Below are 576,716 nucleotides of genomic sequence, written 5' to 3' on the forward strand. Positions count from 1 at the left end.
CCAGAGAGGGGAACAGGATGGGGCCATTAATGCTGTTTGTTTTTATGTGAGTGCTGTGTTTTCTGCCTGGGCCAGCCAGCATGGCCAGTGTGTATGTGTATGTGTATGTCTATGTGTATGTGTGTGTATGGGTATGTGTATGTGTGAGCCTCCTGGGAACACACACCCAGCCTTGCCACTACCTGCATCTGGGAATCTACTGGATTTTAAGAACTGGCACACCAGCAGCAGGCGAGAGAATGGCGAGTATGAACAGTAAACAGGAGGGTTTGCAAAGTGTGGGGAAAGCCAGCCCTGGAAGGCACAGTCAAGGACATAGAGTCAGGCAATGTCCAAGCCAACCTCACTAATCAGGCTGCTGAATAATGCCTTGTTCATGGATCTCTTCCAAAAATGCAGCTCACACACAGAAGGACACTTATTTTGAGTCCTTCGGCAGAGAAAAAGGCACATAGTATCCAGTCCTCTGCTAATGGCTGGTGCAGGGCAAACATGCTGATCCTGATCCTCCAGCTGCTTCCCTTATGTCAGAAAGAGAATTGACTCAGCCTAGCATGATGCATGTGGGCTACTCAGGGGTGATTTGCAAGATGCTGCAAGCCCTGCTGACAAACATTTGTGGAAAGGCAAGGCTGGAGAGGAGAGCACAGAGCCAAGCTGACATTGTTCATATCACAGCAACCTAAGGGCAGACAGGTGGCCTCCCAATGCACAGATTTTGGGTTATTTGGAGGTTATATATTGATTGGTGGGGGCTATCTTGACTGTGTTGAAGCTGTGGAAAGCACCCAAGATTGTTCTCCAGAAGAGCCCCAGATAGGCCACCTTACAACAAGTGGATGAGGAGGTTCTGTAACTCTGGCCTCAGGGCTGCTCTTGCACAACAGCAGAGACTGGGTCGGGCAGCACAGATGTGCATGGACAGGTGAATGTCTGGAATAGGCTATATCTTCCACTCATCCCGTGGAAGAGTCATGCTGGCATGAAAGCAGGAAACCTCTACTTGGGAAACTCTGCAGCAGTTACCCAAAGGGGTCATAAAGCAGATTCAGCAGCTGTGGGAAAGTGACTTCCTCTCTGGAGGGGAAAGAAAATCCCCTTTTTCATTAAAAATGAAGCATTTCCAACCATGCATATCTCAGGGCAAACTCTGTATGGTGGTGACATGAGCTGTCAGGAAAGTTTCTTCACAGACTGCTTGACATCCCAGTTACAATTTTTGGGCAGAAGCTTGTTTTATTGGCAAAAGAAAACAAAAACAACACAAAACCCAAAACAAAAACCCAAACAAAAATGACAAACAAACAAACAAACAAGAACAACCCCCAACCAACCAAATAAATAAACAAACCACAAAGAAAACCATTCCAAAAAAACAAAACCAAAAAACCCATCAGGAAAGAGCTGTGTGAGGAAGATGGCAAGGCACAGAGAAGGGCTACCCATCCTTTTGGATGCTGCCCCTTCACAGAATCACAGAGCCACAGGATCAGTTAGGCTGGAAAAGACTTCTGAGATCATCCAATCTAACCCATGACTAACACTACCATGTCACCTAGACCATGGCACTAAGTGCCACATCCAGTCTTCCCTTAAACATGTCCACTGCCTCCCTGGGCAGCCTGTCCCAATGTCTCATCACGCTTCCTGTGAAGAAATTCTACCAAAGAAGAGCTGTGCAGCGAAGGGGTGCCCGTCGGGGCGGGGGCACCGGGAACAGGGCACGGAGAGGCGGCGATGTCGGGCCCCCGCACGGGGAGAAGGTGCCGCAGCCACGTTTGCTGACCTGGCTTTGGGCTGAGCCGCACACCAGGGATGGGAGCTGCCGCTGGGGCAGGAGGAGCCCCCGGGACCCCGCTGCCGTCGGGGACAATGCGGAGCCGGTGTCTCAGAGCGGGGCCGGTGTCACACAGCGGGGCCGATGTCACAGAGAGGGGCCGGCGTCACCCAGCAGGGCCGGTGTCACACAGCGAGGCCGGTGTCACACAGGGGCCCGGTGTCACCCAGAGGGGCCGGTATTACCCAGCGGGGCTGGTGTCCCACAGCAGGGCCGGTGTCACACCGCGGACCCGGTGTCCCACAGCGGCGGTATCGCGCCCCGGTGCCGAGGGCGGTGCCGGGCGGGGGCGGCCGCGGGCGGGCGGGGGTGCGGAGCCCATAAAGCACCGCCCGGTGGGACGGCGTCTCGCACAGCCGGGCTGGGCGGCGGGACAGCGGGCGCACGGCGGGACAGCGGCTGCAGCCATGAGGGAGATCGTGCACATCCAGGCGGGACAGTGCGGAAACCAGATCGGGACCAAGGTGAGACTGAATGGGAGCCGCCGCCTGCCCGCCGCTTGCGGAGCCTCCGAGAGCCCGGGGGACGCGCCCGGTGGTTCCCCGGGGCTGCTGGAACCCCCGGGGCTGCTGCACACCGGGGCCTGTGCCGGGCCGTGCCGGTCCAGCCGCCCCCGCTCCCATCGCCCGCGTTTGGATGCCGCTGCCGAGCGGCGCCGGGCGCGCCCGGGGCACCGCGCATCGCTCCGCGCCCCATGACCATAAAAGGCCTTGGGAAGCACCGAAACCAAATGGGACAGCTTTTAAAAAACTGATTTAAAAACTGTTTTTCTGTTTGAGCCGGCCCGGCCGCGGTTGGAGGCGGGGGAGGGCGGCAGAGCCCGGGCGGGCCCTGGGGCGCGGGGCCGGCGCCGCCCGCGGGGTTCGGGTCCCGGTGCCCGCCCGGCTCCCGCTGCTGCTCGCGGGCCGGGAGGGGCGGCGGGCACGCCTGAAATCCGGCAGCTGCCGCCGCCCGCCCCGGCCCGGGCTCGGCAGGGAAGTTCCCAACCCACTTCTCGCTTTTCCTCCCTCAGTTTTGGGAAGTGATAAGTGATGAGCATGGCATTGACCCAGCCGGAGGCTATGTGGGTGACTCAGCGCTGCAGCTGGAAAGGATCAATGTCTACTACAATGAATCATCTTGTAAGTGTGGGATGGGGACCGGGAGGGGTGCGGGACAGGGGACTCCCTGGGAAGGGGCACAGGAATCAGAAGAAGACCACAGCCGTATTGCATAAAGCCATGTTGCGCATCTGGCCACGCTCCTCACATGCCACCAGCCCCTCCAGCTGCGCCCAGCTCAACAGAAAATGTTATCTACTTTCTTACAAAGTATTAAGATGCCTGCCTCTGCTATCTCCCCAGACACAGAGAAGTGGCACAAGGGGCTGTCCTTGGGGCCTGGAGGTGGAGGTTTGTTTATTATTTAACATTACAGTAGGAGTTTGTTCTTCAAATGTGTGATTACTTCACCAAATGCATTTCTTCAATTACTCCAAATTAAGCTGTTGGTTACACAAGCCCACACCAGTAGTACTCTCTCTTTAATTTTCATGAATGAGAGGGTTGGGCCACAGGTAATAGAGAACTGTTTCATTAATGAGATGGCAAAAGGCATCCAAGTCCTCAGAGTCCTCTGCTGTTGAAAGGTGTTAACAGTGTAAAATGGGGATCTGGAATCATGAACCTGCAAGTGTAAATGTTTCATCTTTTGCCCACTGGGGTTAATTCATATTATTTACCTGAGTTTTCTTGAACAAATTCAACTGGACACAGATTGTTTTGTGCTTTATGTGCTGACTACTACTGTTTGCCATGTACACCAAGCAGCTCTTTCAGTGGAGGAGAATCCTTCAAACACAAAAGCTTGTGGATAACTTGAACATAAGCACTTCCTCACCCTGATTTTATAGAAAAGATTACCTACTTTCTTACAAAGAACAAGTAAACCATTTTTTTCTAATCAGAAATTCCCTAATATCTCTTGCTAATTAAGAGTTTACAAAGTGTAAAATCTGTAAAGTCCAAGTTATGTCAGGCCTGTTTTCCAAGCTGAATTGATTTATTCCTATGGAGGTGGGTTTTTCACCTCCGTGACTTTCTGTATAGAAAGTACTTACATATGTATGATCTATACATTAGAGTAACAATATGAGATGTAATATATTTGTGTATTAAAAGCTATAACTGTGCTAGCTTATTTCTGAGCACTAAGGGCATGCTTACTTTGTGTTGTAGCCCACAAGTTTGTACCAAGAGCAGTCTTGCTGGACTTGGAGCCGGGAACCATGGATAGTGTGCGCTCTGGTCTTTTTGGTCAGCTTTTCCGGCCCGATAATTTCATCTTTGGTATGTGGAGGTTTCTCTGTAAAAAACAGACTTCTACAACAACTGTTTCATTACTAAGTGACTGGTCAAAAAGCATTCAATCTCCCTGTTCCAAAGGGATCCTACTGAGAAATCCTAATAGCCAACAACGGAATTGCAATTATTATGAGAGCCAGTGAAAACATCCTGTTAAGTGAAAAAGTAATTCTTTTGTTGATCATTCCTTTGGTTAGCAAACTGCTGGAAGTTTCCTATAGTATTCAGAAAAAGTACATTAGCTTTCCACATATATGAACTCCAGAGAGATCCTGAGGCCAATTCTTCACAACAAAATGCACAGAAGTTCTTCAGAAAATGGAGGGGGGAGGGAAAAACCTCAACCACAAACCCACCAGACTACCCTTCACTTAAATTCACATTAAATGCTTGAGTACAGAATTGTTTTTAGGCTGTGTAATTAAACTTTTTCAGTATATCCTTGCAGTGTAGTAACAGTGGAAGAAGATAATCTGTAATATAGAAAACACAGATGTAGTCACAGTTACTGGGTTAGTTTCAAGCATAATGAGGAACAGTCTGGAAGTATGTGGGGATGTTCTGGTTTTGCAGTGTTCTTGCAGAGGGTTGTTGTTACTTTTACTGTTTTACTTTGGAGCGCTGTAGTACTTTGCACATTACCCTTTCAGAGCATCTTTATGGAGCACAGAAGCTTTGTCAGTCCCTTTGCACTAAAGGAGGAACAGCATGTGGAAGTTAAGTGAACCACCTGCTGAAATGGGAAGTCTGAATGAAAGCCACCATGAGAACTTTCATGTCCTTTTGGTTTCCAAGCCTGCACTAGCCACAACACAATTTCCCCCTGACAAGGCAAGCTTAGGTTGGAACTCAGTTTGGTACGTTGTGTTAACATAAGGAAGGAACGATGCCAGGGACAGACAGAGGAAAGATAAACACAGTTTGAACAGTATAAAACAGATGTGGGTTGTTTGGTTGCAGAGGGGAGTGGAAAAGCCATACAGAGCTCCTTTAAGAGGAACTTAAAACTTTTATGCCATCCATGTTGTTCTCCATGGCTCCATGACAGTGATGTTAAGGGTCTCTTCCAAAGGAGCTGTAAATTACAACATGTAGCTGAAGGTGTAACCTTAGGGAGAAAGCCATAGACCTAGGCAGCTTTATAAAGTCTGTTTGTGTTCAGGTTTTTCCTTTCATTCCCTTGCACCTGCACGAACCACACAAGCCCTCTGAAAGTGAATTTGCCTGACCTATGGAAATACCTGAACTGGAGCTTTACAGTTTGGCACAACACCAGTAAAACCAGAGCAAAATCAATTCAGAATGTCTTCAACAATAGCCCAGTTTGCTGTACTCCCTTCCTGCCAAGATAACAATGAACCCACAGCATGTGATCGACTCGTATCTGTCAGAGGCCCCTGCCAGCATCAGGCACTGTCCTCCCAACCTGCTGAATAATGTAGAATGGCTGAGCGCTGAAGTAATGAACTTCTGTGTCAAAAGCCAACAAAGCATTTGTTTTCTCTTTTAAAAATCTGGCCTGCGCCCACAAAGGATTTTGTGGCAGGAGCTGGCAGTTCCATACTTGCTGTAGCCCAGGCTGTAAGGGCTCATTCTGATGGGGATGTTTTCCACCTCTGCTTGCTTGAACCTGCATGTGCCCACATCTCCACAGCAAGTAGCCATGGATCATCAATCAGGATTTCATGCAGGTGTATTGAGTACATGGTCACACACTCCAGATACAGAAATTTTATATCAAACCAGCAAAAAATTTGAGATGGACACAAAATAATCCTTCTACTTTAATGTCTGTGCTGACAAGGTAGTGATTTAAAAGGTGAAGAACTGCAGGTGGAACAATCTTGCTTTATGAGAGCAGTAGGCCTCCTGGCCTTCTAACTGCACACAATTGCCCACCAGGAGCTGCTGTGAACTCTGATATGGCTCCCCCTGCTAACCGGTTTTCATTTGTACATTTTTGCATTTGTTGTTCTTTTCTTGTGTACACTCTTGGTAGATTTGCTAGAGATACCACTCCAATTTAATTTGTTTTTTGGGGCAACCAAAAAATACCTGTCCAGCAATTAAAGGCAAGTTCTTCAGCAGGGCTGTTCACATCAGGCTCCTAAGTTTTAATGTGCAAGCTACTGAGCTCTTTTACCAGGTTGTCTTATATTTTGAGCAGTGAAGAGAGTAGAGGAGTGAAAGAAGATTGTAGGAAACAAGTGCCATTTTAGGCAATAAAAATAAATTGATTGTTAGACAAATGGCTTCTCTGCATGTGCAGCTCAACCTGAACATGTGTGATAACCCTACAGTGTGTTGGAGAAAGAAATATTCATAGAAGGACCTGGAGGTGCCAGGAGTGCAGATAAGTTGTGGGATTGCTTCATACAGGCTTCTTTAAATCCTGGCAGATGACAGATGGAGGATGCTGGAGCTGGGCTTCCAGGATAGGCAAAAGATTTGCCAGATCCTGAGTTTTGTGGGCACAGGCTCATTTTCCACCCAGAGAGTTTAGCCCCAGTGAAATTTGATCATTTCTATGTGTTTGTGTTAGATTTTCAGAGGTCAGGTTGGCAGGCACCTGATAATTGGAGGGCATCCAGTAGAGTTTCACAGGATTGTGATCAGGATTTCCAGATTTGTGGCAGCCTTGTCAGGGCCATGGCACCTCAAGACTGTATTGTCACGGGGCTGGAGTTTCCAGGGCATGTTTACACGCTCTGTGTTGTGGTAGCCTTACAGTGCTGTAGAGCCAGTGGTTCTGGAAGTATTAGATAACTGGGTGCAGAAGCAGGAAATCAGCAGTGAAAATTCTGGAGACCCCAGGCACATGGCTGACTGGTGGATGGAGTGTAGCGTTGCCACAGGAGTAGCTGATAGTTGTCCTAAAATCAGAATTTATCAGTCCATTAGGCGATAAATGCCTTCTGCTTTTTGGAGAGATGTCTGCTTGTTTGTGTGCATCCTGATGTGCTTCCCTATCCATAGTAGGGGATCTGCTGAAGCAGGCTGCAGGTGTTACAGACATATTTAATTCTGGAAGGATGTTACTTTGTGCTTTGCCCAGCTGGACAGGAAGTGCTGAGCTCACTAGGCTCAAAGAGAGAAAAATATAGCAATATACAGAACAATGCATTAGGTAACCAAATACACCATGAGGAAACCAAGCATTTATGCAGTGCAAAAAAAGTACAGAGGATTTCAGAAGTGTCCCAGCCAGCAGTTTCCCTGGTTCCTATGTTTGGCACCAACATGGTGCTGTGGGAATTGAAATGAGAAATGGTAATAGGAAGGGAGGGAAAGGTCTTGGAGAACAGCACAGAATTTGCCAGCTCTATAATTAATTCTGAAAGCATTGCTCAGTCTGAATACCACTCCCAGGAGTACCCTAAGTGAGTTCAGTGGCACAATGTGTGTGTAGTAGACACTGAGGAACAGGAGTAGTAAAAAATTGATTGCCCAATTTAATCCTCCTCATGATCTAACCAATAACAAAACAGTGACAATAACAAATGATCCACACTGTTTATCTTAATAAACTGAGCGGCACATAAAACGAGAAGGGAAGCCTTGGGAAGAAAAGAATGGACTTATCACTTTTCTGAAATATCAGTAATCCAATTTTCCAAGTCATTTTGCATATCCTGAAGGATAGTGAGTTTGTAAGGAAATCAGTAAAACCTAAAAGGCGCTTAACTTCTAAGTTTTGGAAATAATGTCCCTGAAGTTTCTGTTGATCACTATTTTCATTCAGGCTAGGTAACCATGAATTTAAAAAGCTATTTTTCCTGATATAACAAGTTAAATAGGATTTTGAAGCCCAGCTTTATTCTTGAATGACAATGTTTTCTCTTTGACTTGCAAGAACAATCCAAGAACCTCTCACTTTCATTGAGATACATCTATCTGTGATTTAGCTTTGCATGCATGATAGTCCTTACAGACAGAAAGCATTTAAATATCAAACAGTCATCTTGTGTTTACAGAATATCATGACTGGGAGTGTGAAAGTTTGCAAAACAAGGGGTTAAGGCTGTCTTTGCATTTATGGAAGGAAAAATGACAAAAAGAAAAAAAACTAAACAAACAAAAAAATCCCAAAAAAAACCCAACAAAAAAACTGCACACACCCAAAGGCATTGATGAAAATTGCCAGAGACTATATAAAAAGTTTATGTTGATACTTAGAGATATTTATAGGCAAAACTGAAGAGCACAGTTATCTACCTGACAGATGTGTAGCAGCTTTTGTTACAGATGTGAGTCAATGTAGAATGCAAATATCAAACCTTGCCAATAATTTTGTGTATTTTCTTTCCTTGTATCTCACTTTAGGACAAACTGGTGCAGGAAACAACTGGGCTAAAGGACACTATACAGAAGGGGCAGAGCTGGTTGACTCTGTTCTTGACGTAGTGAGAAAAGAGAGTGAGCACTGCGACTGCTTGCAAGGATTCCAGCTCACTCACTCCCTGGGAGGAGGGACAGGGTCTGGCATGGGAACCCTGCTCATCAGCAAGATCCGAGAGGAGTTTCCAGACAGGATAATGAATACCTTCAGTGTCATGCCTTCTCCTAAGGTTTCTGACACCGTGGTGGAGCCATACAACGCCACGCTTTCAGTCCACCAGCTGGTGGAGAACACAGATGAAACCTACTGCATCGACAACGAAGCTCTGTATGACATTTGCTTCCGCACCCTGAAGCTCACCACCCCCACCTACGGAGACTTAAACCACCTGGTCTCTGCCACCATGAGCGGGGTGACCACATCCCTGCGTTTTCCGGGCCAGCTCAACGCCGACCTCCGGAAGCTGGCAGTGAACATGGTTCCCTTCCCGCGCCTTCACTTTTTCATGCCGGGCTTTGCCCCTTTGACGGCGCGGGGCAGCCAGCAATACCGGGCACTCACGGTGCCAGAGCTGACCCAGCAGATGTTCGATGCCAAAAACATGATGGCAGCCTGCGACCCGAGGCACGGCCGGTACCTGACGGTGGCCACTGTCTTCCGCGGCCCCATGTCCATGAAGGAGGTGGACGAGCAGATGTTGGCCATCCAGAACAAGAACAGCAGCTACTTCGTGGAGTGGATCCCCAACAACGTCAAGGTGGCAGTGTGTGACATCCCTCCCCGTGGCCTCAAGATGGCCTCCACCTTCATTGGCAACAGCACTGCTATCCAGGAGCTCTTCAAAAGGATCTCGGAGCAGTTTTCCGCCATGTTCCGGAGGAAGGCCTTCCTCCACTGGTTCACGGGAGAGGGGATGGATGAAATGGAATTTACGGAAGCAGAAAGCAACATGAATGACCTGGTTTCAGAGTATCAGCAATACCAAGAAGCAACAGCAAATGATGGAGAGGAAGCGTTTGAAGATGATGAAGAAGAGATCAATGAATAAAAAAGTTAGGTGCAAGATTTTTTCCAGGCCAAGTTCTCAAATCTGGATTTCTGATAATTAGGCTTGTAAATCCATACTAACATTTAAAAAGCAATAAAAAAGAGAGCATGAATTTCAAGTGTTAGAAGGGTCCTTCAGAGTCTGTTTGGATCACTGAGGACACTCAGCATTGCTGGAAATTGGGCCATTTCTATTCATGAGACAAATGTAAGGCATTCAGTTAAGACTTTGGCCTAAGAGTCTGAATGTGGAGATTGCTGGTTTGGGATCTTTTTTCTTTAGGGCTGTCATCCCTAAAGCTGCAGAAGAGAAGATGTAAAATAGGCATGAAAATCTACAAATTAGAGCTGCACTATTTTCATCCAATTATGAGTAAGAAAATCTTGTGAGCTTGAAGTATTCTGTACCAAATGTACAATACTAAACTGCCAGAAACAAAATTTATTCATAATAAAAGAAAAAGTTTTTAGATATTCTGTACAGTAACTGTTAACAGTGATATTTGATTCCAGTCCTCTAAAAATAAAATAAAAATTAATAGTACCCTCTCAAGCAGAAGTGTTCTGGCCAGTCAATGCTACATAAATACCCAATGAGCTGCAGGCTAGAGGCTGGATTTGTTTGATGTGACTTCATCACTTACTGCTGCTGAATAATCACAGGTGATATCTGTGATATATAGATGAATCTGATAGATGAATCTGATATATAAATTAAATCCCTCAGTTTATGATGTGTTCATCATAAATCCCTGGGGTTTAAAGTGGCACCCCAATATCTTACTGGTCTTCCTGGATATCACCAGCTGCTAATGCTACTCCTAACTCTATTTGACCCAGACCATGTAGCTGAAATCCAGATATTCCACAGATCATGGTGGAGCAGGGGACATAGGCTATGTGCCAACAGATCTCACTACCTGGGTTTGTAAGTTCACCACACCTACAGATGCTGTGCATGTCTTGCTACCAAGATAGATTAAAACAACTGGGCAGGTAGAGGTTAAAGTACAAGAGCATTTATCCACCATACTGAAAGCAGTTGGCAAAATGAAAGATGAACAACAGGTTTATCTGCCCCAACTAAAGCCAAGTCAGAAAGGTCTCTGCCTAAGCCAGCTGACAAAGTGACTGCTGGGCATTTGCCCTCTTTGCATGCTTTATGTTTCTGCTCATATCAATTAAACAGCCCTTCTCCATTAGAGAGCCTCCACCAGAGAACACACTGTCTACTTGGAGTCTCTTATTTAGGCCCGTTCCTAGGCAACAAAGCAAGCAAACAAAGGAGAAAACCTCTGGAAATCCAAACTTTAAATGCTTCAAGAACTCTTGCTTTTTCTTCTTGCTTTCAGAAGCACTATCCAAGCAAAACTGTTGCTCAATATTTAAAAAGGCACTTTACAAACATAGTGAAATTTCCAAAGGTCTGCTTCTCCTGACAAGATGATTCTTTGCTAGTTTGGGATCCAGGGAATGAGACAGTATTTTAGGAAGTATATAAACCAGGCAACTGTTAATCACATAACCTGAAGCTGTCTGCCCAATGCTATTCCACACAGAAATGGAACTAATTAATCTAGCTTTAATCAAGTACAAGTTTTTCACAGAAAGTGACTCCAGAGGTTGAGATAGCTGCTGGAACTTGGAACGGAGGCAGAGTTTGGGAGGGCCCGACTGATTGTCTTTAGAAGAATCATAGAGGAGACAGCAAAGTCACAGGGCCATGTTCTTTGCTATGTCTAGTGATGTCTAAAAGATTTATGAATAGCCATAGAGCACCTTTAAATACGTATTTTATAAATGTGAGATGTGGCTATATATTAATTACAGCATGAGATGAAGTTATAACACAACATACATTGAAGAGAATTAACTGTGCAGAACAATACAAAGCAAAATCCATTGGAAGTAAAGCCACTAAACAAAGTGAAGTTGATTCTTTGTAAATGGTTAACTATTTGCTTTGAAAGGGAGGAGGATGCCTTGCAGGCTCAGAGCTTGCCATCACACAGCTGTGGCACAGGCTTTCCAATTAAAGTACTCGCATAGTTTCTGCTGAATGAAATAGCATTAACCATCTTATTGTGTGTGAAACTGCATTTTGTTGTAACACAGATTTCATAACTAAGTCCAAGTCATAAATTCTGGTATTTCTGTGAAAGAAAGAAAAAAGGTAATACTTTAAAAATGCCAGAAATCTTGGCACTGCTAAATAATGGAGTTGTTAACTTGGTGAACCAGCCTGTTCCTTATTGCATTTCATACACTTGACTCAAAATGCAGAATGCAGACTCTGAGGCTGTGGAATTCAGCCCTCACAATGATCCTGCTTTGACTCACCCATTCTTGCACATGTGTTTACTTGCAACTGTTTGATGTGAATTTCTAGAATGTGTGGAGGTGGGAGAGGCAAACTAATGCTCTCTTTAGAAAAAAGAGACAGCTCTTCCATCTGATCCTAGGGGGAAAAGCCCCTCCCACCATAATGAATCCAGGACCCTGGAGCAGGAGGATCATCAGAGGACCAGCTTGTGCACAAGCAGTAACAGAGCCACGGGAAGCACAAACACTTCCTGTTTCTCTTCAGTCAACCAACTCTAATCACCTTCCTTTCCTGAGAAACAACTGAAAATTGTTTTAGTAGCAAATTTAGTGAGCAATTCCTTCAGTTGCTCTTCCTTTCAAATAACTTCCCACCTTTTCCTTGGAAGCTTCTCTCTTATTTTGCAATCTCCATGGTGAGTCCCACCTGACTTTGTTACTCTTCTTCTCAAAGTCCTCACCTGTCTGTTTTTCATTTCCCCTTTAGTTTTTCAGCCTGGTCTCTGGCTGACACCTTTTATTTATGTGCCTGGCCCATCATATTTTTCTCTTTTTTAACTGGCCTCAGAGCAGTTTCTATTTTTCTCTTTTTTGCACCTGGCCACAGAGCAGTATCTAGCAGCAGGCTGCCAGGACAAGCCAGACCCCAGGAGTCCTAGAAGTGCAGCTGCCACTGCTTAGACACAAACACATGTGTGAAGGCTAGGCTGGGAGAAAAGATGGCAACCTACACCACTGACACCACTTGGAAGCTGTTGCCTGGGAAGAGGGTGTGGCATCAGGACAGAAATTGGAATCTAACTCCACAGGGCAGCAACTTTGCAAAGCCATCTGGACAAAGCCAACAAGGAATGGAGCAGGCCCTCAGCTCATAGTCAGGAGAGTCCTTGCACGTGCTGCCTTAACCATGTCCGGCTCTTGCTTTCTCTGCATCCCATGATTACTGCCCAGATTATGCTCTCCATTCCTTCTCTTGCACTTGTATCCCTCAGGAAAATGTGGTCAGCCCTTGGGAACAGAGTCAGGTTGGGAAAGAGGGTCTAGACTTGCTCCTTCTCCCAGCCTTGGGAGGAGCAGGGAACTCAACTCCTCCCTTGGTGCTGCACAAGCCCCTGGTAGCTGAAGTAGCACTGCTCACTGTGCTTGCAAAAATTCACCTGGCATTATTGGCAGCCACAGCACAGACTAAACTTGATTTTCTTGATTCATGTTCAAGCACCTGACATCCTAAATTTGGGAGTTGAAGGAGGCTAGCAATCCTCTTCAAAGAAGCAGGTTGGGTAAACAGCTTTTTTTGGTTGTTTTTCCAAGTCTTTGATTCTAAAATCCCAACACTGTCAAATTGTGCCATTTTTGGCGCAAAAGATTAAGACCTGCTAATGTAAGGCTAAGCAAGCAAGTTAATGTTCTAAAATAGAGGCAAAGGTAAAGGAGAGGTAAGGCCATTTTCATACATCCACTAATTACATGCTGCAACTGAACAGGAGTGGAATTTATTAATAGACACCAACAGGGAGTAAGAGAAGCCATCTCCTGCAGATGATTTTTTTCAGAGTCTGGTAGCGCCATTGTGAAGAGTCAGGTTAAGGGTTTGGGGGTTGGGTGGTTGATTGCTGAGTTTTCTGTTGGTTTCATTTTGCAAGGAATGAAGAAATCCAGAACTCTGACCTTCACTGTAATAAGCACAGCTAGTCCTCAGCACTGGCTACAGACTGAATATCCCAGAGAAGAAGTGTTCAGCTAAACTGGAGGATGAGAAAAGAACAAACAAGGCATTAATGCAGAATACATAATAAGCTACACTAGAGCATAAGCACAGAAATCAAGCACTGCTCTATCATGTGTGCAAGATCTGAGTTTTATAGAAGACTTTTGCTATTGCAATAAAGAATTCTAAACTTTGACTCCAAAACTTAGGGAAATTAAGTTTAGTTTTTTCAGGCTGCTTTCCTGTTTATCATCCATTCTTTAACAAATGCAATAGAGAGAAATAGAAGTGTTTAACAACTAAAAATACCCTGTAAATATGCCCAAAATAGCCATATTTGCTCTGTTTTCCTCATTCCTCTTCACTGTAAAGCCAGGTAACATCACAGATGGAAAAAGTTCTGTCATGAAGAAAAAGAAAATCCAAAAGAATAATTTCCATAAATAATTTAACTCAAATACATTTAGAACCAAGGGTCTAAACTTTCAGATAAACTTTTTCCTTTGTCATCCTACTGGTTTCCAGTATGTTGCAACATACAGATGGAATCATTCACTAGTTATCCTTTTAACCTGCCCTCTGACTCATTACCCTTAAAGGATTTTTGGTCCAGCAGAGAAGAGTGGTTCATTTTCCTTCCCCTCCTTAACCACCACTCCACCCATGCTTCCCTGTCTTCTGCTGGGATGAGGAGAAAGGCCATTAATTTTTGAACATCTAAATTCTCCAACTAATGAATTGTTAGCAGAAGACAACTGCTAACATAGCTTTTCCCCCATAGCTTTTTGTTAAGCAAATGAGTATGAAACTCTAACAATCTGCTTTATCACCTTTGGCTTTGGTTGCTGCTTGTATTTGTGAACACAATCCTTTTACCCTATATTAACAGAGTTTTGCATTGTTCTGAATTCTATACCCAGAAACCAGCAAGGAAAAAAAAAAAGGGACAGCTTTGTTCAGAAAAGTACTGTTTTTATTGACTCAAACTGTATTTACACATCACATTCATATGTTCAATAGTTTACAGAACTCTGTAAAAAACTGACTGGTAAAACTGCAGGAGCCAAACAGTTTCAGACTTAATTTAAGACACTGAACCATGAGTACATTTGAAGATATTTAAGCAAGTGTTCAGTTTTCACGGTCAACTTACATGGCAGTTCTCTGTAGACAAACTCTAAAATCAAAATGAGGTGAAGGGGAAAGGGTCAGAAAGAGCTGATAGTTTTGCAAAGCTAGTACTTTGTACAACCACATTTGACAATGCACTTTGTATGATTCTTTTTCTTTTTGGAAACAGGTCATATACAGGTATAGTTTAGATAAATCATCAAAAAAACCCTTTGATTTTTGTAAGCTTACAGATGTTTGAAAAAAAAAAACAAAACAATCAGTGCCACAAAATCTGTGCATGAATCTGAACTGTTCCAATGCTTGAGAGGCTCAGTTCTGGCATTCCACTGCAGCTCCAATTCCTTGTATGCTTCTCCAGCTGGCAAACAAAAGATGATCACCTTTTACCAGTGCACTGATGATCTCACACACGTACATCAGAAGCAGAACATCCTTATCTCATCCCACGAGATCACTCTTCCACCCATCACTAATACAGTTTGGCTGAATAAATATTTTTTGTTTTGAAGTACAAACTAGGTGAGTTTGTTTCTCTTCCAGAGTGCAAGTCACCATGGGCACACACTTCACAGTTAAAATGGCATCCCTCCTCTGATCTGCCTAGCGACCTGTTCATCTGTTGTCTCCTCTTTTTCTTTTTCACGCTCTTTGTTCCAGTCTTTAAGGCCTTCTGGTAGTGAAGTATCCTCATCCAAGCTTCCTGTGCCTTCCACAAATTCTTCATAAGTAGACTTTTCTGCAAATGGTCTCGGGCCAAGCAACTCTAGCATGTCGCTTTTATCAAGCACTTCCTTCTCCAGCAGCCGCAGGGCAACCTGGAATAGCACAACAAGTTGTGTCACACACATCAAACACCTGAGATGGCTGTCCTAGTTGGAAGGGTTTCTTAAGGCAGTTAGCTTGGCATTGATTAATTTTGATAGAAAAAACAGGTTGTTCAGAGTTCATCAGATACAAGATTCTTCTCCCCCTTGAGCACTTTCAGGGAGCACAAATACAATTTTGTTTTTAATCCTGCTTTTAAGACTAAGGAAAGTGCCCTCACTGTGGGTCACTGTTGCTTTATTGTTGCTTCAGAACAGCAGCTTTCTGCTTCTGCCAAAAGGCTCCTGATGCAAGACATTAAGTGGTACATGAAAACAAGTGTTCCCTTCCAGTCAGTGGGGATGGTTCAATTGGGCTGCTGCTGTGTTACAAGCTCAAAAGCACCATAAAATACCAATGTGTGAACACTGCACCAGGGGAGTTTGCAGCCTTGGGTCAGTGAGCTCATTGTTCAGCACAAACCACATTCAGCGATCTCTTCTGGGATGCTGACCTGCTACAACAGGATTTATGGAGCCCATACAAACCTGTCTCCTTGTCACTAAGCCTACTGGATGCCTGTCCTAGAAAATGATCCTTTTGCTGTATCAGGTTTTGTGGCATGAAGAAAGAGAATATGCACAAGCTGAATCTTGGCTGCAATGAGGCAGATCATAAGCAGCCAAGGGACAGAACGGAAGAAGACAAAGATATTTTTATTAACACTAAAAAGGAATTCAGAGAAAGGAAGTCATATGAATTTCCCTGGTTACAAGAGCTTCTTCTGCCCAAAAAATTGGGAGCCTGGTATTTAATCTTTGAGTTATTAAGTTTGCCTATCACATCTACTAAACCCTATGTTAGCAGGCAGTCTCTTCCCTCCAACTTTCCAAATGAATATTGACCACAAAAGCAGTGAGGGATGTTAATGATTTAACATGCTTGTGAGATGCTCAGAGGTGTTCCAACACAAAAGAAGGTTTCTCTTAAGTCTTGTGACACATTCTTAAGATTACATCAAATGGGTTTTGAGCAAACTTCCTCATATACAGTCTATTTTAAATGTAATTCAGTTCAATTCAGATTTTGGCTTACCAGCTGGAACTTAATGGCTAAAAACACTGTAATGCTCACCTTCTCCACTTCTGCTTTCTTCTCAGTCAGCAGATTTAATGTCCTTTCATAGGCAATGTTAATTAGTGACCGCACCTCTTCGTCTATCAACCTGGCAGTTGCCTCGCTGTAAGGTTTCTCCAAGACCATGTCTCCTTGGCGAGGGAGATCAAAGGAAATCTGCCCCACTTTTTCATTCATACCAAACTGAACAATCTGAAAGGAAAAAAATTAAATAAATAAAGGAGAGATAGCAAGAATTTAGGGTATGTGGAAGTAAATATGGCCAACAAAAAGGAGAGGAAGAATTTTGCTATAGCCTAATCTTTTCCTGTAACATCAACCCTTCCCTGAAAATGCAAGTCTACTGAAGTTAATACACATGCATTGACTTTCACTTATTTCTTTTTACTGATTAAAGTGAAGGACACAAATAACACCATTTTCAAGTGGTTGCTAGTGGTATGCATAGTACTTTGCTGTTTAAATTCTATTACACAAAAATCACTTCAGCCTTCCTTAAGCAGTAAAGCCCTTCTTTACCAGAAATAGAAGTGTTTTGCCAATTCAAAAATACTTCTGAAGTTTAGCATAATCTACTCACCCATAAAGATAAGCTGACTTAAGTACTAAAGTAGAAGGTCTTGAAGGTTTTTTCTATCAAGTCAAAAATCATATGCTGTTCCTCATCCCAAGACACTCCTCTACAAATGTCAAACAATTCTTATCTTGCTTCACTCAGTACTGAATACTGACTTGTCTGGTTGCCAAATGGGGATGTTTTAAGCTGCATTTTCCTCCAGCAGAGGCAGAAGCAAGTTCAAACTATTTATTTATTCACTCCATGGCTACTATCAATTTGATGGTTACTAAAGTAGCACTTCTCAGTCTAGCAAGATCCACACAGGTACGACAACGAATATTCAGAATTCAAAGAGACCTCACCATTAGAACCAAGCATCTTAACCTGCTTTCTTAATTTTGGCTGACACGTACAAAAGTCTTTTTTTATAAATTTAGAATTGAGCAAGAGTCACTGAAGATCTCATAGAATTAACAAGATACCATTACACATTGCCTTCCAGAACTGAGGCAACAAAAAGCATGCTTGAGAAGAGGAAGTAGGTGGGGTTTGGGGATAAGTGTGCAGGGGAAGATAAGTGTACTCCAAAATGTCTCTTGCTCCTTGTGAGTGTCTTATGAGATGACATCCTTTGTCCTGATGCAGGAAATGTAGTAACACACCTGTGTGTAGCCCATAGCTACACTTAGGTGAGTCATTGCATTGATAAGATTTTAAATTACTCATCTACATTAGTTAATACGATACACACACAAACCAATGTCTCAGTTCCCATAGACTTAACTGACATCAAATAGTGCTTTCAAACAAGGTTGTCTGGATTTCAAGTGTGAATCCAAATTGAATCTTCACACTGGGCAATTGTAAATGTAGGATGATATGATCAAATCTGAGCACTAAATTCCATTTTAAAATAAGTATAACAACTCCCACATGTGATCCAATGAGATCAATGTGTATGTTCCTGTGGACAGATGTAGGGCAGTAATTGAAGCCTAATGCACACACTGCTGTTGTGAGACTGAAATGAAATAATTGGTCGTCAGCATCTCTAAACAACACCATGATGCTTATTCATACAGTGTTTTCTGAAACAAGGCTTCTGAGGGATGCACCTGATGAAATTGCACCATAGCAGAATATTAGTTAGGTCAGAGATAAAGAAAACAGTAAAAGAAAAAAAGTCTCAGTCAAGCCCATACCTGAGCATATGCACTCTGGGTCACCTTCTTCAAGTCATCTTGGGCACCAGTTGTAATTCTTCCAAAGAAGATTTGCTCAGACACACGTCCTCCCAGAGTCATGCACATTCTGTCCAGTAGCTGCTCTTTGGTATACAGATACTGTTCTTTGGGCAAATACTGAGCATAACCCAGTCCTTTACCACGTGGAATAATAGATACCTACAGAAAAAAGTAACAGTGCTACAACTAAACAGTGTTAAAAACCATAAAGTATTCTTCAGTTTGACTTATTTTTAATACCACAGCCTACACCATACTCACCCTTGAGGTTTAATTCAGACATTATTTCCATTTACAGTTTTGCCCCCATTGTGTTCTATCCTTAAAAGCCCTGGCTAGCTCTAAACTGGGATAACAACTACTAGAATATCTGGAAAAGAAAGGTAAGACCACTGTCATATCTTCTCTAAAAACTGTATCATATTTTAAAAACACCATTTTAATTACAATCCACAATTCCTTGAATGTTACTGGGCATTATGTACTCTGTAACAGATACAGCATTTTGAACAGTTTAAGGAATTTCCACATTTACTAATGACCTTTCTTCCAGAAGTAAATCATACAATATTTTTAAGCCTGAGATGAGATGAAAAACACAGCTATGCAAAACTATGAATGTTAAAGCAAGTTTGGGAGATTGGGGTGCTTTTCCTTCTACGTTCAACTTGTCATGCTGTGAAGCCAAAAGAAAGCAAATTGAAAGTAAAATTCAGCTTTCTATATTCCTGAAGTATACCTGTGTAACCTGGTAAGAGTAACTTAAACCAATAATCAGTACTGAAAGCCTCAGAGAAAAAGCAGCCATCAAGGCTGACAGACTCACGAGAACAACAGGTCTCTCACTTTCAAAGGACATTTATACTATGAACTATGTAACAGCTAATTCAGAAAACAGCTAAGAAAGTAACAAGAAATGAACAAAAATTTACTCTCAAATTGACACACTTACACTGCTTTTTATTATATTTTAATATCTTCTTAACATTGGTGGAGAGGAGAGGAACCCCAAAGAAAAAGATGTTGTCCATGCTACTGTTAAAATTAAAAGTCCAAATCAGCATTCTTACCTTTAACAGGGGGTCAGCATGTTCCAAAAACCACCCTGCAACTGCATGCCCTGCCTCGTGATATGCTACTGTCTTTTTCTCCTCTGGCTGGAGTACTTGAGTTTTCTTTTCCAAACCTTTGTAAAATAAATAAATTTGATTAAGTTTCAGACACAACTTTCTCCTCTGATATCCTTTACCTCATTTGCAAAGATGGTGAGCAATACTTAGAGGCCATACATGTGATCCATTGAAAAAATTTAAACACCCCCCCCCAAAACTTTCAAGTTTTAGAAATTCACATCTTACAGGTTTCACCGTAACCTTGTCCTTCCTTAGACTTTCCAGTTTCAATGCAAGTTCTTAAGAATATTCAAATATTTAAATAAAACATTTGAACTTTAAAAATCTTTTCTAGACTATTTCAGGCTACCAGCAGTTAAAAGCATCCCTAAATCCAGTTTTTCTTCTTGCTGTTTTGAAGAAGAAATAAGAGACGTGTCCTGATAAAATCTGTCTTTGTACCCCTTCCTCTATTACAGAAGTCAGCAATATAGACAGGATACTTCCTTTCCAAACATCAAGTGTGTTTAGGAGAGAAAGAAAACAACCTTGAAGAGCAGCACTAATATTCAAAAGCATGGCTTCCTACACATCTAAAAAAGGAAGCTGTCTATTACAATTTTTGAGAAACAATTGGTGCTATTCACCTACCTCCAATAACTCTTTCAATTGCTTGCTCAAAATGCTTTTGGTTTATAGCATCTGAGAGATGCCTTGCAGCAATTAAAGCAGCTTCATTACAAACATTAGCAATATCAGCACCTAAAAGAGAAGACAAGAATTACTGATCCTTTTCAACACTTTTCTCTGAGTTTAGCATAAGCATAATCTTACCTACAACTGGTTTGCTATAAACTCTCACTGAGCTTGAAAATGAAAGGTAATGCGTTCTGAAATAGCTTAATTACTTAAGATATATTTAAATGCATCTACTATAGTTATAGGCTTTAGGATTTTTTGCATAGGTAGACAGCCAGCAAATAAAGTTTATTACCAGTGAAGTAGTTGTTTGATACATCCCACCTTCCTTTTCTGTCTGCAACAGATTATACTTAAACTAGTATATATTTAGCTGCACGCATTTCCTACATGTGAATTCTGTATTGCTCAGATACTGGCATATCTTTAGAAGATATCCTTTCACATTACTGATTTCAAGCCCTCCACTTTCTGTTAAAACTATTTACAGTAGAGCTATTGAGGTAACTTAATCATCACTGTAGTTATCAGAGACATTGATAATCAAATCACAAAAAACTAGTTTTATATAGACCAAAAACCAGTGACGAATTCACAAGTGTGGAATTTGGAATAGATGTGAGAAGTATCATTATTGGCTTATAATCTAATTAATTTCAAATCTGTATTGACCAGTAGTTGAATTCTGCACTGGTTTTTGGTTTTTACATCCAGAAACATAAATTCTCCTACAGAACATGCACACAAACTTCACAAAACCCAGGTCTTCTCCAGAAGTGCTCAAGAATGAAACAAAGGAAAGGACAAACAAAGTAACAACACACACATGACTGTTAACAATCAGAGAAAAAACTCCCTCTTCATGTCACCCTGACTGAAGCTGACAAAACTTGAGACTCTCACAAATCTCCTACTTGCTCGAACAGGCAAAGAGAATTTCAGGCTGTGCCAGTAAATACAATTAAGTCAAATGCCATCCAGAAATTTAGGTGCAAGAAAACCAGAATTAGTAGGGAAATCAAATATCAAAAGCTTGGAGAATAACAGTGGCATTAGGAGTCACTTACCAGAAAACCCAGGTGTTAGTGATGCAAGCTTTCTTGCTAGGTTGTCTTTATTTAGGACAGTGTCTAATTTCAGAGGTCTAAGGTGAACTTTGAAAATGGATGCTCTTCCTTTTATATCTGGGGGTCCTTTAAAATAGAAGACATATGGTTTTACTTTTCACACACATATATATTCAAATTGAGTGTGTGCAAGGAAATTACATGTATAAATAGCTGCAGTGACTGCAGGCACCCAGGTAAAACTTACCAATGTAAATCTGCCTGTCAAAGCGTCCTGGTCTCATCAGAGCAGGGTCTAAAATATCTGGCCTGTTAGTACCTGCCAAAATGACTACATTTGTGGTTGTATTAAATCCTGTTAAAGAAAAGTGATAGAGAAAAGCTGTGTAAATATAATTTCTGTGGAAAAAAACCTCCAAAACCAGAAATAAAGACTGCCCACTTTACAGGGTCATGTAAGAACTGTCAGTTCAAACAAATTACCTTAAAGCTGAAAATATTTCTATTTATTGCTGCATTGTCCAGTTTTTCATAACAAGCAAGAAAATGGCCTTGGACTCTGCTTTGTGAACTACTATATCAAATCCTGCTTTATCTTCAAAATACAATAATAGATTAACTGCTCAGGAAATCACAGAACCAGCATGGCTAGCTGTATTTTTTTTACTGACAGACTGGTCTCATTGTGAAGAATTTTTTTGACTATTTAACTATGACAAAGAGTTAGGACATACAGAATTAGGGTTCTTTTTCTCTGAATGAATTTCAGTAAAATATCAGGCTGCAGCAAAGTGAGTCACCATGCTTTATTTTAGGAAACAAGGAAACAGGGACAATTTGAATTTAAGCTAGAATCCAAATCTTGGTTAGCAGGTCTGAACAAGCACATTCTATCCAATATCCTTGTTATTATAGCATAGTTTTAGGCATTAAATACTCACCATCCATTTCTACTAAAAGCTGATTGAGTGTGTTCTCTTGCTCACTTTGTCCTCCAAAGTTGCCCCTTCCTCTCTTCCTCCCTACTGCATCTATTTCATCAATGAAGAGAATGCACGGGGCATTCTTACGAGCCAGAGCAAACAAGTCTCTAACCTTAACAAAAGAACAGAGACTGTATCAGACTGGTTTGTAACTCTTTTGAGTTGGGGGGTGGGCAGGGGTGGGAAGAGGCACATCAGTAAGAGTATCCCTACAACTGGGCATGGGTCTGAGCAAGCATTCATTCCAAAGCCTTCAGCCAGCCTTCAAGGCAATGATAAGTTACTTAATTCCCCTCCAAGTATTCATTTGGAAGTTAAATTAACTTCTAGATGTCTGGAAAAAACACTCAGGATGTGAGTAGATAGCTGAAATTGTTTTTTAGACTTTCATATTTTAAGCAAGGTATTACCTACCTACTGTGGTAGATGCAGCACAATCTGATTTGAATTTTAGATGCAACATTGCAATGTTGCTCTGCTTGCAAACCTATCAGAAGGATCTCATTAAAACCAGTTCAGTGAGTTAACAGATCTACAACCAGGAATCCAACTGGAGCAAACAGGAAATGAAAAATTAATGGAAGAATTTTGACCTGAGTGAGAATTAGATGCAGCTCAGAGCTTTACTACTTTACACATTAGTGATGCAATTGCAGAACACTTCTCTGATGACAAAAAAATGTATGGTACACACGAAGAGATACAAATTTTGGACAGTAGGCTGTACAACAAAGTCAGCCAAATTTTTTGAAAAAAGTACAATGAAGGAACAAGACAAACACATGTCACATGCTTGAAGTGAATTCTCTTTTCAATGGAATAAGCAGAAATCCAGAATCACACAAGTAGTTTTAATTCTAGCACATTCAATTTACAAATGATCAATTTAGCATCACTAACAACTGTCTTATTTAATAAATTAATAGGAACTGAAAGTAAAACTCTCTCATATTGTTTTCTATAGGCACCAGAAATTATCAACTGTGTTGAAACTTTAATTCCCAGCCAAAGTTATATCAAAAGATTTCACTGGATAGTAACAGTATTTTCATAGACCAGTGTCGCAGACATCTTTTATGAAAAATTCTTTCCTTAGGATTTTTCCTCCTGAGAAGCAGAGAAGCCTCAAGAACAAAATGTAAACAATGATTATCTGCTAGTATGGAATGCAACAGGTAAATCTTTGATTGGCCCATGTTAGATGTTTGTTATGAATGGCCAATCACAGCCCAGCTGGCTCAAAGAGAGAGCTGAGCCACAAACCTTTGTTATCATTCCTTCCTATTCTATTCTTAGCTAGCCTTCTGATGAAATCCTTTCTTCTATTCTTTTAGTATAGTTTTAATGTAATATATATCATAAAATAATAAATCAAGCCTTCTGAAACATGGAGTCAGATCCTCATCTCTTCCCTCATCCAAGAACCCCTGTGAAGACCATCACAGACTAATACAGAAAAGTTAAGTCATTTTGCTTTGGGGCATTTTAGATATCTATTGACAACAGAAGTCCGAGTATCACTATAATTTTAGGATACCTAATATTTTCCCAAATTTTAATTATCATAAAATACCATCAGTAACTTGTTTATACTACTTCACATGTTTTTAATGAGCTTTCTTAAGACAGTTAAGGCAGAAAAGCACAAAAAAATATCAGACATATATCTGGTTATTTAAAGCATCTGATCATCAGAAACCAGTCATTGGACTCATATTTCAATCAGAAGCTTATCTGTGTGTCTTAGACAACTGTTTACAACTAAAAGTTTCAAACTACAAAGAGAATAAAGTTCTTCAAAGAAGCAGGATTTAGAGCAGGAGGAGGCATTCCCATAACAGTAGCTCAATGAGCTACAGATTTCTGATTCAAGTAGTAAATTTAGTTCAGATCAGAGCCTAAAGAGTGCTGTTCTGTGTTCTCAAGCACCTGAAAAGAGACACATCCTTAACAGTGAACTGTTTCAGGCTAGTGAAACTAGCTAATGAACTGCCTTAGTAACTTTTATTAAAGGTACACTGGTGATTTTTGTGTTTCGACATGCATCTGGCATCACTTGTGAGAAATCTGCATAGAAGAAACAACTTCAGCTGTAACCAAACCATTTGTCTCCCAAACCTGACAACATCCTTTCAACAGCCAATACTGAAAGAACAGAGCAAGGCCAAGGACTTACTCGTGCTGGACCCACACCAACAAACATCTCTAAGAACTCTGAGCCATTGACGGTGATAAATGGCACATTGGCTTCTCCAGCTGTAGCTTTAGCCAGAAGTGTTTTCCCAGTACCTGGAGGACCTGTCAGAATTGCCCCCTGCAAGACAAACAGGTATATTTTCTTCATGAAGAAAACAGTATTAGGCCTATGAAATAACAAGTCCATGATATTGAGCCCTCTGGCTTTTCTTGCACCACAGTCAAAAATCATGTAAGGAAATAATTGAAGATTAACCCCTCCTTTAAAGGAGCAAAAGGAAAAACAAATTAGACCCAACACTCCATGCTGTCTTAGAGTTTCAGGAACAGTGTTTTCTTTGACTGACATATTAAGTAAGAAAAAGAAAGGTATGTCATCAGGTGGACTCCCCTGCCAGCACAGCCAAAAGGCAATTCTGTAATAACCACTTGCAAGACTGCTGTCATACCTATGTGTGTATCACTTCTGGCCCACGTGAACAGATAATGTATTCCACAAAGCAAGTCTGCTGGCACCACAGTTACACTGCTGGCACTCAATGCTTGCTTATTTTTTTTTCCTGATTGGAAGACAGAAGCTGGAAAGCACTGCATATGTAAACAATCCCAGTACAGTTTAGAATACTGAGGACTAGTAGAAGAATAAGGTCTAAGTCACCGATCCCTTACCTTTGGAATTTTTGCTCCCAGATCCTCATACTGTTTGGGATTTTTCAGGAAGTTAACAAACTCCATTATCTCTAATTTGGCCTCCTCACAGCCAGCTACATCTTTGAATTTAACATCTATTTCATCCTTAAGGACTTTGGCAGTAGTTTCACCAACACTGAAAAGTCCACCCATTCCACGCCCTGCCCGACCCAAGCCTGCAGGTCCTCTTCTTAATGTGTACAGCAATGAACCAATAATCAGAATTGTAGGCAGCAAACTGAGGAGAAATGATCTGTGGAGAAAAACAAACAAAAAAGAGAAACCTATCACAATAATCCATTACTGCAAATAACACATATAAAGATGTTGGTTCCATTATAAGCAAATTCAGGACTAATAGTCTATTAACTTGCAATGTTTGTACTTCTGCAGGTTGTTCACACTGGGAAACCATCAAAATAAATTTGAGAACAAATTGTTATAGTTGCTTGTTTTTAAACCAAGCACATCAAGTAACATTGTTGAGTTTTGCAGAAGAAAAACTGCATTACCTACTAAACAGAAGTAGCTTGTTTTTCAAAGGCAAATTTACAGAACTAGTTATGTAAATGGTTATATTCTCAAAGTAAGTTGCATTAGGTAGCATATAGACAGTGTGTCCTATTACTTCAAGCAGAAATTTCTCTCCAAAATACACGCCCTTCTTCCCTTAGGTCTCTCAGCTTTTTACATTTTTTTTCTCCTTTCAATGTTTCCATTTTCATTTTCAAGGATACAGATTTGCAGGGGGGAGGGAGTGGTTTCTTGAGGTGGGGTTTTCTGTTTCTGTTTTGTGGTTTTGGTTTTTTTTAATTATTATTCATTGTTCATTGTCCTCCAGCTTTCTAGCACAGCTCTGTAAAAGCCCAAAACCCTAACACAGTCCTCTTTATCATAGTATCTGAGCACTGTACAGATTTTTCTGTGAAAAGGAACAGTTCAAACAGCTCACAAGACGTTCTATCCACACTCAGCAAAAACAAAATGCAGAAAAGGAGGACAACCATAAAGCACAGGATTTCCAGGCTTTACAGATAACCCACATTCCTGGGATAAAGAGGAAAACAAGGATTTTTCTCCCCACTGTGGTATTCGGCAGATTCTGATCCAACAGGGAACAGTAGTACTTTGATTATATATAGCTTCTCTCTCCTGCTTTCTGCGGCATTCCTGGGGCACAGCAATATATATCAATTTCTATATGGAGAACAGACACTGAGGAAAGAATCAGAGCTGTGGTAAGGAAGAGGGATTCAGGAAATAAAGGTCTGTACAAGGCTGAAAAAGGCATAGGAACTGATATACTTTTCCCAGTCTGTGGTGAGAAGCCTCAGGCCAACATGCAGCCTTCTTGCACAAGTGCTGCACTGCCCTGACCATCACTTTCCCCAGGTTTGTTTAAATAAGGGCTCAACAGGTTTATTTATGGACCATCCTTAAGATCACGTTCCATTATAAAGAAACAGAGAAATGAGGCAGGCAGTGTGTAGAACAGGGAAATAAAAACCTCTGTCTGAAGTTGCAGGATTGCCCAGAGTAAGGCCACCATTTTTCCTGTTGCCACCAAGACCAACAGGCAGCAGCAGCTTGGTAACACACACTGCAGTAAAACCAAGACATTCCCCTCCATCCCCCCAAATCAAAACAAATACCCCCAAGTACCAAGTATGTAAACACAAGAGAGGCAGTAAATGAGCCATTCTCATTAGTCACATGAGCTACACACAGAGTACAACTTCCTGATGATAAAAAACCTATATGACAGACATCAGCAGGAGTAATTTCTAAACTGCTCACTTAGAACCAAAAAGAAACTAGTCCTTGAGTTACAAGATTATGTTTGCCTTCTAAGCCATTTGGAAAAATACATCAGAGAAGCACTTTTACTGTCTTCTAAATAAGGTCAATAAAATTCAGCCACATAAGGCTAATACAAAGAACACAAATCTAGTATCAGAGCCCTTATTCCCTAATGGGAAGCAACAATGCTGTAAATCTAACATCAGTACTATTTTTCTTAACAATTAAGACCATGATCCATCTTCCAGTTTCTGTTAATAGGCAGATCAATGTGATCTACTTAATCACCTATTTCTTGATTTTTTCCAAGGCCCCAGATTTTGATTATGCTTATTTTTTGGCCAAAAATTGATGCCCAGAATAGCTCAGCCAATATACTATGGTTCTATGATATAATCTCCCTGTTCAAAAATCTACATGAGCGTCATCTCTGGAGCTCTGTTGCTGTGCCCGACTAACTCTTGCTCTAGTAAAAGTCACGGGGAGGGAGGGTTTAAATGAAGAAAGGAGTTACAGTAAAACATTTATATAATGAGAAGCTATATTTAGAGTAAGAGGATATGGATTTCTTCATAGACAAAGTACTGAACAGCTTCTCTTACACATAACACTCAGAAACAAACCCAAGCAGATTGTTATTCTGATAATACTGCCACCTAGTGAAGCACAAGGTATGCGTATTACAAACCTACTTCTCTACTGTAAACACAACCTTTTTTTTTTTTACCAGAGACTTTTTAAAGCAACTTCTTACCCATCACTCTCTGTTGAGTAGACTACAGGCAATCTGTTCTCCACTTCTATTCCCAGATCTTGCTGCACAGTCTCCAGATTCCGTTCAAAAGTGTCCACACTGCCGATATTAAACCAGACGTACTGCGAGGAAAAAAGCAGAGATGACCAAGTGTCCTCTCTTATTTCACCTTCACTACAAGACAGCTTCTTCTAGTCTGGTAATTTCCTTGTGCATGTGTTAGATTTGGACTAAGTTTAAGTTGCCTTGTCAAGTGTGTAACTGGTGTAAGAGGCACACAACAAATCTGAAGCCTCCCAGCCTGAATACACTTGTACCTATCACTGCTTCTGCAGAGATGATGAATCTCAATAGTTTTAGGGCACTTTAAACAGATGGAAATCCTGGCATTTTCACCAGAAAAAAAAAAATGGAAGGGAGTAATAAAGAGATCTTTATAAGGGACCTATATAGTCAGAATATACAGAGCACTGAACCTGGAAACACAGGAGTCATACAACTTACTGTTTCATTTGAAGGTCTCAGCCCTTCTGATTAAGAAAGGTTTTTGCTTTTCTTAAGAAAAGCTTCTGCAGCTTATACTAGTCAGCTGTGTTCACAAAAAAAAAAAAAAACAGCACCAAAAAAAAACCCAAGACAAACAAACAAACAAAAAAAAACCAGACCAGAAAGAAAAATCCAGCCATTACTCTCAAAATATGTTGAGATCTGGTCAAGAAAATCTCCCCTTTTGCACCATAACCTGCCTGACTTGTCCCTCCTCACCCTAACATTGAAAAAGAAAAACCAGAGCAGTTAAGTGATTGGGAAACAAAGGCAACTGGTTGTATTTATACACCTAAAGAGTAGGTGTATAAATAAGCCATAATGAAACCCACTGATTAAGTAATTGCTGCAGATTTCACTTTACCCAGGAGGGACTTGCAGACCTTGTTTCAGAAAGATACTTAAGAAAAGCTCCACCACCTAAGAAGAGGTAACCTGATAAAGCTTTTCTAATGCTTCTTTGAATTTTCTATGAACATTTTATATATTTTTAATAGGTCTCTGCCACTGGGTATCATTCTTTGCATCAGTCTATTCCTCACTGTGCTACTAGAAGAGCAACTCCATGAAATAAATACTTTGGAAACAAACAGGTCCCTTTTTGTTTTCTAAAGTAACTGGATAAAAGCAGCCTGGAACAGAAAAGATTCCTAAGAATGTGGACTTAAGTCTGGAATTTTCTTGAGCAGATGGAAAACAGCAGTTAAAAATACAGAACCTTCATCAATTTGTTCTCTTCCTGTTTAAGTATCTGTATTAAAGAGCACAGTGCTGGAAATGAACTACTTGTCATTGTTTAAAGGTATCTGTGGCAAAACAACTGATACAGTAAAGTGAAAGAACACACAATGTAGGATAATGTAACAAGAAAAAATGTTTTCGATCAAGATATTATTAATGATCCAGACCAAGTTTCTGCCTCAAACTTTACATAAAAAGACTGTTTTGCTGCTTCTAATATCCCATGTACATGTATTAAAAGTATTTACCCATTCATGAGGAGACTTTCCAGGAACAAAGATGACTCTAACAAAGCGCTTGTTCACCACTTCAAGTCTGTCCACCTGTAGGAGGAGAAAAGAACAAAACCTGAGTGAAGAGTGTACAGTCACTGTGCTTTCACCACAGCTTCAGATAACAAATGTGAATCTTTCTGTTTTCCACTTAGAATGTACAATTAGTCAGGTACATCAGGACAGCTCCACAGTCCACAGTTTGCCATTATGTAATCAGGAAAAAAGGAATACTGGCACATGGGAATTTAAATTGAAAGACGGACATCGTATCCTTTTCTCAAGGAAAAACTCAAGGCATGCATCAGCAAAAATCAGTTACAGTAATATAGTTAAACAGTAGTTAATTGTCTCAGTGGTCAAACACCTAAATCAGTAAGTTATATGATTCCAAACTCTTAGAGCAGCTTCCAAAACAAACCAAACCGAGCAAAATGAGGAAAATCTGAACTTTGTTCTTACAACTGTTTTCCCTACTAGAAAGGGCTTCCTGTGCTACAATATTAAATACAGTAACATCAATTACATAAAGTATTTACCTGGGGTAATAGATACTATATAAACCTGGGAACTGGGCTACAGCTTCAGCAGATATATACCATTAAGACTTTTTTTACAGGTCTCCTCCAATGGTTAGATTCTTGGATTTGACAGGGCCTTTTTAGAAGTCAAGTAAAATTTTTTCCATGTTTTCTTCCCTTTTCCATAAAATAACTGGTTTTAACATTTTAAAGCATTTAAAACTAGGCAATCTAGCTTTAGAAGTTGGGCCTGAATCGCATACAGGTGAGTAAGGTTGTTCCCTGAACTCACTACATGTGGTCATTTCTGGTAGAATTGAAGGAAAACATGAGCTAAGAAGTCACTCTAGAACTAACCTGATTTCACACAACACTACCTGAACACCTGTGTTTTGAAAAGCACATGACTCCAGTATTGCTGTCTTCTCCCCACCACTTAGGCAGCCAACAGCTCTTAATAGCCACACATTTAGTCTGTCTGAATATCCACACTACATCTTTCAAAGTCACAAGAAACTTGGTTTTGTGCAACAGCCTCCTTTCACAATGCTTTTCTGCAAGGAAGCTTCAGGCTTTGTTCACTGTAACAGCTAAATGAATATTTTTACAGATTTAAGTGTCTTACTGCTTCAGAAATTTAATCAGTATGAGTTTTTTCACAAGATGTGCAAAACCACCAATTTAGAACAGGACTGACTGTAAGACAGTCCAGGCAGAAGCATACAGAGAAACTCTGCACAGATCAGTTAGAAAAGAAAGGTAAGAGACACCCTGTTCAGCAGCTTACCAAAGGGAGGTAATGGAAGGTTAATTTTGTGTTAACAGAAAATCCCTCCAGGTGTGAAACCTAGAGGACAAAGCAAACCAATGCTTTCCTAATCTGTAAGATGAAGCTACAAGCAGGGAGGGAGCAGAGCAAAGAACTCATGGCTCCTGAAGTGGAAATAGCCTGTGCAAGACAATCTCCTGAACTTCAGGGCATCACCAACCTATTACTCCAAGCATGGAAAGCTGCCAAGTTCTACAGAGAGATAGGATACTGATGATAAAATTGATTGTTCCAGTAGAGGCTCCAGGTAAGAAAAAATGAGAGGAGAAAAACAAAGGAGGCTACTTTACAACAGAGTCAGGCTGGTGAAGGGATGCCAATGTACTGTCCTTGAAAGGATTCTTCCATTCCCCACCCATCCCTTTCTGTTCTCACTGCTGCTTCTCAGATTCCCCAAGGAACTGATTTCAGACATGTAACAAGCAGAAAACCTTTTCTTTTCAGAGGAATGGGCTCATGCAAGTGATAAGGTTAAGAGCAAACTTCTTCCAAAGGCAGCTGGCATGTCTCTTTAAGCCATTATGTCAGCTTACCTGTACTGCAGAGCCATACCCAGAGGGAGTGTAGCTACACTGCCCCAGCACCCACAGGAGTTATCCAACCAAAGCTTTGTCCTGAGCTGCTATTCCCTCGTCTCTCTTGAAATGACATAAATCTTCCCACATCCATCCAAAATACCAGATCTAGGAACTGATTTAAATGAAAGCTAATTCCTTTCTCCCTTGAAACCTACACAGAGCCCGTTCTCACTCTGCAGACACACAAACACAAGCCCAGCTGGGGAGGCAGCAACGAGCATCTTCAGCACTCTGATGTTTCACACTGATTCCCCTCCCCACTCACCAATCCTTTAGAAAGGTAGTTGTTGACAAAGTCTTTCCAGGTGATTTCTCTCCCAGGGACCCTGAAGAAGAAGTAGTACACAACCATTGTCCAGAAAAAAGAACTTCCCACCACATACATCCGAAACTCCCTGACATCCCATGGAATGTCACCCTAGGAAATAGACAAAGCAAAAAAAAAAAAAAATTAGAGTCTGTAATACAGTAGGCACATAGGAAACAGGTTCTGATATTTCTTTGTAGCTTCTATTCCCTGCCCTCAAGGTTGCCGCAGAGAATGTTAAACAAAGGTCTGTTTTGTTGTATGAACACAGTTCAGAAATTTCACATAGAACTGAGGAATTACAGCAATACAAATTCTTTAAGTGTTTTACAAACAGCAATTGAAGAGTTTTGATCCATGAACTACTGTTTTTAGAAAGAAAAAAAAAAAAACCACATGACCTTTCTGCCTCCATTCTAAAACAATTCTCCTTGGTCTCCAGGAGTGCATGCAAGATCAACAAAAAATAAAGGAAAAAACGAACAGAAGAAAAAACCAAAAACAAAAATAAGAAGTATGAAAAATGTGCACCAAAAACATTCTTTATATACATACAGGAATATTTTACATATTTCTGTACTGTCAGGTGCCATCATCTTTGTGTTATACCTGGCAATAAATGGCAATAAATTTCAAAGGAAAACTCACATAAGTATTCCATCAAGGTCAGAACATGTAAGAGCAAACTACATTTAATGACCATTGCGTGGTCAGAAAATTCTCCAAATTGCCACTGAAACAAAACACGAGGCCTTTAAAGGTCTGAGGCTCCCCTCTAAGAATACTGACTACTAGCAACCACATTCACACAGCTTAAGCTTCATTAACAGTAGATGCCTCTGGAGTTATGCACAAAATAGTTATTCATGAAAGGCACTGAGTAGGGAGCCATCCAGGGCCAGTTGCCATGGAAGGTCTGGCACAGGAGGCTTGAGCAAGATTTAGGCAATCAGAATACGGCTTTAAAAAGCAAAATCATGCAAGGTTATTTCATGAAGACAAGATAGTGACATAAAGAAAGATATTTTAAAGTCAAAACCTTCTGTAATCTGGTCCACCAGTTAGTTTCTTCTTTCTTGCCTCCTTTTTTTCCACCACTCCCACCTCCTCCACTACTAGTTCCACTGGGTTGTCTGGAAGCAGTAGCTTGCTTTGTTTCTAAAAAAAAAAATTTACATCTTATGCTAATCTCACATTACCTTTTATTAGTTATATTAACGAGATGTTCTGGAAAATATACTAGTCTGCAATACTACAATAATTAGATTATGTAAAAAACAGCATTTCCCATTAAAAAAACAGATATATAGTCCATTAAATGGCAGAGAGACAGTTACGACCAGAAGAGATGTCTGTTAACTTATAATTGAGGGACAGCACTCCAACATAAAAATAAGCATAAAAATAAATACTATTCCAGAAGATGAACATTATTTTCCTTTCATATCACATATGATAAAAACATACCAATTTGCACTTCCAAACTAATCTGGTACAAATATATCTTCCCTGAAAAATAAAGAAAAAAACCCAAAACCCAAACTCACAATTGTTATGCCAAAATCGAATTTAATGAATATACATTCCACAAAGAACTGAAGTCAAGCAGCTTTTTGTACCTTTTGTTTCTCCAGGTGTACCTTTAGTTCCATTAGACTTCTTCCCATTGGGAAAATACTTTTCAAATCCTATGGAGAAGGAGGAAAGGAGCTCACCATTGGTTTTTATTTTACAATTCTTTCATCACACTTCAGTCATCACAAGCTGAATGTATACACCAGCAAAGAAGCTAGGAACATACAGACTGCAAAATCAGCTTTCTTCTTGTCTTTTTGTTGAAAAGCTCTACCTGGTCTCCATAAATAAATCTGCTGTGTTGACAAGAGAATATCACATCTATTTAATAACTTGAAGTAAAGCTATGTTTTAACCAGAGATAGAGAAATTTAGGTCAACAGAAAGCTCCACTGCACAGTGTTGAGCAAAGTACATTATTCTTTAATAGCTCCTAAAAATCCCATAAATCAAATGTTTCATCTCAACATTATAGGCTGGTTAGTACAAGAACTGACTTCCCCACAGACAATAAAGCTAAATAGCACATAAGTGCAGTCCTCAGCAAGGTATGCAAGCAGTCTGCTTTGTTTCACAAATCAAAGTTAGTCACCTTTGGGAGGTTGAGAGAAAAGCCTTCTGCAAGCAGCGATTACACTTGCCAAAAAAGTGCTTCTATCAGCAGGAACTCCAGGGGTAACTTGGTCACAGAGCTGAAAGATGAAAAAGAAATTTAAAGCAACAAGAACACTTTACAAAAATCTTCAAGCTCTCTGGTAGAGCCTTGCAGCTAGTCAGACAATACTTTACAACAGATATTGTAGTAACTGCTGTGTGCCAGAAAGTAAGACAACAATGGAAAAAGAAAAGTTCATGAAATGAGTAATTTCTGCAGCAAGGAGATTTTTATTGTCATTGTTAAGAACCAAGTTTCATCTTACACACAAACAAAACATTGTTCATTAAAAGAGAAAAATCAAGCAGAAAACACTACAAGCTATGAACATTAAATACACATTGATTTCAACGGGACATGTTTAATCACATCAGCCAAATGACATTAAAGTGCAACATTAACTGTGACTGTACAAGCATGATCTACACAGCACTGAATCATGGTTTGTCTGCAACCTTTTTACAAATAGTTAAGAAGTTGTAGTTTCTGAATATGAGAGATCTACGTGAATCCAAAAGAAAGGGATGTGGCAGACAATGCTTACATCCAGCTAAGAAACTAAAACAGACAAGGAATCTCAGTTCAAAAAGAAGATCCAAAGCCCTATGTGGGTAAACATCCAGTTATAAAACCACAACAAACCTAAGCTTTAACATGGCTTGTTCCTGTCCTTGCTCCTTGTCCTAAGGCTGTTTACTGTTATTCATCATTTAAGTGCAATGAAGGAAAATTAAATCTTTAAACTCACGAGTTCTTAATAAAATTTTGCTACTACAGCTGGATACTTCAAAAAAGTATAAACTGCAATTTTATTCAAGAGAAATCATATCTGATTTCTTCAAGAAGGACATATTTTAGATAAAATGCCCTTCATAAGCTTTTCCAACGCTTCTGAGAAACAAAATATTACCCATGCCAAGATTTCCCCACAGACTGACTTTCCTTCTGCCTCCACTTCCTTCTGCCACATAAAGGCACTCAGCCTCCTGTTCCTTTTGATTAGAAGCTATTTACCTCAAGAGCTACAGAAATAGTAAAATGCAAAAACCAACACTAACTGAAAAGCAACAGGTCCTGAAAACATGACTCCAAGTATCCTTGGAAGAAAGCAAACATCCAGCTGGGACTAACACCTCTGTGACTATTCTGTGAAAGGAAGCTCAGTGCTATAGTCAAGGTACAGTGGCTGTAAATAAAACCCATTTTTACATATAAAGAAACTTTTGATTACTTGGTTGCACACTAGAACTACCCTAGGCATGCTGTCATTCATTAACTGAATGCTGTAACTCTGCTGAAATCTTCTGTCTGGAGCTTCCCCTTCCACCCCTTATTAAATGATGAAATACATTAGGCTTATTTCAAGCATCCCTATAGTTCCACCTGCTGGAACAAAGAAGAACACCAAAATGTTCTCATTCCTTGCTTTTGCTGTGGACTGAGCTAAGAATTCTTGGGCTGCTTGGTCAGGATTAGTTTTGTGTCTCTGCATGTCTCTGAATAAAATCTGATACTGAAAATCCAAGAAGGGATTTCACTGATTCTCAGAAGCACGTGCAGTGCAGATAGTCTGGAGAGAAGCTAATGTAGAGAACAGCTACTAAATCCAATACATTATGACCTCCAACATGAGCAATTCCATCTGTGCTCCTAAAAGAAGTTTTAGGACAAGTGGGATGCAGCCATGTGGGCAATAAAATAAAAAGAGCTTGCCACAGATCATGTATATTCCAAATACAGACAGGGAGTGAATGTTGCAGCAACTAATGAAACTCAAAGAAACAGTGGGGTTTTCTCCTGTCAGTGGTCCCCTACAAAACACAAAATTAGAGACTTAGTTCTTCTGCAAACTCAGATTACTTTTTATTTGCAAAGAGACTGAAATATTCTGAAAGCTTTACTCCAACTAAGAAGAAACAACTGCTCTTGTTTAAAAGAAAAGTTTAAGTAAGCCAAATCTAATTGCCTGGCCCAGACTAGCACAGGTTTACTACAGAATTAAGTTATAGTTTAAGTGAAGGACAGAGAAGGGTAAGAACACAGAGCTTTGGGGCAGACCTGAATAACGGGATTGCTTCTGTTGGATTGTCTCTACACATCCTAAATTCCATGAACACGTGCTGTCAAGTTAATATGCAGAGAGCTGGGTGCTTTGAAGCTGCTTTGTGAGAAAAAGGAACAAGTGACTTCATGGCACCTTCAGTGTCACCTGAGTGCCTTGAGAAGAGATGGCTGAGAGGGGACCTCATTATTGTCTTTAAGTATCTGAGGAGAAGGTGCCAGGAAGGTTGACCCAGGCTCTTCTCAGTGGTGCTGAGCACAGGACAAGAGGCAATGGGCAGAAACTGATGCACAGGAAGCTCAACCTGAACGGGAGGAAGAATGTCTTTACTGTGTGGGTGACTAAGCACTGGAGCAGGCTGTCCAGAGAGGTTGTAGAGTCTCCTTCACAGGAGATATTCAAGAATTCTCTAAAACAGCAGCACAAAAACTGACCATCCTGATACAGGTCTGTCTGGCAATGGGAATGCAAGCTTAGCTGATACAAGCACACCCACTGCCTAAACAGAGAGAAAGCAAACAGAGCACATTTTGACTGGATGCTGTTTCAGGCTGTATACCAGGAAACTCTTGCTAAGTATCTCCCAGTCAGAGGCAAAAAATTTCACTGCATGTTAAAAAAAAAAAACAAAAAAAAACAACAACAACCAAAAAACCCCCAAAACAACCAAAACAAATATCTGATTTTTTTTCTTTCGGGAAAACCTTGTGACACCATCCTAAAAATCAAGACTTTTAAAAATATAAGTTCTAGATAAGCAAAAATAAGCAAAATAGATAAGCAAAGGTCAGTTTTAGAGTTAAAATAACCCATAAAATGTTACTAGTCCAGAGTGCTACATAAACTCAAGAGCACAAGCAGAACTCCTTAAAAAGTTTACAAAATTGAGGCTACACAAAGGAGGAACAGAAAATCCATTTGCTTAGCTATACAAACAGGATAGAGAATTCATTAATTCTAGAAAGCTGGAAGTTACAGCTTTACCCATTATCAAGTTCCAAATCAAAGCAAAATTAAACCAAAAGTCTTAATTATCTAACAGCCACCAAAATATTACATAAGAACATAATGGGAAGAGGGGACAACACACAACAAAAAGCTGGTAAAGAAATCTACCTTAATGCAAGTTATTTTCTACATGGGGAAACAGTGATAGGACAAGGGGAAATGTTTTTAAACTAAGAGCAGAGATTTGGATTAGAAATTAGGAAAAATGTCTTTACTCCCAGAGGGTGGTGAGCAACTGGAACAGGTTGCTCAGAGAAGTTGTGGATGCCTGGAAGTATTCAGGGTCAGACTGGATGGTGCCCAGAACAACCTGGTCTGGTGGGAGATGTCCCTGCCCATGGCAAGGGGGGCTGGAACTAGAGGATCTTTAAGGTGCCTTCCAACCCAAGCCTTTCTAAGGTTCTGTGACTCCAAAGGGCTCACTTTTTCTTACAGAAAAATCAACTTTAAAAAAGAAATGGCTTTTATGGAACAAAGATCCTCAATTTTCTGCCTGCACACAAAGCCAGATGTTAGAATGAATACAAAGTCCCCTTCCTAAGATTGATTCCAAATAGGAACTCCTTAAATTTTCTTGAAAGTAACAAGAGTTAGCTTTCTGAGAGATCAGCAGCACTGCTGACAATGTTTTATTTATTGAAATCATGTTCAGCTCTGATCAAACAAAACCAAATTCACCATTAAAAACAAGCCCCAGATTCATGCTGACAACAAAGCTACAACACACCTTCTGTGTGTATTCCTCTCACAGTCATCACTATCCTAGAGATTACCTTCACAGCTATAAAGGTGTGGCTGTTCAGCACTCTGTGCTACAGGAAAACAAAGAAAAGCAAGATGCCCATGAAAGGGAGAGGACTCAAGCATCTTCCTTTCCCACAGGCCTGTCATTCCCCCACTGTGTTAGAGCTGTCAACAAGGGTAATACACATCTTGTAACAGCTGACAGCAAAGGCCATTTTACTAAGAATGAACACACAGACATCATGCTTTAGCAGTTAATACCATAACTGCTGCAGGTGCAGGTTCATGGCATCACTGCACTGAGCAATCCCAGGATGCAAACAACCAAGCTCCTCTTTTCCAGAACACTGACACCCAAAACAAACTGCTCAGTCAGTAATCTTTAACATTTCAGTCTCTCACCCAGCCTCAAATCCACCTAACACAACTCATCAACCTGAGAAAGCAATGGAAGAACTTTGGAATCAGGTGGGACACAGCACCTGGAAAACCACTGGGAACATGGGAACCCCCCTCTATGAGGAGAAAAGGAGAAAGCTGGGGCTGCTCAGCCTGGAGGAAAGTTGCATGGAGAGCTCACAGTTGCCATACAGTATCTGAAGTGGGTCTACAGAGAAGCCAGAGAGGGACCCTTTATCAGGAACTGTATTGATAAGACAGGAAGGAATGGATACAAATTCAAAGAGGAGAAATTAAGTTAGATATTAGGAAGAAATTATTTACTGTGAGGGTGGTGAGACACTGGAACATGCTGCTCAGAGAAGCTGCAGATGTAGTGTTCAAGGCCAGGCAACCTGGTGTAGTGGGAGGTGTCCCCGTCCATGGCAGAGGAGTTGGGAAGGGGAAATCCTTAAGGTCCCTTCAACCTCCTAACACTTTCTAGGAATAGCGGCGGGATGCAGCACCAGCAGCAGCTCTAGGGTGTCGCCTCCCTCTGCAGGAGGACTCTGCTGCTGCCGCTGCCGCAGGAGCCCGAGGTTCTCCCGCACGGAGCCGGCTGCCACTTCCAGGCCGGGAGGCGCGGCACTCCAGCCCGCCCGCCCGCTCGCCCACCTACGGGCCTCGTTCCCCGCCGCCCGGAAGGGCCGGTACCGAGCAGGCCGTGGCTGCCTCCTCCGGCCGGGGTGAGGACGAGCCGGGGAAGGCCGCGGGCAGCAGAGACGCGCTCGGTCCGAGCAGCGGGGCGCCTTTCCCCGCCCCGGTGCCGCCCCACCGCCAGCACGGCCCTCCCTCGATCCCCGGCCCGCTCGCCGCTCACCTGCGCCAGGCAGGGCCTGGCCCCGCCGAGCAGGCCCCTCCCGCAGAGCAGCTGCTGCAGCGGGGCCCCGGGCAGCCCCCGGCGGCCGCCGCCGCCCCGCGCCAGCAGCAGGTACCGGTGCGCCATGGCCGCCCGGACCCGCCGTCACCGCCGGCCCGCGCCGCTTGACGTCACCGCGCCGCCGCGTGCATTTCCCCTACGGCCGAAGGGCACACCTGGCCCCGCCCCCTGACGAGGCCACGCCCACATGATGGGTCACGCACCGCCTTCTGGCCACGCCCACCGCCGTCACCAGCGGAGCCCCGCCCGCCCTGGGTTTCTCAGGATGCCGGAATCCATCGGGTCGGGAAAGATCTCCGGGATCATCGAGGGCAGCCTGTGACCCAGCACCACCACGTCAGCTAGACCATGGCACCAAGTGCCACATCCCAGCTCTCCTTGAACACCTCCAGGGACAGGGGCAGCACCGCCTCCCTGAGCAGTCCGTTCCCATATTTGATCACACTTTCCTGAGGAATTTCTCCCTAATGTCTAAGCTGAATCTCCCCTGGCGCAGTTTGAAGTTACGCGCTCTTGTCCTGCTTGCTCGGGAGAAGAGACCGACCCTAGCCTGGCCAAAACCTCCTTTCAGGCACTTGTAGAGGGCAATAAGGTCACCCCCGAGCCGCCTCTTCCCTAGGCTGAACACTCACAGCTCCCTCAGCTGCTCCTGAGTTGTGCTCCAGACCCTTCACCAGCGTCATTGCCCTGCTCTGGGCACGCTCCAGCCCCTCAATGTCCTTCTGAACCGAGGGGCCCAGAACTGAACCCAATACTTAAGGTGTGGCCTCACCAGTACTGAATACAGGGGGGAAATCCCTGCCCTGCTCCTGCTGGCCACGCTGTGTCTGATACAGGCCAGGGTTCCACTGACCTCCTTGGCCACCTGGACACAGCTGGCTCACATTCAGCTCTGGCTGACCAGCACCCCCAGGTCCCTTTCCACTGGGCCACTTTCTCAGCAGTCTGACCGCAGCCTGTAGTGCTGCATGGGGTTATTGTGGCCAAAGTGCAGGACCCAGCATTTGTTTTTCATGCCATCGGTCCCAGCCCATCTTTCCAGCTGGTCCCCATCCCTTTGCTGACTCAAGGGTGTGGGTGAGTCAGCAGGGCAGGCTCAGCCCAGCCCAGCCCAGCCTAGGCTGGCCAGCCTCGCTGAGAAGGGCGGGTCTCCCTGCTGCCAGGGCTGGTTTAGCCTGCAGCAATGTTCTACAAAGCCTGTAGGTAGGAAATTAGGAAACCTGTCTCCTGGTTTTGCCCCATTATGTAAGGCATTCTATATCAACGTCTTTGCTGTAGAATGAGTCTGTGCAAAGTCCTCTAGGTGAACTCAGGCATTTGGTGTTCTCGCTGTTAAGGAAACATCCCAGTCTGACCATTCACAAGACTCTCTGTCACTCACATTCCCAAGGCCAGAGACTTACACTGCAGAGCCCGTTTCCAGCGGGCAGCTCCAGTGCATCCACAGGTGCCCCACTTGACCCCCCCTCACACAGTCAGGCCAGGTTTCCTTACTGGATTCACCCCACATTCCTCATGGCAGAGTCTCAAATGTCTCATTCCATAAAGCAATTTATTCATGGTGCAGTAACACAGAAACAGCCACAGCTCATGCCTCTGAGAAGGGAGCCCAACAAAGGAACCTCTAGCTTTTATACCCCCACAGTCCAAGCCACATGCAAACATCACTGTTACTCATGAGTCTTCGCTCCCTCAGTGTCCATTCACCTGGCTGGCACCACCAAAGGGTTGGCAGTTCATGGCCTCTTGTCTCAGGCTCCCACCGAGAACTCCACCTACATCTCCATCTGCAGCTTGCAAACCGAGCTACTGCCCCACATATATCCTCAACAATCCCTTCATCCCTGGGCACAGCCCTGCACATGATGTCCCTGTCTGTGTGTCACTCCCAAGGCTGTTATTGGGGTATTTAATCAAAACTCCTGGTTTGATTAAATCAAAACGCTGGTAGCTCACAGAGCCCCAGAATCACAAAATGAGAAAGGAAGGCACCACAGTGGCTCATCAGGTCCACCTCCCTGCTCAATCAGGGTCATCCCAGAGCACATGGCACAGAGCTGCATCCATGGTTCTTGAATATCTCCAGTAAGAGAGACTCCACAGCCTCTCTAGGCAATCTGTTCCAGTGCTCAGTCACCCACACAGTGAACAAGTTCTTCCTTATATTCAGTTGGACAGAGCTTCCTGTGCATCAGTTTCTGCCTGTTGCCTCTTGTCCTAATGCTTGGCACCACAGAGCAGAGCCTGGATCCATCCTCTGGGCATCCCCCACTCTAAATAATATAAACATTGATGGGGTTCTCTCTCAGCCATCTCTTCTGGAGGCTGAACAGCCCTAGGTCCCTCAGCCCTTCCTCCTCATGAGAGAGATGCTCCAACTCCATCATATTTGCACCTCTCCACCAGAGCTGCTCCGGGAGCTCCACGTCTCCTTTGCACTGAGCAGTTGGTGCTGAGGGTTGGTTTGTGAGCACCTGAGCAACACCAGTCAATGGTAATACAGAATTGCTTTCCCAGGATGCGCCTTTCCAGCACGAACTGTATCAGGGGAGGCTTAGGCTGGATATCAGGAAAAGGTTCTTTAAATAGAGGCCGGGTGAGCACTGCAACAGTCCCCAGGAAAATGGTGACAGCACCAAGCCTGACAGAGTTCGAGAAGCGTTTGGATAACGCTGTGGGCACACGGTGTGATTCCTGGAGCCGTCCTGTGTAGGGTTACGAACCAGACTTGGACAATCCCCCGTGTCGCGTCCAGCCCGGGACAGTGACACCGGGCCCGGCCGGCGCGCGCTCCTGCGCATGTGCGCTGCGTCGCCTCTTCCGCGGGCGCGGGAGGGGCGAGGCGATGACGTAGGCGCGTGACGCGCGCGCCGGCCCGGGCACGCCCCCCGCGCCCCTCCCCGCCGCCGCTCGCGCTCGCCGGGCCGGCGCGAGGCTGTCAGTCAGTCGGGCTCCGCCGCCGCGCGCTCTCCCTCGCGCCGGGCTCTGCGAGACGCACCGGGAGCGGCCATGAAGATCTGGAGCTCGGAGCACGTGTTCGGGTGAGGGGCCGGGCGGGGAGGGCTCGGATCGACCCCCGCGCTTCACCGAGCCGGGCCGTGCGGGGCGAGCCGGGTCCCGCCGCGGTGACGGCGGAAATGGCAATGCTGCGAGTGCGGGCGGAGGAGGAGGAGGAGGGAGGCCGGGAACGGACTCCGGTGGTGCCGGTCCTGCGTCGTTTCGAGCGCGGGCGGACCCCGCTCCTGGGCTTCTCCTGTCTCGGGAACGGCATTCCGACAGGATGGAGTGGTAGAGCTGGCCCCACAGCGTGGTGGCTTGGTGAAGGGCTGGGTGCTTAGGAAAAATAACTTTCACACCATAACTACAAATAAATCCCAAACTACCGATGTAGAGCCTATGATATATGTTCCAAGAGGTGTGGACGGAGTGACGGTGTCCCTTAGCCTCCGGTGTGCCGCTGTGTGCCCAACAGCCGGCTCTCAGTAAATGTTCTTTCCATCAGCGCTTTTCTGCATGGAACGCGGTCTGGCCTAACGAGGAAGCAGCAGGGAGAAGAATCGGGAGCTTGTAGCGAGCTGTCCCGGGAGCTGGCTCCCCACGGCCCGTGGCATTCCCGCTCTGGGGGTGCCACCGCCGGTGATTCCTCTGCTACAGGTGTTCCCGAGTCTTGAGGCCCGAAGAGCACTAACGTATTTACAAAATATCCCAGATGTGCTGCTCTGAGTTTCCTTAATTAGCTCAACGCAGCCGAATTCCTTGCACTGATGCAGGTACTCGGTGCTCCGCTTCAACACTGGTCTGGTGTAAGCGAACTGTGGTTTCTAGCAGGAAATATCAGGCAGAGGCTGCTCGAGCATGACACAACTCCCGAGTTTGAGATGAGTATCTGTCACCTAGGGAATGCAAAAGCTATTTTTATTTGACATTTTCTCATTAAGTTCTGTATTAGAATATACACGTCTTATGGCGTAATGTGTGTGGGTGTAGGTAGTTAGTTTGAATGGTTAATAAAATGTTGTTGTGCCTTATCAGCTCTCTGACTCAGTCCCTTAGGGACATTTAACAGAATTTTGTCATTTTCAGTTTGTGTATCTTCTGTTGATGGAGGTGTAAAGTCACCAAAGATGGAACAAGGAGCAATCCTCCAGCTCTCCTTCTGCTGCGGGAATTGAGGGCTCTTATTTCTCCTGCTTGCACCAGTAAAGACACTTTCTGACACTATTCTTGTTAGAAAAATAACCTATTTTTCCAACTTTCTGTTTGTTCTTGTAATGCTGTAGTGTCAGTGCCTTTCTGTACCAGTCTATTTTAAGACTAAAATAAAATCCATTTAGGGCCCCAAGTGCAACTCCTAAGTACAAGTTGGCACCCCTAAGCCTTCTTAAGTTAGATGCCAATTGTTGAATTTTTAAACATACCTTTAAAGGCTTTAAGGATATTATGTCAGGACAGTCAGTTATTCTGAATATAGAAATAATTAGGGACAGAAATTCTCTGTTGGATCAAGTCCATGGTTTCTGTAGCCTCCTCTGTTTCAGGAGGAAATATCTGAAGTACCTGAGAGCTGTGTGGACAGTCTGGCCTTGAGTAGCAGGACTGCTCCAATCTCAGGAATTGGAGGTTATCAAAATTTGTTTTGTAAAAACAGTTCTGAGACGAGCATCCATAAGTGGAATTCATGCTAACAAACTGCTGGAAGCAGTAGTGTAGGTGCAGACATCAGGCTGTGAGCTGGTGGGCTTTCTAAAAATCTGTTTCTTTATTTTGAACTTCCCAATCATCCTTTTTTTAATGGAATTTAATTTCACTTTGCCTTTTTTTTTTTTTTCTTTGCTATAAGAAGGAGGAGAAGCTAGTGATTCCCTCTTTAGTTTATTTGGTATGCTTAGAATTACAGAAAAACTTGTGGTGGAGTGGAACTCCTGGAGGTCATGTAGTCTAGCCCTCTTCTCCAAGCAGGGCAAGCTCAAGTGTTAGGTGAGGTTGCTTTCCTGGTGTTGTTCTGGAATGAGCTGAGATTCCCACATCTCTGTGGGCCCCACTTGGAATGTCACTTGTAGCAGTGAGTGACTGTTGCCCCTTGCCCTCATTTTTCTTAGTCTTGCATTAATAGTTCCTTGCTTCAGTCTGGAGAGAAGAATTTTTTTCCCTCTGTTTTTGTATCAGTATTGCCTTTCCAAGCATAACTGTATTCCAAAGAGACTTCTGGGAGCTGTGAAGCTGCACAGCCTGTCCCATATTGCACAACCTAAATCCTGATTTAGTATCATGGGATTACTTGCAATTCGATACAAAATACTTACAGATACTCTCCCCTCTTCCTTCCTCAGGCATCCCTGGGATACAGTGATCAAAGCTGCTATGAGGAAGTACCCCAACCCCATGAATCCCTGTGTGGTAGGGGTAGATGTCTTGGACAGGAGCCTGGATAACCAGGGGAGGCTGCACAGTCACCGCCTGCTCAGCACGGAGTGGGGACTGCCCAGCATTGTCAAAGCTGTACGTTTTTGCACCCTTCCTTCTTTAGTTAGGGTGGGATCCCTTTTATATCACCCTGTGAGCTGGAGCTGACTTTGAAATAAAAGCTGAAATTTGTGTGTGTCTGTCAATGCCTTCCAGGCTGGTCTGTGCCATGCTCTGTGGCTGATACAATCTAGACAATGAAGTCTTGCCACTGATCACAATCCTCTGATATCCATGGATTTGTGTTTATTTGGGGTCACTTGGCACTTTTGTGTTTTAAGGTTCAGTTTGTTTGTTGGATGTTGGTACTTAACATTTTTTTCCCCTTCAGATATTAGGAACAAGTAGAACTCTGACTTACATAGAGGAGCATTCTGTGGTAGATCCAGTGGAAAAGAAGATGGAGCTTTGCTCAACTAATGTGAGTGGTGGCTTAAGAAGTTTCTGGTAATTAGTTCTGGAAGTTGGATGTTTTGCTCTCAACGTTTAGATTAGAAGTGTAGCTGTGTTTTTTATTGCAGGCAACAATTTACAGTCTTAATCAGTGTTTTAGATGAGTCTTTTTTTCCCTCCCTTTTTCTTCTCCTAATTTAGATACTTCATCATCAAACATTTGTGATTCTGCTTTTAATGTAAGATTATTTCTCAGAATGCATGTAAAATAGTTTGACTTTTAGATGAATGAGTTCTGTCATTTCCAACAAAAGTTTTAATGTGAAATGCCTTTTTCATAGAATGTGAATGAAGCATTGTGCTATATTTTGGTATCCTGGTAACTCACAGATCTCAGATTTAACGTGGGCTTGTCTGTAGGAGAGCCTTGTCTCTGTACAAGAGGCCTTGGCCTTCCTGAGTATTAATTTTCTGTCTAATCCAGGTGGTGCTATGGGGGTCTGGAAGAGCCTCTCTTAACCACTGTCCATAAATCAGACTCAACATTCAGGGAAAGCTGTTGGTGCTCTGTCCTGTGAATGGGAACTTTGGTATAATTAGATCAAGGATAAGAGATGTGTTACCCTTTATAGGTCTTTTTATTGACTGTGTTCTGAGTTTTACAGTCTGTGTACAGTATTCTGACGTTAAATTGAGTGCTCTGCTATTGAGTATTGAGTGCTGTTGATAACAGAAAAATGAAAGGTGAGAAGTGAGGATTTCAGCTCTGTTTTTGTTCTTAAGATTACACTCACAAACTTGGTGTCTGTTGACGAGAGACTGGTTTACACACCTCATCCAGAAAACCCGGAAAAGTAAGTAGGGAAATTTGTGTGTGTCTTTGTATCTAGGAGACAATTTGTTAGTTCAGTTCAGCTTAGGTGTTAACCTTTCCTTATTGCCTTACAGGACTGTGCTAACCCAAGAAGCAATTATTACTGTTAAAGGCATTAGCTTGAGCAGTTATCTGGAAAGCTTGATGGCAAATACAATATCTTCTAATGCCAGAAAGGTACATCTTTATTCTGTTTTCTCCTCTCTTCCCCACCCAATAACTCTTTCTTTTGAAATAGTAATTGTCAATGGTGTGTGTTGAATGTTAAATTTAATATCTCCAGATTTTGTGTGCAGTGTTTCAGTAGGTTTTTTTATAGAACCTCAGCAACCTGTTTCTAGGAGCTAGTGCTAGTAGAAAATGTAACTTCACATTCAGCCTTTATAATGTGGATTTATCAGTTAATACCAGCATATTTTCTGTGCTGCTTTTGTAAGTTGTTCCTGTTCATATCCATCATTGGACTGTCTCCTTGCCTTTGGCTAAAAGTAATTTAGTGTAAGCAGAACCATATTCTTTGAGGAGGTGAGACTGTGCTGGCTCACCTGGGTAACGCTGCCCTGACTGCTCTGTCCTGTGCTTTTTCTATTTTGCCTGCAGCCCTGGAGCTGCTCTTTAGCACAGGCTATAGAGAGTTTATTCTTGACCACTTTGTCCTACAGTTTCTTGGGGAAGAAATGGAATTGCTAGAGAAGCATAGGCCGTGCTGCCTAACAGCAGGATGGGTGCTATTGGAGTTTGAGATTTTTTTCTGCTTTGCTGGAGGGGTTCAGCACAATGGGAATCTGGCCCAGGTAACTCCTACTATGCCAGAAATCCTGTGCTTTGGCCACCCCTTCATCCTTGTGAGGGATGCTCCTTGACCAGTGTAAGCCAAGCTGGTAGGACCAACTAGATGAGAGAGGAGAAAGCCTCCTTTGCCACCCTTCTGTGGGCTTCTCCTAAGGTGAGAGGAAAATTTGTTAAAATCATGGCATGGGGAAGGAATGATGGATCATTTCTAGACACTGAAGAGTACCTTTACCTAGCTGGGTGCTCTCTGTTTTATGGAAGGTATTTCAGTTAAATTCCAGTTCTGTTCTGATCCAGTTTCCATTTAAAAGTCTGTGTGGAGTGTATATTCTTGAAAGAGGAGCAAACCCTGGCTCACAACCAAATTTCAGGCTGGCCCAGAGGTAGCAAAGCATTGTCTAGTTGGCTCATGTGCCAGATCAAGTTAGGCACACTTAAAAATGCTGGCAAAATTCCTCTGGAGGCATTGCCTACATTTACATATCTCTTTTGAAATCAGAGAAACTGTAAATATTTCTTGGTACCTGCTGAGGTGTTGCCTGTGAGAGAGCTTAATTTCTTTTCAAGATTGTTCCGTTCTGCCATTTTCAGGGAAGGCACTGGCTTACAAGCTTCTTGCAAATCAGAAAGGTGTTCTTGTCCTGTGTATTTCACAAATACAAAGTCTCTACAGAGTTTGAACTTGGAAGGAATTTGTAATTGCTGTTACCAGCCCTCTCCTTGCTAACCAGTACCTACTGTGCTACTACTGGTTCTTCTTGCATGCTGTGCTGTGCCTCTGAACACCCCTCTTAAACTTCATGACAGTTACTGAAAAATGTTTTGTTGTTCTGAAGAAATAGGAATTATTGAGACTTTGCTCTGAGGTAGCAGTGGCAGGTGATGCATTATTATTTTTAATGACGATGAAAAAATCATTTGCTGTTTGTTGTAAATCTTTTTGTGTTACTCTAGGGGTGGGATGCTATTGAGTGGATAATTCAAAATTCTGAGAGCGCTCTAAGCTAGCAGTTCTCCACACCTGCAGTTTGTACTAACTAGTGGTAATGCCAGCATTCTCCTTCTTGGTACAGCATTTCAGCTTTCTAGCCGATATCTGCATGGACTGTTGTCACGTGGATTCCATAAATGACCCTGCATGTCTCTTTCACACACCTTGCATACAGGAATGGCAGAGCTGCTCCTTGCCCTGCAGTTGTGGAGGGTGAGCACAGGCCCAGGCTGGATCCATGAACCAGTGCTTGTGCCACTGGGCAGCCAAGGTGCTGCAGCCATGTGGCACACAGCCTTGCTTATGGCTTGAGGACTGCAGACAGCTAGGGCTGTGAGGAGTCCCTCCACTGGGTGTTTGATCTGGTCTGAGTTTCTGTGATTTCAGTATATAAAGCTGGTACCTAGAGAAATTAATATATTGGCTAGTGAGTGGAATTGGCTTTATAAAAATAAAACAGAACTGTGTTCTTAGGATATAAAATTGATTTCTTGAAACAGGTTGCCTAGCAGGGGTAATGTTTTGCGTAGTGGAATTGTATTTGCTTTTCTTCTGCCTGAGGAGTAGTGTTGCCCTTCTGAGGAAATCTGTGCAAAGCTTGAAGCTATCAGGATGCCAGACTGTTCCTGTTTTTCATTTGTCTTGTAGTTATGTTCATTTTGGTAGTGACTTGTCCCTGCAGTTATAGAACTATGAACAAATCTGAGTTCAGGGTTGAGAGAACTGAGTGTATTTGCCTCTATGAGACCTCTGTGCAGATTATTTTTCTTCCACTAGTCAGTGTAGCCTGTCCCTGTCATTCCTGTATTGGCTTCTGCTTCAACCAATCAAATTTCCTAAAAAGAAAAAGATCCATTTTGCTGCTTCTCCTAGTTAAGAAAGTTGGGCTTTTTACACTGCTTACTTTGAGATTCATGTATGCCATGAGTGCTTGCTTTTACGTTCTCATTCCACTAAGCTTTTATGGCTGTTTTTTCTGGAAAACATCAAGTACAAAGGCTCAGCACTTATCAGTCATTAAGCTCTACCAACAAATCTTCATCTGCAGCGCTTGTCCTGCCAGCCACGTCATGCTGCTGACACCTGCAATAATGAATAACACACCGTGCATGCCTGGGGATGAGTGTGCCTGCTTAATGACTGACTGCAGAACTTCTTGTACAGTATGACACTTTATAGACAGTCCTCTGTCAGATTTTTTCTCATAACTGGGTAGTTTTGTGGCACTTGGAGGCTTTGGATCTAGTTGAGATTTCTAACTTAATTTCCTGTGCAGAATGTTCCTGAAGTCTTCCTTGCCAAAATCATGAGTTTATTCTTAGCTGCAAAATATGGCATATAGTGTGTGCAAGTCTAAGGAGATATACACAGACCTATGTACTCTCAAAACCTGGAGGAAATATCTTGGTGCTCTAGTTGAATGTCATGGATTTTTAAAATTAATTTATCTCATCCACAAAGATATCAAGTAAGACACAATGATGTGATAGTTTCAAGTCAGGGCCTGAAAAGAATCTCAGTGTTTTTCTACAGATTGTTTTCTATGGCCAGGGTGTTTTACCTTCTGACAAGTCTTCTTTGAGCAATATAACAAATGTAACATCCAAGCTGTTGCTGTCTCAGTTCTGTGTGCCTGTGTCACCTCAGAGAGGATATTTAAACCTGACTTTTAAAGGTCCAAATGCCTGCTTACTGAAAGATGATTCCCCCTCCCTGCCCCCCACTTCTCCCTCAGTGAGCACTCATCTCAGTTAATTCACAGCTGATTACAACTTGTTGCTGTGGAGTAGCTGGCCCAGGTCTGGGTGCTTTTATTTGTGCTTTGCTGGCATTCCCAAGTCTTGCACAGCCTGTGGAGAGGTTGGAAATTACTCCCTTCTGAAGAACAGTCACTTTGGTGCTCAAATGGAAGGAGCTCAGAAGTTAAATCATCCCTTCTAAAGTCTTCTATCAACAACCTGTACTTAAAGTGGACAATTTCAATCGAGCTTTCTTGAACATTATTAGTATCTTTTAAAGACATCTCTGGAACTAGTTAACTTAGACATCCTAGTTCTTGAGGTAATTTGGGGTGGAGCTTAATCTTTCTTTCTGAGCCTTGACCAAGATCTGAACACTTTATTGTGATACCTGGATGACTTTTCTCAGTTTAAGGACTGCCTGCCAGTGCAGAAGTAGGAATTAGTGTTTATTCTGTGAGTCCTTGGAATATGGAAAACCCAAAGAGAAATGGAGTCATCCCTTCACTGACCTTTGTGAGTCATCTCGAGAGAGTCTTGAGATAACTGTGCTCCTATTCACAGTAAAACTTTATTTCTTTTAATATGTTACACTTTGCACTCTGGATCTGGGCTTTTCATATTATTCTAGGCTGATGTTTCTAGCCTGGCAAAAAATCCTTGAGGAGTGTGTGAGCTTTCTTCTGACATTCTTTTTTCCTTAGGTTTTCAAAGCTGCTTATGCAGATTCTTGTTCATGCTTACTAGTCTATAAAGGACAGCAGCAGGTTCTGGACACTGTGGTGTTTCTGTACACCTTTAATGAACACAACAAAATCAGCACATCACAGTTTGGCACACAACACTGTGCAGAGGAGGCTGTGCTTGTCCTTTTTGTCGATGTCTGCAGAAGGCTTGAGCACTGACAGTGGCTCTCCTGAACATTTATGACTTTTTGGGCTCAAACCTTTATCTCCAGAATTCTGAACTTGGCCAGAGCCATGTGGCTCCCACTTACTGCTCTCCACTCCTTGTATTTTTTATTCTTAGTGGAGTAATAAAGGTGAATGTCTTGTGACTTCTCTCTAAGTGAGAAAAGACCAAGTCTTCTCCTGGTCTGATCCCATCTGCTTGCTTTGACAAAAGCTGCTATTCTGAGCTTGCAGAGTTCTAAAATCTTGACTTTTGTTTAGTGAAAGTCTTTCTCTTTCTTGACTTCATTGTGCTGCTGGCTGCATCTTGTGGTCATTGGGGTGCAGCTGCTACAGAGTCTTCTTCAGGTGAAAGGTTTTTGCCAGGCTTATTGCCCTGGGTTCTCCAGCTGTTACTGAATCACTGGCTGTCAGTTCTGAGCTTGAGACATTCCCATGCCTTGATATAAAATGTGCAGCTCTCAATTAGTCTGATTTAGCTGCTGAAAAGTTGCTGTGTACAAATGTAGAATTCAGTGTGAGTCCGCTTCTGAACTCTAGATAGGTATCAGATCACTTAGCTGCTACTTCAAAGAGCACTGGAAGACTTTCATTGTCCTGGATCCTCTCAAAAACTTTCTCTGTAACTTGGCTAATAAAGCTGAGATTTTGCCATAGTATTATTTGGGTGGTGGGAGCAGCAAAGAGCAAAACCAGCAATTCTCTTAGGTAAGGAAACTTGACTGCTGAATTAGGCCTTGTGCTACTGGCAGCTCACACCAGCACTGCATTTGCTTCTGACTTAGGGGTGAAGCAAATGCCTCTGCAGTGAAGTTTCCATAAGAAGATGCTAAGAAATTATCAATATAATCTGGTATCAGACTATGCAGAGCATGGCACTGATTTTGAAACAAGGTTCATGTCTGACAGAGGAAGAACTATAGAAGCATGAGCAGTGGTGGTGTGTCTGTTGTGATCCTAAATCCTGGTGTTTTTCTGGCAGGGCCGGGATGCCCTGGAGTGGGTGATCAGCAAACTAAACACAGAACTGGAAGAGCTGAAGTCCACGCGCGAGGGGATCAAACCAGCCATGGCAGCAGCGTCCACAGAACAATAAAGCCAAATCTTTGGGTTCACCAAATAAAACCAAGTAACTGACAGAAAAGTCTTGTTCTGCAGACTGCTCTGTAGAGCTCCCTCCCAAGGCTGATCTGCAGAGGATTTGTCCATTTGTAAGAATACTGGATCAGCGGAAAAGTAACCTCATCCATCATCTCCACGCAGCTCTTGTTGCCTACTGAAGTTTAAACTGACCTCCTGCAGATGCTCTTTTCATTTGAGCAGTTTATGTTTAACACTGGAAATAAAATGTTTAGCACATTCAAAGCAGCCTAAATGTACCTTTTCAAATAAAGGTAGAGGGCATGTTATATTTACACCATCTCAAACTGAAAAGCTTGAAAAAAAAGCATGTGTGGGATTAAGGGTTTTCTGTGTGAACTTTTGTTCTGTAAAGGGCTGATAGGTCCTAGAGCACTGAATTTTGTCTGGTTTGTAATCTGATAATGTCTTGTGGCCAGTTAAAGGGAACTACATGAGTCAGAACATGATACTGTAGAATCTGATATTTATCTAGAGGATCATCTTGAAAGGCTACATCTTGTGTGGAACTAACTCTTCTTAGGTGCTGCCTGAACATGACACACAGATACTTTACCTCTTAGATGTTTGTATCCAAACAAAGATAAAGTTTCTATTGATGTTAATAGCCTAAAATAGTTTTTCTGGTGGGAAGAAGGGTATAATTTATTTTCTTATTTATTAATTTTTCCTCTTTCCTCCCCTCCCTGTGGGGACAGGGATTACTTGAAGGTGCTGGAAAATACTTGCTTATCTCTAGGAAGGGTATTTGTAGGCTGCTGGAATGAAGAGACTGTGCTGTTCCACTGGTCCTTGCTCTTCACATCACTTCTTAACTGAGGGAGAAATTGATGCAATAACCAGAAGAATTGAAATGAGAAATGAGCAGAAAGTTTTAAATCTAAATGATAAGGTTTCATAAAGAGAAACTTTTAATTTCCTGAGTGGAGGAAACAAGAGTACAAGAACCACAAATGGACTCTCATTTCTAAATGCTTTCTGTTAACTACTGACTACCAGTGTAACTGAACCTTTTCAACTCTTTTCCACGTGGGTACAAAATGGTTTTAAAATCCTTTGAAGTGCTTCTCATTATCTGGAAAAATACTCCAGTAACTGCAGAAACTTTCCTATTAAATATGCATAAATATATATTGGTGATGACTCTAGCCTTGTCTGATGTTTACAGAATTGTCATGTTTGGTCCAGATGTAATAATATGTGTTTCTCTGACAGAACCCTCTGTTAGGGCATTTTAACTTATTTCTTGGTATGCACACAAAGTGAAACAAGTGTTGCAAGGATGTTTACTTGTTCAAGTGGCAAGCATGTGCTCAGGAAGCTGTTAAAGAGCATGAGTAACTTCTGAAAAAATTAAAGAGTAAAATGTTGGTCACTGTTTTGATCTGATAATTTTAAAGTGTTTGTAACTTAAGGGAGTTTTTAGCATTCATATTCTGGTTGGTTTGAAAGTAAGCTTTAATCTGGGTGTAACTAAATTACATGATCCTAATGAATAAACCTACTTTAAAAATATGTCTATTAGTTGAAAGCAATTAAATGAATAGCAGATATTTACATTGCCTTTTTAATGTGGACTAAAGCCCTTCCTATTTTGGAACAGAAACTTAGCTTGAAGCAGCCCATGTCTGGAAAATAAGATGGATGGCTTTGGTGCAGGTCAGTTGTTGTCCCCTTTCCAGGAGTGATGTCACTTCCTGGGTGAGGAACACAGAAGATGTTCTAACTCCTGGTGTTGTTCTGCTAGGCAGGGGAGTGCGGCTATGGCAGAGCTCTGCACAAAAACAGGGAAAAGTTGGGTGGGGTGTGTCCATTTGGAAACCTGTGCTGCAGCATTTCCGTGCATGCCTGCTGGAGGGATGGAAACATGACTGTCAGCAGGGGTGGGAAAGCCTTTGGAGAGGCTCCTGTGTTACTTTGGTATGGGAGAAGAGTTGTCTAAAGCTGCTCTTTGCATCAGAAATGAAATATTTACTTAGTGTTGTCTTAGGCTGGTTGACTTGTGCATGGCACTTCCACAAAGTCACCGCAGGCTCTCTGGAGCCGAGCTCCTCTGCCACACCCTCGGGTCGGTGCCAATTACACATCAGGTTCCCGGATTACTTTCTTGACACTTTGTTTCCTTCGTGCAGGAGCTAATCCCTATCTGCTTCTTTCCCTCGCTCCTTTCTGTTTCGTTCCTCCCTGGTTTTGGGCTGCTTTCACTCCACCATTTCCTCCCACTTAGGAAGTATGTGGCTAAAGGCTTGGTTTTCCAATCTGTCTGCTGCTCCACCTGCCAGGCATCAGCAGCTTTCCTACTCGTGCTCAGTCCTCTCCTGCTTTTCTCTAGGCTAAAGGAGAGTGGGGACACTTTGGGTAGGAAAAAGACTAATTTCTTCTGGAGGCCTGTTCCTTCATTAACTCCCTCTCATCTTAGGGGTAGGTTCTGATTGTGCATCCATAGGATTGTTGATCTTCCTGTGGCTGCTCATTTTGCCAGTGTGTACAAAGGACCTTGCAGTGGGTCACACTGGAGTCAGGTAGGTGTGATGGTGTTTGCAGAGGGCCTTAGGATGAGGGAAGAGACAAGGATCTGACTCCATGTTTCAGAAGGCTTGATTTATTATTTTATGATGTATATTATATCAAAATTGTACTAAAAGAATAGAAGAAAGGATTTCATCAGAAGGCTAGCTAAGAATAGAAAAGGAATGATAACAGAGGCTTGTGACTGACTGAGACAGTCTGGACAGCTGGACTGTGATTGGCCATTAATTAGAAACAACCACATGAGACCAATCACAGATCCACCTGTTGCATTCCACAGCAGCAGATAATCACTGTTTATATTTTGTTCCTGAGGCCTCTCAGCTTCTCAGGAGAAAAAATCCTAAGGAAAGGATTTTTTCAGAAAACATCATGGCTACAGGTAGGCTCCAGTGTTCAGGAGATGAAGTCATTCTTAATTTCCCACAAGTTTTCCTGGGAAGTTTTTACCCTGTTCTCTGTCCTTATTGTTGGCATATGGGGCTTCAATCCTTCTCCCTTGGCTATGTGGCTGGTCAGATCAATGGGATCTGGTGGCATCTCTGTGCTGTGCATAACACTGATTTTGAAGCGTCTCAATTCCCATTCCAGTTCTTAGACTGTTATAGACTGAGCTGGCTCTTGAGGCAAAAAAACTTCCTGCCTTTGGAATTGTTTATTTTCATTGCTCCCTAGAGAAATTTCCCTATCTTCTCTTTCTTTACTGGAAATGGCTAAAAATTATTTCTGAAGTCGTTTTTATGTCACATGCATTGGCTGAGCCTTCTCAAAGACAGAAAGCTGCATGTGAGGGAAAGTGTTAGGCTGCTTGTGGGAGCAGCAGAGCGCAGCTTTTTGGATTGCAGCAGAAGGAGGAAAAGGGATATGTAGGAGGAAAAAATGTGTAAACCAGAAATGCTGTAAAGTCAGTGCTGATTTACTTGGAGGGATCTTGAAGGGCTGGGGACCAAGCAGAAGAAAGCTCAGAGCTTGTAACCATGTAGATTAATAGGCAGCAAGTGCCATCTTGAGTAAGAATTCTGCACTTGGAGAGTTGAAAGTGGAACTGAAGTTGGGTTTTGTGAGCTGTGAGAGGGAGGTTGTGTACAGCAGTTGTTCAAGCTGCAGTTCAATGTTTCTCAGCTGCTGGGTTGCAGTTCAAGGGTGTGATGTAGGGAGGTGGTTGGATTTTAGGAATTTGGTGCCAGCACATCAGATCTCCACGCTGGATAGAAGTGTGGCTGCTCTCCCTGTCCCCACAGCTGTGTCACACATGCCTGCTGCGGAGGGCAGGAGCTGGGAAGAGCTGGTTCCTGACTGCAGGGGGAGCAGCGAGGGCAGACAGCAGCGGTGGTTCCCAGAGCGGGGCAAACTGGGCACGGTGGTTCTTGGACCTGAAGGATTTTATGTTGAAGATCCCACACTCAAAATAGACTGGCGTCTGGTTGATGTGTAGTTGTTGTGCTGGTGCAGGCTCATGTTAGCAACAAAAGTATCGACTAAAAACATCATAATCAAATGGTCTGGTGTGTAATTAATTGGGTTTGTTTAGACTTAATTTGGCCTTGTGCCAGTGTGAGTCTTCCATGCTCCCCCATGCTTCTTATTTCTTTTCCCCCATCAGGTCAGCAGGCATGCTGGAGGAAGGGTTGTATTTGTTGGGACAACAGGCAATCCTAGTGAAGGCTCCCATATTTTTTAAAACTTTGCTTAAAGTAAGCAAAGGCATTGAGCTGCAGGGGGTGGTGTCAGAAACTGCTGCAGAGCACAAACTGGGCACTGATGTACTGACAATGTAACAACCTAGCACTGAGAAAATGACCAGCCATGTTCCTTGATGAGACACTTCCCATTCAAATCCTCAGGTGGAGCAGTGGTGGGTTGGCAACACCATTCCTGCTGCTGCGCCTCCCTAGACAGAGCTGTGTAGTGTCCATGTACCCTGTGGTGCTATCCAAAATAAATGCCATGTGCGGTTTAAAAAAATCACTTCTGGGTGTGACTGTGGTAATATCTAACACACTGTTGGTTTTCTGAGAAAGCTGCAGAAAAACAATTTCCATTAGTCTGTGCTGGGTAAGCAGCAGGATGCAGTACCAGTCTCCCTGGAGCTTGCTGTAAGCCACACCCTGCTCAAAAGCTCTGCTGGGGTCCTCTGGGCCTGGGCTGGTAACTGCATTTGGGACTGGCAGCTGCTTCATTTTGCATTAGAACAGGAAAGGCTCATCTAAAATCACTAGCCTTGACTTGTAAATAAGACTTTATTTATCTAATAAATTACCTTCTCACCCCACCAACACTACCTGCCACCTGTGAGTATCATGCAGGTTATGCACTAAGCCTTTTAATCACAGCTCCAGGGAGCAGGTCATGCTTTCACTATGGATTTGTTCAGTGAGAAGGCATTTCTGTGAAACACAAGTCCTGTCCTTTTAATTTTTCCACAACTGAGGTGACTGAGGTATGATTCTCATTTTACTGGAAGGCACCTGCAAGTGAAATGATCAGTAAGGGCTCCTAATGTGATGCCCTGCTGGTACAAAACCTTCTCTTTTACTTTGCTATAATTTTGTTTCTGACCTTGCTAAGATCTGCAGCAGCTAAAGCTCAGAGCTCTGCCTGGCCAAACAAATGTGGAACACAGCCTTGCCACATGGGCTCTGTAGGAAAGGGTGCCCGTGGTCTTTACAGTTCCTTCAAGAAAGTGAGAGCAATGCAGTAATTTTAAAGAGTTTTAATTAGTAATGCATGGACAAGAAATTGCATTTCAGTACCACATAACATGGAAACAAGCAGTAGACAGTTCTGTGGCCTTTTGCTGTTAGAGCTGATGCCCCTGGTGTCCCTGAAGATGCGCAGACAGTACATGCACAGTGACAGCACAGAAGCAGGAGGAGCTCAGAAGGGAAGGATTTGTGCTTTAGGCCTGTTCATGTCCAAAAAGTGCACCTCCTGTTTGGGATATTTTTTTTCTTTATTAAAGAAGGGGGTGAGGGAGATGGAACCAGCTTTAACAGAAATACAATTCAAAAACCCTTCTCATGATCTTCATTTTGCTTTTGAGTCACAGGTGGTGTAACCACCAGCCCTTCAAAAGGAACATGCCCACCTTAAATGTCTCAGCTGAAAATGGGCCTTGAGAGTGCTGCCTCTCTATAATCTGTGCCAGCTGAACTGGTGCTTATTTCCACTAAACTTTGGAAGCCCACCTCCTGCAGGGCTTACATCAACTCATGCTCGTGTCCTTTAATTCTAGATTTAGCAGATTTCTGAACTCAGATTTCTGAAATCCAGTTTAAAAAAATCCCACACTGTCTGGCCCAGGGCCCGTCCTGCAAAAGCCAAAGCATTGCTGGCTCCCATTTCTAAGCACTGGTGTCACTGGTTAGAGAAATGCAGAGAGGACCTGAAGCTTAGTGGAAACACCTTCAGCTGCATCAGAGGGACCAAGAATATGGTTTTTTCATACTGAGCCTCTTATGGGTTGTTTTTTTAAAAAATCAAATATATCAATAATCCTTTTTAGCTGTGAGTTTACAGTAGCAGTCTGGCACCTTGAAAAATTATCTGTTCACAAGTGTATTTTTAAATTAGCTATAGTAAGGCCTGTTCTGAAGGGGCTGTTCCAAAGATCTAGAAATGTTCTACAGAACCCATCTCGCTGCCCTGTGCAGACAGCAGCAGCTCCTGTTACCTCAGGACACAGAGCCTGGGCTACCTCACATCTGACACTCAGTTCAGGCAGGCACTGCCACTGCAGAACAGCCTGACCAGGGAAGAAACTGGAACGTTACTGAATTGATTTATTGCAAATAAACAAACTAAGCTACTACTGCATACAATTTGATGCCTGTTTAGCTCCTTCTCCTGATTACACCCCATGACATTTGTTGAGTGCAGACCTACCATAGAAAAATTCATTCACAAGTCTTTGCTTGTCAGAGTATTGTCAAGTTTCATCTCTCTGGAATTTGTTTCACCTGGAAGTAGGGCTAATTGTTTTCCAGTACTGAAAGCAGATGGAAACTTGCACTGCAGGATCCTTTCAGCTCTGACACTGAGCACTCAGCTCTTCAGTAGCAGCTCTCAAAATTCTTTAAACGGTTTGTAACCACTTTGAAGTGTCTTTTTGCAGCTGGGGACTCTGGGACACAAAGCAGCTCACAACATGTGCCAGGGCAGCTGGGCAACATGGGCAGCTCTGGGATTTTTCAGTGTCAAGGTGAGGGAACAGGAAAGGCCCAGGCTGCAGGAGCTCACAGGTGCCGCTCAGCACGGGGGTTCTGTGCTTTGTGTGTCACACCAGGCTGAGCTAATGCCCCTCTGTCATGGCTCTCCTACAAGGAAGTTCTGGGGAATAGTAATTACAGGCACCCAAAAAGTCTGAAACACAATAGTAAAAATCAGACAGAAACAATGAAAGAGGTTTCTATAGCTGGAACTGGTATTCATAAACATTCTCAGACTGGCCTTAAGATACACATATTCAAAAGAAGAAATAAACCAGAGCAGCACCAAGTTATCAACATGGCAACAGTATAAAATTTTCTGGTAACATGAACATAATCCATGTGCTGTAGCACCAGAGTGTAGAGTTGCAGCACCTTTCTCTCATGCCTGTGTGCTGTCACTGTTTCACAGATGAGACTGAGCTGTAAGACAGACATTCCTAAGAGTTGTGCAGAGCTGCTGGATGAAGTAAAGCAGGAAGGCAGCAATCAGGAGTTTAAAGTTGGAGGTTCTAAATAAGTTTTAACCTATAGAGCATGCAGTCAGTAACGAACCAGGGAGGCTGATGCTGAACTTGACTGGAGAAAAGGGATGCTCAGGAGAGAAGAGAGAACAATGTCAGAGTTGTGATAATAATGTTCTCTCCACTTCTGGTTTAAAAACTAAACCAAATCCATCAAGAACCTCTCCAAAAGACTGTCAGCATTTCTCTCCCAATGATGAGGGAGGGATGGAGATTTCCCAAAGCCTGTATTACATGCAGGACAAATGTGCTGCCTCAGGTACAGCCTGCCAGTGTTGGAAGAAGCAGCACACTGGTAACAGAGGGAGTTGGCTGCAGATGATGACAAGGAGTGAATCACATCACTGGGGTTACACAAGCAGTTTTTATTGCTATTCTAAAGGTACTTCGACAGGTTTTCATCCCTTCATGCAGCCCAGCCAGTGTTCAGCTGTTATGCAATCATTTTTGTTAACAATTCTTTGCCAAAAGAAACATCTGACTGATCTTACAAAACTATAAAAGCATGAAAAAGAGAGAGACAGAACCTTTAAATCAGCTTCTCCATGAATAATTAACACAGACAAAGGTTATAATGGAAAGACATTTTATTTTTACCAGGTAACACCCCTCCCTGTATAAAGGAAGTAATGGAGAAAGGGAAAAAAACCCCCAACAACCCCTCAAAACACTACTGTCACCATGAACACTTGAAAGGTCAGGTCTGAGAGCTGCAGCAAAAGCCTGCTCACATCTTTCATCACTACCGTGAGGCAGAGCTGGTTTTGCATTCCCCACAACCAGGTTCACATACAAAACAAGACTGATGCTGCCAGAGGCATTTTTAGCTCCTTGGGTCTCCTATGATAAACTTTAACTGACCTTGGGCATACTAATAAAGCTAAAAAAACTCAAAGAAAATAATTTTAAAATTCGTGGAACAGAGTTCTCTGTGCTAGTGCTGCGCTCTTTTCAGCAGTAATTCGCTCTGAGATGTGCAAACTGTATTAGGGGGCTGAAAGCGTTAACTCTAATAAAAGATAACAGCCAACACACATATAAATAAGACTCGTTTCCTTTTTAAAACATCATGGGAAATTCCATTCCCATTGCATGATTGATGGAGACTTCCTAAATATTAATAAATATATTACAGATATTTACAAGCTTCTGATTTCCCCCTCTGACGCTGACGTGAAGTTCAGCCCGTAACTAGGACATGCTGGGCAGCACCACGGGCTGCTGGGCCAATGGCTGCAGTGCATTTGGGATGCTGGTGCAGGCAGGGAGGAGATGGAAAGCTAAAAATAGCCCCCTCTGCAGAGCCAGGCAACCAGCGAGCTGAGCTCCTTCAGGCTTCCCGCGACCAGCCAAGCCGCTGCTCCTCCACTCGCGGAATGAAATGCTGGGATAATGCGGAGCAACTGTGCCAGGGAGGAAGGGATGGAGCCAAGGGAGAGGCAGCCCTCCACACCGTGTCTTCTGGAGCCTGCCACAGCATGTGTCAGCAGCTTGGAGGGTTTTCCCAGGGAAGAAGGGAGGTTTTCCAGGCCCTGGCCCATGGCAGCAACGGGGAAAAATCTGTACAACCACTGTGTTGTTTTTCAGTGTTTGTGCCCTGCTCAGCACAGCAGAGCCTGTCCTGAGCCAGGGACTTGTGGGACTTCAGGGCAGGCACAGGCTGGATCACAAAGCTCTGCCCCTGCCCCAGAGCCACCCCCAGACACTGCCAGAGTGGGGCAGGGCACAGGCATGAATGACTTGTTTGCCTTCACATGCTCAGGAGCTACTTAGTCCTTCATCCTGCCTGCTCTACAACATCCCAAATACCTCTCCAAGAGGAAAATAAATGTGCTGGATGCCCTGCACCTCGGTGGCTTGAGGACACCAGGGAAGCAGACTGTGAGCAGAGGACTGTGCAACTGAAACATGGCCTGGGCATCTCCATGAAAAAATCCTGACAACAACAGGGCAGATGCAAAGTGAGATTTCCTGCATTTGTTTCTGTCTGGTTCCCCTGGTGCACTGTGCAGCAAACACACAGCCTGGTTTTGGCACAGAAACAAGACAAAGTGCTGATGTGACTGAGATCAGGCAACACTTCCAGCAACAGCAGAACCTTTCCCACCAGCCAGCCTGTGCTGCTCCCCTGCAATCCTACATCCCTATCCCATGCCAGTACTCCAGGTGCCTTAACATGCAAGACACTTTTCCAGAGGTACCATGAGGAGAGGGCTGTGACACCTGACCTTAAATGGGACAGCAAAGAGGGAGAGATAGCACTGAGCCCTGCTTTTCCTGTTTGCATTGGTTCAGAAAAAAATAGAAAATATTTCAATAAGCCCTACATATGTGAGAATTCTCATTTTCCAAGGGGGCTTTTAAGAAAAAAATAAGGATGGCTGACTCCCTGGGAAGGTTTACAGAGACTTTTGCATGTGCTTTTCAAATCAGCCTAAAAGAGACGATATGGATGGCTGCTCCAAAGGCTGCCAAATGGGAGCCAGGCAGCCCTGGTGCCTCCCAGCCTGGGCACTGTGCCTTGCCAGGGCCAGAGGGGCAGTCTGCCTCTTGGGCTTTTTGGACAGAGGAAGCTGTTTTGCTTAATACACCTTTAAAATTATGTTATGGAAGTCCAGTCCCAGCTACTTTGGAGCAGTTCTGAGGTATCTCTCATTAACTCGAAGAATAGAAATGTTAATAAATAGATCTGAAACTTTTCTGCTATGTCATTCTATAATACACTGCTATATAGATATTAAATATGCCTCAGGGTATTAAAAAATTTATGAAAAAAGTTACAGTAGTTGATTTCAAGTATTAATAACTTGGCTATGTTAGCTTGTTTTTAAATACCAAAAAGATCTGGCCCCAAATTATTGACTAAACTCTGGCTATGACTGAATAAAAAAAAAAAAAGTATTCTGAATGTAAAAAAAAATTGCAAAAAAGCATGAGAAGTCAGTTAACATTGTAAAATTGTTGGAACTTTTACACAATTAGTCTAGCACTCCCTTGTGAGTGAATTAAAAAGGGGGAAAGAATGAAAAAAAGATTAAAGAAAAAAAAGAGATTGCTCCCAATCTGAGAGAGCACTGTCCCAAATTTCAGCCGAACACGAATTTTTACAGCCAAGTTATAAACCCCAGAAAAAATGGGGTTACAAGTGGATATGCTGTCAGACAGAACTCTAGCAGTATCTGTGTGCTCCATTATAATACAAATGTACACCTTACTCACTGCTTTCTCTGAGTAACCACGAGAACAATTTTACAGGTATTCAGTTAAAATTAGAAGCCTCCCTTATTTCCCGTCCTCCCCATAAACTGTACAACTTTGTCTACTACTAAAATTCACTGCTACTAGTAGTCATTATCATACATTCAAGATAGAAAGTGAACTACTAAAACCTGCTCAGGAGTCACTCAGAAGGACACTAAGGCTTAAGAAGTACAGCAGCTCAGGGGTACGACCGACCACACGGGCCAAGAGCTTTGTCACCTGCTTTGCCCCAGGACACTGACACTGCAGAGTCCCATGCTGAGCCCTGATAGAGCAACCAAATGGGTCAAAGGAAGATGGATCTGACTGGAGCTGCTCATGCTGGGTGCCTGCTGGGTGTGAGCATTCCGAGGGTGGGAATGCAACAGGACCTACCGTTTGCTAGTGTGCTAACGCTGACTTTGTGCTAGATCTGGTTCTCCACCAGACACCTGCTCTCAGCTCATCTCCTGAAAAATGATTCAAAGCATGGTTAAAAAAAGAGTGAAAGCGAGAAAAGGCTTTCTCATTTTGATGCACACGTACAAAAGAGGCAACAATTTCCAACTGTTGATGTCTCCCAGTGCGAGCAGCTGCCCCGTCGTGTATCGCCCTGCACAGATCCCAGCACAGCTCTGTGTCTCTGGGAGCTGCTGGAGCAGGAAACCTTGTGACTGAAGGCAAACCCAAGCCAGTCAGGTGGAACAAAGCAACGGGGTGACGATCCAGACCCAGTGGCCTGGCTGATGGATGATGACCTTGTGGAGCTGAAGCAAAGCAGAAGGCACAGGCTCAGACCTCGTTGATCGTCCTTTCCGAGGGGCAGTACTCCGAGGTTCCTGCTGAGGACATGTAGAAGGATTGCGTTTTCCTTTTTAACCTGGCTCGCTTGTTGGCCAGGGACAGGCTGCGCCGGCTTGAGTTGATGATTTCTGAGATGAACTTCTTGCAGTCCACACAAACCTCCATTGTGCTCCAGTCCTCCATTAATTCTTTGGGAAACTCTTCGTGCGACTTATCCACAGACTTGGACCTTGAGGTCAACCTGAAAGGCAAAAGAGCAGGATCTGTCACGTTATCTGTCAGCTTGGCTGCAGGCCCCAGAAAAAGTCACATCAGAAAGGTCTGGATTTAAATTTTCCTTCCTCCTGTCCCAAATTACTCCAAACACTGGAGACAACAGCTTCTGCCTGGATTGGCAAGATTGCAGGGCCCCTGACTGAGAGCGTGTGTAACATTTACATCCTGGCAAAAACAACCTTCCTAGTAACTAAAAATAGCTGATGTTATTGGCTAATCTACACAGCACCATAGCAATGGTGATCTACGCAGAGGGTTTATACAGCAGATTCCCTCAAAAAGGAGCATTTCTTTTATATTTGATTAGCTTTGACAACCATCCATGTCTAAGATATAAAGCAAACAGATAACTTCATAATATTAAAGTGAAAAAATGATGAAAACTGGAGTAAGAAAAATTAGGGGAAAAGAAGATAAATAAGTGCACTAGACATCTCTGAATTATCATTCAGTGGGTGATTTCAGCCTGTAAGATTTATCTCCAAAGAGTCCATTCACACCAGAAAAAAAAAGATGTGTTAAGGATGTTTTCTCAGAGGTCCTACAGAAATACAGTCATCCCAGACTCTCATTATTTTTCAGCTGTAATGTGAAAAAGGTTTAAGACACTGTTAGGTTGCTATTTCTGTAAATCAAAGCAATGACTAGAAGAGACCTGGCTTTTCAGGTATCAGGAAAGTTACTACAGGCGTTAGAAACATGGCCAAATACAAAACCGGTGAACAGCATGTTCATGACTGATAAGCCAGCATGAAACATTTGGGGAACATTTGCAACAGACACAAGTGAGGCTGGGCTGTCTCTCACCTGCTCCGCAGGGAATGGTGGTGACTGGTAGAGGGTTTCTCTGGCCTCATGAAGCTTTCTCCCCTTTGCAAGGTTGAGGGTCCCAGGGAGAAGATGGGGAGGGTGGAGTATGGCTTCGATGGCAGCCGCATCTGTTGGGGACAGCACAAGGCACGTGCAGCATCATTACAAAGGCTGCAGCTTTTTAGAAGGGCTCGAAACATAAACATAAGTTTCATTACTTACTTTCTTGCAACACTGTGAGCATACAGGCCTGTATAAAAAAACAAGAGCATGAATCAGTCCATTGGGAAAAATTATGCTTAAATCAAGAATAAGGGATTTCAGGAGATAGAAACCCACCCCCCTCCATCCTCCCCTTAAATTAACATATTTATTTTTAAAGCTTCTTCAACATAGTAACTTCAATCAGAACATGAAGCCAGAAGCAAGGAGAAATGCTGAACAAGAATGTCACCTAAATCAAAAAGCAGGGGGGGGAGAAAAAAAAAATAAACTGGTTTTCCTCTAAAGAAACCTCTTCTGGTAAGTGAGACCAAAACTCAGTGATGACATAGATCTTCTGTCTTATTGTCTCACTGTTAACTTAAAATTTATCATTTTGCCTTAAAATATTCCTTCTTGCATTTCCCCTGCCTCAATACTAAAAAAAATTGCCCAAAAAACAAATTGCCCAAAAAATAAATTGCCTTGAATTTTTTTCCCCAAACACAGAGGTTGTAGAACTGTTGAGTGGGGAGACTGAGTAAATTCCATGTTGCTTTCTCAAAAGCATTAAAAAAAACAACAAACGTTTCTCTCATTTTTAGTCAAGAGTTTCAGTCCAAGGAAGCAGTTCAGTCATTTACAAATGAAATGTTTCTGCATAATTTTTTTCTTTTTTTTTGACACAGACTGTTAGAGAAATAAACCAAACCAACAGTATGCAGCAAAAATTTTTGAGGGTTTCTAATGTATAAATCAATCATTTTTCCTATGAAATTGTACTCATTTATTAACAGACATAAAATATTTACCTCTTGCAGAACTGACAAGTGTAAGACCAGGTAAAGAAAGAAAACCTTCTTGTTCGACAGCAAAAGCAGAGCTGGAGGAAGAGAAGAACAGAGGAATGCAGAGTGTTAAGCACAGTCCCACAGTGACAACTTCACTGACCAGTTGCTGATGGCAAGGTCACAGTGGCAGGGCTACATCCAGTTCTGGGTCTGTACTTCTAAGATGACATTGAGAACAAGGTCCAGAACTGTATCTTCATATATTTAGAATTAAGCCTTTAATTGTTTTGCCTAAATTAAATACTTGCTCATTAACTAGATAACTTTGGTTAGAAATAAAAGCAAACAATTTTAATAGTGGGGTAAATTAATTAAATCCTCAGCCTACTTTGAGATTTGAGAAAAGCTCATTACTAAGCTTTATATGTCATGACAACAGGCAACAGCTGAATCTAATGAATGACATTATAAGATTATTGTTCCTCTGCCTTAAATTTATTAAGCCCTTAAAATAAATCTGCACATTAGACACAGGTAGGCCTGTAGATAAAATACACAGTGAAGTCAAAATAGGCTTCCTGGAGGTGTCCAAGAAGCACAAATTAAAAGTGGGAGAAAAGGATGCTGCTTCTACTGGAAAGTACCAATCTCCAATCTGCAGTTTACAGAAAAATGCATTAGTTAAGGGGTCTCTAAAATTAAACCTCCTTCTGGTTGCATCACTTCTCTGAAGGCTTTAATTCCCTCTGTGCTAGATAGTAAGGGTTCATATATGAAGAACTTGTAGTTTTCTGTTGCTATTTGTAATTCTATTTTCTGGAGCAGAAAAGGTAACCAAACCTGCAGAAGGCATGGGGACAGAAATCACCTCAGTCAATGAAGTTCAAACAAGACACATACAGATACACTCTGATAATTGCAAATGCTACTGCATTTTTATAGGCAATCTGAACAAACCAGGTGTTTCCATGAAAAGTTTTGATGTTTCTGGACATCACTTGAGGAAGCTGACTCATGTGCCACACATTTAGGGGGATGTTTGGTGGATAACTCTTCTTTCTCTCCAACAGAGGGTAAGAAACAAATGTGTAAATGGGAGGTTTGTGCAACTGGCCTCTCTCAGTACCCGTCAGAGCCTCCTCAGACTGAGCCCTACCTTTCCTTTCTTGAGAGCAGTGTAGACATCTTTATATTGCTGGTACTTCTCCAGCTCGGCCTTCACAAGCACCTGACGGATGTGCATGACCTCCTCCACTGTCAGAGCCAGACATTCCACGGGGTAACAGAACTCCTCCTGGAAGCCAAAAACCCCGTATTATTTCAAAGACAAATGTCTTCTTCCAGAGTTCAACTCAGACAACCAGCCACCTGGTTAGTAACTCCAGAAACAGGGGATTTCTCCCATCAAACTGGAATAGCACTGGCTCATTCATGGGCATCACATCAGTCTCAAACCACTGGAAGCTGCATAAATGTGATGTAAATGATTTTATGTTCAGCCTTCGCAATGATGACAGTTTTCTTCATCTTTCCTCCTCAAATCACTTGACCCTTCTCTCCATTTGTCTTTTATTGTGAACATTTGTTTCAAGCCAATCAACATTCAGATTTATAAATTGAAAGGGAAAATGAAATATGGTAGATGGCATTATTTTATGTATACTGTTTGAGATATACATCAAATAATTTCTCTCAGGCTTCGTGATGCCCAGAGTGGCCAAGGAAAGTTGTTAGTAGCCCATTCTAGCAAAAATTTTTATTCAGTGGTACCACATCTTAGTGCTCACATGATCAGAATCACACCAAGACTACAAAAACTTATATCAGCTCAGGCAGAAAAGTTGTCCTTTCTGCCCCAGAAAGTAACAGCAGCAATTTAAGCTTTACAGAATAATGCTCCAGTATCAAGCAGGTGAACTGGTTAGCCAGTGTTGCATTATAAATGGTAGAGACTCAAATAGAAAATTAACGGCACAACTTTCCACTTACAAAATTTTGAATTTGTTCTGTGTTGAAGCATTTAGGAGAATATTGAGTGCAGAATTCCTGAATTTGGTACCAGGGAATAAAAAGCACCAACCCAATTTGTAATTCAGCCCAGTAGTTGATTATACATTTCCAAAAGAAAGACAGAAACCTCTGTGGGAACTCCCATTGCTTAATGCTTAGTGAACCTTTTCAGTCAGCCCAGAGGGGCTACTGTGCAGTAATGACAATGACAGGCACTACTCTCTGAATAAACGAAGGAAATTTCTCCTGCATACACAAAGACGTGGCTGACAGTTTGGAGATCTCGTTTACAAATTGAAGTGATGAATCGGATTAGTACGGAAATGCTCCATTTCCATGTACTCAGAGTTCTGTCTTTCCATCAGATTAAAAAGAAAATCCTTCTACATTGCAGACCTGGCAAACATTAGCATTTAGGAACCACCACATTTTTAAAAACTGTTGTCTTACCTATCTAGAAAGGGAACACAAAGAAACTTCACTCTGTTTAGGGTGTCCCACAAAAGACTAGAATTGAGTTAACTTTGTTAGATTTGCCAGCTAAACCTTTGGGATATGGAAAACTAATTTTCTGGAAAAAAACAAACTATATCAAAAGCAGCTGCAATTTGCTCTGAGGTGTAAAAGTGCACAGCCAAAACAAAGTATCTTCTGTTCCTTATGAGCAACTTTACAGCTAACCAGCAGCTCTCAGCATTTTGTTCTGGGTTCTTCCCATAGCAACTGCCTTGTTATGGGGAGGCACGGCTGAAGGCTGGGGCGGCACGGGAGAGGAAGTGGGCGGGAAAGCGGGATGCACACAATGCCAGCAAACCCCCCAGTCTGCATCCTGGGAGACTGAGGGAAACTATCCGAGGTGAATGAGCTGACTGAATGCTTGCAATCAACCAGAGCTTTAAGTCCTTTAGAAAGACATTTCTTACTTGAAGCTCTTCCTTCCCCCTCATGAACGCCCATTCCTTTAATTTACAGAACGATGAAGTCGGGGAATATTGCTCCTTTGAAGAAATTCTGCGGATCTGCTATAGGTGTAGAGCACGTACTAGGGGAATAGTGTGGGCCTGTTGTCGTACCAATCAAAATGAATACCATTAAAATAGAAATAGCCAGCAGGCAGCAGGGGAAACATAGAAAATATTCACATGTTTAAATGCTAATGTTTTAATTCCAGTGATTACACAAGGACAACAAAATGTTAATGCAACATTAAATGAAAGATAAATAATCAGTTTTCAGAAAACTGCTTGGGGTTTTTTTTCCCTTTTCAGAATATAAATAAGTACACAAGAAAATATTTTTTTCTACACTACCTCTAAGGCATTGAAATTAATTAAATTTTGCTAAGCACTGGCTAAACTTCATTGAACAATGATGCTTTGGAGTTACTGCTCAAACTTCAAACCTGCACCCAAATTCAGCAGCTCCAAGTGAGAGTACTCTCTGCAATACTCGCATATGACAGAACATGGTAAAGACAAAATGTGATTTGAATGGTCTTGATTTTCCAGAATTACACTCAGTACTCATTTTAATATTAAACACAAGCCAATATGCTTATTTTTAAAGGGGAAAAAATATTATTTGCAAATACGATTTTGAACTTGAATTGTCCGTGATCCTCTTGGGGACTGGCTTAACTCTGACTATGCAATCATTTTATAAACACTATACCTTAAAGTGTGTATGTATAATTATTTTATGCAGGAAAAGCAGGTAGTAAGACTTGCATACCCATAATGTGCTTTGTAGGTCATTCTCAGTGTACACACACCTAATAGGTTCTGATGACTAACACATTTTTACTCTAATGTATTCCTTCTTCTCATTAAAGGATGTCACTAGACGTTCAAATGAGTTGCATTGGTAAATTACAAAATGAATGAGAGCCAGAGTGGCCTCTAAATTCTGCAATTCACAATTAGTCAGGCACTCTAAACTCTTGCTCCTTTTGCAGACTAAAAGTTTCTAAAAGGTCAGCTCAGTGTATCTCAACTATAAACTCTCCTACAAGAGGGTTCACCCTTCCACTTATTGGTTGGGACAACAAAATGAAGGAAAAATTAAATAATTCATGTTCAGTTAACATAGGGGTAAATTAAATACTTTTTATTTTCAGTGGCTTTGCCTTCCCTGATAGATGGATATGAGCTATTCTGCAAGTTCTGATACACAAGTGTGCTGAGGACCAAAACAATATATGGGCTTTCAAGTAAAGCAGATTGCAAATGCCCTCCCATTCTACATAGTGTACCTTGGGAGAACCATAAAACCTCATTCTTTTAAACATAGTCCAAGGATCACAATAGTTTTGCTGGATTTTTGCTGCAGGATCTTCACGTGCTGTAATATTTAAGGTCTGTCCCATTGATAATCTGGTGATGTTGCATTTTTAGTTTGCTGTCCTTTCAGAACTGATTTCTTTTCCCCGTGAGGTGATTGAAGACACACAAATATCCTACACACATTGAAATCAAAGTCAATCAGGTGCAATGTCCCAGCCTAAGCTGTAATTCTTGCCACAGCTGAGGAAGTGCTCCCCTAGGAGGGAACATGCTGGTGAAGGTGATTTCCAAAGCCAGCAAAAAGAGGCAAACCTTTGCGGGTTTCCACCTGCTGGCAAAAGCTCTCTCACAGAGATAGTACATAGCCCCTGCCACCCCACACATGGCTGCTTCAACGGGATGAGAGCTGAGCAGAGAAGCTGTTTGCATAGTTGAAAAAAGTGGTCTGAAAGTCATCCTTGGAAATAAACTGGTTATCCTAGGAACCTGAACAATAGATAGGAAGCAGAGAAGCGAATGCTGTGTATAAATGAAACCATTAGCTTTGGTCCTCTGGGTCATGAAAAAAAAATAATTATAATAAAAATAATAATTAAAAAAGCAAACAGACTGCAAAGGCACCCACAGATAAATCTCAGGACACTGAATTGATCTCACTGATTAAGCACCAAATCAGCTCACTACAGCAACCACCAGGGCTGACCCCCCCAAATCACTGAGCTACCCTGCCTTTCCATGTACCACTGGCAGGGTGACATGTCAAAAGGACTTTGTTTGGCACTTCTCCAAGTTAGTTTTCCCTCCCCACCTACTTGGGCCTAACTACCTCTGTCTGATGAGATGTCAGTTCACAAAATCATCATTAGTATGCAAGACAGAGCAGTTTCCTGCTAATCCTGCTAAGAGACTGTAGCAAACCCCTGCCTGGTTGCACTGGCATTGACAGCCATTTGCTGACAAGGCCTCTTTCACCTTGGAGAGAAACCAGGGTCACAGGAGCTGGTGATAAGAAATGAAACTCCATCAATCCTGGAGAAAGGGATAAAGAAGTGTGAGGTCAAATAAAAAATAAATTATACTCTGCACTTATTGAGAAGCATTCACTCTGGGAATGGCAATTTCACAGGTGCAACATCTGGAGCAGCCACTGGAAGAGGCTGGCATCCCTCTGGGAAGGAGAGAGTTGCAGAAAGCCAAAGCGTGGAGCTGGGCCAGTGCCAGCATACCAGAACACATCTCCCAAAATGAAAAACAGGAGTTGAGGGAAGTGTCTGTTACACCCTAGAGGGCACTATTGCCAAGTTAAAGAATTAGCTCTCCAGGCATCAAATAAAACAGGTTCTTATTAACAGAACATCATTTCACTACCAGCTTCCTTCTTTTTCACTTCAAAGTCAAAACCAAGCTAGGTGGCAGTTCTCTAGAGATTAAAAAAAAAAAGAAAAGCCAAAACAAACAAAAAAAGTCCCCCTAAGCACAAAAGAAACTAGTAAAACCCTTCCCATCTGTTCCCAAATTAGCCTGATTTATCTAATGGCTTTTTCTCCCTTTTCCTTTAGTATTTTTCAGGGGGAATGGAATAATTGAATTCGTTTTTCTGCAATGATTTTATTTTTAATGTATTTTTCTAGGCTTATGCCAATGAACAGACTGACAGAGTGAGAGTATGTATGTGGTCAAGAAGATTCTGGTATAACTTGGTTGACCTATTTAAAACAACAGCCTCATATAAGATTTTAAGTTGCATGATCCTCTGAAGTACACAAGATTAATATTACAATGTAGCACACTCAGATACACCAGAAGTGTGATGGAGCAAATGTCTCAGTATAACACAGGATGCTTTCTGCCATCCTCCTTTTGAACTATTTGTCTGTGAATGACACTGGGCTTACCAGAAAACAAAGTCTGGGTTTCCACAGGTTTCCACCTCCTGCAGCAGGAGGTGCCAGAGCAACCCATTTTATGTGACAGTGACTTCAAACACATGCTGAAGGAGCTCCCCAGTATGGGTCTGCTGCAATACATCCTGCTCCAAGTTCTCTTTGGCAGGAGATGTCCACCTGGGCTGTGCATTTATAAACACGTTACTACCCGACCTGCACCTGGAATAAAAAACTACATTCTACTTGGAAGGATGTAATAAAATCCAGCAGACCTCTGAAAAGGAAAAGCCCATTGTGGGAATATCTGGAGGTATTTTCCCTATAATTGATCAGCTTCATCATCTAATAGTTTGGGATCCCGGCTGTCAACTCTTGGGCAGACAAAAATGCTCTTCAAAGCCCTTTAATACCACTGCACTACACGACAGGGCAAGTGAATATTCCCTTCCTTTCAAACTCAGATGTGTTTATTGATTTCTCTGTTCACCAGCACCTCATGGGGCACACTCTGAAACACTGCCGGTAGGAAAAGAGACAGGGAACATACCCTGCATGAAGTTACAATGCACTAATCAGTATGTCAGCATAAACGAACCAGGATTTCATACCCTCTGCTGTTTGTACTCTGCTGGAAAACAGTTCTCAATTAAAGCTAATTGATCAAATGCACTGTACTTTCTTTTCAAGCAGTAAAACAGGTTTTTGCCTCAGTAACTTCAACAAAGCAACACAGACAAACCTTGATTTGGATTACTGAAAGAGCTTTCGTATGTATAAACATTACCAGGCAAGTTCTTAAGGTGGGAAGAAAAGAAATAATTCAATTCATCCAGTTATTATCTGCAATACTTCCAACAAGTAAAAAAATTCCCCCAAATCCCAAAATAGATCCACTGCTTTGGAATTGTCTCTATTCAAGTGGAATATCAGTAAGGTGAAGTTCATCTGTTTTGGTAACATTCTGAAACAAAAATCAAGACACGTGGTTTACCCGGAGTCCTAATCACAGTGCAAATGTTTTCTGAGGCACCTGTACCTGGGATTTTGGATAAATATGTTAGAGAGACAAAGTTCAAATCTTGATTTCAAAACACCTTTAGTAGCCAAGAGCTGTTTCTGAATTGAGGAGTTTTCTTTGGGTCATGTTCTAATCACACTGAAGCCAAGTTTTAATTTTCATTATACTCTTAGCATTCCTCTTTTTCTCTCTCCTACCACCCACTCCACTTACAAGTGACCTGGAGCTCTGTTTTGAAGGGGGTAGGAACTGTCTCACATTGGTTGGTGTTTCCTTTTCAATGGAGTGTCGTCTCTGTGGCGGCTGCCGTCTCTCGGGCTGTGGCGTGGATGATATGGGCAAGAACTTCGGAGGCACTAAGGATTCAATCAGTACAAAAAAGTTAGCTCTTCTATGAGAGACTGTTGGATAACATTGCTCAGTACTTCATCCAGCCACTGATTTGCTGGAATTCCTACTACTGGTGGCTGAAGTTACATATCCATACTGAGGTGTTTCAGGATATTGTTATCATTATTTCACCATCATACACAGGAAACACATGCACAGATTACATAGCTCATTACAAAACCTTCCCAATGAAACTGAAATGCTTCAAACAAATTAAAAATAATGTTACACAGTAAAACCTGCAATAACTGTGCCTGAAAAAAAAGAGGCCAGATCTTGCCCTTTTTCCAGTAAGTATTTTTGGGAAATACTGGTGATTGCTAAGTGTCTTTCCAACACTGCCACAGTGGCAGAGATGGAGGAGAATTTTACATTGGTCTTAGGCTTGGACATGCTTCAATAGCAAAAAATTATTTTAAGAGATGAGCATAGCTAAGCTATCCCCTCCATTCACTTGTGACTTCCTCTACAGTCCTACATAAACTTCAGGGATGAAACCAGTTTCACAAAGATATCCACACAGAGTGGAGGTTAATGCCTCCCAACTGTTTATCACACTTGACCCATTCAGCAGGGTTCAGCTTTAGAAGTTTATTCCATTAACCACACTCAGCTTCAGCTTTCCATGTAAGTGTGAGACAAAGTTCATAGCACAGGAGACAATAGAGTTGAGTAAAAGCAGCCACTGGGCTCTCTCATAACTCACTCTTTCTGCTGCTGGTGCCTTCTTGAGAGGGGTCTTCCACTTGTGAGGGGGAGATGCTGCTGCTACTTCCTGACTGGTGCACTGATTCCTCCTGTGTGGCAAGAAGGAAATAAACAAAAATCCTCAGGGACTGTTTTTAGTTCTTTTACTGCTTTTTAGCACACAGAAAACACAAGCTATCAAAGATATCTTGGACCATTCAGTCACTTAAAGTCCTGGAAGTCTTGAGAAAAACACTGACTCTCCACAGTACTGAGCAAACAGAATTTCAGCGCTCCGTTTTTTTAGAAAGTGAAATAAATGGTACATTATTTGAATTCAGTGTGTTTAACTACTGCATGAAAGAACAAGATCAGGAGAGAGGTGCACTGTAAACTGTTTATTTTCCTTGTTGTATTTAAAGACCCCTAGGAATTTTCAGCTACAGCAGATATGTTAACACAGCTTTTATATCTCACCTTAACAAGGAATTAGCACTTAGATTTCTCTGGCCTCCAAAGGAAGGAGAGCCACTCACACAAGTGACTCTGGTGAAGAGAAATTAAACTGAATTTGACTGCACTGTTCCCTAATTCCCAATCCTGGTGTGTTTGTCCTTTCTTCTGTATTTAAAAGAAATCTCATTCACTGTATCTGCATGCTTCTTCTCAACAGCCAAGGGCAACTCCTGTGAGATGAAGGAAAGTGAAATGGGCTTTGACTTAACATCTCTCAGCTATCTAAAGCTTTATGCCACCCAAATTATTAAATCCTTGGCTGTCACCTAAAGCCTGTCTCTAGCTACCTGCTACCAGCAAAGAAAGAGATGGTCACAGAAGCCTCCCAAATGAAGAGTGCTGGAGGACTGAGCTTGAACGCTCTTTACCTCTAACGTGAACGCTTTCAACCAAAAAGACTTAACATCATTTAGGCTGTCAAGATTTACAAGATCAAACAAATGACCTGCCCTAAAATCCAGCAAGTGGCTAAGCTTCTCTCTCACAGATTTCCTTAGCTGAAAATCTCCACTGGCTGCAAGATTGCCTTCTTTGGTAACAGCAAGTCGTAAAGCAAAGCTGGCAGGATCACCTCAGTGAGCACCACGCATCACAGGACACAGGCCTCCACAAATTCCCATCAGGTGATCTGTCCTTTACGCTTAGCCCAAGGGTAGCTGTTGTATTTGAGGAAACTGTTCCCACCTATTTGCCACAACACAGTACTCTGTAAGGGGTCTTACACCAGCCCTCATCCCAAAACAGTATGTTCACTTTAACATTTCAGTTGGGACCCCACAAAACACTTGTGATGGGAAGCTTGTAAGGAAGCTTGAGCAGCACACTGAGCTACATCAGCTGTTTTACTTGCAGAAAGCAGTACAGTTCAGTTCAGCTACAGAGCTGGCTAAACCACCTCTGCATTGCTGCATGGTTGCCTTAAAAGACCAATGGAGAACCTCCATGACAATTGGATGTCCTTTAGACGGGGTGCAAGAGTGTTCACAAGCCTAGAGTAAAATATTTACATTTTGAGAAAGAGAACAGCCCTGAACAAAGGGAACTAAACTTTTCACTTTGTAGAAGTCAGATTGTTCTGAGCGGACAACAAGTTTACTATTGCTGGAGAAGCTAATGAGATAAGATGAAGAACTAAGTAAGCTCTTTTGCTCTTCTAAAGAATGAACTGTTGGAGCCAGTGGCTAAGTATAAAAAATAATAAGTATAAACCAGGGCATGGAAAACAGAAGCCAGGAGGAAATTAAATTGGACATAAAATCCTACTTAGACAACAGGTACTCAATGTTAGTAATTTCAAATTACTACTTCTGTGCACAAACAGATGGACTGACAATGCTATTTCTGTCGTACAATTTCTCAAACATAGAGGGATTCCTCCGTATCTATACAGCAACTCTTGATTATTATTTTAGACTATCTGACATTTTACATTTGATGTTGGATCAAACCAAACATCCAGAACTCTGCACTTCTCCAGAGTGTCAAAAAATGAGAATTTTACAGTTACTGAAAAAGCTGCAGCTTAAAACATCTAAATCTATTACAGACACAATTTTGGGCCAGATAGCTGTAGACAATTTTTTAATCTGTATCAAAAGTGACTATTAGATTGCTGCTTCTCTTAGCCACACAAAGCAAAATGGCACTTCCTCTTCCATGACCCCTGGAATCTGTGATTTTAGTGGTGATGCAGAAAAAGCAAGGACAGAAAGAAGGAAGAATTTTAATAATATTCATCCTTGATAGAAAATGGGCATAGGGTTGTATCAGACCTTGCCTTTCACCTCTGCCTGGCTACACTGAGTATTGGGACACAGCCTGCATTGCAACACTCATGAAAGAACAAAGGGGACACATGGGGAAGAAAATACATCTGCATCACAGCTCATTTGGAGGTCCACAGCTCAGCAGTGCAGGTGTTTCCAGCCTGTAATTTAGGGCACAACACATTAATAATTTCACTCCCAGTGAGTAACTCCAAATAGGTTAAGCCCAACTCAAACTGCAGACAAAGAGGTGGCCAAGTCATTTAAAGGCAATCAGAACAACACACAGACTCTTTTCTGTGTGTTACATACAAAGTAAAAGTCAGGGAAGAAATAAAACATTTGGACAGAGCGATCTTCACTCTCTTCCAATGTTCTGTGTCCTTCACCACCTTGAAAATCTTCACCCAAACTCCCTTCAGTTTATTTTCACTACCTTAGCACTCTTCCTGAGCCCAACCAGTATTCTGCTGAGCATCTTTATCATCTCAGTTGCTTCACCAGCTATTTCTATTGACCCAAACTAGTCCAGCATCTGTTCTCTGTGACAGCTCAATGTGGTTGATTTATTTTCAATTTATCTTTTGCTGTGTGTTCCAAAGCTTGTTCCATACCACTTTGCTTGCCTATACAGTATTCCCTAATCAATAGTCATGTTTAGACATTTTATTTTTCCCTTCTACAAGAAGCATTTCACATTTCCCATTACAGAGTTTTCTTTTACTGACTTCTGCCCATTTTCCTGTGTGAAATAACATGATGCTTCAGGATACACAGAGGTACAGGCTGTAAGACCCAACTCTCACTGAGAGATCTTAGTATTCCTGCATCCTGCCCAGCTTCATTCATATTAACAAACCACGTATAGCCTCCATTGTAATTTTAAAGACTGATGAGTGATCTCAGAATGCAAATCTCTTCTCCTTTCAGAACAGATGCACCAAATTATGCACCCACACAAGTCACCCACAGGATAACCCCAAAGAGGGCCAACCTTTCACAGATCAGAAACTATGCAAAGACATAAATTTCTCCCCACATATATTTCTTCCCAGCCTCCTATCTTTCAGCATAGACGCCTTTGTAACCACCCTGTCAGGAAACCCCTCCTTTCCCATTTACAAGAGAGAAAAAGAGTCAGGGAAGACTGCTTTCCCCAGGCTAAAATTATCCTCTGTGAATAAAGCCTGCCTGCATGTGCTTTCCAGACAGCTTAACTTTCAGAAAGGTCCAAACTCAATTAATAACACTACTGGTCCAGAAGACAAAGCTCATTCTTGGGGATGTAGTGTTGGTGCTTCCTGAGGATCATATGCAGCTTTGAAACTAAAAAGCTTTTTAAGGTTTTCTCCTTCTAATGCTTTTTTAAATCTTTAACTCTTCATTTGGAGTGGATGAATTCAAAATTATTTCTCCATCTGAGTGGTATTTGCTTGTCCCTATCCATGAAACATTTTTGAGGTGCTCCTTCCCAATCTTATATAGCAAATTAACGCGCTGACATTTGCACCAAACTGCAACCCCTCTGGCACAGCTGCTGCTCTTTATTAACAGCTTTTATGGTGAGGCTAGCCCCATATCTGAGTCCTTTAGCAGCTACTGCATGAGTGCCAGAACGGTGCTATGTACTTTCCTAAATTCCCAAAAGCAATTGCTACAAACACACTGTGGACAGATACTGGGTATTTAGGAAAGCAAGTAAATGTGGGTTTAATGCCAAAATTACCATTTAATCTTTCAAAAGAATATTCTCCTTTTTTGGGTCTGATTTAGTATTTTTGAAGTTCTGTGGGCTGACAAAGTAGCCGTGGAAAATATGGATTATAATTTGCACAGTCACTTCTCATCTGATCAGTTCAGAAAAACTAAGAAGCAAGACTCAGTTCTGACAAATTGAGAAGCAAGTTGTGTCCTGATTTTTTACCTCTGAATCTGAGCTGTCAAGCTCAGCCAGTGTGGGAGCCTTCAGGAGTCTCTTGCGTTGCACTGTCACCTGTGTGGCCCCGTTCTGCTTTCCTTGGGGTGCCGGGCTGCCGTTCACTACAGAGGCATCCGCTACTTTTCTGCCAGCCTCTGGTGTCGGTACTTCTAACAAAAGAAACAGAACAATTGGTGTTTGCACCTGACATGCATTTTGCCTTCTCAAATCTTACTGTTAAGGCAATACACTCAAAAGGAAAAAAAAAATTATTGTGATAGTTGTATCTGTGCAATTATTACTTTAGTGATTCACTGCTCAGACAATTACAGGCGATGGCTTGCAGTACAGAAGCAGTATGAAAGAATGAAAGCAGTGCAAAAAGCAGCATTGCATAATGCTAAAACCCAACCTCACACCAACACCAATCAGCTTTAAAAAAATTGCCTGTGTTAAACCCGAAAATACTCTTCCTTCAAGCTACAGCCTGTAATTAACTATGTAACAAGGACCAGAAGAATGCACAACCATATCTGGGCAAGTGGGTTTCCAGCGAATCTGAAGACATCACCACACAGAAATTAGGAGGTTTAGCATGGAGTAAACCCAGTTTTTCCTGTGAGGACAGAATTGCACTTTACTCTGCAGGATACAGAGAAGGGATGAAAATGAGGTAAATAATGAATGTTCATCAAACACATGCACAACTCTTGGGCTTGCTTGGCCTTTTGTATTAAAAACAGGTCTGCGAGGTCAGACCTTCATAGAACAGCAGAAACATGATGCTCCAGCTCTATTTTCATCTACATAACTTTTACAAGGATGAAACTCCACTGAGTAAATTACTCAGGATTTCTGCCAGTGTGCAATGAAGATGCATCTTGGATAATGTAATCTTTGTGTCTGCTGTGCTTAGCCTAGCTTAGCTTTAGACATTAAGATAATGACCTAGCCTTTGATATTTTAGGACAGCTTAGAGTTTGGTCTGATAAATCAGTTTTATCCCTGTAAAAGTACAAAGTACAGTATTCCAATCTGAAGAAAATTATGTTGGAGGGACAAGGAAGAGAAGCTTTTAATCTCCCATCTGCATGTATGTCTAAGCAGCTGGTCTTTCTGCAAATGTGTTTTTCTACTCATGTAATTACAGGACTCCTTCCCCAGCCTTGTAATAACAAGGTACCTCCAGGTATTACAAGGCTAGGGTAATGATGAGTAATTATTCCCATTTTTATACAGGGAGAAAAGAGGCACAGAGGGTCAAGTGACTTGTACCTTAGGTTACTGGGAGGACTGTGACAGGGAAATGTTATCACCCAGATATTCACAGTGCCAACAATGCAAGTACTCACACATCACTTGGAGTTACTTACAGTTGCCCTGGTATAAACAGACAGTCACTCCTGCTACAACACCATTTGCATGGATAAAGCCATCCTTGCACCAGGTAAATCAAAGCTACACACTACACAAAGCACAGCTACAGAAGTAGGTCTGTTTAACAACATTTTCACCACAGCACCTATTGAAATAAACTAAGAAAATGAATAAGTTAAATCAATATATTTATTTTTAAGAATTATCCAGGTTATTGTTAAATGCTGGAAACGGATCTAAAAAGGAGAGGAGGTACATTATAGTTGCTACATAAATCATATCTTCAACTGGGAGCATAAGAAAAGGCAATTATTTGAGCTAATAAAGTCATGGTGACATTCCAGCCCTATGAATCTGTGTACTACAGTGTTATTACTGCCTTCAGGTCCTTCCTACAGAGAGCTGCAATCAAAGACTTAGTCTCCCTAACCCTTACTTCCTATCTTCAAAGGCTTTGCTAATGGCTGTCCTGACTACCACAATGGCTTATAGGTCATGGGTTTTCTTCCTCCTGGATTTCTGTGGGTACAGCATGGGCGTCCCCCACATCAAATGCATTCCTGCTCTGCCAGCAGCTCAACGCAATTCCAGAAAGGGACAGCAGGAAAACAAAACCCAAACTGCCTCCCCTCCCTGCTGCCAGTGACACTTCTGGAGACGTCATAACTAGCTGGCATGTAGCTGATTGAAGAAGTTCTGAGTTTCCCAAATGATCAAGAACAACCTTTGATTTGTCTTTGGATGGCACAGGGCAGTTCCTGAAGAGACCATCCAAGGAAGCAGCCCCAGCACCACCCCACAAGAGCCAAAGGTGGTGTCCCTTCTCCTCTAAACCGCCTGGGTGGGGACTCCCCTGCCTGGTGGTAGGGAGGGTGAAGAATGCCCTGTAAGCACTGCTGGACTCACTGGGAGATAAATGATGGAAGGCCAGCAGCACTGCTCTCCTGCCAAAAACCAAAACACACAATAGGCACAAATGGGGAAAGGAAAAAGGGGGGACACCACCAGAGACACCCCCTATGGCAGGGGATGGAATGTGTTTTCACATCAAAAACTGTTTTCTGGTGGTTTTTGCTTGCTTTTTTTTCTCCCCAAGGAATACAGGCCAGGTTTGAGAAATGGAACTCTCTGGCCCATTTTGAAAGTAATTTATGTAGCCAATAAAGACCTAGGAAGCCTAAACCAGCAGTCATTTAAAGTCAGGCACATGCGAGTTCTTCATACATATTGCTGAGTTGCTCGTATGTTGATTCAAGCCTTCTTGAAACACCAAAGAAATTTTAGGTGAATCAAGAAGACAACCCATCATAGTACTTGTTTTCAAGGTTTCTTCAGTAGGAAATGTGATTTATCATCATTCTTTCCTCTAGAGAAATAAAAAACAGGGAGTTTTTGCAACTTTCAAGCACGAAAGAATAATAATAAAAAAAGAATAAAATTAGAAAACAGTCCAATCTATAAAATCCATTTGATCAATCAAGTTCAATTTATCATTCTTGCACTTACAGTACTGAATCCATGTGAATAAACGGATTATCATAATTTAAGGAAAAGATCATGAAACATTGAAATGTTTCAGCTCAAATTTTGAAACATTTGAGGTGTCAACAAACAGATTTCAAGAAAAAAGCCTTGTTCTAAAATAAAAACCAGAATCTGTTAGCAGACATAGACCAAAAAATGATTAGTTTGTTTAAGCTGTTTTAGTGATCTGTTTGGACAACAGAAACATTCGCAGGTGACGAATAATCACAGAAACAAGATAAAACTATTTAGGATAATCAAGTGAGAAGCAACAAAGAGACTAGATCTTATAAATATGAACATGACAGAAGAAATAAATGGACAATTCCTTGAAACAAAACTTAGATATATTTTTTTAAAAATGGATAGTATTTTACAATTTCTAGGCTCACAGAACACTCAAATATTTTGATGATTTCAATGACATTTAAAAAGGCTTGTGTGAGTTATAGCCTGGGGCTAAGGATTTATTAGAGAGTCAGACCAGACACGCTGGGGGAGTGTCATTTCTCTGTGTTTTCAGGCAGCAAGTACAGAGAACAGTACCTGAAAATTGGATGATTGTGTTTGGTTTCTTTTGAGATTTTCTCTAAGCTTTCATTACAACAGGTAAATGAAAGAAGGCAAGGTCTTGATTTGATTACTTGATCTTTGTGTTGGGCTTCCCTGACCAGCCTTAGGAAGGAGGAGACAAAAAACCCCCACTGTAGGATAATATGAAATGTGCCTTTATTTACTTGTAAGATTATGTCTCGTGAAACAAGGAATTAAGCAGACCACAAATTACATGCAGACCTCAGCAGCCATATACCCATATGCTGTCTGCTTCCTAACCAGCTCTCCTCAGCCAAGAGTGATGACAGAAACCTAAATTTTCCTCTATACGGGAAATGTACTCCTTGGGATTATAATTTTTTACACTGAGTTTAAAAGAAGGCTAAAATAGATTTGCAGAATTATTATATGTTTGCTTTTTGCTGGCTATTATGTCGATAATATGGTGGGACATATTACATAGTAAGTAAAAGTAACAGAGATGTGCTCATTTCACTGGACTTCAGATGTTAAATTCAAACCTGAGAACGAATAAATCAATCTTGCTGTGTTTGCATCCCATGTATCACTGTGCTATGTAAACTAAAGAGTTTACAAAGACCTGGTGCCTCCCACTGGTCTGAGACAGACATAATCTAAAGGTAATAATCCCCATGAAATTCTATGCTAAATACTTCAGTTTCCTCTTCTCTCCCTACCCACCTCCCAGTTCCCCCCTTCCCCCAAAATGTACAAACTGTTTCTGAAATAACAACTTCAAAGCAGCAATGCACACAGCTTTGAGGTAAGAACTGGAGTCTTAAGAGTGGCAATGACTGATCTTTTGAGCTGCATTCAGCACTGCACTGAATTGAAGCTGCTTTTCAGCTATTTTTCTATTAAAGGAAGTGGTAATGACTGCCCTGGTCCCCAGTTGTTATCTGAGTACCTCTCAGGTAACTCACTACAGGTAGCTACCACTTGTTCCTTCTATTCTACCAGAAGGGAAAAGCAGTGTAAAAGGAGACCCCAGGAGCCCCTCCTCTCCTCTTCAGGAGAACAGCAGGCAGATGTGTGGAGCTGGGCACTGTGACACACCACCTACGCTGGCTTGGTGCCAGCAAAAGTCTTCTCAGGATTCTGCATCCTCCCCATCGCAGGCAGCATGAATAATAGAAACCTGCACCCGTCCTTTAGCACTTAGCAGGAAACACTTCTCTTTTTCAGCTGGTTTGTGGGGTTTTTGCGACAGCAATTCCATCAAGCAGAGTGCAATGAGAGCAGTGAAAAAGCAAGTGTGTGCAAGCAGTAATGGAAGCACAGTACAGCCTCTCTGTCTCTAAAAGAATGAAAAAAGTAAAAGCACGTGAAGCAACAGCATCCAAAATTACTGCTTATCTGCTTACTATCAATATCCCAACCCATCTAATTCACTTTACTGCTCATCTGGTGTCTCTACCTAACTGGAATGTTTTAATCATCCTGAATTTACTTCTAAGGACACTTTATCAGATCACTCAGTCACGCCATATGATGCTACTTGCTGAGAACCACATGACTTGCAAAACCAAAACCAATCACATTTGGGAGATGGATAAAGAAACCAGGAAGATTCTTCAGTGGTCAGTCAAAACCAGCAAATCCAAGTACATTACAGATTTTTAAAGTTACTTCTTCAAAAGAAAAATATTATGGTTATGAATGAATGGATTACAAAATACTGTTTGAATTTAAACAACTGAGGATGTCTCAGAATTCTTAGAAATGAAAGGCAAAAGAAGAAGCAGACAGACACACATAGAAAGACAGATCTGAACATTTCCCTTTAGCTGGTCACTGGCATATTCAGTTTTATATTCTTAAAACTAGAACTTTTGGCACATCTGAAAGTAGCAATACTTTTTGAAAACATAAGTTTGCCTGTTTATGCTTCTATCTGAGGCCCTGGGGGCCCTGCAGCTTTCAGGGGAGTAAAATATGATGCCATGTACATATGTAATGTGAATCCCAGCAGACAGCTGTAGTAGCTGCACCACACACCACGAGTGTAAGGTTTCACAAAAAGGCTCGAGCTGCATTAACAGCTTGTCACCACCTCTGACAGCAGAGCCTGTTCCTTCCTCCCTTCCACCCCTGCTCATCAGCTGCCCTCCTCAGCCAGTTCTCTGATCATCTGATCACATAGTAGGCAGGTTGCAATCACTCAAAGAGCAGAAGAACAACCTGGTAAAAAATATTAGAAGTATTTGTTCCTGGGTTACAGGAGTTTAACACAATCCTCTTGTGAATAAATGAGCAGGACTGACACAGAGAAGGGAGAGAATCACATGCTTAGAGGGGAGCCTGGGGAGGAAGGGAGCAGTGAGAGTCCCTCCTCCCCTCTCAACAGTGGCAAGCTGTTTCCCTGGCTCAGTCACAACAGGGAGCCATGTTCACAGATATGTCACTTGTGAACTGTGTTTCCGTATTACATAAATGCTGTATATTTTAGATAGAACTTCTATGTGGTCTTTCTGGTTCACAATATGCCAGCATTTCAGTCAGATGTGGAAAATAACCAGATGAGGCTAAAGGATGCATGAAAAACTGAGGATGTGAACTCTGCTGAAGTCCTAGATGAGATGTTTCTATCTGTAACTCAGAGGAAGGAGGGGAGGTGGTACATGGATTTATTTGGAGACTTTTTTGAGAGTCACCTAGGGGAAATTAGATAAGAGCTAGCTATCTCCTCTGTCAACAAACCTTTGAGCCTGATGTTGAATATTTCCAACGTCAATGATGGAAATTTTGGGCCTGATCATCCAGGAAATGTTAGTGTATAATGAGGAAGGAATGAATTCTTTTCTGGCTACTAGGCTATCTGACATTGCAGTATCCAAAGGGCAGCAGGTTTATACCGCTGCTGCATGTCCTAACTAATGGCTCACCAGAGGAAACCTGAAAATTTATATTAGATAGTTGATGAAGGGTCACCTTTTGGATCCTCTGTACCTGCTATTACCAGAAAACCTATTTGTTCTAACAAGTAAAGAAGGAAGGTTTAGCCTTTTTGTTGGTGAATGTCTTTGATTTCATACCTCAGAAAGCTTTTGCCATAAAGACACTGCAGAACAGACAGTTTCTTTCTAGATCAATATACATAGGTATATTTCATTTAATCTAGAAAGGTAGATGAGTTCAAAGCTAGTTTTAGGATCCTGGTGAGAAATGAAGTACTGCAAAAGATGGTCTAGTCAAAAAGTGAGTGCAAAGACGCAGAAGTCAGATTTATCAACAAATAAATCAGACTTGAAGGCAATGCTGAACTCTGCAATCATTTTAAGAGTCTGGAATAGCTCTCAAAATAACCTTATTTTGTTTATTAATTTAAGCAGAATTGCAGCATTCTGGTGAATACACTCTGTATTTCAGGTGAAATGCAGATGTTTCCTGTTCCTAGGCATCCTTTTATGGCAAGGGAAATGTAAGTATTAATAACTAATTATCTATTTTTTTATTTTCACTGACCATATCTTGGAAGAATCCCTTCAAGTTTCTTTCTTAGATGGGAATTCAACAAACAGATGGAACAAATTTCACAATAAGCACAACAACCACGTCAGGTGGTGCAGCACATTTTACCTGACAAGTCAAAACTGTAAGACATGCTAAGTGGCCGTATTGCTGTAAAAAAAGAAACAAACACAACAAAAAAAGAAAATGATTCAGCTCTTAGAAAAGCAGAAGGATAACAAAACCAAAATATTAACTCCACTTGAGACATTTTGGACTCTCTTGCTTAAATCCAAAATGTGTCAGACATACAACTGCTTCACTGTAGTAATGCTCAAAATCTGAAAACTACAGTAGCATAAACGGGACTTGCAAACAGAGCAATTACATTACTAGTAAATTAAGATTTTTGGAATTCAATAAATCAAATATCAAAACAAGAGACAAATATCTAAAAAATCTTATACTCTAAAATAAAATCACCACAAAAGAGCAACAGGAAAAAGGGAAAGAGAGAGAGAGGAGAGAAAGAGCTGGAAGAAAAAATTGAAAGCACAAAGCCACATTTCACACAAGTTTCAGTGACCTGAAATAAAGATATTTCTAATTTTTTTAAGCATAATCTCCAATGATTACAATTAAACTAATAAAGAGAGACACCCAAGCTAAGCTTGCGCAGTAGAGCAATCCTCCTTGAAGAGGATGGAAAAAAAGGCCAAACAAAATCTGATTTGTGCTGATTACTGTTCTTTTTAAAAACCTTAGGTGCACTTAGCCTTTAAAATGCATCCATAATATTATTCTCTTCTTCCTGGGCCTCTGATGATTTTATTGTTAGATAAGAAAGTGGTCAGATGTTCTTCATTTCTGGAAAGACCTATCCATATTTCCAATTAAACACTGTATTCAAGGGGCAGACCCTCAAAATATTCTTCAACTGAAAACAAAATTTCAGTGCACTAATCCAGATAAGTAGGCCAAGCCCAATGACAAGAATGTGCAAAAATGCATCAAAATTGAAATCAGCTTATGTGTTTTACTTGACAGGTGATCAATCTGCAAGCTGGTAGAAATGGCCTGTCAGACACACATACCACCATTGCCCTAAAATATGTTTATAAAAAGGTTGTACTGGGACAAGTTTTGCTCATGAGAATAATTTAAAGTGCTGCATGCAGTAGGTGGCTGACTCAGAGCTAAATTTGGGAGTCAGGGAGTTTTCTTCTGTATTCATTAACAAGAAATTATGCATAGGTAATAAGCTACAGTAACAGTACCAAAATTTCTGTCCATACTTAGCATAAAGGCACATACTTAAAGCAGAAGGGTGTTTATCACCTGATGCTGAGACATTGATAAAACCTGCACATGAAACAAAGTTTTCTGCAAGCTCCATTAGCTCCACTTGCCTGAGTCACAGACCCATGGTTTTAATTAAAAGCACATGTACCTCAAGGCTGTGCTTGTCTCCATGGCTTACAATGATGATTTTATGGGGTCATTTGAAAGCTCACTCCAACTCCTCTATGCAAACCTCTCCCTTTGTGAGCACAGTTCAACCCCATTTCCAAAGCAGGTTTAGACTGAGACTGGCCAGGGTAGAGAAGATCCTGCCTGTACCATGTGTGGTGCAGAGAGAGGCACAGAGCCTGTGGCTGCTGAGGAACACATGCCATAGGTACAGCCTTATCAGACATGAGCAACTGCAAGAGTACAGCCCCCACTCACCCCAACAGCCAAGGGCAGTTGGGCTCTTGACTGTTTAAACTGAGCAAAAAGGAGTTTGGGACATGTGAAACACACCTTATGCTCCTGAATACATCACTGTAACGTGCTATTTTTTTCCTCCTTTTTGATAGCAACAAATATTTCTGTCCAGATGGTGCAAGTGTCCTACATGGTGTTTCTACTTAGATTTATAATCCTTAAACCTCATTACCTTATATGTTGTTACAATAAATTACATCCAGTGGTCATTTAAACTGTATGGCAGATCTATTTGTGCCATACTGAATGCCACTAACATTACTCTATTCCCAAACTGCACAAGCACATTCTTTTTTAAAAGGAACTTAAGGTGTAACAATCATTCCACTTGTGAGAAAGAATGAAACCTCATATGTCAACATAAGGAAAATTATCTTAAGGCCTTTGGTCTTTTTAGTTCTTCATGCTAGCAACTAATATATACTTGGACAAAAAACTTGCATGCATCTAGTTTTCCCTTCCATTAATGTGGCATTTAATCCAGTCAATTCACTGGACTTGACAGGAATTACCCCAGTTCCAAAACACAAAAATTTAATGCTCTGACAAAAAGGGAAGAATAAGTGGAAGACAGGTATCCTTCATTGGAGGTAATGCCTTGAAATCAGTCCAGAAGTCCTAAGCAGTAGTAGTTCAAAATTAAACATCAGTTTTAGAAACTGTTTGCTAACAGGGTTTGATGCCATTTATATCAGTTAGAAAGAGTAAAGGCTTATTAGATCATATTTTCTGCCCCTGAGACAACATGGTAGTTCCTAGATGCACAATATATAAAACACTGAAACTGAATGTCTGAAAGAAAAGTAAGGAATCATTCCACATTCCTACAAGCTTCCTACATTTGGAAAAAAAGTCTAGGCCTGTGAGAAATGTTAATTGATACAGCAAACATAAACTGAATCCAAACCAGAAAATGGAAGGCCCAAAAAACCAATATTTGAAGCACTGTTGTTTTACAAAAACATGGAAGCATTCCCCAAACTCCATTAAGCACTTCAAAAACAATGCAACAAAGCAAGACTGATGGAATTGGTTTTCTCCAGAAACAACGGGTTGTCACAATCCATTTGAATCTGGACCAGTGCCTTTGGGCACATGTGGCAAGTACAAATATCTTTCAAAAAGCAGTGACAGAGAGTACGTACATGGACTTTTGACAGTTTTCAGCCATAAGATTCTACATTTGCTCTTTAAAAATTTAGCTACTTCAATTTTTCTGATACAGATAAATGCACTACACCTAAAGCAATCTAAGTCACTACGTAAGCCTGTATTTGTCATGCTTTTGCCATCAGAACCACTGAACTAATAATAATGCAAATGGGTGACTGCTGCATCGCATAGTATTTGCATCATTTCATAGTGGTTAACTGAAAATACACTGCAGGAATGGAATGCTTTGCAGGGCAAGTCTGAATTATTTTCCCATGAAAAGACTGACAAACATGTTTTCCATAACTTGGAAAAGGAAGCAAAGATTTAGATACAAAATAAATGCAACAGATTCAATAAACAAAATAAAAGCCAATTTTAAATTAAAATAAATAAGTTGATGCTAACAACAGGAAGCAAAGAGAATAAATTAATTACCAATCAACATGTAAAGAATACTTGCAGATAGTCGAGGTATACTGCACTAGAGACAAGCAATACCTGTTCCATTCTCAGCAAATCTAACATAGACTGTCATGTGCAACAAGCAATACAATACCATTCCATTCATCTAATATACTAAAAACATGAATGGAATCAAGGTAAACCATTCAGTTTCATATTTTAAAATATAACAAAGCACAAAGATTGCACAGCCCTAGAAAAGTCTGTAGGTTATTTCTTTTTCTGAAGGATTAATTTTATCTTTGGTGACATCTGCACAGATGTGGCTAAAATTGCTGCTTCCTGTGTGGGAAGTGTTGTGTGGATGCTGCAGGTAAAATCTGGCCATGTGCTTACCCAGCCTGCTCCGCCTTATCTCATCAGGGGAGACTGGACGTAACTTCCTCTCTGCCTTGATCTCCTCCAGGATCCTCTCATGGAGGCTGCGGGGCCGCGGTGGGGTTGGTTTCAGTTTCCTTGCTGAGGCCTTGGGATACAGAGATAATCATACTGACATTAAAAAGTGCATCCTTGAAAGGAGATTTCACACTTTTTTGGAAAAAAAATGTGGAATGCTGTGATATGATTTTACATATAATCAATTTCAAACCTCAGCATAAATTGAAAGAGGGTTTTATGCATTGTGGTTCCCTAGGGATAAAGGGCTGCTGGCAATAACAGCTGTTAATTGGGATGTGCAACATACTACACATTGTTCTTTTAAGGGATCCTGTTCTATGTACAAAAGACGATATTTTTGAAAGCCCTGGCAGAAAATATGATGTTTAGGTATTTGCTGGAATCAAACATGCTTTGAAAAGCCACTGTTTTGTATGGAATGAAGGCCACTGGATTACGTACAGGATTTAGTGGAGGTCGCGATCGGATGAAATCCAGGATTATTTCATGGGCACTCTTTTTTAATCGAGGTGGGATGTCACCGTTGACCTGGAAAGGAGAAAGTGAAATATATATTGCTGTGTTTCACATTTATATTCATGCAGATGAGATCAACTGGAAACTCACAACAACCCTGACAGAGCTGCAGTGTTCTGACACCTGCACCAGACATAAAACCCCACCAGTCCTGAGTGGAGCAACAATCCACATGCAGAGCACAGGCAAGCAGAAAAAAAGGTACTTAGCAGCTTTTCAGTTTTGCTGATGGCTGCAAAATAACTCCAACTGCAGCAGCTTTAAGCAGCAATATTGAGGATTTTGAAGTAATGAAATCAAACATCAAGACTGCAATTGTGTCTATGGGAGAAGTAGGTTTCCTCACTGTAAATCACATTTTCTGCAGCAGAGGGGCTGGGTGAGGGTTGTTTGCTTTTTTGTTTTGTTTTCTCCAGAGACACCTAGACATTTAGATGTAAAACCATATACAAGACATCACAGGGAAGAGTCATCAATTGACTATAAGTACAGGATTTAAAGAAGGCAATGGAAGCTTTTATATCATATGAAGAATGTATAAATTGTAAACTGGGAATTAGTGTGTGGGATCTCAGTCTCTCAGAACTGGGGTGCAGGGTGAACCAGACCCCCCCTGGGGGGCTCGGGAGTCCTGGAATGCTGCCAGAGATGTCTGGTGGCTGGACTTTGATCCCACATGGGAGATGACATCAGTATGAGGACGGGAGGATTTCACTGGGGTGAATGGTGAAGGGACAAGTTAATTGGAGTGTGAGATACAGGGTTTAAGATTTCTGAACAGGGGGGTCTAGAGAAGTAAGATGGAGGAATTGGGGCGTGCCCTTCTCCTTCTTCTTCTTCCTCTAGGCCTCCATCTTCTGTGGTGATGTTGGCACTCCGGGATTGGACCTTACTAGGGGAACACTGGTTAAGAAGGGTAGAGGGTATTGGAGAAAAATGATAAATATTGTATACGTAACTCCGGGTATAAAGATAGGTGACCGCCCCAGGGGCTTTCAGTGTGTGCCCATGGCTGACTGCTGAGCAGAACTCTGTCAGGCCAAGAGAAAATCTTTTAGATAAGCAATTAATAAACACCAAGACCAAGAACAAATCTGAAGCTTCCTCTCGTCCTTTCGAACCCGGGGGCCCAAGGCCATCTTTGGGCTTTTCCCCAGACCATCTGAACAGCCCAGAAATCCCACAACTGGCGTCCGCTGTGCGGGCTATCTCCCACCAAACCTTTCGGGGGGGGGAAAGCCCTGAAGAGCTGAAGAGCCAAGAGAACAGCACTGATAACTCCAGAGGAGGGAAGCCTGAAGAAAGAAAGAAGAAAAAGAAAAAACCGGCCGGGAGAAGCTGCAAAAATCAGCAGTCACTGAGAAATCCCATCTCTCAGCTTCTGCTGAAGACAGCTCGTAGCAGAGCGGCCTGGACTGGGACCAGAAAGGCGCCTCTGATCCATCCCTCGTAATCTGCTGGACGGAGAACAAGGGCCTCCAGACCACGCTGGCGACAGATTCGGTAAGAAGGCCAAAATAATATTATGGGGGCAACACTCTCCCAAGAACAACGGGAAATCTTATCCACCTTACAAAGTGTAGCAGAATTATATACAGAAGGGATCCCAAAGAAAGAATTAAAACAGCTGTTATTATGGGCAAGGCTCAATTACCCACTTGCAGAAACATATCTTTTGTTCGAAGTCGGGTTTTGGCAAGAGATTAATAGGCATTTATATATTTTAGCAACAAAAAAAGATGAGACAGCGTTAAAGCTACTCTCGCCGGCAAGAATCATGTTACAAGGTATTGCAGTCCAGTCTAAAAAACTGGAAAAGCAGCGAGAAGCTGCGGCACCCTCAGAGGAGGGGGCGGAGCGGCAGAGCTCCGGGAAAAAAATTGCTCTGGCTTTGAAAGGCCAGGGGGAAAGGGCTCTCGAAAAAAGAGAGCAGGAAAAAATATTAAAACCCCCGATCAAAAAATGCAACAAACCCCAAGGGCGTCCTGAAACTCCAGAGAGTGTGGAGGAGTCAGGAGCAGAAGGGGGGGAGCAGGAAGATAAGGGATCGGGGGGGGGGCCTGCTCGCGGCGAAAGCGGCGACGCGGCGGCGGCGGCGGGCGCGAGCAGCGCCGGTGAGGATGAGGACACGCCCGCGGAGGGCGAAACTCGCAAAAACCGGGGGATAGACTCACATACCAGCGCGGGGGCGGCGAGCGCGCAAGGCGGGCTGAGGGAAAACGCGCAGCCCCGGAGGGCCGCCGCGGCGGGACGCAGGAGGCGCGCGGGTGTGACGTCAGAGCCGGTGCGACGATCAGCTCGAATCGCGGGTAGAGCCGGGGTGCCGGCGGGGGAGGCGAACACAACATCAGAGGAGGAGGGGTCGGATTCCGGGACAGACCGAGGGGCGGGAACCTCGGAGGTGAAACAGGGGGGAGACGATGATGACGTCACCCTGGGGGACACCGGAAGTAGCTCAGAGAGCACGCACGCGCAGAGAGTAAGACGCGGGCGGGCCCGAGCCCGGTCCCCTGTGACGTCGCGGGTGAGGAGGGGCCGTGTTAGGGATTCTACGTCCCGCGGCTCCACACCGTCTCCAGATCTGGTGCCTTTAGTCTCGAGCCTCGGAGTTTCAGTTCCTTCCCTCCATGGGAGACGCCGAGCCGGAAGAGGAACTGGGGCAGTCGAGATTGCACCGTCATCCGAGCCAGGGAGGCCGGTGACAGCGCCACCTAGTGGCAGGAGGGCAGAAGTGCACGACATGCCGGGTCGGCTCGGCGGAGCCACAGCGCCATCTCGTGGCGAGACTGCAACAATGCAGCAATTTTTTCCAACAATATATAAAAAGAAAAGCACCTCGAAGAAAACAATGTTAACACGACAAAGGGATTATCCATCCACTTCGGGATTTCATGAAGATGATGAAAGCTCAGATGAAGAACAGCTACAAGGGGAAGATGTCATAAGGATCACAGCATCGGAAGGTGTCCCAACATGGATGCTATCAGCAGCAGAAGCAGCAAAAAGCTTCTTGCATTCATTCGATACAGTAAAGAAGAAATATCAACAGGATCCTCGAGTTTCCTTTTCGGATTTAGGAGCAAGGCCAAAAACCTCAAGGCAAAAAATGAGACACTATGAATCACCGATGACATCTACAACACCATTATTCATGCAAATCCCAATGGAATCTGATGAAGAGGGGTTTCAAGAGCCGGTGAAGACAATGGATTGGAGGCAAATCAGAAAAGCATTGGAAAAGGAAAAGCATTTATTCCCGGGATCAGGGGATTTGACAATGCCAGTGACATATGATGCCCAGGGACAGAATCCAAGGTGGGAAAGGATGGGTCATGAGACACTCAAAGACCTAGGGAAGGCAGCTCAGACTTTTGGGCTGAACTCACAATACTTCAAACAGCTATTAAGAGGGACATTCTCTATGTATGATCTCACACCATATGACATTCGAAGTATTGTGGCAATGATCCTCACTGACACACAGAGTCTTGTCTGGGAAAAAAGGTGGAGAAAATATCTTGCTGAGTTGCGGAACAGATACCAAGGTGGGCCGAATGCGAACCTCACAGAAGGGCAATTAGCAGGGGATCCTCCAGATGACAATCCAGGGGAACAAGCAGCGCGGCTTCCACGGAGAGTGTTAAGCGACATCAAAGAAGCAGCGCGATTGGCAATCATGCAAATTACGCCGACAGGAGCTCCGGATGTCCCGTTCTCTTGCATCAGGCAAGGTCCCACAGAGCCATTCATGTCATTCATCGACCGACTCACGCAAGCCGTGGATCGACAGGTGACAACAGAAGAAGTGAAGAGGCCTCTCTTGGAGAATTTAGCTTTCGGCAATGCCAACCCGGATTGTCAACGGGTGATTAGCACCATGCCAGGACGGCCATCCTTGGCAGAGATGGTGGAGGCATGCAGCAAGGTGGGGACGCCTCAGCACGTCGCAGCGATTGTAAAGGATGAACTAAAAGAGGAATGGGAGAAACAGCTAAAGGGACGCTCAGAAGGGCAATCAGAGGACAAGACATTGGAGAAGATGTTCGAGAAATTACTTCACCAACAGGACGAAAATATCAACAAAGTTCTTGCGGCAATGCAGAAAAGAAACAGACCCCAAGGAGGACAGTGTTACGGATGTGGGGAATCTGGGCACATGAAAAGGAATTGCCCACGGACACATATACCAACGCCAGTCCAGAGAGCGGAAAGACCAATTTGCGCACGGTGCGGAAGAGGAAGACACTCCGTGAAAGAATGTTATTCCCGGACAGATGTGGAAGGAAATCCGTTGCCGCATCCGGGAAACGGGAAATTGAGCGCGGGAAATCCCCGGCGCGCTCCGACACAAATACTGGCGGTGTCACAAGAACAGACAGGGCAGTCATCAGTGAGCGACAAGCAGATGCCCTCAGCAAAACCCTCAGTCGATTCCACAGTGACCCAGACCTCCTCCCACCAGGGGCACAGTGTGCATTGGCAGCTTCAAAACTAGTATGCTTTCTAGATGAAAGTCATGCGGAGATACCAACAGGTATCCGCGGGGACTCATACAAGAAACAAGATTTTTTGATAGTTGGGCAAGATAAGTGCAGTATTCTTGGGCTCATTGTCTATCCAACAGTTGTCTCAGCAGACAAAAATACAGAGTTAACAGTTTTGGCAAGAGCGCTTCGTCCACCATTGACTGTACCAGAAAATACTGTGGTTGCGAGAGCCTTCGCACTGCCACCACATGCAGTTGGAGAGGTCATGTCAATCTTCGACGAAGAAGGTCTCCCTATGAAAGAGCATGTTGAAGTACATACAACATGGGTGAAGCACATAGGTCGAGACCGACCCACGCTCACGTGCCAATTGACATGTGGGGACAGGACAATATCGATCAGAGGTATGCTCGACACAGGGGCGGATGTAACAGTAATATCGTACATCTTTTGGCCACGCAATTGGAGCTTGGTCGCGCCATTGGGCTCTCTCTCAGGCATCGGGGGAGCATCTCTGTGTCTGCAAAGTGAGAATTCCGTCGTTGTCACGGGACCAGGAGATAAGACGGCGATCATTCGTCCTTTTGTCGTTCAAAAGCCGATCACAGTCTGGGGTCGGGACCTTTTGGCACAATGGGGCGCGAAGATCGAAATGGATTTTTAATAGGGGTCACTGCAGCACTCGCCACACTGAAGCTGACATGGAAAACAGATGATCCAGTTTGGGTGGATCAGTGGCCCCTTGAGCGGAAAAAATTGAGTGCTTTGAAAGACCTGGTCCAAGAACAATTGCAGAAGGGACACATCAAGCCAACAGACAGCCCTTGGAATTCTCCGGTGTTTGTCATTAAGAAAAAGTTGTCGGGCAAATGGAGGTTGTTACACGACCTCAGGAAGATCAACGAAGTCATAGAAGACATGGGGCCACTTCAGTTGGGACTTCCATCTGTCTCAATGATTCCCAGAGATTGGCAGCTTGTGGTCATTGACCTCAAGGATTGCTTTTTCAGTATCCCACTCCATCCAGATGATGCTCCGAGATTTGCCTTTTCAGTCCCGAGTATCAACAGGGAAACGCCTCTGCAGCGGTACCATTGGGTCTGCCTTCCACAAGGCCTGAAAAATTCTCCGACGATCTGTCAATGGTACGTGGCGCGAGCTTTGGCACCAGCACGAAAGAAATTTCCGAAGGCGAAGATCATTCATTACATGGATGATTTGCTCATCGCAGCATCAACACGACAGGAGCTGCAAGAAGCTCGTGACTGTGTGATCGCAGAGGTGCAAAAGGCAGGTCTGGAAATCAGCATTTCAAAGATTCAAGAGGTTGCACCTTGGAAATATCTAGGGTGGAAAATCTCAGAGAAAACAATAAAGCCTCAAAAGGTGGAGATCAGCACAAAGGTCAACAATTTGCATGATCTGCAACAGCTTTTGGGAGAAATCAACTGGATGAGACCAGTTTTGGGAATCACAAATAGTGACATTCCAGCACTGCTCGATCTCTTGAGAGGAGACACAGACATTCGTTCTCCCAGGACACTCACACCAGAAGCAAGAAAAGAGTTGGAGAAAATCTCGGATGCGATACAGAAAAGGCAGGCACATCGATTTGTTCCATCGTTGCCTTTTCAGTTGGCAGTGCTGGGGAAGAAAACGCAGTTCCATGGTTTGATCTTCCAATGGGATGAATCACAAAAGGACTCTTTGATAATCATAGAGTGGATTTTCCTACCGCACAGGCCCGCGAAAACGATTCTCACAGATCTGGAGATGGCAGCACAAATCATCATAAAGGCGAGAACAAGGCTGCTGACAATGGCAGGAAGAGAATTCTCAGTCATCAGGTTACCTCTGAAACGAGACTACTTCGATTGGGCAATGCAACAATCGAAAGACCTGTTAATCGCATTGTTAGCGTTCCCAGGAGCTTGCACAATCCACTTTCCCCAACACAGAATACTGCAATCGCAAATATGCTATAGAGCAAAACCACAGATAAGTGAAGAACCTTTGGACGGGATCACCGTGTTCACGGATGGCTCGGGGAAGACACACAAGTCAGTGATCACGTGGAGAGACTCAACGACAGGGGATTGGGAATCAGACGTGAGGATGGTTCAGGGCTCTCCACAAATTGTGGAGTTGGCAGCCGTTGTCCGAGCATTTCAGTTGTTCAAACAGCCTCTCAATCTGGTGACAGATTCCGCATATGTTGCGGGTGTGGTCAAGAGATTGGAGGGTTCGCTCTTGAAAGAAGTCAGTAATGAGGTTTTATACTCATACCTGACAAGCTTGAAAACGCTGCTAGAGAGCAGGGAAAGGGAGTATTTTATCACACACATTAGAGCGCACACAACACTTCCAGGGTTTTTAGCGGAAGGGAATGCTCGGGCGGACAGGTTGACAATGCCCATTTTGCAAACGCTGCCGGACATTTTTGAGCAGGCAAGGTTAAGTCATGCGTTCTTTCATCAGAATGCGCAAGCACTGATGGAGTCCTTTCGTCTCACAAAGAGTCAGGCGAGGGAGATCATTAGTGCTTGTCCAGACTGTCAGCTTGTGCAGCCACCTTCTTCTACCGGGGCCATCAATCCGCGGGGGCTGCAAAGTCTTCAGTTGTGGCAAGCTGATGTCACAAAATACCCATCTTTTGGGAAGCTCAAAAATGTTCACGTTTCTGTAGATACATTCTCAGGTGCAGTCTTTGCTTCAGCACATGCTGGGGAAACAGCAGACCATGCTTGCCGACACTTTCTGCAGGCATTTGCAGCATTAGGTGTGCCTCAGGAGATAAAAACAGATAATGGTCCAACATACACAGGCAGGGTGCTTGACAGATTCCTGAAAAGATGGGGTGTCAGACACACGTTTGGTATTCCGCATTCACCCACAGGTCAGGCAATCATTGAGAGAACACATCACACCCTAAAATCCCTTCTGGACAGACAGAGAAGGGGTGAGCCAGAGGCAACACCTCACATGAAATTAAATAAGGCATTGTATGTGCTGAATTTCCTAAATAGCTCATCCTCGGAACCTGATCCACCGATCGTGAGACATTTTCTAAACAACACACAGGCAAAGCTAAGGGAAAATCCTTTAGTTTTGATCAGGAACCCAGAGACCGGACAAATAGAGGGTCCTTTCAGACTAATCACTTGGGGAAAGGGTTTCGCTTGTATCTCCACAGATCGAGGTCTGAAGTGGGTGTCAGCGCGGCACGTGAAACCATTCCGAACGCGAGAACACGAGAACGCTGATCCAAGAAACAAAGAGACGAGTACTCAGACAGAAGTCGAGACTCAGACTGCGAAAAACGACCCAGAAGAGAAATGAAAAGAAACTAAGGACTTTGGGGGGTTTTCACATAAAAGCAAAAAAAAAAAAAAAAGGGGTCTTTTGGTGCAAACAGAAGGGGGAGATGTGGGATCTCAGTCTCTCAGAACTGGGGTGCAGGGTGAACCAGACCCCCCCTGGGGGGCTCGGGAGTCCTGGAATGCTGCCAGAGATGTCTGGTGGCTGGACTTTGATCCCACATGGGAGATGACATCAGTATGAGGACGGGAGGATTTCACTGGGGTGAATGGTGAAGGGACAAGTTAATTGGAGTGTGAGATACAGGGTTTAAGATTTCTGTACAGGGGGGTCTAGAGAAGTAAGATGGAGGAATTGGGGCGTGCCCTTCTCCTTCTTCTTCTTCCTCTAGGCCTCCATCTTCTGTGGTGATGTTGGCACTCCGGGATTGGACCTTACTAGGGGAACACTGGTTAAGAAGGGTAGAGGGTATTGGAGAAAAATGATAAATATTGTATACGTAACTCCGGGTATAAAGATAGGTGACCGCCCCAGGGGCTTTCAGTGTGTGCCCATGGCTGACTGCTGAGCAGAACTCTGTCAGGCCAAGAGAAAATCTTTTAGATAAGCAATTAATAAACACCAAGACCAAGAACAAATCTGAAGCTTCCTCTCGTCCTTTCGAACCCGGGGGCCCAAGGCCATCTTTGGGCTTTTCCCCAGACCATCTGAACAGCCCAGAAATCCCACATTAGTGTATGCTTAAAGAAACCCCACCTGTCAGGTTCAGTTGTCACAGAGCACAGTGCCCAAGCCCGCTGTCAGGGACAAGAGATCATCCGATGTCATATATATCCTTCTGCTACCTCCTCTTACTGCACAGTAGCTAGCCATCAGTCCTGCCCTCCAATTTGACACAAATTTCAATGACACTGTATTGCTTAGACCCAGTATTCCATATTTCAGACTTCTTTTTTCTTTTTTAAGGGTCAGTTGCCTCTTTTTGTTTTTTGTGGGACTGTATTCATCCAAACTCTGTAGCCAGAAAACCTATGTCTGACCCAGTATTCCATATTTCAGACTTCTTTTTTCTTTTTTAAGGGTCAATTGCCTCTTTTTGTTTTTTGTGGGACTGTATTCATCCAAACTCTGTAGCCAGAAACACATGTCTGGTTTTGGCAAATAACATGCCCTTCTGCTAACCAGAAGGATTGCTGCTATCACAAAAAGGGGTTTAAATGCCCATAAGGTCACCTGAATATGATCCCTAATTGAACTTCACCAATGCCATGTAGCTTCCATACAAGCTCTGCTCACCTCAGGCATGCCCTGTGTCCAGGCTGAGGCTGAGTGACAGCCTCCTTGAGAAGATTCATCCCTCGTCCTCTAAGAAATCAGATGCAGAATCCCTCCTGGGGAACATTTAATTGCTTTCCTGAGGACTCTATCTGGAGATATCCTACCCCAGACACGCTCCAAACTCTATTTGTTCCACCCTCCTTAGTTTCCTTAGAGTGAATTTCATGTTGCTTGGCAAAGAATTCCAAGCTGCTAAACTCTGCAACAAGCATCATCTTCTTAAAAATAGTGCAGAAAAATTAAAATGGAAAAGGTTTATACTAAAGCATGATTTGACATTTCCTGATGAGGAGAATACTATTTTAAGGGATGTGATTGATTTCTTCTGTTCAAAGACTGAGCAGTTTTTTGAGGCCAGCATGCCCTGGAAGATGGTTAATGAAATGAGAAGTGTCTCTTCCCTGAGCTACTGTTCATCAGATGTCAAAGTTGATGGCTGAAGTTGAGAATTATTACCATCAGAACAGCCGTTTTGTAAACTGATAATCTCTGCTGGAGCCTTGGGGAACAACCCTCTGTGTGACAATAGTCAATAAATAATACATGGCTCTGAGCCTTTCACCTCAGGGCACTCTAGGCCCTGACTTAATGCCACCAGGGTATAATTAGTATCAGTATTACCATCTGATTGGAAAAAGAGAAATGTAGGATTTGCTTAAGTGATTTTCCACAGGATACATGGGGAGCTGGTGGCCAAGCAAGTGGATGCTTTGCAGCCAAGAAGCCAAGAGCAGGAGCATCAGTGGCAGAACCCACCTTTTTGTACAAGATACTGACATGAAAGATACTGCAGGGAAACTTTTATCCTCTCTGTGCAGACTAGATTTATTTACTCAAACTAACTCTCTCTGTAGTGAGCAACTTCAAATACATCCTTTACTTTTACTTAATTAAAATTCATGGCTCTTGATTAAAGTCTCAATCAAAGACATTGCACAGATGCAGCCATGATACCCAGGCTGCAGGGGGAAAAAACCCCACCAAAACACCAAGGAAAAAGTTTGTTTGTTTTTTTTCCTCTCCACATAACAGGCTGGCCCCAACTACAAACCAGTATTTGAATAAAGTAGAACTACCCTAAGCCTTCATGTGTGTAAAACAGTTTTTGTACAACAGTATGCATTAAAACAGACAGTGTGAAGAAAACTTAAAGAATTATTATAAAAACTAAACATAAATGTAGAGATCTAAACAGCTAATGCACAGAAAAATTAGCATGTCATAATCTACCAACAACCTGCTACCATCACATTTTAATATATAAATATGGATTTGCAATTAAAAAAAATGGCAAATGATACTTAGTTATCTCTGGTTGAAGCTCAAAGCTTTAAAAATGGTGATCCCAAGCAAGAAGTTCATTGCTGATAACTTTCACAAAAGGTACCATTACCTATCATTGACACTCAATTATCTTAGCCATTTATCTGTTCAGCTATAAAAGGTGTCAGCAATAAGTAGGAGAGTGCTACCTTTAAATAACAGTCAATGGGAAACTGATATTGTTGTACTATCTAGAAATTTTCATTTAAAAGGAAATTGCATGGGCACTGAAACAGAGGGGACACACTATATCATTTCCAGAAGAGCTCACAATAAAGTTCAGTGGTGAATTAAATTATTTTAAGTAGATATCTATTTACCAGCTTGCATTATGCAAACACTATAGTGTTTTAGTCAACACAGTTGTTACACAGTATTTTGACACCCCACAGCAAGCTGAAGCAGCAATGTCCAAAAATGAAGTGCTCTGGTATTTCCCATCATGAGGCACTGTACTCACACTGCTGTTCCTGCACATCTATTGCAGAACAAGTTTTTGATACCACAGGGTAACCACAGAGTCCCTCCTCTGAATAGCCCTAAAGCATGACTAGGAACTGCAAAGCTCCCTGCTCTGCCTAGGATGACTCCTACACTTGTCATGTGATGAAGGTGTAAAATGAAAAGCACAGTTCCCCTGCTGAAAGCAACTCACCACAACCAAGTCAGACTTGTGCGTATGGGAACAACAAACTCTAAAATGTCCAGCTGGATAAAGTGGTCAAAGTCCTGTGCACAGCAAAGCTCACATTCTCTATGTCCTGCTTGAAGTATATGAACTCATGCTTATGAAAATACTGTCTGTGCACAGCTGTTACTGCAATTAACCTAAGTACTCTAAGATGATAAATACTGCAAAGAAGTAAATGAAAAAAAAACCCAACCAAAGTGAAAAAAACCCCATGCCACAGGATTCCAGCTTAGATATTCAAATTACTGGATATTTTTGATAATAATGGCTTCAACCTGTATGTTTAAATTCCCCTTCTGCAACATGGCCAACACCACTGCATTACAGGTACTTGTGAAGAGCTTGAATATGAATCAGCTACTGTTCAGTAAGCACTGCTCAAGAAATACAGTGAATGGTGCATAGCTTGGAGGGAGGTGGAGACTGGCAAAAAGCAGAGCTAATTGTGAAGCACTCTGAAATTAAAAACTGCAGCTCAACACATACAAATAATAAAGAAAAATTAAACCTAAAAGACTAATTTAATTCTTACATTTCTTAATTTCCAGGTGTTGACTCTACCAATGACCACAGCTTTTAGCTTTTGTGGGAGTGGGTGCTCCATAGGTGAGGAAAGCTATTAAATCTCTCTAAGGTAGATACTTAAAGTTTATAAAATTCCAGATTGAAACCTATCTTGCTCCCACAACAATTGCAGCAATGAGGACACTTGCCTCAGGACAGAAAGATGACAAATCTGAAATTATTTTCAGCTGTACTGAAATAGAAATGCCAACGTCACCGAAACAAATGAAACCAGTTATTTACCAAAAGCCCAGAATTTGACATTTTACATCTTCAAAACATTTTGAATATTTGCACTATAACAATGGGTGAGAACAGGAAGCTCCAATTACTGCTGTCTGCTAGCACAACAGTCTGATACACTAAAATATGGCCTAACAGGAACATCTGTTCCTTCCTTAATTTCTGTGCAGAACACTGAGCAGTCAGCGACAGATCAAGCTACTCTTTTAAACACAGCATCACATTAACAAAAAGAACAGTAAAGATTTCATGTTGCATTTCATTTATTTAAAGAAATTACTTATTACTTTGGAAATTTACTTAACCTTTTGGTATCATTAGTAGGATACATGTCCTCACAAGCTACCAAGTCTAAACTACCACCCATAAATTTAAAGCAAAATTACTTTTACCACAAATTTTGCGGAACTATTTTGAATGATAGAAAGAAACATAATCCATCTTTCCTAGACTTCCTTAAAATTCAGATTTGGGATCCTTTTCTCCTCTTCTCAAGAACCACTAGGCTTTCTGCTGATGGGAATCCATACAATCAACTTCAACCTGTGGTAGCCAGTTAGAAGATGCATCTATGCAATGTAACTAAACTTGTAATTCTGTGTGAATCCTTCATGTTCCACATGTTCCATGTCAAGCTGCACTCTCATTGTTGAACATGCTTTTACACAATCTTCAAGCAGACCCTGCAGCAGAACCCAAGTTACTGAGTTTAAGGTTTCCAGTAAGGAAGTAGTGATTTTTCTAACACAATGTCATCACTTGTCAGACTAAGCCAGCAGTTGCATCACAGACAGCCTTACAGGTACTGTACCTGCAGCTGATTGCAATCACATTTATTCCCAGAGTTCACTTTGGACACTCTATCTAGAAGACAAGATAGCAGGCCAAAAATAGCTGCTTCCAGGGATTTTGTACCGAGCCAGAGTCTGGATAAGCAGAGCAGCAGCTGTGCCCCCAAGATGTACCACATAATGAAGGAAATCTCTTCTGAAGAGGCAGGAGCTTGCTTAGCAGCAGCTGAATTAAAAGCTGGTCTGACAAAAGCAAAATTAGATGACCCAGGGCTTCCCATTCAAACAAAACTACTGTTCTGATTGCATACAGAAATTGAGGTCCTGAGGGCTCTTTTGCACAGGGTAGTAGGAACACTTAGCTCAGTTCCCTGAATTGTTAAGGGAAAGACAGAAAACATCATTACCTGGGTATGTATTTTACCCTATTGATTTAACATTTAAGCAACATCTGCAGCAGAAAATAAATACAATCAGATAGGCTAAATCCAGATCTCGATTAGGAAAGTATTTTCAGCTCAAACATAAAAAGCATTTATACTACACACTTTCTGCCTCTCTCATCTGTCTCCCTCACCCCCACCCTCCCCTCTGAATTTTTTTTTGTGTGGAATCACAGTTCCCTCACTGTGGGAAGATTTGTCAGGAAAGAAATACATCTGAATACTGAATATTCTAAGACAATGCTTCCATTGTAACTAATGCCAGGTGAAGATAAGTAAGTGTAAGGTATAAATATTGATGTTGACCAAATACACGCCGTTGACAAAGGGATTTACAATGCCCTACCAGGGATAAGACACTCTTCAGATCAGTTGCTAGATGATCAGGAAGAAGATCTTAATATTGAAAAGAATATAACCCAAAAGGACAGAAAGAACAGGGAGACACCAGTGAATGGGTTCTGATAAAAAGAGTGCCTCGAGTCAATTTTACAAGCACTTTTATGAGGATCTAGGGAGAGGAGACCCATGAACATTCTCTAGCTTGCTGTGGCATAGTCTTGATTAGAAAGCAACAAGAAAATATGCTGAAAATAACTGAGCTCAACTTCTACAAATGGAATATTTAACTTTTTTTTAACATAGACTATTCCTTGAAAATTTGTAATAGATCATAGTAAAGTAAGTTTACAAACACTGTGATACAGGCAGTTTTCAACCACTGCAGGTTTTCCTTTCCCATCACAGTATCATTCATGGCAGCACTTTACATTCTGGAACTCCAAAAATTATGTTGTAGCTCAAGATAAATGTACTGCTAATAAGAAAAGTCTAAAACAATCTCTTATGGGAAAGCATGACAGGACTTCTGAGATGACTCTTAAAGTGATAATAAACCCAACACAAGTGATTTGTTCAAGCTTATGATAGGCAGGTATGTCTTTCAGAATTTTAAATGGAAAACAAAGTACACTACATGTGTTGGTTTCATGTTCTCTCCTCAATGCACTGCACAAATTTATGATGCCATATAAGCCCCATGAACATTAGTATCTATAAGAAATAATAATTTCAAGATTCTCAGGAGAAAAAAAAATGTCAGAAAGAAGATAAAAAAAGGAAAATAACATTTCAGGTTTGAAAAACTCCAGTGACTCTCTTGACTTACCATGACCTTCCTTAAGGTGTAGCGTTTGGACCTGATGTCATCCATCAGCATCTCATAGGGAGTGAGCTGATATTCTATGGGCAGTGGGTTGTACTGACGCTCCTGGACTTTCTTCAGTTTAACCCCATTCCGTAAATCTCTCATCACCTGCACCCAAAAACGGGCCTGAAGACAAAAGACACAGAAGTTTTAATTCATACCTTACCCTTGAATACCATCTCACCTTAAAACAAAGTTTCCTTCCAGGACACCACCAAATATTTACAGCTGTACTATTTTATTTTTTAACACATCAACTAAATCCCATTTTATTTTATATAAGCTTATTTTTAACACTCATGAACATAATAAAACTTTGTTGCAACTCAGCAGGACTGCTGGGTCCCACCTCAAGTATGGAAAGAGGATCTGAAATTCTCATACCTTACATCTAAATTCCCATTTCAAGGATACTGCAAGCACATAATCAAAGTTTTTTGACCTATTGCTAATACTGTGTAAATTAAAACAGTGATTGAATCTGAAACTTTGTTACCCAGGACTCTCCTGTAAAATATCCTCAAAAGTTGTTCTTTAAATGGAAATTTTGGAATGAAATTTTCTAGTGCAAGTCCTAAGATCTTGCACTAGAAAAACTCAACTTATTTTGCTCTGCCTGTAAGAGCACCTCACACTAACACCTCCCTCTCATTTTCTGTGAAGCAGAATGGCTGGAGAGAAGAAAGAACAGGTGGTGGATTGAAGATTGGAAAGTAAAATATAGTACATTTTAAGAACTTTGTAATATTGCTCTATGAACTGGCAAGAACAGTACCTAGAAAATAAATTAAGTTACTTCCTGCTTAGGAGTTTCCTTGCTGCCTTTTTCCTTCATCTCTAGAGAAATTCAGCTGGGGTCTCTGTCTACTGCCTGACTGCCCCTCTGAAGGGCAGTCAGCATGGTACCTGTCTAAATGTCCAGTCTGAAAACTGCAAAAGCTTCTCCATTAAAACAGCTTAAGGAAAAATATATTGCTTGGATACTTGTACTGTTTCATCTGTCTGCAAAGGGAAGCTGGGATTTCATTTAGTTCTAACTTGTAGTGGGTTATTATTAATACATATACTTAAAAAACCCTAGAGACTGATTTGAGCACAGTATCATGGAATGGTTTGGGTAGAAAATACCTGAAAGCTCATCTAGTTCCAGCCCCCCTGCACTGGGCAGGGGCACCTTTCACTAGGTTGCTGAAACTGTTCCTGTGCCTTGCCACCTCCATTATAAAGAATTTTACCTAATATCTACTCTAAACCTCTTTCAGTGTAAAGCCATTCCATCTTGTCCTGTCACTAAATGTCCTTATAAAAAGTCCCTTGGAGGCTTCCTTTACTGGAAGGCTGCTCTGAGGTCTTCCTGGAGCCTTCTCTTCTCTGGGCTGAACAACCCCAGTTCTCTCAGCCTGTTTCCACAGAGAGGTGCTTCAGCCCTCTGAGCATCTTTTTGGTGTCCCCTGGCCTCAATCCAAAAGGTCCACATGATTCTTCTGTTGGGAACTACAGACACTCTTTCAGGTGGGGCCTCATGAGGGCAGAGGTAATAATGCCTTAGTTAAGCTTTATAAAGAAAAAGAAACTGCCAGTAGTGATGCTGAATCACTATTCCATTGTTGTCTTACCCAGTCAGCATTTTTCAGTTCATCGAGATCCGTGCTGGAATCATCACTTGCCTCTTTGTCCATTTCCTGGATCTTCTTCAGGTTCTGGCAATGAAAAGGAAATGAGTGAATAAATGAACAGTGGCATTAACTCTCAAGTAAAATTGAATCTTAATTTTTAATCTCTTGTATCATGTAGTTTGGGTATTCTGCTGAATGTTTTATTACTTGAATAGCAATACTGTAAAAGTAACTTGGAACACTGTTTGAATATATTTCTCTCCCTTGGAAAGTTCATCTTAAATGCTGGGAACAAATGTTAAGTTTTGAGTATGAAAGTACTTCAGATAATAACAAGCTGGAGATAAAACTACACATTAAAATGTTTATATCCCTAAATTTTTATATGCACAGAAAAAAAATCTTAACCACCTATCATGTCTGTTAAGCTACAACACAGAAAATACTACCAGCCTGATATGGATCCATTCAAACCAAAATTAATGCTTGTTGAATTCAAGGCAGCTCATTTTTGTAGAAGGAGAAATAAACTATGAGAAACATTGAATAGTGCCAGAATTGTGCATATATATATATAATAACTAATTAGTCTGTATAACATGGGTATAGATTCTGAAATATCCATAATAAAATCATGTGAGGAAGAGAAACTGATCTTTCAAAGATGAAAACTGCTACTTATTAACAAGATCAGATTACACAAATATGGAAAAGATGGAGTGTAAAGGGGCAAAAAAACCCTTTCATACCAACAATATGAAAAACAATTAAAAGTTACAGCAGACCATAGAATAGGCAAGCTTGAACACAGAAGGCTGTGGCTTTACACAAATTTTCTTATACACATCAATACCTGTTTATTCAAAGGGCTTTTTTTTTTGTTTTTTTTGTTTACTTCTGTATTGAAATGTTTTGGAATCAGCAGGACAAGCAATTTTTCAGTAATGCACTTCACTTTTATGGAGAATTTTCCAGGAAATCTTTAACAACGTTCAATTAGATCGATTTTCTAAGTACTCACTAATATATCTGAAATGGATACTTAAGTCCTCTACTAAAAACATTCTTTATTTTTATGAGACAAAAGCAACAGGTCAGAGATCTGAAAGATGTATCTATCAAAAGTATTTCCACCTTTAAACACTTATGTTCTTCTTTTAATGGAACTGAACAACCAGTCTCAATTCAGCTTCTGAGCTTTCCAGAAAAAATAAAAATAAGCGCACTCTTAAAAACTCCTTTTTTCCTGGAGGTAGTTCCTAAACTGCCAACATTTTAGTATAAGAAATGGAAGCACTGGAAGAGTCCTTAACTTGCACATTCAGAAGTGCAAGCATCCACCAAACCTGGCTGCAGAGATAAGCCATGTGAGTCAGCTGCCACAGAGGTTTTGAAAAGAGACCAGATGGGTTCTTTATTGTCTTATTTATGTAAGTAGCACAATTGCTTTAGTATCAAAGAAGAAATATTACCATTGCCCTATCAAAATAAAATACATCATTTACAAGGAGACTCCAAAAAAGCATAAATCACCCATACTAACAAAAGCAGATCCATCATGGGACAATGTGGGAACATTTTGGCATGACTTGCAGCACCACAACAGGATACCCAACTGGGAAAGAATTCTTTATGGAAACTTCTGCTGGGCCTGGCACTGTGGTCAGTCTGACACAGGCAATTGCCCTTTCCAAGGGAAAAACAGAAACATGGAAAGAATGGGTAACGGAAAGGCCTTGCTCATGTGTACTCTGCTATCCAGGGTTTCTTCTTTTCTATATCATACAGTTGGAGTAATCATTTCAAATGCAGTTAAATGAACTGTAAATTACTTTATTTCTTCCAAACTGTTAACATCTACTGGTAAACTGCAAAATAAAACAGCTGATACTTTTTCCCTTATCCCTTTGTAACCAAAAAAATAACTTCATTAAATGGGCTCACAACTGTCAGATCTGCTCCTCCTTCCCATACTGCAAGGTAAACTTTAATTTTTTAAAAAATTAATGTGTTCCAGCTGCTTAACCTATACTTCAGCTATTCAACAAGACTGGTGACCATCACCCATCTCAGCAACCAGGTTCCCTACCATACAGTTTATGGGGCTGGTTTATGCCCAAAGGCTGACGCTTTTGGCTGACATAAATATTTCATGAAGCTAGAAGAGATTACAACCTGGTTTTTTAACAGCAGAAAATAAGAAGGGGAAAAAAACCCACCCTGAGCAGCTGAAAGCTCTTCCAAATAAGGCAGCCATCTAATTAGTTTCTCTGGAACATAGCTAGAGGGGCAGCTCCTACCCAAAACAGCGCAGGTATAAGTGATGCTGGCTACCGTGCACCAGAGAGCTGCAGGAGCAAAACCTGCCAGCCAAGAGATGAAGTCTCTCCAAGTGCAGTTTTATGACACAAATGAGCTGGTACAAGCACAGGCTGCTGCCAAAGCTGGGCTTCTTTCACTGCCCATCCCTGTGCTGAGTGCTTGGCTGCAGCCCTGCAACCACAGCCACCCACTCTGTAGGGATAGATCATTCCCTGCCCTGGCACCTGGCTCTGGCACTTAAACACACCTCACCACGCAGTCAGTAAATCAGTAGGGAAGAGTAGGAGATAAAGGAATTTCCATCATTACAGAACTAGCAAAATTTTGGAAGAAACCAGCAAGTGCTCTATGTTTGCAGGAAGTGTTTAGGAAGGCTTTTTTAGCTCTTCTACACCTGTCAGGTGCTGCTTGGGAAGGAATAAATTCACTGTGACAAATGATTATATTTAAACTTGTAGACTAAATGGAACATTAGGGTTTCCCTCCAGCATCCTCAGCCAGCATCAGTGGGTTTCTGCCTCTGTTTCAACAATAAATAATAGAAACCAACATATTTAAATATAATAGATCCTTTGTCAGAATTCAGCTGTGTTCCAAAGCCTGCAAGTAACCTCAGCTGCTGCTGCTGTAGCCACTTGCACTTACCCTTGGGACAATGGCTTAAGAAAAGCTATTACAGTACAATAAATACAGGGCCTAAATGGATTTCTATTCCAGAAAGCAGAAATGTCTTAAAAGGGTTTTTCTAAATGATCCCAGAACCTCAGACTCAATTCACCTATTAGAGCCTGGGCATTCATTCAGGCAATAAGGGTGGGATGTGTAGGAAATTACTGCTTCAAGAGCTTTTGCTTTTTTAAAAAACCTTTACAGCATTTGACCATTTTTTCAAAAGACTGCATTTTGTGGCAAAAGCCAGTAATAAAAATATCAAATGTCTTCAAACCTCTTGCTGTACTATTAAAAGCAGGCAGCTGATTTGCTGCTGCTGTGTGGCCCACATTTGAGATGTGCTCAGTGACAGATGGGAATTTATGTAAGACTCTTGTCAGCACAGTGTCAAAGACTCCCTTCCATAAAATGCTTTCTAAAAACATGATGCTTTAATGAATGTGGTATTCTAGGGAATCCAGACCTGGACTTTGACTTTCACCAACTGCAGAGCACAGTCTACAGCAGTTCTCAGTTCATACTCTAAATTAGGAGTCACTTTTTCACTGATTAAATTGATTTTTACACTGCTATCTCTGTAACTAGTAAAATATTATTGCACATCTAGGTTCAATTTAAAAATACATAACATTCACACGTGGGAAAAACTCCTTTTATATAACTTCAGCTATTCAACATGGGTTTAAATTCCAAGGGCTTAGGCAGTAGCATCACTCTAAGTCTTTGAAAAGACCCAAACCCCATTTAATTCAAATTGGGAATAGGATCAGTTAAATCAGTCCCTGCAAACCTCAAGCTGATAGCAGACAAAGTTGTTCATGTACAGAGATTTGGGCTGATGCACTTTGCTCAGCTCTGGAGGGGGCAATAGTCACCATGCTGCTCCACATAACTGTGCAAGGAGAGGCACAAAAAACCCAAACCAAGGGCACGTAACACTGTGACAGTGGCTGCATCACACAAGAAAGCCAAACCCTCCCCTGCCCAAGACAAACCAGCAGTTTTTTCCTTTATTAAAGGTCCTAAATTGAAGGATCAAACAGATCAGAATGGAGGCACAAGCCTGATGAAAACACAGCTGCAAAAGTGGAATCACTGGAGACTTGGAAGTGTAGGCAAAAGTGAAGGTATGAGCTGAAAAGTTTGTGAACTGATTTATTTCTACAGCTGTGCTCTCTGAAAATCCAAGCAGCAGAATATTTGACAGCTTACACAGTCACAAGACTTTTGAGCACAACTTGGCTAATGACTCTATTTCCAAAATAAGTTAGCCATTAACATTGTTTAGGTACCTATTAACTACCTCCATTATCATATTTTGTACAAATAATACAGCAGTATAGCCACCTGACCGTTTTCATTAGCTCTTTTGCAACTGAACCTTCGTAAGCATGAAATTAGGAATAAAAGAAAGGAACAATTTCATTTCATGCATGTCCTTAATTAGAATTTGTAGGTTTGCATTTCATACAGATTGGATTGAAATATATCCAGGCAGACTGAAAGAATTGTGTTTTTACATCAGAAAGGACAGAAATGCAAGGCAATTTGTTAAAAGAACAGTACAAAGATGACAGATTGGGAGCTTTCTCTATTTTCTACCAAAAGCCTAATTACAAGGCATGCTGTGGATAATGAAATTATGGATGAGTTTTTGATGAGCATGGATTTTCACTGCAATTAGAGATGTAGGCAATTATAAAAATATACAAAGTCTTAATTAGTTTTGGAAGGAATACTAATTTTGATGCTCTAGGGTGTACATCAATCTCTAAAACTTTTTTGAGGTATAAGTAAAACCTACTGCAACAGATCTGCCTGCTGGACACTCATCTCCCATGCTGGCCAGCATCACATGGTGTTTTCTAGCACCACCTGTGCCAGCTGAGGAGTTTATCACCCACAGGTCTACATCCCACACGCCAGTATCACCTTCAGTGGTACCACCCAGAGAGTCACAAAGTGTTTCAGAGTGTTAGAGTTCTCTGAAAGGCAGCTGGTCCAAGTTAAAGTAGAGCTACCCAGAGCCAATTGTCCAGCATCATGTCCAGACAGCTTTTGATGATCTCCAAGGAGAGAGAATCCACAACCTCCCCAGAAAATCTTTGTTCACCCTCACAGTAAAAACAGTATTTCTGGCTGTTCAGAGGAACCTCGAGTTTTAGTTTGTGTCCACTGCCCCCAGTCCTGTCACTGAGCACCAGTGAAAAGAGCCTGATGCTGTTGTCTTTGCCCTCTCCCCTCAGGTATTGAGACACTGATAAGATCCCCCTGAGCCTTCTCATTTCCAGACTCAACAGCCCTGGGTCTCTCTGCTTTGCTCACAGGAGAGCTCTTTCAGTTCTCCATCATCTTCCTGGCCCTTCCCTGGACTCTCTCCATGGTGTCAATGTCTCTCCTGTACTGGGGAGCCCAGAACTGGACCCAGCACTGCAGCTGCGGCCTCACCAGTGCTGAGCAAAGGGGGAGGATCACCTGCCTCAACCTGCTGGCAGCATTCCTCCTGCTGCAGCCTTGGACACCATAAGGTTCCTTTGCAGCAAGGGCACTTTACTGGTTCACTCAGCCATGAAGCGCACGTGGAACATTAACTCCAGGGGAAGGCAAGACTGGGCAGTAACTGGGAGCCAGAGGAGGACTAGGGCAGATGTTCCTTCAAAAAGCAGGTTCACAATGTGGATACAGGCCTGGTGAATCCCCTGGCTGATCCAAAGCACCAATTTTGCATTCCTTTGCTTGCATAGTCGCTCCCTATCTTTCTCAGTCACACTCGATGCCACTTCTGAGCAATGTGTGTGATCTTTTCAGATACTTCACAGCAGGAACATTTGCTTTATCTCAAGGACATCACTTATTTGTGCCTACAGCTCTGTCTATGGCCAGGTGCCACCAAAGGTTATGTCAAAGACTTTTGGACAATTCTGAAAAAGATGGCTCTTTTCTCTTACATGGGTCAATTTTTAGCAGATATTCACACTATCTTGCTCCCTGCCATACATGTGTGCATTTCCTTCACCTTGTGGACCATTTTCACCCAAAAGCAATTAAAAAACCCTAAAAATTAAAAAAAAAAAAATACAAAGAAAAAAAAAAGACAAAGAGAGAATCCCTTTCTGTGGGATTTTCTTATTTCAATTTTGAAAGCTCACTTCTTGACATGAAAAACAAGCTGTACTCTATCTTTGTTATCAGCTGTAAAAGCTTAAACAGCAGGTCACAAGTATTAAGAGGTCTTGGCCCATCAGAGGACCACTCCTGGATACCAAGCAGATGGTACCCAGGGTGAGTCTGCAGCAAGGGCACCTTTCACAGACCCAGAGCAGCATGCAGGTGCTGCCAGCAAGCTGGGAAACATCCCAGTAAACTTGCTAAAAAAAACTTCACCTTGCAAAAAGAAAACTTTTAGTTGTTTACTTTTTTAAACTATTGCAACAGTGCTATCACATCTTTCTCAACTCTGCTCATCCTGTGCATCCAATACATGAAATTTTTCAAGAATAGAATTACCATCTCCCTGTCTGCAAGTCAGCTTGGCTGCTGACCTTTCATACACAGGGAATCAGACTGGAAATAATCATATGGCATCAATTATGTGACAAAGTGCCTAAAACATTCTATTTGACATCCACTGAGATGATGTGAACAGCTCACTCATCACTTCATCATCTCTGATTAACACACTCACCCAAATGAATGCAGTCCAGCCCTTTGTGAATCTATGTTCTATTTGTTATATGACAGATGATGACTGGGGAACATGTAACTCCTCAGTATATTTATTAGTATTACAACACATTACAACCTATAAACCTACCCCTCCTACCTACCACTCAATCCCTCTTGAAATCCTGGACTTTCAAAGTCCTGCTCAGTTTTTATAGGCCCAAATTGAAAACAGCATTGCAGCAATATTCTTTTTTCGTGACTCTTTCACAGTTTATTTCCCATCTAAACCTGTTCTAGGCTGCAGCATAATATAGGTCAGATTTACTTCACTCCAAGCAAGTGAATTTTTACTGATAAAATTCTCCCTCTGCCACTACAGTGAAGCTGCCTATTTAAGCATTTACTAACCAAAAAATATGAACCTCATGTACCTGAGAAAGAGATACACAGATGCCACTCAGTGGCCCTAGAAGGAATCCAAATAATTTCAAAGTAACTTTTATCCACAGGAAAGTTACTTTGAATAATTCCAGAGGATTCTTTCCCTTTTTTGGTGTTTTTAATTTAATTTTGATCTCACATCCACAACTACATCTAGGTCTGATGAAATCTAAAGGACGCTCTCCAAATTAGGCTGTTAGTTTTTGAAAAACTAAAAATTTAAAATTCCAGGCATCTTTAGTGTCAAACCCAAATATTACACAGTATAATTTTTTTTAAATTGGAATTGATGTATGTAACTTGGTTATTTTCCCCCAGTTCTCTGCCAATGCAATCACCACAAACCCATGACAACAAAATTTCCTTACTGAAGTATTCAGTGTTTATCTCCTTTATACACACTACTTGTGTGACAACAACAAAAGGAAAAGAAAAAAGGAATTCACTAGAAGACCATTTAACTGTACACCTCATGATTAAAGATTCTGCTGTGTGTTTGCAAGACAGAAGAGCATGTAAACAATAGCACAGCTTTTACTGGCACAAAACTAGCGTGATCATATGATCCCTGCTTGCCTCAAGTATAAACTATAAAGGTCACTTTAAAATGGGGCAACAAGATTTACAGCATTCCACCTCATATTCTTCATACCTATTTTTTATTTTGTAAACTGTATTATTTTCAAAATTAAACACCTTCCAAATTTATAGTTAGATAAAAGCTATGACCAAGGACCAAGCACATCATAAACCCAAAGTATTCAGATTCCAAAAGCTGCTTCCTAGACAATTTTCTAGGTAATTTCTTACATGCCTACTGAGGAAATGATCCAGAGTAAAATGAAATCAAAAGGTCAAAATTCTGGCCCTGGTTAGGTGCAGCAATAGAAGTCTTACTGATTCAGTAGGGCCAAAATTCCATCCACAAGGATTACTTCCTTTGACCTAAATGTGCTTTGAATCAATGCCTAATAGTCTGTGAGAGGCAAATGGCTTCTTTCATTTGGGATTAACTCAGAGTATTCTCTATGGTGTGTTCAGATGTTGTTGGGTTTTTATGCCCAATGATAAGGTGATTAAGTAATTTGCAAATTCAAAATGCCTTTCTACTTTTTAAAATAATATTAAAAATATTTTTGTTAAGACATGATTTAAAATGGTTATAGGCCACAATATGTTATTTTGACATTGACAACAAAGATGCCCTATTTCTGCTCACTGTGCCCAAGGTGTTTGAGAACTATTGGAAACTTAATTCCTCTCTGAGCAGAAAGAAGAACACTCTGAAGGGTGTTATCTTTGAGCCCCAACACGGACTTTGCAAAAGCAGTGGAGTGAGGTGTTTCCAGCACAGGTCCTTCTGTTAATATGTCCAGTAGTTAAAAGCCAAGATGTGAAATTATTGATGTCAAAGTTTGGGAAACAAACCTTTAGCATGGAGACCTTGTATCCTGGCTGCTTCCTGTGTCAGGGACATTGGATGCAGATGTCCCATAACACAGGCACTTCAGAAAACAAGTGGCTCTTTAGCCATGCTGACATTGCCAAAATTATCCTTCTATGACACTGCTTTAGTTTAAAAATTGCTTTCAGTTTGAATAGGACTGGAGAAGGAGTGAAGATGCAATGTGATCCTGTGCAGCAGAAAAACATCTCAGAAGGATTCTCCCTCCTGGATGATGCATCTCACTCAGGAAAGAAAGAGCAGCAGCCCCTTATGCTTCTGAGTAGTTTGCATCTTCCACCATCAACATGATAAAAGCTCTCTTGTACTCATCTGAGGCTCATCTGACCCTTTAATGAGCTGATTCAGCTCATTAACCTGATAAGGAGTGACTCCTTTACTTTTTGTTTTGCTGATATTTACTAGATTTGTTCCCTAGAACCAGAAGAAGGGAAACAGTGGGAGTATGTGTGTGTGGGTGGAACAGCTCTGCCTTTTTCAGCAGCAAAATTTTTAGGTCAGCCTATAAAATCTTATCCTGCTTTTCAAAGGTACTGTAGATCTTGACTTACAAAAGAAAAGAAAATCCTTCAGGGATTTATTAAGGAAAAAAAAATTATGAAAGCGTTGCTACTTGACAAGTTTGCTTTGGTGAAGAAACCAGCTTTGAGAAATGAGTCTCCCTTCCTGCCCTTCCCCTCACTCACCAGTTTTCCAATGTTACTAGCACCCAGACTGTTTTAATACAATTGTTCACAGGGCCACTCTGCAGGCCAGATCACTGAAACTATCTGCAGTAAATATCAACCTCAAAATCCCTCTTCAGCCAGACCTGATAATTGCAATGGTTCACAGGATGGCCTTTCAGCCAACAATAACAGCCAAACAAGCAGTGAACATAAGCATTGTGACCTGAAGGGGAAAATTTTTCTATTTTTAAATTTGGCTCTGCTGTGAAACCAATGTGACAGACAACAAACCAATCATACAGCAAAAGGTAAGAGAAGCTGCTGACTGGGGACAAAATATGAGCAAGAAGAATCTCAGCTAATTCTCAGCAAAGAGAATTCCCTCATGGGAAGGAGCTGAGGAAGAACAGGCAAAGCTCTGACACTTCATAACATCCCTAAAACACCAGAGGAGAGTTTAGACACAAAATATATTGCACACATATATGCAGGAATGGGTATATGTATCCAAGGTGTTACCCTCCAAGAAAATACTCTGCTTTACTCCCAAATAGACTCATCACAATTAATAACAAATTCTGATGGGTGTAAATTGCTACAGGCCAAAATTAAAAAAAAAAACAAAACATCTCAGCTGAAGGAGTGTACTCCCTGAAAAGTACAGATCATCTCCTCAAGCATCTGACAGTCCCTACTGGCTGGGTACAGAAGTGATTTTGTAAGCCAAATCCACATGGTGATGAGCTCAAAAGCAGAAAACCTTCTCAGACTGCTTACCTCTTTTGCACTTTTAATTTTGGCCAGGAAAGTGTACAGCTCCATTGTTTCAGCAAACAGAGCCCGACACACAGCTTGGTAGTGGTTGGGCGCCTCTGATCGTGTTGGCAGGTGGGCAGCACACAGCTAGGGAGAAAAATAAATAATAGGATCAAAACAATGCCCCTGGCTTTCATTAATGCTACAGAGCATGAAATAACATGAAAGTGAATGCAACCAAACATGAGACATTTAAGTTTAGTCAGGAATTGTGTCTTTTCTATACCTTCTGTTCCCATTTGTTTTATGAGAAGAGTACTATAAGAATGGTAAGGGAACCATGTTCTAGAAAACCAAGACACTGCCTTTTCATAACAAAAAAAAAAAAAAAAAAAAAAAAAAAGGAGGGGGGACAATATAATTCAACATAATTGTGAAAACAAGCCATCTTGCAGTAGCAAATTTTGGGAAAACATACTTAATTCAAACCAGCTTTAACAGTAAGTGTTAAGTATTCCTATGAACATGGAAGAGAAATGTATCTCTATTGGTTTATGAAAGGATGGAAGAAGAAGCAAGGAAAAAAGTACAGTGTAATCATCAAGCTGAAACTCTGATCAGATTTATTTCAAGCAGCACAAAGATTTTAAAACTCAGCAAGAGCTATGGAAGCACAGGCTAATTGCTTTACCTCAGACACACATGAACATTTTCAAACACAGGCATAGCTAATGCAAAGGAACCCTACAGGTGTTTCCATATATGCTAAACTTGTCAAACTCTGAAAGCCTATTCAAATCGCTAAGAATTATTCACAGTTACTGATGAACAGTCAGTCCAGCATTGCTTCTAGAGCAAAACATGCAGCTCCCATTTCCAACAAGAAAAGTTTTACTGAAACCAGCCTTTACATTTCAAACTGAGAAACTGAATTGTTAGAGTGACATCCAGCTTCATGGACATACCATTTACATGGAAATATTGGCTGAAAACAGACAGAATAAAATAACAACTGTAATTTGTTTCCTAAACACTTTTAAATTAAAGAAAACCCCAAAGCTGAAACTTGAGTATGGACAGCCATATACTGGTACATATGTCAAAATAAAGTCTTAACCAAGGCCATAAATTTGGTCTTGTTTATGTGGTTCTATTGTAACTATTTTTATATATATATATAACTACATTCAGATCTCCAGAACTAAAGCTTGAGAGAAAAGCCTCTTTAGCAGAAGAGCCCTTAATTAGCCTAGTGGCATACTTGTCTAAATCTCTCCTGTTATTTCAGTGAACGCTCTTGTTACAAGGGGCACAATGCATGTAAAGCTCAGGCTGCTTTTCCATATTAGTTTCCATTTGATTTAAATCCACACTGCCATTAAAAGGTGTGGTGCTGTGGCCTCCAGCTGTAGGGATCCACAGATACCCTCCTGCTGGCACGGGAGTTCATGCCCTAACTCAGAGGATTACTCACCCTGACAAAAATCAACAGTGTGAAGGAAGTGGAGCAGGAGACAATTACTCTTCATGGCATGGACACACTCCCAGAAGTGAAGGCAAAAAGGAGCAAGGAGAACATGCTGCCAGGGTGGGAGAAGGGAGGAAGGGCTGAAGAGATTTAGACTGCCTCAATCTCATTGACAAGTTGCTCTCTGAGGCCATAGGCCCCTTGCTATCTTTTATTTCTTCCCATTAGAATAACAATACAGAGCTCAGTGGTCAGATTTGGTCAACTCCTTTGATAAACCTTTATAAACACAATTATGTACTCCTGTGTATTTATCTACTTTTCATTGCAAAAATGAATACACATACAGAAAGTTTATATATACGTGTGTGTATATTTTTATTCCTTGCTATATATTTTTTCCTATATATTTATTACTTCCTATATATTTTATTCCTTCCACATAGGAAATGCAAGGCAGCCATGTTCATGAAATTGCCCTTGATCCCTGCCCTTCAAAATTTATGCTGTTTTACAGTGGATGGCCAAAATTTTCTTACACTCTTCAAATTTATTTCTGGATAATCACAAGGATGTAGTTGACATATGTCTCCATTTTTCTCCCCACTCCCCAACTCCCCACTTTTTTCCTTTTTTCCTCCTTTTTTTTTCCTTTTCTTTTTTTTCCTTTTTTCCTTTTTAACAAATGGGTTCATCTCCTTGGCAGATAAAGGAAGAAAAACCCAAACAGATGCACTCCTAATGCATGCAATAGTGATAGCACATACCAAAAAGACAGAATCTACTAAACATTTCCCTTAATAAAATATTAGAACATTAGACCAGTTCTGAGTATGGTTGTGCTCTTTTTTCTCAATAATGAATCATGTCCTTACTTGCCTTACTATGTTTTCATTTTCTAGTAATTAATTATAGTACAGAAAAAAGAGTTTCATTCTAAAATACACTACTTACAAAAATAAAAACATTAGCAACTGCAATTTTGAAAAAGGTCATAAAATGTTGGAAGTCTTCATAGCTGAGAATAAAATTTTATTATTACACAGACTGCACACATGTTTTTAAGAATCCTTCTTTTCTTTATTCAGAGGCATGTTAATTAGAAACATTTTGCATCAAATACTGAGAAAGCTAATGAAATGCAGTGGTGAGAAGTTCAAGCAGGGAATGGTTGTAATATTGATTCTATTAGCGAACACAAAGTAAAGCAAAAAACAAAGCCTGCTGAACCAAAGTTACAAAAGCAATCACATAAAACCTGACCATTTGCTTTGCAAACCTTAGGCTGCAGGTATTAAAAGAGGGCCAGCAGCTCCTACCAACTTTCATGTTCTGAGAAATCAGTCTCCGAAACATCTTATATTATGTAAAGATGCATTACATAATAAAACTTCTTGTGGCAATATTAAGTCAAACGACTCAACATGAGTTTTTTGGATTAGGGAAGGTAAGCCTGAAGAAAAAGGAAAATGTAAATAGGACAGGCTGATTTTTTTCCCCCTTCATTGTAATATATTGTACTTGCACATTGGTTCAGAACCCCGACAAGCTGTAACTTCTGCATGAAATACCACAAAATCTAGGCAGGCAAAGCAAATCAAGCATGAAATGTCACTTCTAGCCTGAGTTCAGGATATTTATCCACTTTAAAAAAATTAAAATCTTTAAGTTTATGGTAGTAGTGTTTGAAAAGCTATGTTTCTGTAACACACAACAAAAATCCCACTCAGTATGTTTTAATAACTGAGATATGAAAGGATAACTACCTAATGAACTCCTCCTTTTACCATGTCAGGGTGGTAGTAGTGCAAGAAGGATTAAGATCATATATGCAGTCTTTCCCAGTCATTTTGAGGTTGTATGCTTATTCTGACACTTGCCTTTTCATCCCTCATGATACAACTTAAAGCTACCCTAAGGGGGATGAACTCAAACAGTGCCCAGAGCTTAACACAAGGCCTGTTTGTTCTGCTTCCAAGAAGTCTCAAAAAGTATGGCTCAAAACAGATTATGTGGTATTTGCAAACTGGTGAAATAATAAAAATATTATCAACTACTAAAACATTAACTAGCTCAGTCTGTAAATATTTCCATTTGCAATCATTGTGAAGAGCTGGGATTTCTGAATTTTTTTTTTCTAACTGAGCCTATCCAAAACCCCAGCTTGACCCAAAGCATTCAATCTTTGCTTAGATCACTAAGAAGATTAGAGGCTGTTTCCATCCACATTCAGGGTTCACAGGAAAAAAAGGCATTATGTAAATATCATAGCCTTGCCAGCTCCTCCAACTTCATCCTCGGTTGACTAGGAAACAGGGTGCACCAAGCCAAAGCAGTGCTACCAGGAATCACAATTTAACCATCTGAAGAGATCAAACAGCATTTCTTGCATTTCTTTGAATATATTCCAGCAAGGCCTCCATAAAGTTACAAGAAATACAGTTGACTCTCCCACTAAAATGCAGCTCAGCTTTGCAAACCCATTTTGAATAGATATATACTGGAAGCTTCATCAAAACACCTGGGCTGCTGGAATTAAGATTTCAGAAGACAAAAAGTGTTTCCACTTGTAATTATCTTGGGGAATGCACCACAAAGAAGAAGATTTCTTTTTCCCATGGGCCACAAAGACAGGCCATTGATATTATGCAAAACATATTACCAGCCTGCAAATGCCAGGCTTGTTAAGTGTTTTGAAAGCCTTGGAGTATTAACAAAGACTTAAAAGATGTACTTTTTCTTAAGCAACAAGAAGAAATTACTTTAACCAACAGATCACTGAACATGCAAGTGTACTAGCTATTTGCCTCATCCTTTGCAGTATGGTACTGCAACAGGTTCAGAAAATAAAACTCAGCTTGAGATGCCTTTTCAAGTCCGGACTATTTTCTGAAAGATTTTACCTCCATGAAGATAAACTAGAGTTTATGATTAGGCTTTTGTTTTCATATATATCCTTCTTAATATGAATATTAACTTCAAGCAGCCACACACCTTACCAGAGAAATCTTACCAAGACACGACCTGCATATTTGTAAAATTTAACTAAGCATTTTGCTTTACTATCCAGAATAATACTGAGGGATGGGCTCCTGACAGGAATAAGTGTTTTGTCATGAGTTTGTAAGATGTTTCTGCCTGCTAGGACCACCCCTGTACACAGTACCCACAACTTAGGCACAGTAAAAGTTTTGAGGTGGCTTTTACAACATCTGGAGCCAATTTCAGCTGCTTCCCAGCACTTCAGAGCTGCTTTCTCAAACATTCCAGGCAGCCATGTGCCCCTGGCTCTGCTGCTTGTAACTGCAATGGGCCAAGGAGTGCCTGATCCCTCTGATAAGGATTCTAGGGGAACACTCCTGAGGAAAGACTGCAATAAGATAAAAGGGATGGGAGCAGAGTTAGCTATTAATCCACAAAATAAATTAACAGAAAATACAGAAAGTATTCACAGACATTTACTCTTCACCTGCAAAAGTTTGGTAACTTTTTAATTGATATTTTAAAGGATCTTTTGCAAGTGCCATGGAATGCCCAACTGCTTGACATGTGATCTAGTTAATTTTGGACACCTCAAGGAAAAGGTAGGTTTTGTGGAAACTGAAGCAAATTGCCAGTACCAAGCACATCTACCTTGGTATTTAAGTGTTCTCCAGCAGTCTGCCAAGGCCTTCCCTTGGGCTGGTATTTGTTGTTTTGATAATCGCTTTCGGGTGAACAAGGGTAGTACTACACAGTTCCCTACTTCACAATTTCCAAATTTAATGTTTTGAGTAATCCTCCCCATAAAATAATTTAATAAACACAGTCCTTCTTTACTGATTTTCCTTTTTAGTATGAACCTGCAAATGCAGCAGCAAAGCTATTGCATTTAGCAATAACAGGTATAATTTGAAGAAATAGTGGCCTTGGTTGGTTCTCTCTTTCAGGACTGTGTAAAGGACACAACAAGGTAGCTGCTGAAATTACAGCCAAAACTGCAAATGGAAATTGGATGATGCAAGGATTGAAAACACTGCTTTGCATAGGATGCTGATCCTTAAAGAAATGTCCACTTGTCTGCATCAGATAATCGTCATCATCATCGCTAACTACCCTCTGCTTTGCAAAGTCTAAGGATTAAAGGCTCTGAGCAAATTATTTATATTTATGCTGAAATGTCAAACAGGAGTGGACTAACAAATGTTTACAAATGCCCTCCTGAGTCAAAACTGAAGTCAGCCTGCAAGTAAAATTGAAAGATGCTCCTCATTAGGGTAGACTGTGCTGGGAAATGCTGCTGTGAGGGTTTGGGTGCTGCCATTGTTTTAGAAACACAAAGCAAAACACACAGATTCAAAATGTTGGGGATGAAACTGGTTCACAGTTAAGGGCTCCCTTCCACTATTTTCTCCTGAACAGAATATCTGTCCTGACATTGTTTCCTTGAGGTACCAATTGCACTGAAGTGCTGAGCACCATGACTCATTTTCTTTCTTAAAATCTTAATACTACACAACTATTTGATGAGTCTTAACTACTTTTCCATGCTATTAGACTGAATTTAGGCAGTGATGAGAATCTTGATAAAATTTTAATAGACAGCAACTGCAAGATTAACACCCCACTGAACTGTCTCACCTATAAACTTGAACCTTACCCAACAACAGACAATTAAAGGTGAAGATAATTTGTAATCTGTTACATTTATATGATACCATCTTTAGGAAAATGAGTCTTACAAATATTTAACATAATTACAAACACTTTTGAAAGTATTTAAAACTTACACTGGTGTCAGGAAGAGAAAACAAACTCCACTACATGTTACTGAGTACATCTCAATTTTTAAGCCAAATCCTGCATTTTTCATGCTCAGTGAACCCTATTCTCACTCTTTATTAGCTTTCTAAGAATGAAGAACTATCAAAACAGATTTTAAATGAAAGTCAACCTATGTTTTTATGAGACAATGATTATTTCCACTGGACATTTTGATATTAAATTTTCAATGACTAACTTTATGTACTAGTGCAGACTTCTTGACAAAGTTGCACTTGTATAAATTCTCATTTCCACTTGAAAGCCATGAGGGTAGTATTTTTACCCCTCAAATACAAGCCCCTACATACAACTATTTCTGGACTATGTGTTAAGTGTATTGTTACACTGTCTTTACACAGTGGACTAACAACATCCTGCTTCTCAAAGAGACTTGTCTCAAAAGAGCCAATTAAGTGAAAACCAATTCTGCATTCTTAGTTTCAGAGAAACTGTGCTTTGTTGTTTCTTAGCAGAATAATGGAGGAATTAATAATATAAATATGCAGCAATCTGAATTTGCTAGCTCTCCTTCTTTGACTATTCAGTGCAACATCAGTGGGATTATTCATGGGCAAGTGTGAAAACCTACCATTTCTGGTTTTCCCATTTTTTTACGTGAAATGTCAATCCCTGCAACATTTAGCAAAACCACCAGGTAGCCTGTCAGCAACAACTGCTTTCTAAAGCTCTCTGCTTCACAGGTAGACAAGAGCTTACTGCAACTCTCATCTGTACCACTCACACATCTGCATTTCATGCTGGAGCAGCAGAGTGAAGGATGGGACGGAGGCATCTGGGTAAGAAAACCAGCTTCAAAAGCAGAGCAGAGGCATAGATGGGAAAACACGATAAAACTGGATAATTAAAGGAGAAGGGGAGTGGCTGTGCAAATTCACAGGGCTACCTGTAGTTATTTAGCTAACAGCCCATTAAGCTGTGGAACCACCCTTCACATTATTAAATAACTTAGAGCTGAACAACTGCTAGCAAAGAGCTGCACCCTTGTAATGCTATTTTGTATGCTTGTCTGCCATGCTGCTCAGGCCCTCCTTAGGGCTGCAGGGTGCCTTCTCCTGTTCCTGAATTATTGCTTCTGTTCAGGAGAGGAGAGGAGAGCTGGTTTTGTACCAGGATGCTTGGCATATGCAGCAGAGAATGAGGTCAGGATGGAAGCCCTTCTTTCTTCCCCTCTCCCCAAGACCTCACATGAGCAGAAAAAGCAGTGATTACACCCAGGCTGCTGCTTAAAAAAAAAAAAAAAAAAAAAAAAAAAAAAGAGTATTTCAGGAAAAACAGTAGAAAATAGTGAAGTATTTAAAACAGTTTAAATGAGAAAACAATTTTATCAAAAGGTATCATAAAATGTTGGGCAATGACCCTCAAATCAGAAACCAAATCACAGAGACACATGTAGAAAAGGAAGGGGAGAATAGTGCAGAAGAGAGGCTGCATCTCTCAGCTTTTGAATAATGCCCATCAATCTCATCATTACACAGTTGAGATGTTTGTATACATTCTAATTGAGAGACAATATATTAATGTAAGGCAGTTTATTCATGAGCCACTTAAAATCCAATTAAAATATATCAACTAAAATAAAAACATGCACTTTCCTTGGCAGCAATTTACAGTTCACATACAAAGCTTTAAAGTGTGTGTGTGTGTGTGTGTGTGTGTGGGAAGCTTGTTTGTTTTTATGTACAGTGCTGAAACTTCTCTCAGTAGGCATAATAATAATAATTTGCTTTCATGTTTTGTCCTGAAGCATGACTTTTTTATTCCTATCCAAAAAAACAGTTTTCCAGCCACATAACCAAATATACAGCATGAGAAAGCATAACAAGCTTTTAAACTTCACTCCCAATGAAAAAAATCAAGTAACTTCTAACCAGTCTCATTTTGCTTCCATTAGACCTCAGCTTATGGAAAGCTTTTCTAGTCCTTCATGTATGCCTACTCCTTATTTGTACAACCTTTGTCAGGGAAACCAGGTCTTGGAACCCTGATTGCATAAAAAAGGCCTACAGAAAAATTCTTTCTCTTCTTCTTCCAGGCAAGTGTGCTTAACACTTTTCTCTTAAAATTTATAGCCACTGAATCTACATTGCAATTGCCTTATCAAGCATATCAGTTACATAAATGTTAAACATGCCACTCTAAGGTAGGTATGAACAAAATTATTTAACCCACAATTTATTAATTAAATTGATTAAGTAATTTTGATTCAAATATATATCATTGTTTATTCAAACAGAATAGATATCCAATAAAGCAGAATGTTAAAAGTGGTTACAAGTGTTATTTTCTCCTCAGTTCCCTCTGTTTGTAGTGGCCCTTTTTTGTCCTTTTCTTTACACACACTTTATTCCTGGAAATTGTCTCCAGTATGGCAGTTACTAGAAACTGAATTACCTGGAGCCAATGGCTCTGAAATACTCCCTGCACATAGGTGGGACTCACCACCTGTAGGGACTGCAGATGGTGTTTATACTGCCCTGGATGCTCAGAGGCTTGAGGCAAAGACAACTCTGCTGCTTCACTCTGCCTCCACACGTGTCTTCCCATTGGCAACAATGGGAGTAAAAGCATTTTTTTAGCACGGTGTCACTGCATTTTTACCACTTTGTCAAGCATTCAAGGCCAGCTCAAGTACCCCAAATTGTGCTGAGTCAGCACTGTGGGGACCGTAGTCGTGCTGCTGGGGCTCTGTCACAGCCTTGCAGTCCATGCCCACACATATTCTTTCTCCCTAGTGATATTAAGAATTACAAATTTTATTTTTGTTAGTGCAGCTGAGGTCAACACAAAGCCCAGTGGGCTGGTCAGGGATCTTTTTTGATATGGAAAATAAAAAATTCTGGATCAAAGCCATTGCTGACCAAATCACATATGCTACAGCATATTTTTCCCTGCTCTGTTGGTCCATTTGCACTTCTATGCACTCAAAAGATCTTGGTCTCTAGGTGAACATTTAGGATGGACAGCTGTAGTGAATTATTAACCATCTTGCAGCAATTGATAGTTTTCTTGAAATCTTAGGTCCTGAACTCATAGGAGTATATATGAAATATAACCGTCACTATTTCTAATTAAGAGATTGTGAAGATTCTAGCATATTTTAAAGGCTGATCTCTTGATGCAATCTTAAAATGTATTAGTTTCCTTACATCATGACTTCTTGGAGGGGAGAGCAATGAGTCTCTGCTTCCAAAAGAGATGAACAACACAGACCTCAACACAAGACGGGAACCCCAAGATGGAGAACAAGAGAGATTGTCTCTTGCTAATAAACTGAACACAAGAACATTTCTTCCTCTTCCTTAGGGCTTGCCTTTTCTTTCTAACAGTTATCTTGTTTATTTCAAAATATGCCACTTGTAGAAGTAGGGCAATCCATGCACCTGGGCCAATCTCTGACTGCACAAGCAAGTTTGTTTCATTTTCAAATCAACTTCCCTGTACTTTCAAATGCTGAGCATTCTTTTGGAAATGAATTTAGTTGCACACTCAGAAAAAGATGGATGGAAAACATATACATAGTTTAAAGTATTTGAAGAATCTTTCCAACTTCTATTACCTTGCTTTTAATTAGCATAAAATAATTTTGCACTTTAGGTTATCTCAACCATATCAGATAGGTCTTACCATTCTTATCTGAGAAGGAACCTTGTAGAAACAAGTATGTTCCTCCCTAAAAGGGATGTGGCCCTCAACAGAGAATAGCTCAGGGGGAAAAAAACAAACAGCAAAAAAACCCAACAATAAAAAAACCCCATACACCACAACCCAGGTACCAGCCACCTCTTCATCAAAATCTTATTATCTGAAGGGAAAAAGAGAAAATGGAGGTAGCAAACCATTTTTCTAGTTCTCCAGTCAAGGCTGCATGATTGCTTTGTTTTCAAACACAGCCCTTAAAATAATTAAACAATTTTGTGCCAAGTACTCTAAGGACCTGCGCCGTAGGTAATTATTTACCTGTTCTCAGTTACACATCATGAAAGATATATCTCTACAAGTCAGGCAGGAACTCCCAGCTCAGTTCTTCATCTTTAAAGCTACCTTTAAACCCCCTGGCACTTGCAGAGGCATATACTACATGTCCATTGAAATTGATGCTTTTACATGATAAGTCTATCAATGCCTTTTAAAGCAGAAATATAAAGGGAATTTTATCTCTGGAAGGCAATTAATACTGTAGTGACTGCAGTCCAGAGAGAGCAAGGTTATCAAAGGGGTGATCATGGTAGAGCACTCTCCTGCATGTACTCAAAGACCAATTGTTACTCTTGGACAACTCTTTTCTATACTAACATTTTTCATAATAAAACCACTTTTGAAGGCTGAAAGTCAGAGCAGTTATATTTCTAAAAACCAGGACTTAGAGCAAAGTACAGTAACTAGAAATGCAAGTATATACATCTATTTCAAATATTGCTGCCTTCAAATATTGCTGCCTTCAGAAAGATGAAAGGCAGTTTAACATCAACTTCATACTGAACTTTATAAAAATGGATAAAGTGACATCCCTAAGACATTGGCAAAGTGCCTCAACTGGAGTTAGTTAACAGCTCTGAACCGAATTTTGGATGTACCTTCACATCTACCAAAAGTCCAGGGTAAAACTGCTGAGTGCTAAAGCTCACAGATTGTTCTGTCAGCAAAGATAACTTGAAACATCATTCTCTTGTCAAAAAGCCCAAAACTGTTTCTAGAGGACTTTCTGCCAGTATCCTGAAGTACACCTCAGTGTCCCACAAGAAAGACAGCTTCAGAAGGAATCTGGGGGAGGCAGGGAACGCAAGGGGGGATCAGTTCCCTCAAACTCTGCATGACACCAGCAAGGAGCTGCCAAAAAACCACTCTGCTTGCAGCACCTTCATTAAAAGGCCTAGATAGCTGCCAAATTACCTTCAAAGAGAGGTTAGCTTTATCTGCCAGAGTGGTAAAGAAAATTAATAATCCTTTTATTGTGGTAGGCATGTAAGACAAAAGAGGTTTGTGGAGGGTGTCTAGTTATCTTGCTGGTTATCTCCCCTCAGCTGCCCTGCACCCAGGCACAAGCAATACCTGCCCAGAGATTACAAACCTCCTGAGTTTCACCTGTACAGCAGCAACTGTCCTGAACACAACAGAAACACCCGTCCTGCTCTACCTGCTCACTTGACCACAGAGGCAGGCTGAGGGAGGTGGGTGCCATCCATGCCCTGGCCACCAGGAGAGCACCTGCAAGGAGCAGGGATGTTCCCTCTCTCCCTCTTCAAGGCAGAAAAGCAAGCCCAACTTGTAGTGTTCTGAGGTAAGGGTTTTTGGTTTTTAAAGGTTTCTGGTACAGACAGATTTCAGCCCTTCTGCTGAAGTGACACCCTGAGGCCAAGTGTCTCTGGCAACCAGACCTCACTGGAAAGTCCCCAGCAAATTGCCTTGGCTCCAAATACAGTAGGCACCATTACCAGGGCAAGAAATTGCAATAAGAACCCTCCTTTGCTCACCAGCACACTCAAATGCGAAAGGGACTGACATCACCCTTTTAAAAGGAGCACAGTGGTTACTTTCAAAGTAAAGCTGACCACATGTTGACCTCCAGTTACACTGCCCCAGATGAAAAATCAGGACAACTGTTTAAGACAGCAAATGACATCACTTTAATTAATGAAACCTGTCTATCAACATAATTCACTTAAACACTTGTCACGTTCAAAGCTGCTTTAAAATTACTTTGAAGGGATTTATGTGAACTGTCCCCAGCTTTCTTCATCAAGCTAAGGTACAGGAATCCCTTCACTTTTTATATGGGTTTATAAGAAATTAAACACAAGGGCAAACACAAGGACAAAATACTCACTGAGTATTTTTATTTCTAGTATGTTGCCTTGAAAACATATTCCTTTTTTTTTTTTACCTCTGAGCCATTAAAAATAGCTCTAAGTGTGACATGGTTCTTCTGTCCAGACATGAAAAGACAATAAATCTTGCTAATACTGGCTTGAACTTCAGTTTTTTTAATTTGTTTTTTTTTGTTTGTTTGTTTTTTTAATATCACATGCTACCACAGAAGACTTATTTAAAAACAAGCCCTATAGTTCACTTTCTTCACTTAACACTGTCATGTTTTTAAACATCACCTTACAATTTTGCCTTTCCAAAAGGTGGATTGAGGATAGCGATATCTTACATCTACCTATGTAAATATATCTGACTGTATAAAATACATATATGGGGGCTTGTTGCATGCAGTATATAACAGACTGGTAGATGTGAATTGATTAGAAGAGTCCAGTTCATAAAGAGTTTTGGCTTCATGAAAATTTGCTGATTTAAAGCAAGTGTTGGTCTTAATGCTCACATCAAGAAACCTTGGCATGCCAAAAAGAAAAAACAAATACAATTGCACATTAGGACCTTCTTGTCTCAACTCCAAGCCTGCTTTATCCTAAAAGAAGGCAAAAAACCCCAAATCCAGCCAATTGCTCCAAAAACCCCAACCATACAACTCTCTTTTGGCTTAAATCACCCAAAGTATCATGTTCTTCCCCGCCAACATGAGTGCAATAACTACAAAACAAATGCCTGGTTTTTCTAGTGCTTAAAATTAAGTTTCTAGCCTCTTTCTCTGAGATAAATAGATCAATAATAACAAAACAAAGGGTTTTGTTCTCTCTTCAGTGCAGAGGCAATAAAATGCCTGTTTTCCATTCACCCAAGCTTCCAAAAAGAATCCTCCTAGTGCCTTCTTTCCAGCCTTTACACAAAGCCAGCCGAGAGCAGCATGTGAAGCTCTGCCACTGTGTGCAGCTGCCTGTCCGTAGCACAATCCCTGAGCACTCTGTGCTTGTCAATCCCTCAGATAAATATTCCTCCTGAGAGGGTTTAGTTTGGGTCTACAAACAACAACTACTCGTGGTTCTGCTCAGTGCTGCCAGTTTGCTTTGCCTCCTCACATAAAATCCCTGAATTCCCATGCCTGCTACCTTTCTATAGCATCCAGGCTGCCCTACACCCTCCCTTCAGTAAAAGCTCTGCCAAGCTCAGTAGATTTGAAGAATTCATCTCTTGGGACCACTTGATTCAGTTGACAGTGAGTTATCTGAAGGGCTGCTAGGTTAAAACATTCAAATCATTCCCCACAATTCTGCATACCCAGCCCACGTATGAAGAAGCTTTGGAATGTGTGCCCCAAAGTTTGCAGTGAGGCAAACTAGAAACTACATCAGAAGTGCCCTGAAGCCATCACCCAGAAGAATATTGCTTTTCCCATTCTGTTATTTCATTAAAAATATTTACAGATCGTTCACTTAAAACACACTCAGGGCCATGCACCCTGCAGACAATAATCTTTTGAAAGCTACCTCTCAGGAGTGCTTCAGGTACAATACTATTCAGGGATGTTGGAAGTAAATGTTTAAACAAAAACCTACTGTAAAAAACCTTTTACTAAAAAATGCAAAACATGCTCTGTCTTCAGACCAATCTTTGGGATAAATATGATATCCTGCCTTTTAGATGTGCATCTTCAGGGGTCAGCACAATCTAGGAGACCCTGTTTATTTCTTCGTATCAAATGGCCTTATCTCACTTAAATATTTTTCTAAAATACAACATGCAACAGTACACTAAGCAAAAGGGAGCAGAAAATAGTATAATAGGAGCACAGTAGTCAAGAGTATGCTTAAAAAAAAGCATGGATAAAAGAAAGTGATTATTATTTTGGATAATTAATGGCACTTTTAAATCAATTCTATGACCTTTCCTCCAAATGTTTAATTTCTTTTTATACTGTTACTGGCACTGAAATAAATGTGCCAATAGAATTTTTGCCTCAAGCCCAAGCCTCCTTCTTGAATAATTCAAAAGCAAGAAGATCACAGTGGCTTAATTAAAGGGCCCTCCCTCTGTTTCTTTATTTTTCCCATGTTGCTGTTACAGGACAATATGCCTCTGCAAGAAGTTAAGTAATTTTGTAGCATCTATGCTGCTTCTATTTTCTTTGCTAATGCAATTATACCATTATAAGTGACTCTGGACTAGCAATATTGACAACTGAAATGCTCAGTTTTTTACATATGCAAAATGCATAGTCTTTTACATAGTTGCTATCACCAAGATAAACTGTAGCCACATTTCTCTTCATAAAAAAAGCAAGGCACAATTCTTCCCAAGAATATTTCTGGGATTCACATTCTCTGAACCTCAGAGAAAGACAACACAATTCTTATCATTTGCTGTGTTTGTGTATGTGCAAAAGTAGAATACAACATGGAAATTATTTACCCAAAGTCATAGTGTTTTGTTTCCTTTGCCTATCAGGGCCAGGTGTGTGTTTGTGTCGGGACTGTCGGCTCACAGTCACAAAATTCAATGCAGCGTAAGCAGTTGTGCGCAAAGTTGAATACTTAGCAAATTCAGTTTTAGATATATAGAATAATATAGTATAATAAAGTAATTAATTAGCCGTCTGATATCCATGGAGTCAAATGCATCATTCTCTCCCCTCATCAGGGCCATCACAACATTGCAATAATAAACTTAGTACACTCATATTTGGTGATTTACTTCCTGGCAAGATCTAGAAAAGGCAAAACTTCCACAGCCACTTTTCCTCTAACCTCTCTCCTGAATAGACTGATGGATTGTGAGGCTCTAACACCTCAGAGAAGTTAGGGACTCCACAATTTATAGAGGACCAGCACTCATAGACTCTGCCATTGGACCTTTCCTTTCAGCCTGGAAGGTGTAACATATTTTACCCCAGCTACATTAGACTAATTAAGAAATTCTCCCCCACCTCACAAGTCCTGCTTCTCTCATGCCTGTAGAGCACTAGAGCTACAAGAACACCCACAGTGCCCATTTCAAATGAGCTGCAGATGCACAACCTAAAAAACTGCAGAAATAAGCTCATCTGCTGTTTTGAACATGGTCAGTGAGTGCAGTCACTGGGAATCTGCGGCACACAATACTACATGAGAAAACTGCCCATCAGTTTTGCATGTCACCGTTAGTTCATCTCTTTACTGAAACACACATCCCACACATGATGTAAGTAATACAGGGGCTCCTGGGAAGCTACACTGGAAATTCCTCATGGGTTATCCCCTGTGAGATGCTGGCATTACATGGAATGTAAATCAAACACTTGTACCGTACAGGCATGATAGAAGGTATCATGTGAGCCTGAAGAATGGCCTTCACGTTTAAAGAAGCTAAAGGAGCCTGCAGAGATAAAAAGCTGCCAGCAGCACCACAAACATCCAAGCCTACATGGATAGAAAGGATCCTGACAAGATGAACCTTCACCAAATCCTAACGTAAGACAAGCTGCTGTCCTGGGTAATTTTTCTGAGCAGATCTACTGCCTTCACCAGGCTGACAGCAAATCTGAAAAACCCATCACAGCCTTCTGTGCACTGAGCAGTTTTAACAGCTGGAGAAGAGGGGAGGTTAAGAGATGGAGAGGGAGACTCAGGCAGATCCCTCCAGCTTTGGCCAGGTCAGGCAGCGCTGCTTTGCTGAGTGCTGCAGGTAATCTGCAGGGCAGAGAAGATGTGGGTCCTTTTTGTAATTGTGACTCTGCTCTTTTCCTGCTTTGTTTTGGGTCTCTACAGCTTTACTGTGTTAATTGACCATTACCCTGATTTCCAGTCATTACTTAGAACTTCAAATTAATCTGATCAAACAGAACATACCTTGTGAGAGTAAACACTCATTGATCTACTTCAGTCTCCAGGGTATATTTTAGGCAGCGCAGGCTCACACAGATTCTTTGATACTTCAGATGTATTCTTTCTTACAGAATGTTTTACATGTTTTCAAACTTGTATTTTTTATGGAATAACTGAAGCTCTATCATGAGAAATTCTGCCTTTTATGCATTATGGGCCACCATTACCACCAAAGAATCCTTCCATCTGCACTAAAATATGGAACTTTATTTTTACTCTTGTATAAATTACTTATAATAATTACAGCATAAAAAAGACAGAGGGGAAAAGTCCCTGCCCTACTGTGCCTCTTTTAGATGCATAAGGGCCCACACACAAATTTCAGGTGTATTCTAACCTCCCCATAAAAATAATCTGAATGCCCCATCTGTGTTTCCTGTTTTTGTTGGACAACTCCTTGGATTCCTCAGACTATTTTAGACCTTAGACAGGTTATACCAGTATAATTAAGTGAATTATGGGTACATGGTTTTTTAACCATTGCAGATGTGCTACTGTGAGCCATAAATCATTGCAGGAAAGGTCATTTGGTTTTGTCTCCCAGCCTGGAGTAAGACACTCCAATCTATCTAAGCCCATACTGATGGAAGGAATGTTTCCAAGAATAATAAAAGTAAGGAAGACAAAAAGTTCTTCTTTTTAAACGGAAAGAGCAAGGTCTTGAGGGACAACTTCCTTGCAAGTACATCAGGTACAAGCCCTTCATATCAAAGCCCTATTATTATTGTTAAATACTTTTACTTTAATACCAGCAACATGGAGATATTGCTCATACATTACAAACACTCAAACATGCAGAGAGACACTCCTGCTTATTTTTGCTCAGCTCTGTGGGGCTGCACAGCACAGGACTTCCAACACTGGCTCTGCCCATGACTCAGCCAGGAGCACTGTTTACTTTGCACCTGCACAATGGTGTTTGTAGATGAAGGAACTGATTAAAGAACAAAGGCAAACAAACTTTTGGGATGCTTTGATGACACACAGGTGACAAAGGTCCCAGCAAAGGTGACAGCACAGACATGAGAAACACACTGTGTTTTGAATGAATAGCCATGATGCACAAGGCTTGCCTGGACAAGAGGAAAGCAGCAGGTTTACTGCATTTCTAAGACAAATCCAAGTTCTCTCAAAGCACAGTGAAAGAACAAGAAAAGGCCTGTGTCCTATTCAACCAAGGTCCATCTATTCCTTTGCTAGTCCAATCTCAGCGATTGTTTTGAAGGAGACCCAAAGGGAATGGTTGAGCACATGCTCACCTCCTGAGCACAGGAGATGAGTCCTGGTCCTTGTGGCTTCACTGCTGAACTCAGAGCTCCCACTCCTGTCAATGCAGCAGAGAGAAAGGGTGGCCAGGAGGTGTGCTGACACAGGCTGTCTACCTGGTCAGAGCAGCACCATGAAACTGCACCTTCAGAGGCCCACACTGCCCAGGGGCACCCACCCAACTGCAGTGTGAGATGGGGCTGTGGCTACAAAGTCACTCTGGGACATTTTGGGGTTTCTTTCTAGCTGACAGTCCCCAACGAATTAAACTGCAAAAAAGGAACAGCCAAAGGAGAGCCTGCCTTCCTCAGAACTTAGGAGGTACAAAAACTAGATGGCTGCACTTTCAGAGAGCCAAACAGATGGGACAGGAGGTTTCCCAATATTACAAAAGGGGTCTCAGACAGCACGTCTATGTGACTGAAGATCCCCAAGTGGAGTATGATAATTTTTTGTTCAAGCCAGCAAGTACAGTGAAGAAAAAAAGTGAAGAGAACTGAGGACTTCCAACCCACTGTCATTTCAATGCCTCTCCATGCACATGAGACAAAAATCTTGTTTTTCTAAAATGAGATCCACCAAGATAAAGACTAGCACATAAACATGTGAGTACAGGATTCAAGAGAAAGGAAAGTATCTTTTTTGAGCATTTTCACAAATGGCCAACGTTGCTGCATTTATTTTTAATATAAAATCAGTTGGCAACTTCTGGGACTTTACCATCTCAGTAAGTTTCCAACTCATCAGCAGCTTCACACAGCATACACTGCAAGTTGCTTGTTTGGAAATGAAGCATAAATTTCAGGTTCATACAAAAATGCTTAGGCCAGCCCAGCCTTAAACTGAATTACACTGACAGAAAGCTGCACCTTACTAAGCTTGTACTGGACAAAATTATGGGTTCTTGAATTCCAGTAACATGAACTCTTTAACTGCCTGTCATAAACAAATACTCTGACTTGTTTTTAACTGCATTTTCTGGTTCCTTTCTGACAGGTTCCCATATTATACTCACATGGGGTCACAGCATCTATATGATAATAGTCCTCAGACTCAGAAGGGAGTCTCCAAAATACTTAGATCTAAATGTAGATCTTCTTATCCTGACTATAATTGCAGTGAGACAGGACATACTTTTCTTTTCCCCTATAATCCTACACATGCCATAGATGGTAGATCTGTTCTACTATCAAAGTACTCAAAATAAAACAGCGGCAGATCAATATCACCACTGTAAATTTCCAGCTGAAAGGAGTCAGCCATATCCTTGAACTACTAAGACATATGAGTCACCTAGACATACAAGTTTCTCATCTCATGACCATGCCAATGATTAAAACAACTGAAATGGGAGAAAAGGAGTGTTTGAGGTTGAGAGAAACAATTTATTCTTCCTCTTTGCAAAGCACAAACATAATTTTTCACCAATAAAAATATTGCAAACTGCATCCTTGTTTATATTTCTTATAGCGAGACAACACAATACTGACTATGCTGCTCTGAAAAAGAAATTTCATGCAAATTAAGTCAGCATGGAGATTTTCTGTGTATGAGTTTTGTTTGCTAGGGGACCTGGGCCACTCATTCACCTTTGTGAAGCAGCACTTGCATGACAGTTAAGTTTTGGTCAGAATTAACAAACATTATTACTGAACTTCTTACAAGCAATTAGGTAAGACCTGGGACCTGAAGCCATTGAGCACCAGAGACCAACCAACTGCACTTGTGTCCTAGACAAGAAGGTGTGGCTTAGCTACAGATAAGGCTCCTGTTAAAAGCTGAGTTAACTTTTGGGATGAAAGGTGAACATAAGAAAGAGAAAGATACTGGCTCAGGAAGGGTGCTGCCTTCTTTCTGTACCTTCTACAAGATCTGCAGAAAAAGGCAGCAAGGCAGTGACAAAGGTTAGTGCTGTGACTTGCAGGCACAACTGACAGCACCTCTACAATACCTCTGCTCTGCAGAAGGGCTGAGGCAAAGTCTACTACTGGCAGTGATTTGGCTACAATGATGCTCAAATCTGGAAGAAATGACAGGCTAGGATGGCAGTTCAGCCCAGCAAATACCAGCACAGAATAAAACCTGCTATCAAAGCCTCATGAGGTTACCTTTACACCCAGAATTAGAAAGGGGTGTTGACCTAGACTGAAGTATAATACTGTAACTGGGTTTAGGGCTGGGGCTCAAGCCAGCAGATATTGATAAATCGCAGCTTAGAAAGTGCCTCAGGGTTAACAGGAAGATGCTGTTGGTTTAAACCATCTGTCTGCAGAGATCTGTGGGATAAGGAGTGTGATAATGTTAAGATTAGGAGTGGAATTAGGGTTTGAGCATACTCTGGAAGAGGTTGATAAACTGTATCATCTTGTCTCAGTATCAGGGAGGGCCCCACGCTGTGATAAAGGTGCCACATGACAGGACTTCCCACACCCTTAGCAAGCCCAGCACTGCCCAGCATGCCAGGCCTTCCCTGTCTATTCTCTGTTGACCAAGGCTTCCCAAGGTGTGTGTGCTGCCAACCCCTGCTCCTGATCCTGGGATTACTGTACTGTGTACATGCAGAGCCAACCTGGCACTCCCACACGTACAGATTTACAGAGCATAGCGTGTACACACAGTGGATGGGGTGGGGAGAGGGACTCAAACAAGGAAAGCATCTGTCTGGAAATGTCCAGTCTTTACTGTCTCCGTTTCTCCCTTCTTTTGCAGCAGGGCTGGCAAATCAGAAATATATCAAAGACTAAAAGCTTCTGGTAATCAATGTCTCCTCTCTTCACAGATGCCTTTTTAAAAACACTAGGTCAAGTCTGGACAGCAGGCTGGTCCTGCCAAGGAAATCAGAACCTAAATCAGCCTAATATACCAAGAAGCAGCACAAAAGCTTGTCTGTGTCTTCCCCACTGGCTTTGCCAATGATGATCTTGGCAGTACTATTTAGCACTTACCCTTTTCTCCGTTCTTGGGAATCAGTGTTTGCCATATTACTCAGCATTTTCCAGGCTAGGGGGAGGGTGCAGGATTGACCTTGCTTATTTCACATTACAGAAAAACCTCACATATCTTAACTACCTCTGTGTTTTTTAATCACAATATATACACACCCAAGTTAGTGATTAATGGCGAAGAGTTCAGCGGACAAAGACAGTTTTTGGAGGAGGAACCATATAATCACTTCAAGGACAAAATAATTTCCAGAGCAGAGACTACATAGTTAAAAACCTTAAAAATCAGTATTAGTAGCACACTACCAGGCCATCACTACCATTTTCCAAGCTTGTGATGCAGAGAATGCAGGGGAGGCAAGAACAACAGTTCTCAATTCAATGAGCAAACCTGCTTCAGCATTCACTACAAACTGTGGGGGAAAAGGCTTTGCACTGAGTCTTGCCAAGAGGATCTTAAAATAATTGAACCTCATGGTCACAAGACCACACATTGCTGTTGTGAAACAGTCACTGGGTAAATAAGGGTGTAGCCTCGGACATTTTACTACTGCTGGTGGGAGGAAAAAATTAAAAGAAAGCCACATGCAGAAGATGGTCTGACCTCTAAAAAGGTATTAAGTCAGGAAAAAAAAAGATCTTTCAAATCTGCACACATGTCAAAAATATGGCAGAATAATGCTGCCATTCTAGTCCTCTCAATGCAATAATAACACTGAGTAGGGAATAAAGGTGATTTGCAGAGTTAAGCCTGCAGCACATAATTAAGGCAAAAATAACAACAGAAATAAAAGAGAATTCCAAGGGATGTAGGAGTAGAAGTCAGGATGATGAACAAATGACAGCTGACCAGTTCACTAAGATGAAATCACAGAAGCAATACATGTCCAGGATGATATAAAACTATTAACAAAATATGATGAAGAAATAAAAGGTAAGATGCTGATTTTAAAACATAGAAACAGGCAAACTAGCAGAGATATTAACAAAGCCAAATGAACAGGATGTTATTCCATGGCATTAACCATTGAAACCTGTTGAATTTTCTTATTGCTTTTAATTCCAGGGATGTCTACACCACTGTACCTAAAGGAGTTGAGCAAAGTTTTCCAAATTTATCTTTTATTGTTCACAGAAATCAAGTAAAGAACTTGCAAAATAATCACTTCCATAAAGACACTGTCTTCAGCTCGGTGTATACAAAGGTCTTGTCTGCCTCTGCACTAAGTGAAACTTTCACTTATCAGTCTTATCAAAGCATTTATCCAAAACTTCAGCTGTCAGCAATTCACAGCATTTTGCCAAACTGAGGGAAAAGGAGGAATGTATCCCATAAATCTTCTACATTTCTACTAGACTGTCTGGAGCAGCTTGCATGGGGGCTTAGCAGGGTGCAGCTGGCCCCCTCTGGGTGTTGGGGAGAGGCAGCGGGAGGAGAGAGCAAAGCACCTGCACACAGCAACTCAGCAAGGCTGGCAGGGGCAGGGCTTGAAGGGCAGAGCACTTCAGCCAGCCAGGCCCTCCCCATCACAGGGAGCAAAGGAACATTTAATTAATTTCTCCCTCTGGCCTCTGCTTCTCTTAGGGAGGGAGGAAAAACAATGGCATTAAGCATTTATCATTACTTCTGACACAAGGAGGATGCAAAAGCATCTTAAAGTTACTCCCTCTCCAGTTTCCTAAGAGTTTCTCTCTACTGTTAACCCAGCAGAACTGAAGGGTTTTAGTGGGGTCTTCTTCCTGTGTTAGTGTGTTCTGATGGGCTATTTGGGATATTCCTCTAGTCTCAGCTTCCACCATGACACCTAATTTATGTGGTGCACTAAGCTCCTGGTCCTTAGATATGACTTGCATTTAGGAAGAAGCGCTATAAATGACTCAGTCCTCTGGTACAAGTTAGCATGATGTTTTCCAACCTGTATTAATATCAGATTTTTTATGAGTTAAACTAATTATACTATTTTTTTTCAACCACGCTTATTAATACCTCTGTCTGTAATAAGAGCTCACTGGGCTCTAAAACATGCACACATTACTCTGTAGAAAACAGAAGGTAATACTTTTAAATGGTTATTCACAGTCACTTAGATAACATTAAAGAACTTGTCACAATTAAAATTCATAAGCTGTTTTTCTGAATTTCACAACTCAGGTCAAGAACTGCAACCATAATGATCACCAGTGAAATACTGTGCCCTGACTCACTCCATCCAAATAAGCTACTGGTACAAAAGCATTGCTGTGCTTCAGGAGGGGAGGGTGCCAAGTGAAGGAACTGATAAGAAATAATTACCCTAATAACCTGCTAATGAAAAGGTGAATTAATTGAAACACACCACGAAGTACCCAAGAGTACACAAAGTAATTCAACAGATGTTTACACTGGAAGGCTGACTATCCAGTGCAGGGATTAAATCAGATTCTGATGTTAATGGCACATCCAATGCTAAAGTTGATCACGGATTTTCTGTTGCCTACTGTCAAGCTTGAAATAATGCTGCCTGTCATTTTCACAAACAAACCTTATAAAAGGACAAGGGAAATCAGAAAATGACACAGCCAGCATCACACAGAATAATAATGCAGAAAACAGAGTCTTCTCATCGACAGAACTATCATATAAACTGCCCGCTACTGTACCTTCATGACATCTTTATAGGAGTGAATGGCCTCAACTTCTTCTTTGTCATCATCCTCATCCTCCACTCCTTCATCCAGAGCATCATATCCTTCATCCCTACTCCCATCTGTTTCTGTGGCATTAGTCATGTAGTCAATAAGCTGCTCCAGTGGAGGACTTAATTCCCTCTCTTCATTTTCCTTCAAACCATAGTCCAGGGCTTTATATATAATAATCCCTAGTGATTCAATAACCTGTAAAAACAAAAAAAGAAATATATATTAATGCCATTTACATGAACGAAGAGGTCAAGTGAGGAACAACCTTTTCTGGTGTTTATATAACAGACCCAGCAACTGAGAGGGCAATAAACATCAAAATCTAAGAGAAAAATGATCTGCTAATAAATATAGTAGCACTTGAGTAAGCACTTGAGTAATACAGCATAGAACAAGCAAGAGCAGATCATACCACATACCTACAGTTTTCTTATTTCAATATTTGAAATAAAAATTCATAATTTACGAACAAAGTAGGACCTTTTAAGGTTATTTTCCCTCTTTCCTTCTGATACTTCAAACCTCAAAGTAACATTACTCTACTTTTTAAGACTATATTGCACACACATAATTTTGTGGGGCAGCTAGGAAGAAATTCAAAGAAAGAATAAACTAACATGAGATGCCTTCTTCCTCTCACATCTTAATGACACTTGGAAACTGCCCTTCAGTTTGTGCCTCTTCACTGACCTGAGAGGTGTCTGGACACAGCTGTGGATGTCCCAGCATTACCCACTGAGCACTGGCACAGCACCCCACAAGGACCCCTTTGCCTGTTGCACAGCTGTGGAGGCACACATTTGCCACTGAAACTGCCAACAACTCTATTCCACAATGATGAGTTGTACCTCAATTTTTCATTGAATTGAGGCTTTTTATTTGTGCCCTGTCAAGAGCAAAGCAAACTGATGACCTCTTACTCAGTGAGAGCTAGGAAAATATTGTCCTGAACATCCCACAATGATAAATGCACATCTTCTCTCTTGACATTAGTTATTTTCGTTATGAGCAATATCAAAGCCTCTGGAATGTTAAAGATGTAAATAATGGCATTACAAACAGGAGTTTGAAAATGGGTATTAATGAAGAGGGAAGGGAAAATGGGTTTGCAATAGTAAACCACAAGAAGGTAATGTCACTGCTGGGAGATCCTTGTCTGACAACGGAAGTAGGACTGGAGTTATTGCATGTAATCTCTGATCTTCCTTGTGCGTTGGGATAGATAGCATGTCACACAAATTAGCAGACTCCAGTGTAGGAGTAGTTGGCACAGCAGCAACTTTAATAACAGGAGCATTTCTAAATATACCAAACCTTGTCATCAAATGACATTTTCTCTAATCAGCCTTTCGGTACGATCCTGGTCGACACACTTTTTACTGCAGAGTTTTGAAATTCTTTTTCAGGAAATAGGACAGCACAAAGGGATTCTTAAAACATTAAATTTTACTCTAGCTGATTACTTATTTCAGCACAACAAAGTATTTTTGGTCTGAGAGGCTGGAGGTTAACAAAGACTTAAAATCGTTTCCCATTAGTTTATCTAGACAGACGTTTTAATGATTGCTGTAGTCTGACAGCTTTACACTTGTGTACTTCATTCCTCTGTTGGGATTACTTTGCAGTGCAAATTCACTTTGCAAGACAGTGGCTAATAAACAAAAATCAAATTAAAACCCCAATATATAAACCACTTTATTTTATAATTTATTTCCAATACTTTTGTTAACTCGGTTCAATATAAAAATTTTGCACATGCTAAACCCTTGAAATATGTTCATACATATTTATTTTAAAATGCAGCTAGGGAAAGTGATTAGGCAAATTAGTGAAGAAGAAAAACCTGTATGTGTTTTTTTCAGTTCAAAGAACAACTTCTGTCTTGGGGGGTGCTATTGAGACAGGAAAGTATGTCAGGGAATGCTTTCTTGCTCAGCTCTCATACCCTTCCCCTGATTTCTGTCACGACTCACTTTGGAGACAGGACAGTGCACCATACAGATCTTAAAAAAGCTCTAAAAGATTAAACTTATATTTGTAGTATATCTTGCTCACTTCTTAAGGAAGCTGTTTTGCAGTAACTGTCTTGTAAAACTTGTTAAAAAAAATAAACTGAAAATGTGGAATCACACAAAGTGAAATATATTAATTCCAACGGTAAATGCATTTCCTGTAACTCAGGTGCTGAGTATAATCCCAACATACACCCCTTCAGCAACTGAAAGGGAACAAAGAATAGCAGTTTGAAGGAAACTGAAATGAAAATGAAGTATAACTGAAGAATCACTTTGATACTTTGAGCTCCTGGGAATAAACACAAAGTGAGTAATTTCTAACTTTGAAAACAAGTATATTTGAAAGGGCTTAGCATACATGAAGACTGAAATGTCCAGATCAGATGCAAAGAAAATTATGTCTTGTCCCATGCAGTGATGGCTGCTGAACACAGCTTCTGGATTTTGCTACCAAAACTTCAAAAAAATAGAAGCAGGAGTGGATAAAGAAAGTGCACTCTCTCTGCCTTCTTCTGTTTGGGAAGAGGATTAAGGCAGTCAAAAGCACCGTGGCTAAAGCTGGATGACAGCTGCTGCTTTCTTTGATGTCTCAGCAGAGGGGCTTCTGCAGCTCAGGAATATGGTTTGTGAGGTTTTATGTGCTATGGACAGATTCCATAATGCATGTAAAGCTGACACAAGAGGAAAGCCTGTAACAGCACCAAGTCAGAGCTGTAGTTCAGTCTCTCAGCTCCTTAGTTAGGAGACGTGATCAAAACTACATTTACTCATTGTCTGTATCAAAAATTCTTCTTGCTGAAAGACAAAGCAGCAAACAACTTAACTGAGTAACTTTGCTTTGACTTGCATTGAAACTGAAACGCTCAGTGCTTTCAGGAGTATTGGTTTACCAAGGATCCTGTAAACCACACAATTGCCATACAACTATCAAACTAAAGTCACAGAATTGTCAATGCTTCTTCCCATGGATAAAACTACTAATGCAACTTCATACAAATAAAACTTTTAGGTCTATATAACTAGAAGCAAAGTATACAAGTCAACTGATTGCTCTGCTTCAGTGCATGAGTGCTGTCACTTTACCTGTAATACAAATCAAATAGAAACAAAAACAAAAAAAAAAAAAGGAAAACCTTTTCACAGCTAAACTGGATGAATTGATAAATAAGAGGGATTTTTGAGTTGGATAATCAGGGACTGTCACTTTTAATTTTTTTAAAGCATAGATTATTTACAAAGAAATCACACATTCTAAACTCTACCGTTGACCAATTTAGCAGAAAATAAAAACCTTTGGCACCTAGCAAGTGACAAGCACTGATACAGTCTTCAATTAGATGTGAAAACAGATATATATTAAGAAAAACAAGGGTAAAAATGGACCTAGCAAAGCTTTTTTAAACCACAAATTTGCACATTTACCCTCCAAAACAACTGCATAATACTGAAATAAGTTCATTAGTAAAACTAAATAATACTGCTAAACTCAGGTAAAAAAAAAAATACCTGAACCTTGAGTTTTAGAACACATTTGCTCCTGATTGACTTAAATTTCAGCAAAGACCTAACCTCTGGAAATCAATCAGTGGATAAATAAATTTTAAAAATAAACAAGGAAGCCTGTACTATTAAGCTTTACACCTTCTCATCAAGTTCTTTCAAAAGTCATGGCTTCAGATGAAAAAAACCCCCCACATACAAACATTTCCCACATATTGAACTTGTACTTTGCTGTGCTGAAATCATTAGTAAAAGGGCAACTTTGTCCCACCATGAGCATTCCTGCAGTTTCTACACCAGTCTGGACTCATACAGTGTTTTTATAATAGACTGTGATAAAGTTGCTGGAACACTCTCACTTTAAAAACAATGTAAATGCAATATCCACACACTCCTTTTACACACATGGCAAAAACAAACTCCAAATTATTTTGATTCTTTCCATGCACAAACACTGCCCATATTTCCATTCCATAGACCTTCCTCCAACATCCTAAGGAAAGCCTCTTGGACAGGGGTTCATCAGTGTTTTAGGTTTTTCATATGGAACCAATTTACACTGTCCCACTGAACTCTGCCAATTTAACATACTTGAGCTCTTCAAATATACATACAGCCTTTGTACAGGAACCAAAGAGGTTTCACACTTGCAAAAGTGCAATTATTGCAAGTACTTCACTTTGAGAAAAAGCCTGTTTTCCCCTCAACATACACATCTCCCTGAACAGACAAAATCCACATCTCACAGCACACACAATGGGGCACTGTCTGAGCTTTCATCCCCTCCTAGGCCTGCCTCAATTTTTAAACACACAAATCCCAAGGATAGGCTTGTACTTAGAACAGCAAAGGACTGTTTTCAGCTCAAATGCCTGTCCCTCCCCAAAGTTCTCCCTTGGTCAAAAGGCACTCAGGTTTTGCGTCCCTAAACTTGCATTAAAGATGCTGTAAAGCTCCAGCTCCTGAGGTGAGTTACCAAATTTGAACTTTCCCACAGGGACCTCAAATATGGCCACCAGCCACAGCAATGTTTGCATTACTACTGCACTTTTATGAATTCCAATAGTTTTTTTTATTAAAAATGAGCAGTACAATAATTATTTTTAAGTGCTTCCATATTTTATCCAGATCTCCAACACATTTAATGAAGGAGGATCATTCTGCCTCATGGTGAAAGTGCTCAGAGTTCAGGGCTGGCACTCCTTAGGGCAGAGCTCCTCTCCACCACCAACTCTGCTATGTAAAAACTAACCTGGCCTAATGCTGACTTTCAATCAGCCTGCCAGGAGCTCCACACCATGCTTCTGACACCACAACATGCCATATAAACATAGACACAGACACCCTTGAAGTCAAGAGTTAGGTATGTTAAATTATGTGTGACATATTAGAAGACAAACACACACAAGTTTTTGTGCTCCATTTCTGCAATATGGTCCAAAGAATTGGCATGTTAAAATGTTATGCAAAACCAACTTGATCCTCCCTAACTAGACAACAGAGAGTGAAAGATTTTGCTCTGGTTCTCATTTCCATTTGTAACAAAGTAATTTGTTGTTTCAAAGTAATTTGTTGCATTCAATTCTGGAACTGAAAAAACCCAGGCTTTTAAGAAAGGTGAACAAATAAATGGGTTAGGATAACCCCATGCACATTTTTTGATTATTTAGCCCATCCTGAGGTGCCCTACATAACTCCCAGGAGCACCTCGTGGAAAAGCATGCCTAAATAGGACATTACCAGAGATGTGCTGCTGTCACTGCACACCACAGGTACATTAATGTAGTTTTCACCAGAGCATTCCCAAGTGGAAATGGAGTAGCATTGCCCAGGTTTTAATGGCAGGGGACACTGCTAAATTTAAATGTGACCTTCACTAAATTAGAGCAACGTGCAATGGACTGTCAAATGAGAATAGTGAAAAAAATTCCAAATGCTTCCAGGAAAGCAGCAAGGATGTGGACTACTTCCAATGAATCAAATGAATCATTCATTTCCAAAGAATATAGACATAAGATACAGAATTATTTAACTTCTGGGTGATGTTGGTTTGCTACTGAAATAACAAGGTACTGCTTTCTGCAATATAATGAGCCTTGCTTTTTAAGTCAAAACAGTAATGAAAGCAAAGAAAAAGAAAATCATAGTATGTCAGGTCTAATAGAAAATAAATATGAGACAAAATTAAATAAATCCTTTTAATGATATTCAGTCTCGTTTAGATACATTCAGAGTTCAGAAAATTTCTTTACCATATTCAGAGTTCTTTTTCAAAACGGTTTTATATCCTGAGTCTTTGAATGCACTAAGTGGGCAGACAGACCTACTTACTGAATTCTTTGTACTATTCAGGTGTGTGTTAAAGAGATTCAGTACAAGAGCTTTTGATCAATGACACAGAACAAGCCCAAAACACACAAAGGGGATACTAGGATTTTTTTGTTTTGGTTTATTCCCCTCAAAGTGAATATGTGAAAACTGAAGCAGCTAAATGTTGTTGGACACAGTTGCCTCTAGGAGTGTAGCACTTATGTAACTGTAAATTTATTAAGGATCAAGTGTAACACAACTCTTCAACTTATTCAAAGGTTCTGATAATTATAAACGTGGGTTTTAGTTGTTAAAGTTTCACTATAGATATTATGTCAGGAGAACTATAATTTATAAGCATAAATGAAAGCAGAATTTTTTTCTATTGTATCAGTCTCAATTTACATTTTATCTGCAGTGTTTCATTTTAAACACTGAAAGAAAACTGTCAATTTTCTCCTAGCTTTGGTTCAGACATTATAATCCTCAAGATCATGACAAATCATTACTTTGTTACTACCGACTTTATTCAACCTGAAGGAATTTCACCATAGTGACAGTTCATACCCAGAGAAAAAATAAAATAAAGTTCTCTAATTTAACTGTGGAGACTCTAGCAATGGCTGAAGCCTCAGTACAAGAATTAGATGCAATAATTAAGTAACCTAGATGGTGAAAGTAATTTGAAAGTTCTGAAATACTCCTCTATCCATATCAGGCTGCAAATACAGGTCAAGTTATCCTGATGCCATTTACATAAGGAGAATATGGTTTTTATCCTAAGTTAAAGACACAAAATCCAATCCTGTCACAAGCTTCTAGTTCTGTTGTCTTTTTTTAAAATTTTGTTTTATAAAACATAGCTAAACATATACATATAGTTTTTTATAGAAATAGAAGGCAATCAGGTGAACATTCCGGGTGAGGAAACAGAAGGGGGAAAGATTTCAGCTGACTTCCAAAACCATAACCAGGCCACAGAAATGCCAGTGGGTTCAAACTGTGTAAGTGACAGAAATTGCCATTTATCACATCAGCCTTTTGAACAAAGCTTTATCTAGATTATATGAGAGCACCAGATTAACTGCAGCAAAAGATTTTGCAGTGAGGGAGAGAAGTAAGCAGCTCAAGAAGAACTGGCACAAAGGAGAGTGAGACTTGTTCAGTAGCTCTGATGCTGAGAATTCATGTGTGACTGGTTTAAGTTTGGCTGACATTGCACACCTGCCTATGGTCTGCCAAACAAGATATAGAAGATAGATAGTAAAGAGCTTACCAGAGCTTTGATTCAGTTCAATTTATGGTAGTCATGAAGCAATGCAAAATCAATGCCACTTTTATTCAAAACATCTACACAGTTTAACTGCTCTACTCAAAGAGTCAGTTTGCATGAATTTTTCAGCCTTCCCCATGGCTTTTATGTCAACCATTACAGCTGCCTGCTATAGGCTTGGCCCTCATTTAATTAATCCAAAAATTAAAGTGAGTAAACACCTGCTGCAATATAAACCATTTGTTCTCCTCTGAGTTAAGAACTTTCTCACACCTATTTTCACCAAAATTAATGACTACAAAAGCCAAGCAAACAAAATACCAGGACAATGAAAGCTATTCTTTTGAATACAAATTCTCTATTAGTTAAAGTTTTACATTTCCATGTACATGTTAGAAGCTTTCCAGCAGCAACTCACAACAGACTTTATAAAAGTTAGGCTGGTTTCACCATATTTGTCAGGGCTATGCCTGCATTTCAAGTGTTTCACAGATTATGAACTTCACAGAAACAGATGAAGCATCTGAACAAGTTTACACAGAGTGGGGAACATGACAACTCTTCTGGTTTGACTTTAGCTTTCCTCAAATCCATCTTCCTCCATTCCTGAAAAAATATGCCTTTCTGACTCCTAACAGACTTCTCTTGTCAATCAAATTGTCCTTATTCCAAAATTCCATTCATAAAATCAAATATGTCAAGAAAGAAGCCCAAATGTAACCACTCAACAGGTCCTTTCAAAGGGATGTGCCACAAAAGAAGGCTGGTATGTGCTGCTCCTTCCTAGTGACTGCAGCATTCATTAACCCCACACAAAGCAAACCTCATTTAACACTGCTTCTCTTGGAGGTACCACATACTCATGGCAAGTCACACAACCACCCATAGCAAGGGTGTCCTTTCCATCCATGCCAAAGGAGAAACTTCAAAGATGTCTGTGGGGTGTTGCATTTATCACATAGCCACCTAAGACAAGCCATGCCCAGCTACCTCCCCTGCCTTGTGGAAGGTCACTCAGCCATACCTGGGCTTCCTTCCTAAAGAAGCTGATGGGAATTCACACATACAGCCTGTGTCCAGAAAGGAAACAAATCTAAGACTCTCACTGAGAGTTTTTTTGCTAGTTATAAATGTAAGGAAACATCATCCTGACATAAGGACATGTCTTGATTATGAAGCATGTGAATTTTCACATAGACTATCATGATAGTCCAAGGAATTACTAATGAGTCAGACACATTAATTATTTAGGTCACATATGATCTCTGAGTAAGTCATGCAAAACATTACTGCAGGCTGACACAGCCTCTGCAAAGCTCCTGATTTTATGAATATTCTTCCAGGCCCTCTTCCCCACAAAGAGCAACATTGGACCAGGCTTCTGGATGGTCTCATATTCAAATATTCATCCAAAACTGAATGCCTAAGTGAACATAAAATATTTGAGTAACAAGTGAGGGGAGCTACTCCAAATTTACATTCAAGTTCTCATAATGGCCTTATTGGAAAAACTGGTATTTGCTAAAATAGTTCAAAAAAGCACAAGTAGGCACTGCTGACAAATTAGCTACCTATAAAAAGACATTAGCTTGACATTCTTTTTTTCAGGTCTGAACTTCATACAATCATAGGATGGAAGGCTGACTTACCCTACACCAAACACGTGGCTGAAACTCAGCAAAAAGCTCAGCACCTGCTCTTAGGGCCACAAAACCCCACAGAATCCATGTATGAAATGGCACTCACAGATTTCTATTCCTATTTCCTTCTGAGCAATGAAATCACCCCAGAAGAAATACATATTAAGACACACCTCTATCAAAGATAAAAGCTATTTATGCATAAAGCACACAGTTTATAACCTCAGGCATGAAGTACCTTAGCACAAGATATTCCAGCACCTGCCAGCTGTCAAAGTTGTCAAAGTGCTGAATGGTGACAGTTTATTATCCTTAATGGAAGAGCAATATTCCCGGATTACAAATTGCTGAGCATTTTTTCACTGCTCTCTGCCAGTAACAATGGCATGACAATATCTATGTATTGCAGTACAGTGATGATAACATAGGTTTGCCTTCAGTCACAGGTCAAAAGTGTTACACCATTAAAAAAAAATCATATGGATTTTATGCTTAGATTTAAAAAAACCTCAAACCAACAACAACAAAATCAACCTCCAAAAACTATAACAAAACCAAATCATTCCTGACTCTGTCTTTCTGCAGAAACCTCCATCACATGGCCACATTTTCTGCAATGCTCAGCACCTTTGAATAGAATACTGATATTTTCCAGATAACTTATTTAGCTGCTTACGTGGCAGCCAAGTTACTAGATATCCAACAATTAGTGGAGAGGGATTAATTTCAACACTTCCATCTATGTAAGACACACAAGTACTTGAGAACAAAAACACACACCAAAAAAAGCTATATGCATATCAACTAAATATATTTACTGCCTCAAAAAACTATAATAACATGATCTGCTCCATTCAGTGCATTTTACAGTGCCTGGGGAACTTGAGAGTCTCATAAATGTAGGCCTAAAAGAGGCAATGCTGATTTTCTCCCATGCTGAGACCTTGTTAATGGATGTGCTGAAGTTCCTGTACAAGGCACTCTCCTGTGCTCAGCCCAAGAAAAAGAGAGGTAGGTAAAGATGTGTATCCGAGGTAGCAAGGGGTAGGGAGAACAGCAGGACAGAGGGACCTGTCCCATCCATAGGAGCTCTAATCACAATTGACCCCTGAATGAAGGATTCACAGCAACTTCCCAAGGCTTCCTCACTGGCTTGTAAAGAACAGAGCTGAGCTCAGGTGTACATGGATTATAAATCCCTTTTGACTTCTTATGCTTTGGAAACAAAAATAATGTTGCCATATTACCCTGTCTTTCTAACCACATTATTACCCTTTAAATGACAAAAAGAGATCCCTACCCAGAAAAAGTAAGTAATGGAATTGTATTCATATTGTGGCGAGTTCCCTGATTTTTTGAAAATTTTGGGGTAAAATATAAACTAATGTCCAGATAAATGTTGTCATAGCACCTTGAAGTCACAATACAATTGCCCCTGCAATTTTTTGACACAAAAGAGCCAAATATTTCAAAACCTATATTTATTCCCATCTTTACACCCCCAACCTCCCCAGCAAAACAAGCTGCACTGCCCTTCCTAAATTCATTGCAAAGCACAGGCATTACCTCTTCTGGAGTACTGGAGCTAGTTTCAAATGTAGGAACTGTATGGGGCTGAAGGTCTGTCCTGTGGGGTTTTCCTCATCACTTTTCCCTGTGAAACCTCCCACTGGTCGTTTCCCCTCTCCTATAACAATTTTACCACCTGCTATATGAGGATATTAACCCATTTTCAAAGCTTTGGATAAGAAGTGCTGTGCAAGTCTAAATTATATTTCTGCATGACATGCACACAGACTTAAACACAGCTGGAAGTGCTTCTAATCATCCAGCTTTCCATATGACTTTTGTTCCCAATAAACCAGAGGCAGGGAAAATGAAGAAAAGTACATGCCTGAGGCTAATGGTTAGGTTTATCAGCTGGGTGCAATGCAACACATAAAGCTGCTTTTCTTTGAGAATATAAAGCAAGATGTAAGAGTGGTTTATTAAAATGTAAGTAGCACAGGTAGCCAAAGAAAACAGTTGCTAAGGTTAGAATATCAGATTGTTCTAAATTTCACAGAAAATAAATTCTGACAGCATCATCCCTTTGTCTTGTTGCACCAATGTAATTATACCTACCAGGCTACACTCTAGAGAATTAATGTCTTGAAGCTTAAGAAATGGGGGGGAAAGCAAGGTTATAATGATTTTTGACACTGTGGCTTTAAATTTTGCTCCTTAATTAAATTAAGTATCCCTATGTATTTTTATTATCCTTTAAGACTTTAACATTTTACAAACTCTACCATATTCACATGCCCTTTTGGGAATACCTTTCCTACAGTTCATATTACAGCCCAAACAGAAATTGTCTGGCAATTCCTACACCAATAAAAATGAAAAAAATGGTTGTTTTTTCATATAGTTCTCTAACAAGTGGAAAAATTTTCCTAGAGGGAATAAAAAAATGTAATTAATTAAAAACAAAATGAAACAAAAGCATTCCCAACAACAAGAAGAAAACAACAAAAAACCAAAACAGCAGAAAAAACTCAACTACTAAACAACAATGTAACAGTCAGAAGGTCCATTAAAGTTAAAATATTGAATTCTGCTGGACTTTTATAGGAATCCCAGTTTTGGAATAGCAAAAGCATTCCTGCCTAGCCAAGAAACAAGTTACTTAAAAGTAATGTCCTTAGATTGGAGAGATATCCATTTGATTCCAAAAAAAAGAGAGAATATTTTTCTCTTGTTCTCTTATTATGTACCCTCCCAAAAGTTTAAGAAATTAAGAATAAAAGTATCAATGTATTAAAAACACATGCCTAGATTTCTCTGACTAAATGAACACAGTAATCAATACTCTTGAAGGAGTTAAAGACCTTCAGATTAAAAGAGCATCTACTCAACTACCTCCACGGACTCAAACGTTCAGTATTTCAAGTGCCACTGAACAATTTATATCTGTGAATTCTGAAGCAGAGAGTCACAGCAGAATCTGCTTTTCTTTTCTTTTCATTCAGCCCTTTGCAGAGATTATTTGCACCAAACAGGCAGAGACATGTAAATGTCACTTTATGCAAAGGCAACAGGTCCCAAGGGAGAGGAGCCTTTGGTGAGGATCAGCACCAGGAGACAAACTGCAATGGCACAATTGCAGAAAATGCTGCTTGTGAGGAACACCTTTTACCTGCCAAGCCAGAGGGGTGGGTGGGTGTCACCCCCCCTGCCCCGTGTACCCCCAGCTAACACCACAGGGCCCGTGCTGCACGGTGATCTGACAGCTCACAAAGCTGATCTGCCTGGGAAAAGTCACATTTCCCTCAGCAGCTCAGGGGAAAAAAGCCCAACCAAAAAGCCCAACAAACCCAAACCCCCACTCTCTGTGCTTGCACAGATGCATCCTGTGCTACCAGACATCAGTGCTGGCTTTAGGGCAAAAGAAAGCACAGCACAGCAGAAACCTCAGATCTATTCCTACCCATGAAAGAAATAAATGTCTGCTTTAACTGGAAGAGCTAAAATTAGCCTTAAAAAGGAGTGACTACATGATTGTTTGCCATAACATATTTTGATAAAATGCTTGGTGTAATGTAATCCTCCCTCTAACAATTTTTCTATGTTTTTCCTATGTTTGCAGTCTTCCCTAATCTCCATTTTTAACCCATGAACAATGATTTCTACCAAATACTTGTTATGATAGGTATAGGTAGGATGGATAGGTTGAGCTACCTAGGAAAAAAATAGGAGGGTTTGCTTTGTATAGTTAAGATTAAAAAAATAAATACATTTTTAAAAAGGAAATAAAAAAAAGAAACATTTGGTTCTTAAAAAAACATTATATTAACATTAATCAAGTCACCCAAAAGCCAAACACAATAAAATAAAAATGTCTAACTCAAATCATAATAATATTTTAAACTAAGATTTCTTAGTAAGAGAACTCCAATAAGATTAAAGAGATTTTAAAGCAGAGTAAAACACTACAAATACAATGTGTTCTTTTAGATTTTTCTTTGAACGGAATTAAATAAAACCCCTTAAAATCAAGCTTCTAAGGATTTTTCCATTACACTCAAAGGTGTTTTTATGGAGTAATATGTGACATTCCAGCAAAGCCCAGGTGCAAAGGAACAAGCAGACTAAAAAGATAACCTTCCCTGCTCACTGTCCTTATCTAGTTAAGCCAATAAAAGTGTTCTACCAGAAATAATTAAGCTTTTCTCTGTCCTAGAAAGCTCTCTATTTTTAGATGGGAATGAATAATGTTTATAACAATTTTAAACACATCTCCCAGCTAAAACACCATGAACTGACCAACCAGTGGAACTGTGTATCTGACCTAGAAACTGGTACAAAAAAAATTTTTTTCCCCTTCTGCATAAGGTGCACCTCAAATTGTGGATTACTGCTCACTAGAAAACATGGCCTCAGGGAGAAACTTCCTCCAGTGAGCAGAGACTTCAGTGGCTGCTGCTCTTATGGGAACACTACATGAAATATGTGTTAGGCAGAATTGCCAGCAGCCATCACAGATACAGACAGTAACAACTCCAGAGGAATTTTTAACTGAAGGCAAGTCTTAATATTCTTAGAGCATATGTGATATTTGCCCACATCTCTCTAGTGATTTGACTGCAGATTGTTCTTTTGGACTGATTTACAGATGCTTCCTCCAAACATACCTCATCCTGCTATGAAATTTCCAGTTAAATCCCTATTGGAATATTTTATTCTTTTCCAAAGTGTTTTTTTACAAAAGACAGGTGAATGTTAGCATTGAGCTGTTCACAACAGATCACTTGTCACTGTTTTCTAAGGAACAACAGCCATTAAACCTAGAAAGGAAACTTGTGATGATTATCAGACCTACCAGGTTGCTACCAATTCACCAATTTTGCAATATTTGCCCATTTTTATGTGTCTTGCTCAGTCACATTTTTGGGCTACAGCATTAAAAAATACACTAGATCTGTCAAAAAAAAAATCTCTTCTATAATTCAGTAACTAAGAAGCAACTGCATACTAATTGTGACTGCACAGAAATCACCCTGTTTCTGCATTCACCATTCATCTTGTGATGAATGTGCTACCCAGCCAAATGATGCTTTCAGGCTTACTGTGGGCTGCTAAAGTGAGGAAGCACATGCTTGGATAAAGTAGCCACAGTTGCTACAGGGTAATGCAGCACTTCATTTCTCAAGCAAAATGGGCTTTTGTTAACCTTAACAAAACAGATTTTTGACTGACCTTCTCCCTTGGGGATCTCACCTTAATGTTTATGCTGACTGATCAGGATAGACCTTTTGAAGGGAACCTCCCCAGCATCCCTCTCTGAGCTTCTGGCTTGCAGAATGGAGCTCCTTTTGGATGAAGCTAAAACATCAGATGAAATCCAAAAGCTCACCTAAGGTACTCATTTTGCTGATGGCATGTTCAGCCTAAGGCTCTCAGAAGAGAGCTCAGCTGAAATAAAGCAACTGGGATATGTATTCCATGGACACAGGGTCCTTGACACAAACTTTGTTGCTCTACAGACTTGCAAAATGCTATTTGTTAATGCAGAAGACTGAGTTGAGACTGAAATGTCATAAATTGTAAAATAACCAGAAAACTATTAACCCAGTACAGAAAGAATAACAGCAGCAGCCATTTTCTTGGGCCAAATACTGTAACAAAAAGCTGCAGTTTTAGTTGGGCAGCTCAGATAAACTTAGTTTTTTTTTTCTTGCTGCTACAATATTGTGAAACTGCAAGTCATTACCATCAGTGCGGAATTACCAGGGGAATGTAATAACCACCATAATGTAACAGATCTAAAATATAATTTGGAGCTTTGGATATTAAAAAGTGAAATAATACAGGTACACCTATATACTGCAGTTCAAACATACACCTGCTACCCACTTTTCTTTATCCTTTGTGAAAAAAAATCCTACGTAGACTAGGCCATGGATATGTTAATGTAAGTTAAATAAAAGAAACTAAAAACTAATGGGTAAATAAAATAAACTAAAAACTCATGACAAATGTTGTGGGTTTTTCAAAATAAATACCAGTATATATACACTCTATTTGTCTTATTTTAGGACATCTATGCTTCTTACTGCAAATCCAATTTCAATGAGACTACTGATAATGAAATATGGATGTAAAAAAGCTGTAGTTAAATGCTCAATATTTACAACATCCTGGGAATAAGGTACTAAAACTATCATCTCCCAAGTCACACCATCCCCATATAACATTCTTTTCACCTATGTAGTACCCAGCTTGCCAATCAGGGATGTCCTCTCTGCTTAGTCCATGTCTTGTGGGCAAGGACTGTGAGATGGGAGTGAAATAGGAGAATGGATTCACTGTGACTTGTCCATTTCTACAACCAGCAGGTGCTTACATCTTCTAGTACCTCAAAAGAGGGATTTGGGAAGGCCAGAAGGATTCTGGATTCTCTGAACTCACCAAATGTAGTCCATCTTTCCACCCCAGGGATAAATTCCTTAACACTTTGTAATCAGCAACTGAGAGAACAGCAGCTTCTCAAGGAAAGCCAAACAAGGACCACAGTAAATTCTCAAAGTTTTTCCTTAGTCCTCTGCAAAATGAAACCATGACACTCATAGCCTTATAAAGGTAAGAAAGGAGGCATATGAAATTAGCTATTAAGATGAAGTAGCATGTTTGATTAAAACACATTAATTATTATATTATATAATGTGATATAATATGATAGTGGGGCAAAAATATTCAATAATAAGCACTTGCTTCATGACAAAAAATATCAGATCAATCTGGACATGAGATAATATTTTTCAATGTCATCTCACAGTGTTTGATCACGCTGCTTTTCAAAAGTGCTCTGCTTTATACTACAGATGTTGCAATAGGTTAAAATCCCATAGAGACAAAATGCCCACGATGTTTTTACCTGTATGACCCCCACCTGCATCCTATAGGAAATGTGTTACCTCAAAAAAACCTGTACATGTGCTAACGAGTAAGGGAGCTTTGGAGGGATCAGAATCAGGGGTGGGAAAGGGGAAGGGAACTGCAAAGAGACTGGATGCTTAAGATGCTTAAGACTACTTTACACCTCATACAACCACTCACACCTATGTGAAACTGCTCTGTTGAGTCTCTGTGGGAAAAGAAAGGATCAAAAAGCCAAGTGAAAACTGATAACCTGTGTGAAATGCACTTGAAAATACAGCCATTAATTGTGATACATGGTCCCTAAAATAAATGGCATTGGGAACACAAGCGGATGTAGTACTTTAAGCCATCTTATCACAAAGATCTTTACCAAGGAGACCCCTCTCAAATGAGGATTTATTCCAAGGGGGAGATAACTTGTGATCAGATCAGCGTTTGTCCAGCATCACCTTGAACAGTTTGCCAGGCTGAATCAACATTACAAGAGACTATAAAGGCTTCTAATGAGCACAACTCACAAAGCAGCATTGATGTACAAATCTACATTACAAGTAGTTATTGTAGTTATTCCACAATGCCCAGCCTGTGAGATGCAATCTCAGGTGGTCTACACCTGTTCTGCAGGGCTTGGGGCTGTCAAGGTCAGATATCTCGAGCTGGTTGTAACTTGAACTCTGGCAGAGTTCAGATAAATGCAGCTAAAGAGAAGAGAAAGCTTTAGTGTCTCCCAAGTATCCAATTCCAACAAAGAGCAAAGGGAAACAGAAAGAAAGTTTGTGTTGGCTATACAGGCTTGTCTCTGTCTTTTTTTCTTCCCTCTTCTGTCCCTGAACCCACAGGCATTGTTAGACGTCTAATTTTAGTTTGAGATAGCAGATGTCTTTTTCATAGCTACTCCCACTAAAATGAAATAATAAAAGGGGGCTTCTTAAAATTTTAAAGGACAGAAAATAGTCTGTTGAATCTCTTGCTGTTACTGTTAAATATAGACACTGAACAGATTTAATTAGAACCAACCAAAGAGAAAAACATATGTAATCTATGCCTTTGGCATAGCATGAATCAGGCAAGGGGCAATGACGCAACCCCCGGCCAGGACACTTTAATTAATTTTATTTTTAAAAGAATACACAAATTAGAACTCAGCAAAGGTATTTCTAGTAACTGATATCATTCATTATTATGAAGGCTAAGTTTTCAGACAGCAGAATGCCTTGTCATGGCACATGAAAATCTTGTTACACAAGCAGAAGAGATTTCCTATTGTGATGGAAGGGGCAACACTAATTTTGCCATTTCCCAACTGTCACATGAGTGAGATCATAGGTTTTATTTTGGCAAAGCAGAAGTAAGAAAGGATGGTTTAGGTGCTAACAAAAATCACCTCTGTCAAAGCACTACTATAAAGACACCTGTAAAATTGCTAGCTTCAACCCTAAAAAAAGGGTTGAAGCCCTAATCCACTATGAGGCTGCAGCCTTCCACATGGACTGGTTTATCCTTAGCAGTCTCCTTGATATTTCTACCCAAGAACTCTTCTTCTGTCTTTTATCCATCCCTGTGCTTTTCAACCCATTCTTCACGCTGTTTCATCCCCTCATGGGGAGAACAAAGATGTATTGTGTTAAACTCAGGCAGCTTTTTCCTGGTAAAACTTCAGTCTTCACTGATTGGAAAAATGGCTTAAAACATATCTGGGTGTCCATGGCTTTGGTTTCAGAAATTAACTTCTCTTATCTTTAATAAAATCTTCTACCATTCAGTCACAGTAGGCCTTTATAAGTATCCAAAAGACCTGCTGCACATACTCAGCACAGCTCATCCCTAGATTTTATACCAACAAACCTCAGTTTCACTGAGGTCAGAATGACAGAGGCACTAAACCCCCAGAGCTGAAATGGAAGGAAATCAGTGAAAGCTGCATGCTCAGAACTTCAAGTGCTGTATAGTGTTAAGTACTCTGAAAATTGGGTTCTAGGTATTCAAAATGGGACTTCAAAAATTAGATTATCTGTACAATAAAATGAAAGCATATTATGAAAATACATTTGTAAAACCATTTTGAATTACAGTAATTAATATAATGGCAAAGCCAATGACAGAGCCAACCCTTCTTTGAAATTTGATTTGAATGCTGCAATTATAACATAGGATGACTCTGTGAAAATCCTGGGGAAAACCTGCAGGATGATGCAAACACTGAAAGGAACCAAACTGTTCTTGCAAAGCCGTCACCATCAATTATGGGCTTTCTCAGTTTGTGAACTCCTGAATGTACATCCTTAATAAGCTTTTCCTTTCTTAAACGTGTGTGTGAAGAAATAGTAGCACACTAAGATATTCCTTTAAAATAATGTTTAAAATACATGAGTGCATAGCCCACCTCAGTGATGTTTTTAGTGTGCCCACACAGTGTGAGAGCACATGCACACAGGCACACAAAAGTCTACACAACAATCTACAGCAGTAAACCACTTTCCTCTCTATGCCTCCTATGGCTTTGAAGCTAAGCTGCTTATTTTAAAAGACTTGAACCTATTCTATTTACTCTGGAAGCTTATTACAAGAAGCAATTTAACACCAGAACTGTTAGGGGAATAATTGCTTTAAAAAACAATCCAAGACATAAAATAGATTTGTCTTTTTCTGAAGACCATAAGATGTTCAACCTTCCATCTAGTGCCTGGGTGTTTCACAAAGCAGAGACCAAAGGTGTACTCCAGCAGTTTTATTTCTCTGGGAGAAGCTGCTGTGGAGGAGACAGGCAGCCTTTGTGATAAGGCTGTCTGAGCCCATTTAGGGCTTTGAACCCAGGAGCCCCATTTGGAGCCGCACCCAAGATGCCACCGGCGGCCAGCGCAGCTCAGGGCGTGGGCATGGCACCAAGCACTCCTTCCACAGGGGACAACTGCCATTTGTCCCCTTCATGTGGCCTCTCAGCCATGCGGCAGTGAGCTGCAGGCACCATGCTTCAGTCCCTCTCACCAAGACCATCAGCCAGAGCAGCCAGAGGAGCAGCCCAGAGGAAGGGCTCGGGAGCCCCCGCAGCACAAGGTATCAGATGTTAATCATCACCACTTGTTAGCAGCTTGCTTTAAATTAAAACTAATTCATTTAAAGAAATTATGCAAGCTTTTCTTGATGACCAGCTGCTAGTACCACCTACAAATTTCAAGCATTAGGTCAGTTGCACAGAGCTTGTGAAAATCAGCTTAAGCTTTTTTAATGCTTAATTATAGCAAGTCTTCTTTACAAGTGTTTTACAGTGTCATTACGCAAATTATAAGTTCAACCATAGTTGGAACATAAAGAAGTTCCAGTTATGAAATGTGACTTGCAAGGGTATTACATGAAATTAATTGGGAAAAAAATAATCACCTAGACACAGTAATTACATTTTAGAAATGAAACCCTTAGCCAATTTATAGGTCTCTAGAATTAGGGAGTTCATAGCTAATATATCTAATATACTGCTGTTCTTGGTATTTCTTTTTTTCTTTGGGTTTTTAAAAGGAACAGTCATAAGGTCTGTTAAAATATGAACCTTTAAAATTCTATTGTTCTTTCTAATTAATGATGTCATACACAGAACAAAGGAGCAATTATTTCTAAGCACTTAAGAGAAGTAAATTTTTTAAAAATCAGCTCTTAGTAAGGTCATGGATGAACATGAACTTTGACATCTCTCTGTAGAAATATGAAGAGAAAGATATGCATTTCAATCAATACAAGCATTACCAGCAAGCTGAAATGAAATTTGTTGCAGCAGAATGGCTTCTTTTTTTGCACATGCTTTTACTGTGTACCTATTCTGCATTCCGCAAAGTGTTCCATTTCAACATCATTTCCAACACTTTTGCCAGCAATTGCTGGGAAAAAAAGGCAGGGATGATTTGGTATGTCCTTTTCCACTCAGAGCTGTTTAAAATATTTAAAATACTTCAGAATTTTGTACAACTAGAGTGCACAATAGTAGGAGAAAGTAATTTTGTGTGTATACATATATATATATATATGCAAATATTCTACCTGATAAAAGTAATATCACTTGAACATGAATGTTATGAGTATATAGAACAGACAGCACCACAGAGGATTTCTTGGAGGCTTTCAATGAGACAGTTTGTTAGTAAACACACTGAGCAGCAGCACAGGAATTTTGCTCTGTGCTTGCAAGGGCAGAAAGGTCAAGAATACAAAGCTCCATTTTTACAAGCAGGAAGAAAGAAAGTTAAAGGATCACAAAAGCATCACAAAAGGATTTTTTTCGACCTCCTTGCTTTCAAAAAAATAAAGGATCAGAGAAAATCTTCATTTACTTTTAGCCAGCACCAAGGATTTTTGGCATCATAAGTACCTCTACTATTTTGCCTCTATACTAAAAAACAGTAAATCCCAAAAACATCTTTAACATTATCAGTTTAAAGAATTCAAAACAAAGGATGAACACAATATCAGAGTAACTGCCAGCAAAATGAATTATAAAGACCTTTCATTTTTAAAAGCACACAGATCTTCCTGCAGAATATGTTCCTTTCAAACATTCTGCTTTCACAACATGACATACTGTTTCCATGAGCATTAATTCAAAACTATCGATGTATCTCACATGTCTCCACTTCTCAGAGCTCATTTAAACAAAACCTTGACAAAGCAACCCAAGAAAGTCTACAGAAAAAAAATGCATGCTTGCTTACAACAGATAATCAGATAATATGGGACAGCCTATTATTCTGATGGTTCAAAAGCTTAGAACACCTCCTCATTCTGATTTCACTTTTAATCATTAAAATACCCTGTATGTGTATTATAATAAGGTTCTGTCTCTGTAAGGCCACATTTCAAAGCAGTTTGTTCTTTGGACCAGGGTTTGGCTGTGAATAGGCTGTTTCCTTTCTGTTCAACTTCACAAAGTTCTAAGGTGTTCCTTTCCAAAGCTTCTCCCACATCCTCTGCTCTAATCAGCCCCTTAGTGTTATTTGATATTCCTTAAAACACAGTTTCTTGAAAAGCATGTTTAAAAAATCATAAAAACCCAAGAATTAAAAAGACAAGGAAAATAATCCCTGGGTGAGACTGTCCTTATCTCTTATATTTCAGATGGTTGGGTACCAGAGCACATGCCACTAGAGGACAGGCAGATGGGCCTGGCCTTCTTCAAGGCTGGAAAAGAGGAAATGTTGCTGAGGGAGGGAAGCACAGCCTGCTGATACCTGCAAAGCAGTCATAGAGAAGACAGAGCCAGGCTCTTCATTGCACTGCACAGTGTGGGAACAAAAGGCCATGAAAATAAAGTGAAACAGGAAACGTTCAGACTAGATATAATAAAAACATTAAAAAACAAAAACCAAAACCAAAACAAAACACAAACAAAACCCAAAACAAATAAACAAACAAACAAAACCGCAAAAAACAAACAAACAAACAAAAAACACCAAAAAACCCCACCTGGAGGGCAACAAAGCCCTGGAACTGGCTATCCAGAGATGTTATGGAACCATTGTCCTCAGAGGGTTTCGAAACCCCAAAGAAAAGCCCTGAGTAACTTAGTCTGCACTGAGAGCTAAACAGAGGCCCCTTCCAACCTAATGGCTCTGTTTGGAAATTTTTAAGCAAACATTTATCTTTAAATTTTCATGTTGTCATTGCAAAGGAAGCAGCAGTTTGCATAAAGCAATCATACTGATGGCCACAACCTCAACAGCAGCAAATACAGAAATGAAGAATTTCCTTATTCTGGAAATATGGTGATTAATCATCACATATTTATGATTAAAAGAAAATAAAGCCTGTCACTTAAAACTCAAGTCTTAGAGGCTTTATTTATATGACAGTATTTATTAGGTTTTAAGATGGAATCTTGCCATGGGCACAAGTTCATGCACATGCATGCAGTATTATTATCTCTTTTATGGCATTATTATCTCTTTTAGGTGCTATTGTTATGTGCTATTTTAATGAAAATATAAAAGTCATTACATATTTATGTATGGATATTTTGGGATAAAGGTGTTTATGGGATTGGTGTTTGGTCAGGCTACCAGAGAATAAAGAATTCTCCTGGCAAGCTGATTTAAAATTTACACATGACAATTCATAATTTATACAGCCTTAAAAGTATATTTTATATCAAATAGTGCAAAAATAATTGCCTATAAGAAATCTCCCTCCTTTTTTTAATAACAAATATAAGCTGCTAATCCTTGTATATTTTTCTACTAGTAATTCAGTCCAGATGATAGCAATGTACAGTGCAGAATCTCTAAACACCGTGCTAAACTATAAGAAAGACCAAATATGCCAAAGAACTAAAAGTCACTAAAAATCTGTAAGATCCAGAACCCACTTCTGGAACAGTAATTCTTCCTGTCCCATCTGACTCAGCTGCCTGCTGGGCAGTACCAAACACAAATGCATCCTTCTTGATCCCAAAGGGAGAAGAAAACTTGGAAATATTCAGCTTCAATGGAAGATGGGATGGTACTGTATCATATCTGAAAGACAGCAACTAGAAATAAACTAGATATAAAGAGAAACAAAGCTAGGAAGACTCTGGTATATTCAGAATTCCTGACTTTAACAAAAATATTAGTATTGACTCATTTGGTAAGGTTTTCCTCATCTGAAAAATTAAAATAGTTTAATTGACTCACAGAAGTGCTGTTGTTTGACAGAGCAGACTCTCTGAAATACATACATTTATATTGTAAAATCCAGGTCACCTTCTCTTCTCAGTAATTATGGAATGCATTAAATGTTCCCACCAGATCAGCCAGACTGTACCAGCATCACAAAAATATTATTTGTTAAAAGCAGAAATTATGCCAGTATATTCTGACCTTGCCAGATGAAGATTGAGTTTCTGGATATGAACCAAATGGGGTTAATAAAAAAACCCTTGATTTCGGTTCATCCAAGAAGATGAGGCTTCATCACAAACAAATTATTTTGCTGTACCTTAGGCCAATTTTTGTAGCATAAAACAGCTACCTCTTCTCCCCTTTCTCCCCTAAAATATAATGCTTACTCATGATAATAGGGTATATTTAAGTTGTAGCAGAGGAGTATGTGTTCTAGGCATTCCATGGGGCTTCAACAAAACTTGCAATGAAACTTGCAACTTGCAATGAAAACTTTTTAGTGTAAATCTAAAGACAGGCCCTTAAAATAAACTGATAGTGGTCTAAGACAAATTATGAGGACTGTAGCACAGCAGGTAGAAAACTATCTGGTCATATTTCTGCTAAAACCTGTTCTGTCTTGAGACATATTTGTAATTGCACTTGAAATACTAGCTAGCAGTTTTTATGATTTCAGCAAAGACTCATGCAATTTAGTCTGTTCCTTACAATTACAATTCTTGAGTTGTGCAACAAAGTTTAGGGATTTTTGCTTGTTGAGATTTTTTTTTAGTTTTTAAATTCCAGTAAATAAAAACCAAAAACTAAACTCCAGGAATCCTAAAAGGCTTGGGGCTTCAGGGAAGAAATAAAAGAATTCAAACTCAAGAATTTCTGAGGGGGAAAAATAGTTTTCTAAAGCCTGACCCAATTTTCAATGCTTTATTTTTATACTACTGCTTTGCTTCATTTCAGATTTAGTATTCCCATAACAATCATTATGTAACTTCTACTTTAACAGCTGCAGATTTTCTAGGGAGGCTTAGGATACTCAGGGTCTATATACATTTTACACCAGTATTATAAGTTCTAGGGAGGAAAATAAAAAGGAAGTAAAAAGCCAAACTCACACTATCCCACTATCAACATTCTCACTCCTAAAAACATTAAGCCAGTTTTAAACATCAAATCCTACCCAAAATGAGCAGATTTAGTAGCCATTACCACTATAATACTTTCCCAGTAATTAACTAAGCAAAGCCAAAACATTCAGAATTACAAAAACCAGGCTTGCTGTACCCTATGTTCTAATCACATGCAGTAATTTCACAAACTTTCAAGCAATTTGCCTAATGTAGCATACAAAATAAAGCAGAAATAGAAAGAGAAATAGACTATTGTTCCAAAACCATTAATCATTCCAGTTTTTACATTAAACCTCTCCTAAACTTAATCTTATCTAGTTTTTCACTTCATTGCTTCCTAAGATAGAGACCAGCTAGCTCTTTATAGCATCCCAAGGAATTAAAGAACTAGAAAATATTATCAACAGGATAGAATATTTACAGCTGAGGTGGTTGATCTATTGCATTACGTTTACCCAAAGGCATGAAAGGCACCACCTAGAAAGCAAAAGATAAGGATTCACATTCCTTATTAGTGCTCTTTTCTTTTTTATTTATTTTTAACTATGAGCATTAATCTTCTTCCTTGGTAGGAAGAGCAAGAACAAAGAGGAGCTGCACAGGAATAAACAAGCAAGCCAAGGAATAAACAAGTAAATCAACACTTTTCTATAAAGAAATCATTTAGTGGGTGAAAGGTGATGGCAAAAATTACACAGATTTTTTTTCCTGCTTTTATGTAGAAGAGAGGATTATACAAGATTTTTAGAAGTCCCTTATATCTACATGTTTATGATTCTGTGCTTAGCAGAGCTTCAGGCAGTTATAATGACCAAAGTCTCCACACTGAGTATGCAAGATGTCATGAGACCTAAGAAATAGAATGTTTCTATTGTTCTGATGAGACAGCAAGAGTCTAAAAAATATTTCTTCCGCTCCTAAAAGGCAGACAAATTTATTTATAGCAGGACATAATTCTCTTAAAAGTTTATTTATCTTGAAGAATTTCAGGTAAGACCTGCAGTGTGGTGAGATTTCCCACTTTCACATTCTGCTGCTAAGAGGAAAAAAAAGAAGCTCCATGCTTGGTGTGACAATTTTTGACTTATAAGATACACTATTAGTTTTGGGCATGTCTGTCAGCTCCAGCAGGCTGAAACAGAGAGCCAGGTATTCCCTGTGGTTACAAGCCCTAAGTTTTGTATTTTCTGTTGGAAACTGTGGCAGTTGTACTCTTTCAGCAAGACAGAACTCCTGCTCAAACACTGAAACACACTGCAAGACAGTCATTGAACCAAGAAGTAGTTATGTTCCAGACTGAGATTTCAAGCATTTATACGACAAGATACTACTATACACAGACACATACATACATACATACATACATACATATACATATATATATATATATATATATATACACACATATATATACACACTGCTGTATACATGCTGTATAGATGGTAGCATCAGATACATAGATTTTAATTTTTTAAAAAAAAGTATATTTGAGGCTTTTCTAAGTAGAAAGAACCTCCTTTCCGGAAAAACTGCATGCTCAAATCCAAAGCATAGCAATCTCTGCTTCATTGCCTTGAAGGCAACCCAGATACACCACTCAGCTCAGGATGGAAGAATCTCAACTGCAACTCATTGGCTGGGGAACTTCTGCCCACTCCACATCAATTAGGAAATTATTTGGTTATGGTAAAGAGAGGTACCCCTTGTAAAATAGCTGCTGAAAAAATATCTGTATGCCAATTCTTACCCTACCCAATCTCCCTGGTTCACAGTTTCAGTCACTTTGCAATCTGTAGATACTTTTGTTCAAAAAAAAATTTTATGTCATAAATGGATATAGTGGGTTCTTGTTTTTAAAGAAATATCTGTATTTGCAATATAGCAGCATCTAGTCAGAGGAACCAGAATGGCACAGAGATGTGAAAGAGTTGGCATCAGATGATTACGGAATGCTCACTCTAGGATTTCTTAAATATAACCACTTGACTAAGTAAGAGATTCATCATTTTTCATATTCAGTCTTCTATTCATAGAGCAGCCATAGGTCAGACAGACACTGCCATTTTCTTTGCTAGGCTTTTCTGAAATACTGTCTTAGTAATTTAGAAAAGCAAGATTTCTGATGTGCTCCGTTCCATTACCACTTTAACAACAGTGTCACAAGCAAAAGCCATCTGACGAATATTCCCAACTGAAAAGCTCCACAAATACATGAAGCATGTGTTCATTCCTCTTTGGGGAGCAATGAAAATGGGCAAAGAACTATTTTGTGTGTTCTGTAGGGTTCAAAGTCAACTCTGGTATTAAAGTACATCTAGTTTTAACTAATACATAAACACTATGGAAGTTACAAAGCTGAGGTTTCTTCAAAACAGCTCCCAGTTTAGATGCTGCAAGAGGAGAAAGGACACAGGACTGACTTTGCTATCCATCCTTGGGAAGGTCAGGCTTTTACTGTTCCTCTTTAAAGCAAGTAAAGCTCCCTCTTTGCATGTAATATCTTCTCTTTGAGAGAGAGGGACACAAAATGTATTAGCTTGCTTTAAAACTGTGTTTACAGCAGTGTGTGGTAGTAACACAGCTAGGGAAAACAAGTGGAGGGCACTTAGAGTATCAGAGATCTAGTATTTATTGTATTATTTTTTGTTGGCCTGAAAGTTTAAGCCTGCTCGTTTCTGACTCAAAAGTAAGAAGACTTATTTAAAGTAAGACATAATTTTTCTCCTCAGAAGTTACAGTAAAAATATTTCTTTCTAAATATAATTTGCTATGAAACAATTGAGATGCTTGACTTTCCACAAAGGAATTTCTCTCAGTCACAAACAAATCTTTGACCTTCATGCAAACAGGCACAATGATCCCAGTAACAATCTAAATTTATACTTTGACTAGCTCACAATGGCCACATAAATCACACATCAAGGGTGGGAAGATACAAAAAATGGATAGGCCACAGCCATCCAGTTGCCTGGTTGGTGGCTCTTCTATGGATATTGGCCCTTTCATCATGGCATCTTCACTGGCCTGGTAGGGGATGCAGATGTGAAATACTGAAACAAACCTGGAATTAATTTCTCAGGCATTGGGGCATATCACAGACACATTTTATGAAAAATCCTTTCCTTAGGATTTTTTCTCCTGAGAAGCTGAGAGGCCTCAGGAACAAAATGTAGACAATGGCTATCTGCTGCTGTGGAATGCTACAGGTGGATCTGTGATTGCTCTCATGTGGTTGTTTCTAATTAATGGCCAATCACAGTGAGCTGGCTCGGACTCTTGGTCAGTCACAAGCCTTTGTTATCATTCCTTCTTTTTCTATTCTTAGCTAGCCTTCTAATGAAATCCTTTCTTCTATTATATTAGTATAGTTTTAATATAATATATATCATAAAATAATAAATCAAGCCTTCTGAAACATGGAGTCAGATCCTCATCTCTTCCCTCATCCTAAGACCCCTGCACCATCACAGGGGCATGCTGATTCCTGCCAGCAGTTAGGGTATGGCAATCACTGGGACAAACACAGGACAGCTCCTCAGTTACTTACTTTGATACCCCCTATGATACTCTCAAAAAAGATGAGGCAGTTGAGGTATGTGTTTTCCAGATCATTCACAACTTTACCTAAAAACCTTCTGTATTCTGTGTAAACCTGTACTCACATGCATGTGTTGGCAGCCAGTGCTACAGGCAGAGAAAAGTGCATACATACCCACCTTCAAAGTTCAGCATTTGTGTATGTGTGTGTATTTTCTGTACTGGTTTTTCGTGCTGTGATCAGGGGAAGGAAACACACTTCCCTGTTCCTGAATGAGTAAAGGAACTCATGTGAGGAAGCATTTAAGGGCAGCCACCTCCGCAAGAGGAGGCGAGTCAGGAGCACAGGGTGACCACAACAGGGCAGGGGCAGTGCCCTCACTGACCAGGGATGCAGGCACACATCCTCAAACAGGAAAAGCAGAGCAGGTCTGGTCCGAGGAGCCAGGGCCAGCCACAGCCCACGATGACCAAAGTCATGCCACAGTGACAAGGCAGGAGGAGGCTTGGCCAGGAGGGCAAGCCAGTGGGTCAGGTCCAGCAAGGGATGTGGTTGGGCACAGAACAAGCTGCAGCACAGCTCAAGAGACAAAATGTGAAGGTTCAGCTTAAATGCTCCTCCTAGAAAGGAGGTGGAATGCCTGCAACAAGGCTTCTTAACACCTCTGACACGGCTGTTTCCACAGTCACCTAATCCAAGGCTACTGTGCCACAGCAGAACCAGCTTTGGGCATGGGAAACCCATCTCTATACCAGAGGTGTGTGCAGAGGGGCACTGTGCTTTGGTACCAGGAAATACCAAAACACGGGCAAAACGTGTGAATTATTCTATTAAACATTTGTGGCAACTATCAGAAAAGAAAATATTACTGAAAAATCAGATGTCTGAAGTCAAGGAAAAGTACAATCTAGTGCTCAGACATAACCTAGGATATATGAGACAGAACTGAAATATATATGGACTTGGAAAGTTCACTTGTGAGAAGCTGCATCAGATTCTTAATTAATCTTGAGTTTTTCTGACCTATGAGACAAAATAATAGTCACGTTCTTCAGGAAAAGAGAAACTTCATCCTACAGAATAAAGATTTGGCAGTTTGCTCACTACACTTGTTTCATAGCTGTCCATGAGACCACTCACAAGCCTACATTGTTCCTTTTTGTTCTGTTCATTTTTTAATTAAATGAAGTCCATTGTATTTGGGAATATCCTGGAAAATGTTTGTGATCAAGTCATTGATGGGTTTGTGGGAGCAAACAATGGCCTTTTTAATCCAATATTGGTTATGAAACTAACACCAATTAGGTCCATCAACAGTAACAAATAAACAAGACCTTCCTTTAAAAGAAATGACACCAGCTACTGAGAAAATACTGAACATGAACATGCATGTGATTTTTACATCCACAAACCAGTCTTGGTTTCATGTGACTGTGACTCCTGCGCTGGCAGACTCATTTTGGGTGGCACAATTCCCCCCCAGTGCATGCAGGAGGGCTGCAGCAGCAGGATCTTCCTCCCATTTGTCCTTTGTAAGGACTCTGGCTCTCTTAGAGACACTAACCTGGTTTAGCCAACGTGATGGCTCATTCCCCCTAGCCACCTGAGCATCCTACACGCCCAGTGACACTCTGTGAGTCAGCTGGCAGTCTGTGAGGCCAGGGCAGCAACTCCACCTCCTCCCTGAAACCTCCCTGTGCTGTCTCTGACACCTCATCTCCCTGTGCGAGGGCAGAGTGGGTGTTCCAAGCTATTTAAATGTTTTAGGACTCCCATGTGTTAGACTCCCTTTCTCTCCTCTCTGAACCTGGAAAACAAACAAACGTTCTTTCTATCAAACACTTGAAGAGGCTAATGCGCAGTTAAAATAACCCTGACTCAGAGCATTTAAGGAGCAATAAAAAGGATTGACTTATACACAGGGATTTAGTCTTTTTTACATAAATTATTTCATTATGACAAATGAGCAAACAAACCACCAGTGTTCCAAACAGCATATGTTTAGGCTGGTTTAGCAAAATGAGCATCTATGAAAACATTACTAATATCTGGGAAATACTTGCTTATCTTGAAGCCTTCTTATTTTAAAACTGAATTATTTGTATAGGCATATTTATGAGCAAAAGGTTTATAACATGTTACTTGTTGTTAGGCAGCTGCATTTCTACAAGAAACATTAAATAATCTCAGGTATATAAAATCTATACAAATAATCCCTGTCAAAGATCTATCTAAATTTGAAACATCCAGGTGGGAAGAAAAAAAGTATTTATACAACCCAGGCAGAAAAACCCAGGATATACAAAGAGCTCTTAGTTTGTGTAGAAACTGGGCTCATATGCTTGGAAAACATTTCATCACTGGTGTCACTGCAGGTAAACAGTGATACAATCTAAATCAGAAAATGAAATACATCCAGCTGCCTAGTAACAATGGCGGCCTAACAGTCTTTTTAAGATCATTTAATAACATTTGAAAATGGCTACATTATGGTAACGTGTTGGGTATTTTAAACATCACAATCCATAAGACTCATTAAGTAACAACAAACTTTATGTAAGTAACATTAGGTTCAGTGAACTGAAGTTCCTTCTAAAACTTGTGATCAGTCACAAGGTTCTATGACTCTTGAAATCATCATTTCACTTAAAGGGGAATTGTTTCATCCCACTTCAGATATTTACATATTCAAAATGAGTACATATCTGCTTACCATACCTACTTAACAAAAAGCTACCAAGCCTCACTTCATTTTTTCCTTGTGCAACCTACAGTAATTCCTGCTGTTGTTTTACATGCCTGCAAAGCAAGCAATACCATCCTGCTGCTCACAGGAAACACCAATGTGTCCACTCTGCTTTCTTTTGTGTGCTATTTCACCATGACAAAAATAAATATAAATAAATACATACAATGACTCCTATGTGGTTTTGCTTGCTATGCATGATAAAATATGAGCTTTGTCTCCAGAAAATAATAATAATAATGCAAAGTTTAAATAAGATCACTCATTGTCTCTAGCTTCAACACTACTCCAAGATGGAGCTCATGCCTTTGTCTTTCATGTTGTGCTGCCACATTAATGCTCTGCTCTGAGCACTAACCTCCATGCCCTCGGTATTTCTCAACACGCAATTTAAAACAAGTGATGGTACATTAAAGACAAGACAGAAAGAATGTATTCATACCCATGAATTACATTTTCAAGTAACTACAGCTACCACTAAGTTGTTTTTCTATGTTTGGGTGGGTGGCTGTCTGCATATATGTTCTCCACAAGGAGGGTGGTGAAAGAGGAGCAGATTTCCTGAAGAGGTTGTGGGATGTCCAACCCTGAATGCAGCTAGGCAAGGTCCTTATCAACCACGTTTAACTTGAAATTGGTATTGTCCTCAGCATGTTGGTCATCCACCCCAGATGACCAGAGGTCACTTCAAATGTCCCTTCTAAATATATTATTCTGTGATTTCATAACATTGTGGCTTTGGCTGATCTCAAGCCCTGACTCACCAACAATACACAGGCATTAAAATGCAGAGGCCTTCATGCATGCAAGGGCCCAGAGCCCTGCACAGCCCCAGGCAAACCCCACTGCTGCCAGTGTCATCAGCAATGCCACAGCTGATGAAACTGCAGAGATCCTGGTGCCCAAGCTGAAGAAGTCAGCGCTGGAAACCTTCCCAGCACCAACTCCAATGCAGCTAAGACTCATGAAATAAATGGCAATCAGCAATGCCAACACAACCACAGCTAATAGAATCTGTCCTGGCACAACACATCAGCCATGTCAAAAGGATTTGAGTAGGGATAGGCAAACCCCACAGTTACTCACTCCACAGTGGGACAAAAAATCTGAGAGATAATATGAAGAGCTCAGATCTATGAATGTTAAAAGACAATTTTTCAGCTTCAGAGCAACTTATAAAGCTCATAAATTTTATGTATCCATAAGAAAACACAAACTGTCTGTATAGGAACAGTTGTCATATGTCTTCATACGTCTTCAATGTCTTCTCATAACACTGTGATTAACAGGAAAACCAGCTTCATTGAAAGAAACACAAGTGAATATTGCTAAAGGTACAAATTCAGTAAGATGTTGTATCGCTCAGTCTCATGATACAAGAATCAGATTGTTTAGAATCTTATGACCTAGGAGTATTCTCTGCAGGCTGGAAAAGGACAATGCCTGTTTTTCTTGACCCTAGAAATTCTGCAAGACACTCTTAAGTCAGCCACTGTAATGGAAGAAGCTGTGGAAATCAGAGACTCTGTGCAGTAGTTACATCTCTAAAATGGACTGTGGCAGCAGGAGTTATTCCCCCACTTCAGTGTCAAGAGGACACAGTGCCCACGAGAGTGCTGGAGGTCAGAGGCCAAGGACGAGTGACAGGCCCAAGGCGGAAAGGGAGATACAGCCCCTCTAAGAGTCAGCTGTACATTCAGAATCCTGACTCTCTGCAGCTGTAGGTGTTGTCAGAAGGTGCAGTGGCAGCACCTGTGAGATTTAGGACAAACAGAATTTAGCAGAATTTGTGGCTGAGGACAACTGTTTGCTGTATCCATTCATATCAGATTCTTTTGCTCGGAGCTTTTTAGCTCAGGATACCCTCATAAGATCTGCAGATGAAATCCTGCACTTCGATGCTCAGCACTCCTGCCATCTGCAGCCCTGGGGCCTTGGCAGAGCTGGGTTAAAACAATGGAATTAGCCTGGAACACAAACAGGGGCAGCATGGTTTAGATAGCCACCCATCCCCTTTACAAGGAAGGGTTCTGCAGATGTGGGCTTTGCTTCCTCTGACTGTGGGATTTGAATCCACTGACAGCTCTACACTTAGGAACTCTCTGGAGCAGCAGAGATACTCCATGTGTGGGTGGATGACAAGAAGAATGCTTTGAGGAGTCTCTTCTCTGGAGGCAGATTGCAGCAATTTAAAAGAATTTTTTTTTAAAAAAGCAAAACAAAAAGGGGCAGACTGAGATCCTCATTCATGGAGGAGCTAGAGAGATCTGGCACTAAGAGGTGACAAGGAAAGTAATTAGAAAATATTATTTTAAGGGAGAAAGGGATGTAAAAGAGCAGTAGTGAGTCAAGATAATTTCAACAGAATGAATAATAAAAAAGTAATACATAGTTCCTGTTGTACTGGGTGACTGAGAGGGATGGGCATGCTCCTAACAAGACATTAGCAAGATCTTAACTAGATCTTTGCTCCTGCAGCCATTAAACAGGGGAAAAGCACAGCAACCAACACTTTTCTCTCTTCTATTCAGAAAGCTTTTTGAAAACTTGCTTTCACTGTCACATTATAAAACCTGTAATAGGCCATGTCAAACAAAAACCCCAGTGTCATACAAATCCAATCAGTGGTAAACAACCACACAACAAAAATACAAATGCAGTTGTCTGTTGATCCATGTTCCAATTTCCATGCCAGGAAATGCAAGGCACTGTATATGAGTATCTGCAGCAGCACCCACTGTCTGCTAAAATCCATTTATCTAGATATTCACACAGACATAAGATTGAAGAAACAAGATCTCCATACAAGCCATCTTTTCCAAAAACAAAAGGACAAGCCACTGACAGGAAAATGCATGGAATCTTATTAGTCTGACACTTTGTTTTTCCATATGACATTTCAAATGCTAAAACAACACAAACACGCTGTTTTACACTATAAATTCACAGTGAGGTTCAGGCTAGATTTAATGATTATATCTTTGCTCACGATACAAGTGCAAGAAAAAAATTATACCAGTCCTCTCAAGCAGATTTTATGAAATGAAATTCTCTTTTCAAGACCCCAAGCTTGCTCACTTCTAACAGAATATTTTGTTCAAGTTCTTTGATCTACTAATTACCATTATAGTAATAGCACACAGCAAAGCCAAGTATTATTTAATCCACATTTAAATGACAATAGGCCTCATTTGTTTCACTGCCTTTCCAAACACTGCAGAAAAGAAGTGTCCATATTTTGTACTAGTTCTTGATGCTTCTATCCTTTATTACTGGAATAATTTCCCTTTATTCACACTTAAATATGACTCCTACTTCAAATTCTCCATGTTTGCTTTTTTCCTTCTATGAAACTGTTAATTTTTATCTTTTCCAAACATTCTATATCTCTTTTGAAATGCTTTTTCTGACTGAAATGTATACAAGAAATTTAGAGGTAAGCCTGTCTTCTGTGGAGGAACAAAGCTCAGTTTATCTATTTTCATAAGAGGAACAATAGAAAGTAAAGTCTGATTTTGTATTAGGATGGCAATATCTACATGAATAAACCTGAAAGATAAGAAATTTATTTTTAAAGAGAATAGGCTACTACTTGTATAGAATTTCAAAGTATTTAAGAAGTTGACATAAGAAATAAAGAATAGTCTAGCCTGAAAGTAAATTCCTAGATATCTTGATGAAATATCTCTCCAGGGAATTAGTAATTTCTTGGCAGTAAAGTAATGGGCTTGTTATTTTGGGTAGTTTTTTTATCTAAAGGAAGATCTTGGGGTTTGTGATTAAGGCTTAAACAATCTAGATTCTATGCTGGCTCCACCATGTAGTCCAAATGTCACACCAGGCAATCTGCCTGATGTCTTCAAACTTCAGTTTTCTTTCTTTAAAATGAAAATGTTCATTTTCTCCCACCAAAATATTCATCTAGTCTGCTTTAGTGTCCATATAACTAAGTCACTGGGGCAACTCATACAACCAAAAGTTCATCATGCACTCATCTACTCCTGGTCTGAGTTTAAAACTGTGAAGTTTGCTACAACATCTGTGTATATAATAAGAATAACAAGACACAGAAATCATCTGAAGGATCTGAGAGCTGCAGCCAGGCAACACTCCAGAAAGCTAGGAGCCCAGAGATAAGAGATCTTAACTTTTAAACAAACATTTTCTTCCTGTAAGAGAATGAGGTACTTGAAATTGAAAAATAATTTTGCTGTAATGTCTCTAAATAAGTGGCAAAACTCTCCCCATCAGAATGGGATGTTTTTTTTTCCTTGTCTCATATAACAACGTTTACATATGTTTTTCAGATTAACTTTTTATTTCTCATCCAGCAATGAGTCCAAAACATGAAAACCAAATAGTATTCCAACACATTTTCCCAGTGCCAATGGTTTAAACGTTACAGGCATAGCTATGCAGCTGATTCTCCATAAACATGCAGTGTTACTGTTCTAATCCCCTTTATGCCATGAAATGGAAGCACCAGACTCTGCATAAAGAAAGTCAGGTTCAGGTTCAGGTTCAGCACTAGCTCTCTTTATCAGATAGAAATGACAGCTCACAAAATTTTGAAACTGGCAGAATTTTGAAGAAAAATTTACTATAAGAAAAAATGTGTGTATTTAATAAAATCAAAAGTCCTTGAGTACATTCATTTGGTCCATGAAAGCTAAAATTATTATGATAAAGTAATGCTGGGTGTCATTATTCTGGCCAACAAAGTTCATTAAGGGCATTATTTCTGTCATTGTACAGACAGATAAAAAAAGAAAGACGTAAAGGAAAAATAACTATTTTTCTACATGCCTTACTAGTTGTAGATTTAAAACTGACTCCAACACCAAGCAATACAAAATTATAAAGAACAGCTCTTTGGAAAATTACAAGGTAAAAAGGTGGCCCAGGACCAGAGACCACAATTACTTGACTGTTTTCATTCAGTTTCAACCGTATTTATTTTCTCCATGCCCAGTAGCAAGAAACATTTCAGGAAGACTTAGGAATTGCATGGAGCTTTCACTCTGAGAATATAGATGAAATACTCAAATATTCGAGGACAGGCAAAATGCTCAGAAAAACAAGGTAATTTGAGATGCTACAAAGTGTATTCAAAAAGCAGTGTTGATTCACAATCACCAACTAGTGAAGGAGTTTGAAATATGCAGTTGGGGGATACACGCATGTTTTTCTCATCTATGTTCCCTGAAGCATTTGTAAGAGCTTCCCTTCAAAGCAAACAACGCATGGCACATCTTCCTAACAAACAGACCAGATGGAGCAACTTGTTTACTATGCAGTGAGTGTTTGCTTCAGATCTGCAAGGGCAGAAAGAAGATAGCCTGAATGTGTAGGTCACAGGTGAAGCAAAAAGCAACATATGGCAATCCCAAAACCACAAGGCAGCCAGAGGAGAGTCTTTCAAAAAACTTTGAAGAAATAATTCCCATCATTGCTAAGAAAGGAGTAGGTGGCAGGCAGTTTGCATTAGCCAAGACAACCCAATACAAAAAACACAAAGCCTGCTTGGCAACAGAGAAGAGAGGGGTGCTTTTAGCAGACAGCAATTAAGGATTTGGCAAGCATCCGGAGGAAAGGAAAGGGTGCGAGTCGAAGATAATGCCAGTATCATTGGTCCAGACAACAGAGGAAGATAAAGACACAATAAGAAATACACAGCATAAAAGTAATTAATTCAGATAGCAGTACATCATCCACTAGGACCAACAGAAGAAAGCAGAACAGCAGAGATCTGTGAAAGCATACATTTGGAGCAGAAAGGCATCTCAGCAACACTGAGAATAATAAAATATTGTGCAGAGGCAGTAACACACACCTGAAAAGCAGATGATTAACTTTTTGGTTAAGGAGAAACAGAAAAAAGGAAATTAATGAATGAACTATAAAAGATTTTGGAAGAAAGCAGGAGAGGGACTCTTGGAACTAAAGGTACAATACAGGTGAGAAACGGTGACTTGAGACTTGGACAAGGATGTTTCAGGCTTAGGGACTAATAGGTGGAAGAGAAACACTTGTCAATTTAACAGAGTACCTCTACTTTCTTAAATGAAGCAGGAGTAAATCTACTAAGTGTGAACAGCTTGCCTTGTCCTAGTTAATTATTTAACCTTTACTTCTTGCTGAGGGTGAAGTACTAAAAGCATTACAGGTGCCTCATAATAACCACTGGTTAATAGAAGAAAGGGACATGATGAAATACACATTTAGAATTTAGTCTAATTTTATCTGTGTGTTTAATTTACCCTCTGCACTTCCTTTTGGCAAATAAAAGTATTTTGTTTCACCTGCTACAGCTCACAGCAACACTAAAGGCTAATCCAACAGTTCAGCATGGAACATCTTTCTTTCCTTCATGCTATTAAGAAGAAATCTTGGAGCTTGCTTTGTCTTCCCATGATTGACATTACAGACATGTAACTGGCAGACAAAATCAAACAGCTTAAATGAAAATGTTCACACTGGTAGGTCATGGGGAGCACAGAAACTAACCAGTTGCTATAAAGTTCACTCTGGAACAAAAGCTCAAATGAATTGCACTGTGTCGAGTCAAACAAAAGAAAGTACAAAACTAACAAAACCCCCTTTTGCCTCAGTGAGCCCCAAGACCAAGTCAAGATCCTCTGTGCCAAAGAAAGCATGCAGTGCTGCACACTCTCACGACTCCACTGCAAATCTTGCTTTGTTCAATGCCTCAACTTCTCAGGTCAAGAGATTTCAATAAAAAGCTACATGATCAATGTTCCTGTGAAGAAAAACATTTTGTCATAGAAGTGCAAAGAAAAAAATGTAGTTATTTGGGTATGTATGAACTAAAACCTAGAAACTAAAAAAAAAACCTTCCCATGTTACTTTCAACAGATTGTTTTCTGCTGATCTCACTGCATGCAAGAATAAGCCTTATGGTATTTGAATGCTTGAAGACAGTGTTACAGGGAATTTCTGAAGTAACCATCATGACCTCTCCTGTTATTGAACTACTGAAAATGTATATCAGAGAGGGAAAACAACAGAAGGCAGCAAGGGAGATTGAAGACCAAATAAAGATTAAGAGCACTGTCTATTTGTTCATTAAAAATTCCATGTGTTCACCTGCATCAGGTCAGCTAAAGCTGCATTTAAAAAAAAAAAAAGCCTTTCATAAGGATTTGTTATTTTCTTAAGTATAAATTGCTAAAGGTCTAATACATGTGAAGTATAAAGTGACTAACAAGAATTTAAATGTTAAAACATTATCTACTTCATACAAGAATTGTTTAGATGAACTAGACCAATATTTCTAGGTGCATTCAAAGAAGGAATGTTAGAATGACTCAATATTAATAAGTTATCACTTGAAAGAAGAGCACAGGTGTATTTAACAAAGCAGCTGGGAGTATTCTGAATTCACCTTATTCATAAACAACTATTTTTCTCACTTTAAATCTCTTCACATTTTGAAAACAACTGTCTTTCAATCTTAATCTCAAGTTCTTAATGCCTAAATTTAAAACATTTGCTTCTAAACTGGGAAACCAGTGTCTGGTAACTGAACAGATGAAGTGAAATAAAGTGTTTAGCTCCTTTGAGTTCCTGTCTTCTTTGACCACTGACCAAATTCAAAACTGATTAACAAGCAATTAGGCTATCTTAGCTGTGTAAAATTAGCCATGGCCAGTAATGCATGTTATTGTTGAAATAATGCTGCTTAGATTTTCAAGGAACTTTATGTTAGAGAGCCTCTAAACCCAGTCACCCAGAAATGTAAAAAAAATGAGACATTAGTTAGAAACACATAGACACAAAAGGTCTGCTTGAACAACTTTCTCCTAAGATTAAACTGTAATATTTTACAAAACCAAAAAAATCCAAATCTCTTCATGAAACACTGTGAATATCTACTTCAGTCAAAGGATGTTACTCATGTCCTACAACATCAAAAGCAGAATATGGAAGAAAAAATGTAGCACAAAATGAATGCTATATTATGTTAATATACTTGACCAGCCCACTACAGTGCTCCTTGCTCATCTGAAAAAAACCCAAAAATTCGCTAAAGACTCATTTTCTTTGGCTTTCAAAAAATCAACCACCAAACTGAACCTATTCAGTATTCCTAAATTTATCACTGCAAGTAAGCACTGTGTGGACTGAAGCAGTTCAGGGAAAGAAGAGATGTAAACAACAGGAAATCTTCAGAGACCGAACTGCTTTTCATCTGTCATTTAACCTACGTTTTACATATTTTATTCTCATCACCTTTGTGTCCTCTGCACTTCTTATATTGTGGGTGTTGAACTTCTGAGTGAATAGGGACATTCAGGAATATGGGTTGAGTTGGAGTTTGTCCCCTGCAGATCCAAAAGCTAAAGCTATCAAGTCAAACTTATCACTGAAACTGAACTTACTGATCTCCAGGGTGTATTTTACCTCAGTTTCAGCACTGCCCTAGGCAAAGTCCTTCAAGCAATAACAAAGAACCCCCACCATGCAACCACACTATTATCCTCTTTTATTTATCCACAGAATGCTCCTTATGTTATTGTGCTTTGACTATTAACGCTTTGGAAATTAGCAAAGAGGTAGGAAAACACAGCATCTCTACCAGAAAATTCATAAGCAGCAGAGTTCATAGGAAAATGTTATATAATCTCAGAAGCCTTCAAGAGATTTAGCAGAAAAAAAGGTATGAGACAGCATTGCTATTTCATACTGATACTCTAAACTTGTCTTTCTTTTATATGTATATTTATAACAACAAAGAAGGACAACACAAAGGGCTGTTAAATTGTTGGTATGCAAACATCTAAAGCTTAATTTTTTCTTCCAGTTTGAATGAGCAATCAAATTAGTCTCTTGGTCTGAACAGACAGGCAAACATATGCACCAGCACTGATTTACTCAAAAAAAATAGCACCTTAAAGCTAATTGATATGATAGCTATCAATGAGTACATATGATTGCTGCCATAGGTGCGCTCGCATGCTTCTGGTTAGATGGGTATCTTCCCAAGCACAATTTAATAGAATTTATATAGGAAGGGTTCTGTAAAAATTATCTTACTCTTCCAAAACCCTGAGCCCTCTTTAAGATTCATATAATCTATAGTTACAGACTTTTCCATCTCATCCCATGAAAAAAAGGGAATTCTGTAGTTACCAAGAGCCAAAATAAAAACCCCACAGAAAAAAAAAAAAAAAAACCCTAAATCAAGAAAACCCCCAAAATCTCAAATAAACACCAATGCCATTTAACTCCATGCTTTATGCTTCATTATTTGTGTTTTTGCAGGCAAAATGTTCTCTGGAAGGGCCCAAGTTACTGTAAGACCTAGTTTTCCAACAGCCATTATCTGAAATTGTCAGAAGACCAAAGGCTGAAACTGCCTCTGGACTCTTCCCCAGTTGATTGAAAGGTTTATCAGTGGTATCTCTGGAATGGAGATTTCATCATAAATCCTGTGTGACTTCAGGGCGTGTAGATTAATAAAGGCACATCATATACTGCAAAATTACAAAGCCTTTACAAGGAACAGCCACATTCTCCTCAAGAACTCTGGACAGATGGCAGGATTTGACTATCACTAAATCAGCTTAGTCAAATACATTATTAGTTCTTCAGCCCAATATTTGCTGTGTATTCCCAATGAAACTGCCGAATGAAAAACGCAATGTGTCAAGCTTATAGCAAGTAAAAATCAGAAATCCATTTTTCTCCAAGATAAACCTCCTCCTGATGTGCTAGAAACTTATACAAATTACAAAAAGGCAAAGCTTCTCTTGAAAGATAAATCTCCTCCTGATGTGCTAGAAACTTATACAAATTACAAAAAGGCAAAGCTTCTCTATTTTTTTGTACGTTTGCTATTTAATTAAGTGTCTGTTAAGCTGCTTCTTTGCAACTATGGAGTATTTCAGGAAAATCTGGAGGTCAGACTGATTACCAGAGAACCCCCACATCAATGAACAAGCATAATGGACTTTCAGGTATCTAAAATAACAGGTCTCTCAAAGGCTAGAGTGCAGCTTCTCTGCGAGATAATTCCATCAGCAAGGGATGAGTGCTTCACTTATCAGAATTGCCACATAATGCTTAAGCACAAATTAATGCTTGCAAGAAAAGATGCATGATTCTGCTTTGGCTTCTAGAAGGCAGTTCAGAGCTCTTGTTAATTTTTCCTCTTAAAAGCACAAGGAATCAAAAGCTTTCATAGAATTACCAGATATGTAACCAAGCTTCGACAGAGAATTTTATTTTTTCAGTACGCAATGAAAACTTATTTTGATGGAAGCCACATGCATTCATATTTTACTAAAAGAAATTATTCTCAAACATTTTTGCCTGTCCTCTTCTCCCTTGTCACTATAAGGTTAATGCCCAGGAAGGAGAACAAAGTGACTATTACTGTGCATGACAAGGATTGTCTGCTGCAGCAATTACTCTTCAATCAGAATGTTACTTTTGTTTACACTCAACAAGGATAAAAATATAAACCCTAGATATTACCATATGCTAAATACACATTTTACACTGCTTGAATTATGAGCAGGCAACACACTTTAATACAGGTGTGGCATGGTTTTTAATGCAATATTATGACACCTCTTTTGAAATCCTAACATTCTGTGCTATTAAATACCTGTTCTCATTTTCATCTGCATGAGACAGGTGGTTAATTTTATTTGCATCAATACACTGAACTAACAGGTATATTCTCATTTGTATGACAGTGAATGCTGTATTCTTATAAGCTGTATATTTATTCCCCTGAATTATTATCTAAAATACAGTCTATGCTTCAAGTTTCCAATGAAAAGGATAAGAAAAATTAGCTCCATAGATAAGTACTGTGATTTTCAATATACATTAAGATTTTTAATAGTGATACCGAGGGCTCATGAATAGAATTTGCATAGACAGCGCACCATCTCCACAGAACACTTCTACAAGTGATTCCTTCTGTGATTTGACTCGGACTGAATGGTGTTGAGTAATTTATTCACCATTGTTTGGGACAGGCTATTTAATTCCCTTCTGACCCTTAAACAGCATGAGAGGTTGCGTGTGTCTCTGTGTTAGCGCACGTCCTGGTTAACTGCATTAATCACACACAACAGGCATGTGCTCACTTAGGTGGGTCTTTTCAAATAGATGGCAATTAAACCCTCCTACATATGAATCACTTCACGTTCACAGAATACTTTCTATGTGAGCACTAAATATTTACAAATGAGGCTGGCATATTTTATATAATTTCACCACCTCGGCTGAGATGACTAAGGAGCGCTATCTTTATGTACATAAGAGAGTTATAGGCAGGTGCAGATTAAACAAGGTCACCTTATTCCTTACTCCCATCCTCCTATCATGGCTAGGGCACCTGGACTCTGAACTTGACACACCATTCATATTGCTGTCTTAAAATAAAAGGTGTCCCAATTCTGGATAGTTTATGTTTTGTAAAAAAAAAGTTATTATTGTTATTCATTAAGATTTTAAGACATTTCCCACATATCCTAGTATGTTCATTTAGGCCACACTCTCTTCCACAGGAATCAAAAAAAAGAGAGATGAGTTGTCTTTGCTGAATTCCTAGTTCTAAAAAACACAAACATCATCAACTTCAAGTCTAACGCTGCAACCCCAAAGGAATTTTGGAGGTGAAAAAAGTTACTGACTCCTTCACAGCCTCCTTCAAAATGACAAAGATAAAGAGAAGAGTCAATATGATAATGGTCACACTGCTGCTTATTAGAGACATTCTAAAGTGAAGCCCTTGTCTCATGGGAAGCTCCAATCTGCTTTTCAACTATCAACAAATATACTTTTAGAAGATCAAAATTAGAAAACTCTTTTCCCATGGAAGATTGAATATAGCATATTGAACTGACTCTTACTAGACATTTCCATTTGAAGCAATAACACTTCTACCTTCCCAAAATGAAGGACTTTATATTTTGTTAAAAACATTTTAACAGTGGTATATTATCTGTATTTTTAATATTAGGGCCTCTGATTGTTTTCCTTTTAAAAAACACAAGCAAAACTGTAAACATATTTACTAGGTAAAGCATTCGACACACTAGATTATAATTTGTAAATAAGGCACTAGATTTGTGAACTGAGATTTTGTAAATCCTGAAACAAATGCAGGATGCATTTGTTTAAACCAAACCACGCAAAGGAATAAAACATGCCTACTTCCAATTTCTGTACTTCTCTCTGGTATGAATTACTCCTTACACTGTATCCTGCAGTAAGAATATTTCTGTTTTATTATTATTAATAATACCTGAAAACACCTGGATAGCCTTAGCATTTTACCATCTGTAGTTGAATTAGCTGGTCTTTCATTTTTTCATTATAGCCAGCCATCATCCTGCACAGTTTATCTATGAATAAACCACTTGGTAACAGTACTTTGTCACCTTCACATTCATTATTGATGAGAACGCTGACAAGCTGCCAATTAAAGACCCTCCACCACTTGTCCCATCTCCAGGCTCAGCCTGAGGTACGGATGGAACAGTTGCAGTGAAAACTCAGTTTTACATTTCAAACAAAGTTCAAAGACAGTGAGAAAAGGCTGCCCTGCAAAGGACACAGAAATTGTATTTATTGCTGGAAAACTTTATCTGAGTAGACTGTATTACTTACTCTGCATGATAATAAAAATTAGAGTATGAGTTCACATCTTGTTCAACTAGATGTTCTACTTAGTTTTGCATTCAGTCCTGGATTAAATCTAATCACAGTTTAGTAACAAATATATGAATTTAAATAATGGACAAGATATAAATTAAAAAGATTTAAGTGGATTTGTGTTTCTGTTGTTATCCCAGCAAGACATACAACAATATTTCTTGGACCCCAAAATATTGCCGAGTGATAAATTAAAGGTCATACCAAAAGTATCTGAAATCAGGATGCTTTTAAATGAACAAGTGACCCTGAGATCACTTGTATTTTCCGCTTCCACCCAAATTCTCAGGTTGTGAAAAATCACTAAGCCATTCCATAAACACTAAGTATCTATTCCATGACCAATTAGTCCTTTCTAAAGTAAGTATAACAGAATAATTTATCCAACAGAAATTACCTACATTAAATATTCTTTAAAATACACATATGTATTTAAGAGATTAACATCAAATGAGATTACATTGGCTGCATCACAAATCTTTAATCTTTTAAAAAACCACACAGCCTTTTTTTCCTGTATTTTTGAACATGAGACTAAATATCCCATATTAAGACAAATTTATCAGCTGCCAGTGAAAGTCATAAATACAATAAACATTACAACTTTGCAATGATAACTCCACTCTGTAAGCATACTACATCTACACTATAAGTTAATAAGAAAGGGCTGAGCTAAATCACCACTAAGAGAGAACACAAAATGCTTCTCTTACCTCCATTTCTGTGCAGTGTAAACGGCCTGATTTATCTGTAAGAGAAAAAAAAAGTTTTCAGATAAAAAGACAATGGAAGAACAAAACTAATAAGTTGAGTCACTTCTCTTTTTGAGTAATTACCAATATTCCTTGTCTTACCTGAATCACATATTTCAATAATATTTTTATTATATATGCATCCTGTTATTAACAACAAGAAGGCCCTACCCTGTAAGATTTTTCTTTGGATCCTTTACAATACTGGCTTTTAAAAAGATGTGTCTTTAATGCCTGGCTTCATTATTTAAATCCTATGATTGATGTTTAGCCATGGAGGGAACATGAAAACATGTTGGCTTAAATTAAGCAGTAGCAAATAGTTATTTCAAGAGAATAAGCAGCATTAATTCATAAACTGGGGAAAAGCCACTGTTTCATCTGATACTTCTGGGATTTCAAAGAGTTCAACAGATATATGAAGTTCAAACAAATTAAAGTTAAAACATTACTATACTATTTTTGTAAGTCCCACTTGCCAATTTTTGCATTTCCTCTGAGTTCAGAAACATCACTTAGGAATTTGCATAATAAAGAAAAATTAAGTTTCTGAACTGTTTCATTAAATTGAAATCTCAGTTTTCAGAAACACAAAACAGTTTTATACCAAAGTGGCTTGACAGCTTAGCCTAAAGAAGACTGAAATTTCACAGTGCATTAGGAAAGCATCATGTCACTAAAAGCAGAAGGTTTATTATTTTGTATTAATAATCCTTATCAAAGTAGGGTCAAGGAACCCTGACAGGATGATTTCCTGCTGGAAAAAATTATTCAAGGAATTTAATTGTTCCACAGAAATCTATCCATGTGAAAGTGGATCTACCCAAAACTTTAATTTCAAAACACACCGATATAAAATGATACATTTTTTGTCTTAGCTTTTCAGCTTCCTTGCATTCACACTGCTGGTTTACAATTTGCAGCTTTGGACCCAATAGCCTAGAGCCTACAAAATGCATGACAGAATTCTGAGATCTCATGTACTCAAAAACCAGAACAGGATGCATTTGCTTGACTGTGCATGTGTATTCGAAGAGCACATGTTCAGGTGATGATTAGGAAGGATTTATAGCAGCAGTTTGGAAAAGCCTGTGATTTGTACCTATAACTGGAAGGACTATTTCATCAGACTGGCTGGCACAATGCTTGCACAGAGGAGTGATCCCACTGACTTCATATGACAAATGTGAACGGCATGCAAAACATTCAGCTCTGGGAAGAGTTACCTGCACAGAAAAACCTCATTTTTCATACAGAACTGGTCACCTTCCCTTTGAAACTAAAGGTTAAACACATCCTGAATTAATAGGGAACACTCACCTAACAGAGTGAAAGTTGTTTACTTTCCTTTAGAACTGTTGCCAAAGCAAGCTAATGCTTAGCACTGGTGTATGACTTCAAAACCAAGAGCAAAGAGTGACTTTAAAAGGCTTTTGCATCCCATATTATCTTTTCAAAAGGACTGGTACCTCTGGTTCACTCACTTTCAGATCCACATAATAAATTTTTTGGTGTTTAAAATGGTAACATTCACATGATTGTTACAAACTACAAGCAGGGGGAATTTGCTGAGAATGTTTTTTAACTGCTAGGATTATTAGCAGATTTATTAATATTAGGGGCTACTTTTGTGAAGTCAAATGACAGGTGACCAAAACAATGTCTTTATGATACAAGATGATACAAGATTAATTCAGAGAAATGTAGTCAAGACAGGGGAAGAAAAAAGCATATGCTGTCTTTAAAAAGACATTACTTTTTAAAAAAAATCACTACTTCATTAAAAATTACTACTTTTCAACCTATAGCAATGCAGTGCATACACTAGGCCACCAATGTTTGCAATCACTGATAGGTTAAGATATTCAGACTTGGATCTCCTGTGGTCTAAGGGAACAGGAGATCCAAGCTGTGCATAGATCCTCTGAGTAGCACCAAGCACTCAGTGCTGCACCTCACAGCAAAGCTGAGACCCTATGAACATCCTTTTAGCAGAAGTGCCAAACAAGTCCTGAAGCACAGAAAACAAATAAATCAGCCTGGACCAAAACAAGAAAGATAAAATTTGAATTTCTGAAAGTAACAGCAAGAAGCTTATCTTGCAGCTCCTTTGATAAACTTCCATGAAAGCTGTTCCTCAAGGAAAAGCACTCAAACTCTGGAGTGCTTTTTTTATTATTAAATTCAACTATTTATTCCTAGTTACACCAGGATTTTAAACCCCAATAATATTGTCATGAGTGCATGTGCTGGGGCAAGAAGGGGGAATAACAAGTCTTTCACACACCCAGACAGTATCCTAGCTGTTGCAAAAGACTGATTTATAACATTTTAATATACACTGCATTATGGTAATTATTAACCATTCCATGTGCCTCTGTACCCTGAGACCAGCTATACACTTAGCAGATTTCCCAAAGCTGTTCACAGTCACTTGTGGAGTCCCTCCATTGGGAATTTACTACATTTCTGCAGAGATCATTAACAATACTGTTGATGCACTCACATGCATCTATCAAGACTGAAATGAATTTGCTTTCATATGGCCCCTGCAAGCCAATTTATTTGCACTATTTATCTATAGTGGCTGGGAGAAGAAATTTCTTCTCTCTTCAGCTGACATGACTGAAAAAGCAGTAACTGGTAAATGTAGCCTAAGGGTCACACTCCCTTCATTAGCACTGGAGAAAAAAAAATTACCCATAAATCATAGAACAGTCTCTGTCTGCAAGCAGGATGAAATGCTTCTCCAGTAAACAGGTGAAGCCTTAAAAAACTCTTCCAGCTGCTGATTCTTAACATAAATAGAGACTTTTCCAGACTTCAGAACCATTCACCTAGATATTCATCTGTGCAGCATTTTTACCACTTTTACTGCCAAAAAATATTCACCAGTAATTTTACATGACAGTTTTCAAATAAAAGCTAATGCATTCATTACTAGTAAACAGCAGAACTTTAACTGTCAACTGCGGTTAATAAACAAACTATGGTTGGGAAAATTAGATCATTTTTCTCTCTCAGTTTGTTGAAATGCAAAAACTGAAGAGTTTTTGAAAGAAAAGTGACTTACATTGGAGATTTCCTGTATTTCTAAAAACAGTCTTCAGAGAGACACATTTGACAGAAAAAAAAAATTAAAAAGAAACCCCAAACCTTCACATTCATTTTTTTTTCTTCAAAATTTTTATTGAAAATTTGAAAACTCTCAGCAAGAGGAGTCATGACAAACTTTCCTCAAGCACCAGTGAAGACTGTCTCACCCCTTCAGGCAGGAGCTCCCTGTACTCCCACCAATGGTAAGAAGCACACATTAGACTGAGTTTCAAAAGCAACAGAGATAACTCAGTATGTTAGGATGGCCTGACCCAGGGTATTTGTAGGACAGCTTGTGGGATGTGCCAACCCATCTGCACTCCTCTATCTGAAGAAAAACCAAGCTACTGAGTTGACTTTAGTGATGTGACACCACAATCACACAGAGGTACCATTTCAGCTATAACCAGCTGGTCTAAGAACCCTGCAGCTCAGAGCATCTCCCTAGCCTTCCTCTGGTGTCTCAGACTCCTCTGCTCACATCCACAGGCAGCTCCTTCAAGACAGCTTCTTCCAGAATTGAAATGATGAGCACTGATTTTTCTGGCAACATTGTGGCTGATGCACATATTGGCAACAAACCTGAAACTTATTTTGTGTTGAAGATTAACATAATTAAATGTCACAGATCACTTCTGCAGGTTTGGAGTGAAATCAAGCTGCTGCTGCTACAACAACAGAACTCAAGTTGCCCTCAGGAATAACAGACACTGCCTGTATGCACTGGAGGACAGAGGAAGAAGATGATGAAGAAAGAACATAAGGGCTAACCTAGGGAAAGGGAGCAAGAAGAACATGAGAGTCACTAACTTCAGCTCCTTGAGTTGAACAGTCTTTAGTCATGTCCCCAAATTAACAATAAACTGAATTTGTATTTGCTTTCTAGCTTTTTTATCTTCAAGAGGCACTGTAGCTACAGTAGTGAGCTTTTCTTTGCCCTTAAGAGAATGAGGATTCTTCAAGTAAAAAAATAAAAATAAGTTCAGACTCACATTTAAACATCCAGAAACTGAAGTTTTGGTAACTTTGGAAAAACTGGAGATTTGGTAATTAATCTGAAACTGGTCACATTAGCTACCAAAAATGACAAGTTCATCAATACAAGAGTCAGGATGAGCACCAATAAAAGGAAAGGGAATGGAAGAAGAAAGCAAAGGCAATCATGTCACAGAAGGAAAAGAGATAAATATGCAAAGAATGGGATTTGTAATTAAATGGAGAGGAAAACATTGATGTAGGACAAGTGAGCAAAGCTGAGGAAAGACAGTGAAAATTTGTAAGATAAAAAGAAACAGGAAAAAAAAGTGAAAATTATAAAGACAAATATAGGCAAAGGATATGTAGGAATAAGACACATCAGGATGCAGGGAAGAAGGTCAAAAAGAGCAAGAACATGAGGAAGTAGAAGGAAGCAGACTGGATTAGGAGAGGTAGAGACCCCCTGTGAGCAGGAAGCACAGAGACCCAAGTGCTTAAGAAAAATACTTAGGCTTTGAGGATCAACAAATCCTTCTTTAAACTGTAATTAGAAGGCAACAAGAAATGGGATGACATTTCAGAGCTTGTGGCTTTTTGGCTATGACTCATGATTTCTGTATCAGACTACAGCTGATGACTTAGTAATTATAGGCCTCATTTTTCTGCTTAGGAAAGAGAAAACTGTAAAATTTTTAAGAGAGTACAAGGAAAAATCTTAGAGAGGTTTCTAGACCAGTGGCAATCAGGACTTTCATCCCCTGTGTCAATCTTTTTTTCATGCTTTCTATTTTCTCCATTTAACACTTCATGGAAGTTACTCCTCATTTTGAACAGTCATAGGCACTTTTTGTCTATTGCACAAAGTAAAGGTAATGACTAAGAGGTCTTCTGTATTAATAACCTGCTAGATTTTTAAATAAAAATATTTTAAATTGCAAATTAACAAATCCACGCTACCTTAGTGCTACTTCCTAAGATATAATTACATGTTCATTGTCTTGTCTCATTTCTATTCTGCACAAGGCTGTGATCAACATAGGATATTTCTTTGTGTTTCACTGCTTGCTCTCTTCAGCAAACCTGTAAGTTCTCCTTGGGATCACACCAATTTTTGTTACTCTAACATAAATACTGTAGCAGTTCTGCATCTCCAAGTACTGCTGGATTCCATTCATAGCTGCCAATCTCTTCTGTAGATGCTTAAATAAATACAGATACTGCACTTATTCTCCTCAGACCTGTACAGGTATCAACTCTTCCCAAAAAAGGGCCTGAATTCCCAGAGTTCACGGGTCTTGATTTTTATTTTTTAAAACTTCTGTTACTCTAATCATATTTTAATTTTTCCCAGAGCTACCCAACTGCCTGCTCATTCAATACATGTGTGTGCTCCTGGCAGAATTGTGACTCCATTCAAGCCATCAGTACTTTCTCCCATCATTTTTGATGGATCCAGAGCTTCAAGCGGGTTACAGCTTTTCTAAACTGATAACTCAGCATTATTGGATCTGTTAAGAACTGTCACCAGCTGCTAATAAACTCTCTCAAGTAAATGAAAAAGGAGCTCTCTTAATTCTTTACCTCAGCTATGTCTTTGCACTATACAAAGCGACTCATCTCCTTTTGTTCCTCTTAAAATGCACACTAATAAAATACAGTGATGCAATCATAGTTGCATGTGTCATGCAAGCTGTTTTAAGGTTTTATCAGGAATAAAACAACATTGTCTCCTTATTGGATCTGATGCTGTAATGTGATAAACTAATTCAGAAACAAAGAGCAAACACTCCTCAGTTTCTTTTTAATAGATATTATGAAAAAGCTTCTCCACTTTCATGTTCATTGCCAACGTGGATGCAGGATGTTACATACCTTTAATCCTCTTGTTAGCTGCAACATTCCTACTGCACACTTGGCAAACACAGTCAGGCTTGGGTAAGACTCATCCACAGCTCTGCTGCTGTGCAGGTCATTTGCACTGCCTGTGACTCTGACCCTGTCCTGCTCTGAATCACCCTGTTCAAGGCTCTTCCTCTTTCTCTCTCTCTCTCTCTCTCTCTCTCTTCCCCTCTGTCACATACACTGCTACTGTCTTCCTTTTCAAAGCTCTGCTTGTGCTCCCCCAGTCCCATCCATCACCTCTCACTGGGCACTGTGGGGTAAACTATCACCTCCGCCAGCCCTGGAGCTGGACCCCATTATCCATTACCTACTCCACACCTCCCCCCAAAAAAAGCATCTTTGTTCTTTCTTCAGCAATGCCCCACAGGGACATAGATATTAACTCTCCACAACATCATGGCAGATGTCTCATTTTTCACTCTTCTCTTCAACTGCTGTTAACAATGACAACTAAAATTCCATTTTCCTTCCTAAAGCAACATTTTTACTGCATTAGACAAGAAAATCTCTGTAAAGTCTTATCTTTTACTTTAAGTCATTATTAATACCAGGGGCCCACAATTTCTCAAAGTTCTTCTTTTTAAGTTCAAATTTCAATGTTTTCCTTAGGAATAAATGCAGTTTTCAGACAACACCAAATCAGAGTTCATTTGTTCACTGCATACTTAACATCTTCAGTATTTCTCCACACAAATATAGGTAAACAAGGTCACTTATCCCTGTTGGCGATTTCCTTCCACTTCTTTTGTGCAGGCATTTGAAATATGCACTTTTTTTTAAAACCAAATACATTATTTTGTTATGCTGAGATCTTTTCTTTGCTTATTTTGTCCTCCCCTACCAGAACTGCCCACAATAGGATGCCCAGCATCTGCTGATATTCACAAAGAGCCCATGTAACCCCCAGTGCATGGGATGCATCCATATGAGCCATGACTGGAAGCCTTCCAGTTTGTGCTTACGTACTGGGAACCACACTGATGACAGAAAGCCTGGCATAAATAAGGCCTAAGCTTTCTCTCTTCCACAGATCAGTAGAGCAAGAAGACATAAAAGCATCAGCTCACTGAGCCTCCTCTCGGCTGTCTAGTAGTATTTTCTTCCTACTTGACATCCAATATTAACATACCTATATAGGCATCTATCTTAAAACTCTCACACAAGAAAGTCAGGCTCAATACATCAAGCCTTACTATTCTTAAATGCAGATGTTTCTGAATATCCTTGAATTAGATTTGAATTCCAAACATAATTAAGTCTTCATCCTAAAGGTACTATTTATTTTAGCACTATTCATAGCAACACCTCTTTCAAAACTTCAACATCAAGAAAGGCTACTCCCACTTTTAAAAGTCTTTTAAAAAGGTCAACAAAATTAGAAGAAAAATGGTAGTACACTCATTTTCCGCTAAAAATCATGCATATTTTTTTCAGTTATCCACCAGGGACTGACAGATAAGAATGTCTTCATGCACTCAAGTTGAATTGCATTTATTCATCCTGTTTCTCTATTCTTGCTTTCCAAAACCTGGGCACACAAGGATGTAAGAGGGACATGGAAGTCATTAAAACTGCCAAGACGACAAAAACTATTCTTCTCCAGCATGTCTCACCCTGAGCCCTCCAAGTCCCATGAAAGCCACCATGCAGTCAACTTCTCTGTGATCTTTCTGATTCAAAGCCAGAATACTCCATGCATTATGCCCTCCTGCTGAATACCTGGCAGATTTCCAAGAGAAAAATCTACATAGTACTCGCTTCTGGTAAGACCAGCAGTAATTTCCCTGTGTGTTTTCTCTCTTAGGGCTGAAGGACGAGGCAAAAGAAGGGCCAGTGACACTACCCACAGCTCAGGGTCTTGGGAGGGAGATGAAGGCCAAGAAGAGCCACAATTATGTCAGCCCTGAACAGCCAACAGCTGGAAGTGAGCCCAACTCAGTGTTCAAAGTATCCTTCTTTGCCACTTTCCCAGATCCCCATGGCCTGTTCCTCTTCAGGAGCTCAGTGCAATGCCCAAAGTCAGTGGCCACCTTTGCTAAGCCAGGGATCTGGCACTTACAAAACACGCAGGGAAAACCCTCATTTTACCAAACTCACTCACCCACAAAATTCTTCTGTTTCCCACCTCTAAGAAGGAGGTGGCAGAGCCTCTGTGCTGAAAAGCAAGAGCTCCTTATCCAGCTTGCAGCAATGACACAGCCCCAATGAAACAGCCTCTGGCACCCTACAGTATCCAGGTGCCCCCAGATCCTGGGCATAATGTCAGCTGCCAGCTCTTGTGTGGGTTTTATGCTCCTCTATCTATCATTTCATTACTGCTTCAGGTTTATAAAAACATGTGTAAATGAGGTTCTGCAAGAAGAGGGTTTGGAGGAGTCAAACCACATGTTTACCCCAAACGTTTTAGCTCATTCAGAAGTTATTTTTTATTGCATCTGGCACTTTACTGGACGCCACCATTAGCTCTTTTCATATAAATCGCAAGTTACAAAGACTGCTAAAGCACCCATTAGTTAAAATAAATTCTACTCTGTATCTCCAATTCCACCATGGGTATTTTGAAGCAACCCACACTTTTGTGGCATTTAGATGTCACTCGGACAACCACAGTGAGCTTTATGTTTATTTTGCATATTCATGCAAAATCTTTCTTTCTTTCTTACTTTGGTTCTGGAAAAGTAAAAAGGTTCATATTGCTCTGTAAAAACATGGCTTGATGTGCATCTCTAGAGCAAACTGTGTGACACGACTGCGTTTGCCACTGACAGGCGTGACTGATCACATCGTTCATCTGCCACAGTCCTGGACAAAGCCCGAATGTTCACTACCCAAAGACACCATTCTTCAGGGATTCCTTTATTTGCCCACACAGGATTCTGTTGTTTACTAAAATGGAAACTAACAGCCAATATTTGTTCCTGTGAATTATCCAAACCTATGCACCAACGTACACCTATACATTTTTTATGTATTGCTGGAACAAAACAGCTTTACAACTGAGAGCATTAACCCGCAGAACCCCTATTGCTCTGACAAACCTCCTGACACAGGCATTTAAATCTAAATTGTCTGAAATACAAAGGCAGGAATCCTTCCTGATCCTCCTCTTGTCAGGGATTCAGGTGATATCAATGGTGACATGAAACGGAACAACTGGGCAGCATTTTCATCTTTTTACTTCTTTTTAACCAAAACCTTGTATTTTTTTAAGATAATGAAATATTAATAGATCACACAGATAAAACTGGAAAGATCTGAAAATCCGTCTGGTTTTATTTAAGGATGTGATTCAACTCCAAGGGCATTTTTCTGCCCCACTATCAGCGAAACTCATCTCTTTCCTATCTCAAGGACATTTTTCTTCAATTTCTATGTGTTGTTACTTGGAATTTCAAGTATCGCGCATGAACTGGTAAACTGTTTCACAAGAAACTGCTTTGGAAAAATACCATCAGTTTCTGCATAATCAGTACTTCTTTCTAAGAGAACTTTAATTTGTATCTTGAAAGTAAAATTACTATGACCATACAGCTTCAGGGCCTGTTATGTTGTGCTGCTCCCCAGGTCACAGAGCCAGAGCACTGCTTCTTCCTAAGCTTTCACCACTGCAAAGAAAACACAGGAGCCTACAAACAAACATCTATTTCAGAGGCTCAAGCTGCAACTGGCTGAGGAAGCACATTAATCATCATCCAAAGAGAATGCAGTGAGCAATAAGGAAAATAATAGGAAGAGATCAAAAGATACCAACGACAAGCAAGCCTTCTGTCAGCTCCTCAATACTCAGTATAGTGAACTCCCAACATGCGATGTATCATATATATAACAATTTCCAGTGAACACCTGCTCCAGGTTTCACAAATCAAAGAACACACAAAATCCCTTGTGAAAGCTTGGAGGCTGAACAGCCTCTGTTTCCAAAGTCTGTTCAAAGTCAGGAAGATGAGGAAAGCCAGGGGCAGGGAGAGTATCCCAGGAGGAATCCTGCCTCTTTTCAAATCCAGGCACCTACCAGCCTGCAGCTGATGGAAAAGCGAGTTCACCAAGGATGCTTTAGGAATGGACAGCTGGCAGCAAAATCCCTGCCTCCCCTTTTCTATTACAGGCACTGGAGGGGGTACCCTCCCTGGGAGAGCTCCCGCCTCCTGCTTTCCTGGGAGGTCTTCACAGAATGCTTATCTTTGTTTAGGTATATATACACAAGCTCTTAAGATTCTCAAGATATAAGCACACACATGTGGTGTTATACAAAATAATACATACACTAATAAGGTGAAAAAAAAAATAAAAATAGAGAGGGCTGGAATATTTTTTTAAAAATCACACCCATCCAAAAATTTAGATGTGGTGTCAACATACACAGGTTAGGACATGTTGACTAAAACATTTTCACAATAAAGCTTCAGCATAAAATAAACATGCTGGATATCAGTGAGGGGCCTGAACTTTATATCCAGGTATATTCAACACTCTCCTACAGCCAGTAATGATATTGTGCAAGAGGAAATAGGGTAAGTCCACCAACAGCAAGAAAAAAGCCACAAAAGAAAGAAATACATAGTAAACTAATGTATTTCCTGCAATAGGAAAGAGAAAAGAAAAAGTCTTGATGTCATCTCAAAAGACTGTAAGCAAAAGCAGCACACGACATGCAACACAAAACTCTTCAATGTGCTTGTGACATGCAGATGCCTTGGTCAGGAGAGCATTTTCCTGGAATTTCTGGGTGCTGGCCTGGCATTTAATTAACATTACAAAGACTTGGTTTTTAAAACAATTTTAAAAGCACACCAGATCACATTTAAATGGAAATCATTATTAGACTCATTACAATTGCAGAACTAAATTATGTCCTTTCTTCCACTAAATATATTTTGATATTTGCATGTACCACTAGCTCCAAACTGGATTACTGCAAGTCTCTGCCAAAAGACTTTTCAGACAGGCACTGTATCAAAAGGCTTCATTAAATTGTAACACCAGGCATAATATTCGTGCTCTAAATGCTGAGGGCTCCATTAATCCCATTTTGTGAATTTACCACTGCCTTCTGATTCACACAACTTTAAAATGCTGAAACCTCTGTCTTCTCGGAAAATTCTGTGACGTTGAATGTGGACTAGGCTGATACTGGGGAATACCATCATGTATTGGCCACATCCTTCTGCTGCCCATCTTTGATTTCTTTTCAGAAATCGAGCTTTACTTGCAACAAAAAAATACTGCTTTCCACATTTAAAATCAGAAGCGTTGAAAGGCTGAGAAATAGACATGCGCCCTCATTTTCCTTTCCAATGCAAAATACGCTTTCCTGGGCATTTTAACGAAACAGATGGTAGGTGCTAAGCCCCTGTACACGGCTTTCTCACTTACTTAGTGTCAGCACACATCTACATGGATATATTTCTAATGGGTGCCTTTTGATGCCCAACTGCTCCGGGAGCCCCTGCGGGATGCGCGGCCCGGCCGGAGGAGCCCAAGGAGCGGGGAGCCCGCAGGAGCGGCGCTCCCTCCCGGTGTGCGGATGACACGGGATTCATTACGCACCGGGAGAGACGACGCAATTATAAAACACTGGACCCGCATTCGCCTGTCCGTGCCCGCACGCAGGCGATCGCATGCCAGGAGAGGGGTTCTACCTTTCCACTCACGACACCGAGATGCCGCAGGGACACACAGACACACACACACACGGACAGACACACAAACACACACAGACAGACAGACAGACACACACACACACGCACGCAGACCCCCCACAGCCCCCGGCAGGACCGAGGGCCCGAGCGCTCGCCCACCGCGACCCTCGGGCGGGAAGGACCGTCACGTCCCGGACAAAGGCTGATGGGGACGGGCGCCCGAGCCCCGGCTGCTGCCGCCGGTGGTCCCCCGGCCTTACCTGCGGCGGGCGGGGGCGGCCGATCGGGCTCGTCCTGCTCCAGGGTGACGGCGCCGTCCCGCCAGACGCGGAGCTGCGCGGCCGCCGCCCCGAGCCTGGCGGCGGGGGTCTCTCCGCGGCGGGCGCGGGCGCGCAGCGAGGCGCAGCACTGGTAACACACGGCCCACGCCTGCTCCTCGTTGATGGGCTGGTTGTAGAGCCGGAGGATCTCCTCCAGCGACAGCGCCTCCGGCTGCCCGCCGGACCCGCCGCCGCCGTCCTCCTCCTCCTCGGCGGCCGGGCGGGAGGCGCCGGGCTGGGGCTCCATGCCCTGCGTCCGCCGCGGTGCTCCTGGCTCAGTGAGCGGCTCCGCCGCCGCGGCAGCGGCTGCTGATGCTGCTGCTTGCGCTGATGCTGCTGCCGCCGCTTGTGCTGCTGCTGCTGCCGCCCGGTCCCGCCGTGCTCATCCTCTCCGCCCCGCTAGTGCCACCAGGCCGCCGGACGGACAGCCTGGCCCGCGCGGCAGGCAGCAGGAGCCAGGAAACAGGCAGGAGTCAGGAGGAAGGCAGGCACAGGATCGGCGCCCGGTCCGCCCGCTGCCGCCGCCGCCGCAGGGGGAGCGACAGCTCATAGCAACGCAATGGCGTCCTCGTCCTCGCCCGCCCCCGCCGCGCGGCGCCGCCCGCCGCCGCAGCGCCCCCTGCCGGCACGGCCGCCATGGCAGGCGCGGGCAGCCTTCACTCGGGGCTGCCACGGCAACCGAGTCCGCAGCGCTGCCGAGCCCTCCGCTTCCAGCTCCGCCGGAGACACCGACAGACGTGCGCCACTCCTCCACAGCCCCCGGGCCGCTGTTTCTGCGACGGGTGTTGGGAATCACCACCTCCAGAAACAAACAACGCCCGGTGGGACGCGGGATTACACTCCCTGCACCCCCAAGTGTTGAGCACTTGACGCCAACCCGCGCCATCACGGATACAGCGAAACATATCAGCAGGGTCCCGCTTTCATAGCGGGAAGGCACTTTGAATTACAGGGTCTGCACTCCCAAAGCAAACACTTCCTCCGGGAAAGCTCCATCCTCAGCAGCAGCAAGGCTGGAAGGTCCAGGGTACACAGAGAGGCTAGCAGAGTTAAAGCAGCTCAGTCTGGAAAGGGAACAACAAGGGAATCGTCTTCCAAGCAGCTGGGAACTGACGTCCCTGCCTCTGAACACACCTGGGCATCAGAAGGGCAAGGCCCTTCATGTCAGCTTCGCCTCAGGCAAACGAGCACTTTCTCGCAGAAAAACATCAGACTAAACAAGCTGCAGCTCACACCGAACACTCTCTGTTTCTCTCTCTAGTGTTCTACCTCTCGGATGTGAAAGGAAACTCAAAATAACCCGTTCGCGCCTGTTCCTCTGGGAGCCGGGAGGGTGTCAGGGACAGCGCCGGGGGTGCCCCCTGCCGTAAAGGAGCGGTACTGCACCTGGGCAGGGCCCCGCCGCCCGCTGCAAGCAGCCGGCGCCTCTCCTCCCATTCCACTTCCAGCTCCTCTCCTCCCATTCCACTTCCAGCTCCTCTCCTCCCATTACACTTCCAGCGCCTCTCCTCCCATTCCACTTCCAGCGCCTCTCTTCCCATTGCAGCGCCTCTCTTCCTAGTCCACTTCCAGCGCCTCTCCTCCCATTGCAGCTCCTCTCTTCCCACCGCAGCTCCTCTCTTCCTATTCCACTTCCAGCTCCTCTCTTCCACTTCCAGCTCCTCTCCTCCCATCCCACCTCCAGCTCTCTTTCCATTGCAGATCGTCTCTTCCCATTAGAGCGCCTCTCTTCCCATTCCAGCTCCTCTCCCCATTCCACTTCCAGCCCCTCTCTCCCCTTTCACTTCCAACTGTACTCAACGCCGCTGCTTTTTTCCTCTTTCCTCTTGTGTAACATACAGTGATGCATACAAAATACAAGTGGTACTTAAACAATGCTGTTAAATTTGGTAATATTCACCATGCAATAGGATCCAGCCTTTCAGGCTACGTTTAGATACAAGGAAATTGGGGGAGAAATTGTACTTGTGAAGCTTTTATCAGCATCCTGTGTGCTGTAGAACAGGCAAATGAATGCATTTTTATCTTTCAGGTATTAAAAAAAAAAAAAACACTAAACCAGACTTGTAAAATAAGCAGCAGGACCAGTAAGTGCATAATGTACTATTAGAGTCCTAAATTTAAAAAAGCTCAGTGCTGCCATAGGAAGTATTTAACACCTCTTGAAGAAAAAAGACACAAATGGTGTCACACCGCCACAGTGCTGATTAAATGTACATGCAAAATGCTAACATTCACTCCTGCTGTGTGTTGCAAGATTCTCTAAGGTAATTTTTTTGGTCCAGCACCAGCAGAAAAGAGCTGCCTCTTTCTTACAAGGACAAGCAAAGGAGGTGGTCATGGGCTATCACTGACACAGAATGGCTTCTACAGAAGGAACCAAGCAGTTTTAGATTTTCCAGCCACAAGAAGAGGTGCCTGGAGTCCACATGGGAAAAGCTTGAGAAGTTTGGTATGGAGAAGTTCAGTAAGCCCAACAGCTTGTCATTTTGCTAAGCATAAAGACCAAAAGATACTCAGCAAAATGATCATCCACAGGTTTAAGACAGACAAAATCACAGATGGCTAATTAAGTATAGATCTGAGCATCAGAATTAGACAAAAATCGTGAATGGGTGTGAAGCAAAACAATCTGGCTACAACTTCTACCTCAGAAACTTCTTAAGGTAACAAGAGGCAAAAGACACCAAGTTTAACTACTGTATCTAACCTATCATAGCTATTCACATTTTCAGGTATTCAAGTCTTAACGTGTATTTTCAAAATAAATCCATATATTATTAAATTCACAGATTAACAAGTTTACCTTTATCTGAGTGAACTGCTCTCAGAAGCTGAATGTAGAAGTTACTGTTAGATCCACGAGGCAGAAATAAAATTTTGTAGTCTGAAGGACACATGCCTAAACACCAGTATTTCTGGATCTCAGTCACTCACAAAGTACACACACTAAGAAAAGAGTCTCTTACTCTGCAGAGGTAAAGCAGCCCTAAACAAACTCTTAAACCAATTCAGAACTACAAAAAACAAGCCAATGTTTTTTGGACACATTTTAGTAACTTGACTCACACTTCTATAAATATAAAAAGTAACTTTTATTACAAAGAATAAATTCTCTTTATAAATACAATCATTACTGTTTACACAATCCCCTTCAATACACACACTGTGGTGTTCAAAATCAGTGGCATTTATATAAAATACTATATTTGTTTTTAATGTAATCATTTTACACCCACATACATTATTTTGCAGCACTAAAAAGGTATGAACAATTTGGGATTTTTTTCAAAGGACAGAGCGGTATTTACAAGCAAACATGATCCAAACAGCACACGCAGATTCAGGATATGCAAACACTCGCACACGAACTGCAAGTCGCACTTGGTCCCCCCTACAACAGATTATTTCTTCACAAAAAGGAGACCTATATGACAAAAAGAAACACAGGAGTAACAGTCAATCCTAAGATATTGTTAAAGCTTTTAATTACATAGTGCAATTTTTTTAAAGTGTGACTAGCATTTAGGTAAAAATTAATATCATGAGTTTGTCATTACAAATAATATCATTCTATAGTGCAAGGGCTGTTGCCTTGGAGGGAAATGACACCACCACTGATCATTTTAACAGGTACAGAGAAATGAAATTAACTCCTCATTCTTCAATTTAATACACAAGAAGTCTATCACCACTGAACCACCAATGTAACCTAAAAGCTCTGTACCTCATGATCCATTACACACACCACACCGTTCTTCCTCCAGCTCTAACCTAAGGAAATTCACTTTCTTAAAAATTCATTATTAAAAAAATAAACTATCTTGTTTTAACATATACCTATATCTTTACACTTAGACTTACCTAAGACATGTGGCAAATACTCTCCTGGCATTCCTGTGCACAAAATGGATGGGAAACCCTTTGAAGGTGTGACCATCGGGTACCGCTCTCCTCACGGCATCCTGAAACTCCTCATTCCCTGCAGAAACACCTGTTGTGCGCTCCAGCTCATAGGCTGCTAATGCTTGTGACAACAGATAGGACAGCTGGTCATCCCAAACAGTTGAAAAGCCAAGATCCTGGGAGGCAAGTCACAGAACCATGAGAGCTGTGCACAAGGTACATCAGGATATGCCTTAACTCGCCTACAGTATAGATTCAAATAAATCCAAGAATCTTATATTGGCAGTGAACGAAGCAGTGAGATTTGTTTATTGACTCACACACCAACTGGGAGAAGCAAACATCACCATCAGAAGCAAGTGACACCACAAATGTCAAACATTTATCAAGGAATGAAGTTAAACTATTAGACTAAAACATAAGGCCAGCAGAGTGGAAACCAGATGTTTCAGCTACAGTATCTCTGCATGAAATGTAAGATATGCACAAATACACAGCAAAAATGTGGAACAGATCAACTAAAATTCACCTTTTTTTTTTTTTTCAAATGTCTCATGGAAAATCCTTTCTGAAAAAATGATGCACAACAGCTCCCCGAAACACAAAGGTACCTCCTTTCTACCATCTATCTTCCCACCACGTACAAGCACCTCCCTTCCAGCATCCCAAACTCAAAGTAGAAAAATCTTATATGTATGTATTCAACACTGCAGCAGACTCATACTCTGAGAACTACTTTGCCACCCTAAAGGCTGAGCATTGTGTGGGGAGATAAAACAGAAACAATCAAAAAACCTCATTAAAAACAGACATAAGCTAACAGGGACTTAAAATATCATTGCCAGCACAGGAAGTATAATTTCTGGTACATTATGCCTTGTAAAAATCTTGGTAAAGGACAAAACTAACTTCTAAAAATATCTCAGATTTTTTAAAGCAGTCAGAGTAAGATCATGAAAGCTGAAAGCCTGCCTTTATCTAGGAACCAGAAACATTTGTGCTGGATTGGCAAAGCCCACTAACCAGATTTCATCTTCCTGGTGATTTTAGAGATTCCTCAAGGGTGGTCTGCAGGTGCCAGTAAGCTGAAGATCACAGACCCAGAATGAGGGGCAAAGGCAGAGTGGGGAGAAAAGCCCACACGAGGCTGTGGATCACCACTGCAAATAATACTCTAAAACAGCTCATTACAGTCTTCCCAAGCATTTTTTTCAGTTGTTTCACTTTTCTTATATCACATTTCTGCAAAAGCTGATGGAAAACACATTGCAAAGATACGAGTATGTGAACTAACAAATGGCTAACCAAAACAAGCATACCATTAACACAAGAACCTCTATTACCATGACAGATCACTGCCAATCTTTCTCACCTTTCTGTGTTCAGAGACCAGTATCCTCAGCTGCACTTCCATCTCGTTGCTTGTTACAGCAGCATCTACTGTAGAAGCACACAGAGGAGGAAAAGGGGGAACTGAAGACGTTGCTCCAGGAGCACATACAGATTTTATTGCTTCTCCACTCATGGGTTTCCATTTGGATTCATCATGCAGGTCAAACACACACACCTCCACAGCATCAGAGGGCTGGCAATTTCCAAAGAACTTCTCGTGGTTGAAGATACAACCAATTGTGCGGTACGGATACAGTGGCTTGGGCTGCTCAGCCAGGGGAGGGTCATCAGGGTTGATAGGTCTGTGGATGTACCTACTCAAAAAGATCCAATTTCTCATTAATACAACTTCTTTCAAGGCAAGGTAAAAATATTTAGATGGGACAGATACAGACATTTTTCCTTTAAAAATACAAGCCAAGTTTGTCATTAACTTCCCCCCCCAAAATGGCATTAATTTGTTTACAGAAATGTAATTGTATACACTTTGGAGGCATAATATACAACCAAATAATACATCACTTTTAGTCTTTAAATCTAGAAAAATAAGCTGCTTAATCAAGCAGTTAAATTTTGCAATTATAAGAACATGCTCATACAGTTTCCCTGCTATTCATCATTTAGAGAAATACACCTGCAAATGCTAATCACAGGGTACACAAACAGTGGCAAAAGAGAATTCTGAAACAACATGTTCCAGAAGCTTTACTACACCTAACAACTACATGTGCCCTTCTCTAATGACTCAAGCCAAGAGAAAATCTCAGAGAACTCAGAGAGATTTCTTCAGAGGAAAAAAAAGTAATGCAACACTGATTTCACTGATGAAATCAAGCAAAAAAATATGGGTTCCTAAACAATCATGTCAGATTTAATCTCCTTTACAAATGATGGCAGCAGTAACATAGATAGCAATCAGCTGCCATAAGACACAAAACAGTTACCATACACTATTAAAGACACTAATATATTACAAACTGATGAAATACTTCCCCTCACACTGAATCAGTTATTTTCCAAGCAAAAGCACTAGATGGAAAAAAAGTTTAAACATCACCTGGATTATATGAAAGGATATAGAGGTAAAAAAGAAAACCACAAGAGCAGAAATATCCTACACAAACCTCAAAATACGCTGTTCTGTTTTCTTATATTCTTTTTACTCACCTATGTCCTGTTAAGCTCTCCCAAAAAGTAATTGTTCCATCAGATCCACAAGTCATTACCCAAGTATGGGGGACTCCTTTTGCTTTTGTGCCAACACACACAAAGGCTTCCAATCCAAACCCAAGAAGAAGACTGCACAGAAGATTAGCATGGTCTTCACAGTCACCCTAGAAAGTAAGTATTAATAAATATTATTATAAATAATAAAACCTTAAAGAAAGAAAATAGTGGTATTTCTCAAACCACCATTTAACAAGTTATGTTACTCTCCTATTTATCTAAATCATGTATGAAAAGTCAAGATTTTACCATTTAAACTAGACAAGCTTTAGTTTTCTGTAACAGAATAAATGAGTTTAAAATGCATGTTCTGATGATAGAATGTTGATACTGTTTGTTCAAGTATAGTGTATGATTAACACTGGGAAACATTTCTTATGATTATAGAGATACCTTTAAGAAACCCAAAACCAGAATCTATTGACCATGACAACAAAAACAATGTTCTAATTAAATGTAAAAATATATATAAGGCAAACACCAGAGGCAAGACTAGAAATTACACAGTATTTTCACACAGTTAGGATTGTTTTTCACTTCATAAAATGTAATTCTACTGGTATTTCACCTTCTTGAATGTGCTGTCAATCTTCAGAAACTAGATAAAGATAAAACAAGGTTCCCCACAGAACTAACTGTAAAACAGCTGGGAATCATGTGCAGCTGTTTTTTTCCTTCAGTCAGGAAAACATTTATCTCATGAACACATTACTACCACTGATAATTCACAGAAAACAATTTCCAAATGCAATGTCTAATATCTTTTGTCTCTTCAGCTCTTTACAATTGTTATCTGCAAAGTAACAACAAAAATTGCTCAAACAATGAAGGCTTCATAACACAAAGTACAGCATTCAGAAGCAGAACAGTAAGGCTTTTTAGTCAAATAACTATTCAGAATGTTGAAAATGTAAAATTCAGAGTTCTTGGATGTATCAAAACAAAACAATCTTGTCCTACTACAGTATAAAAGGGAAATATACAGAAAGGTAGGTTTAAATAAGTTTGTAGTGAACCTCTGTTATTTTAATAATACTATACCACTTTCCACGAGAAAAATAATGGTGTCTGGTACCTCAGGGGCTAAATTCAGTTATTTTCCATACAGCTTTCCATTTCTGCCTTGAAGGAACACCGTTCTCTGTGCCTCCAAACACAGCGGTCCTCCAAGTCCCTACTGCCATCTCTATCTGAAAGCCAGTGGGCAGCCAGAGCTGCCTTTATGGGCACCTATGCATCATCTGATACTCAGAGCAACAGCCAATGCCTGTTCTACGTGGTTTTGGAGGCAGGTCTAAAACCTGGGACACAGCTCCAGCTGCCCTGAACACATCTTTTAAATGCAAACACATCAGTGACATAATTTTTGAAGGCAGAAGTATCTCCATGGCAATGAAAAGCACTGACCACTCCAAAGAGGTATCAGTAGTGATCACTGGTACTTCTGCTCATAAAACAGAAGAGCTATAAAACCAGAACCAGTTACAATTTGATTTGCTTTTTGATTATGATATGAATGTCAGACCTCCAGGAAACAGGCCGAAACTTCTAGTGAAGATTCCTGTCTTGCAAAAATGGAACATAAAAACCGTCAGCATATTTCAGCCCATCTATTGGAAAAAAAAAACAAACCCAAAACAAAACCAAACCAAAACAAAGACCAACAAAAAAAACTCCCATCAAATCAGAAAAAGAGACAAGAGACTAAAGAGATTTTTTCTACTCTTCCTGGATTAGTCCAGAATTTTAACTGGTGTCCTGTACAGTAGCAGGGATTCATTGGATGACAATAAGTGTTCTTAGAAATGCGACAGAAGAGAAGCAATTTCAGTGTCAAAGATATGCATTGACCACAAGCACAGTAGTAAAGGAAGTCTGCTCCAAACCCTTCTTGTCTACTATTTACCACCTGTTTGTCTTTAAAAACACCTCAAGCGCGACTGCAACAGAACCATCCAAATCTGACTGGCAGCCTGTTTTAAATTCCCGCCTTGGGTCAGAGCAGGTCACCAGCCCCGCAGCAGCACACGGGGCACTGTCACGCACCTTGTTCCTGCCCAGGAAGGCGAGCAGCGTGCACCACTGCTCCTGCTTGCCGCCGCCGCCGCCGATGACGGGCGCTCTCTCGTGGCCCAGGACGCTGACGAAGCGCGCTGCCTGCCGCGGCGTGTCCAGCAGCCGCCCGGCCCGCAGGGGCCGCACGAACGAGCACACCGGCCGGTTCACCCCGTTCTCGTCCTGAACACGGCAAACGGGCTTGGTTATTCGCCAGCCGCACAAGTGCAGCAAAACGTTAATCTGAGATTTTTTCCCTCTGGGATGTATCCTCCCCGGAATAAGTATCACTCAGGAACAGTAAGACACGAAAATACCCCCAGAATTAGGACACAAGACCATTAAGACCACTCATTTAGAGACATCACAGATTTCAGTCTGGCTCTGTCGCTCACTCTCATTTACGAACACACCGGCCGGTTCACCCCGTTCTCATCCTGAACATGGCAAACGGGGTTGGTTATTCGCCAGCCGCACAAGTGTAACAAAATGTTAATCTGAGCTTAGACTTATTTCCTCTGGGATGTATCCTCCCTGGAATAAGTATCACTCAGAAACAGTAAGATACGAAAATACCCCCAGAATTAGGACACAAGACCATTAAGACCATTCATTCAGAGACATCACAGATTTCAGTGGGGCTCTGTCACTCACAGGGCACTCTGGACTAAATGTCTGAACACCAGGAAGAGCACAGGCTGTTAATTTTCTCAAATGATGAGGAACTTTTTATGCTCTACCTACTACCCACATTTCCACATTATGATCAAGTATAAAAACAAGCCAGAACAAATCTCACACACCAAATTCCACATCGACCCCAAAAAAACCTTCCCCCCAAAAACATTAAACATTCAGCAACTGATTCTAGAGTTTAAAAGGTGCCTATTTGCTTCCAAATTTGAATACTTCTTTTTGTAACAGCAGGCAATAAAAATTACTCAAAACGAACTAACTAGATCTACTAAACAACTAGATCTGTTAGCTAGATCTAAACTAAGCAATAATCTAAGAATTTCTAAGTTCTTGTAAAAATTAAAAAATAAGATGACTTTAAAAAATCTGTTTTATTACATGCTGCAGGCAAATACTATGGTTATCATCGATTAAAACTATTTCAAGAAGCACAGAGGTCTTCTGTTCCTCACTGGGCTAAATTGGTACTTTTATGCTCATATATATTTTAAAAGGGATCAAAGCCTTTTGAATCCCTGCAGCTTCAGGAGATTATGGTCTCATATTTTTACTGTAGCCACATATTGTCCCCGTTAAGTTTTGTCATGCTTTTCCAGCAAGCTGGTGGAAAAAAAAGCAGCATTTATTTGAATCCTGTTGAAAACTATTTCACAGCTCAAAAGCAATTAAAAAAAAACCCCACAGGCAGGATTTATTTTTAAATTTTGTCTTTTATATATAGTGCCTGTTTCTGCATTACTCATCTGAAACTTGATGGTAACTACATTATCAAACTAATCTAATTAACTCGTTTCTGTTCCCATAAAGTTTTACTAAGATTAGCTATGGCCAATGGGAAACTCAAGATAAGCTCTATGTAGGTACTAAACTAGCAGGGGCCTAGTTCCTATCCTATTTAATTATAGACTTGTTTTTCTTTATACCCTGCCCTGAAACCCTTAAGCCTCTGTATTGGGTCTATTTGGAAGGGCGTTTGTTTTCTTCACTGCAGCCCTCACAATGCTGTGTTTTAGATCCGTGACCCAAACACTGCTGTGTTTTAGATCTGTGACCCAAACAGTGCTGTAAACACATGAGGGTTTTAGCTGCTGCTGCTGAGCAGGGCTTGCACAGGATCACAGCCACCTCTGCTTCTCATTCTGCCACCACACAGGTGTAGGTTCAGTTGGACAAAAAGCTGGAAGGGGACACAGCCACGACAGCTGACCTGATCTGACCAAAGAGATATTCTATGCCATACAGTGGCATGCTAGGCAATAAAAACAGTGAGGGTGGGGAAAAGACTTTTTCTAAACTTGCCCCTGCTTGGAAACTATGGGGGCATTTGTATGCTCTGGGAGAGAGGAGCGACTCTCCCTCCCTCCCTTCCTTCCTTGCTTTCTATTACTAAACCACCTTTCTTCCAACCCATGAAGTTTTCCTTGCTTTTGCAGTTTTTATTCTTGCCCCCATCCCACTGATGAGGAGTGAGAGAGTGCCAGGATGGAGGCTCAGCTGCCTGGAAGTTCTCATCACTCCTGTGCACTCAGGGCACAGCCAGAAGGGACGCTGCTGCCTCACCCAAGAGGAGGCACAGATCGCTTTCAGGACACTGCTTTGACAAAAGAAGTTACTATGGTAGGAAAATTGCTACAATGCAGGGTAAATTCACAGCATGAAAAATGCAAGGATCAGAACATTCCTTTTAGTGAGGAACAGTTACTGAGGAGTAACTGATACAGTAACTTATCAGACTCAAGTAATTATGACTGTAGTTGTTGTGTGACATAAACCAGAGAGACTGCATTGTAGATGACACAGAGTTCAAATGTTTTGAGGATCTGTTCTAATACCTGTAGGAAGTCAATTTTTTGTAACTGTTTTATCTGGTACAAAACTTCTCTGAAAAAGTTTGTACAGATCACCTAAGTCTCTGACATTTGTGAGCATTCAAGGACAAGAGTAAGTAGGCTTTTTCACTTGGTACATCAGAGGTAGTCAGAGCAATCCTCCTGTCTGTATCCTTCTCTTTAGCTTTAATAGACAAACAGAACTTCAGTCCTTACAAATTTCATTTTTTTGCAAGATACACCACATTTAGCCCTGATCCAAACATAAGCATATCATAAATCTATACAGATTCCATGAAATTGCATGAAGTTCAAAATAAAATCAAAAGATAATTTAAAGAAAGGATTGGTCTATTTGTAGAATGTACAAACCTGTGCAAAGATCTTTACCAGCCTTGCATTGTGGGTAGGCCTGATCTGCAGGTACTCTCTCCACCACTGCTTAGCATACACAAGAAATAAACGTTCTTTTTCTGCTGTCTTCTGACGTTCCAAAGTGAACTGTAGGTAGGAAAAACAAAACCAATCCTACACATAGTAATTCCAAACAGGAGAAAAAAGCCCATGAATGATGCTTCAAGTCTCAGCTTTCATATTTTCCATATTCTGTACTGCATTAGTGTGTAACACTGAACTTCATATAACGTGTTGGAAAGGTCTCTTCACAGGGTAGTTAGACAAAACAATCCTTTGCCAGCCCAATAGCCAAGGTCACTGTTGCAGTTTCAGGCCCAAAAAGTACAAAAACCAGCAAACTGAGGAGAGCAATCTGAGAGGATGGGGCTTCATAACCTGAAGCTGTAACTGGACAATTAACCCAAACATGTAAATGGACCAAAACTTATAAAAGTGTGAAAAGTTGTGACCCAGTGTCCATCTTGGGTGTAGCCATGGCCAGGCTCTTGCACTGCCCAAGCTGTAACCTTTGAAGGCCTTTTAATAAATACCTACTTTATTCTTTAACACTGTCTAGCCTTTGTTCTAGGTAGCCTCTCAAGGCATCATACCCAGTAGGTATATTAACACCACATCCTGGCATATGTAAAATAAAGCTTCACATTTTAAGTGTATCATGCAAATCCATAGTATTTTTAAAATGGAAATCCAATTAGGAAAAACTTCAAGCTGTATTTCTTGTTTGCAGGTTCATATATTAGGCTTGACTGAAGTACTGTTCATTTTAAATAAGGCATTTCTGCACAGAAGAATTGCTTGGATTTTAATGTGCAGAAAAATACCTGCATGCACCTTCAGGCCACCATTTACTGGCTTTCCAAGCAGAACAGCTAACTTCAAATTACTGTTTCACATGGGAAAGAGCAAGAAAGCATATATACTACTTGAAGAAAATTAGATATATTGCAACCTTCTTTTTTCTTCAGAGGTTTTGATACAAGTAATTAGAAAAACCTATGACAGTAATATTTTGAGTAATCTTCAGTATAGATAAAATAGTTTAAAAAAGGTAATTATATTTAAATTCAATAGGAAAAAAAGAAGGATTAAACATTCAAAAACCCCACAGTCCTCAACAACTGAGCTTCCCCCCACCAACAAAACAGTAAGTTAGCCCTCCCCAAAATTACTTACTTGAGTACTAGTTATTTCTGAAGAAAGTGTCTTATTAAGTGGTGGATACATTTCCAGTCTGATGTTTAAAACACCAACAGAAACCTTTGATTCTGTACCTTTGAAACAAAATTAATTTTCATCAGTTCTCTCACATTCATTTTGCTTAGATTATTTCAGCCAGGCAGGGGAAAACCATTAAAATATGTATGTTAGCCTTATATAATCACAAAAAGTAACTAAACTTCTTTCAACATAGGCAAAACGGGAATCTTTATTTAAATTTTAAACTCAAATGAGGCTGTAGAAAAGCATAATATATGAAAAAAAGCACTGGTGTCTACATCCAAAACACTTATCCAAGGCCCTATTTGTAGCCAGTACTGGGACATGTGAGATGAATTATAGAATGGTATTCTAGAAATGTCTAGAATAGGCATCTAAAATCAAGTCAGAGAATCACACACTGTAAATGTGCCTATTTCTACTGATTACACAAGTAGCTCAAATTTACATAGGTGGAAATAAGTGAAGTTCATCTTCCCCCAGGACACAGGTCATTACGAAGGACTCTGGCTGTCATACAAAGAGATTAATCAACTTAGAAAAAACTCCCCAAAACAACAAACAAATGAACAGCAACCCCCCCTAATGCTCAAAATTTGAGATTACATAAACAACAAGTATTACAGAACAGATTACAGATGAGTCCATAAGCAATACAAGCAATGGAAACCTCACATAATAGTTTATCTGTTTTTTCTGAGATGGCAGCATCCTTTGATGTTCTTGATGCATTTTGTACAATTATAAGATTTTGAAGAGGAGAAAAAGCACTGGATTTATTGGGCTGATACTTTATTACTTGGAAAAAAGCTATTGAGAATTAAATTTAATTTGCTCCATAACCAAGCCGAGAATTATACCCAATTTATTTGTTATGCATTTCGAATTCATTATAGAAAATTAGAATCAGAATGGCCTGGGTTGGATGGGATCTCAGAGATCACCTATTTCCAATCCCCCTGCCACGGGCAGGGACACCTTCCACAAAATCATGTTGCTCAGAGTTCCATCCAACCTCGCCTTGAACACTTCTCAGGATGTGGTATCCACAGCTTCCCTGGGCAACCTGTTCCAGTGCCTCACCACCCTCACAGGAAACAATTCCTTCCTAAGATCTAATCTAAATTTACTCTCATTCCATTTGAATCCATGCCCCCTTGTCCTGTCATTACCTGCTCCTGTAAAAAGTCTCCTAGGAAGTCATGAGAGATCTAGTCTTTATTCACTAAATCATATCCTAAAAACTTGGGTAGGAACTCCTGGGAAGACGACTGGGGACAAGCGACACACAAAAACAGACACGTGTACGAACTGCTGAGCACCCAAACCAAGCCGTTCAGAAAACACACTTCCAGCCACTGGGATAAATGGCAGCAGAGCAGAAATCCCTTCTGCAGCAATTGTTGGTTTGCTATGAAAGGCATACAAACTCGATTTTACTCCCCAGTGCACTGATCAGATATATTCCTGGAGATGAACTACTGGATTTTTTGTTCGGTTGGTTTGATTCTGATAACCAGATTTTGAAGATAATCAATAGTGGGAATTCCAAGACATGAGGACCATTTTTACATGGGATCTGGAATACTCATTTTAGCAGCTTGGTAACAGAAAAATCTGACCATTAAGTCTTCTAGGCATTTTCTAAAGATACTCTACATTGTAAAAAAAAATGAACTAGATCAAAAATACTGCTTTAAGTTTGCAAGCAAGCTCAGTTGCCAATATTTTAAGTCATCATAATATGCTCATTTTTCATCCTTACCTACACCCAGGAGTTCCACAGCAACATTTGTTATGCCACTCTCTGCAGCCAAGACAGACCTCCACTCCAAGAAATAGGATGCTACCAGTGTGGTCTCACCAAATGTGTCTGTTTTGATCAGAACCATATGGACTGGGTCACATATAGATAACATAGTGGTTGCATCCACCATCTTGCTTCCGTCACCTGCCATTATTAAACCAAAAGAAGACAGCAAGAATATTATCATCCCAAGTTCCCCTCAGGATTTTAAAACAGTATGCAACAAAATGCAATGTCTGTAGTAAGTATAAAGAAAGATCCTGAGTCCAGAAGTGTAAGCAACGGTCCCATCTCTAAAACCATACTCATTTTAGGACAGAGCTACAGAGAGATGACAGAGAAGATAAAATTATTTTTGTAGTTAATACTGCAAAGCAACTAGGTCAAGATACTCAAAAAATTAAAATGGAATTTACATTTAAGAGCATAAAGCTGGTCAATTTCAAATATTTTAGAGTGAAAAAGAAGGAAAAGAGAAGAGCAGAGAAAGATCTAGGAGTGGCATAACCCAATACAGTTATCAATTTCCTCAGGAAAACATGACAAAAGACAGGAAAGAAATCCACTAAATAATATCAAACATATTTCACAATAACTCTTAGATCAGAAAAAATCCCAACAGCGTCAGCTTTAAACCCACAATATTCCTTACCTAGGCTATCCTTGTGTATTTCAAGTAGAAAACCATCCTGAAAATCTGGCTCACAAGCACAGGGTACAGGCTTGGAACGGAAGCGCTGGTTTCGAAAATGTAAACACAGAGTGAAGGTAGAACAGATCTGGCCAGGCAGAGGCTCTGGTTCCTGAAGATGCTCCAGAAAGGCTTTTCCACCCAAAACCTGAAGGTAAAGATACCTCCGTGTTGGGTCAATGTTAGCTGTAAAGCGTAGCAATAAAAATGAAGAGACTACAAACAGATCTTAGAAAGCATAATTTGCTAAATATCAGCTAACAGGAGACTAGCAAAAAAACAAACTTCTTTGAAACATGCTTAGGAGAAAGTGACTTTAAATTATATGGAAGTTATCTTAGTGTAAAGTAAATGAAATAATAATAAATCATATTTAATGCAACACTGATTGCTGCTGCTTATATGAGTTTATTCTCTGTGGATAAGCAGAGGAAACATCCACCTTTATGCCAGTTCATACTGGATTACTAATTCAGAGTGCAAAACTCATAGACTTCAAATTTGTTTCAAAACTATGATCCAAACATTTAAATAAACAAGAAACATACTTTTTTTCAAAACTGGTGGCTCTCTGTCAACAAAATGTGTTGATGGTTTTGGAGCTGAAGTCCTCTCCATTTCATTCACATCCTGGAATTACAATTAAGACTTTTTAAGGACTCAAAGGATGCAACAGTGCTTTCACCACAGTCTTCTAAAAATTAAAGGATCCTGCATTTCATCTGAATGCCATTCCTTAGGTACGTCCCCTTCTAAGACTGAACAAGTATATTCAGTGCAGTATTACCACCAAAGCGATTTCAGCATATGCATTAATCTTCTCTGCCCCTATAAAGTCTCACATCACTAAGGTCCTTACAAACCTCCAGAAGCAGCACAGTTTCACTTTGTCAAAACCACCTCAGTAAGAGGAATAAGCAGAAATACTTCCCCTCTTAAAAAGCTACTTACAGCTACAAATTTAAGTTCCTTCATAACATCATCAATGATTCCCCGCTGTCTCAGGGCTCTTATCAGATCTTCTGTGGACAGCTGCTGATGCTCAGGTGCCAGCTCTTCTCGTATAGTCTCAGCAAGAACTTCTCGTATCCTCCCATGGACATCCATCTGAAGAAAATTCATTTTGTGTTACAAACACCAGCCCTCTGTATGGCAGCAGGTACAACTTACCAATTAAGTCTATAAGGCTAAGGGGGTTTTCCTAAGAACACAGAAATAACTACACCAAAATATTGATCCTTGCAGAATTAACCAAATGAGCCACTATTTTACAAAAGCAGCTCTCCCAGTAAAAAAAATTACAAGCATAAAAACCTAGGTGTTTTCACTGCTCTTTGACAGCAACTCATCTTGAACTTCCCTTCTTACAAAAAGGTCTGCAAATCCATCAATTACAAAATGGTCACTGTTCCAATTTCTTGTCTCCCTCAAAATTCAAGCTTAATATAATACTTCCTTATTTTTTAAGGGGAAAAATGCTTTTTATACAGGTAAGGCACAAAAATAGTAGATCTCCCTTGCAAGCTTTCCCTATGCTCAAAGGGAAGTCTGAGAATGTCTGCCCATCATCTGAGCCGTGAAAGCAGATGGATTTATAGAGCTGACTCTCACACTGGAAGGATGCTAAGGACACAGCCACCGGAACCTGAAATAGAATCACAGAATGGCCTTGTTGGAAAACACCTTAAGATCATCTCATTCCAAAGCTCCGGCCATGGGCAGGAACACCTTCTATTGGATCCGGTCACTCAGAACCCCACCCAGCCTGGCCTTGAACACTTCCAGGAACGAGGCATCCACAACTTCTCTGGGCAACCAGTTCCTGTCCCACAGCACCGATCAGAGTGAAAAATTCTTCCTGATATCTGATCTAAACCTGCTGTCTCCCAGTCTGAATCCATCTCCCCTTGTCCTGTCACTGCATGCTCTGGTAAAAAGTCTGTCTCTTTCTTTCTTTCTTGCAGGCTCTCTCCAGGTATTGGAAAGCTGCTATGAAGTCTCCACTGAGCCTTCTCTTCTCCAGGCTGCACCATCCCAGTTCTCTCAGCCTTTCCCCGAAGCTGCCTCCCTCTAATCATCTTGCTGGCCTCCTCCGGACTCGCTCCAAGCACCCCGTTCTCCTGTGTGACAGGCGGGAATATTCACCACTGCCCTAACAAGAGATACAGGAGTTACAGCCTCCTTACTTATTTCCCGGCCAGCTTCAAGACCCTCGCTCAAAAAGCAGCACGAAAGCGACCAAGTGGCGCCCGGAAACCACCTGCAGCGACCCGAGTTGGGAAAACAAAGCGGGGCGCCGGAGCGGGCGCGCTCCGCCACCGCCTCAGCGGGCGCTGCCGCCACCCGCGGCCGGGTGACACCGGCACGGGGGCCAGCACAGCCCCCTGAGAGCCAGGGGAAAGTCTCTCCGGCGCCGGTCCCACCTTGAGCAGCTGCTGGTGGATGATCTGCTTCAGCTCCGAGGCTTTCTCCGGCGGCAGCGACATGGCGGAGCCGCCAGCGAACGAGCCCCAACGGCCTCGCGGCGAGCGCGGGCAGCGCCGCCACCACCCCCTGGCGGCAGCACGGGGGTGCGGCGTCCGCGCCCTGCTTCCTTCCTTCCCTCCCTCCTTCTTCCTTTGCTTCCTTTCTTCACTGCCTGCTTCCCTCCTCCCTTCACCGCCGGCATGTTCATTCCGTGCGACCGCGGCGGGGGCTCGGCCGCCCCCGACTTTAAAGGCTTCACCCTGCTCATGGTGAGTCGGGCTCCTGCTTCCTCTTTCCCCGCCCTCGGTGGGTTTGAGGGGCCGCTGCCCCCGGTCCCTGTGCTGAGGGCTCCGCTCCGCTCCTGTGGGACGGGACACGGGGGGTTCTGGTGTCCCTCCCTGCCCTGCCCGAGGGTCGTCCCTGGACACTTGGCAGCGGGATAAGCGGAGAAGGCGCAGGGCAGGCGGTGTGTGTGGAATCTGTGGGGTGTTCTGCCGGGGAAAAGAGGGTTTGGAGGGTTCTGTCTGCAGCAGAGCTTAGCGCAGTGTTCTCTGTTTCTGTCAGCTTCTCCCTCCTCAGAACCCCGGGTTTGCCCTGTCAAGACGATCCGTGCCGAGCTCCAACAGCTGTATTTTATTTTGGAGCAATAGCTATTTGCTATTTCGGAGCTATAGCTATGTGCTGTTGCTCTAAAAATTAATGCGCCCTATGCGCTTTTACTGGATTTGCAGCACCCCTGGGCTGTCACTGCAATAAACGATTGGGATTTTTTTTTCATTTAGATGCGATATATAAATGTTTACAACGTTAAAAAAAATTATTCTGCTACATTTAAATCTCGGATTAGGATTGTTTTAGGAAGTGTTTTTATCGCCTTCACACATGGTATGACATCAGTGTCAGGTCATGTGCCCGCGGTGACGATGTCGGTGTGGGACGAGGGCTCCCCGCAGGCTGCGGACGGACAAACGCCGTCAGTTTCTCCGTCATTTTCAGGGACCCCATCGCTTCCCAGGCAGGGCTGCAGAGCCCGGCATGACTGTGCAGGCTGCGCAGGAAGGCATTCCTGGTCAGCTGACCAGCAGCAGGAAGCACATCACTGCCGTGCCTGGCGCTGCCGGGAGCTGGGACCAGCCAGGGCGAGGGACACTCAGTGCTGCCGCGGGCTCCCGCACCTTCTGCCAGCCTCAAACCCGCTGGCTTTCCCCAATGGGCAGCAGCAGCAGCAGCAGCAGCAGCAATTCTTAGGTTTGATTATAAATGAGAGGAAAGCAACCGAACGTTTTATGGTTGTCTTCCTGTAATAAAGGACACAGTCCTTGACTTTCTCCTTCCGTGCCATCATATTAGGTCAGTATCTACCTCAATTGATGATAACCCGCAGCAATTCCTGTGAAATTAATTTAAGGGCACCCTTATCATTTTTATCTTTATAAAAATGAAAACAACCTGCTTTTGTCTATGAGTCAGTCTGAGATTTAGAGGCTTAATATGTAACACCAGAGCTGGCTTTGGGCATCATGTGAGCTTTGCCAGTCGCACATCAGTTGCTTGTCTTTTACCTACTCTCAATCCAAAAATGTGGAAAAAGAGGTAAATTTCCAAGCTGTTCTTTCAGTTTACGAGACAGAATTATTCACAAAAGTGACCAGGATAATTTTTGTCAGACAGAGACCAAATCCTGTATTTACCAACTGTTCTAGAAGGAAATAGTCACCTTTGCCAGAAGATGAGCAGCCACTTTTAGAAATCATGTTTGACCAGATTTTAAGGAATTTAAGCTTTCACTATTTGAAGAGCACCTTATGCCATCCACAAAGCAGGCTGTAATTGGGTTTATTCTGTTCCTTCAGCCAGCAGTGTCCGTGGGGAATGTCGGTCAGTTGGCAGTAGATCTGGTGATTTCCACACTTGGCATGACTAAAGTTGGTTACTTCTACACCGATTGCCTGGTGCCAATGGTTGGAAATAACCCATATGCAACAGCAGAGGAAAACTCAGTGGAGCTGAGTATAAATGCTGAAGGTGGGTATTGAATGCTGAAGATGTTTGCAAGGGGCATAAGATTCAAGAACATCACATATTTTGCTGATGTTCTTAAATTAAGGTCAGTGATAACAGGTGCAGAAACCTACAGACAGGAATGTATTTACATTTTACAAGGGAAACTGTTCCTGTTGTTTTTTTGGAAAACCAGTTTCACATTTGGAACCAATGAGAAATGTTGAATTTGAGCCATTGCAGTGCAGCCAAAACTCTCTGTGGTGTTAATCCAAAGCAATATCAAGTGTGCACCTACTTAAAATAAATTATTGGAATACATGTCGAATTTCTGATTTAGAAGGATTCTTATCCACTCTTCTTCTTTCCTACATACCTTTGCCTTTTTCCCTGTGTAATGTTTTTCCCACTTTCCCCACAAATTCTTAGTTTCTTTCCTACATTGATCAATGTGTCTATTTTTTTTACCCTCTTAAATCACAGAAATCTCAGAATAATCTGTCAATCTTTGGAAAGATGCATACATTATCTGAATCATTACAGGAGGCAAATCCTCATACATCTTTCATAATTCAGTCCTTGAATTTAGTACAACTGAAAGTACAATGCACAGAAATACATGTTTCTAACACAGTGGATGCTGTCAGGCTTTCCCTTATGAATTGATAGCTGAAAGGTTTACTATCCTGAAGTTTGTAAATGGGGTAATTCTTGATGTATTTAAACCCAGATCTCTTTCTCAGTTTCTGCTTATCAAGATTTAATGTTTTTTGCTTGTAGTGTACTCCTTACCTTCAAAGAAACTTGTAGTTCTGCAGATCAGATCACCTTTTATAAAGGTACATATGTTCATTGACTATTCTTTCTTCACTCTTTGGTTTGAATAGTTCTGCTGGCAAATACTAAGTGGCCTGGCAAAAGTGTTTTTCTCCTTCATGCTGTAAACACCTTCTACAGCTGGTAAAGTTTTACTAATTTCTGCATTCACTGAGACTTTTTGCATCGAGTTCTGCATTTTGTTTTTCCAAGCCCCACAACAGTAGCCTGTGTTGGTAGATTTTAGTGGAAATATCTCCTTTGTTATTATGAGTCATGAAAATACAAAATGGTCTGTGTTTTGTCTATTTTTTCCTTTACATTTATAATTTTTCTGTGTACTTTGTAATGGCTTTATTTTTGTGTGTCATGCCAGTTAAATTATTTCATAGTATTCTAGATTCATTTTAACAGCACTCATTTGGTAAAAATGAGGAATTTAGTATTACTCATTAACTGGGTAGTGGCTATAACTTAAAATAAGCAGATTGCCATGACAGAAAAAAAAAAAAAATGTGTAGTGCAGTATTTTAGCAGTTCAAAGTGTGGAAAAATTCTTTGTGATCCTGCCATCCCATCTTGCTCTAAAGCTTTTTCCTTTGTTGTTGTTGACATGGTCTTAATGATAATTCTTGTAATTCTACGTGTATTTTTGCTTAAGTAAACAACCATGGCAGTTCTCTGCTTTCTAATAATGTATGTGGGGCTGAAGACTAAGTGGATATGAAGAATAATTTACATCACTGCTAAACATTATATGTAACATCTAGTATTGTTAAGGACACATTAAATTTTCCACTTTTTTGTCTGTGTCTTTGCATGAAGAACAAGTACAGGCCATTCTGTGAAACCCTGCTCTCTTGGGTGAAGAGCAGCAAATGTGCCAGGGTTGTCCTTCTGTCCAGCAGCCACGCGTACCAGCGTGATGATGAGCAGCTTCTGGGGTATGTTTGTGTCCTTAAAAGACCTAACTGATGTTTCTGGGCTTTTTTTTTGACTGACATATTTCCCTCTTCTTCCATGTCCTGAGTACTTTTGGCAGGTTCTTTTGCTTGCATGTGTGCATTGGTCATAAAATGCTTAGTATATTGTTAAAACATGACATATTACAGGGTAGGTCACTGAATTTTCTGGGTTACTGCTGTCAGAAGTACTGATCAAATGAAAAGCTGTAAGCAAATTGCACTTAGCTTGCATTGCCTCAGTTTTAATTTCCTGTGGTTGCAGGCAATGTCAGGGATTAACTGCTGACATACAGGTCACAGGTTGGATTTTTAATAATTGATTGCAGTAGTGGTTTAGTTTTGACCTCTTTATCATCATTTTACATTTGAAAGGTTTTCTTTGGTACAGTAAGTTGTCATTCTTTTTTTTTTAATAGGAAGTTATCAGTTATTATTTGTTGGGAGGCAACTGCAAGGATGCAATTGCAGTATTTTTTTACTAGATATTACCCATCCAAAGACCAGGCATTTCTTGATGATTGAGGGCATCATGATTGGTGATTTAATGAGAAACAAATAAAATCAGTATTTCTGCAGTTGTTATCCTCAGGCTCTATAGATGTATAGGGCCTCAAAGGAGTTTTAGATCTATGCATGTCCCACATATAGGGGTAAGATCCATACAACTGCAGGATGGCCAGCTAACATGGAATGGAGTGAGAGGGACTGATGGTTATTTGATGAGGTCTAAGTCATAAGTTGTGATTTGAACCCCCCCAGCTCCCTCAGCACCACAGAACAACTCCCTTACAGCAGATTTACTAAAGAGTGAGGGTAATGCATTCAGAAATTACTTTTAACTTGACTAAAGTCTAAATGTATTCGTAGTGTGAGCTTACTAAAAATACTGTACCATGAAGTCTAAGTTTACCCGAACAGAATTTGAATTAATCACCTCCTATCTGAAGGAAGAAAAAGCACATTTTATTTGTAAATTATTTTAACAACCATAAGCAGTTTCCCTATTTAGGTGCTTATGTATTTGGCACTTGCCAGTAAACTGAGCCCCTGAAAGGGTACCTAAATTCTGTTTGTGGCATAAAGTTGAATAGTTTGTACAGTTTTGAGGCCACAGACTTACTTTGTAGCTTTGATCTGAAGAGGGAATGTCAGAGCAGTTCTTCCCTGCAGGTGTGAGGTCCTCAGTGCTGGCACCTTCTGCCTGCCACAGGTGCTGTGTGTGGCAGTGTCCTTCCTTGGCAGACTGAGCGCATCCTTGACTTGTTTCCAGGACACCACTGCGCTACCTGCTCACACCCAATCTGGAGAAAGCAGTTGGAGCCCGCGTGAAGGAGCTAAACTGGAAAGAAATGGAAAAAGTAGCAGCTTATCCTGGAATAAATGATACAGACAAAGTTCTGCATATACCTGGAGGTGGCATCACAAAACTATTGTTTACTGAGAGGTGAGTTGCCTAAAGGTAAGCATGGAAAGATAGCAGAAGTCTTGTTTTTAGTACTTGGGTAAAATTGTCTGCTATGTTACAGGAAAAGAAAAGTCCTCCTGTTTATAGAACAGGGCTTTATAGGAATAGAAATTCTTTCAGGTCAGGCCCATAATTAGGAGGAAGAAAAGTAGGGAGTCCTGAATCATAAACTTAGAATAAGAAAAAAACATAAGGGAATAGGCTAAAGGAAAATAATAAAGTCTTTACAGTTATGATCACAATCAATCCAATATCTGATATTATCCAAACCACTATTTGTAAATAGTAGAATTCCTGTACCTTAACTAAAACTGTTTCCTGAGGCAAATGGTTCCAACATCAGTTACACAAAAAACCCCAAAAATCCGCAAACAATTCTGAGCACTATGAATGAGTTAAGATTTCAGGGCCAGCAAAAAAATGAGATGTGAGGGTTTTGTTGAAAGGTGCGTGCATCAGAAGTTGTGCTGAAAGCTGAGTTTTTTAATTTTAGAAACTAATACTTACTTATAACACAACTCTGTGGTTCTGCAAAAGATGTGTTGTGTCCAGGGGAAAATTGACTTTTATTTTTTAATTATTACTTTTGACACCTGACCACACTGTTGCATTCAACAGCAGCAAAGTTACTAATGTTATGCTTACATTTATACTGACTTCAGAATGGAAACAATAAACAATTGCAAAAGAAAAAAACTGCCAGGACTTGAGGTAAAATGATTAAAAATAACCATCTTAATATCTAAATTAAAAAATTAGAATATTCTGAGTGAAGTACTGATACGCAGCCTGCAAAACTGCTGGTTTAAAATACACAGAAAGATAAGGAGTGGTTGTATCAAAGGATGTGTATAGGCACCTCACCAGCACAAAAATGCAAACTAAGTATGTAAAAGGCCTGAATACTCTTGCAAGATGTAGGATTCTTGCCTTGCAAAGTAAGAAACAAATTCAAGACTAAGCAAAAAAGCATGAAGTGTGAAAATGTGATCTAGGAAATCTGGAGGAAAAAGAAATATATACACATACATTTTTCCTTTTTGGTTTTGGCTTTTCACAAGATACATGCATGTTGTTGCTGCTCTTAATACTTAAATATAATTATTATGGATCTAAAAAGGAAATACAAATGCCTGCTCATTTCTGTTGCAGCTGTTCAGAGGGAATCCAAATGGCAGTTCTTCTGAAATTTTGCTCAGAAGGAGACAACATCCCTGATGCATTTGTTCTTGTTAACTATCTTAATGAATGGCTCCAGCTAATTAAAAGTGAAGTAAGTACTGTTTGATCTAAAGTTCTTGCTGTCATATTTTATATCCCTTATTTTCATTTTTCTTCAGTCCAGATGGGTTCATTTTTTGTTCTTGTTCATCAAGAATATGCCAAACAAAATAGATATTTGTATTAAAACCTCAGTGGGAGTTTCCCCACCTGAAAAAAACAAATCAGAACACCAGTTCTTTTGTTTGACAGGTGTGGGCAAAAATTGTGTAAAGGTTTGATTGAGTTCTCTCTTCCAGTGCTCTTTTCTAAAGCAACCCAGTGACACTGATATTTGTACTGCTGCCTATTATTTTAATACCCAGTTACATCATTACTATTTAAAACTTAATTATTCTGGGTTTGTTGCAGAGCAACAATTCCACAGATCTTTCTTCACAGTGGAAGATACCGAGTTCTTGGCGCCTGCTTTTTGGCAATGGTCTCCCACCTGCCCTCTTCTGATCAGCTCTGAGCTCGCTGAGAGTCACCAGTGCAGTCACAGATGTCCCCTAAGCTGGTGATTACACAGTAATTGTCTACATAAATGCTTTATTTAAGAAAAACTCCTTTTGTGTATGTGGGTAGCTAAAGAAATTAAGGTAACTTTCACAAACTCACCAAAGAAATATGTTTTGTACAGTTGTTTATTGAGTAACTTTGGTTGGAAGTTTTTTCTAATAAAATATTTTTTAAGAAACTTTTTTCCCTGGTTAAGTGCTACTGCCATGGACAAGCTTAAGGTGCTACTTTCTAATGCAGCTGAGAACTGAGAGTCATGTGTAGGCATGCATTTTCTTGGAAGATAAAACCCTCCACTTCCATGTCTACTGTGGATCTTAACTTTTTTTTTTCCAAGACTTCCTGGTGAGGTAAGTGAAGATCAGAAGTGATCTGGTTTTGCTGTTGGGGTAGCTTCAACTGGGGAGACTGCAAGCAGTGTAACAGCCTGCTCTTTTTTGTCTATATAGAGTCATAGAATGGTGTGGGTTGGAAGGGATCCTGAAGATCCTCCAGTTCCAACCCCACTGCTTAAGGCAGGGACGCCCTTCACCAGACCAGGCTGCTCAGAGCCCCAGCCAACCTGGTCTTAAACACTTCCAAGGATGAGGCATCTACAACTTTTCTGGGCAACTTGAGCCTGTGCCTCACCACCCTGAAAGTAAAAAATTTCATCTTAAACCTACTCTTAGTTTGAAGCAATTTCCCTTTATCCTTTCACTACATGCCCTTCGAAAAAGTCCCTCTCCAGCTCTCTTGCAGTGTCCCTCTGGGAACTGGGAGGCCACAATTAGGTTACCCCTAAGCCTTTTTTTTCCAGGCTTCTGGTCCATTTCCAGAAGCTGCTAAGATGCTGAAACTAAAGCATTCTAGGTCAGTGAGCCTTCTTAGACTGATCATTAATACAGTACCCTGAAATATAAAGGAATCAGGAAACCTTGTCTGATATCAGGCAATCTGGTATCTGTATTTTACAGGCTTAGTCTGAGAGAGCAGCTGAGTGATGGACAGTTCAGTGTTCCGTGTTTGTCATGGTACCCGTTGCACTATAGTATTTAGCTATGTGTTCAGTTTTGACCTTTTGGAAGTGCTTGGTCATATCAGCTGATTTAAAAACAACTTTAAATCATGGATGCAAGATGGTCAGTTCTAGAGTTGAAAAGTGAGAATTAAGCCAAATCTATTTTTAGGAGCTCCCACAGGTATCCAGACTGGTAAGTCAAATTTGGTGAGTCAGAATGCAGATATAGTCAAGGAATGCAGACAAAAGGCCATGTGTAGCACAAGGCAATTCTGATAAGCCTAAAGCTAGTTAGAAAAATAACCATATTTAAATTCAGCCAAGTGACTACAAGGTGTAGATAAAGCAGGACAGCAAATGAAGTCTTGAGGAGCAGACAGAAGCAATGAAAGGGGTGTTATCTGCTTCACAGATTTTTCCTAAGTGAGCCAAAGATGTTCAGTACCTCAAGAGGCACAGCCGAGCGAAATCTCGAGAAGGGGAGAACACTGGGAGTACTTTCTGAAAGAGTGAATCCTCAGGGCTTTCCTGTTCCCTGTGAAGAAGGTAGAGGGCACTCGGATCCTTGTGGGAGGAACAAGGACGCAGCTTCTCCAAGGCCGGCAGTTTGGTGGGCGGCGCTGCTCTTGGCCCGGAGCCACTCCTGCCTCCAGTGCCCGGGAGAGGCCAGCACAGCCCTGCACGCACCAAAACCTTCCTGCAGGACTAAGGCTGCGCCTTTGCCCTGCTGTTCAGATCACCAGCAAAAACAGAAACACCTCTGCAACACTGCCCTTGAGCATGGAGAAAAGAGATGGCAGACAGTAAATTACAGCTTCTTCATTTGGAAAGAAATGCCTTTCACAAGTCTGACAATTTTAAAGCCATTTCTTTAAAGGCTACAATTACACACTCACTTGGTCCTTTCTCTCCCCTTCCTTCACCTTTTTAAATACACTTTCTCAACAGTTGTCAAGAATTGGGGCCTGTGTAGAAAAAATCAAACAAGTAGAGAGGTCAGAAGCAAAACTTCTCCTGTCACAAGACAGCATTCAACTAAACACAACAAAGGTTTTGGAACTACTCTATCTTGATCTCCTTTGCCCATTCATCAAGTTGGCTGACATTAACCTTATTCCACCATCTCAATAGTTGAAATCATTTAAAAACAAAGGACAATCAGCATCTTTATTGGGATATTCAGCTGTTTATGCCCCACAAGACAAACAAGCACGTGATAGAAGCAGGTAGAATAAGGTGGCACTTGCACACTGCCAGTAGTCATGCACTGCGTGCTTCCTCACAACTCCAAGAGGGGAAAAAGAATGAAAACTGAAAGCACAGCTAAAGGTAAAAGGCATGAACAGCTGAGAGCCTTATCCAAAGATGTCCCACGTGGTATAAACAGGCCCTGCTCCTGTAATCAACAATAGCAGGGTTTGTTGCAGTGGTTTTGGCAGAGCTTAATCTCTTTCTATAAACACTCCTGGTTTCACAGCTGCACCAACTTGAAAATGAAAACTCAAGTCACAATGTTGTTTTCTCCTCCAGCATAGGCTCAGAACAATGGTAATCGTGTAAAGAAAAAAACTTTGGACAAACCAGACTGGAAATTTAGACTATTTCAGGATGGTGTCAAGTGTGTCTTTAGCTCAAGTAATAGCATTAAGTACTCCCCTGCTTCTGCTTCCCCTTCAAGTTGAACACAACTCTGAATATCACTGCTTTCATGAACGGCCCTCAAGACCAAGTTCTGATAAGATTTCAGGCTGCTACCATGTAAAACCCCACCACATGCCTGTTCAGACAGTCATAATAAATATATAGTTTTGTGAGTTAAGGTTTATCCAAAACCATCAGAGAACAAGAGAACTGAGATTAGCTCTGTTACAGAAGGCACAGGGCTGGAAACCCTGCTGACTTCGCTGGAAGAACTCCTTTAAGCAGCACTCTGGCTTACCCATTTTCAATCCATCCTGACTATGTCAAGGAGAAGGCTGACAGAAGGTGGGAGATGTGAGGAAAATACCGTCCATAGAACACACGGCAATGGCACAATCCAAAACCTGTTTAATTACAGACACCATTGACTTTTGTGCACTTTGGTTTTGTTCCTCAGCTCCCATTAACTACACAGGACTCTGGGTCAAGAAAGGCCAGGTTCAACCTCTTTCTTCCCTTTAAAGCAATCACCAACAGAACACTTTCCCATCACAAAGTTACTCTGAACATTTTGTGCATATTTTATAGCAAACATAAAAAGAATTACCAAACCAACTAGTCAGATTATTAAAATAATATTCTTAGTGGTGTATTACAAAAGAAATGTACAAGAGTTCCTCCTAAATCAAACTACAATACTTAGCATTAATGAAAATACTTGCAAAAAGCACACTCTAATAATTTTGCCATTTTCCAGTTAAGACAGGTATCAGGAAACCTTAAGGCAAACCCCTTCTTTTTCCACAACACACACTCTTAACAGGTTCTCCCTAACATAACGCGCACACAACAGCACATCATCAATTTAAAAAAATATTTAATGCTGCCAAAAAGTATAAAAATACAGTAAGAATGGCAGTACAAAAGAAAATACTTCCTAATTTAATTCTTTTACATCTTTCTACATTAATACAGGCATTATAAAAACACAAGATGGCAAATTATTTTGTTTTGCAAAGTAGCACACGCTGCTGGTGGTCTTCATCCCCTCGGTGCAGTTTACGCTGTAAACAGATAACTGAGGTCCTCTTGGTACTTAACAGACCTCACTTTTTGTTCCCGAAGAGGGGGGGGGGTCATGTCTTGCTTTGCATGTCAATAATTTGCAGTTTATAGCTGCAGAATATTCCCAAGTCTCGAAGGCTTAGGTGTCAGTCAGTCTCGGCCTGCGACATACAACCAAAAGAAAGTCACCGATTCAGTACAGAGTACGGGGATAAAAAACAACAAGAAAAAAAAAAGAGCTAAGAACTGACAGCAGGTTTGCAGCTCACTGTCAACACCAAACAGCTTCTCATGTGTTCCCTGGAGCAACTAGTGCCTCTGAGCAAGTACTCTTGGAAAGCCGTTGCTTTTCCAGAAGGGATTTCCATGTTACAGTGTAAGGCACATCCTTGCTGGACAGCTTCAAGTACAGGTCTCAGTCCAGCAAACCACTTCCTCACACATGCAACCACAAGCACTGCAGAAGTCCCCTTGGGCCTCAGAGGGACTATGGCATGCTGCATCTCAAAACACATCACCTCCCACAGCTTTGGAGGCCAATCCTGCTACAGCGGCTTGAAAGAAACTGTTTCTAGGCATAGATTTCCTGTAGTGAGAAAGACACCCCAGCACTGGACATTTTGGTTTTAGGCAAGGGAAGGCTCTACTCCAAGAGTCTACAGAAAGAGACTTTTCACAGCACCACACCCCCAAGCTACTACAAGTAAAATGCATTTGAGGTCTGCAAGCACTACACTGATTCATAAAGCAGCTTTCCTACACCAGGTACGACACATTGAAAGAGGGCTTCCAAGTATTTATCCTTCCAATTAAATAAAGACTCAGACAGAGATGCAATTTTGAACACGTTTATTTTTTGTACATAAAAATGAAAGACTGACTTAAAACTTTGGGGGCAAACAAAAAGGCCCAGGAAGACTACTGTGTGTCACGTCACCTTTGCAAATACCGTCCTCTAGCTTAAGCCACTTGGCCCTGCAGAGGACTTCCTCTTTTGTCATTGTTAATTTAGTTTCTCGTGCAGTCCTCAAGTGTCTCAGGTTTTACTATAATGCCAAACAGCAAACGAAATAATTTGGTTTACATTCATTAAACATAAAGCTAACCAGGCTTTTTCATCGCCTGCATGATCCAGTCACACATACATGCATACACATTTACGCCTCTTCCCTTTTCAGGGGGACATAAACTGATGTCAGTAAACCATATTAATCGAGGTTTAACAGAATAAGCCACATTTCACTGGCAACATCTCACTTCCATAACAAATCCAGAGGTTTTTTTTCCAAATTGCTATTTCACACTGAATTATATTATTTTACTTAATACATTTCAAAGAAAATACAAATGTACCGTCACTAAGTGGACTGTCCCTGCACCAAGAACACAAACAGGAAACCTAGAGGATTAATTCCAATCTTGCAAACCCCTTGCAGTGGAGGTCCAAATGTTTGCTAGGTATTTCTTTATGAAAACGTGCGTGATTTGTACACAAGTGTTCATCTGAAAGCCAAATGTTTAATCAGAGATGCCCACTATGCATCAAATATTTTGACCGATGCATTTCCAGAGAAGAGGAGGAAAACCAACACCAACCAAACCAAAACCAATTTTGAATCGAGCCCAACGACATTTTAGAAGTAGCTGGGACCAGGCAGCAGTTTGCCAGAACTCAGGGATGGGGAGAGAAGAGGGGTCAGAAGGCATGCCCTTCAATTCACCCTTTAAGCATTTCCTATGATAGAGATGACTGGGATTGACAATTCTTCATTTCGGCCCAAATTTGTTCCTATTTAACATCCAAGCTGTGCAAAAATGCTGCAAATTTAAATCCTCCAGAATAACAAAGTACCACAAGGGCTTAGTGTGCATCAAGGAAAACAATCCTCCAGATTTTGGGTTTTAAGGATTAGTGATGGACCAGAAAGAAGATTTTTATCCAAATTATTTCCTGGAATGTAAAAAGAAACCAATGATTTGATTTTTCTTACTATTCTCAGACTACCATGAACAGTTCACTGTTCAAAAGTTTTGTCCAAGGCTTGCACTGGTTCATCCTCCTTAAATTATTAACATTTAAGACTCCCAAGGTACTTGCAATCACAGAACCCAACTTTTACAGAACAACTGCTGAATGTGCAAGTCCTGCTTTATTGCATCAAGAAGGTAACAGAGTATGAGGTGATCTGAATTGGCTGCCCCCTGCCCTGCCCCACCCTGAACTGAGGAATGCTTGCTCAGGATCAAGAAAACTGAAAAGCCAGAATTTAGAAGATGGAATTAGGAAAAAAAAAAAAATCAAGTTACAACTTGACAAGCTGCAGTTAGAGCTCAGTGCCTGTAGGATACTGGTAGCCCAGGAAATCCTCCTCATGCCAAAAGAAGGGCAATAAATAACAGTGTGGTATCAGTCCAAGTTTTGCCTGCACTTTTTCCTTAGCTGCTTTTAAGTATCTAGAATAAAATCTGGAATATTTCTGTTACAAAAGCATTTAAATTACATTCCATGTATTTTTCCATAACCAAAATATCTTTATAAGGCACGTACATTTACACCTACTATCAGTTACAGCTGATACTGAAAAAACCTATCCTCAATTTAAAGGAAAAAAAATCTTTTGACAGTCTTCTTGCTGGCTAAAAGTTACTGTGGTTGTAAAAATTATAAAATGTCTTACAATACATGAGCTGCCTGCCTGTGCTATGTCCCAGCAGTTAGCTGTCCCAGCAGTCCTTCTGCTTCTGGAGCTGCACAGTTGGTCAGCAATGCCATGGAACAAACTGTCTTGTTCTACTGACGCACAACTTCCCAAATCCAGTGCTCCACAAAACTGCATTTGTTTTGCTCATCTGGACCCTTCAGCATTTGTTTACTATACAAACAGCGTGGTCCAGAATAGTATTAGCTATTGCCAAATGAGAATTTTAAAGAGTAAACTGTACTTAGCTTGGGGTAGTAAATGTCAGAGGAATTGGGCCCCATGCCTCGTATGTGACTACCAAGCCCGGACGTACTGCAAAGCTTTGAAGTCAATTCCTTTGAATAAGGAGCAAATAGTCATCCAGGTCTTTTGAGTATTTTTCAGCAGTAAATCCAACAATGGCTTTACAAAATGGGGGAGGGGGGTGGAAGAAAACCCCCAGGACCCCACACCCAACAGAAAACAACCAAGCTTAGAAAACAGAAGAAGAAAACATAACTTCTCTGAAGTTACCCAACAAGGCAATGCTTGAATAAATAAAATTCCTGTTTCAAAGAACAATCCAATCCTACAAATTACTAGATCCTAGCTTGAACAACAAGCTACATTCAGCCATATACCATCTCTGTATTCAAAGGGCAGAAAGTGGTTTGTGTTGAATTACTACTTAGGAAGTGTTACTACTCAAGTAATGGAAAAGGAGTGCTCAATAATTTTAAAGGGGCTGTAGCACAGATTCTCCCAAAATATTAGTCCTAAATGTGTTTTACTAGCATGTCTAATACAGTGCTGAGGAACCTGAAAAGCAGTTCCAGACTTTGTAAAGCTACTAAAGTGGCTCATACAGCTGAAAACACCGGGTATGGCAGAACACTACCAACATTTCTTTTCTATTAGAGCCACCCTTGGAAGTTCAACTACAGTTTCCTTCGATGTGTTTTCTACAACTATTACTGGTGAATTAATTTTATTTGTTCTAGCAATTAAAATCTATAGACACACAAAACATGTTTTACATTTAATGGAATGTCAGAACTCGAGCAATGTTGGCCTTCAAACAGTAGCTGAAGTCTGAATACATTAATCAACAGTATGACTTTCAGTCGGGGCTAAGTTGTCAAAAGCCTTAAAAAAAATTCCAAGTATTAAATAATGAAAACTACAAAAAATAAATAAGGAATGCAAATTAACAGAGTAGAAATTGGCAAGTGCTTCATCAGACCCCTAGCTGCTCATTTCACACTGGAGAGTCAAATGTGGGGAATGGTTGCACTATTCTTTTCATGCACAAATTATAATTACATTTAGGTTCAAAATGAAATTCTTTTGGTCAGAAATTTGTACAAACTGAGCTTTTAAAAGTACAGTGAACTACAAAAAGATTAAATATGCAATTATAAAATATATTTATCCTAGGTTGTAAGAATATAAAATGTTTATGTTCATGTCACTAGTACATTACACATTACACATATTTAAGGATAACTTCTTTGCATTAATAGTGTAAATGATACAACACTGTTTATTGCTTATGTCAGGCATGTAAATTTAAATCCAGCCAGCCTTCAGTAGCTAAACCTCCATGGTTCAGCATTTGTTCAAGATCTGGTAGAACACCGTTTTAAAAAGTGTATAAACAGTTGCAGCAAGTTTGTACCTGCTCATATTAAACAAAAACCATCAATTCTGTGGGGGGCAGCAGTTCATTTTTCTAAGTACCTGCAGTGGAAAGTCCTGAGATGTCAACATGAGATCAAGTTTACATCACTTCTCTATTGTCTGTAACAGTCTGTACCCATTCCAGGAATAAGGAGTTTATGCTTAAAATCACACCCCTACTCATTACCTTCCAGCAAAATCTGTTGGAGCAGTCACACTTACTGTTCACTTACAAGGAATGTTTTTGAAAATACATTTTCCAGCAAAAATAAGCACCAACTAAAAACAGTGTACCAAACCCGATCTTAGTGAGAATAGGTTTCCAGTATAACCACCTTTTTCTTTTTCTTTCAGTCTCATTTAGCTTCTGCTTCATCTGCTGCAGCTTCTGTGCTGTTTGCGCTCTTCTATCCTCCCGCAGTCGTTTTCGGACAGAACTTAAAAAGAAAAAAAGGTGACTCTTACACTGAAGAACAGGAAAAAAGGCTATTATAATATTAAAACGAACCTCTTTCCAACACTCCAAATAGTTAACCCAGCAGCAGCATACAGCAGCAGTATATAAAATCCAAACCAAGCAATCTTTTATTATGTTTTAACCATCTTGTAGAGAGTTTCAGATAGCGAAGCCCCACAAATAAGTAAATGACAGATGTAAAGATGTACACAGTACTTAATCTACAAGTTCCACAGAGAACAGAATTAGTTAAGTTATCTGAGCTGAGTCTTTCACCCCTGTCTGGGCCCCATTTGGTAGCTGAGATGTTTTGTGTGGAGGCTGCCTTTACATGCAGTGCCAGGTACCACGTGCAAGTGTCCCAGTATTTACAAGGGTGCCTCCACTGCAGAGTTCACAGCAGCCTCAATGATACACTGACTCCAACCCCTACTCACAGCTGCATGCAGGATTAATGGTACTCATCTCAGGATGCAAACCAGATCCTGATACAGGACACACCATAAACCAAGTTCTCTGTGTTACACTAGCAGCACAACCTTGCAATTTATATCTACAAAGTGCCCTTGAAATCTCTAAGACAGCATAACTGACACAAAAACCAACTTCCATTGACTTCTAACACACAACCCCATAGCCTCACTCTTTCTTGTGAGGGGCTCCTTCAAACAACTACAGATATGTTGTCATTCTCTCTCAAAACACCCATGAAGACACAGGAGGAAACTCATGGGGGCATTTATTTAGCTGTTTTTATAGCAGCTGTTATATTAGCTGTTATTATAACAGCATTAACCGTTATTTTGCAATTCCAGCCTATCTATACTGAACTGCTGTGTCTCATCTCAGGCTGCAGCCCTTTGGGACACACCCTGCCTCCTTCTGTGCACCATATGGCTCAGCTTGGCACAGCCCTGACCCAGTTTCTGGATCTGTGGCTATGGATCAACATGTGGCAACCCACATGTGGGAAGGCCCAAGTGACACCGTGCCTCCCAATGAGGCATCAAATCAACGCTCCTGGGGGAAAGGCAAATTCACCTGACACAGCTAAACCACAGGAACCTGCCTACAGCAGGCAGATTTAACATGAACAGAGGGTAATACACGGCTCCAGAGATACAATTTCGACCACGACACAGAAAGTGGTATGTGATAAAACCTTTGTGCTTCTGAGGTACCATGTAATTTTTGAAACATAGATCAACATTGCATTTAAAAATCAGTATGAAATACTGGACAATTTCAGGACCTCATTCACACTTCACAATGGAGTTCACTGACAATCTGTTAAGAAAATGCTTTCAAAGTGTGAGGTCTAGCTGCTTCAGTTAGAGACATTAACTTTTCTTCTCTTGACTTCTGAATAATAAAAGCAAATCACAAGGAATCATTGAGGTGGTATTTTTAAAATCATTACAATAAGACAGTCAAATACCACCTGTTCTCCCTTGCTACTACAGAAAGATCTTGAATGTTTTTACAATAAGCAAAGCAGCATAATAATTCAGCCTTTTGAGTGTATCTGCCTTTTAAAGTTACATTATCTTGCCTACTTTTCAACGTTCCCATCTACGATATCTTGAACCTTAGTGGACAGGTCAGGGTTTATTTTCTCCATCTGATCATTGTTCTCCAGGCCTATGCTGTTCCCATTGTACTTCTCTGTGGTTATTTTGGTTGGGCGTGGAGGAGACTGCTCAGAACTTGGTGCTTGGTCCTCCTTAGAGAGCTCCTTCCACCGTTCCTGAAAACAAGCAGAACACATTTCAAACATTCCCCTAATATTAAAGGGCTCCCTTGCCACGATGTCTTCCAAAAGAACAGTCACAGAAGTAGATTAAAGGAACTACCAGATCAAGAAAAAAATTTGCTAGATGAAGAAATAAAGTTAGGTCAAGATGTGTCTTCTCCAACAACTATCAATGATCCTTTTTTCTATATTTCCAGGATGGTGCCACTGCAAAGGCATGAGGCCTCTACCTTCAGGGTTTGTACTGTCCACAGCAGCTCCACAATTAGGAAGCATTATGTCCTATAAAATCCTGCACTGTCCTGCACTTCCCTTGTCCCTCTACTTGTTACAGGCCTGTGCTGTGCTCTTACCTTGTATGGCTTCAAAATACAGCAGGACCTTGTATACAAACACTGCCTAAAAAGAGAGAACTGGGAAAATTTAACTGAGAGTTATCTATGCCAGAGTCATGGCCTACTATTTCACTTAGTGGCCCATTAGCCCAGAGATCTGCAGCATCATAAAATAGTTATTCATCTTGTTTTGAGAAGTAATCTGAAATTAGATGGAATAAAAAAAGGCATTGGACATAAACCTGTTTTGCCAGATCTCCGTCCTAATGATAAATAGTCTCTAGAACTAATTGCTACAACAAAATTTCATGCAGAAAAGAAGCCTAGAAAGTGCACAGGAAGGAAAAGAATCAGCCCTAAAAAACAATCACTTTTCTCACACAAATCAGCCAGTGCCTACAGAGACATAGAATACCTTGTAGGGAAAAAAATCAGTTACTTTTAGAAGTCTAAGATAAAGTAGATGAACTGAAAATTGAATCTTCTCAAATCAAGCAATAGACTCCTGTCCGTGGAATGATTACAAGACTGCTGGCCTAAACTAAATATCAAACTCAAAGTGATATAAAAAATCAGCTATTTATAAATGGACTGCTGGCAAAGTGAGTTTTAACAATGAACTGACTCCTCCATTAAAATCTAAAGTTGCATTTGCACAGTTTCCTGCCTTCCAAAATCCAAGGAGACATCAGAGATGACCATTTGGCTAATGTTAAATAAGAGAGGCATTCAATAACTTCAGGCCCTCTCCACCACTAGCAGAGAGAAATGAACACCTCTCACACTCTGAAGAATCAACCATTCCTCATGGAATAAAAATGACCTAGCTGACCTTGAAAGAGAAATGTGCTTTTTTGAGCACTGCCAATTGATTTTCTGCACATATTGCCAAGGCCTAAAGAGAGAAGCATCAGGACAAATGCCTTGCACTGCAGGAAACACTGATTTAAGGAAGATCATCTGAACAATCGTAACAAGAAAAAGAGAACAAATGAGAACTGTGCCTTCCTAGGCATTTTCTTACTATGAATAAATAACACACTTGAACATGACAAGCAGTATTCTGAGTTGACAATGCTCCCTTGTATCCAAAGTAAGAAATCCTGTGATCTAGATGGGTAAGCATTGGAACCAGAGCTGCTCACTTTGGAGCATGGCTTTTAAAAAAAAAAAGCCAAGTACTAGACACAATACCTCATACCACCAGAAACAGCTTCCACAAAATGAAGAGACTAAACTGCTGTTAGCATTAGAATGAGTCACGAAGTCTTCTAGACAGCTGGCACAGGTACCAGACCAGTAGCACACTATCTAGGTGTTGATTAGCAGTAGTGTAAAATTATTTCTTTATTTACACAGCAAGTCAAGAAACATTTGTTAAAGGGAAGAATCAGACCACTACCAATACCACAAAGAAAGGAAATGTGTTTTAGCTTATCTGCCCTATTCATGATTTCAAGAAATCAACAAAATAAAAGAGCCCTAGCATATGAAAGCAGAATGAAACGTGTTTCAAAGCCTCTCCTCCCATTTCTCCATCCCACCCAGGCTAGCCACTTAAAGCTGTAAGCTGTTATGTCTGCAAGCTGCACTGATAAAACAATGAGATTTGGTAATCTCTTTACACCCAAAATCATTATACTTAGCTAGATTGTACTAACTCTAACACAAATTTTAAAGGCTATGAAGAAACAAGGCAACTTTACAAATAAATATTATCTGTAGCATCAGGCAACTTATCTGCTAGGAAAACAGCAAAGAAATTCTAAAACAGACCCTTGCTATCTTCAAAGTGACACTGGGCATTACCTTCCCTTTTTGGTAATGAAAATATCAATTGAACAATTTTTTTTCCTTAAACATTTGGACAGACAAATTATTTTCTTATTTTATCTAAGAGGGGACGTATACACAGGGTCAAAAGTTTAGTTTGATAGAAGGCACAGAACAGATACCCTTTGATACCTCCCAGGCATCTACTGAAAAAGGTTAATCATTTAGATCTCATAAAATTACATATTTTAAAATAATCTGGAGCTTATTTTTAACTATTGTTGCAATCTGCTGTTCAAATACATGGAGCTAAATATTTACCTGTATAGTTGAATCCCCCATTATAAATTTTGCTCCTTCTATTACAGCCATATATGAAAATCTTAGTTGATCAGGAGTCTGAATAAGTCCCATTCGATATTTTCTCATATCCAGTAATACCTTCTTAATATCTACAGAAAATGGGTCTTTTTTCTCCATCTGTAAAGCAAGTTACATTGAAAGTGTCAATGGTATATAAAAATAATTACAAGTAAAAATTAATCATTAAATTCAATCTAAAATCTAATTTGTCCATATTATGCTTCTATTAGTTATAAGGACGATTAACATCTCAAATGATTTCTAATTTGTTTTTGAAGGAAAAATGCGAACCATCTAATGAAAACTTACTATGAACAAATCAAGGATAGCGTATTAAACAAATAAACTGTACCCTAACATTGAGTCTTAAAATTAAGACATATAGATATGCTCAATTTTATTCAGGCTTGTATTTGGACTTTGAAATGGGACTATAAGAATCAGAGCTGTAAAGTAATATTTCCTACTGCTTCTGAATAGAACAGAATTCAGACTGACTGATTATGGCAGAAGTTTCTTTATGTAAAGCAGAACCCCAAACCCAAGCAATGCACACGCTTGTCCCCACATTACATTCACAGAGTGTTTCTGAAGTACATTTCCATCAAAACATACCTCTATACTTTTCAAAATGCATAAAACCAAAGAAAAATTGAAGTAAAAAAAACAACAACAACAACAAAAAAGTAAGTTGAGAGGATCTAATCACACCAGAAAACGTGTCTCTTGTAATTCAATTGAAATTCTACTTTAGTTAAACCTGTCCTTTTCACTATTACCAAGCACAAAGAGAAAACTCTGTGCCTGGACTTTCAAGTCCAATAAAATTTTTTATTTATTTAAAATATTTTTTAACATTCATGGTTCACTCATGTCATGAGCAATTATAGATGATGCAGTTCACTATAAGCAAACAATCTATACATCCCTGATACACTGGAACTGGCTGCCAAGCCCCATTACCCAGAGGGCTGCACAGCAGGGGAAATTCAGAATTAGGAGCATGCCTGAGTTCTCATCCTAGTTCAGATAACAATAACAATTTTCTGTATGCTTAAAAAAGGCCCTGTAGAAAAAGACTTACAGATTTAATCATCTCAATATATATTCACAAGCTTTTTTCATATGGAAAAAACAACCACTCCTCAACCTTTTCTAAGCACATCTTACGTAAAAGGAAAAGAATGTTTACAATTTACTTTCCAGGAAGCTTTGAGAATATATAATTGTCCTGGGGTACTTCAAGAGGAATTTGTAAATTTCAAGAGCTGTGGTTTTGCCAGCAAAATAGGTGAGGAAAAAAAAAAAAACATGATGTCTTAATTTAAGTTTCCACTGGAATGTCATTAACTTCAATGTTTTTATAGCCTTCTGACCAGAAAGCCCATATTGGGAAGGTTGGCAGGGTGTCAGGACAAGGGAAGGGGTGACAGAGAGAACGCAAACACTTACCAGAACAAGACAAGTATCTACTAATGAAAACGTGCCGGAACGTCCTATTCCCGCACTGCAGTGAACAACTGCAGGTCCGTGCTCGGGGCTCAGTGAACCAGATTCTCTGACTTTAAACAGGAAGTTCAGGAATGAAGCTGGGGATTCAGGAACTCCAAAGTCTGGCCACGTGGTATAATGAAAATGAGAGATCATCCTGGACTCACCACTCTAGAAGTGAAAACAAACACTAGAACTAGAAAGGATTCCTCTTTGGCTCAGTTAGTGCACATTCCCCCAAGCTCAATCAACAGCTCTTGTCTATTTTAAACCTCCCATTAAGACAAACAACCCAGTAACTTGCTTTAAGCTGGATGACGACCAACAGTGCATGTTGAAGCAGTTTTATATGAGTTGGCAATTTTCTCCTTTGCAATTATTACGACGCGTGGGTTTTTTCTTTTTTTCCTTCTTCTTCTTCTCAAACTTCCAATATTATGTTTGGTTTGCTTTACTATTTACTCCCAAATGTCTTACTCCCAATAATGCAGTTCAATGTCTGACAGCAGTTACTAGACAGCTAGAATTAACATGACTGAAATAACCCATGTCAGCATTGTGCACACTCTGCACTTTGCTTCAAGCAAGTTGTAATGCCAAGAGGTATTACATCTCCTGCACACTAACCACATTACTGAGAGCAGCAGGAAGCGTTCCTTCCTGGAAAAGGCTATAAAACCCATACAGCAGGATGTCCAGCAAGACTTCTGCTGGACATTTTCTATCTTTTTTAAGTCAAAAAGGGGGATTCCAAAATCATACAGCTGCTTTAGAACCACTCTGTTAGAGCTCCGATCCTAACTCAACCATCTAACTGCAAGTGCTGAAGTGACAGCAAGAGAGTATGTATATGAAGTTTGGATCACATTGTTATGGAACTCACTTCAGACCTGCTGTTAAGTGCTGCTCCTTGCCATGGTGATTCTGATTTTAGCTCAGGAATTTTATACATGTTCAGTTACTTTTTAAAATTTATTAATTCAGTTATTTCATTTTTAATTAATTCATCTATAATTTATTATTTCAGTTATTTAATTTTTCACATACACTGACATCTACATAAACCTTGGCAAAGTTTGAACACAAAAGGATTTAAAATCAATGTATTTCAGAAAAGGTATTCTTCTTCTTCAGCAACAGTAAAATATAGCCATGAAATAAAATAAATTCTACTGTTCTTCATGTGCTCAGTCTGTTTCTACTTCCCGTGAGAGACAATTTATTAAATTCCTTTGTGAAACTAAAAGAATTCACTTCATGGTTTCTGCAGTAACAAAAATAATTCTCCCAACTTGTCTTTTGCCTTCAATGCCCAATACTGCAAGACGACCAATACTTTCACAGAAAACAGTGGATATTAACACGAGTCCAGTCACTCTCAGATGCACAGCTATCTTCCAGAAATATTTTGTCTTTTGGCTAGGTGCTCAACAAGGACAATAAAGTGTGATCTACAATATTGGGAAAACAAGTTTACATTAAGATTTCATAGGGGAAAAAAGGAGTATCAGGCCCAAAACTGTATAAATATGCTGAGACTTTCCCTTGTCTGGAGCAAAGCATTAAAGAGTTTGCATTTGCTCTCCTACTGCTCTTCTGTACCTAGTTTTTCAAGTAGCAAGTTAACTCACAAATGAACTGAATGACCTGTTTGTTAAAAAATTATGAAGAAGGCACATTTTTCGTAAGAAATCTGTAAGTAACACTTAAGCAATTTCCTCCATTTCTAAGAAAAACAATTCATCACTTTAGAAACAAAACTAAGGAAAAAACTAGAGGTGAGCTAAATGCACATGCTAAGTAAAGGCTGAAGTTGTTTCTAGATGATCTCTGTAGGTAGCAATTGATATTCCCTACTTCAACATTCTGAAAACATCCCTTACACCTCAAGAAGGTAAAAATGCCTTTTTCTGTCACCTCAAGAAAGGTGACCTGTGGGGTTTGTTTGTGTGGGCTTTTGTTTGGTTGGGGGGATTCTTTTGTGTGGGTTTTTTTTACCCCAAACAAGAACTGGCATCTACTTCCTGAAGAAAAAGAACAAAGTATGGCTAAGTGTGACCCTACTTATACACTAATCTGAAATACTTCTTTCCAAAAGAGAGATGAAACAGTGCTGTTGTACATGTCACCCTGCTGTAACCCACAGAACTACATTTTTCCTTCCTTTCTTGTATGAAGGCTTTATCCATCCCATGATTTTCCATCCCTTCAGCTCATTCTAGAAATACCTAGTCTCTTCATCTCTCTACAAGAGCCCCACTGCGAGGCGCTGGAACCAGCCGGTCATCTTTGAATTCGCAGCCTCTAATCCTACAGCCAAATCCCATTTGAGTATTTCAAACCTCCCACACTGCTCTTAAACAGAATGGCTCTTTCAAGTGGTGCTTGGCAGCCAAGCTGTACAGCTGAAACATTGCCTTTGTGAGGATCTGTACCACCCTTTCTCAAACAACTCCCAGTCACTGAGCCACACAGCACTTCCATGAAGTGACGTGGGACTGTTACGAGAAGAGGTCTGGCTTTTTGATTCACAACTCTTGACGGAGAAAAAGTCAAATTTAAATAACAACTAATTTAATTTGAAGTGTTACCAGGAAACTAGCTAATCTTTTCAAATAAAAACCCCTGGACTTCCAAGACTCAGGCAGTACTATAAAATTTTATATGTAATGTACAAGGGATATAACATAGAAATATTATATATTTCTGCATGGTAACTGAAAACCAGCTAGTTCTATGGTAACCACAATGCAATTTTCCAAGATTTATTCCCTAAAACTAGCTACCAAAAAAAAAAAATCTTTGAATGACCATGGGACAAAACTTACCTATTTTGGTTAAATTACTCAAACTGTGGAAGTTTTATGAACTACTGGGATAAGCTTTCCATAAATAACCAAGATAGCTAAACCTGATGAACTTGCAAAGACAGACACCACACTGCACAGCTCTGCACTGACTACTGGAAACATCAACAGTATAATCAAAAGATGATCAAAGGACAAGCTCCAAGTTACAGAGACCCATCCACATGAGGACTTGAACAGAACAGGAATATCAATTAACTTCCAGCAAAACAAGCCTTGCCATAACCTTTTTACAGTGACTATCCAATCACTCCAAACAAAAAGGAGCAAAAATCTTCAGAGTAACTTCAGGTAGTTCAGTCACATGAGAGTTTGAACATGAATAAAGCACTACCAAAATGCTCAAAGGTTAAGTTGGTGCCTTCAGGGTCAAGTAAAAATTAAAAAGGGAATAACAAAACAATGCTGCTCTGTTAAGTTTCACACACTGCTAATAAAAGCCATAATCAAAGTGCTACTGACAGGGTCAAATACATGGAGACATAAAACACCTACAACCCTACAGTGGTTCCATATTTAATGAACTTGCCTTAAGTTCATTAACAACTAATTTGATCATATAAAAATGAAAAGGCATCCTCTAATGGCAATATTCTACAAACTGAAATTCAAAACCATAAATCAACTTCTACCAGAGTCTCCTCTATTTGCTCATTCATGATGGCCAAAATGTTTTCCAAAATTTAAACAAAAATAGCCTTGAGGATAAAGGGGCCAAATAATTATCAGAAACATTCTGGTTCATCCACAGGATCAGCTAAGCAGCCTTGCATTACCTTAATCTGAAAGTCACAGCCACACAGAAGCTTGGCACTAAGTTGAGAATCCATTTTACTAATGGGTTTTTCCAAATATTTGCTATTTGTGGAAGACCCAAGATTCCACTAGAGATTTATTAACGGTCCTCACTCTAAAATATCACACCACCAGTGTCACATCAAATTTAGTTCATTTGTCCTAGTCCTTTCTCCGCCAACAAGTATTTTCTTCGCAAACCTCTCCTTCTACTGCTGTATTCTTACTTCCAGAAACCCAGGCTGAGATACAAGTTTCCTTCTGCAATATCAAATTCCACTGCTCAGTTTCCTTATCCAAGCAATCCCTGTCTTCCCTGAAGATCTGATGTTCATTTGCCCTTGCATAGTTTGTCTGAATTAGTCTGTACCTGAAATTACTGAAAACAAAGGTTTCTTTCTCTAAAGACCAATACAAAAAGTTGTGACATTAAGGAATAAAAAAGCTAAAAGCAACAATAAAGAATAATACAAAAATACATATTCAACACAAGGTGGAGTCTTTCCCAAGTTGGATGTCAGAATCTAACAATTCTCCTGCAGCATTTTGCAAAGGTTATTTTATAGATTTTACAGGCTCTCATACACCTTGCTATGACTTCTCCAGTACGCTGGGAGACTTTGCTTCAAACCACAGCCATTCAACAGCTTCACTCATAAATTATTATAAAATTTTAACATGAGCACATTATCTTTCTTCTCCTTTATTTTCCAAGGGGCACTGGTTGGTGGAAGCCTTCACAGTAAGTCTCTATTAAGGGACAGCTCTGATAACTGAACTATTCCAGTAGAAAGCAGTACTCAACTTTCAGAAAAGCTGACAACTGATACCACCAAACCCATGGAAGATACAAAATGAACCGTGGTGGAAAAGCAGCTTCAAATACCTGCATTCTAAAATATACATTGGGTCAGGCAAAAAAAGTAAGCAAATTCAAAAATGATCACCAGCAAAACAAAGAACATTAGGCATCTTTTGGAAAGATACCAATAAACACCATTTTCTCTCCATTTTCTCTGTGCTAGCCCTAAGAACAAAATTTTCCTAGAACAGATGTAAAAGAAAAAAAAAATCAAACCAACAAATACCTGGATACCAACCAACCAACTACTCAGAGGTTGTTTCATTGGTAACAACATAAACACTTGACTCTTCATATACCCATATTTTGTTTATCTCTTAAAGAGATTTGCTGCAGTAAGACAAACTTAATTGAGCTCAGAATGCTTGCATTATAAAGACAACCTTGGTTCTCTCTGTTTTCAAGGAAATGCTAAATTTTAAGTATTCTGGGCATTCGGAGTATATTTTGTTCATGAGTCATCCTATATTCCAGGCATTGAGTGGCTAAATGTCTTACACTGCCTCCACCAAAGGCCCCTGCAGAATAACTTACATAAACACAGTTAAGCTCACATTTCAAGTTACTGTGAATAGCCAGTTCCCACAAGTTTTATGGTATAATTATCAAATTCTTACAAAAGGCTGCACATAACATTGACAGTTTTAGACTAGAAACTATGCAGCTTTTTTTGCTTGAGTAACCAAGTATGTTCTGCTTCTCCTACAAAAATTATGTGTTGGAGTTCATGTTCACGGAGCCTTACCAGAGTGTTAGAGATATAAAATAAAAATTCATTACAGAAAGATTAGTATTTGTGAAACTGATTTATATCACTGTCCTGGGTTTGCCATCTTCAACCAGGACAATGACACACAAGAAACTCTGTACAGTGCTGACAGGTCTGCACTGCTGGTCCAAAACAAACCCAGAAATTTAAGTGCTCAATAGCTCCAACCCAAAAGTCTACTGAAGTATACACTGTGCTGTTCCCTGAGGCATTTCTGCATTTTCCAGTTAATGTTATGTTCAAACATAAACATGTAAAGAAAATTGCATCCTTTGAAAATAGGAAGTTTAAAAGTGAGAGCCAACATCAGCTGAACAATTCCACAAAGAAGCCTTTCTGGTAGTTAGGAAAACTTGCCTCAGCTTTCCAAAAGGCAGAATTGCTCTTTTTCAGGCACTAGCTACCCAGCATTACTCATCTTTCTTTTGCCTTTGCTGTCAATAAACAAACTACTAAAGAGAAATTCTTCAGGTCAGCAGGACAATATTTCATAAAGCTCTTCTAACATGGAGAAGACCAAGCAATAACATGCCAAGTTTTATCATGTTGATCTCATGAGGGAGGTTATGAATTAATGAATATTATCTCAGAATACCATCAATAGTTACTATAAATTCAAATATATCAATGGCTGTCTAAAACAACATGCAGAACACCTTCAAGCTGTTTTCCCAAGTTCTCTGACAAAGATGACCTTGAAAATTTGCCATACTAGCACCTTCAATTAAAATAAGGCAAGATAATATTTTACAAGACATAGCTGGAACAAACAGATGAGCTCTTCAATCCTGTCTTCCAATCTGAAAGAGATGCTCCAATCCAAGCTCAGGCCAGAAACAATTATTTTAAGCTTAGCTTGGTTAAATTGTCAGTGTGCTTAATTTTTTAAGAGAAAAGGATGGTTGGTCCTATGGAGCAAAAGGGGAGGTGGAGCAAGAGAAGATAAAGTTACCTACCTACAGGTGGTAATCACTCCTCCCCCCAAAAAGCTTAAGACAGCTGGACTAAATTACATAGAAATCTCAAGTTCCAGTACAAAATCAGTAATTACTCAGTCAGGTATCTGATATTCAAAGGAAATCAGAATTTTCCACTCTTGTGTTCCTCCCTTAAGTTAATTCTTACAGCTCCTTTAAGAATCACCACTACCATCACTTAGAATTCAGCATGTTAAGGTACCAAATGGAAAATACAAGTACACAAATGCCAAAGATGTTATCTCTCCTAATGTATAGGCTGAGGTCTAAATCACCTGCTTATTTCCACACAAACATCTTCAACATTCTCAGAAGTAAAGTGCATTAAAATTTCCACTGTAAAAGCTCACTCAAACCTGAAGTGACATCATGCTAAGTTGTTCTCATGACACACTTAAGCCCACAAATAGGAGCTGTACAGACTGAGCAAAGCTTACATTGATATTTTCTAATTGCAGTAGATGCACTGTGTAATAGGATTTGACATCTTCAGACACCAGTCTCACACGGAATCCTGTTTCATTGAATGTCATAACGTCGTCTTTTTTTGTTGGCCAGTATTGTGCACACTTCACCTAATGGATTTTTTTAAGAGAAAGAAAAAGAAGGGAAAAGAAAAAAAGAAAAATCTTGTTAAATATCCTTGCATGTGCAAATTCTGAGTCCACATTGTTCAATACAGAAGACTCAAGTACCTACTCCCACTTTGAGGAATTCCTGAAGTGCACAATGTTTACAGCTAAGTTACTACAACTGTTTCAGTGGCTATTATGCATTCCAGTTTTATGTGTTTATGCTTTCTTCCATCACATGGCTAACAAGCTTTGAGACACATCTTAAGCCTTCCCCCTCCCCCCTCCAGTTCTCCACAGGGAACTGAGATCTCTGCTCAGCTATTTCAGCACTTCTCCCCTTTGTTTCTGACTTGCACACCTGCACATTTACAGAACTCATCTATCACACCTAGTTCTACCCAGGCCTGCTGAATACTGGAAGGTTCTAGTCAAACAAAAGAATGAACAAACCAATGCAAAACTATTCTTTGTCTTGTATTCCTTTTGCTCTGCACTCAAACTTTCTCTAGGAAATTTTTTGCACAAGAAAATAGGTGACTTTTTAACAGACCAGTCAATTTTTTTTCACAAATCTGCAATGAATAAAAAACATTAACCTCAAATGACATTCATTTATAACAAAAATCTGCAATGCTTTTAGGCACCATAGCAGAAAAACTACATCACAACAGATTTGTGTATTCTGCACATATGTCAATGGTTCTAAAGAATCAAAAATAACTAACTTAATAGATCAATTCAACAGCTCTTGGGCAGCAGTCTGCCTTCATTGTTACAGCTAACATCTCTATATAACAGATGTGCTACTCCATGACATTTAGAAGAATCAATCTAAAGATGCTTTTTTTCGCACCTTCCATTTTGTCCTGGGAACATCTTGCACTGCCTCTACTGCTCACCAGTTCTATTTGTACACCCTTTCTCAGAATGCTATTTTCACCTTTCTGGATGTACGTTTGTTACATGCTATTTTCACCAAACTGCAGGTCTTAGCTCCCACACCTCACTGTCACATTAAATACACATTATACTGCACACAAGTGAGGATATTTAATATTCTTCTAATGTAACAATCAAACATTGCGCAACTGTATTAAAACTGGTGGCTTATTTTACGTTATGCCCAGTGTCACTTACCGATTCTTTTTCAACAATCCTGTTCAACATGACAACTGCTTTGGTTTGTTGTTGCCATACCATTAGCCAAAAATGACAACATGTGTTAGGTAGTGGACCCTGTGTAGTAAAAAATACAAAAACAGGCATGAGAATGTATAGGCAAAGCAGTGTTTGAGCACATAGTTCACTGTGGGAAACAGGAAAGAGTCTTCCCCTTAAATTTAAACAAATTATTAATAGAATTATAGAAATGGCAGGCAAGAAAGTAGCCACAGATCATTCCAGAACTTAAAAAGGCTGGGGGTTTTTTAAGGCAAAAAAAACGAAACAAAAGCAAACAACAAATCAGTAAGAACTCAGGGAATGGTTATTTTGGCTTAAGCATCGCTACTACTGTGCTGTTAAACGAAAAGCTACTGCAGGCGTGCTCAGAGGGTACAAGATGGCTTAAGGGTCAAAGTATTGTTGCAACATATTTACAAAAGAACTGAAGAAAAGTGCAAGAAGTATTTGAGAAGCTTCATATGCAGTAAATTACTCATACTTCAATATCCCCTTTAGCTTTTCTTATAAAATAATCTCTTAACAACTATATCACACAGATACTGTACTTCATGTAATAATGAGATACTTTTAATTCACGGAGAGATGAAACAATCCAAATATGAATTACAACTGTACAAATCCCCCTCCCTAGATTCTCAATCCCTGTAATAACCCAGTAATTGTACTGCTTACCTGTGTTAAAATATAATATCTCTGGGCTTCTTCTATGACCACTAGGCTGGCATTGATATAATCATTCTCAGTGTTCTGGAGTTTTACACGACTGTGATCATCTAAAATTCAAAGAAAATTAAGAATTAATGATGCATCCATCTCGATGAATACTCTCTAACAGGCAAGTTTAGGTTTAGATCTAGTCTACAAGCAACTAGAACTAAATTTTGCTGTAAGACCCAAACAGCAAACTACAAATAAGAAAAACTAATTTCTCACATAACTTTGATAACTGCCCCATTCTCCCATTGGCATTTCATCAGAGTAATTTCAGGCAGCTATTAATAGAAGCTGCTCAGAAAACTGGAATACCAATTTTTCTTTAAAAAAACCCAAGCAAACAAATTAAAACTCCCACACAAGCCTAAAGGTCCTCACAGTCATCCCTCAACAGTTACACTTCCTTAATACAACAGCACCACAACTCACACCAGACAACTGTCCTATCACACCAGATCACTCCACAGCACTATTTCCTAAGTTCATTATTTCCTAAATTCTGAGACTTTTGGTGAACTGAAGTTTCAAAGGTTGGTGTAGAATCATAAAGCTAAGCTCACACAGCTAAAAAAAACTAGGAAAATCTACTTGCAGTAATTCAAGCCAGGCTTGAATTTGATTAATTTCATTTTCCCTGTAAGCTATTGTCTAATATTATACAACACAAAAAAACTAAAAAGGCACATGCAAACCAAAAATAGTCAACAAATCATCCAATTAAATGAAGCCTAATCTAACAACATGGTTTCATCTCAAAATTACACAAGCAAGACTGACAATTCCCCTTTTTATGCCAGAGACAAGCAAAGGACTCTGTTTAAAATTCTACCATTAAAATGAGAAAGATTATCATACTGTCAAACTAAAAAAATGCATAATAAAAAGTCATTGTGGCAGTTTCTAGAACCTTTTAGTATGTGAGTTATGAACCTCTAGGAGGTTTATGAACCTCTAGAAGATATTTAGGTAATCAGACTTGTTGGCAGTAAGTAATCCTCCAGCCATTTATCAGTCCCTGTATTAAATAAACAGTAATTTCAATTTAAAATTTGTACACAACAACATGCCAGAAAAGGAGATTCAACTGACTGTAAACCTCCTGAAGCTCAACATCTAGCAGAATAAGAAGAATAAATAAAAAATAGCAAACTAAAATTACTTTAAGAAACTTCAACATATCTCAGGAAGAGATGGAATAGATTCCATAAGAAAACTGACAGCAAAGTGAATTATGATGCAATACCAGTTTTTAAAACTGAATTCACCTAGTCTGACCCACAAAACTCAAGTAGTGCCCAGACTGCTGTTAAAATGCCAGCCCAGCCATCCTTGCACCAAAAGGCTCACACTTCCTTTAGACAAACACTTTGGGAAACACACAAAGACATTAGCAATTACCAAGTATCAAATTCAGCACAACTGCAATAGATGAACTCACAGGCAGCCTGGGCAGCACCAGGCTTATATAAACCTGGATAGGCAAAAAGCTGATGGCAATCAAAAACCAGTTAAAGAATTAGATAGACTCTTGCTCTACAGACTGCTTGTATGATTTAATATGAATACTTTCCATGTGTTTGGAAACCTGGGAAAAGTACATTTACTAGGTTTTAATCTGCCTTTACATTCTCCCTCTGCTATTGGCAACCACCAAAGATCATCTTGTTGGATTTGAGTAAAGAAGTCAACAGTAAAGTAGAACTGTTTTGCTGCTGCTGAAGCACTCAAATTTGGGGTTGTTGCCCCACCTCCCTTAGCTCCTAGCTTTTATATGCACTCACATATGAACATGCAGAGAACAGAAAAATGCTGAAAATTTATTTTTGATATAAAAGCTTGAGAAATATACTGGGTTAGTCTGTTTTCATTAGCATTCCAGCTGTAAGGCAAGACCATCTTAACTTTCAGGAGTCTTAAAAGAATTATGATACCCCTGTATGAAGAAAAAAAGAATATTATCAAAGCCAAGACACAGCAAAATTAAGACACATGTGCATTTTAAAGTAAAATATATCTCTTTGATATTATTTTGCCAGGATAGGAAAGCATTACTTTTTCATTTCATGTATCACTTTATCTGAAATGTTTCTACTGGAAAGAAACCAAGACCTCTGTAAATATTACATGTCATTTGCCAACAGGAAAAACTTAAGATCTTGTTATAGTAAATCACACATACCGGTACCAGTGTTCTCGGAAAGGTGACGCAAGCAAGCACAGTTAACAGTTTAATCACCCGGCGGCAGCTGCTGCACTGCTGCCAGGGACAAATGACTGCAGCCCCCAAGGAGGCTTCCTACTGGAATCCTTACATTCTCACATTCATTTTTTCCCTTCTTGCACATTTTGCTTTGTAAACATAACAAATAAAGTTCTGCAAGTTGTTTTCTTTAAGTCCCTTTAATAAGAAATTCTATGCACAGCCAGCCTCCCTCTCCTTCCCCAACTAAAACAGAAGAGATCCTGCAAGTACTCTGGCAGACAGTCCAAAGGACAAAAAAAAAAAAAAAGAAAAACCAAACCACTAGAATATATTGATTTCTCTTCTTTCAAGGGATGAGGTTCTTAAAGGACACAATGACCTAGAAACCTCATTCAAACCCTGGCTTGCTCTTCTGAATTAACTGAAGCAAGCCAGCTTTTGACAGTGAGTTAGCTGTAATGTATTTCCCGTATGTATATAATTTCCAGTTACCAAGTACTTAAGATTTATATGAATGATAAACCTATCTTTAAGATAAGATTTAGCTTATGTGTTGCCATGCCCACAGCAGCTAAAACACAGTACTGCTTTTCTGAAGTGCTAATTCCCCTATTTTGACAAACTACACAGCCTGAAAAGGAAGTGGAAACCTTAAAAATTATTCTCATTCTGGCTCCTGCACTGAGAAAAAACACTCCCAGAATGACCCTATCTGAGTAAGCAAATTCTGATTACCCATTTCCAGTGGAACTCCATCCCACTGACAATACTTCCCAAAACTTCACCATGTTCATCCATCTGCTCACCTCTTGCTTAACAGAAAATGACAAATTCAGTTAAAATCAAGATAAAAAATGTTTGGCATTTTACATCACGCAGTTCTTGCAGTTGGTTAATAAAAGGCTTTCATTATAAAACAAGTGTGTTTCTAGAACACTGTAAAGCTTCAAAATTATTTTTTATCCAAGAGACATCTCTGGTCCCCCAAATATAGAGCTATTAACAATAGAGGAAGGAGAAATGCTACTTAGTGGATTAAAGAAAGTCATAAATAAAACATGCAGCCGCAAGCCATCCCAGTGACCCTGCCTAACCTTTCCCGCCTACCAACAAATCCCTTCCATTTCACTAATCTAAATCGAGCCTATCTGAGCTGCTAAATTATTAAAATTGCAATACTCTGTCACTAGACTTACAGTCTCAAGTTTCAGAGGTAGCCTAAGGCAAAGGAAAGGCAAAATGACTTTTCCTCACCACCCTGTCACTGGTTGTACACAATGAATGCCATCAGTCATGGCCTAGCTCACCACTGAAATGTATTCATACCAGAATATACATGTCACTACTGCATAGCATCCGTACAACTGCAAGCAGGATTATGGGAAAAAATCTTAGGGCACAATAAAGTTTACATCAGCATGTGCTATAAAATTCCCCTCTTCCCCAAGCCCAAAGGAAGAAGTATCTCCAAACTCAACAGCAAGTTGAGTTTATTTTACAATGTTTCACGTGGTAAGATGTTTTAGAGAATCATTAGATAACATCATAAAAATCACCAATGTTAGCTTCTAATGTGGGCAAGAAATGTAGCAGGCTTATTCTGGGCTGAACATCTCCCTGTTCTCAGCACATACACTGGAAGCACAGGACAGAAAGGGAACAAACATTCCTGCAATGATAATTAATCAGCACCATGTGTAAAAAACATTCAAATCAGCTCCAACTCTGTTCCCTGTAAAGCACAATTCTCTTCATGTTCCTCTCCTGTACTCTATAAGCCTATGGTTGAAAGATCTGACACAAAATCTACTCAAGGCCACAGGAAGAAAACATGAGAAATCACTACCTTGCAAGATCTTCTAAAAGCAACATGATCTATCACAGCAAAAATGCTCAGATGACCCAGGTTCTTGAGCAACACACCATGTTACAAAGAAAGGCTAAAGAGAAAATTGTGTAAACCCCCATCTACCCTCCAAAAGCAAAAGGCAAAAAAAAAAATCCTTCCAATTTTGCTGAGGGGATTTCCTTCTTGCCTGTAAAACTGGGACCTCAGTTCTAAAGGTCTTTACAGTCAATCTGAGACACTACACTCATAAGAACTAAGGTTAAGATTTAGAAAGGAAGTTAATTACAGAAATCTTTGGGGTTTCATTAAAATTATTAACAAAGAATAACAACCCCACAAGTTACTTTGCTCTGTTAACAACGTTTTCTGAGAAATGGTTTCATCTGTCCGGAAATGACTGGCTGTCAAACCAAACCTATTTCAGATTAACTTCCTGTTTCAGTACTATGAAGCCAAAATACTCCTCTGCCTATTCTAGACTAATACCAAACTATTAGACTGCTATTTTTTTTTTCATCTAGGCAGTAATTCTTGAGGGCTTTTACCAAACCAAACTTACACATGCTACAGATCTTTAGCCAATGAAAACAGACACTAACAAAAATACTTATGAAACAGGAAACACTGTGAAATTCAACCATAATGGGCAGAGATGCTTAACCTTTCCCAGCAAACAAATCAACTTTTATCTACAAATGTATGGAACAGACACAACTTTGTTTCAGTGTACTTGTCCCAGGTATCACAGTTGAAATGGGGCAAACCAACCCAAAATATTTTTGCCTGGACTCGTCATTGACATATTTCCCGTAAAACTGAACAACCTTTGCACTTCCTCTTGCAGACACACCACCTCAGATTGTAGACAGGCCTGGCAGCTAGCATGGTTAACAAACCATTTTCTCGTTGCTTTTGGAGAAATAAAACTCTTTCTTTAAAGCACATCTTCCAGTATGATGAAGTAGCTAGATCTTAAAAGTCCAACAGCTGGTTCTGAAAGCATTTGACTATTTGAGAATACCACTACCATCCGTTTTTCATCTAAACACTGTTAAAAAGCACCGAAATTTGCAAAGTGAAGGACTGAAATGTCAAGATTGTGTGAGACGGAGTTGTCTCACATTTCTGCAACACCAAGTCCTTGCATGCATGCACCACAATTAGATGTGTTCACCACAGTGACCAAACTATCCAGAGCTTTTATCCCAGCTGCTTTGAAATTTAGGCACTGCTACCTTGAAATCTTATTTATCATATACTGCCCTTCCAGGCCTCTTTCTGCTCCTGACTCCCATCGTTCTTACTGAAGCAACTGAGTCATATTTAAAAATACAGAAGTAAAATTCAGGAAGAATTAGCTAGTTCAAATAGTGTTTTGTTCTGTTCTCCTGATACAACTTTGTTCTTAGTGCCGAGTACTGCAAGCTATCTAGGTGGACCAATTCAAACCATCCTTCTTTTATAAATGCTAGAAACTGACTCATTCTCCATAAAATTCATGATCTTATTCAGTTCATTCATCATGCAATAATCTATGTCAGAGTGTAACAGAAAAGCTCTAGCCTTTTCCTAAGCCAAACCACTACTTCAATTTTAGATTTTATCTCTCTGCTTTTGCACTGGCTCCAGGAATTAATGCAATCATTCATATTTTTTTCTACTGGCTAAACATGCATTTCAGAAGCAGGTTTTGCCATGACTAAAGCAAAGGCGTTTGATGCTCCCCACTACTGTAAAAGGCATGCCATGATTAAGGAAAATATTGAGCTCCACATAGCTGCAGGAGATGAATACAAGTCACATCCATAAGGTATTACTGGAGGCATTATTAGATACTACTTAAATAATATCATGCATTTTTACTTCTTTTAGAAACACTATTTTTAAAAAGAAAAAAGCACAAACAGTTTGAAAGTAAATCTTCACTCTCTTTACATGAATTACATTCATGTATGGGAGAAACAGTAGATAAATGCACAGACACAGCACCTGACAAGGAAATTGTATAGGATGTTAGACCCAGGACTAGAACCTAGGACTTCTGGGCTCAAATCTTACTTCTTGCCTTCTAATATTTCAACTTAGGTATGAAACAGAAATTTAATTGAACATCTCTTTCAGCACTGGTAAGATGCTAATGCTGTGCTGCAACAGGACAGCAAAGCCGGGACACCCAAGTGCCTCTGCACAGACCAACTTGTGTGCACCAGAGGCCTGGCTCCATTTCTGAGCCTGGTGACAGGCAGGCAGCCTTGGCCCATCCGGGGATCTTCCTCAGCACGGGACACTCCTCCAATGGGATGCCATGCAGACACAGCCAGCAGGCCATGCACTGAATTCCAAGGCTGAGTTCCATCAGCACGTGTGGTAAATGGATTTATATAAAATTTCAGGGAGGGGGGTTCAGCACCACACCAGGCTGGACCCATCTGGTACAAATTCACTGTGCCAGGGGAGCATCCTGGCAGCAGCCTAAGGAGCAGCACTGCATCTCACCAGTGTGACTCAATCCAGGACCCTTTCTGTGCCATTTTGAGAAGTGCTGTGCACATGCTGCCACCACAACTTTCAACTGGAAACAAGGAGCTCAGCACTTCTCCAAATCTTAGAATAGGTATTCAGATCAGGCTCTCAAGCAAAAAGCCCCAATATACCAGCAACCCTCCAAAAACTCTAGATTCAGTAATAAAGTGGTTTTTAGGACCCTCCAGTATTCTGGGAAACTTCACAAGGAACACACAAACATGTTATCTGTCCCAACTTTAATATACTACAAAAAAATTATTTTTTCCACTATCTGTAGCTCACATACCTTTTTGCAATAATTTTGGCTTACAATTTCTGAAGTGAAATGCTGATGAAAAGAAGCCCACAGCATCTCTGTAGCAGAGAAGCTGGTCTAAAAAAATTTTTTTTCACGTGAGACATAAGATCCTTATGTCAAAAAGACCATTTTATGGCAGTTAGTAGAAGTACAAAGCACTCCACACCTTATTTACTACACGGGCAAAACCAACAAAACTTCAAGCATTTTTTAAAGCAACAGTAGGAATTGAGTGGCATTTATCCACACCACCTTAAAAATGCGCAGAATCACTCAGTCCAAAAAGAAAACATTTCTTTTAGTCAAGGTGTACTAACTTAACCACTGTACTCATTTTTACAACAGATAAAGCACTATTAAACAAATAATTTCCCTATGAGAAAAATACCTCTAAAACATTACTCTGCAGCTCACAAAAATTTACCTATACACTAACACCTGTGATTTGCAACCATTTCTCATTCACCATTCAGCACAATGAGTTTAACATGCAGACTCTTCTCCCTCCTGTTATACACATTTATATTTGTGTTACCAAAAATCCCACATTAATCACAGGACACATGCCTACAGAAATAAACAAAATGCAAAATTTGCAATGACCATGATTTATCACCTCCAGTGTTGACAGGGTAAGAGAAGGTCTAGTGCAATGACTGCAGAAAAGGTACTCACATGGACTAACATCTCTGTATCTGTTTCGATTTCTGTTTTCTGGATATTTTGCAACTCTGTGAGGGTAGTCACTGGATTTGTGTCGGATTTCCTTAAAAAGACAAAATAAATAATTTACTTATAGCCAGCAACGTGATTAAGATTAACATTCTACACATACTATTAATTAAGCAACATTAGTAATAACTAACATTTTTTAAACCAAGTTTTTCTGCCCCTAGTGTCATTTTCACCCAGAAGATGCATTTCATTCACGGCCAAACTGCTACCATTTACATCTTCCTACATTTGGCTAAAACTACCAAATGTAAGCACCATCTGACAAGCAACTGATGCATCAGGGTCAAAAGGCAAGGAAAAAAACCCTAATCCCAAAACCTTATTATGCTCACAGTTTACCTCAGAGCTGCACATTTCCTCCCAAAGCAGTAAGGGACTCAGATGCAACAGCAGTATTCTGCTGGCTCCTTTAAAGCGACCGGCAGCATAAACCCCCACAAACATAAGTGAACCAGTTAATGATTTTATGGCTGCTATTAAGGGCCATAGGATTATTCTCGGTGGTTTGATGGCTCATCCCATACAGCTGTAGTTAAATGTGAACCAATATGGAGAATTCTGGAGTCCCAAATAGCAATGTGAATCAAAGCCTGTTCTCCCCACGCATTAACACAAACCTTCTAATGATCTTGGAGATACTCAGACTCACACACTATTTTAAGGACCCTCCTGTTCACACGTTCTGAATGTTCTGCTTTATTGATTTCTTCCCTGAGTGCACCTTTTCTACAATCTCACTAAGGCATACAGAATTACCTTATGTAGAAAACTGAAAATGGCCTTCAAAGTACATTGCTCTGTATTTATATCGCTGTACTGATGCCATCTCAGCAGAAATGTTGCTTAGTACAGAATTAACAATATTTTACTTTGAATTCTCCTTCTGTTTTTAGATTATGTTGCCACATTTGATCATTATGTCCCAAAGGGCATTTAAATTTATTACAACTGAGCATTATTTGGTCTTCTCAGTGTTCCCACTATCTCTGTCTTCAAGCTTCCTAAATGGTCTAGTCTATTCCCAGACAATGAACACAGCCAGAAAGGGCATCAGCGGAAATAGAACGTACAAAAGAAAGCTCTAATTTTTAGCACTGCCTGCATGACCTTTCTGTAAAATGTACTGCCAATCTGCAAAGAACATAAATCACAATGTGGAGCAGCAACTTCCAAGCAGCAATACTCCACGTATTTGTATAAAAACCTCTTATCTATTAGGTTTTCCATTTTGATACAGCACACTGGAACTTCTCTTGTTTACATGGCTGACAAGCTTAGGGAACTTGCTCATGGAACGAATGGATCTGGCAGGCATGCACAGCTGAGTTTCCATGAAAGGTAAATTTTGTATTACTCAGTAACAGGATGCAACATATTCTGTTTCTTAAAGCACCTGCACAATCAGTGCACAGGAACAGACCCATGCTTTGGTAAAGAAGTATTAAAATAGCTAGAAATACTTCTAGCTATTTTGTGATGGTGTGGGAGGGTAGGCTTGCTAAAAAGAATTAAATTTAAAGAAATATAATTACTAATTCAGAAATCAGTTTTCCCACATAATATCCAGCCATCCCACAGAATCACAGCACATCCTGACCTGGAAGGAACCCACGAAGACCATCAAGTCCAGCTCCTGACTGTGCACAGAATAACCCCAAGTACCACACCATGAGCCTGAAAGCATTGTCCAAACCCTTCCTGAACTCTGGCAGGCTTGGTGCTAGATCCTACTTATTTGTAATACAAATATTTCCAAAACTGCAACATCTGAAATACTGCAGTAGAGATGCTGTATTTGAGTCACATATAAATCACATAAATTACTGATTCAACAGAGAAAAAGCCTAATTTGAGGACAGTAAAGAAAACTTTGGGGGTTCGGTTCTCTTTCCTAATTTGTGAAGTAGTGCTATAAAATACTGCGAGCTTAAATAACTGCTCTAGCTGATACATAATGCCTGTTTTATGGAACTGACTGTTCTCGGAAGTTCTTAATCTCGTTAAAAATAAAACTGCAAATACTGCATTTTATTTACAGCCACTCGCGCAGAGCCCCCGCAGCAGACGCCGAGCTGGCCGATGCAGCGGGAACGGGGGCTGAGGAGGGAGCACGGGCGCCTGAAGAGCCGCACGAACCAGCGGAGCGTTGGGGGGGGGGGGGGGGGGCACCCAAGCCTCAGCCGAATCCGCCCTATCGGACACAGCTTCCCACAGCGCCCACAAGCCGCGGGAGCCCCGGGGCGGCTGTCGCGGCTCGAAGCGGTCCCGGTTCGGAGCGGTCCCGGCTCCGTTCAGCCCCGGGGGCAGCGCGGACCCGGAGCCGCCTCCGAGCTCGCGCACGCGCCTCGCCCCGCGCCTGCGCGCCACCGAGCCCGCCCCGAGTGCGCATGCGTAGCGCTTGCCCACGGCTCCGCTGCTCGCACCTGAGAGCGAGAGTCGTGTTGGCCCAGCGACTTCCGCTCTCCCCGCTGCTGAGGCGGCGGCGGAGCCGCACGCCAGGCACGAGTGCTGCCGGCCCGCGGGTCTTTCTCCCCACGCCGTTCCTCCCTCCCTGCGGCTATCCGGCTAGAGCCGACCACGCCGCTCGGCTCACCAGATAACGCGCCTGCCAGTCGTTCGTGGCGTCGATCTCCTGGAACTCCTGTTCGATGGCGGCGGACATGGTGGTGGCGGCGGCCGCCAGGGCGCGCGAGCCTGTCCGCAGGAGGCCGAGCGGCGAGCCTGCAACCGCTCGCACACAACCCCCCGCCTCACGGCAGCGGCGGGCTCGCACATACGCTCGCGACCGGGTGTCCCGCAGCCGGCGCCGAGCGCATGCGCGGCCCTCGCCCCGCCCACCGAGGGCCGCGGAGATCACGCCTCCCCGGGAGCAGGAGGCGGGAAGCACCTGGGGTGACGTCACTGTCCGGGCGGGGGGCGGGGCCGCGCCCAGGTGTCGCGGGGGCTCGGCAGGGCCGGGGGCTTCGGTCGCCAAACGGGCACCGAGCGTTTGTTGTCACAAAAATCACCGACTCAGTTCGGTTGGAAAAGATATCCGAGATCATCGAGTCCAACCTGTGGCCGAACATCACCGCATCAACCAGACTATGGCACTAAGTGCCACAGCCTTCTTTAAACACCTCCAGGCACGGTGACTCCATCGCCTCCCTAGGCAGTCCGTCCCAGTATTTAATCGCCCTTTCTGTAAAGAATTTCTTCCTAACGTCCAACCTGAACCTCCCCTGGTGCAGCCTGAGGACATGTCCTCTCGTCCTGTCACTGATTGCCCGGGAGAAGAAATCTCCTTTCAGGCACTTGTAGAGGGCAATAAGGTCACCCCCGAGCCGCCTCTTCTCCAGGCTAGACACCCCCAGCTCCCTCAGCTGCTCCTCACAAGACATGCACTCCAGACCCTTCACCAGCTTCATTGCCCTGATCTGGACACGCTCCAGCCCCTCAATGTCCTTCTGAACCGAGGGCCCCAGGATTGACCTCAGTATTCAAGGTGCAGCCCCACCAAAGTGCGTGCAGGGAGACAATCACTGCCCAGATCCTGCTGGCCACACTATTGCTGATAAAAGCCAGGATGCCATTGGCCTTCTTGGCCACCTTCACACTCTGCTGGCTCTCTGCTGCTGTTGCCCACTGGTCCTTTTCCACTTTTCCACTTTGCAGCCACTCTGCCCTCAGCCTGTAGTGCTGCATGGCTGTGCCGATGTCACTGAGCGGACGCAGGCCCCGAAGGAAGGTGCATGAGCTCTTCCAGGCGCCGGCGGGTCCCCAGCCCGGCTCAGCGCCCACCCCCGGCCATGTGCCCCACCGGCAGCCGCTGGGTCCGAAAAGCAGAAGTGCGGAGACACGGACATGTCGGACAGACAAATCTCGGCGGGGCTCGCCGTGCCGAAAGCAGAAACGCCGTGTCCCGCAGCGATTGCCTCACTGGGACAGAAAGTCCCTCCGAGGGTGGCTCCGGCAGACGCTGGGCACAGCCAAGGGTCGGGCCGGGCCGGAGGCCTGCGCTGCCGCGGGACACCAGCCTGGGGCCCGCGGGCAGGCGGGGCCCAGCACAGATCGTGGCTCAGCACAGGCCGCTGGGTAACGCCCGGCGCGTTAAAAATGTGTGAATTAGTGCCACAAAGGGGAACTACGAACCATCAGTGTGTGTGGGTATCTGAAGGGAGGGTGCCAAGAGCCAGGCTCTTCTCGATAGTGGACAAGAGGCCACGGCAGAAACTGATGCACAGGAAGTTCCACCTGGATACGGGGAGAAATTTCTTTATTGTGCGGGTGCCCGCGCACTGGAACAGATTGCCCAGAGAGGATGTGGAGTTTCCCTCACTGGAGATAACTCAAGAACCGTTTGGACGTAATTCTGGGTAATGTATTCTAGGATGACCCCGCTGGAGCAGGGAGGCTGGATCAGACGATCTCTCCCAATCTCCCACATTGTGTAAGAGGCGACAGCGCCTCCCGCACCCCGGTGACAGTCCTGCCCTCGGCCCCGCCGCCGCCGCCTCTCCCGCGGGCTCCTCTCCTGAACCTTAACTCCTAGCACACCCTTTCCCTGCCGCAGGCTCTCCCCCCACCCCAAACTCGGCTCCTCACGGGCTGGGAGGTTTTCCTGGAAATGTTTGTATCTGCCCTCTCCCACGCCCGAGGCGCCTCTGCCCTGCAGTGCGCCCCAGGCGCTCCCCTCGGCTCCCTGCTCGGCCACCACCGGCCCGGGCCCCTCGGAGTGCCCGACACCAGGCACGTACACACCGGCAGGGGCTGGGCGTGCCAACTGTGCTGTGACTGACTGCGGAAGGGATGGCATGGATCTGGACAAGCTCGAGAAGTGGACCCATGGGAAACTCACAAGGTTTAAGAAGACTCAGTGGTGAGGTCAAACCCCAGTATCAATATAGACTGGGTTCTAAATAGATAGAGAGCAGCCCTGCCGAGAAGCACTTGGAGGTACTGGTGGGTGAGAGGCAGGACATGGACCAGCAGTGTGAGCTTGCAGCCCAGAAAGCCAACCTCATCCTGGGATTGTGCCCCTCTCCTCTGCTCTTGTCAGCCCCCACTTGGAGAGCTGCATGCAGCTTTGGAGTCCCACAGCACAGGAAGGACATGAACCTGTTGGAGCAAGTCCAGAGAAGGGCCAACAAGTTGATCAGATGAATGCAGTCCCTCTCTTATGAAGAAAGGCTGAAAGAATTGTTCAGCTTGAAAAAGAGAAGGCTCAGGGGTGATCTATTCATGGCCTTCCAGTATCTGAAAGAAGCCTACAAGAAAACATGGATAGACACTTTTTAGAAGGGCATGTAGTGATAGGACATGGGTGAATGGCCTTAAATTGAGAGTAGGTTTAAATTAGGTATTAGGAGGAAGTTCTTTGCTCAGATGGAGGTGAGACGCTGGAACAGGTTGTGCAGAGAAGTTGTGGATGCTCCATCCCTGGAAGTGTTCACAGCCAGGTTGGATGGAGCTTTGAGCAACCTGCTCTAGTGGAATGCAAAGGGGTTGGAACTAGAGGATCTTTAAGATCCCTTCCAGACCATATGATTCTGTGATCTACAGTGTCACTTTGCTGAGTGTGGCTGTGCCATCACTGTGGTTCCTCGTGTGCTGTCGCCACAGCCCCTGCCTCCTGTGAGCCTCTCCTGATGTTTAAGCACAACAACAACAACAAGCATTTTTTTTTGAAACAGACTTTTGATTTTGAATACCTGTCACTGAATGCTGCTGCATTTCCTTTCTGCCACACTATGCTCTAAGTCCACTGGCTCACGTGCTCCCCCAAGTCCTGGAAGAAAAGCTGGAGTCCTGGACACCATGGGACTGTGTGATGCCTTTGAAGTACAGCAGATGGGAAAGCATGGATCAGTAAGTTCATAACAAGTTTTTCCAAGAAACTCAAGGAAATGTTGCACAAGATTTTCTTGAACTATGTGTTAAGCTTTGAAATCAATATAGAGAATGGCTTTCTTGGATTTTTCTGCCTGCACGACTAAGGCATGGGTCATGTCTGTAGTTCTGCAGGTGCTCTCTAGTTAATTAGTGTTCTGTGTATGATCAGTTATGAAACAAGCAAATAAGAAAACTTTTGTGAATTATGTTTGTGATTTAAGAGTACAGAAAAAAGTCCAAGGTAATGATTGATTTTCATTTGAAATAGATTTTTTTAAAATTCAATGAATAAAATTGTTCTTTACATCAGAAAACTTATGTTGCACAAGCTGGGTGCAAGAAAGAAAATAGGTACATGGAAGCTGTCTGCAAAATAATGTATTTTAATAAAGAAATTAAAATAGAAATCTTCTTCACTGATTTTAGTCTTTGGTAGGCTTTTCCCTGTATATAAGCTTGCTGATTGGTCTGGATTTATATCATTTATGACATTATGTGCTTTTCATTGTGCTTGTGATATTTGGGGATGTAGTTAATACTGGGACAGCAATGTAATTGTGTGGTTAGGAAAGGGAGTTTTATGGTAGCAGCTCCATCTAGAATCTCTAGCGCAGATCAGTGCCCAGTGACATCTCATGGAAAGCTAAAAATGTTTATTAGTTGGGTTTTTGCAGCTGGCTTAGAAAAGCAATAACTTGTAAACCAGGATTTTCTGAAGAAACTGCTATTGTCCCTATTTGGGTTGCTTTATTTTTACTGCAAATATGCTGAAAATGCAGCACCAGTTCTCTGGCTTTTAGTATCCTAGCCCAGGATAGGCCCAAGATTACATTTCTAATGGTCTGTGAAGGAGAACTGTATATACAACATAAACCAAGTACACTCATTAGAAAACTTATTCTGCCAATAGTAACCTCCCACTCTGTATTAGCTGTGCAGCCAAGCCCAGATGAACTACTACTTGAAGTCTTATGCCCTTGAGACCATGTGAGACATGCAAAGAGGGACAACACAGTTGCTGGAAAGTCTAGTATATTGTAGTGTTTTCTGTCTTAGTATAAACACAAGCAAGCAATGTTTTTTAATTAAAATCTCTGATAATTTGAGAAGCCCATTGCTGTACTGACAAAGCAGTCACCCCAAAGTAATTGGTATCTGCAGCAGTTTTGATTTCAAAATTGACTTTGGTGCCCATGAAGACCAATTGAGTTAATTTTAAATGTTTTTGTCCAGTGACCTTGGCTGAACAATTATTTTAGTACCAGTCTGGAACAGACTAAGTGTTTGTTCCTCTGTGTGTACTTTTTTGGGTCATTCACTGGAACTACTTAAGCACCATTTATTGGAAATGATCTGGTTTGTGCTGCTTTTCTGAGAACCATTTTAGATATTGGTAGATGAAGAACAAATTCTTCCCTGAGGTAGTTTTATTCACAAATACACTCCACATCAATTTTAATTGTTAAGGAAGAGAGCTGTAATGTGCTTGAGTTTGCCACAATGTGAAAGGAGGAGAACATATAATTCCTGATTTAAGTCTTATAGCCCAAGGCCTAAAGGAGAAGAGGATCCTCCTTCCCTGATGAACTGGATAGGACTTGAAACCCAGAAGGGCTGGCCACTCTTCTGGCATCTGGTAGGGAGTAGGAGAAGCTGAATGAAGAGGTCCAGTGGTCAGGATAAAACAGGTTTCATTTTTTGTGTGCATTTACAGTGCACTCCTATTTCAGACTTTTGAAAGCTGTATTCCTTGCTCAAGTGAACGTTAAAATTTTCGTAACTGAAAGTGGGTGCTGGTGCAAACACTTTTCCTCAGCTATATTATTGCTTTCCTTCCCCTGCCCAAAATTGTATTCTAGCATACAACAAGAAAGGGGGGAAAAAAAGAAAGAAAACACCCAGACCCCCATAGCAAACCCTTCAAAATGTATGTAGCAAAATGCAAATCATTGAAGCAGAAACAGAAGCAGAAGTGCAAGGGCCTCAAACAGATTTGCTTTCAGCTGAGGAGGTCTTTCACATCAGTCAGAAATCCACAACAGTGGGATCCTAGTGTCCAGTGTCTGATAAAAACCAGCTCTGTAGTAAAGGCGATGGGATTATGGAGCGGGAGGGGAATACAGCTGTGCCCAGACTATACGATTGCCCAAACTGTTGTCTGGAGTTCTATGTAGAAGAAATTCATAGCCAAGGAAGAAAGGAAATATTAAGAACTATTAAGGAAGTCTGTTTCAAGTCTGGAGATTTGTGCCAGTCTGTATGGCACTGGAGTCCCGTGGTGAAGCTGGATAATTGTGGAGGATGAAAAGAAAAGGGTAACTGGCAGAAGTGCTGTCACGAGTGAATGGACACACCAGCTGGCAGAAAAGGCAGCCAGCCAGGATGTCTGAGGGATAGAACAGCTTTAGGCTCTGCTGTGGCTTTGTGAAACAGCCCTTCCAGCAACCTAAGCTGGGCTGTGCAGTCAGCCACAAAGCCTAATGCCTATGAGTCAATGCAGGGGGTGCTGGGTACAGCTACGGGAAGAAGGAAAGAGGCAGTTGCCAAGAGAAAGATGACTCCGAGTTATTATTTTTCTTGCTTGTAGAGATGACCTTGCTTGCTGGGGATGATTTGTGTACATTACTTGACTTTCTATCTCTCTTTCCTTTTCACCCCAAGCTACAGAGACATTTATTGAAATCATCATTTGCAAGTGGGAAACTCGTAATTCAGTGAGTGTGGCTTAGTGTCATTCCATGGTCCTTGTCAGGTCAATTTTTGCTAGAAATGGCATCTATAATAACTGTCTGTAGCTGACATTGTTTTCATGTTGAAAGTTTGTTTGAAGATCAGGGGTTTGTTAAACTTTAAAATTGCCTCACAGACTGAATAGGGCTGTTCCTTGCTTAGACCATTTCTAATCTCACAGATATTATTTCGAAGCATTACTTTGTATGATGGCATAATGGTTAATGAGCAGTTCTGGAAACAGTTCTGGAGTAGCTCTTTATGCTGGCCAGGGAGTCTCTCTCAAGTTCTCTTACAATTGTGAAGTCATAGTATCATGATCTTGTCACCTGTTTCTAGCACAGATTCTGTACTTTAGTGGTTTCCATGCTTGATTATATGTATCTTCATCTATATTCAAGCTTATCTTCCACATTACAAAATTAAGGTAATTTTCTGAATTACAACAGGAAAGATTGTGATGCACCGGACCACTGTTGTTTGCTAGGAGAAGTTCTGGTAAGAAAATACTGCTTTAGCAGAAGACAGAAGACTTTCTCCTGAGGAATAACAGTAAATGTTTCTATTATAAACTTGTGCTCTCAGTTTTATGTTCCGGTTTTCCTTTGGGTTTCCCAGCATCAGAACAAAGCAATTGTGACTATTTTCACGGGTCTAACAATCTCTGAATTGTTTTTGCTTTTTTTCTGCCTTTTTTTTTGGCCCCAATTGTTCAAGATAAGAGTCTTCAGATTGTAATCCATGTTTGTAATTTATGCTCCTGCATTAAACAATCTGATGGGCCAATAGCAGGAAAGGATTTTCTTGCACTACTTGCTGTAATAGGGATTTAAAATATCTTATTGTTACCAACTTCATAGATACTAAAATTTACCATGCAGTGGTGAGCCTTTAGCATTTATTACAATAATTACTTCTGTCTTTCCTGTGATAGCAGAGGTAGGTCTGTACAGGATTTGTGATATCTTTGCCTGTTTTTAAGTTGACATTAATATATCGAATTTCATACAATTTCCCGTAGAAGCTTGTCCTCTTGAGATAATGAGCAGCCCTGTAGGAGCCACATTCTGTGAGTCACTGTTTTGATGGCAGAGTTCCATGAGTGTGTGGCTCGTTTCTCCTGCTGAGATGTCCTTCGGTATGTTATAGAGAACAAGGTGTTCACACTTGTGTCACTGTGGAAACTTGGGCACTGGATCTTATGAGGGCCATGGAACACTACAGCAAAATTCACATTGCTGCACTTACTTGGCAAGGCAGGACTGCAATAATCAATACACCTCTCTTTTTACCTCCAAAGTAAATCAAAAAGCAAAGAGGAAAATAGATTTTGCCTGTAGGTGGCAAAGAGCCATGAAAAAATTGTTAATTTTTCAGGCAGTTATGATTTCCTAACAAAAACAAATTAGCAGTCCATGTAAAATTTACCTTTCCTTTTTTAATTTGATAATGTCTCTTATAAAAATGTCTTTGAAATTAATCTGCTAAAGTAAGGAGTCTTAAAAGCTGTTTTGCATAACCAGTATAATAGAGCTTTTGAATGTATGCTATGTTTCCTTTGGTCCAGACATTTCAAACCTCTAATTCATACCCTTGTGGCATACAAATGGACTATAACTGCTAAGCCAATTTGTTTGTTTTCTCAAAGAAAAGAAAAACTGAATGTAATGTACTCAAAGAAGGATCCATAACACGCGTTTTCCAATTGGAATGCTGTCAAGGTCTTTAACATCTTATTTTAGCCAGTGGAACAGTTCCAGCAGTTCAAGTCATGACATGACCACTTACTGGAATTAACAACCCAGGGAGAAAAGTGCCCTTGTGCAGAACGTGTCCAGTATCAGAATGGGTATATTAAACTCTCTTGATCTTTTACATGTTATGCATTTAATTTTTTTTCTCGTGCTCTCTCACTGCATACAAAGAGATATCACTAAAAGACACTGTTTACCTTTTAAAAACCATATGATACCCCTCCTCAAGCAGACCTCTTCTTTAGTGGCAGACTTCCTAATACAGATTTGCAGTAAGGAAAAAATGTTACAAGGAAATAAAGAAACAAAGTATGTTATTAAGATTGCATTCGTCAAGAAATATCCCAAACGGTCGCTTCAACATCTCGGGTAGCTTCCAGCTCTCATTCTCTTACACTGATTTTGGAAGCTCTGTTCACTTGAAATTCATTTTCATTGTCCAAGATGGCTGCTTTCTTCATACCAGCCCCCTCTGAAGCACTGAGCAGGAATGGTGAGGTGCAGAGTAAAAACAAAGATATTTGGGTTTTTTTAATTTGTTTTCTGCTCATCAAAGACCACCTCAATTTTCCCTTTTGTTTTTCTTACTTAGGAAAGAAAATTTAATTGAATCTAGTGATTAGGTTCCTGAAAATAATACTGTGGGGAGGGGATTAGGAGATACAACTGCCATAAGCCCACATCTGCATTTCCTAAGTTGTTACTTTAACATGTATGTCATAATCAGAACAGTCCTGATTTCCCATTGCTTCTCAGCACATTGGTAATACCTTATGGATACTCTTATCAGAAGTTATAAATGCACAATTTCTAGATTCAGAATATATTTTGGCTGGTAAATACCATACAAGGAGCAATATGCCAGCAGCAATGGTGAATGAGAAGTGGGATGTGTTATTTGTGAAACTCTGCCACATCTGACCACCCTGCAGTCTTTGTCCTGGGGTTTTCTCTGGGGAACATCACAAATCAGGTGATGACAATATTTCTTTGTCTCTGAAAAAGTGGTAAGGATAACTCTCACCTAATTTCCAGAGTTCCAGCAACCTTGGAAAGCAGGATGAAGCAGACAACTGAAGGAGGTGACTGCATCAGTTGTTACAGCTAATTCTGCTGTCAAATATGCATCTACAGTGTGCAATATTACTATTGAATTTACACAATTCTGTCACAGTAAATGGCAAAAATCCTGAATTTCTTTGGACAGGAGGTTCCAATGAAATAATGCAAGGATTACATTTCTAAAACATAAATATATATGCTTCTCAGGGTGATATTAAAACTTTCCCTTCTCTTTCTTTAGCCTCTCACTTTTCTCAGAGAGGAAGCAGTGGAGGTGCTTTTTTCACAGAGAGGAATTAGTCATTAATAGGTTTGATAATTAATCAGATTAATGAAATCTATGCTGAAAGTTGTAGCCCTTTGATTACTCTAACTGGAAACTTATATGCACAGCATTTTATACAATTGTTTTTCTAATGTGAATTTCATAGATATATACTTTTAAATCTACCATTCTAACACAACGTGATAGAAATTAAATTCGCTAAAATTATCAAGTGCTAAATTATATTTTTCTTGATAATTTAAAAATATTTCTATAAGAAGTAAGACAGATACTTTTAATCATCATTCAAATAGCTGCATGATTAGCTCTCGGAAGTTTACTTCTTTCATCAGAATATAGCATTATTGGGGGAAAAACTGAAATAATATTTTTGTGTTCACTAATCTGTGCAAGTCAGCAGATGGTGGTTAAGTAGTCTCTCTGTACACTGTTCAGTGTTCCATTTGTAGGCTTATACTTTGTGCATGATACTTGTGGATATAAATATCATCTGCTCCTACTGTCCTCCCACAGAACAATGTACGGGGTATTTTTTTTGTATTTCAGATATCTCAAGGGCAGGGGCTCAGAAGAGATGCTCAGCACTTAGGCATGGTACATAAGCCACTCACCAATGATACATCTTACTGAAATAGTTGTATTTCATCTTGTTCAAAAGCATAATGCTGGGGGAAATATTGAAAAAGCTGCATGCATAAAAATTATGTCTTTCAGGCATACACTGTTTCCTGCACAATGTAGCAATGGGTTACCTTGGGCAGAAAGCAGTTGCTGGCAATCAGTGTCACTGACTGGACCTTGGCTGAAAGGAGCATCCCCTGTACAGCAGCTGCTGTACACCTCCACCACAGAGCTGTGTGGGAATGTTCAGCGCACCATTAATCCTGCGGCACGATGTGAACATTTCCTAAAATACTCAGTACTTTTCTCAGCATGTTCATATGGTGGATGCTCTTGCAGATTTGGGCTCTGTTTGCTTTGGCATGTGCCTTGAGTTTTCAGTTTAAATTTCTGTCACAACACGAAAATCCCTTATTCCTGTAAGGCCAACTCACCATGCTAATTTGTACAAGACTGTAAAAAAGAGACTTAACAACAGGCAGACTTGATTCTTCTCTTGCAACAATGAAATATCAAGATTTAGAAATCATTTAATTAAAAATATGTTAACGTAAACTGTGACCATACAGTTTACACAATAACATTTACAAATTATATAAATTCTTTGCTGCTTCTAATGATTCTAATGATTGAGTAATCTGTCCTCATAGCAGTTCCTGTTGGGAAGTTCTCCTTGTTATGATTCTGATCTAACAGCATTGCTGAGTTGAGACATAAGATGAATAAAGTAGCTGGTGATTAGTATGAAGTCACAGTACATTTTCTCTTTAAAGGGAGTGTACCCTCACATCTGACAGTAAGGCAGCATTTTTGTTAATGAGAATTTCATGAGCAGAGGAGAGCAGAATTGAGTACAACAAAATATTTTCAAAACTTCCAGTGAATGGGAAATTAACTTTTGTAGTCATGTGTCTTCCAGAAATTCAGTATGCTTCCCCTGGAATCTTGTCTGGGATTTCATTACATGTCCTTAATCCAGATGTTTCAAATGCTTTGGAAACAATGAACTATTATTATTGTCAGAATAAATTAATCACATTTCCTTTTAGAAAAGTCAGAGGGAGGAGTGCTTAGCACATCTCTAGGGAGCCTTTTGGTGTTTTCTCTACTGGAGTCTGAAACCACCCAAGACAAATATGTTTAACTTCTCCTAATGGTGGTCAAAGCAGAAAATTACTCTAACACTCCCCATTTAAAATTTGCTGATATATATTATCTGGACTATATCCCCAGACTGTTCCTTAGTCAAATTTACTCTGTCTTGTTATGCCTCATGATTATATATAAGCTATATATAGCATATGACATCCCTAAATATGTGATTCCATATCTATAACATAGTCTCCCCATGCACCTTGCACAAATTTAATTTGAAATCTGAGATAGAGAGATGGGGTCTATTCTCCATAAGAAGAGACTGAAGAATCATCTGACAGTTTGAAAATCTTGGCTATGCCCTTTCATAAATATTCCTTAAGTCTGATGCTGTCTGTAGGTATTGCCACTTGGCTTAGCTGAGATTCCTGTTACCCCCAGAGCACATAATAGGTCCTTATTTCTTATGCAGCTTCTTTTAGATACACGAAAATGGTTCCAAGAATTATTATTTTGCTGGAAGACAGAAGTATAAGGATGGTTTTGGGATGGACCTTGAGTTCGTTAAGCTGCTCTGCTTGTAGATGCAAAGATTTGTAAACGTTCTGTATAGCTGCTTAAGTAATTTTTTTTTAGAATGGGTAATCCTGTTGTGTTTGGGGAATATGTGGTTTTCCTAAAACACTGGTTTCAAAAGCTCTTTAGACTATTATAGCTAAATAGCATTTTAATGAAGCATGTTTGTTATACTTACCAACAACAAAATGTAATGAGTAATAAGCAAGTTACTTCACTATGTTGTTATCATCCTTCCAACTGCATTGTACCAGCTCTGCTGCACTATAAACTCAGATTGGTATCAGACAAACATTTGGATATTACACCTTAATATAAATATTTATTATTCTTTTTCCAAATGAAAAAGAAATTATTAAAGAAAATTATTGGCGAGCTTTCCATTTTAAATTTAGAGTTTTTATTTTATTTGAACAGAAAACAGCAGCTATAGGCAGTATATGTGGGCAGGTTGCCTGTGGATGCAGCTGTTCAGGGTGGCACAAGGGCCCCAGTAAAGAGCAGCCAAGTTCTGCTCTTTCCTCTGCCAAGGCCTTTCTCCTATGGATGGGAAGATCATGCATTTGAGCTGTTCATATCATGTGAGCAACTGATCTCTACCTTCTGACAGCAAACTCGCTCAGCCTAGGTAATTTATACTTTTATACTGTAAGGATATATGTGTTACATTGTATGTGTGTGTGTTTTGTACTCACTTTAAGAGTCAGTATGCATCAGCAGCAGTAGCAAACCTGACCTTCTGAGCCAATCCTATTTCTGCCCCTTCCTTTGCCAGAGCAGCTGAGCTCTGGGAGCAGTGGAGGAGGTGTAAATGATGAGATTTTGCTGCTTGAGAGTTGAGGAGTGTGGGCAAGGAGAGGAACTATCTCCTGAAACTAGAGATTGGAGAGCTGGAATTCAGTGACTGATGAAGAAGACATCTTAATTCTACTCCTGGTCATCCCAAAACTTGCTGAATGGCCTTGACAATGGATCTCGCTACACCTGCCTCTCCTCTTTCCTCCCTGCTCTTCATGCACATCCACCTTCTGCAACCTCCACGTTCTTTTCTGTAGAGTCTAGTACTGCTGCAAAATTCAAATTTTCCTGTACGTGGAGAAGCCTTGAGTCAGCTCCAGGAACCAGCTACTTAAAATTTTCCAATCTATTAAGTAGATTACATTAAGTAGTACGCTCACTTCAGATATGTGAGAAAGAAAAACTCCAAATAAAAGAAAAAATAATCGAAAGAGATACCTGCAGTAAATGAAATCGTCACATTCAGAATGGATGGCCTCATGATGTGTGTCTGGCAACAAAGACTATGTGTACTGTGGTGCAGCCCTGCTTTCTGTGGCCCACCACAGCTGTGCCTCTGCCTCTGTCCCCACAGAGCAGGAGGACTGCCATCCTGCAGCTCCATCCATGGTGAGAGGCTGAAGAGGAAAGGCTGCAGCACGTGCTCCTTCCCTCAGCACTCTCTCCCTCTTCATGAGCAAACTGCTGAAGGAAACGGGAGCTGGCTCATCTCTGAGGTCACTGAGAGGCTATGGAATCTAGAAGGCGGAAGTCCTTCTTCAAACCCAGCTCACCAAACCGTGCCTGACCTCACTGTCGAAATCATTAAATATTATTGTGCTAACTGGTGGTGCTGGGAAATCTTTTTGTAAAGTAGTGAAAGATTTGTGTTAGCACCCAACAGTAAAGGGTGGGCATTAAAGGCTTCCTCTGCCCATAAACAAGCATACACAACCATTCTGTAAGCAACAGCTATAATAATGCATTTGATATCCCATCATAATTGTAGTCTGCAAAAATGATTTAACTGCTAACTTTGTCAGCATTTATACCCTGTTTTCTACTTCTGATGTTTCTTTCCACACTCCCGAACAGACGGAGGAAAGCCACCGCAGCTAAGTTTAGACTTTTCTGTCTGTTCTTACTGTGAAAACTCTCAGGGCCAGCTATTTTCTACTTTTTCTCCCACAAGCTGTTTCTATTTCCCAACTTAAGATCAGTAGTTTAAAGATAGCTCTGATGTAATTATACCATCTGAGATCAACCTTCATATTCATCTGTTATGAAGCCATCAGTATTCCCTTCCTAGCTGTCAGTTATGTTGCTTGTCAACTTGTCATTCCAATTTTCCCTCACATTTCTTTGCACATCCATATGACTCAGAATAGTTTCCCATCCATAAGCCACTTACTTACATATAACACCACTTCTGTTTCTCCTTAACTCAACTTTATGTGCTGCCACAGCTATATTTGATCATGACTGAGTAACTGCTTTGCTTGACTGTCATTTCTAATAATTATTTTGCTTACTTTGTCTTCCTGTACTCTTTTTTACATTAAGTGGTAAAACCTAATTTTATAGAGTTGGAGCTGATATTTTTCTTCTTGCATCTTTCTAATAGTCCTTTTTATAGATAAAACAGTAAGTTTTAAATCCAGTTTGGGACACTCTATTGAGTTCCTAGCAAAATAAATAACAGGTTCTAAGTGGAACTCTGCAGCAGCAACAAAGCAGGGTGATACATAAAGGTTCACTGTTCTGCTTTAGGTGCCTATTTTACTCTCAGGTTACTCACATAAAGGCTTGGGGACTTTACCCTCATTTTTACCCACAAAATAATATTTTGCTATTAATTTCTTGCCATGATAGGCCAGTCATGCTTGCTAAGTGATCCTCTTAATTTGTCTTACTCTTCATAACAGTAATTGCTGGTATTTTTTTTTTCTGAACAGGAATTCTACCCACATTTTGCACACATTGCTGTGATTATGTGCTTTCCTCTGAAACATCCACCTTTAGATTTCCAGTTTGTATGACACTTTTGTTACACATACAAGACCACTTGCTGACATTTTCAAATGCTTTCCAAGTTTTAAGCCTCAGATTCTTGAAGCAAAGCAAACTCCTAAATGACTGGGTTTACCAGAATTTTTTCCCCCAAATCTAATTGCTCAATAACACCAGTTTGTATTTCTACATTGCCTTAATCCAGGACATATAATAATAGATATCATTTTACTCTCTGTGAAATATTACTAATTGTTGTGAATCCAGTTTTTAAGTTAAGGAAAACATGGTACAAAAAACGGTGTGGATTTCACGGGGTCAGGCATGTCTTCCTTGCCAAAAATAATATTTTTAAAAGGTTGTCAGGAATGGAACCTTTAACTCTGCTGAAAGCTGTTTGCTGTTGGCATGATAACCCATGAGTGCCTGTAACAGACCAGCTTCGAGTGCAGACATGACTGAAGCATGTAACAGTGGGAGCCATTTTAAGCAGGCTTCCTCACCCTCTATCCCATGCTGATACAAATATTCTTAACGAGTACAGTTCATTATTTACTTTCTTTTTGGTAGGACTTTGCATTTTAAAAGCATCTTTTACTTGAAGAAGGTAGTCGAAAGGGAGAAAAGGAAAGTACTAACTGTAGTTTTTAAAATTCCAAGCAATGCCAGTTAAAGTAATTTTGCATGAGAATATCTCTACCAATGCTAATACACTTACACTGGACTTTCAGCAGAAATAAATTAAGTTATGTGGTTTTATAAAGTCAAATTGAGAACAAAATTGGCCTACTGTGTCAAAAGTGAAAAACTAACCTTATTATAGATGCTTTTACTTCTTCTTCTGTGCTGTGGTTCCATTTAATTTAATCAAGGTATAATACTGAATCAAAATGTTAAAAAATATGTACCAGCATTGTCATAGTTGTGTGATCTTCCTCTGCACATCATTATGCAAATAGTAATGTTAAAATACAACTGTCTTTTCCACCTCGTGCACACCATCACCACAAACAGAATGTCTTTCCTTACTGTTCAGCTGTAAGAGGAAGTCTCCAAGGTTAGCTGGTAGCTGAATCCTGATTCACGCCTCAGCTAACTGGAACCTGCAAACTTCCTGCGGTTCCCCTCAGTTCCAGCTTGCTTCCCATCATCTTGCTGTGTGACAGGAAATGTTCTGGTTACCATCAGCAGCAGATGCTTGTGCCCCCCTGACCTGGCCATGGTAGCTGCCAACCACTGCTGTGCACTGGGGACTGTCCCTTGGTGCAGCAACTTCACAACCCTCTGGATACTCTGGAAATGCAGCAAGGAACTGCAGCTTTCCAGCACTAAGTGTCTTGCTTTCTGGATTTGTTATACCATTCAAAGGGGAATGGCTTGTTGCGGTGTGCTGTAATGTCCCATTTTAGACTTCCAAGTCACCTCCCAGGTGTGCCTATACCTCTCTCCCTTCCCCCTCGCCCCTTGCTGAGTGAGTCCTGTCAATCAGGCTTAACATTCCAGCAAGGCATCATGTGGTTGGCCAAGTTCAAAGGATGCCCCTCAGGCCCAGGGGTCATTGGCCAGTCTAGGTGTCATCCCCCCCTGAGACCCTGCCCCTCTCACCTGGCTGGGTGGCTCACCTGTACCTCCCCCTCCCCCTGTCCCTGAGCTTAAAAAGGTGATCAGACCATGCAGCCGGGATTCTGTTGGAGCAGTTGCTTACGTTCAGACCTCTGTAACCATGGAATAAACCTCTGGATTAAACCCTCCAGCAGAATCCTCTCCTTTTTCTCCTCGCCATTCGCCTGAAGCCATTCCTCCTGAGGTAAACGGAGTTCCTAACAAGCCTGGACTTGTTCAGTGCCCAGCTGCAACCTCCAGCAAGCCAAGGTATCTCTGGGGTGGTTACACCACAGTTGCTGCCTTTGGCCCAGCAGCGAGGGTCAGACTGGCCCAGGCACCATCTAACTGGTAATATTGGGATTCATATTCCAATAATGGCTCACTAGGCAGTAGTATTGAATTTGTTATTAATTTCACCTAGATTAGGATAAAAATAAATTTATTCATAACAAAGGTTTCTATTAGACCTAGGTAAGGAAGCAAAAGGAAAGTGCTCACATACTGTTCATACTATTTCCATCTGATTTACCACACTAACCCAGATGTCAAGATTGCTGTGGTCCAAGATGATTTGTGTTCATGTTACATTATTGGAAAATCCCTCTTTTGATGTAGCATCTTAGCTTTTATAGCCAATTTTTGGTAACATTTGAAATCTTCCTGAAGAGATCCAGAGAGATTTGATCTTATTCAACAAATTTTGTTTTAGTTTTAATGTGAGAGATACTCTGGCCATTTAAAAGAATTTAAACAAGTGTTGTTTCATTTCCCAGAAAATATGAAGCCTCTTCATTAGACTGGATGCCTTCCATCCTAATTGGCTGTCTATTTAATGACTGCTTGCCTTAACAAAGGCTGTATCTTGTCCTCTCATCCTCTGCTAATTCTGGTGTTTTACTATGAAGTGTTTCTTCTATTGAACCTTCATTCTGTGTCAGTCTTTCTACTAGCTGAAAACACCAGATACAATTGTCTACATGAGGTAAATGTATTTATCTCATTCCTGGGCACTGACTAAAACCAGACACCACAGTAAATGAAGATTCTGGGATGACAATAATCCACGTTTCCTGGATTTTTTTAAGTAAGTGATGATTTTGGACTCAGTTTCTAAATAAATCTAACCTGACCTAACTTGCTTTGAATCTAGGGAACGAGGTAACGAGGTCAGGGGCTTGTTGTATTTATAAATGAACAAATATTTGTGTATGTGTACATGTAGTAAAAAAAAAAAAAAAAAAATTATTTGGGTTTGATTTTCTTTTTTTTTTTGCTTACTGACCAAACTAATATGTCAGAAATAAAGCCTAATCTTGACTTGAAGTGTACAATTTTTGTGTCTTGTCAGAGAAAACAAACATTTTAGGTCACAATGTGCCTTTGTGTAACATTTACATATTTATATATTGTTCAAATGAAAATGACTGATGCTAATTATTTGTGAATCTGACAATTTTGCCCTGCTCCAACTATACCAATATTACTAGCTGAAGAAATAAACTAAATTTGAGCAGGTGAAAGATATTAATTCACTAGTTGAAATGTACTAGTTGAAAAGTCTCAACAAAACCATTACATTACTAAAATTGCAAAAGAATTTGGTTTTGACAGCTGAATCACTGACTGGAAACAATTGTTCTGAAAAAAAAATGCAGTTTTTATAAACATAGTCAGTGGTTTACAGTAAAAGACATTTCCCCAAATAGCTAAAAAAATTGACCTTTCAGATACACTGTCACAGACTAAAGAACTTAAAAGTCAGCTTTAATGTTTTTTATTAGGCACTGTCTCTCCAGCTGTTTGAATGAAGCAATGACTGATGTTTCAAAGTACACGTCTCTAATTATGCTAAAAGATTAAAAAAATAAAAATCTTCCTCTTTTGCAATCTAAATACATGCATTACTACTATTTGTTTGGGGGGGTTTTTTGCCCTTTGTTTTTCTTACATGTGAGGATAGCATGAAAAATTTACTATCTCTCTCACTACAGCACTGAAACAGTCACAAACACATTTCCTTCCTTCTTCTATTCCACTAGCTATAACTTAGCCATGGTTTAGAAAATACTGAAATTTCAGCTTCCAAAGTGATTGCATATGATTGCAGGGGGAAAAAAAGGGTATTTGTACTCTAGACCTACAGCCCAGAGTGAGGTTCCCTCTAGGAGAGGAATTGTGCAATACCAGTTCATCTTCAGAAATGAGAAAATATTAACCTCTTCCTTTCATTAACTTCTCATTTTTAAAAATGCTTAGCAAGTTTTCTCTTATTTATAAATGCCAACTAAATTTCTCCCCTAATGTAAACAGGTAATGCTTAGATATCTAAATTTTCTTGACAATTTTCTTGCAAATTCCTCTTTTCAGCTCCAGATGTTAGATATTGAGATTTAGTTCTGTAGTATTTTAACAATATATTTTTAAAACTAATATTGGCCAACTTGGACAAGAATGTAAAATCAAGTTGGTGATTTTTCTTCCAAATTCTTCCACATTTTTGACCCTCTGTTGAATTGAAATAGACAGGTTTTTTTATATTTGCTGTACTTGGGCAAAAATATATTTTTCAACATGTTAACTTTTCCTTACCCAGTATCACTACAATAATTGAATCCTAGCATTTAAAAGCTATGGTGTACCTTCAAGTCCAAGTTTGTTGTAATTTACCTTAATCTGTTATTCTCTATCTATTATAATTCCTTATCACATTTAGGTACCACCATATCTACTCTTACTATAAGGCCTGCCAATGAAACTCATGCATTAGGGTGCTAAATGCTTGCATATTTTGTGTGCAGGTAATGCAGAAAGAGTGAAAGAATCCCTCTGGCATGTGATGACAGCACCTCCATCAGTCCCTACTGAATGTAGTCTGCAGTTTGTAAAAATAAATGCATTAAATATCAAACCGTCAGGTTTATTTTACAAGTACATAACAGTTTCTTTATAATTCTGTGAAGAATTTGGACATCTCTGAACAAATTGCATTCACTGAGTGAACATAAATTTTAAACGAGAACATAAAAACATGAAAACTTTAAATGAGATAGTGAAAAGCAAAAGTCTTCTTGAAAATGTCAAAACTAATTTTCTGTTAAAGCTGCAGTTACCAAAAATCTTCCAGAAAAGGTCTAACTCTGACTTGAATCTGGAGAATTTGAATATATCTGATGTCAGGGAATTTCATCCTTTCGCCTTTAATAGATGACTGGAAAACTGGATCATAGCTTTAAGGCACTGGAGGTGTTCTGATGACTTCAGTACTGTTTTGAACCTGAAATATAAACCAGTTAAATACAAATGTATTTGCTTTCACTGTCTATTGCCATGCTAATAATTTTTTTCTCTTAAATCTACTGACCGCATTATTGTTATTTGGGATATAGCGCATTAATTATCCTCTCTTTGCTAATACTTGTCCACTATTGTAGCTATCTTCAGAGCAGTCAGCAAACAACACAGCTTGCAGATCAAACATTCCTTAAAAACAGGATGCTGTAACAGTCTTGTGCTCAGTGTTACAACAAATGATTGGTATTTAAAAGGTGTTGGCAAATGAGCTGCATGCCCCAGTTTGTGAGGGGATACTGCAGGACACAAACTGGAAGAAAGTGCTGCTTGTAGTGAGGATCTCCTTGAAAGGTGGAAGGTCAAGGTGAAAGTACTGAGCCCTCAGGAGTCTCCATCTGCTGTGGTTCCTTTATTTTGCACAGCCCTCTGACTACAGACCAGTCATCACTGCTCTATAGCTCCCGCCCAGAGCTCAGTCACTCGGGATGCGTTTCCTACCACATGCCAGGCTCTATTCTGCTTCTTCTACTTCATAGCCTGGATCTTGTCCAGCACCCACCATGTCTCACTTTGAATCATTGGATAGCCTGGCTTGGGAAGGACCTTCAAGACCATCTACTTCCACCCCCCTGCCATGGACAGGGACATCCTTCCTAGAGCTGCTTGCTCAAAGCCCCAGCCAGCCTGGTCCTGACCACTTCCAGGGATGGGGAATCCACAGCTTCCCTGGGCATCCTGTGTATGGTCCTTCACCACCCTCACAGTAAAGAATTTATCCCTAATATCTAATCTGGAAACTGAGAATAGATAATCTGAACCTATTCTCAGTTTGAATCCATTCCCCCTTGTTCTGTCACTACACACCCCTGTAAAAAATGTCTCTCCATCTTTCCTGTAGGCTCCCTTCAGGTACTAGAAGGCCACTATTAGGTCACCCCTAAGCCATCTCTTTCCCAGACTGAACAATCTCAACATTCTTAGCCTTTCCTCAGAGGAGTTTCTCAACCTGGCCGCGGATTCCTCCCCTGCCTGCGCTGTCGTTCACGCACTTCACCCTCCCAAATCCTTCCCCGACAAGGAAGCAGGTCTCAAGGCTCATCTGACAGGGCTCATTAGTACCGAAAATCATTAACGAAGCAAACGCAGTACATCCCACAGCGCCGAGTGTTTGTTTATTGATCTGCATTACCACAGCGACCTCCGCAGCTTTTCGGACCCGCTATGGAATGGGACTGCGGCGCTGCGGGCACAGCAACCCCGCACGCAGAAGAATCCCAGAACCAGCTCGGCTGGAAAAGACCCCCGAGACCATCGAGACCGAACACCACCATGCCACCAGTGCCGCGTCCAGTCCTTCCTCAAACACCCCCAGCGATGGTGTCTCCACCACCCCTCTGTGCAGCCCATTTCAGTATCTAACCACCTTTCCTGAGCAGAAATTCCTCCTAATGTCCAACCTAAGCCTCCCCTGGTGCAGCTTGAGGTTACGGCCTCCCCTCCTGTCACTTCGCGAGGGTACATGTCGCAATCAGGAGCGGCAGCGGGGTAATTTCCCACACAGCATCGCCCCGACCCCCAGCGGTCGACTCCGAATCGGGTCGGGTCGGATCGGATCGGATCGGATCGGATCGGATCGGATCGGGTCGGGTCGGGTCGGGTCGGGTCGGGTCGGGTCGGGTCGGGTCGGGTCGGGTCGGGTCGGGTCCGGTCCGGTCCGGTCCGGTCCCTGCCCCGCGTTTCCCGGCGGTGGGAAGAATCGCGCATGCGCGGAGCAGCCCCCTGCGCACGGGGCGGGCTGTGGTGGCTGCGCGCGCGGCGGCGGCGGCCCCGCCCCCTGCCCCGCCCCGCCCCGCCGCGTGAGGCGTGCGCGGTGCGCGCGCGTGGCGGCCGCGGCGGGATGTTCGTGGCGCGCAGCATCGCCGCGGATCACCGCGACCTCATCCACGATGTGTCCTTCGACTTCCACGGGCGCCGCATGGCCACCTGCTCCAGCGACCAGAGCGTCAAGGTGAGCGGGGAGCCGCCGGGCCTGGTTCTGCGCCAGTGTCGCGGCCTACCGTGCTGCGGGCGGGCCGGGGCGCGGGCGAGGGCTCGGTGCGCGGCGGGTCCCGGTGCGGTGTCGGGCTGTGGGGCGGGAGGCTGTAGCGCACAGTGCCCGTTGTGTTTGTGTGCGCGCTAACGCGGGTAAACACGGGAACTCCGCTTCCGAGCCGGGGCTGCGGCAGGGAACGCATTCCCGGCTGCTGTGCCTGCAGCCGTGCCGCTTGTGGAGTTTATTCAGCTGAACGTCCGTGTTTATTAAAGAATGCTTACGAAAAAAAAATACTGTTTCGTAATTTAGTGCCAATAATCTGTATTTATTGTGAGAAGGAGGTGAAGTGCCAGTAAACAAAAATCCGGAGTGTTCCGTGTGTGTCCTGGCAGACTGGGGAAAGTGTGGAGTACAAGAAGTCTTCATTTTTACGTTCTTGTAGAGGAATTAAAGTAGCATTTTACATTTACTTAAAGGAAAAGTTGATTGCTTTTTTTTGTGCATAGTGAGAAGATGGGCAAATATTTGGGAGTCACATGGATAGATTTAAATCTAATTTGCAGAGAGCAGACATGTTTGTTATTAAATCCAGATAAATGGTTGAAAAAGTCACTTTTCTGTAGAAAGCTGTGTCACATGTATATTAGGCTTAAAAACCAAGAAGTAGCCTGTTCTCCCTGACCACAGACTAAAAAGCAAATAACCAACCGCAATAAAATGCGCCCCCCCCCACCCCCCCCAGAAAATAAGCCAAAGCCATGGGGATCTTTGATTTGGACTGACTACCAAGAGTGTGCAGTTCTTAAAAAAGATACCATGAGGTGGGTTGAACACAGAAACTGTTCTCTAGCAGTGTAATGTTACTTTCTGGTCATAACTGAATTCTTTATGAGAATGTTCAGAATGTCCCTCTAACCGGAGGAACAACATGACCCAGGCTGTGTTGGAGAGCCAGAGTGGCAGACGTGAGGTGACTTTTAGTACAGCTTCAGAGTGAATGAGTGACTGACAGGAGTGAGTGTCAGGTAGTGTCTTTCATTTGGTTATGTTTGTGACTTTCTACATAATTTTTCAGTAAGAAACTCGTAAGTATAAAGATGTATGGGAAATCAAGAGAGGGGAAGGTTCAGTGACTTGCATGTGGTTAAAAATCAAGGCAGAAAGCTCATAAAAAGGAACAAGATCTGTTCCCCCACTACCCTGGTGTATATTTTACTCTCCTACTCTGCTTTTGGGATGAGTGCTGGGAGCTGCATTTGGGTTTTGCAGCCAGAGCTGAGCACGTGAGGATGCTGGGGGCTCTGGAATGAAACAGAACAGTGTGCTCTTGGAAAAAAGTGAAGGAACTTTTGGGAATTGTAATAATTTCTCTTCTATGTAATTCACTGTTTAAAAAAAGATAGAAGACATAAAATAGTGGGTTTTGCAGGCAATGCCTCTTCTCCCTACTTGTAATAGGGATAGTTTCATGGTGGAGTAAAGTGCGATTTTGTACTCAACCTGATACAGTGTCCTGGATGAAAAGGTTTAGTGGGGATGTGTGTGTATGTTTTTGTTTATTTTTATTTTATATATATGAATGGCTGTGTCTTTAAAGTACTAGTCAGTAAGGTTTATTTACAAATTGTATTTTGATTTCTCATTAGGTCTGGGACAAAAGTGAAAATGGAGATTGGCATTGCACTGCCAGCTGGAAGGTTTGTATTTGTAAAAATTACACAGACATAATCATAATTTCTCCTTTGTTTTTGGAGAACCATGCTTCATTTCTGCTGAATTTTAGAGCAGAAATGTTTTTTGTTTGATGTAGATTCTGTATGTCTTGCGTAAAATACTTTTTCTTTGCTTTTGTAAAGCATCTCTAGTGCCTCTCACTTAAAGCAGAGGCAAACATGCAGTCTGCTCTTGTTAGTACCTAGTTATGTTGGTAGATGAGTATTAGTAAATATTATCAGTGACTGGTGTTCAGGGAGTGGAAAACAGTACCTCAATTTTTAATTTAATATTTCCTTCTGTGTATAGTAAGCCTTAAAAAAAAAAAAAAAGCGGGAAGGGGGAAATTAAAAGGCAAATGTCTGGCTATTAAATGTTACAACATCTGACCTCTGCTTTTTGTTCTCCAAAACCTTTCTGAGAACTGTGTCGTATAGATGCTCTGCTTCATCTGGATAATTAGTGCATTCAGCTTCTGATTTGTTCTTAAACTTGTGTTTAATAGGACCACAATGCATTCATCCCTGTAAATGTCAACGCAAGGGAGGCTTTTGAATTCCCCTTCTCTAAGACAGGAATGTTGACTAGGTATGAAAGAGGAGCTTCATATTAAAAAGAAGATTAATAGTGCTTACAAGTGCTTTTGAAAAGTACAGGCAAGCCAGAAAGGAACATGGTAATGGTTGAAATTTGATGGAGAACAAAACTGTACTTTTTGCATCAAGGCAAAATCATAGTTTGGAACTTAAAGTAGTAATAAATGATGCCTTGAAATATGCTTGTAATAATTGCATTTAAACGCTAAGCGCAACAACTTTGCAGTGCTGGTTAGAATAAAGAACTGCAACAGCTGATATGTAACTTTGTATAAAAGAACATAGGTTTCAGAGGAACAGTGTTTCTACTTCCTAGAATTCTCTTTTTCAGAAAGTCATGAAAATATATGGTTCCTAGGGCAGTAAGTTTGCTTCTCTACAGTGTTCTGATGTTTTCTTGCAGACACACAGTGGATCAGTGTGGCGTGTGACATGGGCCCATCCTGAATTTGGGCAGGTCCTGGCTTCCTGCTCCTTTGATAGAACAGCAGCTGTATGGGAAGAAATAGTGGGAGAGTCAAATGATAAACTCCGAGGCCAGAGTCACTGGGTGAGACTTCTTTTCTGTAGCTGTGAAGTTTCTGATTTTGGCTATGTTTTGTTCATTTGTGGCAGCATTCCAACACAAAGGAAGTATTTTTGAAACATTTGAGGAAAACAGCTAACTGGTTGCATTCAGGCCAGTTTGTGTCACTATTATCAATGTTTCATAATGAGATGTTCCCTGGCAAACAACTGGCAGACATGAATTCCCACCTACAGTTGGGTTTTTCTCTGACAAGGGATAATTTGAAACAACACTGGCTGTTCTTGTTCATCTTTAAAACAATATAAAAGTTGGGGGGGAATTTTTTGGTGGAAGATGTAAGCAATCCTATGAAATGGTGTTGTCAGACTTTGATTAGCCTTCCTTAGGAAATAAATTTTTGATGGAAATTTCCTTGCAGGTCAAGAGGACCACTCTAGTAGACAGTAGAACATCTGTTACAGATGTGAAGTTTGCTCCCAAGCACATGGGTCTTATGTTAGCAACCTGTTCAGCAGATGGAGTTGTAAGGATCTATGAAGCTCCAGATGTGATGAATCTCAGCCAGTGGTCACTGCAGCATGAAATCTCCTGTAAGCTCAGCTGCAGTTGTATTTCTTGGAATCCTTCAAGGTATGTTACTAAAACATTTGCTTTATGACTGTAACAGGAAAGGAAAAACCATTCAAAGCTGAACTGCTTTGATTTCTCTTTGTCCAGAAGCACTTAATGGCTTTCCTGTGGACACAGTGTTGTGTCCTGCTGATCTAGTTACTCTTTTATTCATCAGCACTAGTCCATGCTGAAGGTTCAGCATACAGGAGTTCACTTTAATGCATGGGATAGGATAAAAGTTATTTTAAAAACTAAAATTCATGTACATTTAGCTTATGTGATTTATCTTCTGAAAACTGATAGAAATATCACTAAATCAATAATTAAAAGCACTGCAAAGAATGCAGACTCTGCTATGAAACTGGTGGCAAATACTAGACTGCAGATGCAATTTCTGTTACGGAAAGAAAGTCAGTTCTCTCTGAGAACATCATCTTGAATTGCTAAATAATGTTGTCTAATGATTTCACCTCAGTGAGTGTATAAGGTGGGCTTTCAAAACAACAGAGTGAGATAGTGGTAACTCTGAATAGCATTTAACTCCTCTTTCTTTGGGATTTTTTCCTTGCGGTATTTTGTGGTGGTGTTCTGTTTTCTCTATAGATAATGTGTTTGAAATTTAACAAATGGCTTGGAGTACTTTCTATGGGAAATACTATATATTAATATAATATATATACATAGATATAATATGTAAATATAGCAATACTTGTTTTCACCTTTTAGCTCTCGAGCACATTCTCCAATGATCGCTGTAGGAAGTGATGACAACAGTCCAAATATACTGGCTAAGGTTCAAATTTATGAATATAATGAAAATACCAGGTATGCTAAATAATAATAATAATATATAACGTTTGTGGGATTACGAAGTTGTTTATGATATATGACCTTTTATTCCTATCATTAGATGTGGAGTAATAAATAAAAATAGCTTAATTTTGTCCCTGATCCATTGGGTAGAAAAAGAGAGGGAGACCTCAGAATGGTAATGATGTTAACCAAAATGATATTGATAATTTTATTCTCTGTCAGTGCAGAAGTGTCAGTGTTCTTACCAGCATTTTAAAGGGAGAGTTGTTGTTGTGTGTCTGTTAAATTGTGTGTTTAATTTTGCACAAGGAGTTAACAGTTGAAATTTGACTTGTGTTGCACCAGGCACTGTTTTGTTCAAGGCCACCTTACAATGATTTTAAAGGCATTATTACAATGACAGAAAGCGCTGTGAATTGCTCATGGTCTGTCAAAGTTCAGGTTGTACAGTCAAGAGTCCACAGAACCAGAAAGGGCTACTAAGTTTGTGCACCACCACTTCCAGTTAAATGGTAACAGAGAAATTGTGTTTGACTGGGAGTGACTGATGTGGGAAAGGAGCCAGAGTGTTCTGTGGATTTTATGCCCAGCTTCAGGCAATGCTCTCCATGCATTAACAATAAAGTTACTGTAACGTACTAAGAAAATGGAATATGTGTTTATCATACAGCAGAGGAGGCAGAGAGTAGTCTGCTTAAAAGCATGGAAAATTTAGTGAGTTACTGAGATGCAAATTCCCTTTAGATTTGTGAGTGGAATATTTCTCTTCATTTCCCTTTTCCAATTGCAGACAAAAATGTCCTTTGTACTGCAATCCTTGCTTTGTTGTATGACTCACAATACTGTAGCATACTGTACTTAGTGGCTACTGTATCTGATAGATTCAATTTCTGAAGAAATTTGCTTGAAATTATTGCAGAAATTTATGTTTAAATTTTTTTTTCCAAGTCTTATCATGTATTCTTAACCCTTTCCCCCGTTTCCACTATATCTGGTCTATATAGTTTTAATCACTGGCAATTTTCATGGCATTAAAGGTTATTTTCTTGCCCTCTACAGGAAGTATGCAAAAGCAGAAGCTCTGATGACAGTCACAGATCCTGTACATGATATTGCATTTGCTCCAAATCTGGGAAGATCCTTCCACATCTTGGCTGTAGCAACCAAAGACGTACGAATTTTCACACTAAAACCTCTAAGGTGAGCTTAAGAGGAAGATGGTTTGATGTGATGTGATGCACACTATACAATCTTGTTCAAATTGTCTCTGCAAAGCAAAAGTAATAATGTATGCAGGATTGTTTTTAGCAGCCTGATTTTTAAGGTGACAAGATTGTGAGCAAGTCTATAATTTTGTCTGAATACCTAATCTAATAACAGTTGTTATTACAAAGATTTAGTAGTCTCTGACATCATGTTCAAGCCCAGACCTTTGAACAGTTGTGTGCAGAACTGTCACTTTTCTCTTAAACAGGAAAGAATTGACTTCATCAGGAGGATTAACAAAATTTGAAATTCATATTGTGGCACAGTTTGATAATCACAACTCCCAGGTGTGGCGAGTGAGCTGGAATATTACAGGCACAGTGCTTGCCTCCTCTGGTGATGATGGCTGTGTTAGGCTCTGGAAGGGTAAGGTCACCCACTTGAATCACATTAACTTTGTAGTCTAGTGAATATATTTGAGAAATTTTACTCAAAACATAATTTTGGAGTGAGTATTCTTTTTAGATTTGTGAAAGATAGATTTTTATTGTATATATTTCTGTTTACGTTTAAGAAAAACAGAATTCAGAAATAACTTTCTGAATTATTATTTCTGAACTGTGTGAAATACTTGCATTATTTAGGCTGCTGTGAATAGCTGTTACTGTACCCTGAAATTGTTTCACCAGACTAGAGCTACATGAAGTTGTAATTTTAAAAAGTAAGGTGGATATTTTCCCTGACTTGGAAATTTTCCTCTAAACCTAGAAAATCTACATTCAGTCACAATGTCCAGGCAAATGGCTTTTTTCTGTCTACATTTTTAAGAGAAAACAAACAAATAAATGCACCCCTCTGTCAACCAACCAAATAAAAAAAAAAATTCCCACAACAACAACAATAAAAATCTACTGGCAGTTACCTTACACATTCTCATTTGTTCCTCAGTATTGTAACAGTGGAAACTGAGTTTTAAATTATGGACAGGCAGAGAATATCAGGCAGCTAAAGGGCCGGATCCTCAGCTGTTTGGAATTTATATATAGGTATTGAAGTTCAGGTGTGATTCACACCAGGTGTGGGGCAGTTGAAACATATTTGTAGAGAAACTGAGCTTCAGAAGAGAAACTAACAGTGTCTGTATATCTGTGTTTGCAGCTAATTACATGGACAACTGGAAGTGTACTGGTATACTGAAAGGTAATGGGAGTCCAGTGAATGGTAGTTCTCAGCAGGGAATTTTTAATGCCTCTCTAGGTTCAGCCAATACAAGTCTGCAGAATTCACTAAATGGATCATCTGCCAGCAGGTAGGTTAAGTAGTAGAGAGACTGATTTTCAGTAGTCTTTTCTCTGAATCTTTGTTTCATTTAGCTCTCATATTTGTTTTACATGTTTTTAAAGTGCAGTGTCATTTATTGCATGAGTACTTCTATAAGCTCCTCTGGTTTTGCTCTGTGGTTCGTCTGTTATGCAAGTGTTAAGAGGAAAATGAACAAAACAGTAAGTCATACTGAATCAGTCTGTATAAATAAGCCATATAAGTAATTATTTTGGTTTTTAGTCCTTTCATATTATTAAAAACAACATTTCTGAAATAGTTTCAAAGGAGAAGCTTCATCCTACTGGTGTGTAACTGCCCTTTTGATTTAGATATATGCTTAAAAGTGAAGCAAAAATGCCAGCAACAAATTCTGTCTTTTCTCTGGGATAATATAGCAGAAGGGAAGGAAGAAAAGTTACTTGATAACAGTTTCAACAATCAAATGTTAGTGTGATTTAGTTTACTTGGTTTTTTTCAGGTGTGTAGCATCAATTGAATAAAAGTTCTGTGGTTTTAAAATTTTCCTCATATGGAATTCATATTGCAAATAATATGCCTCAATCTCTGTTAGGTTTTTGTTCTGTAATACTTGCTTTTTAGCGAGTAAATTTTACTGCCTCTTCTGAAAAAACATTTTCATTTGTGCACACTGAAATGTAGAAATATGCTGAGTCTTGCATGTGTACGGTGCAGTGTGTACAATCAGCTTTACAGAATTATAAGTCCTATATAAGAATGAGATGTGGGCAGATTCCATAGCAGTGGTTTCCAAGTTTTGTGGCCACCTTTGTTTCAAGTGCCTTGGGATAGTTTCCTTTCTGTCCATGTGCAGTTACTCATGTGGGGTTTTTTCAGTTTGGAAAGCTTATTGGCAAAGTTGGCTTGTGGAGAGTAGCACCAGCCTATCCCCTCTTGCCCTTTCAGCAGTCAGTCCTGAATGGCAGTTCACAGTCCCTAGCCCTGTTGAACAGAGAACAGGTTTCACATTTTCCTCACAAGATAAATGTGGACACAAGAGGTGGTAATGGGCCCGGTCCCAACAAGAAAGGGCAGCAAAATTATGTTAGTCATGATTCCAGATTCTACTTGCAGTGTAGCAAATGAAATGCAGCCCTGCCTTGGACATGGTATATCCAGAGCTATGTAGCTGCATTTGCTTGGGCTCCTGTGGGGAAATGCAGGCTGTCTTACAGCTCTTTGGCATAGGGTGTGGTTTTACAATCTCCTTATCTAAGACTCTGCTGCCACCAAGACTAACCATCCCCACCCCTCTCGTGGCTCTTCTCCTGTCCCTGAACTTGGTGCCTTATAAACCATTGTGCAGCTGAAACTTCTAGCATTCTTTCTATTCCCTTCATTGCTCTGTATTGGAAGATGTTTTGTTTTGGTTTTTAATAAATTATTCTTGCCTCTGATTTGTAAAACAATGTTATTTCCAGAATTAAGTCAGGGCGTGTGGAATTTTGGGACGTATGGTGTCTTGTCCTAGGATTGAGCCTTACATTAAAAGATACACACTTTACTACAGGCTTTCTTTTGTAGTGATACTGGCCTGAGTTGTGTAAGCACAGCTGCTAACTTCTGTGTTAGTGTTAGCGTGCTGATAAAGATTCATGCATTGACATTTGACTAAATAGGTATCCTACACAGTACTTGTCTCTGACTGTACGTGCTGTGTTTCATGTCTATATGTTTAAACACTTAAGACAGCTATAGCACAGGCAGATCTGGAAAAGTTTATAAAAGCACTATGGCCAAACTGAATTTATACTCGAAATAAATTTCAGAACATGTGATGTAGATTGTTAGGAAATAAACCAGTAGGGCTGTATTATTATGTTGATGTAATTGTGTGTGTAGATTTATGATACAATTTCCATTCTCCATTTGTATTATGTCCTTTTTAACAGAAAGCAGAGCTGATACCAAGCTAACTGGAGTAACTTTGGTGTTTTGCTGCTTGTTGCATGCACACAGGAATGGAAAACGAACTCCTTTTTCCCCTTCCCCAGCGCCGTTTGACCTCTCCCAAGACACCAGCAGCCTGCTAACTACTAAATACTGTTCAGAAAGCCTTTTTAAAACACGTTGTGCGCATTTTTTGTACTAGCCTGCACAGTTTGATACTGATGGAATGCTCGATAGAAAAATATTTGGAGAGGCATCTTGTTTGGAAAAAAACATAAACAACTCACCCAAACCCCAAAACTTCCATCAGAACGTATTTTTGAAAGCTTGTAAAATTAAAAGATAGTTTGTGATTAAAAACAAGAATTTTTGTCCTTGATTGGGGTGGGAGGAGGGAAACGACCATTACAGTAACTTCCATTAAAATTGTTTTGAGAACCAATTTGTTTTGCATTTCAGAGTGTTCAGCATTTGATAAGGATTCCCTAAACATTACAAGGTTGTAACTGCTTTGTAATATATATGCAACTGTTAGTTCTAAAGAAGTGAGAAATCTGTTTTGACAATTGTACAGATGATGGCTTTTAGTGGTTTGTTATTGCTTCATTTATATTCTTTAGTATGACTTCAAATAAATGTTTTGTAAGTACTGTCATACTTCATCCTGAAAGAAGTACTTTCTCTGTTACATATTTGTACATTCCTGTGGTAAGAGTTATAATTACATGGAATACTTAAATTCTATCAACGTAATATCCTTGAAAAATGCAAACACTTTAGCCATACAGAGGTAGAAACCAAAATGCAGTTTGTTGTTAATTGTCCCACAACTTCGTTAATAAACTGATAGCTCTTCTTTGTTGTAAGTCCACAGAATTGTAAACAAGACAGAAAACATAATATAGTTATACTAAAATGCACAAGTGTTACGGGTAAGTTCTAATAAAAGCAGCAGCAAAATGACATGGAGTGGCATAATTCTGAATCTTGCATTCACCAGGAATCTTGAATTTACACAAAATTGAGGATTTTGCAGAAATATGTAAATAGATACAAAGACGGTATTTCATTCAAAGCAGTTATTCTTTGTAAATGTATATCATTAATGTAAAAAGTGGTGTTTTTACGTCTTCTAGAAATGCTGTGAAGTTAATCTGAATTAGATGCATATGCAGCAAGTGTACTTTTTGATAATATTTAATGTATATTTTGTGTCACAAAGAAAGCATTACTGAAAGCTGTTAACAAATCACAGAAATTCTAGGAGAATGAAAGCCTGTTAATAGCTGAACTACACCACCTTTTTGACTTCAAAGTAATCCATTCTTTTGTAAAAATGTATGCTAGGACTATGACTATGGTATTTTCAATGAATTTCGATGGAAAAGACTATTATTTTGCTTTAAAGAAGAGTTTCCAGATTTGTCTTGTTTTGAATTACAAGCCTTGATTTCTGCTATTATGTTCTATTGGTTTTGGCATGGATATACTAAAGCCTTTTTTTTTTTTTTCCAGCATGTCTTTTCTCCCCTTTGGTTCTCCTTGTATTTACTACCTTTCTCTTCTTTTCTTGTTTTGTTGGTTTTTTTTTTTGTTGTTGGTTTGTTTTTTTTGTTTGTTTTTTTGTTTTGGTGTTTTGTTCCTTTCTTAATTGTTTCAGGTATTTCTTTCCCCCTCTGGATTCCCCACGGGCTGGATCGAGATGGTCCAGTCATGCCCAGCTCCTTCCTCCTCCTCCTCTGATAGAGCAGTCTTGTGATGCTGACACTGCCAACCTCCAGTATCCTCACCCTCGCAGACGATGTGTGTCTCGGCCTCTTAATCTTTTACCTGAGAATGAAGGGGTTTAATGTGTTACTTTAAATGAATTCTGAAGGGCCTTATTCTGGGTGTTTGTGAATGCTTCCATTTCTGGCTGCCTTTGTATTCCTTCTCTTCTCTTTGTATTCCTTTTTTAAACATGTGGGAACTTCATGCATGTTTTGTGAAACAAAAAACATTTAGAACATGTTATTTGTGTATCAAAGACCATTTTATTTTGCACCCTTTGAATTTTGGGAACGTACATAAACAGTATTAGCCATGCGCTCTTTATGGAGTAGATGGTTTCAATTTGCCTGGGGTTTTCTCCTTTTCTTTTTATCTCTTTTGAATCAGTTTAGTATGGTCTTTATTTTTTTCTTTTTGTATACTGCATCTATGTGTGATACACATTCTCAAAATTAGACATGCCTTCAAGACACTTGTGAGTGAAGAATGATGTTGGATCACTTTGTTAAAGAAACAAAACCATTCCTGTGTATACTGCAGCAAAATAACTTGAAGTGTTTGGTTACTTAGGGTTTTTCCATCTTGCTATATAAATATTTAAATTTTATAATTGTGGTTGACTAATAAACTTGTTCTGAAAGGTCTGTATTTGTATGTCTTTCCTTGTAATTATTTTTTAACAGGTTCCTGATGAAGGAGTTTTTCTGAATCAGGTGTCCACTCTCCTAGCTCTGCTCTGTGCCATTCTTGATGTGCAGCTGCATATTCCCAGTCTGTGCCACAAGGTGTGCTCTCACTTTTCCCATGGCTGTGCTGGAGGTCTGTGCAGGCTCCTAGAGCTGTTGGGTTTCACATTACCTCTCAGTTCTTTTCCAGTGACTGAAATCAATCAGGGCATTTTGAAGAAAGAGTGCTAGCTTGAAAAATGCCAAATGTCTTTTGTGCTGTCAGCACGGGAGGGAGCATCACTGCTGTGGATCAGCGTGTTGGCACTGACTCAGACTGGTGCAAGGCAGGCAACAAGACAATGCTGGGCAAAGAATGCTTGGTATTGCCCAGGAGTAGCATTACTGCACAGCATGGGACTGCTGAGGTTTTTGGGCAGGTCGTGGGGAAAGGAAGGAAAGAGGAGGCCTTTGTGCTGCAGAAACCCAAAGTGTAATTGTATATTTCAATGCGCTTCAAAATGGACTTACCCTGTTTCCTAGACCACTACTGTGAGGTAAGGGAGAGGACAACTTGTATTTTTCCAAAATGATGTGTTCCTATGAGCTGTACTTGTATTCTGAAAACTTCATTTGCTCAGATCCACCACATTTGTTTCTTTGTTTCTTTCTGAGGAATAAAGTTTTAATTCAAAAACCCATGAGGTACACTGGTATTAGAATGTGCTTGCTGAACATGTGTGGAGGGAGGCTGCTGATACTTTCCAGCCAACAGGAACAGAAGTGAACAGAAGGAAAAAAAAGTTTTATAACTTTACTAGAAAAAGTTAACATTAAACCATGCCAACTTTTATGGTAAACAGAAATGCTACATGATTAAAAGATAATACTTAAATGGAGGGTGGAAAGTAACTGTTCCTCTAAGGGAGAATGAATAACTGAAAAAATAAAAATCAACACTATTACACTGGGATATAGTCCTAAACCAGACCAAATTGTTTCTTGATATGGAAGCAACAAAACATATTTTTTAAGTGTTAAATCATTTGCAGCATTCATGTCTTAACCCTGGAAGAGGTCACTGATTACCAGTTAGAGTAATGACAATTTTTTGCAGTTTCTAGTAGTGCGTTGTTAATCGTTTATTCAGCATGGTCACGTTATTTTCCTGTGTGATGAACAAGTGTTATTATTAGATGTCCCAATTCCAGTCACACTTCTTCCTAATGGAAACATGCTGTAAAATTCAGTGCAAACAAGTCATGTTAGAACACAGTGGCCAGGTACTTTAACCTCAGCAAATGAGCTCAGGCTGGTTTTGTGGCCAATGCCTGCCTTGCCCCCGACCTGCTATTTTGTATTGACCTCTCTCCAAACCAGGAGCCTTTGATGCACATCCCTCTGCTTCCTCAAATTCATAGACTCTTCTTCCTTGACTCAAGCCTGTGAACTTCTGTGCAGGATCTGGGCCATTGGACATAGGCAGCAAAAATCTAGAAGGGAAGATTAGAGAAGGGCTTTGAAAGGGATAATTACAGCAGGCACACACAATATTTGAAATTTATGCAGCACTTTTTAAGGCTACACTCCTTTTTCTTCTTTTGCAAGAATACCCACAATAGCCCTTCTACTGCTTCTGTGCTTGGAGCACATCTTAGTTTGAGCTGCCAGGATTGGAAAGTTTTGGGTCCTGTAGAAGCCATGAGATGGCATTGGTGGTTTTCTTTGCTTTCTTTGGTTTTGTGGGTTTGTGTGTGCGGTTTGTGTCTGTGGTGGTTTTGCTTTTGCTGTTGTTTGGTCTTGTTTTGAACATATTTGAACCAGTATGAATTTCTGATTACGACAAATGTGGATTTTCACTCTCCATACAAGGAATACAACCATAGAAACGCATTCTGAAAACATCCTGGAGAGCACTGAATTTGATGTAGATCTGTAGAAGTTTTCATGCACACACACACATTTGGAAGGCACCTGCTCACATCCTCTACTTAAAAAAACCCTGTGACATATACGCTTCAGCATGGAAATGAAATTTTCCATATTCTGTACATAAACTAGAACACAAGGAGTTCCACCTCAACATGCGAAAGAACTTCTTTACTCTGAGGGTGGCAGAGCACTGGGACAGGCTGCCCAGGGAGGTTGTGGAGCCTCCCTCTCTGGAGACATTCAAACCCCAGCCAGAGCCCCCTGCTCTGGGTGACCCTGCCCTGGCATGGCAGTGGGACTGGACCAGAGGTTCCTTCCACCCCTAATGATTCTGTTTTCCAGCCTCATTGTGAAAAACGCTAATGACTTGTTTTTAAAATTTTAATAGTAATAAAATGGTTTTAAAATAGTAAAACAATTAGAGTAATAATAGTTTGGACAATTTGAAATATGAGATGATAGAAACAAAGAGTTACAGATGGTCCAGGTACCTTTTTCTGGGCAAAATAAGCCCGAAAAAGGACCCACGTTAACAGAGGATTAACCCTTAAAAACAATAGCCTGTTGCATATTAATACACCTCATACATGATGCATAAATTCCATTCAAACACAGGATTCTGTCTGGTCATTGTCGACTTCTTCCTCTTAATCCTGATGGCATCTTCAGGCTGAGCAAGGCAGGAAGAAGTTGGTTTCTTCTAAGAGGGCAATAAATTCTCTTCCTCTGAAAGATCTAGGTGTCCTGTGGCTCCTATCTTGCTGCGTGTTCTTTCTTTAAAAAATGTATCTTGCATACCATAGTTTCTATTTTAACATTTTTTTCTAACCTAGAAATGTATTTAACACACTACTTAAGAGAATTAATACAGCATTACTTTCTAACGTAATACATATAATGTGAAAAATTAGTATTTTATTATTGGTTTTTCACAAATATTAAAATGAATATTATATGTGTTGTGTTAGAAAGTAATGCTGTATTAATTCTCTTAAGTAGTGCGTTAAATATAGTTTTTGGTTATACCATAAGGTTAAAATAGAAACTATGGTATGCAAGATACTTTTTTTAAAGAAAGGACTCGCAGCAAGATAGCAGCCACAGGGCAACTGTCTTTCAGAGAAAGAGAATTTATTGCCCTCCTATCAGAAGAAACCAACTTCTTCCTGCCTCGAAGGCGCTGTTAGGATTCGGAGGAAGAAGTTGACAATGACCAGACAGAATCCTGTATTTGAATGGAATTTATGCATCATGTATGAGGTGTATGAACATGCAACAGGCTATTGTTTTTAAGGGTTAATCCTCTGTTAACGTGGGTCCTTTTTCGGGCTCGTGCTGCTCGACCTGGACCGTCCGTAACTCTTTGTTCTTATCGTTTCATATTGTCCTAATTCAATTTGTCCAAATTATTATTACTCTAATTGTATTACTATTTTTATAACTATTTTATTACTATTAAACTTTTAAAATTTTAAAAACAAGTGACTAGCGTTTTTCAGATATAATATTCATTTTAATTTTTGAGAAAAGCCACACTCATCTAACTGAGTCAGATGGCAAAAACGGGACAGAAAACAAAGCCGGGAATATAAACAACTTCACATGAGTTAATCTGAATGGACCTTTTTTGTTTTTCCCATTTTTAGGTAGGACGGGGGACAGCAGACTCGGGCGGGATGTTCAGCGGCCCTTTCCCTGGAAGACCCAGAGCTACTCCCTGGTACGGGGACCCAAGCCCGGCTGGCCTGAAAGCAAATACCTGAGACAAAATACACCGATGACATCCTCCCCTTCCCCACACTGGCGCCGCTGCCGCTCCCGCTCCCGCTCCCTCGGGCCACACCCGGCCCCGTTCCTGCTAACGGCCGGGGGGGGCGGGGCTGGGCGGTGCCGCGCGCGCATCGCCCAATCAGCGCTGCCGCCTGCCCCGCCCAGACTGTCTCGCTCCCCGTCCTCTACCGCGCGCCGTGCCCGCCCAAGGCCGGCTCCGCTTGGGGCGCTGCCATTGGCTGCGCGGGAGGGAGCGCCAAAGTTTCGTCGGCGCGCGCGGCGCCGCTGCGCATGCGCTGCCGGCCGCGCGGGTGTGGGGCGGGTCGGTCGCGCGGCCGTTTCCGTTGCGCGCCGGGGGAGCGAGCGGTGCCCGCCCGGCCGCTGGGGAGCGCTGCGGCGGCGGCGCGGGGCGGATCCCATCCCATCCCGAGTTTTGGCGGTCGGTCCGTCTGTCCGCCAGCGCTCCTGGTGCACCTGGAACCCTCGGGAAGGGCAAAGCCCTTCTCTCCCTCCTCTTTGGACAAAAAGGCGCTCGCCGGCTTCCGAACTGCGCGGCGGAGCGTGGCCGGTGAGCAGCGGGAGCCTTCCTGCCGCGGCCCGAGGTCACACGGAGTTGGGGTCGCCCCAGGTGCTCCCTGGAGGGGCCGCGGAGGGAGGAAGGCAGGCTGGGACTGCCCGGTCCGGGCGGCTTTACACGCTAAATATAGGCTGGCACGTCTCGCAGCGGCGCTGGAGTGAGTGGCAGGAGCACCGCTCTTGTTGGGCGCTCCGAGAGCGCTGTGAAAGCGTGTCCCTCTAAAGTCTTGGTGGGAGAGGGCTGGGAACGGTTCTTGAGCACTTCTGTGGCTAAAGCGGGGTGGTTTTCCAGGTTTCCCAGGCAGTGATGTGAGGGTGAAGTGCGTTGCCGGGTGCGAGTGTGAAGCTGTTCGGGTCCTGCCTGCAGATGCTGCCCGGGCGGGGCTGATGGTGGTGCCGGGCCGAGTGCTGTTCCGGGCGGGATGATGGAAGACTTCAGGGGTATCGCCGACGAGACCTTCCCGAGCTACTTGGGCCAGTCCTTGAACAGCAGCGCGAGTGTGCTCTTTGAGAATGTCACCGTCTCCTCCAACCCGGGGTTACCTGTGGCGGCCTCCACTGTCGCCAGGAGCCAAGAGGGCGGTGACAACAGGTGAGGTCTCAGTGAGTGTCATTCAGAAATATAAAAAAAATAGTTGAAGCATCTAACTCTGGAGAGCAAAAATTAATTTTGCAGATTACTTGGTCAGTGATAAAACTGTTTACCAATCAGTATCTCAGTAATCAAACATAGGATTGTATTACCAGTGTAAACTTCACACGTAATTTGTAACTAGTAGAATACTTAACATTTACAAAAACTGCTCTTTGAAACTAATTTAATTTTTAGACTGTAACTGTCAAATCTCTTTTAACTCGTCTCTTCAGCTTACTTGACTCGAGTTTGAAGCTGTGTAGAGAAGAGAATGAGAGAGAAGAATGTATTTTTTACCTGTGTGTTCTCTGTTAACTGTTCACTGAACTTACCTGAATTTATCTCCTTTTAGAAACTGTAAGATCCAGCATTATGTATAAGAACTAAAATTTGCTCAACAAGGAGTAGAGCAAAGAGTAACAATTTGAAGCCTTTGTGCTTAACTGCTGCCCTGTTACTTAACAAGTCAGATGAGACTTTAATACCCTGTCCTTCCAGAAGGACACCACTAGCCACTAAAAACTGTAATGTGTTTTTTCTCTGAAGAGCTACAGAAGACTGGAGAGGAGTGTTCGGGATACGTATGTAAATACAGATTAGCTACAATATTGCAATAACTTAACTTACAGGAAATAAGTAGTCATAAATATGAGTTTTTCCCCCCCAGTTTTCTGGTAAACAGGAGCAGTGCATATTACAATGACTCTGATGTGTGATTTTTTGCCCCACATTTACAGGCTTCCTGATGACTGTGCATCCTATTTAGAAGGGAAACATTCACCTCTATCCAGATCTTCTCACAGCAGTCAGTCACATCCTGAGCCAATGGAAAGAGTTGCCCTCTGCTTTCATGATGACATGTAAGTGAGGTAGTTAAAATCTAATTCTGTCCTAAAATGCAGGCACAGTGTAAGTCAGTACGTAGATTTATATGTACTATATGGCTAATTATGGGCTATTTCAGAATTGAGTTGCAGAGTTGAAAGCAGCAGTTTTTACTACTGGCCTGCAGTAACTGGAGAGCTCAGCTGTGCATTGGCCTGTTAGCTTACAGTGTTTGGCAGCCTGGGCAGCTTTTCCTACAAAACCAGCTCCTCCGTGTTTTCTGAAGGGGGATAGTGCTGGGCCACGTGGAAGCACCCAGTGGCCTTCCACTCAGTGGCTGGTGCCCCTTAGCAGCCCTACATCAGCAGCATTCTGCTGTTTGATTGATTAATTGGACTTCATATATGTGACAGGAACGAAATCTTCACAGGGGATGTGTCGCTGAAGGACACGAAAGAATACAAGCACACCACCGCTCTCAAGGTGAAGGAAAAAAGGGAAGTTTTATTCTCTGACTCCAATATTTATAGTTTTACAAAACTGTCAGCGGATTGGAAGGTGACAGTGACACCTCTGCAATGACACTGGTCAAACCAACAGTCCATCAACTCTCTCCTCCTCCATAAAGGAATGAAAAACAATGAGTTATTTACAGAAAGTGTGTGAGAAAGTTCACTACAAGAATGTCAACATCAGAAGGCTTAGACAATCTTAAAAAACCAGGGTGACAGGGATGTTTCCTAGACTGTGAGGTTTTGTTTTGTTGTCATACTAATTTAAAATGTCCTAAGCATAATTATTTAATTGACTTACCTGAATTTGGCCTGTATTTATCTAGTTCGCTTTACATAATCTAGAATTAAGCTGCTGTTTCTGGTTCGTGTCATGTGTGTGAACAGCATTCTGCACTGATAAAAATATATTTTGAGTAAGAATCAAGCAGCTTGCTTACAGAAAGGAGCAACAGTTTCTATTAAATTTGCTTTTCCTGTAGCCTCAGTGATTGGTATTTCTTAGGAAATAGTTATTGTTAGAGATACACTTGAGAAAGCATTGCTGAGTGGTGGAAGTTTTGGAAGCTGTTGCATATTCTGACCAAGGCCAGATGTGCTGCTGTTGTGACACAAACTGTACTGTGTGCCTTTCTCACTGATAAAATTGAGCCCCAGGCAGTGGGGCTCAATCAAAACAAAGAACATAAGATTTGAGACAGAGTCAGTGTCTTGATTGTACTCAAAAAGAAAACAATATACAGAACATGGACTAGTTGTGTTTTAGACTTTCAAAGGTTAGTTTCATTTATTTACTTGAAATACTGAAGTAAAGGTATGAAACTTTAACATCTGGCATGATTAGTTTATAAGCCTGTGTGGATGTTCTATAAAACCAGAAGTGAAGGGTAACTTTCCTGCATAATTGCAAAAGCTGTTATTTAATGACATGCAATTTCAGTAACTCATGTTCTTTATAATTTGGTCCTTTATTGAGTGTAACAGAAATGGTGATATTGTGAACTTGGCAAAATCTTGTCTAGTGTTTGTCTTGGTCTCAAATGGATCATGGAACTTGGCCAGAGTAAGCCCTTTTGTCCTTATACTTATCCCTCTTTTTATGGAAATCAAAGAGAGGAACAAATAGGTAGAGAGGCATGTTTTGCATGAAATTTCACTATTTGTTTCACAGTTTAGATTGTGATGCTGAAGTCCTTGTAATTTTGATATGTATTCTTTTATTGTAAAATGACAGGTCTCTAGAATCTATCCTATATTGGAAGCAACAGACTGAGACAAAGCAATTGGAGAATGTATCAAATCTTTATCACAAGAGATGATGGTCTGTGTAGCTAACTGATTTTTCATTTAAATAATTCTCTTTCTAGGGAAATTGCTACCCAAATTGAAGACCCTCAGCCATCCTGTGTTAATTTGAAAGAATCCCACTCAATATATGGAGAGCAACCTCAGAATGTCGTTGAACATTCAAATCACAGTCAAAGTACCTTACGTGAAGTTTTGCCTGTTGAACAATTGAAAGGTATTACATTTTGAGAAAAATTGTGTACTTACTGTCACTGTAATTAGCTTTTTATACTGCAGATGTCTTCTTTTGACCATTTCACTGTTTTATGGCAGATTATAAATGGGTTTTGAAAAAAAAACCTCTTGGATTTGAGCAAATTGAAAACAGAGAAAGCTTGTGGTTGACATGTTCTCTGAGTTCTCCTCAAAGTACAAAGCTATACAGCAAGTTGTTGAAAAAAGTGTTTGCTATATAGTACCATAAATAGAATGCCAGTAGTAATCTGACTTAGTTCAGGAACTTTATGGAAGAAGTGTATGTAGCTTGTTCTCTACCCCTTCTATTTCAGTAAGTGTGAGGCTGCAAGGTTATGTTTTAGCTAGCATCTCTTCTCTTGCCCCATTCCAACCTGTAATAGATGTCTTTAATTGCTGCTGTAGGTGTTGGAAGCAGGCCCTTCTAGTGGGGTTATGCATGAAAAAATAGTTTTGAGTACTTGCTGTGAAAACTATACTTTTTCTGAAGTCTGGGTAGAGTACTGGAAACAAAAGAATATTCCCAAATTAATTTTAATAGTAGGGCTACTGATATTAAGCTTGTCTGGGGTTTTTGCTAATGCCAGTTCTGTGAATAAATTCTACTTGTCCTTTAAAAGTCAGTAAATACAATTAGTAAATATATACTTTTAGACATTATCCTTTTCCAAGCTTTGAGTATTTGTATAGGTTTTTGTGAAGTATTAATGATTTTGACAGATAACATGTTCAATGATGAAGTATTGTGACCTGTAATATAAATAGATTCTTATAAAATCCACTTCTAACAGGGAAGTGGTGGCTCCAGTCATTTGTTGTTGTAATCTTGAGTAAGGGGTAGTAACTGGCAAGAAAATGGTGATGCTTTTGAAAACTGAGACTGCCCAGTGTTTGGACTTGATGGTGGCCAGGCAGATTTAGTTACTTGATTTTAACTTGGAAATTATTTGAAAATTGTCTTCTATTCACACCTATTACTAAAGAATTACAAACCTTTTTTGCTAAAATTTGTGTGTGCAAGTCTAAACTGTTCTCTGTCATGTGGGACTTCCAGCTGGATTATGTGTGGATCTGAAAGACATTTGGAAGCTGCTTTAAATGATCCAAAACAAGAATTGGTCCAATAGATGAAATGCAGCAGTGGAACAGAACCCTTGTTCCTCTTTCTGCTAGCACAAACTGGGACTCCTTGCTTTCTTGTGCTGCCTTGTGGAAATCCTTAAGGCAATGAATAACTTTGATCATTTTTAGAGTTCTAGCCCTGATGAAACTCTGCCTATTTAACAAGATGCTTTAGATCATTGCCATAAGAACGTACAAGGTTTAGGGTTGTGGTAATCTGTATGTTTAGGTTACTTCTATGGTGTATGCCAAGACCTTCCAGAGGCTCAGTTTAACCTTAGAGAATAGTCAGCACTTATGTTCTCATGTTTTACTACTAAAATACTGCTCTACACCACTTTCTTATGTTTCAGATTTGCCAGCTGGAATATGTTTTCTCCCAGATGTTAAAAACAGCAAGGTAAAAGCTTTTCCAAAGACAGTGAAATGAAATATTTTCTAATATTAATCTAATAGGCTTAATTCTGTGAGAGGAGGAGGGAGGAATGGAGCTTTTATTGTTTTATACTGTGTATATCTAGTGTTTTAAAGGTGCTGTCATGACTCACTTTGCCTTCATTTTGCAGATCACTTCATTAGTACCGTGTGAGCATGACTCCATCTAATATTCCTCAGTTGTGAAAACTGTTGTTTGTTCCTAGCCTCCACTGTCTTGTAGTTCTTCGTCACTGTATGGACCTTGCATTTTATGCCAGTTGTAGTCTGTCTTAGTGAAGCATCTTTTGAGGAATTCTTTTGTAGTGCATTTGGAAATTGAAGTAGACAATCCAGAGCTAGCAAATGGCTGCTGGTAGTGGCAGTTAGGGATATGCTTCACCCATTTTTATAGACTGTGTTAGAGGTGCTAACAGTTTTGGGCACAGAGACCCACTGCAGACAGGAATGGGAAGTCTCCTGCTCCTTGTAGAAAGCACACATTGGGCTGCAGCCAAATGCTACCCAATACATACTTCTTAATGTGTCAGCCAGTATATTGATTTAATTTTCTGTCATTTGATTTTTGTAGGGGCCACAGTGGTCAGTGAGTTGCAGTTGAATGCTTGCTGGCTGTCTTCTGAAAACCATAATTCATTTTCCTTTCAAATTCTTTACTTTATGAACTTGGACTTTTTTTGCTGTGTGTCAAAGTTGATCTGTTCATCACAAAGAATATGAGACTAAATCCATAGCAGACATTACATCATGCTGTTTTTAAAATCATTCAGCTATAGAAAAGATGGAGTATTTGCAGTTTACTAGATTCAACTGAAATATTACTTTATGAGTAATTCGGTGTGCTCCTTTGGAGAAATTTCCAACAAAAGTTGCATCTGTGTGTACCATTTCTGAAGAGGCTCTGTTTTAACAGCACAGGAAACTATTGAGAGATGTCTTTGTACATTTAAGTTGGGATTGCAGCTCAATGAATGATGGAGGATAGTTTTTTCAAGTGTAAACTCTGCATCGCAATGTTTCAGCTCTTTATTTTGAGGTCTCTTAAGTTTGGTGTCCTTCAGATGCTTTTTTGGTCTTCCCCTTTTATGCTTCCCATGTTTCTTGCATGCATCTCTTCTGGAAGCTAGCAGGCAAAGTCCATTGGAACTAGAGTGTTTCCTAGGATAAGTAAAAAAAGCGTATGCAGAGTTTTGCAATATTATTCACCTCATTAATTATTTTATTTTTATAATTCACCTCATTAATTATTTATATTAACTGAATTCATACAATAGTTAGTAATTTCTAGAAACATTTCTTTATGGGTGCTTTTCACAGGTTGGTCCATCTGAACCTTCTGAAAAGCTGATGGAAAGTGTTATCTCAGGTGTTCACCTTAGCAATAGCCTTTCAAGTTTTTTGGAGAATGAGAAACTCTCATCTCTTTTAAGCACAGATGAAGATTCCACTGGTAGGTGTGTTTATAACTCTTGGTAGCTGAGTCTAATTCTGACTCAATGTTATTGCATACTTGAGAAGAAAGATTCTGTTTTACTTAAGTATTTAATATCAGATTGTGCTTGATAAAAAAGTAGTATAACAATATTTAAGAAAACTGTTCTTTGGAAAACTATTTTTAAATTGTAACAGGAGTAGGTGGCTATGGAATTTGTCAGAGAGGATCACAATTGGAATTTTAATCTAAAAAATTAAACAATAGTCCTCAGTTACTGTGAAGCAAAGATAGAAGTGGCAACATCAGCATTGATTTAATAAAGTGGTAACTCTACCTACATTTTCAGTTCAGTTGAGATAAAATTCTGTAGTGAAGAGCACACCCATGCAGTTAAAAAGGACTTTTACTTGAGTTTGAGTTCACCTCTCTTTAGATGCTGCATGTGTGCAGTAACGTCTGAGTTTTAAGTCTAATTTACTTGCAGGCATAAAAGTGAAAGCATGAGTTCTAGATCACTAAGATTTTTGAACTTTTTGTGCCCTTCCAGGGGCTGCTGCAGAAGGACAAACATGCTCTTCATTAGTGCAGCTGACTTTGCCCATGACATGAAGGATGACAGGGCATGTTCTTGGATGTACCAATGGGGGAGGCAGAGAGATCAATAGGGTTACTGGTGTGAGATGAGGTACCCTTGCAGTAAAGTTACTGCATTTCTCCCATGGCATCTACATATGTCATGACTGTCTTTTGAAGTTGTTTTGTTCTTTCTTGTTGCATAACTTCACTTGAGAGTTAAGCATAACAAGAATTAAGTTAATAGTTTGCTGATTAGAAATACTGTTGGGTTTTTTTTACACTCAAGAAGATGAAGTTACTTTTGGTTGCCCTCCAAAGAGTTGGTAGCTGTTAGCTGGAAATATTTGCCTGTTCAGGGTTCCAGTACTGGTGAACCTAACTGGTCTTTTTGTTTTTATCATGCAATTCAATATTCAGTGTAAAATATGGAATTGTTTTGGTAGTATATCAGGTGATATAAAATGTCTGTTAAAAGTGAAAAGGATATTTTCTTCTCTTTTCATAGGTGAAGATATTGATGATGAAGAATTTGATAACAAACTAGAAGCGTATTTTGAGCAGCTGATACAACCAGAAATAAGAAGAGACACCAACCTGCAAAACCTCTCAGAACGCTGTGCAGCACTGAAGCTGTCTGAAAATGTCTTACTAAAAGTAGGTTTAAAGTTCAAAGCTCAGCATGCCCAATGGCTCTTAAACATGTTAAATTTTCAGTGATTATATTTGTTGGTATTCTAAACAGAGTTAGTTTTAATGGTCTTTTTAGTTTCTTTTTTTTGTTTCTATAGGTATTAAGGCAACATGTTGGCACTTCTTTTTGATGATACAAGTTTATAAATAATAATTTTAATCACTTGTTTTTCATCTTGCATGGCAATGTCCAAGGTCTTTTAAAGTGACACAGAGACTTGTCTTTCCAGGAGAGTCAATAATTCTCTTAAATAATTGGTAAATAATGTGGAAGTTAAATGTAGGGCAGTAACAGGCTGGTTTGTGGTTTGCCTTTGAGCAACAGTTAGCTCCATTCCAAATGAGTTGCCAGGGATTAAGTGCCTTTCCATTTTCTTGGCTTTGCAACAGTCATTGTGATCCTGGCAGTCTCATGCTTGACCAGAGTGAAAAAGTGTGATTTAAACAGTTAAACTGCAGCTTCTGAAATTTCAGAAATTTCCCAACTGACATCAGAGTTTCCAGGCTGTTTGGGAAGTGATGTTAACCCTGTTCAAGTAGTCTGGATAGGCTGCAGTTTGTTACAGCGGTGCATGAAGGAAGGGATAAGTAGTTTTAAGAGTGAGAATAGCAGAGCTCTGCTCTCAGGGCTTCTCTGTGCAACATGTCCCTGCCTTGTAGATAGACAGTAGGGTAGGTGCAAAAGGCTCTGAGTCTGATTTGGACCCCTCATCCAACAATGGGTCAGCTAGGAGTGAAAGGGGAATAACACAGAACCCTTGTTAAAGGGAATGAAAAGATGTAGTAGGAATAAGAAGAGATCTTCCCATCCTCTTGTTGTGTATGCCCTTGCAGGCACATCTATGGATTGGCATGGCCAGGAACTGTTCTTGGTGGCAGAGGTGCTGGCTATGGCAGTGTTGTATGAGTGAACAGAGAATCATTAATCTCTTTTCTACCAGAGAATTTTTTAGTATTCTAAAAGGCCCTGTAGTTTTTTTTTTTTTGTTTGTTTGTTTTTTTTTAATATCTAATCTACCTAAATGTTTTATAATTTTTATCTAAAGGAGAGCTTTAAGGATTCTGCCGGTTATGGGGCTGTGACTGAAATAGACTCTGGAAGTGCTAGTGATGAAGATTCACAAAATGAAGGGATAACTGGACGTCCTGTGCAAAAACAAACGCTACCCAGAGCAGTGCAGCAAATGGTATGAAATTGCCATTTAAATTCCTATTATTCATATAGAGTTAGTCTGTAGTAGAAGATGGCAGTGTGTTTGAAAACTTGTTAGATCTTTAGCTAACCACCCAACCTTCCTTTACAAAAATTAATAATACCACTTTGGTTCTATGCCTGTTTTTCAAACATAGTCAGCTTGGACTGTTTTGTATCTAGAACTTTTAATACATGCAGTTAATAACTGTGCTTCTGTCACTTTTCAAATGATTACTGTTTTCAAAGAATTCGGTGACTGCTGAGGATGTGCTGGATTCCCGCACAGCTGCCGAGCTGCGATTAGATTCCCTGTACCTCCAGTGCATGGACAGCCATAAAGCTGATGTCTCAGATGTCCTTCCAAAGCAAGAACTGGAATCCTCTGTCTGTCAGGCTACTTATTCTGATGCAGAAGTGCTACACACAGCAAGAGGATTTTTGGGACGTGACACCACTCCTGAGCTTCCTAGTGCAAATGCACCTCAGGCAGACGCAACTCAATGTAAAGCTGGTCTTCCTGATACTTACCTGTCTCCAGCTGGGGACAGCTGTGAGAACTTAAGTTTAGCTACAACAGACAAAGGTAGGATGCTTTACATACAACCTAGCCTTACATGAAACCTGTCCATGCAATTGTGACCATATTCTGTTGCATGGAAAAAGAAATACAATTGTAAGCTAGGCATTTTTATTTAGTTGTAGGAGTTGGTAATAAAAAGCAATGTAGCAATTAAGGAATGTAGGAATTAAGTCTGACTTGCTATTGTTTTCAGAAACACTGATTGTTGTATATTGTACTTAACTGTTACTTATTTGCTGATTAAATTAGTTTAAGCTTGCAGTTGGAGCAACTTTTGCCATATCCCTTTTTTATTTTAATCCATAATGAAACATTTGATGTATTTTTTAGGTGATTTGCCACACAGCATTGTCTATCAAAATGAGGAGGGCAAATGGGTGACTGATCTTGCATATTATACTGCATTTGATGAAGAACAAGATTTAAATATGTCTGAAGATGATAAAGGAAATGAGGAATTCGTTACTGGCTGTATGTAATCATCTTTTTTAGTTAACTCTTGTTGTCTGTAATAATGTTAAGTAAACTTTCTTCCTTTTTTTTTTTCACTTCAACAAATCAGTATTTGGTGTTGCAAAGACTCCAGGTTTTAGATACTACAAATTATTTGAAAGGTGATGCTGATAGTAATCTGTAGTGATATTATATCATTATTTATAGTACATAGCTTCTTGCTGTGTACCCTACTCTTCCCATGAAGTGTGTTTTAAAACAAAACAAAAAGCATTCTAACATTTGCCACTGGTACTTATTGTATGAGCTGAGGCAACTCCTCTCACTTCCACAGTTTTTCCTTTGGACTTTAATGATTGTTTTCCTTTCTTGCAAGAAAAAGAGAAGAAGAGTAATTTTGTGTTGAGTGATGCTTATAAGAGAGGAAATAATTATCAATGAGGAATTACTACAAAATCAAATAGATGCAGTTACAATGTCAAAATTTGAGAGACTTGGCTAGCTGCTGATTTTTTGTGAAGTCCCTTAGGAATGTCTTGATGCTTAAAAATGGTACTGACAAATATTGGAGCTTTTTGAGGGACTTGAGGACTCTCATCTTCCCTTGAGTTCCAGGCTTTTTGTACCTCTGTTTACTTAAAAAGTTGTTTATTATCCTTAAGCTATATCAGACTGATCTTTATGGGAGTCTATATATTTGTCATACAGGCTTGGATAATACACATGCAGTGCTATAGGCAAATTGATTCCTTAGCACCAAAATGTCATCTGTTCATCTGTTTTGTAAGAGATTCAAGCAATGTGTGCAACAGCATTTCTCCTAATCTCTCCTAACTTCTGAAGCTGACATGTAGGTGGGCTAACATATTCTCAAGATGTCCATGGTCCACTCAAGATTCTTCTTTCTTTCAAAGCAAATTATGTCTAATGTTGTTTATTTTGAATGAATGATCAAACAGGGTTGACTGGTTGAAGTAATGTTTTTCAGCACTGTAGTGGTTTTCTGATGGGTCAAGTCAATATCATTTGGGTGACACTTTCCCATCTACTATGTGAGTAATGTAGAACTCTCCCATGATTTTTCAGAATCATTATATTTCAGACACCTTCTGTATCTTAGACTGGAGTTGTCTGGTGATTAGAATATTTGACTGTTATAAATTTTTCCGAGGCTACTTAGGTTTTTCCACCTGATAGGTTTTTAAAAACTTCGGCTTTCAAGTCAATGAGCTTACCTCTTTCCGTGGCAGATGATAACGCACTGACAAATTCCACGTGGTTGGCATTTTTCTGGCTGCTACTCTGCTTGTCTGTCTGCAGTGGTGTTTGACAGCTGAAGAAATTTTATTTGTAAGGACAGAAAGGACATGTTACATCTGATTCTTTGGTCTCTCATTTATGACATGTCTCTGTCAGCAAACTGTGCACACAGTGTGTTCTTGTATGGAGTAGTGCAGGAATGCTCCCTTGACAGTGTTGGGTGCTTCAGAAAGTCTCTTGGGGCTTTAGGGCTCATATATAAGATAAAGAACTGATGCTGTCAGAGAGTTGAATATAACATGTCATTCACAGTCCCTTTAGGGGATGAACTTGGATTGCTCAATGAAGATGTATTCCAACTTTGTCAACTCTGTTTTTTCCTCAGAGTGTGTATTGTGACTTCCCATGAGTAGTTTTATGGGTAACAGCTGTATTCACCTTACAAGTTTGCATGCATTCTCAGCTTTTGCCCTCTATGCCTAGGGATGTTCTGTGTACAAGGACATGTATTTTTGAAGTTTTGATGAGCTTAATGATGCGTTTACATTGCGGTCAGGTGGTAGAGTAGTATCTCTTGATCAGTTTTTCACAACATTTTGGTGCAGAGATTAAGTGTTAGTTGTTCTGTAGATGATAATTGTGAAAATAGTACAGGCATTTGAATTCAAAAGTAAGATTGGGTTATTTGGCCTGTTAATTTGCATGGGTTTTTCATTAATAGGTACAAGCCAGTGTCTTTCTTTTGCTCCAATTCAAAGGTACCACCTTGATGGAAAAAATTTTCAACCTCAAATATAGTAAAGGTTTGATCTGAGTTAGCCATGTGATGTTTGGTTCTAGCTAGTATGGGGATCATAACCTATAAAAAGTTCTAGTTTAGCCTGGGGCTAAGGCTGTTAGAAACTTTCTTTATTTACCACTAAGTTAATTAGCTAAATGCTGATTTTACTTTGGCTTCTAAAGATCCAGCAAGAACTCCTTTAAAACTAATTTTGTTTAACTTTTCTCACCAAACTGGGATTGAATAACTCCTAGTGTGCCCCAGACTGTCTCAGGTCTAGAATTTTATGTGCAATAACTTTCCATCAAATTGAGTTAATGATGACAAATAGTAATGATGGTACGTAGTAACTTTTGCTTTATTTTAATAAATATTCTCTTTGGTTTTAAGCTGAAGCAGCAGCTATGATTGCACAAGACCAGGAAGAATTCGAGAAAGCACACAGGCTTATGCAGGTAACTAATGACCTAAATGTAAACAAAATAGTTTTCTTATTTACAAATTACAACTTCTGAAATCTCTTTGGTTGCAGGCAGGAAAGGTAGGCAGTCTAAATGCATCTGAATTAGCAAATACTTCATGGAGATCTGCTAATAGCTTCATTCTGCCAAGAACATCTGATCTTCATAAAGATGCCAGCTATTTACGTTTATCTTTGGGGGAGTTCTTTGGTCAGAGATCTGAAGCTCTTGGATGTCTTGGTGGAGGCAGTGATGTGAAACGGGTATGTATCTAAATGCTAGTATTGAGAAACAAGGAAAAGACGACAAACGGCAGCTAGCACTGGTTTTGTTATTTTTTAAACAGTTCTTTATCAGATCTAATTTTCTAAGTTGATTTAGGAAGGAACTTCTGTGTGTTACAGCTGTGGGTTGACTGGTTTCCTACTGGAATTTCTGATGTGAAGTGCTGCTTGGTGTTATTGCTGAATGTTGATCTTTGCCTTTTGGTCGGGAACTAATTATGTGTAGGATTGGAGGGAGAAAAGTACACCATATACAGGAGGCATGTTGGAGGTCCCAGAAAATTACCCACACAGTTGAGTGAAATGCTGGTCAGACAAGGATATTTAAACAATGAGGGCGTCTCTGAGTGGCTGTTGATAGCTGATGTGCTATCTGGGCAGTGCCCAACTTCAGTAAAAATGTAGTCATTTAGATTCTGACTTACCAACCCCTGTATATGTCTTACATCTGGTGGATAACTGACGCTTCTCTCTTCTACTATTGGTAGACAGGATCTCATCTGTGTTTCATAAAAAAAAAAAAGGGTGGGGAAGTGTGTACAATGAGAAGAAGTGGTCACACATGCTTGTGTAATTCACTTGTGTCATGAGGAATTTTTGGAGTTGGCAGAGTTAGAGTCTGTCCTAAGCATTCCAAGGTTTAGTGGAAGACCATGCCTTCAGGCAGAGATGATGTGATGTACTTTATTTCTTTATTTTGAGTAACTGGTAGAAGTAAATTGTGTCCTGGTTTCAGTTGGAATAGAGTTAAGTTTTCTTTGTAGTGGTTAGTACAGTGCTGTGTTTTGGATTTAGTATGAGAATAATCTTGATAGCACACTGATGTTTTTGTTGTTGCTAAGTAGTGCTTACTCTAAGTCAAGGACTTGGGAGTGTTTCATGCTGTGCCAGTGCAGCAGGTGCACAAGAAGCTCGGAGGGAGCACGGCCAGGACAGCTGACCCAAACTGACCAAAGGGATATTCTGTACCATAGAACATCCTACTCAGTCTGTAAACTGGAGGGAGTTGGCTGGCAGCCATGGATCACTGTTCAGGGACAGGCTGGGTGTTGGTCTTTGGCCAGTGAGCAATTGTGTTGTGCACCACTTGTTTCTCTTGGGTGTTATTCCCCTCTCCTTCCTTTTCATTACCAGTATTATAGTTGTAATTTATTCTTGTGTCAGTTATTAAACTGTTCTTATCTCAACCCACAAGGTTTGCCTGTTCTTTCCAATTCTTTCTGTGGGGAGAAGGTGGGGAGTGAGCAAACAGCTGTGTGGTACTTAGTCCCTAGCTGGGGTTCAGCCATGCCAGTTGTTAGTTTATTTTATCTCTGTATGGGAAGTGCAGTGTATGTGTTCAGATTGGGCATTTGCAATGCTGTATTATTTCTTAGTGGTATGAGAGGTATAACAAGCAAACACTGTGGGCCAAAACTGCTTTGCAAGTGTATTGAATCTGTTTGTTCATTATTCAATTTACTCATGTGTTGCAGACATCTTTTCATTAAAATCCTTTCTTAGGATTTTTCCTTGTGAGAAGCTGCAGTTTCAGCAACCAAATGTAAACAATGATTATCTGCTGCTGTGGAATGCAATAAGTCCACCTGTGATTGGCCCCTCTTAGATGTTTACAATTAATGGCCAATCAAGGACTGAGCTCTCTCGGACAGAGTCAGAGAGAGCTCCTTTGTTTTCATTCTTTGCTATTCTATTCTTAGCTAGCCTTCTGAGAACTTCTCTTTCTATTCTTTTTAGCATAGTCATATGTTATATATATATCATAAAATAATGAATCAAACCTTGTGATCATGGAATCAACATTCTCGTCTCTCTCTCATCCTGCAAACACTTGTGACCACGGTCACAATTGGTGACCCTGAATGACTGAAGAGGAAATCATCACTTGGTGAGACCCCAGAGGAGCAATTGCTGCACTGGGTAAACCCCAAATGTGTGGCATTGATGGTTGCTTCACAAGTGACCACAGAAGTGGATTCTAGCTAGGAGCTGAAGAACTGAAGATCCTGAATGGACAGAGTTCACAGCAAGGCTGACCACAAAGAGAACCTTCTGAAAAGACTCCAGGAAGATGGCCGGAAAGCTCAGCAGCACCATGCAGCTGGCCAAAGAGTTTTGGACTCTGTCACAAGGTACTGTAGGCGTTTCCCTTCCTGATGATCCTGGCCTTCGCAGATTATGGCTGCAAAGGTGGTGGGGTCTTCCCACCAAGGCCGAGGTTCCTTCCTCCCCTTCGGAGAAAGGCAAAATGGGGTGAAGACGATGGAATTGTTGGAATTGTCCTGGCAGAGAGACACTTACATGAATTTTTTCGATGAGCAAAGCTTTTTGGCTTTTTTACAAATGTGCTGTATGCCCTGGATGTGTTTGTATGGAAGTGCATGGAATTAATTTTCCAATTCCTTTTGGACCGTGGATTTGGACACCCCCGAATTTACCTTAACATCTAAGGCACTCTTCCTGGTCTTGAAGCGGAGAGCAGCTGTTTTTCCCTGGATTGCTAACTGCAACGGGCTCGCCCCATTTCCCCCGAGTCCAGCGGGAGCAGACCCTTTGGAGGGGGACGATCTGCTGCTTCCCAGCCCCGCTGCATCCCGGCGGGGGGGCGAAGTTTTGCCCAGAGCTGAAGTTTTTTTTACTGCGTTTTCGGAGCATGCTCACATGGAGCCATTTTTCTCCCCCTCTTCTCTCTCTCTGGGGGATGAAGGGTGGGCAGTGCCGCCCCGGCCAGCGCCGCGAGCACCACCCCAACCCGTCCCGTGGATTCGGGCGCTTCCCCGCGCGGCCCCTCCCGCGGCCATTTCTCCAGCAGAGCCTGTGGGCGCAGCAGCCCCGCCTGCGAGCTCAGAAACACCGCTGCCTGCACCTGCGCCGCTGTTGCTAGGCAACAGCGATCCGGAGCCGCTTCCTCCGCTTCCCGCGGCCGCGCCTTCGCCCGCAGCGCCGATGCTGGAGGTTGCAGCTGAGGTCAGCGACCCGCCGGCCCCCTCACTGCCTTCCGCCGAGCCAGTCCCTGTTCAGGATGATGCTGAAAACGGCGCCAAGCCTGCGGGACCCTCGGTGCTGCCCGCGGTCCCTCCGCCCCCGGCAGCTGCTGCTGCGGCTTGTTCGAGCTCGGACCGTCCCGGGCCGTTTGCCCTTGCAGCAGCAGCCTCGGCCGGCTGGCCTCTCCTTCCGTGGAGGAGGTGTGGCTCGCCAGCTGGCTGTGGGTGCAGCCCGTCTGCTTGCGTTCAAAATCAGTCTTCTTGGCGGGCTGGGGGTGTCTGTTCGGGGATTGCCCCTTGGAGGTTGCTGTCTCTGCCGCCCCTCCTGCACCCCAGCGGTGAGGGACAGGTGGGTGCCGAAAGTTCTGCCCCCTGTTCCCAGGCCGGAGAAGGTTGGCGTGGTGCCATGAGGCAGATGGGAGCAACATCATCTGCATTTGCATTGCAGAGGCAGAGGGCACAGCGGGAAGCGATCATGGCTTGTTTGCTGTGGGGAACAAACATTTCTAGACCCGAGATGAAGATTCTTGGGACGGCTTCTATTCCCCTGCTGCTGGCATGCCTTGGTGATTTTGGGCAAGAGTTTGGCCACTCGTCACTCGTTCTGCCATTGTACTGGCAGCAGAGTGCAGGCCTGTGGCAAGGCAGAGCCTGCCTCATGCATTGGGCCTGGGCTGTTGGGCTCGGGCCCCTGGGCCAGGACCACCTCCCGGCCTCCTGATGGGTTTGGGGGTTTTGCTTCCCCCTTCCGGTCCTGGGCCACCGTCCACATGGGCCAGGGCCTCCCAGGGCCTTTCTCATGCTCCACTGTTGCTGCTGCTGATGCTCTTTCCGAAAAAAAAAAAAAAATTAAATAAAAAGGGTTGAAATAGCTGGCAGCAGCTCTGAAGCATTGAAGGGCCAAAAATTAGCTTCAGCCCAAGTTGTTCCATAAGGGGCTGTGGCCAGGACATTCCAGAAGTTGTCTCAAAATTGTTAGAAATTGTTTTATGACTGTCAATGGACTTTTGATAACTATTGATGCATTTTTCTGCAGCAAGCCTGTTTCAGGATCAAAAAGGACTTTCAGAGATGTCAAAGAGTAACATCTTCAGTCCATGGGCTTTTCCTGAAACTCAGCTGTTCGGACTTGAATTTTCTTTGCATTGTTTTTGCATTTTCTTATATTGTAAGATTGTTTTAGTGGTATGATAAAATTTCATGTTCTACAGGTGAAGAAATTCCCTGTTCATTCCACACCAGCACTTGAGTGAGGTTTTGATTGGCAATAGATAACCTGTCAAATGTTTGTTCTTTCCTCTGCATGTGCACAGCAGAGAAAATTCCAAACACTTTTCTTTTTAATTTAACTAAATAAAAAAAGGTGACATGTCGCAGACATCTTTTCATTGAAATCCTTTCTTAGGACTTTTCCTTGTGAGAAGCTGCAGTTTCAGCAACCAAATGTAAACAATGGTTATCTGCTGCTGTGGAATGCAACAGGTGGATCCGTGATTGGTCTCATGTGGATGTTTGGATTTACTGACCACTCATGGCAGAGCTGGCTCTTGCTCTCTGTCTGACACACAGATCTTTGTTATTCATTCTTTTCTGTTCTTAGCATAGCTAGCCTTCTGAGAACTTCTCTTTCTATTATTTTTAGTATAGTCATATGTTATATATATATATATCACAAAATAATGAATCAAGCCTTCTGATCATGGAATCAACATTCTTGTCTCTCTCTCATCCTGCAAACCCTTGTGACCACAGTCACACTCATGCTGTATTCTGGGGTATTTTTTATAGCCATCTTTTGGTTACTATATTACATCCCCGAAGAAGAGGCAGCCTGTTCCTTTGCTCATGAGATCTGATTCTTCAGGAGGTGACATCGGCCGAGAGATTTCACAGTTGTCTGAGGTGTTTTCAGGTACTTATGGAACAGCTCTTTTTTTCTATGGGGCATTAAGGGAGCAAATGTATCCAAGGATGCAGGTTTTTTAGACAATTTCCTTACTGTAAATTAATTGCTTTTTTTTGATGTTGTTGTTGTTAGATGACTTAGAAGCACAAACACAAAAACATGTGAATTTTACCAGCTCTGAAGGTTCAGGGCATAGGGTGGATACTGCTGCTGGAATGCGTGAAAATATTAATACAGAAGCTGCTACCAAAAGTAAAGCAAAGGTATTTCTCTTGTATTTTTCTTTAAAGTGCAACTATGAACTGAAACAAAATTCAAATTATTCCAATTATTATTGTTTCTTTGAATACAGCTAAATTTTGGCTTTTACGTCAGCTCACTGCTTTTTATATTGATCATTTGAATCCTAGTAGGTGCCCCTGTTTCTTAGGTAGGTTTGATTAGAATGGCATGATCCATTAGTAGTAGTAAGTTAGGTGATAGGATCACCATCTCATTTTCCTTTTCCTTCCTACTTCACTTTAAGAATTGCTCAGTCTGTCAGCCCATAGTTTTTCAGAGACTCATAGGCCATTGATGTTCTGTGATCAAGTTTCTGAATTTCAGCTGTGTCTTCCCCTTCTATTTTTTTAATGAAACAGCTTACCTTTAGCATTGGAATAAAATCTTCCAGTTGATAGAATTTAAGAAGATAAGCATGGTGCAAGTCTGAAAAAAGTGTCTTTTTAGTTTGGTAGTCCTTGATACCTACCTTCCCTGTCTGTGTCTCCTCCCTAAGCCAGCTGTCAACGCTCCTCCTAATGCAGGCCAGGATGCTGTTGAGCTTCTTTGCCTGGCTTGTGGTCAACTTCCTGTCTGCCAGGACCCTCAAGTCCTTTTCTGCCCAAGCTGCTTTCCAGATGGTTGGCCCAGGGCCTGTACAGAGGCCTGGGATTATGCCTCCTTATGTGCTGGTCTTCGCATTTCCCTTTGAACTTCTCAGCCGATCTTTCTGTCTTGTTGAGCTCCCTCTGAATGACAGCTGACTCTCTTGGTCTATCAGCCACACCTCCCAATTTTGTATAATAATGGAACTTCCTGAAGGTACCCTCTGCCCAGTCATCCACATCACTATTGAAATTGCTGAACAGTACTGGCCCCTGTCTTGATCCCCAGGATACTCTACCAGTGAGTGACTGGCCTCCTGATGGACTTTAGTGCTGCTGATCTACGTTTAGAGCCTGGCAGTTCAGCTTGTTTTCAGTCCAGTCATGGTGTGCGTGTCTGCTCTGTGCTTTATCTGTCTTTTGATGAGGAGGTTGTTAAGTCATGCATGTGTATCTACAGGAGAACAGGTGGTTTCAATTCTTCCTGAGTCTGTATCTGTCTGAGAGAGACAGAAAGGTCCAGAGCACAGTTTCCAACTGTCTACCTACTCTATGCCCTTTGCTAAGAATAGCCAGTGTGAAAACTAAAGAAGAAATCAGACTTGAGTAGTAGAAAAAGCTGTAGGTATAGCTGTGTCTTCTCTCTATAGAGGCAGATGATTTCAAGTTAATTTGGATGTTACTGTATATTTGATCATGGTAACTTCTCTGCTGTTTGTCCCTGATAGGATTTTCCTCCCAGTTTTTTCAACTGAACTGAATAAAGCATTTTAGGATTTTTAAAGGTTCACAGGAGCTAAGGCTTCCTAGTAGAAGGAAGAATTATTTATTGTTATCATTTAGTCTAGAAAAGCTTTTGTGAAGTAGACTTTAAAAATCAGGAGAGTGAGAATGTCTGTTGCAGCATTCCTTCTAGACAGGTGTTTCAAAATGCATCAATGAAGAGTGTTAATATAGTCCCATATCCTAAAATGCAAACACGAAACAAAACATTAAACAAAAAGTTTTTTGCCGTGATGCTTAACTCATTTTGTTTTGTTCTAGGATGGAATTCATAAAGGCAAGTTTGAGGATAGCTTGTCTAATAATTCTGACTCTGTCTTGAGTATCAGCACAATTGCAAATGCTATTGCTAATGCTTCCTCCAGTGCTGAACCTTCCCAGCTAGCTGCTATGATGATGGCACTCTCCAATAAAAGTAAAAGAACACGTGTCCTTCCTAGAGCTGCTAAAGAGGCTGAACTCTCTACTAATGAGGCATTATCCAGCAATGAGGAAAGTAGTGCATTTGATATGGAAAAATACCTCAAAAAAACAGATGAGAACAGATGTGAAAGTGAATACGAGAGTGTCACGAAACATGAAGCATCTGTCCAGAACCTTACATCTGATACCTTTTTAGTGGGTAAAGAGAAACATAAGGATGCTTTTGCAGAAGACTGCATCAATTATCACAGCAAACAGCAAGGAATAGAGAAGCGATTGCTTGATTGTCTTAATGAAGAAGGTGACAGTCAGAATTTTTCAAGTCTATCTGGTGTTCCCAGCCACAGAGATGTAAATGCAGATAATGTTCGGTGTTCAGAAAAGTTGTCAGATTTGGTAAATCGTAAACATTTACAGTCAATGGATGCCGATATTGGATCAGAGACACTTAATGGAAATGAAGCCCACACATGTGGAATTCTCTCAGCAGCAAAACTGGAAGTGGCACAGCGACATCTGCTTGCTTACCAGAACAGCAATCTCACTAATGCATGTAGTATAGGGGAAGATAGAGAAACAGCAGATCAAGCAGCAAATACTGTTCCTGAACCGTGTAATGATTTAGTGGAGAGAAGTGCAGGAAATACTGTGTCCCTCAGCAACTTAAAACCTGCCAAGCAATTGAGTAAATGTGTCTCAGTAAGTCCTACAGCAGCCAAGCCTGTGCAGAAATTGAACAGTGATGACAGGAGGCAAAATACAGAGAAGAGAAATAAGGATGCCAGTACTCCTCATAGGGGGAATGCAAAACATGTAACTTTTGAGAAGCTGTCCCCAGCTTTCCAGACTAATACTGGTAAGTAAACCTATATAGATGCAATTATTTGTTGAAAAAGCTTTTTTTTTTTTTTGTCAGTAAACTTGTTTCCTGTCCATAAATAAATATGGTGCTTAAATTTTGTTTATTTGCCAGAGCATAAACCCGTTCTACCTGAATGTGACTTAAATCTGGAGGGTGAGCAGTGTAGCTTCAGACCTTCAACTTCACCTCTGATTCACTCTTCTCCTAGTGAGACTTCTGGAACAGCATTTTCAGGGTAAATTTCTTGGTGCAGGTTACAAGAATTAGTGCTTCATAAGGATTGTTGAGGGATCATGTGTTCGTTTGAATGTTGACTGTGATCTTTATTAGGCTAAGACTTCATTATACACTAAGCTGGACATTGTATAGACCAATGTAGATGTGTTTTTTAAACTTAGAAGTATTTTGCTCCATCTGGTTCTCTCATTTGTATCATTGCTTATTGTGGGAGAGGGTGGGTAGAAATGTTTGTGTGGCTTTTGACTATTTTGATACATACTTGTGTGCAAGGTTTAAGGTTACCTTAGCAACTGAAAGTACAATGTTTCTTAAATGAGTTCCAGTAACAGTAAGTGTCATAAGATTCCAACTAAATTAATTTTGCAATCTTAAACACTAACATGGCCAGTAGCTAATGGTTGTGTGCAGACTGATAAGATGAGGCAACTGATTTCCCTGACTTAACTTTAAACTTCGTTGTTTGGTATTTAACTAATGTTTGTGTTTGGATATGTTATTAGAATTACAGGCTGTCTGGCATTTCTCAGAAATTAATATGTGCAGGAGAATATGTATTTTTGCAGCCATGTTATATAGCTCTTAGCATGTCCGGTTAAAATTGTCAGTGCTTTGTTGTCATGTTAGCTTTTTTTGTTGAGCAAAGTGCTGAGAGACCCTGTGTTTTCAGGTGTTTGAAATGAAGAGAATCTCAGCAGGAAACCTAATGGTGTGATGGAAGGTTAAATGATTTCATTTGACTTTTTAATCTAGTTAGATACAAGTATATTGATTCACCTCTTTTAATAAGTTGTGTTGTTTCTGTGGCCTTGGCATCTGAGGTCAGTTTTGGAATTCTGATGTTTTACCTATATAGATTTATATAGAGTGAAAATGTGTTTTATGTACATCAAAGCCAGAACTTGTAAAGATTGAGAGCTGATTTCTCATTTCTATTGCATTTAACAGAACAGCTAATTAAGTTGACTTTTAGAATAGTATCGGTAACGGGTAACATTGATTTTCTTGATGGCAGCATTAAAAATATATATTTTATTATTGGCATATTTTGAATCTCTTTTTTAGATCTGAAGTGGACTTTACTTACCCATCACGTTGTCAGGAATCTCCTTGCAAAGAGAATGTGGTACCTCAGTCTGTTTACTCGAGTCCAAGCATGAGCAGGTTAACCTATGTCTCTGCATCCGGCAGCGCCCGTAAGAACTCAGCAGTGATGCGTAGTCCAGAGACATCCTGGGTAAGGAAAAAAACCGGCACCTCAACCTTACCCCCAAACCAAAATTTATAGGTCAAAGTAATTCTAAATTAGAAAAGCCTTAAGGGTTTTCAAACAGTTTAGGATATGCTGTGCATAGGGAGAAGGTATTCTTCTTTCCAGCTTCTGAGTTATATGGAAATTTGAGTTTTGGTATCAACTGTGCTAAATGCGCACACTCTAATAAATACAAACATAGTAAAACAATCAAAGAACTAGGAACTTTTGAAAAAGTTTGAGTTGATGTATTTTTTCCTTTAATTCTTTTTGATGGTTTCTCATTAAGTCATTCTGTTCTTGGAATGTGCTGCAGTATTCCAGTAGTATTTTGCAGGATCTATATTGTTCTCATCATACCTGAGGCTCCCTTGCTGTTCAGCTTCAGCTGTTGGCAGAATAATTTTCCTGGTTTGTTTTTTTTCTGGAGAAATATTTATAAATACATAATGTAGCTTGGACTACTTTTTTCAGGACTGAAACGATAATTTTCTACCTCTGACAGTCATTCTGAGTGTTTTTACTGGTTTAGAAGAGAATGCGCACTGAGGGTAAAATTTGTGTTCAGATTTGCAGTCTTAGCCTGATTAAAATAATTGGCAATCTTTTATCTGAATTTGTGCATTCCTTGGAATCTGAAATCTGTTACGTCTCTCCCTTTCCAAAGTGTGTGTAATTGTGGATGGAATTTTAAAAACAGACAGATAAAACCTGAAGAACCTTTCTGATTTACATGCATGTCTGTGTTAATATGAATGCTCATTCCAGCTATACCCTACCTGTCAAAATGGCAGGTCTCTGGACTTCAGTGATTTCTTGTGAGCACACAAAGAAAATGTCTGTATCAGTGCATTTCCATGCATCTCAAATCCTTTTCAGTTACTGATTTGGTTCAAGACCATTCAGTTTTTTGGTTTTTCTAATCTGTCTAGTATGTCTGGTGTGTTGTCAATGCTGTTTTGAACATAAATCTAAAAATGCAGCACCACAGAGACCGCTGCAGAGAAAATCAACTCCATCTCAACCAGACCCAGTAAAATGTGTCTTAAGGATAGGAGACAGATTGGTGCTGCAAGTTTTCTTTTTCAAGGTGAACAGTCACAGTACTAACATACATACTAACATACTAACAAGATTTTGTACTAGTAATGTTCAGATTTTCCGAGTTGGGCTAGTGCTGATTAAATTGTGACCACTGACTGTTTATCACATAAATATATATATACATATATATATATATATATATATATATATATATACACACAGTTAAAGAAGTAAAACTTCAGACAAGACAAACTTGATTATTTATATTGGATGGCAGTCCCCATAATGATCAGACAGGAAAGTTTCCAGGCAGTACAGAATTACGTGTGTCTTATGTATCCTATTGCTTTTCTTAAACATGTGATACTGCATGTTATATTTGTTTACTAGGATGAAGATGCTGGTGAACTGAGCACAACAATAATTCAGGCCAGCCCAGTTCCTCTGCAGGAACATAGAAAAGAAAATCTAGAAGACCGCTCATGTCGAAGAAATAGAAAAAAAGCAATACTTAGTACTGACCAGGAACAAGAAGAAAATGAACTTGCTGGTCTTCAAAGAAAACCTCATAATGTACTGGACCAAGAACTGGCCAAAGAAGGTTTTCTGAGGATGAATCAGCTTCCATTTATTCCTTCAAATGGACCAGCAAATCATGAAGAGCTAGACCGTGTTAAATCAGCTTTACCAAGTCAACTCTGCACCTTTCCGCCGCTTTCTGTCAACATGGATGCACAAGAACTGTGTCAGGATCAAACAAACAAAGCACAGAGACAAGGAATGCCTGTTTATTCTGGATTAAACACCTGTTTGCCATGCAAACAAAACCCATGTGGTGAACAGCATGTTCATATATCAACTGTTAAATCCCATGTCACTACCTCTGAGAGTCAAGCAATCTCTTCTTCTGTCCCCACCTTGCTTACAGGGCATTGTCTCGCAACAACTCCATTTGCACAACAGCATCTGGGAGCTAAACAACCTCCAGGAAATGCAGTTCTGTCTCACTTTCATGGCTGCAACGCTGCAGGTTTTGGCCTTCCAGCAGGGCTTCCTTGTTCTGGTATCCCAGGAGGACATGTTGAGAATCCACTTATGTTAGGAATTCCTTTAGGTCCAAATATTGGTCCTGGCTTTTTGGGTGCAGCTTCACTTTATAATCCACACAGTACCTCATGGAGTAATAATATCTTAAATATAAAACCATGTACTGGACAACCTCTTGGAGCTGGGGGAAGGGAGTGGGAGTTGTCAAAGTCACCTGATAATGGTGAGTGTGATTTTTACAATGTATTTGAAATACAGCTGTGGACAGGAATGGTGATAGTGATGTTGCTTATGTTACAGTAAATACAATTAAGATGGTACTAAATGTAACTGCAATTATTGTTTATGCAAACCCTGTTACTAGTTTTCCTTTAATGTTGTTCTCTGAATTTAGTGCCTATTCTTATAGCTCCTCTAATGGTCTTAAAAAAACATTTATCAGAATTTCAGCATTCTTCAATGTTAATTAGTTTTCTGTTTGTGTGAAGGATGTAGAACTACCTTTCATAGGAGGAAGAGAAATCCTAGCTGCAGTTCAAACTAGGCAAGACAAGTCATGCTCTTGAAATTCCATTGTATGTTATCTGGAAAGTAGAGGACATTTCTATTTTCAGCCTAATTTAGCGTTAGCAGTCAGTGAAGGCCAAAACTCGTAAGAAATTTGAACCCCATAGAGGGTTGAAACTGTTTGCTGGTTTTGCAGGGAAGGATGAGCTGCCAAGTGTCCTCTGTCCTTTCTACACTTAGCTCTAAACCTAAGCAACACAAATTACTATTTCATTTTAAAAACTTATTTTAACCTACAATCTTGCTGTACTTTTTCTTTCCTGGCTAATTCTTTCAGCCTAAATGACAAACTAGTAGAATTGAAGATTTGAATATGTAACAGTTTAGAGCTTGTTTATTGATCCAAATAATTGATCTTAGTGCATTTTAAAATAGTGAAATACTCCTTACCAATTTTTATACTAACAAGATTTTGTACTAGTAATGTTCAGATTTTCCGAGTTGGGCTAGCGCTGATTAAATTGTGACCACTGAGTGTTTATCAAGTATGTGTGTGTGTATATATATATATATATATATATATACACGTACACTTTGTGGGTCTCAATGGAATGTGCCATTTCCATAAGCATTTGCTTGTGTGACAGTAAAACTTTAAGATGCAAATTAGAAATGATCAAAATGTCAAATTTCACGCTTATGAAAAACATTGTTATGAGAACTGTAGGAGTCAAACATTTCCTTGCCATAATGAAGCATTTGTCAGATGAGTTCACAAACTTGGTGGCAGCCTGAATGCTGATTTGCTTCTGAGTACTTGTAACTAATAGGAGCATATTTTCTTCCAAAGGACATATAAAAGTACCAGAAGAACTGAAGTTTCCTACTGCCTGTTGTGTGGGAATTGCATCTCAGACGGTTCTTAGTGTTTATAATCCAACTGACCGGTGGTTGCAGGTCAACATTGGGATACTCAGTGTTTCAGTTAATGGGGAAAGGGTAAGAGATTTTTTCTTTTTCATAAAGCTGATTAATATTGTAATCTTAGCAGATATCATATGTAAAATCAAGGCCCTCTTTACAGATCTGTGATTTTTTTCCTGTTTTATCATTAATATACACAAAAGCAATCCTACTTTCTTTAGCCAGGCCACCTGACTTCCTCTGGCAAGTAAACTTGGTGAGGTAAATGCCACATGAGGATTGTTCTGTAGAATTATGTTGTGTGTATGTAATGTGGAAGGTTTGAGTTTGAGTTATTCATTCCCACCTTTGTGCTTGCAAGAAAAGTCAACCATAGGCCAGGAAACATCCATACTACTGAAAAAAACTGCTATAGGACTGTTACTGCAAAAATATTTTTGGCAGTTTTCTCCTCTTTTTCTTGAAATCAGGAGATCTTGAGTGATGGAAAATGAGAAATATTTAGGGCAGGCTTCAAGCTAGATGGGGTGTTCTGTGGGTTGTAGGTAGCTTGTAGGCCATATGTTGGCTGTCTTGCACTTCAATTTTGTTAAATTCTGTATAATTCTGTTATCATACTAATAGTTCCAGAAGTTAAATACCTTGAGAACTTGAGAATGACTTAGATTCAAGGTCCATCAGAAGGATTTAATTTCTTTTATTGATGAATACACTTAGTAGAGAAGAATATAACAACAGAACAGGCATAGGATACTCTGAGCTTTTGGCAGTTTGATACCTGGTAACTTTAGTTAGCTGTTATTTCTGTTCTTACTAGTTTTTGGTATAGTGCTCTTTATCTAGCTAATCTGTTGAAACTATGAAGTGTTGTCCACAGTTCAGTTCAGCTGTAGATTGTATCAAGTATTGCTTTTTTCTTTTTTAAAATACTGTTCATGCTGGTTTTTTCGTCCATATTACTGAGGAATAGCAGACAATTATTTGCTTTAAATATTGCATCTTATAAGTCTTAGAAATCCTGATCACATCCCTCAGGTATATTCTTCCAGCAGATATAGCATGTGTCTTTCCAGGGGCATGATTTCTGGTTTTGATCTTGTTTTCTTAGAATGCTTCCTCTTTGAAGAACATCAGGCCACAATTCTGTGTGCTTGTGTGTATGTATAGATGTGTGTGTGTGTGTATAAGGATTTGTTGCATGATTTTCTAATCAGCTTCGTAGAGCTTTTATGCATCTCCTGTAAACAGTGATTCTGTTGGATCAAGAGGTGATTTTTTAAAAATGAAATTGCTTTACAGTTGTTTTCATGAATAAATATATGCAATTGTTTGCACAGTGTGATTAAAACCGATGTTTTTTTCAGTCAACTTTGAGATCCACTGCTGTTCTTTCTCAAAAATCAGGGTTTTACTTAATAATTTTCCCAATGTCAATCTTTCACTAGATGGTAGAAAGAAACCTCAGCAATTTTCAGGCTGACTTGTCTGTTTAAATTAAAAGAAGAGGTCTGCAGTCGAGCAGGATGCAAATGGGCCATGGATATGAAGATGCATTAATTAAATGGAGGAGAAATATATACAAAATGTCTGTGTTAAGCAGTGGTGCCAGATGGAAATTAAATGTCTTCTGGTAAAAGGCCTGTTTGAAAATGCCAGGTATTTTGTTTTTCAGATGGATCCTATGAAATATCCGTGTTTGGTTTTCAAGAATAAAACCATTGTAGGACCCTACTCTACCAACGACCTGAAAATACTTTTCTTACCTTCCCGCTCGGGGATCTTCCAGTGTATCCTCAATGTTTCATCTTGGCCAGTTTCTGCAGATGCTGAGACAATCGTTCAGTCAGAAGCTTTGGCAAGCAGGGTAGTTCTGACAGCAGTTGCTGAAAATCCTAATATAGAAGTAAGTTGCTGTTTATTGTGGGTCTTTTGTTGTTGCAATTTTATGAATAATTTCATGACACTGGAAAATAATAGGATTGCAAGGTTGCTCCTCAAAGAAACTTGGAATTTCATATGTTTGAGTGGTAATAGAGGAAATTTTTTGAGAAGCACATTGTTATCTGGGAAGTTCCAGTTGTGCAAAAACAGCTAGCTAGAAGTGAAGGCTTCTGTGTGGAAAGAATAAATTAAAAATTACTTTTTTGTTGTTAAAAGACTGGGCATTACTTTTTCATTGTTCAGACCTTAAACATCTGATGCTTAGCTTATCAGATGCTTATCTGCTGTGTTGGATTGGGAATTTATCATAACAAAAAGCATTTCTTTCCAATTGTAAGGAATTCTTTATTTTTTACATAAAGTAGGCTTTGTCTTGGTTTCTCACTACCACTACCTTGTTTATGATTGTAGAGAATATTTTCTTATTTTGGACTAATTAAAAATTAAAACTACATGCATGTGTAAAGTGCTTTTGTCTTGTGTCTTATCATGAAGAACAACCAGGTGAGAGAGTGTGACAATAATTAAATCTGGCTTCATATAGTTCTTGATTTAAGAGTATGGACAGGCATAGAAAGGCTTGATGATACTTGTGGAGGTGCCTGAACAAATTACATGGTAGTCTGTGACATGGTTGATAAAAGTAAAATTTTCAGTCATCAGCCACAGTGGACATTTTCTTTTAATTTATGGCGGTCTTTTAACTTGCTTTGGGCTAATTGTGTTTTGAAGTAATGAATGCACACAAATTGACATAATTTTTAATGCTTCTTCAATAAATTTTTATTTATTTTTAATGCATTTTTAATTCTTTCACATGTAGTCCATTCTCCATGTTATTCATAGTATATTCAAACTTGTGTCATGTTCAAATAAAATTTAAACCTTGTGCTCAATCTTGTTGTTACATTCCTGAGATTGGAAAAAGTACCAAATAAAAGCTGTATTTTGCTGCAGATCATGACATTTAGGTGTTTTTAAGCTAGCAAAAATTACTGTCCCTTATTTTCTTAACTTTCAACTTGCTGAAATGTGTTTTTAGCTATCTAAAACTGGCATTTCTTACTTGCTAGCAATAATCATGGTTTAAACTTACTTTTAATTTGCATTATCCAAAATAACTTGGTTGTATGCTGGATTTTGGTGGATAAACATTGCACTAAGACTGGCTTCATTGATTGAAGTAAAATGTATGGGAGATAGCCAATTGGCTGTAGCCCCTTCTAATATCAAAGAAAACATGATTCTTAGGCTGTAATAGTTTGTATTATATGTGGATATAGGGTTAAGAGGGTGAAATAGATGAGTAACATCCTGGTACTTTTGTAGGGTAGAGTGTTTTGAAGGTTTTCCTTTCTTCTAAGTTCTGCTTTGTTTTAAAACCAGGTGGAAACAGGAAAAGAAGATTGCCTGGATTTTGGTGACTTGCCTTTTGGCAATTTGAAGGCTCTTCCCCTAAAACTTATCAACAAAACCCATGCTTTTATGCCAATTAGACTTATTATTAACGCAGTAAGTACAGTAAAGCTCTGTATGTGAGAGCTAACATCTTGTGATACTGGATTTTAGTACCCAAACACTTTGTTACAGATCATTAAGAAATAGATCTTGGACACTCGATATAAGACTTCTCAAGAAGTCTTCTGTTAGTCAGGAAATAAATAGTTTTTGCAGGGTGGTAATTTGATTCTGCTGTAATGGTACCAAGAAAAATGCTTCTGGGATAGGTGCGTGGGGTTTTGTTTCATGTTTCAAAGCTACAGCACAAATTTGTTCCTTTGTTTTTTCCAAGCTACTTGAATCATTCAAAACTTGTCTTGCATTTCTCAGCTTTGTGAGCATTGCTGTTACTGACAATAAGAGATTTAATACTTGTAATACTTCTCTTTTTTTGACAGAATGCAGTAGCCTGGAGGTGCTTCACCTTTTCCAAGGAACCTGTTAATACTTCTAATGAACAAATGGATGCAGTTTCTCAGACAGCAGCTCCATCAGTTGTAAACCATGTGATACATGCAAGCTATGATGGGCAAGTGAGTAGTTTGTAGTTGGTCAATTCTTCTTTTTACTTGCTGTCTGAAGTGACATTGCTGAATATTTGAGTTCACAGTAATGATTTTTGGGCAGCACACCTTTTGCATGTTCAGGTTTTGTGGGTGTTTTGTTTTCTCCTCTCAATAATTTTCTCCCTTCCATAAGGTGAGTCAACCAATTTCTTTTTCAGGATCCTGAAGCTTTAACAGTTTGGGTTCTGTTCCATGCACCTAAGAAACAAATTTCTTCTTCAGGTAAAATAATTGGATTTTCATTTCAGCTGAAACAGATTTGACTTTTAATGTATATGTGTTTTAGAATTGCAGGAACAGGCTGCAAACCTGAAACCATGTTTGGTTTGTGTGTGCTAATATTTCAGGTATCATATTCATTTTTAGTAACTGTAGGAGAAAGAATGTCTCTATGTCTTAATCCTTTATGTATTACCAGGGACATTTTTACGTAAGTATGAAGCTGTACAAAATTTACTGCAAGATGCCTGGAATTTGTGTTAACTCTTGTTACTGAGGGAATTAAACCATCACTTAAGAAAACATTGCATTAATTGCAAAATAGATAATAAATTTGAAGAAATTTCTGAGTTGTTCTGACTTGCTGAATAGAAAATACTATATATATCAACTAGTTTGGCTGGTGTGGTAGGATGAGTTTTTTCTTTGCATTAGTGACAATTTCAGTCACATGTGACAAAAAGGTAAAACTCTTAAATAAGGTTCTGTGAGACTTTATTTAAAAGAGGGGAAAAAAGTCTTGCACTTTTAATGGGAGAGCTGTTCTTCTCACCCCATGGATATGTTAAGATTGAAGAGTAGCTGAAGTGAGACGTGCATCCATAGGAATGGCCTTTGCTGTTGGCACACTTGCGTTTGCTACTCATGGAATTGTTCCTAGATTCCTTGGGTCCAGCAGAGGAGTTCCTGGCAAGAGTGGATGTGGAAGTGGATAGTCCAGGACCTAGCACTGTGATTAAAAGTATTTTTCTCAGAGCAAGAGCTGGAACAGCAAGGATACGTATTCCAAAGGACTTAGAGGTTTGTGTGTATTTACAAACTGTATTTCAAGAACAGTTGGCCTCTCCTAGCCTCCTACTTTTGTAATGTTTGGCTTTATTATATATGTATATATACAGATATACACTTACTTTATTTTTACAGAAAATACATCTGTCTGCAAGTGTGGGTTCAACAGTCAAGCAGCAGCTGCCATTAGTAAATTCTGGAAACATTAGTGTACATTTGAAAGTTCAGGTAGGTTGGCTTTTCCCTCTTGAAATCATTATTTTTGTGCTGTTCATATTGTACTGAAGCTAGAGGTGAGCCTTGGGATTTTAGCTCAGCTCTGTGGTTTGATAAAAGCTTTCCAAGTTTACATAGAGGGAATGAAAAATGCCAAAGGGATTTTCTTACTTTTTTAGAAAAAGCTTATGGGCGTTCTTTTGCTCAACTTCAGTTTCACTTGTTGTAACAAACATACCTTTATGATTTTAAATAAATTTTAGCTAAAATATTTGTTATGTAAAAGTAGGGAAGCCTGTGCTGCATAGCAGGTGTTAGTTAGCTGGTAGAGTAAAGCCTGCTTAAGGCAAAGATGAATATTAGCATTGGGAAACATCTGTATTTTCTAACAAAACTGCAGTAGTTTTTAGTGTACATCTTGCCAACCCAAAGTGAATTCTTTTCAAATATGCCATATCTTTACTTGACCTTTTTGAGAATCTATGGAAAGTGTGGTTCCAGACTGAAAGATAACTAACCACATTTGAAATTTGCATTTCAAAGTCAACAGAAGGAACAGTTGGTTCCATTTTACAAAAAGAGATGTGTTAGCCCATCATTTCTAAGATCAGAGGCCATGGAAATAGGATCTGCCACATTAAGTGATGATACTGGGTGCTAATTGATAAAGTGTTGAAGACTCCAGGAGTGTTCAAATTGTCTGAATTGCATGTAAAACAGGTGCAGAACCAAATTGTATTACATTTTGTAGAAGTATTTAGTCCCTTAAAATAGGTAACTAACCCTCCCATTTGCCCTTGCCTGCTTTCAGATATCAGATCAGGACAGCTGCTTTGCTGTTAAACCCGAGGATCTTTTCCTTTTTCCTGGAGAAGAACAAGTAGTGACTGTCCAGTTTTTTCCAAAAAGCACAACAACTACAGAAAGGTAATATAACTAATTCTGTGCTGCATGTGTTAAACTGAACTACTTTTGACCTTAGGGTAATGCACAAATTGAAAGTTTCACCCATATGAGAGTTTTTGACTTCAGTTGTTCTCATGAGAGTTCTCATCCATTACAAAAGGATTTTTGTTAAGGTTCACCTTTTCTGTAGAATATCTCCCTCTTATAGGTGTGTGTATAGCAGAATGAATAGATAACATTTCCTATCAAGAAATATTCTAAGACATATGTTTAGTGTAAATAAACAGAGTAAATCCCTGTGGCCCTTTATCCAGTAGTTATTTCAAAAGTACAGCAAAGCTTCAAAATACTTACCTTCAGCAGCCTCTTCAGTTGCTTCCCTGAGGCAAGGGAAATGTTATTTCTGTTTTACATGTGAAAAATGTCAAGAACAGATCAGGATCCTAAGTATTTATTTGTCTGCTGTACTCAAATAAAAGTTTGTTCTGTACAACACTAGTGTACAAGTTCCTTTTGCAGATGGATGAAGCATTCATAGTTTTGCTCATTAGCTCCTGTTGAACTTCATTCTGTAAAATTAACTTGATTGGTTCAAGTGACAATTAAGATGTCATGTGAGAGTTTTTGGCAATGATTCATTTCTCCAGAGCAGCTTTCCCTCTCTTGCTACATGATTTCCAGTTTCTGCAAGAATGGACAAAGGAATATCTTCAATATGTGTTCAACTTCACTCTCCCCAGTGCATTTAAATAAAACAATGAAGTTCTGTGCTAGTGACAGTATGATCCTATTGGATTGGTTGAATTTTTACAGGCTTGAGGTACTCAAGAGGATTGGAAACTTGGTAATCTACATCCAAGTGCTGCCTAAAGACTAATAAACTTAACTGAGGCAGTAACCAGAGTCCATGTTCTCTGCTGATGGGATTCAGGGCTTTGTTAGCAAGCGTCATAGGGATTCACTGACAGCTAGAATGGAGATTCTTGAGGTTTTTTTCTTGACTTGAAATCTCTCTGTGCTATAACAAATGATTCAGGCTATTATTTAAAAGTTAGATTTCCTTCCTTGGTGCTCCTGGATATCTCACACCTGTAAAAATTCAATGAAGTTTCTCATGGCATTCAAAAGGCATCTCTTTAGTCTACAGCCAGACTTTGTTTCTTTCTAAAATTACCCTGTCAAAATAATTAGTATGGACAAAAAATACTTTTGAGCTGTAGTCTCTGAAATATTTATCTGAATCATTTCCAGATGGAATACTTTGTAAGACTGTGTGAGGTACGTGGGGCATGTGTACTTAGAGCTTACTTTAGGCCATACCTAAAGCTGGCCTTTGTCATAAAATAAAAAGAAGTGTTTATTTTTTTGCCTTAAGAAGATAGTTTTAAAAATGCCTATCTGTAATATTTTTTCAGTTATGTTTTGATTTCCCCAGCTAATCTTCTTCTATTGTGAGATTTAAATTTCTGCATTTATTTTTAAAGCATCTTGAAAATCCTTGTGCTGCCATCTGGGCCTCAGTTTGAAGTGATGATCGAAGGTGAGGTAGAATCTGGGCAAAACAGACCTGTGTCTGCACCTGCTAGGTGCTCAGACATTCCACCCATCCTCTCCAACAAGCAGTTCATTGCCTGGGGAGCAGTATCACTAGGATCATCAGTGTAAGTATAAGTTGAACAGCTGTTCATATAGAATATAATGTTAAGTATTTGATATTGCACTTATTTAAAATAAAATTTCCCATTCACACTGATAATTGGCAGTAATTTGTTCTGTGCCTCAAGTGAAAGAAGAAGTATATTGCAATTATTTTTCTTGTGCAAGAAAGTTTTGGAAACAAACTGATCTTGTTTAAGCTTTGTGTGTTCTTGAGGACTCTTTAGTTATGATTAGAATATCTGGTTCTGTAAGTTTAGTGTGTCATGTAAGTAGAAATGAGGAGAAAAGTATTCTTCAATTAAGTTGATAGAAAAAATTTGTTGATTCTTTTGATACCTATCTCTTGCTAGAGATTAATTATGCTTCATCTCATCCATGACAAGGAACAAAATCCAGTCTGGGTAATGTAATTTGACCATCTGAATAGCATGAACTCTTGATTGATTTGAATGTGTTTCGGGGTTAAAACTTCTAATGTGGAGAATCTGTTTTGCCACCAATTATGAATTATTTTATCCTTCAGACTACTTCTTGTCCACACTTTTTTAGTTTCAAGTTTACAGGTTTATTATTCTATGCTTTAGTGAAACTGTTCCTAATTGTTAGGATGTTCTTTGCTTCTTTTATATGTAAAGTCTGCAAGTTTTGCAAATCTCTGAACTTCTAGTAATTACTTGAAGAACTAATCCACTGTTGGTTGGTACTGAACTTTTTGATTCTGATGATCTTATCATGTTCCTGGTGGTTTAAAATCAATGTTTGTATCCAATAATTGTTTCTAATAGCTGCATTTCTGTTTTTCTGGTTTGTTAAGGTGTAGTGTGCTTCTAACAGTAGTTTTGGTTATTTGGTATTTAGGAATTACTGCTTCTTTCCTGTATGCTGCAATGTTTTTATTTTCTGTTCCTCCTGTAAAACTGTGTTGAGGAACCCTTGGTTTTAGGAAGCTGAAATTATTTCTGTAATTTTGTTTCAACAGAGTACAAAAGAGTGTCTGCCAGTGTTGATAGAGAGAGGTTTTGCTCTCTCTGTCCTCCTCTTTAATTCCAACTGCATGATCTGTTCTCTTATGTTGTAGCAGTTCTGAGTTTGTCAAATTGAGTTTGTCAATGTTTTTTGACTTCTTAAAATGACAAAGGCACTTGCTCTTGCTGGAGATGTTTCCTACCTCTGCTGAGAAAAGCTCTGAGTACCAGAAGCCTCGTCAATGCTAGGATGTATCGCAGAGAAAAAAAACTATTTCAGTCAACCTGATTCTGTTAAGTGACTGTAACTTTCTGTGTTGCTATTACATTGAGAAGTGCATGAGAAGGAGAAGTTATCCTGAATTTAGTTCTTTACAATTGTTCCTGTGAATCTGGGCCAGACTACTCACGAGACTTGGTTTCTGCATAACCAAGTCTCTCTGGATAAACTCATCATAACTGTGTCCTGAAGTGGGGATTTTTATGGATTTTTTGTGTTGATACAATTGCTGCTTTCTTTGAAAGTTCAGGCTGTTAAGTACAGTACTTGAACTTTAGAAAACTATATATTTTTAATATATATGTATATTTGGGGATTGTTTTGCTATGAGTATTTGTGTGTTTTGGTGTATAACAGTGTAGGATGTGTAAGTTTGATAATAGAGAAATAACTTTTTATTTAACATATTCTATTGCTCCAAGAGGTGATTTTTTTCCATTAAATTACTTCAAAATTGACTGTCCCAGTTCCATTGCTTCCATGAATTAATATATGCAGTTAATTTGTATTTGCTGTAAAATCTAACCAAATGTATTTTTCAGACAGAAGAAGTTAATTCTAAGAAATGACTCTCCATCTGTGCCGCAGCATTTAAGATTGTTGATAAGAGGCCAGGATCAAGACTCCTTTCAGGTGCCTGCCATTAAAATTTCTCTTTAGTGTTTATGACAGTTACCAGGCTATGTTTATAATGAAAATGTTTTTGCCCTGAAGTGTTAGCAGCCTGTATTTGTTTTGAGACTGCCAAGATGAGTGTGGTAGAAGAGCTTAAGCTACCCTGGTATTCTTGGGAGCCGCTGAAATAGAAGTGCTGCAGCAAACTGGAGCTCTGTTTACGGCTCTCTAAGCTGCTGTTTCACAGCAGAGTCAGTACTTGGTGGAGTGGTCCATCAATGGCTCTTCTTGCAGGAGGGAGTCTAGATGAGGATAGAAAAACTGGAATTAGCCTTTAGGAATTACCATGGCTAATGGGTCTTTTTGTTATGTAACCTACATTGACTTATATCTCATTTTCCCTCAAATGTTCAGATTTTTTTAAATTTAAAATCTTATACTGTCAGAGAATCATGGTAAAGTTCAGCCTTGACAGGTTGGGGATTGAGGACAAAAAAATCTGTCTAAACTGAGAGGCATCGAAGTGTTCATTATGGGACTATGAAGTATCTTGTACTTTGTAATTTCATTGCATATTAAGCATTGCAACTTTAAATATGCCCTTGTCAGAGAGGTTAATGTGCAGTTCAAAGAAGTTAATTCTTCCATCCAAGTGTAGTAAGTTGTACTGCTATGGTTTTTTTTCTATTATAGTCACTCAGTTTTGATGTCTTTGTTTTTATAGCTGCAAAGTATATTTGGATCAGAACAACGCTTAACCAGTAGCTGGGAGCTCAGAATGCGTCCCAAAGAAGATACGAACATATACCTGATGTTTACACCCACTCGAGTAACTTGCTGCTTTGCAAAGCTGGAAATCAAACAGCTGGGGATTCAATCAAAGCCAGGAATTAAGTTTACTGTAAGAGTCCCAACATAACTTTTAAAAATTTTAAATGTACTTTTTTTGGGTAATTATTGAAAATCTAGCATTGAATAGGTGTTTCTGTCAAAAACTTGAAAATTCAAGATACATATTATGGACATCTGTATACTTGTTAAAGTCATATGGCCACTACATTTTATGCTTTGAACATGAGTATCAGTTTTGCATGTAATTCTTTCCTTTGAGAATGATGAAATATTTTATGTACTACATTAAAAGTAGCCTAAGATTTTAACTCTAGAAGTGTTAAAAAATCTGAACTTGTCTTGTTCTATAGGTAGGGCTTAAACAAACTTGGAAGTAGAACTTGAAAATGATTGAGTAAATTTAAGCTTTTCTATTTCTTGCAAGGGCTTTTCAGTTCACATTTTTAACATTTTCATTTGTTTTTCTGTAAGTGTATATAGTTTACCACAGTTGTACATAAATGTGTTTTGCTAGTAAGCTTTTTTCATTTGAAGTACTTCTTTTTTTGATGGTGTGTTTTGTTTCTCTCCCAGATACCATTATCTGGATATGGAGGAACAAGCAATATAATTCTAGAAAATGTTAAAAAATTGTCAGATAGCTTCTTGGTTACACTGGAATGCTCGTTGTCTGCAAGATCACAGAAAGCTTCCTTCCACGTGAGAAACACAGGTTCCCGGGCTGCCTATGTTAAGGTGCTGTGCTTGGGAAACCTGCACACAAAAACAATGATAGATCCTCAGGTTATGAGAGTGTCTCCAGAGCAGTTTGTACTAAGAGAAGGAACACATGAAGTAAGTACAGTGCTTTGTTCTGAGCAAATTTTATGAATTTAAATTAAATGTCATAATTGAAAATGTCTGACTAATTCTTTATTAAAATCTCACCTATTTTTTATGTCCTGATCCACTTTTATTGTAGTAATCTGTTGACTCATAGTCCAAACATTAATGCAAACATTAAGATTTTTTTTTTCCCTCAGTGTGTTGTCTATTCATTTTATCAGGTGGTCACTGTAACATGGAATCCAATGGAAAAGAACTTCTCTCCAAGCATGGTGGTATCAACACTATGTCTCTTTTGGGGAGATGAAGTTTCTAGGCAGCAGTATCGCAGGTGAGATGTGCTTTGCTGTTGGAACAGACAGATGTTTAATGAGAAGTTAAAGCTAGGGGTATGTGCTGCCACAAGTATATTTTGATGTGTTTCCAAAAAGAGCAAGAACAAGCTAAAATATGATGATATGTAGTGATCTATTAAAAGCCTTCCACATATAAGTTGTTGATGGGGGTTTGTTCATTTATGGCTTTGCTTACTGTAGCTAGAATCCTAGTTAAGGGTTTTATTCTGTTTTAACTTACTTAAATTCAAGTGTATTGGGTTATGGGGAAATGTTTTCATTTATGTATTGAAAGAGATCTGTGTTATGTCTTTGTATTTCTCTTTCTAATGTGTATGTAACTTTAAAGAAAAGGCTCATGAAAAGAATAGTGCTAAAATCCAGGGGTATTCAGTTTAAAACAAAGTTCATGTCTTGGTTTGCTGAATTCTGTTGACAAAGAATGTGTTTGAGTAGGTGTGTATATGAGAAAAATAACATGCACATATGCTCATGGAAACTTGTGGAGAATACCTTGCTGATCTTAAATAGTGGTCATCTTATTCTGCATTTCAGTTTATGTTACTCAAACACACAGAAGTGGCATATTCTGCCTTCAGTGACAGAAGCTGCACTTGTGACTTGTGCTGTCCATGGGGTTCAGTGTAATGCAGAATGTTCAGACTAGGTAGAGCAGTAAGGTGCCGATAATCATAATTCAGTGCAAAACTTCAAAACAGCATTATTTTATTATTGATTTTAAATGCTATTGCCTGACAGTGTATGACAGTCATTGTGTATATCCTTATCCAAACAAAGTGTTAAACACGTCTGGATTTAACTGCATGGCTTTGAATAAAAAGCTCATAGAGTAGCTGAGTTCCTGACCTTGATAGGAAACTGGCTTATTTTAGATATCTTAGAGGATGCTTGTTCCTGTTTTTTTGTATGAATTGTTTTGTGTGAGGCAATGCTCTCTATCTTGGAATCCTCCTTAAAGGGATAAAGTACTTAGGGAACACTTTTGGTCTACACATCAACAAAAACCCATGCGGGAATGCTTTTAGTCTACAGATCAACAGAAAACCCATGTAGAAGCTGAATACAACTACATAAGTATTATTGGAAACTTCATTTTTTAAATTCAGGTTGTGGATGTTATGTATGCAAAATGACTTGTTGATTTTATTAGTCAGCAGGCTGACATATTGTTCTTGAAAGTAGTGGTCTAGCTGGTTGTTTCTTGATGGGAATTTTTCTAAAATCTCCCTTGATAACTTGAAAGAGATGTATATGTCTTGAAATGACTAAGTTGTCCAAGCCAGTCCAACCCCATTCTGTAATTATGCACTAGAACGAGAGCGTGATTTGGGACTTAGGGGCAAGAATGTGAGGTGAGTATTCTGCCTCATCTGCCAGCTTGTGCCCCAAGTTCCTTACTCCAAAATTATATATAGTCAGCAGCCCAGTAAGTAGCTTAGACATGAGAGTTAGTAGTGCTCAGGTATTCTTTCTTCTTCCATGGCCCTGACCTTATCTGAGTGCCACATTTCCTCTTGCTGACCTGTATCTTCCCATTTTTCCCAGGACTATTTATATTCCTGTGCCTCCCAGTCTTTTCTGTGCTGTTGGCAGTCATGCTGTTGGCTCTGTGTTCCTGCTGTTGGCTGGCACCTGCTGCCACTCTGACATTGATTAGTCAATTTTTCCTCTCAAAAAACTTTCACTTGTAACCAAAATAGCATTCTCCTGCTTCCTGTGGTGATTGAAACATCACTCAGATGCCTGATGTACTTATCAAAAATCTAGGTAGGTGTGACTGACAGCAGAGAACAAGTATGGAAAGACAAACATATGGTAACCATTATTTCAGTGTTTCCTTTTACTCTGCAGCAATAGAGGAGGTATTTCTTTAACCCTTTTAAGACTGTGAAAAAACTTTAGTTTTAAATGGATGCTCCCAAATTTGAGCTTGGTGTAGTCAAGAAATGAAGTGAAAATTATACTGGATTCCCACTATTCGTATCAATCTTTTCAATTTGTTGTTTCTACTATTTTGTTTAATTTAATGATTCCTGTTTACCTCTAACAGAGCTGTGATGTATAAAGCTGAGGTGGAAAAACGCATCATCCCAGAAAACAACTTAGTAAGAAATGCTGTATTTGATGAAGAATTTCAAGGGGAGCAGCTTGTGACAGAAGGTAAGACTATAACTTCTTAAAAGAAAAATATAATACTTGTTTTGATGTGGCAAATGTGCTTTTGGCTTGAATCCTAGTTACTTTTTCACTATTTTTTTTATAAATGTAGAAGAAAAATTCTGAGTTTGGACAGTTGTACTGGGCAAAACTTAATTGTATTTTCTTTCCCCAGTCCAGCTGAGGAGGAGTGTGATAGAATGGCTTTGGTGGGCACCTGGCATCCAGCCAGGGTCCACCCATCACAACAGAATGTGCCTTTTTTCATTCAGTATCTATTTATTTAAATTATTTTCTGTAATTTTCTCCTAGGAGCATGAATCCCTGGTCTGTAAATATTATAGCATTAAAAATGCTGAATTTATTTGGAAAGTGTTTGCCTTATTAACTATTGGGAAAGATTCAGTTTGTTTTACACAGATATATTTGAAAATTGAGAGGCAGGCAACTTGGCTGACACCAAAATATATATTTATTTTCCTTCCTAAGTAGCTTTTTCTTCTGCTTGTTAGTAAGAAATGTCTTAATAAAAATACAGTATATTGTAAAGGGTTCCTTAAAGCCCCCCCCAAGTGTTCAATCCCACAAGTGTCATGAATAAATTTGCTGTCAAACCCTATTCTTGAGCTAGTTATATTCACATATGGAATTACTTACTGTCCTAAGGCTACTACACCTGAATAAATATGGTCTGTTTCTTTCCCTGAATTATGTATTGTCTTTACTTGGAAAAGTAAAGTTTTTTTTTTTATCATTCATCTTAGTTGAGGTGAAATCCTGGTGAACATTAAATACTTGGGTTCTGGAGTATCCTTTGAAATTGTTAAGCCAGTGTTAGAGAAAAAAATAAAAGCTAACTCTTAATTTGGCATAGAATCAAATTAGTATATAGCATTTGTATGAAGGTGGAAATTATATGATGATCTTTTCACATTTTTTTATATGCCATATTTATTATGTCTTATAATAAAAAGTATTAAATTTGTGTGTATTCAGATTTATGTATTGTATTTGATTTTAGTGTTGAGCTATACCTGACAGCTAAGCTTGCAGGAAGTAATTTTGGAATTATCTAGGATTTCTTAGCTGATGGATTATTAACTAAGTCTATGACTTAAATCTCTCTGGTGTAATTTCTGAATATTATTGAATTGGTCTTACTAGAATTTCTCTATTACTCTCATTTTTAGTGTGTGATGTCCCACGAGAGACAAATGATATCCATCTTTTCTATGCAAATATGCAAAAGATTCTCCTTTCTGTGGTCGGATATTCCACTTGTGATCAGGATGGCTTTCAGCAGTCTACTGGACCCCAATTGGAATTGGACAGGTATTGGAACCATAATTAATAATTATATGTATGTACTTATGTTTTTTTCTTGTGAGAGTGGTTAGGCATTGGAGCAGGTTGCCCAGAGTGGCTGAGAAGTTTTCATCTCTGAAGAAATTAAAAACCTGGTTGGGCAATGTCCTGAATTACCTGCTGTAGCTGCCCCTCCTTTGTGCAGGGGTGTTGGATTGGGTGATGTCCACAGGTCACTCCTCATCTCCACAACGTGTTGCACAGCATGCTGTTGCCTTCTTTCTCTATGCAGTACTTGTTTTCTCTGTATATGTTTTCAAATTATTTTATATTATTATCTTCTGAAGATAATTTTTTATTTTAATTCCTCTCATTCTAAATGGTACCTTCCACTTCCAAACATTCTGTGAAAAGCTGTGTCCTGTTATAGCTGCTGGATTGTTTTATACTTAATGGAGAATTGAATTAAATTGAGGACCCATGTAAAAAGTATTGTACTTCAATAATAAAATTTTGAGAAATACTAGGAGTAGGCCGTTGTAATTACTCATGAGATACTTTTTTGCTACTTTTGCCTAATGCAGTCTTATTTTCAGGTTGGAGAACTTTGTCACACATACTGCTGCAACTTTGGACGTTCTTCCTGTTAAAGGACCTCAGGGTACTTCTTTATCTGCAAAAAATAATGATCTAGCTCAGAATAAATCAGATGCTCAAGAGACTTGGGCTGTTACACCTGAGTATTTGATTTTGACATCTCCTACTCTTGGTAAGTATTTTTTGAAGTTAATGAAATAGCCACTTAAGTATTAAGATAACTATACTGCATAAGATGTTTGTAAGTGTGGATTGGCCAGTAATCTTTATGCAGACTTGATTTGAGCACAGTTTTGGATAAATCACCAGAGGTTATGTGCTCTGTGTATACATAAAGAATACGCTGCATACCCATGAAGTTTTAAAGGAACGTGAAGGTAAAATTAGGACAGAAAATGCTTTATTTTCATTGCTGCATGTCTTGATCTTGGGCATTTTTGTGAATTTTTGTATGTGTTAGCTTTTTTTTTGTGTTACAGGTGAAACGTCAGATACTAGACGTGTACAAATTCTCAACAATTCCAATCGAATATTGGCATTTGAACTTTCATGGCCAGCTCACTGCCTTACTGTAACCCCACAACATGGAGATGTTGAACCAGGGTAAGTATATTTCCATAAGTTCTTTATGTGTGAAAGTGTGGTGAGGTTTTGGAGGAATTTATTTTTAGCTTAACTGTATAACTAGTTTAGGAATTTTAGTTGATTTTTAGGAATTTACTTGAGTTTGCTTAGACTGCACCCTGAAACTATTTTAGCTCCAGGGTATAGACTTTTTGTCAACTAACATGCAAATCTAGCTTTTTTAGGACCTTATCCTTTTACAGTTGTGTATTATGGGAATGTTCTTCTGTCATAAGTAAAATTACCTCCATTCCAGGAGTTTTCTGTGCCTGGAAGTTCTATTATTATTGCATAGTTTTCAAGGAGTTGAATGGTCAGTGAAGCTGAAGCTTTAAAAATCTGTTTTCATAGTAGTTTTTTGTTTAAAATTTAGCTGTGCATTTAAAAACAAAAAACTCTTCTGCCCATCCCACAACCAGGAAACAACCCATAAATAACATTTCTTATAGAAGGCTTCTCTTCTGGGGACTTAGCATTTCTTTAGCAAATGTGCTGATACTCCTCACAACTTGATTTTGGGATTCTTTTTATTTGGAGAAAACTTGGTTTTGCCATTCAACCTTTGGCTTCTCAGTATCTGTAGGTATGAAAATAATGACAAGCCAGTGTCAGCTTGCCCATGCCTTAATTAGGGTATTCTTGGAAAAGTAATCATAATATCATTGTATATGTATATAAGACTTTTCACATATGGCAGCAAAGACTTCCACAACTTATGCTTGAAAGGTCTGCTCACCTCTCCCTTCTAAATTTCTGGTATTTTTAAGGTTCAGTTAAGACAGCTTCAAGAACCTGTTATTAAACTATTCTCATCTTCCAAAAAGTCTCCCACCAAAAAATAGGTTTTGCTTTCAGAATTATATTTCAGTAGTTGCTTTAACTTTGAAGTTGTTTACCCAAAATACTTTCTCTTCAGTCCTGCTTGGCTGATTGCATTTTAAACACTTAATTTCATATTCATGTAGATGTAAATTTCTGGGAAACTTTCATCACTGGTGAGAACAGAATAGAGTTCCATGGAAGGGCTAGGATATCTGCTACTCATTGCAAATTCAGTCAATGCCAAGAAAAATAATCTGAAAGAGCAGTAACAATGAATGACTTTCTAGTAGCTGTGAAAGTAAGGACATACTGAGTGTCTCATACCCCAAATTCAAGATTGTCTGGATGTCTTTTACAAAGAGGGTATTGAAGGCCTTCTGCAAGCAATTTTCTTGCAGTGTAGAATTTTAAAATGTGTTCACTGGAAAGGAGTGAGCAGAATCCTAACATTTTGGGTCCAAGTAAATAGTCTGGATCAAGAACAGAGGTCTGCAAGTAGGAAGCAGACCCATGGGAACAGCTGACTGAAGCACTGCAAGCTGCACTTGCCCAGTTCTCTATTTTTCATGACCATCTCCTCACAGTGCCAAGGGCAGTCAACCTGTCACAATAGGAGCCAGCCAGAATATTTTATACTCTGCACTGTGGGGGCTGGAGCCTGCAGAATTCTTGAGCTGAGTTAGGCCATGAAAAGAGATGATCTGATTTCTCAGTGATGGTGAAAGAAGATCCTGGGATCATGGCTTTTAAAGCTTAATTTATGGCATATCTCAGCACCTGAGATTTAACTATTTGTAGAGCCTCTTCACTTATCTTAAAAGTGCATCCTTTTTTTGGGTGGGCTAGTGACAAATGTTGTAGATGCTGATTCTAGTATGAGAGTCATGCTAGGTGATTTTTTAATTTTTTTTTTTTATTTTAGGGCCAGTACACTAATTCTGGTGAGTCCTAATCCATCACTTGCCACAAGGCCCATATTAATTCCTTGGAGTGGCCTAATCTATATCCATTGTGATAATGGACTAAAGGTATGTGGTTTACTTGAGACTTCAGATTGGAACTTTTTATTTTACTTTGCCAGTTCTAATAAAGTTGCTAAAACCTTGTAGATTTGAGTCAGAAGCTCTGTCAATGTCCATTATTCTTTTTAATTTGTGAAGTTCTCATAAAGAAAAGTAGTCAAGATGCCATTTTGTAAACTGATTTTTGGTTCGTAATCTCTGAAGAAATGCCATGATGTAGACACTAACTAAATTTCCAACAAAAGTGAACCCACCACTGCCTTATGCATCATTTTATAAGACACTATATATATATATGTACGTATGTACGTAGATGTGCACACATAAAAGTAGTTTGTATCATATTGTAAAATAAAAGAAGTTAAAAGAGAGTATTGGACAAGTCACCATAGCTCCTTTTGAGCTCCCTTAGGGTAATCTTGACCTTCTGGATGACAGGGATAAGGAATGTCTAGAACAGGTTGTGCCTCTTCACAGATCTTAATCCAAGACATTTCCCTGATAAAATTGAGGCATAGAAATAAAGTTTATGAAGCCAACAGTTTTTCTTTTTTCTGTGTAAGAGCAGAAGGACTCCTTGGTATTCTCTCCTAAAGAAACAGACTTTTTTTCTTATTTTTACAGTTAGTGTATGTTTTGAGTTATTTGTAACAATACATGGAGAGAGAAATAGACACTGAAAGGATAAAACTGTATCTACTTTCCTTTTGCATGGAGGGAAGTGTGAGCTATGATACAGAATTGCAAACTGCTTTCAAAAAACCCAAATAAACAGGGAAGTTGTTGAGAAGGAGATGATAACTGCACGCAGTTAACTGTGTTGTGTTCTACAATATGAGAAAAGGATTTAAGAAGTCTACTGGGACAAGTGTAGAGTATGTAGCAAAACCCATCAAATTCTAGGAAATCCTGTAATTAATAATGCTTTTGTCATTTATTTGCTACCTCTCCAAATCAGCAAAAAGTATGCTAAGACTTTACTAGCATTAATTGAAACTTCTAAAATTTCTAATTCTGTAGCAAAAGGGAACACAAAGCTCTTTCTGAATGAGGCAGCTCTGTTTCCATTATCTGCAACAAAGAATGTTGTAGGAATTGTCAATTAAACTAGTTGAAATTATTATTCCTGTTGAACTAAAAATGCCTAGATAGCAAATTTTCAGTCAATGTTCCTTTTCTCCTAAATTAAACTTATCCTAGAATCTTTAAACTTTTGAGGTTGGAGAAGATCTGGTGATGTAATGTATGAGAGCTTTCCTTTGTTGAAATGTAAAGCTGAACATCAGCTCTTGTGCGTAAACGAAATGGTTTGATTTATTGATATATCAATATTGACTGTTTAAAACTTTGCTTTTCTCCAAATTGTGCAATAGTTTATTAAAGTGCTTATTCAAGAGGCTGGCACTCAGAGCGTGTCTGGATCAGACTTTCCATGTAGAAGATGTGACATCATTACTCCACAGCCTGAAAATCCCACTGTTGATGTGCCAAAGCTTCTCCCCAGGTTCCCTCCAACAGAAATGCACATAAGGAACAGAAACATTGCTTTTCCTAAAACAAGACCTGGTCAAAGCTCAGGTAAGAGAAATTAGTTATTAAATATAGTATCTGTAATATCTTGTGTTCAGAGGCTTTGTGTACTATATTGCATGTTTGGGAATTTTAGTGCTTTGGTTTTGTTCGCTTAGTCTAATAAGTGTGAATGACCAGTTCCCCACTTCTGCCTTTAGTTTGAAATGCTTTTTGGGTTTTTTGGGTTGTGTTTTGGTTTTTTGGGAGTTTTGGGGGTTTTTTGCTATTGTTGGGTTGGGTTTGTTTTTTTGGTTTGGTTTTGTTTGTTTTGAGGGTTTTGTTTGTTTGTTATTGTTGTTTTTGGTTTGGGTTTTGTTTGTTGCCATTTTGTTGTCGTGTTGTTGTTTTGTTTTTGGTGTGTTTTTTGGTGGGTTTTTTTCCCCAGTTCTCCTTATACAGCACAGTCACACCTTTTTTGTGTGTACAGGCAAATCAGTTGCCACTATGATGAATCAGCTATGCTGTGCCTGGTAAAAGAGACTGTTAGAAGTGTCCACTTGAAACTCTTCTGGCTCAAGGCACCTTTGCAGTAGATCCCTTCTCATCTGCACTTATGCCAATAAGAGATGAGACCAATCTGTCTGGGTTTAGCAGGGAAATAAATGCTCTTCCTGAAGACAATAGGAGTCACAACAGCTGTTGTGAGGCTGGCTGTCCTTGTCTTGGTACATAGTGATTGAGGAGGACAGGGTCAATATTGGAGTCTGAAATGCTTGGACTGTACTTTTAGTTCCAGTAATGCTTAAAATTCTCAAAGTAACTCTATGGAACTCTCATTCTGTTATCTATAGACCAGGTTTTTTGTAGTACATACTTTTTTAGGCAATGAAGGTTTTTTTAATGATTCATTGCCACTATTTTTTTTCCAGCAGACTTGAGGACTTTCAAGACTTAATTTATCAGTAATATCTTGGGCTTTTTTGCTAAAATTATCAAAGTATTGTAATAATAATACTTTGGTGTTTATATATTTCCTATATAATTTATGTCTGCAACTTAAACTTTTTAAAGAGCTATTGTAGACTGAGATAATCTTCTAAGAATTTCTTTCCAAGAGACATATATTTGTATGCATGCTGAGTAACAAAACACATTATTTGTTACAAGTTTATTTGGTCCCAGTCTGGGATATTGTGTTTTGTCTCTGAATGATCAAATAATATCTTGGGAAGGAGTTGGATATCTTTTGGGGATTTTTTGGTGGAGTCTAAACTTCTTGTGTATAAGCTTCTACAAATTTTATGGCAGTGTGCTTTGCTTGAGTCTGCTCTTGAGATTTGTTATAATGAAAACTGTTTCCACTAAACTTGTGTTCATTTAGAGACACAGTTCCTGCTTAACTCTTTACACCAGGGATACTTGAACAAAGATATTTTGTGTGCTGGTCTGATATTTCTCTTTTAGAGAATTACCTGGAAATGGAGAATAAAGGGAATGAAAATCTGAAGTGGAAAATATCATCTTTTGCACCACCCTATATTAAAGTGAGTGAATGCTTGCATTGGGACTTTTATGCCAATCTCTGGGTTTTATTTTAACTTTTCTCTTCCTGCTGTGCTCTCTCTCTCCCTGCTGCCTCTCAAGGAAGAATATATATTTGAGCATGACCTCAGTTACAAAGGTTTTTTTCCTCTGTTCATATCAGGGAAATGTTTTGCTCCTTTTTTTCATCCCTGATGCGTTCCCTGACTATGAATCAATCAGTGCTCTGTGGTACAGTTTCTGCTTCACTTACTGCTTTACAGAGTTTGCTTGTGCTCATACAGTGTCATCATCCAGGTTGCATTAAGTAATCAAGCATAAATGAAAGATAAGTGTGTCTTTTTGGCTGCAGAATGCCAGACTTGTGTTGCTGAAATTGCACTGTACGTGGTGTCTCTGTAGAAATTTGAGTTAGGTCAAGGATATTTTAATTACAGTGCTGTTACCTGTGCCTAGCTGTTGATGTTTGTAAATGCTTCCCTATTTTTTGATAGTCTGAAATGCTGTGATGATTTTGGATTTTATGCTTGAATTATTATTATGCTCTATTGTTGTGAAACTATGAAAAATGGTTATTACTCTTAGCAGTACCCATGGGTACTTTGTCATGTTCCAGCCAGTGCACCACCTCTGAACTGTAAGTCAGTAGTAGTGGTGACTGGATTTAGCAGTTTCAGTCTCTATTAATTTTCTTTTAGGGAATCAGTTTTAATTCTTTACTTAAAAGTACTTTAATTGAGTGTATTTTCTTCAGTCTTCTGCAAGGGGGGTGTGTGTGTGGGTGTATTGTGTGGTTTCAGGCTATTTTTTTCCTTTCCCTTCAAATCTGACTCACAAATTGATTTGCAGGGTGTGGATGGAAGTGGCACTGTTTATAGGGTTCCTTACTCTGCTTTTGGATTTTCCCATGTTTCTGGTACCCTTGAAATTCATGAACAAGAGAAGGTAAACACTTATAAATATTTCTGGCATATTAATGTATCTCAATTGCAAAATAAGATCTTAAATAAGAAATAAATTTTATTTGATAATGATAAAATGTTGGCCTTTCAGTACTGGGCTCTGGAGTGTGTCAGATATTCTGCATCAGCCTAATTCAGCAGAGTTAATTCTAAGAATTCATGCATTCAAAGTAGTTTGATTTCAAAGTGGTGGTGTGTTTATGTTACTCTTTGGGGGTTTTTAAGGACAAATTATTTCAGAAGTGAGAATTATTTTAAATGTTTTGTAAAATTCCAGAAGAAAATGGCAAATAATCCTGGGTTCTTACAAAACTTGTGTAAGCACCTGATTCCCTTCCTTGAAGCATTCTTGCTATACTTGTTCAGGGACAGCTGTCTGCTCCTAAAGTTGGTTTCATTTGACTTGCAATTTTATCTCCTGGCCAGTAGAGGGTTTCATAACCACAATTATAAAGCACATCCACGGATAGACTGAATGGATTTATAAGGTCTTTCCTCCCTCATCTTCTCTCGTCATGCTACTTGAGTTCTGTCTTTTCATCTTCCTTAAAATCTATCTTTTCATTGTTATGGATAATTATTTCCATAGAGATGCAATTTGTAATCTATTTACAAGAACAAAAAACCTATTCCTGACCAGTTTCATAGTAATTTCGTAAAATTGCAAGCCATTATTTGAATTTAAACAATTGTATTTGCCTTAGCAATCCTTGTTCAGGCCTATTTGACTAACATTTACATCATTGGCATGCCAGGCTGTGGGCTGGAGCTGATAAGGTACAGTGCTATCATGGCTGGCTGGTTTTTTTGCAGTGGATATTATGATTGGCTAATGAGATGTAGTTGTAGTGATCTATTCTAATCTGCTGCTCTCTTTCTCTTCTTCCCTCACCCTCAGTTCTGAAAGTTTATTCCTGAATTCACCTGGTACAGCACTATATGGAGACAAGGCATTGTTACGTAGGTGACATTTAAGGATGATCAAATTCATAGGTTGCAAGTTGGTTTAAATTATAGGCCTTCTAATAATTGTAGTGCAGGAATTTCAGATTTGGAGCTGGAGGAGTTGAGTTGTTCACAACTTAGTTGCCAGAGGAAGGAAGTTTTTTCAGGTGCACATATTTCCCTTCCTGGTCCCCTTTCTCTCCATTTTACTAACAGAAATAATTGTGCCAGCACTTGCTGGCTTTGCTTAAAGCAGATTATCTGAACTCAAGTTTTGTTCAAAACTGCTTGCACAACATATTTCATCCATTTTTTCCACTTGCGGGCAGAGGAGGATTAGCTAGTTGCATAGTTTTCTGCAAGATCACCTGTGTGTTCTGTAGTGTGTAAATTTTGTTTTGGCTGAACAATAACTTTGTACAGGTTAAATTGTGAAGATCCTGAACCTGAAGATTATTAGTGTTCTGCAAAAAAAATTTTTTTTTTTTTTTTTCAGGTTGCTGTAATTTTTTCACCTAGAGATACAGGAGATTACTCCCAGTTCTGGGACCTTGAGTATTACTCAGTTGGAAATCCAAGCAGGAAATACAAATTAAAATTTCAGCTTTCTGGAAATGTGAGTATATAAAACCTATAAACACTGTTTGAACTCCAATTTTTGATAACATCTTGATTTTACTGTACACTTCTCTTTCATGTATACATTGGTCTATTCTGGGAAAACTCAACCCTGCTAGTATTTTTGCTGGGTTATATTGTGTTTTTTTCCTTATGTTCCTCTTTCTTATGTGATAATGCATTATCTTTTGCCATTTATGATATGAAACTATTTAGTTCAAAGAGACTAGAGACAAATTTACATTCTACGGGAATTGTTTCTGTAGACAAAGGTATTTCTATCAGTTTTGTTTGTTATTTTGCTTGCTGGTTTTATTTTTGTAAATAAGTAGTTGACTAACTGACCTTTGCTATAATACGTAACTCAATGTAGTTTTGAAATTTTCAAGTATCCATCTTACAAATGGGTCTTTGTGTCTCTAATAAAACCTGCTTCAGTATTTTATCAGAGTAACAATGTAGGTGGGGATAATTGTGAAATTTATATATGGCAGCAACTGGGTTTGAGCTTCCCTTTGCTCCCCTTTTGTTCCTCAGCTCAAACTTCATGGTAAGGCTTGGAAGAAGTGGGTTGGGAGTTGCAGCTGGATTTTTGTGCTCTCTCTCCTTACCATCCTTTTTATCCCATCTATACAAGAGGAATTTACCTAGGACAGAGGATTTATTACCATAAGGAAGAATTAATTATAATGATTAGTTAAATAAGCTGAATGTGAAGAGCTTTCTACATTCAGTATGGCATGATTGCTATCTGTGCTTTGCTGTCCTCTTTAGAAGGTTTGACTTGATTTTTCTAAGAAGTCCACTCAAAGATTTGGGATCTTTCTTTGGAGTATTAAGCATGCTTCAGTAGTAAGAACCTTACTTATCCTTCTTACATTTGTTTTGTAGGTTCCTTGTTCTTTCCAAATTAATTGTGTTGAAAGAGTACTTGTAAAAAGGTTTAATATTAAACAACTGCTGATTTTTTTTTTTCTGTATAATGTTTGATTTTAGAGGGTTTTTTATGAAACTTTCATCAAATTCTTTGGTCATAATTTTCCTGAAAATGAGGAAAACATCTAAATCATTTGTCTTTTTAAAGCTGGTTGAAGTGTGGAGAAGATTAATTCTTTAACAGAACTCTAGAGTTTTAAGGAAGTCTCTTCTTAAAACGTGACTAGTTGTCAGAGTTGTGTAAATCTTTGAGCTGCATGACTTGATATTAATGTTTTCAAACTACTACTGTGTCAGATTTGTTCTTGGTTTTTTTCAGATCTGTTAACAATTAGATCTTGATAGCATCTTGCACATGGGAAAAAAGTTAGTAGAAAATACTTGAAATGCATGTCACGATCATTTTCAGAAAGATTTGAAAAGGAAGTACTGTATTTATCAGCTAGGTAGGGAACATCTGTTCAGAAGAGGGATCAACACAGAACATTTAGAGTGTTGCAGCTTTTAGTTGAGAAGGCAAGACAAGTGAATCATAATCTGTTATCTTCTTGGGATCAAGAGTTTAGGCAGTGTAACTAAAACTTTGAAAAGGACTGGGAATCTGGTGGCTTTGCTGAGGCAGGGGGCTACAGCTGTGGTTAGTGTGACTTTTGATAGAATAAAGGGGGAAGAGTGACTGACTGTCATTCAGAGTGACTGAGTGATGTTTATTTATAGCACCACTTCAGAAGAAATGAAAAATTTGAAAGAGCTCAGTAAGGAACTAAAAGAACATTAAGTTAGGAAAATCAGTGGCACATACCACTTTAAGCTTTTTCCTGACAAATTAATTTACTGTAATTTTGATTATGCTCTACATGTGTTTGCAGTCCTCACCATTGGAAACTGTAGTCAGGAGTTCAGCTCATCATGTCTCTGAAAGCAGTCTCAGAGACAGAGGAAGGAGGGATTCTCTGTGTGCTCTGAGCCCCAGCCTCTCAGTGCTGGTCATTCCAAGTTTTGTCCTTTCCTGAGGAACATTTGCTCCTGCTGCTGGGAGCTGCTCCTGGGGGCTCTTTGAAGATCATTGAGCTGAAAATGAATATTGTGCACAGGAGTCTTGGACTGGTATTTGGGTCTAACTATCAGTCTCTTCTGGGTGAACTGGCAAGCACCTGCCACAAGGCTGAGACAGCAGCAAAGTCCTGACTGCTCCTTTAGCATCTATAAAGTTGAGGACTTTATAAAGAACCTCTGCTATTTTTAAGATATTACAAATGTTGAATGCATGCCATTTTTTAATTTACATGGTTTATGTACTTTAAAAAGTTAAATAATGTATATAAGTAACAATAAATAAGTTTGAAAGTATCAGCAGCACAGAGCTTCATTATCTTTGTGTATCTCAGAAGTGAGAAGGGGGAAAACCTTTTTAAACTCTGTGAGAAAAATAATTCCAATTTTCAAGGTATATAAATTTCTGTGTTCCTGAGGTGTCTTTGGAACTGCAGTGCTCAATTGTAACCATTTGGAATGTTAATGTAGTGCTCTCATTTGAAACAGCAGAAGTCAGTACAGGCTGTGGTAAAGCAATCAGTATTTCAAGATTCCCTTATCAAGACTGGGGTAACTTCTGATCATTTTCCATAATGTACCTTATTCTCATGCAGTCAAATTGCCTTTTGATAAATTAGAATTTTAATGATAACAGGCATGATGTCCACTGTTTTTCACTATGTGGAAAAATAAAAGCTCTTGAAACGACACATCCCTTCTTGTCTTTATCAGGTTCTACTGGGGTTCATGGGTTATTTGCAACTGAAAAATATATTCTGTAAAATAAGATTAAGAATTTTTTTTTTATGGCTGCTGCTATTTCTGACAGACTGATTAGCAGCTCTTTCAATAGAAGAAATGAATGTCTAAAAGACAAGTTTGTCATAGCAGCTCTATTGAAGATGAATCTATTTTTTTCATCTTCCCTGCGTCAGGGAATCAACTGCTTGTCTAAAACGTCAGCACCATTTCAAAAATTGACATAATGTTGTACAACCATAAGTGTAGGAGGTTCTTTTGGTTCTTTAACTTTGTTTAAGATGTTGTGACCCAAGGGGACTCCAAAGAATATCTGGCAAGATTCACTCAAGATTCACTGGCAAGCAACATGGAATTTGAAATTGATTATTTGTCCAATTATTCCCATTGGGTGATCTGGTCTCCCTGTGTTAGAATACCCTAAATGGGGGTCTTGGTGATGATAAATATTTTGGCCTAATTTCTGAATATAGAAAATACCATATAGTGCATTATCTGTTTCTCCCTCTCTGGAGAGGCCTTTCTTTGAGAAGGATGTATTGTTCATAGTACAAAATTATTACCAAGCTTTTTGCTGTCTTGAGAATTCAGATTATCATGCTGACTTATGTCTTCCTTCTTTCTGAGCAGTTGTTTAGCCACCTTGGTTGTTCTTGAGGCATGTGGGCATAATATCTGCAGAGGAAGTGAGGGGTTTTTTGGCTTTTAGTAAGATCTTGATTGCTTGCAGCCTTTTTGAGATTCCACCTGCACTCCTAGTTTGTTGTGAACTGTCTTGTAATAAGTAAGTATTTGTAAAGCACAGAAGCCTGTTGATGTAGTCCTCCTAACTAATTGCTTCCATCATGATGATCCAGACTCTCATGCTCCTGAAAGATTACTCTTGAAATAAAAAGTCTTGGATTGGGTTAGGGGAATGACTTACATTCCTGAATACTTAAGTACTTTTGAACTTGAAGTTTACAATCTTCTCTGGTTTTGCCAACAGAGTACTAAAGCAGAAAATGAAACGCCAGTCGTGAAATCTTCTCCAAGTGCCCTTAAGAAAACTGAGCTTGCAGTTACACCAGAAAGGAAAGCTTACCCTGAAGGACAACCAAAAAGAATAAAGTATGTATGGACAAAACCTGACAAGAGTGTGTCTGCAGCTGGGCAAGGGGGTGAGAGAGCAGAGCCCAATTCCACAACCAAAACCTTTTTTACCATTGGGACATCTGTGGGGTGGAGCAGGCTTCACAGAGAGTCTGTGCAGTCCCTGTCCTCAAATGGTTTTGGGATTTACCTGGTCAGCTTGCTCTGACCTCACATCTGACCCTGACTGGAACAAGAAGTTGGGCTACAAACCATCTGAATATCTTCTGCCCTGAATGATCCTATGATTCTATGTTAGAATAAGCAGCTGTAAAAAACAGACTTGCCAAAAACTCTTGGTGGCTTTGTATTATTCAATCTTCCATGCTTTTTGTTTTCAGTTGAGTTTCTGAGTTGTCTAACTATGATATGCTGTGGTGAATGAAGTGGTCTTGGCAGTAGAATTTTGTCTATGCTTTTTATATATTTGCCTTTTGGATACTCCAATTGACTACGAAGTACTGCATGTCTTAACCTTGCTGTTCAGTCTTAAGTTAATTGTCAGTTCTTTTACAATGGGATGATGTGAATATGGCAGGAGAGTAAAACAATTGGTCAAATCTGCAATCTTTGATAAGACTCTAGGTCTCTGGTAAAGCATATGGGGGAAAAATTCAGACTGTGAAAGTACATATAAGGAAATTCCTATATATTTATGCCAGAGTGATACTTTGATTATTCTTTCTAGCTAAAATATCTTGCCTACAAAACTTGAAGTGAGAGAGTAGATGTTTTCTGGATCTTTCCATTTTTTCTGATTTATTCTCAGAAAATACACTTGTTACTTCAAGTATGCAATCAACATACACTGATCATACAGGTCAGAAATGTTAATATCCTAAATTCCTTTTTCAAATCAGACAAAAAGAGGTCATTCAAGGGGTGTATGCGCCAGAAGATGTCTACGTTTTTCCTCTAACCAGAATTGGGGAAGCATGCACGTTAAAGGTGCACTTGCGGAATAACTCCCGTACAACACACGTGGTGAGTCTGACAGATTTAATCTTAAATAGATACTTGTAAGTCCTTTCAGTTGCTCAACTGCACTGGTTTTTTCTCTTTTACTCTTGACAAAGATTGCAATAGGACATGTCTTAGTTTGCTAGTACCAAAAATCAATATTTGAAGAATTTTGATGTGTAATTTTTCTGTTTTATCTGACTGAATAACTGAGTGTATTTGTAATATATTAATAGTAAAGTATGGTAGATCATAGTTTGCATAGGTTTGTTATTATTCTGATTTGTTGATTTTAGTTTTTTTAATTAATTCAAAATATTGAGGTTATTTTTTTTTCTTTACTGTTCACTATTTTTAAACCCTGGGTGTGTGTAAAGCTGTATTTGTAAATGACCTGATTTATCTTACACGTCATAAATTGAATATGATGGGCTTAAATATAGTGCAATTTTAAGCATTTTGTATTAAATTACAGCTGAAATTTGTAAGTCCCAGGGAGCCTTTCTACATCAGGCACTTGAAATACTCTCTAAGGTGAGTAATGCATACGCTAACATTTCCTCCTAACAAAAAAATTAAGTAATTCAGTAAGATAAATATTTTCTATATATGTACAGTGCTAAAATGTACATATAAATATTCTGGATTCTTTTGTTTGTGGTTGCTGGTGTGGTGGGGGGAGGGGGTTGTGAGGCTTTTTGGGTGGGTGGGTTGTTTTTTTTGGTTTTTTTTTTTTTTTTTTTTTGTTGTTGTTGTTGTTTTTTTTGGTTTTTTTTTTGGGGGGGGGGGTTTTTTTTTTTTGGTTAAACTATACCCTCTAATTTCTGTTCGAAACAGAATGAGCCCACACAGTTATTTCTGCATCTGTCAATTTCTTCACTGCAAATTGTTTCTAACAGTGCTGCTGCTTTTAATGTTAAGCCTAAAGCTTCATGTAACCATTTGGCATGCTGTGCACAATCAAGTCACTCCTTCCATTTATACTGTCTGCACAACAGACCAAGCAAATTGCCTTCATCATGCTTCTAATTTGACAAACCTGCAGAGCTGCATCAAAGATTCTCTGCAAACACAAGGTTTCAGTAGCCACTGGAATTGTCTGGTCATACCAACTGTTTCAGCATTTTACCTGCATAAAAGAAATTTTTGAGTTAGTGATAGCAGTCCCTAAAAAAAACCCCAGTCATCTGTGGAGTTCATTACAAGTATGTGCCAGTAGTATTAGTCATCTCTTCAAGAAGTGCAGCATCTCACATGCTCATCTGCAACAGTGGGATTGTCAGGAAGCAGAAATGCAACTGTTTTATTAGAAGTGGTACAGCATACATTCTCAGTGTTTTAACAGGTTCCCATTTTAAACACAGGAAAGCTAAGGCTATAGAGAGCAGAAATTGTGAGCAAATTGTAAATGGAGTCAGATATTCTGCCTCCTAATCTGCCCCACATTTATCACAGAGACAGGGCTGTGGTGGTGTTAGCCAGAGGTATTCAAGGTATTCTTAAGGCCACTTCTCAGTGCCAAGTGTTGTAACCCCTCTTAGGCTTGTGTTAGTGCTTCAATTTAAATGTCATCTTTATATTAAATATTTCACATGAGAAGACACAGAAGGGTTTTTTTTGGGGGTAATGACCAGGATAACATCTATTCAAATAAAGACAACTACCTGGATCTGTCTGAGGCTGTACAGCAGCACACAAAGGACGGGATGACTTGATTTAGACATCCTTGACAAAAAAATAGTAACTTCACTAGAAGATACTTTGATATTTCAAAAATATTTTTGAGGAATGCTGTAGAAACTATTTGGTATATTTTCTGCATGAGATTATGCACTCCTACTGCATTTATCTAAAGTAGACTTAACAAGTTTAAAAGTCAGTCTTCTACTTTTTTCCTAGTAATTTTGGCAGTTTTTTCTTTGGTTGTAAATACTAGCCTTTCCTATTTAAAAAAAAATAATTTCTCTGAAGTCAACATAATGCTCTCCCATTTATGAGCATAAAGCACAGAAGATGTGCTTGACTTGGATAGATGTTTTTTTAAAAAGTGTTAGAAGTGTTGTAAAAGGCTTTTATTCAGGAATAGCATCAAGGAGGATATCAGTAAAGCTGCCGGCAACTGTTTCCTTCTAAACTTGGCATCTAAGGAAGTAATGGTCAAAACTAATTGGATGAGAAGACTCTTTGCAGGAACTTGAAATATTAGTCTGTAAATAAGAGTATAAGAGTAGAAAGTGCCATCTACCTTTATGTTTTTTGCCAAAAAATTGTAATGTACTAAATGTGGTCTATTGGATGCTCGTAATTTTGAGGGCCAAATTTAAAAGTAATCCTGTGTAATCAAGTTTTAAATCTAGATAAAGAAAGTGAAACTTTGTATCTAACATCAAGAGTCTTGTCCTTCAGAATTTGGTGTAGTGGTTTTGCCAGTTCTTCAGTTGATTATGCAATCCCAAGTACCAGTACACAGCACTGCTGTGGAATTCTGTCTCCACTTTACACCCAAAAGAGTTCTATTTGTTGACAGACTAGAATTTCTTTCTTCCACTGCAAGGAGAATACTTTTAACAATATGACTCTTAAGTGATACAAAAGTATGAATAAAGCATTAAAAAATGACAAATTCCTGTTTCTGGAAGGACTACCAGGTTGCTATGCCTACTTTAAGCTTGAGAACAAAAGTGTCCCAATTTTACTGCTTTCAAAAGCCATCTGATTACAGAATAGTATGTTTTCCAAATACTACTATAAGGTAAAGCTGTTTGTTGAGTTGTTCCCTTCACTAATTATTTTTGTTTCCAGTAGCCGCCCTTCTGGGTGTCAGTGGTCACTGTTCATTGATGAACCATCTGGTTACTATGACTTACACTGGGCTAACTGCCCATACTCTTCTTTTTCAACTTACTGCAGTGTTGTGTGTCTTTTCTCAGTTGTGAGAATTACAAAACAGACACATGATGTCTGATTTATTCTGCTTTTAGGGAAGAACAATAATGTGTTTAGCACCCACCCAATGGACACCTGAATTTAGAGATCAAGAGGAATTCAATATGGTTGTCATTTGCTAAGAACTGCTCTGCCTCAGTACTATTCAGGCCATATGGTACATACACTGGAAATTAAAATTTGACAGCCAGATGTGGCCATCTTTTTGAAAGAGCAATACCTAACTTACTGTTAAGTTTTTGATAAAGTGTAAGTTTGAGAATGGTAATATTGTTCTTTTTGAGTAAGTGTTAATGTATCAGGGAGCATACATATATTATTTTGGAGATGATACAGACTTCTGCATCTCTTCTGGCTTTCTACTGAATTTACTTTTACTTCTGTAAATTCTCAGGTGGCCTAGTTATATGCAGCTTCACACTCTATTCCTACTAAAATTTATGTTTTCTAACATAATGCAAGTTACAGATTAAATAGTCATACTGATGTCCTTCACTTTAAAAAATTAATTTTCTGTTAAATGAGCTGAGTAAATATCTTCAGCCTGTATATCATAGATGGTTAAAAAGACAGACACTGCCAGATTTGTTATACAGCACTTGGCAGTCAAGTATGAGACATGAAGCTGATTTGGTTGTAGTCCTTTGGTGCACTGTTGGATGTAGTTCACTATGGTACAATCAGTACTTTATTTTTGTATTCACCTGACGAAAAAATGCAGTAGCATCCCAGTCTTTATTCTAAATGTGTAGGCTCTTATTTGATTGACCAGGATGTTGTAAGAAAAAAATCGCTGGTGTGGTTACTTGAGCACTAAGGATGATACCAGCAAATGAGAATTGTGTGTAAGGCAGGTATTACGCTTTCAGATGTGGTAAGGGATAGAGTAGAAGGGTAAAATCACAGACTGATTGTAATAGCTTGAATTAGTGTAGAGAAAAGGAGTACAAAAAGGTAGGAACACTGTGAGAAAAAGTAGGAGAAATAAGTGCATTCCAGCGGACTTTGGACAATACTATGCACTCTTAAGGAAAGGAAAATGAAGGAATAGTAAAAGCAAACAAAACTGTCTTTTCTGTTTCTACTAAGTGGGGATGTTCTGTAATTCCTTAGTTTGTGCCTGTTACTGCCACCTGTTTCAGAGCTGGATGTTTCTATTGGATGCCATGGAATCCAATAGACTGCCACTCAGAATTTTCAGCTATTGTTTTTACTTATATTTTTAAGTAATTCAGTCTAGGCTTTTGGCAATTAACACAGATACCCATTACATTTGATATGTTTTTTATGTAATCCAAATAGAAGAGGAAAAATGGTGTAAGAAAAATGGTGTAAGATTTCTAAAATGCTGTTTGAGGATGGATGTACTGATTTACAATAATTCAACAAAATATTTCTTAATGTGGAGGCAATTAAAAGTAATAGAATTTAGTAGCTTCAAATGCATGGATTTCAGAAAAGACTTGGAAATCTTAGTGTACTTGTGTGGTGTTTGAAGGGAAGAAATGTAGTCATTTTGCTCTAAATAAAGTTTATGCACTGTCAGTATTGCCAAGAGGCAGACCAAGCTTACCAAGGTAAAGCAGCAGTAAAGTATTGTATTACTTTGTATAATCAGAAGGAAAAAATTACCTTGAAGATGAAAACCCTTTAGAAGAAAAATAGATAATCAAATCTGTAAAACTAAACTTGATCATCTGGTGCACATCCAGTATACCATTGTGGTGAAAATCTAAACTAGACAAGAATTTGTCTATCAGGTAGTATTTACTTGTTTATTAACAATTTCTATGCCCACAATTGCCTTTTTAGATCCTGTCACTACATTGCTGTGCCCGTCCAGTTCAAGCCAAAGGTAGAAGGAATGTTTGAAGATGTCTTCGTTGTGCTGACAAGCAGATATGGCCCAATTAAAATTCGGCTTTATGGTAAAGCTATTGCAGAAAAATAGAACAGATTTTTATCTGTTTATAAGAATTTATAACAGTTAATGTAATTTAAAATATTAAAAGATTTGCTACTACATTTCCTTACTAATGTCCTACTTGTTTTGCCCTGTGATGCTGCTTTGATGAAAAGTCTTCTGTAAGATAAATTATGGTGCTTGTTTCACAAATCTGTTTTGATAGTAAAAACAGTGAGAAATAACATTGTATGTTGTAAAGTTACCATTTTATAATTTATGTTTCTGCACTTTTAAAGGAAATGGAAGTTTTGTATTTTTGCATTTATTAGAAATAGCTAGATACTGATATATTTTATTTTAAACATTGTAAATTCAGAAATAAAATCTATTTGTAAACAGTTGGTTCTACCTGATTTCTGTCTGTTTCAGAGAATTGTTTGCTGTACGTAAGGGATCAAGCTGCCTTCCCTTAGACAATGCTAAATTTCTGGGGGGCTGTGAGGGAACAGGGGTAGGCACTGCAGTCTAGAAGCTGATCTATGAATATCACATTTCCATGAGGTAATGCTGGGATCTGACAATCAGCCCCCACCTTTTTACATAGTTCATTGGCAGGCATAAGCATTGTTTTTAATCTAACAGTGTGAAAACAATGTAAGTTTTAACATGACCAATAATGCCTTTGGCCCTCCAGAATTATGCATCTTACCCAGTATTCTGTCTCTGAAAGTCACACAAAGATGATGTTACTTTGAGAAATGATGGAAGCCTGGCTGCTTACTGGTTCAATTCCATTTCCTCAGTATCTGCCACCAGATGAATAAGGATGGGAGGTAGAATCCCACCTCTGCCTTTTCGCTGCATTTATTGGCCTGTTTGTGAATTCACCTGTTCACATTTTTTAACCCATTTGAGACTGTTCCCACAGCTCCATGTGGCAGCAAACTCTAAAAGTTCACTGTCTATTATTCTTTTAAGAAAATTTGAGTTTTCCTGTGATAAACTGGATTATTTCTGATTTAATTGAGTACTCTCTAATTTTTATATTGTAGGAGTCATTCAACAACTGTTCCCCCATCCCTTGTTGCCATGTCATAGATTCATAGAGTAGTTTGGGTTGGAAGGGAACTTTAAAGGTCATCTTGTCCACCACCCCTGCCATGGACAGGAGCAACTTTAACTTGATGAGGTTGTTCAGAGCCCAACTCAATCTGATCTGAAATTTTGCTTCCAAGGATAGGATGTCTTCCTCTGCTCTGGGCAGCCTGTTCCCAGGGTATAATTGGCTTTCTGGGCTCCAGGTGCACATTGCCAGCTCATGGGCAGCCTCTCTCCCACCAGCACCCCAGGCTGGACTGGGCAGGGCTGCTCTTGATCTGTTCATTCCCATGAATGGTGCTGGGGCTGCCCTGACCCAGATGCAGCCCCTTGCACTGGGCCTTGTTAAACCTCAAGAGACTCCCAAGTGCTCACTTGTTGAGCTTGTCCAGGTTCCTGTGGATGGTATCCCATCCTTCAGGTGTGTCCTTCCCTGCTCAGCTTGGTGTCTGCAAACTTGCTGAGGGTGCACTCCATCCCTTTTTCTGTACCACCAATGAAGATATTAACTAACAATCGTCCCAGTATAGATCTTTGAGGGACAGCACTTGGCACTGGTGCCCACTGGGCCAGTGATCACTACCCTCTGGATATGACCATCCAACCAATTTCTTAGCCAGTTAGCAGTCCACCCATCAAATCCATCTCTCTCCAGTTTAGAGAGAAGGATGTTGTGCAGGACTGTGTCAAAGGCTGTAAAGAGTCGAGATAACATGTGTAACCCTTCCCTTTTTCACTGATGTAGTCACTCCATGCAGAAGGCCATCAGGCTGGTTAGACAGGATTTCCCTTTGGTGCAGGGTGCTGCCTGTCTCAAGTTGTCTCCCTGTCCTCCATGTGTTTTAGCATAGCTTCTTGGAGGAGCTGTGCCATGATTTTCCCAGGCACAGATATGAGGCTGATGGGTCAGTAGTTCCTGGGCTCCTCCTTTCTACCTTTTAAAAATGGGTGCAATGTTTTCCTTTTTTCAGTCACCTGGGACTTCACCATCATGACTTTTCCAATATCATATTGCTTGTAGCCTTTGGCTCTGTCATCTATTTGATTTTTGTAGCATGTATGGCCAAAGTTGCTTTAAGATAGAAGTGCAGGTTTGTGTGTTATTCTGTCATAGCATATGTACATTATTCCCTCCTTCAGGTTGGTAGGAGTGTGAGTGAAATTTCTTTTAGTAGGAGGTTGTTGGTTTAACAGCATTTAAAACAGCTGAAATGTGAAAAAGCAGGGTGGAAAGACTTGAAGTACCCTTTGCATTGCCTTTGGTACATACCATCAGTGTTAAGTAAAAGTATACTAAAGCTGCTGTTTCTCAGCAGTCTGGAAACCAGGAAGGGCAGATTTGTTAAAAGAAATTAAACTAGAGATGAGAAGTCTTGTCACCTTATTCTCCCAACATGTAAGTTCATGTCTGTGAGATACTGTGACCATGTTCTTTTTGCCCTCTTTCTGCCAGATGTTTCAATGTTTCCTCAATTGCTGTGATGCCTGTGTACTTCTGAGTACAGAATTGGAATGGAGGGAATCTGCCTGCTGCCTTAGCTTGACAGGCTTGGCTGCTTCATTTAAGAAAGACCTTCGTGTACAAAAACCCGTATCTGATCAGTTTTAGAAGCACAATTGGAAGTCTCTTCCAGAGCTGGAAAAAAGACTAAGCTGCCTTTGAATTACAATAAGAAACCCTGATTTTGGATAATGAAGTATTTGGTGTAAATTCTGAATTGTCTTTGTGTTTTACTCCTCTGCTAGGCCTGCTGTCTGTGACTCTGTTCATACTTCTCCTATGGACTTTTCTTGAGTTCTTGAGATGAGAAGAATTGGGAGGAATGGTTATGCATTTTTTCCCATGTTTTCTCCTGGGCTGGATGTAAGGGAGAAAAAGGATGCAGAATGTGCTGCTGTGGATACTCTGGTGAACTATGCTTGTGTACATAAATATGTAAATATATACAGGTGAAATACATCTAAGTATGAGCAAATGACCTGTCTTCATAATCCAGGGGAATCCTGATTTGCTGGTGATGTGAATTATTTCGGTACCTGTTTGCAGCCCACTGTGCTTGTTTCACTCCTAATAATGACTTTCACTTTCTTTGCAGTCACTTCAAACTGGTTCCACTCCTACTCCACAAAATAAGATTGCTTCCTTCCCCATGATTGCTTTATTTATATAATAAACTTCTGTAGTCAAGACAATCTTGCTTTGATTTTTCCAGTGCTTACAGTGAAGAAGTCCTGATTTCTGTCTACTTCTTTTAGAGATGCAGAAAAATAGAACAATTCTGTCCAGAATTTGATTTGATTAAGATTTTAAGCTGTAATACTTTTAATAAAGTAAGCAGAATTAACTTTAGGTATAATTCTTTTCTCATTTTGATCTTTGACAGCTTTGAAACATTTTTTCAATTTTCTCATGTTGCTGGCTGCAATCTTTTGTCTCAGACTGGCAAGATTGCCTCAACTGCCCCAAGCAGCAAACTTAAAAAAAACCCAAACAAACCTAAAACTATGTCTTTTTAATTACAGCCATCTTACTTGTTGATTTTAATACCAGTCAGAAAGGAAATTCAGAAAATAATTATTTTTAAAAATTCATTAAGTGTCTAGCACTGAGGATGTCTGTGTACCTGTTCAACCTAATTGGGATATTAGTAATCATAATTATTCAAGAGCTTTGTAAAGTTTTCACATCATTGGCTGCAAATGGGGTTGTAATACATTCTGTACACGTGCTTCAGTGTGTTTTGGAGATGGTTGCCCTGGCATCTGAAACTAATTAGTGTTCAGAAAACCTTGTATAGGTGCATATCAAGGCCTGGCTGTCTAGAAGATTATTTTGATTATATAAAAGCTTATAATGGTAAAGAGAATTTTGTGAGTGTTTTTTGATACATAAAGTAAATTACTGAGGCCAGTGCTGGCCTTTTGAAATAGAATACTAAATACTCTGGGCATTTCTGTGGTAGGAATGCCTGATAGGTCAGATGCTGGTATATTCTTGTTCCTATGATTTGTGGAGGAGTTGAGGGGTAACAAGGTTCACTGTGAGGTTAGTAGGTTATGTTAGTAGGTTATGTATGGGATCTTATGTATCTGAGGTTATGTATCTTATGCATGTTAGCTTGCCATACTGCAGCATCTTTGGAAATGAGAAAAGGCATTCTGGGAGCCAAAGTCCTTGGAAGTCGGTGAGAGAGTGGGCAGGTGACATAAGATCAGTTGTCCCTCGAACTGTAATTGAGTATCCTGACTTTTAGTCACAGCTATCTTGTTCCACCTTGTTTCCAAAAAACCTCCAGGTAACAGAAGTTCATGCCTTACTGCTTTCATTGTATAGCATAAATGAAGAATATACATCTTTTTATAAGAATGACAAACATCAAGTATTTGGGTGAAGGATCCACCTGCCTGCCATGATGCCTCATATTCAGTAAGGTGACTGTTAATAATTTTTTAAATGGTAGTGTTTGCATTATACCAATTTTCTCCCCAAATTTGCCAGTTAAGTAGAATATTGTTTCTAGCTTCCCATTTGAAAATTTGAGTTGGTATTAACAGTAGAAAATATTTTCCTCAATGTTCTTATAACAGTAATGATTTTTTGCCTTTAGAGCACTGCATTAGTTCACTGATACATTAAGTAATGTGGAATCTGCCTTACAGGTTCCTATGGAGTGGTAACTGCAAGTACAGCATAAGGAAGTGTTGCAGGCTGGACCGTGGTGGATTAAAAAGTGGATTTTCTTTAGACATTTTATTAATTTGCTAAAACTTATCCTGAAATCTTTTCAAACTTAATTCAATGTGCACAATCTATACTAATAGCATAAACACCTAACTTGCAGCATAAGGAGGTTAAGATATAAAATGAAAATTCTGCTTTCAATACCACGCTGTTTGACCACAAAGCTTTCCTGAGTATATCCCTCCATCCTGGATGTTTTACTTTTGCTATATGATTGTTGGAGGACAGTCTTACATGAGCAGTTTTCAGATGTAAAATTAGATTGATATAATGCACTGGGATTAATTGTCTGTAAATATTATCTGATCATCTTTGAAAACTGGATCCTTGGGTGCTACTTTTTGGCTCTAGACATTTCCTACATGAAAATGTTTTTTATTTTTTTATTTTTGCACCTTTTCTCTCATTCTAAGAATATGTAATTTCTAGAGCTGCTCAAAAGCTCAGAAAGATGCAACAAAATTGTTTGGTCTGAATAATCAGCTTTATCCCTGTTCTCAAAATTCTCATAGTTTTGGGGTTTTTTCCATGGGGGAAAAAAGGTAGTCAGTGCTGACAAGCTGAAGCTTTTGAAGTATAAATACTATTGAAAACCATGGAATTTTCAAGTATAAAAAAGTATAAAGTATAAGACCCTTTATAAAGCACTCTAATATTTTTCCTGATTAGTGTATTCATTACTGCCATTGTACTTGGCAACTATTTGTAACACAAATTCATGTCTTTATGGCTCAAAATGCTGAATGCTGAGACAGTTTGTCCTTGATTGCAGGGGCAGTTTGTTGTCTGGGAATGACATTTTCAGGTATGTCTTTCCTCACAGGCTGTCATCCATAGCCACCTGCCTCACTCTGACAGTTGAGCACCAGCTGGGAGTTATGACCCAGAGAGGAGCATGAAAGGGCTGGAGCGTGACAAAATGATCCATCAAGTCCTGCTTGTAAGTCAGGTCTCCAAACATGCATTTTCCACTCTATAAATTAAAAATTAAAATACTAATGGGTGTGCTTTTGTATTCATCCAACAATTGGTTCATTAGGTAGGTATGTACAAAGAGGCTCTGCTCGTCAATGCTGTTTGGCTCTAAAAGGAGGCAGAATCGGTAGGGGTTAGGCTGGTGCTGAAATGCCCCCACCCCGTCTACCTTCCTTCCATGTTTGTTCTGGGAGGCTGGCGGTAGGTAATACTCATCCTGCATAGAGCTGGTTTGCATTGTGAGTGCTCTGTCACCAGTCACAGCTGTCAGGTATGTCAGTCATGGAGTATTGTGGTGGTGTCAGAGACATAATCAGAGAGATTAGGTGGACACAAAGAGCTCTGAATGAGGTGGTAATTGCGTTCAGGGGGAAAAGAGAGTTAAAGAAAGAAACTTTCCTTTCTCACAAGATCCATTAAAGAGGTGACAGCTAATATATTAAGGCTGGAACAAGATAATTGTGGTAAGAATCTTTGTGTGTTCTCCCTAAAATGCAATGTGCTCACAATAAATATTCAAATGCTTATTTTGTGTTGTGAATACCAGATAACCATTTACAGTGAAATGCGACCTCTTTCAAAAGTTTAAATTCATTGCCAAGAATGTTCTAGGAACAGTTATAAAACTCAAAAGGAATATTGGTGCTATACTGAATCACAAAAATGCCATCTTATGAAAGCTTCTTTGCAGGGATTTTCTTCAAATTGGTCTAGTGGAAAAGAAATGCCAAGATGCCAGCCATGGGCTGTGCTCTTCCAGACTTTGCTCTCTTTGAGTAGTACTTGAATAGTACCTCTCCCCCTCCTCTCTCTTACTTTTTTTTTTTTTTCTTTAAACAGACTACTTGAGTATCTGTTTACATTACACTTTTGCTGTATTGATGCCATGCTTCAGAATTGCTACTTACCCTTAAGCCTCAGGAAGAAATTTTCCCTTCCCTTCCCTTCCCTTCCCTTCCCTTCCCTTCCCTTCCCTTCCCTTCCCTTCCCTTCCCTTCCCTTCCCTTCCCTTCCCTTCCCTTCTTTTGAAGCACTGAAGGTTGCTACAAGTGTACACATAAGGTGTTCACTGGAACTTCCTTTGGCACCAATCTTTTAAGCACCTAGTCAGTGTATTTTGCTTCCTGTCCCCACATTTGAGGTCAGGACCTCTGTCCCCTCCAAATAGGCAGGAATAAATGTTTTGGCATCCTCTTCAAGATTTGAATATTTTCCTTTGTATCTCTGGAAGCTCTTAAAAACTTCAGCTAGTCTAAGGACTTCACAAACTGCTGATCTTTACTTCCTCCTGCTCTTGTGCAAGGGCTCATATTACAGATTTTGATCATTTGGTGTGGGCCAATGGATTCCAAGCCAAATAGGAAGAAAATGTCAGCTTTTGGTGTATTATATATTAACAGTAGAGTTGTTACATAGACCTTCCCAAGTTAGGAATTAATTCCATGGCTGGTTGTGACTGTGGAAAAATAAGCTTCTATGAGCAACCCCATGTTCTTTATGACCCTAGTGAAAAGTGTCATTGATTTCTTGGCACTGCACAGCTGCTGTTGTATTGAATGTTTAATATGAAATCAACAGGACTGTTGAATATCCTTTTTTATCAATGAATATAAAATTTCTAAATAATGAGTATAAAAGCCAAAAGCAACGACTAGTGGAAAAATCACACAACAAATTTAAATAGTAGCAGACATCCTCCACTGTACTGCTTGCCATCAGAAATCATGCAAAGCAGTTTCATTTCTGTCCATTAACTTCTTGGGATCTTGCTAGAGTTTCTGGGTTGACTGAAGTAAAAACCCAGTCTTTGTTCACAGAGCTTTCAGGGCCTTCAAAGATGACTGTATAGGTACAGAAAGAAGAAAATACTGTATTAGACTCTATTGTGATAAATTTTCATGCCTTCCTTGCCATTCAAACCAACATTTTTCCATTTTCTTTTGTAGCACTGAGTCCTAATAAACCTTACAATACAAAATAGAGAGAGAATGGTATGAGTCATGACATCTTCTATGACTGATTCTTCAGATAAATGAAAGTAGTTTCTCATTTCTCATGGTATTTATGGTGGTTTTCCAAACCTCCTTTTCTTGCTGGCTGTTCTGATTGATAGAAAAGTGGGTTGAGCAGAGTCATCTCCAAAGATGGAAAGATTTGATGCATTTCAATTGTAACCATCCTGCAAGTGCTTTTAGGATAGTTGAGCCACCACGTGTTGCTATAATGGATTGATCAGTTTGATTCTTTTGATACAGGTAAATTACTTTGATGCAGATTAATTCAGGCTGTGTTTACAGAGGTTATTCTGATCCCCTTTTCAGGCTCCTGTATGTGTTTTCAAAGAAACAATACCCCAAAACCTTTAGAGAATGAAAACCCATTCCTCCCTATTTACAGAAAGTGGTTTTTTTCTTTCAAGCTGGAAGCCTACAAAATAAGTCTTAGGTTTTCATCATAATCTTTTGAGTTTTAAATCTACTTCATAAGTTGGCAATTTTAAATGGTTCCTGGTGAGTAGAGTCCTGGTGAGCTTCAAAACCACACGCAGTTTCAATGAAGCTGTGTGAACCTGCTTCAGAATCTCTGCAAGTTTTCCAAGCTTTTATGCTCTCGTATGGTTTACAGACAAAAACCTACAGGGGTCCCATTTAAAGCCTCCTAGCAGCTAAAAGATAGAGAAAAAATGGCTTTTAAAAAACCTGAAGTACCCTCTTATGAGTGCATTAAAAGCAATTTTATTTGCTTTCACTTTCAAAATGCTTCAAGCTGCCAAAGACGCGATGCTAGAAAATGACTCATGAGTACTAGAGAGAAATAGTCTTTGAAAGGTGGTTCATAGTAAAGGATGATGGATGGGCAAGTGGAATTTCTGTATTCAGAAGAAATATCTTGTGTCCTCATATTGCAGATTTTTTTTTTTTTTCTGTCTCAGTAATCTGTTCTTCAGTGGTTCTTCACCTGTATCTTACAGGTTTTCAGCAATTATGTGAAAATCAGCTCAGAGCTTCAGTTTGTTCCTGTGGATGCTCTATCTATCAATGTTTGGAGACCTCCACAGAAAGGGAGGGCAATGCCAAAACAATGAAGGCTTGTAATTTAACCCACCTTTCTGGTAAATCACGGTGTGTCACCCTGTGGATTGTCTGACAAGTCTGTATGGTAGGTTTTAGAAAATTTTAGTATTGCATTGTGGGGGTTTTTTTCAGTATTTGGTATTTGAGTGGTTTCTTGATTTATTTGCTCTACAGGAAACACTCGGCACAAAGGTAAAGTATTAAAATGTCCTTCTCATTTTGATGTTGCTACAGCTTCTCACAGTTTTCTCTCTCTTCCAGTGTAATAAAGACAACAGTGTGCAGTAGACTTCTCAAAATTCCAGAATATTTGGACCTTGTGTTCTGTTGCAAGCTGCTCTTGAACAAATATGCTTTCCTTTCTAAATTGTATTGCTGAATGTTAGGGAAATAAATTCTTAGGAAAGATTAATTTAATGAAATATAGAGATTACTTGACAAAACAAACATTAATGAACTGTTTAAGTTCATTTTCTAATGGTTTAAACAGATGTTATCTCTAAAAACTCTCACAAAATCCTGCCTTTTGAAGGCTTACCTTACATACTTCATGGTCTTGTAAATGTGGCATATTTGGTATGAATAACCATACAGAAAAAGGACACACAGCATTACCTTTTAATGGTTTTAGTTTTAAATTTTAAAACTTTGTATTTGCCAGGCCCTTAGCTTTTTCTCTAGGGAGTCAAAAAGAAGAAAGGAAAATGTTGATCCCCTTGGTTGTTAACAATATCTGAAAATTGAATAAATATTACAATATTAAAAAGCTAAAATAATTAAATGAAAGTACAGAAGGTGTAGTAAAAAGTCTGAGCTTTATTTTTCTTGTGATAAAACAGAAAGCAAGATGTGTATGAATAGGATGTGAGCATAAACTGAGATCATGAGATAAAGATTCTTACCTGGTTTTAACTGTGAAAACAGATCCGTGAGCCTAAAACTTACATCTGGAAATATTGCTGATTTACAGACTAGCAACCCATTGTGTAGTTGAGTACTAATTGAAGGGGTTTGGCATTTTTAGAAATCAAATAAATTTAATGATGGAATGAAATTTTGAAAGCCCTTGCATACCTGGAGCAGCAGTCGGTGCTTAATCTCACCATTTGCTTGTATAAACCTTTTAATGCAGGCAAATTTTTGATTCCCCAAAACTCATTTGCTGCTGCTTCACAACTGCATAGCTTTTTCTGGGGTCAGTCAGTCCATGTTAGGCAGCTGGTGTATGTTGGGAAGTTATTTCAAAGCCTCTTGCATATGCTACCTATTTCTTGCATAGGCTCTATAGTTTCTCTGTTCCCCTCTCCACTGTGATCACCCCTGGAGTCCCCAGAGGAATTACTGCCAAAGCTCCAGGCAGTAAAAAATCCCCTCCAAACTCCAAACAAACAAACAGGACCCTCCCCTAGAAGAGCTGAGGCTTCCTGGAACTGCTGTAGCACTGCAGCATTACTCACAAGAAGAACAATCACTGGCATCACCAGACATGAAAGCAGCTATGCTGCAGCAAGATGTTACCCTCTTAGGAAGGGTCTAGGTGAGATTCTCCTGCTCTGCTTCAGCAAGGAGGTTTTTGTGGTTTTTTTTGTTTTAATGGCATGAAGTTCCTTATCCACTCTTTGTAGAAAGATGAAATTTATTTTGTGTCATTGCAAAAGCATATGAGTATAGAATCAAAGAGAAATTTGTATACTAACATGGAACTTGCATGTGTAACATGAAAAATGAAACACCTATTTTTTTTGGAGTATAGAATGAGACAAACAGGAAAATGTTGATTCATTGAAGGTAAGGAAGTTGACAGGTCATTAAAAAAAAGATTTTGGGAGGAGACTGTATACTAACACTTGGCTGTGCAGGAGTGTTGGTAGATTAAGTAGACGTTAGCTTTAGCTACATATGAGAAATAATTATTCTTTATTCTAGCAATGTATAGAAAATAAGATGTGTTTTAGAATTCAAAACACAGTAGTTTAATGAAGTCTTGGGCAGAAGTTACTGCCTGGATCTTGCTGTGTTTTCAGAAGAGGTAACTGCCCTTCAGCTGCTTGTCACCATCTTTTCAGCTGGTGATTATCATCATCTCAGATCCATTCGTTGTGCATGTTGTCATTTTCTAACTTGTCTGTCAAAATGAGTTAGGTTGAAAAGACTTTTTTTTTTTTTCAAGTTAACTTGGTTCTCTTTGAAGGCAACAGATTGTGGAACATTTGTAATAAGAGCCCCTCCAGCAGATAATCTCAAGCAGAAGGGTGATGACAGGCGGCTGGAGGTTGTAACCTCTTCTGAGCTGGAGGAGTTTCTTGAGATAAATTAGTTATTCCAAAACCTGAGTGGAAGCAAGCATATCTGCTGTAGGGACGGGGGTCTTGTAGACACCCCTCACCCTGCAAAAGCTGCTTCTGACACTTCCACAGCCAGGAGCCACCCATGCTGCTGATCTGCTCCCTTCTACAGGCATGTGACTTAGAGCAGGGTGTCAGTACTTAGAGCCTGTTCCAGTCAAAAAGACATGCTGGAGTGGAAAGCAGGCCAGCTTGGAACAGTGATGCTGAGGATGAGAATGCCTTTGTCAGCTTGACTAAGGATCAGCCCACCTACAGAGGTAGTGCTATTCTTTGATGCAATTGGGTTGAAATCCAGATGCTCTCATCCTGCAACTGCAGCAAAATGGGGAACAAATGCTGCAGGAACAAGAGCAGAGACTGTGGGGGTCTGTCAATGCCCTGGAGCGCACTGCAGCTCTTGAAAACCTGCTTTCTCAGGAATCCCATTCATACATGCTGAAATGCTAACATGAAGGTTGTCCTAAGATGCTTTTGAGTTAATGTGGTAATGTGGGAGTTGCTCAAGCATTTGTTCATTGAGATGCATGAGTTGAGGACTTATTAGTGTGGGAGGCCAAACTTCCTCTCTGCAGAGGAAGAATTCCACAGTGCTCAGCCTAGTTTATATATCTCAGGATATGAAACTTTATAAATAAAAGATAGCTAAATAATGATATCTAAGGAGGCAATTTATGGTTCCTCTTGCCAAGAATTTTCCTTACTTGTTTATGTGAGGATAGGATGAGGTCTATTTTCTATGTTAATATGATAGGCCTAATTGCTAGCAGGTCAGACATATATGGTCTCTCAAATGGAGCTTCCTGTTGAAGATGATGATGTATTTCCACTCAGTCCCAAAATCCAAGAGGTCATGATCTGAAGCAAATAGAACAGCCATACATGTGAGGTCAGACACAAACTCTGAAACAAAAAGGCAAACAAGATATTTGAAGTGAAATCCAAGTAGCAGTGATGTGAGTGCAAGGGTGGAACTGCCATCCTAGGGCCATGAGAGGATGAGCTGGAGGAAAGGTGAAAAATCTGTTGACCTGTTCTGGCATGGTGTCAGTCTGCACCACTATATCCAACTGGGAGTAGTAGAGGGACCTGTACTGGAGATAGTTTGACTTGGTCTTGCCTTCTCTAGTGCTTAGGTCTAATTTGTAACTCCACATTCCTGAATTTCTGGCTTTAATCACCAAGAACAGCATATTCTTATGAGGATTTTCAGTCTTCCTAGAGGGACTTAGGGAACATGCTGGCTGCTTAATGCAGCGTTCTTGCATCCAGATCACAGAATCACAAGGTTGGAAGAGACCTTCAAGATCATCGAGTCCAACCCATGCCCTAACACCTCAACTAAACCATGGCACCAAGTGCCACATCCAATTTTCTTTAAAACACATGCAAGGAATGGTGACTCCACCACCTCCCCGGATCAGTACTGCTATTTCAGCATCAAGCTTCTGCAATTGTCAGTCTTAATAAATGGAAACTCTCAAAGCACTGAAGGGTAACACGATGTCTATTGTAGCTCACTCTAGCAATGTTTGTTTTAGAAACTACTCAAGTACTGTGTCAGTCCAAGAGTGAGTGTTAAGTTGCTGAGACTACTTACTGAGATGCATCTGAAAGAAAGGATTTTTCTTTCATACAGCTCTTGTGTCTGATCACCTTTTATTCACTTTGTTTAGAACTCTGGAAGGAAGAGTGATGAGAAAAAGTCTAGCTCAAAATTTGTATTGAATAATAGTCTCTATTACAACAGAGAAATTTATTTATTGTATGACCATAATGTTTTCTTCTTTAAAAAAAAAAACAAAAAAAACCCCCAAACTATAATAACATTTCCTTTCTGAAATTCTCCTTGCTGTGGCTTACAAATCTAAACATTTTTTAACCAGAAACCTGCAATTAATAAAAAAGCCACATGAAGTATGTCTTCGCAGAACTTAAAGAGGACCATGCAGCAGAAAATATCAAAGCCAACCATTAATGTAAATGGGTGTTCCTGAAGGTGCAATGGAATGTTCCTGACTAAAAGATATCCTTAATCCCTTTCTGAAATGGAAGTTTGCAGTGCAGCTGAGGGCCAACTGATCGTAAAAGGCTTATTATGAGGCTGAGACATTGTTGGGTCTGGACACTCTTTGAATGGCATCTCGATGTCAGCCTAGCCCCATGCTGATTTCGCTTTCTTTCTCACTCTTAGGGAACAGCTAAATGACACATATTCTTCTTCCTGCTGATGAGGTAAATTGTAAACATCCCTCTAGACTCTCCAATTCACCTGCTAGAGTGATCTCTCTCAGCTGTGGCAATGCAAAGTTTCTTTTCATGCAACTAATGGGACAATTATATCAGAATGATGAGATCATGCCTTTTGCTGAAAAGAATAGGGATCTTTCATGAACAAAGAGAGCTTTATTTACATCTTTACAAATAAAGCACCATTTTATTCGGGGAAAGCGGGTGACTGCTACAATTTGGGTAGGCACAGCATGGCATGAAGGTGAACTCACTCTGTAGAGTGGAAGGTAGAGCTTTGGTGTGGCTGTTCCAAAACAAAATAAGCAGTATTTTGGGCTTTTTTTCCCTACTTACACTAACTAGTAGACTAGTGTGCAGAGAGTTCTGGTATTGCCTAGGTAAACCTACGACTGTTGAAAGTAATTTCATTTGTTTGCTAAATAAATGTAGAGAACCCATCTTGGTACTTTGAAGAATTTTCAGGTAGGTAGATTTTGTGCATGTAAATCAAAGAGTATTGGTGGACAGATCTGTACTCTGGGGGAACTACTGTGCCTCCTAATTTGATCCCAAGTTATGAGCCATATCTGAACAGAAACATGGAAAGTATTTTCATTCTTGTTTCTTTAGACTTATATATTTGTACCCCATTGACATTGCTAAGAGAAATACATGAGTCTGAGATATTTTTACAGTTCCTTCTTTAAGCTGCAAGGCACATTTTTTCTTTTAAAAACTCATTCAGTGAATACTAATTTTAGTCTGACTTTTGACACTGTTCTAAATGACATCTGGATTTCATATAAAATCATATGTCTAGTACAAAGCTGAGACTGCCCACTGACAAATAAATTCCTATGCTCATGTAATTCTCTTTAGGAACAGACAAATCACAGCTATACTGACTCTGAAGCAGTTTTGCTTTTATTTCTGGTGGCAGAAGTGATTCTGAGGCCTCTTTAAATGAGTTCAGCATCCAGCCTATGCCTGGATCACTGCAGTTACCCACCAAGCAGAGCCTCTACTAGTTAATAGAAGGGCTTGTGGATGGGGAGAAGCCTCCATGATACTGCTCCAGTTTTCAGTGTTTGGGTGAGTGGTTTGTGGAGCCAGGGAGGCCCAGGAGGTGAGAGGGTGACTTGGAGCCCCTTCCAGCAGCAGCTGGGCAGCCTCTGGCTGCGTGCCCCATGCAACTGCTCAAGTGGCCCTGGCATCAGTGTTCCCTGCCAAGATTTCCATGCTGCTGTTGGGCTGCGGTGCCAGGAATAGGGTGGGACAGAACAATGTCTTCTTTGCTCTGCTGCCTTGGCCCCAGCAGAAGGGCAGATATTTGGAGGGAGAAAGGGCTTGGAGATAACATTGTGCCTGTTTGCCTGGGGAGGCTCTGACGTCTCTGCGTGGCCTCGCTGCATGGGGTGTAATTCAAGTTGTGTTCTTGCTCATCTTTCATGCTTTCAGTGTAACAAATGGAGTACAGCAGAGAAATAAATAAATAGCATTGTAAAAGCTATAAAGAAAAAACAAATAAACCTTAAGAAATTAGTTCTAAAACCTGAGAGCAGGAACAGGCTTTATTGTCTTAGAGTTGTTGAGTTTTGAAGTTTAGGATAGTTATGTGCTACAAGACTGTGAATAGCATAGCCACAAATAAGCAGGTATTTTGTGGAGGGATAGAATGTAAGAAAATAAAGATAGTGCAGAAGGTAGTCTCACACCTGAGGAGTTGCAGCTGTACTAATCACTAAAGATTAGGAACAGGCCTGCCCTTAATAGGCCACAGCTGTGTCCAATAAGGATGAGTGCTGTAAAAGAGTGGGTGAGGAGAGCGTTGGAGTCTGTTGGTTGTGCTGTGAGGGGAGTTGGTTGGTTGTGCCGTGAAGAAGGAGTCAGTGATGTGAGGAGGTGCCTGTGAGAACTCACTGAGAAGGTATGGGAGCTTTTGAAATAAGATGGCAAGAGTATTTACGTGCCCTCGTTTGCACAATGTGAAAAGTCTCGAGTTTGAGGAACAACGACATTATTTCACATATTTTCACCTTGCCAGAAAGATGTAGCTTGAAGAAGTGAAGTTTTCTGGAAACAAGGTAACTTAGATTGGCATAAGCTCCAGGTGTAGCTGTATTTTATCAAAATGTTGCCAGACTGTCTGATATAATCTTAGTGCATGTATATAGAGAGGACACATACACCAGTAACCTGCTTGGTCTCTAACTCCTCATTCTAAGGAAATTACTCCAAGTCAGCTGTTTTGCATTAACTGCCTGCATGCAAATTGTTATTGTCAGGTCAGTATGAGCCAATTCCAAGCCGTTTATTTTCTTGGTTAAGAGCAAACTTCTTTTGCATGTGCTGCTGGGGCATAGTATAGGTTTTATAGAAAACAACTGAAGATGAACTGATTTATAGTAAATTTGACATCCTAGCTTAACTTGTGACAATTCCTTCATGAATTCCTACTGTTAGAGTGTGGTGTAGTCAATATGATACTGAACAAGAGCAAGATGTTAATCTGCACAAATAAGGCAAAGTTTCTACCAAGAGCAACCTCCTTCCATATGTATTGCTGATTCATCCTTTAAGCAGCTTCCATTCTATGCAATGAAGGTCAAACTACTCTAAAAATGGTAATATAATAACAGAAAATAAACAAAAGTAGAGGTTAATTTTACAGTGTAATTTGACTTATATTTCTGCAAATGTTGCTATTATATCAGAATAATTTTCAAAGTTGCATTACTCTGGAATAGGATTTTTATTTTTCAGTATTAGGATTACAATCCATCGTGTCACTTAACATTTTAAAAACCTCCAAACCTCTAGTATATGGCATCACTGCCTGCGGCAAAAATTCCTAACCTAGGAAAACTGGTTCACTTTTGGAAGTCTGGGTTACATAGTGTATAATCGGTACCATTTCTAATCAGCCGCAGAAAGCTATCCAGGAACACAGTGGTTTCCCACTCCATGGATTTGAGAGAGAAAAACAGGGGATTTTGTGCATCCCGTTATGTTAAACATCTGAACTGAGGTATTATTTTCACAACATGACAGGGCACATCTCAGTACTTCTAACACTCACTCGAGAGCTATATGTATCACCTGTTAGGATGGTGCCTATAAAGATAAAATAGAGCTTTGAAGTTAAGATTTTGAGATGTAGAAACTCTTTTTTCCTTTGGCATGTTCTGAATATTTTGTCCAATAGTGTCTAGTTTAAAGTAATTCAGCTGACAGTGGAGAATGCTGAAGATGGTGGCCCAAGGAGTAAACAGTGTGTTAAAGGAAAAACATGTAAAAATCTGTAGCTTTTATGTATTTTGCACTTTTGCAACTTGTTAAGCTGATGCTAAAATAACTGTGAAAGTGCCTTTTAATAGCTTATTTTGCATTGGCCTCTGTTCTTGATGTCTGTATGGTATGTTAGCATCTGTAGGTAACCTGCCAATAAATGAGTTGCCAAGGAAGTATCTGAGAGATGACACAGCAAGTTATTGGAGGAAATCCTGTTAATGAAGTCCTACAGATCTGAGCATTAGGGAACAGTTTGTCTTTTTGCAAGTGGTTGGAGTTTGAATGCAGGAATGAATTCTGCCACTCAGCCCTCTCTGTAGTTGTTTTCTTGCCTACGGAATAGGGATAATGCTTGTGTATGCCTGGCTTGGTGAGATTGAACTGATTAGTGACAACAAGATGCTTTGAGAGCCTTTAATGGAAAGCATTAAACAACTGCATGCTATGCAGATTTCCAGTATTAAAAATATATTATAGGTGATATGCAAAAACAGTGGGGAAGATTAAAAAAAATCACTGAGGTTCATTTAACGAGAAAGAGCATAGAGAGCAGTTCCTAAAATCCCTTTGGGAGGAGTTACCTAGAAGGGAATTTCTAATTTTCAGTATTTCTGTAATCAGTTGTGCAAACATTTTTCCAGACATGAAAAGATGCATTTGCTTAGAGCAGCAGATGTAGCAAAGCAGGCATGTGGTCAGCAGCAGGTTCCACTTGTGCTTGTTATGGACAATATGGATATCTGATTCAGTGGTCAGTGTTAGCCTGGGGTCCCTGAAGGTGATGCTCCTATTAGGCATGAAAAACACTCATCTACTATACTATATGACAATACATGCAATTTGATTCGTGTCCTCTGTCCAAACTATTTGCTTTAATTTAGTTGTCTTCTCTGATGGTAAAACCTTCAGATTTTTCAACGCTGCATTAATGCAAAGGCTTTAATTGAAAAGAAGTCCAAAAGCAGAAGCAAAAAAACCCCAAAAAACCACCCACCAAAAAACCCCCAACAAAACAACAAAAAACCACCAAACCCAAGAAAGAGAAAAGGAGGAGTTGTAATAAGTGGACGCTGGAAAGTTTTCAGAGCTCTGCAGCTTTATCTTTTAGGAGAGTTGAAAGGCAGAACCCCAGAAGTCCTTTACCAGAAGGGAAGGGTTCTTAAAATGAAGGTAGTTATATTTTAAAGTTTAAGCATTGAACAGATGCCTCTGTACTGTACCAGGGAAACAGTGAAAATGGTCCTTATTTCCAAAAATTAGGGAATTTTTTGAGTGCATAAATAGAAAGATAGAAATATTCTAAGGTAACCTGAAGAAGAAGAACTGAGTGGCTTTTAAACACATGTGGATGTGTCCAGTTTTTGGGAAGGTTATGAAAGGTAGGAAGATGGGCAGCTGAATAGGAGTTATGATGTTAGTGAACATAAAACCAGAAGGTTATAGATTGTAGTGCTGATTTTACCATTACAGCTAAATATAAGATGATGCTGCTGCTCTTGGTTATGGGTTCTGTTATACTTTCCTGTCATACAATATCCCTTTCTTCATGCAAGACTTTGCCAGGTTTTGTAGTTTTTGACTCATGGCTTCATTTGATGTAGTAGGTGGACAACACATTGTTTATTGAATACTTTTTCTGTCAGTTTTCTCTGTGTGTGTGTGAGCATGTGACAAATGAGTCTGATCATTTCTATTCTACTGAAGTCAGTAGGATTGTTTTTGAAAAGACGATCTTTTCCAACAACATTTGTCAATTCTTTCATTTACGAGTCCTTTGCAAACTAATTACTTACCTCACATATAGTAGGACTGGTAGCTAAGAAAGTAATTCTGGAAATGTTTTTTGATAAAAAGGGGGTTTTGGTAATACATGAAATCAAAAAGTGTAGAATAACAAGCAGTGAATAGCTGCTTTGTGATCCAGTAGACAGAACACCATAGAATAAACCAGGAGAACTTGGATCAGTTCCTGATTATGCCTGTTCTCACAGTACATTCTTAAAGCAAATCATATTTATTTTATAACTTAAATTCTGTGTCTATGTAACTGAAAATTGAGACTTATCCTCCAACACAAATCGCTCTGAGACTTGGGAAAGATATTAAGAATATATTTGGGAAATGGTATTATAAACAAAAAATTTGTACCTTTCATGTGGCAAAGACTTTATTTTGCAAAACTCACAATATACCTATTTGTAAATTGTTTGTAAATTCGTGACAGCAGAGCACATCCTGTAGAACATCTAGGTTAAGACAAGAATTAGCTTCTTATTTGATGATGAAATATTGTTTAATTGCTACATGCATTATTGACTCTGTATAATAAGATGTAGCCCAGCCCCTCTTGCACAGGGTGCGTAATTTCTCTGTTTATTATGGTAATGTACATGGTCTTATCTTATGAGACCCAATTTGATTCCAGCCCCTTTTGCTTGGTCCCTTGCAGAGAGTTTTGGCATCCTAGTTTTCTTGGCTGATTTATCAGAAGCTGAAGGCAGACCTGGCAACCTGATCTGTGCTCAGTCATTGTCAACTTTATTTTAGGCCTCCTTTTAGGAAAAGAGGGTGGTGTTGCTGCTGTTACAGTCTGGAGAGTCCTGGGGTGCTTCTGATATTGATAGTGCTCACTAAGTTTACAGTCTGGCATTACATTTTATTTAGCATGAAAACCTATTTTAGTTATGTCCATCATGATAAGCAAACCAAAACATCTCCTAACATGTGGGATTATCTAAAACTGAGATTGGCATCTAGTGATGGGGTCTGCAGGTATGTGGGTGGAATTGGCAGATGAACAACGTGTTGCAGAATGAGCTGTGTGTGTGTGCCCCAGGAACAGCAAAGGAGCCAGAGTCTAACTTCAGTGAATGACTAGAACAGGCAGAGAATTTTCTACAACATGGAAATATTTTAAGTAAAACCATCACATTTATTGTGCTGCCATCCTTACATCCATTTTCCCCCTGTCATTGCTTTCCTACCTAGCACCTACTTAACAAGGCACACAGGTGCACTCACTGGGGTGACACAATTTCACAGCACAGTGACAAGATGGAAATACAGTCTGGGTCCTGTGTCTGCTCAAGGGGCTCTACATTAAGTCCATCTGCACACATCTGTTAGGGCACTGAGGCACCTGTCAAGGCCTTGCACCTCTGGTGCAGACTGAGGCCTGCATCCCTCTACAACTGAAACATTGTAATTTGAATTAAGATCTTGAACCACTTTGGAAAAGTGGTACTTTAACAGACCTTTTTCTTTCAAAATGGCCAAAACCATCATGGCAAGCCTGTGGCATGGTTTTTGGCATGTTACTGATTTTTAAAATTCTGAAGAGATTTAATTGCTTGCCATTAGTTCCATAAATTGCCTAATATAGAAATTTTCTCCCCTGGTGTGCTATGGTTAGTCTAATCAGGAAGGAGAGTGGAAGCCCTTGGAATGAATGACCTTTTTGGGAATCATCCAAGAGAAAGACTATAACTTCCTGGCTTTAGTAAGAGAGAGTTGTTATGTTTTTCTCTGTTGTAATGCTTCCCTCACTAGACTCTGTCATGATAACAAACCACCAAAAAACCACCAAAACCAAGCCCCGCTCCCCACTCCAGAGGCTGGATTGAGTGGGGATTTTTGGAGGACGGCACATTGAAGGATCGGAGGTGTTTCTGTCCTGTGTACTTCAGGATTCCCATAAGGCTGTAGTCTTTTTTTTTTTTTTTTTTTTTTTCAAAACAGCTCCAGGTTTAGAATTATGAGCAATGTTTGTCCATGGTGGACAACTGGGAGAGGATCTTGGATGACCTGCAACAAACTCTACCAAATACTCATCTGACTAGTTGTAGGTATTTTATTTGTAGCATGCTTTTTATGTGTAGTTTATCAAGGCTGGTTTATGACATGACCATATGTTTTTTAGCTGTGTTCTTACTGTGGTTTGAGTGTTTTTAATTTCTTCCTCCTTGTTCTCTCAGCATAACAGATAATAGGAATCAGCAATACTTGAAATACCCTGATCTGTGGCTTCCTGGTGGGAAACAAGATGAGTCACCAGTAACTAAAACCAACAGCCTTTATGTCCCTGGATTCAAATTTGTTCTTCTCAGTATAATTGTTCAAATACTTGCTTTCCCCACTGACTTCTCCCTGGCAGTGCAGCAGACTGCCAGACTGGGAAGGAAGAAGTGATAGCAGTTAGAGCATGTGTAACAAGCCCAGGAAAGGGGCCCACCAGGGATGGATGTGGATGCTCAGACCTAAGTGCTTCACCAGACTGTGAAGCAGTAGGAGACTGTATCTCCTATCATATCTAATAGCATGATTGGGCCAAGTATTTATTATAGGATAGCAGAGATTCTGTCTGCCAGGTTTCCTGGGTTCTTGCACCAGGCTTCTGGACATGGCAGGGGTAAGTGGTGCTTCTGTTGTTAGCCATACCTTTGGGAACACAGCACCTTGCTGTCTGTCAGTAACACTGAAGTCACTTTTACTAGCAGATGAACAATGAAGTACTAAAAAATCCCAACAAAACCCCCAGCAGTCCAAATATTAGCTATGCCATTGCTGTGTTTAGAGAGGAAGATGAAGGAAAAAAACCCCACAGAGATCTGCCTACATCTTAAATCAGTTATAAAAATTTTCACTTTTTTATCCAGGAAACCAACAGTCAGGATGTCTGTGCAGCCTTACAGATATGAGAACCCAATTTCATGATACTGTGAATATGGCTTTCACTCAAGAGATGTTGGGGTTTTTAAAATCATTTTTTTAAGATAAGTTTCTTCATATAACCAAACTCTCCCTGGTATTCTCTTTATGGTGAACCCTCTACACAACTCCAAGTTCTCCTATGATTTATAACTTTGTCAGGGAAAAAATGTTAACACTCTCCTTTAACTGTCCCTCTAAGCTTCAGAAATATTGACATTCTTCAGATACGTTTAAGTGGAGCAAGACCCCGAACAGAGCTTTAAATGGAAATTTTGGGGAGGAAAAGGTAAAGGAATTTGTATACCTGTGGAAATGTTGTCCCCTGGCAGGTGCCAGTATGTTGGGCTGCAGGTTCTCTCTTCCAGAGACATCTTGGACAGGAACAAGAGTATCAGCAGCATAGAGTGTTCTTGGCATTTCACTTTCCAGACATGCGTCTATCACAATGCTTTCTGAGCATGTCTATGCATTTTCATCAGATTTTGCTGTCCTCTTCCTCCTCTGAGCCCAAAATATCCCAAATTGCTGCTAGGCAAATCTTTTCACTCAAAAGGTATTGTATAGGAATAATTTGTAACTTGGTAGGTGATTTTGTTATGCTTTACAAGGTTTTCTATGGGTTAGGATTCCTCTGCACATGGGAAGACTCTCTTGATGGAAGTGAATGACTGGTATTCCTTGAGAAGTCATTGACGGGAATACAGCTGAAGTGTGTCAGACTAATTTGTTATGAAGTGTATACAGGTTAACAGGGCACTTTTGGAAATGGAGCACTTGAGTGTTGGTGGCTAACTACAGAGTAAACTTTAAAACAAATTTTTTCAAGTTTGTTAGATTATAAATAAATGAATTATAAATACCAAGTTATGGAATAACCTTGTGACCTCTTGATGATTTTTGCAACTTTCAGGACAAGTAGCCCCAGTAATTATCCATGTTACTGGAAGCTCTTCCTTTCTGTAGTGTTTGATGTTTCTTTGGCTCCTTGTGGCTTAATCCAAACTATGTTTGCTAAAATAATCTTTCACTGCCGTTCTGACTGTTTCTCTGTTTTGGAAGTAATCTGGTAATTCCCCCTTTTCCAGTTATATGGTGACCCACAGCACCAGCTTGAGGCCATCACTTCCAAATCTTCATAGCTTGGTGCTCTGGGTTCTGGGTTGGCAGATTCCTGGCTCCTTCAAGCAGATTTACATCTTCTTCCAACCTGCAATTTGGGAGAGGTGAGGCAAAAAGTGAAACAAGCACATTTGAATCAAATGTGCATGTGTTTAAGGTCAGCAGTGTTTATACTTTGTTACCTCATCCCTGCTATTTATCCTCTTCATTCTTAGGCTCATAGGTATAACTGGGAAGGGAAAAGTCTTCAGAGTACAATTGTGGATGGGAATGTGAATGGAGGCTCTAAATTCTCTAATTCTCTCTTTGATTCTCTAAATTAACAGAAATCACAGAATAGGCAAGTTCGGAAGGGATGACAGTGGGTCATCTGTTCCAGCCTCCCTGCTCAAGCAGGGTCATCCCAGAGCACACAGCACAGGATTGTGTCCAGATGGTTTGTGAATATCTCCAGTGAGAGAGACTTCACAGCCTCTCTGGGTAACCTGTTCTGGTGCTCCCAGAAACAGCGATTTCTTTATTTCTGTGAGAATGGCATGCATAAATATTCCTGCATTTAAACGTGTAATAGCAACTTTGGTTGTACCCAAGTGGTTTGGGCATAGTTGAGATTAAGGCGGCATTTTTACTAGATCATCCTTATCTTGTAAAGGATAAAATAATCCTTATTTTTGCATCCCAAAGGATTTCAACAGGGATAGGGGAAGGCCAAGGGCTAGTGAATGTTCTGTGTGGGACTGCCTTACTGAGCCTGGAATGGACAGTACCTGCAAGTGAACACAGGCAAGGCAGAAGCTGCCTTGGGTTCGTGCCTGCTGGGCTGTGACGTGAACTGGGTTTTCCTGTCCTGCGACATTTTTGGAAAAGTTAAAAAATTTCTCATTCTGCATGGGACAAAGTGTACTTTTTTTGTTTCCTGCACCCTGTGCCTGTCCTGACCTTTACAGAGGTGCTGCCTGAGGGCTGGTGGGTGTGTGCTGGGGCTGCCCCATGGATACTGGGGCTGCCATGAGTTTGTGAGCAGGACCATTTCCCCACTAACGGAGCAGCTCACAGAATCCGTAGGGTTGGGAGGGAGCTCTGGAGATCACCTAGTCTAACCCCCTGCCAAGGCAGGGTCACCTTGAGCAGGTGACACAGGAACACATCCAGGTGGGGTTTGAATGTCTCCAGAGGGAGACTACTACTTCCCTGGGCAGCCTGTTCCCCTCAAGGTCAATAAGTTCTACCTCATGTTGAAGTGAAACTTCTTTTTTGGGTTATGGCTATTGCTCCTTACTCTGATGCTGGGCACCAGGGGAAAGAGTCTGGCACCATGCTCTTGGTACCTGCCTTTGAGGTATTTGCCTCCATTAATGACATCCCCTCTGAGTCTTCTCTAGACTGAACAGGCCCAGCTCCCTCACCCTCTCCTCATGAGAGATGCTCGGTCTTTGTGGCCTCTGCTGGACCCTCTGCAGTAGCGCCTTGTCCTTCCTGTACTGAGGAGCCCAGAACTGGACACAGCACTAGAGATGTGGCCTCACTAGGGCCAAGCAGGGGGGTAGGATCACCTCCCTCAGCCTGCAGGCCACACTTTTCCCCAGGATCCCATGGGCTCTCTTAGCTGCAAGGGCACTGCCGGCTCATGGTAACTTGTCATCCACCACGACTCTCAAGTACTTCTCCACAGTGCTGCCCTCTAGAAGGTAAGCCCCAACCTGTGCTGGCCCTTGGGGCCGTTCCTCCCCAGGCGCAGGGCCCTGCACTTGCCCTTGTTGAACCTCCTTAGGTTTCTCTCCTCGAAGGCGGGTCCCGGGCGGCATTTCGGGGGCTGTCGGGGGCCGGTCCCGCGGAGCCGGAGCCGCGCACATCCACCCGGCAGGTGTCAGTGTGGGCTGCGGGGCCGGGCGGCAGCGCCGCCTCCCCTCCCCCGCTCCGCCCGCCCCCCCGCCGCCGGCCCCCGCGGCCTCCCGCCCGCCCGCCGGAGCCAGACTCGCTGCAGACAGGCGGCAGCCAGCGGGGCGGGCAGGGCGGGGGGAGGAGGAGGAGAGGCTGGGGATGAGTTGGAGGCAGGCACAGCCTCAGCGCAGGGCGAGCGGCTGCCGGAGACAGGCAGGGGGAGGAGGCGAGGCGCTCCGGAGGAGGCCGGCGCGGCGCGGGGGCGAGCGGCGGGGGCCGGCGGGAGGTGAGTGCTGCCCGCGGCGGCGGGGCCGGGGGCGGCCGGGAGGCGCCGCGTCACAAAGTGCTGGAGAAAGTGCGGCAGGCTCGCATCGAAGGTCTGTGAGCGTGCGGGGGACGAGGCGGCGGCGGCTGCCGTGGGGCTCCGGCGGCGCTCGCCCACCCTGCCTGCCTTGGCGGGGGCACTGCCGGGGCCGCGCTGAGCGCGTCCCTCCGCGGCACCTGGGGCAGGTGGGGATGCCGGCGGGCAGGGCAGCGTGACAGGTACCGCTGGTAGCGGGGCCCGGCTGGGGCTCCGGGGAGCCCCGCTGCCGTCCTGCCCCGGCCGGCCCGGGAAGCAGCCGGAGCGGCAGCCGGCACGGGAGAGTCCCGGGGCTCCGCAGGAGAGGCGGAGGCGAGCGGGGCTGCGGAGCCGCCGCGGCGGGCAGGGCGCTGGGAGCGCGGAGTGAGCGGCACGTCCTCCCCGCTGCTCCCGAGCGAGGACCGCAGCTCCGCTCGGTCAGGGCCGGTGTCACAGCCCGGCTGCGGGACATGCCTGGCCCGCGGGGTGACCCTCCCGGGGATGCCCGGCCGCGGTGCGCGCCCAGCGCCAGGAGGGCAACTTTGGCAGGGAGGCAAAGCGGCGGTGCGGCTGCCGGGCTCACGCACCAGTGACCTATATTTGATGGAGTGCCTTTTTCCTCTTAAAAAAAAAAAGTTTATTAGCAGAAGTCTAGCTTTGCCTGGCTGTATCGGATGCCTGCCTGCGTTGTTTGCAGTGAATATGTGCATCCCGAATTTCTGAATGGTGTGCCAGGTTTCCTGTCATGTAGGTAGTTATGCGTAGGCTATGGTTCGATGCTTGCTGAAGAGGCAAACACACCGTTGTGTGTAGGTTTAAGTTCGGTAAAGAACAAACAGGAGGCAGGCAAAATGATAAGTAACTTCTGTTTTCTTGGGCGATCTTAACACCTAGACTGGTATAGATTTTAGTGGGATTCAGAACCTTTTCTAAGTAGCAAATGGTGGTTGTGCAGGAGAGCAAAAATCAGGTGAATAATTTTATGTGGTTAAAAATAGTGTTTGATGTTATAAAAGTTTGTTCATCTAGAACCACAGACATCTTCTAGTCAGGATGGAAGGCTCCTTTAAGAGATTTGTCTGAGCTTCCAAACCAAAACCATCCTGCGTTAAAATATTGTGGACTGGAAAGGTGCGTCACGTAGCATGAGGAATGAGGTGTCTCCAGCATCATAAATCTGAAGCTGACCAAAAGGGGGAGAGAGTTTTTGCCAGTAAGAAAGCCCAAGGGACAATTACCAGTAGTCATAGATGAGGTAAGAACGTAAATGCTGCCTAAGCAGGGGCAGTGCTCTTGCTGGTCCTTCAACACCTGGATATGTTGGTTAGACAGAACTTCAATTCTGCTTTCCAACTTCATTGCTAGGAAAATGTTTTGGGAAACCTATTCTTTGCAGTGGTCCAGAGCACTCTAATATACGATGCATCCTTGAGTAGAATTAAATTACTGTGCATGATGCACACGTATTTGATTCTACTAATGAATGTATAAATATTATGGCTTAGTGGCTTTAAATGGAAGGGGAAGTTTTGCTGGAAAACCACTGTACTCACTGGTGGGAAGCAGCCTAATCGACATCCCCTTGTCCATATTAGCTGAGGTAGAGATGATAATCTGAACATCTATATCTGTACTGGAGGTGTAGCACCAGGTATTAAGTTACTGTGACACACAAAATGACCAGCATGAAGAGGACTCAAACTAGAATGTGTCAACTCTCTACAGTTACCTATAGAAGTAGAAACACCTCTTTTTGTATAATCAGTGTTTATACCAGCACAGTTGGTTGCAGCTCAGGTATGTGAAGATCATTGTTGCACACACATAAGGCATATTAATGTTCTCCAGTAAATTCAGAAGCCAGAGTGGGCCTAAATGATGAGCAGTGTGTAACACAGAATGAGCTAACAGCGTGAGAGACACTATTTCAGATCATTGGTTTTGGTTAACTGAAACACGACAGGCACTAGGCAGCATTTGACTGATGCAGTTTTTAGTCTTCAGGACCTTAGACTTATTACAAGAAAACTTATGCAAGTAGAAGGAAGTTGAGATTAAAGATTGAGGCACAGTTGTATTAAATGTGGTAAGATTACAGTCATTGGCAGTAGCTTAACCTAGGAATTTAGAAGTAACTCACCTTTTGTTATTTTTAAGTAGATAAAATCCTGTTTTCTCTGTGCAGAACATTAAAGTGAGACTTGAAATGAGGAATTGTTGGTTTCCCCTGCATTGAAGGAGCATTGTTGCAAGAGAGGATTGTGGGCAAGAGGGGATTGAAAGTTTTCTCTCTGATTATCCTGACCAAAATTTAGTTATTTTTCAGCTGCCCTGCAGTACCCTGTAGCGCTGTCTAGTGCTGCCTTTCCACCAAAAACTAGTTTTATGTCAGTGACACTGTCTGAAATAATTTGGAATACATTCCAAATGCGAATATGATGTGACAGAAAAAAGTAAATAATTATTGAAATAATAGAGAAATACCTTAAAAGTATTTTAATTTAGCACAGTCTCAGAGAGAAATGAAGTGCTAAAAAGTGCCTGCCTGTCCAACAAGTCTTGCATCAGGAGTCAAGGTTATTGCCTTTAACTTGTGAGTGGTCTTGGAAAAGTGTTGTTTGTTTTTTTTTTTTTTTTTTTCCTGTCTGGTTTTTCATGGTTCGAAACAGCTCCCTGCAAGTGCATTGCCAGTTACAGAATGCAAATACTTCTAGGAGTTTGGAGATGAATTTTTCTGCAGATTGGTTCTGTGGTAACCGTGAAATTCTTCAATGGCACCAATCTAGTATCAGCTGCTCGTTCAAGGCACTGGTGCCAGAACAGTGGTGCATCAGTTGCTGGGAATCCAAGCCTGTAGTGAAATGATTCATGCATATACATTTTTCTTTTCTCAGTTGACAGCTATTTTTAAGAATAGCTGTCTTGCCTAGAAGGTTGATATCTAAGCAAAGGCAGCCTAGATAGCTAAAAATTTCTTTCACACCAAACATAATCTTAGTACACTAAAACACTTAAATGGAATTGATTTTAATTGATTCTTGCTGAATCTCTGGTTCTAATTGGCCATTATAAAGGGACTGTGGTGTTTTGGAGCTGATGTCAGGAAGTTGGCAATTTTTTGCACAAAGAAAGATGATGAATTTGAAGTACATGTCAGTTTGAAGAAATTTACAGTAATAATGAGTAGTGATATCTATATGGTAGCAGATTACTTGACTAACTTATCGAAATGAATTGGGTTCTCTGGGTACACAAGCCTGAAGAAATGATCTTGAAATGACACATTTGTCCAGTGTACTTTAAAATTCTCTGTGTGCTGCATGGGCAGAATATTCAAGTGAAGGAAAGCCACGGGCCTTTCTTTTTTTCCTTGTGTTCTTTTGAGCCTCATATTTGAAAAAGAAATGTGTTTTTTCTTTTCCTCTTAGAGAGTTTTATTTGCTTGGTTCTGAGACTGTCAGTTGAATAATAGTAACTCTAAGGGGACAGCAGTAGAAAGAATGCTTGCAGGTGAATAGGAGCATGACATTACAGTGTGTCCTGTATTTCATGCTGGCAGAATGTGGTGGTGTTCATCATCTGTATTTATTTAATATATGGATTTCTGTTGTGTATGCTTTGATTTAGCATGTTTGCAGTATGCAAAGTATAGATGCATTTTACTAAATGCTTTTTCTTATTGTGTAGTTAAGCAATGGAAATTTTCAAGCACCAATATCACCATTCATTATCACTCAGCATAATAATTGGTAAATTTAATCTTCCTGATTAAGATTATTTTGCTCACAGGAGACAAGGGACTGAAAATAAGTAATTTTCATGATGTTGTGCTGTGTCTGTGTTGCTCGTATCTGTTGTTCTTTTCTCTAAAATCCTACTACAGAGAACACACCGACCTTTTAAACTGTGTTTGAATGATCTTGCTCTACATCAAGCTTTTCTTTCAGGTAGGAGACAGAAATTAAGAGGAATGTAAATGCATTTTTTCTTCTTATTGCCAATGGAGAGCTTTCCTAGATTTGAAGTAAGTTTTCTTAGTGCCAAGTGGTTGACTTTTCTAGAAAAAAAATCCCTCCAGGGTATGCAAAAAGTCCTCTGGTTAATATATTGGCATTCCCAGAACCCACTAAAGCTTAGGCAGGTTGCCAGACACCACTTAATGAGGATGCAGAATGTCTGGCACAAATCTGCATGAAAACCAGCAAAGGAGCTGGGGGTGGAAGTGCATGTGGTGGGGAGAGGGCTGGGAAGGCGGCACACACACGCCCATAATTTATTTTTAATGTCTTCATTTTGCAGAGAAACTGATCAGAAGTCCTTACCACAGGATTTTGAAAACTTGCTGGGAGCAGGAGTCTGGATCCTTCAAATTGGGAGAGCTGTGTTCTCATAGAAATGCAGTTTTATTAGGAGAGCAGTTTATGAGTTAGGGGGGTTAGTTTTTTGAGGAGAGCCCCAAAAGAGGATGGATATAATAGTGATTTTATGTTTTATTATCTGCTAAAACTGAAAAGCACTTGAAAATGTTGTTAGATGATTTGAGGGACAAGGGAAGTCAGTGATTGCCAGCATCCCCACAGAAAAGCTGTTAAAGTTACATGGCAGGGATAGATGAATTCCTGCTGCTGGGACACCTCTGCTCAGTGTAAACCTGTGGTGGGGGCTCTGCCTGGTTCTGCTGAGCTTAGGATTTGCTGCATGTTAGGTGGAATTGCAGGTGTAATAGATTCTCTGGTGACTAGGTAACTGTTAGAAGAATCAGTCATTCACCCAGATGAGGTGTTTTTCCATAAGAGTGCCATTAAAACCAGAATATATTGGTTTGTGTTGAATCAGATATTTAGTCTTAAAGGTTGGCTGAGCAAACTTAGCTATATTCTGAATTGAACATTATTTCAGACATTTAAAGTGTGAAAATTTTCAGCATTTTTTCCCAGGCATTAGTCTCTCCCTTATCTACCCAAAACAGTATTCCTCCTCTATAGACAAATTTATAAATAGACATTTGGTTGGTAGGCATGACTGAAAATAATTTTTTAATCCAAAATAATTCTAATAGGAGTATTTTTTGCACGTGGCTGAATTTGGAAATATGTATGCTTGTTACCTGCTTTTCAGTACAGGTTTCAGTTGTGTATTTCACCAATCAGGAGGACTGTTCCTCTTTAGAGGAATTCTACTCACTAGAATAGTGGCACCTACCTGATGAGGATGGTTGGGTAGGACTAAATCGAAATCCACATGCTCCTGTTTCATTTTGTTTGGTTTCACTAAGGTGAGATGAGAAATTAAATTATCGGACTTCATTGGACTTCAGTGCTAATTGCAGTGGATAAAAGTATTTTGCCAGTTGTGTGGGGATCTTTGCAAAGTTTTCTCTGTATTGACATTGACTCCTGGCTGTCTATAGGACAGTGAAAGCAAAAAGAGAGCGTTGGACATTGTACCCATGTTTTGAATCTAGCACGTGTTTAGGATTAGTTCTAAAAGGGAGGACAGTACTGCCTGGAAAAATACAGTGCTGAAATGCTGCACGTGAGAACGGAGCAGGTTGGTGAAGTGTCTGTTGGAACGTCCTTGTCTTTCCAGCTGCTGGTGTTCTTGATTTCTTCTGTGCTAACCACCCTGGTACCCTTTTTGTTAAAAACTAGTAATAAATCTGCTTCTGAAAAAATGTAGCCATGATAGTGCATTTGTATTGCCTGTAAAAGATGAGTTTGGAGATTTCAATTATTTTTAAACTCAGTATTTCATTTAGATTCTATGTTCTGAAATTGTAAAAGATGTACTGACCTTTGGGGAAGATTGCTTTTTTTGCATGTTTGTATGAGAAATACCTTGACGTCGGAACGATTCTGTCATAACCTTGGACCCACTGAGTGTATTTAGGTTGTGATTTTAGAGGACAGTACAGAATTCTCTTAAGGTTTCTGTTAAAACAAATGTTAATGCTTAATAAAACAAGATCTAGAATCTCTCTCATATTGAGAAGAGACTGGAAAATAGTGTTTTCTTCTGGATAAACTCTGAAATGTACTTAGAGTTCTAAAATAAGTGTTGAGCGTTGACTCATATTATCTAGCATATGCCATTACAAGGGTACTGTGTTTAGTCTTCAATTTTCAGCACCAGTGCTTGAAGCATCTTCAAACAGTATGCTGCTCTGCTTTTTAAACAGAAGTTCCACTCTTCAACTTTTCAAAGAATTATAGGAGAGAAAATGTGTGACACTTTCTTAATTACCTCTTTGTGTTGTGTGGCTGAGCCTATTATTTTGGTTTCTCGCACCTGTAACCTGCTTGTTCTCCATTTGATAGAGGGAAAGGAGGGGGCAATCTGTGACTGAGATATGAAGCCATCTCTTTAACAGCTGCCTCCTTCCACTGAGACTTTCATGAAATTTTTCCTGTGCATTAATTAAAAGTGATCCATTATCACTCTGGACTTGTAAACACCTCTGAACATTCCATTAGGTGTTAATGACACATGAAGCAAGAATTAATGTGAATCTGTTAGTCCTGTATCTAGTTGGGATGTACTTAGTATAGGTAATTGCCTTGATGTAACAGTATTTATTCAACTGTTGGTGTTGCTTCACTTTCTGCTTCTGCTCAGCCCCGTTACTGAGTGAAGTGACGCCAATCCATAGAGCCTCTTTGGGCCTGTGCTGTACAGAATGTCAGCTGGATGTCTGCCTTGGTTTCCTGGGATTTTCAAAAGACAGAAGTGAGTTCTTTGGCTTCTGCCCCATAGGTCAGCAGAAGATGTGGGAGAGAAAACGTGAGGAACTCTTATAAATAACCTAACTTAATCCCCATAGCTGTGGAACTTTGAGATACCACAGTGGTGTGTGTTTTTCCCTTACAATTTCACCTCAATGGATGACTGGTTTTGTAGGTTTTCCTTAACTAGTGCTAAGCAAAATTAAATTGCATGTTTATAGAAATGCATGCAGCTAAGGTTCAGTACTCCTAAATTAGAGATGCACCTGGTCATAAAATAGTTAGACTTGGGCTAACTAATGGCATCTGTTGGCCAGTGCAGTTCATGTGTAGATGATTTGTTTTACAAAAGGTTTGTGTTGACTATAATTCCTCTTTAAACTTACATAGATATTAGGAGTGAGTGAGGAACTCACTCTTCTGTGGGTATTTCCAACACTGATGTTTTTGGGTTTTGTGACCCTCTCATGTTACTCTTGCTGTTGTAATAACCTTTCTAGCAGGCTTTTAGAAACAGCTCATTTGAGATGAGCTTGTTGCAAATAACCTTTTTTCACTTAGAATATCTTCAAGTATGAGTTATGCTTATTTAATTGGGAAGCCTCTAGCATGTGATCCATCTGTCCAATTAAAGCAACTTGGATAATGTTGAATACAGGTACTGTTCAGTGGCTACTTTCACATAGCTTACAATAATAATTTTTTTTTAAAAGCAACCATCTGTTGATGAACAGAAATACTGCCAGTGTTTGTCAAATGTGTGCTTTATCTGACCTGTTCTACTTAGCACCTTATGGCAAAACTTTCTCATCAAAGCATTTTACAAATATTTTTATTCTTACAGCGCCTTATTAGGTTGGTAACAACAGTAGTCTAACTTTTTACTGTAGGAATTCATTTACCAAGGATTAGGGGACAAATCTTTCTTCAGCTGCAAGAAGTCACCTGCACAGGCTACACAGATGATGATTCTAACTTGCAGCTGTAGGTGAAAATCAGTGTTCTGTTCTAATGATCTTTACAGCTTTTTGAAGAAAACAGCTGGAATAATGTAAAGTTTCCACAGCAGAAAGCTCCTACAGCCTATGTAGCCTGGTTTCCTTTTTCTCATAGGGAGTGGCTGGGCAAATAGGTACATTTCAAGAATGAAGTATCACAGTGCTAATATATTAGTGCTGATAATGCACGTTAATGAGTTAAAAAAGCATTTGAATAATTATTCATAATTTTGTTTGAAATTACCTAAAAGCAGAGCAAAGCAAATGAGTTAAAAGAAGTATGAAGCAGAATAAGAGGACCTCTTTAGATTGCAGAGTGGGAGTTAGGTGTGCAAGGTATTCTGGAAGTGTCTTCTGAAATGTTGAATTCTCTCTTCAGTTGAATATGCAACCAGTACTAGACTCTGCCTTTTCCCATTCCCTGTTCTCCCCTGGGTATTGTTAGCAATTGGAGATGAAAGCCTTTAATCATGTCTACATGGAGACACCAGAGCAAATCACTTGAACTGCCGAGTCAGGATGTGTATGTTAGAGTATGTTAAACTTGTGTGTGAGTGCTCTGTTGAATACAGAACAGCTTTATATATTTAACTTGAATCCATCAAAGGTCATTTCATGTTGTCATCTGATGGAGATCATAATTCAGAATGTAAGCTAAATTACATCTATCTATCTCTGTATGGCTGAGAGGCTCTTGACACAGATGTTTACTATGCTGTAACTTCAGTGTTTTATACTAGACTTCATTTATCTCAACTTTCCTCCATGTTGCCTGTTATTGATCAGTTTTCATGATGCTGCTACCATTTAGAGATATCTTAAATGGGCCTAGTTGCAAACTTTCAAGTGGATGTAATTTACACATAAAGTGGCAGTTCATTGAAATTGCTAAGTTTCACTGCCAGTATTTTAGATCTGACAGATTTTGACCCGAATCAAAATAAGACACAACCTCTCTCTGATTCCTGGTGAACTTGTTTTGGCCACAGGCCTGGTGTTTTCATGGTCCTTGTCACAAAGATAAACTGCCAAGGATCCCAACTTGTGACCAGGGGTGCTGTGTTTCTGGGAACATGTGGTTTCATTGGATAACCTGCAAGAGAAGTCTGCTGCAAAGTTAGGGACTGAAGAAATCCCTCATGGACTTGCCTCATATTTGGGGACCTGCAGTAATCCTCTGTATCTGTCTTTTGAAGCTGTCAGTCTTTTAAATGTTAAAACTAAGAAAAAAAAGTTCTATTTGACAGTTTTAAAACTGAAGCCTTCATCTGGTGGGAAATTTGGAGTTTTATGGGGTTTGAGAGCCCAGAAACTGTCTGGTTCTAGTTGGAGCTGTGTTTTATCATGCTTTTGTGGGTGCCAATTAATATCTCTCTTCCCCTTTCTTTTCAATCTGAAGTTCATCTAATAGAGTACCTCAGGAGAACCCAAACCTCTGTTGCACAAAGTCTTTAATTTCCCCCTTTTCATGTCAACCTTTACCACAGAGGTTTGCAAGTTGCAGTTTCCTGTGTTTTGCATAGGAAGGCTTAAATACAGGAAAGAATATCCTGAAGCATCTGTATTCCAAAATATTAAAATGAACAGTGAAGCATATGTTCTTCAGGGATCTGAACTTGCCTCCCAGAAGGAGCTGTGCCACGGAGAAGAGGAACTGTTCAGTTGAAGTAGTTGCAGGTGCAGTGTGCATAGCTGGACATTCTTTTGTAAGTGACACTTACAAAATCAAGACTTTTCCTGGACATTTCTCTTGAGTCTCTCTCTCTCTCTCTTTCTCTTTTTTTTTTTTTTTTTTTTTAAATTAAATATTATATTTTATGAGGTAATTCAAGCATTGTTGTATTCCCTCTGTAAAAAAAAAATAAATCTTCTGAACTTTCAGTTGGTCAAGAAGATAACAGCCACATTAAAAGCTGTCAAGGAAAACTCGAGAGCCACTCTGAATTCAATACATTGGAATTCTTTTATGGTTGAAGACACTGAAAGTACACTTGTGTGTCTGAAAAAACAAGAGGCACTGTTATGCTATATTAGCTGTCCCACATTTAGCTCATTGTCCCAAGATGTTTACATGCTTATTAGGATTATGACCACTGCAGTAGAAGCAGATAAATTTTAGCACCTTAAGAATCTCTCTTATGATTGCACAGAGTTCTTGACCTATTCCCAGAGTCAACAAGTTGATTTGCTTTTGAAATGGAAAAGTTTTGTTGCAGAGTTACAACATTCTCAAGATGTAACTTTCTTAGTGTACATGGTATAGCAGATATTAGAGAGAAAATCTGTAGCATGTCATCTTCCCCACACTTTGAGTCTCCTGTTTGGGTAAGTTGAAGAGTCAAAATTCTTATGGATGCTAAGGATTGTCTCTTTTCACAGTGTGAAAGTGTCAAAAGAATATTTTTTCCTGCCTCTGACCTTGATGTGTAAAATGTACTGTAGTACCCTTGTGCTCTTGAGAGGTTCTCAGGTATCCCTGACACCTACAAAAAGTCAAATGCTGTGTGCAGCTGGTTATGTTATCTGCCAGTCTCCCACATAGTTCTGGTAGTTCTCCTGTTGCTCCTGTGGCCATCCAGACATCTCTCTCTCTCTCTCTCACACTTTTTTCCCCCTTGGTAGTCCTTTAGGGTACAGACATTTCAGAGATACATCTGTAATGTCTAAGTGGCTTCCTCTTCTTTCTTTTTCCCTTCCACCTCAATCAAGAAATTCCAGATGGAAGCTCTTTGGTATTAGAAACAGCTGCACAGCAGATAATTTTTTGCGTCCTTAGAACTGTAATATTTGCAACTTCATATATGTAGCTATGATATACATTTACATTAAGGATTTTCTGGTCTTTTAAGCTCCCTCAAGGCTCTTGTAGTCTTTCTTGATGCAGCATTTTGCCCTATTTTCTGTTCCTGGTTAGAAATAGCTTCTTTCAACATAAAGAAGTTAAGATATTCTGTTGTAAATTTGATTTTTAGGAAGCCTGAATATTTTAGAGTCCTGTGTTGTGATTCAAAAATTGTGCTCCCTTCTTTCATCTCTAGGATTTATAATAAGGTGTCAGCAATGATCTAGTCCATCTGGGAGCTTGCATCAATGCTTGGGAGAGCCATATGTGTCTGCCTCAAACAAGGCTATAGAAAAGTGTTCCACTAGCAACCAAGATGTCATCCATCTGCTAGACAATCCTGTAGCTAGTTAGCTTAATGACGTATTTATTTGACTCGATGTTTCTGCGGAGCAGAATCCAGCTTTCCTCCCTGCTCAAATTAATACCAAAACCTCCCTGCTCTGGAGGAGAGAAGCCTGCCTGCTCTGGAGGACGTCAGGAAGCCTGTGGCTCGGTGGGTTTGATCTGTTTGTCTGCCTGGGGATGCTGCAGTCCTGAATTCTGAGTGAGATTCCGAGTGATTCCGCTCTGGGAGGCGGCTCCAGCCTCCCTGACCGAGCAGCCCAGGCAGGGCTGGGGGCCGAGGGAATCCTGGAGCAGACACAGGGCCTGGGTGACCTGAGCTGCATGGGGAAATCCAATCATGCTGCTGCTGCTTTAGGGTGTTATTTTAGCACACAGGGCTGTGGGAGGATTTCCTCCTGCCGTGGGCAGAGCTGGAATTGTCACAGTGAACATTTCACCCGGCTACACGCAATAACCCGAGTGATTGTTGCACTCGGTGACTTGTGTGGAAGTGCTTGTTTGGGACTAAGGATTCAGGGTCTTCCACATACATGTTGTAGGATATTTGTAATCTCATATGGCCCTGCAGAAAGTCAGAGCTCCAGGAACTGTGCTGGAAATATACTGTGGGAGGACCAGCTCTGTAAACTTCAGAAACTCTGCATTCATACTGAGGTAAATTTGGAACTGACTGTCATTGATTTCTTTCTAGTCACTCTGTCCCGCTGTTTTGGTCTTTTTTGAGGTCCAAAGAGGCCAAGTTGCTCTTGATCTAATTTCTAATCTGTCTGTGAGTCAGACTTAAGTTGAGAAGGGGACAAAACAACAGGAGAAATGCAAATTTAGATGAAAAGAATGTTTTGTGTTAATGGCAATTATATTAATTTATGTTGAAGCAGTCTACTGAATTTAATCTGGAAAAATACAGATGTGTATTCAGATCACTGTACAATTAGATCCAGCATATCTTCATCCATGTCTTGCAAGGAAGTTTATATGCAGCTTCACATGGGTTTCGGTGGGTTCAATGGGTTGAAGCCAACATAGGGCTGTCTACTGAGGTTGGTAAATTTTACCTGACAGATGTTGTTTAAAGTAGCAGACAGGGATACAGGTATACTTAGTGAACTTCAAGGAAAAAATAATCAGTAGTCAATGCCAGTCCTAAATGCAGGTGAGAAACAGGTCATAAGTAAGGCACAGAAAAAAGTGTGCTTTCTTGCACACTATTTTTTTTTTTTTTTCTTTTTGGTGTTTGTGTGTGTGAGCACATTAGCAGTTCTAAGCTGAAAAAGGAAGTAAAAGTGAAATCAGGACAATTCCATGGAGGAGTGTGGAGATTGAAGGGGTGAACTGTACTCACTTTTGCCTCATTCTCTAATGCTACAAAGAGAATTGTAGAATAATTTAGGTCAGAAGGAACCTTCTGGAGTTCTAGTCCTGTCTGCAGTAACAGGACTAAGGGTTTTCTGAAGAAAACACTTGAATCTAGAAGTTGTTATTTAGATCCCAATTTTCAAAGCTCAGTGTTTTTTCATATGTTTTGAACTGCTTCTGTTTAGGCAGAAGTGCAGAAAAGGTTAAGTGGAAGAAAAATAAGTGTGAGAAAAAGAGTATCTTACTTCTAAAGATGCTAAGTAAGGCCAAAACCAGCAAAGTTGACACAACTCTAGCTGTAGATGGGAGGGAGTGACCATGTTAAGAGTATCTGAAAACTGTTGTGTGTGTTTAAAGTAAGCAACACTTTTATTTTCTTGAGATGTTCTAAATAATTAAATAATGTTGTAGTTTCCCTTCTGAGAAGCGAAACAGCTGACAACTCTTCACAGATATGGGCTTACATATACTTATTTGTATTCCTTTTGTCACAGGGCTACTATCCATTGTTAAATAAAATAAGATAAAAATGTCTTTTCCGTATCACCTTATGAAAACAGAAGTCCTCTCAGAGGTAACTCTGATTGGTTGGAGTAACTTTGATTAAACCTTTGGAGAAAAGGGGTATTTACATCTTGCTGTAAAGCTTACAGGATCAAAACTTGATTAAAACAGAATGAAAGGAGCATTTTTGTAGTTTTCCACAAAAATTACATTTGCATTGGATTGATGCATTCTTTAGTCTTGTATGATACCATGCATAATAAAATCTAAAAAAGAATTAGAAGTCATAAAGCTATGAAGTTTTATAAATTTCTGCCTTTAAAACTGCCTGCTTCAGTTTTTTATTTTATTATTGGTGTCATCAAAGGGAAGTATTTCTGTTTTGATGCATTGGATTTTCTGATGGAAAACAGATCTGCAGGAGTATTTCTGACAAGAACTGATTACTTCTTGTTTGGGAAGAACTTATTTACTTTATCTTACATTTATTTGTTTTGGGTGTGTATTTTTTAAAGTGCTTTAACTTTCTTTGCATTTCCACTGCAAATCTGGAACTTGATTAGGGATATTACTAAAACTCAGTTGATTTGAAGCTTCATTTTGTTTCGTTGCTTCACTCCTCTTTGTATTTGTTTTACGATGTAAGAGAATATATTAACGTATAGAAGTAATGGGGCATCTTCCTGATTTATCTTGTGTGTTGGATATGTTTTGTCTGACTCTATAGCCAGAAATATTATTCTTTTCTTAATTTCTTACATGTGGAGATATTACATGTGCAAGACCTTAACTATTTTTTTGTATCTCCTACTGCTGATATCCCAGTTCTGTTCACCTGCTGCTCATCCTGTGTAGCTTAATGGAAGGAGATTTATACTAAATAATTTTGAGCCCACTTTGTTTCTTTTCACTTAGAATTGAGACTTACAGAAAACCAAACGAGGTTTTGCTTCTAAAGGGCATAGCACTGGATGTGTCAGGTCTTTGTCCCATTAGCCAAGTGTTTTCCTTCTGCCAGCACTTCATATATGTGGATGAGTATGTTTTCCTTGTTGTTAAATATTCTTGTCCAGTGACACAGAAGTGCTGTGTTTCAAAAGAAGATTATGTGCTTGACAGCTATGGAAGTAATTAACATAAAATTGGACTGTCTTATCCAATTTATTTTATGTATACTAAATCATTATACTAAATCATGTTTTAACACATAATGATAAAAAAAGGGAATGTAGAATGATGGTACATCTTTTGGGAATAATTTCTGGAATGCTTGTTGCTTGGATCTCACAGTGGTAGAATTTTAAGTCCTGTCTTTATATTTGGATACTCAGAATAAGGGGAGAAAAAAAGGGATCTACATAGATCCCTTGGCAGTCCTTATGCTGAGTGGTTTCTCTTTGGCACTGTTTTGTGGTATAGCCTTTATGCTACTTAAATAAAAAAAAAAAAAGGTTCAGAAAATAAATGGGAAAGACTGACTTTGACTTTTGCCTGGAAAGTTTCTTTGGTGAGCTTGATCATGAGACAGGCCGGAATGCTGTCAAATCCAAGTTGAAATGAGCCCTTGCTCATTTCATTTTGGATCTGCAGGGGCTGAACCTTGAGCATACAGTTAAGGATGGACACAATGTCAAACTTCAGTAAGTAGTGAGTTATCACATCAAAGTCTGACCTGCTAGTCGTGGTAGATGATACCAAAGCACTGACTTTATTTTCAAGTACTTGCTATTTATTGCTAAAGCAATTAGCCATTTTTACATTTCATTTTAGCTGTCTAATTGCTGGCACAGTATAATTTTTTTGTTCAAGGTTTTTCATATCAAAGCAAATTACATACTACAGGGTGCATTTGTTTTGTGAACATCACTTTTACAGTCAAAACCTTATGTACTGCTGGATAAACAAGTCATGTTTTAATTAGGTGTGTCTGTGTTCACCAAAACTATGTCAGAATGCAAAGCCATCAGATTAGAGTTTGATTAAAGGAGAATGAGTCCCCTTGTGCAGTCTCCTCTGCATAGCTACATGGTTTTGTAGCTATGCTGTGAACTCTGTACTCCCTTTGTAGTGTCAAACAGTCTTGCAAAGAGCTGGCCATTAAATATTTTTTTCATTTTTTTGTAATTAAGAATAATTTGTTGAGCAGTTATTCATGATGATACCTGCCTGAAAACATGATTTTATTTGTTTACTTAAAAAAAAAGTTACACATTTTATTCATGTTTTCCATCTTCGTTTTAGAGAGACTGTAAAAGGTAAATGGTACAAATACAATATCCCATGTAACTGAAAATTACTGAAAAAATGGGGTAGAGAAATATGGATAATGCAGAACCCAAATATGCTTATGAGACATGTAACTATGTTGATTAGCATATAAAAAAGTTGAAGTGAAAGTTCATGAATATTTAAAATCCACAATGAACTGTGGCAAGGACTTAAAAAAAACCCAACAAGCAACCCAACCTGAAGTATATATTGCAGAGGCTTCTAATAATTTTACAAAAAAAAATTACTTGCTGTTCTTCTTTTTGCATGAGTGGCTGTTAGATTCATGCTATCTTAAATGTTTAAGGAAGGAATAACTCCATTTCCTGTCCCTTAGTTTTAATTAAACTGACTGGTGGTCATAGTTTAACCCCAAAAAGCTCCTTGCTCACTCCCCCACCAGTGGGACTGGGGAGAGAATCAGAAGGGTAAAAGCTAAAGAACTCATGGGTTGAAATCGAGAAAGTTTAATAGGGAAAATGAAAGCTGTCCAGACAAGCAAATCAAAACCCTGAATGATTTCACTGCTTCCTGTGGGCAGGCAGGTGCTCAGCCACCTCGAGCACAGCAGGACCCTCTCATGTCTGTTAGTGACTGGGGAAGACAGACACCATCACTGCCAATATCCTCTCCTTCCCCCCTTTTCCCCCACTTTCTATGTTGAGCATGGAATATGGGCTGGGATACCCCTTTGGTCAATTTGGGTCACCAGTCCCAGCTGTATCTCCTCCCAGGCACCCCAGTTTTCTCACCAGCCTGGCAATACAAAAAGCAGAAAAGGCCTTGGCTCAGTGTGAGCCCTGCTCAGCAATAACAAAAACATCTCTATATGATCAACCCTGTGTTTAACACAAATCAAAACCACAGCCCCATACCAGCCACTGTGAAGAAAATTAACTCTACTGCAGCTAAAACCAGAAAACTGGTCTTGACTATCATCTGTCATCCAGAGCCACCAAGATGACTCCTAGATCTTCTTGTTATTCAGACTATTTCTCAATCCATTTCTACAAACTTTGGCAATCTTAGTTTAGTAAGAGTTTCCTGGGTATGAGGTCTGAATTTGACTTTGTGAATAAGTAGCCCTCTTGAGTAGATAATATATGGGCTCTGTGTGGGGTGGAGGTTTTATGTCATCCTCCTACTGCAAGAAATTTTGCCATGATGGCAGAGAAGTGGCAAACTTTGCCACTTGTTTGCCACCAACTTTGCTGTCACTTTCATTAAAAACTGCAGAAGGGGTCAGACATGAATTGTTAACAGGCAGTGCTTATTTAATTGTAAGAGAATGGTTTGGTCCCGTGGTTTGAATTCTGCATTAAAAAAAAGAACAAAAAATTCTCCAGTGGCCTCTTCCTATTCCTCACTCCAGGCTAAGAGTTGTCAAGAAAACAGGGAGAGTAGAAGAGATGGAAATGTGATATCAACAAATACACAGTAAAGTGTTTTCCCTGATCAGTACTTTTATATATTTTATATTAATTTTTTATAAAACATGATGTTCCTCCCTTCCCAGTTCTTTCTAGCTTACCAGATGACTGAGGTTAAATTAAGTACTTCCCAGCTATGATTTTCAGGAAAGCAAATTTACTGGTACTAACTCTGCAGGAGCCCTGTGCTGATATTGATGGCTGGCTGTGTTCATTGGCAAGAGAACGGCTCTCAAGTGAGATTATAACCAAGAAAACGTGTTGACTACTCTCAATACGGATTCTCCTTTTATACCCAAGTCTGTGTTTGTAACTGAAAGTGTGGGATATATTCAAATTTGAACTTCTGTTCGTGTCTGTGAGGGGGAAAATGTCCTTATGTTTTAAGTGACTGCATATTGTGTCTGTGCAAATATAGGTCCTCTTGATGGGAGGAGAGCTATTGAACACATCGAGATTTGTGCTGTACAAGGCTTTAGGAATGCTCATCTCAGTAGTTTAGGATTTGGGGTGTGTGTAAGAAAAAAAAAATCTGCTTTAACTTAAGGTCAGTTGAAGGATCCCAGCATGTAGGTAATATTTTTATTGTGGCTATTTGAAAGGGAAATGTTAGCAGTGTAATTTTAGCAGTGTTCACAGACCTTGCTGATTTTCTTATATGTTATGCCAGATACAAAACAAGATGATTAACTTTTCAGAAGGAAAAAATCTTCTCTTCTAAAACCAGGACCACAGGGATGTGTCAGATGACAATATTGTTTATTGCTCAGACTTAGGAATTGGTATACACTGAGCAATCTGAGAACCTTGTTTTATTGTTAGGTATCAAAACCAATGCAATGTCAAATGTTGAAATGCTGAATTTTTGTAGGATGTTTACAGTGTATTATCAAAGATATTGAAAGAAGCAATGACCATTAACAACAACAAAAAAGAAATATATATCCTGTAAGTCTTAATATGAAATGATAATTAAGAAAAACAACAACCCAGGTGACTAACCTTCCTTATGGCGTATAGGTTTCAACCTGTGGTTGGAAGTCAATATAGAAATCTAAAGGAAAAGAAACATTTCTGAATAGATTATCATTGGCCCAGTTTAATGCAAAGACCTGATTAGTTCAGAAATTAGAGAGGTTACTTTTCCATATGTTGAAAATAACCTGTGCCATAAAAATAAAAGCATAGTGCCTAAAAAAGAAAGGTCAGAAGATTTAAATCTGGCAAAGGAGTGTCTGATGCCTTCACTGAGCTGAGGAGCTGTTCCAACTTAGGTATGGAGGCAACAACACTGTCACATCCCAGGAAATGCTAATTTGACAAAAGTGCCTGTTGTCCAAGAGGACTGTTTTCTAATTTGCCAGACAACTTCCCCACATATCCATCAGGATGACACACTGAGGAGGTTATTTGTATAGTGATGTTCTGTTCTTCCTTTCTCTCTTTGCCTTTCCACTGAGTTTTCCTGCTTGTGAGCTGTTCTGGTTCCTTGCAAACTGAGTTAACAGGAGCTAATATTGGTACTTTCAGGTAGTTTATTCCCAGCTGTTCTTGCAACAAAATAAATGTTCTGACTGAGTACTGCAAGTATTTATGAAGCATTCCATCAGAGGGCAAGGATTGCTTCTGAGGTTGGGGTGAGGGTACAGTTGCTTTCTCTTAAGTTAAAGCAAGCGTCTATTTAGAGAGACAAGGAGATAAAAGGCAGGAGATGACTGTGTAGGGGAGCTGTGTGTGCGTGGAGACATACATTATGTATAAAGAAAAAAATCAGTCACGTGCATCTTTAAAGTGAAGAGACTAATGCTAGCTGACTCTCAGTCCTTTAGAGTATTCTGTGCACAGTTGCCCTTGAGTACCCTTCCCTCTGTCCTTTTCCCCTGTGCTGAATGAAAAAAAAAATTGGGTGGAAAAAATGCTTTGGGAAGATAATTCTGCTGTTGTCTCAACCTGTGATTCATGTAAAGCTGAAGGTGAGTAGTGAGAGGGAGCACATTGCACCTGCCTGTGTTGTTTTGTCTGTGTGCACACAGTCACACACTGAAGAGTCCAGTCTGGGACTTCTAGGAGGATGTCACATTGTTTCATCATGTTGGTCTGCTGTGTCTGTTTGTTGTTTTATTTCTCTTGATACAAAATACTTATTGTGAGGGGAAAAAAAATAAAGTATAAGGAAAAGAGATGTGATCCTAAGGTACTTGGTTTTACAGAAACTAAACTAAACTGCTTATTGGTAGGATTTCCCAGTAGTCAGTTGTGGGCATACAGGAACATTCTGAGTTAGAGTTTTTGGGGTGTAGCTTATGTTGAAATATGTTTATTGCTATCATGCTTGCATCTCATAGTAAAAAAAAAAAAGAATATTAAGTGTCTAATCACATTCTTTCTTGATATCAGGCTTGACCTAATTTTGGGAGCATGTTCCTTTCTCCCCCACATTTCTGCAATGGAGTGTGTTCAGTACCTCACTACTGTGTTCCTTTGACTGTCAATTCTTGGATAACAGGATTTCATTGCATTATGATGTTTTTTTGGGGTGTTTTTTGCTCTATTCTCAGGTATCTCTGATATCTAAAATCCAGTTTTTCTCTATTGAAACATGTACTTTCATCAGGTATGTTTCACACACTGTACTCTGCTTTGGAATGGCCATTGTGGTAATGCATTGCACAAAGCCCAGCAGGACAGTGTGGGGTAGATCTTGTGTGGGGTAGATTGCTCTTTGAATCTTTGTTTCTACTGGGTGGATCATTCAGCAGCATCCAGTCACCTTCTGTTTAATTGCCATTGTTCTGGAGGCTGCCTGCCCTTACCCTCAGGAGATATTCTTAATTCCTGGCTATAGACATGACCAATCTAGTGATCTTTTGATATTGACTGTTACGTTTTGCTGACAGTTCAAGCATTTCGTAGGAGTGGAAACTGTTGTCTTGACAACTAAGCTCCACCTAATAATAGATAACTAAAGAATCCAAAAGTCCAAATATATAATAATTCTCACAAAATTCAAACTTATTTTTGAGTTTGAGACCTGACCTCAAACACAAATATGTTTGCTTTAGATCTGTAGCATGAGAAGCTCAGGCTTCACCATGGCACAACAGTTTTATAGTAGGCTTCATCTGTATCTGTTTTAGATGCTGTTTTTTCTGTGATAAAACATGTTAATTTGTGCTAGTTTGCTGCAAAGATGACTATTTGCACTGTGACATGTGACAACAGTATGAACAGTACACAAACTTTTATTATGCAGGTTATTAGGTTTTTATCTCTCTTTTTTTCCCAGAAGAGCCAGATTGCTCCTCAGCATTTCTGCTGTGCTAATAATGCTTCTTACCAGAGCAGGGTGGGAACAGACCTTGAAACATGGAACTCAAGTTCTGATCCTCATTCTGAAGAGGAACAGCAGTTCAGGCTCAGCATTAAGTTCCTCTGCATATAGGGTGCTTTAGAGGAAGTAGCATAAAGAATTTGTAGCAGAAGTTGTGTGTAAATGTCACATTCAGTTAAGGCATGAAAACCCAGGAAGGCTCTTTGCTTACCTGCAGAATTTTTCTGGAGTGGAGGAACTGTTACCCAGCATTAAAGACATCCTCTGTGGGCTGCATTTTGGAGTGGAGTGGGAGTTAGTGTAAATGAGTTTGGACAAGCTCATTTTTTCTGGTTCCATCTGTGATTTTAAAGGAAGATTTAGCAGTGAGATCTATTTTTTTAACTATTTGTGAAAGAATGGACATTGTATTTAAAATCACATATGCTGGAAACATCACTATTCTACTGGAACTGTGAAAGATGAGCTCTGAGAGTCCCTTTTATTGCAAAATGCCTTTGTTCAGAAAGACATAATTCATCTGCCAAGTAACACTGGAGGTGATTGGGGTGTGGTGTGACACTGCTGCTGTTTGTCTCAGGCTGGCAGCCCCCACTTGCTGTGTGTCCCTGTTTGCTGAAGAGCTGATTGAAAGCTTGGATGTAATGTGATTAAACCCTCTTTTTGTGTGTGTTCTTTTGAACCTGCAATGGAAGATCTTCTGCAAAATTACTATTGTCCAGAGAAGTAGTCCAAAAGCATGTTAGTGCAGTGTTCTAATCTACAGGAACGTGAGTAATCCCTGGAAATTATTTTGCATAAATTTGCAGAGGAAGGAATTGCTTTGGGGATGTTTAATTCATGGCAGAAAGGTAACATTTTCTTGTATTTTCTTGAAATATCTGTCTTAAATCTGGAGATGTTATGGAGAGGAAGGCAGTAGTCAAGACCATGAAGCTGATGGTAAGAGGTGGAGGTTTTGAGTTTCCATTCTTTTATTTCTGGAGGATAACCATAATATTATTTATTTCTCCCCTGCAAAAGATTTGAAATGAACCAGGAAAGAAGATTTGAACTATTGCTTTCCCTTTTGTTTGAACAGATGTAAAAGTATGCATTCAACAAGAGGAACAAGTTAGTCTCTTGATTTGAATTTCTCATCTTTCGTTTTTGTAGATCGCTCTTTGGGCTGTCACGATGCATAAGATCTTTGTGCTTTAATAAAAACAACCTGGTTGTGTGGAAAAAGAACTTGAGTCTTCTGGTTATGCTTAGTACTTTACTTTCTGTGCCCTTAGGACTGGTATCAATTAGTTTGAGAGACTACTTTCTAAATAAAAGGTGTCTATAATATTAACCTGCACAAAACAATTTCCAGTGATCTTCAGGAGAGAAAAAGTGTAAAAAGTAAAATGCTGTTGAATAAAAATTAGTATAACATACTCAAATTATAAAAGACTGAGTATCCATAGCTGAGGCTTTCAGTGGTTTTCAGTTAATTAAGACTATTTCAGTTGTTTGTAGCTTTCTCAAGCAGGAGCTGGAAATTGGACTGGAAATTTTCCATGCTGCTTTGGACTGGTTATTTGGTCTGGAAGGCTTTTCAGATGCAGTGAACCAGCTGGAAGTGTTTCTGAGCAGGAATTTAGGAAAGAAGATGATCGCTGCTGTCTCAGTGGTGAGGTCTCACCCATTCACGACTGTCTTGGAGGGAAGACTTGACATGTGGTGGTTGAGCATCGCTGGGGCTGTGCCAGGACAGATGTTGCAGTGCTGCACTTCAAAGTGGGTTACTGAAATGCTCTGGATTTAGACTAAACCTCCCAGTGGGAATGGGAAGGGAGTTACTGCTGGTGCAGATCCTTACAGCCATGCAGTTCGATTGCAGCCCTGCAAGTGGTTGTGGAGGCACGACTGGAGTGTGGGAGGAAGAGGAAGGTCAGCAGTCTGTGGGCTGGGAATGGAGGGCCTGCTGGGGTGGGAATCTCTCAGACAAGCTCTCTGCTTAAGCCAGCCTTTGATCCATACATCTGGGGCTATCACAGTATGTTTCACTTGGAAGCCTCTTGTTTAGGAGAATAAACTGTACTTAAAGGATGGTTTCTGGAGGAGCACCTATGTGTGTGTTGTGTGATTTCCGTCTGCCCCAGATGTACGTGAGCACAGAGCTCTCAGTTGTTTGGGGAAAATGTCCCTCCAAGGGTCCTAGGTCCTGTCTGCATGTAAAAAACCTGCAGGAGGTAGCAGGAGGAATTTATAAGAAAAATAACAATAAAAACCCTTATTTAGAAACAAGGAGCCTTTATAGATTACCCACTATGGGACCAGTTCTATAAAAATTGTTGTTTAATTGTGTCAACAATTGGAAGTACCTGGGTTTGGGAGTAAGTTGAGGGAAGAGTGATGTGAAGAATAACTATGGAAAAATAATTTTCCCTGCCATACTGCCTGACAGCAATGGATGGCATTTTTTTATTACTGGCTTAAAATAGATGTAAATACATCTATAATACCTTTTGTTTGAGTTGTTCTATAAAATGCTGGTCAGTGAGTTCAGTGAGGCCAGTCTTCCATGTAAGGTACTTGGGATGCAGCTTAAAAGATACATAGCTTCTAGCTCTTGTTCTCATGCTATTTGTCAACTTTATGCTGCAGGGAACTGTGATTTGCCAGTGCCTGTGGTTTTCAGGCTTGCTGAATCCAGAAACACTTGGATTTCTGCTGTTTAACGAAGGAAATGGCTAGGCTAGTAGAATTATTTCACTTTAAGTCATCAGGATAAATGCAGAAATAAACATTGCCTGAGAGTTAGACCAAGAAAGAAAAAATGCAAACATGTTGCTGTAAAGTTATCCAGTAACCTGTGTGATTACTCCCAATAAATAACAAGAACACATGCTGTCATACAAAAAGTGGAAATGGATCTGGAATGGCTGGTTAAAGCAGACTTCTCTGCATTTTTTACACGGGGTAATAAATAATTTGTCTTTATTAATGTGTTTATTAAGGGTAGCCCATCAAAATGTCAATAAACATTGTTAGGAATGTAGAGGATCCATGAGGTTTTGGATGGATCAAATCTAGGGGTGTGTTTCAATCTTCTGTGATTGTAACAAAGGGAGAAGGAATACTCAAGTACAAACAGAAGGTTCCACAGTGCCTTTTGGGTACCGACTTAAAATACAGTCTCATGTTGAGCTTGTGACTTTTTTATATGAATGCAATGCAGGGGAGGAACTGGCTGTCCGTGAGTTTCCTTGGAAAGTGCCAGCCCACCTTGCAGCTCAGGTTTGCAGCAGCCACCACTCTATAAAGGTGGCTTGTTCAGATTTGTGCAGCCCAACTTTTTGTCCTTAATCATACTCAGTCATGTGCTGGTCGCCTCAAATTTACTTTTCCAAATGACAGTAAACTAATTTTTAGGTATTAAAACTATGTCTGCTGTAATGCAGCCCATGACATTTTCTCAGCCCTCTGACTTGTAATCGGTATTTCCTTTAAAAGTTGTTCTCCTGTGCATTCTGGTTTTTTATTCAGCTGCATTCTTATAGTTGGGTAGCCTTTCCCTGGAAGTCTCTGAAGCACCAGGATTCTTGTTCACACTCTGCTTCCCATGATGAGCTGCATAAGGCAACATCTGTGCAGTACAGAGAAAGCCCCCAAAAGAATATGAGTTGTGTCTGCCTCCCTGCTTGTCTTGGCTTGCTTCTCTTCCCATCCCGTGCTCCAGGTCTGTTGTCCTAGTGCCAGTCTGCACTCTGTTGTAAAACTGGGTTTTACAGCAGTTCTGCAGTCACTCTGCAGTGACTGGCCCATGGCTGGGTGAGAGTTAGGTTCGTTCTGCTGTTGGTAAAACATGAGCGAGGTGGTGACTCTATAGAGAGAGAGACCATGGAGCTGCTCTGTGTAGTGAAGAACTAAAGAGAAGCAGTGGCAGGAATATGAGCAAGCAGGGAAGAGATTAGCTGAGAGAATGCTGAAGGTTTGAGGTGGATGTGGAGAAACTGATGGATAAATCAGATCCTGAAGACAGGAGTGGCAAACGACTGAAAAAGTGTAGATATATTAAAAAATATTCAGAAATTGAGGAACCTTGGTTATGGGTGACTTTCACCTGTAGTTACTCACACTCAGTCCAGGCCTGAAAACTTTCACTTGTGTTGGATGTCTTGCGGGGGTTCTGGAGTGGATGTTGTATGCTGGGTGTACAAGAGCATTCACCGGAGCATTTTCTTCCTTCTGCAGTGAAAATAGGGAATTAAATATGAAGTCAGTACTATGGCTGTGGAGGAGCAAATTAAAAAAAAAAAGGGGGAGTATTCTTATTTTATCCAGCAAATGTTGGGTGTTTGCCAAAGCAATACTAAAAGCAGAATACTAAAAGCAGAGCCCTGATGAGAAGGACCACACTGGTGGACACTTCTCCATCAGTGGTGTCCTTGCAGGCTGTCCCTCCTTTCCTCTGCTCGTGGCTCTTGTGTCAGTTTAAACAGGAAGGCTGCAGAGCTCTGCTCTGAGGCTTGTCTTTACATTGTTCATTAAGGTACTTTCCTAAAAAGTGGGACTGGACTTCTGGACTTTAATTTTGCCGAACTTTAATTGCTCTTTGGTTGAATGGCTTTGGTCATTAGTGCGGTTGTAATGGGCTAAATGTTCTTTGAGGCTAAAAATGAGTGGCCGTGGTGGGAGAACAGCCGTCTTTCCCCTGTGTCATGCTGTAGACAGACTGCTACTTCTCTTGTCAGCCTCTGATGTAACTTAATTAATTGTAGTGGAATTACTCCTGATCTATAATTAAGTGAGAAGGAAATTGAACTGGGCAGTGTGAGAAGTTCCCTGTGTTGTTGCTGGCGATTTTGAAGAGAAGTGGAAAAGTTCACATTTCATTACTGCCAGTGTGTCACCTTGAACACGAAGTCCTTCTAACTAAGCACTGTCTCAGAAAAAAAAGTTATTGGGTGTGGTATGTTGGTTCAAGGTCACTCTTTCTTTAGCCAGTTGCAGAAGTTGAGTTCCCTTTTTTTAAATATTGCTGTGGGATCCTCACTTGTTGGAAGGTCGTACAAAGACCTGCCTATGTCATGCCTTGTGTGTCATACAAAGACCTGCCTATGACATGCCGTGAGTGCCTTCTGCCTTTTGGATTTGCTTTGTCCTCTGGGGAGATGGTGTTTCATGTGTGGCTGGAGCTGTTATGGGTAACATTCTTCTTTTTACCTGGCTCTCAGCAGATCTTTTGCTACTTACAGGAAGTGTTACACCACAAGAACCACCAGGGTGAGGGCTTCCATACCAGTGTAGTGAGGTGGTGATTATATTAACTTTGGGGGGCACAACTATTTCTGGTATCCCTGGTTGGATACATGCTGTTTACACAGAAGCAGTGCAGCTCTGACAGTGGAAGCCTCACATTTAAAGTTAATTATAAAGAAGTGACTGGAAAGAAATTACAGAATATCTGCCATTCCTCAGGGCTTTTGTGAAGTTTGTTGTCATTATGAATATGTCAAAACTAGTATTCTTCTGATAGCTCATTTTTCACGGACACTCCTTTTGCTAGATTTACTGTTCTTGTTGGATGTCTGGAATAATTTTCCAAGTTGTTTTGTAAATCTTGGTTTAGAAGTTTCCTTTTTTGATAATATCAATAATAAGTTTTAGTACTCTTTTTCCCCAGTATAATGAAATATTTTATCTCTGTGAGAAAATAAAGTGTATTTGAACAAAGATTAAATAAAAAGATAACCTTGAGGATATGTGGTATGAGATAGAGCTTGAAGAAAAATAAATACAAATTATCAAGTCTGTTGTGCTTATCCCAAAATACTTAATTTGGTCTGCATGCACTTAGCCTCTTCTCTTTTTTAAAAAAGCTTTTGGAATAATCAAGTTGCAGCCTAAAACTCTTCTAATACAAAGGAAGTTGAGCTGTAAACTGTTCCTTATCTTCTAACTTTTATTATTTAAAGCAATTTTTAGTGTGATTTTTCGTGTAAGAACTCTTCCTTGATTGAACTATTTGTCGCATCTTTCTGAGAAAATTGAAGCTAATTGTAGCTGATATAAACCCAGAGAGAATAAATAATTATCTCTATGTTGCATCTCCCAGCACTCAGTTCTGGAAACAACAGAAATATTTTGTTGAAATTCCTTTGAAATTTAGGCTTTTTGTCCAAAGATCAGCTGCAAGGCATGCATCCAGGCAGGACGGGAGAACTAGCAGAGGGGCCAGATTGCATGGTCAGTTCAGGATCTCCATCACTTCTGGTTCTCTCATTTTTGGGAAACATAGGATCATTTTTAACATCGCTGAAATGAAAATACAATTGTTTAAAATATCATAGCAATCTTTGTGAAATTGTAGTTAATTGTAAAACTCTGTGTGTGTTTATGCACATAGATGGATGTACTCTGCTCTTGTGAGAGTCCACCTGCAGTGCTGGGTTCAGCTTTGGGATCTCCAGCATAAGAGCATGGACCTGTTGGAGTGAGTCTAGAGGAGGCCACAATGATGCTCAGAGGGCTGGAGCCCCTCTCCTGTGGAGACAGGCTGAGGGCTGGGGCTGTTCCACCTGGAGAAGAGAAGGCTCCAGGAGGGCCTTAGAGCAGCCTTATTTGAAGGGGGTCTGCAAGAGAGCGGGAGAGGGACCTTTTACAAGCGGGAATGGCTTTCAGTGGAAGGAGGGACAGTTTAGATCAGATTTAAGAAAGAAGTTTTTTACTTCTGAGGGTGGTAAAACATTGGCAGAGGTTGCTAAAAGAGGGTGGTGGATGCTCCAGCCCTTAAAACATCTAAGGTCGGGCTGGATGGGATTCTGAGTAAACTAATCAGGCTGAAGATGTCCCTGCCCATGGCAGGGGAATGGGACCAGATGACCTCTAAAGGTCCCTCCAATACAAGCTATTCTACGAGCCTATGATATATCCTTATATCATAAAAGCTGTTCCTTACTTTTGGCTTGGGTAAACACATTTCACATGTCAGAGTGATGGAAAAATTGCATGTTTAACTGTTTACTAGGTGCAAATTTTAAAATACATTTTCTGATAATAAAGTGTATTTTTGGTAGTGTTTATATGCTGTCACAGAAGTTTATTCCCATGTTTTCTGTAGCTGTTATCAAATGTTTGAGACTGATATGCTGGGGAAGGTGGTGAGGGTGCCATAGAGAAAAATAAACTTGTGATGAAGTATCTGTGCCAGGTGGTTAGAATTTCATTTAAGCTTGGTAAAATTTGGGAAATGTGCACATCCTATCTAGTGATGTGGGAGAACAAACAAATTTCCAGTTATCCTCAAGGCAGATCCTCAGTGGTTGTAAACTATCACAAAGCAAATTAGGTTAATAGAGATTTGATTATATTTCTCTGACTAGTTGAAAATCAGAGATGCTGCTGTGGTGTCTGTTGGATTTGACCCTTTTTTATTATGGAATTCTTGTTTAAAAACTGGTAAATGAGTTCCAGATGAGCCTATCCTCTCTCTGAAGTAGTGATTCTCACTTTACTTCTACCCTTTCTATACCCCATATAGAAACATAACTTCTTTTCCTGTCGTTTTTCCATTGGCTCCATCAGCATCCTTTTAGGTCACGCTCAGCTGACTTAGTACAGAATTGCTGCTCAAGGTCCAAAAAAAGAGAGGAACACTCCTCTGTAGAAGAGAAATAAAGAACAAAATATCAATATGACAAATTTAGAAAAAGGATGCATTTTATATATTATGAAAACATCAGGGACTACGTGTAAATGTGTAACTGGTTTTTTTTAAGGATGCATAATGTTGTTATTTACATTTTGGGTTTTTTTTTGAATTTTTATGTCCAGGTAATTTGAGATAGCTTCTACATGGTTAAAATAGTCTAGACTGTAGCTAAGACACCATAGATTAGTACTAACTAAAGATTCAGTTGTGGATGTTCGTCTAGGTGACCTTATTTTTGTCAGCGTTTTTGGATTGCAAATGGCTAATTCGGACTTCTACTTAATGTCATTTGCTGTTACCTTATTCCTAGAGAATGATTAAATTATCATTTTGAAATGTTCTTCTAAACAGTGTTAAATTCAGGCGTTAGAAGAAGCAAAGAGAAGTGTTGTATTACAGTAATTCTCAATAAAAATTGATCCGGAACAATGCCATCCTTAATGGTAAGTGTCGTTTGAAGATGACCTGTGATTACAACCCACAGTTTTGCTGTCATTTAAGCTGGAGGGGACATGTGTTACTGCCTTGCTCAATTGATGAGATTGGATGGATGATTGAATGATGAGACTGCAAGCCAGGTCTTTAGCTTGTCAACTCATGCCTAATTCGCAGTGACAGTGTGCATGGAAGGCAAGTGTCTGTATCCTGTCATATTTAAGCTTCTAGTCACAGCCTTCTTTCTGTTTAATGCTGTGGTTGCTCCAAAACAGACCAGAGAAGGAAAAGATGGCTAGGGACAGAAATTGGCAATTTTTGTATATGATGCTTGCTTCTTTTTTTTTTTTTTTTTTTCCCTATTTCCTTATTTCAGTGTTACCATGTAGAAATTACATATTAAGGAAGTGTTATCCATTAGCAGAAATATTTAGCTGTCTGGAAAAACAGTCTGTGTTTTTATAAAATACGTTTTCAGTTCACTGCCTTCATTTGCAGTTTCCAAAGCTTTTTGAATCTGCTGTTTTCCCTTTTTCTTGGGATTTTCACATTTCTTCTGTTCTTGCCCCTTCTCCCTCACTTGATTCTCCATGTCATAGATGTTTCTATCACTGGGAGTTGTGTTGTATAACATTAACAGTTAAATTATCATAATCAGTCCTAACTACTGACTAAATTGCAAGCAGTTCTGTATACTAAAGCTGCTGAAATCTGTCTAGTAACTTCTGTTTCCTTATTGTATTGTAATGATTTTACCCCTGCTGCTTAGCAGAAGCCTGGTGACAGGAAAAGGAAAGTAGCTGTCTGGTCCTGTTTGTTAAATGAACATCAAAATAATTCAAGTTGTTAAATGAACATCAGAAAAAACAAACGTGAAAATGATGTGATAAGAGAAAATAAATGGAACTCTGATCTTCTAGGAGCTGATATCCTTTTAAGATGCTGAAAAACTCAGATGCGGTTACCAGTGAATCACTTTTCATTTTTAGGTGGTTTTAAAAGCGGAGCTCTTTGAGATGAAGCCAGTTACGAGAAGACACTCCATGTACATAAAACTGCTTCTCACCCATGTGGTTTGATTCCCTCCATTCCTAGTGATTGTGACACCCTCCTTGGTACAGGTGACTCTGAGTTGGTTCACTACTCACTGTCTCTCGATCAAATGGAGCTACCATTCCCCCAGCAGTCGATGGCAATGGGTGGTAGGTTTTTCCTGTGATAGCACCTGCTGTGAGGCAAATACTAGAAAACAGTGTGAATGTTGTGCCATTAGCTGAATCTGAGCCCTAACAATGGAGCAGGTACTGCCTGTGCAGATACTGTGTCCGTGTCTCAGCGCAGGGACTGATCCAGGAGCACACACAGTGCAAAGTGCCTGGCACAGCCAGCTGGGGACTTGGAGCCCTTGCAGCCTCAGTCTGGCTGGAATTCATTAAGCTGGTCCCACAGTTCTGTTTTGCAGGGTGTGTTATGTAAACCGTGTATATTATTGGTTCTTTAGATTATTTGTGTTTTCTCCAGCTGGATGAGTAAGTATTATGCGGAAGATTTGGGAGCTTGCATAAGCTGCAGAACTTAGAAACGTGGTGAAGTATCGTGACATAGTGGATGGGGTTGTCGCAGCACACTGCGCTCCCTGCGCCTGAAACTGCCTTGATGCAGCTACAAAGGGGAAGATTAGACACAGAATTAGTAAATTCCTTTTATTTTACTTTTTTTAGTAGACTGTGTAATTTTTCTTGTCTGTCTCAAAGAAGAGTTCAGCTCTGGATGCAACTGTAAATAAATGTTCCTTTCTTCCTTGGAAGGAAGAAAGGAAGACTGTTATGTGACACATGACAGTCGCCACTAGGTCATATGTGACATTCTACATGCATGTGTAACATTACCTGTATACTAAATACCATAACCAAAATGATTTGACACATAGGTTTTAAGCAAGCATGAATATACCTTTGATATTTTAAAGGCATGCATGGAGTCAAATTAGGATACACGCTCCCAAAATTTTAGAAATGTAGAAGGTTTAAATCATTGTGTTTGCATTCAGCTTTGCTGTTTCACTACAGATTAATAAAATGTACAAGTCATGAGATGGTGCTGTGACAGCCTTATTGGAGAAGGTGTTTGGGAGCAGACTAGGAGGGAGCATGCAATAAATGTGATGTACTATGCAGGATATTGGTAATATAAGCATATAAAATAATTGATATAGTATGTCAAGTGTAATGGGAGTGTGTTTTTTATGTGTTGAGATACAATTGTGTTAAAAATTGGCATAATAGGTGCATGTAGGAAAAATCTAGAGTTAGTGCAGACAGTTTGACAAGTGTATATATATATATATTTTCCCCCCATTTTTCTTTAAAAAGTTTTGGTTGATCATTTTGCTTTCTTTGCTTTTGCCTTTTTATTTAGCAATATTTAGTTAGAAGTGTACAATGCACACGTGAAATGATTTGTTGTCAGTGTTTCTATCCCTGAGTACATTGCCTGGCTCTTGGACATATTCTGAGTTCCTTTTGGTAAAGTTGGTTGCTTTTAGAAGGCGTTCAAAGCACAGACTCCTACACACCTTCAGTGAGGAATTTTGAAAGAAAAACTTGTTAAGTCATAGAATCATGGAATGGTTTGGGTTGGAAAGGACCTTGAAAATCATCTAGTTCTGACCCCCCTGCTGTGGGCAGGGATTCCTGTTGCCAGACCAGGTTGCTCAAAATCCCATCCAGCCTGGTCAAGACACAGGAGAATGTGATTCTCATCAGGGCTGACCTCAGTCTATGGAGTTGAGACCTTTGTTTCTGACATAATTTGGGACTTTTTGGGGTGGATTTACCCTGGCTGGATGCCAGGTGCTCACAAAGCTGCTGTACAACTCCCCTCCTTGGCTGGAGAGGGGAGAGAAAATATGGTGAAAGGCTCATGGGTTGAGATAGAAGTGATGGACAACTACCCTCATGGGCAAAACAGACCTGACTTGGGGGAAGTAATTAATTAATTATCAATCAAATTAGAGAAAGATAATGAGAAATAAAAACTGAATCTTTCACCTTTACCCCTCCCTTCTTCTAGGCTCAACTTCACTCCTGTGTTTTCTACCTCCTCCTCCTCAGTGGCACAGGAGAAGATGGAATAGGGGTTGTGTTCCATTCATGGCATGTTGCCATGAATGGCATTCTGCTGCTCCTTCCTCCTCAGGGAGGACTCCTCCCCACACTCTTCTGCTCTTCCAGTGCAGGCTCCTCTGTCCATGGATCGACAGATCCTGCTGGGAGCCTGTTCCAGAGTGGGCTTCCCACAACTTCCCTTATTCTTTTGGGCATCTTCTCGCTCTGAGCTGAGGTTCCACCATGGGCTGCAGGTGGCTTTGCTTCACTGTGGTCCTCCATGGGCTGCAGGGACACGGCTCCCTCACCATGGTCTGCACCACAGGCTGCTGGCTTGTCTCAGCTCCTGTGCCTGCAGTACCTCCTACCCCTCCTTCTTCACCAACCTCGGTATCTGCAGGATGCTTCTCTCACATCTTCTCATTCCTCACTCTGGCTGAAATTGCACAGTTTCCCCCCCTTCTTTAATGCACCACTGCACAGGTGCTGCACCATCACTGCTGAGCTTGGCCTTGGCCAGTGGTGGGTCTGACCTGGAGCCAGCTGGCATTGGCTCTGTCAGACACAGGGGAAGCTTCTGGCGGCTTCTCAGAGGAACCTCCCCTGTAGCTCCTCTGCTACCAAAACCTTGCCACAGAAACCCAAAACAGGCCTTAAAAAACATCAGTAGCATTAAGCCTAATTGGGAACAGGATTATAAACTGGTTGGAGAAGAGATTCAGTGTGTGTGTAAAGATACCCTAATTGATATTCTTCATGCCTACTTTAGGAAGGATTAAATAGTTACCTGTTTGAAAATCAGTGGTGAGTTGATACATTTGTTTTCTGTGCTTGTATAAGACAACACTGGAGTTCCTGTTGCTTTATCACTATTCTAAGCAAGCATAATTCACACAGTGTACTTGAGAGATCTAGAAAGTTTAAGAATTTTATGTAATCCATCTAGTGTACTGGTATATTTGTGAAGCAGGAGTATTTTTGGCCATCTGTGCATTTCTATCAATGTGCATTTTGTTTGTAGAGCAGTGGGCCAAAAAGAAAGGAATCTCAGAAAATTGATATCCAGAAGTGTCTATTAATTTCCATAATTTTGGGTGTATAAACCACTCTGCAATTCTGGGGGCATTTATTAGCTGTTTGAAACAATTTGATATATAAATTTACATTTTGTAAAATAAAACCCATGCTTTGCTTAGTATGACATCTCTTAGCGCTCAGAAAACTTCCTGCGCTTGTCTACCTGGTTTGGTTTCTAAATGTTTGGTTTCTAAATCTTCCTTCCTGCGAGCTTGTCTACCTGGTTTGGTTTCTAAATGTTAATATCCAGTGCCTTGGTACCCTTTTAGAAATAACAGGCAAGACTTCAAGGTGATAGGCAGTTACAGTCCCTTTTAGCTGACAAATGAGTGCATTTCTCCCTGTCCTGTCCACAGAAGATGCTTTTGCCCATCAGGTTCAGATCTAGTGCTGCAGCTACATTCAGGTGGGCGAGAAGGGTGGTACAAGGATTTGCTTCCCATTTTCTTTGCAGAGACAATGTAAAGCACTGATAGGACTGGTCAAAACCTATTCAGTCAGACATTTTCTGTCCTGCAGGTCTCTCATGCAGCCTGCTCTTATCCCTCTGCCTGTCCCATCCCGATTCCATCCTACTTTCTTGCAGGGTTCATTTCCTTGATTAAAAAAACAAGTGCTGTGTCTTTTAATCTTTAAATCCCTTTTCTGTTCTTGTTTCATGGATGAGCTTAGCACTGTTTTCTACAGCTGCAGTGAGCCGTGTTGCAGCCTCCCCCTTTGGTCACTTGGCCGCTCACTTTCTGCGTTCAAAAGAGTCACCTCCAATCTTCTCTTGCAGAAACCGTGCCATGATTGCTGCAGTCAAAGGCTGCCTGAGTTCTTGTTAGCACAATGCATCACAGTTTTAAATTGTGCCCATATATTTGAGGTACAGATGTTTTTGTCTGCAGCTCAAGAGTCTCTAAAGGGTAGTGAAGCAGCTTTCCAAGCAAAGCCAGCAACAAAACTTGACTGGATGATCCTGCTAGATAAAGCAATTGGTCTGTCTGCCAAGTCCCACACAAGTTTGAAGGCAGAGGGTATTTCCTGCTTAGTCTCCTAGTGAAAATATGAATTTTATAATGAGGTTGCTTTTTTTGTCACATGTTTGCCAAGATAACATAACTGTTTGACATTTATGTGAAGTATTTAATTAACAAATGTTTTTAGTTGAAAACATTTTAAAATTGCATAGGTATGTTGCAGGTGAAAGCTCTGGTGAGTGAAATGCATTATCAGTTTGCTCTGCAAAGCTATTTCTGAAATTCTAAATTTTAAATGTGTTTTAAGGATGAATCAAGAAGCAAGTTCCTTTTTGCTTGCCTGCTCCTTCCTCCGCATTCTTCTGCACCTGGACTCTTCTCATCATCTTCTTCCTCACTGCCATTTCTTTTTTAGCCCCATTGTTTGAGGGTGGTTTGTTTTTTCTCTCAAGTTGTGCTGTAAGTGCTTTGTGGTGTACCCTCTTCTGTTTCTCCATAGCTTCCTACGTGTTCTCCATACACTCCTCTCCTTCCTCTGCTGGGGTATTCTGGTGGCAGCTCCCACTCATCACAGCTGCTCCCATTTTCCCCATGTGCTGTGGGGAAGAGCTGGAAGATAGAAGTTTCAGGACTACCCATGGAGCTTGCAAATTTTGGTCTCATACATATGATGGATGAGGTTTGAGTTCAAGATCAGAGGCAGGGGCCTCTTGTGCTTGTGGTGAAAGACCAAGGGTTGTTGCATGCAGAACAGTGCATCCCACATGGCCTGGCCCCTGGAGTCAACTCTCATGCCCAGCTGTCCTGGAGTCCGTGGTGGAGTCGTGGATGTCAGGATCCTTTTAATTGTGCTTTGGGGAATAATGGGCCTGGTCACTGGTGATGGAGGGCACTGCCAGCACATCTGGCACTGGCATTCTAAAAGAGCCATTGTAGGGGCACGGACGAGGGCTTGCCTTGGTTGTACTGTGTCTGTGCTGTGGTCTGGTGTGTGGAATGACCCAGTGCAACTGCTGTTCTGGCAGTGTAGAGCACAGGATGGATAGTTCTGCTTCCCAGGAGGCAGACACGTGAGTTCTAGGTTGTGTGGAAGTGTCAATCCTCGTGGAGAGAGGAGGGCCTGGAGATCTTGGAGCCCTAAGTCCAACTCGCAGTTCCTCTCTATGAGGAAATTCACTTTGTGAAGAAAGGTTTCTCTTGCACAGTTTGAGCTTTTCCCTAGCATATGGGTAGGTAGGAAGAGTTTGCCAAATGTGTTATAGTTACATAAAACATGCAACATCTGACGGATACGAAAAGGGTTATAATAAATTATTCCTTTACACTCCCTCTTCAAAAGAGCTAAACAGAATGGCAATACAATGCCCATCAGATTTTCTTTGCCATTTATGTTTTTTGTGTTAGTGTGGAAATTCTCTCAGTGAGCATGGGCTAACAATGGCTAAGTCTATTTGAGAGCTTTCTGTTAGGCACGTACTGCACTGTTTCAAGTTGCAGTGTTCATTCTGGTTTTATTTGCTATTGCTATTAATACCTGTGTATACGTGGGAGATTATTTCCCAAATCCCATCTCCATTTCCAGACCTGCATCTGCTATGACCCAGAGATATGAGAGGCTGCTTGAAGTTCTTAGATTTTTTTTTTTGTCTCCTTTCTCCCCTCTCTGTCATTCCCATGTTTCAAGCTGTACTAGTTTTCTGAAGGATAAACTGAAGTTAAAAAAAGAAATAGAGTTGTATTTAGGAGCTAGGGATTATTTTGCTTTGCTGGAAATATTTAGCCAAGTTGGTGGTTTGGAAATATTTTCATGAGAACTGCTGAGCTAAAAGTTACCGAGACAAAATTCCATAAAAACAACTGTGAACTCTAGTTTATAACAAAGTCATTGTTGGCAGCCTTCCGTTTAAAAACTTTCCATAGCTGCAAGAAAGACTTATGGATGAAAGTGATCTGAATTTTTTTTGGCAATTAAAAAAGTTAACATTTGGATTTGAACCCCACTGTGACTAGTTCATTTCCGTTCATTTTTTACTCTGGATCCTTAATAAGAGCGACACCAAGGAGCAGAGGATGGGAAGAGACCCTTTTTTTTTTTATTTAAAATTGGTTCCACAGGATGGAAATTTGGCAACAGACACGGAAACTAAGCAAATCTATTTAGAGAGCTCTCTGCCTCTCTGTATAATGAAACCAACAAAAAAAATCAAATAGAGATTTTAGTGATGAAGCCACACTTTGTTGAAATTTTCCATTGTGCTCTTTTCTTGGTCTTTTTAGCTTGATGACAACATAGTTATTTGGTGTGAGGTGTAATGTAAATTGAGGGTGCCAGCACCCATCTTGTGTCTTGTGCTCTTCAGAGCTTCTGGCCACTCTTCACACTAATGAGCCAGGTACAAAGAGTTTGGAATTGGTAATATCAAAGAGGCTGAGGGTGCCACAAATAGTGCTGGGATAAATGTTAGGAGAGAACTTTGATGACAGGAGTCACTGCAGGTTTCAGACAATAATTTAAGGGTTGGGCTGTGGCTGCTGTTAATGCAGGAACACATGGGAGCAAGTGGAATCAGTTTCCCATGGCTAACTCCCACAAATCATAGTTGTATCTTTTCAGAATTGAAGTGCCCTTTGTGGTAGGCTGGTAGGAAACAGCCAGGTTAGGAGGCTGGAAAGACATTATTCCCTGCACCATTAACTTAATGGTCAGCAAAAATGGGCCACGAGGGGGATGAATATTAATAAATTAATCTAGTAAAGAATAGTATCAATTTGCTTAAGATCAAGGAGAAAACTTGGGGGAAGCTGCAATTTGCTGACTCAAAAAATTTTCTGTTGCTATGCAGTTGCTGGCACTCCCACACAGCTGGCAGACAGCAGAAAAATATTTAATTTTTTAAAAAAAATATTTGCTTTCTTTTTGATCCTCAGGTTAAAAATTGTTAGAAGATTTAATAAAGTCTTGTCTTTGTGGAGAGAAAGAGGAGAAACTGCTGTTGTTTTGCTTATGCCACTTCTTACTTATGGCCATATATAAAGCAAAGAGGTGTTACTTTATATTCCCTGGATATTTGGGTTCAAAATATGCAAACACTTAGGGATTTTTTTTTTAATCAAAAGGCAGAAAATGACATTACTTTGTTTCCCTTACATCTTGTTTGCAAAGATGTAGAATTTGTAAATAACAAGGATACTATCTATTTCATAATGCAGTATTTACAGATGCGTTACCAAGATGAATACAAGCTCTCTAGGAAGAATCAGTAGAAGATGGGAGGAATAAGGTAGGAATAAATTAAGTGGATCTCAGTCACTTGTCACCACACAGTGGTTCTCAGAGTAGTTGGACTGGGCATTTGACCTTGTTGATGAAGTGAGAGAGTGTGCTGATGATTGTAACCTGCTCGTAGTAGTAAGGTTGAAGTGGACCATGAAAAGAACTGGAGGACTGACTGACATGGCTAGGTGGCTGAGTAGTGGAAAGACAGGTAAAATTCAGTGTGGATAGGGAGAAAATAATGGTGAGTTTTGAGCTGTTGCCATGTGTGAGTCAGTTACCAAGTTGTGATAAACAGCAGTGTAAAACCAGAGCTCACTACTCTACACTGATCAGAAAAGCAAATCAAATACTAGGAAATATTTATAAAGGAATGGAGCATTAAAGAGGTGGTATCCTTTTTGCCACTTTGTATGTTCATGGCTCACCAGCATCTTGCATCATGTGCAGTTCAGGCCCCTCAGCTCAGAAACAATATAACAGGATGAGAAAATTTTGGAAAAAGCAGCATTTTTGAGAGATATAGAATGGCTTATGTCCATAGGAAACAGGGATTTTTTTTATCTTGAGAAGAAGATGCATTGGAAGATATTCTTGAGATCTTCGATGTTGTGAGTGGTGAGGAGAGGGTACACAGGTTTAATTGTTCACTGTCTCTGCCAACACAACTCTTAAAGGGGGCATCAAATAAATCATAAGCAAACAGAAGCGGGTCTTCTAAAAACACTGTGCCAAAGAATATTGCATTTATTGAAGTTTTCCATTTTCTGACTGTAAAGGTTTGAAAAATAGTAATTTTCCCCCCTGTAATTGTATGTGTGATGTAATGGATAGGTGCACTGTGAAATATTAGTGTCTTCTATGTTCTTTTGCATTTTTGTGTATCCCTGTATTTCCCAGAGTACCTAAGTATCACCAGTCTGTAAGGAAAAATGAGATACAGTCATTTGGCACAATTCAACAGACTTCCTAGATGTCTAAAATTATTGAAACCCTTTTTTTATGTATGGGGAAGTGGTTTTGGGTTTTCTTATCCAAGTGTCTGAGCTTTCTCAATTACTTAATAGGATATAGTACCTTGGGTTTTAAAAAGGAGTCTAGATTTAGTTTGTAATAAATGTCTCCTGCATTCCCTTTGGCCTTAGAAAATAACACACTCAACATGTTTGAGAACTTCAGTTGTGCACATAGGAGAAATACTCTAAATTATAGAGGTGTAGGTTAGTTGGCAGTCCTGGATTCTCACTAAGGCATCGTGCCTCTTTAGGCACATGTGTTATCAGTAAAGAAGGCAAAATTGTCCTTCATACCTGAAATATGGTAGGTTCTTTCCCGTAGCCAGCTTCTGAAATGATCCTTCTTTAAAGTTTGGTGTAACACTGCAGTTGTTCTTGCCAAGAAACCAGAGGAATCATGACAATACCAAGAGCTTTTATCTGCACCTTCCTGGGTCAGGTAAGTTCAGTTTCCTTCTTCCCAGAGTCACTCAGCTCATAGCAGCAAACATTGTATTCACGTACTAAGTGCATGCACTCATACATCTTTTGTGCAAGTCCCACATGCTTTATGCCATCACCCCTCTCCTCCCAGTGCCTGCACTGGATCCTGAACCTTCACTTGAGATGTTCACAGTCATCCTTGGCAGGGAACCATGGGCTGGCCTCTGCTGCTTGGGCTGTCACGTCCTTGCTCCTTGTGCTATATCTGCTCTGGGGATTTCCATTTCCAGGACCAGCTGGAGAGCTTGGGTGTGCATGTACGAGCCTCCCCTGCTCACTGAACCCTGACAAGGGATGGGTGGTTTTACCCATCAGTTCTCCTCACAGCACTAGGAGGCCTTAATTAGTTTCTACTGTGATGGATGCTTTCTCTTTTGGGAAAACTGTGGTGTTAGTTGTCTGTGAAAAGGGCCAGTTCCCCTTTTGGTTGTGCAGTGGCTAGTGTGATACTTGTGTGTGATGGACTGGTGTGTAACACTTTGCTTCTGTGATGAGAGACAGATCTGAGGATGGTCTTGAACACAGTTGCAGAGAAAGCACAGATATCAAAGTTTAATGGGAACCCAGGTTTCCTGATGGTAACTTGTTGTGCTAACAGCAGATTCATTTGTTTCCTAATTAATCAGAAGGAGTGTTCTTTTTATTTCAGCCATCTGGTGGAGAGCATGTTGTTTAGCTTCTTGCTACTGCAAATTGGAGCTACACAGGAAAAAGGATGTTTCAACTTCTGTTTTTGGCTTGTTTTTCAAGGTTGAGTCAGTATAGTGCACGTTAAAACATACTGTAATCAGTTGCAAAGTTCATCTCTCAAGGACTGCAAAAATTTAACTAAAATTGTCCTTCCTGAAAAGACAGGGTGGTGATATTGATGATTAATTGCCTTTATTACTTGTTTTATTCCATGCAATCAATTGTTCAGACAAAAGCAAAATATCCTTAGTGAGCTGCAGGACTATTCTAGGATACCCAATTTGTTACCACTTCATAGAGAACATTCAATGTCGCTTTTACATTTCTTCTTTGGATTAATGTCAAAAGCATATTGCCTGTCAAACAATTTGTCGTTGAGTGTGCCATTAGCTTGCTAACTCCTCACAAGGATTTTAAAACATTGCATTTTTTTTCCCTCCAGAAGTCCCCTTAGCGCAGCCTTTCTTTGGAAGCTATATTGTTCTTGTGGAATATTTTCTGAGGAGCAGTCTGTCCCTATGCGATGTTTACTGTGTTTTTGCCTTGCAGCCAGCAGATTTTAGTACAAACTTGCCTGGGGGTGGCCTTGTCCTATTTTCCTCTTAGATGGTTCTGGCATTTATAGAGCTTGGGAGATCGTGCTTCTGAATTTTCCAGTCTGAAGAGCCCGAGCCAAAACAGCAGGGGAGATAGCAAACCTGTACGTTGTTTGGCTCACGGCAGCTGGGCCTGTTTTCCTTTGACCTGAAGCAATGGCAGCTTTTCTTGGGTTTTGTGTGGAGGAGGGGGAAGTGATGAAGAGGAAAGCTACGTAAGGAAAACTGCTTTATCTCTGTGATTGGAAAAAGCAAGGCTTACCTCTGCCTCAACAATCCCTCTTTTTGCACCTCTAGCAAAGGTAACTCCCAGCTGCTTTCACATGGCATGTGGAGATTGTCTTTATTTGAGTTACTTTATGAGTATTGATTATTCATAAGAAAAGAGAATGTGTATAGTTTTAATATTGCATTAACATTTTTGAAAAACAAACTCTTTATGTTGCAGTACCATAGCCCTTGCAAAATGGACTTTATGTTAGAGGACTGGCTGCTTGGCAGTTTTTAGAGACATTTCATAGCTTCCCATCAACCTGCATTTTCTCCCTTACATCGTGGTCACTGAAATAAAATAGTCTTGCCTGAGTCTCCACTGGAGAGCAAATTGTGATGAATGATTGTGGGAATATATATGAAATACTCTGCAGATGGGTGGCTCAGAGGACATAACTACTCTTTGGGTTTGGCCTTGTGCTTGAAGAGCCCTTCTTGTCTTTAAACATTGTCTCTGAAGTCATACCTACTAAATGAGGTTTCCTGTGGAAATAAATTTCAATGTTGTTGCCTTTCAGGTATTGCAGTTTCGTGTTTATCAGTAGATGTTTCAGTTAAGTTTTGCATTTATGTAACAGGAACCTTTAGGTGTGCCACAAGAGTGAATTTATTTCTAGAAGAATGGATTTGCATGTGGTTATTGGTATCCTGAACTTTTGAATTCCAGGGGACTTGAGAGTTCCTAAAAAGTGTGTGAGAACAACAGAGAGATGAGGCTTAGTACATACTTGAAGTGGAACACAAAAGAAAACAGCCTGTGTGTGCCAAGAATTTCCAAGGAACTCCTAGTGATTAAACCAAAGTAAAAAGCATCATATTTCCAAAGAGTGATAAGATTCCTGTTTGGATGTCTGCACTGGCGTGGGACTAATGGGTGATGGATCCTGAGCCTCCCCAAGCCAAAAATAAAAGGAAAGAAAAATTTTAATCTTTGTCCAGGTTTCAGTGTTTTCTCCCTTTATGTTGCTCCATAGTTTTTCCTTACAGATATGTAGGGATCTCCACAATGCTTGCTGAGAGGCTCAAGAGAAACTCTTGTTTCTGCTGTAGTTCTGGCAAGAGATGACAGTGCAGAAGCTGCATGGCTGCTCTCTCTGTGAGGAAGCTATTGACTGGCTTCATAGTGCAAATTTTTTCCAGAATAAGAATTTTCTTAATTGGCAGCTTTGATGAATTTCCCTCCTCCTCTCTTGTCCCCATTTGCAACTTTATGAGTTGGTCAGTCTTACGTGCAAATCATGTTTCATCCTGAAGGAAAGATTATTGGGACCTGTAGGGGGATGCAAGAAGCAAGGAGGACATTAGGGCAGGTGCATGTTACCATAAAGGTTTCTTGTTGGAATAAGGAGAGTTAGCAGAAAGTTGATGCTGTAGAACCAGCCTCTCCAGTCTCTCTTGGCTCAACAGCGTGAATGCCTCAGGCTGTTGGAGTGGGCCAGGAAGGAGCCGAGCCTTTCAGAAAATATGCTGGCTTCAATATCATTAGGTGTGTTATGTAGGCAATTAGTCCAGATTTGCCTAGCTGGTCTATATTTATTTTACTGTCTTCTTTCCATTCAGCAAGTCCATGTTGCAGTAGGAGGCTCTCTTTCCTTGGTCATCTAATTTGTTACCAACATCCTCACCTTGGCAAGTTTCACTCTTTGTGCATAAGGAGGCAGTTTAAATTAGATACATAAAAAAAATTCATAATCCATTCTAAGGTGATAATTTACCTCATTTTCCTTTAATAATAGCCTTTTTCAGTAGTGGTTTTCTTTGTTTAACATGAACATTTTCTGCTTTTTGATGTGTTTTTTTTCCACAAATCTCAGTGGGCTGTAGTGAATCCTTGTTTCACGTATTCCCTCTTTTTCAATGATTGTCCGAATTCTGAAGGCAAAACACAAAGGTCGGTGTTCTCTCTTGGACTTTAGTACTGCTCCTAATCTCACTTTTGTCACTAAATGTAATGATTCCTATAATTTGTCTTCTTATATTTAATATTTCTCCTTTTGCCCTTAGGAGTAGATTTCCTTTCAATGTTAATCTTACTCAGGGAGGCTGTAATCACGATTTACTAATTTCTTTCTTCTTTTAATGTTCTCAAGAATGTCTTCCTTAATATTAGGTAGCAGATCCAGTGGATTTTTTGCTGGTATTAATTGCTGTGTGAGGAAGTGCCCTTGAAAGTCAGTTATGTAAATGAGCAGCCTTGAGCTGGCTGTAAGAATGATGTTGGCTTGAGTTTTAATTTAATAATTGAGGAATTGGAACATAAAATGGTTCTTTAAATCTAAAATAGGATAGAGTCATATTCTTTATTAGACAAATTCTAATTGCATGGACTGTATCAGCAGTTTAACGTTTAGTTTCGGTCGGTGATCACTTTGCATGCAGGTGAGCGCTCTAGATGGTCATTGTTGGATGGTTACTATTAGGAAAAGTTCTTGTATTCAGTTGCCTTAGGTATTTCTAGTTGAGTATTCTGAAAGAAATTGCTGGTTTGTTGTGGCTTTAAAACAACAAACTGAGTCTTTCTTAAAATGCATTCTTATAGTATGGGGTTTTTTCCCCCCCCCCTTTATTAAGTCAGCGATTGTAAAAGTCGCTGTAAAAGTTTCTTGTATTTTTCCTGAAGATGTGTCATACTTTAATCCCTTGGCTTATTGAAAAGTCCCTGAGTTCGGGACAGTGGAGGGCACACACCTCCTGTCTATTTGAGTAAAGGTTACTATTTATTGTTGTGCACAATATATGCAAAAATCAGTGGATGTGAAGTTATTTGCAAATACAGGCTTGGCAAACCTCCTCTGGAATTCGGAAAGGGTTTTCCAGCTCGACTTAGTCATTTTTTCCCAAATGTCTTGGCATAACTGATCACTCAGGAGTGACATATGGTAGAAACATGCTCTAAGGGACAAGTCTCCCGGATGGCGCACAGCACCACACAAGATAGACAGATGGTGGCTTATTCAACCTTGGAAAAAGTTTAATCCTACATATTGGCACGTCGGCCGGGGTACTGAGAGAGAGGCACACACATGCCTGTGAAACCTGAGGCAAAGCTTTTGTGAGTTTGCTTGCTGTTACTGAAAGAACTAGAAAGACTGAGCTGATACTATACCCAATGAGTATCTGCAAAATTATGGGCTCAATGTGCTCTCCAGAAAAAATGATGTTCCTTAGAAAAGTGGAAACTCCAGAGCCAGCAGGACAATGCAAAGAATAAAATTTGGTGAACTTCTCGCAGCTGTTTCCAGACTAAAACATGCTTATTCAACAAAGCTGCTGAGTACTTAATTTATTCCCCAATAGCTGTTGATTAATTGAAGTGTCTAGTAGGCGAAGAGTATTTTGTGTTTTTCATAGTTTTAGTTCTAAGTTGCTACTGGCTTTATGAAGTGTGTTAGCACTTCACATCAAAGGAACTGTAGCCTTTCTTTTCCGTAGGTTCTAACAAAAAGTTATAAATTCCCTGATGGTAATTTTAAATTTATAGCAGAATATGCAAGCATTGCAAGGTTGTTTTTGTTTTGTTTTGTTTTTTTAAATAAGGAGAAGTCACGCCTTTTGCTCTAATATTTTCATGTTTAAGACAGTGAAGAGAGAGAAACAGAATATTTGATGTGGAAAAATAAATCTGCTTTGAATTCTTTCTGGAAACCAAGTAGTGATTGTTTGTTTGATTCATCGAATTTCTGGAGTCAGGGCCATTTTCTGGAAGGATTTTGAAAATACTGACCAATTGAAAAGATAAAGGATTGCCTGCCAAACTATTTTCCCCCCCACTTTCTTTTTCTTGTAGGTCACACTCAATATTCACAACTAGAAGCAAGACTCTCCTGACTCTCTGGACTTCAAGGATATCATTATGTTGTATTGGAGGAGTTTAAACTAGACAAGACTTCTTTCTTAAACACTTCGAGAAAGGTAAGTGTAATTCAAACAAACTTAATCTTTTTCCAGCAGAGGAATAGTTAGGTCAAATTAATCCCATTCTAGTAACATTTCAACCACAGAATCATCATCTTTTGGATACTTTGTGTAGATACATACCCATATATATATTTCTATAGCTAAACCTTCTTAGTGATTTTTAGATGTTAAAAGATTTTGATTTGTCAGCCCTTGTATATTTTGTGGAAATGTACTGGTTTCAAGCAATTCTCTAACATGAAAAAAGGTGGCAAAGGAAGAGGAAAGAGAAGGGAGATGCCTACAGTAGCCAGCCTATTGGTAATTACTTGTATGGATGGGGAAGACCCAGTTAATGTCTCTGTTCTGCCTAATGAGTAAAATTACTTGAAAATGAGATCCTGGCTAGTGAACTATAAAGTCAAATTACTCAAGCAGTACTGATTGACACATACATTTAAAATATGGTGTGGTTTGGGACACCCAGAGGGACCTGCAAAGAGAGAGACTATTCAATAACCTGTTGATTAGGATATGCCCTGAAGAAGTAAGAGATATCAAATCCTTACATTCAGCTGAGGGTGCTCTTGTGTAATACAAATATCTGCTAACTTTTGGCCTAGTATAAGCAAAGATCTGTTCTTTCTGTGGATATGAGTATTTTTTCATCACCCTGTTCTTTCTTTGGCTGTGTGTCATTGTGAGAAATGCTGACCATAGGCAGCCAAGCCAGAGGGATCACAGAAATTGTTGCAGAACTACTGTGCCCTTTTTACTTTACATTTTTCTATCTACTATAACTAATTACTATAGGACTTAGTAAATAAAAATTTTAAGAAGTCTGTTTTGTGCCCAAGTGCATCAGAAAAATGTGACAGACATCAGACAGTTTACTTTCTGTCTAGACCCTGCAAGAGTTTCTCACACATTTCACAGAAGCAGTGAGTATTTTTGTGGCCTGTCCAGCCCTGTGTGACAGAGTCCTGCCTCAGTGTCAGGAAGCATGCCCGTGGGCCTTACAAACATCATGTATTTGTGAGAGACGGAGCTACAGTCTGATGAGATGATTAAAATTCTGCAGATCCACAGCTGACACCTTTTTGACCCAGATCTGAAGTTCAGACTTGGAAATACTTCAGTCCCTTGGAATTTCAGGTCATGCTTCATAGAATTGCTGTTTTCATAATTTATAGGCTGAGCGTGATGGTATCATTGTTGAGTCGCTGAGCGAATTCGTGTGTGTGAAGCAGCCATCTGCTGTCAGGGCTGAGTCTTGTATCTCCCGGGCCAGTGACAGGGGAGGTCATTATACCGTGTCAGATGGGAATGGTTTAAGGTAACAACATGGCTGTGTCCAAAAAAGTCACTTCTGCTTACTGGTAGTAATGACATTTAGAGGACTGAGGTGGAGGATTGGGAGTTTTAATAGAGGAATGGAGACTTTGTGAAGACAGAAATGTGAAGGGTTGGCATATTTGAGAGGAACAAGGCTGGCTTTTGTAGCAGGGTTTTTGAGTTATTTATGGAACCAGATGAGGAAGAGAGAAACTGCACAGGAGAAAAGCAGACTTCAAGATCTGGAAGAGAAGCTGCATAGAGTTGTTAGGCCACTGACCTAAGAGGAGGCAGATAGAAATGCATGTGGTCTCATTTTATTTTGTCTAGACTTGCATACCTTGTATCGTTCCCAAGTGGAGAGCGATTCGGTCTTTTGGAACTCATACAAACCTTCTGCATGTTTTGCTTCATCCAGCGAATGTCCTGGAAACCCAGCATACCCTCAAGGCTAGATCCTTGTGTTAAACTTGCTGTAACATTTGGGCAGGATGTGGGTTAGCACTAATGATGGGATCCTCTGCCATCTTGCTCTGCCAGGTCCTGTTTCTTTGGAGATGCAGTAATCAATACCAAAGAAAAGTAATGCAGAAACTAAGAAAATTATTTAGCAGGAAATAACTGATTCAAACCATTGGAGACCAAAGATGATTGAGAAAAGCCAGACACAACTGGATGTGCATCAGTGGGGATTTTACCATACTGGTTCTGCAAATTTCTGCCAGGCTGTTGAGAGCTGAAGTTAAGGTTGAGCTGAAACATTAAAAATTAGGACTAAGACATCTTGCAGCACACCTCATGGAATGCATTTAGGCTTTATTAGCTGCAGCTGATTCAAAAGTGGACTCTCAACAGGTGTAGCCAAACAGGAGGAAGGAGCAATTTAAAAATCCTCATTTATGCATTAATCCAGTGGTAAGAAAATGTGAAGTTGTAATTGAGTTCTCTACTTCCCTCCTCCTTGCTGGGAGAATTTTTTTTAGATCCTTATTTGTAATTTAGTACTTAGTCTCCTTTCTTTTTCCTCCTCCTCCAAAAATCTCCTCAGACCCTGATGGTTTAAAAATGATACCATGCAGAATTGATGTAACTATGTGTAGGTTGTGATGTGCATTGGAGGGGTGATGTACCTCTCTTAAAATCTTAAAAGCAGGTAAAGCTGAAAATGGCTACATTCACTTTTATGCTGTCTATCCCCTTTGTTCTCTCTCCCTCCCCCTTCTGCTTGTGCTCACTTGCTCTCTCTTTAGTATAACACAGTTGAACAGCAGTGAAGTGTAAAATGTGCTTTTGCCAAGGTCAGTTTCTTGTGATTACTCGCCTGTGGCAACTTATGCCAGTTGCAACAGACTGAGTCTCAGCAGTCCACAAAGTCACACTGGTGCTTATGCAGAGGACACCCAGTGTAGGTTACAGTAACTGGAGTCTGGAATGGCTCACAACGCTGCTGAATTTTAGCTGCTTTATTTAACTCTTCCGATCTGGCTTGTGCTTGCTTCAGTGGTTTGGAGTGTGTGCCATGAAACACTGGGTTGTCCTGGTTCTCTGGAGACCCCTGAGGAGGATTTTGAGTAGATGAAATTCTTGTTGTTAGAGGTTGTTTCTTTTCTTATAGTGGATGGCTCAAATTTCAGAATTTCTCATAAATGAAGAGAAGATAAAGCATCATGAACGCATGCATCTTCTAAATATTACCCATATTTTTTGAGATTGGCTTGCTTTTGGGTGAAGTTGTATCAAATACTGCCCTATTGACATTGGCACAAGAGAAACTGTTTACCTATGCAGCAAGAAATACTATGGAAAATTTTAAGAGGTAGTTTTTAAGCAAGAATTTAAAAGATGAGGAGACAGTCTTAAATGTTGTGCATGCTCATAAGCATAGAATAATTTTTTGTTTAGAAGATAAAAATATTTTGACTCCTGAGACAGAGGAATGAGTGTGAGGTTCCAGAACATTCACTTTAGTAGATAAGATTTGTTGGATCTCATTTTGTTGTATACACTGGATTAGCTACCACTGTGTGGAAATAAAGTTTAAGGGACCTTTACTTTCATTCTCCTTTCTCACATATGAGCAAACACATTCAGTTATGGAAAAATGTTGTATTTAGAACAGAAAAGCGTGGACTTCCTGTATTGTTTGCTTATTTGTACTATCAGCAATATAGAGGATTTTGTTTTCCTTCTGGAAATATTTACTTTTGGAAGAAGTATTTATCTCCTGAGTTGTGTGATAGTGACTTTGGGGTTACTTGTCTGTCAGTACTGACTACTAGCGAGGCAATAAATAATCTTGATGAACAGCTAGAGCTGAACTTTAGCAACCTTGATGAAATTGAAAATTTCATAGCTTAAAATTTATTATGCATTTGATTAATTTTGAAAATACATGTTGCTGTATTACCTCTCATGTTTGCTTTGGAATTATTCCTGAGCCACAAGTAAAATAATGGCTCAGCAATTCAGTCTTGTCCTGTAAATACCCTTGCATAAAGCACACAGGAATATTATTGTTGTGCTCAGTGAAACTCCCCACAAAACAAGGTGAAGTGCTTAATCCTGTATTTTCAGTTTAGGCTTGCTTTCAGGCTTAGAAGGAGTGGTTTTCATCAAGGAATGTGTTACTTGTTGCTTTTTTGCCTTACATGGAGGACAGTTAAATTAGTGTTTTGTTTCAAGACTGACATTTGCTTTTATGGTTTTCATAATTTATATAATTCCATGGGTAATCCAGCCCCTTTCCTTTGCTTTTAATAACATTTGTATTGGCCCAGCTCTTATGGAAGGATATGCTTTGAGAGCTGTGTTCCAGACTTTGTGACTATTGATCTGTCTACTCCCCTTAAAGCTGGAAATTCCTGGTAGAAATGAGCAGTGTTTTGTGTGTGTGTGATGGGGTATAGGGGCCTGTAGTACTTGCAGTGATTAGTGTTGTCTTCTAATTGTTAGATCAGCAGTGGAAATGAGTTCCCTGTAGGAGGACATGGCTGTACTAGAAGAAGCTGGTTTTCAGTCAGCTGAAAAATGAGCAAGTGGGTGTTCTTGGGTGAGGTAATGCCCACCCAAAAAAGTGCCATTGTCTGTGCTTACCAGAACCTGCCACATTAATTTCCTTCTATCTTAAGGAACTTGTGGAAAGGAAAGAACTCTTCAGGCACCAAAGTTTTTTTGGAACATTTCCAATGACGTAGGTCCCTGCAGTGGGCTGCTGCTGCATGCTCTGAGGATTTCCTCATCAGTGCGTTCAGCACGAGCAGGCAGGTGACAATTGAGATGGAAGGAATCTTCACAAAGCCCTGAACCCATTCAAATCTCCATGCTGAGCTCCTAACTGATTTTTAAAATTTCATTAGAACTTCACTGTTTCTCACATTCTCACCTCCTGGATTCTGGGTGATAACAGAAATGCATTGCTGCACACATTGAGGGTAGATGTTGTGGGGGGAGGTTTGGACAAGTGACATTCTGAATTCCTTGAAATCTTGGCAACCTAATTTTTCTTTTAACTCATGGGTAGAGATCCGAAAGCTTGTTAAGGGATTTTTTCATACACTTCCTACTAGTTTTAAAGGGAGTTCTTCAAGTCGGTGTCCTTCTAAGTTTAAAAACTTGTACTGAACTAAGACAGATGTGCTGGAAATAAACATTTAACACATGGATAGAATCTAACTTTTATAATACTCTTGCAGCTTGTGAGTACCACCAGAGTTTTCCCTTCCTGAAGGCAATCACTAAACTCTTGTAGAAGTAGAGAAGTGCCTACCTACTCATTACTTTATTAATTTTATTAGAAACAAACTAAGGAAATGAGCAGTGAATTTGTGTTGTGCAGCAAAACATTTATTTTTGTTTTTTTAAACTCAGTATTTCTCCTTCTTTTCTTGGCAACAGTAGCAGTATCTCATATCATAGGTGTTCTGTTCACATTCCAGGGAGTATTTGAGAACTAGGAGCTGCGTAAAGAGAAGTCAATAAATTTAGACAGAGAAAACATTCTCAAATTCCTTATAAAAGATGTTTATTCCAAATAAAGGTCTGTGTTAATCTGAGGGAGCAGTAACTCTAGCAGTTATCATACATATGTCCTTGGAAGATGAAGGGGAGACCAGTTGATAAATCATGGGGGTTTCATAATTTCCCCTTTTAATGGCAAGTTTTTCTTTTAGCTTATAACAGCTTTTAATAAATGTCAGTTTTAAATTTCAGTTATGATAAGGTAGCATGATTCTTATAGTTTCTTTCATCAGATGGGCAAAGTTCAGTGATTAGAATGTAGGATTAGGAGGCAGGGTCTCTGACAGATTTTACTTATGGCTTTGACACCTGAATTGCTGCATGGACTAGGACAGTCTATAACATGACTTTAGCATCCCCAGGGGAAATACTGACTGTAATTTCCTGCCTCATGGGTGCATATGAAGATTAACCTCATGGAATGAGTAAAGTATTTATTAATAGATGATAGTTATTGATATGTCACCTCCTTGTTCATAGCAGTGACATTGCTAATATATTATTCCTGCGGGGAATGTAAATGAGCACATAAGCCAAAAGACATTAATTCAAGTAATTTTCATCATCCTATTCAAAAGCATGTGAATTCAGTCACAGCCATGTTAGTACTTACTGTTTGGATGATTTAAAAATACTTTAAAAAAATGCCATGAAATACAAAGGGAGAACTCAAGGTTGTGCTCACTTATTCTGTTTTCACATCACAGTGACTGGAGTGCCTTTGATAATCTTCCTTTAAAGGCCTGCTAGCTGACAGGACAGGGAAAGTAGCATACATTTATATCCAGTTACACTTTAGAAGTTTAGTCTTGTTGCATGTTTTCTGCTGTACAGGTATGATGTATGATTAAATTGTGAAATATCCAATAGCAGCATGACTTTAATTTTTTATTTCTCACATTTTTCATGGCTGAGGTTAAAGATAAATAAAATATTTTGCCAGTCTGTTTCCAGTGTCAGAGCTGTCGTTTGGACTGCCATGAACATGTGGGAACATGAATATTACTTTATATTTCTTTCAGTGGTCAGCTTGAAGGATGTGAGTGAACAGCAAGGTCATACAGGGTTTTGAATGAGGCTTTTTATAGATCCTTTTACTGTATTATTACCTCCTTAATGAAAAAGGCTCCCTGGTCTCTTTTTTTTTTGTTTCTCTATTGATCTAGAATTCTGTATATACTCTACTATACTTTAAATATTAAAAATATTCTTGTCATAAATGACCTTTGGGCTTAAAATGGAATTACTGCACAAAGCCTCTGTTTTGGGTGTGGGCTGAAAGAAAGACATAAGATAAATATGCAGTGCAGAGGAAAGGGAATGCCCTTGAAAACCCAATTTGCTACAAAAGCTGATGCCCAGAGGTTATTTTGACATAGTGCTTAGTATCTGATCTGTTGCCTGAAAGTAGTGGTGGTGCTCCTTCTTCCTTTTGGTTCCTCTGCCATCATCTCATTGGACTCATCTCCTTATTTAGTGTTGTAGTCCAGTTTGCCTAAATACTACATTTGAAAAAAAAGAAGGCAAATTTGGTGAATCTCATCTGCTTTGATAAACTTGATGCTGGCAATGACCAAGTGGGGCCATAATTGGTGTTCTGTTGTGGTTTCAGTCAGCAAGGCCCCATTCCCTCTGCCCCAGTGGTGGACACAGAGCTCGTGCCCTGCAGCTGTGTAGGAGACAGCTCAGGAATGTGGCCCAGCACTCTCAGTGTCCTCTGCAAAATTTCACTGCCTGCTGAAGGTTACTGTCGTGGCTTCAAACCCTTGTGGTGAACACACATAACAGAAATATTCAGAATGAAAAGACACACTGAATTTAATGGTATGTTTTTGTAATGGGAGTTTGAGTTTCTGTCTGATGTTATTGATGGAGCTTTTTCTCTCTCAAGAATTAAACCCAAAGCAATGACTTATGAATCATACTTTGTGTCCCACTTACGACTAGCTTTGACTCATCAGTGATTTTCCTTCTGGCATGATTTGGGGAGAATGCCATTTATTTTTTCATAGGAAGTTTTAATAATTATTGACTGTGGGATAAAGATAGAGATGAAGGCAGTTCAGATAAATACCTGATTTTATTTAGGTCTGTGTTTCTAAAGAGTCAAATTATACAATAAAGTATTGTATGATTTCTCAAGAGAGATGGGGACATGTTTTTCTGATCCTTCAGTGATAATATCAAAGAAGGGAAGTAACAAGTGAGGACTAAGAGCTCATTATTATGCTCATAATTTATTTGGCCCAATATTTTTCAGCTGTATTAGAAATGGAAAAAAAAAAAAAAAAGAAAGGAGTAATCTCATGTCTGGAAAGTATCTCCTACAAATAAAGCCCAGAACACAGAGCTTCTGATTTCTAGATTTTCTTTAAGCTACTGATGATCTCATGATAATATGCATTTGTACACAAATTACACTGGTCATGTAACTTCTGCCATTCTTAATAGTACTTATTTTATTGGATAATGTCATTTTAAGTGTTACATTCATCTTGTAATGTAACCAGGCACACAGTACTTTTAATGCTTGTTTTGTGGGAACTTGAAAAGCAAAACTCAAGTTCTGTAGTGCTTTCTAAGTTTAAAAATTTATAATCATCTAGAATTAACATGTAGAAACACTATAAGAATATTCTCTCTTATTAAGAGCAACTGTATAGTTTTTTCTATATTAAACTGTTTATACTTGCTTTTTCCCTATAACCAGTATCTAAATACTCTTAATGTCTTTTGTAGAAGCTGTAAAAGCTTTCAGTTAGGATTCTCAAAGCCTTTTGGTTTCATTTGCATGCATTTGTAAGCCTCAGTGGCTGAATTCTTACATACAAACAGTAAATTGTTTAATCTGTTCGGTATTCTCTAATCTCTCCTCCTCACTATACATTAATTGTCAGAACTTGACTCGGGGGATTTGTTTCATGTAGGAAACCAAAATTATCAGGAAGATGCAGTTATACAAGGAATTCCCTTAAGAAATTACTAAGTATGTACTTTTCTGCTGTATATGAAGACTCAAAATCCCTATATTTGCTGCATGCCCAATCAGTAGGTGCTTTATCCATTAACTGAGGTGGAATTCTGAACTGAAATATCTTTAATTGATGATTTAAAAGTTGTTGGAGCAACTAGAGAAGACAGAAATGTGACAAATGTGTAGGATATCCACATGCACAGGCTGTGTATATATATATCATAGATAAGATGCACAGATTCTATCTGCAGGTATGTGAGAATCCAGACTCTTCTCCTGCATCCTGTTGGCACATGGTCATTGATCTATGGGGAATGAAATCCATGTGGCTAAATCAGACTTCTTAAATTATTGGCATTAGTTTGAGCCAAATATGTCTTTTGCATTACACAATGAATGGGAAAACTTTGGTGCCAAGGAAAGAACAGAACTGACTGGTAAATGTGACAGTAATATTTATTATGGGGCTTTTCACTTTAATCTTATCTGACATGACCAGCTCTTAATTGGAGGTAACTTTTTCCTCCTTTCAAACTGACCAAGCAGCCACCCTTAATACAAAAAGTAAAGAAAAACTTGCTCTCAAATTCCCCATTTCTTTTCTCTGCTGGAGGCATCCAGTTTTGTTGATAATGATCTAATCTGTTGCATAACCAGAGAATACTGAGCCTGCTGCCATAGCCTGCTTCTTTCTTGGCACTGTTGGAAGGCTTCAAAGAGAGCCTGTATGTGTGAGGCGACTGCTCTACCAGCAAGAGCGAGGGGATCAAAGCCTACGTTTGGAAATGGAAAACAACAGAAAGAGAAGCAGTTACCACACAGTTGCAATCCTGAAACTGAAACCAGTCTCACAGGAATGAACTGTTTTGAAGCTGAGGGTAATTTATTGCAAATTGTACAGAGCGGGAAAAGATCGTAGATTTTTAAGGAAAATTCATCAAGATTTTATTTGGTAGTTTCTTGAAATTTTGAACAATTTATTGTTAAAAAAACGGATGTATTGACAATTATATAAATTGATTTTGCATGATTTTATGCTGCATCACATTTTCTTCTTGGCTCTGCTAATGTTTTTAATTAGGAAGTTCTCAAATGAAATCAGTTGAAGGATTCCTTCAAGAAAAAATAGCAAAGTTTCTGTACTGATTTCAGCTAGGGTAGAGAAATTCTTTGAAGGTTGGATAGTTGTTTCAAGATTATATTTAATGATCTTGGGAAAAATACAGTGGCCTGTGGTGTGGAGTTTTTTTTTTTGGTTTGTGTTCAATTTAATAATAAATGGAAAGAATTTCCACATTATCCCCCAACATTTTGGATGAAAATTCCTGATTGTTCAGGAGTTACCTAATTTATGAACATCTAATTTACTTTTCAGTGATATTAATAAATCAAGTTTATTATTCCTTGTATTTTAAGTACAGGGTCAGATGTTATTTTATTTTCACTTGCAATTCTGAATATTTGTCTTTAATTCTATATGAAAATGTTCATATTTACCTATGCTAATTTAATAAGCCCTTGGAAATGTAGGAATCTGAGCTGTATGTGTTATTAGGGAAACTTGCTGTAAGGTACAAAATATTAAGCAGAAAGAAACCATGAGACTTTCAGAGTGCTGACTTAATGGAGTGTTCTTGGCCATAGTTCATTTGTCCCTATCATTTACTGTGCTTTTTACTGTGGTTTTATGGTGGGGGAAATGACGGTAACAGTTTTTTCATGCTCATCACCTCCCTGCAGAAGGGAGGCAAAGGCAGGTTGGAGGTGCAGCGAGCTCACTCTCCTTGCTGTCCCTGTTACTGGGAGTGTTCTGTAGGGTGTGCCAGGTTAATGGTGTGACTGTGCTTCCCATTCCTGGTGACTGGCATGCCTACGGTGTTTCCTTTGTGCTGTGAATCCTAAGAAAAACCTCAAAGCACAATGTGATCCCTCTGGATAGAGGTACACGTTATCAGGGTGTGATGCTTTAGTGGCTGAAACGGTTTATACGCATTAACTTTGAAATATCGTTCAACTAGAATTTTGGTCTCCAGTGTTAGAAACATTCCTCTCTTCTTGAAAAGCAGATTCCTTACTATGTATATTTGCAAAAATTTAAGTTTTGATGGTAGCTTGTCCTGATGCTTACAGCAGGCAGCTGTAGTTGTGACAATGACAATGACTGCTTCCTTGGGCTGCTTTGGCTCTGTGGTGGTGTGTGTTTCTTCAGGGGCTCTTCCTTCTGGGGTGAGAAAGAAGGAATGGTTGGTCAGATCAGACCCTTTTAGGACCTCAACTGTATTATAAAAAATATGAGCAATCTGGATGTTTTGAAATATGTGTGAGATGTATTTAGAAATTGTCCTGAGTGTCACAGGGTATCTTCTTTATCCAAAACTATCCCAGACCCTTTCTTGGAAACACCAGTCTTTGCAACTTTTTCTTATAAAGTCTGTCTTTTTTACAAGGACTAAACAAAATATTTTTCTCTTGCTTTGTGAAACAACGGAGTTGTTCTGTCTGAAATTAAAATACTTTGAAAATTAAGACAAAGCAGAGACTTGACCTGAAAAAATACAGACCAATTTTTAAAGCTTAGCACTTTTAAGGAATGAACAGTTCTCTGATCCCTAATTGTAATGCTGAGAGTCAGCTGCGTCGATCCTTCTTCTTGCTTGAGAAGCACTACCACCAATTTACTAATTGCCATGATAATGTTACCTGGAAAATGTTAAATACCTGTTTAATCTTTTGTTATATTTTTTTCTGTCATTCCTTACTAGTAAAAAAGATCAGCAGCGGAGAAATTGTATATGCTTAGAGGATCTTCCTCTTGTCCTCTTTTTTTTGGGTCATTGAAATCTCTCGCTTTTCAGAGGCTTTTGTACTTTGTTTTTATGTTGAGGGTATTTTTGACAGGGAGTCAATGCTCAGATTGCAGTTTTAGTTACTATGGAGAAGCTTTCCCACAGAAAAGCTTATGCTCTATTTTCTGAACACTGAATTTGACCAACTTCCTCTTAACTTGCAGTTCTGAAGTTCATTTTGTACCAGTTTTCTTTAGACTGAAAATTCTTTTGGCTCAGGCATGCTTCCTCTTAGCCTTTGCAATCTGTAGTGTCCTAATGGAAAAAGAAAAAGATGAGGACTGGGACAAAAGAGGAATATATCCTGAAATCCTGCATATGAGGAGGGAAATAAATGTAGGCCTAGTCTGATTGTTGGATTTTGTTGAAAGAGAGCAATGGCATGGCTGTCTTGCAAGTGAGTTTATTGGAGATTTTTAGTATATTCTGATTATGTATGTTAGTTTCTCTACTTGAGGATATGGTTTCCTTACACAAGGTGCTAGATTGTTGGGGTTTCCTCTTTATGTTGTGTAGCATGTAAGAGTTGTTTAAGTTCAAGTTTTTTTTCCCTGGGAAAAACTTCCTGGGTCTGGGCTGAATGGCAGCAACACATGTACGTGGGTTCATATGTAGTTGTGGGGGTTTTTTTTTTGGTACTTTCTGTAGTTTTTCTTTGTGTCTGCTATGCTGAATACTGTTTGAAGAGGTAGCTACATTAAGGTGTAGTTCAAAGTGGCAGGAAACCATATGAAGCTGGGAACTTGATCCAGAAATAGATTGTGAAAGGTTCTGAAAGCATTTTATTTTCACCTGCTCTGTCTGCATCTGTGCTGAATGAACACTTACTCTTAAACCCACTGTTCTCAGGCTGGTTAGATTGTGTGATTTTTATTTTTCTTTCACCTCCTTCAGCAATAGGAAGGCATTTCTGCAGCCTTTGAAAGGCCCAAAAGTTTGATAGAATTGTGCTGTAATGCAGGCTTTCCTCCTGGTCCTGTGCAGTCACTGTGATGTGAAGGGTAGGAACCTTTTTCTCTTCATCCTTTTATTTCTTTCAAATCACCCATTAAATACCTGAGAAAAAGCAGGATGTTGGGGGAAAAAGTTTTCTACATAATAAGAAAAGTTGGAGAAGAAGAGATTCAGAGAGGGAGCAGCTTTCTGGGTTATGCCTGGAAGATTATTCACATTGTGGGAGGACTTCAGAACACAGGGCTTAACCCCAACATCTTTTCAAGTTTCTAACTGAACTAAAGACAGATCAATTTTTCACCAATTATCTGTAAATGTGGAAGCATTTTAAGCATTTTCACTGGCTGTTGGCACAGTCTTAAGACATAATTAATGCTTTCTGGTCTCATTTTTTTTGAGGTACTATATGGGATGAGGAAGGAGTGGACCCTCTATAGAGGGTCTTAAGGTTTCAAACATTAGAAGAATAACAATATTATCAGATAACCCATGAGGAAAGGGAGACATAAGAACTGCAGATCACACTGCAGCTAATCTTCAAAGATTGGGATTAGAACCAAGGTGGTATTTTCTGTCTCCTCTTTTTCCTATCTGTGTAAATATAGACATATTTTTATTCTGGAATTTCAGTACTGAAATCCTTAAGTAAAATCTCAAGTTCTTAAACTACAAAGAAATTGTTTCCTGAACAGATGACAGAGTAATCCTGAGGAGTGCTGGGTTTTGCTTCCTCTTCCTCTCTTTTGTTGCGCTGTTTCACTGAGGTTTGCAAGAAAAAGCTGATGAACTCTTGTAGTGGATAAAGGCTGAAGCTTCTTGTGTATAATCACAAGCAGGCTGACAGAGACACTTTATCAAAGTGGCAGTTATTGTGTATAGAAGATTAGTGATAGACAGGAAAGATTTTGTTATGAAGTCTTTCCCAAATCGTGAACATTTTCAGTTGTGTGACCTTTTCTAGTCTAATTAGTGTAGATCTTAAAAGTGCAAGGCAACATGATTAGAGAAGACAAATGTTGTTCAGCTGAATTGCAGAGTTTATCCCCTGAATTTGGTGTGAGGCACGGTGTTCCTTGCTGGATTGCAAAACTGAAATTGGTTCTTAACAAAGGATCATCTTGAAAAATTGAATTCACATCCATGTTTCTAATACCAGCCATACCTCTTGTGGTTTTGCTACTGCTGTCAGCTTGTATCTTCTTGTGTAAAGGTCTTAGATGCATCCACACTTCTATTAATGTTTATAAAGAAAGCAGTGTGTTGAATATGTGTGGCTGAAAAACACATTTCCTGCAGTTGTCCCATCAAATTGCCATCTCTCTTGAATATTTGATTCTCAGGCAATACATATGAAAATGTGAACTGTTCATTCATATCCCCACATTTCTCAGTTTGGTTCTGCGGAGAGGAAAAGCAGCAGGGACAAAATACTGAAGATTCATGATGTCATGAAGCTTAACTAACTTACTGTGTTGTCATTTAATAACTTCTGACAAAGTTTGTGTAGTTTTTGTTCTGTCTTTGGAAATGCACTTTATTTGCTTATAAGGCAATAACTCTATAATATTGTGATAACTTGAGGTGTTCCAGTCTCCTCCTCTCCAGTCTTTATTGAAAGTGTGTGTTAGGGTACTGCAGCCAGGCTCTCTCTTCTACATAATGATAATTTCTGTTTTCTTTCCAAAATTCTGGGCATGACACTGGTTTTTGTTGTTTATAGAACGCATTTGAATATCTACTGTCTTAATTGAAGTAAGTTTTATGTCAAATCTTAATATAAAAGCTTAGAAAATATAGATGAGCACAGTTTCTGCGTGTATTATTATTGGTTCTTAATTGTTGTCTTTACAGTTATTATGGAGACTATTCTGATGGAAAAAGTGTTTAGGACTTTATAGCTGAGTTAGAATTATGTGCATGTATTTGTATCATGTTCATTGGATCAGAGTCATCAAAAGCCATTTTAGAAGAAGCTATTGCTATTTAATAGTGGTTTTATATTTATTCTGCAAATGACCTCATATAAACCTTAATTTACTTGCCTTAAGTTCCAAGAAAATAACATTTTAAGGTAGCATTTGAATTTAGTTGCTCCATTCTGTACTTACAAAAGGGTTAGCTGTGGGAATGTGTTTTATAGAGGTTTTTTTAAATGATTTGGCATTATATAGTTGAATAAATAATTTGCATTTTAAATGTGAAAAAGTCAGCACCACTTAGACTCCTTCACTCTTGCAAGCTAGTCTGTCTTTTTGTCTAAGCTAATTCAGAAGAACATGTGTTTGCACACATGTGAGGAAAGCCAATATCCAAAACATGACAAAAGAAAGGATTCCTTACATAAATACCCAGTGGTCCACAGTGGGTCTGCAGTGTCCTAGAGCACTGAGATTTTTGAGGTTTAACAGGCAAATCTTACAAAGACTTCAGTTTAAAAAAATAACTTTAAATATGAAAGAATTGTAAATCTTCTCCATTTACCTTTAATTTTGACCTCATTTTACAGCTCCTCACCCATACAGTCAGTACAGTGATTAGACTTGTCCAAGGCCATCCACATGGCCTGAATGTTAGGCACGATGGTGTAGGGGGATACAGTATGGGTAAGTGAGGGTGGTATAGAATGTAATCTTATCCCCTAAAGAGTTGCAGCTGAACCAATTACTAAAGATTAGGAGCAGGCCTGATGTTAACAGGCCGCACCTGTAGCCAATAAGAAGAGTGTTGTAAAAGAGTGGATTGGTTTGGTTGAGGGGAACTGGAATCAGTTGGCTCTTGCAAGGATGAGTCAGTGCCTAGAGGAGTGTGGGATTTCTGGGCTGTTTAGATGGTCTGGGGAAAAGCCCAAAGATGGCCTTGGGCCCCCGGGTTCGAAAGGACGAGAGGAAGCTTCAGATTTGTTCTTGGTCTTGGTGTTTATTAATTGCTTATCTAAAAGATTTTCTCTTGGCCTGACAGAGTTCTGCTCAGCAGTCAGCCATGGGCACACACTGAAAGCCCCTGGGGCGGTCACCTATCTTTATACCCGGAGTTACGTATACAATATTTATCATTTTTCTCCAATACCCTCTACCCATATTAACCAGTGTTCCCCTAGTAAGGTCCAATCCCGGAGTGCCAACTCCACCACAGAAGATGGAGGCTTAGAGGAAGAAGAAGAAGGAGAAGGGCACGCCCCAATCCCTCCATCTTGCCTCTCTAGACCCCCCTGTACAGGGATCTTAAACCCTGTATCTCACACTCCAATTAACTTGTCCCTTCACCATTCACCCCAGTGAAATCCTCCCGTCCTCATACTGATGTCATCTCCCATGTGGGATCAAAGTCCAGCCACCAGACATTTCTGGCAGCATTCCAGGACTCCCGAGCCCCCCAGGGGGGGTCTTGTTCACCCTGCACCCCAGTTCTGAGAGACTGAGATCCCACAGAGGAGCTGCCTACAAGAAACATCAAGGAGATATGAAACTCTGGAAATATGGAACCCTTGCAATGTAATGACAATAGAACCCTTATATGATAACAAATGGTGAACCCGACATGATTCAGGAGAAAGAACTCAAATACTAAACTATATGACCCTGTGGATTCGGGGAAACAGGACTCGATTATTTAACCCCGTGGATTTGGGGAAAAGGACTTGAGTGCTAAACTATTGGTAAAATATATTGATTGCAGCTATTAGCGTTTGTTAAATATGAGTATAAAAGATTTTGAAGGGAAGTACTTTGTAAACTGGGAAAAGCTGCAAAACTGAACCAACACTCAGAAATATATATTTATTCGTACTATAATATGTTGTCTGAACATTTGTATAACTCTTAGTTCTAAATGAAATATATGAATGTGTCAGAATGTTAATTTATTTGAATATATACTTCTAGAAATGCTGCAACTCTGCAATTAAAAGAAAAAGGGGGAATTGTAGGGGGATACAGTATGGGTAAATGAAGGTGGTATAGAATGTAATGTTATTCTCTAACAGAGTTGCAACTGAGCTAAATACTGAAGGTTAGGAGCAGGCCTGATGTTACCAGGCCACACCTGTGGCCAATAAGAAGTGTTATAAAGGAGTGGATTGGTGGGAACTGGAGTCAGGTGGCTGCTGTGAGGACAAGGAAGAGTCAGTGCCTAGAGGAGCTGCATTCAAGAAACATCAAGGAGGTATGAAACTCTGGCAATATGGAACCCTTGCAATGTAATGACAACAGAACTCTTGCACTATGTGACAACACAATGGCATCTCCTCTAGGAATGCTGAGAGGTCTCCCAGATGTAGGTGGGTAGAGGTGTTGACATGACTGGACCCTCAGTGCCTGCACATGAAAAACAACTTTGTTGTGGCATCTGTGATTTTTTAGCAGCACAAATTTTTAGTTATGGCAGATGCATATCAGAGACAACCAAAGCTTTCTGGTTTTCCTATACAGCTTGCCACACATATCAGGGAGGTTCTGTTTTGAACTTCAGTACAAAATGGAAATCCTATAGCTGGTAACTGTGTCCAGACATAGATCTGCACCTAGTGTGCTTTCAGTAGCTTATTATTGTCTCATGAACTAGTTGTTTCTTTTACCTGCTTTGGGTTTTATTTTTATTTGGTGGTGTGGCTTTGATAAGACCTCATGAGTTTGATCTCTTTTTCTAAGGAAAATTCACAGGACCTGGTATTTTGGCTTCAGTTTTTTTTTTAAAACACAGTACTCTTTGTGGCAGAGCACAGCTTGACTGATGACAGCCTAATGATAGAAAAGTTTGCTTTGAAATGGGGTTTGGTTTAGAGCAGGAAGTTCTGATGTGGTCTTGTAAGGGAAATGTGATGAAGGAGCAGGGAATATTTCTGCTGTGTTGTTAGGAGACCTTATGCTTCCCCTAATTTTTCTTGGTTTTATCTGTGTTTTTCTCTGTTTTACTGAAGATGTGCTTCACTTCCTAAGTTCAGAGTGGTGGTTTTGTGTCAAATTCAGTTCAGCACATATTCATTGGCTTTCTTTTTTTTTTTTTTTGTTATCTGGAAGAAATTGCAGTCTTGCAGAACTGAAAAATATAATTTGAGATTTTCTGAGCTTGGAACTTTTCCTCATTGTTAATAGTAGTTTTAATTTTTGGGCAGCTCATCACTTGAATGTGTTTGGGTGAGCACTGTGTGTCTTCTGTGCCTCATATGTGCTGCTGTGTGGATTATGTTCTCCTCACCAACAAAAAAGAGATGTCATTGGAATAGGAAATATTAACATTAATGCCAATTACTGCAAAAATGCTGAGAGTTTTCATTGGAAGAGACACTTGTGCTTCAAGGCTTAACAAATGCCTAAGACACAGATCAGGGAAGTGGGGAAAGTTTTTTATACATCTGCAGACTGATGGGCCTTGATTTGTTTCTGAAACGTACAGTTATGGCTGTTGTCTGAAGTTCTTGATTAAATAAAACACAAGTGTCTAGTGGAGCAGGATCTAAAGAATCCCAAAGGATTGAATATGGCAGTTGCTCTGTTTTTATGATAACATTACCCTTTGCCCTCTTGTTTATCACCTATGAAATTGGTTGTTTTCAGTGATATTAAATTAATATTGCAGGCTTAGACTCTAGATGCAAATTAAACTTTTGATTAAATCTTCATTGATTTCAGGTAATGTATGAATTTCAGTCCAAGTATATGAACGTAATATTTAAAAATGCTATTTCTCTAATATAGTAGTGAGTACCTGGGAAAATTTGCTGCCCTTCTGGTGATTGAAGAAGCAAGGTTTTCTCCCCTTGGTATGCAATAAACCTTGTGAGATGCATTCTGCCTGGAGAGCATTATAGCTTAAATTAGGAATAACTGTGGAACTGTAATTAAATACAAATTGCAGTGCTAAAGCACACTCAACAAATTATCACTTGATAGAGTTTTCATGGTTCTGAGGAGGCTCTTTTAGATGAAGGCAAATTTGAATGACCTTCCTTTAATTCTACACTTCTGCTATACAAACTCACTCTGTTGCCAACTTTCTAGTTTTTATTTGTGCTTTAGACTTTCTAGCTTTTCAAAGGAAATGGTTTGCCTTTTTTTTCCCCTAAACTCAAAACTCAGGGAAAGTTTTGCTCATGTGTTTTACTGTTTGTTAAGTGAAGCTTTGGTCATCAGGGCGTGACTCTGGCTTTATTAAAGTGGAGCTGCTGGGCAGCTTGCACTGGGGACGTGCTCCAGGCTGTAATAGCAGCCTTTGCCATGCGCTGACACTGTGTGACGTTAACAGCATTTATACAAATGTGACACCAAGGAACAAGCTTGGAGGATGAAGAACTTGTGTTTCAGCATAAGGTCTTTGTTCTAAAATGTCTAATTGTAATTTTGAGGATTAGGTTAAAGAGAGAGAGATACACTTAAAACACAGGACTTTAAAAACAAATTAATACAAGTTTTTGATTTAGTTTCATTTAACTTTTTAGTTTCTGGTTTATAACCAGTCTTCTTGCTGAAACTGAAATAAGCACATTTAGTGCAAATTGAACCTCAAATTTCAAAGCACTTAAAAAAGAATTCTGAATAATCAGCATTTGAAGGTTCATTAATATTTTATATTGAACTGTGTATTAATTACCAGAGAGATGTTTTCATTTTCCTCTCCTTTTGGAAAATTTTAAGTATTTGTAAGAGATATGATAGACTGCTACCAAAGATCTTGTCCTCTGAAAAATTCTAGTAAACAGAGGTCAGTCTGGCTGAGATTTTTTGGTGAGGGTGCAGCTGCTTTGCAGTTAATGTGACCAAAGGAGATTGGTAGTGGTGGTGGGATGGCTTTCATGCATGCAGAGGGTTGTTTCTAGTGGTCCTTCTTCCTTTCCATCTGCTTGATGGAATGTCAAATACTAGGTTTGGATTTCATCTTAATACAGCTGAAGTTTGGTCTTGTTAATCATCAGGTCCAAAGTTTGTATCTGGTGGAATTCTCTGGAAAAATGGTGCGTCTTTCAAAGCTGGGTTTTTCCCCCCCCCTAAAATACTACTCTAATTTAAAGAATTCATGTCAAACTTGTAGAGCTAACATTATATAGAAGCATATTACAATATTACTATGTACTAGGGGAAATATATCACAAGGAATTTATATTTAAAAGAGAATTCTAAAATAAAAATGTACAGATTTCATTATTTTGGAGGGCAGGCAATGAGAATTGCTTGTCTCAAGCCTGAGCTTGAGTGCATTAGATACTGAAATACTAATGAGGAAAATTGACTGGATGATAATTTTTTTTTTCATTTCAAGTGTTGAATCTTCTGCTCTCTCTTTTCCTATGTTTTGCCCAGGATTTATCCTGCTAGTGATTAAAAATATTCCAGTGTGGGCAGTAGAACTGTAAGTTTGATAGCATATCTTGCAGTATTGCCTAGCAAAATTTTGTTTCATTTATTATAGCTGTTTAAATGATGCTGAGTATATGGGTGTTTTCTTCCATCATTTCTTAATTATTGTTCTCTGGTCTTCTCCAGTGCATTACTTGAAAGTTGTTTTAATATATTATAGATATTCTCATTAATGCATCCTTTTAATGACTCCAGGCCTAGATATATTTTTTTAGTAAATGTATCTTAGTTACAGGCATTTGTACCTATTTTTCCCCTCTATTTCTCTGTAGCTATCTGAAATGTCATATGATGTCTTTTAGCTCTTTCCTTTTCTGGGACTACAGAACACTTGTGGTTGTGTGCTTAGAGCCATTCCAACTATCAATTTTCTGGACAGCAATTATCCTAAATCCACTTCAAACTACAATGAAGTTGCTCTCAGCTTTGTCCAATTCAATATGAAGAAATTCTTTTAAATTCCCTTAAATCCCTACTGGGCTTAGAAAAGTATGAACTGTATGGTGGCTGTGTTTGATTTTTCTGTTCTCATTTTAGTTAGTAAATGTTATTTTTTCCCCAACATTTCTTCAAAATGTTTTCCAGTTCTGTTTTCCTGTGAGGTTGGTGATGTCCTGTTCTTAGGACATCTGCCTTGAGCTTTGGCTGGAGTTGCTGGGTGACTAACTGCTGAACTGGGAGCACTGCAGAGACAGCTTTTAGACAATATATATTTTTTTTTTAAATTCAGTCTCTTTCCCATTTATAAAATTGTGATGAATTTGATTGGGAGAGTAATTAATGTTTATATTATTTAATTAAGCTTTTTCCTCTGTGCCCCAGTCTCCCCTCCCCCACTTGAGGAGAGGGCCTGTAAAGTAAAATAGTAGTAGAGATAACAGTACAGTTACAAGTTTTTTGTATTTTTCTTTAGACTGCAACACTTTGACAAATATGTGGTGCTTGAAGCTCATCAGGTGCAAACCTACAGCTGAAATATGGACTGGAATTTGAGTGGAAAATAGCATACCTTTCACTAAAGTGGCAGCCTGTTTATAGTGGGGATTAACCTTAATTTAGAGCTGCTTTGGCCACTCAGTTTTCTATGGGCAAAATGACTGCCCTGTTAGCAGTAGAAGAAAATATATGTGGAAAAGCTGAAGGAAAAAAGCTAATAATGTCCTGTGCCTGACCTCGCAGAGAAACCTCTTCCTTCCCTCAAGCCAACCGTGATAAAGTCGCATAAATTTTCTCCTCATGTTCTAGCTGTGTTTAAGCAGATGATACAGAAGATTTGAAGCTGTAACAAGGTTCCTTTGGTCCTTGAAGAGTGGGACTGAATTTCAGCCTGTTCTTTTCTGAATATTTTCTTTTGGCTAGACATTAGAATTGTTTTTATTTGACTTTTTTTTTCCTCTACAGGATATCTGCTAGTGAAGGGTAGTTGTTGGATGTACATGTCAGCATTTAATTTTTTGGCTCAATGACCCTTAGCTCCTTTTGTTGAAGTTTTGGGGAGGGAGTAGATTAGTGTTAGTGTCTTATGTATGAGATAAACTTCTTTATCACTTAGTGCTCCAGCCTAAAGACAAAGATGCAGAAAAAAAATGGAACATTAGCTTGCAGTATTTATTTTGAAATTGATTTATGCAGATGAAAGTTGGTTTCTGTATGTAACATTAGCCAAAATTTTATAATATAAACATGATTCTCTCTGACTGCAGAATTGAGTGAAATGTATCATAGGGTGATATGGGGATATAAATGCCTTTTAAGAAAAGTTAGATTTGCTAATAGGAGGGTTGGTTATAAAGTGTACAACTAAGTAGGTAAATTCTTGGTGCAAATCCTTTGGGAAGCACAGTTGCACTTGGGATGCAGTTTACCTGTGTTTGTAAGATGAAATTCCTCTTCCTTGTTTAGCATCTATTATTTAAGAAGAAACTCTTGGGATCCTGATAATGCATATTCCTGAAAAAGTCACCTCAAGATCCACGAGAGTGTCTCAATATTGTAACCATTTAACCAAATTCCTTATCCTAATACTTTAAAGAATGCCTGCTGTCCTGCCTTTTCAAGCAGTGAGCTGTGTTGTGTCTTCAAGTTAATCAAAGTGTGACAGTGAAGTCAAAACTAGTGTTTGCTAAGGAATGCCTTCAGTGTGTTTCAGAAAGTGGTGAAGGCAGTCAGACATTGGCAAAAGTACTCAGATCCAAGGGCTTGTTGCCCAAGTTTCTGCTCATTTGCTATGTTTAATAAAAGAGGGAAGAGAAAGGACAATTTTTCATTATTAAAATTTGAAAGTTCTATTTTGAGGCAGCTTGAAATCTTTTCAATCATAATGAGCTAGATCTGAGTCTAGTTTTCCACCTCAAGCTCCTGTGCTTCGCACTGGTTTGGGGTAACTGCAGATTGCTGTTTGTGACTTGAGCAATGCGGGGAATTTTCACATTGTGGGAATCCCCTCAGGTGACCAGGATTTAGTGGCCACCAGAGACAATGAGTGCAAAACTGGTTGTGGATTAAGGAGGAGAAATCCCTTGGAGACTGCACTGGCATCTTTCTGTGTGACCTCAGATCGGTTCCTCAGCTCTTTCTTTTGCTGAGTTGCGTCTGTGTGCAAAGGGTTATGTTACTCTTTGGACCAGATTCCCTCTCTTTGTATACCTGTGCTGACTGATTTCACCAGGGTTACTTCTGGCCAGTACAGATGTAAGGTGAGAAGCAAGGTTTCTGTTTACATTGTCAACGACATTTGATTTCTTTTTAAATTTCAGCATTCAGCTTGTATCTAGAATATAGACCATACTTTCTTAACATGCAAGGTAGGGAGGAAGAGTTAAGATAATGAACTTTTCAGGATATAAGACTATAAGCAGGTCAAAGACGAATGTACTAACAGGTGAGGTGCTCTGGAAATTGGTGTCTTCCCTACACAGTGCTAGGTTTTATGTGCTTATGAATTTTGGATATGCAGAGGAGCTCCTGGATGTCAGTGAGAATGTCAGTGATGTTGTTTCACACTTCAACTCTGTCCTACAAGGAAAGGCCATTGCAGTCTGCAGTGTTCCTCCTCTGGATATGCTAATGCACTGTGAAAGTGCACATCATGCCTGGATGGGCCCTGCTGATAAATACTGCCCGGAGATCTCACCAAGTGCTAATGTGTCAAAGCGCCCGCGAGCAGAGGGTGAATAATACTGCTTTGGAAAGGTCACGTCTGCCGGAGTTAGCTGCTGCATCCTTGTGTGGGGCTGGACTCCACCCTGAAAAGTTCTGTTGTTCTTTGCAATCTCAAAATCCAGTTTAATGGGTAGAATCAATAGGGATGGTAAAGTGTCTTAAATTAGACAGTGGGAAAGAAAAGTAAACTCTGAAAGCTTTAAAGCCTTACTTAACTGGCTCTTTTGAGTTAAGATGGTTGTCTGATTTCAGCTCTTGCCTACTGCAGTGTTCCCCAAAGTGTGTTACCTGTTCTGAAATTGCCTTACTCTCATTTCCAGGCTTCTTGTGTTTCATTACCTTCTAATGAGACAAACTCTTCCACTTCTTGCAATGATTCCTGGTAGTTACCTAGGACCATTTGCCAAGCAAAGTTAGTAGTTACTCTCACTTGATGAACACATTTTAAAAAAAAGCAAACAAAACAAATCTACCTTATATTTTTTTTTAATGTTACATTTTACAGTAGCATTTGACTCTCCCCTTTTACTTAAAACTTTATGCTTTTTCCTCTAGGGCTTTGATTATTTATTATCATTCATAAAAATGTTGTGAGCATGGTGTACAATTTGTGTATGTAACATTAAATAATAAAATAGATGCGACTACAGTATAATTTCAGTTAGGCTCTTGCAATTTTATTTGGATCCTGGTTATGCTAAACACTTGCCATAAAACATGTACATGTAAAACTTACGCATGTTAATATTTCTAAAAAAGAAGAAAATCTTCAAACAACTGTGAGCCGTAATGCAGTATATCAGACTTGCCAACTATTTCTAGTGTTTTGCAGGACATTTATGTTCATAGATAACCTGTCAGCCTGGATTTAATTATTTACAAAAGCATGTGTCCATCTTGCAGACTGTGTCATTTCAGACCTAAATCTCCGAGTTCTAGATGATCTGGCATTTTTCTATTGTGAGGAAGAGATGTTTCCTAAGTAGCAAGGAAAAGGTTTATTGCTTCACTGTAGGTATGGGACTAGTCTGAAGCAGAACTCTGCGAAGAGGAAATGCTCTTCCTCCTTTTGTTTCCTATTTTGTTTCTCCATGAATAACTGTTCCTGTTCCTTCACCCCACTTGGTTAGCTTAGAAGTTCTGATTCACCAGAATGGTCTATTCTCTTATGTTTGCTTAAAAAGGAAAAGCATTCTGAGTCTGCTTTTAGGAGTATATTTAAATAATGTTCGTTCCTCTGTTCAGCCAGTGTTTTCATTGCTGGGCATTTAAAGGATAGATGAGAGCTCATCTTTCAAGGAAATCCTTCACTGATGGTTTCTATGCACCATGGTTGTTGCTTATTTAAGTTAGGCAAGCCACTGCCCAGCGTCACAGTGTTTTGTTTGGCTTTGATTTTTCCATTCCTGATGTCTGTTGGCAATTCCAAGTTTGGTATCTCACCTTTATGTTTTCTTGTCTGTTGCTCTTTGAGGCTCTGGTTGCGGTCACTGCTGCTGCTTCACTGATGAAATTAAGTTTATTCTCAAACACTCGCAAAGTAGGTACTGGATGATTTATCTACCGTGCAAACTGCAAGGTGCCTGGCTTCCTATAGGACTGTCCTCCTTTGTGTATGTGAAGTGTAGGGATCTCCCTCCACAGGAGACAATTGTTAAGGTTGGGAAACCCCTCTAAGATCATCTAATCCAACCATTAGCACTGACAAGTCCACCACTAAACCAAATCCTTAAGCACCACATCTACACGTTTTTTGAATACTTCCTGGGATGGTGATTCAGCCACTTCCCTGGGGAGCCTGTTCCAGTGCCTGACCACCCTTTTAATGAAGAAATTTTTCCTAATATCAAATCTAAACCTCCTGTAGTGCAACTGCTTAAACTTGCAGCACCTTGCAGTTCTGTGAGGTCTGTGCTACACAAGGCCATTCTTACAAGATTTGTCTAGCTTCAGCTGCCAAATGCTGTTTCCAACACACTTGGGTGCTTGTTTAGCATTTGTGCTCTTTCTTTGAAGTCTTCTGTTATTAGAAAACCCATTGGAAGAGCCACCAGCATCTCTGGTGCTCCTAATTTCCACTACTCTAAAACATCTGTTCTCTGGCATTTGTGAGGAGCAGTGCTGGGTCATGGATGCCTTGGGCCTCATCCAGCCTACACCGTTCTGAAGGGTTGAGACTATGACGGCAGGGGAGAGGCTCGATTTTGTCAACTTTTAACATTTTCTTTTTGTCTAAGAATACAATTTAAAAATCAAGTAGAACCAAACCCCCTCTTTCTCCTAGGACTTGATGTCTCATTGAGTGCACTGGGGCATAAAGACAGATAATTCACATTGCTCGTTGCTTGGTACACCAAGAATGGTGTATTGCACATGACTGTGTTTGACTATAGCTTTTTAATCCCATGACAATTTGTTAAACATGGCATTAAAAAATGTTTGCAAATTTAGAACAGCAGCAAAATAAAGCCTGACATTGGTTTATAGTAAAAGTAAATAAAGTATCTTCCTAATGGTATCCCATGTGGCTAGATATAATTTTTTTCCCGAAATTCTTGTTATATACTTTGTTGGAAAACTCAATGAACCGTGCCACTTTGTTTCACTTGCTCAGTGTTTGAAGGATGCTGTCTAATGAGAATAAATTTGATTTAAACCCCAAAACCTTAAAAATGTAGTACAGACTAGATAATGGCACAAAGATCCTGAAAATAATTTGGATCTACATAAGTAAGTTGCAAATAAAATCTAAGATAGTGTGGGTACATACGAGGTGGAAGTTACCATGATGGGTGTACGCTTGACTAGGTGGCAAGTCCAAAAAAGAATATTTGAGTGTACTGAAAGTAAGACTGTTCTACCTAGCATAGGCCATTTTGTCAGCTTGAATGTGGTCCAGGAGAACTTTACTCCCTGAAGTAATTGACTCATCCAGGCTCCTAATTGGTCTCCCATGCAATCAAGCTAAGCTATTTGATTCCTTACCTAGATGTGGGTTGTTTTTTTTTTCCCTTGCATTTCAGCAGCTTCCTGTTTTCATTCCAGTGTTTTTGTAATTCAGCATAGATTATGTGTACACCTGGTAAATTATCTTCCCTCTTCTCTAAGCATCAGGATGGGGGCTTACTGGGGAAATGCACTATATATCTATTTGCTTTTGTTAAACAAAAGCCAACCTCAGTGGTAACTTTTCCAGACATTTTCCTGACTTAGCCACAAGAAACATATTCAGTAATTTTCTTGTTGCAGTGCAAGCTGGGCAGCTGGATTGACAGGAGGTCAGACAATAATGTGCCACTTTATATTCAGGTTTATAGTCATGCACAAGTAACACAGGAATGATTTTTTAATGAATGGGCGAGCAGTTGACAGTTCCGATTGAGACCTTATTATATTCATACCTTATTCATTATCAGTTATACATCTTTAAAAGAAAACACCATGCTAATTGATAGCCACCTTTTGTTTATAATGATTAATAATATAAAATTAATTGTCTGCAGTGGGTATAGAAAGAGATGATCTATGTTAATCAATTATAAATGAAACCTTAATATTTGGTGAGTCTGACAGTGATCTCTGGAAATAATTTCTTAAAAGGAACATCTTTTTGAGTAATTATTTTTTTCCTAAACATTACTGTTGGGAATTGACTGATGCTGAAGATATTGAGCATTTTTACCTTCTCTTTACTGGTGTTTGCACTGTCTCTTTTTTTTTTCCCCACTTTTTCTCACTTAGCTAAGTGATAGACTTCTCCAGTGTTTTTTTTGGTTGGAAAGTAAGGTTGAGTTTGGGGGTGGTAGTGGAAAGAAAAATAGGATTAAATAATAATTTTGAACAAGTATTTTATTTCTAGACAGAACATTATTTTGTCTCATACATTAAGCTGCCACACCTATTTTTCCCATCCTTTTTCTTCCTGGAGGGCTCTGCTCGAGGCCCCAGTGACCTCCCTGGCCACCCTTCACCACTGACACCTGGAGGTTTAAATGTGTCTTGCTTATGGAAAGTTGTATTTGTCCCCTCACAGTTTTTTTTCAAGCTTCCTTGCCTTCTTCAGTGTTGGGAAAATTCTGGTGACATGGAGACTGTAGCAGGTGAGGATTTATGAAGTGTGTCCCTCAAACGTAGCAGGAGGAGTTTGATGATGCTGCATAAGCCAGAAAGGAAATTTCCTGGGCTATGGTGGACTGGATCCTTTCAATTGAAAGGAGTGCACACCTCAGCAGTGAGCACTAAGGACTAGATTTTTTAATCACAGAAATTAGAAAAAAAAAAAAAAAGGACTTTTTTGGTCAGGTGTCACTTGTGTCTCTGGCACAATGTGTTTCTATGTCACAATGTCTTCCCTTCTGGGCCTGTGATGGAGAAGTGAGTTGACATGCATCTGCCTGCTGTTTACAGGATCCACATTGTGAGAAAGGAGGAGCAAGGAGAAAAACATGACCCTTTTTGTAAGTTTTTGGTGCTGTTTTGGCACTGCTTGACTTAGGGATCTCTTTAATGATGATATGTTATATGAGTAATATGTTAAAGAGGAATGTCCTCATATCTCCTTTGAATGGAAGGTTTATTGTACTTGATTTGTTTGCTGTAGTTGTAAGCTCTCTGGAGTAATGACCTTTCTTACGTGGTTTGTAAACTGCTGTGTTTACTCTTGATGTCCTGCAAATTGCTGTAAAAAATAATACAGGGAGTAATGTAGCATCACTTACCTCTTATTCTTTTTTCTATATCCAGTGTAATAAAATTATACAATTATGATTGAAGAAGATACAGAGGTAATGTAGTCTAAATGCTTTTGTTTCCAAGGAATTAGAAGGCATTTTCCAACCTTTAAAGTAAAAGACCTTTTTTTTTTTAATTCAGTGAGGATGGATATGTAAAGTTGGGTTTGAAAAATTCTGCTGTTATGTAGCTATTAACCTAATTTTGAGGATGTTTTAAAATATTTAGTTAACATGTCTATAGAGTCCAGTAATGTTTCAGCACGTGCTCTTTAAAAGCCCTGTCATAGTTAGCTTGCTTCAGGTATTTATGAACATAGGAGCTGAAATAAGATTGGTTGCTGTTATGTAAAAAGTAAGTATCTTAAAATCTGACCTGGGTTTTGTATCTTTTTTTTTTTTAATTGAATGATGAAAATAATGGTAATTTTTCCCATTTTGAAACTTAGATATTGGTTTTTGCAGTGTTTTTCGTAGTATTTAGTGGTTTTTAAGACTTCAAATTGCAGACTCAGTGATAATATGATAAATTTAATCCAGTGAAAAACTGAAAAGTTGTTCTGAGGCACCCTGTTTATTTTGTTGAATGCCATGATTTTGGGAATTGGCAATTTAAAAGGCAATGAAATTAATTTAAAAGGCAACCTGTGCCTTTTAACAGAAGAAGTTTTGTGACACACAGGGTACCAAGCATTGAACAGAGACTGATATCGAATGTCTGCTGCTGTTCTGCAGCGACGAATCCCCTTATGAATGGCTGTGGAAAGTTTAAAGGTTATTATCTCGTGTTTGTTTACTTTGTAAATATAAGATTTCAGAGAAAATCGAAGGGTACTGTCTGAAATTCCCAGTCACTGCAGTTCCATGGAGAGCATCGATCCCTTCCTAGAGGTTGCTGGGTACTCATTGTCTCCCTGTTCATTATAGGCTGCTGCTGAAATCTCCAATATTTCAGGTTTGCGATTCTTTTATTGTTGTTTTGGCAGTTTGTCAAAATTAAATGGCTTAACCAAATCAATATGCTGTCTTGCTTGGTAATGTCTGCATTTCGCATGTCAAGGTGTTTTGCATTTTGAATGCAGTCACAATGGAATGAGCCACAGTGATTGCAAAAAGAACCTTTTGGCCCTCCAGAGCCCTCTGACTGTAAGGAAACTTTCTGGAAAATAAACTTTGCTCAGTTATGCAATCACAGCTTCCACGGAGATCAGTGGTAATTGCACACATCTGCCCATGGGTAAGAGTGAGTCGGTAAAGAATAGATGCTGCAAGGTCAGAGACAGCATATAAGCTACAAGGATAATAAATTTTACTCAGTTTAGAACAACTGTTTCTGTATTTGTATTTATTGGTGAAACAATTAATTGCATAGTAAGAAATAATTAAAAAAACCCTTCCTCTGTTGTGATGGCCTCTCTTTCCATGGGGTGACTAAGCTTTTCTCACCAATTTTAGTCGTGGTGATATGTGGATACATGTTTATCATTAGCTAAAATAACACAGCTGTTAAGACAAGGTTTATTGCCATACTTTTTCTGCATGCTAAGCACATTCTGTGTACATGTCAAACAAAATGCCAATTTAATCGGCCCCCTCAGAGTTTCCGAAGGAGTGATGATGAAAGTTTGGCAAGTTTATTTGCGCCGTTCTGTACAAAATCTGCACGGCCATTATCTCCAGACACTTGCAATATGAAAAATGCCAATGGTTTTTACATACTTAAGAGACTAATAAGCTACAGATGTCAAAACTGTAAAGTTGAATTATCTTGAGCATGTATGAATATAGCAGTACAGTTTTTTAAAAAATTTGTGTGGAGTTATTTTTAAGCTGTGTTTTAGTACCCAAGGCTGTTTGTATCATTTCTTGAATGACCACTGATTTAGTGAAATTATTGCCTGAATTGAGAACTCATGCTATAAGGAAAAATGGCAATTTCTTTTTAAAAGTAGGAGTCTTAATTTGCTCTTAATTTGTTTGGAGCAAAAATGTAGAGGGAAGTAAACAAAAGGAAAATGGCTTGGTTTAGAAAATTGTCTCTGCATCGTTGTCTGACACCCCGATAATAATCACAGCAGGTTGCCACATTTAGGTTGACAGACATATCATACAGTGGTGAAAAGCTGTCTGTCTGTATGTCACAGAATAGACGGAGTCCAGTGCAAACGATCAGGATGTCCCCCTATTTCTGTTTCAGCAGTCAGTTTACTTTTTTGCTTCATTTAACTTTCCACCCTCTGCAGCCACACTGGTATAGGAGCTATAGTTTTTCACAAAATAAAACTTTATTCTTTCCAGGCAACATCTAAAGTATTTAATAATATACTTTATAATTTTCATTTTTGCTTCACATCAGATGACAGTTTGAAATGCTCAGGCTGAGGGAAAGGGAAATTCAGGCTAACATTTTTCACAGAGTCTATTTTGGGCATCAGCTCTGGGTGCCAAGCTTCAGAGGGAGGCTTTGACTTAAAGAGAAATCCTGTGCTCATACCTTGTGCTCACTCAGGTTTGAACTACAGGATTCAGCACCTCTGTCAGGCTTTAAAATTTTCAGACCAAGTACCCCAATTTAGTTACTCTTTTTGATAAACTGACTTATGTGGGCTGTCAGAGGTCAAATGAACCCACCCAGAATCAAGCAAGAAAGACTTGTCTGAATGCCCAGTTTTGTGCTTGACTTTCAAGACTGTCTCCTTGGGACTCTCAGAAAATCTTCTCTTTAATGACAAGCCAGGAAATCTTTTAACCAGACCTGAACTAAACGTTTATGTCCCCCTTTTTAATGCTTTCCAGACTAACAGTAATCTTTAAATACTGTTTTTCATGCATGAGTTTCTTAAATTTACTACTTTTCTCTTTTTTTGGTCTTGTTTATTCAACGCAAGTTAGTATTTGAAAAATAAGGAGGTAAAATGCAGAGTACTTACAAAACATGGATAATTTTGTAGCCATGATTACATGTTAATGCCAATGTGTCTCTAATCAATTAAGTGTTTCCATCACAAGTGAGGAAAAACTCAGGATTACTGAGTTCACGGGACGACTGATGGACTTTCATGATCCACCCACAAAGTGGATGATATTTTCATGAAGCTGAATGCAAATGTTTCCATTACAAGGTAATGGACAACAGTGACTGATCAGCAAGCTTAATTTTTACATTTTTTCTTTGGTAATCCCTGATCAGATAATTGCTCAAGGAATTTGCAATGCCAGCAAAATGCAGCTATGTTATTCTCAAGGGAAAGGTTGCTTATTGATATTTCAAATGTCAGTTCTCCAAGTGTATGAAACTAGTTTCCTCTGCATACAACAATTTCCATCCTGGAAGTTATTGATGTCAACCTACCTAAGCACAGCAGCCAAGTGATGCTAAACCTTTTCCCAGTTTTGTTTTCCCATCCCTGCCCTAAATGTTACCAGGATTTCTGTGCTTATTGGAAAGATTTTCTGTGAAAATGAAGTAATACAACTTAGGCACAGTTGGAAACAGGTTAATTTTTTTTCAATTGCTAGATGCTTTTCCATTCACATGTGACTAAATTCTTTGCTCCTGACAAGTTATATATGAAAATTAGTTGGACGAGGGGTGGATATTAAAACAAACCGACCAGGAAAAAAAAAAAGAACAAAAAATTAATTTCAAATTACTGGATTTAGCCGAGTTGAGTGACAGTGTCCTGGTGTCCTGTTAAGACCACAGTGTGAAACAAAACCTCTGTTTAAGCAGCTGCAGGAAGCTTTCACTTCCCTGTAGTCAGTTTTAGCTTTGAAATCTTTGTACTTGTTTGCTGGCAGCTTTTTTTGTTGTAGTAATGATAAGGAGACATGACCTGAGAACTGGGGACATTACTAACAAATAAATAGCAAGATTAGAAGGAAGAAACGTGTTTCATACTTTAACTAATGGGTATGTGACCATGTGTTGTGTTGTAAGCTTGAATTCCAGCAGCAGGTAACAGTCATGTACAGTTTTATTGTTGTAGTCTGAAAATGTGAAATGTGGGTGCTTTTAGTTACCTGGCAGTGTTGTGTTTTGATGAAGAAGCCAGTTGTTTGTTCTTGCTGTTTGCTGCAGGAATAGACAACTGATGTTTTAGCAGGGAGAAAGATAACAGGAGGGACTGGGGAAAATTATTTTATGTATTGCTGTATGTGATAGCAGGAATGTTTGAGATCAGTATTATTCAAGCAGTTGGCTGGTTAGATGCTGGCTGTGATGATTTTCTGCTCACAAACAACTTCTCTAGAAACCCTTTAATCACATCACCCCTAGGTATCCACAAGTTTTTATGCAGAAATGTTCACAGAGATGAATGCTTTATGACTGCTTTAAAAATACCTTTCACAGCCAAGAAATATCATGCTTTCAGCCTCATGGTGTGATTTTGAGGTTGTCCTGTGCAGGGCCAGTAGCTGGACTGGATGATCCTTTTGGGTCTCTTCCAGCTCAGGATATTTTCTGGTACTATGGTTCTGTAGGCATATTTGCTAGTGGATATCATCATATACACGTTTCTATGCCACTTGTACATTGATACAAGGTGTTTCAATCCTCCACACAAGGAATGCAAGTTATTTTCCTTTTTTGCCAATAGTAGTTCTGTAAAGTTACAGGCAGCCAGTTCTATGTTGCCACAAACCACATTCCTCCAAAAAAGACTTACAGAAAGGTCTTAATCTTGTCTGGGGAGGGAATGAAGATCTCTTCTACAAAAAATGGTGATTCATCTTGCTGTGCTCAGTGAGGCCAGCCAGATAGTAGGAAGTTGCTGAGCTGCTGAAACTTCTCTGCATAAGCTTTCAGCTCCAAAAAATACTTGATTGGGATATTGTTGTTCTTAGTCATCAGAGCCCGGGATATCACCACACACCTCTGCCATGTGTGTAAGAACACAGCTTTGTGCTGGGGAAGATATAGATGAAACACAGGTTTTGTTAAAGTGTTAGGAACCTGTTAGTCATTCTTACCACCACTGACTGACTGCAAAGTATCATAAAATAGTATCCATTTCTTTTGAAAACTCTCTCTCTTGCTTATACATTTCCCCTGTTGACTTACAGTGAAAAGCAGCTGTTGAAGACTTCCAAGATTTTTGTCCTCTGGCAGCCTGGTGTCAGTTCAAGGAGACAATCTATTCAACAGGTGAAAGAGGCTGCTAAAAGCTTATGGGGATTCTCTGCTAGGCAATTTCTGCCAGGAGCACTGGAGGTTTCCTCCTTGCATATCAGCTGAAGAAAGCTGAAGAATAAGTGGATTTGTGCATGTGCATTTAGAGATGACCTATCAACATAAGGTTAAAAAAAAAAGGTTTCTAGGAAGTCCATGAGATCTTTCTGTGGTTCAGTGTACAATGACTGTGTAAGCTCCAGGATTTTCATTTCAACACCAGGCAGCATCTTAACGACACCTTGCAATATCTCCTGGCCCTGGGTGATGGGGCAAGCATTACAGCCCCAGCTGTGGTGTTTTGTGTCCTGCATTGTGTCACTAGTCAAGAGGTATATCAACCCATAGTGATAGGTGCACTGTGCCAGTAGATGGTCTCGGTTTCTTCAGGAGATACAACTCTATCAGCTTCCTTGGGCAGGCCAGAGACAGAGTCACTAACAAAATGTCTAAGTTAGATCCTAGATCCCCAAAACAGTTGCTTTCATGACACAAACTTCATCTGAAGGGAATGTCTTTGCAGAATTGATGGGAACAAGAGCCATTCTGCTTCTTGATGTGTCCTCTCATGCACCTTAAAGCACCTGGTGTGATTTAGAGAAACTCAAATATGAGGCAAATCATTAGTGGGCATGTGAAGATGTTGAACCAAGATTTTGTGATAAAGAAGTCTCAGGTGGCTCAGTCCTTGTTAGTTCCTAATAAGTGCAGTTGTTACTGAGCACAGCTGAGTCAGGAGAGCCTGTGGCTCAGAGCTTGGTGCTGGTCTTTCATGGGCCTGCCAGGGAGGGAGGATATGGGCTTATCAAACATGTTTGAGAGACCATTCTGGATTGAATAATAGTTGTGGTTCACCCACATTCTTTGCTATGTAGGGGCCTGTTTCATACACCTCAAGTTCAAGTTTGGGTTGAGTCTGAACTATTTGAGTCCTAGTATGGGTTGTATAAGGCCCTGCTGTTGTAAAAGTGAAGTGTCTACTTTGAATTTAAATGGAAGTCTGATAGCAACTTGAACTCAGAGGCAGGTCACTTCTACAGACTGTATCAAGGTGAAATTACACCAGCAGTCTGATTCACTTAGGTTATCACAGACTTCCTGGTGTTCATATACACCAGGGGAGGTTGAGACACTAACTGCATCTGGTCTCTCTGGTAGGAGTTTTAGGGAATTGTCATGTCAGACACTCCTCAGTGAGAGAAGAAGCAAGAGCCCTTCTTGAGCTTTGTGATCTCCATAGGTTGGCTCTGAAAAGAGTGCTGCAAGCTATCTTCTATTTTTGGTCATTCCCTGAATTAGTAAGAAAGTAACTTACTAGTAACCAACTGGCCCTTGGACTTTACCTAGTAACAGTGAATGCTTGAAATCTTACATTTGATGTCTGAAAGCACAAGAGGGGAGCCTTCTCAGGGTTTGCGTTCTGCTTCAGGTTTCTGTTATTTCAGTAGTGACCCCAAGAAACCATCTTTTTATAAGCAGAGAGCAGGCACCTGCGATACATCTGTTCCTTCTTTTCATCTGTCTTCCAAAGCTCTTCTAATGTTGTTACAGTTATCTAGTTTTTTTGTTGCTTGCCAGAAAGTTTTTGGTTCTCAGTTGTCATTTCAGGAGACAAAAGAATAGCAAAAAATCATCTGTGGCTAGCAAAGTAATGTTAGTTGTGGTTTTTGATGGAATTACTTCTACTGCAGAGTATCTTATAGCCTCAGGCATTTGGATAATTTTGACTTTTCTCCTGAGCTCTCCAGCCATTTTTATATTCTGCTGGAGCATCAGAGAGGTGGATGGGCCAAGACCGTGTCCTCCTAGGGTCTGTTTTAGCTGCAGTTTTTGAAACAAATGTATTTTTTGTTTTCTTCCTCATCCCAACTTTTTCAATAGCTTTAATATTAGGAAGAAAAAAAGACTACTATGTTCAGGGGATTCAGTGATTATAGTTTTCTTTGCAAAATGGTTATTGAAGGTATCAAAGATGCAAACAATTATCTTTGGTATTTTATCTTTGAAATTTAACTTCAAAAGTGTCAAGATGCATTGCTTTGTAATCCATTATCCAGCTTAAAGTCCAGTTGCACTTCTCTGTGTGGAAAGTCTCTTCTGACTTTATGGTGGCTAGTAAAATGTGATGCAAAGCACTGTGATGTTCTCCAAAAGTCCTGGGGCTTCAGTTCATCTGTAGTTCTCTCTGATTTACCTTAGCCCTGGGAATTTAGTGAGTGTTGGACAGGGGTTTAATGCTATCTGAAGGATGTGGAAAAATTACCTGTGGGAAGGTGCTTGTGTTTCTGGCATAGAGCCTGGATTGTTCTGTGCTTGACAGAGTAGATGCTCTGCAAGGGACTGCTCTGTTTTCTGACAGTAGTTTTTTGAGCAGATATAAATTGAATGAATGCAGTGCATGACAGAATCCCACTGAACTGATTCTAAACTTCTAAAACATTCTGTTAGATAAAGCAAAGATTGTCTTGTAGATAAATTGTCTCAGTAAAAAGGTAAGATAAAATAAGTATAGTATTACTTTTAATGAGATGATCTGCAGCGGTGTCGTTAGTTAAGTGTGTGTGTGAGCCTGCATTTCAGATTGAAGAAGTAATGAAGCTGAGGGTAGTGTAGGCTTGTCCACTGGGTTTTGGATGGCAAATATGTCTGAAAGGTGTGAAGTTCTGTGATACTGGGATTATTTTAAAGAAAAAATAAATTGTCCTGCAACTGACCTCTTGTGCAATCATCAGTTTGTCACTGATCAAGAGTGCCAGCCGGCCATGTGGGAAGTGTTTCTGAAGGGATTTGGGGTTTGAAAACTTTGAGTTATGGGTGTTATCTTTCAGAGATAGTCCCATTTTTTTTTTTTAGTTTTAAACTATGTACAGTGGCAGAGTGAGAACAGTGGTGTGGTATTATTTTTATGTTAGCATATGAAAATGAGTATGGGACTGGAAATCTCATTATTCCACTAATGTCTGAATGTTGGAAGTTGAGTCAGTGAGGGAGAGAAGGAAGAGAATAATGTGGGTGCTGCAGCTCTCCATTTTTATCTCATGTAAGAACAACAGCCATGAAAAAAAAAATCTAAATTTCTGGAAAAGAAAGAATGTTTATTATAGAGATTCTCTAGCAGCTGAACAAAGCAGACACCTATATATAAGATGATTAATTAAACCAGTGCATTTGTGTTTATCCAAAATGGTCAGGATGAGGTCAGACCTAACTGAACTTCCCAAAGCTCCTTTCCTTGTATCAGGGAATTCACCCTGTTCCAGACCTGGCTTTTAGTTGGATGTATCTTTGCTTTGGTAGCTGTGACTTTCATTAACTACAGTGATCCTGGATAACACCTGGATAAGTTAACTGTTTATAATTATTTGGCAAGTAACACTGGTTTTCTTTTGCAGAAAACAGTAGTCATTACATAAATGAATCACAGTACCACAAATGGCAGGGCTCAAAAGCTTTTCAAACATTAGACCTTGTATAGTGAAAAAGAAAAAGCCTGGTTCAGAACCTAAAGAGGGAGAGCAGTACCAAAACAGTGATAAGTGAAACAAAAAATTAGGAAAGACAGGTTGCAAGATAAGTGTAGGAAAGGCAGATGAATCACTGAATTGCTGAGAATGACAGACTCTGTGTCATAGCAAATGCCTGCTCCATGAACAAAAGAATTAACAAGGTAGTAATGTTGTAAACACATCTTATATAAGACTTAGTGTTTCATGTTAAAGGATTATTATGATTGCTGTAATGATGTTTTCATGAAGAAGAAAGGGTTTTTTGAATAAAAATTTTGTCCAGTGCTTTAGTTCCGCAAGAAGAGATTTGATTGAAAAAATGCATTTAATTTTGGAAAAAGAATTTGAGTCATCCTTTGAAAAAATTACTATGGTGATAGCAAATTAAGCATACAGAGTATTTGGGTTATTTATAAAGTTGAAGAGGCAGGTCACTCCAAACTGTAGAGAATAAGAAAGATTAAAGTGCTGTAATATTAATTTTCCAAATGTAAGCACTGTAGTGTGTGATAAGAAGAAGCTGCATGATCAGATTAAGCTATATAAACCTCTACAATAACTAGTGCACCCAGTAGGAAAGGCTACTGTTTACTCTTGGAGCATTTTCATTAAAATATATTAAAATACTGGTTGTTTCCAGGTGGATGAATCTGTCTTGCATTAGCAGAATCACTTGTCGCAGTTTACCAAATTCTATGTAAGCAGAAATAAACAAACCAAATCAGTCAAGATCACTGCATCACAAAATATGCTTTATTTTGGCAAGTCTACTTTGTTTTAATTGCATATGGTCTCAAACTTGAACCCTAGGTCTAAAAAGCTTAGGAGAAATTTGAATTGGAGTTTAGACTTCACAGATTTTATTTTGTTAGTTAGAAAATGCTTCCAGACTTCGGCCTGCACCACATATTTATTCATGAGAAACAAGCCTTTTATATTAGGTGTTATATAAACACGTGTCAAAGACCCAGCATTATTTTTTATTGAGCTGCAAATAACATGTGCAGTTGGGAGTCAGTTTTTTTATTTACTGATTGCTGCTGGCATGCTGGTCCCCAGGCTGAATAGGCAAGAAGGGGTCTGTGCTGAGGGGAGCACACAAGCTTCCAAAAAAGGGAATTGTGGCTGGAAAATACTCTTCTACTTTCTTCCTCTTCCTTTTCTTCTCAGCCTTCCTGACTGAAAGAGGTTGTCTATGAGGAGCTTTCTTTAACAAGTAATTCCTTTAGGGTAAGTATCCTTGTGTGGTGGCATGGCAAGGGAACTCAGTGTCTAAAGGAACCTGTGGCCCTTGACAGTGCTGGGAGGAGTTCTCCACCTGTCTGCAAGGGCATTTGACAGCCAGGGCATCCTTCCTGAGGTACTGGCTGCTATAAAGCCCTTCCAGTCTTTGCTTCCTGGTGGGAATGCAGGGCTTGTTGACCTTTCATTTCAGTGGAGTTCCTGTTTCATGCTCTAAGCACCTGGAACTCTGCCATAGGCTTGAAAAGGAATAATTGCCTTCATAAGCAGATTTTGCAAGTATAGGTCCTAGCCAGCATTGTAGACATTTTTCCTCAAAGAACAAGTAAAAAGTGCTAAAGCTGCACCTGGAATTTGAAATAGAAACTTTGAATCTGACATAGAATTTCCTTGTGGAATATGGCTTGAAAATCCTCAGAATTTGAGCCCAATTTGTAGCAAACCCAGGAATTTCTTAGGAGAGATAGTTGTTGGCACTTATGAATCCAGCTCTCAAAGTGCTTAGTGTTTGCCATTTTTCCCTATTTATTTCAGGCTTTTTTTTTCCCAGTCTGGAGCAGATCAGTGGAATTTATGCTGCTATAGTGCTTTCTGTACTAATTCTGCAAAGTTAGTTACACTTTTCTGTCTTAGCATAACGTTGATGGCATTGATAATAAGCATAAATGAGGAAGCAGATTAGAGTTTTACAATATCAGGTTATAGAAATCACAGTGTAAACATGTAATACACTGGATTAATCGAGTGGTTTTCCAGTGTGATGGGTTTTTTTGTGCTGATTACGTTAACCTGTCTTCCAAATGTAGATGGGATACCCTGTTCCCTGTCTTGGTAGTTTTATGGATTTACATGATCAGTTACTTTTTAAATTTTAACTCAGGAGGCAGTAATTTGTAATGTTACTCCTTTAAAGGCTGTCTCTGATCACTTTTTCTGAGAGCATTTGGCACGATTTTTTGCTCTGTCTTTTCAGGTAAATGTGCTTTTCTAAAAGGCAGTTGGAAAAATTTTGCTGGTTTCCCATTTATCACTAGTCCTGTAGTAGCCAGGAATTAGATGGGTACTATGGACTTGTATAATGCTTGGTTTTTCCCTTGGCTTTCTGTTGTATGATGATGTTTCTTATTTAAACAGTAAAGAGAGGAATGAATTCCAGACTTTTTAAGATCACCCTCCTGTTCACTGTAAAAAGAAAGGGAAAATCTTCTGCATGCATTGAAGTGACTAGAGAATTTTTAGCACACCAAGTTCCTATTTTCTAATGCTTGCTTTTTAATCCTCGGTGAATTCCTGATTCAGAGTTTAGTGATGGGGAAAAACTTCTTGTGTGTTATTGAAGATAAATTATATTTCTATTATTGAAAGGAGGTATTCAGTAACCTGTTAAAAACTGACATTTCCTTTGCCACGTAGATTTGGTTGGTTTGTTTAATAGTGCACTTAAGTGACTTTTTATGCATTGGGATTTTCTCCAGCACTGAAGATGATTTTGTTCAATTGGATTTTTAAACATTTGAAAATTGGAATAAGAAAGGCAGCATTGTTTAGGACCCTGACTGGGTTTTTAAAAACAGGAACAACTCGTAGCATTCCTTATTAAATTTAATTAATTGCTGCTCATGGGCAATATGGCTGAGTTATTGTTACAGTGAGACCAATAACTAACATAATTTGGATTTCTGAATGTTCAGACCTTAGTTAGAGCTTTGCCTAAGAGTAGTTTGATTATTTACTTTTAAAAAATATGTTTTTCTCTTATTTCAAAAGGGTATTGAAGGGCATCTCACTTGTAGATTTATAAAAATTTTGGTGTTTCTGTTGGCTAAATTTTCCATAAGAATTCAGGTTTATTAGCAATTAAAAACATCTTTACTATTTGGTACCTGCTTAATAGTGAGATACAGGCCATTAATTTGATCTCCGTCTGTTTTCTGTTCCACAGATGTTCCCATTGCCAAAATCATTATTGTCTGTCGGTAATCAGTGCTCCTATCGGCAAAGCCAATATAGGAGCGGGGAACTAAATGGGTGTCTGAGGTCTCATCCTATTCTACAGATAGTCTTTCCAGCTGAGCAATAAAGGGGGCTGCATGAGGAAAGGCACCTTTGGTGCATCTGAGATGTCTGTTCCACGGCTAAATGGAATTCTCCAGCCTGACCGCTCACTCACTCAGCACCAAGCCTTTATGCAGTGAATAATTATTTTTAATGAATAGCATGGGGAGTTAAATCCTTATGACTTAGTTATTTCTCAAGTGAACTCAAATTCCGTTTCCACAGTAAATATGAAGTTGTAATTTGTGATAGGAGTTTGAAGTAATGTAGTTGTGCAAACCTTTTTATGCTCAGATGAAACATGCCAAATGTTTTAGAAAGGTTTGCATTTGATTATGAGAAAATAAAGCTTAGGCGTTTGTTGTGATCCTTGGCTGAAAAGGAAAATAAATATACACAGTGCTACCCTAAGTCTTAGTGTATTTAAGTATCCGTGGTTGGAAAATACATAAAATGGAAGATCTAATGATTTCTTCAAGCTCTGTCCTCATTGTATAAGGCATAATGCTCTTGGGTTTACCTATAAAATTATGAAATGAATGTGGGTCTCCTAGGTAAAATTCTGCTCAGAGTGAAGTTATTAGTAAAATTCCCATTGAATGAGGTGAGGGCAGAATTTCACTGACACATGGGACACTTAAAATCCAGTGCCAGGTTAAAAAATAAACTAAACCCCTAATTCATATTTGAAAAGTATATAGTATGTCTGTATCATAAACTTTACATCCTTATTAAAAAAATATATTTACTCCAAACTAAGTCACATCTCTCTCCAGACAATAATACTAAGTTAAATCTGACTGAGTTTTGTAGAAATGAATCCTCACTGTGTTCAATTATTGATTGTTTTTATCGATGATGCACTAATAAGCACCTCTCCAGTTTGATGACCTTTTTATGTCCATTTAGGTTTCCTTTAAAAGGAATCAGTCTCTTGGCACAAAGTATTAGAAGTGTTAATCCTAAATAGAGGAGCTCCTCATATTATCCCTATTCAAGTAACCACATTTTGTGAAACAAAGGCCTTTCTTGTGTTTTGTCTTTAAGTGACTAGGCAACATAGATTTTTAGTTTTAGTTCATGCTGTATGATGACTCATAAAAAAGACTTATAAAACCAAAGTGGAGGTGCTGCCTTCATTGTTTTCTTGTTTTGATGAAAGCAGAGCTTTCAGCTCTCATACTTTGTATGAAGGGTTATTGAGGGGCAGAAGCCAGCCCATCATGAAGTCTGCAGCACTGAAAGAAATCCCTGACGGCTTGTTCCTAGGCTCTGGACTTAAAACTGGGACAAAACACAAGCCCTGCTCACTGCCAGGAAGTAGTCTGCTTGTGGGACCTTCACCTTCACAGTCACCACTACCTCAGGGAGATGTGCTTTGAGCCTGAAAATCATCAATCCTTATCCTCCTTAGGGAGGACAGAGCAGTGGGGAGTGCTGTGTCCAGCTGGGATGGAGTTACTAGCATAGCTGGAAGACATGCTGGGGAAAGGAGAAACTGTCCCCAAAGTGATCCCAGTGGTATCTGGACCAAATCTGGAGAGACCTGTGTGAGTCCATGAAGAGGAGTGAAGGGCACAAGCCCACTCCATGGATGGTGGGGGTGGAAGGAGTCCCTGACTGCCTGTCCCCTCTGCTGAGTGCACAGCTGCGGTGAGGGCAGGGTGAGAAAGTCCTCATGGATTTTCCCTCTGTATTTTTACTGAAAGGCTTAAAACCATTTCTCATCCCATACAGAGAAACTAGAGAGGCTGAAGTTTCCTGAGGAAAATGCAGCAGCTTGATCAGCATAGAAGGCTAGAAAGCAATGCTCTCGATGATAATTTGTGTTGTTCATTGCTGCTTGGGAAAATACCTCTTACTGGGGATTCTCCTGCAGTTTTTGGCAAAAGGCATTTGTCTTGGCTGTTACAAACCCTTTTGACTTGGTTCTTTCTCTCCATTTTTGCCTTACCTTCATGACTGCTACTCAACTTCTTTCATAATTTATCTAAAGCAACTTTCCACAAACCCTGAGAGATCATACCCTTCAAAGCTGAATTGTGTTTCTTAACTCTCCTACTCTGCCTGGAGAGCTGTCAGGAGGTGGTTTTACATTTGGAGCAAAGATGGCTTGTTTCACCTCAGCAAGTATTTTTAGTTGCCTCTAGGCAATTTCAGATGGTCTCTATTTTGTCTTTAGTAACATACTCACTAGTATGTTTTATTTTAAGTTGGGATTTGTAGTTTTTCTATAATTTGGAGATAGCCAGAGGCTGTGCCTTCTACAAGAAAAATATTTTCATCCTCCTTAACATGAAAAAACTTGCTCCATTAACTGCATTTGACTTAATGTCATGAGCTTAAACACTAACCTGGAAGCTGTTAATCAGACCTCTGGTTTAAAACAAGGGCACGATTAACAAGTCAAATTTAGGTGGTAGCATTAAGCAGTTAGCAACTGAGTTCAGTAGTCTTCTATTGAATGTTTGGTTGTGACTTTCCTAGTTGATAAATTAATCTGTTTGAGATTCTTTAGATTTTATCCCTCATATTTACCAAGAATTGCTTGGCTATGAACTCTAAAAGCCTGACCAATCAGTTTGTTAAAAATATGCCTTATAAAATAGGGATTTTTTTTTCCTGTGTTTATTTTTGGCCCTAAAGAGGGCTAGCAAGGTGACTTCTGCATTTTAGCATCCTCCTATTTTCTGTTTCTGGCAGACCACAGGAGATTTAGGAAATACTTTTGCTCCATGTCCTACCCAGATTCCCTTCTCCTTTTCTGGCTGGAGTGGACACTATGAGGCAGAGTCACTGTGGGTGACTGGCTTTGGTCGGTTTTTCACCTGTTTTAGGTGAAATTCTTTCTGCTATAGCAGAGCTCTCTTATGACTAAACTCATGAGAAGACAGCTCAAGGAGAGAGAAAAATATTTGCCCTTTCTTTTGACAAGCTGCGGAGGATCCTGTTTCCCCCACTTTTTCTAAGTAGAACAAATTCACATGTTGAAGTTTTAAAATTTGTTGTCTTTGGTTAGTGGTCTCTGCATTAATTTTGTTGTCATGCCGACACCATGGAATCATGACAGCATCTATGTCTGCCTTCACCCTGCAAGCAGGCAGAAGCTGTCAAGCCTGCATTATGTCCTACTCTTGTTCTGGGAGAGTGGAAGATGCAGTGCCTGCAAGGTGGTTGGTAACCACGGTGCTCTTGGTGATAGCTCCTGAAAGTGCTCTGACAGTACTCTGGAGATTGTTTTACATCCACATCCATTGGGAGCAAAGAGCTACCCTCTTACCACATTAAATTAGTTTTAAAAATTCTTTTGCATAGCCTTGTAATAGATTACATTAGTGTTACAATACATTAGTGTTGTTCCTTGTATGTTTTTTTCTTCTTGGAAACATCTCTGGGGAAGCCTCCTCTTCGGAGATTTGAAGATCTCCTTGAATGTCCCAATTTGACAGGAACAGGCTTTTAAACTCAGAAATTTAGAATCTTTCTCATACATATTTTACACATACAAGGAAATGCATCAGATTTAATTGTAAACAGATCATGGACTCTTAGTGCGTGTTTGGATGGATTGTGTGTGTTTCTATAAGAGTAATGTCTTGGTAACTACCTTGCTTACTACCCAAGGATTTACACTCATACTCTTGGCATTCCTTTTCCTATATTATTAGTGAAAGTTTTTGCTATTAGGGGAAATACTTCTTGTAGAAGTTTTCCAGGGAAGCTTTGCTAATCTTCAGGGTACCAAAGTGAGAAGGGAATGTGTGTGAATTATACACATGCACATACTGTAAAACAACTGTGTGTAATCTAACTACTTCTATTTATTAAATATTTGCTATTGTATGATTGTTTTCAGCTGCACATTAATTCACATGTCCTTAACTTTTGGACTGAAGTTTTCCATGCTGGCTGCCTGCATTCCGGTGTGTTTTATTTTAGTCAGAATGACTCCATGGTTTACAATAATGGGATTAATATAAAGCATGTTTTGCATTTATGAAAAGGAAATACTCAGGCAAACTTTTTTTTTTAGAAGCTTATGGTCCTTGCTTATTTAGAAATTGGACAGAAACTTGGTTTTTGCTTTTTAACTTTCCAGTGCTACCGATAAGTACTAGTAAAGCATTCCTTGTCTCACCTAAGTCTACCCACATCTAACTGAGGCAATAAAGAACTCTGTTAAAAGCCCCTGAGGGGGTACATGGTTCTCCTGTCAAAGCAGGGTTTGAACAGAGTTGTTAACTAAGACTGAGGCAGTGTTCTGAGGACAACGAAGAAAAGCAGTATCAGACATTCATATTTCATTTCTGAGAGCATTTTTGTCCTGGACTCTGAGAAAAACACAAATTATGTTAAAGTAAGTGCTGTTCTGGGGAGTACTGGGGAGACACAGTCAATATGAAAAGGTCTGAGCTTCTGGACTGCTGGGCTCCAGGAACAGCAGGACTTGGGTTGTTTTGAGTTCTGCTGCAACATCTGTCGGTTTGATTAGCTTAGTGCATATTCCCAAATAGACTGGGAATGACACAATCATTTTTAGGAACATGATTTGAACATCTTAATAATGTTCTCTGTACTGTGCCTTCAAGGGTTTGATCAGAAAGAGAAATGTTTCGTGATGCTTTCATCAACGTGAGACTGATGTGACTCCTCTGTTTGAGAGTATCAGAGCTCATGGAGAAATTTTGCAATCCTTATATAGTAGAAAAAGCCCACCTTTTTAGTTTTTGTTTATATTTCTTGATCGTAAAGAGATTGAGATTTCTTAATTTTTTTGAAATCCATTACCTGCACTCTCTTGAGTACACAAGGATCTGGGTAGAAATGGAGGAAAAACTTATTTGCACTTATGTGTGTCTAAAATGATTCAGTGAGATTTCATAGTTAAAAATGAGTTAATATTCTGGCAATATTAATTAAACATCACCATACTTAAGCACTCATTTATTTGCTTACGGAGTTGGGTTTTAGAACTAATTGAGTAAATAAATTCTGTTCAAAGAAGTTCTGTGAAGAAATGGGAGTTTAAATAATGCTTTTTACTGTGTAAGAAAAATTAAAAATGTTATGTGCCTTTGATGGTCCAGCAAGCCTGCATGTGCTTTCTGCCCCTTCTCCTACCCCTTTTGGGAGAAATCCAACATTGTTAATATGTTGGGATGCAGCATTGAGGGGGAAAAAAAAACTACAAAAGAGTGTGGATAGCCAGTATTTGTTAACAAAGTGAAGGATGATTTGAAAAACACTGTATGTGGTTGATTTGTTTGAAATAGTTTGTTTGCAGATTTAGGCCAAGATCCTGTCGGGATCTCTGGCTTGTCAGAGTGACCCGAGAAAAGTTGGAAAGTCTCTTTTCCCAGCCCAGTGCTTGATGAAGGAGTCAGGGCTCTTAATTTCTTGGTCTCAAGGTTGTTTATTGTATCTTATCTATAAAATTCTTTCTCCTGTCCTGTTGAGGTCCACTCAGCACGACAGTCTGAGGCACTCTGCCGGCCCTGGGGCGGTGTTATGTCTTTATACTAGAAACTACGTGTACAATGTTTACAATTACTTTCCAATACCTATCACCTATGTTAGACAGTGAGCTTATACTCTAAACCGATCTGTAAGTGCCAACATCACAACAGAAGATGGAGGCCAAGAAGAAGGAGAAAGGCTGAACACGCCCAGATCCCTCCATCTTGCCTTCTGAACCCCCATTCCAAAAAGCCCAAAATCTACTTTTCCACCCTGTGATAACTTCACTATTATTCTACCTAAACTGTTGTGGCTTGATGATCTTCATATAAGGTTGGTAACTTGCTCCACAGGTCATAATCAAAACCACAGGCATTTTGGGCTCTGTGCCAGGGTCCCTGAGACCCCTGGCAGGGGTTCTGGCTGCTCAGGACAGCCAGAGGGGTGTTCTGGATGTTCTTGGCTGCTCAGGACAGCCAGAGGGATGTTCTGGGTTCCCACAAGATCTGTCTGTTGGGGATCCTACAGGAATACACCAGCTCAGACATCAGGAAAATTCTGCCAAAAGCACTGCAGTGGTGCTTCTGATGTGTGGTAGTCATCACATGAGGGCTTCACTAAGTGCCCTGTGCTGAGCTGCAGCTTGTGCTCCACATCCAGGTGGAGGTTTCCATCTTTGGGGAGGGCTCCAGAAACACAAGGTCCCCACTGATGATGCTCCCATGGATCCTTCCCAGTAGGAGCTGGGTGGAGTTGGATGGGCCAGCTCTGGACCTCCCCTGTGTTTCCCACCTGGGCACTGAGGCAGGAAGGGCTCCTGAGGGCGGCTGAGCTGCACCAGGCTCGGGAAAGCCAACATGGAGCTCACTTCAGAAAAAGGGGTTGTGTAGCCCTCAGGGGCTGAGCCAAGCCATTCCAGTTGTGGGGTTTTATACTCTTACTGCTGTGTTCTGGCATCCACCTGCATAGGGAGTTTGTCAGAGAAGCAGGAAAGGCCCTGAGGGATTATTGTGGGGCTGGTGAAAGCTGCTGGTGTTGGTCTGGCCTCTGCTGCCTGTGTGTTCTTCCATGTCTGTCTTCAGACCCCTCAAATGGCTGACTCCAGGTTCAGCTTTACTTATGGGATAAAGATTGATGTAAGCACTGAAGTGTTTAAGTAGCCTGAGTGCTGTATGAAACACTGGAGTTTGTTTAAAAACTGAAACATTCCCTTGTTTGCCAGCTGCCACTTCAGGTATTGTTTTCTTTATCTCCAGTAGTACTTCTGGTAGCCCCTGATTTTAGTGAGGGAAATAGCAGGGAAATAGCAGTGCAGTCAGGGTCTGGTGCCTCATGACTTCAGAGAAGATCCTTTCATCAATTTTAGCAATAATAGGCTCTTAAAGCAGTATGGAAAATGAACTAGCAGCAGTTCTGTGAAAGAGACCTCGGGAACCACCACTGCCTTTATCATTCACTGAGAAAGTCAAGTCTTGGGCTGAGAAAAATTTTTTAAAATAAAACCCCCAAACTTGAGTGTAATGAGCTGACATAGGCTGTATAGTAATAATGATAAACTTTATAAAGCAAGTGTCTCTTATTAATGTGCTGCAAAGCACTCTAGAGATTCTCAATGCTCAAATTAAGCTATAAAAGATAATAGAAGAACTTATAAAGTTTCTGCGCAGTGAATGATTTCATGACAATGGCTTTGTTTGTTTTAATGATGTGAGCAAAGGGCATTTGCCCAGCATCTTCAGCATTCCCTAGGGGAACAGGTGCAGCAGTTACATTTTATGGTTTCTGTGCAGCTGTATTATAATGTATTGCATAGATTGCATGTGAGATTTGAAGTTAAAAAATTCAGTAAGGAAACAGAAGTTTACTTCTGCTATGATTCAGCTGGTTGCAGAAATAAATACATTTACTTACATTTGCATAATGCATTTGAAAAATAATTTAGGGCTGTGACTTTTTAGTGACATCCGTAATCGTAGTGTAGTTCTCTGTGGACTGCATGACTATTATAAGCAGTGATGTTTTATTGATGAGCTCACCCAAGGAGTCAAGAACCAGTTGGAAATGGAGACAAATTTACCCTCCTTCATCTCAGATGATCTTTTTGTTTTTCCAAAACCAAGTATAAGCAAAGGGTTCTTGACAGTGCTATGGCTACAGTCACCTTGGACTGTTCCCACCCAGCCTTATCATCCATGGGCATGCTTTCCTAAGGAGCAGGTGTAACAGTGAAGTAGGGAATTTTTCATCTACCTAACTGGAATAACAGAGAGAAGTCTGGATTTTAAAGTTAGATTTGCGGTATCGCTAATAGATTTCAATTTGAATGCTGTGTGTTTAGTTCCTGATATTTTTGTAGGTGTCCTTTGCCTCTATTCCATTCACTTTCACGATAAAATTGCTTTATTAAGTGCAGCAAAAGCACTTGGAGGAGGATTGACTCACATTCTTGTGAGGTGATTTTTTTCTTTTAGTGTAAATTAGTCTTCTCTTTAAGCAGTAAAACGTCTGCAGTGGTGGCATGAAGTGCTCTAGAAGAGCATTTACTGCAGGCATCCAGGTTTGCATCCAGGGCTTCGTACAAAGACATTTCCACACAGGTGCGTACACAAATACACCAACAGTTTTCAGAGACATTTTGCATAGTGCTTAAAATGACAAGAGGTTGTTGCAAGTTACTGACATATAAAAAGGCTGCAAGAAAATGCCTCTGAATTGGGAGAATGTATTGTCATTCATTAAGAGGGAGAAGATAATGTTTTTCTTGAAGTCACTACTTGTCAGACTGTTCGTTTGCAGTGGTTTTTTTCTTTTTTAATTTAGCAGATTTGTCTGGGTTTTTGAAGGAAGGTTTAAAATAAAAGGAGGAAACTAGATCCCTTTCTCACTTGTAGGGGTGGAGGTTTATCCCAGCTGTGACTGCTGCTAAGTTCCCTATAAAATGCTCATGTGTTGCCCAACTTCTCTCATTTGTTTCAATTAAAATTTGGCATTGTCAGTTCAGACTTTTGGTGGAGTGCAGTTTGGTGGTTTATATTATGCAGCTGAGTATGGAAGGTAAAGTATATGTGTGCAAAAAAGGTATTGAGCTGGAAACCGGAATTGAACTACATTCAGTTTTTGCCAATTATGCTTTTAAGTTTGTGCTATTTTAATAGTTTCCTGAAGTGATTGTGTTACTAAAAAAGTACCCCTCTGAACTGAAGTTTTTGATGTTTGCTTCTGGCTACAGTGTAAATTTGGCTTGGTTATTTGTTAAAAATCTACACAGCTCTCTCTGCAAATGCATATTTGATGTTTTTTCTCCTCATGAGTTCTATATGATTTTCATAAAAAAGCCCAGAGCCTTTTCTGAACTCTAAAATAAATGTGGAACTTCAGTCATGTCATGAAGTCTCAACAGATAAAAAATAGGGTTTACATCCACATATTTTTATGTATAAGATGATGCAAACAGTAGCAAAACCTTTGACTTCTAAAATTGTGAAGATATATGTGACTAAAAATGGCCCATTACCAATCCGTAATGTGCACTGAATTAACATACCGGGGTTGGTTGGTTTGGTTTTACTTCTGTCATCATGGCAGGGAGCAGACATTACACATCATTTTGGTTGCTTTTTCTTGCATCTTGTTTAAGAACAAAGAACACCAACAAACACCACACAAGGAGTTTTAAGCTAGAAGAGATAAGAAGAGGCAGAAAAATGTCTAGATAAATCAGGATCAGTCTTGCTAGCTTATGCATGTACTGGGTAGCAACCGACTCCTTCCAAAAAATGGGACTCAGAAAAGTAATCCTTCCATTTGCCATAGGAAGAGATGCATGATGCAGCTCCTCTGGGGTTGTCCCCTCAGTGACAGCAGCCCTCAATGTTTTTCTGCTGTCCCAGAAGACAGGAGGGCAGGCAGTGGTCCCAGGGCAAGGGGTGTGTCCCTTTCAGCCAGAGGTGGGGTGATGCAGTCAAGCCTATGCATCACTGCTGCATGGAAGATTCCAGTTTACCTGTGGGTTCTGGGCTGACCATCCTCCTTCAGAAAGGTTTTTTGACACCTTCACGTTCCCTTAGCTCAGGGGTGCAAAGAAATGCTGCAAAGCCTTCCAGAAAGCGAGTGCCATTTGCAGGATCTGCATGCAGCCCCACGGATTTTGCATTTAAAAAGAATGTGAGGCACAGATATTTAGTTTGATGGTAATTAACTTTGAACAGTGTACTGAAGTATCTGGCACATTTAGAAGTGTTTTAAAATCAAGGTTTCAATTTGTTTCTGAGAAATTTTGTAGTTAACCCAGTTTCTGCTCTTGATGCATGAGTGACTGGGTACCATATGATGAACTGTGTTATATAAGATGCTCAAATTGTTGATCCAAAATTCTAGCTATTTAACTCTTCTGGTATCTTAGTGTTTCTTGTTTTATTTTTGTCCTGTTTTCTCTTTTCAGTATTTGAAGTGTTGATACGAAGCCCTTTTCTGCCAGCGCTGTTAGCAGAAAGAACTTATGTATACCCATCTGCCTGTTCCTTGGGCATGGCAATGGGTTGCACTACCAGGAGCTTTTAACTGTGTGGTAGATTATTACAGGAGGGATTTTCCTGCTTTCCCCTCTATTTCCTCTAAATAGGTTTGTTTCTTACAGCAGGATATAGTGCAGTAAGAATAATCAGCATCATTGATTCCAGCTGCTTCCTCAACAGAAAAACTACATTTTATTTGGATGAGCTTTGCTGTCTCCTAAATATTTTGAGAAGAAAACAAGCTTCTCCCTTTCTGTGAATCTTTCCCACCCAGATGTTCAGTTCTTTATTGTATTTTATTAGTAAGTCCAATGCTTTCTTAGCTGTAGGGCTGCAATACAGCAAGCAGATGCTCCTGTTAGAACAAATTTCATAATATTGGAAGCTTAATTATCACAGGCACAAAGTCAGACTCTCATTAAATTTTCCACTTGTTTTAAAGGGGGGCTGGTGGGGTTGAAAGGCAAAAAGTTGGTTTTTTTTTTTTTTGTGGTAAGACTGATGATAGGTTAACAGCTGGGAAATAGAAAGCTCCAGCTCCATGACTTAACAAGGAAGATAATGATTGTTCATCTGCAGAGATCATTATTTTCTTCTAATATGAGATTGCAGTGTTTCTGTTTGGGGCTGTGAAGCTTTAATTACAGTTTGCAGTTATTTATAAATTACGACTGTGCAGGCCCTTCCTATAGGAATCTGTCTTTATTGCAGAGGGTTGTGGTAGTGGGGGAGAGGACTGACAGGTAGGCTTGAAATACTGCACATGTAATCTCATGGACATTTGAAAGTAAAAGTTGTGGATTTGTACTTTTAAAAGGCTGCTGTAAAACACAAAACAAAGCTAAGGGATGGTAGGTGTGGAGAGTAATGAGAACAGCTGAATGGGATGTTTGCTTGAAAAAAAACAAATCAGCCCAATTTTCCTTCATAAGAATACCAATTGTTGAGTTGTTTGGTCAACCTCCCCTCGCTGTTACTAAGGGAGGTGCTGTCAGCATTGTGTCAGTAACACATTTCTGCACTTTCATGCAGTCACAGGCCTCAGTTGCACCCAGACACTGTACGTGAGCATAGCAAGAATGATTTTCAAATACAGCAAGGACATGTTAAAATAAATCTATTATTAAAAAAACATGGGCAGAAAATAGATAAGGCACTAGATTACACAAACATGGTGTTCTTAATGAGTTGTTTGGTTTTGCCAGTTAGATTAGGAATGCTTCATGAATTAAAGCGGAAGTGAGTGAGTTGAGATTCTCTTTTATTTGTGCTAAGCAAGAACTTCTCAGGAATATCACAGATTTAACTGTTAACAGCATTGCCTCCCATGCTTCTTCAAGCACAGGAAGAAAATAACCTCTTTTCCTTTTGTATCTTGAGTAATGGGGAATTGGAGAGAATGAACTGTGGTTTTCTGGGACATGAGATTTAGCTGATCACCATAGGATACTGCTTTCCTGATGTGCTTTTCATGTGATTTTTTGTGAGTTTTTGGAGTAGTTTTCCAGTATATTTTTTGAAGAAGGCCAGACTTGAAACAGAGTATGTGTGTTGGTATTACCTGGAAATAAAGAATCATTAACTCTACCTTAGTCAAAACTCTTTCTTTGGCATGATTTTACAGTGCTAATTGAGTTGGTTTGGATTTTGGCAGAATGATATATTCTCTTGAGAATAAAAATTAATCAAAGCTCTGCTTTAGCATTTTCTGTCTGTTTTACCAGTAACACTTCTGTTCCCTAAGCTTTTTATAGCTCCTTAATCCACAGGTAGAAGTTATATGTACTTTGGTGACTTGATCTGAAGCCCAGAGAGATTAGATAACATGCCCAGAAATATGAAGTCCAATGTTACTAAGTTCAAGAAAAATACAAGAAATGCTGACCCATTATTTTGTTCCTTTTCTCATTTATGTGTTAAACACTGGAGTAAAATTGTGTTGTTAGTTGTAGCTAAGACTTGCTGAGGCAATTACTTATGCCCCATTGACTGTAGGGCTCAAAAGCACACACCTTTAAAATGCTGAAAGAACACTTTCCTCAGTGTTATCTGGATTATTGAGCAATAAGGCAAAGTTCATTTTCCTTAGTCTGGCATGGACAACACCACTGTGGACACAGGAGAAAGTTTTGCTCAGATATGGCTTCTGATACATATTAATCTTGTTGTTATCTAGTGTCATTGAGAGGATGACATTCAAGTGGATGCTCTGGAAAGCAGAGCAGCAGGAGACCACGCTGAAGAAATGGTTTGGATCCATTTGAATTGTTCCATTAAGTTCAGAACTCAGCCATAATGTAATGATGGAGATGCAATTTAAACATACCAGTTTGGTTAGATACTGGTCAAAATGGAGACCCGATCTTAATGGAGGCAAACAGGAATTTAAAACTCCTATTACGTCATGTGGATGGTTGTAGTTTAGTGCGAAAGAGCTGGTAGAGTGTGCATCAGCATAACTCATGGATTTTCAGTCATCTAAAATCTGGTGCCGTTCTATAGGAGAAGTTTTAGGTATTTGTTATAACAAGGGCCCCTTTGGATACAGTCACACATCTTTTGAAGATTTCTATGGTACTGGAAGTAAAGTGGATCTGTGCAGTCAGAAATAGTTGCACGCCTTCTTGAGGCTGGGAGAGGCATACACATGAGCCTGCACTGCACAGACTGCGTGTGTCTCCTGTGCTGCTCCAAGTAGAGCTGGGAACACCCTGTAGCTGATGTGCTCAGCGCTGTCAAAATTTTCTTCAAGTTGGGTTTTTCTTGTCTGGATAATGTTCCATTTGCATTTCTTCACGCAGCATGCAGATGATGTTGGCTCCTGAGTCACTGTCAATAAACCAAATGAAGTTTTGTGGTATGGCTTGATTCACAAGAAGCTAGAACTAGTTTTGTGTAGTAATGTGCATAAAATACTAGTGGACTTTTCTCTTCCCTTGCCCTCCTGAACAGCTGCTGATCACAGCAGATGGGCGCTAATTGCACTGACTGATTCAGCATTCCAGAAAGTTAGGCCATTCTTATCAGTGTTTCTTCAAATAATATGGTGTCAGTTTATGCTAATTCAATTGTATAACTCATGTTTGACTCCTTAGTGGAAGAGAATTTGCTTTGGTCTTGGCCCAGGTGCACAGGATGCTGTTTCCCTCTTCAGGCTGGCAGAGCACACTCACTCCCCAGAGTTGTGCATAGCAAGCCCCAGTGCTGTGTAGGTAGTAGCTTTGTATTCCAAGACAGTGGTTTCATTCTCCAGCAGCTTCCTCACCCCTGAATGTCTCTTCAGCATCAGTTCTTTTTTCCTTACAGTTAGAACTGTTCTCTTCTGCATTTTGCATTTGTCGAAATGAGCATAGTGTTGTGCTTTTTCAGTTGTACCCTGTGTTTTGATAGAAATTGGAATAATTTTGGGTAACTCTTATTAACCAACCCTTGAATTTTTAGATTCCCATATATTTTTACTTCCATGGTCTCCCGTACTGTGGGAGGACTCTTGTCATTCAGTGTCCCTAAGATGCTTGAGATTTCCACATGAGAGGTACTGTCTTCGACAGTTTCTTTCCAGAACAATGTGCAGATATTTCTGCTTTCAGAAACAAAGTACAGCTTGGTTAGATCCACGCAACTCTTGACTTTTTTGAGCATAGTAGGTGTGTGTGTCTGTGTCTTCCTTGTGTGTAATAGGCATTTTGGCTGCTCTGATCAGTGCAGTGGGAGAAGCTGCTATCAACTGTGCACCTTTTTTTGGTGGATGTGATGCCCTTGCCCAGAAAATGCTGTCAGTGGAGAGGGGAAGCCTGACATTGGATCCTCTGGGGATAATGGGCATGTATGACATAATTGTAATTTGCTCCAGAAAAGAAGCACTGCCCATTTGCTTTTATTATGCAACAGAAATGCACAGAGATGGCAAATAACCATGTGCTCCCTTTACACCTAAAAGCCTAAATAAAGAGCTTGAGGAGCTTGTGTTGGTTGATAAAAAACCAGGAACTTGGTAAATGGAGAGCTTGTAAACAACATACAGTGAGTGTGTCTGTGTGGTGGGTTCTCAGGATGAGGTGAAAGGGAGCCAGAAGAAAGATTTTGTTGAAGCAGCCATGGGTTTCTGTGGGAGTGGAGAAGGAGGCAAATGTGTCTCATCGTATGCTCAGCTCCGCATTGATGATGGTCTGACAGCAGAGCACACTGTGTTGTGTTCTCCTAAGGTCTCCCCTCCTTGCTCACACATCCATTGTGGCATGAGAGGGTTAAATGAGTCACTTCCCTGTCCTACTGCTCCTTGTCAGGATGGTCAGGTTCTGCAGCTGTGACTAACAACCACAGTTTTTCCAGTGGTATGCAGCATTGCTAAATGCCTTTTGGATTGTAGCTGGATGTTTGATACTCAAAGTCTTGAAATATGCAGGATTCCCATGGATTCTGTCTACTGCTCATTTCCCAAACAAGTCACAGAAACACCAGTCAAAAATTTGTCATCTTTTTCTCAATCTGTTCAATTACTGTTCAGTGTAATTTTTGCTTTTACCAGCCTTCTGCAAATTCAAATAGTGACCCTTTCTGGGAAAATACTGAGAGTGGATTCTGCTCTTACTACCTTTTTGTTATTTTGGCAAATAAAATTCAGAGGTCAAGTTTTTCTTTGACCGGTCAGGTTCACAGGGCAGCATGATTAATAACTTCTTGTGACAGATTCTGATAATTATAGTTTTATTAAGCTGCAAAAATAAACAATGCAATCTTCTTACTTGCACTGCATTACACAACTTGTACAATTTCTCTCAATACTTATCTCATCCAAATCCAGTCATTTGCCAATGAGATCTTAATAAAGATTTCCACTGACTGCATTCTGTCAGCACAGATATGATAAAATGGCTTCTTAGTTTGTTTGCAGAGATAGAAAATAGAGGATTCAATTATTTCACTTAACAAGATGAATGGAAGGGATTGTGGCATGTTTGTTTGTGTTATTAGTTATTTGTAGGATTTCTTCCTATGTGAAAGGGCTCCCCAAGGAAGTAGTCACAGCACCAAGGCTGCCTGAGTTCAAGAACTGCTTGGACAGCGCTCTCGGACACATGGTGTGACTCTTGGGGATGGTGCCGTGCAGGGCCTGGAGCTGGACTCGATAATTTTTCTTCCAACCTGGCATATTCTGTAATTCTGGGATATAATACTTTCTACATGGTTACCAGAGGCTATTTACTTCAGCATGAAGTTACCAGACAGACCAATTTTTTGCCATTGTTTCAGTGTGTTTCTTCATTCCAGAAAGAAATAAACAGGAGGAAGAGGAGGAGAAGGGTCTGTACTGAAACAGTTATCCTTTTCCTTTTTAGCTGGATCTTGTCTGCAATGTTTTTTGTAGTGTGTGCTGGTGTTTGGGATATATTTTGCTTTATAGAACATTTTCTTAACAGGCAAGGAAAAACACTGCTGGGGTTTGGCCATAAGCCCTCTTCTCAAGACCTGTTTCCTGCTTCAGCTAATAAAAAAAGACCACCTTGCTTTGCTTGTTGTCCATTTCCCCCAATTTAGGGAGTGTTGTAACAAAAAGGAAGTAAGAAAAAGCTTCGACACGATTCCTTGACAAGCCTAAGAGTATCTGAGGATATCTGTAGGAAAATAAATGTGTATAACATAACATATAAACTCATTTTGTATGTCACTGAAATGCACCAAAAAAGTAAAATACAGCAGCTGTTTAAAAAGTCCCAACTGACCTATGCAAATATTGAAGATTGAAAGTAAAAGCAAATTATATGTGTGCATGTGTGTGTGAGAGAGAAAGATGTGCTTAGATAAACATATTTTGAACATCTGGTTTTCTGCTTGATTTGTGTATGGTCTCCTGTGAAAGTTGCTTTGAGATTTTTAAGTGGTCTTTGAGTTATAGAGCACAGTATTTCCCAAGAAGCAGGATTTACTTAGCACTGGTGCAATGCAATCTTGGAAGGAAGACAAATTATAGATAGCAGTAAATAAAATAAAATAAATGAGGATCACACAGTAAAATGCAGGCTTTACCACTGAAAAAGATCAGGTAGAATTGGTTGCTATTAATTTATGTAGTTTTGAATCTCTGTGAGAAGCAAAAACAAACCCTGGAAAACTTGGTAAATCCAAAAGGAGTTGGAGAGGTGAGCTATATGTGTCCACAAGAGCTTCATTTTAAATGGCTTTAGCAAACTTTAAAAGATATTTTGAAACAAAACAGTTAAATCAAAAAAAAAAGTTGGAAGTGTTTTTCTACCCGGAAACAACTTAAAGAAATATCCAAGTCTATGCTGCCTTAACCTATGGGAAGTATAGGCATTACTTCAGCAAAGTGTTGAAGCATGCTGATAGTTCAGTGCTCGTGTGAGTTTCAGCCTGAAGACTTTTGTCCTTGGAGATGTGCTTCTATCTCCCGTTGCGATGGGATGGTGCCAGCCCAGCCCGCCGTGCTCCCGTCCTCCGTTCATCCATGGAGTGAGGCTGCGCCTGCTGCACCCTCCTTCTGCAGGGCCCACAGGGAGAGCAGGGCAGGGAAGCTCCAGCTCTCTCCCCTTTTACACTCCTTCACCTGAAAGCAAGAAATCCAAGCATGAGTCCTCCCTGGATTAATTTAATTTAAAGCACAGCTCACAAGTTGTCCAGTAACTTTCTTAAAAATGCGTGGGCTCCCTGTGCAGATATTCCTGTTGGGAAATGTGTTGTACACCTTAGTGAAATGCTGTCCTTTAGCATCCCAAAGGATGCCAAGGGCTATCACAGGAAATGTTTCCTATGGATGTAGCTCTTCTGGCAACACACTGAGTGAGTTCTTCAAGCCTGTGTGGGAACCAAAGCATGAGCCAGAGAAGCAAACTTTATATAGTGAAAGGAAATGGAAAAATCCCCTCTCCAAACAAAAAAAAAAACCAAATTGCAACTTTTACATGTCAGCCAGTGCTTTTGAATTTTTCAAGATGTTACAGAAATATCAGTCTTGGAAAAAGCAGTATTTCACTTCTTCTTTCAGAACAAGTTCCTCCAGTCTTGTCCTGGCTGATGGTTGCATAATACTTCATAAAATGTAGATATTAATGCAGAATTTCATTACTCTCTTTGCTTACTTTTCTCCCTCAGATTCTTTTTTTACCGTTACCCTTTTGCATCTTTGAAAGTTTAGAAAAGGGAAATAACATGTTTACTAGCTAAATATACCGTGAGAATGTGTAAGACACAAAAGATGTTAAATAGTCAAAATACTTTCTGCTTGCAATTCATGTGAGGTTTAGATGGTTGTGTCTTTCTCAGGACCAAATCTGAGAAAAGCAGAGAGGATGAAAATAAGTGGGTTTGATTTTTCTTCTAGATATTCCATTGTCTAAGTGCATAGTAGCCAAAAGTCCTTATAGCACAGCTATATATTTATACAACACAATGGTTTGCTCTGGTTTGCTTCTGAGACTCATAAAACACTGCAGAGTAGATGAATGAAAGCAGAAGTGGAAGCAGAGTTGTTGTTGCTATTGGAAAGAAGGCAACAGATGGAGCAAAGAGAACATCTCTATTCTTTCTAGTCCACATTTTCTCTTGCTAGCCATCAGTTCCCACTGGGGTCTCTGCAGGTTGCAAAAAAGTTACATCAAAGATCACACCTTATTACAGTTTTATCAGTATGGTTTATTCTCTCATTTTTAGATAGGTATTTTCACTTTTTGGGGCCTTAAGCAGGTTGGTTCAGCATTTCTGCACCACTCTGGTAGAAAAGGATAAGCACATGGCTTCACTGAGCCACGCTGAAATGTGTCAGCAGAGGTCCTGACCCTTTCCATGCATGCAAACATACCAGTGTGTTGGGAAACAAACATAAAACTCCTCCCTTTAAACATAAGCTCAGCTTTAGTGGAAAATTTCTGGATAACGTGAAGTACAATAGAAAGGTTGTAGCTCTACATGCTGTTCCAATTGGAATTTTCAGTTTTCCTTATTTGCTGTGGTATAATTTTTGCTGCTTTGTCATCTTCACTTGGATGCATTAATAATCCGAGAAACCTGAAATTGTGCAAATGTGACTGATTAAAGTTTGCCTAATGAAAAGGATCACCAAATAGGCCACATAGCTGTAAGGGACAAGCATTTTATAAGTACTGAACGTGGTTTTGAATGGTGACAAGGCCCAGCAAGGGCTGAGCACTGCACAGGCTTGCCCCAATATCCTGCTCCACTTCCTTCCATCCTGCAGCCACCTCTGAGTTTATCTGGCACTGGAGGAGAGCACTTTTGCGATGATAGAAAATGCTCACTTAGGGCAATCAAGAGATACTAGCGTACCTTGAGTCCTTAAGGAAGGACTTAAACCTGATGCAGTCCACAATCCTTTGCATATTAAGGTCTGAATAAACTCTTGAAATGTTTCAGTATCTTGTAATGACTGGGTTCTTAACTAGTTTAGCAGAACTGTTGAAGATGTGGAGAATAATTATTCTTTTCATAAAATATTAATTTTCAGTAAAGTGAAAATACTTTATTCTTTTAAGAATTAGAAGTTTATTGTATCTAATATATAGAAATCAAAAAGGAGAATTTCCCTGGATGCTAAATGTGTTACTGCAGATCTCTTGAGCATCTCTAAGATGTGAAATGAAAATGTTCAAAATAGAAGCATCAAAATTTTGGATTTATAAACCAAAATCAAAAGTTAGAAGACTGTAAATGTAAATATGGATCTCCTCTTAGAAATACAGAGGAAACTTAGGCCACTAGAGAGAAAGCTTGGGAAATGAGTACAGCATCCACCTATAGTCATTATAGAATAATTAGCACAATGTTAAGACCCAAAAGAACTATATGCTGCTGTGTATGTATATTATATTTCCTCAGTTATATATATTTTAGAATAAAAGAGCTTCATATGAAATTGTTATTAGTTGCATTGAGCACTTCAAAGGGTTGAAAGAGTATCTCAAGGACCTATATAATATTCAGGAATAATGGCTTTTTAAACACTATTCTAAAATTTTTTACATGGTGTTTTCTGATAAAAGATATTACACATAATTTTTTTTTTCTCCCTTAATTTCCACTTTCTTCTCTATTAGCTTGAGATGTTTGGGTAAGAAATGGGGAAAACATTTAAAATCTGTAACCTTGTTTGATTTGAATGCAGATGACTATTTGAATACAAGTAACTAATCAGTCATTCCTGTGCTGTGTGTTGAGACAGAAACCATGTGTTCTTCAGTAATAGTGGCATTACAAAATTGGGGGCAAAAGCAATACCATTGAGATTCATCTTTGCTAGCAGCTACCTTCCATTCAATGTGTTGCAAGGGAAATGACATTCATCAGGTGTCAGGCTCACTTGGTTTCAGTGGCACACTTGAGGAGAGATCCTTTCTGTCCCTCACCCAAGGTGGGTCCCTGATGAAGCCCTCGAGGCCTGGCTGACTGTACCCCAAGGAGCATGAGAGTCTTCTCTGCAGTTTTGGACACTCTGGGATATCCCTGAGCTGGCTCTTGCAGTGCTCTGCAAAGCAGCGGCTGCTGGGACTGCCATACTCTGACAGGGACTGCTCCAGCAGGTAGACCTTGGGTCCAGTCCTGTAGTGCAAGCTCTGACTGGGCTCATCATCTAAAATCCATTAATAGGTGATAAGATCATCACAGATATATTTTCAACCTGCCTGTGCCACTGAGCTGGGAGTAGTGAGCCAAGCATCATTGCACGAGGAACAGGATGATTTGGGACTGATAGGTTCTCATCCAAGTCCCCTTTTCTTTCTTCCTTGTTTTCTAAAATAATCTTCTTCAACATGTGCCTGTCTGCTGTTCACTTTAAGCCCATTAAAGTAATTTTATCCTAGTTTTTAAAAGCTGGGTCTGGAACAAGCTGTAGTTTCCAGTGAGCTGTAAGTGTCCATGCTTTATAGAAGTAGCAGTATCAAGTAAAATGTAACCACCTTTCTGCCTGAGTAGCCTGTGGGTGTTTTTAACCAACCTCAGTGAATGTCTGAAGGCATCTGAATTGTATCATCTGTGTTACACTTGAGATTTTAAAAAGATAATCTACAGCAAGACCTACAAAGTTTGGTAGTCGACAGGAAGAAATGCAGAGGTTTTTAACTGCAGAAGACTGTAAGAATGGCATATATAGTGTTGGCACACAGCTCTCTTTTTTCCTGCTCCAGAAAAGGAGGGAAGCAGCTATATGAAATGCTAATAGTTTCACTGTGGTTTTGAATAGACTAGACTTGAGAGCCTTGAGTATTTTTCCTTTTCTCTTTTAACTGCAATTTTGTTATTGTATTGCTGCCCCCATCTCTGCTAAATATGGCTTTTGAAATGTAAATCATATCATGTTCTCAGAGATGCATATGACACCCTCAGCACTGTTCCTCTTTGCACTTCAAAGAGCTGTGTGGTCACACTTTGCATCTCAGCAAAATCGCAAGATTTGCCTTCTGAAGATCTCCTTTAATGTGTACAATCAATCCCTGATAATGTATTTTGGGTTTTTGTTCCCTGGAGTCTGTTAATTTTAGTGTTGCTACAGGTCATCAGGAAACATAATCTCTTCTTTTTTAATTTCTCAGTGAGCGTGCCTGAGGGGAGAGGAGCACAAGAGAGGAGAGACAATTGAATGTCACCATTGGCCGAGACCTGGAAAAATGGTGCTGGATGAACACAGGATTAGAACTTAATTGCAAAAGGGAAGGGAAGCCTTGACAGGAGATTTGCTTCATTTTCACATTCATCATGGCACAAATCCTCTGGCTGGCTGGTTGATGGGACTGTCCAACACTCCTCCTTAGTTTCAGTGCAGATCCCTTCTGCTTTCACATCGAAAGACCTGGGAACAGGTGGGAACTGGATGGTGCCAGATACAGGAATGGAAAGAGAAATGGACTCTGACGAGCTAAGATGGAAGTGACTTGACAGCAACAAGCTCAGCAGTTGTCTCCAGTAAGGACAGGTTGAGACGGGAATCTCAAGCTTCTCTGGAAGAGCAGTATGCAGGAAGCTGGTTTTCAGGCCACAAATGCTTTCACAGGTAAGGATTTCTGTTCTGTTGTATTTGCTGGGTGCCCCATGGCTGGAAGGAAGGAATGATGAATCTGACTCCATGTTCTCAGAAGGCTAATTTATTATTTTGTGATACTACATTGTATTAAAGAATACTGAACTATACTAAAGAATACAGAAAGGATACTTACAGAAGGCTAAAAAGATAATAACGAAAACTTGTGACTCTTTCCAGAGTCTCGACACAGCTTGACCCTGATTGGCCATTGAGTCAAAACACACCAGAAATCCAATGAAACAACCACCTGTGCTAAACAATCTCCAAAGACATTCCAAAGCAGCAAAACACAGGAGAAGCAAATCAGATAATTATTGTTTTCCTTTTTCTCTGAGACTTCTCAGCTTCCCTGGAGAAAAATCCTGGGCAAAGCGATTTTTCCAGAAAATAGGAATGTGACACTGTTGTAGTTCCACTCATATTCTCAGGATGATTTACTGGAGTTTGGAAAATGAATAGGTCCTGACTGTCATTAGCATCTTGTAGTACTTTCAACTTAAATAGTATTTAAAAACAATTTACTTGAAGATCAGTTCAACACTTGTACTAGCAGTGAGGAACACAATTATCCATGTTTCTGCTTTCAGAAATGGATGGCCATGAGCCTTGGGGAAGGTTTATCCCAGCTTTCCTTGTTAAGGTACTCATTAACAGCTTAACCATGAGTGGTCTCTTGGGTCAGTATAAAATGTGGTCTGTAAAGTTGCTCTTGTGCTCAACATAGGAGTTTGGTGAGGCTGCAGGATGGACATGGCTCATATCAGGAGGCTTCTAAGCAACATGTCAGTGTTGAGTCTAATCTTGTCTGCTGGAGCACATCTCTGGGCAGACCTTGCCAGGCACCCTCTCTGTACTCCCCCTCCTCACCACTGGCCTGCTGCAGTGCTTGAACTGGCTAAACTGGATGGTCTGAATGGGAATTGTTTCGCCTCAGTCTGGTGTATTTCTCTGTAGATGAATTACAAATAATGCAGTGAGAAAGAGGATGCCACGCTGGTGTGACTTTCTGAGGAAAGCTCCCTCTAGTGTAAAGTCTGCTGGAGTTCATTTAGTGCTTTCCCTGTATGGGATAGTTTCTGATTTGAGACGTGGGAGGAGGAAAAGAGGATGAGCAGATCCTACTGCTTTGTTTCCATGTCTGCCAGCCAGCTGAGATGCAGCAAAAAATGCATAGAAAATCAACTGGATATTGCTCTTGTTTTGGTAGGTCTAGATAAGGGATTAGTTCCACAGTGTAAATAAACTAGTGATGTGCGAGACATTTATTTTTCTAATATTTTATATTTGCCTTTAGGAGGAGTTTTGGCTGCAGTGGGTGTGATTCTGTGTCCAGCTGTCTGCACCAGCACAGCAGTTTGGAGTGGTGGTGCAGCTCTGAGCTGTCTGTGTTGCCTTGCTTTGATTTACAGCCTGGTTTCTGTGTGTGCCAGTGAGACGTGTCCTGAAGGAGAGGAAACAGGAACTCTCCTCCACATGTGCTCCAGTGCTGATGGGAGAGGTGAAGTCTGGGACAACCCCAGGGCTCTCCTTCCTCTGTCTAGCCAGCAGCACACTCCTAAAGCTCCCCACTGCTGTTCTTGTCCTTGCTGCTTACTGCCAATCCTCAGCTCTTTCTTAGGAGTTTTTGTCACTCTTTTGCTTTCCACCAAAATTCCCAACTGTGAGGATATCTGCTCTCTTCCTTAACCTGGCTCTCTCCTTTGCTGGAAACCCTATTACTTCTAACACCCTTGCATTACTATATTATTTTCTGTCCAGTTTTACACTTTTCTGCCATTGTGTCTGCTGCCCCTGAGCTGCCAGAAGTTGGCACTGTGACCAGGGTGCTTGGGGAGGTGTGTGTTGGAAAGCTGAGTTCTTCTTCACTACTGGGGAGGTGTGTGCTGGGGTTTCATGATTGTTGGTGGATGGAAAACACCTGGCAAGCAGAGCTGCATAAAATTCAGAGAGGTGAAATGGGGTCCTTGGAAGCCCAGGACAACAGTCAGACAGTGGTGCAACCCAGCAGATTCAGATTCAGACCTATTCTGGAGACTTAATGGCATGAAGATTGCTTGGTCTCCTGTAAGAAATTCTTATATTCCTTTGGAGTTGCCCTTAGGTAAAGATGTTAATAAATATATTCAAATCTTGGCAGCTGTACTAAAGAATTATTAAACATTAAGGTGCACCAAACATTCAGGAGACTTGTTAAAGAAACAGGTTGAATTTTATTTCCTTTGTATGAGGAAAAAACTTCCAGCTTGTATCAAATTGATATCTATATTTTTGGAGATCCTTCTTGTTCCTTATTAGATTTATATGATGTACTCAGCAATAATAAACACTGGGTAGGTATGTATTTCTCAGAGAAATCCACTGGAGTGTGTAATGCTAATTGAAGAGTTGCAATAAGGATGTAATGGCAGTACATGTGGTTGCTCCTCTGATCCTTGCTGTAGTGCTCCTTTTGTTTTGTTGGAGTGCCAGTTTAGCTGGAGGAGAGAACAATATCTGCTAGCAGCAGAGGGGGCATGGCCTCATGAGAAGGGAGCTAATTTGTACAAAAAAGCTTTGATATCTGAAGCCTGGGTGGTGTCAACACTGAATTGAGACATGCTAAGTGATTGCAGCTATTGCAACAACCAGAGGAATAATTTCAATTTACAGCTGACCAGAGTGCTGGCAAAAGAAGCTTGGGAGGACAATGCCTCTGTGCAGCCATGGTTAGAGTATTTCCTAAACCTCTTTTCCACTTTGCTGTTTGCTGTTACCTGGAAAGGTTTGCAGTTATGGCTAGGAGAAATTTTGATTGTGTCTGTATGCTCATTTTACTGGCACTGATGCCAAAGATTCTCTTTCTTGCAGATGGCTCTTGTCCCAAGACATGGGCTCACCCAGTCATTTTATCATATATTACCAAACAATAGCAGAGGTTTAGAGTATTTCCACTTTATGTGCTAAATACTGAATTCAGTAGATCATGTGAGTATAATAGGTTCAGCATTACAGAATGTAGAAATAGCAGTGGAAGGGAAGTGCTCCTGGGCTTGGTTAGGAAAGAGATGGCTGAGCCTATGATGGTGAAATGCGATTTGAGTGGTAGCAATCAGGAAAGAGTGAGCCTGTCCTTCTTCAGAAGGTGAGAAGAGAGAATTTGAGAATAAAAACAATAGTATGCAAGAAAGTATATTGCATTGAGCTCATAGAACTGATAGGTAATGTTTCCTGGGATACAAGCCTGAGAAATTCTGGCAATTTTAAAAGGAAATAACTTTTTCTTTCCCAGTCAAAATAAAGAGTAAAAAAAGCCCAGATGAAAGGCATTCCAGTAGAAAAAGGGCAAGAAGAGACAAAATTATATGCTCTGATAATTTGACTCATATCTAAGGTGGAAACTCAATATGTTACTGGAGATGACTGTAAAAGAAGATGAGAAAAATGCAAGGGTGAAATCAGGTAGGCCAGTTCACAGAACAAGGTACAACTAATAAAGGGTATGATAGCAAAGAAACATACCACATTCTCAGTAGTAATAAGAGGAAGACTGAGTTTCTGGGCTACTAGTTGACAGGGAATTACAAAATGTCAGTTAAAAAACTCATAATCTGATGGTGCAGAGAGGATTGAGTAGTTCATGTAAGTGTTTGTGTTGTTCTTTGCCTAAAAGGATGGTCTGGAATCAAGTGGCAGGAAAAGAACTGCGACCTTGAGAAAGGTAAGAATTCCAACTAGAGCAGGAAAAGAACAGATTATAAATTAATGAGAGAGGATAATGGGTGTTTTAGAACAAGATGGGGTTTATTAAATTATCTCTTCAACGTTGGATGAAATAGCTGAAGCAATCTCTGAACAATTAGTGGCAACAGTGGAGAACATTTGGAGGACAGATTAGGTTCAAAAAATCTATGAAAGAGCAAACGCTGCGCCTGTGTGTAAACTCTTCTGGGTCCTTCCATGTCCCCACTGGAGTAGCTAGCTTATCTTGTATTCTTGGGGAAAAAAGTTTGAGTCAAAGAGTCAACTGTATTTCTTAATAATTAGCCTGTAGATAATAATATGATAAATGAATTTGCATGGATTTTTTTTTCCCAGAAAGTACCTTGTCAGTGGAGCCTAATTTTCCTGTAAGCAGAGAAATAATATATTTTGCTTTTTGGAAGTCTTTTCAGCTTCTCATAAACAAGGTGGCACAATGGGCTACAAGGTGGGTACACAGTTGGCTGGAAAGCTCTTCTCAGAATAATTACTAGTGATTCACAGTCAAACCAGAAGGATCTGTCAAGTGGGATTCTGCCCTAGATTGCCAGAAAATATTCAATATTTTAATTAATGATTTAGATGATAGAATCTGCATGCAAAATTTCCAGATGACACCAACCGGGGGAGGATGTAAGCCCTCTGAGCACAGGATTAGAATTCAAAATTAATGTGATATATTGGAGAACTGATCTGAAATAAATATGATGCAGTTCATCAAGGACGAGTTCTAAATTGTAGTTCAACAGGAATAATCAACTGTGCAAATCAAAATGTAGAATAACTGGTGAAACACCAGGTCTGCAGAAAACAGACGGGTAGTTGCAAGAGTTCAGAAAATGGCTATGAATCAACAATTCTGTCCCATGAATATTGTGCTAGAATATATGGACAGGAGTCTGCCTGCAAAATGATTTTTCCACTCTACTTGGCATTTGTGTGGCTGATGTACTATTTCTGCTCTGAGCAGTGCTCTGTGGGTCTCGTGGAAGCATCCAGAGAAAAGCAGAATGAATGGCCAGAGGTCTAGACAACATGACCCCTGGGAACTGCAAAAAGGGTCTTGTTCAGACCAGAGCAGTAACTCTCAAACTTTCTGAGGATTTTTCCCTTGGTTGCCAGAAGCAGCCCAGATTTGTGTCAGGGCGTGTCTGATGCACTGAGGGACATGACAAGCTGTGGCTGTGACACAGCACTCCTTTGGGGTGATGGTCAGAAGGACCATTGGTACATTCTCGCTTGCACATGAAGTTCTGCACCTTCTGCACTGGCCATTCCCAGTGCCACACCAGTGCTGGATAACAGCAGTGGCAATTCTGGACAGCCAAGGTCTGTTTTTAAAATCAGCCACTTCCTTCACTAGTGTGTATTTTGAGTGCTCATTTAGGAGAACAGTGCGATTCTGAAGTCTGCCCTCCATCACTGGGGAGTGTGTGGCACAGAGACATCCAGGATGATCAAAGGATAATGGGAACACTGTGGGATGGATTAGGAATCAGTGTATGAAGCCTCCTGACCTTGCAAGGTCAGCCTAGGTTCATCAGGATTTTATTAACTCCATCTCAGCACAAGCTCTGTCAGACCTGGGCTGACTCAGAGGCATTCCTGCCCTGTGACCCTCAGCAGTGCTGGAGGGATTATTAGTTCTGGCACTATGGAAACCAGAATAAATAGTAAGAGGCTCTGTGCTGCTGCCCTTCAATCTAGCACTGACTTTCCCTGTCATCTCCTGATCCCATTCTGTCATAGCTGCATATCTTCTCCCTCACACCTTTCCCTGTGAAAGTGATGGCACCCTCAAATCTTTCCGTAATCCCTCGCAGCCTTATGTCTGAAAGTCATTCTCACCAAAGTTTGACCTTGGGCCATATCCAGAGAGACCAGGCTACTCCCAAGGAGCAGCTTCTCAGCTTGGCTGGCACTCCCACAGGCCCTGCTGTAGCAGAGAAAGAGAATTCATCTGTTAGAAGATGCTCATGGTCATAGAAACACAACTTGGTGGAGCTTCTCCAGTGTCCCCACCTCTGTGCTGTATTTCCTGGTACACAGGATTTCTGCTGCATTTCTTCCTGTGTTTTATGTTGTCCCAACCTCTCTTTGCCTCTTCTCCCATCAGTGCCAACATCCCCTCCCCTCTCTCTGTATTGAGGCTCTTTCATCCCTCCCCATTTGTACATTTGGTTTCACTTATTTTCCAAATTCCCTACTCTTGTGGTAATCTTTCTGCTTTTCGCTGCTTTCCTTCACCTTTATTTCCAGACCTTTCCCACTTCCAGACAACTAACTACACCCTAATTCCAGGCTGTGTAAGAGCCTCTCTCCCTCTTTTCTAGACTCAACCCTTCCTCTCTTCATCTGCCCTTCTCTGGGGTGAGTACCTTTCCCCACATCGCATCTCTTCCACGCTCGCTTCTGCTGGGATCTTTCTTTGCAGGAAGGCAATCTCAGAGGCTGCCATCCACTTTGGCTTCTCTCCCTGCATCTTGTTTTGCTTAACTGCCTGCATTTTGGGTGGAGATGTCTGTGGTACAGGGGTGGCAGTGCCAGAATAGGGAGGCTCCTTGAGGGAACTACATGGTAGACCAGATAAATTGCTCCAGCAGGTTGCATATGACCTAGTTGGCCATTATGCATTTAGGGAATGGGAAAGTGAGGGAAGATGTGATAACCATTTAAAAATATATGGAAATTTCATGTAAAGAGTAAAGTAATAGAAACTGTTTTCCAGTTCTGCTGGGGATAGAGCACAAAGTAGCAGTCAGGTTTGCTGTAGTGGAGAGATTGAGGTTAGACATAAGAAAAATCTTTGTAATGGTAAGGATAGTTAAGGACTGCAGCCGATTGCCTAGGGAGGTTGCAAAGCCTCTGTCACTGAAGGTTTTTAAGAACAAGTTAGACAAATATCTGTCAGGAATGGTTTATGTACAGTTGATTTTGCCCTGGGGCAGGGGAATGGACTTCATGGGAGCACTTCCAGCCTTGCTTTTCTGTAAAAATGATGCTCTTATTGCTGGTTCCCTGGATAATAAATGTACATTTTTAAAGTTAGTAACCCACCTGTACTACTCTATCATCTCAGTGTTTAAGTAGATTCTGTTGAGCTCTTGGAATAATTGATAAAAAATAGATTAGGAATCGTGGGTGTTTAAAGTATTAACTCTCCTTTTGCTGGAATATTACTCCGTTGCTTTCCTTATAGCTTGGCCTTGTTTAGATGTCTTATTTTTGGGGGTGTGACATGTTTCTGTGTCTGTGCAACTTGTAGAGAAATATTTTAATGTTACAGAAATGCTGCATCCATTCTTCCATTTCACAGTATGCAAGTATTTTAAGAAACACTTTTGCCACTCTTAGATAGTAAGCATATTTAAAAGGTAATTTTAAAGAATAACCAAAAATAGGGCAAAGCCAAATCAACAATCCCCTGAGGTTGTTTTCTTTATTGTGAGAAAAACTGATCTGTAACTGGTATATCTGCTGCTGAAGGTAGCCTTCTTCCTCAGAATTGTAATTGAGGCTCAATGTAAAATAGAAAAACAGGTTTTAAATGTCTTATATTAAGTATATAGTGTAATTAATATTGAAAACAGTTGAAAATTAATTTATACATTAATACAGATCTCCCACATTGCTACTTTCATTATTTGCATGATTTTCAAGTACAGATAAACATTTCATTTAAAAATTCAGCTTGAATATGTAGCAGAGAATTTGCACCCCTCTCTGTTCTAGTTTTGTTTTCATCTCCTTCATGAAACTGTTCCAGCCTTACTAAAATGTTTGCAAGTTTCTTAACAATTGCATTCTTATTTTATGAATTTTCAAGGTTACTGTGTCACTCAGAGACAACTCTGTCTCTTAGTTCTTGTGAGAAACAGATTGCTCTTTTGCAATGGCCCTTACTCAGCACACAGATAGTAACAGCTCATATTCCATTGTATTCCTTAGGTATTTTATTTAGGGTAAGCAATTTTTGGAATACAGATAGTATTCTCAGCAAAAGTACATGGAAGAAGATATAACCATGATCTCTAAGAGTTTCCCATCTAAATATGTGACATTCAGTAGCATTCACCACTCCTGTTTTAAGTATAGTATTGCATTGTTTGGAAGTCTCCTCTTCAGGGTTAAAAACTTTAATAGAAGTACAGAAGAGTGTGAAACTGTGAAAATGAATTTGAGAGCACTGTTGCCACATGAGAGTGATAGCTTTTGGTCACAGCATAGTTCTTCCATCGTCCTCATGGTCAGTGATTAGAACCAGAATGCTTTCTCTTTAGGATTTTCTTCAAGCCTACAAGGCTGGCTTTTAAGTTTTGATCCCAAACTTTATGTAGGTGAAATACTGTGTTTTCTTCTTAGTTTCCTTTCACCTCAAGAAAATGGGTAGTTCCCCTTAAAATGTCTGGTTGGAGAACTGTTTAATCTTCAACTGGCCAGGGTACTACCTTTGCTTCTTGAACCGTGGCAGTCCTTTTGGAAACAGAGGGACATGTCACACAGGCCAAGGATTTCACATTTTAAATGCTTCTCCTTTCAAATTTATATTTAATTGGGGTGCAAGACCTCCTTCCCTGTTTGCTTGTTTCAGTGAAGTACTACATCCTTTTCCATTTGCTAAGGGGACAATTTGGGTGGCAGTCACTGCCAGAAGGAGGCCTTGCCATGTGAAGCCACCTGGAGCTCAATGAACAGCAGGCAAAAAAGGGCAGAAAAGAAGCCAATGAGACTCCAGAGGAAGTGCAGTGGTGGGGTGCCCTGTGAAGCAACTTGAGGGTCCCTGGACTTGGAAAAGGATTCTCCGCGAACCTGGAATTACAGACTACTGCATGATATAACACCATTCATATAAAGCAGCATCCTACTTACTCTGATACCGGAATATTTCAAACAAGTATTTTAAATTAAATTTTCATTCATTTTTGATTTAATTTAAATTCAGTTTAGACGTCCTTTAGTTTTCAGTCTAGATGTTGTTTTGGGTACGTGTATGTGGGCCACTCATTCTGACAGTCCAGAGCCAAATGAAAAGCAGTGGTTTGGGCACACCGGAGCAAAAGAAAGTTCAAATTGAGAGAAATATCTTGGCCAGTGCTATTATTAAAATTATTCTATGAAGTAGTGTATCGCTGGAAATGGCAAACTTCTTCCCAAAGTGGGAGGAAATGCTCCAGCATGTTCAGGCAGGATGTTAAGCCTGGATCCTCACCTTTGGTAACAATTTTTAGCAGATGATATTCAGCTGTAGCATTGCCATTTGCAAAGCTGATGGTTCTTTGGAAATGCCCATCTGCCATTTCTCATTTCTTAATAGTACATGTCACGATGCCTTCGTGTGGTACAACTTAGTCAGCCAAATGGCCAATTCCAGACTGAATATGACAATAAATTTAGCTGTAAATATGCTATGTTTCAGTGCTTAATCATAATAAAAAGGCAGACTTTTTGAAAGGACAAAATGCACATCGTCCCTCAAGTAAAACTCAGAAAATAAAAAGTGGTGAAAATTGATTGTTAAATTGGCCGTCTATGCTTTCTGTTAATTCCTTCTAATTAATTAGGTGGGCTGCTTTTGGAGTTTTTTTATCTTTAGGGGAAAAGAGGCAGTCTGGCTATGCCCATGACTGGCTGAGTGTATTTTTACTGCTGGAAAGGCCTTTTACCTGCTGCTGCTGGTACTCTCCAGCAGTGGCAGTGGGGCTGCCTCCTTGTGTTGGAGCACCAGTGTGAGGCAGGCTAGAAATGCATTTTGTTACAGACTCAAAAGTGCTAGAAGAGGAAGCCTAAGCCCCAAATCAGTGCAAAGCAACAGAAGAACTTGACTGTGCTATGTTGGAAGCTGAAGAGATACAGTGGCTAATTGGAAACATAAATGCTGTTAGAAAAAAACTAATTTTATTCGTGTAAAAATGATGTGGGATATTCCCAGGCACTTGTCTTGAGGTGAGATAAAGTTTTGGGCTAATGTTTTGCTGTTTAGTTTTTCTGTAATGTCAAGCAGGCCCATTTGACTTGATACTCTCTCTCTCAGTTTTCTTTTACCACAAAAAAAAATAATGTGGATTAGTGTTATGTTTCTTTGCTCTGTGCTGTAGTAATGCCTTTACAAATCAGAGACTGCAGTCTGGATAAACAGAGAAGTGAAAGTTGACATTACAGGATAAATGTTGTGGAAAAGCCTAAAGTTACTGAGGAGAAGGTAATACCCTGTATACAGATTAAATGCCACGTTCACTTCTCTGATATTTACAACCTTTTGCTTTTTTAGCAAAAGAAGCCAGGATTCACAGGTATTAACTTCTTTCTAGGCCTTTCTTTGTTGCTGTTTGGTTTGGGTGTTGTGGGTTGGCACAGTCCTTGCTCTGAGCCCTTCTGTGAACACACGTGTTCCAGTGTCTGTATCAGCTGCACCTTCCATCCTGGGGCTTGGCTTTCTCAGCCAGAGCACTTCGTTGGGGAGCAGCATGGATCCACCCAGGTGTGCACCCCACGCTCTGCCTCTCCCAGGTTTTCTCCCTGGGGGCTGCCCAACCTCTGCTCCAAAACCTTTCTAGAGGGATAATCCCACCCTTTTTAATTTTTACTCAGCCGTCGGCAACAGTGAATAACCAAAATGGTCGGTTTCGAGTAAGATCATTACTTGCTAATATGGTATAGCCTTCAAGCTCTTCCACCCTCTTCCAAACACCCAAAGAGACTCTTTTCCCTGTGAGAATACATCACCATGATATGGCTGTAATAACAATGCTGCTTTCTGAGACCCATCTTTTCCAAGGCTGTGCTTGTGCTGATTTTTTAACCAAGGGAGCTTCAAACCGGAAGGCTTTGACAGTATCTGGAGCCCAGGAACTTGGAGTTTAATAGCAAACCAAAATTTCTCTCTATCATAGTTGAATCCTTTCCACTATAATTTATTAGGATCACACCACTATCATTTGCCTATGAAACTTACCCAGTAGTTTGGCCTGCTGAATCCTTAAACTTTGAAAGCCGTGAAGATGAGTTTCCCTGGGGTTTAAGCAGATGTATTGGCACATGGATGGCAAGTTGGGACACTCTCCCTGTTCATCAGAGCCACAGGTCTGTTTCCATGCTCTCTTTCATCCCAGGATTAATCTGTTAGCAACGGAGAACAGACTGAGCAGTATGTCTTTCATAAATTGTAGGGTTTGATTTCTTTTATTAAAAATTTCTATCCTGTTGTGTTCTTAGCTTTGTCACTTTCTTCACAAGAAAGTCACTCCCTTCTAATTTAAGTGCAAGAGTAAAGGAAGCTTTGTTTGAGTTGTGAGAAGTTAACAATGAAGAGTTTTCATGATGAAAATGCCCAAGAAGAATCCTTCTTTGCAGCCAGCATCTAAGCAGTACCTTCAATCCACGCCTCTGAGGATAAATATGTCTCTGCTGTTAGTGGGTAAAATAACTTTGTTCAATGCCATTTGATGGCTGACAGTGCTGGATGCCTGTGTTGTAGGTGTGCATATGCTGAGGTGGTGATAGGTAGACTGAGGACAAGGTAATGGCTTCAGAAAAGCCTGGAAGACTGGCTTGTCTATGAATTGTTTAAGAATTGTCTGTTTATCCTGGGGGCTCAGACTATACAAACCAGCAATTTATACTGGCTGAAGATGGATTCACAGCCTGGCTGTGCACTCAGTCAGTCCTTGATTTAAATGGAAAAATTGGAATTTGGGCATGAGTCTCCATTTTTCCTCTTTCTGATCTTTATTATTCTTGATTTGTTTATCTCAAAAGAAATACTTTCAGAATAATATCTGCTTCCAGTTGCTCAGAGCGAGAATTTGAAGAGACACATGACCTGCCACAGCAATGCTAAAGTTCAGAAAAGCCTCACTCTTCTTAACTCGGGAAGTAGGTGACATCTGTAAACTGAAGATACTTCTTTTTCCTGTAGCAATCGTAACCTTTGTGCCCAAACCACTGCTGTTTATATAAATTGTTGGGCAGTTTCTGCGTAATAAAAGAAAGAGGGACAAGCCCAAACAAGAAAGGCAACAAGTATGGTTCTTGAAAATGTTTTTATTCAGTGGCTTCTCTAGTGTATGAATGGAAAAAGTGCCATAGCATTGACTTAGTGGCTTTGTACAATCTTTCAAGTATGTCACTGCTTTAAAACCACGTTATTCTACTTTTTGAGATAAACATGATAATGTTCTCTCAGGCATGACTCCTGCTTGTTGTGGTCAGTGTTGCACCAAAGAACCTTCAGCTGAGATGAGGAGCCTGCTGTGCCAAAACAGTGAAGGACAGCTCTTTTTAAAGCCTCAGCATCTAAAAAAGACAAGATAGAAGCAGAAGGAAAAAGTATTGCTGTCCAGTGTTTGCAGACAGGCACCTGAGACACTGATGTGGTATTGATGTGAGGTGAGTCGGGAGCTTGGCAGGCCTGAGGACTAAAGCTACAGCCTCTGAATTTAAACCCTGTATGAAGGGTGAGGTTATAACAGAAAGTACTAATGTACCTAATGCACTATTTTCTGTGTTGTATTTTTGTACTTTTTGCCTGCTGCCGTGAGGAGAAGAATGTAAACTGGTAAGATTTCTTGTGGAAACTGCAGGCTTGCTTTATGCCAGCAGTGCTGGAAAGAAGTTCTCTGAAGAACAATTACAGCTGTCCATAAAATATGTAACATAAACAACCCTTCTCATCTGCAAGTATTAATTGTGCATTGGGAAGAAGAGGATGCTGGGATACCAGACTGCTTAAAGTATATGGGGTATTACTAAAAGGCTTAAAGAAACTTATCATTGAATTGCCAACTACAGAGCAGGATTATTGAAATTTATGAGAACAAAATTTAGTGAGATGAATACAAATAAAGCTGTCTATATTAGTGTCACTTTTTTTTCAAAGTTCTTTAAATGCAAAGTATAATTTCATTAATGTAATGCAGGCGGGCTCATTGGTTTGTTGCATTATACACTTTTGGATCCGACTTGATGTGGTATATTAAGACATAATTTGAAGAGCCTCAGAAAGTCCTGGGTTTTATGTGACTTGCTTTATCTGAAGGACAAAAAGGCAAGCTTTGTGGAAAGATTCTGTTTCATACTACAACTAGTGATCTGTTTGAAAGGCAAACAAGCAAGATGCCAAACCCCACAAGTATTCAGGCATGTGAGCTCTTCATCTCCAGGAAAACTCTTAATAAGCATTCAAGATTCTTCAGTTTGCTAAGGGGCATCTTCTGCTACATAAACCATCATTAAAACCAGAAATGGACAAGCAAGAAGAAGAAAATTCTCATGCAAATAAAATCAGCTGTTGCCATATTGGCATTGTGCTTTCAATTAGTATTGTGATTGGGAACAAAATCCCCCAGTTGTCCCCATTCCTGGCACTGTGGTTCAGCCCACAAGACAGCTTTGTTGTTACCAGAGTAGATAGTAGTCTCCTGCTAACAGGAGGTTGGAGAAAGTGAAATTGCTTCTTTCCAGCTGTTCAGAGGCAATGGGATGCTGGATTTGTTAATGTGAGATGGAAGGCAAGAGGAGTGAGACCTAGGGACAATGTCTGCAACTGAACTGGACTTGTGGAGTTCCATCCTGGAAGAAATGTGTGCTTGAGCCTCCACCTGGATATAGTGCTCTTGGAGAGGCAGAAGAGCATCAAAGCCTGACTTGGGATGGTTGCAGAAGGTAAAGCTGAAGATAGAATTAGATGTGTATACAGTGGTTAAGATGATTCTTTTAACAGTGATTGCTGTCACTTCAACCACACTGAAGTTCTGCCAACACTGGATCAGAAAAATACTTGTACAGGGAACAAACTCTGGAACTCTTATCCCTGTAGTGACAGTCTTGAAACAGTTTCAACTGGGAAAGAGCTACATTAATTTTGGGGAAGAGTGTCAGAAGTCTAGTGTGCTCATTCTTAGTTTTTATGTTCTTAAATATAGAGCCACACTCTAAAAGTTCGATCAGTGTGAGACTGTGTAGACATTACATGATGCCAAGCAATGAGTTCCCAGATATTTATAAATAAACTCTTGGTGCGCTCCCATTTTCCTGTCTCTCGTCTTTGCCATTATCCCACACACTTGCCCCAGGCTTTCTGTGCTATTTATAGAGATGGTAGTAGTAATTCCCTTTTCCTGAATATCATTCTTGAAGAAAGTAGATCAATTATGCAGTATAATGCTGGTTAAGTTACACCTAATAGCTGTAGCTGTTAACCTCACATATTCGTTTTACTTCTGTGGTAGTAATGAATCGTTAAATTGAGTGCAGCAATAATCCTTGAGGTATAAAAATAGAAATAATTTTACAAAGGCATTCCAAAGTGAATTATTTTATTGATTAATATTATGTAAGATTGTCAATATCTTCTGACTGTTACGAGGTTTCCAGAGTGCAGCTCAAACTGTGAGGGTGATGTGTAGAATATCTGCAGACCCTCATGCCTTTAGTGTATTCTAATCTTTCAAGACTGTTCTTCAGAAACTAGAAATGAAGTAAAGAACAATGTAGTCTTCATGTAAATGGTACAAGAGCTCCCATTTTAATAAAACTTGAACAGTTAAGAACACTTAGTTTTGCTAAATGTGTCTACCAGAAGAGACAAAATTGAAAAATATGTCCATTTAGAAAAGAGTATTTCAAGTTTCATAACGATTCAGATATATAGGGGGAGATGCATTACTGCTCTGGTCCACTGTGGAAATGTGTTCTCTAACTACTGTGCAAATGTTCTAACATAGTGAGAATATTTTTACCTGCCATTGATACTGTTGTTGGTTAAGAATTACTAAATAGTTTAGTATGAGGTGAGACAGTAACCCTTCCCTCCTTACTTTAAGTTTGTTCTGCAGCTTGGTTGAAATAATATTAATAATACTGTTAGGGTTTTTTCTTTCTTCTGTCAAGTTTTACAACAAAAGCAGACACAAGATGTTATTTGGGTTATAAGATCACTTAATAGATTTCTGTATTCTGGACAAGTAATAATCAGTTAAGTTTAGCTGTCTGAGTTTGTATATTAGAAAGAATTACAGAGAATTCAAACTGCCCCTTAAAACAGCAAATAGTTTTGTGTTAAAACAAGAAATTGAAAGAATAAAAATTGAAGGAACAAAGACGAAAATAAAGGTAATTGGAAAAGCTATGTCAATTGTCATGCTGGAGATAGGACATAACTTTGGTTTTTGGTTCTCAGTAGTAATAACAGTTGTCTTATTTCAGTGTATTTTCTCTGGGAAAAAAAAAAGTGACTGTTTTTTACTTCCTATGATAGTGTAATTGAAATTTGCAATTGTTACTTCCTTAATAGTTCTGTGTCTTCTGACTGACTGTTGTTGGTGTCATGAAGAGTAGATTGCATGTGATTTAGAGTTTAGATATTGGTATTGGCAGGTATGTGGCTGCATAGTGTGTCAAATGAAATGTTCCTTCTGAAATTTATTCTTCTGGACGTTGTTAGATATCTGGAGATTCAGTTTCCCTGTAATAACTTAGGCTGACTTTGGAAGACATTGCAAGTCTGATGATCTCATGGGTATTCTTGTTACTGAGAAGAGCTGTTCCATTTGCTGTGAAATATATCATGTGGAGCTATACATCCCCATATCAGTACTTTCTACAAGGCATAAATTATAGGAGGTGGTAGTTTCTTTTATTAGACCATCTGATTTAGTTGGAGAAAATAGACAATCTGAGTGCACTGCAACTCCTTCTTGAGGTCTTTGAGAAAGATCCTGAATGACAGGTCTGCAAGCTCCAAACTTGACCTGATTTTTCCACTTGTATCTGTTGATCAATTAAAAGATAACCTGTCTCTATAAAGCTCACCTTGATTAAACTGCCATGTCTACAATAAACCACAGCTTAGTAATTTCAGCATTTGCCATCAGGACACATATCCTTATTGTCTTTGAAGTGCCTGAATGAAAGTTACTTTCAGCCATTTTGCTTGGTTCTCCCTTCACATTTCTCACTCTGGGTATAGCCAGAAGGGCTGACTCTTTTACCTAAGCTCAAATCAAGTTGTGCTAAAAACCTGATGAAGCAGTTGAGCCTGTGATTTGCTTTTCAGTTTTTTATGTTGTTCCCATCCCTCAGACTTCACTGCAGACCTCATTGGTAGCCAAAGTATTTTGTGGCCTGTCATATGTGATGCAGGCAGCCTATTTAAAGCTTGGTTTCATGCTCCTCAGTCAAATCACCTTGGCTTCAGGGACAACCACACAGCTTTGCGTCCTTGCGAGGGGAATTTTCCTAGAGCAGGTTAGTCACTTTCTTCTTTGTAGCATTTGCAGTTTTCTGTCAGTTTGAATGTTCCTCCTACTTTCTGATCCCTGGCTCCTCTCAAAGCTCTGCCTACATTCCACTTGCACATTCCTTTGCCTCGGGAAGATTTTTTGGGACCAATGGAAGGGCACACAAGGGATTCAATACATAGACCAGAAGTTTCCTGGCAGCTGCCCTGTGCATGCCCTCATTTCTCACCTCTTCCTGGTGGTTGTTGCAAAGGAGGAGAGCCTTTGGATAAGACTCACCATCTCCTCTCAGGGGTTGTGGTCCAGCTGGTAGCTTGGGAGCCTGACTCTGTGTGTTTTTCCCTCTTCTTTGTGGAAAGGAAGCAGCTGTCAAAAAGAGGGCTCTGCTGGAAGCCATCACAACCCTCTTGTTCCAGCTTACAGCCCGAGAGATTGGCTTCTGCTGGCTTCAGTGGTCTTGCCAAGAGCTGACCAAGCTGTCTGTAGCAGTTTCTGTGCATGAGCTATGCTGAGGAGTGATTGAAAGATCCCTTCTAGCAGGGCATGGACTGCTGGATGTGTGTGTTGAGTTACAACACATTTTGAGGAAGAGCAAAATTTTAATCTTTTTTTAAGACCACTGTTTCTTGTCCTCTAGGAGAGATGATCATGTGTAAGGAGCCTTCCTACAAAATCAGGATTTTTAAGCTTTAGTTAGAAGCTTTCTGCCATCAGGCTGTCTAAAGGGGCTCTGCTTATGCCATCTAAAATTTCCTTTGTGCAGAAGCAAGGTATGCAAGTATTTGTGATTCAAATGTGTGTAAAGTGATGAAAACTTAGCACCAGGAGGAGCAGAAATGGGTTGTAGATCTTGAAATCCTAGATTCTGGGCTTTGACATCTTGTGTTACTCTTCAACTTATTTTTTTTTTTTTTAAGAGTACATGGAGACCTTGCATGAGCCATCATGTAGGATGGTTTTGTTGGTGGTGGCTTTTTGCAACTACTTAAGCACATTTGGCATTTAAAATTTTCTCACAACTACCCCATAAAACTTCCTTCTAAGACAGGAATTTTTAATGCTAAAATATATTTTTTTGTTTCTCTAGTAACTTTTTACTTTTATTATTGAAGCAGTAGCCTGAAACCTTAAAAATTTTCTGAAACTAGAGTTTTACAGCAAGAATATGGTAGATTTTACATTTCATGAGGAAGGAAGAAGATATCTAAAAAAATCTAGAAATATCAATTATAAGGAAGCTACATCTAAGGTCCTAAGTGCAGATAGACTGAAGACTTCTAAGAAACTTTTTACCTTTCTGTGTAATTTTACATCTAATAATTGATGACATTGTCAAATAATATGCTAATATCAATGATATATTTTCATCAATTTTTAAAATGTTTGATTTTCACTCTGAACGCAGTGGAGGCAGTTCCTCTATGACATTTGTGTGTAATGTGCATTATTTCTGTCATGGCAAAAGAACAGCTACAGCAATTCCGCAGCTCACAAAATCTTCTGACTTTCGCCTTTTCATTATATTTGGCACTGATTTGTGTGTGCATGTGATTCCTTAAAAAACTAGTTGTGAGTTTTTTAAAGATTGAATTAGTTTTAGTTCTGAAGGACCAGTGTCTGTTGGCTGTCTGTGGTAAGAAGGAAAGAAAAACACATACATGAGGCTCACTTTCAGAAGGTAATTGGCATTGCCAGCAAAACTATGGCCTTATCAATATTAGATAAGAACTGAAAACTTGTGTAGACTGAAAACTTGTGTATTATAAGGGTATTTTCTGCATGGCAGGAGAAAGTAGGGAAATCACTGGATGCAAGATGGGGGGAAGCTGACACACAATAAGGCTGTCTCCTTTTGCCCTGAAGGTAATGTAGCATGCATCAGGACTTTGCTTACTGCACAAGGTGTTCTCCTTCAGCACTAAATCTGCCAGCTCAGTAAATCCCAACATGCTTAATTATCCTGTTCATTTTTCTGGAATGGAGAACTGGGAGAAGCACCTGGATCTGTCATGTGCTCCAAGTGCATCTGCACAACTGCAACTGCTGCTGCAGAGAAGACTCCTTTCCATCAGCATTGGGCACTTCTTGTTCACTGGAGCTGGGGGTAGCAGTAGGGTGTAGGGCTGCATGCAGTCACAGAAAAGCATGGTCCCTGTTTTGAGGTGTAGTTCTATATCCTGTTGAAATTCCTGTTAAGATCCTATAGCTGTCCAGTTGAAATTGGGCTCTTGAGAGAAAAAGATGAGAAGTTTTATCGTGACTGAGTTTGTGACTGGAGACACAGTGTCAAAGGGAAGTGAACTTGAGCCCTTGACCCATTGGTACTAATGGCTGAACTGGCAATAAAATAAAATGGCTGTTCATGTTTTAGTAGCAGTTAAGACAAGCATTACTGGTCTCTGTTCATCTGTAGTTCTTCTTAAAATTATCCTTCCCTAAGATACTGGGGAGTGGAATAATAAACCAAGGCAAGGAATAAAACAAAGGCAATCCATAGCTAGATTCAGTTGTCCACTAACTGTGCTTTTATTTTTCTTCCTCTTCAAAACCCTCTTTGGGTTCAGCAGAAATCTGAGCAGTTCTTTCAAACCTTCACATCTTTCTAATAAACTAGTAATTTAACATTGCAATAATTTTTTATGTTCTGAACTGTCCCAGATCTATCATGAAATGATGGCTGTCTCAGACAGGCCCAATTTCATGGCCTCCAGGGTGGAGAGGTGACAGGGTCATGGACAGTTGACACAGACTGTGATGCACAGTATTTTAGACAGAGCTCATGGCAGCTTTCCATCCTTAGGATGCCTCATATACCCTGCTAGTATTCGTGTCCTTCATACAGAGATAAAGCATTTTCATATTTTTGACTGCTTCAATTTGAAATATTTAGGGGAAATGTCATCAGGGACAAAGATATCATTGTATATTGGTGCAAGAAATTTCTAATAATTCTTCCTCATTAAAGGAAGAATTCCTTCCTTCCTTTGTAGTCTTTTAGTGAAGTTCTGCTTTATTGTTGCCTTCACTGAGAACAGAGATTAGATCCTGGGAAGCAAGAATATGGATTAGTCTTCTAAGAGTATATTGCTCAGGGTTTCTTCCTCAGGTGTTGCATCTACCTCAGGAAATGAAAGATAAACAGGGTAAAGCTCCACTGATCACGGCAGCAGTGGTAGTTATGTACTGATTTAATTGTTCTGTATAGCTGGCTGAAAAGAGATGCTTGAAACCATGTCTGAACAACAAAAAAGTGGCTTGTCATGCAGGATAGGACATAAAATTGTTTTGGTTTACTTTGTCTTTAGAGATAAATGTTTGGGTTAAATGGGAGTGAGTAAGAGCATTGTATCTCATAGCTGGGAAGGTGGCCCATCTGAAACAGTTTCCATTGAGAAAATGTGCAGATAAAATACATTTTTAATAGTTGATGAGATTTAAAAAAAATCTAATAGAATTAGAAAATTATTAAAATTATTAATCAATAGAGAGTCTCCTTCACACTGAGACACATGGTAATGTTGCTCAGTTTGCCTCAATACTTTCCTTCTTACTGTCATCATGAGCTTTACATGTCTACATAATTTCACACCATCAGTAGTGGCATCATCATTATTATTATTATTATTATTGTTGTTGTTGTTATTATTATTGTTATTACTATTATTACAGCTCTAGGTATGCTGGGAAGATCCAAGCAGCTTGCCCATTGTCATATAGACTGTGAGAAAACTGCAGCTAAGAAAAGAATGGTGACGTTTTTGTTTCAAGATCTTACAAAACCTTCTGTGACTTTACTGAAAGGAAAGTTTCTAGAACTATTACTTAAGACAGCATAATAGTTTTCCCCCTGGATCTTTTGGTACACAGAGTTATGCATTCCCTTCCTGCTGCTCCATGTTCTGTACAGGACTTGAGTCTTGCATGCTTTGCAAATGTAGTAGTGCAGTACTGCAGGCAGCTCCCTTGTGCAGCAGCCAGCAAATCTCTTTTCTCCTGAATATCAAATGAAAATAATTCAGGCCAGTCTTCTTGTTTGGCCTGCTGGTTTTGTATGCAGACATCAAGTATTAAAACGGAAGCTGGGACATTGTAGCACAGTCTGGCTACAATTCCATGTGTTTTTGGAATGTGCTTTTGCAACCTGTGTTGCCTAATCACATCTAGGTTATATAATATGTTGATAGATGGATTCAAAATCAGTTGATACTGTGTTTAAAATAAAAAATGTGTTCTCTATTGACTCATGGAAATTTCCATACAAAGCAAGCCAATGTGTTTTTAAGATGGTTTTGCACTGAGATTTTGAGCTCTATGTTGTCCTTGCATTTAAGAAATATGAAATAATTCACAGGATGAGTACTTTGTGAAGGAATCCCCAGGTCAATACATCTTAGGCCAGATTTTGCTTCAAACCTTGGCTTACAATGCCTATGCTTTGTGTTTCCTGTTAGATATATTCATGTGAAAGTACAGGTCTCTTTATATAATGGTACATGAAAGGTGAACTTTGTAAGGAAAGCGTATGGAAAGATTGGATTTTTTGTTCTTTGGTTTTATTTCTTTGCAAGATACTTGCCTATATGTTGTGAAAAAGGAAATTATTTTATAAGAAAAGAACACTGATAAGATTATTTTAAAAATCAGGTTATTCTTTCCTCGTTTTACTGTTGATACATGGCTTGAGAGAGAAAAAATATTTAGAAGACACTTGGAGAAATCTTTATGCAAAAGACAAGATGTAGGCTGCTGATTGCTAGGCATGTGATATAAATAAGCTTTAAGTGAAATAAATATGTGAAGCCCCATTAAAGTTGAAGATATTATCTAGAGAGTTTTAAAGTGATTTAAGGAGTAGTACTCTCTCATCTCTAGGTACTTGTAATATGAGAGAATGAAATACTTAGTGTTCTAAAAAAAATAAGAAGGGGCAACATTCCTCTCTCTTTTTTTAGTCTTCCTTTTCCACATTCCTATATCTCTCTCTATATATTCACAGTATCTTTCCACAATCTTAACATATATAGGTCACCTTTAGTGTCAAAGAAAATAGCGAGCAAGTTATTTAAAATACACGTTTAGGGGTGGAATTCAGTGAAGCGAGTTCTCATTAAAATACATGTGATTAGCCCTCAAAATGTCAAAATGGGACAGAGCTACCAAACATCAACACACTATTAGAAAGATGCCTAGCCTTCCATACCCACTGCCTATTTCTTTGATGCTTAATATGTGAATTCCTTCCATCAGTGATGTCATCAAATAGAATTAATTTTTACCCAATTTTTTGTCTAATGGGACTATGCTTCTAAAAAGCTGTAATCTGGTGATTCTCTGAAGGATCCTAATGTTCTATTTGGAAATCTGAAATAGACTGAATTATTTTCTTCAGCTATTCCTTTGTGTCTCTCAAATACCTGACATTTAGGATGTTTGCCCTAATTTAGTTAATTAAGGTTCTCAAAGAGCAGGACTCTACATCTGTATTCCCCAAAAAAATGCCATGGAAATCAAAGATTGCAACCTGAGGAATAACATTGAGGAGCAGTGTTCCTCAAAGCAAACTGAGTCCATCTCAGCTAACAGCAGCTCTGCCAAAATTTTGCCATTCAAGAAGAGTAATCAGATACTCTGCTGTGTGACATCATGTGAATGTTAGTGTTTTACTCACAAGATAATGTAATTTTTCTTTTATTAATGATTTGCTTAGTATGTCCTTGCAGAATAAGATTTTTTTATTCAATTTTTTAAGCTTTGACAAAAATAACACTGGGTGTGTGAGGTCATATTTGGAACTCTAGAAAGCATGTTTAAACCTAAACCGTATTCTTCTCTCAAATGTTCTACCATGTCAGCTATGAGTTTAACAACAGCAATATGCTCTGAAGACTGTAAGTTATTACTCTTATATGTGCATATCTGTTACAAACATGCTCATCTTTTTTAAATAGTTAATCCCATTTTGAAGGCTTTGATGACTGCTTGCCATATACCAATAAGTATTAAAGTGTTTGTCTGCTATTTAAAATAGGTGAACTTCACAAAATCCCCTAATGCATAGGTCATTTAAGGAAAGATACTTTATAACACTAATCCATTATGAAGGGGACTTCCTACCCTTTTAAATGACCTTTTATCAGGGTGTGTTGTCCTGCCATCACTGCTTCTGTCTTTTAGGCAGTAGGGCACATTTAAATATTTTACAGTCAACTCAAAGACAGTTACTTCATGAAGTATAAAAAGACATATTTCACTATCATTTCCCCACTGTTGTTAACTGCGACTTTTCTAGGTAGTTCCTAATCCACTGGCACATGAAATACAAAGGGTTTGTTTAAGCTTTTGCTGAAGTACTTTAGGTGAATGTTTTTTGTTTAATATTGTGTAGAGCAGATGATATTTGCTCGCTGGATGCCACCTCTCAGCTCAGACCTTAAAAACAACAAATTAGATGCACAAACATTAGAATGTGCTAATGTGTTCACAGGGTTCATTTAATTGTAGCCTTTGTTACCTCTCAGTAAGTATCTGAGAACTAGACTAGGAAAAAATCCCTACAGGGACCCCTATATTACACTGCTGTAGAATTTCACTCACCTTTGAACTTGATTTCCAAAGATTTGTGTGCTAGATTCTTTTTGCCTAGTACTGGTGGCTGTTGGACTTCCTTTTTCTTTCTTGAAGATCATTCTTTTTATATCCATTTATCTGAAAGCAGTGCCTGGAGATTATAAAATATTCTTGGTCTACATCCTGGATTTTAGACTGGGCTCTTCTCTGGAGAAGTATTTTTGTATGTTAGTGTAATGTTCACTAGTAAGACATGTTATGTTTTAAAGAAATACCTCCTAGTGCCAAGGAAAATGAATCTATTTAGATGGTGTTTCTTAGTGTCTCAGTAGTTTCCTTAAACATAAGGACCCTAAATTAGAGGGTTATTAGGAAGCTCTAACAAATACTTTGTTCCTTTGTTGTTGCTAGAAAATGAGCAGTGTGGTATTACCTGGATTTTTGCTTTACTATGAGCTTCTTATTTGAAGTATTCTGAGGAGGGAACAGTGCTGTGAAACTGACCTCAGTTCAATTATCTTGACTTATAAAAACACAGAAAATTATCACCATCTTTGAACAGATTATAATAATGATCTGGTACTATATTACAAACTGCCTTGCCTAGAGTTAAAACACAATGAGTTGCTCTTGAGTTTCCAGTGCTCTGGCTGTTTATTCTCCTTCGTGGCTGGGAGGTTCTCTGTGTTCAGCACATCATTTGTACAATTTTTAACGTGCTTTAACTTGTCATCGATACACTGATAGCTTGCGCTGTAACCGGAGAGTTATCCTGGGCCCCTCTCGTGTCCCCACCCAAAAAATTCTGTGGGGCCTCTGACAGATCTACAGTGGCAGGTTTAAATTAGATGTCTGAAATGATTACTGCTATTGGCTGCCTACCCTGCCTCTCTGACAGACGTTGCTGTCTCAAGGCTGGCATGACTGATCTGCATGTCAAGCACAGTAGTTTCCAGTCCAGCGTATTAAGATAAACCACTGACAGAAATCACGTCCAGAGCAGCTGGAGGCGTGAGGTAATATGTCAGAGTTTTGGAGTGTGGTTTGTAGATCAAGTCCTACTTGGATCTCAGATGCAAAGCACATTTTGTCAGAAAAGCCAGACTCAACCATGAGTGGTACCCCAAGCCCAGGTCACAGCTGGATGTGTGCCTGGCAGGTGGGCACTGCTCAGGTGTGTTGGTTCAGTGCATACCAGGTGGCCACTAGACTGAGCTCCTTTTGCAAAACTGTGTTTAGGAAGGGACAAGCATGATTAACTTCTCAAAGCCAGCTCTGTCAAGAGGGTGCCAGGCTGTGTGGTTTCACCCAGGCCAGATGTGTAGATGTGAAGACAAGCCCTTACTGTCACACCTGGACAGCCCAGCACCATCAATCCTCCCTGGGTGCCCCACTCTAGTCTTTTCCTCCTCACCGGGCCAACACTCAGCTTGGGTCAGGTGGTCCCCCTGACTCAAGCAGACCAGTCAGAAACTTCCTTAGTTTCTCTGTCTCTTTCCAGAGGAGTGACTGCAGATGGATGTGAACTGCAGCTGATGTTGGAGAAAGGCTGTGCCATGTCCCCCCAGCTGTCACTGGGAAGCAGTGCCAGCAAAAAACACTCAATTATGGGGACAAGGTTCTCCAGCTTGTTTTTTTTTTTGTTCTTGTTGGTTATCACATGCAGTGTAGTCATGGCCTGAGCTTGTGAACTAGAGCCTCTGTTTATATTCAAGTTTTGCACTGTGTTAGGCTTGGGTCTACTTATTAGGTACTTTTTGACTTAAATACTCAGCGTATCTGCAAAGTTGAGTGCAGATTAGGGAAGGGAAGTAATGTGCTGTGCTTGTCTCTGCTATGAAGGTACCCAAGACAATGCATGGTGCAAGGAGAGAGTCAACACCATCCAGCATCATGTTAATAGTCTGTTCATGTTCACAGCCTGAAATGAACTGTCCTAAACACACTGGCCATTTTTAAATGATACTGTTGCAAAACCAGAAAGATCTAAGTGGTAGAGATTTCTGTGCAATGCCTGTATCAGAGTTTTCTGCACAGTGTGCTTTGTAAGCACTTTGGCCATGGAAATAGTTGAATAATCTTGATTAAATACCTGCTAGGTGGTCAAAGATGTTGCTGATGCTTAAACAAAATCTCATCATTGTAGTTTGAAATAATCTTTTTAAAACTATACTGAACAGGTTGCTAAATGAGGCATTCTCAAAGCATAAAATACTGGATCTCTGTTCACATTTCTTCTTTGTCTCTGTCTGTCTCGTGCACTTGATGTTGGGAGCACTTGGGGAAGGGAGAGGAGCACCTGGTTGTTGTAGTAATGGCTGAATTTGGCTGTGCCTGGAAGTGAAGTGGAAATCTTGTGTCAAAGTGAGGGGGAGCAGAGCTCGCACCTCCCTTCCCCTTCCCCACATCTGCCTCTTCCCCTGCTGTCCCAGTATGGCTCGGGCTGTTGCTCTGCCGGTGGTACTGCTGGAGCCTCAGTGTCTGTGCCGTTGAGTTATTGGGGAGTGCTGCCAGAGACTCCCCTGATGCAGACAATAAGAAGATAAATGATTTTTTGTTTTCTTTTTGGTGTTTTTTTGTTTGTTTGGAGGGTTTTCTTGTTTTTTTTTTTTTTAAACAGTTTTTATTTCCATAAAAGCAGAAGATAATTTCTTGGGGCATAGAAAAGGCACTTCTGTAGGCTAGGGGCATTCTTCCAGCTCAGCATCACAGACCTGCTGCATGCAGTGAAAATGAGAGGGATTCTCCAAGGTATTTATTGTGGAAAATATTAGGCAAAACAAAGGAATACCAGCTCCACTGTATGGAAATGCATATACTTGGAAGTCTGCACTACAGTACATACCTGAGTGGAAGTGTTCATGGCAACTGGTAAAAAGGAAGAATTAAAGACAGGTAGAAAGGACTTATTTTCTTTATTTTCTTTAAAAGGCTTAGCCAAAAAAAACTGTGGACTTCTGGGAAAAATACTAAGGTGAATAGAATGTATGACTCATTTTTAGATAGAGATGAATAATGAGAGAAGAGTTTAGTAAGAATTGATACAAGACAGTACTAGTTTGTAAAAAACTTGGTCCATGCTGCATGGTGCGAAACACTGAGAGTTATCAATTTCCCTGTAATCTAGGTATTATTTTGTTTATATTTTTATGTGAACCCTAAGGCACATTGAACTGAGTTAGACACTTCTTAGATAATTGGACTTTAGTTAAAATTGCTTTTAAAGTACAAAATCTAACAGTGACAAGGTATTTACTGCAGGAACACGCAAATCTTCGCAGGTGTGGATCAGAGAATATGATCCGGGTGATAACAGACTTCTCATTACTCACATTAGTGTGCATTGCACAATTCAAATACCACTGAGAAATGAAAGAAGAATGCTGTTGTCCATGGAAATCTGAACTCCTGTTACAGTGGAAACTCCATAACTGTCCTGCATCTTGACACAGAGTAAATACATTAATTTCTCTTAGATTTTCTGCACATTGTGCTGAGGAAGACATGAAAAAAAAGGTACTGTCATCAGTATTAGGTTGATATCTGAGCAGCCACCTGTAACACAGTGTACTCTTGCCTGCATTATGCATTGCTTTTATGAAAAGTCCAGTTCTCAGGTCTGTTCTCAGACCCTTCCTTGATTCAGTAGCATTACAGCATTTCAGATGAGAATGATATTTGATCTGTATTTCAGCACCTCCTAGGAGAGCTGACGTAAAACAGCTCCTGCCCTACAGGGGTCACTGGCTTAATGTGACCTAATTTAACAACAACATACGTAAGGACAACACTTTTCCCCACCAATCCAACTATATTGTCCAACCCCATTGGGTGTTGCAGTAACTGTTGTGTGTCTTCATCTGGGCCTGGTTTTAGTGAAAGCTCCACAAGGCATCTGTGAAGGGATATGGTTTAGTCTGTATTTCTGTGGATTCAAAGTTTTATGAAGTTGCCTGATAAAATGGTCTTGCCTTGAGCTGTTTGTCAAGCAAACAATATTCCAAAGGAAAAGCAACAAACTGCTTCAGTAATGTGATTTTTTTATTTTATATTCCTCTACATATGCAGTACTCTACAAACCTAGTAAGTGGCACTGCTTGTGATTATTAAAGATTTCTTAAGATGAACACCAACTAAGATAATTTTAAAATATTTACCATAATTCAAGAATTCTTTGAATTATGATTAAGGAGGATGAGATGTTAAGAAAATCTCATTTGCATATACCCTTCTTACCTGCACTTGCCCGATAATGACATTTTGCTTGAAAAAATTATAAGGTACATGCTTAATGTATCTTTAATAGTCTCCTCATGTAATTTCTCAACTGAAAATGAGAGTGTCATTAGTTGAGTCACCAATGCTCCTTCCCCCCTTCCCCATACTTGACTTGGAAGACTTTGCTGGTGCGTGTAGAGGAGTGCAGGCAGCTCCTGTGGGGTCTGTCAGGGCAGACACAAGGCCTTGCCATGGCTTCTGGAAACCCATCTCTCCTCACAGGTCATTTCTTCCCATCAGGTGGAATGAGTGTCCGTGGTGGTGCCATGTCCTTCTGTCTGGGGGCTCTGACCCAGGTGGAGCCCTGGGGCAGTGCCCAGACTGTCATTTGCTGGAGCTGTTGGCACTGGCCCCAGTCCCTGTGCCGGGGAGTGCCAGGCACATGCTGCCGGAAGGAGGTTTCTGCAGAAGCCTTATGGCTGGAGAGGGTGTCAGTGGGCTTTAGGATGTAAAGGATCTTCACATGAATGAGGAGAAGGAGACACAGTTCTCGACTTCTGTTGAGAAGTCCTGGCATTTCAGTTCTCTGTGGGCATAAGCAGGCAGAGCACTGCCAGTCCAGGAAACGCAAGTGGATGGAAGGGCAGAAAATGGAACTCCTTATTTATACTGCCTTGCTGTTTTATGGGAAGGTAAGTGATAAATAGAACAAGTCATTTATGACGGTGGCAATAGAAGATCCTTTCCTTTGTTGGCTTTTCTGTATGTTGGCAGAACTGGCAATTTGTGTGAGCTTGGCAGTCTTTGAGATCACCTTGGAGAGGCTTTGTCCATTAGTGATGAGTGCTGTGATGGGAACTGTTGTCTCATTCCTGAGGGGACATGCTCAGGGCTGCTGCTGGTCCCCAAGGTGAAGCTGTGGAGAATTGCTGTGTGGACAGAATGGTGGCTCAGTGACAGTGACTCTCCTGAATTTAGTTTCCAGTGTTGATAAAAACTCTTCTCTTAATGCCCCCATGGCCCCCGGGGGGGGGGGGGATTTTTCTCTTTATTTTCACACCAGAGACAGGTATATGCTGTGAAGAAAGATCACAGGCAAAACTAGCCTCATTGACCAATCTCAAAATAAAGGAGCTCTTTTGTTTACCCCCACGATGTCTGGGGTAATTTTATTCAGGCTATTAATTAAGGTGAGCTTTGTGAAAAGTCCTAATGCCCTGAACTGGTGAACTGAGCAGTGGATTTCGCTACCTGTGTGCAAGAATATTGTGCTTGCTTCCTTTAGCTGCTGACATAAATAGTAACTCGTTAAAGGGCATAGCTCCAGGCTTTGCCTTAAGAAGTAGATGAAAAGATAATTGCTGGATAAGCAAGCGAGCATGGGGGACTGTAAGAGTAAATGAGACTGGTTGTGAACCAACAACAATCTTCTTTCAATCAGCCTGGTTTTAAGGCTGTAATCTCCCCTGGGCAGAGGAGGTCCCTGTCCCCATGTTGTGTGGCTCTGGGAGCAGCCTCGTGCCTTGTCCTGCGTGAGGCCGTGGGCGCTGAGGACGGGCCTCTGGCTGTGCCTTACAGCTCTGCTCTTACCCTGCATAAAGCTGATCCTCTTTCATTCCTGTTGGTGTTCTGCTTGGCATTCTTTTTGTGAAGTGCTTTTTTGTTTTGTACAGACCTATTTATCCCTCCCTTCCCTGCACCAGTGGAGGTTTATTAGATTGCATGGCAGCCTGCCATCTTCCTTATTAACCAAGCTTTTTCCCAAATAAACATGCTTCTTGTGTGCACGTCTCCTATTTATGATTTACTTCCCATTATAAAGCTACAATCTACAATATTAAAAATAATACACAGACAGATGTTTATGAGAGGCTGAACAGGGTTTTATTGTACTGACTCTGGTATTTGTGGTTTATATTTCTTTAATCTCTAGTGAAGTGTGGTTCCTCCCACCCTCCCCATTTTACTGCTTCTGCCTCTTATTAGCCTTATAATAGGTGATGGTGCCCTTTAAACACATTTTCTTTCAGGCTCTTACATGCTGCAATATAAGCAGGAGTATGAGGAAGTATGATGATGTACTTAAAATGGTGTCTTTATATAAGAAATTAGAAGTTAGGCCTTCATTCTGGAGATCTAGATCCACCCACCTGGAGGCAAAGAGATCCCTACCTTCCATTTCCATGACTTCAGTAGGGCATTTGATCACCTTCTGCTGGCTGAGCTGCCCGGGCAGCTGCCAGTCTGCTGGATTTTGGGAGAGTGCCTTTCTGCCCCGGTGGAGTCCCAGCCATCACTTGGGATGTCACTTTGTGCCTCTCAAGCGCGTTACTATGGTTTGGTCACAACAGTTTGGAGTCACTGGCTGCGTACAGAGTTCTTTGGTTTTTATTTGAATGGATGGAAGAGAATTCTGCCCCTGGGTCAGATAATCATCTCAGACCCGTTAAATAAGCAGCTGTGACATGCATCATAACAGTGGCCTAAACCACCATATTTTTTCAATATGACACTTCGTTGCTTTTTTTTCCTTGGCCTGTGGTTGGGCTTACATTAGAAAAACAAACAGCACTTAGCTATAATTAAAAATGCCCTACGGTAAGTGGGATGACAAAACAATGGGAATGCTGTTCATATGGATGAAGTCAAGTGTAAATGAAGTCTAAAAGAATTAAGTTGAATGCAAGGATAAAATTATCTTGTTGGCTAGGCACAGAAAGTATAAAATAAGCCTACCCAATAAATCAGATCTTGCATTTCACAGTAAAAAATCAGATCAGGGTAGTTTTTTTGTATCATGAGGCAAATCCATCTTTTGCTGTAGCAACAGAAACATAACCTTCAATTAATTATTTGAAACTATTTGAAATGCAGTATATTGGTAATTGTAGAGAGTTTTATGCATTCAAGCATATACCTTGAACATGTGTGCAATATACTTATTTATACTACTTGCATTCAGTTTCTAAAAATAGGAAATGTTCATAATAGTATCCTTAGAATTCCTTTTTTTTTTCAAGATAGTCAAGTTCCACCTGGAAGTATGTTTATTAAAATTTTATATTGAAGAACCACTGTATCATATAATTTTTTTTAAAGTATGCTCCAGACATAATTATGAACATAGTAAGACATAATTATAAGAAGGATTGATATTTTTCAACCTCCAGTAGCTGTCGTCTTGCTTCAGGTTTAGCTGTAGTCAGAGCCTTGCTGACCAACCGACTGATGTTTCCCTAATTGCCACTTGAAAATGAAAAGGGAAACTGTCTAGCTTTGAAACATTATTCATGAAAGAAGGATCATGCTGGCACGTTGTCAGAACAGGATCTTTCCCCCCTGTCTTGTCTAGACAGGCCAAGTACAAGACTTTGTACTGAAAAGGTCTCTCTGGTGTGTCATTAGGCACAGTGGTTTAGTCTGGACTGGTCTGGATTCCCTGGTCGGAGCATTTTGAGGTCACTCCTTGTGTTTTGGTACAGACCTCTGCAGGTTTATTGCAGTTTGAAAATACTCTAATATTTGCTTTCTACTACCTCCCTCAACCTGACTTTGATCCATTTTGCTTTACAAGGAAGAGTTGTTCTCTGGTTTTAGTAAAAGCACTGCTTAAATGCATTCACTAAGCAAACTAATTTAAAGTACTGAAATTTTGTTCACAAGTTGCAAATACCAGATGCTAAGTATATTCTATGGTCAGAAATATCTGTATTCTCATTGGATAATCTGTTTAATTAATTTATCTTATTCCTGCAATACATTTTTTCTTTGAATATTTCTTTCAGACTTCAACAGAATGTGATTATGCAGACTAAGTTTTGCAAATTTGTGTCCTCCATTAGCTATTGTATTTTGTTAGATTTAGGTGTTACTTTTGCAGATGCGAGAGTGAGAAAAAGGGGAAACCCCATGGATATGCAGGCACTGCTCAGCACTAACCAAAATATCGTTGTGACTTCAGCACTGTCCTACAACACTGTCCTACAACACTGTCCAACACTGATTATTTGGATCACAAATCCAAACAGCCACCACAGGGGTCTGCTGTGAAGAAGGCTACCTCCATCCCAGCCAGGGCCAGTAGAGGATGACTGCTTCCTTGGCAAATAGATTTGGTAGGAGACAGAAGGCAATGTGATTTTTGACAACATGCCCCATTTTCAAATCAACACAGAATTCCCGTGGTATTGTGAGCAATGTTCCAGTCAATGTGGGCACAACAAAAAGGGGACAAGAGGCCTCATGACACTTTTTTTTAAAATGCACCTTCACAATGGCTGTTTTCACATGTGTGAGGGAATGAGGAAGTAGCCTTAATATTCTACAGGAAAAGTTGATTTAGTCTGCTTTTTGATTCTAAATTTCAGTGTGGTCTGTTATCTATGACAACCCCCCCACTTCACCTTAAATCACAAATCCTTTCTTCTGGTTAGTCCTCTTATGATAATGTTAGTTAAACCCCAGAACCTTTAAGACTTTAATGTAGCTATGAAAAATGTAATGCTTCGTCTAGTCTTTTGTGTGAAAACTGTATAATCTGGTGGCAGACAGACACCTTGAGCTCTTGGCTTTAACTGCTTTTGACTTGACATCTTGCTTGAGCATTTTACATCAGCCATGGGGGAAGCATGGAAAGCATTACATTGGGACTCAACACAAAGGCACAGGAAAGCAGTAAAAGCTAGCCAAAGTAGCATGCCACATATTCTAACTGCAACATGGTGATTGATTCTTTCTAATAGAAGCATTATGTTCTTTACCACTCCAACTTTACCCTGTGTGATATTCTTCCTTTAATATACCTGGGAAGTTTGAATCCTTTCAAGATGACTCTTCTAACCTTCCAAGATAGCTTTGTTCATTTCTTGTTCCGGTTTCTTCAGAAATGAGTCCTAAAGCATTGTATTTATCAGGTTGCTAATATTGAGCCTGGCTTTTTAAGTCTCCTTTCCAGAAGTAATTGTTAATGACCTTTTCAGTTCCATGGGTTTCAAAGGCTTACTTCATTTGACTATGATTTTTTTATAGTCTATACTCAGAAGGAATCTAAGCCCCTCAATGCCTCTTCAGTTCTTTGTTGTTGCAGAGAAGAACAGAGTAACATACAGAAGAAAATAATTTGTTTGTACAGTATTTATTAATAGGTTAGGGACTGCAGGGTTGGACTGAAAAAAAGCTTAAATTTGAGGACCTCATTTAGGCAAATACTTATTTTATAAGTACTCTTCCACCAAGCAAAATAGATCTGTTTTTTCCCCTGCAGGAAAGGCTTGTTTTCCTTGCTTTTCATACCTTCTATTTATATTCCTAAGTAACTTTTTATATGTTACACATATTTATGCATACAGTTTTTTATTGCAGCAGGCTCTTGCTGGTATGTATACCAAAATATCATTAATACTCTTGAAAAGTGTTCAGAATGAAGTCTGCAAATTGCTTTTATCTGTAAAGCAAATGAAAAATGAGAATGAATTCGCTCCCTTTCTCAGTTTCTTTTTCCTCTCCTTTGCTATTACGGTGCTTGCATTATGTAACAGATATGTGTGAGTAAGTGTCACACCTCGGTAACTGATGTAGGGACCTTTTAGAATTGGAGGTCCTGTTGTCTCAGTTCAGACTAAGTTAAGATTAAAGCAAAGTCTTTTGCTGATGCTGTTGAAGATGAACAAATTCTGCCTCTTTGCTGGGAAGGACCAGGAATCATCTCTCTGAAGCAGAATCAGCACACCCATACTGCAGTGTTGGGGAAGCCCAAGGTTCTGGGACGGGCATTCCTTTAATAAACTGCCTGTGAGAGTTTCTAATTCTGTCTGCTTTGCCTCTGCTTGTGAATGGCAATCACCAGAATTTGTCAACATACTAGTAGTGTAATCATTAAATTTTAATTTGTCTTGATACAGTGTGTTCTCTGTTCTGTACAAGTATTTTACTTTGGAGCAATCCTAGTGAGAAAGCTTTTCATAATTGTGTGTATATTTTTGTGAACATTTCCTAATTTCATCTCCAGTACTTGCTATAAAGTATACTTGGTCTCATAGGAATTGTTCTCATGACAGAATCATATTTAGGGGAAACTGTTCTCCTTTTTTTTTTTTTTTGTAAAAACAAAGTGTAAAAGCTACACCATGCCTGCATTTAGCATTCAGACATCTTATAGGCATTTTAGAAGTTTACTAACTTGTAAAGAACACTAGCATGTGGGATTTTAATGTGCAGACACCAAGTGCTTGACTGTAATTAGGTGGGAGACTGGCAAATTGGCTTTGGGAAGGTAGTTAAGGAATAACTGTCTGTGTCTGAACAGGATTGTTCCTGGTTACAAACTATACTGTTGCCTTACAGCTGATGGCAAGATTTTTTTTTTAATGTGGGACAATTATTATTTTTATTAATAGTGCTGTCTTGCCCCAGATATGCAAGGTGCCACACAAACATATATGAGAACACAGTCTTTGTCCAAAGGGAACTATACTCAACATGAGCTGCAAAAAGTACTGCTTATTATTGAAAAAGGTGAATTTTCCCAAGTGGCAAATCTGGTTTACTAGTGGTTTGATTCTGGTGATCAGAAATATGTCACATATATATTTATACATGCAATGCTGTAAGGACAAAATTGTTTGTGTTGGTGTTGAGTTGCCAAAGACCCACCCACCATTATAGCATCTACTTGAAAAAGATTGTCATTTTAGCACTGAAGAAGGGTGGGCATCAATTTTCTCACATTTTTTTCTTTTTTTTTTCTTTTTTTTTTTTTTTTCCTTTCAGAGTGCAAATTCACCTGCGCCAGTGGTAAATGCTTGTATCTTGGTTCACTGATTTGTAACCAACAGAATGACTGTGGGGATAACAGTGATGAAGAGAACTGCCTGCTTGTAACAGAGCATCCACCTCCAGGCATCTTCAGCTGTGAGTATTGGCTCCTTGTGTGCATCCATGTATGTCAAATATGTCTGGCTACCTCAGAAATCAGTCTTTTTGGAATCTTGATCTGCAGTATGATATCAAGGGAGTATGAGACAGAGAAAGTAAATAATATTTTTCTCAGAACTAGCAGGGATTTGTGATGCACTTTCCCCAGGACTCTAAATGTGCTAATTTTTAGGTATTTCAAGGAAGTTTGTGCTATGGACATTGTGGTTATAATCATATGGATCATACGTGGCCTCTGAGAAAGCATCATTAAATATTTGTTTTCAAGATTCTACAAAATATTCTGTGCTCTGTGTAAAAGTCTTTATATGCTAATAAGACCATCAAGAAAATTATAATTTTCTGTTCATAATTCCTGTTAGTTTTATTAGTGCTGAGATCAGCATCATTTGATAGGTTACTGACCTTTGATATATTTAAAATATCTTTAGTTACTGTTCTTCAGTGCATAAATATTGCACACAGAGTTTATCACAGGAATTGCTTTCTTAGTGCTTTGTCCTCAGTCATGTCTACCGAAATCAAACTTTGCTTTTGCTTTTGTTTCTTGTGCAATTATTTATTTTTGAGCTACAGTTCAGCTTTCTGGATGGGTGATACATTTTTCAGGTACAATAGAAGTATGTTATGTTACTTCTGCTTTCCAGTTTTGTTCGGCCCATACTGACATCCCTCAGTATTCTATTTCACTTCTGATTGTGATTATATCTTAGGAATATCTGTTTTGTTATGCTGTTATTAGTAATAGCAATTATGAGCAGCATGTGTCTGTAATTTTCGTAATTAATGCATGGGGCTATAAGCAGGACAGAAGACAGAGTCAGGTGTTGGATGTCTGTCCTCCTGTACCCTCTAACCTCCAAGTGAACATGTTCCTAAATGCTCTACTCTAAATCATTTAAATCTTGTACTTTCTGTTACTTTGGTACCTCTGCAGTGATTTCAGTGGCTTTGAAATAGTAATGACCTATGTATTCTTTTACGCTATTTCATTTTATTTTTGTTTTGTTTGGTTTTGAGTGGAACTCTTTCCCAAGTCCCAGACAAGACATAGGCTTTGGGGATGCGTCCAAGTCAAAATGTCACGTTTGCCCATAAGGTTGACTTCTGAGTTGTAAAAAAGTTAACATTTTATTATTTATTCATGCAAAACTTTTAAGCATATCTGTAAAGTTCAAATAGAGGAGGTTTTTTTGACTGGGTTACTGTACAGCTCTTCTCTTAAACGAAGCTAGCCACAACTGTTTGTCCAAAAGGTGGCCACAAAACTCGCAGTGATAGCAGGTGGAGGGAAGGGCTTTGGTGATGAGCAGCAGCTGTGGCATCGCAGGTGGTGGCCCTGCACAGCTGCAGCGTGATGATGGCACTCTGTGAGTTCCTAGGTGGAGCCTCTTAGGTGAAACTCCCAAACCCTTCTTTATCCTGAGGTCTGACAACTAGGGCAACAGTGGTTTTGCAGTATCCCTCTGTGCTGGTGACAGTCTTGCAGTAACCAAGTATCATCTTGGCACCTTCTCCTCAAAAGCCCTTTGGACTCTATAAATGGTTATTTGCTTGACCCAGGATCTACAAACTTCCTGCTCTTCCCCTAAGTCACATCTATCCCCTCTGGTCTTGCTGCAGATCATGAAGACAGGCCTGCCTGGTCAGCTGGCAAGTCATCCCCCTAGCCTCCAGTGACACGAAGTTTGTGGCGACCAAACCAAACAAAATGTGTCTGTGACAAACCTTCAGCAAAAGGTTCCCTACTGCTTTCCTGAGAATTGCAGTTGGTGTGTTTCATGATCCTGTCTCTGGAAAATCGTGCAAGTTGGCAGCAGTTTTCTTACTTTTCAGCGGACTTGGAGAAAGACAGTCAGCTTTCTCCTCCAGTCAGCCTTTTACAGCTGTGAGGGCCGTTACCACCCATCCATGGGTGTTAAAAAACACCCCAACAAACAAACCCACCCAAGTTCATTCATATGAATTATGTTTCCTTAAATCTGTTAGAGTTGTTAATTTTCTATGACTGCTTCTAAAATATGGTGTCCAACAGGCTTACTACTTGAGATCTCCCGAGTAGAGTCCAAGTGGAAGAGGAGTAATTGCATAAACAGTCTTATTATTAAGTCTTTCAAGAGCCCTATTTGCTGGTTTTGCAACATCATTGGAAATGAGGAGTTTGTAGAAGAAATACTGGATGCATTGCTAGGAGGATTTGGAAATGTTTTATTTTTTGCACACCTGGTGGTAGATAGAGCAGTTCATTGTTGCATTTGGGGATATTGACAGGGTCTGTACTGTTTTGTTGCAATAGGGACTGTGTGAAAAGTGCTGTTAAATAAAGGGACTTTGGTTTTAAATATTAAAAAACAAACAAATCCCAGGGAAACAGGATCCTAATGGTGAAACAAAGAGAAAAAGAAGATCAAAGCCAGACAGAAAAATAATACAACCATAAACTCTATTTAAATTATATTTACCATGTTCTGGCTATTAAACAGACTACTACATGGTAGAAATCAGTGCCAGTTGGTAATAGGAAAGAAGATTATTATGGACACATCAGTTGTGTTGGTTTATTCCAGCTTTGAAAAAATGTTTTTAGAATACTTGCTGAAGTGAGGTCCCCAGGCCTTAGAGGGATGACATGTTGAATTAAGAAATGTGTGCATGCTTTTGCTCAATGATTTTAATGGGGATCCCTACCAGAGTACAACAGAGTGTATGCTCGTGAAATGTCCCAGCTGAGCAGGCTGCCTTTCAACACAGAAGTGCATACATTCATTGCTCTCTCACTAGTAACAAGATGGCAAAACAGCTCAATAAGAAGAAAATTAGTATTAACCAAAAAAATCACTTGAGGAATGTTAAACCAGGTATTTCTTTCTAGTTAGTGTTACATATAAGCTCTGTTCTTGCATCTTCTTGCTTGTGTGCAGTTCTTAAATGGGAAAGAAACTGTTGAAAGGAGCCACTTATTAGTTTGTGCTGGTTAACATCCAAGCAGGGTATCCTATTTCTCCCTGGGACTGCCCTTGTCTTTACCTACAGCATATTGTCACTACAAGCAATATGCCTTCCCCTCTGCTGTTTGGTCAAATAATCCCTTTGTCATGCTGTATTCAAACCTTCTATTCTCCTGTGATGGAAAAAATATCCAGTGTCCAAATAAAGAAATTTTCATATGACAGTTCTGCTTTAGTTTATTTAAGCAGTATGTGCCGTGTTAGTGGTACCCCATATTTCCCAGCTGCTGAAGCATTTCTCATTTGTGTTCTTGCCAGCAGCCAAATCCAGAATGTCTTGTTGGAGCTTCTTGTTCAGTTTAGTGAAGTTGAATGGGCAATGGCACAGAAAGATTTATTATTTTTTGTGGGTGACCTGTTCCCTGGATCTCATGATTATAGGAGATGCTATCTTACTGTTAGAGAAGTTCGCATCTCCCAGATCTGGTGTTCCTCTCTCTTTGCCATTCTCATATGGCTCCAGTGTACTAACTGTTAATTCAGTCTTTCAAATCACAGAATGATTGGGGCTGGAAGGGACCCTAAAGATCATCTAGTTCCAACCCTCTTGCCATGGAAGGGACACCTTCTGCTAGAACAGGTTGCTTTAAAACCCAATCCAACCTGGCCTTGAAGACTCCTAAGGACAGGAGCACTCACAGCTTCTCTGGGCAACCTCTTCCAGTGTCTTACCACTCTCACAGTACAGGACTTCTTCCTGCTACCTAATCTAAAACCTGTTCTCCTTCAGGCCATTCCCCCTTGTCCTATCACAACATGCCCTTGTAAAAATGTTGCTGCTGAACTCAGTGTCTCACATGTGCAAAGGAAAACAAAAAGTGCATCTCTGAAGCCCTTTGGTTGTCTTAATTTTCCTTTGCTGACTCATAGGTAGGGCAGCCTTTTGCTGCTGCGTGGGCGATTCACTCTGTAGAGCACAGAGAAATGGGAGGACAGCTGGGAAAATCCAAGGTGTGTTAGAGTCTGATTTTAGATGACACAAGCTGCAGTCCATCAAGTTGATCAAAATACATGCTAAGGCATTTAAGCTGAACATGTTAAGGTAACAGCTTGCTTGATTTACCCCAGGGTGCAGGTTTGGTGATGCATGTTGAAGCACACCTCCCCTCCTCCATGAGGACACCCAGTGCTGCTGCACCTCTCCCTGCAGCTCGCCTTGTGCAGAACCCGTGGCAGCTTTCAGTGGGGCTACTTGTTTTTGTTTTCATCAGCTGTAAAGGCTTATTGATTGAGATAATGGAGATGACTGTTCTTTTAAGACTGCTTGGAGGTCAAGGGTGTATTTAACAGCACAAAGCCATGACAGGAAAAATGAGGCAAAGAGTAGGATTTTAAACATTGCAGACTTGGCCTTGGCAGCAGCTTGCCACTCCATGTGACCTGGAGAATTTGGACTCCAAAGAACTGAAACAATGTGCCTGCATCTAGAAGGACACAGTTCATTTGTTTGAGCATTTCCCTTTGTTTCACAACAAACGATCAGCCTGCCTTGTCCTGCTAAAAGTAAATTAGATTTTGAAATGGGAAGTCTGTTGTCTGCAGACTGCAGTGTCCAAGTCATGTCTTATTGAGAAGGGTTGTGGTGGTGGAGATTTTAGGGTTTTTAATTGTTTGGTGGAAAACAGTGCAGGTAGTTGTCTTTGCTGTGATCTGTATGTGTTTGTGGGTATATCAAAATCAAACACAAATATTGACATGCTTGAGAATTTACAGAAGAATAAAATAAGTGAGAACAAATCCTTCTTGTCATGTGCAAATTATGTCTACATCAAATTTCAAGTTGTCAGCATTGATGGAGGTGATGTGTCATGGCTGTTTTGGCATAGAAGAGTTTGCTGTAGGAGTTCATTTTCCTCTGCAAGGTAAAAAAACCCAAACAAATCAAATATATAGCTCTCCCTTTCACCACCCCCACCTACTGCTGTCAGCTCTGAGCTTTGTAGGGATCTGCAGGGGGTTGGAGAATGATTCTGTTTTAAAAACAAAAAGCTCAATCAAAGGAAAATATTTTGTTTAAAGAGACCTTTGGCATCCCCCTCTGACTGTGACACCGAATTTGCGCAGATAAAAACAACTGCTTAGATTTACATTTTGATTGTGCTTCTGCTTTCATGTGTGCCGGGCTGTCCCACTTCAGGTGAAATTTATCCATTTCTTTAAATATTTAGCAGTCTAGCGTTGATGTTAATGAAAGTCTGGCACTGCTATTTTGAGCATTGCAACAATGATAGTAATTTTCAGTGTCAGATTACTGCTTCTCGGAGGAAAAGGGAGATGGGAGGAGGGAAGAGCAGGAAAAAAAAAAAATTGTTTCGGCTCTAATAGAGTTTGTCATCAGCCTGGCTGTGCCAGACAGATGGATCATGAATACTGTCTAGACGCTCTCTGCCTGAGTGGAGCTGTGGTCTCTAAGGACAAGCAGTGAGACGCCGGCTTAAGTGACTGGGGAGAGGCAGGACGTGCTCCCCTCTCGCAGATAGCGAGCCGGGCCGGGCCTGCCGCCGGGCCGGGCCTGCCGCCCGCCTGGGGGCCGCTCGATGCCGGCCTCAGCCGAAACGTGGCTGCTGGGGGGCTGTGGGGGGAAAGGAGAGGCGTGTTGGTACGATAGGATTGATTTCAGCCGCGTCTGCCCAGGGACTGCGGGCTGGGCTAGCCGGGAGTGTGGATCTCGGGAGTGGGGGCATTGGAGTCCGCATCTGGCCATAAAGAACACGCTGTAAAAGAGTGCCGGTCACCTGTATTTATCAGCTGCTTTAACCACAAAAATGACTAAAGTATACGCTGGAAAATGCTGACTTCCTTGCTTACGTTTTCTTTATTGGGCCACTTGCTCAGAAGGATTCATCTGTTTCCCTAGCCGGGGCTCCCAGTGTCCCCGGCTGTTGGGATGAAGTTTCGTGAGGCCCCCTTTGGAAAGGAGAAGCTGTGGGTAAGCAGGTGAGACCCACAGCCTGGGGCACATCTTGTGCTGTTTAGTGATCTCTCATGCTGCTACTTGTCCCTTCTCTGTCACCAAGCACAGTTAATGATAAGGACATTTCTCATGTAGATGGAGCAAAAAATATTTTTTGACCAGCAGAGTTTTAACAAAAACTCAATTTGAGACACATGCTAACTTATTTAAAATCAGGAGGTTCTCTGGGGTTCAGATTGCAGAATAAATAATAGTACTTTGGATTTCAGTTCTGTGTGTATGTCATTAAATACTAGACTGATATTTTTATTTAGAAAACCCAATCAGTTTTCAGCCTGTAGTGCAGTCTTGTTTCTTGAAGTGCTATAATCAGGTTCTGTGCTTTGTTCTGAAATATTTTCCCCCTTGCATATTTTTAAAGCGCATTATGGAATGTTAGCAATTATATGATCTTGAAAATTTGGAAAAGAGCAAAACATTAAAGTGACTGTTGTATATTATTTTCTTAAAATTCTGTTTTTTAAAAAATACTGTATTCCCTGTCTTTTAATAAATGAAATAGAATCCTGGTTCCATGAATGCTGTAACAAAACTGCAGTGGAAGTCAGTAATGTTGGAGTTTACCTATTCTTCCCCTAAGGCCTGACACTGTGAGTGACTTGGACAAGCCAGACACACACACACACATATGTGGCCAATAACAACCATGAAATGTGCTGGTACAAAATTAGGTGTTTGCATCTGCTTATCAACAGGGCTAAACTGGGCTCCTGGTAAGGAATTTCCATTTCACAAAGTTTACAGCTGAACATTAATCACATATTTATGGTTAAAGAGAGAGAGAAAAACTCACAATACTGTGCAGATAAAAATGTGGGAATCTCAGTAGCTCTGAAATGCTATTTTGTTCATTCTCAAAGTATGTAAGTCATTTGTATCACATTTAATCAAGATGTAGAAAAAAATGTTCTTTAAATTTGTTTGTGTTTGCTCTTCATGCACACTTCATTCACCCTTCCATCAATTCCTGTCAACTTTTAGGAAACTTCATCCATTACTAAATGTTACTTCTTAGAATGATCATGTTGGGTGTGATTTCTCCTGTCCCCTTTTTTGGCTACTGATTTCTTACAAATGCAAATTGTAAGCTCTCAAAGTATACTGTGTAATAAAATCTTCATTCAAAGACTGATTTTTATGTCTCTTAAAAAGTGATTAAGCTTCAGGTTGGAAATCTCAGAGCAGTACTGCCAGGCACGATGGGACTTTGCATCTTACAGATACACTTGGCTCTTAAAGTCACCAGAGCTCCTCGTGGACCTTTGTGAGCCTGGGAAATGACCTCCCACACACTCTGAGGGCATTCTTTGTACACACTGGTCCTCCACCAGAAGTGCATGGTAGCATAAACATCTCATCAATGCGGGTGTAAAACTCAAGTATGAAAGCCACAGTGCAGTCTCATACCACAGGCAAGATCCTTCCCTGGAAAGAGAATAAACTGAGACACAATTATTTTGAGACATTATTTCACATACACCTAGTAGGTGCTTGAACACAACATCAGAAATCATTTAGGTTGTGACTGAGCAACTTTTGTTACTTTTATTTTCAGTGCACATTAGTAAGTGTTGTCCATTGCTGCCCTTCCCTGCTACATTTTCATTTGCAGGGGTCACACTGTACTGTGCGCTAGACAGCTAGGTTTGCCTAGCTAAACCTCTGTAAGTTTTAGATGCAGTTCTGAAATCTTGCTGTGTGAATTTTACAGCCACAGCTTTCCCCATGATTCATTCAAGTCACGTTGGTTATTGCTGGTAAATACTCCTTAGGAGAGCACTGCATTTGTGCTGTTTGCACTTGGCTACTACAAGCCTGGAGGAGCCACTGGGACCTATTTCTTCTGTATAGCATTAGATGCTGTTCAGGTGCTTAGGCAGAATGAAGATAAATTATATTTTCTTATAGTTGAAAGTGTTTTGTTAAGGTTTAATAAAAAATAATGTTTAAAAAAATCCTCACAAGAAAGGGACATTAAGTTAGACCAGACCACCTTCCTCCTCTAAGAATGTTGCAGACTGTGATGTTTGATTGCTTTTCATTCTGCAGATGTGTATCTGACCATTATCTCCAGAAACTCTTCATCTCCCTGATGAAATTAACCACTTTAACTTTTCCTAAGCAAGCTCATCTTCTACTTCTGCTGTAAAGTAACAGCTTTAGAGATTAAGGTGAAATGGGAGTTTACGTCTAAGTTCTGGTATGGATACATGCACACTGAAAGATTTCTGACTGAAGTTTCTATGTAAATTAACAGCATCATGCTCAAAGAAATCCATGCTTTCAAGTGATTTCTAAAATGGTCTGTGTTGTGAGTGAAATTATGTTTTTCTATACCATGTAGTGTTTAACCAAAGCATGTTGCTTTGGTCATTAGTGTGTAGCTATTTTTCTCAGACTGGAAAGCCTGAGAAATCTTTATGCTCTCCATAGTTTTGCAAGTGCTTGAAAGTGGCACAAGCCACTGTTGCCTCCTGTGGTTGCTCCCTCACTTTCTCCTGTGCAAGTGTTAGTGCAGGCACACAGGGGTTGGGCTGGAGACTGGTCTGGTTCTGCTGAGCTCTGAGAAACGTGCACTTTGTTTGCTTTGGCTGGTGTCATGTCCTTGATTCTGTTCTCAGCTCAGCTCTGCAGACTCTTGTGCCTGCACAAAAGCAGAGGGAGATACAAGTGGCTCTATTCAGTTGTGGCTTATCCTAGAATGGTTTAAGGTTTCTGTACCTTAGTCCCTGCCCCTCTAAAGTACGTGGTAATAGACCTTTCCCTGAATACAAAAGTGTTTGGGAATTAAGAACTAACAGTTGCTTTCCCCCTTTTCCATAATTCTGAAAATCTCATTATTTGTATTTGTCATTCTTTGTAATAGAAAAATGAAATAGAAGAGTGAAGTACCAGACTGGATCTCTTGAGACCATCCATGGGCTTGGGCTCTTTTGGACTGAACCCTTGCTAGTACAATGTAATATACCATTTTGGTATATTACTTGGTTATCCAAGTGCAGCTCAGCTTAAGTCATAGGGCTCTATTGGAATAAGGCTAGCTAGTTAAATGATTACATAGGAACAGCTCTCCTGGGTCAGATCAAAGGCCCCTCTAGCTCACCATCAAACCTAGAACTAGCCATTGCAGATGCTAAGTGAAAGAGTAAAAGCAAATTAGATAAACAGTTCTGCTTTTCCCAGTAAACCTGATTCCTTGGAGAAATGCTTCACTGCTTTGCATGAAGAGCATGGGGTTTATGTCCTCTGGAGAGAATTTGGCATTTAGAAAGGGCAGAACTGGGGTAAAGAGAAAACACCTCATTTCTGAAGTGTGAGAATAAGCAATGATCCACCAACCCTTCACTAACCAGTAGATGTGTGGGCACCGTTGGCTTCTTCTGTATGCAGAGCATACTTTTCATGCCTTTTGAGGCATTCTGAATGTAGGACACGAGCTAGAAGGTGCTGAATTCATGTCAGCTGGGTCTATTTGCCTAGGTATTTTCACTTATTTTGTGAGGAACATGGACTTTTAGTTTCTCTAAGTTTATTGGTTTTTTCTGAGGGATGTTGTGGGTTTTTTTAGTCAGGATTTGTGGACTGTGTGTCAGCTTTATAGATAATGGTGAACCAAGTTCATCTTGCAGGCTTAAATTTGTCTTGGCTGTTTAAGAAAACAAATGCACTCACAAAGCCTGCTGCACGTAGAAAACACAGTTGTCACCTGTGACTGTGTAGCACACAGGCATCAGATACCGTGGGTGTACACGTGTATCTTAGAGCAGGCTTGGGCTTATTTTTGTTTTCTATACATGTAGGTTGTGTGCAAACCTAAGGAGTGAATACAGACTGGTTAGAGTTAAGAAAAATACCAGCAACATAAGAAATATCTATAATCAGCTTCTACAAAAACACAAATTGGTATTTCTATCTTTGTTTAAAAACAACTGTTCTTTTAATTACAGGTTAAGGCTTAAAATCATGACTAAATGAGGATTTCACATTCTATTTAGACCATAAATGAGACAGTGGAACCAATTCTTTATACTGAGTTACTGTTAGGAGCTAACAGAAAACAGATCAGGACAGTGAGTTGCTAAATCAATTGTGTTTTGTGTGTGTTAGATGACTTTTCTTACTTAACAATGCAGTCTAAGGTGCTAGAGATTTATCGAACACAGCATTGTCCAACCATACCTGATAAGATCACAGGTCTGCTTATCTTTCCAGCAGTGTTGCTACACTGATAGTTTCTTCCTTCCTTCTCAGTTTCCTCCTTCTTCTCTCCTTCTGTTCAGTATCACTCTGTAATAGTTTCATGAAACCAAAACACATGAGGGATCTGGGGGGGCAGAGACAATAGTGATGCATTATGTGCATACTGAGTCTGACACCTAGTAGCACCTTGATAGAAATAGAAAGCTGTGATCACAGTATTAAAATATGCTAACAAGCTGAAGGAGCTAATGGGCTTAATTTTTACAGTGCAGATGTTAATCCAGCACTTGTGCTGAATGCAATCACAAATGTGTGGGGGCTGATGGTGATGTTATTGTGTTCTTGGCAGCACAGTCCCCCAAAACAATCTTCCTTTCTTTGATATTTTACTAAGAGTTAGAATGTTCTTTTTTGTGGTCCAAGATAACAAATGTGTAAATAAATTGGTATGACTAAGGCTGGTTGGGCCAGGGCCATCTTTATTCAGATAGGGGTTCTGTAAGAATCGGTGTGCCCCTGTGTTTGGTGATGGAGATTGCTGTTCTAGTTCTTGGATAGCTCATGCTCCACATCTCCTACTAAATTTCAGATTGTTTTATTGTTCTTTGTTTCAAAACTGAGCTCATCGAGCCAGAATAAACCATTTGCTTTGAGAAACTGTAGAGCCACAGTGTGATCTAAAGCTCAACTCCCAGTCTTTCCCAGAGAAGAGTCAATAGTCTCCTGGAGAACAGTCACAGTGGCCTGCATTCCACTCCAGTGCCTCAGCCTCACCACCCACCTCCTGGCATTTCAAATGGTCACACTCCTCCTTTCTGTTCGGGGCTTTGCAGCTAATGAGAATGACACTGCTATCCTGTGGAAACTTTCAGCTCTTTCAATAGGAAATGGTCTTGACTTACTTCCAGCAGATTTGGATATTCCTGAAGAAATTACCTTTTGTAACAGTTGATTTGCTAGATGTTGATGGGCATCATTATGTTGCAAACCTCTCCTTTTTTTTTTAACCTCCCCTCTCCCTAAAAAAAAATACTGGCTTGTTTAATTACCAGCAGGAAAGGTGCACATGGCTTTTGTTTGTAATCAGGTGCATCTCTCACTGTGAATACCTGTCACTTTTGATAGGCTATAGCAATGTAGGTGATCAGTCAGCTGGCCCTGAGTATTCAGGGCTGATGGTGCTCCTCCAGCAAAATAAATTTGCTGCAGTGTAGAACACAGGTTTCAAACCATGTCCCCTTTAGACAAGCATCTTAGATAATGTGCAAGGAAAATAAATTTCACTGATGTTAGAAAACTAAAGGAAGGACTGAAATGATATGAGGAATGGAAGACTTGTCAATTAATGAATAGGGCTTGCCACCAGCTCCAAGTTCGCTTGACGTCTCTGCCACCAACTTCCTGTGCTATCCTGATGAAATAATTCTTTGTTTTCTTTCTGAATTTCCTTATTTTAAAAAGGGAGATTATGATTTTCATCTACTTTGTAGAAGTAATAAAAGAAGATGAAATTTTTATGTGGTTGAAAAACATGAAAAGGGACATTAAGCTGTAATAGCCTCAGAAAATGGGTATTATGTACTGGAAAAAAGTGCAATTATAAGCTGACAGAGAGAAGAAAAAAATTGAAAGTATGTGCTTTGCGTTGTACATTAACATTAACACATACTGTCTGTTATTAATACAAGTATATTTAATTTTTTACTTGTGTGGCAACAAGGAAATGGATATGCTAGATAGTTTCTAAGTAGGTACATAAAAATTGGGTACACAATTTGTATTAAAATGTGAGTAGAGACAAAAGATGAGGAGTTTCATCAGTCAACTGTAATTCCACAGTTGAAGCAGAATTTCCTAAAACGTGGTGAATGTAATGCAACATAATGATGTTTGGTGGTGTGTTAGTGAAGTTTGAAAAAGATCTTTGGAAGGATTTAATCAAATGAGGTTACCAGTCAACAGAATGATAAATGAAATTCAATCTTGATTAATGCAAGTAATTCATACTGGAGGGCAAAGTACTATACATTTTATTAGGTCCTAATTAATTGTGTAATTTAGGGAAAAGGACCACTAAAAAGCATCACTATGAAAGGCTGAATGAAGATCTCTTTGGAGAATAGAGTTGTGGTCAGATAAAAGTATTTTGAGTCAATAAAAATAGGATGTGAAATGTTATGATGCTGCTACATAAATCAACATTTAACCTTTATTTAGAATGATGTGTTGCTGCAGCACAGAAACTTACTGTGGATGTTGAAAACATAGGAAAAAAACCCAGAAAGAACTGTGAACAGACCTAGATATGTATAGAGCCCAAATATTTTGGAATCATTTGCTTTTGAGTGTAGGTAAAGAGTGGGGAAATAAAGAGGTACAGAGAACTCAGGGTGTGGAACAGAGGTGGCTCAGGCACTCGGTGTGTGTGATAAGATTAGAAGATCATTCAGTACAATTCAAAGCTGATACAAAAGAAATCTTTTCGCTGTCTTTAGGCTGTATAGCTCATTACCATGCAATGCTTTTGACGCCAGGATTTAGCAATACTTAAAGAAAGGAAGCCTCTCAATACCAAGTCCACTTGTGTGTAATTTATCCAGGGGGTGGTCGTTAAGAAATGTATAAGGCTGAAGTTTCAGGCATTCAGTTAATTTTTAGCTACAAGATCATGTTGAGGGCTTGGGAGGACATTTTCTCATTCTTTTGGAGAACTGAACACCCTTATCCAGGGTGAAACTGCATGTGGGTTCCTAAATTTGGTGTGAAACTGAAGTCCGTAAGAAGTGGCTTGTAATACTCCTTGTGGCAGCTGTGATCAAAATCCTTATGTGGAGTTTCCCTGACTTAAGTACTTACTGATATTGTGTGTAACAACCTTCTGTCATATTTCAACACAGAAATCTTGACTGCCTTGTGTATCTGTCTTTCATAGAAGGTGGTTATCTAATGAGGCCGGCACACTGAGTTGCTCAACAAGTGAAAACTGTGGTATCTCTGCCAGCCTGTGCTGGATTCCTGCTGCACACCATGCTGTAGCCCTGGGAGGGGTGTTGAGCACATCTCCAGCACAGGAGAGCACGCTGATGGGAAGAGTTTACTAGGAATTACAAAGGAAGCCGGTGCAAGCAAGCAAGGATTAGAATTAACTGTGTTGCAATATGGATTGGTATTTGATTCTTTGAAGTTTCCTACAGCCCTTCTGTTCATTCAACCCATGCAGTTAATAAACCAGGTCCTCAAAAATGTCTATTCCTTAAACACGGTGTACTGAACTCCATATATAAATGCCCAACATTAGTGGACAGCACTTGTAGGTCTCCTCTTCTTGTAGGAGGTGATAACAGTTTCTTTGCCTATTGCAACACGAGCTCTCTATTAATTAGGACTTTGGGAGAGAAATGTGTGTAGGCTGTGAACATGCGGAGTGATGCAGAGGTGGGAAACAGATGTGTGGTCATAGATGCACCACCAGCTATTACTCAGATACCATCCTCCTGCTAATTAGTGCCTGGAATGTTGAATAACGTTGGTGTTGGTGTGATTGCTTGAGTGCAGTCCTGCATCTGCTTTTCACACTTGTCTCAGTCGCTGCTCAGTCCCATAAGTAACATGCTTCAATTAAAATTGTTTTGAAAGTGATGTGTCTAGAACTTCCTTGTTACAACAGATTAATTTCTTGGTGTAGATTGCTGTAAGTACAGGGCCATCAGCGCTCTGTGCCCTTGAAGGGCTAGCATTTGGGTTAACACTGGAGGGGAAATCTGACTCATCCATTTTGCTTCCTTTCATGCTAATGAACCCAGTGTGTGCCATCTCAACTTTAAACTACCCCCTTGGTGATTCTCACTGTACCCCTTTCAGTGATAAGACAGCAAAGAGGAGCCAATTTCTGAGCTGCCATAGCTGGGGAAATTATGGGATAATATTACCTGTGTGACAAGCAGCTTCTTAGGAAAACTACTGCAATTTATCCTAAGTTTGTGTTTTGCTGTGTTATCTCTTAAGAATTTTGATGCAAAGTATTTTCCAGCTGCTATATGTCCTAAAAAAACCATGCATGCTTGCACACACATGAGCATGTATTCTTAGAACAGACTTTTTTCTTTTGTGAAGTCCAGATCCAAGATATGTTTCAGTCCTGCACATTATTAGAGGAACAAGCAGTAGCAGACAGCACAATTAGAGTTGCCACACTGGGGTTATAAATTATCTACTACTCTATACTGTGCTGTGTTCCAGGTATAAGTCACATCTGTAGATCAGACAGAGTGACTCTGAATGTGATGCCAGAACGTAAATACAGAGATGATTTTCCACTGATCCAGTTTCTTTATTTGTAAAATGCTTGTGAATTAGAAGACTGTTTCTAAACTTCCAGGTAACTGGGGAATAATACCACTTTTCCCCTCCCCTTCTCCCCCTGCTTATCTTCCCTTCCCACAGAATACTAAATTACTGTTTTTCCTCCCGCAGTTGAAAGGTGTATTTTGCAGAATACAGATGAAAAGAATAAAGCAAAAGAAATAAGCAAAGAATAAAGCAAAACAAGAGACATGTCTTTCAGGTACAAATGGGGCTTTAGAGATCTCTATTGGAGAGCCTAATTTCTATGTGAGCAAAACTATTTCTCCATATTGCCTGGAACACTTCAGCTGTGTACTTGGCCATACTTTCTAGTATGGATTTTATAAAGACATCATTTATCACGATAATAATTGTGTACAAAAATGTTTATGCACAATAAAAATGGATTTCAGAGACCTTTGAATTGCACCCACAGATACAAAATTTTGCAGTGCTTTTCAATATACTGAGCTGGATTAAATTATAGTAATAATAATAAATAGGATTCCTCTCTCCATTCTGCAGGGCTAACTAAACCTAGTGCTTTGAAGCATATCGGGTTTTCTTTGTTTTTAATATTTCTAATTTTTGGCCTCTCTAGTGAAAAAGGTGAAATATTATTTAAATATAAAAATCTTGCTTGCAGAGTGCATTTTCATTACACTGGTGGTCTCTGAAAAAGAGCAATTACAGACTTTAGAGCATATTTTTAACTAGGTGGATAACTGGTTATTACAGGGAATGTGTTGGGGTTTTTTTCCCCAGCTAAATAGAAAAATTACATTAGTAAACTACAGACTGCATAGACTTTTTATAGAAATTGTTTTCTTTAATTATGTCATATATAAGCCTCAGTCAAAAGGTATATTTGTCCCTGATTTCAGCAGCAGTTAAGTCATTTAAGTAGGAGCTAGACACACAAATGTGTTCTATATGTGACCATAGTAGCTATTTAAGCTGAGGATTTAAGCAGACAGAATGTAATTATCCCCATTGCAAGACTAATACACAAGGGAAAAATGCCATAGGATTTTGTAATAGCAGCAAGTGGTCAAGACATTACATTTATGCTTTGCTAGTTTTACCAGCTGTGTCTCATTCCATTATTCAGACAGACAGACAGACACATACACACACACACACACACCTCTCTTCTAATTAATTATAGTTGTCTCCCAGTGGGGGAGGGAAAAAAAAAAGAACTCCAGAGGTGATTTTCCAGAGAAAATCTGATTCCAGAGTGGGGCCGCTGCAAGAAATCTGAAGATGTGATATAGGTTTTTGAGGTTTAAAAATCTTTGATCATCACATGAATCTGAAATAGAAATGCAGTTACTGGGATTTTCTTAGTGATCTATTTATCTCAGTTAAACCGAAAGAAAATATCAGAAAAATACTTTGGTTTCTTTGCTTCATGTTATGCATGAAGCTGCATCTCTCCATGATCCACAGTGACAGAATCTCTGGGAAACGGTGAAGGCAGGGCAGTGTGTGTTAGAAACCAGGGTTTAATGTGCTCCTTCCAGTTGGACAGGTAGGGGTGATGATACCACATCACCTACATTCCTAAACTGTTAATCTTTTAAAAAAAAAACCCTTCTATTTCACATGGCATTATATTTCCTTGCCAACAGTGCCTTGCTCTCTGCTGAAGTACAATGTTTGTGAAGGAGAGCTGGCTGAGCACGAACACTGGGAATTGAAATGAAATGAAAAAGTGACAAATACATGAGTGTTTGAAGATTGTAGAATAGTGTTTTCGGTTTTTTCACATCTTTGGTAGAGGGCTGGGGTAGAAGATGGTCTTTTAAAGGTTCTTGAATACAAATAGGCAAGCATCTAATCCTTTCAGTTGCAGAGGTGTTTGTTTTTTGCATGACTGAATCACTTGCTCTCCTAAAGGCATCAGCCCTGGTCTCTAAATGTTCCTGCTGGCCTTTGAATCTTGTCAATATTGTATTTTTTCAACAGGAATTAAAGCCTCATCTTGACTTTGTAGCCTCCATTTGATTCCTTCACAGGCTAACTGCAGGCCTTTGACGGTGTGTTGAAGTTAGACATGGATAAAACATGTTTCATGGACATGAAGCCCTTACAATGCATTGCAGTTTCGCACAGTATTTCCGCTGCTTATAGGAGTAATTGTATTCTGACAGAGCCTTTAATTTGTTACATCTCATGTCTGTAGTGTAAATTGCCTTAAAAGAGTTTAGACTTCTACAAAACATTGCATTGACTTGTTTAAACAGTGACAATCCTCAGAAAAAACACCTGGGCTTTCTAGGCGTGTCCATGAAGGATGGAGAAACAGGGACAGTACAAGTCTGAGAGTGAACAGATTGGGTGAGATTTGGTGGAGAGACTGGAAGATGGATAACTTGTGGTAGGCAGAGGGAGGCTGCCTGACGAGTCAGTAGGTGGGAAGAAAGCAGGAGGTGTGGCAGGTTGTGGGAAGAACAAGTTGCTGGAGTTCCCAAAGACATCGCCCTGCCTTGCCTGGCTATTGCCATCCGAAACTCGCAGTGTGTGCCGGCTGCCCCTCCTGCTCCTTGTCCTGAAGTCAGTGCATTGTAACTCCCTGGGGTTTTGGGTCCTGCTGTTTCTGTAGGAGCCCCAGCAGGCAGCTGTGGGGTTCACAGTCCTGGCTTTGCAGTCAGCCGCTCGGCAGGAGCATCTCGGTAGTGAGGATGCTGCTCCAGGTGGAGCACTGCAAATCCTCGTTTATTCAGATTTGGGGCGTTTGGAATGCCTAATTGTACTGCTGGTGTTTCATGAAGAAAGCACCAAGCAATCATCCATCGTTTTAAACACCCTGTAAAAGCAATTGGGAAATTAAGTGCTGCAGGATTAGGGTCCTAATTGCTCATATATAGTGTCTCAGCTCAGGTTGGTGAAAATAACCTTGTTCTTTCTTACACAGCATCATTCCTTTCACTCCTAAATTAGGCAGTGATTAAAAAGATCAATAACTGAAGTTGTCTGGGGCCCTTTGATCGGCCTGGGTGGGAAGAACCTCACATTGAAAGAAGCTTTGTTGATTTAGCTGTGTTGGATAGCTTACGATTCATCCAGTAAATATAAAAAACAAAAGAAAAAAAATTAAAATGTTTCAAGTGTTGAATGTATTTCAGACCTATGGATGGCTGGCAGGTTAAATACCAGGGACGTGGCTGCGTGTGCATGGCTCTGGTTCAGCTGCAGCTCCTTTGCCCAAGCTGTGGAGCCTAAGGACTAGGAAAAAGATGAGTTAGAGATTGCCACCATTGCTGGTGAGGAGAGTTAAATAGCACGAATACGGAGGAAGCTGTGTTTTAATAGTATTTGTGTTTGTAGTGTAAATTCCTTCATGTCTTCAGTTACTTCAGCAAATATAGTACAAGGGCTTACTACTTTTTCATTTTCATTTCAAAAGAAGTAGGGAACTAGACACACAGAACACATCCAGGGAGGCCTATTTAGTATGGACATACAGAGCAGCAAAACTGGGACATGGTGGCATGGAAGGGGTTCTCTTCAAGCATTGCTTGGTGTAGTTAATTTGTGTCACAGCAAATCTATATATTGGGTAAGCTTCAGCAAATTCTGGGTTAGGAGAGAAGGGTGTGCAGCCTTGCTGATTGTAGGACAGTGATTCTCTTAGCGAACGGATACACTGCCAACTGGAACTGGTGCTGAAAACAAGCATGTACAAAACATGGACGGTGGTGTGTAGTATGCTGGTACTGGTTGTGAGAACTTGAATTCATGCTTGTAGGTAAAAGTACTAAACTCAAGTAAAATGCTTCCTTTTACTGAATCCTACCTACTTTTTCCAGCTGCCCATTGCTGAGGAAAGAAGTGAAAGGAGCTCATGAAAAATGGCTTAGTCTCCCTTTGATTCAGTTGATGCCAAGGATGGAACTAGCCAGTGATCCCACTCTTTCCTCTTGCATCCTGCCATCCTTTGATGTTTTGCCTCCTAAAATCCTTTTTGCCAAGTCAATCAAACTCCTTCTGGTCAAAGTGTGGGTGTTACAGTGTCCACTGACAGCTTTGAGGGTCCTTGCTTTCATTCAGGCACTTGGAAAGGGACAATGAGGCAGCAAGGAAGATGAAAGGAGTCATTTAGACTTCAGTCTCAGATGAAAGAATCAAGTTTGGTGACATATTCCAGTCTAACAGTACAGCTTCTGTTCTTTGGGACAAAATATATAAGAATAATGTGAACAAAGAAGTATTCATACTATATCTGCTGAATTGTCACCCTGTCCTGTGTTGTACACCAGGTTTTTGAACCATGTGGATTTTAATGAAGAAAATTAACTGGAAATTTGGGTCCCTTTTCCATTCTCCTTTCTCTCTTCCCTTTCCACTCTCCTGTTCTTTAAAATCATCCCACATGACGTCTGTAGGAGGAGTTTTCAAGAATCAGTTCAGGGTTAAAGTCTGGATTTCATAGACCCATGTCAGGTCACAGGGTTGCTTTGCATGAATTTGCCGCTGTGTAAGCTGTGTTCCAGCTTTAAAAGATTTAGATCTTATTTATCAATATATTTATGTTATTTAAGTTTATTTATATTATTTCCTTAGTAAGAGGCAGTCTTGCTGGAAGGGAGTGCAGAATGCTTAGTGTTTACTGAAAGGCTCTGTAGACTAGAATCTGCAGAAAAAGTACCCAGTTCATCACAAAGAGCTATTTTCTGGAAGCTTAAGATTTTTTTTTTGTTTTTGAGAAGGTCATTTGGGCCTGTATTAACTTGAGCTGACTTCTATATTTTTTTTCCACAAAACATAATGTAAACTTTGTACATTCCCAGTGATAAGTCAGATATTACAGCAAGCTCAAGGAGAGATTTGTGCTCTGGGAAATGAAACTCCACTGAAGCTTGGTGTGTTGTTAAAGGTCTTCTCAGAAACAGGCTTCATTCAGCATGTTTAGCTCAATTCTCAAAGATGGCATGTATTCCGAGAAATAGATATTAACTAAACTGCTCAGTTGAAAAGGGCATGAGAGGAAAAGAGTAATAAAAAAAAATTAGAGCAAGTCAACTGAAGTTCATTTACACAAAAGGACAACACAATTAAGATAAGCTAAATACTACTATAAACAAACTGATGAACTAATTTTAATTAAAATTAAGTGTGATTTGATTTAGGTCCTCCTCATTGCTCTTGAAGAAGTGGGTTTGTAGTCTCTACACCATGGCCCCATCAGAGTGTTCCTGTTTGGTAGTTTTAGTCACTCAGTCCAGAAAAAAACAACCTGGAAACTGGCTTCTTGGAATACTTCTTAACGTTTTTCAATAAAATGAGCACACCTGATTTCTTCCTTTGTTTTTTCTTTCTGTTTTGTGGGGGATATTTTTTTTGTTTGGTTGGTTTTTGTTTGGTTTTGTGTTTGTTTCAGGGTTTTTTTTTTAGCTTTATCTCTTTTTTTGTTGTTTTTGGTTTTTTTTCTTGGAAAACTCAATTTTTTTCCTGGAAAACTGTGTTGTTTGAAATTAATTTATCTCGTTAGATCTGCCTCCTTCAACAAGGAAGGATTACAAGGAGATATGGCATGGTATTTTTTTGCTAAGTTGACTTAGCACAGACTAGTTCTGCTGCCTGAGGAAAGTGTAATCTTTCACCTCTTGCTGGTGTAGCTGTACTTAAGTATTTACAGGTTATATTTTCTTCTGTGGGTTTGTTTGTTTTTCATTACTGACTTTAAGAAGGTCAGTAATTTACACTTTAGAACAAATCAACTTGCACACAAGAGTACTGGGGAAAAAAATGCTTTTGGAACAAAGAATGATTATAATGAAACTCATCTTCTCCCAAAGAGCCTTCCATGTGAAGTACCCCAAAATTCTTGTTGGCTTGTCTTGGGTCCTTGTTTTTTATATTTTGTTGTGTCCTCAGGCTTGGACTTTTTGTCCTAGTTCTCTGTTGTTTAAAAAAAAATAATGTTCTGGTTGGGTAAACATTTGTTAAAAGAAAATGTGACCTCTGATATAAACTTGTAAAATAGGTTGTTTTTTAAATCTGTATGTGTTCTGAGTAAACAGGAAAGCTAAAAACTTTTTGTTTATGATTGTGAAGCCTGTATTGACATAAAAATATCCAAATTACCTAAAATGGTAAATTGTGATATGTTCATCACATACAGTGCAAATGTTTTCATGTTGGAGGTGTGATTATGATCTATAGAGTGAGTGCAACAGTGCTAGTTGGGATGTAAAGTTCTTTGCTGGAAATAGAAATGTGTCCAGTCACATGATGTCACTGCACCCCTCATTTTCATTGGGTCATGCATGTGTTCCAACTATTTTCAGAAGCACTGAGTATCTTCAGATTGGGTGTGATGTTCTTGGTGCCTGGGAAAGGGGCACTCAGTCCTTTGGATCTGTGATTATCCTACGCCTTATCCACCAGTGACTGTCCAGTTGTAGTTCTAACATCTTTTTTTTTCATGGAAAGGAAACAAAGAGCATATGTTAAATTAGAAACCTTCTGGTTTAGGTTTGGAATCATCTCCTAGGCAAGCCATCATGAAAGCCATTTTGTCCAACCTAAAGCATATAGGGGGAGGAAAACTACAGAGAGGTATGTTGAAATGCAAGAAAACATAGCTGGCCCTTGAACAGCTGCAACTGTCTGCCCTTGTTAATGATCAGAGCCAGTGTACAGCAGAGAAATAAAAGGGGGAAAAGCCCAGAAGCTACTGAAGTAAATGTGAAAAAGCAGGGAGCAAGGCTTCCCTTCAGCAGGGAACAAGAGGGTTCTCCAGCATTCAGTGATCCATTCCTGTATTTACCCATCGTAACTGCTTGCCAAACCCCTTCAAAAGTTGCCTCCCAAAATTTACCCTAAACCAAGACACAAACCAAAACATCCTCCAGAATACCAGCAGTGCCACAGGTAACTCCCAAGCCTGTGGATGCAGAAGCTGGTGAGGGAAAAAGGTACTTGCTGTGAAAGAGCAAAGGGCAGAGGTTGAGTTTATCTGGCAGGACTTTACACTGGGTGCCCAGTCTTTGTGTAACTGAAGGGACTTTGCATAAGGGACAAACTAATTTAGCATCTTCCAGGAAATCTGCATTTATTTTTTTTTCATTTTATTTAAGTTCTTCGTTCAGTGACGCACATATTCCTGGAAAAGGTCAACATCAGCAAGCAGGTTAGTGGGTAAATTTTGTTGACAAGTGCCAGTGAAATAAATTTTGTTGATGAATGCCAGTGACCAAAGAAATAAAATGTGGAAAATGACAATGGGAGACTGACCTGCTAGCAGACAGCAGAATTAACAGAGAGAGGTTTGAGATGAGAGAGAAAAAAACCAAGGCAATATATACTTAAATATAAAGACAGCAAATTTCCTCTATGCCTATATTGGGTTAAAAGTGTATATTAATATGAAAAAATCTTCAGAAATGAAAGAACAGTTTTTGGACATGTTGCATGTCTTACAATCTGTTTGCCACAGTGTGTGGTTTGGTAGGTTGTTTTGGCCTTACCTCGTACTTAAATACTTAAACACTTAGGTTGAATAATTTAAGGAATTTCACTGGACTGGTGTGTGCATTACCTATCAAAGGCTGCTAAGGATATGAACACCTCTTTTGCCTGTTTCACATGCGTATATGGATGTGCATTCACCTATGCATATTTTTATTGTATGGTGTTATATAATACAAGTGAACAAAAAAGTAATATCAACACAAAATAATGTAATATAGAGTATTTAATTTTTAAATTAATGTATAAAATAATAAAAATACTGTGTAGTATAAAATAAGCTCTACTGTATCCAACACCATAGATGAAAACTCAATTGACAGAGGTATTCTAAACACTGTAAGACTGTTGTAAAGCAGCTTCTAAAATTCACAGAATGATGGCTATGTGAGTAATAATAATCAGTCTTTGTCAGAGACATTTAAAACACAGAACAGAATTGTGATAGCATAGTATTTTTTCAAGATGATTAAAACTTTTATTAATATCCCGAATTTTTAGATCCTAGAGCAGAAAACTTCGTAATTGAACGTCTTGAGCAATTTGTGTCTAATTATAAAGAACACTGTGCAAGCAGAATTTGGTACTCTTTTGGAAGCTGAGGTTAAGGTTAAGCAGGAAGGAAGACTGGGTAATGAATTTTCTGAGGGGAAGAACAGATAATAAGTGGTACATAAATATAGCTTCCCCAGACAGGCTTTGTGTTCAACTACCTGACCTAACACTAAAATTAAGCAAAATTCTGGCTGCTAATGTGCAAGATCAGAAAAGCATTCAGAATTGGCAGCTGTTTGGTGTTGTGGTTGTTCAACATCTGTTTCTTGAAGTCAGTGTTTTTTCACCTAAACTAAAATACAGACTCCTTTCATAGTGTTTGTACTGTTGGATTGTTTCTGCTTGGATTTCTTTGCTTTATAGGACCTGGGGAATGCCCTCCCCAGTGATATGAGACGTGTTCAGTAGGTGACTCCTGCTTCTGGGTAGCAAGAACTGAGTAAGAAAGAATTTTCTAAGCCCACAATTTTCTATTGCTTGTCTGTTCAGAAAACCATTAAGATTTCTGGTCTCTTCTTTGGTGTACACAAAGCAGACTATTGCAAAAAAAATTGCCTTTCCCTATCAAAGCTGCTTTAAATTACATGACTTCAGTCATCTTAAGTCATCCAGAAGGGACAATTTCAAGGTGAGTTTGGAGCTTCCCAAAAAACATAAGGACAATGGCACGGTGTCTCCATTTCTGCTTAGTAAATATTAATTTATGGCATATCTACATTTGCTAAATACGTGAGAAAAAGTACAAAAAGCAAGTTCAACAACCCAGAGGTTTCTGGTTTTTGGTTGTATTGGTTTTTTTAGCAAGCATGTTGGCTCTGCTTGAGTTTCCTGCACCTGCTTGTAAAACAATAGACAATACAACTCCTCCGTAATACAACCTTCCAAAATTTTGAAGTGTGTTATAAATAACTTCCTAGTAAGATTAGCATGTTTTTGCTGTTACTTTTTCCCAACATAGACTGGAAAAGTTTGTGCACAGGAGTAGTTTAAAAGTTGATATCCTGCCTTTGGTTTCATTAAAATGCTGGTTTTAAACAACCTTTATCAAGTTACTTCCTTTCAGATAGAGGACTCAGGCATATGTGTTTTCCCTCCTATTTCCCCCTCTCCTCCTTCTTTCAAGCTTCAGGAACTAGGACTTTGAAAGGGTTAGGAAAGCGCCCCATTTGAAGAGTTTGGGCCCCTAAGGCTTCAGGGTTTGCTCCTCCCAGCCCGAGCTGCCCTGGGCAGTGAGGGATAGTTCAAGGATCACTTTGTGCTCTCCCACAGTGTTGATGACATTATGCAAACAGCTACATCAAGAATTTGTTTATTGATCTTGCTTTTTTAAAGGGGAGATGTAAGGGAAAAAAACAACTGATGGTTTAGGGGGGAAAAAAGTCAGAAAGAAGAATTTTGGGTCCTATGAGATAAGTGTCGAACACTGCTTCTTTGCACAGAGCACAGGAACACCAGCTGGCAAGGCATTTATTTTTGCCTCAGAATGTATTTGAACAGTAAACAATTTAATAAACTTTCCTTTTTAGTCATTTTCAAGCCTTTTCTAGAAGACAGCTATAAATTGTGTGAAAAAGACATGTATAAATTATGGTATGCATCTCTGGTATGCATCAACAGTTTTGTTTAGAGACTTCCCTGGGTTTTTGTGGGTCTAATAGTAGTACTTTCCCCTTAAATCAAAAAAGCTTAATATCTTCGAGTGAGAAAGTGAATTGTATTAACGATCTCAAGTAAATCTTTACTCTTTGCTGGTTTGAATTTGGAGACATTTACTACTTTCAGACTGAAAAATGTCTTTTGGAAAAAGGGTCTTTCAGCAATCCCCAGTAGAAGAGAGACGTGGAGCTACCAGGCAGAATTGAGCAAAGGAATATGAAGATGATGATGGGCATTTCTCCTCTGAGGAAAGGCTGAGAGAGCTGGGACTGCTCAGTCTGGAGAGAAGGCTCAGGGAGTACCATCAGTGTATATTAATACATTGAAGGAAGGGTGTACAGGAGATGCAGCCAGGTGCTTCCCAGTGACACGACCAGAAGCAGCGGGCACAAGCTGAAACAAAGGAGGTTCCCCCTGAACATAAGAAAATGCTTTTTTTCACTGTGATTGAGCACTGGCATGAGCTGTCCAGGGAGGCTGGGGAACCTCTGTCCTTGGGATTACTCAGAAGCTGCCTGGACACAGCCCAGGCCACTAGCTCTGGGTGGCTGTGCTTAACAGGGTAGTTTGGACCAGAAGACCTCCAGAGGTCTCTTCCAGCCTCAACCATTCTGCGATTCCATGTCTTTAAAGGAGTTCTTGTATACTAATTTTCCTCTCTCCTTTTTCATCTTTCTTTTCCAAAGATTTGCCTTATTTGAAGCAGTTGATTGCAAGCCAATCTAAACCTTTAGTCTAGATAGATAAAACTGTTATTTGCAGCTTATCTGACTTGCAGTCATAGCAATTCCACAGGTGCACAGAGCAAGTTCATACTGGATTTATTTTGCCTTCCCTCTTGGCTTGTGCCTGATTTGCATATGCAGACTGTCCACTGATGGCTGAAACTTGTGAATCAGTTTGTTTATACAGCCCAACATCAGAAGATGTATCCATGTGGATGCAGTCAAGATTGCTGAGATACCTCAGAAAACTTGTTAAGTATCAGAAGCATAATTGCATTAGTCTAGGAAAATGCTGTGCTAATGTGGATAAAAAGTCCAAGGTAATTAGTTGCTCATGTATGTTACTACGCTGTCCTGCGTAAGTCAGCGCTGCAGTTGTTGTTCTGGAGCCTGGTATCTGCCCTCATTTTATTTCAACAGACTTCAACTCCCCAGGATGTAATGTAGGACATATTTGAACAATTTTGCTGTTCCTAAACTGAAATAGAAGAAATAGCACTGTTTGTCCTGATAAACCATATCTTAATTGGCTTTGAGGAGTATGGTTTCCCAAAAACAAACCTGAGTTCTGCCATTAAATGAAAAAAAAATTGTTAATGGAAATTGGAAAGAGTTTTCATTTTGTTCCAGCAGAGTTCCTAATTCTGCAGGCAAAAATAGGAGCAATTTTTCATCTGTCAATAACATTCTGCCTGAATCTGGAAGTAATGGCCTTCTGCATCATCTTGTTTGCCACTCCTGGTTGAAAAATGCTGCAAATTTGGTATCAGATTAGACAGACACATTTGTTTGTAAAGCCTGTGAGGCTGATGGGATCCCAGTTTTCCAAGGCATTTATAAATAGCAGTATTTTGGGCTGGGGTAGAGGCGTGAATGGGGAAGCTTCAGAGAGAGAGAGCGTAGAGCTGTGACCCAGAGCTGCATTCATGCATGAAATGAGATCTTGTACAGTGGACGTTCTTATTTTGGCTAATGTAGCCGCAGGCAGAAAATTCTCTTGCTGCATTCTTGAAAGAGTTTGTTTTTCTTTCCTTTCTCTTTAACCTCGTACATTAATTATCACTCTGCCTTTTCCGAATTGGTCAATTTATAGACAGGGAAGTGCATATTCATGTACTTCAGAAACAGTGAGTGAATGCATGCTTTTTCTGCTGGCATCACTGTACAGAGTCCTTTCCTACCCTGCCTGTTATCCTCAAGAATTTGTGCCTTTTTTAAGTGTTATCCTGATGTTTGGGGACAGGATTGTGTATTTGGGGATATTTTTCCCATTTAATCTTATTGTTCATATATTCTTCACTTTTGGTTTATTAATAGCTTTGCTTTCTCTAGTGGAAGTACAGGAAGATTCATCAGTGCATGCAGATGCTCAATGAAAATTAATGGGAGCAAAAGGTGCATTTAAATTTCCAGCTAAAATCCCATTTAAAAATTTGCTACTCTTCAAAATACTACAACTGTCACTTAAAAGCAAGGGTAAAACAAACTTCTTGCTACAAGGCCTCTGCAAGAGGGCAGTAAAATCAGTCAGTGATAACTGTTGCTGCCAGGAATGGTTGTGTTAGGTGAGTGCTAGGGCATTGAACTGGGCAGCATCTTACAGTAAAACCTAAATAGAAATAGATAAAATACTCTCTGAATTGTTGATTCACTATGTTTACTATCAGATAGATAAAAGAAAGAACAGTTTAACAAAATGTCTGTGTACTACTCCTAATATAACAAGAACCTTCAGGTACAGAATTAAGTGTGTCCTATTCAGCCTTACCAGAATACCTTTGGGTTTCAAAACAAGCTACGTGGGTTTTTCAACCCCAAGCTAGTTTTCAGTGTTCTGGAAAACATCTGTCATCCTCTAAGGAGGTAAACCAAGGAAAGAAAAAGAAAAGAAATTGTAGGTAATGTGCCATGGCAGTAATGCCTGAGCTACATTGTGTGGCTCTGGATTTTGGTGCCTATTGGTGGTATAATGTTTGGAATGTGCTCCTGGGCTGTTCTTTTGAAAAGGAAGGGAAAAAAATAAGGGAAAAAATAGATTGGTCATTGGCAACACACAGTAAAATAGGTAAGTCAGTGCCAAATCTTATTTTGAAACTCTGGGGGGAATGAAACTCTTTAGTTTTCTATGTCAGTACAGTGGTAGTAATGTTGCCAGTTGCTCTGAAGCTCTGCAAAACAACATCTGATTTATTTTCTGAAGTACCTGGGGTTTGTGTTGTTTGTACAACTTGCATCTCCTGACAGCTGACTGTACTTTCCTCCTTTGGTCATGGTAACTGCTTCACACTGCAAGTGAAGTTCTCTACCCTGCTGTTTTGATAGATGTTTTCTAGGGCTGGCTGTTGCGTAGGTATTAATTTCTTATATGACAAAATGGGGATTATCGCCTGTCTAGAGTAATCTGTACTCACTGTTATCACTATATTTCAAAAAAATGTGTAACTTGAATTCCAGAAGAGCATGCAGCACTTAATCTAGTTTTCTTGTTCATCTTCTTGAGTTGTATATTCTGGGTACTTTATTTTTTTAAAATAAAGGTAGTCACCATGCAAATTACAAAAATACAAAAATGAATCTTGTAGCTATCTGTGTTTTAGACCATGAGAAAAAGGATTAGTGCTGCTTAGAAATGTTAACTGTTTCTTTTTTTCTGAAATTAGGTCTTGCTTAGACACTGAGTTTTTATTTGCAAAAAACTCTTACAGATTTCAGACCTATTTTGGCCAACTCTTGCTGATTTTAAACTGAATTTGGAAATAATTTCCATTTTATTTTTCACTCTTGTTAAAACATAAATATTTTAATAGGAACATTTATGATCTTCACCCACAACTAGCTCCGAGGATGGTAATAATTACAATGTGTAGAAACACCCACTTTGCACTGTATATCTTCTTTACTTAAGGTAGATTTGGTCACAGTGACAGCCTTGACAGCTGTTGTAATTGTTCTAGGGAAGGTGTGGAGGAAAATCTCCAAAGTCACCAGACAGATAAGAAGAAAGAAACCCACAAGAGGGAAGAAGATTGAGTAAATCTCATCAATCTGACTTGAAGATTCCCAGTTTTTAATTTTAGTCTCTTTTTCTGATATGAACTGCATCCAATTATTAGTTTAGTTGGTGAGTAGATACCTCCTCAGGGGTGGATTTTGGCATAATATTCCTGCTGTATTATAAATACTGACATCACGCTAATCTATGCAAATCACTGCTCAATCAATCTGAGCATCTGTGGTTGATTAAACAAAACACGTAGGTGTGAAAGCATTTGCATCTCACAGGCTCTGCTGGATCTGGCAAAGGCTGAGGGGAGTGTAAAGGCACGGAGAGAGATTTGTCACTGCCATGCCTGCCTGGCAATTTGGAGTTCTAATTGCGACGGGCACAGAGATACCTGCGTGGGCTGAGGCTCTGCAAGGAGAGGAGACTGGAGAAGCTGAGCTTCAGCCCAGCTGCTTGAAGATGTGAATCCAGCTCAGACTCAGACCTGATTCTGTGACTGACTGCAGTCACGTTAAAGCTCAGATCCGTGGGGTTGCAGCTCGCAGGGATGTGCTGTGGTCCACCCCCGTGGCCATCCCTGCAGATCCCAAGCTGCCAGGGGTAGTTGGCCACCAGAGAAGCCTTGGGATGGCCGAGCTCCTGCAGCTGGGGGATGCTGAGGTGGGCAGCACTTGAGGGGCACCTCAAGATGGCAAATGGGAAGTGCCCTTCAGGTGCTCTGTAAGAAGCAGCAAGCACAGGGTACCTGGACTCTGCCAGTCCCTCAGGCTTTTACATAGTCCACAAGTGGCCACCCTTACCATTGCTTTTCCCCAGGTGTGTTTATTCTCTCCCTCTGTCCCTTCTATGCCTTGGCCTGACCACAGATAATGAGGGTAGTGAATAATAGAGGAAACAGCTTGTGTTGGGCGAGGAGAGGAGGGGAGAAGTGGACTTGCTAATAACTGACCAGACATAGTCATAGTTTGGCTTTTGTTCACTACACAGTGGTAACACCGCTCGTACAAGGATGAAGAGAGCCGAATTGTTCTGTCTCAGTGGATCTCTTTGTGAATTAAGTCGGTGGCATCAACTGTTGAGTAACAGAGAGCCCCTGGGTCACTGCTTGGGAGGTCCTCAGTGTCCGCTCTGCTGGGCGGGGAGCTTCCAGGAGAGCAGCTCCCACGGGAGGGTGATAACCAGCTGACTTGCTGCCCACCCACTGCCTCTTTGGGGAAGCACTTCTGTCTGTATGATGAGAAATCACTGAGGAATAATTCACAGTACTCTGTTGACGCTGATGTGAAGAAATGTTCCTTAAAGTAAATACACAACTTAATGAAACCGAGAAAAAGTTATTTAAAGGGACACTATCCTGTGAAACTGCAGATTGCCCAGGTCTGAGTCACAGAGATCTAAGGTAGCCAAGTCATAGCACATTTTCACTTCAGAAGAGACATCTGCTCTCTTCAGTAACAGGATATTTAACTTTGTTAAATATGTAACTTCAGTCTGCTTTTGTCAGACTGAAGAAATGTTGATAGTGAAGAATGAACTGCTTTTGGTCCCCCCAAAGAAAGCTGGGGTTGTGCAGTGGGGCTGGCAGAGAGAGATCTGGTGATTCCCAGAATGATGATGCTCACCTAGGTGTGGTGTGCTGCTTTCTGATAATTTAGTGCTTTTATAAGAAATATTTCTTATGAGAAGTATTTTTCTTTCCAAAACTAAAAGTCTGTTTGAGCTACAGTTTCCTTTAAAATAAAAACTTGTTGTTTTTTTTTTCTTTTCCTCCAGTGAGAACAGGGAAGTAGAACTCAGTTGTGTACTTGCATGCAGAAATGCAATCCTCCTTCTAAACCGACAATGGCAATGTGAAATTTTAGTGTCAAAATCACAAATTGTTCAAGAAGGGCAAGTAAATCACTTATTATACAAGAGCTGAAGTAGCCTTAGTTAAAATGGGCTGTTGGCTCTGAACTCTGGACTTCAGGCAAGGAAGATATGCACTCCTATCCTCTTGACTTTCTGTGGATGATGATCTTGATGTTGCTTATGTAAAAGTCTTGCTAACTTTCTGATTTGCATATTTTCTCAGGTATATGTTTCTTTTCTATTGGAAAGCCTGTCTGCTAGCATCCTGGGATTTCAGGAAGATTTCAGCTCTTCCTTTTGAAGAGTGCATTCCTAACATTCCTAAAAAATACTTAGAAGCTGTAAGTGCTCAGTAATTAGAAGGAAATAAAATGTTGAAGTCCATTATTTGTTAAAAGAAATGTCTGTTTTTATGCCAAATGTGGAATTTTACGGCATCTGACTCACATTCTTGAGTATTTGTTGTTGGCAGTACTTCAGTGGGTAGAACATATGGACGCTGCTACTACGAGCTTGCCCAGCATTGGTGTCTCGGCAGCAAACACCTTTTATGTCTTTGCTCCTCGGGTCAGGTAGAGCTATTGACTCTTTTGCTGTAACAGTCAGGGTGCCAGCTGGGCTGATGGCTTTGTGCTGTGGACACTTGTACAATGCACAGAGAGGTGAGATCTCATGCAGGCTGTTCAAAAGCTATCCACTCGCAACAATTTTAACACTGTTCAAGCCGATGCTGATACAGGATATATTTGGCTTTTCACTTCCCTCTCCTAATTCATATGAACATTCAGATCCCGCTAGTTCATCACTTCTTTTTTTTTAACAACTACATGGCCAGACATTTTCTTTGGCTGTATGCAGAATAATTAAGGTCTGTCCATAATTTATTTAACTTCAGTTTTATTATTCCTTAAATAAGTTTCTCTGCATTTCCTTATGGTGGCAGGTACTGACTGCCCCTGGACACTGTACAGCTGTGAAGCTGACAGAGTAAATGGACCAGTGTGTCCACATCTGGCTTGTTTACATTCCTGTTACAGGGTCACTTGTACTCTTCTTTCCTTGATTTCCTTCTTGTCCTGAGACTGCTGTGCTGAGACTATCAGTCTTTAATGGAGGGATTATGAGAACCAAGAATCACATCTGATATGAACACTGTCAGTTTGGGGAGGATGATGGAAGTTTCGTGTTGGCAGTCAAAACCCTTGCACTCTTTTCTTTTTCTTTGTGACCAGGAGAGTTGCATAAATGTGCTCATGTGTTTATGTACCCCCTTCTTCCATATACGTATGTGAACAATGACATTTTGTTTAATCCTATTGTTCTGCATTATTCATCCATTACTTAACATCTCTTGCACACAGAGGTGATGGTGTTTTGTCCTGCTCTTCCTTGTATAGCAAGCTCTGCCTTAATTTGCAAAAATGACATAGGTGAAAATGTCATGATGTGCCTTCCTGATGCCTCTCCCAACGCCTCTCCTGAATCTTACTGACAGATATATAGTGTAAGCTCTGCTTCTTCATTTAGTATGGATCATGTTGGCAGAGAGATCAAAGAGGAGGAATCTTGGGAGATGCCAAACAGTTTTTAACTGGCTTCTTACAAAAGCCAAGGGTGTTATTTATTATCTATGCATAAGAATAAAATGCTTTTTGTTCCACCTTTCATCAGATCCTTTAGTCCTCCTGTGTCACGGCAGAAAATTCTTGAGTTTATAGGGTTGCCATGAAACATGTTTGTGAATATCTTTTAATATATATTGCATTAAACATTACTATTTTTCTTTTCCTTAGTTAAGCAAATACTTCATCATCCCATCGTAGTTCCTCTGTCAAAAACCTTTATAGTGATTCCCACTGGTGACAGCCAACTTGATCAATTCCTCATTGCTGCTGAGCTCCACTAACAAGGCACTTACTACTACAATTTTTTGGGTTTTTTTAATTTTATGGCCTGTCTCAAATGATATTTGCCTTGCTTTGGAGAGGATCCAGAGGATACTTTTCAGGATCCTATTTGGATTTGAGCTTTTGGCTAGCATCTAGAAATTTGTTAAGTATGCAAAATTATGTTTTCTGTTGGTAGTCCAGCTGCACCTGTTTGAGCACAGGCTGGCTCATGTCAGACCCTGGAGCAGGATGGGCAAACAATGCCCACACAAAAGTTGAAGGGATGTCCAAGTGTTTTCAACTAAGAGATCAACTTTGTTGTCTTTTTTTTCTTGTTTGCTTTTTACCAAAAAACAAATTTTCAGTAGCTATGAATATTGGCTGAATATTGTTTTTCTTTTTTGTTTTTGTCTGTCTGTGTTTTGAGTCAAAGGACAACAGAACTTGGGACATGAACTCCAACCAATTTCTGATGTCTCACAGATGCTCTTCTACCCCAGTTTTGCCTTATGAGTTATTAAGATGCCAGATTCTCTTGGAACTCCAGTAAAAGATGGTATTTTAGCTTGTATAGCAAAGGTATAATTGTGACCTCAACCAAACCCGTATGTTACTTTCAGTATATTATTGTATTAGAGTTCAACGTGTCATTGATTTAGGCTATTTTATTTTCCAGAGAACAAAATGCCATTTGTTATTGCCAGGAAGCATTGGAAAAGTGTGTGGGGTATAGAAGATGTTTTATATAAAATAGTTTATATATAACCTGCTTATGTGTAGTTTCCTTGTCCTTTATTACCCCTCTTTTCTTTTTATCCCTCACTCTGTGTTTATATTTTAGGCAGATTCTGTTTTTTATTTGCAGAAGTAACTGAGGAATATTGATTCTTGTCTATGTTGGCATGACAGCTCAACCTCTTGGAAATTTCACTGAAGTAAGAAATTAAATCCAAGCAGTTAGATTTTTGCTCCCTTCATCCTCCACTGAGTGCTTTAAGAGCCCAGACTTTTTATATAAGCAGCTGAGGGGAGGCAGAGTCTCATTGTTGCTCCCCTGTAGCTTCCAGATGGTGAGGAAAGTCCCAGGAAAAATGTAGGACCAGCATGTTCTGTCAAAGTCAAGCTTGTGTCTAGACAGGGAAGCTTACGTAAGGCAGCAGGAGAGGAAGGGGGCCTTGTGTAACTGCTGTCCCTGGCAAATAAACACTCCCTACAGTACCTCTTATGATTTGGCCCTTAGAGGCTGACAGCAAAATGCACTTTGGTGCTTTTTTGTACTTAGCTTGCTCCGACTTGCAGCTGGAGGTCATTCTCTTGCTTTGGCGTTTTTTTCAAACGCATGTCTATATTACCATTTTACTAAAGGCTTTACTCTTCCCCCTTAAGCTGAACCACTTTTCCAAAGAACCCATATACACCTGCACAGCTAATTTAAAACAGATATAGCAAGTTACCAATTTTAAATGGCCTTGAGAGGTTGTTGATGGCATTTGGCAAACAATGCAGACAATATGCAAATCACCAGAGGCAGCACAGAGTCTTGTTCAGGAAGATAAATTCTGCTGTAAGGTAACTTTCTAGTTTGACTTTGAAAAAGCATGATAGTGTAATATTGAGCTCATGGTATTCTATTAAGTGCTTCAGTCAGTGTATCTCAGTACCTTATGGGGACCTCTGGCACCCCTCTAGCGCTCAACTTACCCTGCACTTAATTTTGTTTTGATTTTCCTCCAGCTGAATGCAAATCTCTGCCAGTGAGTGCTTTCTGGTTTACTCACCCTCTCATAACTATTCTCTCTTGATTTTGGAGCTATTGTTAAAGGTGCTGTGTGTGTTTATTTCTGCCATAAAAATGTGAATACCAGGAGGAAATGTTTTTTCCTTTTGATTTGGATACAACTTCTTCAGCACTCCATGTTCTGGCTTAACTTGGTTTCTTGGGTGTTGCCCTTAGCTTTGCTCTTATCTCTGCATAAAATTTTCTCAATGTAGTTTGTTGGTGCTTTGTCCTCAGGCAGATGAATTTCTTGGAGGCAGGATCAAGAGCCAAGAGCTCGTCTCCTTCTGTTCACTGAGGCTGGTATTGCAGCCACCTTGCAGGGACAACACAGGCCAAGTAACTTGAGGGTCAATGGTCCTTCAAAGCCTTCCCACCATTTTGGTTCCCTATTTTGAATGCTCAGAAGCACAGACAGGTTTTTCCTGAACAAGCATCTTTGGGAATGTCGGCCTGTGGAGGTGCAGGCAGTGGTGGGATGTGTGTGGTTGTGTATAATGTGAGAGAGAAAGTAGTGACTGGAGTTTGGCTGTTCAGGGGTGTTGTGTGCACCTGGGAGACAGTCCTTCAGCAGTGTTTGAATCTGGTTTCCAGACCCTGAAGTAGGTCTGAGTGATGATTTGCCCTTTGATAATCTTTTTTCTTTCCTCATTGAATGTAGCTTTAGTCCCTCCATTATTTTTCCCTACTAGAGCATGTAATGTAGTTAATCTCTTCATAACTTCCATTTTGAAAACAATTTTATACAGTCTTGTGGCCTTTCTGACACCCAGCTTTTTTTCCTAGACAGACTAGATATTTAGTTCCACTGTCTTTTATTAAAAACTCAAGGAAAATATTACCTTCTGGAGGAAAAGAAAATGGGTACTTTTTCCTTGTGAAAATAAATTTGTACTGTGACTCAGTTTTATGAAATCAATTTTTTTGGCTCCACACTGAGAGCAGAAGCCTGGCTAAATTATTTTTATGCTCTCAGGTAGAGCAATTAATGCCGTGATGCTGAATACTCCACTCCAAAGTAATGTTCTTTCCATGTTCCTGAAGAATTATTTCTTAAAGCTCTAAAATGAGTTTTAAATAGCCTTTAGCTTGGTATGTCTCTTTTTCTCTCTCCTTTCTTTTTTTCCCTTCTCCATTACTCATTTGAAATAGTTCACAGTTTTTGAAACTTCAATTAAAATGAAGTTGCAGACATCTCTGTGAAGAGTAAAAATACTGGCTTGGTCAGAGGAGACCATGACAAGACTCACCCATGACTCTGCAGGTGAAGTTAGCCTGTTGGGGTATTTACTGCCCTTGTGAGGGAGTCACCTGGGGATGCTTTTTCTCTCATATATATTCTGAGAATGGGAGTATGCAAGTTGGAAAAGAAAATGTTAACCTATCTCAATGTCTCTAAGCTTCAGATGAGTACTCAGAAGTATTTTTGTAGAGCAGAGCTGTTCCCGTTGCCACCTTGGGTGGGGAAATTATGGTTATAATAATACATGCCCAAATATTTCTTTTCTGCACTGAGATCTAAGAGCAAATTAACTGTGAAAGGTTATGCCAGTGTTTCCTGCTCTGGTAATACCCTGCTCCTTTGGGAGGGCTAGAGGGCTGTGCCAGCCATAGGGAAGGGAAGTAATACTGATGACTTGGTGTATTGCCTCAAATTAAATTAATGTGTATTCAGAGACTGATGTGTGCACTGAGTCACATCAGTGACTCCTAGGCACAGTTAGCAGTTTTGTTTGGAGAGGGGCAGGGGGCTACTAGGAATAACCCTGGCTTAAGCAGAGAGCAATGTAAGGAACATTCTGCCTCATGCACTTCTTTATTTTGGTGAGTTTGCTTTCTGAGTAGCACTCTTGTTCCTTTTATCACGTCCTTGAGCACCTTCCCCTTGTGCACGCCTTTCTTCCCCACTGCCTTCCAAATAGTTCTGTGACAGCAGATACCCAGACTGAAAATGTTTGCCATAATTCATAAGTCAAAGTACTTTCAATCCCAGAATAGAGGAGACTGCATGCAGACTTCATTACACAGTATTCATAACATAAACAAGCCTGCAATTATGTCATAGCAACAAGCACTGTGCTTACATGAAAGTTTGATTCAGGTCTCCAAGAGTGGAAGACCTTTGCATCCAAAATATCACAGCGACCTACTTCTCTGAAAGAGTGCCCTACATAATTTCAGAAATTAGATATGACACCAATATAGTAGGCCATATGGTGCTTTTTGCTGGTGTAGGGTGAACAGTGGGATATTCTTGGGGCCACACAAATGTCTGTCCACTGACTAGGTGAAGTCAGCTCATTATTAGTTGGGGAGAGGTGTGACGTTTGTTTTCCTGATGTTGTGAGGCAACAAAGTCAAACTGCCAATTGTTTTAAAAAGGCATTTGCTAATAATACGGGCATGATCCTAAAAAGTTTTAACCTTTTTTTTGGACCAGTACTCACTGCCTTTAATTGCTGTTGAGAACCTGAGAGGCTGCACCTAAAATTATTTAGACAACTCCAGACCTACCTCTCAGTAATTCATAGAGAGAGCGTTTCCCAGGGACAGTTAGACATGTTTGACTGATCTGATCCTGAGCTGCCAGAGGAGGATTATTTATTTTTCTGGTGGTGCTCCCCCAGACTGGCTGTAGAAGTTGTTAGATGTGTGTGATGGGTGCTGCTGGTGTCCCACCTAGCAATGGGGATGCAGTAGGTGGGAGTGCTGGTCTGGGCCATTCCTGAGAGGATGGGAAGGGACAGTGAGAGGAGCTGGGGGAGGGCAGGCTGCAAACTCCGCTCCTTGTTGGCAGTGGAGCTACGCCTGAATTTCAGTTGTCAACACATTGGGATGGCAGAGGAGGTTTCAGGACAAAATGGTGCCTTATTCAGAAATTGGGAGGTTTTGGGATCTGGACTTTTTGAGCATCTGGTCTGTGCTGGATGGTTTTGTCTGACAGAAACTTACTGAATTGCTGTGAAGTAATATCTCTTCCTGGCATGGCATCCACTTGTTATTTATTTATTTACATACATGCATCATCATAGAAATTATATTTGCAACTGAAAAATAAAAAAAAAAAAACTCAAAACAATCTCATTACAGCCCTTTCTCCATAATTTCTGTATGCTTTTCCTCTTACTTTGAGAGCTTTTTTCCTCTTTATTATTAAAAATAGCACCTTTGGAGTCTGCACCAAGTGAGTTTTTCTGCAGTGCTCATTCTAACAGCAAAGTTTCCTGAGGACTGCCCACATTTCAGGTATCTGCTGCATAGGTTTTCTGTGTAATAACTCTCGTGCCAATCTGTAGACTTCAGCTGAAGTACCCACCCAACAAAGTTCCTGCTGAGAAGAAGCAGCGCTGCTTTGGGTACACTGAGGCAGCTCAGGCAATTCCACTCGGCCTGTGCACAGGGCAAAGCAAAGCACAGTGCGTGGGCCATGAAGTGTGCTGTGGGGCTGTCTGGAGTTCCTCCCAAAGGGGGCTGAGCAGGCATGGCAGGCTCCCTCTCCGTACTTCCCTGCTGCCAGCCAATGCGAGCACTGCAGGTGCTTATCGCTGCAGACACGCTGGCATCCCTTACAGCTTGGTGTGTGTGTTTATTAGGTGGCATCCATGGGGATAATCTCATTTTGGCTTTTTACCATGAGGTAAATGTTGGGTGACCTTGGGGCAATCTGTGCTCGTACAACGCTGTGTGCTGTCAGCTACCTGATAGTGGCGGTGATGGAGCCTCTGGCAGGGGCCCCAAGGTGGGAGCCCTCATTGTCTGGGGGCCGCCGTGTTTGCTGACAGACAGGAGGATCTTTGCCTGCTGCCAGCACAGGAGGCACCTGCTGGTCGGAAACTTCTTTTATCACAATGTTTAATTTGCTGTCTCACAGCTTTTGGAAGGAGAAGCCTTTCATCTCTCGAGTTTGGAAAGGGTTGATATGATTATATTAAGCAGATGATGATGCCTATCTGCAGCTGAAAGGGGGTTGGTTTGGTTTAGTGGGGTTTTTTTAAGATGGCAGCTACAGTAAAGTGCAGTGCAAGCAGCTGAACTGCAGGCATGAGATGAGTCAGATATGGATAATTGCACTCCTCTAGAGAGTGCCTGGGCTGTCCTGAAGATTCCCTCTCCAGAGCTGCCTGGTCTTGCTCCTTGCTTCTCTCTGGACCAGCAAGAGAGGCTGAATAACTCTGGTGCAGCTGTCATGAGTAGCACTGTAGGGTGGACTGGTTTGGGTTGGTTTTTTGGTTTTGAGGGAAAGCTGCTATTTGCCCTGATGGAGCTTCCTTCGGCTTGAAACCAGCATAAACCCTATGGGACAAATAGCACCTAAGATGTTCCTGCTGCAGTGTTCAAACAGGATCTGTGCTGGTGGTGATTGCCAGCAGATGCCTACTCTGCATAAAACTTTGGCCCCTGCACTGATCTGACGTAGATTTTTATTATATTTTATGGGAGGGTGGCATGCTTATGCCATTTTGCAAATGTTGCGGTCCTCTTAGACTTGTATCTACTTGTTGTGTCATAAAATACATGCCCTAAAACTAGTGCCAGAACACTCAGCGCTCCTTGAAGAATGTTTTAGGGGTGGACACATAATTTGAACTGATAACCATGGATGGTTGTGATGATTAAAATATCCCTGAAGGTTAGAATCTGTCTTACTGATTATACTGGGCAGTGTTCCTGGGTGGCAATGCCAGTTCAAATGGCATTTGGACACAAATTACTCTTCCCTTAATGTTTTATAAGCAGAGCTGTTTTAAAAAGTGGTGGTTATGTGAGTTGTTGGGTATTGGTTTTGTTTTTCTTTGATACGAGTGAGCTTGTGTTCTCCGTGCTTAGTGTTGTGTTTGGAATTCAAACTAGAATAGGGACATAATAAAAGTCATACTTGGTCAAAGGCTTTCAAGCAAAGAAGGAAGAACTGCTGAATTTTGAGTGTGGTGGTTTACTTGAGGTTTTGATGTTCTTTTAACCTGAAACACCAACTTCTCTTATCTATTTCCCTTCTCTGATTCAGGAAGGGAGGACTTCACCCTCCAGTACAAATACATATACCCAAAGTCCCCCGGGTCCTACAGGGTTTTCACCTATTCCATTTTCTCTTTGCTGTTGCCGGAGGAAATGAAGTGATTTGGCTGGTTCAACCACTCCTTGTTTTTAGTATTTCCACAGCTGCTGGCCAACTACTTCAGGTTTTTAAGGTTAATTTGACTTCACTCTTCAAGACAACTGGCAGGGATGTAGGAAGGGTGTGGGATGTGGCAAGCAAGTCTGCCAGCTTTCTTAAAGCTGCAATAACAAAACCCAGTATAATCTTGAAGGTCATATTGCAGCTTTTTCTCTGCTTTGGTCCAGGAAGGTTTTGGGGACCTAAGGGAGCAAAATGTCTCATAGAGATTTGTATTAATTCATGAGAACACTGTTGTGAAGAAATCAATTTTATTTTAAGGTTGCTCTGCGTTTATGAGTTTCATTAATATGGTGTCACCATATGAATAATGTATAGATGTAGCACATTGTTTATGACCACCTGTGCACGTGGGCCTGTAAATAATAAAGGGAGAGAAGCTCTCAGACATGCAGTAGGAGAATGCAGTTCATTAAGAAGTCACTGGGGACAAGTAGCTTAGTGCTTCCAAGTAGCCAAGGCAGTTGCATAGACACAGTGAGGTATATAATGAAGATTAAGCGGTTTAATATTAATTAAACTGAAAGTAAGAGTTACAGATGTTAGAAAAGAATGGGTTTGGTGCCCTTTGCTCATGGAGAAGCCACTTTATCAACCCCAGAGAGTTTAGAGCCTGAAGGACTACATTAGACTGACTAGTTTGAGGATGTAAAAGGCTGTGAAATTCCATGTACATGGCGTTCATAATATTGACACTAGAGGTGTTACTTGGAAAAAATTGTTGCATGCCACATTCAGAAAAGAAGTCAGAACAGAGATCACATCAAAACTTTCATATGCCCATCTGGATAAGCTGAGATCCAGGCTTGAACCGAGTGATTCACAGACTTTGCTAAAAAAGGAAGCAAATGTGTCATTAGACCACTGCAGGAAAATTCCTGTAATGTTCCAGATCTGGGAGATGCTGCCAGCATAACCAGGTACAGCCATAACGCCCATGAGATTAAGCACTGAAGAAGTAAAGTTATCTGTGTTACTGTGGAATATCATGTTACTGTGGAATATCATTCCATCCAATCCAGTAACTTGCTGTGGCATAGCATTTTGCTCTAATGTGCAGATGAAAATAAAACTGGGATTCACTCCTGCCTGGTGGCCAAAGGTCTGAACTGTATTTGTCATTGTTGCCTTATGCAGAACAGTGGGTATTAGTAGCAGCTGAGTGTGGTACTGTTAATTATCTGCTTTTGTTTTGATACAGTAAGAGGCTGAATCAGGGGTATTCATAGATTCAAGGGGCAGAACTGATCATTGTAATTATTCAGCTTGACCTTCCCTGTTAGGAGTTAGGCATTTATTTTTTCCTGTAAGTTAGTTGAAAGTGTATTTTTTTGAGAGAAATACAATCTTCAAGACTTCACGTGATGGTCAGTACCATGCGGCAACCTTTCCAGGTTTTAATTACCCACCCTACTAGAGAATTCATTTGTAAGTCATGGTAATTTATTTATTCTAGATTATAAAGCCATTGGGGTTGCCTGTCCTTTTAGTAAGTGTTTTTACAGTGCCTAGTACAAAAGGATCTCTGATGGGAGCCTTGGTGCCACCAGAATGCACAAATAACTTGTTAACTAGGAAAAAGCAAACTGTGTTTCTCTTCACTTGGATAGTCTTAGAGAATATAAGATTAGAGAGCTAGGTTCCTCGGTGCAGTGATTACTTTTTCTTCCCTTATATTTCCTCTCCTTATCTTATAGGCTACGTGGTGATATTTTCAGTGAGGGATTGAGCATTGTTTTTCACTTCTGCTGTTTTCTGGGGCTGGCACTAAAAATGTTCCCCTTTTTCAATTTGTCAACTGCATTGACAAATTACCCTTTGGCAAAGAACACAGCACGGTAATTTTGGAGTGTAACTCTTCTATCAGTCTGGCTTCCTTTATTTCTGCCAAGGGTATTGCTGGGAAACTCAGAGATATGGCTATGTATTTTTGTAAATATGCTAATAAGAATGTTGATCCTTGCAAAAAAAAAAAAAGTTTTAGAATGAATTTCCTAGTCAGGCAAAAGAAAAAGAATAGTTAAAGTCTGGAGGAAGTATGCATCATGACTGCATGTTTGTCTGATTTAGGGCTGCTGAAATATTATCTCATATAGGTTGGGACTAAGAAGGTGTTAGGCTTTTTGAATCAGCTGCCAGTGGCTCTAACAGGCTCTTGGAAAGCCAAGGATTAGTCAGATGGAGGAATGTCTTGGCCAAAACTCTCTTTTCTCTGGCTAAACCCACTCCCTTGGCAGCGATGCATTGTATTCTTATAAAAGCTGCTGTGGAAGCTTGAGGCCAGTGCAAGATTTCATTATGAGTATTGGATCCTCCTGGGAGCAGTTAAAGTAGATGGAGAGCTCCTTTTTTCTCTGGAATGTAACGGTGAATATGGGCCATTTCTAGGACATTCTGTTTCTTTTATGAACCTGCTTCTCCAGATTCCCCTTTTTGTTTATCCAATCAGTACAAATGATTTCTTGACAAAGTTCCAAATTCTTGACAAGGTAAGTGGTTTTGTCTGTCATGCATTATAGCAAAGGACTGATGGCTCCAAACAATAGACATGTTGTTCCCATCTCAAGATGTCAAGTGCAAGCGTCTTTCAGCTGTGATTACTGGCATGCTGTCTTTGGTTCCATCTGAGATCTCTTAATCTTTCCTACAGTTGGGAGGACAGCTCGCAACAAAACATTACCTAGCAACTAAAATGCCTCAGGTTGGTTTGGGGAAAGCAACAGAAGAGTTGTTATTAATCATGCTGAGATGATGCATTGTGGTTTAAAAAAATTGGAAAGGAAAGGCCAGATTAAATATTGACATTTAGTATAGTCCAACTGTGTTAGCTTTCACTTTGGCTGACATGAGATGTATATTCAGTGAAAATGGCAAATAAAAACCCTTGTCTGTGTTCTCCTGGATGCAACAAAGTGTAATAAACCCCCCAAACAACATTGATCTGTGATTTGGGGGTGTTGCAGATGTAGCCATCGAAATCTGAGAGGCTGAAGAGACTTCCATTCTGGTCTTAAGGGCTACAGCAGTTTGATTGTCAAGAATCTAGGGTAGATTGTTGTCAGTGGAAACCATTTTATTATAAATGAAAACTTTGATGAGTTCACAGTGTTAAAAAATGTTTTTAACAAATGTAGCGTAGTAGTGAAGGACCTGAGACTTAACAGCAGGCTACAGTGTGCTCTATTTAAGGAATAAATTTTGGTGCATTTCCACCTGATGAAAGCCTGACTTTGCTTTAGCCATCTGAGCTCAACAATGATAGCTTCACAGGGCTAAGCTAGACCTTGATACAACAGATCTCTGTGATCCTCCTGTCATATGCTGAGTTCCACTAAAGATTCTAGAGAAGGGGTGGTGTCATGAGCTGTTATGGAAAATAGGAGTGTAAAATGTGATAGTCTATAACCGTGTAGGAAATTAATGTGGTCAGCAGTGAGGAAGGTGCTGTTGTGTGCTGAGGCATTTTGATGTTAAACCACACTGTTCTGGAACAGTTGGGGAACTTTCCACTTGGCGCTTTCTCTCTGAGGTGGTAATTTGGAACCGATCCGTGCGCTGCGGCGTGGGTAGTGTGAGCAAACAGTGTCACGAGTGGGCACGGGTGGGTGGTTGAAAGCATCATTCACATTTTTTCTTCATATGATCTTCTCTGAGCTGAAATTGTGCCAAATCAGTCGGGCTGGTTGTACAGGAGCCATTATTTTCCTGGTGGTAACTCGCCACCGTGTCCATCCTTTGCTCTGCGTGTTACCTGCAGGTGGTGGGCAAGGGGAGCACGCAGATCTGTGGAAGGACAAGAGGAACTGGACAAAGGGCTAAAATAATCTAGTATTCATTTCTATCACACCTTTTAAGTTAATTCATTAGTGCAAAGATAATTAATTTGAGGTATAGCTTTCAATGGTCTTTTGAAAAATAGAGCTCCATGCTAACAAAAAATTATTGGTTTTTTACTGGTTTCAGAAAACAAATGTCTTGTCTCCATCAGCCTAATAAATGACTTTAGGTTTGCTACTTCTAATGAGTTAACTTGTTCACCTTCTGGCAAGAGCCTGGTTTTACTGCCTGTGTGTGCAAACCTGAAGCCTTTAAGCACAACAAAAAGAAAAATTATTCCCCTTAGACTTAAGATTGCTGGAGGATGATACAGGCTTGTGTAGAGTTTTGAAGTGATGCATACAATGTTCTTGTCAGGGTGTTTTTAAGCTGTTGCTGTATCCTTGTAAGTAGTTGAAAAATGTCTTTCCTCTGGTAATAGCCATAGTTTGTAGGTAATGGCTTGTCAGAAACACTGATGGTTCATAAAGATTAGGTATGTGAAAATGTCTGCAATGCTTTTTCTTGTTTGTCTGCTACCCAGAGGAACAACAGAGGAACACAAAAGAGGGGCTGGGAGTACATGGCGAGGAAGCAATCAAGGCATTTTTTTAAGAAGTAAAAAATCGTAATTCTGAAAGAACTGGAAATCCACGTGGTAGAGACATGTGAAGAAGCCTTCTCAAATCGGAATCTGACTCCTGGTTCAGGAGCATCTCAGAGAAACCCCCTTACAAGTTTGTCATCAAGGATATGTGGTGATAAATCAGATGTTCTAGGATTTTTAAGAAGGGTAGAAAACCAGTTTGATTGCTTTCCCAAAACCTCAGCATTAAACAAAACGTGTGGCTTTATGTGAAGGAAATAATTAGGAAATATCTTGTTTGGTATTTGAAGTTGCCACAAAGTTAGTTAACAAATTAAGAAGCAATTTGAATTTTGGGCTTTCTGTGCTAACATCAGTGGGAATTGAACGATGTCTTGATGGTCTGAAAGGCAACAGGCCAATCTCAATACAAGTTTTCTCATGGACCTCTGGACTTCTGTGTAGTCTGACCTGCTGGTGAAAAATTGATCTTGAAGATGGACTGAGAAGTGAAACTTCACAGGAGTGTGAACCACAGAAAAGGTGAGGTGTAAGCTCGCTGAGAAAAAGAGTTTACAGCTAATTCAGTCTTGTCAAAAATTTCTGTCACACTTGGTAAATAATTTTTTTAGGGAAGTATTCCAGTATTTCAATTTTTAAGTTGTCAAAACATTTCATTTCAGAATTTTTTAAGTTTTAAATTTCACATATTTTTTACAAGACAACATATGTTAGAAAAGATTTAAATACTAAATAATAAAAAACGAGCTTTTCTTTGTTTGCTATTTACTTAATTCACTATCTTCAGCTGCCTGATTTCTGTTTGAGTTGAAGGAAGCTGAATAATTTTTTTGTAGTCCCCTGGTTATGATGCACAGTTAGAATATGACAAATAAGAAGCTTCTCAGGAAGGATCCATCCACCTGGCCTTCAGTGATTTTGTTTTAGGAAAGCCATGTTAGAGGCTCTTTTATTTCCTCCTCTTTTATCTTCTTCCTGCGTTGTTGCTCTAACAGGTTGGGGGAGGAAGGAAGTTTGGCAGCCAGCAGGAATAAGAGTACTTGTCACCACTTTGAGGGGGTTTGGGATAATTTCTTCAGCAGATTGGAGTGGAGAGTGTAAAGTTCACATCAGCCTAGAGGTATGTGTTAGATTTGTTGAGTGGTAGATGCCCTTAGTACACCCTGTTGTCAAAATCCTCTTGATTCTGGTTTGGTGGGGTTTATTGGTTGGATGTGGGTTTATTTGTTTTTGTTTTGTTTTGGGGGGTAGGGGGTCTGTTTTGTTTCGATTTGTTTTTTTGGGGTTTTTTTTAAAAGTTTTTGGGGGGTTTTGGGGGTTTTTTTTGTTTGCGGTTTTTGTTTTTTGGGGTTTTTTTGTCTCCTGTGGCCCTGTTGTATCCACCATACCTCCTTTTCCAGTTATCAAAACCTTTGCTCAGTAAGTTGCCTGATCCCCATTTTCCAGCTGTACAGCTCTGCTGTGAGTTCCCGTGTAGTGCCAAAGAAGGGACCCTTTTGTTTTTCCTATATCCCAAAGATACCCTGCTGTTTGCCCCTCATGTGATTGCCGCAGCTACCCCAGTGATCACAGAGACTTGGCCATGGCATTCCTGCTCTGGCTGCTTGTACCCACAGAGTGTCAGGGAGAATTGGGCATGCCCACCCTCTGCCCTGCTCCCTTTCCTCAGCCTGGCAGGACACCCTGGAGCAGGGTTTTGTCTCCAGCTTGGCCCTGCTCAGTGCAGTGTTAACTCTCCACAGAGCTGTGTTCTGGCTGGGACACTCCTTTTTCCACCTCTTTCTCCTTGTTTTTTACAAAGCTGCTGTCATTTTATTAAATGAGTTCTGAAACACTCATAGGAACATGGTCTTGTTGACATGATTATGAAAATTTTGAGCCTGGGCATCCTTGAGAAGGCCAAGTGTTGCAATGGGAATCTTGTCAGAATTGTGTCTTTTTTTTATCTTGTCATGGGAGTTTGTCTCAAGCGTAGGAACTGAAAGTGGGTAAGTCTCTGCTAAGAACCTCTCCAGGGAGCTTTCATACAGGAGAGAATGAGGGACTTCAGGGCATAAAACTGAGGTGTCATCAACCTGTCAGGGTACTGGCACTCAAAAGCAGCTCTCCTTGATTACTGTCTATCAGTGACATCATGGCTTAAAACTGGAGTTGCTGAAAATAATTCCAGTCTTTTGAAATGAAATTGTCCCTTATAAACATGCTACCTTGAGGGACCCAGAGATGAGAACCTGTTTTGTTGGGATTTTGGCAGCAAATAGAAGTAGGCGAGGACGTGTGTTAGCACTTTGGTGTACAGTGCAATCTGGTGATGTCCAAAAATTGGATACCATTACTGTTTTGCAGCCAGCATATCCAGCCTTTCTCTAAACAGACACATTCTTCTGCTACAAAATATTGAAAATTTATTTTAATGTGTCACCTGTCAAATCTGTGCTGGTCTTTTTTTTTGCCAGGGCATGGCCTCAGCTGAATATGAGATATGAAAACATATTCCTATCAGGAAAAGCAGTTTGCAGGGCACATTTATTACCTTTGTCTTGTCAGCTCAAGTAGCTGAGGCTTGCTGGGCAAAGGTGCTCGGTGGTACTTGGTCCCAGTACTACCAAGCCTGCAGATTTTATTTTAGCTATGCTTCATAGTGAGATGTTTTCCCTTTCAAGCTGGATTTCTGTGCCTGCCCATCCCAAATACTGAAAATGGCTTCTTTCTTCATGCTCTGGCTTGCAGTCAGCTTGGGAATAGTCACCACATTCTTGCCAAACAGAGTCACGTTTCTTTCTAGTTCTGACAAAGGTCCCTGGTTCATTCTGTGTCGCAGGTTTGTCAGACATCTCTGGTATCCAGTGCACGTGAGAGGAAAGAACACATGCATCACCTTGCTCAGACAATTTCTATAAGTTTCCTCCATTTCAGGTCTTGCTGTTTGCCACAAATAGTTGTCTGGAAGAAATGGTGACACTTTCTGCCTCTCGCCTTCATGAAGATTTTAGTCTGCCTTTACATAAAATGTTCCTGTCATGTTTTTGAATTGCTGGTGGTGATGAACCAGAAACAAATTTGTAATAGAAGTGTGATGTTTGAGCAATTTCTTCAGCAGAAGCTACAAAGAACTTAGAAAATACACATATATAGTAAAAGTGAGTAAGTCTGTATTATATCTGCCCTAGATTGGCTGAACCCCACAGAAACAAATATTTCTATTTCATCTGGTGGAGCATGTGTTTTAAATTAAATCTGGTGCAAGGAGTGGTTATGGTGGAACCAAATGGAACAGCATGGTTTGAAAGGAGGGCATGTCCTGAAGCACAAAGGAATGGAGGGAAGAACTGGAGTGCTGTTTTCAGTGTCTGGATGCTGACCACAAGTGATAACAGGTTTTTAAACTGAAATATACAGTCTGTATACAGGTATCAAAGGTAAAAGAATGAACTCAAACATCTTCTCTCCTTCTTTGATGTTATATGATTTAAAATATGTGCTGACATTCAAGACATTAAAGGTAGGACCAGGAAAAAAAGTAGCTTTAATGCATGAGGTTTGCTAGCAGTGTTCAAATATTTTGGTCAGTTTTAATACTGATAAGATTTTTTTAAACACAGTAAACTTCTGAACAGAAGAAAATAACTACGATTGATTTTACCCCAAATAATATAATTGTGCACAACAATTAATAGAAATATAAATGAGTGTTTTGAAAGGTGAGATGCAAACGTCTGCATGGTGGGTCTGAACTGGGGACTTGCAGATGGGTTCTGACCAGGGAACTGGTCCCAGTGTGAGTGTGTCCCACTGCCGGGGCTGAGAGACCCCCTTTGAGGAGAGGGGTGTTCTGAGCTCCATGCTGTCACAGTCTCTCCTGACTGGAACAAGTTTGCATGGAACTGCCTTGGAGTGTGGTATCCAAGTGTGGTATCACTCAAAAATATGATTGTACCCATTGTGCTGAGAAACCTGATGTGTAGAGTATTTAGGTGGTTGGAATCTGCTCCTCTGGAGAGACCTCATGAAAAGGGAGAAAATACCTGTTTATATTTATATTTGAGGCTTTTACAATTGAATAAAGGCAACATTATGACTTTGAATACTTTTATAATTGCCAAAACCAAATTTTTGCCCTTGCCTCTGTTTCTAAGCAAATATGAACCTACAACAAGCATTGTTGTATCCTCAGGATATTGTTTTCAAGTAGGTTGTAGAGCTTAAAAGCAGATGATCTAGAAATGGAAAATGTGGTATATTGGGCAGAGTTTGGGGTAATTTATTTTTTTTTTAAGGCTCAGATAGTTGGTTTTGGTCTAAGTGATAGTGAAATGAGAGCATGATTAAGGCCAAGAATGAGTCACTTTGGGCAATTCTTAGTTTGCAACCCTCTGCTCAGACCATAAGTTGATGTTCTCTTTTATAATGAAACTTTTCCCCCACAACTCTTTGCTCATTTTGGAGTCACCATGTCATGGAGAATTCATTCATGCTGTTGTTTCTGAAGGATTTTTCCACTTCTGTCTTGCTACTCTTTGCAGACTTTCATGCTCCTTACTTACTTCAAACATCTCTTAAGTTTCAGAGCTCTGGCTATGTTTGTGAAGCTCTGGGACAGACAGACTGACCCTCACTTCTTGTTTATGTTTTCACTTTACCCTCTCAAGATCTTTTCTGCTTGGGAAGAGAGCAAAGAGGGGGAAAAGATTTCTCTGCCTATTTGCTGGGCAGTGTTTAGTGAGAAGTTTTGTTTGATGGATGTTTTGTTCATGTTTGACCGTTGGAGAGAAGATCTGGCTGTGTCAGTGTGCAGGTAGAGCAGAAGCACTTGTGGGTGACCACAGTATTGCAGTACTGAATGGAAGGTGGGTTCTGTGGTACAATAAGGAGTGAAAAAACATCTGCTGTGAGTGGAAAAGGGGATCTAATACAACATAAATGGACCAGAGGAGATAATTGAGCAGACAAATGCCTGGTCCTTCATAAAGAAGATGAAAGGAGAAAGTGTTCAGCAATGAGTGTGGGGAGGAGTGTGAGAGAGGAAACAGCACTGCAGCATGAAGGCTGCCTCACCTGAAGCCCTGTGCCCCCTTCATCCTCAACGTCAGCAGGTAAACTCATGCATATTCATATCAATAGAAATAATAACAATAATGAAAATTGGTAGCAAAATCAAATTAATGTGGTCTCCTGCTGCAGAAATATTTACCCGATGTGTCCTGCCAGTTACAGAGATTGGCATTAAACCTAGACATTACCTCATCTTCCTGGGCAGACAGCCTATTTCTATGCTAAGCAAGTCTGCAGGAGTGAACAACTGAATACCTGCCTGATTAGCTGTGCAGCAGCAGATCCTGGTTAGAAGCGATTTCCCTCTGCGCTTTCTCTCCCTTTTGCTTGCACGCTTGCTCTCTGCGAGGTTTGTCACCGTGCCTTATCAAGCGATGTTTTTCATCTTGAAGGGCACGTTGCAGGGGAGATTGGTCAGACAGGTGGGCTAGTATAAATGCTGAACCAAATCAGAAAGGTCAAGAAGAAGAGAAGGAAAAAAGTGTGTGTATATATGTGTATCTGCCTCCCTGTCTCTGCATGTGTCGGTGCCAGCTAGGTGAAACTGGATTAATGAGGAAGGGAGAGATAAGTGCTAAGAGGATTGTGCTATAAAAGGAGATTTTTGGGTTTTGAGAATAGATGAGGGTTTCTTTATGAAAACTTTAATTGGCTACCTTAGATCATTTCTTTAGCTTTGTTCCTGGGTGGTCAATCATAAGTTTCCTGCTGGGTGTAAAATCATAGCATAATTATGATAGTTGGCCTGTGTAGAGTGTCTTCTATCACAGACTCCCAGCATGCTGTATATTCCTTAAAAAATTAAGCCTCATAATGTATTTCAGACAAGTAGTCTGACAAGTAGTAATAAAAATAGTAATAGGAAAAAAACAAAGTGGAAGAAAAAAAACCTCCAGCAAAAACAACAGTTGCTTTTGTTGCAACACCTTTAAAAGAGCATCCTACTCTTGCATCCACCTGCTTGGCTATTGCTACTCTTTTTTCCATAGCAAGGTTCAAGGACTCCAGGATACAGTATCACTGTTACTGATTTGTCCAAGTCCTCACAGTAATGCCTTTGTGAATTCAAGAGCTGCAGATGTCCATAGGTCACTCTCCCCTGGTGTTGGCATGCCAGTATTTTCCCATGTATACATGTATTTCCATTTCAAACCTGCAGGAAGCTGGACACCCCACTGCTTTTGTGCTTTTTCTTGACTTGGCTGCATTGCTTGCATTATCAAGAAAACATGCAGCAAAGTCACAGTGAAATTAAGCCTCTTGTTCTTCTGGTTTGATGTTGATAAATCTGAAGTAGTATTTCTACTGTAGATTTCCTATCTGTTTTCATCACTGGATGTATTTTTAAAGGTCAGTCTGCTCAGCTGTTGAAAACGGTGAGGAACTTACCTAATGGAGAAAAGGTTTGGGCTGATTGGCCTCTTCCACCTTCTTCTGTCCTGCCAGGACAGATGTGGCTTCTACCTGAGCTGCTTTCCTGGGTGGCCAAACTCTGGAAGTAACTTTTCTCCTCACGCTTACTGGTCCTAATTCTGAGAAAGTGTATGCCAAAATTGCATCACTCCCCTGGAAATGGTGTGGGGACTGGAGATGTACAGTCCAGGACCAATAGACCCATGTAATGGCTGAGTTATTTTTCAGCAGGGATGTTTTCTGTTGGTACACAGCAGCAAGTTGCTGTCTCCTGAGTGTCTTAAAGGAGGAGAAACACCTTTTAAAGAAAAAAAAAATCCTTTGTCTTTCAGCTGCAGGGTTAAAGACACTACAAAAACACTGAGGTGGACATTGGCTCTCCACTCTACAGTTATTGGTAGAACTGAATGTTTTCATTTGTAATGCTATCATTTTGATTAAGCAGTGCTTAAGATTTCCATCAGAAATGTTAAAGAAAGCTCACAAAAGAAATAGGGAACCAAATGTTCAGCCTTGGTTATGAAGATTTTGTTACCATTTCAGAGACAGTAGTACCATTTTATAGTGAGGGCTTAAAAGACAGTAGTGTAAAAGACATGCCATCAGCAAAAGGGGAGCTGTGCCCTGACATTCCTCAAGAGAACAGTGAGAGGTTATAGGCCTCTGGAGCAGAGAAGGAAAAAGATGTTTGCTCGATCTCAGTAAATTATGTCAAAGCTCTGTATTTCACCAGAGTATCTGAGGGAGGTCTCTGACCTAATTGTTTTTTCTTTCCTCTGCAATATAAAAGATAATAAAAGTCTGTTATCACTCCTGTATTTCCAATACTTCATAGTCAAACAAAGGGCACTCTCCTCTAACTAGTGATTCGAACTAGTTTGATGCAGGCAGAAGACCTCAATTGAACATGTTTCAGCCAGTTTATTGAAGTGGTAAAAGACTGGCAAAGTCAGATTGCCCTCTCTATGAAAGTACTAGTAGACTGCAAAATATTTCTGGATGTTAGTTTGTACCTAAATTATAAAAGTAATTTGGCTTCTTGATTTAAGAATTAAATTTTCTATGGCATTGGGGCCAGCTGGTTTGTTGAAAGATTGAGCTGCCTTAGTTATCAGAGTATGCAAGCATTATCTTGTCAGATGGGAAGAGCACTAGTACTCTAAACACGAGTTTGAAGGCGTCATCTCCATAACCCCTGTGCCTGCAGGCAGGAATGACTAACAGAAGACAAAAAAAGTAGCTTATTTCTGAAATAAAGTGGTATTTTCCATTCTGTCATCTGCAGATGAGGAGAATGGACATTGAGTTATGACACTGCTCTCTAAATCTTTCTCAGGGGAAAACAGAGGCGGAACATAATCTTCGGGGTTTTTTTAAGAATATTTCATCACTTAAGGCAAAAGAAAGAACAGCATTGCTTAAGATGTGACAGAAAATATTATGTTATTTCATTAGTGATGTACAGTGCCAGCACAACCTGTGCTGCTTTTTGGCCAGTGATCATCCAAAAGTGAACAAATTTTTTTCAGTATATTCCAAACCAAAGTTTTCAATTTCAGGGCTCAGACAAAAAATGTGTAAGGCACTGGTTACACATTTCTTTTTGGCATGCACTTTTGCTTCTACTCAAAATTTGATGCATGTAGAAGTTGTCCTGTGGCTTATCTTTTGACCTGACAATTTACATCTCCATCTGAATTGGACATGTAGCAGGTTGCCAACAGCATGGCATGGTTACCAGCAATCTCTGCCTGCGTCAATATGACAAAACAGGGCTGGCACTGTGTAAGCTACTTCCTCTTAAATATATATCCTATGTGACCATGGACTCCTAGATTCATTGACTAAATGGTGGCACCTTTGCATTAAGCAGATGTATCCTTTCACCTGATGTTTATAAACTCATCAGCCTCCACCCCCTCCCTGAACTGTGATCCCTCTATATTTTCTTGACTTAAATGTTTTTTTTTTAATTTTACCACTTCCTTACAAATCCTATGAGCTCACTACATAGTGATAGTTACCCTCAAATGTCATGCCATTACAAAGTAACAGCTATCCTGTTTTATCTTCATAAATAGGTAATATACAATCAATGAATCAATCAATAAATAAGGAACAAATAAATAAAATACAGAGCTTTTTTTTTTTTTAATAGCACTATCATTAGCAGCTGTCAAATGGATTTGCAATGTCCATGTGCAATGTCTTCAATTCCTTAGATGATTGTTTTCATTCACTTATCAGCATTTCAGATCATACTCTACTTTGGATATTGATAGTCTGATTTTATCAGTTCCTTATTGTTTTAGTGATAAAACTGCAACTCCAAATAAACAAAGTTGTTTGGCACATTACACTATAACACAAAACTAAAGAGTTTCCTTCATGCCTTTTCTAAGAGAAGAGGTTTTTGCATAAGGTTGAATAGCAGGAATATAAATACTGTTGTATGTTTTGCAGACAGAAGTGGAATAGGCAGAGCTCAGATCTGAGAACAGCCTGTTGAGTCTTTGTTTACCATACTCCATCAGCGGCATCCAGATCTCTGGGAGGGCTGCATGGGAAGAGAGTATTGTCGACATCCTAAATTTTCAGCTGATTCCCAGCTGCTGTGGTCCTGGGTTTGCGGTGGGAGGGTGCACTCTGTACTCAGCAGTGTTTTCTGTGGTCCAGCACAGACAGGGAGCAAGTGTCAGGAGGCTCCTGCAGCTGTGTGGAGAGATGCTTAGCTGCTCCCCTGGGGGACAGGGAAACTGAGCACTCATCTCCACTGAGCCAGGAGCTGTGGCCAACTTTCATTCTTCACAAAGCTCAAACTGCTTTTTTAACACGGTGCTGTGTTTACCAGATGCTGCTAAGCTCTCTATATTTTCTTCTGATAATGTTCCAGACACTTAAAAGTAAATTAAAATGATGTACTAAACCCAGTGCAAAACATTTCTTCACGGTTTTAAATTCCCAAAGAAATAAGAATTTGGTGACAGTCTGTGAACCCTGTGTTCCTATGTACACATGTGTGCGTATGCATATGTAGACATTCATTTACCTGTTTGTTTGCCTGCTTCACACCCTTCTCGAGTATTTTGGAACCAAGAATTCCCTGAAATAGGAACAGGTCTTAGAGATGGAATGGTTTCTTCAAAAGTGAGAAGCAGAGCTTGCTAGTGAGCCCATTGGAAGAGCCCCATGCCCAGTCAGCACCAGCGTGGGGCAGGAAGGGGATGACACGGATGCTTCAGCTACTGGCAGAACTCCCGTTTAGTGCTGGTGTCTTACTGAACCAGAAAGCTCTGGGTCAAATCAGATGTCATTAATTCAACTGTTCACAGACTCCTGTGTGATTTTAACATCTCCTTTGAAGAACATGTGGGATGAATGAATGAGTACTGCCATGTTAATATCCTCAGAGTTGTGTGTTGTCCCATAGCAAAGGAGTGTGAGTAACAGCCTACGTGCCTTGCCTGCACGTTTCATCAGAGCTCTTCAGAAAGGCACAATTGTTGCTGCCTGCAAAAGCTCGAAGGTGCTTCCCCTTCCATCTCCATTTATTCTTGTATTTGTGAATCAGCCAGGAAAGGAACTTGCCAAGTTGAATCAGTTGTCAAGGGCCATGTTGTGGTCACCTTTGCTCCAGGAGCTAGACTTGGAACTCAGATTTCTTTAACGTAATCTAAAAAGCCTTCAAGGTGACAATTCATTTCAGTTATTACCAATTAAAGATGGATTTGAATTGGCAATTTAGGAGCAAAAAAAATGTGTTCTGACCACTTTGGGTTTGAGGGCAGAATGAGGGGGGAGTGATATGAGAGTCCAAGAGTCCTTTTTTCTTACTAACATGCTTCAGGTGTAGTTCTGATATAACTGATTTTCAATTCACAACATCTATTGTAGATTTTCCTTTTTGTTCACATTTCTGTATCTTCTTAAAAACAGATATTGGATTTTTAAGTATCTCAGATACTGAAGGACAATAGGTTAAAGTTTTATTAGTGGGGTTTTTTTCTTAAGCTTTAAAAATTGGCAGAAAGGATGGCTAAATAAATTATATTACAGTAGTGAAACCAGGGTTTAATTGAAATGGTTTTGCAATATCCTATGTACTTAGATATTCTAAAGAGGAGACAAAAAATATGCACTAAGTGCTTTAGCTTTTACTAATCATTAACATGGTGGTGTGGTTAGTAAGAATTTGGGGGGGTTTAGGGCCTGTTTTTCTTTTTAGTTGCCATATAAGAGAATTCTGAAAGCACAGTTTAGTTACTGAAACAGGAGTTAGCCTTGGCCATAACCAAAGGTGGGCCGTATTTTTCAAAAGTGGTAAAAATGCAGAACATGCATCAGCCTTAGGGAACTTTCCTCTGCTAGTGGGCTGCCCAAAATGTTCACTTCATTTTTCTCACTGACTTCTTTCAAGTCTGTTGATCCATTACATTATTTAGTCTATATTTTGTGATCTTTCAAGATGCCATGGAAGGTACCATGAGAGATGCTTAAAAATAGTATAAATTGAATTAAGAGGTGAATGTTGAGTAGGAGGTTAGGTAAGGAGAAGAACATACTTCTCATAAAGTTTTCTGATCTATGGAAAAATTATTAAGTTAATAATTTTCAGAATCTTAGAAGTGTTCATAGATCTCACTCTACTCACAGCGTGTATCTGTCCCCATGTACACACAGCTGTGTGTGGGATGCCCTCTACTACCCTTACTCAAATAAAGCACTGCTTACAAAAAGATTTAATGAATTCCCCAAAGACCAGGGTCATGTGGTTTTGCATCAGTGGAAGATGAGGCTGCTTCCTGTAGTAATTTTTTCTGGATTGTGCAGTGTTTGAGAGTAGGTAAGAGAGCTTGTGTGATGCTAGGAATGTAGTAAAAAGGCTGATGTGAATAGATACAGCTATGTGCTTGTATTTTGATGGTCATACAAACCTTGGTATATCTTGAATAAAAAGTCACTTCCAGCCTTCTGAGGTTTTTTGGATCTCATGCCAAGAGCTTTTATGCACTGTGAACTTGTGCAAATCACTGCTCATTGAATGAGTAACAGAGCAGATATACAGACAAATGATAATGTGTTGAATGTGGCAGTTTAACAAGTTTAATTGAAACATCTTATCTTGAAGCTCTTAATATAATTCACAAATAGCAATTTAACTGCCATGAAAACACTTAAAGTGGGGTTGACATCATATCACCCCCCTTTTTTAAATGGCAGATGGAGTGATACATAAAGAGGTTGTGTTTTCCTGTGTTCTGGAAGTAATCATCATTAAAGTTGGACTCCAGAGCTTTTAACTCTAAAACCATTAGAAAATTACTGTTAAACCATTGGTAATGCAAGCACTCGCTCAATTCAGCTGTGAATGCTGAATTATGTGTTCATACGTGTTATGTAATGTTGAAATCCAGTTACATAAACCTTTAATGCATGAACAGGGGAAGATTGCATAGAGGGAAAGGTGAAATGTCACATCACATTGGCCTGCTACTTTCCAACCTGACTTTTGGCTTGGCACATCCACTTAACTGAAGGGCCACATCTTAAATTTACTCTCAAAATGTCTTTTTATACAAAGACAGTGGTGTGTGATCATACATATGAAATTAAAAATGTGTGGCTGGATATGCAATTGGGTTCACACTGCCTTCAGTAGTTTCAGGTTTGAATACCAGATCTTGTGACTCCTCTGATGCTGTCTGGAAGTGGAAAAAAAATTTCCTGGAAAAAAAAATCAAATCCCAAAGAAAGTATCCACTGAAGTGCAATTGGAAGAAGCCTCGTGTTGGGGAGGGACAAAAACCCCAAAGACAAACACTGCTTCTGAAAACAGAAAACTGGTGCCATTGCTGTAGAGGCAAAGTGTTGGGACTGGAGCCCCATATTTATGTATGTGATGTTTTTAGTGCGTGGCTTTCAGAGCACCTCGTGTCTTGCAAATGCTTTTCTTCAGTTTGTTAAATGTATTTTAGGCTCTGAAGGTCTCGGGCACAGGGAAGCAGGGAGTGGAGAGGAATGACTGTAACAGGTATTAACATTTGCACCTTTTTTTTGCTCTAAGCTGAACATGGAGACCTTACAATCACTAAGTCCCAGAGTGTTAGAAAGAAAAAAAGCATTCATGCTAGCAAAAGTGCAATAAAATTTGATGACTAAAGCAGTAAAATGGTGAATTATTTTTATTGCTGAAGTTCCAGGGAAGGATTGAAGCTGTTTAGCAGACCTTTATATCTTGTGTCTTTTCTTTTTTATTTGCTTATCAAAGCAATGCTGCACAAAAATTACGTCACTTGGGCAGAGTATCACAAGTACTGTGACACATTCCCCCATGGAATCTGTGATGCATCATTTTGCTCACTATGATGCAGTCTCTGCCATCATTCCATACTGGGCAAAAAGCACCTTAGCAGGGAAAGCAATCCAGGAGGGCTTGATGCATTGGGAAATGGGAAATCAGGAATGGTGGAGATGATTTCAGGTGCTTTTGTTGCTGAGTGACTGGATGCATTTCCCATCTCAGAAGGAAAGGGAACAGAATGCCTTAGGAATTGTGTTGCCAGATTTTGCAGTTCTAACAGGTTTTGAGTCACAGTAAGACATGTGACTTTAGAGGGGTTCAGATCATTGTAAGGATCATGCTAGCACTCGTCCAAAGGTGTGGCATGTGCACCAGAGATTAGTAAAGCAGGAGAGAAGGGGTAAGGTGTGGGTCTATAAACAGCAGATAAGACCAAATATTTCTTCTGAGATTTTCTAGCTTGAAATGTTTCTCCACATAAATAAACAATGTCTGTCTGTTCTTGATATTCTTTTTCAATTATTAGTTATTTATTTACTGAGAAGATGATAGTAAAAACAGTCATCAGAATGAAATTTTGAAATCATCTGATGGTGGTACTGATATACGTCAATGTTGTATATACAGAAGAATGGCTCAGACTGTGTTAAGTCCTTCAAAAGGAGCCAGCAGCTGATAACCCATCCTGAGTCACTGCAGGGGTAGTGCCAATGCCTTGCTGGTCTTTTCTGAGACCAGACATTTCCTGCAAGGAGTGATGAGGAAGCAGCTCTGGGTGGTTGGTAGTTGGTATCTAATGCCGTGGATAATATCTCTTTGCCAGAGAAGTGTTTGATGCCACTTCAGGATCATCAGCTTCTTCAGAAGCAACATATGTAGGTACCAGCAGGCTGATGGGAACACTCTTGGTTCCTGTGCATTTGAAATTTCTGCTGAGTTCCAGGCCCTTGCAAATCTAAATCAATACACAATATGATAGGGATGAGTTGTTTAGAAACATATTTGTTTCTTAGGAAATGTTCTTAATACTTGAAACCTTAAAGGTACAAGTTCCTGTTAGCAAATCAAGGGCTGAAATTCTTCATTATAATATTGGAAACAAATCTGAGAAAAGAGAAATTGAGTAAATTGCATCAGGAACAATTCATTAAGTATTGGTTAAGACCTTTCAGGTATAAAGTGGCTGGGGAAGCTGAGAAGTGGTTCAGCACAGAGCTCCCTTCCAGGGCACTGTTTTTCTAGGAGTTGCAGGGAGCTTCTGGTTATTGCCAAGTAGAAGTGAAACATCAAGCAATGTTCATCAGACTTCCCATGTAACTTACTGCAGTGCAGCTTTGCTCAGATGGCGCCTGTTAGTAAACAAATGAAATGTTTGCTATTAAGTCGGGGCATGCAAAACATCTCTTGGAATGTTGAGTTCCTGTGTTTGGTTTCCACTGCTACCTAAGAAGGTAATTGAAGTGCAGTTCTACCTGGTTACCCTGCATGATAAACTTTGTTTTTCAAAAAAAACCACCTTGTGGCTTTCATACAGTGTCACACAGAGCATTTATATTAGAAATGGGGACTCTTAGAAAGTTTGAGGGAGTGGCAATTGCAGCATCTAATGCCTCCACCTTTAATTCTGAGATGGAGCCTTTGGGATGGGGAAGCTCTGTACAATGAATGACAATGAATGCAAATTATTGGCACGATTTACCTTCTGTCACCTCCAACAGTAGATACCAAAGTATTTATCTGGTTAACACTTTACCACCTCTTAATCATATATTGTATTCAGCCTCGGCGTTTTAAAAGAAGGGGAAGTGGGATAGCATCAAACAGTTTTTTGACCGATTTTGTGATTTCCTCCTTGACATGCCCTCTTTCTATAAAGAATTTAATGAATTTGCTGTGAATGAAGTAGCTTTACCACTTTCCACCCTCCATAACAGTTTCTTGAGGTTGTTACATTTTCCATAGCGATTTTAGAGGAGAAAGGAGTGGGATAAATGACCTCCCTAGAGAACAGAGTTAAGGTCTTTCTATTCTGTCAGCTATGCATCTTCACAGCCTTTAAACATACAGATTTCAAGCTTGATCTCTGAATTTTTCTGCTTTCTAAAGTTCCTTCTTTTTGCAATGCCTTCAGAATCCTTTACCTTTTTTTTTTTGTTTCCTTCTCCCAAACTGTAGTTACATTTTCTCAACCATAACTAAGTCAAATGTCTTCCTTTTGTTTGGAGAATGGCGCTGTTCTAGAAATGCATCTGATGTATATATTATGAAAGCTAAATGGTAGAGAGAGGAAGAGGGGCAAAGTGTGTGTGTATGTCATTACAATAATTTACAAAATGTTCTGCTTTGAAAGTCTAAACCTTATTCAAATGTAAGTTGTGTAATCTTCTTTTGATTTTTTTCAAGATCTTATCCTGTACATTTTCTATTGCACAAATAGAAACTCCCAAAAGAAGTCTAAAGTAGCTTTGTGTGTGTGTGTGTATTAATTATTTTTTCTTCCATTCAAACAAGCTCTCTTTACAGATTAGAAGTGCCCAGTACATTGTATTAGATCACTGAGAAGCAAGGCAGTGCTTGTTTGGTTTTAGAGAGAAAACACAACAAAACAAAAAATTAAAACACCAAAAACCAGAAAAAGCTTTACTGAAGCCACATCTTGGGTTTGGGTTGCTTAGCAGACAAAATTATTGCTGATGCTATATGGAGACCAGCTGAGGAGGAAAGGAGCACAGATCTGTGTTACCTGTCCGTGGGCTGTTGGACTCTGATTTAGCAGCTGCAGCTGAATTACATCTGGTGCAACACATGCTTATATACTAATGTGTCTGTCTTTTCTGTAAGGGTAATGCTGTCTGGTTTTGGAACTAGAAAAAGGACAAAAGTTATTAAAGCTTGCAGTTTCATGTTTTTAATCCTGCTTTTAATATTTTTCCAGACAGCTACTTGCTTTGTATTGAATTTAAACTACTTGGATTTTTATTTTGTTATTAATCTCTGTATATTTCTTCCAGGGATTTTTGCTGTTGCATTGCAATGTAGTTGCAGCACCACAAAATCCAGTTATTTCTGTTAATACAATTTTTGTCTGTGTAATGCATTATATTTTTCTATTTGTTCATCTTTCCTGTCCTCACAGCTACCTACACTGGGCTCTGTTCAGATATATCTTGGCGATTTGTTCTAAGGTGGTTACTCTGGATGCCATCCTCACCAAATCCTAGGACATGGGTATTTTCAGGCAGCATGGTGGAGACAGGGAGAAGCTGTGGTTTAAGTACTTCATCTCCTTTTAGCTGAGAGAGGATGTTTTGAGTTTTTCTTCGTGCTGCATGTTAAAGCAAATTTGAGGCTTGTCTGTGTTTCAAGGCTGGACAAATAAGTAGGGAGCTGTAAATGTTTTTCTAACCCTCCTTCCTGCTGAACCAAGCAAAAATTCTAAAGCAAAGAGAACCTGAACCATTATTTTGAATAGTGATGTTAACTGTACTTCATCATCCATTACCTAACCAAGGCATGCTTTATTTTGTTCACTTTAAATTATCATTCAGATTTGGTTAACCTAGGAATGCAGAATAGTGACATCAAATACTTGGTTAATTTGAATATCTTAAGATTCAGCAAACCAACCTCTAAATATCAATAACAAAATGTTGGAATGGCTGCAGCATTCTTTTGGCATCATATAATTTTTATAGACTTGATTGTTCATATTATTGCCTTTTTTTGTATAGTTCTTCTCATTTGCTCCCAGGAGAAATTTTAAGTTGAAATAGTAGCATGAGCAATATTTTCAAGTACTTAAAATGGTGGAGAAATAGAAGTATTCCACAAAAAGTTTTGTTTTTTAAAATTTGTATATCCAAAAGAAAAGAATACTCACAGTTAAATAGCAGTGTATATCCTTCAAGAGTTTTGAAAAGTTCTTTCACTACACACAGTCAAAAGCCCTTTTGGTAACCAGCAACTCTTCCATGATGTGGAACAGATCCTCTACTTCCTTTGCCAAAGAAGACATTATTTTACATTAACATTATTTGCTTTCTTGCAGTTAATCTGGTAGTAAAGCCTTCTCTTGTATTTCAACACAGTGCTCAAATACAGACTGGGTTATAAAATTGGATGATCATTCTTGCAGTGATTAGTCCACTTGAATTCTTGCATTGTGTCCATTATCCTTGGCACCTCATTGCCTGTCTGAGGGTCTCTGCCCATCAAAGAACTGATATTTTAATGGGAGGGATTGCAAAAGTTTATTTTGCTCTATTTGCTGAAATGCTGCCTGTTGGATTGTACCTATGTGGTCTTGGTGGCTGTGCAGCACTTAGATGCAACCCATCATCACCTGGCCCCTTGCCAGTCCTGAAGGACGTGATAGCTTTGCTGCTTCTCATCTTGTGGAGGCTTTGTGCTTCACTGGTAATAGCTGCTGTGTCAGGCCCATTCTGGCAGATCTGCTGGCAGATTAATTATCATTGGATGTGTATGATTTCGGGGGTAAAAAATCCCCTGTCAAGTGCTAACTGTATGAAGAATTTCAGCAAATAATTTCTCATCTTCAAGTGAAATACTTTTGTTGGCCTAGTGTGGCTTGTACTGAGCCAATGATATTTTTTTTGCTTGCTCCTCACACTATCTCTTCTTAGTGTAAATTAAAACATTTTGGCAAAAGGATAGATTAATACTTAGTCTTTGCAGAGTGCTACAGAAGTGTAATTGATATCTATCTTTTTTTAACATTAAATGCTCTCTGGATGTCTCAAGTATTTGTCAAGCTCCAACTCAAGCTGGGACTTAAACCTGAAATTTAGTCCAAGGTTGCAAGTCTTCTGATGTTTGTTTCCATGCAATGTGTCTGTAGCTTCTTCAGCCCTGCATTTACTGCAATAATTTTACTGCCTCTATTAAGATTTTGGATTCTCTGTTTTTTCTATATGACTGTTTTACTACCTTTCATTGTACTTGTTTGGGTAGCTGAGTCTTCCTTTAGAAAACAATGGAAATTTTTTTTGCATTAAGGCAAAAGCAAAGAAAGACTGCAAAAGTAATGAGACTCTCAGAACATAACCTTGTTTTTTATTTTGGAAGAGAATATGTGGAATTACAGCTGCAAGAAGAGTCTGCGAAGAGTCTCAGACAAATTAGAATTTTCTCAAAACATCTTCTGTTTCTATCCACCTTCTCATCTAACTAAAATTCACTTTCATGTTTCAACTACTGCTGTGTACTTTCTCTTGCCCTGACAAACACAGTCTTGCTCATATCCATGGCAAATTCTCCTGCAAAGATTGTTGTCCCAGCTTGTCACTGAAGTTGGTGATGAATGTTGGCATCACTGGTTGATCAGAGACAGGAGCTGATATTTCAGTGAGAAATGAGATGTGATAGGTAGGAAATGAATAGGTCTTGAAAGCAAAAGCAAGCAATTTATGTGCTGGAGTTTTGTTATGGAGGAAGAGGAATTGGTGGATTAGAAGAAGAGTGACACGAGCAAACTTTCCTTAGCTTTGTCCTTTCAGCACCTTTTCGGAATGCTCTTTTTTGGAAGCCTCTTTGCAGGGGCACGTCCTCTGAGCACTACAGGAGCCTTCCTTCTCAGAACTCTCCCTTGCTGTTGTGTCTGCAGAAATTTGGCAGTGATGAGGTTAGGGTATTCTTCTGACTTACATCACTGGATGGTTTCCTTGCATTCTTGCTCTCTTTCAATGTTCATCTTGTGTCTTGTCAGAGACTGCAGGGCTTACACAGTTGGAGAAAGGAGTTTTAACTCGCAGCCCTCTCTGCAACAAGGCTTATTCATCAGACTTTGCATACTGGCAAAACTGGCATACTTAACCCTTATCTAACAAGCAGCCTCTCCAGTCCTTTGCCTACATGTTTGCCTAGGGATCCAGCCTTAAAATTACCTGGATGGCCTCCTACATAAATCTTGCCCCAGTCAAGCAGTCCTTGCCAAACCTGTGCTTGGCAATTTGTTGGTCTGGACCTCCCTTTTCTGATCAGTCTCTGCTCCCTCTTTGTTGGCCATAACCCCTGCAGAACAGCCATCTGTCCAGCCGGATGATACTTTTTTACGTGCAAATCCCCCTTCATCCCTGGTGAGTCATGTAAATCATGTATCACCCTGCTTGCGTACAGCTCTTTCATAAGTGTATAAAGACAAAAGATGGAGATTTCAGCACATAGTAGAGTCAGAGAATGCAGGAGGAGATGTTATGTAATGAGGCAGGGTGAATAGGTTATGGATAAGGAACACTGGAGTCCCGCACTCAGATAGTCAACCTCAGCTACCTGTGTGGCAGATTAAGAGGAATCAGGAATAATAGAGCCTTTTCTCCCTGCAGAGCCTCTTCTGGCTTGAAAGGATTTTTTTAGCTGACATTTTTTCCAGATTATTTCAGCAATGCTATCATTTGTCATCAGCACTGGGCTATGGTGGTGGCCATTGGTCTGGCTCCTTGCAGAAGAACATGGGTGTTAATGCATTGACCTCCTCAAGGTCTGGTGCCTTAGGTACCATAAGGCACAGATAGCTCAGGGCTTGCCTCTGTGCCTGAACTGGGCTGCCCCTTCCCTCAGATTGCACTGCAGTGTTCCAAAGAGCTTATGCTGAGCAGGAGCGGATAAGCCCTGCCAGCCCAGCATGGTCCATGTGGTGTGCACCACCTTTTCCCAGTGCGAGTTTAGTGGGAGCCTCTTTCTTGGGTGCCAGAGTCACAGAGTGCTCCCACTGAGAGCTCATCCTGTTGCTGGAGAGGTGATGAAGCCCATGTCATACTTTCCTTCACTATGGCTGGGACTGAGATGAATGTTCTTTCTGGAACACCCTTGGCTCAATAAAACAGCTGGATGGGAATGAAAATGAAAATCCTCCCTAATGAAAATCTGCCTTAATTGTCCATGAGTGAATCATTACGGTTTTAGAGGAATGTTTAAGGGGAAAAAAAAAAAGGAAAAGTGCTCCATATTGAGCTTCAGCTTGATTTCTAATCATGATTGGCTTAAACCCAGAAGTCAGACACTTAATATTCTTGCTGAATTTTTAACTGTTGCAACTCTGGACAGCCTTTTGATCTGTACAGATGTCATCATACGCTTTGTGAAATTCTTACCCTCGACAGCCTTCAGCAGCCAATTCTACCGTCATCTGCATATTGCAGAGAAAAGTGTTTCCTTCAATGAAAGTAGTCAGTAGTATTTCTCAAGGCCCTACAAGCCTTGTTTTGGTTTAGATTTGATCAAGTTGCAGATTGCCCAGTGTCAGGCTTTGTAGAGATTGCAGACTCCTAGAATGCTGTGGCTCTGTGCACCTAGAATAAAGACACATGCTTTATGGTATTTTTCGTGCCCAAAATAGCAAACAAATACTAATCCTCACAACATATGGAAAGGCATCTGTTTTGAATCTGTGAAGCTGAGGAAGGGCGGGGGGAATTTGCAGAACCTGGAAGAGAGTTCCACCTTTCAGCTAGAGTTGGTGGTCTGTTAAATGATGTGGCCAGATTTCAAATCAGACAACTCTTTGAAACCGTGTGAAACACCCGACTCAAGCTATTGCCCTGAGGAATGGTTTTAAAATTATTACTGAGCTATTGAATATCTTAGATGAACAAAAGTACATGGTTGGAAGTAAAATTGATTCAAAGAATTAAGTCAAGAGAAAGTCCCTAACCCTGACTGCAGAAGTTTCACCTAAGATGTTATGGACATCCTATTGTTTCACATTAATCAGCACAGAAGAAGGCACATTCTTCAGCTTTGTTAGAGGAGAAAAGCATTGGTGTAGATATTCGTCCCAACTTCCATGATTCTGTAAGCACCTATGACGCACTTAGTTATTTTTGGCTTAAAATGTTGTAAACAATAAGCCTTGAAACATTTTTGTTGACAGCATAGCATGGAATGGAATAAAATCTGTTGCATCAGAGAGGTCCTAGTATGGTATGTGTGGATGTTAACCTAAACTATATATGACATAAACTCTCTTCTTACTAGGTGGTTGAATCATTGCCCAAGATATGGTAAAATTTTTTTGGTTCTTCATGGGCTCTTCAATTGAATCTTATATCAACTACAGTTACAATTATGCTAAAGAATTAATTTGATCCTGTTAAATCTTAAGTTATGGCATGCTTAATTTTGTCTGTGTAGCTCAGGCTAAAAGGAGTTGCAGTTGTATTATTAGAGCTAAAGCTATGTGCTGAGGTAGGACATGATCTGTGCCTGGGTCCTGTGGGAAGGCTGGGAAGCAGAATAGTCCTTAAATATTCCTTTGACTAGAGCCTAATTTTCATAGATGGAATATGTTTTACTGAGCATTTTGGACAGCTTTACACTTGAGATACTGTTTTCCTTTTTTTATACTTCTTGAATGTTGAGGAAGCTTTTATCTTCCGTTTCCTGGCTGAAGGTAACTTAAGATGATGCTGTGAATAGAGTGCGTGCCAATCCGTAATGAAATTTCCAAGTGCAATTTATGTTAGGCACACTGCTTTGACCTTTCTGTTTTGTTTTTATATGAGATGTGCAACAGCAGAGTCTAATCTTCCTCTTTCTAAAGTCAGAGCTTGTTTGGTGAGGTTTTCAAAATATTCCAATCTGATAAACATATCTGGCAAGATTTACGAACCTGTTACTATTCCTTAATTATCTTAATGCATCCCATCATCTTGATAATTATGCTTACACAATATTGTGTTGGCCATTAATTTGATTTCATATCATACTACACACAGTCTTTGAAAAGTTTTATGCAACACAGGCATTCGTGTGCTTTTATCTGTAGCGCTGAGCTGCTTACATGAAAATTGTTTTCGGCCTTATCAGTTCCTGGTAGGGCATGACATGTCTGTGTGTGACGCCGTGTTCCGTCCTACCTCTGCCTCATCCTCGCTCCTCTGTGGCACAGGACAGAGCTGGGACTCTTCAGGAAATATTAAAGAGGGTAGCACATTCCTCTGAGGACTGTTGTGTGTAGCAAATTGTTGGTAACTGTCAGGTTCAAACAGCACATGGAGTCTTTTGGTGAACAAATATTAATCACCAGCAGAACGCAGTAAAGCAGGCAGCAGCATTTATTTGGCCTGGTATAAGTTTAATGTAAAGGCCTGGGTTGAAAATATTTTGATACAGGCACAATCTTACCCCTGCATTGCTGTTAAATATTTACATTTACGCAAGGCTTTGACCTGGTAGTATATATGTCAGCAGGCACGTATAAATAGATTCCATGCAGTGATTTATCAGTCTATACAGTGTTATTGCATGAGCATACACTATGCAAGCAACACATCAGCCTGACTTTGGAGCTTGGGCCTGGCACCATCCCAGTTCTTCCAAACGGTTACAGGGTCCAATAAACGAACAATTTATCTGGTGTCTCCACAGTGGAAAGTTCTCTGTGCCCGATCAGCGACTGACTAAAACAGTTGCTAGTGAAGCAAAAAACACCTTTCAAAAGCCTTGCTAAGCTGCGCTCAAACAGCAGACTCTGCAGCTGGGGCAGAGCAACTGTCAGCTCTGCAGAAGCTGCTCCTGGAAACCACTGCATCCTTCCCTCCAGCCCTGACCAGCTCAGCTCTCGGAGGGTGAGGGGCAGGACCTGTGGCAAGGATGGCCAGAAATAAAAACATCTGCCAGGGCTTCAGGAATGGTTATCAACACCAGTACAAGGCAGTAGTTGCCTCACACGTTTAGTAGGGGCACAAGCCCTTCTCAACTGAGCCACTCTGGTTTGCTCACCGCAGGACACGTGGATGAAAGGTTGGATTAGATCCCACTGCTCCTTCCTAGTCCCTTCTCCCTGCTGAGGCTGGGCCCTGCTGTTGGGAGCAGGGCTGGCATGTGTCCATGGGCTCATTTTAAGGACAACATCTGTGTTTCCCTCTAACCATTTCAATGTATGGTCACTTAAATGAGGAAGACCAGGCTTGCTAACCTTCTGCTTTGTGGTCATTATCTAGAGGTGTGTTGGGCCAGGGAAACTGCCTTTGGGAAAGTTTAATGCAGTTTTAATGGTAGATATTCTCCATTCCCCAAAGTTTTTTTCCTGTTTGTTTTTTTTTTGGTATGTGTGGAACAGATTTTAAACTGAATGAACAAAAGCAATGCAGAGGTTAGCAGGTCTGAGAGGAATCCTGGGTATATTAAAAACAAATGGGAAATAAGACATTGACCAAAATCTAGAAAAATATGGACTACAAGTCTCCTGTGAGTTGCCTGGCTGGCTTTCCACTGCTAAATTATTTCCATGCAACAAGTTAAGCAGGGATAGACCTAACAGGCAGTGAGAGTTGCCAGGAATTCTTTGTATGATTGTAACTATTTTTAATTTCCATCTTAGAAAAAAGTGTGCTTTTTATTGTTAACAGTTTTTTGGCATGCTAGCAGCTTTACAGAGATGAGGACTATGAAAAGGATATACCTATCTGTGTCTAATGGAGATAAACAGACCCTTTTCCTGCGGGAAAAGCACCGTTCTTATTCTTTCGTGGTGATGGGCCAAATGGGCTGGATGGGAAGAACTTCCCTGCCTTGTTTGCTCCTGTCTCTGGTGTGGCTCTCACCAGCAGGCTCAGCTGCTCTTGGCTAGAGGTGCTCTAGTGCTTGCAGCAATGATACCCTGACAAAACACTATTGACTTAAGTCAGAACAGCCTCCTCCCTTTTGTAAAAACAAAACTTTCAAGCGAGAAGTAAGTCTGATTGCTTTAATCTCCTTGTGTCTTCCTCTTTGCCTTCCCTTTTAAATTAAAGTGCTCATCTCGATGTTCTGTCTTACTTGGAAATCTGAAGGAGTGGTGGGGGGGAGTGGAGAAATAATGATGAAGGAAGAGATAAATGTAGCAAAGGTGGAAGTGATAGTTTATTCATGGCGTTACATCTCTCTTATCTTGATCTGGCCTACTTGAAGACTGTTTTTTTCCCCATCCAGGCTCCTTTGATGAGTGTTGATGGTTCTCTCCCACTGCTGTGGCCGCAGCCTGATCCTCTCGCCCCACTTCCCTCATAGTCAACATCCACAGGATGTATATTATAATTTGTGTGGATGGAAGCAGAAGCAGCAAAAAATAACCTTCCCTGGCATAGTAGGCAAACCATCCATCTGTTTTCTACCAGCTCCCACATCTCCTGTTTCTGAAGTTGCTGCACCTATTTTGCAGCTGACTGCCAGGCTCCAGCTATCGTGCTGGAACCAACAGGTCAGAGATTCTCTTTCACTTTTTACTGCCTTTCCTTCTGGGAATGGCTCCATAAACCCAACGTAGTTCTGGAGTTCTGCTGATTTTAATTATTACGCTTTGATTTAGAGAAGTATGAGATTTATGTTCTTTTGTTCGGTTCAGAGACTTTCAAAGGCAAGCCAATGCGGAGATAGCTTTCCGTTCCTGCTGCCAATTTTCTCATGCTGTTGAGGAATTCATTTAGGCTTAGCTTTTAGGCAGGGTTTGTTGGGGCTTTTTCACCTCTCTGGTACGGCTCACACCAACTGTTAAAGTCATGAGCCAGTCTGTCAAAATCATGATCAGCTTAAAGATCATGAGCCTTTAATAAACAGGTTATTTTCTTGAGTCTTTGTAGCCCACACGGGCTTTTCAGGCTCTTCTGTGCAAGCTCTGCTGGAGGCCTTCTTAAATGTCAGCTGATTCCAAGGTAATCAGTTGTTTTCAAAAGTTATGACTTTAAATAGAGGATCATGAGACTTGCAATAAAATTTCAAGGGTTGGCAATGCTGAGTCTCGTATTCTACAAGCTTTACAGTATTTTAATTGCTATTGTGAGACATTTAGAGTGGCACTCCCTTCCCCCCAAGCCTCCTCATTTGAAGCAGCTCATGCAGCTTGCAACATGGCTCTGTCAAGGTTCACAGAGACTCCAGCTTCTTTCCTGTGTGACCCAGACGTTCTGTCCCCTGAAATGTGCCAGACGGACAAGAGGTTACTTTGAGAAATAGTTCGCACTTTTCCCAGACTCTGCTGCTCAGCCTCTCTTACAAATATGTAGCTGAGGTAATGTCACTGCAGATAGTATTTATACATCTTTTCCAGAAGCTGAATGCCTAAGCTAATAAAATCAAAAAACTGTCACAAACTCTTTTTTCCCCACCATGTTTCCTTCTGTCAGTGCTTTAGAAGCATTAATTTGGGCTGTTTCACAGTGTAGAACTGACTTTTTTCCTTTGACTGAAGCAGAACCAAAGGACTTCCCTGCCAGTGTACAAAGAATTTGCTTGAAGGTTTTCTGACAGGAAAGTACTTTTTTTTTTTTTTTTTGGCAGCTGAGCATGGTTGTGTTTCCACTCACTTGCACTGAAAATGGTGCTAGTTACTGCACAAATACCATTTCAAATAATGCTGTCCTGTTTTAAGGCACTTCTCATTGCCCTTATCAAACAGTAGTAAAATCTTTTGTTTCCAGCTATCTTTTCCTCAGTTGCAATGTAGCAATAGTGACTGCATGATTGATTACTCTTTGCATGGTGTTTTCTGACTAGGTTAAACATTTACAATGGTACAAGGTATTGTGCTGTAGTTAATTACTATGTGCTTTCTGTGGATTGGGTTGGAGTCAAGGGTAGTTGAACCTACAGAAAGCTCTTAGGAAAACCAAGGAAACACAAGAGCTGCAGTGCAGTGCCTACCTGAAGATCTTTTCCTGGATGGAGGTAGAATTATTCCTACTTCCTTGGATCTCCTGCATAGCCCACCACAGCCTCACATGGGGAATCACTGCTTGCCCCAAATAGTGTGTCTTGTTCTTGCATGGTGGAAGTTGCTACTTAGAGCAGATACAGGTGTCAGCAGAGCCTTTTGTATCCGGACAGGGATGCTTGGGGAGGCCCAAGGTGGAGTGTTTTCTTTAAAGCTGGCAGAGGCAGTTTTCCTTGCTCAGGTAAGTGCTCT

At 40.0% G+C, this 576,716-nt stretch overlaps 9 protein-coding genes across 16 annotated transcripts in view; 5 read left to right on the plus strand and 4 right to left on the minus strand.

Moving 5' to 3' along the window:
• Positions 1 to 2,214: 2,214 nt before the first annotated feature.
• Positions 2,215 to 10,118, plus strand: TUBB6 (tubulin beta 6 class V). Its single transcript, XM_054284577.1, has 4 exons — positions 2,215 to 2,301; positions 2,850 to 2,958; positions 4,054 to 4,164; positions 8,503 to 10,118. The coding sequence occupies exons 1-4, from the start codon at positions 2,245 to 2,247 to the stop codon at positions 9,564 to 9,566; spliced, it is 1,341 nt and encodes a 446-aa protein (XP_054140552.1). The 5' UTR covers positions 2,215 to 2,244; the 3' UTR covers positions 9,567 to 10,118.
• A 4,434-nt stretch (positions 10,119 to 14,552) lies between these two features.
• AFG3L2 (AFG3 like matrix AAA peptidase subunit 2) lies at positions 14,553 to 38,996 on the minus strand. Its single transcript, XM_054284574.1, has 17 exons — positions 38,871 to 38,996; positions 33,736 to 33,835; positions 33,188 to 33,256; positions 32,608 to 32,726; positions 31,527 to 31,679; positions 29,310 to 29,384; positions 27,775 to 27,896; positions 25,200 to 25,473; positions 24,511 to 24,648; positions 22,293 to 22,446; positions 21,599 to 21,706; positions 21,352 to 21,477; positions 20,237 to 20,347; positions 19,544 to 19,659; positions 18,432 to 18,632; positions 16,668 to 16,862; positions 14,553 to 15,544 (listed from the first exon to the last, which is right to left on the minus strand). Exons 1-17 carry the CDS (start codon positions 38,994 to 38,996, stop codon positions 15,302 to 15,304), a joined length of 2,430 nt encoding a protein of 809 aa, XP_054140549.1. The 3' UTR covers positions 14,553 to 15,301.
• Positions 38,997 to 41,841: 2,845 nt separating this feature from the next.
• Positions 41,842 to 52,381, plus strand: PRELID3A (PRELI domain containing 3A). Of its 3 annotated transcripts, none has more exons than XR_008483607.1 (7): positions 41,842 to 41,971; positions 44,261 to 44,429; positions 44,725 to 44,814; positions 45,570 to 45,640; positions 45,735 to 45,837; positions 47,407 to 47,519; positions 51,076 to 51,161. XR_008483607.1 is itself a non-coding variant. In XM_054284591.1 (7 exons), exons 1-6 carry the CDS (start codon positions 41,940 to 41,942, stop codon positions 47,458 to 47,460), a joined length of 519 nt encoding a protein of 172 aa, XP_054140566.1. In that variant the 5' UTR covers positions 41,842 to 41,939; the 3' UTR covers positions 47,461 to 47,495; positions 51,076 to 51,165. The 3 variants fall into 3 exon arrangements, 2 of the variants coding, with proteins under 2 accessions (XP_054140566.1, XP_054140565.1); XM_054284591.1 differs by having other exon boundaries at positions 47,407 to 47,495; positions 51,076 to 51,165; XM_054284590.1 differs by lacking the exon at positions 47,407 to 47,519 and having other exon boundaries at positions 51,076 to 52,381.
• Positions 52,382 to 58,839: 6,458 nt separating this feature from the next.
• On the minus strand, positions 58,840 to 192,854 carry SPIRE1 (spire type actin nucleation factor 1). Of its 3 annotated transcripts, none has more exons than XM_054284551.1 (17): positions 192,238 to 192,854; positions 180,324 to 180,358; positions 137,168 to 137,401; positions 114,348 to 114,473; positions 104,337 to 104,420; positions 102,682 to 102,846; positions 88,241 to 88,327; positions 87,737 to 87,866; positions 84,146 to 84,187; positions 77,096 to 77,259; positions 72,909 to 72,999; positions 72,071 to 72,168; positions 65,773 to 65,910; positions 64,638 to 64,708; positions 63,847 to 63,874; positions 63,622 to 63,752; positions 58,840 to 62,779 (listed from the first exon to the last, which is right to left on the minus strand). In XM_054284551.1, exons 1-17 carry the CDS (start codon positions 192,542 to 192,544, stop codon positions 62,527 to 62,529), a joined length of 2,184 nt encoding a protein of 727 aa, XP_054140526.1. In that variant the 5' UTR covers positions 192,545 to 192,854; the 3' UTR covers positions 58,840 to 62,526. The 3 variants fall into 3 exon arrangements, with proteins under 3 accessions (XP_054140526.1, XP_054140524.1, XP_054140525.1); XM_054284549.1 differs by having other exon boundaries at positions 72,026 to 72,168; positions 192,238 to 192,853; XM_054284550.1 differs by lacking the exon at positions 84,146 to 84,187 and having other exon boundaries at positions 72,026 to 72,168; positions 192,238 to 192,853.
• A 2,585-nt stretch (positions 192,855 to 195,439) lies between these two features.
• On the minus strand, positions 195,440 to 210,114 carry CEP76 (centrosomal protein 76). Its single transcript, XM_054285020.1, has 12 exons — positions 209,959 to 210,114; positions 208,487 to 208,642; positions 208,084 to 208,165; positions 207,497 to 207,721; positions 206,803 to 206,988; positions 204,993 to 205,090; positions 203,775 to 203,903; positions 200,869 to 201,060; positions 198,763 to 198,929; positions 197,576 to 197,909; positions 196,162 to 196,379; positions 195,440 to 195,724 (listed from the first exon to the last, which is right to left on the minus strand). Exons 1-12 carry the CDS (start codon positions 210,019 to 210,021, stop codon positions 195,586 to 195,588), a joined length of 1,989 nt encoding a protein of 662 aa, XP_054140995.1. The 5' UTR covers positions 210,022 to 210,114; the 3' UTR covers positions 195,440 to 195,585.
• Positions 210,115 to 210,130: 16 nt separating this feature from the next.
• Positions 210,131 to 217,208, plus strand: PSMG2 (proteasome assembly chaperone 2). The gene is made up of 7 exons (XM_054285021.1): positions 210,131 to 210,270; positions 211,855 to 212,026; positions 212,783 to 212,841; positions 213,644 to 213,762; positions 215,054 to 215,227; positions 216,401 to 216,521; positions 216,881 to 217,208. Exons 1-7 carry the CDS (start codon positions 210,202 to 210,204, stop codon positions 216,971 to 216,973), a joined length of 807 nt encoding a protein of 268 aa, XP_054140996.1. The 5' UTR covers positions 210,131 to 210,201; the 3' UTR covers positions 216,974 to 217,208.
• Positions 217,209 to 220,531: 3,323 nt separating this feature from the next.
• PTPN2 (protein tyrosine phosphatase non-receptor type 2) lies at positions 220,532 to 250,343 on the minus strand. Of its 2 annotated transcripts, XM_054284735.1 has the most exons (10): positions 250,218 to 250,343; positions 247,565 to 247,655; positions 239,972 to 240,072; positions 239,252 to 239,350; positions 237,977 to 238,114; positions 231,231 to 231,440; positions 229,737 to 229,895; positions 227,111 to 227,301; positions 225,433 to 225,534; positions 220,532 to 220,897 (listed from the first exon to the last, which is right to left on the minus strand). In XM_054284735.1, exons 1-10 carry the CDS (start codon positions 250,284 to 250,286, stop codon positions 220,876 to 220,878), a joined length of 1,182 nt encoding a protein of 393 aa, XP_054140710.1. In that variant the 5' UTR covers positions 250,287 to 250,343; the 3' UTR covers positions 220,532 to 220,875. The 2 variants fall into 2 exon arrangements, with proteins under 2 accessions (XP_054140710.1, XP_054140709.1); XM_054284734.1 differs by lacking the exon at positions 220,532 to 220,897 and having other exon boundaries at positions 224,074 to 225,534.
• Positions 250,344 to 271,157: 20,814 nt separating this feature from the next.
• CEP192 (centrosomal protein 192) lies at positions 271,158 to 346,175 on the plus strand. The gene is made up of 55 exons (XM_054285438.1): positions 271,158 to 271,310; positions 272,981 to 273,031; positions 274,047 to 274,193; positions 274,591 to 274,802; positions 275,511 to 275,609; positions 276,657 to 276,797; positions 277,072 to 277,229; positions 277,962 to 278,112; positions 281,695 to 281,878; positions 282,488 to 282,623; positions 286,048 to 286,381; positions 286,632 to 286,739; positions 287,115 to 287,339; positions 288,119 to 288,241; positions 290,086 to 290,240; positions 291,736 to 291,782; positions 293,135 to 293,267; positions 294,334 to 294,482; positions 295,565 to 295,705; positions 295,960 to 296,296; positions 296,624 to 296,764; positions 299,178 to 299,242; positions 299,320 to 299,511; positions 304,305 to 304,428; positions 304,555 to 304,685; positions 306,333 to 307,350; positions 307,468 to 307,591; positions 308,659 to 308,830; positions 310,280 to 311,159; positions 312,294 to 312,442; positions 314,040 to 314,270; positions 315,695 to 315,820; positions 316,207 to 316,341; positions 316,533 to 316,596; positions 317,255 to 317,394; positions 317,518 to 317,610; positions 318,410 to 318,525; positions 319,989 to 320,165; positions 321,951 to 322,041; positions 322,748 to 322,924; positions 323,449 to 323,709; positions 323,922 to 324,031; positions 326,107 to 326,216; positions 327,404 to 327,545; positions 328,115 to 328,287; positions 328,595 to 328,718; positions 330,484 to 330,589; positions 331,957 to 332,161; positions 333,560 to 333,639; positions 334,487 to 334,582; positions 336,041 to 336,160; positions 339,881 to 340,002; positions 340,884 to 341,007; positions 341,459 to 341,517; positions 345,742 to 346,175. Exons 1-55 carry the CDS (start codon positions 271,200 to 271,202, stop codon positions 345,878 to 345,880), a joined length of 9,459 nt encoding a protein of 3,152 aa, XP_054141413.1. The 5' UTR covers positions 271,158 to 271,199; the 3' UTR covers positions 345,881 to 346,175.
• A 24,352-nt stretch (positions 346,176 to 370,527) lies between these two features.
• The window catches only part of LDLRAD4 (low density lipoprotein receptor class A domain containing 4), a 280,598-nt gene continuing 74,409 nt past the window's right edge, over positions 370,528 to 576,716 (plus strand). Inside the window, exons 1-4 of one of the 3 annotated variants that reach the window (XM_054285069.1) lie at positions 370,528 to 370,588; positions 413,826 to 413,950; positions 473,812 to 474,269; positions 507,827 to 507,967. In XM_054285069.1, the coding sequence (XP_054141044.1) occupies positions 474,230 to 474,269; positions 507,827 to 507,967 (181 nt within the window). In that variant the 5' untranslated portion in view covers positions 370,528 to 370,588; positions 413,826 to 413,950; positions 473,812 to 474,229. The remainder of the gene's footprint in view (positions 370,589 to 413,825; positions 413,951 to 473,811; positions 474,270 to 507,826; positions 507,968 to 576,716) is intronic. The other 2 variants (XM_054285071.1, XM_054285070.1) reach the window with 2 other exon arrangements.

Source organism: Melozone crissalis, unplaced genomic scaffold (assembly GCF_028551555.1).
Source record: "Melozone crissalis strain CALT ecotype California unplaced genomic scaffold, PUWL_Pcris_2 ptg000042l_1, whole genome shotgun sequence".
In the NCBI taxonomy this organism is placed as follows: Eukaryota; Metazoa; Chordata; class Aves; order Passeriformes; family Passerellidae; genus Melozone; species Melozone crissalis.

Coding starts and splice junctions, on each gene's coding strand:
- TUBB6 (XM_054284577.1), top strand. CDS start 2,245: ATGAGGGAGATCGTGCACATCCAGGCGGGACAGTGCGGAAACCAGATC. Junction 2,959..4,053: donor CTACTACAATGAATCATCTT/GTAAGTGTGGGA, acceptor TTTGTGTTGTAG/CCCACAAGTTTGTACCAAGA. Junction 4,165..8,502: donor GCCCGATAATTTCATCTTTG/GTATGTGGAGGT, acceptor ATCTCACTTTAG/GACAAACTGGTGCAGGAAAC.
- AFG3L2 (XM_054284574.1), bottom strand. CDS start 38,996: ATGGCGCACCGGTACCTGCTGCTGGCGCGGGGCGGCGGCGGCCGCCGG. Junction 32,727..33,187: donor TACACCTGGAGAAACAAAAG/GTACAAAAAGCT, acceptor TTTTTTTTTTAG/AAACAAAGCAAGCTACTGCT. Junction 22,447..24,510: donor TTGGTGTGGGTCCAGCACGA/GTAAGTCCTTGG, acceptor TCTTTTGTTAAG/GTTAGAGACTTGTTTGCTCT.
- PRELID3A (XM_054284590.1), top strand. CDS start 41,940: ATGAAGATCTGGAGCTCGGAGCACGTGTTCGG. Junction 44,430..44,724: donor TGCCCAGCATTGTCAAAGCT/GTACGTTTTTGC, acceptor TTTCCCCTTCAG/ATATTAGGAACAAGTAGAAC. Junction 44,815..45,569: donor TGGAGCTTTGCTCAACTAAT/GTGAGTGGTGGC, acceptor TTTGTTCTTAAG/ATTACACTCACAAACTTGGT.
- SPIRE1 (XM_054284549.1), bottom strand. CDS start 192,544: ATGGAGCCCCAGCCCGGCGCCTCCCGCCCGGCCGCCGAGGAGGAGGAG. Junction 180,359..192,237: donor GCCGCCCCCGCCCGCCGCAG/GTAAGGCCGGGG, acceptor TTTCTCTTACAG/ATAAATCAGGCCGTTTACAC. Junction 62,780..63,621: donor CACCATTCCCTGCGGAGCAG/GTGAGAGACAGC, acceptor TTTGCCTTTCAG/GTTGACCTCAAGGTCCAAGT.
- CEP76 (XM_054285020.1), bottom strand. CDS start 210,021: ATGTCGCTGCCGCCGGAGAAAGCCTCGGAGCTGAAGCAGATCATCCAC. Junction 203,904..204,992: donor CAGAAATAACTAGTACTCAA/GTAAGTAATTTT, acceptor TCCTACCTACAG/TTCACTTTGGAACGTCAGAA. Junction 197,910..198,762: donor GAGAGCTTAACAGGACATAG/GTGAGTAAAAAG, acceptor CTTTTTGAGTAG/GTACATCCACAGACCTATCA.
- PSMG2 (XM_054285021.1), top strand. CDS start 210,202: ATGTTCATTCCGTGCGACCGCGGCGGGGGCTCGGCCGCCCCCGACTTT. Junction 212,027..212,782: donor GCTGAGTATAAATGCTGAAG/GTGGGTATTGAA, acceptor TTTTGCTTGTAG/TGTACTCCTTACCTTCAAAG. Junction 213,763..215,053: donor GATGATGAGCAGCTTCTGGG/GTATGTTTGTGT, acceptor ACTTGTTTCCAG/GACACCACTGCGCTACCTGC.
- PTPN2 (XM_054284734.1), bottom strand. CDS start 250,286: ATGTCCGCCGCCATCGAACAGGAGTTCCAGGAGATCGACGCCACGAAC. Junction 238,115..239,251: donor GGATTGTTGAAAAAGAATCG/GTAAGTGACACT, acceptor AAAATCCATTAG/GTGAAGTGTGCACAATACTG. Junction 229,896..231,230: donor TAGATACTTGTCTTGTTCTG/GTAAGTGTTTGC, acceptor CTTGCTTTACAG/ATGGAGAAAAAAGACCCATT.
- CEP192 (XM_054285438.1), top strand. CDS start 271,200: ATGTTCGTGGCGCGCAGCATCGCCGCGGATCACCGCGACCTCATCCAC. Junction 276,798..277,071: donor TTCACACTAAAACCTCTAAG/GTGAGCTTAAGA, acceptor TCTCTTAAACAG/GAAAGAATTGACTTCATCAG. Junction 294,483..295,564: donor CTGAAAATGTCTTACTAAAA/GTAGGTTTAAAG, acceptor TTTTATCTAAAG/GAGAGCTTTAAGGATTCTGC.